This window comes from Macaca fascicularis, chromosome 8, assembly GCF_037993035.2.
Source record: "Macaca fascicularis isolate 582-1 chromosome 8, T2T-MFA8v1.1".
In the NCBI taxonomy this organism is placed as follows: domain Eukaryota; kingdom Metazoa; phylum Chordata; class Mammalia; order Primates; family Cercopithecidae; genus Macaca; species Macaca fascicularis.
Window position 1 is genome coordinate 107,989,326 of NC_088382.1, and position 576,716 is coordinate 108,566,041.

The 576,716-nt window shown below is 39.5% G+C and overlaps 3 protein-coding genes, 1 non-coding gene and 3 pseudogenes across 11 annotated transcripts; 3 read left to right on the top strand and 4 right to left on the bottom strand.

Moving 5' to 3' along the window:
• Nucleotides 1-67,705: 67,705 nt before the first annotated feature.
• LOC102129513 (WASH complex subunit 3 pseudogene) lies at nucleotides 67,706-76,425 on the bottom strand (annotated as a pseudogene).
• Nucleotides 76,426-81,148: 4,723 nt separating this feature from the next.
• On the top strand, nucleotides 81,149-91,072 carry LOC102129896 (uncharacterized). Its single transcript, XM_073999930.1, has 3 exons — nucleotides 81,149-81,427; nucleotides 82,429-83,526; nucleotides 84,139-91,072. Exons 1-3 carry the CDS (start codon nucleotides 81,149-81,151, stop codon nucleotides 84,142-84,144), a joined length of 1,383 nt encoding a protein of 460 aa, XP_073856031.1. The 3' UTR covers nucleotides 84,145-91,072.
• KCNS2 (potassium voltage-gated channel modifier subfamily S member 2) lies at nucleotides 84,131-89,078 on the top strand. Its single transcript, XM_073999172.1, has one exon. The coding sequence runs from the start codon at nucleotides 84,181-84,183 to the stop codon at nucleotides 85,612-85,614; it is 1,434 nt and encodes a 477-aa protein (XP_073855273.1). The 5' UTR covers nucleotides 84,131-84,180; the 3' UTR covers nucleotides 85,615-89,078.
• Nucleotides 91,073-117,168: 26,096 nt separating the features above from the next.
• STK3 (serine/threonine kinase 3) lies at nucleotides 117,169-449,058 on the bottom strand. 8 transcript variants are annotated; one of them, XM_015455063.4, is made up of 12 exons: nucleotides 448,851-449,058; nucleotides 404,665-404,745; nucleotides 397,230-397,358; nucleotides 378,513-378,627; nucleotides 348,631-348,795; nucleotides 347,871-348,038; nucleotides 257,351-257,488; nucleotides 247,930-248,055; nucleotides 215,532-215,724; nucleotides 193,880-194,055; nucleotides 158,436-158,501; nucleotides 117,169-118,551 (listed from the first exon to the last, which is right to left on the bottom strand). In XM_015455063.4, exons 1-11 carry the CDS (start codon nucleotides 448,874-448,876, stop codon nucleotides 158,445-158,447), a joined length of 1,374 nt encoding a protein of 457 aa, XP_015310549.3. In that variant the 5' UTR covers nucleotides 448,877-449,058; the 3' UTR covers nucleotides 117,169-118,551; nucleotides 158,436-158,444. The 8 variants fall into 8 exon arrangements, with proteins under 8 accessions (XP_015310549.3, XP_073856147.1, XP_005563833.1 ...); XM_074000046.1 differs by lacking the exon at nucleotides 158,436-158,501 and adding an exon at nucleotides 424,573-424,757; XM_065519471.2 differs by lacking the exons at nucleotides 117,169-118,551; nucleotides 158,436-158,501 and adding exons at nucleotides 135,972-137,038; nucleotides 424,573-424,757.
• LOC123575333 (U6 spliceosomal RNA) lies at nucleotides 126,067-126,173 on the bottom strand. The gene has a single exon (XR_006700632.1). It is a non-coding gene; the product is annotated as a U6 spliceosomal RNA (small nuclear RNA).
• On the top strand, nucleotides 407,752-411,792 carry LOC102128769 (large ribosomal subunit protein eL19-like; annotated as a pseudogene).
• A 97,655-nt stretch (nucleotides 449,059-546,713) lies between the features above and the next one.
• On the bottom strand, nucleotides 546,714-547,798 carry LOC102131959 (RNA-binding protein 4B pseudogene; annotated as a pseudogene).
• Nucleotides 547,799-576,716: the final 28,918 nt, after the last annotated feature.

Consider the following 576,716-nt stretch of genomic DNA (forward strand, 5'->3'; position numbering starts at 1 on the left):
CAGGGGTTCACTTGGAAGCTTTCTCAAATGCATTTTCCATTATTGATTAAATATATAAGGGAGAAAAGCTTTAATTATTAGTAATTCTCCCTTGCACTGACTTGCAAGAAAAGCACTCAGAGCAAGGGAAAAAACGCAATTCCCAGAGGTCCTCCCAGCTTCCCTCTGTGGAGAGCAAAGGAAGTATGAAGCCTCGAGGTCTCCCAGCTTTCCTAGTGCAGCCTGGGAGGTGTGGTAACTCCTGTGGCATTCTCTGCTGCGGTAGCAAGGTAGAAAATAGTGATAGTGGAGAGAATCATGGATGAGGAAAGACCCTCACGTTGAATGTCAGGGAAAGTTTTAGAGCAGATAGAGAGGTGTAGATGCTATGTGGCAGCTTTGGAGTATGAGAGAATTTGAGAAGAGTCAAAATTTATTATTTTTATTATATTATTATATACCATGTTGCCTAGGATTATACATGGGATTCCCCACGTTTAAGAGATACACTGAAAGAAGGGTTACTAAAATTACTTTTAGTTTCTGAAGTGCATTTATTCAAATGTGATTTTGAAAAGAGACGGGACCATGTGGAACTCCAGAACCATAAAAACCCCATGTGGATACTGCCCGAGGCCACGGAGGAAAACGTAATTGTTTTGCAGACCATCATCTGACAAGTTCTTAGGAGGGTACTGTTTTCATCTGAAGAAAAATTTTACCCAAATTCTACCATGTTTTCCAAGGTTGCAGTCCCCCTCACCTGGAATCCTTGCATCCTTGGCTCCCTGTATCTGCAATGCAAAAGAAACACAAATATTTACCTATAGCAAAACTTTGAGAATTCCCACAAAGTCAGGCTGCCAGGAAAGGCTAAGAGCCCCGGGAAGGAGAAAGAGGGGACAATACATTCTGCATGGTTTAGGCATCCTTGCTGCCCAGTGCCTTTTAATCCTCTTGGCAAATGGCCTGGGTTTATTTTTAAGAGTAGGCTGGGCAAACTCAGATGGAAAAGGCAATACATGCCTGGAGCACAGGAGCCGGAGTAGAAAATATGGGACTCTCCAACTTCTCATCTTGCGGTGCTAATCCCATCACCTATAGTAATGTTGTAAGGCAGCTGAAAGCTTGAATTCTATCTCCAAGGTTATAAAGGAGGTATAAAATAAAACATCTATCAAATATTTTGAGATCCTTAGAAGCACAGAATGTTACAGCTGAAAATCCTAGGTGTCTCTGAGAATGTGGAAATAGGCCATTTTAGTTTAAAACAAACAAAAGATTGCAATTTACTGAGCCTGAAGTGGTTTGAGATCTATGTATGCTTAATCTAGCAATGCATGTCCCAAATACTGCAAGTCCTCTTGACTTTAATCATGGAAAGATGATTCCATATTCATTGAGAAGAAATAAATAAAGCAGCTCTCTTTAACCTTCCTTTCCCAAATACCAAAACCACTCCTTTGCATGTAACACACTGAAGGCTTCAGCAAACTATTGAGTGCTTTTCTCCATTTCATCTTAGCAGGAATCACACTTTTTACTTCCCTTTTCTGCTTTTGGTAAGCCTCAGGATTTGCCAGTGAGGAAGAGACCCTTTCAAAATATTGGACACCAGATACCGGATTTGGAGGAAATGAGGATGATGTCATCTAGGGAAAGGCAGTCCAAAAAAGAGCCATGTAAAGCCTGGAGAAAGAATCATCTGAAAATGTTAGAGGGAACAGTATCTGATGCTCACATAGGGCTGGAAATAGTGTCTGTTCTGAACCAGACATAGAAAGAGGCAGGAAAACACAACCTATAATGAGGAAAATAATTAATCAGTAGAAACCATCCCCAGAGCAGAGCAGGACACTAAAATAGTTTTTATTTTGAGTTCTTCTATATTTCAAAAAGTTAAATAGAAATGTGGAAAATATAAATGATCCAAATTGAATTTCTGGAGATGAAAACTACAGTGCCTGAGATTAAAATACACTGGATGGAAGTGATGGCAGACTAGACATTGCAGGAGAGAAAAGATTCGTTGGACTTGAAGATTGAGGTATAGAAACTACCTAAAATGAAACGCAGAGAGAACAAATAGTTTCAAAAGTTACGGGAGCTGTCCGGGCATGGTGGCTGCTCACACCTGTAATCCCAGCACTTTGGGAGGCCAAGGTGGGCGGATCACCCGAGGTCAGGAGTTCAAGACCAGCCTGGCCAAAATGGTGAAACCCCATCTCCACAAAAATACAAAAATTAACCAGGCATGATCATGGGTGCCTGTAATCCCAGCTACTCAGGAGGCCAAGGAGGGAGAATCACTTGAACCTGGGAGGCAGAAGTTGCAGTGAGCTGAAATTGCACCATTGCACTTTAGCCTGGGTGACAGAGCGAGACTCCATCTAAAAAAAAAAACAATAAAACAAAACAAACAAAAAAAACAGTTAACAGAGCATCAGTGGTGGGACAACTCCAACAGCCTAATATAACTGTCATTGGAACTCCAAAGGAGAGGAGGGGGAATAGGACACTTGAAAAAATATTTGAAGAAATAATGTCCAAATTTTTTTAAAAATTTAATGAATACTATAAACTCACATATCCAAGAAACTCAATGAATACCAAGTAAAGGTGAAGAAACATGAAGAAAAACATATGAAAATAAAATTTCTTAAAAGCACATCAAAATAAAATTTCCCAAAACCATTGATAGAGAGAAAATCATAAAATCATCCAGAGATAAAAGAGCACAACATTCAAAGGGACAAAGATAAGGATAACAGCAGATTTCTCCTTGGGAGCAATACAAGTGAGACAGTCGTATCAATCTAGAATACCATACTCAGCAAAGCTATCTGTCAAAAACAAAAGTGAAATAAAAACTTCTTCAGACACAAAAATCTGAAATAATTCATCTCCAGCAGGCCTATACTGTAAGAAATATTACAGGAAGTTTCAGGCAGAAAAAAAAAGATACCAGATGGAGACATGGGTCTACACAACAGAATAAAGAACACTGGAAATGGTAGCTACATGTATATGTGTATAAAATTTTTCCTTATCATTTAAATGTCTTTAAAGTATAATCATATTTTTAAGCAAAAAAAAAAAATGTATTATATTGTAGGGTTTACAATATTTGTGAAAACAAAGTGTATGCTAACAATACCACAAAGCCCATAAAGGGAGAATGGAAGAAAGGATTTTATACTATACATAAAAATGCTATATCACTTGAGGGTAGAATGTAAAATGTTAGAGATTTATATTATAAGCCCTATAGCAGCCACTAAATAACAAAACAAAGAGTTATAGCTAATAAACCAAGGAAAAAGGTAAAGTTATTTAAAAAAAAAAAACAGTGTATTAATCCAAAAAAGGCAGAAATAGAGAAACATGGGACAAAGGACAGCTGGGACAAATAGAAAAAAAATACAATAATGAACTGAAGTCTACCCGTATCAGCAATCACATTAAATATAAATGTTGAAACAATCTCAATGAAAAGGCAGAGATTGTCAGAGTAGATAAAAAAGCAAGACTGACCTATATGTTGCCTATAGGAAACATACATTAAAAGTAAATATACAAATAGGTTAAAAGTAAAAGGATGATAGAAAGACAAAGTCTTGTCAAGATATTGGTTCTTTCCAACTTGTTCTAAAGATTCATCACAATTCACAAAAAGTAAACGTCCCTGCAAGATATTTTGTAATATCAACAAAGATTCTAAAGTTTATATGGAGAGGCAAAAGACCCAGAATAGCCAACACAATATTGGGGGACAAGAAAAAAGTAAACCCGATACTGCTCAACTTCAAGACTTACTATAAATCTACAATAATCAAGACTGCTATTGATGAGAGAATCAATAAATAGAACAACGGAATTGAATAGAGAGCTCATAAATAGACCCATGTGAATATAGTTAACTAATCTTTGACAAATAAGCAAAGGCAATGTAATGAGGAAAAGACAGTCTTTTCAACAAATGATACTGGAATAATTGGATATCCATATATAAAAAGATGGATCTAGACAAAGACTTTACACCCTTCACAAACATTAACTCAAAATGGATCATAGGCTTAAATGTAAAATCCAAAACTATAAAACTAGAAGAGTTAAAAAAAGAAAAAGAAAGAAAGAAAATCTAGATGACCTGGGATTTGGCAATAACTTTTAGATGCAACACCAGAACCACAATCTATGAAATAAAGAATCGATGAGCTGGTGTTTACTGAAATTAAAGACTTCTGCTTTGCAAAAGACATTGTCAAGAGAATGAGAAGACAAACCACAGATGGGCAGAAAATATTTGCAAAAGACATATTTAATAAAGGACAGTTATCCAAAATACACCAAGAATTTTAAAACTGAACATTAAGAAACAAACAACCTGATTTAAAAATGGGCAACAGATCTGAACAAGCATCTCACCAAAAATATACAGATGGTAAATAAGTGTATGAAAAGATGTTTAACATTATATGCCATTAGGGAATTGCAAGTTAAAACAGCAATGAGACATTGATTAGAATGTTGAAAATTCATGACAATGACAACACCAAATGCTGACAAGGATGTGGAGCAACAAGAACTCTCATTCATTGCTGTGGAAATGTAAAATGGTACACTCACTTTGGAAGGCATTTTGGCAGTTTCTTACAAAACTAAACATACTCTTACCAAACAATACAGTAATAATGCTCCTTGGTATTTACCCAAAGAAGTTGAAAACTTATGTTCATGCAAATATCTGTACATGGTGTTTATAGCAGCTTTATTTATAATTGCCCAAACTTGGAAGCAACCATGATGTCCTTCAGTAGGTGAATAGATAAATAAATGGTGGTACATCCAGACAATAGAATATTATTTGGTGCTAGAAGGAAATGAGCTATTAAGTCATGAAAAGACACAGAGGGAACTTAAATGTATATTCTGACAAGAAGCTTGTCTGAAAGGCTGCATACTTATGATTCCAACTATATGACATTCTAGAAAAGGCAGAACTATAGAGACAGTAAAAAGATCAGTGGTCATCAGAGATTGGGAGGGGGAGAGATGAAAAGGAGGAGTATAAAGGATTTGTAGGGCAGTGAAACTACTCTGCAGGATACTATATGGTGGATACATGTTATACCTTTTTGAAAGCCTGTAGGATGTACAATACCAAGAGTGAACTCTAATGTAAACTATAAACTTTAAGTAACAACAATGTGTCAATGCATGTTCTTGAACGGTAATGAATGTACCACTCTGGGGTGGGATGTTTACAGAGGGGGAGGCTGTACATGTGTGGGGAAGAGGGTACACAGGATACTTCTGTACTTTATAATCACTTTTGCTATGAACCTAAAACTGCTCTAAAAACAATGTCTATTTAAAAAAGAAAAATAATGAAAAAAGATATATCATGCAAACATGAATCAAAATAAAGCTGGAGTGGCTATGTTAGCATCAGACAAAGTAGACTTCAGAGCCAATAGTATCTTCAGGGCTGTTTTATAAAGATAACATGGTCAATTCTTCAGGAGGATGAAGCACACCATATACCTGGTAATATTGATCAAAATGACTGTATTAGTCCATTTTCATGCAGCTGATAAAGACATGACTGAGACTGGGCAATTTACAAAAGAAAGGTTTAATAGACTCACAGTTCCATGTGGCTGGGGAGGCCTCACAGTTGTAGCAGAAGGTGAAAGGCACGTCTCACATGGTGGCAGACAAGAGAAGGGAATGAGAGCCAAGCAACAGCAGAAACCCCTTATAAAACCATCAGATCTGGTGAGACTTATTCACTACCACAAGAACAGTATGGGGGAAACTGCCTCCATGATTTGATTATCTCCCACCAGATCCCTCCCACACCATGTGGGAATTATGGAAGCTACAATTCAAGATGAGATTTGAGTGGGGACACAACCAAACCATATCATTCTACCCCTGGCCCCTCCCAAATCTCATGTCCTCACATTTCAAAACCAATCATGCTTTTCCAACAGTCCCCCAAAGTCTTAGTTCATTTCAACATTAACTCAAAAGTACACAGTCCAAAGTCTCATCTGAGACAAGGCAAGTCCTTTCTGCCTATAAGCCTGTAAAATCAAAAGCAAGTTATTACTTACTAGATACAATGGGGGTACAGGCATTTGGTAAATAAAGCCACTCCAAATGGGAGCAATTGGCCAAAACAAAGGAGTAAAAGGCCCCATGCAAGTTTGAAATCTAGTGGGGCAGTCAAATCTTTTTTTTTTTTTTTTTTTTTTTGAGGCGGAGTCTCGCTCTGTCGCCCAGGCTGGAGTGCAGTGGCGCCATCTCGGCTCACTGCAAGCTCCGCCTCCCGGGTTCCCGCCATTCTCCTGCCTCAGCCTCCCGAGTAGCTGGGACTACAGGCGCCGCCACCACGCCCGGCTAATTTTTTTGTATTTTTAGTGGAGACGGGGCTTCATTGTGTTAGTCAGGATGGTCTCGATCTCCTGACCTCGTGATCTGCCCGTCTCGGCCTCCCAAAGTGCTGGGATTACAGGCTTGAGCCACCGCGCCCGGCCAGGCAGTCAAATCTTAAAGCCCCAAATTGATCTTTGACTCCATGTCTCATATCCAGGTAATGCTGATGCAAGAAGTGGGCTCCCATGGCCTTGGGTAGCTCTGCCCCTGTGGCTTTGCAGGGTGCAGCCTCCCTCCCAGCTGTTTTCACAGGGTGGTGTTGAGCATGGCTTTTCCAGGTGCACAGTGCAAGCTGTTGGTGGATCTACCATTCTGGGTCTGGAGGATGGTGGCCCTCTTCTCCCAGCTCCACTAGGCAGCGCCCCAGTGGGGACTCTCTATAGGGGGACCCACCCCACATTTCCTTTCTGCACTGCCCTAGCAGTGGTTCTCCATGAATGCCTTTCCCCAGCAGCAAACTTCTGTCTGGACATCCAGGCATTTCCATACATGCTCTGAAATTTAGGTGGAGGTTCCCAAACCTCAAGTCTTGACTTCAGGCTCAACACCACAAGGCTTGGGGCTTTCACCCTCTGAAGCCATGGCCTAAGTCCATACATTGGCCCCTTTTAGTCATGGCTGGAGCAGCTTGGATGCAGGCACCAAATCCCTAGACTGCACACAGCAGAGGGACCCTGGGCCCAACCCATGAAACCATTTTTTTCTCCTAGGCCTCCAGGCCTGTGATGGGAGGGGCTGCCACAAAGATCTCTGACATGTCCTCGAGACATTTTCCCCATTGTCTTGGTGATTGACATTTGACTCCGTGTTACTTATGCAAATTTCTGCAGCTGGCTTGAATTTCTCCTCAGAAAATGGGATTTTCTTTTCTACCGCATTGTCAGGCTGCAATTTTTCTGAATTTTTATGCTCTGCTTCTCTTACAAAACTGAGTGCCTTTAACAGCACCCATGTCACCTCTTGAATGCTTTGGTGCTTAGAAATTTCTTCTGCCAGATACCCTAAATCATCTGTCTCAAGTTCAAAGTTCCACAAATCTCTAGGGCAGGGACAAAATGCCACCAGTCTCTTTGCTAAAACATAACAAGAGTCACCTTTGCTCCAGTTCCCAACAAGTTCCTCATCTCCATCTAAGACCACCTCAGCCTGAATTTCATTGTCCATATCATTAACAGCAGTTTGGTCAAAGCCATTCAACAAATCTCTGGGAAGCTCCAAATTGTCTCACATTTTCCTGTCTTCTCCTGAGCCCTCCAAACTATTCCAAACTCTGCCTGTTACCCAGTTCCAAAGTCGCTGCCACATTTTCGGGTATCTTTTCAGCAATGCTCCACTCTACTGGTACCAATTTACTGTATTAGTCCATTTTTGCACTGTTGATAAAGACATACCTGAGACTGGGCAATTTACAAAAGAAAGAGGTTTAATGGACTCACAGTTCCACGTGGATGAGAAGGCCTCACAATCAGGGCAGAAGGTGAAAGGCACATCTCATGTGACAGTAGACAAGAGAAGAGAATGAGAGCCAAATGAAAGGGGTTTTCCCTTATAAAAGCATCAGATCTTGTAAAACTTATTCACTACCACGAGAACAGTATGGGTGAAACTGCCCCCATGATTCAATTATCTCCCACTGGGTCCCTCCCACAACATGTGGGAATTATGGGAGCTACAACTCAGAATGAGATTTGAGTGGGTACACAGCACAACTGTATCAATGACAAACTCTAAGACACACTCTAATAAAATTGCAGGACTTTATAGAGAAAGAAAAATATTTTGAGCATCTAGAAAAAAGAGTACATGGCATGAAAGAGAAAATTAGATTATTATCACACTTTTTGCCAGAAGAAAATGAAATAACATATTTAAGGTGTTCAAGACAGAAAATGTGAGCCCAAAACTGTGTATTCAGCAAAACTGACTTTCAGTATAAAGGGTACAGACATACAGTTTATCAACAACTTAGGGAAACTGGTTCCATAAGTCCCCCACTAAGAAGTCTTCTACCACACAAACCTTGGGCAACCAAAATAACTAGAGACATCTTCATGGGGAGCATTAAATACACAGTTACTTGTGAAACTAAGACTAAATGAGAGCTAATGATAGAGTAAAGTATGTAGTGGCTCCATGTCCTGATAATGGAGATATAGTACAACTATCTTTTTTAAGTGGGGTGGATCGAGAGATCATATGTAAAACACTTTTAAAATGTTTTTGGTCATAATAATGATGGTAGGATTAGTATTTTATTCTGAGTCTGCTGTGTATGCAATATGGGATAAAACAAATGAGTAACTGTGGGGTAATCTAATTCTATCATCCCCTGTGTCCTTGAGAACAGGAATCTTGGCATGGAAGAAAGGATATACAGATTAAAGAGGTTAATAAAAGCTCTGTCATCAAATATGCTTTCTCTGCTATATAACAGAGCTGGGGGCTGCTGAGGGACTATATACGTGTATTCCCTCTGCAACCCCCAGCTCCATTCACTGAAAAGGTCTAGAAACAATGATCAATCTAGTAGCAATGGACATCCCTAGCATTCAGACTGATTCTGAAATACCAATTTTTACTCAAAAGATGCAAACCTCCTTAGAGAAATGGCTAATTCCAAATCCAAGTCAGAAAGTGTCCAAGAGGAACAATTTGTCACACCAGTCAGCAAGGAAGCTATTAAAGACTACTAGGGTTCGGCCGGGTGCGGTGGCTCACACCTCTAATCCCAGCACTTTGGGAGGCCAAGGCGGGCAGATCATGAGGTCAGAAGATCGAGACCATCCTGGCTAACAAGGTGAAATCCTGTCTCTACTAAAAATACAAAAATTAGCCGGGCGTGGTGGTGGGCACCTGTAGCCCCAGCTACTTAGGAGGCTGAGGCAGGAGAATGGCATGAACCTGGGAAATGGAGACTTATAGTGAGCCGAGATCGCATCACTGCACTCCAGCCTGGGTGAGAGAGCGAGACTCCGTCTCCAAAACAAACAAACAACAAACAAAAAAACTACTAGAGTTCTGACAAAAGGACTCAACAGCCAAATTGTAGAGAATCCCATATCAAAAGATAGGAAAAGTTTAGCTTCAACAACAATAATTTCAAGGGACTGAAAGTCATTACACATGTTTAAATCCACAATTCACAATGGTCTTTAAAATTTTTGAAAGAATTAGTCATCTAAAGAGGAGGTAGGCTCTTGATTTATCCTGCTTTGCCCATATGAACTGTACCTATGAGCATACATACAGGTTGAGCATCCCTGATCTGAAAATCTGAAATCCAAATTACTCCAGAATCCAAAACTTTCTGAGCTCCAACAGGATGCAACAAGTAAATGACGATGGCATTGTTAACACTGCAGAAAAAATGCCTGTGGATGACGTGAAAATGTGTGGTGGGCTTATCGAAGGACTATAGCAGTGTGCATTCACAACAGAACAAGAAATAAAGGCAGTTTGTAACACCAAAGAGAGACTTGCAAGACAAAAACTGCAATTAATGCAGCAGATGACAAGGAAATATTTTAAAGTCATCCAGCAGAATGTTTTCTCATCCCTAGCAGACCTATATCCTGGTCCCTCAACTACTTCTAATGTTCCTTCTTACCTAAAAGAAAAAAAAAAGCAATGTACAATAACCTTTTAATCAAAATACAGCCTTGTAAGTGGAGACTGGAGTCTACCTTTGTTGCTACTGCTGTTTCATAGCTGATGCATGTATTCTGGTGATGCTACTGTGCCGCTTAGTTACCCTGAGCACATATTTTTTCACTGTATCAATGATAAACATTTTGCTAAGTATTTATCATGAATAAGTGTGGGAAAATGATTGCTTATTGGTAGCATATACATTCAGAGTCAGGAATGATAGTGATGCCAGGCAACCACTGATTGTCCATATGGATGGCTGAGATAGTGATTCTTTGCTTTCTGATGATTCAATGTACACACATTTTGTTTCATGCACAAAATTATTTAAAATTTTATATAAAATTACATTCAGATTATGTGTATAAGGTGTATATGAAACATAGGCGGGGTGTGGTAGCTCATGCCTATAATCCTAGCAATTTGGGAGGCAGAGACAGGAAGACCACTTGAGCCCAGGAGGACAAGACCAACCTGGGCAACATAGGGAGACCCTATTTCTACAAAAAAAAAAAAAAAAAAAAAAAAAAAAAGAAAGAAAAATTATCTGGGTGTGGTTGTGCATGCCTGTGGTCCCAGCTACTTGGGAGGCTGAGGCGGGAGGATCACTTGAGCCAGGGATGTCGAGGCTGCAGTGAGCTGTCATTGCACCACTGCCCTCCAGCCTGGGTGACAGAGTGAGACCCTGTCTCTAAATAAAAAAAAAAATAATGTATATATGAAACATAAGTGAATTTTATGTTTAGACTTGGGTATATGCAAATATTTCAAAATCCAAAAAACTTTGAAACCTGAAACACTTCTGGTCTTAACCATTTCAGATGAGGGATGTTCAACATGTAGCAGATGAAGGCAATAGTCTCTCTATAAAAGCATTTCCCAATTGATAAATGAAAATTAGGATATCACCAACTTGCAATTTCCAATGAATGAACAAATATAGGTAGATATAGTAGATATAGGTATAGGTAGATATAATAGGTATAGGTATAGAGACCAAAGGAACCATGAGGAGAGGTATGGGAAAAACATACTTTTGCTGTTCTCTTGGCAGACAAAAATGATAGTGACCACTGCCACTGCACTCCAGCCTGGGCAACATAACAAGACTCAACTCTAAAAATATATGTATTTTTAAAAAAGAACTCATAGAGCTACAGAGCAATAGCTCAGCACTGTTTGGGGGCAGGCCTGAGCCTGTGTGCCTCCCTTCCCTTGGTGTGGTGTCCTGAAGGGAGGATCTGATCTGGTCTTTATCTCACCATTCATTTATGAAGAGCCCCTACTGGAAAGAAAAGCTCAACCAGCTGGAATTTCAAATCAATTTACTTTCAAGGTTAACTTTCCTCAAGTCTGGTCTACCCATGGTTGTCTTGTTTTAGGCCCTAAGTCCCAGTCCAATTAGTTGGAGCCAGGGTAATGGAGCTAATTTTACTGGAAGCACCATTTAGGAAGGGCTTCTTGGTCAGATTTTTCTACCTTCCTCCTCCAAGGGTTAAGCTCTGGCCAGTGAGACTTCTGAGAAGTTTTAAAAGAAGAGGACACACCCTCCTCTCCTTCCTTCACCAGCTTCCAGAAACAATAATATGGTGGACTCCTACAGCCATCTTAGAACATGAGGATGAGACGTTTAAAGGGAAGGCAGAGCAGAGAACTAGGGGAACTAGCTGTGTCAGACTGTGCTGGCCTCAGACTACCTACATCTAGATTTGTGTGAAACCGAAAGAAACCACAGTTATTTGGAGGTTTTCTGTTATATGTAATTGACTATTTTCCTCATTATTATAACCCCCATACATTCCAATCTAGTAAAATAGGCAAATCCTGGGCTCTTTCTCCTAAGGACATCACCAAATGGCTGTCTAAACTGATAAATACAGAGAACTATGGCGAGTAATGGCAGCAGGTATTAGTTTTGCAGGGGTGTATTTCTTTTCTTTTTTTTTTTTTTTTGAGATGAAGTCTGGCTCTGTCACCCAGGCTGGAGTGCGGTGGTGCGATCTCACCTCAGTGCAACCTCCACCTGCCGGGTTCAAGCGATTCTCCTGCCTCAGCCTCCTGAGCAGCTGGGATTACAGGCGCCTGCCACCACACCCGGCTAATTTTTGTATTATGGTAGAAACAGGGTTTCACCATGTTGACCAGGCTGGTCTCGAACTCCTGACCTCAGGTGACCCACCTGCCTCAACCTCCCAAAGTGCTGGGATTACAGTTGTGAGCCACAGCGACCGGCCAAGAGTGTCACTATTTCAATAGGAATCTTTCAGACACTCAATGCCCTAGGCCTAGGTAATTAACCTCTGTGGTAGACACTTTTATTTGGCTTTACAGCATTCATTCTCCCTTGCCAACAAAGTGCTAATTTTGTTCTGGTGTGAAGTGTCTGTGTGCTAAGATGAGGCTGGAATTTTCTCTCTCTCCACATGGTTACTTATACCTACTCCTCTCTGCGTGTCTGGTTCATTCTTCTTGCTCTGTTGTACAACTTTCTTTGCTTCTCCATGCATGTGGCAGAAAATGGCTTTGCCCAAGCTCTCCAACTGACATGCACCATACAGACTAGCTGTTTCTGAACCACAATTCTAAATTTCTGAGAGAGTGGTATTGGCTCTGCTTTAGTTAAGTACGTTCCTCTGATCCAATAAACTGGGTCGAGGAGGGCTGTGTAATACCTACATGATAGCAACTGCTGTGGGCACCTCCAAGAGAAGTTTGGGTGTAGCACTCAGAGAAGTGCAGGAACTGGGCAGACACCCCAAGAGGGCATCTGCTATAAGCTTGACTGCAGTTGATACATACTAGCTTCCTGGTCCCCATAGCTATACTCCCAAGGCTGTGATCTTACTGAGGCCAGGGCCCAGAAGGGTTGCTGCCCAGTATAGATACTGCAGAAGGATCACCAGATATTGTAGGTAGACAAGATGGATGTAATACCCATCAATGCCAATCACCAAATCTTTCCAGCTCTCTGCTTTCTGGGTGGGTAGAATTTTATTTCCTGGTCCCCTGAGGTTGGATGGCACTATGTAACCAGTTCTGTCATTGTGGCATTTAATTACTGGAGAAGGGGCTTCTAAGATGGTTCTTTCCTTCTTCCATGATCATTGGTAATATTTCAGATGATGATTGCTCCATCAGTCGGATCCTAGTGTAGATATCATAATGCAATGGGCTTGTGATTGATAGAATATAAGCAGAAAGATGTCACTGAGATTTGGGAGTGCTTGTTACTGCAGCCTGCCTATCCTATCATGGGTGATACCATGCATATTGGGCTGGGGTTAGCAGCATTGCTGGAAGAAGACACTTGAAGATTCTAACTCACAACCAAGCCTGTCACACAGACTGTTTTTCCTTCCTCTGTTCTGGGTCCTCCTTGAATCCCTTGTCCCTACTTCAGAAAGAAAAGTGCTATTTCCTAGTAGTGAAAGCATCAAGAAGCAATAAAGTTGAGAGTTTCTTTCTTGCTTGGGCAGGGGTGGTGCCCAGAGGTGTGCCGGACATATGGATAGAGTTTTGTTAGGGGAGTTTGGTGCTCACACCAGACTCAGAGAGAGCTGTCCCTTAGCTGAGACTCAGCTTAGTTTGCAAAAGGACAGAGCCCAGGATAGGGGGCACAGCTTAGCTCTAAACTACCAGGTAAGGATCCGAATGCTGTCCCCCTTCCTGCAAAAGTCATGGAAGACAGGCTGAGGAGTCTGGAAAGTGAAGCTGAAAGCCAGGGTTGCTCCAGTACATGCAGATCCCAAATGTGGGAATGCTATGTGATGATTTTATGAAATACAAAAGTCAAATGAATTTTTCATGAAGAAGTTATCTTCCCAAGATGCAATAATGGAAAATTCCTTTCAAGAACTGGTGTTTAGACCTCACAAAAATGCGCGGCAAATTGCATTGTGATTTATTTGTCAATGTTTTTATAGGTTAGGCGTTACTTTCTACCCCACAGCTGGAGTCAATTTTTAATATTTAAAAGTGGAAAGAAAGCAAAACCTAAACACATCCAGAGCTGTCTGTTTTAGATTGAGCTTTTCCCAAACAGTGATGTTTAGAACTGAACCCTGAGCTTGGTCGGTCTGTGGCCAGCTGGCACTTACTTCCCTGCAACATAGAATTAAAGTATCTGGAACTGGGCAGATTACATGTAAGACCTCCTAAATTATAATTGGTGGGTCTGGTGTTTATAACCATTTTCAAGTGCACATAGCCTGTCTGCCCTCTCAATTGAAGAAGGAAAGAGTCTTTGTACTTTTTATTCTGGGTTTTCCTTCATGCCCTGAGCTTAAGATGCCGTGAACATAATTTTCAAGTCCAGTGGGTTCTGGCCTTATTAGATGACTGGATTAGCAGGGATCCAGCACTCCAATCAACTATAGAGATGCAAATTGGGTCTCCAGACTTTGACTCCTAAGGAGCCTAGTTTGGAAATGACCCAGGGTTCACCTGCCTGGGTCTCCAGGTAAAACGAGGATGTTGGCCTTGAACATGGGTTCCCATAGCAAGGATTCTAATCTCAAAAGAGATCAAGCCTTGAAGCTTAATCCCATTATCTTGAGCCAAGTGTCCAGGCTGTAATGGGAGTCTCATTTTTACAGAATGGTGCTCCCAGAAGCACGGGATTCATACCTCAGTGCATAGCACACTGTACCTCATGCTTAACTGCAGCCACCATGGTTGGAGGCGTAAGGCTGGCACTGGCACTGGACTTGGCTGAGGCTGCCATGTGTGTGCTTACTAATAAAGGACTTTGTAACACACAACATCTGGAAGGAGGAAAAACAACTGTAACTGTGATAGGCAGATCCCCTTTGGGTAAAACGTTGATACCCTTCTAATGGAGGGCATGTTTCTCTTTGCCTTCTCCTTTCTGCTTCCTCCTGATAATTTAGCCAAGGCCCACAAGAGTTGACCCATTTCCAAATGTGTGCGTGGGTCCACCTGAATCTGCCAGTGGGGGGCCTTTGAAGCTGTGAACAACACCCCCTCGTCAGACTTTGAGACGTATCAACCCCTTAAGAGACAAGCTTCAGGTTATAAGGAGCCTCCGCAAAGCATGGAAATGTCAGATGTACAAGTATCTGCGGCTCAGCTTCAGCTACTGTGGCCTTTCCCCAGGACCCATGCCCAGGGTCCTCATCCTGAACCCCAGAATCAACAGACCCCCTTCAATAAACTCCAACATTCTGAACATCAACAAGCGAGGGGATGGGGAAGGGCAGTGATTATTCCAAGGGCAGAGATGCTATCAGGTTTTGCTCCAAAAAGAATTTCTCGCCTCACAAAAAGAATTTGCCACGGATTTCCTTTTAAAAGTGAACACCCCAAGAACACTCACCAGATGATTCAGTTTAACGTGCAAATCACCAGGAACACAATGCACGAAGTGAGGTACACGGGCAATAGGGGCCAAGGTGCAGCAGACCTTCCCACCAGCAGGGGGAGCTGTTCCCCTGGGTCAGGCAGCCATGGCAGGTCCAATCACACACCCGTTACCCAATAAAAACACACTGGGGCTTCAAAAGGCAGAAACAGAACTGAACCCTGCTGTCCAGAAAAGACCCCACAGATACCCAGTAGGCTTGTGCTTTATCCTGAAGGCAATGGGGAGCCACGAAGGATTCTGAGGTGTGAGGAGTTGTATCAGGGCTTCTGGTCGTTCTTACCCAGTGCCTGTGACTTCTTTGAGGAATCCATTGCCAGGGATAGTGTTCCCTGCATTTTTGGCTCTTCTTTTAAAATGCATTACAGTGATGATCCATGAGCCACCTTCCAGGGACCCAGGGCAGGTGTTTCTCAAGAAGTGCATAGCTTTGTGTGTTGGCTCAGAGGAAAGGTAGGCATGGTTTAGGGGAATGAGAGGCGGGTGACAGGCAGAAATGCAATTGTTTTTTGCTGCAGTAAAGCTCCAAGCCTTCAAACAAGAAGCTTGGCACCAAAAATGGTGCTGTTAGAAAGTTAATGGGCAAGACATTCTGAGAAAGGGTTGTGGAGATAAGCATCAGGAGGAAACAACACTGTTTTAAGTTCTCCGGCATCCAGGAAGTCAAGAAAAGCAGAGCCACCCCTGAGCTGGACTGCAGCGCACACACGCACAGGCTCATGGAATCCAAGCTCTGTCCAGAGACAAACATCGCCCAGAAGCAAATCGAGAGTGACTTTTTTGAAGAAAGAGCTGGGGAAATGGTATTTCCTTCCTGTGCTGAAGAACAGAGTCACGACATTCTGGGGAAGAGATGTGAGCTCCCAGGGGTAAGAACTGGGCACCATCCCTCTATTCCTGCTGAATATTAATAGCCAAAGCAAATATATTGACTTCAGAGAGCTCCAAAAGACAGAGTCACTCAAGAGGAAGTGATGAAAAGGAGAAATGAGTGTTTTCTTGAATACTTTCTACCAGAATCAGGCCACTGTAGTGTCCCTCACTGCAATAGTCTCCTAATGGGTTTGCCCACCTCTGGTCTTGACTTCCTTCTCCCATTCAGCCTCCATAGAGCAGCCAGGAGTCATCTTTCTAATCTGATCTGCTTAGAATCCTTCAGCGGCTCCCATACCCCAAATCTTTGATATAAGTCATGAGGCCCTCCAGACTCTCATCTCTGGGGAAATCTCAGAGGCTCATCTCTTGCCACTTCTTGGTCTTGCCCTTTCTGCTCTAATCATTCTGAAACCCTGTAGCTCCCTGAATGTGCCATGTTTCCAGTGGCATGGGAAGGGTAAACAGTACTGGGGACCTTGTAGCTCCCTGAATGTGCTATGTTTTCAGGGGCATGGGAAGGGTAAACAGTACTGGTGACGTTGTAATGTACCTTGTGTCCTTTCTCTTTATCTTGGCTGGAAGTTGCCAAGACTCACATCTTTGAGGAGGCACCATAAACTGGGACATATGGTCTCTTCTGTCCCCTCTTTGCTCTGTCCCTCTATGGTTTTTACTTACCCTCCGGACCTTTGCAAATACTTGGGGGTTCCCCTTTCATCCTTTTCTCTCCATTTTGTCCTTCAAATGTTGAATTAGAAATTAATACATTAGAAAAGCCTGTTCTGACTTCTCAAAACTGGGAGGGACACCCCTGGCATCTCTCTCCCACGTTGCCCTGTGCTTATTTCTCTTGCACCGTTTGCACACTGTGTGTAACTCCCTGCAGACCTGCCCATCCCATTCACCCTCTAAACTTGAGCTTCACAAAGGTGGGACCTTCTTCCCTCTGTGTCCCCATGCCTAGTCCAGTGCCTCTCATACTGTGGAAGCTCATTAATATTTCCCGAATGATCATATTCCTTTTTCCCAGACTACTAAGGCCACCATGTCTTTTTGAGCCAATTTCATTTTTTTTAATCGTTAATTTCCCCAAGCCCCCAACAAACAGTAAGATCCGTTTTTAATGATGCCACAAGCTGGCCTGTAAATGATGCATTCATTGTCAGATACACTTGGCTGTTGTTTGTACTTGTAAGGAATATTCCTCCTTCCTTGAGAGCTCTCACTCGCAGACACTTCCGTTACTTTAATATTTTATGATGCAGCCATTTTGGAAGGCATAAGGGCATCATCTCTGTTTAACTAAATGTCAGAGTAAAGTAGTCAAGGCTAGTGGTTCGCTTGGCATGCCAGTGATTAGATAGCTTTGTTAACAGGCCAGTTGGGCTGGGCTATGTGATTACACGCGCTCAGCTACTTCTGTGCAAAATGATGCATAAACAAATAGAGAGCAGGGATTGCAAAAACATTTTCCAGGGGTGTCAGAGGGTCCCTAAATGTTCAGTTCACTCTCTTCCACCTTCCACATCTGTAGCACCCAAGCTCACAGGACACAAAATCACAAGGCCAAAATTGGGTCTTGTCAGTCTGATAATCTGCTATTTTCACACTCCTGTAGACCCTAAACCCTGCAGAATGTATAAACTAAGATATTAGATTACACTGAGTAGCCCCCTTCCCAACCGAACTGGACAACAGAGAAATTACATCTGACTTTAATGAGTGCTCAGAGGTGGCCAGCACGCTTGGAGGCTGAAGAGCTGCATGCTGGGAGTTCAAGGCCCACACACTCTACAGACCAGGTCTTGCCTCCTGCCCACGGTGCCAGAGGTGGTAGCTGCAGAGAAAAAACCGCAGTGCTTCTTTTTAAAACTAGGCATGACCTCCATATATATATTATAGTGTGGTTAAGGGCATAGGCTCTGGTGCTGGGTTGATAGTTTGTAGTTTGTTCTGGCGCTTGATAGTTTTGTAAACCTGTGGGTTACTTAACCTCTCTGTGCCTCAGTTTCCTCATCTGTGGCATGGACGTAATAACAATATCTACATTTCATGGTTGTTGAGAGGGTTAATGAAGTGCTTAGAACAGTGCCTGACACCTCTGAGCATTACAATAAATTGAGCTGTATTTATGATCTTCACAAAAAGGATGGTCAGGCTTTAACATCTGTTTGGGTTGCCTTGAAGTCATGAGTTTGAAATGCCTGCCTCCCATCCCCTCACTGTGTTAACAACAACAAAGCAGTGTACCTTATATAAATGGCATATATTTCATTGGGACACTGGATGTTTTCACCCCAGGCATGCCAGCTTCTAGAAAGGACTTAGGAATAAGGTGGTTTTGCTGGTCTGATGAGGTTGGAGAGAGCTGCAGGGGCAGGCCTTCAGCATGTGGCCCTGTGGCTTCAGGACAAGGGAGCCACAAGTGAGTTCTGTTGCTTCTTGGCTCAGGGCACCTAGCATTTTGAGCTCAAGCCAGTCCCAAAGGTTTGATGATCTCAGCTGAGTCCTCACTGCCAGCCTGAGTCCTCTGTAAACTGGAACTGGCATTGCAGATGCTGCACAAGCTCCTGGCAGACTCCATTCGGTTGGATTCCAGGTGGCAAATGTCCCTCTGGGGACATTGCAAAAGTGTTCCTTCCTCCCAGAAGGAAGGTAGGTTAGCCAATAAAGAAGTGTACCTAGAAGAGAGCAAAGGAGGGTGGAAGAGGGGAAGTTAGGCTCCTTTTAATTGTCAAGAGACCCCTTTGAGAGAATACAGAGGCGAACTTGGGTGAAGCTTGCTCAGTGGGGAGAAGGGAAATGCCCGGTTTGGATCTTCACCGGAGCAAGCACTGACAGGACTTATTGATGGCTTGGATGTGAGGGGGAAGAGAGAGTGGGCTCAAGATTAGCTCCAATGCCTTTTTTTTTGAGACACTGGGTGCTGGCGTGCCACTGTCTGCACACTCCCTCTACAGGTTGAGCTGCCGGTCCTGCTTCTATTATTCTATTGGTCAAAGCTACCCTCCCCAAGGTCAAGACAAATCCACTGCCCTTTAGAAGATCCAGAGTGATGGGGGACACTGTAGGGGGACACCTTTACCTGAAGTCAAGTCTGCATCCACGCAGCCTCTAGCTGATTCCCCAGGAGGGTTGCCAGGAATGTCCATCCTTCCCCAGATCTAAGGCAAAGGCTGTTTACAGGAGGGAGCATCCATTTCTTTCACCTCACACAAATTCCTGCAGCACAGGCTTAGAAGCGGGGATGAATGGGGCAAAAGTGTGATGCTTCCACCTGAATTCCTATCACACAGTCACAGCTAAGCCCAGGGCTGTGCAGAAGAGGCCACTCACTTCACTTCCTTAGCCGCACCTCTTCTCTGGGTCTGCTCCCACAGCTGGGCACCTCAGCAACCCAGAAGGATAAATATTCTGCAGGTCTAATTTGGGTCAGCAAATTCCTATTTGCAGAAAATCATTTCAGATCTGACAAGAGTTAGTGATCTGTTTCTAAAAAGCTTTGACACAATCATTATCAGTCTCTCTCTCACACATACACTCATACAATGTTATTTACAGTCCAGGAAAGGCTCATGCATTCTGAATGTGTACTCCACCCTCTTCACAAACCACTGTAAAATTCTCAAAGCCTACACATGCTTGCAAATAGATCACCTTAAATGGAGCAGGATCTTTGAAGACCCCATGAGTCATGTAGCTAAAATGTCCCCTGGGGAGACCGACTTAGCACATGCATTTTTCTATAACAAATCAAGTTCTGAGCTTTCCATGGCACCCAGCTCAATGCTAGGGAAGGTCCATCTATCTCTGGTGGGGAGCCAGTGGTCAGGAAACCTATGAGGCTAAATGCTATGCCCTTCACCTGGTGGAAATGCAACCCCAGAAAATCACTTAGCAGAATAACAAGGAGACTTACGCTGCTGGAGTAGAAAGAGCAATGGACAAGGATGAAGGGGCCCAGGTTCTGGTACAGGCTCTGCCCTCACTGTGCTCGCTCAGGGTCCATGCCTATCATGGGGCCTTTGTTTCCTTGTCTCTGAAAGGAAAGGCTAGATCAGATTAAATTAAACAATCCCTAAGTGCCAGATACGTGCAGGGGAAATGTGCTGTAGGAATGAAAAACAGAAAAATGTAAAAAACAGCCAAATTTCAGCTCCAGTCCTCAAGGAGCATGCAGTCTAGTTGCAGTTGGTTAGCCATGGTACTGCTCAGTTAGAGCTTAAGGCCCCAAGGGGGGCCGAGTGACACCCACCTCTTTTAGCTTTAGGAGGCTAAGCCTCCAAGTCTCATCTCATCCCTCCCTGACTTGAGCAGTCTCAGGTTGAAAGTGATGTCACCACAGAGATTTCACAGCCAGAGGAGGGCCTGAGGACCCCTTCTTCTGCCACTGGCTATTGCTATAGTATGGAACCTTTAAGTTCATACACTCCACCAGACACTCAAGAGTGTGGGGCAGGACAGGAGGGGAGTACAGATGGTCAAGATGCCGCCCTGGCCTGAGCTGTTGCCCAGTGCTGTTCTCCCTGTCACAGTCAGGCCAAACAGACCTCAGCTGGGAAGCCCAGAACTGAGAGAAATCTTAGTGAGTTGGTGGGTGTCACTGTCTGCTGGAGGGCCGCTGTGGGAGGCAGTGAGTCTGGGGCTCCTGGAGGCATCTCCGGACAGCCTGGAGCCTGGATAGTGGGACAAGCAGTTTCCCATGAGGCCTCAGGCTGGAGGGTGGTCTTGGCGTTAGCATCAGGCAGATGCTGGGTCTCACACACAGCGCCTCTCCCTCCCACTCGCCTGCTTTCCATCAGCCGCCCGCTTCCTTCCACATCTGTGCACTCATCATGCACCATGGCTACCTATGAATTCCCACTTGGAAGAAGCAGATGGTGCTTTATAGCCACTGGCTGCCAACTCCCTCTGGGCCCATCTTGAAGTCCCCTGTCCCTCTCCTTCTGCCTCTCACACTGGGTCTCGGGAGGCCTGCCAGTCTCGTTCCTAGGAGGCTGAGCAAGAGCCCTAGTTCCAAGCCATATTCCTCTTCTTTGGTTTCTATTTCCTTAACAGTGACCTCTCTCCAAGGGCAGCCTGCCCCAGGTCTCTCCCTCTGCTCTTCCAAACGCAATTATGTGGCTATCACTAGCTTAATACCAGGACTTGGATTCCTTTAGCTCTTAGCCTGCTGATTCTCCATCTTCCCCCACCCCCATGCCAGATTCGTTCTCTGCCTTCCTAGGGGGAGAGGAGGTTGGGGATGCGGGGTGACTCCTGTGGACTACATCTCCCAGAATGCCTCGTACTTGGCTTCCAGTTGGACTTAGCCAATGGGAGGCACCTAGAAGAGGTTAGCAGCTGGGAGGAAAGATAGCTCACGGTATTTCTTCTCACTGATTTTCTACCCTCTCCCTGCTTTGGTGTCATGTACTGGTCTTAGGTGCTTCCCTCCATGACTCCAGTTGCCACCAGGCATCCTCTCCTCCGGAGTTTCCGTTTTTACTGGGCCACAATTACACTGTTTTTCTCCTCCTCCCTTTAGCCTTAGGGTGGTAATGACTTTCGCTGTTGCTCCTCCCCAGCGCCTCACCATCCCGGTGCGTTCCCACAACCCTGCCCACACCGCTGTAAATAGTCTTTTTATGTACCTGTCTGAGCCTTCTGGGGTGAATGTGACCATACTTACGCAATAGTCTTATAGCTTTCATTTCAGAGTTTGACTCACAGCACTTTAGAAATTATGTAATTTTTTTCCACCAAGATCACTGGAGTGGATGCTTTGCTTTTAATATCACGCTTACTACAAGTTCTAAACGAACGCTAGAAAGGTTAAATTCCTTGATAAAGCCAGGGGAAGAAAAGACACTGTCTCGGAGACAAGATAAAAAGGTCCTACAAGAACAGCAAGAAGTTGTTCCCATGATTGATGACATTCCTGATTCTAACTCCTTGATGAAGAGAAGGGAGGGAGAGCCAGTCTCTGGAAGAAGAGAGTGAGACAGAGTGACCCCAGGTACGCTTATTTTTAAAAGGAAAAAACACCCTGAAAGAAGCCATGTGCCTGACACCACAATTGAACAAATGCTTACTTGTAAATTTTTACTTCAGATCTTTTTAAAAAGAAATAAAACATTACAGAATTAAAATACCTCATGTCCTCACACCAGTCCTGTTCCCCTTCCTCCCTCCTTCCACCCTATGATGGTTTCCCTGTGTCCCAGTTCATGTCTTTATATTTTCACCACACATGCGTGTATTGATAAACAATATATAACATTGTTCCATGTTTTTTGTTTCAAAAATGCATCATCCTATACATAATATTCTGCAACTTGCCTTTATCACTCAAAATTGTGTATTCTAGATCTAGCTATATTGATATGTGTAGATTGGCTTCATGCCTTCTAGTTGCTGTACAGTAATTCATCATGTGGACTTATTTGTTTTACTCATATCCTCAGTTGTGGGCATTTTCTGGTTTTCATTTTTTTTTTGTTTCTATAAGCAGTATTTATAAAACATGTACAGGAATTTCCCTAAGATATAACCTAGAAGAGGAGAGTTCAGTCATTGGGTATGAGTATTTGCAATTTTATTAGATGTTACCAAAATTTGTTCTTTAAAATAGTTTTTCCTACCTGCTGAATTCCCGTTTCCCTATATTTTCACCAATACTTTGTATTGCTGTGATTTTCTATTTTTACCAAGCTAATAATGTGCAATTGAATTTCCTTGTTTAAACCACATACCCTCACTTACTGTTGAGGCCCAGACATCTTTTCACATGTATATTGGACATTCAGGGTTCTTCTGTGAGTTGTTGGCTTATAGTCTTCATTTTTCTATTGGAATCTTTGTCCTTTAAAATATTGACTTAAGGAAATTCTTTATATTTTTTGAATATTAATCCTTTTTAACTTGCTTTTTACTTTTCCAGAAGTTTAAAATTTTAACATTTTCCTTTATGATTTCTGACATTAATGTCTTATCTCTGTACCATAAAAACATTCTCTTGAGCATTTAAGTCCTTAAGCCGTCTGAAGTTTATTTTTAATTGTGGTGTGAGGTAGGGATCTAATGTTTTTGTTTTTGTTTTCCACAGAGGAAGCCAACATACTTACTGAATGGTTCAGTTTGTCCACTAATTTATAATGCCTCCTTTATCATAAACTAAGCTCCATTTTATGGTGGATCTATTTCTGGGCTTTCCATTCTGTTTTACTGATCTATCTGTCTATTCCTGCTCCACCCACCCCCAACTGGCTTCAGCTGAGACTGTTGCCTAAAACCCATGGCTTTCTATTCTGACTCCCATCTCCAACATCAGCCTCCCCAGTTTTGCCCTGCACACATCTACTAGACCTATCTTTCCAAGAGTCATCATTGCCTAATGTATTGCATGCCCACTGTGTGCTAGGCAGCATGCCAACTACACATGCATTGTTCATTTGTTTGTCACTGCCCTGTAAGTCAATGCCTATATTGCCAATCAGGACATCAAGGCTCAGAAATTGAGTAACTTTCCCATGTCACACAGCTAGTAAAAGACAAAGTAGAGCCTGGAACTCAGGTCCGCCTCCAAAGTGTTGGTGGCTCTCCATTTCCATTTTCCAGCATTCTCTACCACTACTATCCTACCATCTGTAAAATGGGGATATTCATCCCTCCCTCTCAGGGTTGTTATAAGAATTGTGTGAGATTAGATATGTGAAAGCATTTAGCACAATGCCTAGCCCATAATAAGTATTCAATAATTGTCAGCCAAATTTGAATAAGAAGCAGGCAGCAGTTGCTAAAAGTTTTCTTAAAAAGTCAAACCTTACCCCAGCCCTTCTATCCTGGCTTTAAAATCCCAGCAGGAGATGAGTGAGTCAGTGGGGGTGAGTGACTAGGGATAGAAGTAATCTTTGGATCGCTTCCCCTTCCACTCTTCTTCTGGTTAGAGGCTCCCAAGGGCAACAGGAAGACCAGAATATGGGAAGTTGATGAGGATGGGAAACTCTTAGAAATCATACTGAGTCCCTGCTGAACCTCAGGGGCTGCAGGCCAACCACCGTTCTGAAGTTCTGGACTTGCACAGCAAGCCTGACTATTGAATGGCCATCATGACCCAGATTTCACATCTCCAGGCACCCGGGGCTGGAGAGGGGTTTCTGCCTCCCTGTTTAGGCTGCCTGGACTAAGGCTATAGCCAGAGTCCCCTCCTCTTTAGTGACTGCCATGTCAACAAGGCAACTGTAGACCTCCCTCAGAGGAGGCAGGTGAAAGAAGACAGCCTTTCCGGGCAACTCTCTGGCTAATGGGAAGCACATTGATGAAGGAAGCCAATTTACTTGAAAAATCAGCACCAGCATGCAGGCTGCCTTTAAGGCTGGAGGATTATGGCCACTTGCAATTTTCTTGCTAACTAAAGTTTTCGTAGGAAAAGCAAACACATATCTACACATGTACGTATGGACTTGCACACTGATTCTATTTCAGAAGCAGTGGGCTGAATGCTTTGGTTGCTGGCTTTCTTTGACTCCACCACTCACATCTGCGCTGTGTCATTGACAGCTCTGGCCATGGCCCCAGGGCACTCCGCAGGGGTCAGAATAACAGAGAAAAACAGCAGTGGGGAGGACAGCACGCTCTCTCCCTTGTTTGACTTGGAACTCCTGCCTGAGTCTTGCAGGAAGCAATATGTTGAATTTTAAAAGACGCAAAAGCTACGTCAGTTACTGAGAGAGAAATCTGAAAGAGCTATAGCCTATCTTCCTTTGCTGGGGTCTGGCCTGGGGTATGGAGGCAGGTGCTCACTGCCATGGGAGTCCTCTGAAAACTGACTTACTTGGAAAGGGCAGGACTTCTCGCTGAAACAGTCTCTACAGTTTCTCAAAACCAGGTGGGAACCCTGGGCCCCCATAACATGTCTACATGGTGGAATAAGGGACATCCAACCCGCATTTAAGATTGCAGAGATTTGAAGGAGAAGCTGTTCATTATAGAAGTATAAAGGGGCTCCCGCTCCTTGACATGCTAACACGGGAGCACACAGGTTCCCACACAAACCTCTAACACATGGCAGGTGACTTTCATATACACCCACACCTCCATGGACATGTCCAGGGTTACGTTAGGTCAAAACTAGGGAACGGCAGCTACAACTGTACCTGTGTCTCCTGCATTCACAAAAGCGTGTCAGAACAAAGGTAAGTTCCAGTAATGTAACAGCAAAGGAAATCACAATTATCATGCTTGATTGTTTGTCACAGATGAATTGTGATGGTGCCATCACATCTGATGGTGCCATCTTGGAGACAGCAGACCTGATTTCCAGCCCTGGTCCTGGTTGTAACTTGGTGACCTTAGGTAGGGCCTCTCAGAACACTGAGCTCTTCATCTGTGAAAGAGTGAGGTTGGGGCTGATGGCCTCAAGGGCACTGGCATCACTAACATTCTCTAGGTCAAGCTCCTATTGCACTTTGCGCTACTGGATATATCTGAGGTCCCTGGAAATGAGGATGTACCAGAATTTCCAACTCTCTCAGTATTCCTGCTGGGTCCTGCAACTCTTCTCCAGTGGAAGTTTCCTGCTCCCTTGATTACCAAATATCCTCTTCATCTCCATCCCTTCCCCCTAATATTCTGTCCTCAGGAAAGGATGTGATAATTGTGTGCCCACTAAGTATCTATTACTAAAGCGGGAGGAAGAATTACCTCTTAACAGAATGAAGCTTTGAACCAAAGGAGTGAAGCCCTAATTGCATAATTGCAGCTGGTGAGTTGAAGGGGAAGATATTGGGGAGTTAGGACCCTAACTACATAGATGCCTATTCTATTGCTGAAGTCTAAAACCCCACCATTAGTAACTAAGTTCTTTTACTAAAATGATTAAGGATCTTCTCCCCACAAAAGCAATGTATTAAAATTCAGCAGTCATTTAAGGCCTTGGTAGGAAGGAGTTTTTCTTATTTTTTTGTGTGTATTTTTAATATGGGGGTTCAGGGGAGGTAAATGTGAAGGTTGGGCAGAAGCCTAGGTGGTTTAGTAGCTGGAGGAAGTACAACGAATGTCCTGAAGGGGAAAGAACCAAAGGGTAGGCCTGGGACTCCTGAAAATAAGTTTCATGTGCCCTACAATTGTGATGAGGGCCTGCCTTGCATTGGGAACTCCCTTGCAGGGAGGAGGAGGGGCCCAATAAAGAAATCAGAAGGAATTCTAGACATGTTGGAGCAGTGCAGGCCTCAGTGATAAAACAAGAGGCTGTGTTGAGTCACTCCATGGAGACGGGATGTACCCCCACCCAAAATTTTGTTCAAATGTTAAGACTGATGACACCACCCATGCACCAAGAGGGTATTAAAAAGGTTTATTACTCACATAATGAGGTTTTCTATGGAGAGCAGGGCAAGCTCCCAAGCACATCTGAAATGTGGCTTGGGCTTTCATGGTGCCTAGGGGGTGGGGATGGGGTGAGGGTTCCTGCGTGTGGGCAAAGGCTTATGTGTTGTGTGGCTTCAATTCCTGCTAGTGCTAAAGGAAGGTGACCCCAGGTGTTCTCACCCACCTGCACAGATATGGGGCAGAAGGGGTGGGACGGATGGGGCCTCATAGTCAGACATCAAAAATGGGATTTAGATTTTTTTTTTTACAAGCTGGGAAGGAGCAACAGATCCACTTTGTCTCCAAGGCCCATCAAGCCTCTCCCTAACACCAGTAGCCCCTGGGAACCCTGGGCCTCCCAGGTCTTTAGTGTTTGTTGGGTGGGGGCTGAAGTGACTTCAGCATTCTCAGGCCAGTGGACCAGGAACTTTCGTTCTTTTAGGAACTAGAGAGGCCTGTTAAAATATATCCTGACTCCACAGACCCCCTGACTTCTGCAGTGTGTGTGTGTTTGTGCGTCCATCCTTAGAGAACACTGGCTTTAACACTGATCCCAAGCTTCAGAGTCTTGTATAATGAAATGACTGGGCATCTTAATCAGAACAGACTCATCTTATGCCTGAAAAGCCGAAATATGCCAGAGAGGACCGGATGGCAGCTCCCTAGGTAAAGACCATCATCTCCCAGCTACTCAGCAAGTGCACATAAACCCAAGGATGAGTAGGAATAAAACCAAGAAGACACAGTGGGGTGTGAGTGCAAATGTGTGCCAGCCTTCTGAGCTGGCCTCAGGGGCCACACATCATCCAGGAATGCTGACATTACCTCTCTTGTTCTTGGAACCAGCTCTCCTTTGCATAAGGTTTCAGAGTCAGATAAAATGTAAGCTTGTCTACTTAGAGTCACAGTTTTGAAATTGTAAATGGTATCAAGGAGATGAGGTCTTGGGATCCAAACAAGTCAGGTTAAATCCGATCTGGATGATCTTTGGTTGTTTTCTTTATACCTGAGTCTCAGTTTCCTCACCTGAAAAATGCAGATGCTAGGACCATACAAAATATTGTAAAATGTAGGGGTATTATATGTGAAAGACCTTGCCATGAGTAGGCACTTAACACTTACTATATTTTAGGAAAGGAAGGAGACTGGGAGCTCTGGTGAGATCTGAGACCACTGGACCCAAAATGTTCTTAGGGTGTTGAAGGTCCCAGAGGAGCACCCAGGACAGAAAAGAAACAAAACCTACTACATTTTTACATGGTTGTTTGTGCCTGCAGGACAAGACTTGATCTTATCATTCGTTGCATCCCCAGGGCCCAGCATAAAGCCATGTGTGTAGTAGGTGCTCAATAAACATTTGCTGAACTGGTGAAGGGGTAACTGGTTTATCCATCCCTCTGATCCCATCCAGTAAGGATAAGAAAGAGAAATTATCACATATCAAACACCTGCTATGTGTACTTCCCTGTACATAATATAATTTCACTCTCACAACATTGAATTAAGTATTTATGGTCCCATTTTAACAGATGAGGAAAACCGAGGCTCCGACAGCTTTGAAATAATACTCTTAAGGTGAACTAGCTAGTGAGTGCTGGAGCAGGGCTTTCATTCGAAAGCACATGTTCTTTCTAGGCTGCTGGATCGCAAGTGCTGTAGGAGACAGCACAAGGGCGGCACATCAGAGGGGAGCCAACAGCAGGAATGTCACTCTGATATTTTCTTCTTCAAACATTCGCCTCTCCTCAACAAAAACACTTCCCAGATGCTTCCAGGACCTGGCAAGTCTTCAGTCACAAAGCTAGGGATAGTCCCCACACCTGCAGGATAACAGAATTTTAGAGGCTGACCTCTCAAGATTATGCTTTTTAACTTGTCCAAGGGCCACTGCTGGAACCTTCGTCTCAGTTGCATTGAGGGCTCTAAGGCCACATGAGACAGTTCTTTTACCCTATACAAAGTCCTAGGACATGGCGGTGTTATGGCTTGATTGTGTCTCCCCAAAATGCATGTTGAAGTCCGAACCCCCAGTACCAGTGGAAAGTAACCTTATTTGGAAATATGGTCTTTGCAGATCTAATCAAGTTAAGATAAAGTCATACTGAGTGGGATCCGGGGGAGGGGGTTCTTAAACCGAATATGACTTTCTTAAACCGAAAGTGCCCTTTTAAGATAAGGGAAATGTGGACACAGACGCCCACACAGGGAGGCCTTCACCATGTCAAGACAGAGGCGGAGGTTGGAGTAATGCGGTTGCAAGGCATGGAATATGAAGGATTGCCAGCTGCCATCAGAAGCTAGGCAGAGGTGAGGAAAGAGTCTAAGACTCTGGGTCTCAGAGGGAGCATGCCTGCTGACACCTTCATTTCAGACTTTTAGCCTCCAGAACTGTGAGAGAATCCATTTATGTTGCTTTAAGCCACCCAGCTTGCAGTACTTTGTTAAGCAACCCTGGGAAACCAATGCAGAGGGCTCTTCAGGGCAGCCTCCAAGTTCCAAAGCCTTATGCCTCAGCCATCAGCTGGGGAGGCCTGCGGACTCCAACGGCCAGGACGCCACAGCTCCCTGGCCCCACCACCCACTCCTGTGAGACCAGGCACACTTCAGCTCCAAACACAGCTCTGCCCAGTGGGGTTTTTGTTGTTATTGTTCCTAGGCTCTTCTACCTGAACACCTAGTGGGTTTTTTTTTATTCCTTAACTCTTGGCTCTGAACATCCTTCATTGACATGAGAGATAATACAAACAACTTTCTGTTAACATAAGCACCAACATCCTCGCTACTATTTATCCACTTCCCCATTGTAGGCAGAGGGTCCAGAACATTGGCTCCACTTCAGTCTGGGGAACAGAGGCTCTCGAGACTTTGTGCCGTGCACCAGGAGGAGGCAGAGCAGGATAATGAGAAGAGCATGGGTTGTGAACTCTAACAATTCACAGTCTAGCGCTGCTCCCTTCCAGCTGCGTGGCTTTGGGAAAGCACTTGGTCTCTAAGCCTGGTGTCCTCATTTACAATGTGAGAAAAATAACACCATGCTCTGGGGTTATGATGCAAATCGAATGAGATAATGTGCATGAAGTAACCGATAAATATTATCACTCTTACTCTGGTCATAATTGTTGCTATTATTTCTTCTTTATAATTAACTTCCCTGAAGTGGAATTTCACCATGAATTAAAGCACTGTAGGACGGGAAAGACAGAGAGAGTCAGATGAGGGGAAGGAAATTCGTTGGGTCTGCCCAGCCTATATTGTGATTATTTGAGAACAGTCCCTCCCAACAGAGCTGGTGCTCCATAAATGGCAGTTATTATTCTTGCTTGTTTTGTGATTGCTGTTTATGAGTTTCTGCTTCTGAGCCATATCAGTGCCCTTAACATCTCCTTCTGTGTCCGAGCCCAATGATTGGATCTTTTCCCCAATCTCTACTCTCCTGTAACAGGATTCTAGATCCACATTCTTTTCCATGTAAAGTGCATTTCCTCCCACCGTGGGCAGAGTGTGCTTTCTACATGACTTGGTTTGGCCAATAAAATGTCTCCACTCATGACGCCGATAGAGGCTTATGGTCTGGCTTGTTCTGTTATATTCCTGATAATGTCTGTTGAACACTATGTGTACTGGGCATTGAGCTAAATGTTCTTATTGTATCATCACAACTGTGTAAGGCAGATACTATTTTCATGCCAGTTTTTAGATTAAAAACTGAGGCCTAGAGAGAGAATTAACTTGCCCCAAGTCACACTGTAATGGACTCAGGACTGAACCCAGGCAGTCAGCTTGCCTGACCACCTTGCTTCACCATGCTGCCTCATCGCTGGAGGAAGGTGGTAGAAATTCCTTCTGCCCAAAGACACAAAAGGTAATATCTGCTTCTTTTCTTTCCTTTTTTTTGTGAATGTCTTATGTAACGTATCCTGTCATCCTTATAACCACACAGGGGTTTTATAGATGAGGGGTTTTATAACAGGCTCAGAAAACCTAAGTGGCTTGCTGAAGTCACACAACTAGTAAGTAGCAGAGATGGGATTTGATCCCAGATTTTGAATATTGGACTTCAAAACCTATATTCTTTCCATCTTTCCACCATACTTCCACCATACCACACTGTCTCCTTCCATTGCATATTGCTAATTTATGGAGGCCTCTGTTCTTCTAGATCTGAAATGGAATGATGAGTCTAGAATCTAAAATCTAGATACCCACCCACATTGGAGAAGTGTGAAAACAGTAGCATTCATGTCAAGGCTTGATCAAGAGTTTCTGTGAAGCAAACATTTGTACTACATTTTAAAAGTGTGATGAAGGGAACATTTTACAGGTTTTAGAAAGTGCAGAAGGTTGAGGATCAGTGAAGATCAAGCACTGGAATGAAAAAGCATCCTGGGAGAAGCATGGCAGAGATGCAGGCTGTCTGGTCTGAACAGCTGAGGGGTGGGTACCGGTGAGCTAAACTGATCTGGCCATGGAAAGAGGCCATCTGTCTAAGCCAACAGTCCAGGTACCAACCACTCAGATCTGGTGGCTTTACAGAATGGACAGCCAACGCCCAGGCATTAGATAGAGTGCCCGAGTTCCCTTCCAACCCATTTATTCTACAAACATTCACCAGATAAGCCAGGCAGTCTGAAACATTAGTTGAAATGTGAACATTGATTTCTGGCAGTAGCTTAGCCCTGCACACAGCAGTGGACTATGTGCACTTTTTACCTGGCTAAACACTTTAGTAAATAGATCCTTCCTGCCGTTGGATGCAGTCAGTCCTGGAGAGCAAATGCTTCCTCCTCAGGAATTTTGTATGCAGTGTGTGAAAAACATCAGCTAAACCAGATGCAAGGCTGCAACTAAACCTTCTCCCAGAATTCAGCTCTCTACCATGGATGTGGAAAGAACTCAGGATATTTTAAGTAAAATAAGTACTGTGTAAAGTGTATTTCATGAGAATGCAGGGGAAAATGAAAATAATATCCAGATTTCCTTGTATATACATAAAGATACCCTGGAAGGATACATGAGAAGCTAGAGGGGCTACAGAATATTGGTAGGAATGGGATAAATGGAGGTAGGGGTGGCAGGAAGACCTTATTACATACCTTACATTTTTTTATTTTCAAAATTATTAGACTGGGCATGGTGGCTCACACCTGTAATCCCAGCACTTTGGGAGGCCAAGGTGGGAGGATCACTGGAGCCCAGGAGTTCAAAACTAGCCTGGGCTACATAGTGACACCCCGTGTCTACAAAAAAATAAACTATTAGATAGGCATGGTCCACATGCCTGTAGTCTCTGCTACTTGGGAGGCTGAGATGGGAGTCTGAGATGGGAGGAACCTGAGCCCAGGAGGTTGAGGCTGCAGTGAGCCATTATCATGCCACTGTACTCCAGCCTCAGTGAGACAGCAAGAAGCTATCTCAAAACAACAACAACAACAACAGATTATACTTAGCTAGTGCAATAAAACAAGAAAAAGAAATGGAAGGCATACAGGTTGGAAAGGAACAGATAAAACTCTCCCTCTTCAGAGATGGCATGAATAGCTCCCTAGAAAATTCCAAATTATTTAAAAATTGACCCTTTCTTAGAGACCCTTTTGTAGAGTAGAATTTTAACATATAGATTCATTTAATGCTACTATAATCAGGATACTGAACTGTTTCATCGCCCCTAAAAGCCCTTTATAGTCACTGCTTTCCCAGGCCTTAATCCCTGGAAACCACTGAACTATTCTCCAGTCTAATAATTTTGTCTTTTCAAGAATGTCATGTCAATGGAATCATGTACTATGTACCCTTTTGCAACTTTTTTTTTACTCAACATAATATCTTTGCATTCATCCCAGTTGTTGCATGTATTAAAAGCCCATTCCTTTTCATTACTGAAAACTCTTCCATTGTATGGATTATGGATGCAACACAGATGTCCCTCTTTCATCTATTGGAGGACATTTGGTTTGTTTCCAGATTGGTACAATTAGGAATAAAGATACTTATTATATGATATTATAAATATTCATGTATAGGTTTTTGTGTATGCATACATTTTTATTTCTCTAGAGTAGATACACAGGGGTGGGGTTATTGGGATGTAAGTATATGCTTAACTTAATGAAAAACCGTGAAACAACTTTGCACTGGGGCTCTCCCATTTTGCAGTCCCACCAGCAATGTATGAGCATTTCATTTGTTCCGTGTCCTTGTCAGCACTCGGTGCTATCAGTATATATTTCTAGAGACATTCTAACAGGGGTTGCAGTAGTATCTTGTAGTGGTTTTAATTTGTATTTCCCTAACGGCTAATTTTATTAAGCATCTTTCCATGTGCGTATTTGTCATTTTTATTTCCACCTTGGTGAAATGTCTGTTAATGTCTTTTGCCCATTTTAAAACTGGGTTGTTTGCTGTCTTACCGTTGAGTTTTGAGAATTCCTTCTATATTCTGGATACAAGTCCTTTGTCAGATACATGATTTGCAAATATTTTCTCCTAGTCTGTAGTTTGTCTTTTCATTCTCTTAGCTGTGTCTGTCTCAGAGCACAAGTTTTCAATTCTGATGAAGTCCAACTCATCATTTATAAAAAAGATTATATTTTAATGCCATGTGTAAGGGCTCATTGCCAAACCCAAGGTCACGTAGATTTTCTCCTATGTTTCCTTCTCAAAATTTTTTAGTTTATGTATTGCATTTAGATTTATGTTCTGAGTTAATTTTTGCTTAAGATCTGATGTTTAGATGGAGATTCAGCTTTTGCATATAGATATCCAATTGTTCCATCTACTCTAAAGGGAAGAGAATGTACCTTACTTAACTTCCCTCCCGTACAAAGACATTTAGAGTTCAATGGAAAACATATGTCTATAACTTAGGAGTGAAATATCTCTTAAAAAACATCCAACATCCAATTGCTTGCAATTAACTTGGGTAAGAGTGTGTGATTTGTGAGGAATGGATGTAACTGGTAGCCAGGAACCTGGGCTAAATGTTTCATAACACCGTGTTTTATAACATATGACACAATGACCTTCAAACTATTTTGCTTGTTAATTCCTTAATTTTGAAAAATAAATTTTTAGCATTGACATCTTTTCCTTCTTTCTTTTGCCACTCTCACCACACTGGGCTCTTTGGTGTTCCTTGAACATGGTGGGCACGTTCCTTCCTCTTTCAGGGCCTTGCATTACCTGGCAGACTCTTCTCCCAGATATCTTCTAATGCTCTCATTTTAGACATCAACTTCTCAGTGAAAGCCTAGCCTGGCCATGTTAATCAACATAGTAATCAATTCCCCTTAACCTTATCTACCTTCCCCCCCAGCACCTCTCATCCGATATGGTGACATGATACTTACCAGCACTCATTTAAAAAATGGATCAACATTGCTATTTGTTAGGAGTCAGAATCTTATATTAATTCTTTTCCCCCTTGATTTTATATTTGAATTTCACTTCCTCAGCAGAATTTAAATTTAATGTAATTTATTTTATGCATGGAAGTTTTTATATTAACTCTGTAATATTTATTTGCAGCCAAATAGAAATTTCAATACATTATTTTTAGGAATCATAAGGTTCCAAATGTTAAACATTTTCCTGAATTGAATTATTGAATTATTATTATAATTTTAATAGTAAATGTCTAATTAAAGACATAAATATAAATTTTCATAATTATACTAAAAGATTCATTGAAAACATAAGAAAAAAAACCCTGATGCACAATTTCTGTGTACTGTTAAACCATCCAGCATTGTGAGCACTGGAAAAAGTAATTTGGGGCACTTCCCTCTTACGGGCCAATAGGTTTAAAGGCCCACACTCAACTCTCCCATCCTGAGAGCTGCTTCTTGCTTTTCCTGACTGGGGCAGTTCCAGCCTCTTGGTAGTAATCAGCTATGACATGAACTAGGTGTGGGTCTCAGGGACTTCTAGCCTCAGCCATTCCCCTGTAGTTGAGGCTTTGCAGAATATGGATACTGCAGGCCTCAGGAAGGGAAATGTGTTTCTTTAGCAGCTAGGAAGGTTGAAGCTCCACTGCTCTCTCCTGCCTCTTGTGGGGAAGCCGTGAATGCAACGACATAAGAGTACAGCCCTGCCCCTACCTGCCAGGTGCCCAGTTGACTTCAAGAGGTGTCTCCAGCAGTGCCATGTACAATCATATCTCCTTCAGATCCAGAGGAGAAGTGAGGAGAAGAAGCAAAACAGCTCCAGAGAGAACACGGGTTTAAGAATGAGTTGTGCTTCACTGAACTAGTTTAGGAAACAATGGATTTAGACGGCAAGAGGATACGGGGGAACCGAGGAACCAACCCCACAGCTCCATTCGCATCCAGCCAAGACATCACCCTGAGGTCTGTTCTTTTGCAAGCATCTGCATTTCTCTACAGTCAAGAGCTGAACAAAGACCTCCAGCACTTGGCTTCTTGAAGAGTTGCTTTGTCACCTTTTTAAATGGCTCAGAACACTCTACTTGCCTCTCTACTAGCTTTCTCCTATACGTTTCAGGATCAATGTCATTAGGTGGTTAAGACTTAGGTCTCAGAGTCACACAGATCTGGGCTCATACTGTAACTGTGCTACTTAGTAGCTCTGTGACTTGGACAAGTTATTTACATTTCCTAAGCTTTGATTTCCTCCTCCCTAGGATGGGTAAAAGAATAGTATCTGGATTGTGAGTATATGAGGAATGTGTGCAAAGCACTTAACATACTGTCTGACACACAGTGTGAATACGTGTGAATAAATGATAGCTGTTTTTATCAACCTCCTCTCCTCCTTCTTTTCATCCCCGCTTCCTTATCATCATCGTGATTATTATTAATTTCAGGCTCCAGTCCCTTCTCTGGCTTGTTTCATATTGGAAGGGCCCAGGATGCAAAAACCACTGATCCAGCATCACCTGCAAATATCTGTCCTGCCTACAAAACACAACTCTCCACATGGCTCCTCCCTCATCATGAAGCATCTCTTCACCAGATGGGCGTCGGCCTCCTTGATCCCCATGGGCCTTTTACAATCCTTTCAAAGCTCAGAAATTATTAATAGTATGAAAACCCCACTGAGAACCCCGTGGTGTTTGGGCGGGGGGAGGAAGCTAGGGCAGACCCAGCGTCCCAGGAAGCTCCAAGCCTTGGCTGCTGGAGGCATCAAGGATCCCAGGTCTGTGGGTTCGCTTGATGTCGGTCTCAGATAATCTGCTTCTCACCTAGCTCAGATAGGGGATTGGGGGAATCATGGTTTGGGTAAGCCAAGCAATTCAAGGGTTAATATCTAAGAGGGCTCCAGAATTATTAAAGGCTCTGAATTCTCAGTGGCTGAAAAGCTCTTGCAAGGAAAAATAGCCTTTGTGAAAATATGTTAAACTCAAAAGTTGATTTATTATACTCCCAACAATGGATGGATCTCTTTGCCTAAGCGCCCTAAGTATAGCAGCTAAAGTACCCAAGCACTCTTTGACCTTTACAGAATAATTAGCTTAAAACAATTATTAGCAGGTTTCTTTTCAGGCTCTGTAGTATTAGATAATGAAATCACTCCACTCAAAAACTTTGTTCTTTATTGTTACTTCAAATCAGCCAAATGTTGCAGAAACCTACACCAGGCTCACAAATTGCTCCCACACTGCGCTGGCCATCTTGGTTTGCAATGACCTGTGGTGCAGCTTGGAATCCTCCCCAATCTCACTCTTCCTTCAAGTGCTCAGGGACTGGAGGACCGGACACAGCAACTCCAGAAGTCACAGGTGCAGGGTCACCCACACAGCACACTCTCCTCCCCAGGATAATCAGACCCTTGAGATCTTTCATTCTTAACACAAAATTATCATAAAAGGCAACGTGTGTTCATTGTAGAAAATTGGAAATACACAGAAAAGCAAAACAGAACTACCATATGATCCAGCAATCCCACTTCTGGGTATTTATCCAAAAGAATTGAAATCAGGATCTTGAAGAGACACTAGAACTCCCATGTTCATTGCAGCACGATCCACAAGATATGGAAACAACCCAGATGTCCATAAACAGAGGAATGGATGAAGAAAATGTGGTAATTACATACAATGCAATATTGTTCAGTCTTAATAAAGGAGGAAATTTCACAATATGGGACAACATGGATGAATCTTGAGGACATTAAGCTAAGAGAAACAAACGAGTCAAAAAATGACAAATACTGTGTGATTCCACTTATATGAGGTATTTAAAATAGTCAAATTCATAGAGTCAAAAATGAATTTGGTTACCTGAAGCTGGGTAGGGTTGGGAGGTAGTGCAGATGTGGAGTTACTAATCAACAGGTGTAAATTTTCAGTTAAGCAAGGTGAATAAGCTCTAAGGTCCTCTGTACCCACAGTCAACAATAATGTATTGTACACTTAAAAATTTATTAGGGGATAGATATCATGTAAGTGTTCTTACCACAATAAAATAAATTTTAAAAAGGAAAAGCAAAAAACAGAAAATACAACTCACAATCTTATTACCCAGAGATAACCACCGATAATACTTTGATGTCATCTACTTACCTTTCTATAAACTTTTAAAACATCCTCTATTGTAGGACACTCAAGTGATGTTCAGTGTCCTGTTAAGCAATTCTTTGTGGAAACTAACATTTTTTCTCACATCTATTATTACCTTAGAATAGATGTTATTTCAAGGAATGCCATTTCTGAGTCAGAGTCTGCACATTTTAAAAACTTTTTATTCAAGTTGGCCTCCAGAAAAATCCTATTTACTCTTCTTTCAGCAATGTATGGGATCACCTGTTTCCTCAGACCCTCACTAGTACCAGAAATTGTAACTTTTTAAAAAGGTGATAGTTTAATCCATGAAAAATGTGCATTTCTTTGATTATTAGTAAAGTTGAGCATGCTTTTATGGGATTTTTGGGTCCCTTGCATTTCTTCATTTGTAAATTACCTGTTTATGTCTGTCGTTCATGTTCTCATTGGGTATTCTTTATCATTTCTTGTAGGTTATCTTCTAACAAGAAAATCAATCTTCTTTCTATCCTATGAGTTCCAAATACTTACTCAGGTTGTTGTGTTTATTTTATTTTATTTTAATTAATTTCTCCTTTTTTTTTTTTTTTAAAGACAGTTTTGCTCTTGTTTCCCAGGCTGGAGTGCAATGGCACAGTCTCAGCTCACTGCAACCTCCACCTCCCAGGTTCAAGTGATTCTCCTGCCTCAGCCTCCCGAGTAGCTGGGACTACAGGTGCCCACCACCACGTCTGGCTAATTTTTGTATTGTTAGTAGAGATGGGGTTTCACCACGTTGGCCAGGCTGGTCTCAAACTCCTGACCTCAGGTGATCCGCCTGCCTCAGCCTCCCAAAGTGCTGGGATTACAGGCGTAAGCTACCATGTCTGGTCTGTTGTGTGTATTTTAATTGTACCATTTTCTTGACCCACATTTTTACTCCGGGGCCCTGAGATGTGCATTTCCATCCTGTGATGGGGCTCCTAGCACTTCTTTCAATCTCAACTGTAGATTCACTTCACTGATCATTTAATTGATAGCTCTGGATCAATTTCCTTTTCCGTATTTAATCCGGGCATTCGACAAACATATGTGACTCATCTGCCAGGTGCAGGCACTTGGGTTAGGGGATAGAGCAGATTAATTCTAGTCCACAATGTCTCCTGTGAGGTTTGGGAGAAAAAGCCCAGTGGGAAACTGCAGGGTTGGGAGTCAGTTCTTAGGGAATGGCTACAGCTCTGTGCTGGGCATTTTGTCTATTGCCCATCACTTTACTCTCACATCTTTTGAGGTAGGTGTTACTGTCCTCATTTTACAGATGAGTACATGGAGGCTCAAAAAGTTTCAGTCACTTAACCTAAAGTCAATCAGCTGGTAAGCAGCAGAATAGGACCCAGCCCAGTGCTCCCTGCACTCTACACAGGCTCTGGGGATGGTGCTTGCAGCCAACCTGGGCCAGGTGAATGAGGTGGCTCACGTAGATGCATGGCTGGATTCTGCCTTTATTTCAAAGTTTGAAATTTTGTACATCATAGACTTTTTTATTCATTTTGATTTTTAAAATTATATTGTATTAAAATATTATTTATCTCGAGTGTTGAGTGTTTTGTCAACTCCCCCCCACCACACCACTTAAATTTTGTGCCCGAGAGATTGTTTCATTTACCTCACTCTAAAGGGGAAGGACCTCCATCCTTTTCAAAGAAAAATAGTTGGGGACTTAGGAGGTGGTGGGCTGGGAAGCTGAATGCAGACTGGGGCAGGAGCCCTGGGTGGAGACACACTGCCACGGTGACCCTCCCTGGCTCTGTGTAGCAGGCTGGGCCTTCTGCGCCTCTTGTTTTATCAGTAGCAGATATGCTTCTCCCTGCCTGAGAAGCAGACCTGGAAAGTGAACCTGGTACTCCATTTGCCTATTTTTGGAGTTCTTTACAAGAAAGTTCTTCCACACAAATGCACATGATTTTGACATTTGCTGATGAGCAGCATTCTAAATTATCACAATGTACTTAACATTTTGTTTAAAGGCACACTTCCTTCTCAGCCCAGGGTCCCAGGAGGCAGAGGAGGTCAGAGGAGACATTCCCAGCCCCAGGCTGGTGAGAGAAAAAGGCTTCCTTGTTCTCTCAGGCTGTCTCCTCTGGCCCAGAAACAAGTTTTGTCAGGGGTGGTCAGTGTTCTAAGATTGGAGGCGGTGGGGAGCCTGCTTTTTAGCTCTCAGATTTGAGAGACCTGTCCAGGCTGCTCCACGAGGTGGGATCTGCCTGGTCTCCCCACTTTCTAACCAGATTCCCCATCTGAGATACTCCCACTCCTCTGCCTGGAAAGCGGCCTGACAGCTCATCACATTCCTGCCTGCACCGTCCACTCCAGCGGCCACATGACTGAGGGGAAAAGGCAAGAAACCCGATTCCTGAAACTGGGCCCAACTGATAGGGCCGGTTCCTGGAATCCCAGCAGAGAGGCGGCCGGCAGGGGTGGGGACCAGCCTTCCCAGGGCTTGGGCTCCGTCCTGCATGGCAGGGTTTCAAAGTCCAGGCAGGCCCCAGCTGGGCCGCCTGCCTCCCACAGAAGAGGAAAGAAATCCAGGCCCCAAGGTTCCCTCCTCACTCTGGGAACCTTCTCTCTGCCACAGGATGAGGGCTCTGCCTGCTCCTAGCCTCCCCTAACAGAGCCCACTATGTGTTGGCTCACAGGTACCTGTGCTCTGACTTGCTTCGAAGGGTTAGAATCTTGTCAGCAGGGAGTTTGTCTCATTCATCCTTAATAGCAATAACTGCCATTTGCTGAGCAATTCTACCTGTCTTCTGTGCTCCTTGTCCTGGGAGGTAAGCAATTCTTTTCATTGCCATTCTACAGATAGGGAGGCAAGCTTCAAGAGGTCAAGTAACTTGCCCAAAGTCACCAGTAGGTGGCCAAGTCAAGATGTGAGCCTGTGTTTTATGAAAGCTCATGCATTGAATCCCCAAGCCAGGCATTTCAGACATCAGGGCTCACAGGTGTCAGTCTAGAAGTAGAAATGGGAGATGCGGAACAGGCAGGATCTATTATAGAATAGCAGGTGCATGTCTGTCTGAGGGAGCAGCTGCTCCGACCTTCAAGCTGATTTTGCCTCTAGGGAATACTGGCTCACCGTGGCCAAATGGATTTTTCAAGAATAGCCTGAGATCCACATTTTTAGGTGAAACGTCCTGATTTTAAAATTTGGGTAACTAGTTAAAAATAAAAGCAAAGCAAACAAAACAAACACTATGCGGGCTAAACAACAGAAGTCACTGGGTCAGATATAGCCCATAAGCCAGCAATTTAAAAATTCTGCACCACGTAATTGTACCATGTACCATGTTGTGCTCTGTGCATATTAGGTGTGTAGGGAATTTTTTTTACTTCTTACTTCTTACTTCTAGGAACATCTGTTTCTATAGGAGGAAAAAGGTACAATTGCAGATACTCCCAAGGATGCATATTTTTGAATGATCAGTGCAGGTGTTGCCTTCCAGGTCAGTAGATGGTCATCAAATGCACATATAGACCAGGCTATTGTATTAATGAGATGCTCTAAGAAGGATTCTCCTTTCACATATCCAGGTGAGACCACATCCTTAGAAGAAAGACACATTCACACATTGCTTGGCCCAGCAAATGAGGTAGGAGAATGGGGAATGAGGGTAACCATGGGTTAAGGCATAAGCAAAAGAACAGCAGGTGCAGCCAGTTCTAGGCAAGATTAGGCACCATACAAGCCACATCCTCACTCGTGTGATAACAAGACGTTTCCACTTTAGCCTCTGATTGACTGTGGGCCAAGTCTCCACTACAGCCTCTGATCACAGGCCAGTCCTTCATAAGGTGTAACCAGTTGGAGGCTTCTAAAGGATACCTAGGGGTGTCACCAAATTCTTTTAGCCTAATAAAAACCCTACAGACCATTGTGATAGGGGCTCTTGAGCTGTTTGCCCCAGCCTGCTCCCACTTTGTGGAGTGTGCTTTTTTACTCCATTCTTTTGTTGCTTTGTCTTTCACTGCTTTGTTCTTTTGTTTGTTTCTGCATTTTGTTCAATTATTTGTTCAACTCTTTGTTTAACACTCCAAGAACCTGGTCAACTCACTGTCAAGACCTTCCATCCACTAATACAAAGACTTGGCCTCTGTGAACCATCCTTTTTGTCTTCCTACCTCCTACAAGGGAAAGTTTCCAAGACTCAGTCCTGAAACTTCAGTAACTCTCTCTCCATCATGTCTTCCAGAAAGAAGGGATCTCAGGCCCTTTCATGGATTTGACGATCACCTCTACACCTCACCCAAGCCTAAAGCCAGGTTCTCAATCTTCCTCCCAGAATCACATGCCCACCCTCCTGCTGGCCCCATCTCCGTCACTTGCACCATCATTCTTCTGCTCCGGCAGCTCCAGATCCCCGCATCATTCTTGAATCCTTTCTGCTTTCCTCCTTCAGTAATTAGCCCCAAACCCTAGCCAATATCTCATTCCACCTCTCATCACGTCATACCTGGGGCATTGCTATATGGTCTTAACTGGTGTAACTGGGATAACATTTGGAAATTAACTGAGTCCCTCCTCCACATTCCTTTCTTTCACCTTGTGGCCCTCGCACACAGCAGGCATCTATCCATTGCTTCCAGGGAGAGTTAGTTGTTAAAGGCAGTCAAGTTCTTGGTTTTTGAATTTCAAAAGCCAGTCATCAAGTTTTCTCTCATACCCCTTTTCCCCAGGAGAGAAATATTTCCCAAGCTGGGCACTGGGCAAGGTGTAAAAGGTTTGATGTGTCCCGGAGAAGAAACCCTGTTGTGCCTTCCTCCCACACGTGGGCTGAGCCCTAGATAGATTTGGTGGGTGGGTGGCGGAGGGGTTTGAGTGGGGGTGAGGGGGTCGTGCATTTCAAAGCAAAGCATACATGTTCCATTTTCTGGGAAGGAACTCAGCCCAAGAGCTGAGCAGTAGAAATGGCTACATGGGGTGTCCGGAAAATAAGACTTTAAATGTCCTCCCAGAGTCTCCTGTGGTCCCTAAGTGGTGACAGACAACAGCCACATGTCCTTAGGTTCATGAGAAAGGCCTGAAAGAACTAAGGGCCAACCGAAGAAATACCCCGGATGAAAGTGGAGGCCACACACAGCTGCAACCTCCTTGCCTCAATGACGGAAGACCTCCAGGAAGAAGGGCGTCTCAGCTGGTGCCTGAATGGGTAAATGATGACCAGGAACCTGACTCCCCTTCGCAGTGCCCCCGTGCATCATTGTAGCCCTGCTCCAAAAGCCTGGAATTCAGACACAACTTCGGTGGGCAGGGAGAGATGCGGCAAAATCTGAACAGAGATTAAATTTGTGCTCCACCCACCCGAAAAAGAGAAAATATTTAGGAATTGCTGTAGAAAAATCAAGTCACTATTTTTGTGGCCTGAGTTTGGGTCCTGAAATTCACCAGTGCTCCTTGCCTCTTCTCTCCGTATTCCAAACGATTCTGTATTCTGTGGCTGGATTAATCTTCCTCCAGTGCCACTTCATGCTTTCATGAGTTCAAAGAATAATTATTGAACAGTTGCAATGAGCCAAGAGCTGTTTTAGGGGATTAAAATTTTAAATTGAGAGTAATAAGAAAGACGAAAAATAGCATTATACCGAAATGCCATTTTTCAAGCAAAGCTCTGAAAGTTTGACAATATACTCTGTTAGGTAGGCAGTGGGGAAGCAGGCACTCAATATATTGCAATTGGAAATGGAAAATATTACAACCCCTATAGAAAGAAATTTATTGATATCTACTAAAATGATATATATATTTGCCATTTGAATAAGTCCATCTACTCGCAAGAATCTATACCAAAGAAATATTGACAAAAGTATGAAGGGATATGTGCACAAGACAATTAATTGCAGCACTAGTTATAGTAGCAAAGAATTGAAAGCAACCCAAATGCCTATCAGTAGGAAACTGGTTGAGTAAATGATGGAGTTTATTATTATTAAAATACATAATAGATTACTATGCAGCTATAAAAAGGAATGAGAAATATTTCTATATACTACGATGAAGTGATTTTAAGAACATACTGTTAAAAGTGGGGAAAGGCAGGGAATACTGTTTATACAGAAGCATTTTACCTGAGAAAGGTAAGATTATTAGATTATATATACATATTGGTTATATAGTTTTTAAATGCAGGATAACAAAAACTAATAGTGGCTACATATAAAGGAAGGATGAAATAAAACAGAAAAGCCAGGGATGCAAGCAGGACTTCCCTTAATGTACCTTGTTTTATAGACTTTTACCTTAAAACTATGTAAACACAGGCGGGCATGGTGGCTCATGCCTGTAATCCCAGCACTTTGGGAGGCCAAGGCAGGAGGATCACCTGAGGTCGGGAGTTCGAGACCAGCCTACCAACATGGAGAAACCCTGTCTCTACTGAAAATACAAAATTAGCCAGGCTTGATGGTGCATGCCTGTAATCCCAGCTACTCAGGAGGCTGAGGCAGGAGAATCGCTTGAACCCGGGAGGCAGAGGTTGTGGAGATCACACCATTGCACTCCAGCCTGGGCAACAAGAGCAAAACTCCATCTCAAATAAAAAAAAAGACCTAGAGACAACAACCTACCTAGTAACAATGAGCACCCCAGGGCCCAGATTGTTGTCTCTAAATACTACTTCCCAGAAAAAGAAACCAGAGTTGTTTGTAAAACAGCTTTTTTTTTTTTTTTTTTTTTTTTTTTTTTTTTGTCAGATATGGAGCAGGAATATTCAAGATAAGTCTGGAAACCAAGAAAGATAGCAAAGACTATGGCAATCATATCAAAAGGACCCAGAAACCAACTTGAAGTGGTTCCCATTGACCAAAATGGGACAATTTGAGTACTGAAATGAAGAGTAATTGCAATGCATTGAAACATATCAAAAAATTAAAATACATGAGTCCATAATAAAATAAAACAAACTAATCAGTTACCTTTGGAATATGCTAGATAACTACTTCATTATTCTGAAAACTTATAAATAAAGAGAAAGAATTGAGCATCTATTTTACCTTTTCAGGTAGCCAAATAGTTGATGTGCAAATGGTCTTTATGGGAGACTTCTAGCCTATAAATGAACAAAGAATGATAGAATTAGACTGTCATCATATTGTAGCCCCCACTGTTATAATGGAACTAGGCAATAATATCAATGGCTGCTAAAACCCTGAGGTGAATAACTGATGGGAGACTTCATAATGAATGGATCAAGCTGACAATACTTGAACCCAATGATCAATGTTAAGATGACAAAAAGAGGGATGACCAAACATTGCATGTTTTCTGATGTGATGTATTTGGCAGCACACGTTACCAATTATGAAGTATTCTTCTAAAAATGAACCTGAATCTAATCAAGCTCCAAGATCTAACCATGGTTTCCAGGAAATACAAGAGATAAAAGAATATGTTAATTGACACTATTGTGATGAAGTCTGTAAAATCCAGAATATTTCAAATAAATTGCAAGAAAAAAAGGGAAGGGAATCCAGAGATTTTAAAAGAAACCTGGAGGACTTACCAACTAAATTCAATTTGTGAACCTTGTTTGGATCTTGATTCAAACATCAAAAATTGTTAAAAGACTAGATAATTTGCTGATTGACTAGTTGACAATATTAAGAAATTGTTGTCAAACATTAGCTGATATCCTTTGCCATTATAATGAAAAATTTACTTTCTGACTTGACATTCAATGTCTTTCACTTGAACAATAAGATTTGATTTAAGTTCTAGATCTGCCACTTACTAATGTTTCTGAGAAAGTCACTGAATGGCTCAGAACCATCTGTGAAGTGGGAACATCGTATTATACCACCTTGTTAAGTCATTGTGAAAATATGAGATGATGAATATGAGAGCACTTTATAAACCACATAAGCCATCTCCCGTGACTGAGCTCCATGATTCTCTCAAGCATGGCTGATTGTCTGCCTTTGTTCAAGTGATTTCCCCTTACTCAGAATATTCTCCTCTCTCTTGTCATCCTGTGGATGTCTCACCTTTCCTTCTACCTCCAGCCTGTTTCGCCTTCTCTATGAAAACATTTTGAATCACTTCAGCCCACAGCAATTTTTTCCCTTTTCTTTTCATAGCCTATATTGTCTGTAATGCTCACTTGGCACTCTGAAATGACATTTCTGGGTAAATTCTCTTCCCAACTAAACTGAAGGACTCTTGACAACAGGGACTCTCTGTTCTTTATCTATTCTCCCCTCCACCAGAGTCTAGCACAATGCTTAATTACAAGATAGCTAAAGCTTCAAATAAAAAAGTATTCAGAACTCTTTTAACAGTAACAAAAACACAACTCAGTGTAGCTTGATTGAAGATAAATTAACAGGTTCATGTAATCAAATTACAGGAAGGGAATGGTTGCTGCTAGCCCTGAAGGATGACTGCTACCAGGGATTGGGGTGCAGGACTTGCTGTCATCTCATTCTCTATGACTGCATGCAGACAACCCTTTCCATGTGACAGCAAGCATACCTGTGGACAGCTTCCTGCCACATATCTCCCTGCTTAGTTCCAATTCAAGAGTCCTAGAGAACTCTGATTGGTCTAGCTTGATCTAGTGCCCACCCCCAAACCAACCACCAAAGCCAGGAAGTGAGATGAGGCTTCTATTTGCATTATATGTTAGAGACGGATAGAGGAATGGTTACCTCCCCAAATGAGCCAAAGCCACCAGAAGTGGGAGAAGAGCTGGACAGCTAAACTATGAAGTGTCCATGAGATGGGATACCACTGAGCAGAGGAGGGATGTGATATGACGTGATCTGACTTGATCTCACATTCTGCATGAGCCCCCCTTTCCCCACAGCATTGAGTTTTAGAATGGCAGTTAACATATGCTCTTGGAGTACCCTCAGGGCTGATGTAAAATTAACCAAAATTGGAATACCTTTGCATTTTCAATAAACTGTTTCCAGTCATTTACCATTTCTGTTGCTTTTCCTCCATTCTTGATGTTCCAAGTTTTCATCTGGTACCATTTTTCATCTATTTGAAGAACTTCCTTAGCAATTCTTTTTGAGCACGTCCACTGGCAACAAATTCTCTTAGCTTTCTTTATTCTGATTCACAGAATGTTTTTATTTTAACCTTCATTCCTGAAGTGTATTTTCATTGGATATAGAATTCTGGAATGACAGTTCTTTTCTTTTAGCACTTGAAAAATGTTGTGCCACTTTCTTTTTACCTCCAGGGTTTCTGATGAGAAGTCCTCAAGCATTAGAATTGTACCACTATAAGTAATATGTTGTTTTTCTCTCATTGTTTTCAAGATTTTCTCTGTCTTTAGTTTTTAGCCATTTGATTATGAAGTGGCCAGGTATGGATTTCTTTAGGTTGATTCTGTTTGGGATTCATTCAATTTCTTGAATCTGTAGGTTTATTTATTTATTTTTTATTTATTTTTTATTTATTTTTATTTTTTTGAGACGGAGTCTGGCTCTGTCGCCCGGGCTGGAGTGCAGTGGCCGGATCTCAGCTCACTGCAAGCTCCGCCCCCTGGGTTTACGCCATTCTCCTGCCTCAGCCTCCCGAGTAGCTGGGACTACAGGCGCCCGCCGCCTCGCCCGGCTAGTTTTTTGTATTTTTTAGTAGAGACGGGGTTTCACCGTGTTTGCCAGGATGGTCTCGATCTCCTGACCTAGTGATCCGCCCGTCTCGGCCTCCCAAAGTGCTGGGATTACAGGCTTGAGCCACCGCGCCCGGCCCGAATCTGTAGGTTTATGTCTTTCACCAAATTTGATAATTTTTCAGGCATTATTTCTTCAAGTTTTTTTTTTTTCCCCCCCAGCAATGCACTTTGTCTCCTTTCCTTCCGGGTTTCCAATGACTTAAATGTCAGACTTTTTGGTGCTGTGTGATAGGTCTCTAAATCTGTATTCACTATGGTTTTTTTCTCGGTTTTTTAGATTAGGTCATGGTTATTTATCTATCCTTAAGTTCATTGACTCTTTCCTCTGTCACTAAGTTTTGCTAGTGAGTCCATCTCATGTGTTTTTACTTTGATTATGATTACATTTCTACATTCTAAAATTTCCCTTTTGTTCTCTTTATATTTTCTATTTTCTTGCTAAGGCCTTCTATTCTTTCTGTTCATGTGAAGCAAATTCGCCCTTACTTTTGGATTATTTTTATTATAGCTGCTCTGAACTCCTTGTCAGATAATTCTAACTCTGTGTCATCTAAGCATTGGCATCTGTTGACTGCTTTTTCCCATGCAAGTTGAGGTTTGTCTTTTTTTTATGTGCCAAGTAATCTGAATTGCATCCTGGACATTTTGATGTCTTGCTTAAATTCTATGAAGAATGTTGCTATTTTTGTCTTAGCAGGCAATGAACCTGGTTAAGCTCAGGCCTCACTTTCCAACCTGCCTTCTGCGGGCTGTGGTTCCAGTGTCAATTCTGTTTTCAAATTCTAAGTGCTATTCAGTGCTATTCAGTTCTGCCCCTATGTGCTTCCCCTAGTGGTTAGTCTGGGACCTGGGCAATGGTCTATCTGTTAGTGTTTCTCTGCTGTTGGGGATCAGATCCACATATATGCAGCTCAGGGAGGAGACCTGCAGCTCATAAACACCTTTATGCAGTCACTTCCCGTGAATCTCCCTCTCCACAATCTCTCTGTTAGTTGCCCACTCCTTGGGGCTCCCCTTTGCGGTTCTCTGGTCAGAAAACTGGGCTTTGGTCACCCTACTCTGCTGTGCACCTCCCACAACTGTACCACCTTCAAGTCCAAGCTGGAGGGAAAAAGTAAACTCACCACCGGTTTAATGGTACACCGAATTTGTGTCTTTTTCCCCCAATCTGCCTATTACTATTTGCTCTTCAGCGTCCTTGCATAGCATCTCATGCAGCCTCTCCAGGTTTTATAGCTGCATTTCACTGGGAGAGACAGGGTCGAGTGTGCTTACTCCATCTTAACTAGAACCCGGACACAATAGAATGATTTTACAGGACATTCTTCAATATGTGCCTCTGAAGATGTGCCTAAAGACTCATCTTAGAACTCAAAGTCAGGTAAAAGTAGTTCCCTGATGAATTTTTACAGATTTATTTTGTGAAACTGATAGTTCCCCCTTTTAACCCTGGTTACTGAAAAACTCAGAAAACATGATTTAGTTCACACAATCTAATTGCAGTGTCTGACACAGAGGAAGTGCTTATAAACATTAGTCATCTCCATACCTGTCTATTTCTCCTCTTACCCCCCAAGAACTAAACGTTATACTCCATAAAAGAAATCTTTCTAAGTCTGTTTTTTAAAAAAAATATAATTTGACTCTTCCAATGCCTTTTATTACTTGACTTTCTCTTGCAGTTATGTGATAGTCATTTGGGGACTTATTTTCATCCTATTAATCTTTTACACTGCCTCAAATTCTGTTTGGAAGTAGTCAAGGCATAAATGAACAAATAGATGACAAAAATACTGTATTCATGGAATACTTCCTATTTCTAAAACTGCTTCTACACCTGTTTCCATATTTCATCCTAAACAATACCCCGTATTAGTGAGGAAGAAAGGTAGCATGAGGCTCCTCATCAGAAAAGCCCAGCCCAGGCAGCACTGACTTGGGGATCCTCTGGGCTCCCCTCCCGCTGAAACCGAGATGAATTATTCTCCATTTTTATCTTCTGTTGAATGTTATACCAAGATGAAAAGAAGTTTTGAGAATTTCAGTGTCCTCTGGGACCCCATGCCCTAGGAACTCCCAGTCCAGAACATTCCCACCAGGCCCTGTCTTCTCAGACTGCTTCATCAGTGGCTAATGCCTGCCCTTGGGGTCCAGGGACCCCTAGAGAAACTGGAGGCCTGATGTCACTTGAGGGAACATAATACTAGTCTCTATTCCTTCCAATCTGACTTGGAATTAGGACTCATCTCCTGAGCAGGGTCATCTTGTCCACTTGAGGGGGGCTTTCCACTCCTACTCCTGTCCACGAAGCCAAGTACCTCTTCATGGGTTAGCACTGAAAGGTAGGCACAGAAACCGCTTCAGCTGGCACACAGGAAAACATCGCTATGACCCTTCCCTGTTATTCAGCTGTATCCTGGACTCCTCCTTCAGCTCAGAAAGCGAGGCGGAACCTAGCACTCAGGTGGGCCTCTCTCCTTCCCTCCCTCCCTCGCTTAATGACACTCAGGAGACAAAGATTGCAGCCATTTCCCTCTGAGGGGGAGTCCACCCAAGGGCAACTTACTTGCCTTGACAGTTCTAGGAAGTGACACTAATATGCAGGAGGCTAGGAAGAAGAGAGCACTCAGGAGGCTTCTTGAAAGGTCCCTTGCCCCCTTCCCAGGTCAACTTTAGCAGCCACACATTCCTGGGGCTTAGCTGAACTTGGACTAAGCTCACTGCCATGGTCCTGGCATGTCTGAACACGGTCAAGGTCTACAGACCAGTACCAGAGTCAGGGATGACTCTGAGTGAGCCTGGGCCTGTCATTCCAGTGTCCTCAGCCCAATTCCTATGGATCACCACCTCGATTCCAAGGAGAGGCTGCGGAAGGGTACAGATATGGCAACAGTCCTTCACTCCTCCTTGTGTCCATACCCTTTGCAATGTGACTTTATAGCTCCTCCTTTCGAGAGGTGGACTCCTTCTCATCTCCTTGATTTTGGGCTGATTCTGTAACTTTCAGTGTAATAAGGCCAATTGAATCTAATACAAGTGATGTTTGCCAGTTCTGAGCCCAGGCCTTAAGAGGCCTCACACACTTTTGCCCTTTGCTTGGGATTCCTGCCCCATCCACCTGAACAAGCCTGAGCTAGTCCACTAGAGGATAAGAAGACTGTTATTACCAGCTCTGGCTCCCCAGTCTACTGGAGGATAAGAGACCTCTATATCCTCTTATCCTTCAGTAGGCTGGGGTGCCAGAGCTGGTTAGCCCAGTTACCTCCCAACAGAGACCCCAGGCAGGTGAAAGAATCCAGTCAAAGTCAGCAAAGTTGACCCATGGCAGGCCACAAATACAAGAGGAAGCCCATCTAATTCCAGCCTGAATTGTCAACCTACAGAATCATAAGCAAAATAAATGCTTATTGTTTGAAGTCACTGAATTTTGGAGTCATTTGTTATGTAGCACTAAATAGCCACTGCAGAGGCTGAGCACTAAGAGAGCTATTTGTCTATCATTTCTTGGGATATTGGAGTACAAGCCTTTAGTAGTACCAGTCAGTCGACGAATGGAGACAGGAAGGGATGGGGATAGAGTGAGCAGCAGGATAAGGTTGTGTCTTGGGAGATGTTGCTGTGGACTCAGTACTCTCAAGTAGCAGGAGGAGCCAAAGCAGGAAGAGAATGTAGCAAACAGGAGCCCAGAGGAGTGGCTAGAGAAGCACTCTTAAAACCATCTCAGGGGCTTCCAGAAATATTTAGGAGAAAGATGAGAGACTAGAGGTCTTATAGAGACAATGTGGTTGGAGCCAGAAAGACTATGTAATTTTAATATTACATCCAAGGCTACTCTGATTGAATTTTTTTTTAACCTCAAATTAGAGATTGTAACTTTCCAAAACATATTAGAAATAGGAAGTTTTCGGCCAGGCACAGTGGCTCACACCTGTCATCCCAGCACTTTTGGAGGCCAAGGCAGGAGGATTCCGTAAGGTCAGGAATTTGAGACCAGCTTGGCCAACATAACAAGACCCCATCTCTAGAGAAAAATAAAATAAAACAGAAATAGAAAGTTTTAGCAAATTTGTTACACATGAATTCTTCCAAATAGTGAAAAAAAAATCAGTAGATTGTGTTTACTTTATTCATCCTCGAAGGATTCTTTATTTCCAATTCTTTGGGGATAAGAAGAATAAAAATTGAGAAATGACTGCAAAGACTAGCAGCATTTATCACATATTCTTTGTACACATGGAGAAAGTGAAGAGCACACCAACAAATACTAAGTTACTATGGCAAAGAAAGAAGTCTGGTGCTTACTTATATTGGGTTATCTTCTCCTTTCAGGCAAGTGTGAAGAGTACACGTCTTTGCTCACTCCCCTTGCCATAGAGAGAAGAAACATGACTAGTGGAGCTCAATGCGGCAGTGAACAGCAGAGAACCTGTCATTTCTGAGCTGAAGCATTTCAATGTTTGTATAGAACCCTCCACCATTCTTGCCTGCCACATGGACTGAGGAGGCTGTGTGTTCCAGATGGCAAAACCACGGAGTGGTGGTATCTCTGTCTGCGTGGATCACTGAGCCAGGCCATGAAGTGAAGCTGCCTTAGAAGTTACCCAGGCCTGCAGCAGGTATTGCACAAATATGAAATCAACTTCAGTTGTGTCAGACTGCTGCGGTCTTGGCATTACTTGTTACTGAAGCATTGCCTGGCCTAGTCTGACTAATACAGTATTGAAAAGCTGACATCTGGCCGGGTGCGGTGGCTCATGCCTGTAATCCCAGCACTTTGGGAGGCCAAGGTGGGCAGATCACAAGGTCAGGAGATCGAGACCATCCTGGCTAACTCAGTGAAACCCTGTCTCTACTAAAAATACAAAAAATTAGCCGGGCATGGTGGTGGGCACCTGTAGTCCCAGCTGCTCAGGAGGCTGAGGAAGGAGAATGGTGTGAACCCGGGAGGCGGAGCTTGCAGTGAGCCGAGATCACGCCACTGCACTCCAGCCTGGGCGACAGAGCGAGACTCCTTCTCAAAAAAAAAAAAGAAAAGCTGACATCTGATTTAAAAAAAACTATCAATGTTGCAAATACAGTACAAAAATGAGGAAAAATTGTTGTGCTGTTGTTCAGTGCAGATTTTACATGGTTTAATTTTTGGCAAGCAAGATCTAGTGTTCAGAGGAGCATCCAAAAAATTTTGTGAGCATGCACATGATAATGGAAATTTTATCCATTTGGCAGAAGCCACAGCCAGATTTGATAATATTATGGTAGAATTTTTCTGCATAATATAAATGTTGACACTAAATAATATTACACCTATTTCGAGAATGAAATACAAAACTAATTAAAATTGTAGCAGATGCTGTGAGTGAAATAGTCTGAATAAGGTAAAAAGAGCTAACTATTATTCATTATTTTGGCTACAACCTTGATGTGTTTGAGACACAACTCCTGACGGATATAGAACAGATAACTTTTTTTGTTGTTATTGCTTTTGTGGATTCTCAAAATGCAAATATTTCCATATGCAAACATATTGGGGATTTTTTTTCTCCAGCAAATGTCACAACTGGGGAAGGATTATAAACAATGTTAGTAAACCACTTACAAAACTAATCAAGAATAAAATAATTTGAAGCACCTTGAATATCACAATGTTGCAAATATGCATGGAAAGCAGGACAGAATGAAACAGATGATTCTAAGAAATGATTCTAGTGCATTTTCTTTCTTGACTAGATATTTTAATCTTAGTAGCGAATGGTGCAGGAAAAATCTCTTCTGACACCACTGAATTTTTTTGTACCATCCAGATCTATACAACTGCCTTTCAGCTTCAGTGAAATGTTGTGTATTAAAAACACATTTACCAAACATAAATTTGAAACCCTGTCAAATGCATGATGGGAGAGTTGAGTTTATGCCATTATGGCACTAAAAACTCAATTAGAGACTCTATCCAATTCTTCTTCAAAAAATTTTGATATATTAATAAAGACAAGGATTATAAAATTCAAGCCAAAGGTAAGTTTTAAAAAACATCCGCTGTTAAGTTTATTTGCTCAGGACTCATTTGGGAAGATGTTTTAAGTAAAATTAATGCTATGTATATCCAAAATACTACAGGAGCTGAAATTCAACATATTGCCCTAAGAAGCATCCAAAGCAATTGTGTATCTGCAGATGTTTATTGTGTCGACTGGGAGATGGGGTGAGAGTGGAGGCTTTTCTTCCTGTTGAAAGAAGAAAGAAGGTTGTTGGCATCTGGACTCATGGTAAGAGGGGTGGTTGACGCCATGGCTTGGGAGGAGGCAGCCTGCCCTGCAGCATGATAGGCAGCAGACCAACCAGGAGTGGTCCCTGGTGAAGGGCCTCTGCCATTGAGATCCTGGAATTTTCATGTCTGATGGCCAGTGTCCAGTGATCTTTTCTGCATGGATGTTCTGCCAATCCAGGCCTTCAGTATAACTTTGTCAAACTCCACAGCCTCTACTTAGGTCCAGACTCAAACTCCCACTGCCTAGGAGGCAGTGATTGGGCGGCAAGACAGAATGAGAGATGCAGTGAGAACATCTGGCTGAAGTGACAAGCAGCCATGCTGCCTGCTGGTGTGCAGTTCTGATGACAACCAAGGCAACTTCATACATGACTGCACAAAGTTAATTTAACACGTTTGACTCTGCCATTTCATCCTAGTACCATAGATAAGATTTGTTGAGTAATTACTATGTACCAGGCCCTATTCTAAACTCTTTGTGAATATTAATTAATTTAATCCTTGAAGCCATCTCACTATTGTGCCCATTTTACAGATTAGGAAACTAAGGCCCAAAGAGGTTACACTAATTACCTAAGGTCAAATTAATAACAGAGTCTGGCTCCAGAGTCCACACTTTTAACCAGAGTGCAACGGAATCTGAATGTTACCCTTATAACCGAAGAGTTCACAATAGTGATGTGAGTTTTACTCCTAGAAAAAAAAAAACACGCACACAGTCCCCCATCCCTCTGTACCCCAGATAAATCCAAAATCTGCTGCCAGCTTACAGTGAGGTTGAAACTGCTTCTGGACCAAGTGTGGTGGCTCATGCTTGTAATCCCAGCACTTTGGGAGGCTGAGGTGGGAGGATTGCTTGAGTCCAGGAGTTCAAAACCAGCCTGGGTGACATGGTGAAATCCTGTCTCCACAAAAAATACAAAAATTAGCTGGGTGAGGGGGTGGATGGCACATGCTTGTGGTTCCAGCTACTTGAAAGGCTGAGGTGGGAAGACCACTTGAGCCCAGGAGGTCAAGGCTGCAGTGAGCCATGATCACGACACCGCACTCCAGCCTGGGCAACAGAGTGAGACCTTGTCTCAAAAAAGAAAAGAAAAGAAAGGAAATAAAATAAAAAGAAAAAAAAGAACTGCTTCAGATTATCAAGGTTTCAGGAATGCTGATGTTGAGCCTAGAATCTGCTTCTGCTCGTTTGTCTCTGATGTGGTTTGGCTCTGTGTCCCCACCCAAATCTCAAGTTGAATTGTAATCCCCACATGTTGAAGGAGGGGCCTGGAGGAAGATGATTGGATTCTGCGGGTGGTTTCTCCCATGCTGTTCTCATGATAGTGAGTGAGCTCTCACAAGATCCGATGGTTTAAAAGTGTGTGGCAGTTACCCCCTTGTTCTCTGTGTCTCCTGCTCCACCACGGTAAGACGTGCCAGCTTCCCCTCCACCTTCTACCATGATTGAAAGTTTCCTGAGGCCTCCTAACCATGCTTCCTGCACAGCCTGTGGATCTGTGAGTCAATTAAACCTCTTTTTTTCATAAATAACCCAGTCTCAGGTAGTTCTGTATAGCTGTGTGAGAATGGACTAATACAGCGTACCAAGCAGGCTGTGGGCTTCCCTATCTCTTAGCGTGGACTAAGAGCAAGTCAATGCCCCACACTGGCAGGAGAACCTGCTGCCACCCCTCAGCAGAGAGAGAAGGGCATTGCGTGCCTGGGAAACTGAGCAGGAAAACTTTCACTCTTACAATGGTTGGGGTGGACGGGGAATATTTGTTCCCAGATCCGGGACCATGCAGCAGCTACTTGGGAAGGAAAGAGTGACCCTCCCATTCCTACCCAAAGCTTTGGCTACATCCTAGGGCATGACTTGCCAAAGTCAAGGAACATCAAAGTTATGGTGACCAACTTCTCCTAGTTTCCCACAACTTTCCCCCTTTAGCTGTGAAAGCCCCACATCCTGGTAACCCCTCAGTCTGAGCAAACTGGAACAGAGGGCATCATGATCAAAGATGAAACCAAGGAAAACCCTTTCCACTCTAGCCTCAAATACGGAAGGCCAAAACCCCCAATTCTCCCATCTCATGGAAGCCAGGAGATCCCAAACCCTCACCATCAGACTACAGGCTGCGCCTCGCTGCTCTCAGTCCTAGGGAACTCGACATCCCCTCAGAGCTCTGAGATGAGGCATTGAGGACACAGACCTTGCATTCCATCTGCATGCTCCCATCTCCCCCGAGGCTGCCAAAAATTGGACACTGGGAGATGGAGATGCTTGGCAGCTGGAGTCACTCCTAGCCTCGGGCAAATTTTCCAGGCTTTTACATCTTTGAAGGAGATGGCAATATTCCCCATTTCTTCCAGATCCACACCGCCTGGGGTCAGAGATGCAGGGAGCTGGCCAAAACGCCTTTCTCTGTGATAAAGAGGCCACAGCGTTAAATCCCATGAGTTCATCAATAGGTAACAAAATATTTTGCATGATTTGGCCTTGACTGAAAGGAAATTGTGAAACCTGCAAGGTGCTCTCTGTTCCTAGTGTGGACTCCCCAAAGAGGTTCTGGTCCTGAGCATGGCTACAGACGTTCACTGCATGTAATCCAGACCTCATCTAATGCTATAAGTAAATAAACTCTGGATATTCAGAGAGAACAAATCACCAGTCCATCAAAATCCTTGGGGTAAATTAGTTCAGAAGACTGGACTAGAGACACACTCCGTGACTCACCCCCACCCAGAGTAAATAAGGGAAGATTAAGCACAACTTGATTGAATCATGCTGAAGTTTGGCATAACACAACAAACAGATCAGCCTGAAATCTCACATTAGGAACACATAATCTCATAAAATTTATGACTGTTATTGCTCACCACATATGTTTCTGGGTTACTGTGTGCCGGGCTTCAAGCGAACTTCATTGCTGGGGTCTTGAGGGGGCTGCCTGCTGATCCATAGCGTATTTCAAGAAAGAAGCCACATTCCCAGTTGACACTCTTTGGCATGAGTTTCCATGTGGCCTGGCCATGGGAGGGAAGGAGACTGGAGGGGGGATCTTGGCAGTGGGAAGGGGGTTTTGTGCCGTGCCCCAACCGGGCCCCTTGGCAAGGTCTCCTTGAGATGCTGAAGGGAAGACTGGCAGGCAAATCTTTTCTATCTCTTAGCCTCAGTTTCCTTATTTGCAAAATAAGGGGTAAAATTAGACGATCTCTGAGGTCTTTTCAAGAAGATCAAGGGAGTGATGCATCTAAAGAGAATTCATCTAAAGAGAATGAATTGCCAATCTACTGCCCTCCATCTCCAAAAGGAAGCCAGAGCAAGAACTGGCCACTATGTCACCAACTGAGAGCAGTAGAGAATGGTGTGTGGCTTACAGGAGGCCATGGAATGCCAGCCCTGAGATCTGGGAGGAAAGGAGAGATGACCACGTGCTTCAGGAGTGTCACCCTCAATTGTTGCCCAGAGCTAAAACAGAGTTCAGAAGTGTTTGCAAACTTGTATCGCCACTCCACCTTCCACTGCCCATTGATCGAGGCCCCTTTCCCCTCTGAGCCCAAACGCAACCTTATGATTCTTCTTGACAGAAGCTGCTACCCAACCATCAGATCTTGGTGGTGAGCAACAGCTGCTTTCCAACCCAAATGATGCTCAGGCTCCCTCCAGGCCCATGCTCAGGGATTCCGGGTCTGACTGTAGAGACTCCAGAATGTAGAGTCAGTGAGAAGCCAGAGCCCCGAGAGAGGGAGCCAATTCCCTGATGTGAAGGGCCATCGTTTGCAGGAGATGGTTGCTGAAGTCCAAGTCCAGGGATTCCATAATGAAAGGAAGACGAAGCCCGTGAGCCCTGGATTCATTTATTGAAGCCCAGAGCAAGGCAACATATTCCCAGGCCCCAGGGCTGTGCCCTCAGGTGTCATCACAAGGGAACACATGTGTAGCAGAGGCAGGTGACATGTAGACACAGCAGGTGCCTGCCACGCTGAGGTTTGTGCCTCCCTGCACCCATCCAGGCTCTGCCCTGAACATCTCAGCTCAACAATCTCTCTCACGCAGATCCCTGCCTTCCCTGCCAACAGCCAAGGTCTAACCCTTCTCACCCTCGGGCCCTCTTCCAGGCTTTTCCTGTTCCATTTCCAGCACTGCTAGCTCCATCCAGAAAGTTTTGAACAAAAGAGCAACATTTTTTTTCTGGCTTGTTCATTTTCATTATGGTTTTCACAGCCAATTCCAGTAAATCTGCTACAATAAAAGTCCCTATTCATCATCCATGTTCTTCTAAATAATCTTAGATTTGATTTGAAGTCTACTTCAGTTAATATTTTGCCTTTTTTCAAAAAAATAGTTTTATTGTTTTTTCCTGATTGTAACTCAGATATCAGCTGGGGACTGCCCTGCCCCTCAACATCTGTGAAATGTCCTGTGGCAGACTGTATTTTCCAAATAAGGCCACAACATTATTTTGCATCCCATATGCTCGTTCCAGAACTTTGCGACTCCTCCATTGAGAGATGGCGGCTGTGTCATCTCCCCTTGAATCTGGGTGGGCCTTTTGACTGCTTCAACTGATAGAGTGCATGTAATTGACTGTGCAACTTCCAAAATGTGAGTCAGGAAAGCCACACAGCTTCCACCCGGCTCTCTCTCTCTCTCAGGACACACACCTTAGGAGCAGCCATGGACAGCCACGTAAGAAGTCCAGCCCCCTGAAGATGCCCGGCTGCCAGCACCATGCAGAGACCACATAGAGATGGAGAGAAATTGCAAGAAGCCCCAGTTGCTCCAGCTCCAGCTGCCTGAGCCTTTCCAGACACCAGACATGTGGATGGGGAAGGCTTTGCTGGGACTCCAGCTTCAGCCGCAGAAGAGACCCCATGCAAGAGCCACCCAGCAGAGCCCAGTCAACCCCAGAACCTGGAGAGATATAAATGATTATTGTTGTCTGATGCCAATAAGTTTGAAGTGGTTTTTTAGTGTAGCAAGGGATAACAGGGACAATTTGGCTGAAGTTCAAGCAATTCTGTGTCCTGTGGAACTCACAAGGCTTTCCAAGGCTTCTGCGGATTCCTGGAAAAACAGAATGGATTGTTCATTTGTGGGTTATATGTGTTCAGATGCTGCCTCTGTCCGACCCCACATAGCATGTGAAATGTGGCCCCAATTTCATGTCCCACAACAGTCGCTCACACCAAGCATCTGAGTGGGTAGTAGACCACGTGGGAGATTTAAGATCATGTTGCTGACCACATGGGATTTTGTCAACTTGCTACCTCTTCTCCCCTCCCTCTTCCCAGTCTCATCTCCTCTCAGGTTGCTCTGGGAACCCACGTTCTTTTCCCTCTACTATGAAGAGCAATTAAAATTTCCTCAAGTGCCTAATCCCAAACTTCCACACTCAAGCACATCAAGAATCCAGCCTTTACTGGAGCCAATTGAGGTTATAGATGAGCAATTATTCTTGTGTGCATTCATTGTAAAAAAAATTCAAGGAACACCCAGAAAAATAAAAGAAGAAAGTAAAAATTACCCCCAAATCCCACTATCCAGTGATAAGCACTATTAATGTTTGGTAAACATCCTATCAGTATACACTTTTACATATATAAGATTATACTATCCTTGCTGCTCTATGCTTCCCCAAGTATAATTGGTATTAATAACAGCTTTATCATTTATTTAGCACCTACTAAGTACTTAGCAATTATATAAAGGTAGCATCCTCAATGCATCATTATCTTCCTTTTCCTAAGGGATTTTGGGGAGAGTCAGAGCAGGGACCTGAACCCAGACCCTCCCAACCATAAGGCCGGTGCACTTGCCACTAAATCATTCAGTCATAGCGGAATCTTTCCCCCAGACCTGCATATCACTGTGGAGAGACTATGCTGGCCTGCATATCTTGAGCCAGGTCTAGCATCCTAACACATTCCTGTGCCCTCTTTCAGAAAGTCCAAGGCATCGGAGCTCCCAGGAGTCTGTGTTTGGCTCATTCCCGGTGAGGCTGAGTTTCTGAAAGGAAGTGAAAGTCTGGGCCCCACAGGAGAAACAGGGAGGGTTCTGTGTCCTCAGTAGAGCAGAGCAAAGCCAGATAGGAGCTCTCCTCTGCCTCCGCGTCTGCGGGTCGGAGGGGGCCCTGCTGTCCTGGGAGTCTGGGGTGGTCTCCCGTGAGTTCAGCATGAACCATCTGCCTCTTCCTCCCAGGGAGTGTTTGTCCCAACTCCTGAGGGCCTCATCTGTGCAGGGCCCACCAGGCGAGGAGGACATGTCTTAGGAACAGGCTGTGCTTGTTCCCTCAGCCCTAGAAGAGACTCTGCCAGGTGGCACTTGCCCTTCCCTGGGGAGGAGTTTGCAGTATGTTCTCTGTCAACCTTTACTGATGAGCACATGTTCCAAGCAGAGCCCCAGGGAACTAGCATCTGCTCTGACCCCTTCCAGAGAAACCCTGGGTGAGAGGCTGAGAGAGGAGATCCCACACTGGGGGCACTGCAGCCCCGGAAGAGGAGGAGCAGCCTCTGGGGAGGGCCTGACCTTTCCTTTGATGACTTTCTTGGGCTTTGCACTAATTGTGAAGAAGTAAAAAGTGAGTTATCAGTCTCCAGCTGTTCCCACAGATGCTGACATTTGAGGGAAGCTAAGGGCAGCAGACTCCTCCCCACCACACAACCACACTTACAGCCGTCCACTTGAAGGTAGGCCTGCCTTGCAGGAGGTCCCCTTTGACTCCAGAGACTCAGACACCCCCAGCTCAGGGTAGGCGTTTAGAAGTTAGGCTGTGAGTACAAAAGCCCCAGACTTGAGGTCTGGCTGCCACTTATTTACTTGAACCCAGGATAATTTGTTTAACTCCTCTGAGCCTAGGCTTCCCCATCATCTTAGTTTTGTTTCCCCCATAGAAGTACCCCCTACGATGGGGGTTCTGTTGCTGGTGTTTTAACTGGGAGGTGATCCCAGGAAGATCCAGCAGGGGAGCAGGTAAGGAAGGGAAGTAAGCCAGTGAAAGATCATTGTCAAGCCAGTGACAAAACAGAAGCTTAATCCTGCTGGGGAACTCTTAGAGGCAGTGGAGAATACATGTCCTGGAATTATCCCCCATTTCCCTAACCCCAGGGCAAAGGAGCTGGCATATTGATCCACCAATTCCCACCGGTCATTGTTTAAAGGCTGCCCCTGAGGAGGGGGTCAGGGATCATACCTGTGTCTCTCTGGCCTGTCCTATGCACAGGTAGAGCAGGCTCCAGCCACCAGAGACAGCCTCAGGCAGAGTCACACACTGCTCTTGCACACTACTTTTGTTACAAAGTAGACTGGTGCTATGGGCAACCAAGGACGTGTCTTCGTCCTGCAAACCTCCAGTGCCCTCCAGTGCTGTGGTAAGTGCCAAGGGGATATGGTGGGGCACCCTCAGCCTCTGCTACCACCACCTCTAAAACAAGAGAAATGACACTGGCTGCTTGGGATGGCTGTGGGGAAATATGCAGATTTTGTTTTATTTGATTTGTTTCAGCAGGCAGTTGACTTGGTTGAACTCTCACTGCATATTCTGTCTCCTGAGTGGCAGCTCAAATCCCCACAAACGCATCATTCAGAGGTCAGCCCAAGACTGAGGCAGAGTTTATGCCCTGAATTTAGTGCTTATCCTCTTTTGATTAGTCTTTTCAACTACATCGCCTCCATTTACAGTGAATATAGTTTCCTCAAACCCTGTCCTTTTGCCAGAAAAACTATATGCTGTCTCTCAGAGTTCTATTTTAGCCTTTCTCCGCGGGACATGCTCCTGCTGGCTTTTTAAAAGTTGACCGTGGGGTAGGTGCAGTGGTTCATGCCTGTAATCTCAGCACTTTGGGAGACTGAGGCAGGAAGATCACTTGAGGCTGGGAGTTCAAGACTAGCTTGGAGAACACAGTGAGACTCCATCTCTACAAACAATAAAAAATTAGCCGAGTATGTTGGTGTATGCCTGTAGTCCCAGCTACTTGGAAGGCTGAGGTGGAAGGATTGCTTGAGTCTGGGAGATCAAGGCTGCAATGAGCCATGGTCACACCATGTACTCCAGCCTGGGCAACAGAGTGAGACCTTGTCTCAAAAATAAATCAATAAAATAAAAGTTGACTGTAGGTTACCATTCTGCTTAACAATAAGCTGAATGAATAAGCACACAATAACTAGGGTTGAGAGAGTCAATCGAATAAAACCCACAATCAAGTTAAGGACCAGTCCTGAATACAGATAACCTGTCTCATTGTGCAATCATGTCTCCAATCACATGACTGAACTTTCAGTTTGGGTGAAAAAAAAGGCCCTTGTAGCTATGTAGCCTTTTATTATTTCTGTAATGAATCTGGCCTATTTGACCCCAGACATATCAATATTCCAACAGTTCCTGTTCTTGCCCCAGTGTTCTCACATAGGACCTCTTGTCCCCAGAAAGTCTACTAATCCCCATAACCTTATCCCACCCTCTCTCACTCAGCTAAAATTTTCTGATAATCCACTTCTGATGGTGCCTCTAGGAGAGGGTGACAATTTTGGATGAGTGGGGAGATGCCACGTTTCCAGATTGTTCTGAGGATTAAATAAGTTAATACATATAAAGTGCTTAGGACTAGACTTGCCCATAGGCACATAGTAAGCCCTTGATAAACGGTGGTGGTGGTAATATTGTTAGTATTATTATCTTATTATTATTCTCTCTTCTTAGTTGTAAATGTCATAAGCATAGAATAGGAACTCAATCACTGTGTGTGGAATGTAACTTAATTGGAAAGGTGCCCTCTGTCATGGCCTAGAACCTAGACACCTCAGAGCCTAATTAGCAGTGAGTCAGGAAATACAGATGCCTCCCCTGAAATGGTGAGACTAAGGTATATTAGTCCATTTTCATGTTGCTGATAAAGGCATACCTGAGACTGGAAAATTTACAAAAGAAAGAGATTTAATGGACTTACAGTTCCACGTAGCTGGAGAAGCCTCACAATCACGGCAGAAGGCAAAGAAGAGCAAGTCACATCTTACATGGATGGCAGCAGGCAAAGAGAGAGAGCTTGTGCATTGGAACTCCTCTTTTTAAAACCATCAGGTCTCATGAGACTTATTCACTACCATGGGAACAGCATGGGAAAGACTTGCCCCCATGATTCAATTACCTCTCATTGTGTCCCTCCCACAACACATGGAAATTCAACATGAGATTTCAGTGGGGACACAGGCAAACCATATCATAAGGTGACCCAGGTCAGTGTCAGCTCCACCAGGAGGACTCCTTTTCCATCTGAATTTGGTACCCTCCTTTATGTTCCCATTGCACACTACTCTTGTTCCAAAGTAGACTGGGTGCTATGGGCAACCAAGGATGCATCTTCATTCTCCAAACCTCCAGGGCCTGACACATGATAAACGTCCAGTAAGTATTTGCTAACTGAATATTGGCTTACTTACCTTCCCCCAGGCATTTTATTTTATTATTTCATTTTATTTATTTTGGCTTTCATTTTAGGTTCAGGGGGTACGTGTGCCGGTGTGTTACATGGGTAAATTGTGTGTTGCTGGCATTTGGTGTACAAATGATCCCATCACCCAGGTAGTAAGCACAGTACCCAATCATTTTTCAACCCTTCCCCTACTCCCAACCTCCCCGCTCTATGGGTCCCCAGTGTCTACTGTTCCCAGCTTTGTGTCTGCCCCCACACATTGTAATGTCTAGCTAGCACAGTACCTGCCCCTAGTAGAGACTTACAGGTTTATTAAGTGTATGAAGGGCATAGATTTCCTTCATCACATGCAGGTGAAAGAAACATACTTTTTCCTTCTAAATCTAGTTAAATCTGGCTCTAGCCCTCACATGCCTGACTGAGAGCTGTCTGATACATTGAATCAGTAACCCCCAATTCTAATCCCTTATCTGCGCCTACCATAGAGGCTGGAGAAGCTACAATGCACTTTTTTCCCAGCATCCTTTGCAGTTAGGAGTGGCTGGGAGATGCAGTATAGGCTGATGAGAAGCCAGACATTTGCTGGCAATGTCCTTACTTTCCTTCTTCCTGTGCGATATACAGACACATGTCTGGGGGTACAGCAGCCCCCTTGAAAACATGAGGAGACAGTGTGAGGAAAAGACTGAGACAGTTACCCACAAGCAAGCCTTGATGTCCCTGAGTCATGAACCAGTGCCTCCAGACATCTGTCTGCAGGTTGTTGGCTAAAGGGACTCCAGTTAAGTCTTCTGAATTTCACTCCTCACTGAAACTAGATGGGGTACCTCTCTTTCCAGAGGATCCTGAGGAGGGGTAAATAAGAGATGTTTATCCAGTTATCCTGCCACAAATGAATGAAAACATCTTGCTCAGGTCGTTTAAGTCCAGAATTAAGCACGGAATTTCCCTTCTGTAAAAAAAGGAAGTTGGACCAGGTGATGGCAAAGGTTCTCGCCCTGGAGTCCAGCCTGGAAGAGGCGGTCACAGTGGTGACACCCTGTGATCCCCACCCTTCCTGACTCAAGCTGAGCTTGCTAACAGAGTGCAAGGCTCAAACAGAGAGTGTTCCAGGCTATTCCTATGTCCTTCACCAACCTGCGAGCAAAGGGAGCACCAGACAGGGAGGGAGTGAGGATACACCGAGCAGAGTCACTGGGACTGGAGGAGGCCAAACATCATGCGTAAGTCAGCAGGCAGGTGTGAGAACCAGCTCGACTTGAAAGCCAAAGACTCAGAGAGCTGTAAAGTTTAGAGCTGAAGAGTGGACTGCCATGAATGTGAATGTAGTGGAGAGAAGGTGGGGATGTTTATGGAGCTGATTCTAGAGACCAGAACAGTAGCTGATGAGGAAGAGCTGTCTTCCTCTTAACCTGCTGTAGATTTGAAATTCCGGGAGGAGCTCACCTTCTAGCCCACTCAGATGTGTGCGTGTGCATATATATGTGTGTGTGTGCGTGCGCGCACGCGTGCATAGTATGACTGCTGGCCCCTTAGCCTCCAGGCTGATTGAGGGAAAAGCTTCATGCTGTCACATCTCAACATCAGTGGGCTTCAGAATCTCTAAATGGAACCTGCAATCTCTTGGATATGGGGGAAGAAAGGAAGCAACTAAGCCCTTGGCATGGGTCGGGCATTGTGCTGGCACCTGCATGTCCATTGCACTTGCAGTGAGCCTGCAAGATAGAGATGATCAAACCCACTTCATTGGCTTTGCAAAGAGCACTTGATGAGACCAGAACTCACCACTGGCAGGGCCGCTCCCCTGAGCTTCCACATTTCCTGCTTGCACAGTTTAGATCTGTGTGGCTATGTGCAAGTCACCCAGCCTTTAAGAACCTCAATTTGCCATTCGGAAAAAGGGAGCAGTTTGGAGTTGCAGGCCCAGATGATGATTCCCCTTCTCCTTGGTCCTCAGTGTTATAGTGAGGATGGAATTAAATAACATTTGGGAATTCTTATAAAATTGTGAAGTGCCATGACAATGAAAGGCTTATAATTATTTTCCACAACAACAACAATAATAAGCTAAATTTGATTCTGGCATAAAAATGCAATAGCTAAGATTCAATGATGTAGAATAGATCGATTTGGGGAAAATTATACTACATATGCATTTCACAAGCTAGTGAAAGCGCACATTGCCATGGCCATGAGAAAGACCAGGAGAAGAGAAAGGCTCATAAATTCAGCAAGTCTACCCAATTTCAGTTGACTCAAATGCACAACAATTTATTCTCAAATACTCTGTTGGGTTTAAGGAAAGACTCAATGATTACAATATACTCTTAAAGCCTTTAAGAGAGTTTAAGCAATCATTTGTATTCTAAATAGGCCTTCCTGACACATCCTCCTTAAAACGTTAGATCAGAAAAAGAATTCAAAGCCAGAGGCTGGCTGGCAGCGCTCCTGCTGTTCTATCAAGTTGACTGTGGGTTCCCGTTCTGCTTAGACAATAGGCTGGATAAATGAGCATGCATAGCCAGAGCCTGGGAATCTAATCAAATGAAACCTTCCATTAAATTAATCTGACACAGCTTTGACCATTTTTCTGGACTAGTCCTGGATTCAGATACTCTATCCTATTATCCAGCTGTATCTCCTACCATGTGACCCAATTTTGAGTCTGAAAGAAAACGTCCCCTGTTGCTATGCGGTCTTCTACTGTTTCTGTGATTCAGCTTGCCTTGCTTAAATCTCATGAACACCCTGACCTCACACTCCTCTACTTACCTCTCTCTTATCACACAGGATCTCTCATCCCGAAATTGTCTCCTCAGCCTCATGTTCCAGTCCACTCAGCTGAAGCTTTCCCAGAATCCGCTGCTGACGATGCCCCTTGGAGAATGCTGATTACTTTGGGTGAGGAGAGATGCCACGTCTTGGAGCATCTAAAGTCACCAGCCCATGAGACGCGAGAGCAGTGCTGAGCTCCATACAGAGATAGAAGAAGGGTGTCTCCCACGTTTAGTCCATAAGCCTCAAAGCACCTCTGCTTATACCAGTGTCCTCAACCTCCTCATAACAGCAGACCCTCTGGCTTTCCTTCTAAGCCTTCTGTCTGCAAGAGGAGCCTGTGAAGGACTGACCCTCTGCCATTCCCTTCATCCTTCAGTCTCTACTTCTCTTCCTACCCAAGGCAACTCTACCATCGATGTCTTCCATGTTCTTTGGCCAGCAAAGGCCCTGTGCTCAGAGTTCCACAGATGGGCTATCAGTTCAACCAAAAGCAAGCCTTGCATCTCTCTGAATCCCACTTTGGACCCAGCTACCACACCTTGCAATGTGAATTTTGCAATGTGAATTTTCTAATTCCAGATTCTCTGTCCTGTTGTAACTTCTGTGTCAAACCATGTGTTTCCATTTTAAGGCTCGAAAAATATGATCAGCCTGGCTCTGCGGGCTTGCACTGCCTTTAAGTCCCTTCTGACTCATGCCCAGCTGTCTTAGAGCACAGAGCAGGCTCCTACACCTCCCCTGACAGATGCCTTCTGGCCAGGCTGGGTGCTAGAAGGAAGACCTGTGCCTCTCAAATACCCTCGTTGGTCCCTTCCTCAGCCAGAGAGCACCATGTGCCCAGGAAGAAAAAGTTGACCCCCCAGTCCAAGGCCCAACAACCAAGTTTTGTTTAGGATATAAGGCCATTGAACTGGTCTTATTTATTTTCTCTGCACTTGTGTTTCCTAAGTTTTTCCACATTATTTCTAATTTGGGCTGTCAGAAACGGGAAAAATTAAAAACCAAGGATCTAGAGATAATAGAGTATCTTGGTGGTTACTGCATTAAGAATCAGCTGGCTAAAATGGGTTTGGAAGATCTTAGAAGGCAACCTGACTCAAACACTGTGCAAATCAAAATTGGGGGAGCCCACAGGCCAAGGTGCAGCGGAAACACTAAATGCACTCCCTCCCTCCCTAGTGAAAACACATGTGGACTCATGTGGACGCTGTCCTCTCACCTTCATCTACTTCTGGAAATAGTGAAATAGAGAGATAGGAACTGCTGTTCGGATTGGAGAACCCCAGGCATCTCAAACATGTGGCCCTATCTGTTACCCTTTATCTATCTGCCTTGCTCAAAGCTGTATTTTCATGAGCACATGGTAAGGCCTTAACTAATATTTGTTGAATAAATGAAGGAAGGAGGAATAGGATAAAATACATTTCAGCTGACTCAGATGCTTTTTTGGAGAGTTAGATATACATGTACAAATGGGTAAATATATAAAGAAATAGATGAATAATTAAATTGGCACTAATTGGTATGGTTGATAGAACACTAACATCATCTCTCTTGTTGACAGTGTGTGATTGAATTAACAGTATTAAGTGTGTCTATGACATGACCCTCCCTGCTTTTTTCTGTCATCCTCCTTACATCTTTCCTCACCTCCAGAAATTATCCCCTCCACAAACACACAGATTTGTGTGTCTACTAAAACAAAATCTTTCACAGATGGTACAGGTGCTAACAGAGAGAAGAAAGGGGAAGAGTAGATTCTAAGTGTTTCTTTTCACTTAATAATTTACCCTCAGGGCAATAGGAGTTTTGGTATAGCTCAAGGTCCTAAGACTGGGAATATAATTTCTAGCAGTGTATTCTTGAGAACAGCATGTCTTTATTGCAATGAATTATGTACTAGCTAAGCATCCATCACCACACTCCAGAAAGTCTGACCAATTGGTTTCAATACTTAGATGAGGCTTATTTTCAATCAGACATGCCCATTTGTAAATGCCTACTAAGTGTAACCCACATAAATTTGAGTGTCCTCATGGCCTTTTCAGCTCTTGCATAGTCAAAAGAAATAAACATTCAACTCCTAAATCCTTGAGGAAAAATGAAGATTTGGAGATGGGTTTTCGGATGATGTGGCCCAAGGATTTTGCATTGCTCTAACTGCTCTTCTCATGGGAAGCCACTGGCCTGTGCTTTGAATTTAATGCAACAAAATCTATCACTTTACAACTCTTCCAGAGCCAACAACTAGGCTGCACAACTCCCTTTTAGAAATATGCAGGAAACATATTCACAGCAAAACATCTTCACTTAAGGCCAATGGGACCCCTCCCGACACTCAATACATCTCCTCATTCAACCCAGCTTGTCCTTTCTTGTTCCCCTATAGAGTGTGGAGCCTTGGGGATTTAAGGCAGTGGGGTCTGGTGCCCCTGCAGCCTGCCCTGCCCCTGCCACATCATTAACATCTGAGCACAGCATCCCGCCTCTTCAACCAAAGACTCTGCCCCTTAGCGATATCCACAGACCACATTTCCTCCAAGTTACAAGCTAAAATGTTGTTTCTTGCCACAAATAAAACATAAGTTACTTACTCTAAAATTCAATGTGGCCGGGGGGATGACACGACCTCACTTATGCTGAGGCCTGAGAGATGCTTTATGTGTGACCAAAATCACTCCTCGAGGGACAAATCAGGGGTATTAAGTCCTGGGCTGGATCTGAGGTGTCCCCTGAGTGGGACCAGGGGAGCTGCTCTCCTATTCATCTTGCTTCTCAGCTTAAGATACAGTGGCCCCCAAACCACCCTGCTGCCCTAGTTTAAACTCAAGTATTCCTTCTCACTTGTAGAAGCTGCCATTTTGCCTCTTTTTTTTCTTTGGGCTTGATTAGCCACATCAACATAGGGAATTCAAAAGGCCCCTCCAGTTTAAAATCAGCTCTCAAATTGCACAGCCACTCTTTGCCAAAAGTTGCTGATCTGTCTCCCGCAAGGATTGATCCAAGTGCTTCTCATTATCCAAGCTAGCTTCGATTGCTCCCGTGGTGCTGCCTGCGGTAGTAGCTCCTCCTACCACAACACAGGAAAACATTTGTGCCAGTAACAGATTCCTACTTGTGAATTAAATACATAAATCCTAGCTAACCTCCTCTCTACCCTCTACTGTCTCTAGGGCAGTGAGGTGGTTGGCCACTAGATCAGACATCTGGCGGCGTTAAGAGTTGCAAACAGTCCCCATTGTTAAGGTCCTCATCTAACAACATCTTTCCTCTGCCTTTGCTGCATACCACCCCTGAAATCTTCAAATGGAGCTGCTAACACAGCTCAAAGCCCTTTTCTCTGGTTCCTTGCATGGAACTTCCTGTGAATTTCTTATGTTTCTAGTAGCAATCAGCTTGTATAAACAGTTTCAAAGCCAACTTGATTGCCAACCTTACAGTAGCTGTTGTGCTCCAGGGGAGCTGGTCCCAGCTAGAGCAGGGCAACAATGTAGATGAGTGCAACTATCCTTATCATTGATCGCCTCATTCCTTGCACAAAGCTTCTGCTCCTTAGTTGCATATCTATTGGGATTGATGTGCTAATGTCCAATTTGTAATCTCAAGAGAGAAGGTTTTTGTTTTTTAGGTTATAAATGCTTTATGTTTTTAACATAGAAGAAGCTCGGTGGTGGACATGTATGTGGTCATTTGATGTTTTTATGACTAAACGTTAGAGTTCAGGCTCTCTCTCTTACAGAACATAAATGTATCCCTACACATGCGTATGTAATTCTTATCAAAATTAAGCTTAGTTACTAAAAGAAGATTCGTTATCTGAACTTTCTTCTATAATTTCTTACTTTCGCCATCAGGCACTGGAGCATCTGGCCTCTCAGGAAAATCTGGGTCTAGTCCTTCTGATATCATTTTGTTTATTGTTTTTTTTTTCATTTTTGTTTTGAGACAGGATCTCACTCTGTCACCCAAGCTGGAGTGCAGTGGCACGATCTTGGCTCATTGCAACCTCCACTTCCCAGGTCCAAGTGATTCTCCTGCCTCAGCCTCACAAGTAGCTGGGATTACAGGCGTGTGCCACCATGCCCAGTTATTTTTTTGTATTTTTTGGTAGAGACAGGGTTTCACCATATTGGTCAGGCTGGTCTCGGACTCCTGAACTCAAGTGACCCATCTGCCTTGGCTTCCCAAATTATTGGGATTACAGGCGCAAGCTACCACGCCCGGCCTAATTTTGTTTCTGATTGCCATTGCTGGTACACCTACTTGAACCATTTTGAGATCTCTGGCATATCTTGGATCCTTGGCTACAGTTCAGCTGTTTCCTGCTGATCCCTCACTTTCCTGGGGTCCAGAGTCTTGTGTACTGTTCCATAACTGCTCTGAAGTGGCTTCAGAGGTGCTGAAGTCCATTTGTGACACTAGTGACACTTAAAGGAGATACTTCAACTGTGACATCATCTAGGTCAGAGATAGATGACAACTTTGTGTCTAAAATGTTGAGAGTTGTTTCAATTTGTTGGATACAAAGAGAAAGATCTGCCAGTTTCTCCTCACAAACCATAGAAAAGCAGTTGAGGAACTCTACAGTGTGCACCACAAATTGGTTTAGAAAACCCACCGTTCTTTTCTGTTGAAGAGTTGGCACCTTGGTCAGGTCATGCCTGACTCTATGAGAGGAAGCCCATCGTCATCCAGCTTTTCGGTGGGCGGGAGCCCCAGGGTTCACCCACAAACCCCTCCCAGATGGGGCCACCCAAGCCAGTAATGGTGTGTTAAGAGGAGTTTTCGCAGGCATCCTCCATTTAACTGGTTCACAGAGCCCTATGTTTATTTGATTCCCTGAGTGGTGCTGAGACCTGAAAACCATATTCTTCTCTAAAAGAGTAATTTTGGCCAGGCGCGGTGGCTCATGCCTGTAATCCCCACACTTTGGAATGCCAAGGCGGGTGGATCACTTGAGGCCAGGAGTTCCAGACCAGACTGGCCAACACGGTGAAACTCCGTCTCTACTAAAAATACAAAAATTAGCCAGGCATAGTGGTACATGCCTGTATTCTTAGCTACTCAGGAGGCTGAGGTGGGAAAATAGATTGAACCTGAGAGGTGGAGGTTGCAGTGAGCCAAGATCGTGCCACTGCACTCCAGCCTGGGCGACAGAGCAAGACTCTGTCTCAAAAAAAAAATAATAAAATAAAGTAAAAGAGTAATTTTGACATCAGAGTAGGGCCTACCATTTCCTCTCAGGCTTTCCCATGCTATTTGGTGCTTGTAACTGACTCACCTACACTTGTTTGTATCACAGTTCCAACAACTTGGCAATCCCAGAACTTGTCTCTGTGAGTCAGGTCATGATTATTATTTTAATTTGAGAAACATAAGATTGTGTCTTGGGCAAAATCCCACTCTTCCCTCCACCCCACAAAGAGAACCTACACAAAACTGGGTCCATTTGTAGCTCTTTCCACATTGGGTTGCATGCTAAAGCATATTCAAATCCAACTCTGAAACACTGGGGACCTTTTGTGACGTAAACTGGCTAGCTCTTCACCCAACCTGATTCCTCTTCCTCCCGGCCACACAGGTAGATAAATTTCCCAGCCTCTCTTGCAACTAGGATTGGTCATGTGACTGTGTTCTGACCAATGACATGCCAGTGGGTATGATGTGGGCCACTTCTGAGCCTAGACTACAAGAACATCCTGTATCCATCTCCACTCACTTTCTCCTTCTGACTTGATGTAGGTGAGCTCTGCACTATCGGAAGGATGTGTTGAAGATGGGGAGGAGCCCAGTCCCTGAATCTTCACTTGTAGGAGAGATGCCCACTAATTTAGAACAAATATTTTGAACTCTACTGTGGTCTGAATGTGTCTCCCAAAATTCACATGTTGAAACTTAATGATCAATGTGATAAGGAGGTGGGGCCTTTAGGAGGTGATTAAATCATGAGGGTTGAACCAGAATGAATGGGATTAGGCTCTTATAAAAGGGCTCAATAGAGTGAGTTCACTCTCTTCCACCCTCTCACCATATAAGGACACAACATCTCTGCTTCTGGAGGATGCTGCAACAAGCCAACATCTTGGAAACAGACAGCAGCCCTCGCCAGATACCAGTCCTGCCAGAACCTTGATCTGGGACCTCCCAGCTTCCAGAATGATGAGGAATTTCTATTCTTTATAAATTGTCCAGTCTCAGGTATTTTGTTATAGCAGCACAAATCAACTAAGATGGATTCTATGTGAATAAGAAGTGAAATTCTATCACGTTTGAGCCACGATACTTTTGTTTATGATAGCAGTTGGCATTACTTTATCTAAGACATTATATGAGTGCTTTCCTGATGTGGCAGCACATCACACAGAAAACCTTCTTAAAATTCTTCAGACATCTTCTCATCTCCTTCCCAACCACTCCATCTCTATTCCCTCCTAAGAGTCCGCTTCCCACTCATGGACGTGCCTATAACCACAATTCTCTGAGAAATATAATCCCACTCTCATTCTGACCCCTGTTCTTCCGAGAGGCTGCCATTATCTTTACCCTGAAATGTGGGTAAATTTTAAAGCCGTCATCTGAACACGAAGTTTGCTTTAATAGGTTAAACATGTTCTCCAACAATTTTCTGTAGACCCAGTAAAAGTAAACTTCATCCTATTCCAGACTAAACTGAACAGATTATTTTTTGAAATTACAAAGTAATCTGATATAATTAAAAATAATGTGGTATTGTTGTACAATGATTATTACAAAAGCATTATTTGTTCATCAGGGTAAGAGAGACTCTGCCATAGGAGACAGCCAGTCCCCCTCAAATCTCAGTGATGTGACCCAGCTGAATGCACAAAGTCTGCTTCAGGCCCCAGAGATTCCAGGGCACTTGTACTCCATGGGGTAGCTCAGAGATCCAGGCTGCTTTGACCTTGGGGCACCATCATGTCAACATGTGCTTCCACAGCAGAGGGAGAAAACACTGGAGCCTCTCACATGAGCTGGGCCATTCAATGCTCTGGCCTATATGCAGCTTGTCACCTCAAGCAAGCCACATGGTTCCTCCAAACTTAAGAGGGGCCAGGGAAATGTTACCCTTCCATATCCAAGAGGGGACTGAGAGCTGGATTTGGACAAGCAAGATGCACTAGAAGACTCTACTTTTGACATCTTTTATTTTGGTTTCTTAATATTTATACCTTAAACTTCTGGGAAGTCCAAATTTTTCTCCAAAATAATCTTGTGTTTGAAATTTTTTTTTTTTTTGCTAAGTGATTTGGACCTTTTCTTTCTAGCCCCAGCTAATTAGAATGAATGTAATGTAAGGAAACAAGTTCCTTTAACATAAACAAGAGCAAGGGAAATTAGAACCCGAAGAGAGGACCGCTCCTTCTCTCAGGAGACATGCTCAGCCGGGCAGGCCTGGGAGGACAGTGCAGGTGGGAGAGGGCCAGGAGAGGAGGTGCTTCTAGCATTGTGTTCCCCACCTCTCCTCTTTCCAAATCACAGAGCTTTCTACCACGATAAAAATACCTAGAGCCTCCGTCATTTTAGCAAGATTTAATTAAACTGCCCTAAATTAGAAAATCTAGTCATTGTTTGCATTCCTAGATGCCTATGTTTAGTTGAGTCACACGTAAGCAGAGAAATGAAAAATTAGCTTAATTTTTTGGCTGCAGGGAAGGGTGTGAATTGGCTTTTTGTCACTCGTGGGGAACATCTTGTGTCTTCCCTCAGCTGGGTTCCTCTGATGGGATTGCTTCTTCCCACCCTCCTGAAGGTCTCTAAGGACAAACTGCAGCTTGGCTCTGTCCTGGGGGAATCCTCCAGAGCCCACAGACAGACCAGCCAGATGGCAGAATCCAGGGGACTCCTCCTGAGAACAGCTGTGACCCTTCCAGGCTTCTGAGTAACTGACAGCTGCTCCCAAGTGGGCCTAGAATGGAAAGGGGGGCTTCTCACATGTGGGCTCAGAGCAGAGCTGAGTGCTGGGGAGGTATTCAGGAACCTCCTGTCTTGAAAAAATGACTCAGGGAAACTTCCAGAAACCCAGGGGTGGGGGAGTGGAAGGCTGTAGAGTAGCAGTGGATGCAATGTTTAAGAACACAGTTTTGGCCGGGCGCGGTGGCTCACGCCTGTAATCCCAGCACTTTGGGAGGCCAAGGTGGGCAGATCATGAGGTCAGGAGTTTGAGACCAGCCTGGCCAGCGTGGTGAAACCCTGTCTCTACTAAAAATACAAAAAAATTAGCTAGATGTGGTGGCAAACTACAGGTACTCAGGAGGCTGAGGCAGGAGAATTGCTTGAACCTGGGAGGCAGAGGTTGCAGTGAGCCGAGATGGCACCACTGCATTCCAACCTGGGTGACGGAGTGAGACTGTCTCAATAAATAAATAAATAAATAAATAAAACAAACAAACAAACAAACAAACAAACACAGTTTCTGGAGCCACCCTGTTTTGCCTTGAATCCTGGCTCTATTATTGGTGAGTTGTGTAACCGTGAACATGGTACTCAACCTTTCTGTGCCTGTTTCCCCCTCAGATCATCCTAGCACATGCCCCACCGTGTTGTTGTGATGATTAACCTAGTTACTAGATGTTAATCCTTATAACAGTGCCTTTCTTATACCAAGTGCCCAATAAATGCTAGCTTTTGTTATTATTACAAAGAGGCCCTCCCAGCCAAGCATCTGCCTATCTCTGGGAACTTCCACTTGCTTTCCTGTGGTAGCACCCCAGGCATTCTCCTTCCAGAATGCCTCACTGTTCAAGTAGTGGATAGCTTTTAATTTAATTTAATTAATTAATTTTTTAAGAGACAGTGTCTCACTCTGTTGCCCAGGCTGGAGTGCAGTGGTGTAATTGTAGCTCACTGTAGCCTTGAACTCCTGGGCTTAAGCAATCGATCCTCCTGCCTCAGCCTCTCCAGTAGCTGGGACTACAGGTGTGCACCACCATCCCCAGCTAATTAAAAGAAAATTTTTTTGTAGAGATGGGGGTCTCATTATGTTGCCCAGGCTGGTCTTAAATTCCTGGTCTCAAGTGATTTTCCGACCTTGGCCTCCCAAAGTGCTGGGATTACAGGCATGAGCCACTGTATCCAGCCTTGATTTTATTTTGGTCCAGAAAACTGATCACTTTGATGGACCAATCTTCAGGCAATGCCTGATCTGTGGGTAGGGAGAGCTACAAGCAGCGTGGTATCTCAGAAGCTATCCAGGGTTTGGGTCCAGCAACAAAGCTGTCATGGGGAACAGCCTAAAGCTGGAGAATCTTTCAGAAAACCCAGAGCCAACTCAGGCCCTGGGAGTAACCATGGAAACAGGAGCCCACAGAGGCATGCAGGGTGTGGGATAGGTACGTGGGTGGATGGATGGATGGATCGATGGGTGGCGGATGGGTAGGTGGGTGGGCAGGTGTCACTTTCACAGCAGAAGGGCGAGGGCTGGGGCAGCAGCTGTGAGCACCTCTGAGCTGAAGGAGGTTTGGGAGCTTGGAATATGTCCTAGCGTGGACAGCTGGGCATGATAAAGACAAACAGACCAGGACAGAAAGGGATCTTACCCTGAGAGATTTCTCACAACTTCCCAGCCTAGGAAAGGAGTAGAGGTCACGGGAGGAGGAATGGGGTAGGTTTTTGGAGCAGGGTTCTTGAGCTTCCACTCCACGTCTAGGTGAATTCTGCCTCATCTAGACCCTTGCATGTTATGGCTCCCCCTGCCTTCTCCCTCCCATCTACACCAGCCAGGCTTTTCCAAGCCCTCTGTGCTCCACTCTGCCACAACCTGCAGACAAAGACATGCAGTCAGTGCATTTAGAGCAGTAACCTCCCACCAGCCTTGGTGCCTGCATGGTGTTGTGTGCAGCATTGTGCCAGGACTGCAGCACCCTGCCACCAACTGCATGTATGTCCTGGCTCAGTAGCTTCCAAGTCTGGCTTCTGGCCCCAAGACTCTGTGATCTGGCCAGGCATGGTGGCTTACGCCTGAAATCCCAGCACTTTGGGGGTGCCAAGGCAGGAGGATCACTTGAGGCCAGGAGTTCGAGATCAGCCTGGCCAACATGGTGAAACCCCGTCTCTACTAAAAATAAGAAAATTAGCCAGGCGTGGTGGTGGACACCTGCAAGCCCTCCTATTCTGGAAGCTGAGGCAGGAGAATCACCTGAACCCAGGAGGTGGAGGTTGCAACGAGCCGAGAGCACGCCACTACACTCTAGCATGGGCAACAGAGTGAAACTCCATCTCAAAAAAAAAAAAAAAAAGAGAGAGAGAGAGAGTCTGTGATCTACCTAAAATCCCTCAGTACATTCTTCTGCCCAAACTGCTCCAGCTTCAGTGGGAACCTGGAATGGCACCCTCCTTCTAAAATGCAGTGCAGTAAGTTCACAGTGGAAGACGTTGTTCTGAGAAAAGGAAAACAAAGTCCTGTTGAAGGTTAAAAGAACATTTCTCAGTGCCAGCCAGGACTCCTAGAGAGCCCGGGCATCCTGGGCTGCATCCTGGACCTGGAGTGAGGTCCTTCCAGCCAAGGATAGCAATGGGGACTTTCCTGTGTCCCCTGTCTCCACCTTGGGAGAAATGGATGCAGGCTGTCTACCCGCTTCTGCTCATCCATTGGCAGCAGAGAATGCCAGAGACTCCAGTTTCTGTGATCTGCTTCTTCCTATAATCTCGACACCCTGTGATTTTGTATGATTGAGCTCTGGCCAGGAAATGTGCAGAGGTGAAGCCTGCCACTTTCAGACTTGGCCTTGAAAACATCTTTGTGTCATTGTCCATGCTCTGTCTCTTCCCTTATCTCCCAGCTTGATACAGAGGATGCCAGGAAAGGATTCTGGGGCCCTGGGAGCTGGCAGAGCTCTAGATGGAAGGATCCTGATCCTGGAATCACCATGTGGGGAAGACACTTTCCAAACACCCAGCTGGACCATAACACAAGCAAGAAATCACTGGTTTCCAGTTGTCCCCCCTTGTCTGAGGTTCTACTTTCTTTAGTCTCATGTACCTGAAGTCTGAAAGTATTTGATGAAAAATTGTGGATGTAATTCATAAGTGTTAAATTGTGTGCTTTTCTGAGTAGCTTGGTGAAATCTCTTGCTGTCCCATCCAGGACAGCAATCCTCTCTTTGTCTGCCAAATCCATGCTGCAGGTTCTCCCCACCCCTTAGTCACTTAACAGCCACGCTGGTTATCAGATCAATTGTCTCAGGGCCACGGTGATGTCCAAGTCACCCTTATTGTAATAATGGCCCTCAAGCACAAGAGTGGTGACATTGACATATTGTTATAATTGTTCGATTGTATTATTCGTTATTGTTCATCTCTTACTGTGCCTAATTTATGAATTAAACTTTATCATAAGTATGTATGTGTAGAAAAAAATATCTAGGATTGGCACTATCTGCAGTTTCAGGCACCCATTGGGGTACTTGGAATGTATCCCCTGCAGATAAAGGGGGGACTGCTGTATTATGTTAAGTCCCTGGGATTTGGGGGTTGTCTGTTACAGCAATTAGCCTACCCTAATTGGTCCTGCACCTACTTGAGATAGTTAAGAGGGCAGATTTGGATACCAGAGAGACATGTTTGAGTCTAAACACCCCACTTAATGGGCATCATTAAATGAGGTAATAATAGTACCCAAGTGAGGGCAAGAGGCCAGCAGAGAGCTTAGCACAGGGCCAACACATCACAAGCACTCGGTAATTGGCACTCGTCATTTCTAACATTTTAAGCACTTGCTATGTGTCAGGTCTTGGTATATAGCTCTTTAATGCCTCTTTTAATCCTCACAGTAATCTTATGAGTGTGGGACTCTCATAGGTTTCAAGATGAGGAAAATGAGGCATAGAGAGAGTAAATGTTTCACCCAAGGATTCCTGGCTAAGGGCAGGACTGGGACAGCTAGCTTCAGGGTGCGGGGCTGGCTCTTCATTTTCTCTGCCATCTTCATCTTCCTCGCTCACCTGCTGTGGTGGATGGTGGTTGAGGCTCCTCTACTCCCTGAATGCACTGGAGGGTCTCAGGGTGAATTGTTCTGATCCAGGCATCCCACTGGGCCCAGAGGGTAGGCCCAGTGAGAGGGGCTGGGGGCTTCAGTTCAGCTGTCAGCCTCCCAGGGAAAGTTCAGGAGAGGAGAGACAGCTGACTGCAGAGGATATGCCTGAGGCCGAGGGAGAGGGAGCTTCTGGGTCTCTGGGCCTCAACCTCTGCACAGTGGGCTTCAGGAGGACCTAGGGTAGAGGGGAAAGGTGGCCAGACCCCTGAGGCTGAGAAGGGCCCTGGAGGGAGGTGGTTACCCCTACCTTTGCAGCTATGTTGTCCTCTTGTTCATTTCCCTTGTGGTGATTCTAAGTTTAAATTTTATCATACCTCTGTTAATTATTCCAACCTTGGGCCAGGCGCAGTGGCTCATGCTTATAATCCCAGCACTTTGGGAGGCTGAGATAGGTGGATCACTTTAAAGGTCAGGAGTTTGAGACCAGGCTAACATGGTGAAATCTCATCTCTACTAAAAATACAAAACTTAGCCAGGCATGGTGGCAGGTGCCTATAGTCCCAGCTACTTGGGAGGCTGAGGTGGGAGAATTGCTTGAACCCAGGAGGCAGAGGTTGCAGTGAGCTGAGATCGTGCCACTGCACTCCAGCCTGGGTGACAGAAAAATACCCTGTCTCAAAAATAAATAAATAAATAAAAAATAAATTATTCCAGTCTTGTCTCAGGATGTCCTGAGGAATTCAGCGAAGGTCCCCCAAAGGAGCAGTGCCTAGTGGAGCCGGTGAAGATCCCTCCAAGGATAAGGAACTTGGAGCAGAAGGCGTCAGAGGAGGGAAATTGAGGGCTCCCATCCCACAGGTGCAGGCCCTGTGCAGGCCAGATGTGGAGGATCTGGGCCCCTTTTCATTAAAGGACTCTTACAGGAGCCCTTCAGACGCAACCACACCCTTCTCTCCCTCATCGTTGGCCTCCAGGAGCACACAGGGATGGAAGGGCTGTAGTCAAACGAGGGAGTGGTCTCTGAGGATAAAGCCAAATGGCCCAGGCAAGGACTCACCCGTAAAACAAATTCAGTCTAGCATCCAGGAACAATGCAAAAGCCATATAAACATTTACTATTGCCTCCTGAGAGAACACTTCATGAAGAATTGCATTTGTAACGTGCAGTAAAACTTCTAAAATCCTTTGTAAAAATCCAATTTTCCTCCCAATCCCTCCCCTCCCCCACTCCAACTTCACTGGGTCCTAGATCCGGCTTCCTTCATTCCGGGGTCTCCCTCTCCTGCCTCCCTCATCTCCAGGCCTGCCTCCATCCCCAGCAGCGCCCCTGCGCCCTTGCTCCTGTAAAGCTACCCAGACAGGCTGGCTATCTCCCTTGTCCTCTGTCCCCATTTCCACCATCAACATCAAAATGGCTCAGGAGGGGATCCTCTTCCAAGGAGGAAGAGAAATTGTGACTGTTCCTAATCATAAATTGTCTCCAAGGTAAATAATTCTGGGAGAAGCAGGCACAGGAAACCGGCTAGGAATCTGGCATGGAGGGAGACGACCACAAAGGCACTCAGTTCTCACAGTGCTCCCACCACAGGCAGGCCCTGCCCTAAGAGCTGGAGCAGTGGGTGGGTGTCTGCCAAACTGAGTGAGATGCAGCCCCCTCCCTGAGACTGACCGTCGGGCTGCAGACTCATGGACACACAGCTCTCGATCCACATCCCCAAGGTCAGGCTGCTCAGGGGCTCAACCTTGGATCTACCCTGGAATTGCTTAGGAGCTTAAGAAATGCTGATTTTTCCTCACCAGAGACTCTGATCTAATTAGCCTGGTGTGAGGCCCAAGGCATCTAGGAGCATTGGCTAAATTAAAAGCTCCCTAGGTGATTTGAATGTGCAGCTAGGGCTGAGATCTACTAAGCTGATCAGTTGCTCAGGAGAGCACCCCAGAGCCTGGGGCTCCAGCCACAGCTCCAGGCACAATGACCCCCCTGCCCATCCAGTTCCCTTTGATGCATCAGGAGGAAGGAGTTGGGGCCAAGACTCTGGCTGGCACAGAATAACTTAAGATAGCAGCTGGGGTCTCATTCATTCATCATCCAATCATGTATTCAATAACTATTTAATATACGTATTGTGAAGGCAACAAGAGAAATGGACCAAGGGCTCCAGTTTAGACTGGGGAGTCAGGCCTCTTTGAGGAGGTGATATTTAAATCACCTGAGTGGCAAGAAGGGGCCTGCCCTGTGAACCACCATGCCAAGCAGGGAGTGCGGAAGTGCAGAGGCCCTGCACAGGGAGCAAAGCGGGTATGCAGCTGGAGCACAGCTGGTGGAGAAGAGAGCAGTGAGCCGAAGTCTGGGAGGTGGGCAGAGTGTATCGTAGGGGGTCTTGGAGCTGTGGTTAGGAGGTGGTTTTCATTCTCAGTGCAATGGGAAGTCCCTGGAAGCTTTTCAGGAGGGAATGACACGACCTGGTTTGTGTTTTTAAAAGACATTCTGGCTGCTGTGGGGAGGATGGCTGGTGGGGAGCAGGATGGACACAAGTGAACTGTCCAGTCCTTCAGGGTAGAAGGCACCCCTGTGCTGAGACCCCAGGGGGAAGGTCAAGGACCCAGTTCTTCCTCACAGTGGGGAATGTAGGTCAGGCAGCTCCCTCAGCCAAGCTGCCAGTGCAGCCCCCTCGCCTGTCAGGGGGAGAAAAGCTGTCTGAGATGTGTGGGCTCAGCTGAGAGATCAGCATTGGCAGTGAAGGCAGAGATAACAGTCGACCAGGTGCAAGGATCTGGGCCACCGACTAAGGTCTCTTCATCCTCCTTCCCAGGGTGCCTCTCCCTGCACCCCTGTAGCCCCTCACCATCTTCCCAGCAGGCTGGGCCAGCCCAGAGGCAGGCCTCAATCTGTGCCTGGAGCAGGTGGCTGTATTTTAAGATCAGGGCTCAAACCTCTAAATAAACCATAAATAAAGCCAGCTTCCCCAGTATAGAAGGAGGGAGACGGCTCCATTTCTTTTCAGCACAGTGGCTGGGAAATAAACAAGTGGCTCTGCCTGTCACATACACTTACCCTCTGCAAAGGCATCTGTCATACCCACAGAGCTTCTGCCTCAGCCTTTCCAAGAAATAACTGATGTGCCCCACATTGGGCTTCTCCCTGCAGGCTCCAAGTTCACTTTGCCATTCAAGGAAAGGTGAGCATGGGGCTTGCCCCTGACCCCAGCCTCACAGGAAGAGCTATCAAAGGGCAGGCTTAGACACAGGGCCCCAGTGTAGCTGGAAGCATGTTGGCACAGCTCTCTCAGCTGGGGAAGGGGACAAGAGGAAAGGAGAGAGGGAGGAAGGTAGGAGGTCAGGTGGTTGGCAGGAGCAGGGGCAGAGCTGAGAGGGGCAAGGAGTGGCCTCCGTTAGAGAGATGGGAGGATGAGAGCCTCAGGGGCCCAGGCAGAGACTGGTGTGCAGGTAGGGTGGCCGTGGGTGTGGGAGAAACAAAGAAACAGAAGGCAGAGGGCTCTCTCTCCATGGGTGAAATCTCCCACGACCACAGAGGATGAAGGAGCAAGAACAACAGACAGGAACAGAAGGAAGCGGGCAGATACATGAAGCAGGGGAGGGAGGAAAGCCCCGGAGGAATCAAACTCAAGTATGTGTAGAAGGAAGGACCCTCAAAATGCAGCAGGAAAAGGTGATGTATGCATTGAGCTAAACCAGAAGAGCCAGGAGCCAAGGCCAAGGGAACGGGAGTGGCTGGGAATGGTGACATGTGGCACACACAGATATGTGGCAGTGAAGCAGAAGGGGGCTGTGAGCTCTGGAGGGGCCAGAAGGCAGGCAGCTCGTAGTGAAAGGATAGGGGTAAGAGCTAGAGAGAGCCACAGGGCCCATGAAGACTGTGCCCCAGGTGCTGCTGCTCAGGCCCCTGCAGCAGGGACACCTTGCAGCCACCATCACCCCCAAGTTGTGGGAGAGGGGATTGGAAAAGGTTGAAAGAGGCAGTGACACAGGGATTACACATGCATTGAAGCACACACCCCCTCAGCAAGGGCAGCACTCTCTCCACAGCACCCCCATGGGGATGAAGGAGATCCAGGGGCTCCCAGACTGCAGCCAGATGCACGGGAGCCACAGACCTCCAATGATGGACACAGCAGACCTAGATGAGGTTGCTCTCCACAACACAGACCCTGAGAGAAAGGGAGATGAAGACAAGGACAACCAAGATCAGATTTTTCTCCCTCTCCCTCTCTCTCACACACACACATACACTCTCACACACGCAAACACACTGGGAAATAAAGGGTGGCTTGTATGTGTTTGGGGGTAGGGCAGACGGGAGGGCTGGTTTCCTCTTTTAGGGACCTGAAGAAAAGTTTCCCAAAGCTCGGGGAAAGGTCAAACACAAGAAAGAGGAAGTGTGTGTGGCCCTCACTACCCTACTTTCCCTCCCATGTGGCTGCCTCAGCCTACACACACATTTGCAGAGGCCTGCAGGGGCATGGGTGTGAAACCCTCTCAGCAGGCAACACACTGCATTCACACCCACACACATGTCCAGAAGCCAGTGGCTGGCACAGGGATGGGTCAGACTTGGATGCAGGAGCTCCCATACGAAGCCAGATTAAGGGTCCTCTCCAGGTCCACCAAGAAGGTCCCAAGTCCTCCAGGGCTACACAGAGCACCTCTCCAGCTGGGACGGCATTGCCAGAATTGCCTAAAGAAAGAATGTGCTTCCCACTGTGGCTGTGGTGTTTGCACCATGAGTCCAGAGCCACCTTGCAAGGGCATTCCCAGGACTTCTGACGGAGACATGTAGACGCTAGCTCCCTGCTAAGCTCGCACACCCACGGTGCCCCAGTTTTGCAAGTGGACACCACAGAGAAAGACCAAAGGGAGGGGGCTGGCCAGGGACTGGGTCCATTTCTCAGCTCAGCCCAGTAGGCAGGGCCTTAAGGACAATCCTAGGAGACCAAGAGCTCAGATCTGGGCCACGAGTCTTCTTGGGAATGGGGACGCAGATCCTGAGCACATCTACCAGTCCCCACTCCAGCTCGAACCCCCCAGTCCCCACTGTTGGCACGCACATCGGTCTCAACGTATTCCACACACATAAGTCCGTCACAGTCCCAAGAATACTACACTGTACACAGCACACTGTACACACAGCACACGGTTCCCCATGCCACACACCGCGCTGACACACGTCCCAGGGCTCCCCTGTGCCGACGCATCTTCCCATCCGACAGAGGACCCATTTTAATGAATGCGGTACACACAGTGAAAAGTCCTGCTGTCCTCAGCCTATACACACACACAGCGCCCTGCAGTCCCGCACAGCCCGCATACCACACCGGCCTGGACACAAACGGTGCCCACACAGAGCTCCCGACCAGAACTCAGCGACTCCCGCCCCCGCTGTGCGGCCTGCGCTACCGTCCCCCGCGTACTAAGCCGAGCTCCACCTCAGACTTCCCGGCCCCCTGTTTTCTCCTCCAGCTCCTTTTCCCCAACAACCCCACCCCCGGGCTTCGGGAAACTTTTCTTCAGGTCCCTAAAAGGGGAAACCTGGAGTTCCTCCGGTCCCGCCCTGTCCCCGGACACGCGCAAGCCGCCCTTTATTTCCCAGCCCGGCTCCCGCCAGACCCAGCGGGGAAAGGTCACCGTAGGCAGCCCCCTGCCTGCGCCCTGGGGGTGGTGATAATAACAGCTGTCACCGGGGGATGGGCGGGGGGGAGGGAGGGGTGTCGGCCCCGCGCCGAGCCGGGGGCGCAAGGTGGTCGCGGTGACGCGCCGGGGAAGCGCAGAGAAGCAGCGGCGGCGGCGGCTGCGCCTTCCGAGCCCGGGGCGGCGGCCGAGGCGCGCGGAGCTGTCCGTTCAGCACCACCGCGCCGCGCCCAACGCAGGGCCTGCGCCCGGTCACACCCGCTCTGCTCCCGCCCGGGTTCACGGGGCGCCTGCGGCGCGGGCTCCTGCTTCTCTCGGCGGGTGACGGGCGCGCGGATCCGGAGAAGGGGCTCCGCGAGCGGCGGGACCACGCAGCCACCTGTGAGCCTTCCGCAGCTGCGGGCGGCGGCGGCTTGCCCGGCCCGAGACGGGAGGAGAAGCTCGGCGGCCCCCGCCCGCCGGCCCGCCGGGCGCACACTCGGGCGCACACACTCGCATCCGCGCACGCACCGCCAGCAGGCAGCGGCCACCGCCGCGATGCTCGCCCGCGGGTCGGGGAAGTTTCCCGCCGGCCTCGGCCGCGGGCGCCCGTGTTCCCAGGTAAGCGCTTCCAGAACGCGCAGGGCGAGCCCGGGCAGCCCCGCCGGGTGAGGCGCAGCGCACGCGGCCCTGGGGCATAGCGCCAGGCGGGTGGTGAGACCTGGGCCGGGGACGCGGGGGCTGCAGGCTTGGGAGCTGGACCCAGGGGAGGCCGGGCCGCCCCGCTCTTTCCCCGGCCCGGGTTTCCAGACTCCAGCGCATCCGCCCCAACCTCCCAAAGCTACGCGCCCCCCATGTCGGCCCCGCTCTGCCCGTGCGTATTTCAGCTCTGGTCCCTCCTGTCTGCGGCGAGCGGGCGGGGGCGTCTCCCGGGCCTGCCCATGGACAAGGTCAGCACGCAGCCCCCTGGGCGCTCAGAGCCGCGGGGACGCGACGCTGCACGCGCAAAGCGCCAACCGAGACCCCCGGGGTGGAGCCGTGCTAATAGAAACATACCTACCCCCAGCCTTTCCTGGGAGGGGGCCAGACCCCTCAAACTCTTGCCCCAGCCCAGTGCCCTTCAGCACCCAAGACCCACCTAGGAGGCTTGGGCCCGCCAGAAATGGGTAGGGAGAGGGGGCGATGGGCCGGGGCGCACGGCCCTCTTGCCGATGCTGTTCCCTCCGCTTCCAGGTGTAGCGCCCCCGCGCGGCGCGGGCGGCCGGTGCCTCCAGCATGACCGGCCAGAGCCTGTGGGACGTGTCGGAGGCCAACGTCGAGGACGGGGAGATCCGCATCAACGTGGGCGGCTTCAAGAGGAGGCTGCGCTCGCACACGCTGCTGCGCTTTCCCGAGACGCGCCTGGGCCGCCTGCTGCTCTGCCACTCGCGCGAGGCCATTCTGGAGCTCTGTGATGACTACGACGACGTCCAGCGGGAGTTCTACTTTGACCGCAACCCTGAGCTCTTCCCCTACGTGCTGCATTTCTATCACACCGGCAAGCTTCACGTCATGGCTGAGCTGTGCGTATTCTCCTTCAGCCAGGAGATCGAGTACTGGGGCATCAACGAGTTCTTCATTGACTCCTGCTGCAGCTACAGCTACCATGGTCGCAAAGTGGAGCCCGAGCAGGAGAAGTGGGACGAGCAGAGTGACCAGGAGAGCACCACGTCTTCCTTCGATGAGATCCTTGCCTTCTACAACGACGCCTCCAAGTTCGATGGGCAGCCCCTTGGCAACTTCCGCAGGCAGCTGTGGCTGGCCCTGGACAACCCTGGCTACTCAGTGCTGAGCAGGGTCTTCAGCATCCTGTCCATTCTGGTGGTGATGGGGTCCATCATCACCATGTGCCTCAATAGCCTGCCTGACTTCCAAATCCCTGATAGCCAGGGCAACCCTGGCGAGGACCCTAGGTTCGAAATCGTGGAGCACTTTGGCATCGCCTGGTTCACATTTGAGCTGGTGGCCAGGTTTGCTGTGGCCCCTGACTTCCTTAAGTTCTTCAAGAATGCCCTAAACCTTATTGACCTCATGTCCATCGTCCCCTTTTACATAACTCTAGTGGTGAACCTGGTGGTGGAGAGCACACCTACCTTAGCCAACTTGGGCAGGGTGGCCCAGGTCCTGAGGCTGATGCGGATCTTCCGCATCTTAAAGCTGGCCAGGCACTCCACGGGCCTCCGCTCCCTGGGGGCCACTTTGAAATACAGCTACAAAGAAGTAGGGCTGCTCTTGCTCTACCTCTCCGTCGGAATTTCCATCTTCTCCGTGGTGGCCTACACCATTGAAAAGGAGGAGAACGAGGGCCTGGCCACCATCCCCGCCTGCTGGTGGTGGGCTACTGTCAGTATGACCACAGTAGGGTACGGGGATGTGGTCCCAGGGACCACGGCAGGGAAGCTGACTGCCTCTGCCTGCATCTTGGCAGGCATCCTCGTGGTGGTCCTGCCCATCACCTTGATCTTCAATAAGTTCTCCCACTTTTACCGGCGCCAAAAGCAACTTGAGAGTGCCATGCGCAGCTGTGACTTTGGAGATGGAATGAAGGAGGTCCCTTCAGTCAATTTAAGGGACTATTATGCCCATAAAGTTAAATCCCTCATGGCAAGCCTGACGAACATGAGCAGGAGCTCACCAAGTGAACTCAGTTTAAATGATTCACTACATTAGCTGGGAGGACTTGTCACCCTCCACCCCACATTGCTGAGCTGCCTCTTGTGCCTCTGGCACAGCCAGGCACCTTATGGTTATGGTGTAAGGAGTATGCCCCGCCCCTGAGGGGAGAGATGCATGGGATATGCACCCAGGTTTCTTTTGCAGTATTTAGAATCGTTTTTAGAGGGTGGTGTGTCTGACACCATGCCTTTGCACCTTTCCATGAAATGACACTCACTGGTCTTTGCATCGTGGGCATAAAATGTTCACCTTTTTGCCAGATGAGTACACCCAGAATGCTAATTTTTCTGTTCATCGTGTACGCTATTCTAGTGCTTGTGGCCCAGTACTGTCTATGAGTTGTTGTGCTCCTGTTTCTGAGGTTGTCGTGTGAGTTCTGTACAAAAAGCCCCCACAAGTCTGTCCACTGGAAATGCATCTATGAGGTCAGCAAGGATATCATGAGATTTTTGCTCACAGTCATGTGAAAACAAAATCTCAGCTCTTTATTCATTACTTTCATTTAGTTTTAATACCAAAACAAAGAGAATGCAAAGTTAAGCACACTTGACCAATGCAAGTCTTAAGTTGTTTTTATAAATGATCTGTAGTTCCGTGGCTTGCATGGGTGCACCTATCATCTTTAGAACGATGTACACTGATGTTCATCTCATAAATGTCACTCTTTAGAGAATGTTAGTTAAACATGTAGCGAAGATCGAATTTTTTCTCCAAGGACAGATGCGTTAGGGAGAGGGGCTTCAGCTAAATAGTCGAGACCCTAGGGTGCTTAAAGCCAAGTCAGTGCAGGCTGAGCCCCTTGGTTCATGGTCAAACCTCCGTGTTTGCTAGGGTGACTGTAGAGACATGTATTTCTGGATGAGGTTTCTGATCTAGACCATTTGACCAAACTTTGCTGCGTCTAAGATATTAGCATGTTTTTGAAATATTTATTTTTTAAGATGTTTAGGAGTAAGGTTGTGTTGTCTTCCTCAACTAAAAAGAAGTTTACTGTTGTATCGTCTCCCTGAGGTGAACGTTGTTGAGTTGCTAGCAAGGGCAGTAGCTTACTTTTGTTGCCTGCTCTGAAAGCTCATCAAATGAGAGCCCTTTTATTTCTAAGCAGAATTTACTCAAATAATTTTGCTTCTAAGATATAGTATGTTGTATATATGTTATGTTTTCCCTGGAGTTCCTGCCATGACATGGAAACCTGGTGGTATGGAAGCATGTACTCAAAATATAGATGTGCATGAAGGTGGTGTGGCTTACCCAGGATGGAAATGCTGCAGTTCTTACTTGCATTCCAACTGCCTTTCATTGAGGGTGAGTGGGTAGAGGCCAGGAGAAAGGAAAGAGTTGTAAAATAAAAAAACTGCTAGTTCATAAAATGTCATAAAAATTGTAAACTTGAAAAGCTTAATGCTATTCAAAAGACTTTCAAACTTCTAAACTTGCATTGAAGGGAGATGACTGTTTTCTCCTCCAAAATTCTCCTGCCCCTCTTGTTCAGTTAACCAGCACATAACATTGTGATGGGGAACCTGGGTTCCTCTATAAGATAATTCTTCTCCATCATCTTTAAGGTAATCTGATAGTTTTCCAGGGGGCTTTCATTATTGTTTCATCTTTGAAAAGGCAATAGAACCCAGGGGTCTGAGCATGGAGCTATCCAGGCTTTTCATCCAAAGGTTGGGACTCTTCTTAAGAGGTCCTTTTGTGTTTCAGTTGATTGAAGATGATGCTTACCTCGTGGAGGCGTGGCAAGGGTCTTCTCAGAAGGCTTTGTGTTCTTGTAGTTGTCATGGCTACTACAGTGTGGGTGATTGATTGAATGAATTCACTAGCCGCTTGTGTCCTGGAGCCCCCAGTTCAAATCTTTCCATCAGACTGGAGGCTCATGGGAGGCTGGGGGTGGCTGTCTCCTAGTGTCTACATCCATGTCTCTGAAGCATCAGGAAAAGTGAGATGACTTAGAGGCAATGGGGCACTGAATCAGAGGAGCAGGGCTATTTTTCAGAATTTGCACATGGAACACTTAGCTTGGGCTGATGCTTCCAGCCCTGGAAGGCATAACATTTACAGAATCATCCCCAGCTGCACTGAAGGCAGGTGGTGGTACAGACTTAAGAGGACCGTTCAGTTTGCCAAGGCTGATGGTATTGGGTCACTGAGCCTGGTATCCACGGCCACTGACCAGGAAACTTATGCAAAGTGGAAACAAGGAAGGAGGCAGAATAACTCAGTCACTCTCATGAGGTTTTTCTAAACAAGAAGGCTTACCACCAAAAAAGAGGTACCCTAGTGGTTACCCTTTGCAGATGTGAAAGCTGGAAAACTTGACTTTTCTTTTTGGTAATGACTTGCATTTATCTGGTGCCTTTCATTGGAGGAATCCCAAAGTGCTTTAGAGACTATCTTTTTAACATCTCTTGTACATACATATATACTTACATATATACTTATATAATATTATCTTGCCCACCTGGACCTTTAATCACTTCTGAGCATGAGAATGTCCCAAAAGCATTGAGTTTTTCAAGTGGTGGTTTTAGATAAGTGGGAGAGAGAACAACCCGGCTGGCTTGAACCATGGAGCTAATTCCCACAAGGGATGTAGACTGACTGGTGACCCAGAGAGAAATAATCTTCCTCTTCCCTAAAGTCTCACTAAGATGTGAAGTTTACAGGTGCTCTCCACTGGGTCTTCGATTGACCTTGTTAGGTAACATCTAACCAGCAGGTTTTTTTAGTCCCTGAAGCTTACCAGGGAGGGTCAGGTTAATTTTCTGCATTGCTCTTGGAGCAAAGGCTAAAAATATTAGGTGACATCTTTGGCAACCAGGCTGTCAGACTGACCTGTAAACCTCCTTTAGGGGGACAGAGTAGAAACTGGAGATGACTTGTTTCCAGCTGTGAGCTTGAGAGAAGCGTCACTCCCAACATTTGAAGGTTATTGCTTTCAATACCATTGGGACAAATATATGGGCCAGGCTTTGATATCTGTGATGCGCATTTTGGAAGTGCTGGGTTGGGAAGTGACACATGTCTGTTGCACAAATGCATATTGGTTATAGGATTGTGTTTTCTGCCAAACCCCCACATTTCTTGGGTTTGCGAGTGAGGAAGGGCATGTTGTAATGCCGAGCTGATTTGTAGCTCGTAAGGTAGTAATTGGTATTTAACATTTGGATTTGTTATTTCTACTTATCTTAGCACTCAGATAATTGAACTACCTGCTAATTCTTGCCTCATTTCAAAGAAAATAAGTTGTTATGCACTTTGGGATAGTGGTGATCTGTACAGGCTGTGTGTTAGCTACTTGAAGGCTTAACTGGTATTTCTTGTATGTTTTAACAGCATGACTTCTTACAGAGTTGTAATTTTTAAAATTGAGGACGCCGTATTTGAGATGTCAGTTTTAACACTCATTAACACACTACTGTGCAAGCATTGATGCAGGCTGCACGGAACCGTTATGTCTGATTGTTGCACTTTCATCTCTGTGCCTGGATTCGGGAATGGGCAGTAATACTGACACACCCAGGACTCCAGCCTCAAAAAGTGTGCAGATTAAATAGATGAAAATTATTTGCACCTCTTGGAGGCATTTCAATTACATATGCAGTAGCAAACAAGGAGGGCATTTAAAGTTGGGGACCAGATTTCCTGAGAAAGCCTGTTTGTTTTTGTTTTTGTTTTTGTTTTTGTTTTTGTTTTGCAGTTTGCAGTTTGGGGGAAGGGGAAGCTGTTGTTTATTCTTTGTAAAGGCGGGGTCCTGCTTTTCTAGGATCTTGAGCCACTGGCCTCCTTTGTAGAAGGAATGGTCATGTACTCTTGTAACTCTTGTGAAACAGACACCCCTGCAGGATTTTCCTCCCGCATGCTTTCCTGCTCAGCACCTCTGTCAGCCTGCCCTGCCAGCCCCACCCTGTTCCAAAGTGCCACTCTCCCTGCTGCTGAAGTAGCTCCCTCATAGTAAATTGGGTAACCCTGAGTGTCCTGGCTGGTTGGGCATGAACACTGCTGGGGGATACATACAGACACTTCTTGGCACACTTAAAATAGACTGAGAGTATAAGCCGGTCCAAAGGCCATGGTGAATCAGTAGGAAGGCCACTGGGCAGACTTGGTTCTGCTGGGTGTTGCCTTCAGCTCTGTGACTGTAGGTACATAGTGTGGCCTCTCCAAGCCTCACCTTCCACTGCTGCAAAATGAGAAGGTTGGATTAGATCATCCTTAAAGCCCTACCCACTTCTTCATCTCAATATAAAAACAGAATTTCTGCATGTCTCTCTATGTCCTCATTCTAGCCATGAGCCGATCCTACTATCCCTAATTTATTTTTAAGAAGAGCAGAGACATTGTTTACAAACAACCTTCTATTTGGTTTCATTTCCTCTTCAGCAGTCAGCCACAATAGACGACATTTGCAGGGACAATGCAATCAGGGAAATGCTTGAGCTAGGTTCTGATCCAAGTGAATCAAGTTTTAAAATTATCAGCGAGTGTCTCCTTTGGGATTTCCACTATTTCCACCTAGGTACACCGAATCCAGATTCCTGCTATTAACAATCATTAGACAGAGGAAAATCACCAAGATCCCATTCAACTTCAGGGCTAACACTGCTCATTTTGGTTTGTTGCCTTTGTGAAGGATAGGAGATCCCCTACCTGTTTCCATGAGGTTATTGGGCCCCAGAAGGGGCCCTGAGTTGTAGAGAGCAGATGGCTGTCCCATCCAACACTCAACTCACACTGAGCAGTGGTGGCATCTGCAGGTGACCTTGTCTGTGTATGCAGCAAAACGGTGTAGAAATCTGTGTTAACCTTGCCCCACACTCGTTGAGGCTGAGGAAGGATGCACAGCACTGCTCTCCAGCCTCGCCACAGTCTTCGCATTCCATCAAGTGGGGGGTAGCTCAGCTCCTCCCCTTTAGCCACCATCCCTGCAGCAAGGGTATAAATGAATGTTCAGGGGTATCTTAGGGCCAGGATGCCTTACATCTTAAAAGGAAAAACAAACACCTCCCCTTGAGGGAAGAACTTACATGTTGCATGTACACGGTTATTATCTCCTGTTATTTTTAGGAGAATTCTTAACTAGCATTTCCACCCAAGGACCTTACATGGGTGTTACATCTGGTCGATGCTGCAGGTCTGAAACTCTGCAACATTTTCCCCCTTCTGGGACCTCACTTGCCAATAGCATCATCCTCCTGGGTAAATTCTCCCAAGCAAACGACTGTGTCTGCAGCTGGCAGCTGATGCATTCAGAAGAACAGAGACGCAAACAAGTCCTCAGAGATCCGTGGAGGGGAAAGAGAGGGAGGGGAAAGAGATACAAGAGAGGGCGAGAAGAAGGCTGGCGTGCCTTGGAGTTGTGTAAGGTCCTACAGAAGGAACGGGATAGGAAGAAACCAGAACATGGAGGGAAAGAGAAAAAAAGAGGGAACAGGAGAGAGTGAATAAAGGAAAACGCAGAGAAGAAAGGAAAAGAGCAGAGAGCAAAAAGAGAGGCAATGTCTAGTGACATTATTTTAGGACTTCCAGTGAGTCTATTTTATTTCCAGTCAACCTAGCGTGCTCCTAGCTCAGCAAGGCCTCCTGGAGGCAACGATCGCTGGGGTTGCTCCCACTGCTCTCCACCTGGACTGGCCCCCATCCCTGCTTGCCAGAGGGCTTCACAGTCTGGTAGAATAGAGAGCTCCGGAGCCCACTGGAAGCATTTTTGGATGAAGAGGGCAATGAGGACACAAGGAAAGAAGGAATGACTGTTTCCTCTGTGAAGACAAGACTTCCGGGCTACAAACAGAAAGAGGACTCCAGGGGCCAGCCAGACAGGGTGTGGTGCTGGGAGTCAGGGCTGGACAGGTGGAGGGGAGGGAAAAGGAAAAAAACCTTTTCCTCCAGGAACAGGAACCTGCATAGGCAGAGAAAAGAAGGCCGAAGCCCCAGCATGTGTGCAGAACGTCGAAGTCAGTAAGTCTAGAGAGAAGCAAGGTGCAGATGGGGGGCAGAGCTAAGCCATCTGAAGAGCCTGAGCTTCATGCTTTTGTCACCAGGGTGGAGACATCCTGACCTGATGAATGTTGTCAGAATGTGACTCTAGCATCAGCTTGGAAGTGTGAGAGGGGACAGGTGGCTGATTTGAGGTCACGGTCACAGTATAGATCAGATACAAAGGGAGTGGGGTGGGGAGGAGGACCAGTGCAGGTCAGCGGGGAGGCGGCTCTGCAGGACTCCATCAGTGACTGGATATGGGATGAGAGGGAGGGGAGGATGGTTTCTGGGTTTCTGGCTGGGTTGGTGGCTGGGTGGATGGTGGTGCCACGTGGAGAGATAGGGAATACTCAGAGCCATGTTGCCTGAGTGCCTGGGACACACAGAGGGGGTGTGCGATAGGCAGAGGGAGGCCTGGGGTGGGAGTCCTCAGCTTAGAGATGGAAGTGGACACTATGGAGAGGCCAGGAGTCACCCTGAGGGAGACTGGCATGGGAAGGGACCCTTGGGGATGAGTGAGGCCATAGCCTTGCTTTTCTCAGCTGACTCCTTATCTGTCAACCTATTTCTTTCCTTTTGCCTGAGAAATCCTAGAGGGGTGACCTTGGCTTTCCTCTCCTGCCACTTCCTTGTGTTTTCTCTGTGACCGGCCTCTGTTCTCACCAGCCTTTTGGAACTGCTGTCCTGATGGTCACCAGTGCTTTCCTGATAGCCAAATTCAGTGTCCTGTCCTCCACTCTCAAGCTCCCCCGAATTCTTTGGCCACACAGATCAGCCTCTAAGTCCCGGGCACTCACTCCTTTGCGATTTTTGGGGCTCTGCTTTTCCCTCCCATCACCCCGTGGTTCTTCCTTCTCCTCTGACCCCTCCCTCTTCAGTTTCCCCCACAATTCTGTCCACAGCCACACTGTGCATAGGAGCCTGCCACACCCTATATCCAACTGCAGCCTCAACCCACCTGCAAAGGACCCCTGTGTCTCCTGCCCAATGCCCTCACTCCTGAGCCCCACACCCACGTCACCCATGTGCATTGGCATTTGCTCTCTCTAAAATGGAACTTCCCACCTTCACTCCAAACTTGCTCTTCCTCCTGACTTCTTCCTCATTTCTGTCAATGGAACCACAGCGCTCCCAGCCCCTCGGGTTGAAATTTCGGTCATCTTTGAATCCTCCCAATTTATGTACCTCTTTACTCACCATTGTGATTATTTACTGGCAGCTGAGTAATTGCCAAGTACCATGTTAGATGCAAGGGAAATAAATCCAAAGGGCATTGTACACAGTCATAAGCAGTGTAGACTTGAGAGACACTTTACTGTGCAGCAGAATCCTCTGGGGAGCTTTTCACGATGTAGATTTCTGGGCATCACCCATCTACTAATTCAGACTCTTGAGGTGAAACCAGGAATCTGCAGTTAAAGGTTTGCAGGTGACTTGGGTTCAGGTGGCTTTCAGACCATTCATGGGGAAACACTACTTCAGGGGTTCCCCTTGCAGACCACATCATCTCCTCGCCTGCACCCACTGGACCAGGTGTCACCCGCACTTTCCTCGGTATCTTGCACGTTGGTCCCCTTGTATCCATTCTAGGGCTCTCACCCCACTTCTGTCTGTGTTAACTCATGTTCATTCCCAACAGACTCATCCCCAGGCTCTCCCCCAACAACCCATCCTTTTCTGCAACCCCTCCACTCCCCGCCCCACACACACATCTTTCTCTTTCCAGTGTCTTAGACCTACTAGTGACTTCTTGGCCACCGTTGGTGCTCCTGTTGAATATAACCACAGATGCCAAGGGCCACAGCTGAGGAAGTGGAAAATCTGCACGGGCCCAGTAAGGTGCTATCTAAAAGACAGAAAAGGGCCCATTTAGGAAGGAGTTGCCTTTCAATGGGCAGCCAGGCACAGGCAGAAGAGACATGAGAGCTTTGTAACTAGGGACACACAGAGTTGGCAGCACAAAGGGCCTGGGCCTCTGAAGGTTGTATGGCCAGGCTCATCATCCATCCAGGGATGACCCAGCCTGCACCCTAGACTCTCGACCTCCCACAGCAGCCGGTCCATCTGCCCAGCAGTCCCTGGGCACCCAGGAGCACAGCCTACATGGCATGAGCGGGTGGACTGGGGATATGTGGCAGGAACAGAATTGGGGTTCTTGGGGAGGTTTTTTTCCACTTAAAACTCTTTTTGTCGCCTACGTCTCCAGACATTTAAAGACTTCTGAGCTATTTTCAGACCTACTATGAAAAGAACTGAGGTGCTAGCAGTCAGACACCCATCGAACTGTTTCCTAAGAGGAGAACTGGCATGACTCACTTTTGATCTGTCAGCTTTGTATTGATTTTTCTGGCAAACTTTGTAGGTCTGCCCAGGGTTGACTCCACTGGGAGCGGCTACATTGTAACCCGCTGCGTCCAGAGTCGGTCATTACAAAGGCCACCATCACAGGATCGGATTATGCATTTCTTTTTGTGGGAATGTGGGAGGAGAGGAGGGAAACCGCAATCCACAAAACCAAGGGTGTCCCTGGGCTTCCCCACTGCCTGCTGAAGGGAAGCCAGGCAGCTCTCTTCATGCCTCTCCTGGGCTGGAGACTGAGGGCTGCCTTTGGAAAGAGGGGCTGGTTGGAGCTGACAGAGGCCCAGAGGCAAACCAATTCCACCCTGACCTTTCCTCTACACTGGGAACCAGGGAGCCAGCGATTGGAGGCTCAGAAGGAGGATGGTGAGGTTTTATGCACAGTTTAAATATATTGCTATGTAATTTTCCAATTTTAAAACATGAGATCACTGATTATTCAGTAGCTTCCCCCCCACTTTTTTTTTTTTAAACAAAGTCCTCCTGTGTGTATGTTTGTGTGTGTGTATTTAAAGCCTTTTCAGTCAAACTGAGATATCCTACTGACCTTCCCATTGTACCTGAGCACCCATGAGAATGTGTAGACGCATGTCAGAGCTTTAGAGACTGCGAGGAGCTCCTGAGTCTGAGGACTCACTCGTGCTGATATTTCAGGGAAGAGCTTGATGCCTGGAAACTGGAATGTGCAGATGTTACATATTGAGAGACTGGAGTGCTGGCCTCAGCAAACAGTGCCAGGAGAGGAACCAAGAGGTGGAACCGCGTCAATCAGGAGCCATTGTTTTGCTGAGGGCAAAGCCATTTGCCAGGCCCTGTGCTGGCTGCCCTGGCCCTCAGTGTCTCCCCCCAACTTTCCTGTGGGTGCCCTCAGGTGAAACAGCCCCTCAGACAGCCCCTTTGGAGCAGGTTTGACATGTCACTGAGAGATGCATATGTGTGTGTGTGCCTGCGTGCATGTGTGTGTCTATGTGTGTGTTTACGTGGGTCTCTGTGTCTGTGAGTCTGTGTGTGTGTGTGTGTGTGTGTGTGTGTGTGTCCATTATGTCTGTGTGCCTGGATGTCTGTCTGTGTGGCCATATGGATGTCTATGAGCCTTGTGTGTATCTGTGTGTGCCTGCGTGTATGTGTCTGTGTGTGAACCTCTGTATATGTCCATGTGTCTGAGTGTATGCGTGTGGGTGTGTCTGTGCCTCTGTGTGTGTCTGTGAACATGGGGGTGGAATGGAAGGGGACAGCCTCACCCGTGGGGAGAAGGGGATGGAAGCAGCTGCTCTCCAGGGCTCCTGGTAGACATCACTTCCACAGAGAGGCTTTCTCTGCACTCCTTCCTATTTAAATTCTGCTTTCTGCCAGCCAGTGTCTCTCCCTCGTGTTGTCTCACTGCGTCCAATGCTTTTCCTTCTTAGCTGTTATTGTAATGTGTCATTTTTATTTATTGGGTGATGTGTGTCACCCCTGCTAGTCTGGAAGCTCCATGGATACAGGGAGATTTTATCTCCAGTGCCCAACACAGTACCTGGCACAGAATAAATGCTGACAGATAATAAATGAAATGAGGGCAGAAGGGCCCTGTCATTGCTCTTCTGGATAAATTGCAAGTCCCTGCGGAGTCTATTTGACGTGGTACATAGCTGCATCAAGGGTCAGGAGTTTCAGGGCACCGACATCCTTAGCAAAGCCTCCCAGGCTGGAGACCTGTGACATGCTAGCCAGGCAGTGCCACCAACAATGAGATTGGAAGGGACAGCTTCCCTGAGAGGCGCATTTCTGAATGAGATCCAGAACTGAGGAAAGCTTGCCAGATATTCCCCTCGGGTGATGATTAATGCATGAACCAGTTCCCAGGTGAATAGTGTAAAAAGGAATCACTCTATAGGCCCCCAACCCCTCTGAGGCAGGGCTCAGTGGAAAGCACATGTGCTATTCGGCATCAGAGCAGCGGTCGCTACATGCGCACACAGTTGGGTCGGCAGGTATTACTTTATACTAGTTAGAGGGATAGGCTTAACATTAGTTAATGTCTCATTGCTGATCTGCTAGCAAAACCTAAACCCCAAACCCAAACCTGAGCCCTTCATTTAAATGTATCCTCTGCGGCCAGCTCAGCACAATGAAGTCTGCATACCGATTTAGCCCTGCGGTTCACTGACTGGATCTCAAATGAAATCGGCAGCGCATGTGCTGGTGTGGGAAGAAGAGCTTGCAGTGTGCATTTGTCGTCTGCCATGCACTAGCAGTGAGATACTGCGCACAACATGGCACCTCTCTAGCCTTCAGGGAAGAGGTGACGCCTGAGCTAGGACTTGCAGAGAGAGGAGGGATATCAGAGGGAGAATGTGCGTCCTGATTCCTTGGGGCAGGACCAGGGATAGCTAGTGCCAGCATCAAACCTGCTCCAGGGGGCCAGCCTAGCCCCAGAGGGATAAAGGAGTTAAGAGTAGGCTGCTCCTGGGGCCCTCCTGAGAGGCACAGATGGATAAAAGGTTGGGGGCTGGGAGATGGCAGGAATCCAGACCGAGAGTGTGGCCAGAGGCCCTGGAAGCCCCAGACACAGGGGCTCCTTTCAGCTCCAGCTCTAGCTCCTAGGCTGGCAGTCTTAAGGCAAATTTCTCCCGTTTCCATTTTTTAAAAATTTATTTTTCTAAATTTTAATTGTGATAAAATAGCAGAAATTTTACTATTTTAAGTGTCCAGTTTGGTGGCATTAAATACATTCGCATTATTGTGCAACCATCACCACCATCCAATTCCAGAACCTTTTTCACCTTGCAAAAAAAAAAAAAAAAATTCTGTGCCCATTAAACAATAGTTCCCCATTCCCTAATCCCCTGTCCCTGGTTCAGTTTTCTATTTGATTTTATTACATAAGCACGTGTGTGTGTGTGTGTGTGTGTGTGTGTGTGTACCATCACCCAGTGGTACAGTGCAAAAAACTTACATAAATCTTCATTAAAATTCTAGGTCAGACATTTACTACTGTGAGAATTCGGTTAAGTAACATCATCTTTCTGAACATTTGTCTTCTCAGCTAAAATCTAAGGAGGAGGATGATGACGTTAATAGCTAACATTCACTAGGCACATGTCCATGCATTTTCTTTTCTCAAAAACCCTATAAAATAGGTTCTAGTATAATTTCCATTGGTAGATGAGGAATTGGAAGCACAGAGATGTATCCCAAGGCCACATTTAACATCTATTTAATATCCCAAGGACACATTTAACATCTAGAAGGTCACTGTGAAGAAAGTGCCAAGTACAGAGCCCATGCCCAAAAGTGCACATGCCCAAAAGTGAGGGTTCCTGTTGCCTTTTGCAGGAGTCTTTACCAGGTGCGGTTTATATAGTCTATGTATGGAGCATCCTTTGTGCAGCAATGAGTCTAGAGTCATTGCATTTTAGCTTCACCACAGCACTAGAAAGTAGATATTTTAAATGTAGTTTTAAAGTGCATTAATTTGTAATTCCACAATAGTTGAAATCAAAGAAATCATACCTTATAGGGAGAACTCAAAACTCACATGACTACCACCCTCTAAACTCAGACCCCACCCCAGAGTAACTATTCTTATTGCATTGGTGTACTGTATGTCTTCCCAGACCTTTCTATGAATTAATAGACACATCTTTGTACCTGGAGAATTGAAAAATGCTTTCGCAGCTTGCTCTGTTCTGGAAACTTCTCAATATCACTCAGAGATATTTTTCCATATCAGTTCATAAAAATCAACCTCATTCTTTTTAACTGCACAGTGTGTTCATATCGAGGTGTATTTAGCCACCTCCCTCTGATGATCAGTTACTGAGGTGGGCAATGTCTTCATTTGGGCATGGTACCTTGTCCAAGGCCATCTGACTGGCCAGTGGCAGAGCTGGGTTCTAGCATCCTCGTTTCTGGCTCCAAAGTCAACAGCCATAACCACTGTAGTATAAATTAGCACAAACACAAAGTCTGTTTTCAAGTCAGATGGAAACTCAGTAGTTACTGACTACATTTATTTGTTCAATGCTCACTTATTTATTGAGCATCTACTATGTACTATAACCAGTGGTGGAGAATCTCCACCTTGAAATATCTCCCCTCTGGGCTTCTAACTCCACCTCACGCCTCCTGGCTTGTTGTCAAATTTGCTGGCCATCCCTCTTGCTCCACTGCCCCCTAAATTTTTATCTTTGTTCCCTTTTTGTTTCCTCACTTGGCACTGTTCCTGTGGGCCTTTCCATCCACGCCTCTGATTACTAAGTCTTCATTTCCAGGTCTCCCTCCCTTTCTCATCCAGCTCCAGACTCATGTTTCCAGCTGCCCCCAGGATACCCGCTCCTGGATATCTCATAACCATCTAAAATTCCACATGTCCAATTCTGGACTCATTCTCGCACCCCTAAACCCACTCCTATTCCAATAAACTGCATCACTGCTTTGGGGTGACCCAAGTTGGGTCTGCAAGGCTAACTTCATCCTCTCACTCTTCTTTGTTCCATAAAGTCATTTAGTGAACCAGCTTCATTGGCTCAATTTCCTAAATAGTTCTGGGATCTGCCGTCTCTTCTCCAACGCCACTGCCCTGTCATAATTCAAGCCTCCAGCCTGTCTCCCTGAACTGGAACAAAAGCCTTCCCCTCTCCAATTCTCCAAGCTCCCAAAGCACCTCATCCATTCCTGTTATCCTTCATCTCAGCACTTGGAACTTACAGGTCTATGTCTAGTCGAGGCATGGGCCATATTCCAACCATCTTAATATCTCTGGCACATAAGTGTTTAGAACACAGTTTCCCTGAATGTTTGCTGAAGAAGTGTTAGCACCAATGGCACCTCCAGAAATGCTAGATAAAACCACCAAGGTGCTTTATTTCAGGCCCTCACCTTTTACATTATGGTTTTAAGGAAAGTATAGGAATAAGGACAGAGGAGAATGTCTGCTCCTACATCTGCATGTGTGCTGAAGCTGACTGAGCACTTCTTACTGTTAAACTCCTTCCTCGATGTTGCAGCTTAGCAGCATTACAAATAATATCATTTCTACTATCTCTGTGTGGTAATTGTTGGTTTGTCATTCATCCTTGATTTTTGCATAGTAATTGCACATATAACAAATGTACAAAATAAAGAACTAGAACTGGTAGCAAAAAGGTATATTATTGCATTAACTGTGCTGCATGCAAATACACTTTTATCTTCTCAACACATCAACTGAGGACTGTATATCTTTTATAAAGCACATTTTAGTACTGTGGTTGGGTCCTTACAGTGCCGGAAGCCCTGAGACTATTAAGATATCCCTCAGTGTTCACACAGATTTCTGTACCAACAACCACAGAATTATAGGAATAAAAATTAAACTGGCTCCTAGCTAAAGCAAACAAAACAAAACAAACAAAAAAAACCCAGACTCCGTTTTTCTCATTTTTGTAAAGCAGATGTGATGCATCCGTCTGTTTTGTGTGAATTAAACGGTCTAGACATGCTTTCTAAAGAACTCCAGAGATGTGACTATTTTCACTCCATAAGAACAATAAAGAAACTCATGTCTCTCCCTCTAGAAACTGGGGTATATTCTTTCAGGCCTGACACTGTAGTTGGATTCAGGAAATACAGCAGTATTTGTCACCTAAATTTTCACTTTCAATTGGATAATTATTTGTTCAAGGCCAAAATAAATGCTTCCCAAGCTTTCAGGGTATTGGCTATTGAGTAATCTAACTCAGGTTTGGGAGATAACAGGTTTGATTTTGTGAATGGCAGTTTGTTTCCAATGCATTTCTTTGCCTGTATCTATGTTCATGCATTTGCTTGTCTTCTCATCCACCCTTCCAGCAAACACCAAATGACAGTGGCAACATAGTGATGAGCAAAATAGACACAATCTGTGTCCTCATGGAGGCAAGCAAAGGCATTTAGCAGTTAAAAACTGGGTTTCTAAGGCTTCTTAACCATAGGCTGGGCGCGGTGGCTCACGCCTGTAATACCAGCACTTTGGGAGGCCAAGATGGGTGGAGCACTTGAGGTTAGGAGTTTGAGACCAGCCTAGGCAATATGGCGAAACACTGTCTCTACTAAAAATGCAAAGAATTAGCCAGGTGTGGTGGCGTATGCCTGTAATCCCAGCTACTCGGGTGGCTGAGGCAGGAAAACTGTTTGAACCTGGGAGGCTGAGGTTGTAGTGAGCCGAGATCACACCACTGCATATTTTAAATGTAGTTTTACAGTGTGTTAATTTGTAATTCCACAATAGTTGAAGACATGCATCATAAGAAATCAAACCAGGGCGACAGAAAAAGACTATGTCTGTAAATAAATAAACAAGTAAATAAATAAATAAGATTTCTTAACCATTTGCTTAGATCCAAAATTTACATCACATTTATTTTACCTATGGTTCCTCCATCCATCATGTAACAAATGTTTATTCAGCATTACTTTGTCAGGGCCTGTGCTGGTGCTACAGAGATGAGGAAAATGTGGGCACAGTCTGGCCCTCAGGCAGCTTACAGTCAGCAGAGAAGACAGAAGAATAAGTAGATATCATAATGCAATACGGAAAGTGCGGTGACAGTGATCTCTATCTGGGTGTACAGAGGAGGCGTTCCTGAGCTAAGCTGAAAGGATGAGTAAGACTTGGTCGCCTCAATTTCAGGAGGGTGGGCAGGAGCTAGGCAGATGTAGGTCACTAAAAGGAAAGTCAGGAGATGAGGAGGGGGAGGTGGGGCCCTGGTCAGAGAGGCTTTAATGACCCTTATCCTGCATGTGATGGAAATTCATTGCATCCTGGATTCACGTGCTGGCAGATGGAGCAGGGTGAGATCGACTGAGGAGGAACAAGCCTGGCACAGAGCCCAGTTAAGGGGATGCTGCGATATTCCGGCAGGAGACGATGAGGCCTGAAGGATAGTGGAGTGAGAATAGAGGACACAGATTCGGGAACGACTTGGAAGACTGAACTGGCAAAGGTAAAATGGCATGGGGTGAAAGACAATGAAGATTCAAGGGGGACTCCCGGGTTTCTAGAATTGGTGATTGGATGGAAGATGGTGGCACCAACCGGACAGAAAATACAAGGGGAATGGCGTTTGGTCATGTTGAGCTTGAGGTACATGTGGGACATTAAAAATACAGATATGAAGTTTTAAGGAGAAGTTTGGGTCGAAGGCACTAATTTGGGAACCATTTGCACATATGAGTTACTAAACTGAGTGTGTGAGCCACCAGTAAATATTAAAAACATCACAAAAGGTGGGCCTGCAGAGTTACCTCTGTGTTTACTCTGAGAACAGTGATAATTGAATATTGCTGTTGAATTCAATTTTGATGGCATGCTTCCCTCTGGGTGCCATTAGAGAAACACTTCTTATCTTGGTACTAAGCATTCAGTTGGCTTACTTCTGAGCAACAGAGTATACGTTTGTCTTTTGTTTTCTGAAGTTCAAAAACTTTTATTTTTATGATTATAACATAGCTAAATATAATGTATTCATTTTTTAAAGCTTACAGTTCCATGATTTTTAATATATTCAGAGTTCTGCAGCCATCACATAATCAACTTTAGAACAATTTTATCACCTTTCCCCAAAATTCTGTCCCCATTATTTTATTCTTTTTTGTTGCTGAATCATATTCCCCAGAATGGATATACCACATTTCGTTTATCCATTCATCAGCTGATGGATGCGTTTGGCTAATAGACTGTCACTGTCAAATAGAAATATCACACAAACTACAAACATGAGCTACATATATAATTATATATTTTCTGGTAGCCACATTTTTTAAAAGTAAAAGAAAAACAGATGAAATTAATTTTAATAATATATTTCCACCAAACGTATCCAAAATATTATTATTTCAACACATAATAAATACAAAAGATTATTGAGATATTTTACTTTTTGGGGGCTAAGTCTGTGAAATACGATGTGTACTTTATACCACAGCACATCTCAGTTTGGACTAGCCACCTTCCAAAGGTTTAGTGGCTACTATACTGGACAGCTTAGCCAGGCAGTGTAAACAGTTCCTGGTTTCCATCTTTACTTTGGCTTCTAGTAAGCTGCACACCAAATTCACAGTCAGCAATTTTCTGTAAATATGATTCATGGCTCCAGATTGCTTCTCTACTTTTGTTTTCTCATTGTCATATCTTTTCTTATTTGTTCTTAATTTAGGCTACTTTACTATGTTTTATGCATCCTTCTTTGTGAATTGCCTTAATTAAAAATGGAAAATGCTGATGGCCTCGAAAAGAAAACTGCTGACGAAAAGAAGATAAGTTTTTCACTCAGAGCACACAGCTAGCGAACTGATTTGAGGAACTGAATGTAAACCTGTCTCCTCAGAAGCTGTTGCCAACCCTCTACCTACCTCTCTCTGCCCCTTTTGCCCCAACACCTAACCTCAGCGAGCCTCTGTGGACATCACTATTTCTAGATATTTATTAAATAGTAGAAATGAGTACAGCTGAGTGTGACCAGTATCTAAAGGCACCAGAAAATAGGTTAGCTCCAACTGGTGTTAATTTATCTGGAAAACATTCAGTGATTTGGGAAAACAAAAACAAAAACAGACCACATGATTCTATGACCTCTCCTAAACTGCAGGACAGAGAGAGTAAGCAAGACCAACTACCCTGACTTCTTTAATTGTGTAATGAACTTTCTCAGACACCGAAAGGTATGCTAGAAATTCTTTCTCATCTCTGTCTTTATATATGCTTTGCCCTCCTCAAAGTGCCTTTCTCCCTTTTCCTGCCTTACAAGCCTCAAGACTCAGTTCAAATATCTCCTTAGTGAAGACTTCCTCTATTCCTATTCCTGTAGGGCTTTGTTTACATCTTTCTTATTGCAATGACCACACGTGGGTGTCCATGCCCTGTACCAGGCTATAAGCACCAGCTCTTGGGTAGGAACCAAGTTGCCTTTATTTCTGTATTTCACACTTAACATAGACACTGGCACATAGTTGGTGCTTAATAGATGCTTGTTGATGAGTAAAGAAGGTGCAAGTCCTGGGTACTCATGGGTGCCAGGTAGTGTTTGAAGGGTTTTCTGTGCATCTCTCATTTACTTTTCATAACCCTCTGAGGTTGTCTCCTCTGCTTGATAAAGAAGGTAAGACTTCTGATCATTAAAGAAATGCAAATCAAAACCACTATGAGATACCATCTCACACCAGGCAGAATGGCTATTACTAAAAAGTCAAACAATAACAGATGCTGGCGAGGTTGCGGAGAAAAGGGAACACTTATATACTGTTGGTGGGAGTGTAAATTAGTTCAACCATTGTGGAAAGAGCTAAAAACAAAACTGCCATTCGACCCAACAATCCTATTACTGGGTGTATATGCAGAGGAATATAAATCATTCTACCATAAAGACACATGCATGCAAATGTTCATTGCCACATCATTCACAATAGCAAAGACATGGATTCAATCTAAATGCCCTCCAATGACAGACTGGATAAACAAAATGTGGTATATATATACCTTAGAATACTATGCAGCCATAAAAAATAATGAGATAATGTCTTTTGTGGGGACATGGATGGAGTTGGAAGCCATTATCCTTAGCAAACTAATGCAGGAACAGAAAACCAAATACCACATGTTCTCGCTTATAAGGGGGAGCTGAATGATGAGAACACATGGACACATAGAGGGGAACAACACACACTGGGGCCTACTTGAGGGTGGAGGGTGGGAAGAGGGAGAGGATCAGGAAAAATAACTATTGGGTACTAGGCTTAGTACCTGAATGATAAAATAATCTGTACAACAAACCCCCATGACATATGGATTTACCTATATAACAAACCTTCACACGTACCTCCAAACCTAAAATAGAAGGTTAAAAAAAAAGAAGGTGAGACTTATAAAAAGGATTAAGGAACTCACCCATGGCCATGCAGTAAGTTAGGCAGCAGAGCTTCAAAGATACCTACCTTTGAGGAGTTCTAATATGTAAAAGATATAAACTTTCTTATATTTTTATAACAACCTCAAGAACTAAGGAAACGAATTGGCTTCTAATTGGTCAGAGTAAGGATAGGCCTTTTCTGGCAGAAGAAATTGTTTTCTCTCAGTCAAGTTAGAAATGAATACCACAAACAAATGTTGCATGTATTTGCATATATCATACTGTATATATACTATATATATAGTATCTATATATTGCAATACTATATATAGTATATATGTTGCAATACAATATATTATGTTGTATGTATTTGTATATATTTGTAAAATATACACAATATTATATATACGTTTGCTATCATTGCTGTGGATGAATGTCAGGGAACCGAGCAAGGCACTAAGATTCATTGAACAAGATTAAAACACTAGCAACCCATTAGATTACTGTGAAATTGAAATAATTTTACATTAAGAACTTTAAAAATATTCTGCTTGGACTTTTATAACTGCCTGACACATTCAAATTCCAATCAAACCCCAAATCACTACTTACTTGTTAAAGCAATTAATTTACCCTCAGAATCGAAAAGCTTTGCCGGAACTTTTAAAGGTCCAGTTCATTCATTCATTACTATCAAGCTGTAATATCACATACAATTTTCAAAGATTACATGCTAAGCATGCAAACTGATTTATGGTCATCAGCTGGTGTGCTTTTAAAATAAACTCCTACATACTTTATGAAAGGACAACAGAAAAGGAATTCATGAATTTGCACATTGATTAATAATGAAATAATTCCACATTTCAGATTCCTCCATGTACCTTGTTTTTCCTTGACATCAAAGACTTCCGTTCCAAGTGCTATTATGTCTTTTCATTCAAATGTTTTGCCAAGAATATTTTCTTTCCAAATGGGAAAGAAAGCTGTCATAGAATAAGTGGAAAGGCTGACAAATGCGCAGGTGCAGGAGTGCCCTATCTAACATGCCTGGTGTACACAGAACATCAGGGAATATTTAAAAGCTCAGTGCTTCAGTATCAGGTTGTATTTAGCTTCCACTCAACTAATTAGAGTTCACTTTGGAAAATCTATAAAAATTTAAAGACAACTATTTGCTTGGTTTAAACATAGGCAGGCACAGGATTTTCTACCAGAAAAATTTTGAATTTATAATTCTTAGTGCTGTCTCATAAAATGACATAGTCTCACTTTTCTGTTGAGGAAACATGGGGTATGACATAGCTTTGTAATTTTTGGTTAAAATGTCATTTGTATCATGCTAAAAGCTATTTTTCTTTGCTCTCACATCTTTTTTTCCTCCATATCCTTCTCTTTCTATAGAAAACATTAAGTAACTTATGAATAGAATAGTAAAAATGGAAAGATCCAGAGAGGTAGGTTTTTTAATAAGGAATTCTTTCTGACCGTTGGCTGACCTGGGACTGAAAGGTGCTTGCCTGGTAAGCCTGAGTCAGTTTTTGTGTTAATGTGACTTGAAAACAGGTTGTGAGGACGGGAGGTGTGAGAACCAAAGGTACTGTGATGTTCTCTATCTTGGCTCCTTCAAGAAGAAGAAGAAGAAGAAGAAGAAGAAGAGGAAGAGGGAGAGGGAGAGGGAGAGGGAGAGGGAGAGGGAGAGGGAGAGGGAGAGGGAGAGGGAGAGGGAGAAGGAGAAGGAGAAGGAGAAGGAGAAGGAGAAGGAGAAGGAGAAGGAGAAGGCGAAGGAGAAGGAGAAGGAGAAGGAGAAGGAGAAGGAGAAGGAGAAGGAGAAGGAGAAGGAGAAGGAGAAGGAGAAGGAGAAGAAGAAGAAGAAGAAGAAGAAGAAGAAGAAGAAGAAGAAGAAGAAGAAGAAGAAGAAGAAGAAGAAGAAGAAGAAGAAGAAGAAGAAGAAGAAGAAGAGAAGTTATCTCCGTCTCTGGGAGCCTTATATTCTAGAGTTCCCCTTCCTCCTGGGTGGTAATACTCCCATAAAAAAGATTCCAGCAATTGAACTACAACTCACCTTGATACATATTGCCATATTTGACACTCACTCACAAGAACCCTGTGAGAAGATACAAAGATTACACATGGTTCATCAGATGTTTTTTCGTGGAGGAACCCCTGCCTCCAGATATTTCCTTTAAAAAGATATTTTCAGTTGTTATAAATACAGGATCAGAGAAATGTAGATATATAGAGCATAGAATCCTACAAATTATTAAAATATAAATTTAATTATGAACTTCCTGGGACCAAAGCAAATTGGGACCAAGTCAATGACATGGTTCATATTTGTAAGGACCAAGAATGATGAAACTTCAGTGAAATGAAACTTTAAGGACACAAATTTGATATTTCCTGATGGGTCATCACAAATGGGGCAACTTATGCTGGCCTTAACAATATCCTTACAATAATCATCTTAAAGAGGAGGGGGAAAGTTTAGCATAACATAATGTTATGATTTGGATGTATTTGTTTCTGCCAAAACTCATGCTGGAGGAGGTGCCTTTAGGAGGTGATTAGGATGTTAAAATAGATTTATGCCTTTCTCTTGAGACTGTGTTAGTTCTCCTGGAAATGGATTGGTCTCTGTGCGAATGGGCTATTCTAAAGAAAGATCTCCTCTCATATTTGCCCCTTTTCAAACACACTCGCTTTCCCTTTTGTTTCTCCGCCACATTGTGACACAGTATGAGGCTCTCACCAGAAGCCAACCAGATGCCAGTATCATGGTTCTTGAGGTTCCCAGCCTCTAGAGTCATAAACCCAATAAAACGCTTTTCTATTTTTTTTATTATTATACTTTAAGTGCTAGGGTACATGTACACAACTTGCAGGTTTGTTACATGTGTATACATGTGCCATGTTGGTGTGCTGCACCCATTAACTCGTCATTTACCTTAGGTATATCTCCTAGTGCTATCCCTCCCCCGACCCGCTCCCCACAATAGGACCCGGTGTGTCATATTCCCCTTCCTGTGTCCAAGTGATCTCATCGTTCAATTCCCACCTATGAGTGAGAACATGCGGTATTTGGTTTTCTGTTCTTGCGATAGTTTGCTGAGAATGATGGTTTCCAGCTGCATCCATGTCCCTACAAAGGACACGAACTCAATCCTTTTTTATGGCTGCATAGTATTCCATGGTGTATATGTGCCACATTTTCTTAATCCAGTCTGTCACTGATGGACATTTGGGTTGATTCCAAGTCTTTGCTATTGTGAATAGTGCTGCAATAAACATACGTGTGCATGTTGTTTCCTGATTTTTTAATGATTGCTATTCTAACTGGTGTGAGATGGTATCTCATTGTAGTTTTGATTTGCATTTCTCTGATGGCCAGTGATGATGAGCATTTTTTCATGTGTCTGTTGGCTGTATGAATGTCTTCTTTTGAGAAGTGTCTGTTCATATCCTTTACCCACTTTTTGATGGGGTTGTGTTTTTCTTGTAAATTTGATTGAGTTCTTTGTAGGTTCTGGATATTAGCCCTTTGTCATATGAGTAGATTGCAAAAATTTTCTCCCATTCTGTAGGTTGCCTGTTCACTCTGATGGTAGTTTCTTTTGCTGTGCAGAAGCTCTTTAGTTTAATTAGATCCCATTTGTCAATTTTGGCTTTTGTTGCTGTTGCTTTTGGTGTTTTAGATATGAAGTCCTTGCCCATGCCTATCTCCTGAATGGTATTACCTAGGTTTTCTTCTAGAGTTTTTATGGTTTTAGGTCTAACATTTAAGTCTCTAAACCATCTTGAATTAATTTTCGTATAAGAGTAAGGAAAGGATCCACTTTCAGCTTTCTACTTATGGCTAGCCAATTTTCCCAGCACCATTTATTAAATAGGGAATCCTTTCCCCATTTCTTGTTTTTGTCAGGTTTGTCAAAGATTAGATGGCTGTAGATGTGTGGTATTATTTCTGAGGACTCTGTTCTGTTCCATTGGTCTATATCTCTGTTTTGGTACCAGTACCATGCTGTTTTGGTTACTGTAGACTTGTAGTATAGTTTGAAATCAGGTAGCATGATGCCTCCAGCTTTGTTCTTTTGGCTTAGGATTGTCTTGGCAATGTAGGGTCTTTTTTGGTTCCATATGAACTTTAAAGCAGTTTTTTCCAATTCTGAAGGAAGTCATTGGTAGCTCAATGGGGATGGCATTGAATCTATAAATTACTTTGGGCAGTATGGCCATTTTCACAATATTGATTCTTTCTATCCATGAGGATGGTATGTTCTTCCATTTGTGTGTGTCTTCTTTTATTTCACTGAGCAGTGGTTTGTAGTTGTCCTTGAAGAGGTCCTTTACATCCCTTGTAAGTTGGATTCCTAGGTATTTTATTCTCTTTGAAGCTATTGTGAATGGGAGTTCATTCATGATTTGGCTCTCTGTTTGTCTGTTACTGGTGTATAAGAATGCTTGTGATTTTTGCACATTGATTTTGTATCCTGAGACTTTGCTGAAGTTGCTTATCAGCTTAAGGAGGTTTTGGGCTGAGACAATGGGGTTTTCTAAATATACAATCATGTCATCTGCAAACAGGTACTATTTGACTTCTTCTTTTCCTAATTGAATACACTTTCTTTCTTTCTCTTGCCTGATTGCCCTAGCCAGAACTTCCAACACTATGTTGAATAGGAGTGGTGAGAGAGGGCATCCCTGTCTTGTGCCAGTTTTCAAAGGGAATGCTTCCAGTTTTTGCCCATTCAGTATGATATTGGCTGTGGTTTTGTCATAAATAGCTCTTATTATTTTGAGATATGTTCCATCAATACCTAGTTTATTGAGAGTTTTTATCATGAAGGGCTGTTGAATTTTGTCAAAGGCCTTTTCTGCATCTATTGAGATAATCATGTGGTTTTTGTCTTTAGTTCTGTTTATATGCTGGATTACATTTATTGATTTGCGTATGTTGAACCAGCCTTCCATCCCAGGGATGAAGCCCACTTGATCATGGTGGATAAGCTCTTTGATGTGCTGCCGGATTCAGTTTGCCAGTATTTTATTGAGGATTTTTGCATCAATGTTCATTGGGACATTGGTCTAAAATTCTCTTTTTTTGTTGTATCTCTGCCAGGCTTTGGTATCAGGATGATGTTGGCCTTGTAAAATGAGTTAGGGAGGATTCTCTCCTTATCTATTGATTGGAATAGTTTCAGAAGGAATGGTACCAACTCCTCCTTGTACCTCTGGTAGAATTTGGCTGTGAATCCATCTGGTCCTGGACTTTTTTTGGTTGGTAGGCTATTTAATTATTGCCTCAATTTCAGAGCCTGCTATTGATCTGTTCAGGGATTTAACTTCTTCCTAGTTTAGTCTTGGGAGAGTGTAAGTGTCCAGGAAATTATCCATTTCTTCTAGGTTTTCTACTTTATTTGCATAGAGTTGTTTACAGTATTCTCTGATGGTAGTTTATATTTCTGTGGGGTCGGTGGTGATATCCCCTTTATCATTCTTTATTGCATCTATTTGATTCTTCTCTCTTTTCTTCTTTATTAGTCTTGCCAGCGGTCTATCAATTTTGTTGATCTTTTCAAAAAACCAGCTCCTGGATTCATTGATTTTTTGGAGGGTTTTTTGCGTCTCTATCTCCTTCAGTTCTGCTCTGATCTTAGTTATTTCCTGCCTTCTGTTAGCTTTTGAATGTGTTTGCTCTTGCTTCTCTAGTTGTTTTAATTGTGATGTTAGGGTGTCAATTTTAGATCTTTCCTGCTTTCTCTTGTGGGCATTTAGTGCTATAAATTTCCCTCTACACACTGCTTTATATGTGTCCCAGAGATTCTGGTATGTTGTGTTTTTGTTCTCATTGGTTTCAAAGAACATCTTTATTTCTGCCTTCATTTCATTATGTACCCAGTAGTCATTCAGGAGCAGATTGTTCAGTTTACATGTAGTTGAGCGGTTTTGATTGAGTTTCTTAGTCCTGAGTTCTAGTTTGATTGCACTGTGGTCTGAGAGACAGTTTGTTATAATTTCTGTTCTTGTACATTTGCTGAGGAGTGCTTTACTTCCAAGAATGTGGTCAATTTTGGAATAAGTGTGATGTGGTGCTGAGAAGAATGTATATTCTGTTGATTTGGGGTGGAGAGTTCTGTAGATGTCTATTAGGTCTGCTTGGTGCAGAGTTGAGTTCAATTCCTGGATATTCTTGTTAACTTTCTGTCTTATTGATCTGTCTAATGTTGACAGTGGGGTGTTAAAGTCTCCCATTATTATTGTATGGGAGTCTAAGTCTCTTTGTAAGTCTCTAAGGACATGCTTTATGAATCTGGGTGCTCCTGTATTGGGTTCATATATATTTAGGATAGTTAGCTGTTCCTGATGAATTGATCCCTTTACCATTATGTAATGGCCTTCTTTGTCTCTTTTGATCTTTGATGGTTTAAAGTCTGTTTTATCAGAGACTAGGATTGCAATCCCTGCTTTGTTTTCCATTTGCTTGGTAGATCTTCCTCCATCCCTTTATTGTGAGCCTATGTGTGTCTCTGCATGTGAGATGGGTCTCCTGAATACAGCAACCCGATGGTCTTGTCTCTTTATCCAGTTTGCCAGTCTGTGTCTTTTAATTGGACCATTTAGCCCATTTACATTTAAGGCTAATATTGTTATGTATGAACTTGGTCCTGTCATTATATTAGCTGGTTATTTTACTCGTTAGTTGATGCAGTTTCTTCCTAGCATTGATGGACTTTACATTTTGGCATGTTTTTGCAATGGCTGGTACCTGTTGTTCCTTTCCATGTTTAGTGCTTTCTTCAGGATCTCTTGTAGGGCAGGCCTGGTGGTGACAAAATCTCGAAGCATTTGTTTGTCTGTAAAGGATTTTATTTCTCCTTCACTTATGACACTTAGTTTGGCTGGATATGAAATTCTGGGTTGAAAATTCTTTTCTTTAAGAATGTTGAATATTGGCCCCCACTCTTTTCTGGCTTATAGAGTTTCTGCCCAGAGATCTGCTGTTAGTCTGATGGGCTTCCCTTTGTGGGTAACCCGACCTTTCTCTCTGGCTGCCCTTAACATTTTTTCCTTCATTTCAACTTTGGTGAATCTGACAATTATGTGTCTTGGAGTTGCTCTTCTTGAGGGGTATCTTTGTGGTGTTGTCTGTATTTCCTGAATTTGAATGTTGGCTGCCTTACTAGATTGGGGAAGTTCTCCTGGATGATATCCTGCAGAGTGTTTTTCAACTTGGTTCCATTGTCTCTGTCACTTTCAGGCACACCAATCAGACGTAGATTTGGTCTTTTCACATAATCCCATATTTCTTGGAGGTTTTGTTCATTTCTTTTTACTCTTTTTTCTCTACACTTCTCTTCTCACTTCATTTCATTCATTTGATCTTCAATCGCTGATACTCTTTCTTCCAGTTGATTGAGTCAGTTACTGAAGATTGTGCTTTTGTCACATAGTTCTTGTGTTATGGTTTTCATCTCTATCAGTTCTTTTAAGGACTTCTCTACATTGGTTATTCTAGTTAGCCATTCATCAAATCTTTTTTCAAGGTTTTTAGTTTATTTGTGCTGGTTACATAGTTCCTCTTTTAGCTCTGAGAAGTTTGATTGACTGAAGCCTTCTTCTCTCAACTCGTCAAAGTCATTCTCCATCCGGCTTTGTTCCGTTCCTGGTGATGAACTGTGTTTCTTTGGAGGGGGAGATGCGCTCTAATTTTTTGAATTTCCAGCTTTTCTGCACTGCTTTTTCCCCATCTTTGTGGTTTTATCTGTCTTTGGTCTTTGATGATGGTGATGTACTGATGGGGTTTTGGTGTGGGTGTCCTCTGTTTGTTAGTTTTCCTTCTAACAGTCAGGACCCTCAGCTGCAGGTCTGTTGGAGTTTGCTTGAGGTCCACTCCAGACCCTGTTTGCCTGGGTATCAGCAGTGGAGGCTGCAGAAGATAGAATATTGCTGAACAGCAAGTGTTGCTGTCTGATTCTTTCTCTGGAAGCTTCATCTCAGGGGTGTACCCAGCCTTGTGAGGTGTGAGGTGTCGGTCTGCACCTAGTGGGGGATGTCTCCCAGTTAGGCTACTCAGGGGTCAGGGACCCATTTGAGCAGGCAGTCTGTCCATTCTCAGATTTCAACCTCCGTGCTGGGAGATCCACTGCTCTCTTCAAAGCTGTCAGACAGGGACATTTACCTCTGCTGAGGTTTCTGCAGCTTTTTGTTTAGCTATGCCCTGTCCCCAGAGGTGGAGTCTACAGAGACAGGCAGGCCTCCTTGAGCTGTGGTGGGCGCTACCCAATTCAAGCTTCCCAGCGGCTTTGTTTGCCTACGTAAGCCTCAGCAATGGCAGGCACCCCTCCGCCAGCCTTGCTACCGCCTTGCAGTTAGATCTCAGACTGCTGTGCTAGCAATGAGGGAGGCTCTGTCGGCGTGGGACCCTCCAGGCCAGGTGTAGGATATAATCTCCTGGTGTGCCGTTTGCTAAGACCCTTTGTAAAGCACAGTATTAGGGTAGGAGTTACCTGATTTTCCAGGTGTTGTGTGTCTCAATTTCCTTTGGCTAGGAAAAGGAATTCCCTTCCCCCTTGCGCTTCCCAGATGAGGTGATGCCTCGCCCTGCTTCAACTCTTGCTGGTCGGGCTGCACCCGCGGACCAGCACCAACTGTCCAACATGCCCCAGTGAGATGAACCCGGTACCTCAGCTGAAAATGCAGAAATCACCTGTCTTCTGTGTCGCTCATGCTGGGAGCTGGAGGCTGGAGCTGTTCCTATTTGGCCACCTTGGGTGCCATGTCTAAAATTCTTTTCTTTAAATTATGCAGTCTCAGGTATTCAATAAATTATCCAGTCTCAAGTATCCCATTATAACAACACAAAATGGACTAAGATATACAACTTTCTCTGCTCTGCATATAAGGAGAATACTTTAAAAATTTGAGCATGATAGGTTTTCCTCAGTGCAAATCACCACCAGAGAGTAGGTCAGGCCCTTAAGTGAAGGCCTAATTGGGTTTTAGGTGACTCTAATTCACTTTAGAAGTAACAATCAGTTTGCTTATCAAGGAACAGAACCCTCCCTTCTTCATTCTTGCAAAAACATGGCACTAAACTAAAAAGGGTTAAAAGTTTTTTTTAAATTTAGTACTTACATGTCATATGTCAAAAACTTTGCTAAATATTTTACATGTCCTAGAACATTTGATCTTCTCAATTGCTGTATTACAGATGAAGATGTTGAAACACAGAATGATTAAATGGTAATTTTTGCCCAGGACAAAAGTCCAAAAGAACAACTGAGATTTGAACTCAGATCATTTAATTTCTGATGCCAGGCTCCTTCCACCATGCTGACTAATGTTTCTGTAAAGCAATCATTATCAAAAAAATACCGATAAGGGAAAGAATATAATACATTATCATATACAACAAAACATAGATTTCAAGGCACAAGAACGCCACATATATCCTAAAATAATAAAAGAAAAAAGTCTTCTTGTACAACTCATCTTGGAAGCTTGAATACATGCACCCTGCATCTTTTTTCTACATGTGGGAAGGATGTCATTTCAGAAAATATAGATTTCACTGAAATGTGAAAGAGGTAAAGTCAGTCAACAATGGTCCTAAGTTGTAACTGAAGAGCCATCAGCAAGCAGGCTCAGCAACCCTAACATTCTAAAGCCAGACCTCCTGTTTATTAGGCTATGTGGTCAAGTGGAAATGCAAAGATTTTAGAGACAGATGGGAGTGTAAGGCTGCTACAGGCGTTAACTAGCAGTGTGACTTCATTTAATCTCTCCAATTCTTTCTTGTGGAGGTTTGAGATGGTGTATCAAAAGTGCATGGCTTAGTAGATGCTCACAAAATGATTATTGTTGTTATGGTGATTATGTGGATGCCAAGGAGAAAGACAGCCTGTATGATTAATGACAGTTTTTTTTTTTTGTTTGAGCTCACAGCATTCAATGAAACTTTAAGACCAAATTATATCTAATATACTGGAATGCATTGTGGGGAAACAAGATGGATAAACACCAAGTCTCTGCCATCAGGAACTGTACAACCCACAAATAAAATAATTATATAGAGAGTTTGGAAGCAGTTCAGTTTGTTGGCGGAAAGGGCTCAAATAAAACAATAATGGAGATAAGGTCATAAACGTCAATTGAGGCCTATTGCAGGTCTTGAATGCCAGAAGACAGAGTTCATTCTCAACTTGGCAAAATTCTGTGAGCAGAAAAGTGATTTAAAAATCCTAATTTTTACTTAGGTAGCTATATCAAGTGAGGAAAGTGGCAGCAAGGAGTCTGGCTAATGATGTGGTCCAATGTGAGAAGAGCATGAAGTTGGAATTGTTTTTCCAAGGTTGGTGGAAGAATTGAGCTGGTCCTCTGCTTTCCCTCTTAGAGTCTTTCTGGGACCCCAAAAGGAAGTAGAAGGTAGTTGGCTGAGGTTGAAGGTTGTTTGTATGGAACAGGGCAAAACTGACTTGACTCCCTGGAAGTCACCACTCAGTGGCATGAGACTGCCCAACCAAGGTCTGTAAAACTTCCTTGGGTCCAGGTCTCATCACATTGCCCAAACAGCAAAGAAAAACAGTTTTCATTATATTCCAGATTCCTAGTCTTTCATGCCACAAAAAACAAAAAACAAAAAAACCTGGTACTTCAAAATTGCATTTTGATGAAATATCTAATTAAATGCCTATGCCTAATAATGGTTTAGAAATGCGATATAACTCCAATTATTTTTCTTTAATGATATTCTACTTAGAATGTCATTATTATTTTCAGGAGTTATTTTAATCATTAATCTTTAACATACAGGATAGGAAATGAAAATAGCAATCCTATTGAATGCTAATCAGTAATTTGAAAAGATTTCCAATGACTAAGTTAAAAACATCTTATTAATGTATTATATAATTTCTGTTACAGAACTACACATCCTTCAGTGAGTAGAGTGTGATTTTGAACACTGGGGAGGTGAATCAGTAAATAAGCAGAGGAAAAATATAACAGCAGGTAAGTAATGTATTTAAGGTTGTTTATCGAAGTGTCTGGCATATAGTAAGTGCCCCGAATAACAGGTGTTATTATTTTGAAATCCATTTGAATACACTTTCTTCTCCAGTGTTTGTCAAATTAGCTCCTACTTTGAACATAAAACTGTTTCTGCTAAAATAAGCTAAGTGTATTGTAAGTCTGTAGAAATGAGTCATCTAAGTTCATTACACCAAAGAAAAAACTTTATCAACTACAGGACAATATATACAATGACGCTAGCTTTTCATCAAGATGAAACCCTGACTCACTAGCTTCAGTTACATTCACGATACTGTATTTATTAAAGGATGGTGTGTGCAGAAAAGTACACTTACCTAGTTTTGGAAAGTTCCCAGCAACCAGGGTTAAAATAGGTTTCTTCTTAAACTCATTAAAATAACTAGAAAACTCTCTTTCCTAAGCATCATGATTAATCAAGGCTTAACTAGACTTGAAGTTTTGTTTTGTTTTTTTTTTTTTTTTGAGACAAAGCCTTACTCTGTTGCCCAGACTGGAGTGCAGTGGTGTGATCTTGGCTCACTGCAACCTCTGCCTTCCGGGTTCAAGCGATTCTCCTCCCTCAGCCTCCCAAGTAGCTGGGATTACAGGCACCTGCTACCACGCTCAGCTAATTTTTGTACTTTTAGTAGAGACAGGGTTTCACCATGTTGGCCAGGCTGGTCTCGAACTCTTGACCTCAAGTGATCCGCTGGCCTCAGCCTCCCAAAGTGCTGGGATTACAGGCGTGAGCCACTAAGCCTGGCCTAGACTTGATTTCTTTTTTTTTGAGACAGTCTCGTTCTGTCGCCCAGGCTGGAGTGCAGTGGCACGATCTTGCCTTACTGCAACCTTCTGCCTCCTGGGTTCAAGCGATTCTCCTGCCTCAGCCTCCTGAGTAGCTGGGATTACAGGTGCGCGCCACCACACCCAGCTAATTTTTGTATTTTTAGTAGAGATGGGGTTTCACCACATTAGTCAGGCTGGTCTCGAACTCCTGACCTCATGATCTGCCCGCCTCGGCCTCCCAAAGTGCTGGGATTACAGGCATGAGCCACTGAGACCAGCCAGATTTCTTTCATGGCTTGTGATTCGTCAAAACATATCTTAAATTCCTTTGACTGGTAGGGGCAAAGAGTAAGAATATAGGAAAAATTTTAAAGTAGGTCATCCTAAAATGTTTTGGAGTTTCCTAGGACTCTAAAACAAAACAATGCCCATTCCTGTTAATTCTCTTAAATATATGTGTGTATTTGTGTACATATACTTAAACAGACATAGATATAATAGGGTATAAAGTCTAACTGCAGAAAATTGCAATGTGATTGGAACATTTGACATATTAAAAGGAGGACTCTTGAGACTGAATTAAGAGTGGTTAACAGGCCTCATTGAATTAATTTGCATACATTTTCTAATTTAGCAAACTGAAGAGAAATCATCTTCATAGGTTTCTTGTCCATGTCATGTAGGTGGTTTTGCTTGGATGACAGCAAATCAGTCATTGGATGACAGCAAATCAGTCATTTGATTCCATCAAATCAGGCAAGGTATCAAACAGGTTAGTAAAAAGAAAAATAGTTAGGAAAAGAAAAAGGGGCAGGGTGTTTCAGTTGATCGACTCACACAACTGTCCCCAACAGACTCCAGTATAGATCTGCGGAAGCATATATTGTAAATTCAGTTCTTCATTTTTAAATAATCTTAATATGTTTCATACTTATCACTTTCTATAATCTTATAATTTGTATCCAATTATACAATTTATTATTTGTAAAAGCTCCACAGGGGAGAGACAAATGACACTTTGACGCATTACCTAGGGTATAAATATCATTTTTAAAAAGGAATGGAAGCTTTCCAGAGACAATACACCTTCTGTGACAGACATTAGTGAACTCATCAGCTTTTCCTGTTTTCTCCCCTCCAGCTATGTGGTGATGCTCCTCTTCCTGACTCCCTCGAAGTTAGGAGTGGCCATGTGACTAATTCTGAATACTGGGTTGTGGCCAACCAGACATGTGTCACTGCTGGCTGGAGCTAGTATGAAACTCTCCAGCTCCCCTTCTCCTGATTGTGGTGACCACAGATATCCCAGATGGTTGAGGCCCTGTCAGCGGGTCCCTGGGTGTGGATGACAGGAGCAGGGTGCCCTGCCAACCTGGGGTGGGCCTGGAGCAAGCGTGAGGAATAACCTGTACTATGTGAAGCCGCTGAAGGGTGAGGGTTGTCAGCACTGCATAATCTAGCCTGTCCTATCTAATACATGTCTCTTGCTTGGAAAATGCAGAGTCCAGGTCATGAGTTTTAACAAAGATACAGAAACGAAATGTGCTGGGTGGCACAGTGAAATTTATTTGTCTTTATGTTTTACATACAATAATTAAACACACAAAAGAAAAAACACTGTCAAGATGGCCATATGTAGCTTAGGAAATGACTGGTCCCAATGCAATCATACAAATGTTCATTCGGCGTAAAAATGAATTTCTTTTTAATGGTTTTAATCTTTTTTTTTTTTAAATTTTTTTCAGTCCCCAAGGCTTGTACCACTCAGTACAAATGTTTTTGCTACTGGGTTATCATCAGGCACATGATGTTTACCAATTCCCAGGAAATGAATAAAATCAACAGAAACATCCTGTGACAATAGAGCACATTTTCATAGAAATGAAATTGATGAGCTTATTACAGTTTGAATCAGTTCAGCTATTAGATCTGCACATAAAACATAAAACAATATTAACAAGTTACATTTGTATTAAGTTTTTTTTAAAAAATATTTATCATACTTTTTTGTGCAAGGATTCCACTGATTTCTTTGGTTTTAAACACGATAGATCTATTTTACCTAAATATATATAGTTCTATTTGTACCAAACATCAAAAATCAAAAAATTAAACAAAATTTCAAAGGGTAAAAATGGAATTATTGCTTCGATATAAAAAAGGCCTAGCCCATTTGAGAACTATTGCCATTATTACTTTCCTACTGGAAAACTATCCTGGAAATCAAGGAATGTACCCCATAGCTCCCTGCAGAAAGTATAATTTGGTTGCACATTATCATCATATTAATATGACCCTATCTTCACCAAAGCTATCCTGATCTTGTCCTTAAAAAACAAAACAAAGCAAAATAGCATAAATAAATAAGTTTACCTAAGGGGATACAATAAATAGACTAGTATACTAGATAGGAATAAAGAATATTGTAACATAAAGCCTTTCAGTGCTGCACAATTAAACAATAGCTTTGGATTTTCAAGGTCTCTAAACGCAGCCTCCGTTTCAAAACACAGTTTTATTGCTGGTATGCAGCTGACAGAACAAGAGAATACACTTCTTTTGTTCTCCTCATCTGAAAGTGAATGCACAGCAGATACAACTGTCAATTCTGCCTTTTGGGAATTTACCTGGGCATGTACCATTGTCAGTTTTTGACCTCTGACTAATTGTAGGGCAAAATCTTAGGATTAAAAATATACAAATATTCCTTCAATTCCTAGTGGTTTCTTGGTCTCCAGAATAGTTAAAAACAGACAGGAAATTAGACTCAAAAGTTTTGCTGCCTTCTTTTTTTTGCATCCATCGCATCCAGAATGGGCTGTCTTTTCGCAGTGTATCTCTGACGAAGTTCTTCTATCTCCCGTTCCATCATAGGGTCCAGTGCTTTTAATCGCATCTGTAGTTCTTCTAAACTTAGATTTTTCAACTAGATATGGAAACAAACAAAGATATCAATATAGTGAAATTATCCACAACACATTAATGTCTAATGAGTTTTAACATAAATATTTCAGCAAATTCTTTACATCATCTTCAAAGTATGGTTCAACAATTAAAACAGGAATTTCTTCCTTGAAGAACCCAGAGGTCATATCTTGCAAGAACCTCAAGTAATCTGCAATGAAACAATCGGATTATCTGCCTTTAGTAAAGGGCAAATGAGAAAAATATGCTGATAGAATTTGTAAAAAGGTACAAAGACAAATCCACCCCCGCCAACAAACAGATTTTCAGAATACGTTCCAGGTATATTCACTCTAACTTCTTACATCTTTGCCAGCTACCGAGTGCTACAATAATAATGAACACTTGCAGAGATCACCCAAGAACATGACAAGACTGAATAAAGGTTAAATTAACCATTCTATCCTCCATTTTACCAAATGCTTAATAAAGAAGATGACTGTGGTAGGGGGTGGGAAGTAAGGCTGAATAGCCCTGGTGGGGCCCCAAAAGTAGGAAGCCATGATCAATTCTGGAGTAGGACAGTTATGTAAGAGTAATCCAGATTTTGTTTCTCCTTCTCCTTCTTCTTCTTCTTCTTTTTTATTTTTTTGAGACAAGGTCCCACTATGTTGCCCAGGCTAGCCTCAAGCTTCTGGGCTCAAGAGATCCTCCTCCTTCGACCTCCTCAGTAGCTGGGATGTGCCACTGCACCCAGCTAAGGCTTGGTTTTAAAATGATAAAACTTGCAACTTACTTTTTGTTTTAAAAAGATAACTGTCTTTGGTTATTTTATGAGTCAAGGAAGAAAAATACTCATTACTTATAGTCATCCAAAGTAGCATGTCCCAGCAGATCCTTTTACTCGCCATCCCTGGCCCTATCGTGACTTCTGCTTCCAAAAACCAAATTCACTCTTAGCTGAAAAAGACTCTGAGGATACTGAAAAGAATGAGTCACAGACTCTCTGAAGGAAATTCAAAAAAGGAGTTCCAAAAATATTTTGAGAAATGACAGTATATGGAGAAGAGTATGCAGGCTTCCATGATGATGACTTTGAAGGTGAATGCCACTCACTTCAGTACATAAGAAGTTCTGGTATGTATATTAATAATCAGCCCTGTTACTTTGTAGTCCTATGTCATGAAAGAACCTAGCTTTTAATATTATGCTATAAAAGATACATTTATATATAATATGTATTATTATACACTTTCTTCATTGACTTTTAATCCAAGTAGTGATCATGCATCTGTTACATGCTCAGTGCTGTTCAAATTGCTGCGGGGATACAGAATAAGACAAACAGGGAAACTCCAAACTTTGAACTGTACACATCAGTAATGGCCATACTGAAAGGCCAATGTATACCACACAACCACATTTCCCAAGAAAGACACACCCAACTATGTCTACGTAGGATCCAATTCCACTTGTGTGTTCTTCAACATCATCTCTATTTCAGCTCATGTTAATCTTTCCCATTTCTAAATTTCTATGTAACACTCATAATTTAAACACAATTTAGTATTTGATTCTAAATCATGTACTATTTTATAATTGATTTTTATGCATGAGTTTCATGTCCCTAGATATTCCAAAACATATTTAGACTTTAGAGACTGTACATACACCAAGAAACTATCCTACTATACTGCAAATAACATGACATAAAGGTAGATAGATAAATACAAATAAGAATACATGACCCAAAGGAGTGGGTTACTCTAAGATTAGAAGAACTAACATATTATATAAAGCAAACAATTATCATTATTTTAATTCTGATTTAAGTTATTCCTGTAAATATCTTATACTACTTTTACTGGGGCAAACTGCCAATAAGTTTATAAATATTGTATTGTAGTAACAGAATGAACTCAGAGAAAGAAGTTACTTAGAAGAAAAATGTTCTTCCTTTAACAGATTTTTATATTTTAAATACGTAAAATTTGTGAAAAACAGGTCTGCGATATTAGAGAACCATTATCTCACATTATTAAGGAATTAGGTGTTCATGTAAGTAAATTAATGAAGTACCTAAATCTTAGTCCTTTAAGTGATAAAACTTTGTCTCAGTATCACATACACACACATATACACACACATGCAAGCACACATGTGCGCACACACATGTATTTACATATGCTCTTTTTTGGTTCTATATGACTTTTAGGATTTTTTTCTAATTTTGTGAAAAATGATGTTGGTATTTTGATAGGAGAAGGACTGAATCTGTAGACTGCTTTGGGCAGTAAAGTCTTTTTCATAATATTGATTCTTCCAATCCATGAGCAGCAGATGTATTTCCATTTGTGTCATGTATGATTTCTTTCAACAGTGTTTTGTAGTTCTCCCTGTAGGGATCTTTTATCTTCTTGGCTAAGTATATTCCTAAATAATTTATTATTATTAATTATTTTACAGCTATTTTAAAGGAGGTTGAGTTCTTGGTTTGATTCTCAGCTTGATCACTGTTTGTGTATAGTAGTGCACTGATTTGTGCACACTGATTTTGTAACCTAAGACTTTACTGATATGGTTTGGCTGTGTCCTCACCCAAATCTCATCATGAATTATAATCCTCATAATCCCCATGTATCTAGGGAGACACCTGGTGGGAGGTGACTGGATCATGGGGGCAGTTTCCCCCACGCTGTTCTGGTGATAGTGAGTGAGTTCTCACAATACCTGATGGTTTTATAAGGGGCCCTTCCTTCTTCACTCTCACTCTGCTCTCCCCTGCCACCACATGAGAAGGTCCAGGCTTGCTTCACATTCACCTTCACCTTCTACCATGATTGCAAATTTCCTGAGGCCTCCCCAGCCACATGGAACTGTGAGTCAATACACCTCTTTCCTTTATAAATTACCCAGTCTTGGGTGTTTCTTTATAGCAGTGTGAAAATGAACACAGTTAACTGGCACTGAGGTAGTGGGGCACTGATATAAAGATACTTGGAAATGTGGAAGTGACTTTGGAACTGGGTAATGGGCAGAGGTTGGAATAGTGTGGAGGGCTCAAAAGAAGGTAAGAAGATGTGGGAAAGTCTGGAACTTCCTAGACATTTGTTGAATGGTTTTGGCCAAAATGCTGTTAGTGATGTGGACAATGAAGCCCTGGCTGAAGTGATCTCAGATGAACATGAGAAGCTCATTGGGAACTGGAGCAAAGGTCACTCTTGCTATGCTTTAGCAAAGGGACTGGTGGCATTTTGCCCCCACCCTAGAGATCTGTGAAACTTTGAACTTGAAAGAGATGATAGGGTATCTGGTGGAATAAATTTCTAAGCAGCAAAGTGTTCAAGATGTGACATGGGTGCTCTTAAGAGCATTCAGTTTTATGGATTCACAAATAGATGGTTTGAAATTGGAACTTACATTTAAAAGGGAAGTAGAGCACAGAAGTTTGGAAAATTTGCAGCCTGATGATGTGATAGAAAAGAAAAACCCATTTTCTGGGGTAGAAATTCAAGCCTGCAGCAGAAATCTGCATAAGTAATGAGGAGCTGAGACAATGGGGAAAATGTCTCCAGGGCATGTCAGAGATCTTGCCAGCAGCCCCTTTCATCACAGGCCTGGAGGCCTAGAAGGAAAAATAGTTTGATGGGCCAGGCCCAGGGGCCCTGCTACTCTGTGCAGCCTTGAGACATGGCACCCTGCATCCCAGCCATTTCAGTTCCAGTCATGGCTAAAAGGGGCCAAGGTACAGCTCGGGCCATGGCTTCAGCTCATGCTTTGGTGGCTTCCAAGTGGTGTTGGGCCTGTGAGTGCAGAGAAGTCAAGAACTGAGGTTTGGGAACCTCTACCTAGACTTCAGAGGATGTAATGGAAATGTCTGGATGTCCAGTCAGAAGTTTGCTGCAGGAGTAGAGCCCTCATGGAGAACCTCTGGTAGGGCAGTGCAGAAGGGAAATGTGGGATTGGAGCCCTCATAAAGAGTCCCTACTGGGGTGCTCCCTAGTGGAGCTGTGAGAAGAGAGCCACTCTCCTCCAGACCACAGAATGGTAGATCCATCCACAGCTTGCACCAGACGCCTGGAAAAGCTGCAGACACTCAACCACAGTTTGTGAAAGCTGCTTAGAGGAGGGCTGTAACCTGTGAAACCACAGGGGTAGTGCTGCCCAAGACCATGGGAGCCCACCTCTTGCATCAGTATGACCCAGATGTGAGACATGAAGTCAAAGGAAATCATTTTGGAACTTTAAAAGTTAATGGCTACCCTGCTGGGTTTCAGATTTGCCTGGGGCCTATAGTCCCTTTGTTTTGGCCAATTTCTCCCATTTGGAAAAAAGAGCATTTATCCAATGCCTGTACCCCCATTGTATCTTGGACGTAACTAACTTGCTTTTGATTTTACAGGCTCCTAGGTGGAAGGGATTTGCCTTGTCTCAGATTAGACTTTGGACTTGGACTTTCGGGTTAATGCTGGAATGAGTTAACACACTGGGGGACTGTCAAAAAGGCATGATTGTATTTTGAAATGTGAGGACATGAGATTTGGGAGGAACCAGGGACAGAATGATATGGTTTGGCTGTGTCTCCACCCAAATCTCATCTTGAAGTGTAATCTCCATAATCTTGGTTTATAATCCTCATGTGTCTACAGAGAGACCTGGTGGGAGGTGATTGGATCATGGGCACAGTTTCCTCCATGCTGTTCTCATGATAGTGAGTGAGTTCCCACAAGATCTGATGGTTTTAAAAGGGGCTCTTTCCCCTTTGCTCTCTGCTCTCTCCTGCCACCATGTGAGAAGGTCCAAGCTTGGTTCACCTTCACCATCTGCCATGATTATAAGTTTCCTGAGGCCTCCCCAGCCATGCAGAACTATGAAACAACTTGACTTTTAAAAACATATTGAGACTTGTTTTTAAGCCTATCACATGGTTTATCTTGGAGAATGTTTCACGTTGGATGAGAAGAATGTATATTCTGCAATTCTTGGGTAGAATGTTCTGTAAATATTTGTTATGTCCATTTGTTCTAGAGTGCAGTTTAAGTCCTGTCTTCGTTGACTTTCTGCCTCAATGATCTGTCTAGTGCTGCCAGTGGAGTGGTGAATTCCCCCACTACCACTGGGTTGCACCTATCTCTTTTCTTAGATTTAACAGCAATTGTTTTATGAATCTCAGAGCTCAAGAGTGAGGTGCATATTTATTTAGGACAATATCTTCTTGTTGGATTGATCCTTTTATCATTATATAATGTCCTTCTTCATCTTTTTTTTTTTACTGTTGTTGCTTTAAATTCTGTTTTATCTGATACAAGAATAGCTACTCCTGCTCACTTTTAGTTTCCATTTGCATAGAATATCTTTTTCCACCCCTTTGAGTCTATACAAATCCTTATGTGTTAGGTAAGTCTCTTAAAGACAACAGATATGTGGTTTGTAACTTTTTATCAATTCTGCCAACCTGTATCTTTCAAGTGGAGCATTTAGATCATTTACATTCAACATTAATATTGAAATGTGAGTTACTGTTCCAGTCATCACGTTGTTTGTTTTCCAGATACTCTGTTTTCTTCATTGTGTTATTGTTTTACAGGCCTTATGAGTTTTATGCTTTCAAGAGGTTCTATTCTGGTGCATTATCGACCTTTTGTTTCATGATTTAGAACCCCTTTTAGCATTTCTTGTAGGGATGCTCTGGTAGTGACAAATTCTCCCAGCATTTGCTTGTCAGAAAAAGAATTTATTTCTCCTTCATTTATGAAACAGTTTTGCTCGATACAAAATTCTTAGTTAACAGTTTTCTGTTTAAGGAGGTTAAAAATAGGACCCCAATTCCTTCTGGCTTATAAGGTTTATGCTGAGAAGTCTGCTGTTAGTCTGATAGGTTTTCCTTTACAGGTTACCTAACGCTTTTGTCTCACTGCTCTTGGTGATGTCCTTTTTGCAAAGAATCTCCTAGAAGTTCTTTTTTAATTAAAAAACTTTTTGTGGGTGCATACGTAGGTACATATGGGGTACCTGAAATGTTTTGATACTGACATGCAATGTGAAAGAAGCACATCATTGAGAATGGGGTATCTATCCCCTCAAGCATTTATCCTTTGAATACAATCCAGTAACACTCTTCAAATTATTTTAAAATGTACAATTAGTTATTATTAACTATAGTAACCCTGTTGTGCTATCAAATAGTAGGTCTTATTCATCCTTTCTTTTTTCTTTTTTTTTTTGACAGAGTCTCACTCTGTCATGCAAACTGGAGTGCAGTGGTATGATCTTGGCTCACTGCAACCTCTGCCTCCTGGGTTCAAGCAATTCTTGTGCCTCAGCCTCCTAAGTAGCTGGGATTATGGGCATGTGCCACCATATCTGGCTAATTTTTATATTTTTAGTAGAGACGGGGTTTCACCATGTTGCCCAGACTGGTCTCAAACTCCTGACCTCACGTGATCTGCCTGCCTCGGCCTTCTATTTTTTTTTAATACTCATTAACCATCTTTACCTCCCCGTCACTGCCTTCCTTGCCCCACCACCCAGCTACCTTCCTAGCCTCTGGTAACCATTCTTCTACTCTCTATGTCCATGAGTTCAATTGTTTTGAGTTTTAGATCCCACAAATAAATGAGAACATGCAATGTTTGTCTTTCTGTGCCTGGTTTATTTCACTTAACATAGTGATCATCAGTTCCACCTAAGTTGTTGCAAATGACTGGATCTCATTATTATGACTGAATAGTACTCCAATGTGTATATGTACCACATTTTCTTTATCCATTCATATTCTGATGGACACTTAGGTTGCTTCCAAATTTTAGCTATTATAAATAGTGCTGCAACAAACACAGGATGCGGTTATCTCTTTGATATACTGATTTCTTTTCTTCTGGATACACACCTAGCAGTGGAATTGCTGGATCATATAGTTCCTAGGAGTTCTTTGAGCTTCTTATATTTGAATATCTACATCTCTAGCAAGGCCAGGGAAGTTTTCCTCAACTTTTTCCTCAAAAAGTTCCAAACTTTTTGCTTTCTCTTCTCCCTCAGGAACACCAATGATTCTTAGGTTTGGCCATTTTACATAATCCCATATTTCTTGGAGACTTTGTTCATTTCTTTTCTTTTTTCTTTATTTTTGTTTGATTGGGTTAATTTGAAAGCCTTGTCTTTGAGGTCTGAAATTCTTCCTTCTACTTTGCCTACTGTTAAAACTTTCCACTGCATTTATAATTCTTTAAATTTGTCTTTCGACTCTGGAAGTTCTGATTGGTTTTTCTTTAAAATATCTATATCTCTTTAGAAAAATTTTCATTCACATCCTGAATAGTTTTTCAAACTTCTTTATGTTGTTTTTCACCTTTCTCTTGTATCTCCTTTGGTAGCTTAATAATTCACCTTTGAATTCTTTATAAAAAGGTATTTCAAAGATTTCATCTTGGTTTAGATCAATTACTGGAGAGCTAGTGTGATCTTTTCAGGGGTGTTATAGAACCCTGCTTTGTCATATTGCCAGAATTGTTTTTCTGGTTCATTCTAATTTGGATAGAAATACATAGAATGCTTCACAAATGTGCATGTGAGCCTTGCACAGGGGCCATGCTAATCTTCACTTTTTCATTCCAATTTTAGTATATGTGCTGCTGAAGTGAGCACTGTCTCAATTTTTTTGAACAGAAAATCTTTATAAAGTGTTCCACAGAATATACTGCCTTCTAGGCAGAGGACATAAGGAGACGGTCTTTCCTTGATAGTGAGTTATCATTACTTTTATTAATAATCTGTGTTACATATTAAATTTCTCACTCCTTATTTGGCTTTTCTGTCAGCTCCTCTTCATGGCCATCGTTGAACATATACCCTTCCTATCTCTATAGCAAGTATGTTCATCTATTGGGAACCAGAAAAGCAATTAAACAACCTCATAAGGCATTACCCCAAATAAGAATAGGTTGTGAGTGAAATCCTGAAGCTGTCTGAGGAAAGATAGAGCATGGCCTTAGTGCTGAAGCTCATTAAACCTGTTTCTAGTTTTGTATTTATTTTAAAAATATCTGATTTCAGTTTTGTGGTTGTATAAGGTTGAGTTTACAGGAAATCTGACTTCTGCATAAGCTACATATATAGCTAGGTCTTCAGGTGGGCTGTCAGAGAACTTCAAAGTACTCATGACATATTTATTGAGATTTTTCTACGGACCAAGCATAGTAGGTTCAGAGATGAGTAAAACACTCTACCTCCCACAATGAGATTGCAATCTAGCTGGCAAGACAGGCCCATGCACAGCTAACTCACTGAAGGATGAGTAAGATGATAAAATGGGAAACAGGATAGAGAAGGAAAACAGCATCAGTAGAAACATATATGGTACACGACCGTCTGGCATCTTTAGCGATATCTAGCAGACTGCTGAGATTAGAGAAGGATTCATGCAGGAAGATGAATAGAAGATGAGTCAGGAAAAAGAGGGCAAGGCCAGGTTGCTGTGGGCCTTATGTGTGTTGCTGCAAACTTCTGTGACAAGAAAGAAATGCTAAGTCATTTTGAGCATAAATGGTGATGTGATCACATATGAACTTTAGAAAAATATCTCCAGTAGCAGGTGTAGGAAATGGATTGCCATGGGAGAAAAAAATGGAGGCAAGAAGATCCATTAGTAGGTTACCACAACAATCTAGTGAGAAGGTTAGGCTTGGACCAAGACAATGGAAGTGGAGATTAAGAAGAGAAGGATTTGAGATCTTTGAAAGTAGAATTGGTAGGGTTGTTTTTGTTGAGTGACTGATTATAAAGGGTCAGAAAATAGGAAGGGTTAAGGATGATTCTGACTTCAAGCTTCGGTAATGGGGTAGAGATCGATACTATTAACAAGGTATGGCAGTTAATGAAATTAATTTTAGTACTGGTGAGTTTGAGCTATGAACAAGGCACCAAGGTGGAGACATCAGATATGGATTGTAATTCAGGGTTTGGAGGTCAGGAGAGAGATCCAAGCAAAAGATACAGACTTAGGGAAGTATCAGCATTTAGGCTGTAACTGAAACCCTTGATGAGGAGTAGGTTATCCAGGGAAAGAAGGTTTTCTCCCTGATCTTACTATCTTTCAGATAGTGTCCAACAGAAAATAACACTCACACTAAGCACTTGTGGTCAGAGACTCTTCTCATTTTGTTAATAGAACAGTAATATCAATAGGTTTCTAAGTAGCTCTAAATTATGGTGTCACATAGACAAAAAAAAGTGAGGTTGTGTGGCAAAAATTTTCACTTTTTAGATAGTGGGCATGATTTATAGACAAACTCTTGGCTTTGATTAAGCCCTAATAACATGTATTTAACACTTGGTGTTTCTCTAGCTATCAAGCCTCCCACAGGCATGAAAATGCTTTTGGAAGGAAAATGTGACAGAAGCGGCCTTTTCAATCTCTCGAAAAACAGTACTGCAACTGCTCAATGCCTTAGTAGTAAAAAGATTCACAAACCAGATAAAGAGACTCAGTGATTTAAATGACCCTGTAATATCATAGCTTTTATCCTTTCATTTTATTTTATTTTATTTTTGCAGTTGCAGGATCTAATAGAGTGAAATAGAGTGAAAACAGAGCTCCCATACAAAGGGAGGGGACCCAAAGGGGGTTGCCATTGCTGGCTTGAATGCCTGGGTTTATATCCCGATCGTTGTCCCTCCTGCTGTGCTCTCAGGCAATAGATGATTGGCTATTTCTTTACCTTCTGTTTTTGCCTAATTAGCATTTTAGTGAGCTCTCTTTACTATCCGATTGGTTTGGTGTGATCTAAGTTGCAAGGCCCATGTTTAAGGGTGGAAGCAGTCACCTTCCCAGCTAGGCTTAGGGATTCTTAGTCAGCCTAGGAAATCCAGCTAGTCCTGTCTCTCAGTGCCCCCTCTCAACAGGAAAACCTAAGTGCTGTTGGGGAGTTTGGCCGACGACCACTCTAACTGCTTCCTGCTGAATTGGGGTGAGTTTTTATCCTTTTAAAATGTGAATCCAAATTAAAAATTTTTTGAGCTAATAAGGATATTAGAAGAAAAAGTTGAACTTCCTAATATCAGTATATTTTGACAAAAGTTTCCTTCATTAAAATCAGGTTTCCTGAAAATCTTTACAAAAAGGAAGGAAAATCACCTCAAAATTATGTTTATGGATCAGAGTTTGTGGTAAATCTGTTACTTTTTATATATATATAGGAAAGAAATGTCACTTGCCATCTTTCTTTCTTTTTTTTTGAGACTGAGTCTCACTCTGTCGCCCACGCTGGAGTGCAGTGGCCGGATCTCAGCTCACTGCAAGCTCCGCCTCCTGGGTTCACGCCATTCTCCTGCCTCAGCCTCCCGAGCAGCTGGGACTACAGGCGCCTGCCACCTCGCCCGGCTAGTTTTTTTGTATTTTTTAGTAGAGACGGAGTTTCACCGGCTTAGCCAGGATGGTTTCGATCTCCTGACCTCGTGATCCGCCCACCTCGGCCTCCCAAAGTGCTGGGATTACAGGCTTGAGCCACTGCGCCCAGCCACCATCTTTCTATAATACTTAAAACACAAAGTAGCTGTGTTACCATAGCTATACACTGGTTTACTAGTTCCAAAATCAATTCAGTGTTGGAGTAACAAATCTGATTCATGCTTCTCAGAGTTTATAATGGGGTCGGTCAACTCAGTAAACGTAATAATTGTAAAATATTCATACATTGTAAGTTTTACTGTATATTTACTGAACAAATGTATAAAAAGGAATAACTGATCTGGAAATGGCTTTAGTGTGTTTAAGGCTAGTTCTCTTTAATAAAATTGAGTTTTTAAGTTAATAATAAAATAGAACCTGCACAACTAAGAGTAGTTCTCAAATATTTAAGCCTCAGCACCGTGGGAGGATATTGTAGTTTGACAATCTTTACATGCATTAAGGACACACAGTTGGTTAAATAAATACATTAACTGACATGCAGTAAGAGGAAGAACTGGAACGCAAAGACAGTGGAAGCAGGACCCACAATCTCTGAAAAACACATAAAGAAAAAGATGAATTTCAGAGCGATATTGTTTCATTACTTGAAGCTTTTGTCCTACTCCTAGAAAATTTTGCTTTTCCTGGACAGCTGAAAGGACAAACATCAGGGGGCAAGACATACTAGTAAGGGCAGAGAAAAAAATCCATTTCCATAAAAGGGTTTAAAATGAGATCAGGTAAATTAAATTGTATGGGCCTGAGATAAACATATTTTGAGATCTGGGATTATTAAAAGTCATTATTTGTGACTAAGTCATTTGTTTAACAGAAGCATAAAGTTGAGTTATGAGATAAACGTTCACAGAATCTCACTGCAAAACAGAACCTCAGAGATAACTACTCTAACTTCCTTATTTTGGGTGAGGAAATGAGAGCTAGCTTGCTCCAGTACACTCTTGGTTTATGGCAGAGACAAGATTGACCTCGGAGTCAGTTATACTACATACTACATTGGCACTCAATTGCTATTTAGTATCAAAGTTTGTGGGAGAAAAATCCCAAATTTATCTTTTCAATTTCAATTTCCTCTCTCTCTCTCTCTCTCTCTCTCTGTGTGTGTGTGTGTGTGTGTGTGTGTGTATGTGTGTGTGACTGGACCGTCAATGTAACCAATTCTGTGAGACAACAATAAGTGTTATAAAGGGATACAGTTAGCTCAGGTACAAGACCCTTCTCTTGCCTTGTTCAGAAGGAAACAAGAGCCATAACTCATTTTGACTGATAATCTTGGGGAGGGCGATTTACAACAGTTTCAAAGTATCCATTTCTGACTCACTAGACCTCATTAATTAAAAATGACAATGTTTTGGGCTTCCTTCATTAAAACTTAACAGAGTTTCTTAGGTGATTTTAAAGTAGGAGAGAGAAGAGGAAATAAGGCAGAAGAGTGTGGAAACATGCTAACTCCTTTCTATCAGAAGACATACATACTTTTAAATTCTGCAAGTTCAAAGTAAGTAATTGTCTAATATGAAGTCTCACTGGAAGCTTGGTCATGTTTCAAGTAGCAAAAGTTATTTAGATAGAAGTCAAAAGTTATAAAGTTTGATATTCTTAATCTAGCACTGTTAGAGAGTTCAAAAATGTTAAGTCACCAAAAATGGGGGGTGTTGCTGGTCGTCGATCTGAGCTGAAAGGAAAACTTTTTTTTTTTTTTTTTTTAATATTCAGCTATGAAGGCTACGGTGAATAGAAAACCCTGCATATGACATTTGTATAGAGCAGTATTTTCAAATGAAATAAAGAGCTGAAGCTCAGTAAAAGGTCTATGCCATCTTCTTTAAGCTTAAGATCAGTTAGTAGACTAGGATCTCCCAGTTCTTACAAGATAATTGTTTACACCAAATGAAAGACTTTAAAGAAAAACTGTAAAACTCTTAACACTAATAATTAAATGGATGGACGAATATTGTTTTTAGTTAAATTAAAAAGTCAAAACTACTTTTTAACAGGAGTCAATATTTTGTTTGAAAATTGATATAGTTTGGTACATGAGTGACAGCTTAAATAAGAAACTCATTTTGTTAATATAGCCCTGGATAATTACATTTCATTCAGGAGATGAAAGATCAATATCCAAAACTATCACATTTCTCAGTATCTCTAAAACAAATAAAAACCAAGTAAAAGATATGCAAATTAATAATAACTCAGTTACTAGCTCTTGCATAAAACAGGAGCTCAAATAACTCAGTGATATGAGAAGTTAGGGTGGAAAATAAGATTAAATCAATTCACTGATAATTCTGACATTTCAAAACTTTAATAATTAGAATTATTTCTGAACTCTATAAGAAGTATTGAAAGGCTGCTTATCACTGATCAGAAAGAGTTGTCAGTAAAATTAGAACTTCCTTTAAGTTTACATATCTAGTCTACTATAAAAACCTAAAATATCACAGTCAAGTGATAAAACTTACTTCATAAAATAACTCATCTTAAAATCTCGGGAAAAACACTAAGATTTCTATATAATTTTGTTTTGACAAAAATAGTTCTAATTACATGAGCGATTTTTAAACGTCATAATCTCAAATAGCAGAATCAAGAGTATGAAGGTTTTGAATATATCACTGTAATAACATTTCAAGACCTAATGATTCTACGAGCTGCTGGAACAATCAGTCTGTCAAAATAAATGAGACACTACTACAATGAAGCAAATGGTCTTACATGTTAATGTTAACACATTTAGTTAAACAGTCAATCAAGAGAATCCTAAGGTTTGCTGTGTTTACTGGGAAAACAAACTCTTCCTAGCAACTGTTTAAATAAATCTTGCAGATACTACAGACCATATTAGTGGCCTGTGATTAAAAAAATATGGGTTGCTAATACTGTATCCTGACTCATCTATTTTCCCATCTGCTAGCAATTCTAACAATATGAACTATCAACAGAATGGCTAACAACAATAATTTTCTATGGCAATTTTGATGCAGAATTGCCTATAGCATTTTTGAGATTTACCAGTGCATGTCTCAGACTGTTTTGAGTTGTTTGTGGCCTGGAGCAATGTACTCTTTTTTCCCTTAATATTCCATTTTACTGAAATTTTTACTGTGTTGAACAGAATCTTGTTTGGTTTTAGAAAACACTGTTGATGGAGGCTGCCACACATTTTACTAACAATGAGAACAGGAAACACAACAGAGTACTAGTAAAAATCCAGTCAAGTCCACTGATTGGTTTAAATATACACAAACAGGCAAGGGGCCTTTTGCCCATAAGCCTGAGCCACAGGGATAACAGGTAGTACTTAAAGTTTAAAAAAAAGAAAAGAGAACATTAATATATTAAGGCTTTTTCCTAATTTAATTCCTGGCACTGAGAAGCATACAAAAAAGGAGCATTCTAGTCAATCCAAACTACTATGAAGCCTGTTTAAAGAAAACCGTATATATACATTTAAAATATGCACTTACAAAAATAAGATAGTGATAATTTCAGGCACTTGACACTTACACTGTAGAAGAAAAGCTGAATTCCTCACTGCAAAAATGTGATCTTAAAAGCTGCATTAACATCAAATCTATTGGCAGACTCCCCTTCCCCAAACAGACATTATTTATCCTGTTCTGAGCTGAGTGGCCCAGGTCTTCAGCTGACTGAATAACTAAAAATATTCTGGGATTACAACTGGAAACTACCATGAATCGTTCTGTTTTGACTGTTTAACTTCAGAGCACCTAGAAGAAACTCAGGATTGTAGATTTTCATTCACAAAGAAAAGGGAGAATATGGTTTCTTGTGAATATCAATGAAGGAGTAGAAGAAAGTGCCAATTATTGTTTACAATGTGCTTGAACACTATCCTAAGGTCCTGTACACTAAGTCATTGAAGTCTAGCAATCACCTTAAGGGGCAGATGTTACCAACCCTGTTTGACAGGTGAGGATGCTCACAGAGAACAAATGACCCACCCTAGATCTCTCAGCAGAGGTGCTTATGTAGGCACTCAAAGGCAACATCTAACCCACATAAATTTGAACTGGAGTCTACTGATAGCTATTTCATGGGTCTCCCAAGAACTACAAAAGCACTTCAAAATCCAATGATCATGTGAAACAGTTTTTTAACAAATTGTTTATAGATTAAAAATAGAAAAAAATTACTTAAAAATCTCACCTTTCCTGTCAGATTACACCTGGTGAAGCATTTTACTAATAAGCTATTCATGTATTTTAGCCATCACTGGCCATATGAAGTAAGTGCATATGTGTTAATTAAGCATTTTTCTATTTAACCAGCTCTTTAGCCAAAGAAACACATTTCTACATATCCCTTTGGGATAGATTTCATAATGTTATCAATAAAAAGAGAGATACCCTGACAAAACCAATAAAACATGTCTCCTTCACATTCCAGTGAGACTTTGCCTATGTCTGTTCAGACTGTTCCACAGTTGAATTGGTGCTGTGTTTACCTTGAATCTAGTGCAGGAGTTACAAACTGATGAGCATTACCATAATCATCTTGTCCTGGAGAAATCTTGGCCACCCGTTTAAAAAAGGAACGATGAAATTTTCATTGCATTCCTCAATGGCAGCTGACCACCCATTCCTTTTATGCATTTTCAGTTTCTACTAAGTAGCTTTGCTTATTAAAAATATCAGGAAAAGCTTAATTTGGGCACACTTCTGCTACATTGTCAGTGGCTCTAAAATTCTAGGCCCAGGATAACAAAATCTAAGTAACTCAAAACCAACCAGTAATTAAATCTTTCTGGACCTATTAAAGGCAGATGAAAAATTGTATTAGTTTTCACTGATTTCTTATCTCAGCGATTCTGATTAGCACTTTGAACAGTTTAAAACACCAATGAAGCCATAAATAAGAGGTTAACAAATTAAGTGATTAATGTTCTCTTTATACTTCAATTTAAGAAAAACATTATATGACAAACATTTGTTATGGAAGATCACAAACATTACAAAAACAACAATGGTTAAAGTATATCTGTAACTAGCTTACTGGGTAGTCAAATCTCTGTGGAGCAATAATACAAACTTAAAATAATTTAATTTTTCTAAAATTACACTCTTTTGGCTACGCAAAGCCAAATTTCCTTGATATATCCCACAGTAAATCTTGGGATGATTTCACTGATTTCTGGTCACTTTTACTTATTAAAAGTCCAGACCACTTATAAACTTCAATCTCCTATTAAGTACAAATTTTGCCCCTTCCCTTAGCATGAGTTTGCAACAATTTACAGCGGGGAAGGATGATGTCTATATCTAGAACCTTCTCGCCATCTGTTTCTAAGGTCTACTTCCTCCAGTGCTGGGAGCAGGAAGGAGACAGGATGTTATTATGTAAATGGTGACTTGTCAGTGGGGTGTGTTTCCCTGGTCTTGCTCTGGTTTGACTGATTACTAGTGGTTTGTGCACAGAAAGCTGTGCGTGTATTTCCTGATGTTGTGGTTAGTATTATCCTACTGCTCCTTTTATAGAGGGGCTGCCTAACATCTTTTCTGAGTTAGATATTGTCTTCTCTGACCTGAAAGCCACCTGGGCAGCATTATGACTTCTGACCTCCTCTTTTGGAGTAAAGAGATCAAAGAAGTTCTCTACACTCTCCAGGGACTAGTGGGGCCCGAGGAAGGTAAGGGGTTATCTAATCTCTTGCTAACTCACTACTCCAGTGGTCCTTAGTTATCCCACAGGCCTTGGCTCTACCTACAGAAGTCTCCTGCCTACAAAAATCTTTGGGAGAGAAGCAGATATCAGTGTCTATGCTAATATACCTTCCAAACGTCCAGGAACTAAAGGCTCTGCCTTTACTGGCACACCAGTGAGTCTACAGATTCAGCTAGCTCAGTAAGCACCTTGCTGGGGTACCGGTAATGGTATCCCGTTCCTGCAGGCACCACCATTCTCTGTGAATGGATCTCTGGAAGGCTCCTTATTTGACTTTAGGTAAGGAGAGAGCTATTTTCTTCCCCTCCCACTAGGTTATAAATTCCATTTGGACAGGGCCTTTGTTTAGTAAACAGCTACATCTCTAGTGCCTAGAACACTGCTTGGAACATAGTAGGTGCTTAATCAATATTTATTGAATGAATGAAAAATGGTGGGTCTCTTAGTAATCCCCGGAGGGAGGTGGTTGGTTTCAGTTGTTGGTGGCATGCTTTAGAATATCGGGTACTTACCACTTGCTATTATCAGCTGTGGATTCTACTAACAATTTTGTGGTAACAGAAAGTCCCTTTCAATGTCATAGTATACATCTATTAACTATTTTAAAAACGGTGAAACCCCGTCTCTACTAAAAAATACAAAAAAACTAGCCGGGCGAGGTGGCGGGCACCTATAGTCCCAGCTACTCGGGAGGCTGAGGCAGGAGAATGGCGTAAACCCGGGAGGCGGAGCTTACAGTGAGCTTGAGATCCGGCCACTGCACTCCAGCCTGGGTGACAGAGCGAGGCTCCATCTCAAAAAAAAAACCAAAAAAACAAAAAAACGCGCGCGCGCATGTGTGTGTGGCATCAAGTTGGTAAATTTGCAGTTGAAGTAAAGCAAAAAGAATATCTGGGAATATCAGGGTATTTTTCAGCATGTTTAATTAATATTAGTATAGAATAGTTTCATGTTCCACTACATGTTTATTCTGCATGTCTGATGATACATTTATTTCATAATAAGGGGCTCATCCTTTTCTTAGAAAAATGGCTTCTGTCAAAAAATTCTCCAAAACGATAATACCATAGTTGACTCTTTGAGGAAACATGCATGGAATGAAGTGTGCTGGAAGGGCATCATTTTTACTAATGTCACAATTTACTGCTTCACCGACATCACGATACTTTGACAATTTAAATTACACTATCTTCATATCATAAAAATGTAAATATTTGTTTCTTGAAAATCTATAAAGTAGTTTTGAAATAAAAGAGGTTAGCTAAAACCCACAAATCATGCAATTCAGATTGTAATAGATAATTTTTAATAGTGAAGCAACACCTAGAAATAAACAAGAGTCTAATATTTTACTTCTGAAGCATCTAAATCCACAGTTCATTTAAAACAGTTCAGAATAAGAATCGTGGTCTGTTAACTATTTTTAAAACAATAAAACTCAAAATATGGCAAAATGTTTCTAAAACACTTAAAAAGCAAAAATAAATTCGATCATAGTTCTGCATTCTCACTTGCCACATGAGCCTTGGAAGATAAAATTTACCAAAAAGGAAACATTTTAGCACTCTCAATTTTAGAATGGCATGGTTTGCGCCTGAAACAGTACTTAATTTTCCCAGCTACTGACAGACAAATGTACAAATTCAACTAAAACACCCATGAAGAGATTCAGATATTTGTAAGGACACAAGAAAAAAGGATAGGAGGCTCTCATGAACATGTTTAAAAAGCAAAATTGATGTCTACCTTAATAACAAATAAGCTGTCTTGTGCAAGCTTAAAAGCAAAACAGTCACCTGAATGAAACTGAGATTCTATTGTCTTTTCATTTTTGTTTTAAAATATGTTCACAAGTGCTACGAATTTAAGGTAGAAGAAGGTAGAGAATGAGAATACATGAACATAAGTCTAGCTAATTATTAACTTATATGTGTCTAACGGGGGAAGAACCAACTTTCAAATGTAAATGTTTCAAATCTTCAACTTTCTGAATTGGGGAGAGGACAGCAGTGTTCGTGGGTTATGTCATCATCTTAGACTGGGCAACTAATATGCAGAAAGCATAGAAACTAAAGATGAGGGCCGGGCATGGTGGCCAACGCCTGTAATCCCAGCACTTTGGGAGGCCGAGGTGGGAGGATCACGAGGTCAAGAGATTGAGACCATTCTGGACAACATGGTGAAACCCTATCTCTACTAAAAATACAAAAATTAGCTGGGTGTGGTGGCATGCGCCTGTAGTCCCAGCTACTCGGGAGGCTGAGGCAGGAGAATCACTTGAACCCGGGAGGTGGGGGTTGCACTGGGCTAGGATCATGCCACTGCACTCCAGTCTGGTGACAGAGCGAGACTCCATCTTAAAAAAAAAAAAGAAAGAAAAAAAGAAAGATGAGAAAGTAATATGCCACCGTTACTTCCAAATGGCTGAGTAAACATTGATTACAAACTAAAATTTTCAAACTCAGATGATTATAATGCACGAATGGTCCAAAAAGGCTTTTTTTTTTTTGGGGGGGTGTCTAAGAATGGCACCAAATTAGATTTTTAAAAACTGTTTTTGGGTATCAACTAATGTAATAGAGAACATGGCATCAAAATGTTATCTCTAATAACACCTTGCAAAATGAGTGTGTTCCCAAACGTTCCTGTAAGTCTTCAGTGCTGGGGCTGGACCAAGCTGCACCTCACACAAAGGCAGCAAGGCTTTGGTTTTATCCTCCCTTGAGCCAGACACCTGCCTTCTGAGTTGCCTCACTACTCATGTGGACATGGAAGCAGAGGCAGAGAACTGAGGTTGGAGGACAGCACGAAGAATGGCTGATCTTACTTTACATCTACCAGGAAGCTGGGAGACTGTGGTCACGAGTGGAAATTTGAGGATCAGAATTTCAGCTCTGGTTTGAATAATACACATTAATATGGAGTAGTTTTGCTAGTAAATCTTCACATTTTTATTTTACAAGATGAAATTTCAGCTCAGTCTTAAAAAGTACATTTTAATAAGGATAAAAGGAAAATGCATCTTTAATTACTGACCAAATGAAAGACATACTGTTGGTTTACCTCCTGTGGAAAAAGTAATAACACAGCTACGTGACTGCTGAATTCAATGTGCTCTTGAGGAACTTTCCATAAAATATTAGTAAGTGACTGACATACACTGTTATTCAAGGAAGAGCTTATCTACTGGATAATTATTCTGAAACTGGTTTATATTCACATACAATAAATGTAACTCTCAATCTGAAAAAAATGACCCAGCAGACCTAGTGCTGAGCTGCCAGTACCTGGTACTAAGAGATCTAGAATTCTCCAAAGCTTTCTTAGACAAGAACACTGTGAGTAACTTTCCTTTTCCTTATTAGAGTCAGAGTAGCAGTGCATTACCAGAAATGATCAACTAATTTTGAAAAATACCACATGAAAAGAAATTACCTTCAAACTGACAAAAACATTGCAAGCTCGTTCACACAACACTGCCCATTTCTGGATACCCACAATTTACCTAAGTTCTTCTAGCCTATTTTCAGTTAGCAATATCCATTTGAATGAACCTCTTCCTGCTATAGTTCTCTTAACTACAGTGCATGATCTTGTGACTCTGTCAGGTCCACCCTAGTCCTGCCACTGCCAACCCACAGATCTCTTCTAATCACTCCCAGTTGTGAGAGACAGGCATAGTCCTAATCAGTTTCTCCTCACAGGCATGTTCACTGCCTCATCTCACCAGTACTCAGTACAAGGCCTTTTAAGTAGGCCACCCTCACTCTCACAGTTGTTTCTATAGTCAGAATAGCCAGCTCTGCTGGACCATGTTGTCAAAAGAAGGGAGAGATAACTCTTAAATATTGAGGAAGTTGAAGATTCTGTTAGCTATCTTCTAATTTTTCAATAACCAGAAACTGTCTTTCATTGGTCTTTAGTGAGTGTCGTCCTTAATTATATCAACTAATTTTAAAGATGACATTTTTCCTAGACAATTTTGCTAGGGTGACAGCATAAGCTTCCCCAACCCTTGGTAAATCTCTGCTCTAAGTATAAAAAACAAGACACTGTTTACTGACTCTTAAGAGGTATGGGTTTTTAATCTTGCAGGGTGCGCAAGTGTTGAATATTTGGTAACAATTTTGTAAACTCTTTTACATCCCACTTAGAAATTAACTGATAGAATACCTGAGGGATAGCAGTAAAAGTGGAATCAGTAGAACAGAATAAAATTAAATGATCTAAATCAACTGCAGTGTAACTGAAACCTTCTGAATAGGCAGGTGGCTTCTGAAAAGGGTAGGGATAAATGAAGTTACAGCTTGACTGGCTCAGAGAGTTTACAGGTTCGTAGAGGATGAGTGGCTTACAGCTCGATCACTGGCTCCTAAAAAGTCAGGAAATTGGGCCACTATCAGATCAATGGTATCTGAAACTGAGAAACATGAAGCCATTGAGCTCTACAGATATGAATAGTGGCATCCACTGAACCCCTCTCACAAGGGCAAGATTTCAACCTCTAAGCGAGGGCTAGGTCGCTAGCTATACAGTACCCTCTGGCGGCCAGATTTGGCACTGCAGATTTTCTGCCTTTCAAGAAAAGAGGCCTGGTTTTTTTTTGTTTGTTTTTAATGCACAGACTTACCATCGGGTTATGCCTTGATAAAGCCATCATAAAGTAAAAATATCATTAAGTCTAAAATGCATTTAGTACAGCTAACCTACCAAACATCATAGCTTAACCTAGCCTAAACATGCTCAGAACAATTAACATTAGCCTTCAGTTGGGCAAAATCATCTAACACAAAGTCTATTTTATAATAAAGTGCTGAATATCTCATGTAATTTATTGAATACTGTACTGAAAGTGAAAAAGAATGGCTATATGATTACTCCAAGTACCGTTTCTACTGAATGTGTAACACTTTCATATCACCAAAAAACTTTAAGTGGAACCATCATATGCCAGGGACTGTCTGTAATTCAAAATCTTTCCAGACAAGGAAGGAATCACCAATAGCACTGCTGGGCTATGGGTAGGTGGGCAACTACCTACTAGGTGTAAATCTGTCACCCAAAAAAGTAAGTTATTATAGTGGCTTTAAGGGAGAAAATGTTCCTGTGAATGTGTTTAAAATCGCATGGGTGTAGCTACTTAAATGAAGAAATCTGGTGAGTACTTAGCTATTTAAAATTTCATTCTTTGCAGGCACTTACTTTACAAGAAGTGTTCTTATATAGAGAGATTCATATTGCTATAAATATGTACATAATAGCTAACATGCACTCAGTGCTTACCACTGGCAGACACTATGCTGTTATTTAATAGGCAATAATCCTACGAATTAGTATTATTAGTATCATGATTTTTCAGAGTTTACGTTTTCAGAGGCACTAAGAGTTGGAACTTCAAGACATTTAGCTAATAAAAAAGTGTGGCCAGGATTTGAATCCAAGGGAACCGAATTTCGGAGCCGGCACTCTTAAACACTATACAATGCAGTTAAATATATGTAGTTTACCGGCCATAATACATTTTTCCAAAAAAGAGATGGTTTCTTAAAAAATTTAAGTTAGATTCAGATTAGTATAGAGACTTGCAGGTCAATGATGCTTAAAAACTAAACTAAAACCCTATGCCAGTTGAGTGTTCATTTCCTAGAATGTTTACTCACATACACCTCATGGTGGAGAGGGGAGTTTACAATTGGCCACAGAGCCTGAGACCTAATATTTTTCAAATCATAATATATTTTACGTACTTTACAATTTACAAAGCATGTTTACATACATTGTATCACATGAACCTCAAAATAATGCTGTGAAATGGGGCAGATAATTCTGTAATAGGCATTATTCTTAACTTTACAGATGATTAATGAGGCTTAGAATGGTAAGTCATTTCCTTAAATAACACAATTCTCTCAAAATCTAAGATGTTCCAAATGACTGAATGCATTATGAATTGCCCTATCATAGGCTTTATCATCTGTCACATAAAATTAAAAAAAAAAGATTTCTCACAATAAACCAAAATAAAATTTTACTTCATTTTATTTCTGCTTTATCTACAATAAATATTATAATTCAACAGTAATTACTATTGTTGAACTAGTAAAACCCACATAACAAAATAAAAACCAGAACATGAAAAGTTATAGTAAGGAGAATGAGAACAAGTATTGATCATAACATCCAGAGTTAGGAACGAAACGGTCCAAAAATTATGAGATTAAGATCAATGATTACATCAAGCACTCAGCATTTTTGTAATTATTTAAGTTTGCAAAGTGCCTTCAAAAATTTGTTACTCTTTTATAATCCCTAAGAGATCACTGAGAGACAATTATAGCCTTTACATGGCAGATGAAGAACATTTTGAAAGTACTATGAAATTATTATTTTTGTTTAAAAGAAAACATCTTGTGATTCTAATCATAACCGAAAGCCCCAAGTTCTTTCTGAATATAAGCAATGCCATTTACAAACATTCCTGCTGCACCCATCTTCTACACCCCCTGTTGTCATAAATTTGCATACCTGCCTCTGATTACAGGCTGGATCGCCCCAAAGTAGTCTTCTCAGAAACCTGTCTACACAGTCAGCTTCTTTCTCTTGTGCATCTTCAAACTCTTTTTGTCTTTAGCATCAACATAATATACTTTCTGATATTTCCCATCTTAAACTTTTATCGTTTTTTCTTATCTCAAGAAAACCCTGCCTTGACTCACGCTCATTCCCCCAGTTGTCACAACTCCATCCCTCTTCTCCTTTAGAAAGTCAAACTTCTCAAAGTATGGAGAAAACAATCTCCATATTTTAAAATGGCAATCAAACTTCAACTTGCTCCATGCTGGCTTCTGATCCCCTAATGCGCTCCAAATTTTCTCTTGTTAGGTCACCAAAGTTAAATGAATTCTTTTTAATTTCTATCTGATTTGGCCCCTTGATACTTTGTCTACACCTTTCCTTCTTGAAATCTCCCTCTCTTGGCTCCTATAACACCATGCTCTCTTTTCTCCTACCTTTATGGCCATTTCTCAATCTCCTTTATTGGCTTCTTCTCAACTATTAAATGTTATAACTACTCAGGACTCTGGGCTTTTACTATATACTCCATTTCCTAGGCAGTCTCATACATGCCCTGGGCTTTAAATACCATCTATCTGATGTTATCTCTAATATAGATCTGTCTTCTGAGTTCCAGAACTTAGTAATTCTATTAGATGTCTCCTGGGTATTGCAATACTCAATACGTCCATATCTGATAGAGACCTTCTAAACTGTTTATCTTTTAACCTTTCCTATTTCACTAAATGGCTCTTCCGCCATCCAACTAGTTGCAAAGGCTAAGAACCTACTAAATGTTGCCATGCTTTGTGTTCATACTACTTACCAAGATATGTCAAATCGATCCTCGTCTTCATCTGCTGTCATCTCGCCAGTCAAGGCCCTCTTATCTTGAGCACGCTGTTTCAACAGCTTCCTAACTAGTTTCCTTCTATCTTTGCTCCCCTCCAATTCAATCTCCAGACAGCCGCCAGAATTATTGTTTAAAAATGTACAATGGGTCATGTCCTGCCCCTAAGATACAGAAATGGCTCTTTGTTGCATCTGAAATCTGAATGCGCCCTTGCCTGAATCTAGTCCTGCCTTGGTCTGAAGCTTCAGCTTGTGCTACTCTAGCCATTACTACTATGTTTCCATCATGACTGATTCTCTTTTAGTTTCTCAGATTCACCAAGCTTTTTGCACACTGAATTGGGAGTAAAATGGTCCAAAAATTAAGAGGTTAGGATTAAAATGATTACATGCCTTTCCTTTGGTTAGAATGTTGTTCCACACTTCCCACTTTGGCTTCAAGACTTTGTTAACACAGTTCTTTCTACTGAGAATGTCCTTTCCCTCATCTCTGCCTGATGAAGTTCTACTCATCTTTAGGACTGATCTTAAATGTCATCTTCATAAAGTCTTCCTGGTCAAATTTTCCCTATAAGCAGGTTGAGTTACTTTTTCTCCATATACCTAAAGATAATTTTGCATATACCTCTGTTATAACATTTATCACCGTACTGCAATTAAAAAAAAATTTCTGCCACATTAGAACTGTACTATGTGAGATACCTGAATATAGGACTGGGCCTTCTTTAGATCCCCAAATTTAGCAGGTGATTAACATCATCCAATCTGTCACCCATTAATATTGCTTTAAGAATAAGAGCCATCTTACATGGCAACAACCACTAGTGAAGATTGTATTTATTAACTTGTGTTTGTCATCACTGTGACATATACATATTCAGAAAAACGACTCAATATTAATCATTAAAGATGTTACTGTGATGAAGTTTCCTGAAATCTGAGTGCATCTGTATGCCCATATCCAATGACTTGAATGTCTCAACCAATTTATTGGCTAGCACAATTCTCAAGCCTTATTAGGAACCATAATTTCTGTGGTTGACATCTTTTTTTTTTTTTTTTGAGACGGAGTCTTGCTCTGTCACCCAGGCTGGAGTGCAGTGGCCGGATCTCAGCTCACTGCAAGCTCCGCCTCCCGGGTTTACGCCATTCTCCTGCCTCAGCCTCCCGAGTAGCTGGGACTACAGGTGCCCGCCACCTCGCCCGGCTAGTTTTTTGTATTTTTTAGTAGAGACGGGGTTTAACCCTGTTAGCCGGATGGTCTCGATCTCCTGACCTCGTGATCCGCTCGTCTCGGCCTCTCAAAGTGCTGGGATTACAGGCTTGAGCCACCGCGCCCGGCCATGGTTGACATCTTAATGCTGAGTAGGAGCTGGAAGCTTTGTGGACTCTCAGGTTCATGCACCTGAAAGGCCTGTTTGCTTAAGGGTGTACATGATCTTGCTCAGAAGCACCAAGAACAGCGGTGAGAAGAGAGAATGTAGAACATCCATTGTATACAAGAGGCAGTGACAACAGAGATGGCCTATTCAAAAGCCTTTAATTCTCAAGCACCAGGAAAACAATTTTAGAACTGACTACAATAGATCTTTTGCTAGACTGTTCTGAAGGCTAATTTTTTAGAAAGCAAAACCATATTATCAGAATATTAATCCACAATAAGATTGAATACAATTTGTTAAAGAACAGACTCCATGTACTATTACAAAAATCAGGTCTGAGCTGAAACACCATCCACTTGAAATATTTAAAAATAAAAACAGACAACTCTCTTAAGGAGGTCTTTTAAAGCATCATCTGATATCTACGCTATGATAAAAGTCAGCATCAAGTTTAGAGAAGTGAAACAAAACACTATCATCATGCCCCTATGAGCTAAAACTTTGAGAATTATAAATGGCGGATTTAACAATGACAACCTTGCCATTTTTTTGCCAGATTCGAAACAAATTATGCTAGTTCCTCCTCTAGAATTTCTTGCTTTTTCTGTCTGTGACCTTCTCAGCTCACCCAAAAGCAGCACCATTCATTGACTGAACTGTTATTTGACAGTCTGTCATAATCAAATATGGTGAACAGAGTATCACGATGTTCCAGTTCACTTTAAAGCAAACTATTTAGGTCTATAAATTCTATCTAGGCCTTAGATACACTTCAAGGCAAAGGCAGGTATGTTGGGCAGAGAAAACATCAAGATTTGACTTTTACTCCAAAATGTACTTCAGTGTAGACTGGAACTTTGTATTCAAAACATTAGGGGAGAAAAGTTTAATGTTACATGTGTATTCAACATAATAATATCCTCTGTTTTATCCAGGTAATTCATGAAAACCAGAGGTATGGAGGGAAGGTGAGAATCAGGCAGTGATTTGCTTACAGATATGAAATCTTGGGAGCAACTCAGTCCAGTGCAGAGACTTCTATTGCCCTACAAACTCTAATATTGGGCAGACTTAGGTTTTTACTGGTTAGGTAATGAAAAGCCCAAGGTAATTATCAGGACTAATTAGAATTACAAAGGGCACTGACACGAGGTCACTGTAATAAAGTTATACTTTATATTATCAGCAGTCTTAAAGGGCTATGGGTAAATGTTCTGGCTGTGTGGCCCCCTGATAAGCAGGATTTTCATTCCAATAGAAAAAGGAAAAAAACTGATTCCAGGTGGAACCAATATTGCTTCCCCACCCTTTTTTCAGTTGAGAGCTGACAATCATGTTACAAAATGAAAAAGGCAAATGCATGAACAGATTTTAGTGTTGCAATAAAACAAAAGTTGCCACAAAACTAATGTGGCTTTTTTAATGACATGAATAACAGATTCTGGGCAAATGGTAATTATTCATAATTAATTTCATTTCAAAAATAGCCATAGCCAAAATTATTTTTACACAGTCAACCCAAAATGTTTCCAAATTCTCTAACATCTATAAATTAAATCACTCTTGATGATTTCCACTACAACCATGCAAGGTTTAACACTTTTACAACAAAGGAGTTTAGAATATATCACCCCAAAATACATTACTCTGGCACACTGACTATTTTGAGTAAAAGGTACTTGAAAAACAGCAACTGCAAGAACACTCTGATCTTTCTTCTCATAAAAGCAGGAAATGAAATTCCCATGTGAAACATAGCCTCCCTCTACCAGAAGGAAAGCATCATTCTTATCATCAGGACGGGAAGTTGAGACCGAGGAAAATCTGTACAGATAAACCTTGTTAAGCTAACTCTTGTCTTTCTAGTTACTTCTCTGCCCAAGGCCCTCTGCCTTGTCACAGTTTCACAATTTACTACTCTTTCGCCAACAGAGTAGTAAATTCAGTATATAAGTTTTCAATTTTAACTGCATCTGTGGGTCTTCATTTCCTTATGAAGACTCCTTGCCGTGTAAAATTTGTACTAAATAAATTTCTATGTTTTTCTCCTGTTGATCGATCTATGTCAATCTGATTCTCAGACCTAGCTGAAATACCCTAGAAATTGGTAAAGGTACAATTTCACCTCACCTACAACACATACGTATCATTTAAAAACATCTTTCTCAACCCCAACTCCCTAGCAGCCATGGTGCACCCTCAATGTTGTGACTGAGAATTAAGGGTTCCTGAGCTCTTCTCCTCTGCAAATCCCACTCATGGGTTCTTCACCAAATGTCCATTCGCAATTCATTCAGCCATTTCCTATCTCCTCTCCACCTGAACAGGCCACCCCTGCAGCCCTGAAATGCTTGAGGGGCTTGGGAAGCTGAAATTCTGTGGTATAAGGTTTCAATGCCTAGCCTAGCATAATCATCACATGTGGGGGTGGTCCTAATGAAGGCAAGGGAGAGGGAAGGGAAAGGACACTGAGAAAAGGCTTCAGGAGTCTGTTTTAGGGCATCTTAGCCTTGGCACTAATGAACATTTGGTGGGGTCAGGGGAATTATTGGTTGTGAGGGGCTGTCCTGTGTGTTGTAGGATGTTTAGCAGCATCCCCAGAGTCTACTCACTAGATGCCAGTAGCCTTCCCCAAGTTTGGACAACCCAAATATCTCTAGGCATTATCAAATTGTCCCTGGGGGGCAAAATCATCCCTGTTTGAGGCCAGCAGTCTACTCTAGAGTCTTGGGCATAGAGAGGTGTAGGAAGAAAATTAAACAGAGCAAAGAACCTGAATTCAGAGAGACTCTTGGGCTATGTGTGGAAGAAGCAAGTGGCTCTTGGTCACATGCTGCTCTCTGTGAACATGATTCAATGTAGCGGAAATTTGAGAGCGAGCACAAGGACAAGAGGAATGGAAGTCAGGAAGTGAGTGGAATCTGCAAGGAAGAATTCCAACCGAAATACTCTCCCCCTCACTGACGAGGTGATCCCTATGTATCTACTAAAGAGTACTCAAACTCTTTTTCTTAAGGCGCTGGTTTATAAAGGCCATCAGGAAGCAGACTGAGATTTGGGGGTGGGGTGGAAGAAGGGGAGTTGGGAGGTACAGAAGGGTTTCCCCTACCTAAACTAAGCTCGGGCTGAAGATCGATCGAGTTTGCCTCCTGAGCAGAGCAAAGAACTGAAACATGCGAGAGGGTTGCAGTGCAGCATTTTAGCCAACTTTCCCAAGGCAGATGCCTGGAGTTCTCACTGAGGAAGCGGGCAGAACCTAGAAAAATCCTTACTACTCCCCCAAGTTTGCAGAGGGACTTCAGATGACTAAAAGTAGCTGCAGGAAAGAAAAAGGATATTTTCTTTTCTGCCTAGCCATTTACAAAGTTTTTTAACTCGCAGAAAATCATCAGAGTTCTTTCAGTTTCTGAGCCTCTCAAATGAAGTGGAAATACTATAAACTCATGTCACAGAGATGTTCTGAAGATTACATGAGACCACAGATGTTAAAGGGCCTAGCACAAAGGTGGCACAGGTGGCTCCCTATCTTCTGTCTCTCCTTCATTTTTAGTTTTCTTTGGGCTCATGTACCACATGCCAACATCTGTGCCACCAGAGCTTTCTCTATCTGCTCTTATACACTATATTTACCAGCTTCTGTCGTTATCTTGTTCTGTGATTTTCCTGTCTCCCTATGTTCCTCATGAGATGGCAGTGGTACTTGCTGCTAAATACATCGAAGTCCTTTCATCACTGGTGACAAGAGTGCATGTGAAAGGTAGCAGTGGAGAAGATGCAGGAAAAAGAATGCCATAGTGAGGATGACACACTTCATCACTGTTTTACCCTTGACAGCTCTGACTGACTCCACCTGAGTGAAGACATGAAAAAATCTCTTTCTGTGTCATAGTGCAGGCGTGTAGTTTAGCAGGAAACTTGAGAGGCAGTTAAAAGATGAAGAAGCGGCCAGGCGCGGTGGCTCACACCTGCAATCCCACCATTTTTGGAGGCCGAGGCGGGCGATCATGAGGTTGGGAGTTTGAGACCAGCCTGGCCAACATGGTGAAACCCTGTCCCTACTAAAAATACAAAAATTAGCTGGGCATGGCGGCAGGTGCCTGTAATCCCAGCAACTTGGGAGACTGAGGTAGCAGAATTGCTTGAATCCGGGAGGTGGAGGTTGCAGTGAGCTAATATTGTACTATTGCACGCCAGCCTGGGCGACAGAGCAACACTCCATCTCAGGGGAGGGGAAAAAAAAAAAGATGAAGAAGTGTATCAGGAGTTCAGCTTTTGCTAACTCAGAGAAAGTTCTTAACAGACTAACTCTTTCGCAGATAATAAACTGTGGACAAAATACAAGAACCAACTACTGAATTCTCTGCAGAATGAACAAAAACACATTCTTCACCCTCCACAAGAAAACATTTACAATGTCTGGGATGTAATCCAAAATTACTTGACATACAAAGAATCTGGAAAATGCAATCTACCCCCAATGGAAAAGACAATTAACAGAAACCAACCTTGATACGACCCAGATATCAGAAATAAAAAGACTTTAAAGCAGCTATAATTACTGCTGAGGTAAGAGAAGATATGCTCACTATGGATGAAAAGAATGAGAAATCTCAGCAGAGAAACCAGAAATATAAAAACAACAACAAAAACAAATAGGAGCTTTGAAACTTGAAAAAGTCAATATCTGAAATAAAAAGCTTTCTGGATAGGCTTAATAGCAGAATGAAGATGACAAAAAAATGATTGGAAAAAGGTTAGTGAAAATTATCCAATCTGAAGAGGAGAGAGAAAAAAAATTAAAAAGACAGTGTTTCAGGACCCTCTGAAGTCCCAGAAGGTGGGGAATGGGAGAAAGTGGTGGGAAAAAACATCAGCGCAAATTACAGCTAAAAACAGTCCTAAATTTGGCAACAGACAAATTTATAAAGTCAAGAAGCTCGTGAACTGTAAAGAAGATGAAAAACAACATTAATCACAAAAATAAATGCCTAGGTTGATAGAAACCAAAAATAAAAAAGTTGTGAAAGGAGACAGAGAGAAAAACACATATACAGGGCAACAATTGGAATAATCAGACTTCTCTTTTGAAAATATGAAGTCCAGAAGACATCTGGAACAATATTTCAAACTTTCTGAGATAGGAGAAGCACACTTCACTTTAAATATAAAGGCATAGAGAGGTTAAAGTAAATGGATGTAAAAAGAACACGCAAACAGTGAATGATTATCGTACTAACACTGGAGGGGGAAGCATATCACCTGCCTAGCTGCCACAGTATGATTTCAAAAAAACTAGAACATTCACCAAGAACAAACAAACAAACAAAAAACCTCTTCAAATAGACCACGGAACTGAATTCAAACTTGTATCTGATAACAGCGATGACAGTATCTCTCTATAACAATCTTGACCAGCATATATCACCATTACTAGAGGCTACTGACAAGAAATCCAACCTTGGTATGCTGTACATGACTGTTCTCCCACCCTCCCAGTGAAATCAAGCAAAATTAATAATAGCCTACTACGTCAGAGGGACTCTTTTGGGGGAAAGTTTCAGGCTATGCTCTTGCCTCAAAATTGGCGGGGAAAACACATACACATATACATACACACAAAGCAAATATAGCAAAATGTTCAAAATTGTTGAATCTAAGTAGTAAATGTTAAGTGTTTATTGTACTATTTTTCAGCTTTTTGAATATATTAAATTTTTTTATACTGTAAAAAGAGAAAAATTAGCCAGAAGAGCTTTATTCAAAACACCTTCCCCTCCCTTTCCTCCATATTTTGATATATTCTTGGTGGGGAGGTATATCAGGATACTAATTGTATCTTTTGATACGAAAATAACTTCACATGATTCTGGTATATTTCAACCACTGCTAGAAAATCCACATGGATAAATGCTAGAATGAGGGCTAGGACTTTTTCTAGTTTGTCCATTACTGCATCTAGTATATTTTCAAGGAATAAATGTTCAATGAATAAAAAAAAAAGCTACCCTAGATGTTCAATAAAAAAGACATCTGCACCTATATGTTTACTGCAGCACAATTCACGATTGCAAAGATATGGAATTAACCTAAGTGCTCATCTACAGATAAGTGGATAAAGCAAATGTGGTATATCTGTATCATGGAATACTACTCAGCCATAAAAAGTAACATCTTTTGTAGCAACTTAAATGGAATTGGAGGCCATTATCCTAAGTGAAATAACTCAGGAATAGAAAACCAAATACTGCATGTTCTTACTCGTAAGTGGGAGCTAAGCTATGGATATGCAAAGGCATGCAGAGTGGTATAATGGACACTGGAGTCTCAGAATGGGGATGTGGGATTGAAAAAAATCACCTACTGGGTACACTGTACACTATTCGGGTGACGGGTACACTAACAGCCCAGCTTCACCATTATACAACTTACCCATGTAACCAAAAACCACTAGTATCCCTAAAGCTATGGAAATTAAAAACAAAAAACAAAACAAAACAAAAACTTGGTAAGCCTCCTAGACTTTATAATCTCAAGAATTCTCAACATTATCTGGAAAAATTGTTGGTAGGAATACTTTTGTTTGGTATTTTTTCAAGGATAGAATGATGTTTTGATAATCAGACTTCTCCTTTACTTGTCACTTAGTAACCTTCCATACTAAAAAAATTTAGTCATTGAAGTGTACCATTTATTCAACCGAAGCTAGTTGAATTCTCACATTTCTCACACTCCCCTTGAGCTGGCATCAAAGATTAACTTAAAAGGTCATGAAGGAATTCAAATTCAAGGAATTGAAATTTCCAGCATGCCCATCTTGACACTTTGAAATAAATACAAACATATCCTAATGTCACTTCATTACAGCATTCACTTTTCCAAGGAGCTCTAAAAAGAAAATAACCTGCAGGTGAATTTTTGACATGCAAGTCTTGAAGATAAAACAATGTAACATTCTTCCAGATCAGTTATATGCTTTAAAAGCATTATTTCTCCCTGAATAAAAATGAATCCGAAGGCTGTGATTCCTCAGAACAATTAAATGTTCTCAAAACAATTTTACATAGCTCATTCTAAATGTTCTTTACCAACTTTTAAATAAGAATGACAAGAGACAGTCAAATGTTTTTATGGATCTTGTGAATAAACTATGTAAAGATAAAAAATACATATACATATAAAATACAATTTGTAAATTTGTAAATGAGGGCAGGGATTAGCAAGGCCAGGATGGATAAAGACATGTTTTCTGGCATTTAGGTAACTTTGTCCCCTATGAGATGACCCTCAGCAGCTGTCTCAACGTGTGCTCAGCAGTGATTTGATTCAATGACCAATATTCAAACAGCACTCCCTTAGAGACTCTATGCATGACCTCTGACTGCTTGATGCCTAACTCTCCACATATGTCAAACAGAGAGAAGAGTAATTGCTAGCCACCTCCCAGCAATTCTAGAAGATTTAATGAGGCAGGGAGCCAGACCTCCATGGTGAGTCAATTATTCCCTGGGTAGAAGTTATGTTATTTGTGAGGTGCCGTAATTCTAAGGATAATAGAGTATTGTACAAGCATTACAAATAGGTACTTCTCGATTCCCCAAAGTGTTGACATTAAATCTTTCAGAATAATATACTCACCTAGTAACAAATGGTCTAATATTTTATAAAACAGTTTGAATTTTATGGAATGAAAGCATACAGATTTTATAATGTTGTTTCTTTTCTGATTATTAGTAAGAGAGAGAACGATCTTTTAGGACAAATGGGCTTAAAGGAATAGACAGATAAGGGTGAAGCTCTCTAACTGAATCCGGACCTATTAAAATGGCCAAGAGGTACCATGAACTATGTATTTCACTGAGCTGGGCCACGTCCAGAGTCCACTAATTTCAGCTTGCTCAAGTCAAGGCTAGGATGCTGCCGTAGTAGAAAAGATACAGATCTGCTGATGAAATGTGTTTCAATTCTTCTAAAGAAATGGGGCCCAATATTAACTTACATGATTATATAACACACATAAATAAAGGCAGTAACAAACACTTAATTTTGGATTAGTGACTGTCACAGGATCTTTATATAGTTCACACAGGATGGTCATGCTCTCATAAGTTAAAATGGAGAAAATTGATTTTTTACACCAGATTAGCCACACAATATTAATCATATAAAATGTTTCCCTGAAAGTCTTGGCATAAAAATGGGCCAATGTGTTCTGTTTTGCCTTTTTCCCCAAAGTAAATTTAGATGGGGGTGGGGAGGGAAAACTTAAGCAATCACAAATTTCAAAATCAATAAATTCAAATTGTTTTTAAGGCAGTAAATACACAGGCCTGCCAAATGCTGCAGGAAATTGATGTACAATCTGTCTGGCAGCTGGACCATGTGAAAAAATTTTAGAAAAGACCTTAAAATAACCAAGACTCTGAAGGCTCAACAAACTTTGTTTTAGTAAGACAATTTTCCTGGTCCATAAAAAAGATAAGGAAGTAAGAGGTAGGATAACCAATTTAACTTAGGGTGTGGTGAATTATCTTGGGTATCTTAAATTGGTACTTAATTTGGTCTAGGCTCAGAAGAAATGGTTTACCACGGTGATTAAGACAGCTGCTAGGTGTCATGGATTTAAATTATACCACAGAACACAGGAGTGTGTTTGAACACAGACAGGTAGGACAGTCTCCAAAAAGCTAAGAGTGCCACCTCTGTTCAGCAAAAATTAAGTCAGTTTTTTACTACCCTTTAAGAGTTGCCTCCACTGATTTGGCCTTGAACATAGACTGAATGAGAAGATTTAGTTTTCCAACATATGTGCCACCATGACTTAAAGACTTAATATAATCCACTTTATTCTAAGTCCCAAAATTTTTCAGAAAGACCAGGAAGCCATTTAAACAAAGAAAATAATTCCCTTCCTACAAAAATCGGGGGAAATACTAACCTTTGTCATTCAAAATAGTTTTAGTTTGATACCAAAGTATCCTTATTAACACTTTGAGCAGGGACACCAACGTATTTTATTTTATTGTTCACTTCGAAGTTATAAAAGTAGTCTACATTAAATGAAAAAATTCAAACAATACCAATATAAAAATGTACTAACTAGTGTAAGTTCACTTTTGACTCTGAACCCCCAGCTACCGAACTCATCAGGGAAAACTACTCCGATTTGTTGAAGCGAAGGGAGTGGAGTCTACATTAAATTAGAATACAATAGTGAAAGTTTATGGACTTTTTACATCAATATATGTACTTTCAATGTGACTAAACAATTTCACCATTTACTGTTTTTTCTTTTTCAAAGTAAATATAAAGACAGGTACCTTTGGGGAAGAAAAAAGAAAAGAAAAAAAAGTAAATATAAAGAAAACACTGGAACTAGATTTTCAATAGCGCAGTTAATAAGGATTAGAAAATACCATATATAATAGAAAATATAAGATTTAAAATTTTAAGATCCTCTTTTTATGACTTAAATATTTATATGTATAATATACATATGTACATGTGTATACATACATATATACAAACTACATATTACAGGATATAAAATACTGAGTAACAATGAATCTGATCTTTTTGGATATTCTTGAAAAAAGTAAACTTCATCATTTGATCTATCTAGAAGAATTTTATTGATGGCTCACGCCTGTAATCTCAGCAGTTTGGGAGGCTGAGGTGGGCCGATCACCTAAGGTCAGGAGTTCAAGATCAGCCTGACCAACATGGTAAAGCCCTATCTCTACTAAAAATACAAAAAATTAGCCAGGCATGGTGGTGTGTGCCTGTAATCCCAGCTACTTGGGGGGCTGAGGCAGGAGAATCACTTGAACCCAGGAAGCAGAGGTTGCAAGGTTGCAGTGAGCTGAAATTGTGCCATTGCACTCCAGCCTGGGCAAAATGAGGGAAACTGCATCTCAAAAAAAAAAAAAAAAAAAAAAAAAAGAATTTTATTTATAAATCTAATGCTTTAGTGGCAGACCAGGAGACAACCCATACACAAGTAGTCAATTTGAATTTTATCTAGAACCATTACTGTTGCCCTGAAAGCCAGATTCATTTTAGTCAACTAAATTTTATGGAGTGTGTTTTATGAACAAAATATTGTATGAAGCTCTAGAAAACAGTCAGCAGAAGACAGTCCTTCTTCTCAAAGGCTTTCCAATGCATTATCAAAAACATACATAGTCACAAGTAATTACAATTTGAAAGCAGCCCACAGAGAAAGAAATTAATTACCACTGGTGGGGCTGGAGATAGTTTAACAGAAGAGATAGGTTTAAGCTGGGTAAGATTTCAACTAGCAACACAGGAATGAAGGATGCTCGAAAATAGCACAGAAAGGCACAAGGAAATAGTACAGACAATTGTACAAGACAAAGAAGTAGGAGGTTGCCATGTACTTGTGAAGGATAATGAAGTGGTAGGGCAAGACTAGAGTTTAGGGGGCACAGAGAAGGCAGGAATAAGAAATGAGGCTGGAGAAGTAGATGGGGGCAGATTTTAGAGTCTATCAGCAATAAACCAAAAAATTTAGCATTTATATCACAGAAGTAGGGGACCATCAAAGGTTTCTCAAAGTGAATGACATGATCAGAATAATAATGCACGAGTTCAAATGGAAAAGAACAGTTAGGCAGAATACGACCCATGACAAAGCTCCAAGGAAGAGGTAATGTTGCGTAGATTTAAGGACAGTAGCAATGAAAACTGGACAAAGGAAACAGAACAAAAGACACATTCTGAAGGCAAGCTGATATAAGGAAAAGATCTTAGGCCCCAGGCTAAAGATTTGATTTCTGGCTCCTCCAACTATTTGCTTTTTGGCATTGGGCATGTTTCTTAGCTCCTTTAACATATAGTTTCCTTATCTATAAAATAGGAATAATGCACTTGCCTGTGTGGGGGGAAAAAAACTGTGAGAAAAATATAGAAAGCTGTCTAGATAATTCATGTCCACACACTTATTTATTCAACATCACATAATGACAAGAAGAATAAAATGTAGCCCCTATCTGGTTGGGGAAACAGACATACAAACAAGTAAAGTGACAATGATCTCATGTAATTGGACCTATACTAGGAGTAAGATCCAACAGCAACACAGAGGATAAGGTGTGTGTAAAGCCACTAGAGACTGTGTAAAAGTAGTGAAAGGGTTCAATGAAGTTCCATAGAGGTGATGTGTGAACCAGGCTACTCACAACTTTTAAGGTTTCTTATTTTCACATCAAATCACCAGGTCCTTCACCACATATATTATTTATTTATTTATTTATTTATTTATTTATTTATTTATTTATTATACTTTAAGTTCTAGGGTACATGTGCACCATGTGCAGGTTTGTTACATATGTATACATGTGCCATGTTGGTGTGCTGCACCCACTAACTCGTCATTAGTACACAACCCCCTAGGACACAGTGGTATCATTTGAATTCTGGAGTGTGAAAGTCCAAAGGAAATGCTGGAGGAAAAAAGGGGAGGTGAGGGGAGAGGAAGAAAGATTAGAGGACTATGAATGAATTTTAGGCAAATACCTTCTCAGGAAACAATACTTGAAAGAAAGCCAGATAATTCTTAAGATTCCCAGTGTGATACAATGTTAAGGCAGCAAAACTCAAATGAAAGAATGTAATGAGTTCCAGGTGTTGTTTAGTAGATTTTTTTTCAGTAGGTGAAGCTGAGTTGAGGTGGCTACTGTCAGTGTCAATGCCCTGTCTGAACAAGTTTTCATTTAACTTCAAGCAACAAATACATAGGCTTTTGTTTAGACTGTTTGCATATATTTGTCTACTGCTGCTAAGAGGCAAAATAACCTCTTTCTCGAGAAAGTGATATAAAACTATGTTTGCAAAAACGTTTATTTTTTAATCTTTTCATGGATCAAGTAATTTTATCTAATTTATTCAACAAATATTTATTGAATAGTTACTGTGCATAAGGTCCAGTGGAGAATATGAGAGCATATAATATGATATAGATTTTATCACCAAGAAGGTCTGAGTATCATAAGTTCACTATAAAGTAGAAGGTAATAAATTCAATGAGAAGTATACAGACAAAGTGTCACACAGTATAAAGGAAGGAGATTACTTTGAGCTGGGAGGATAAGGATTTGGCACTGGCATTAGGACAGAGGGGACTAGGTTGTGTTACTCATGTGACAAACACTTACTGAGCACATACAATGTGCATGCACTTACCTAAATGCAATGAGACTCTGAGGTGATTTAGTCCAATTCCTTCACTTAATTCACCAGAAAATGAAAACTCAGAAACTTAAATAGCTAATTCAAGGCCAAGATGCAATTTGAATTGATATTTCCAGTCTGCAAGTCCAGTAATTTCTACCAGCTACCCTGTCTCCTCCAAAACTCTCAGTCTGAATTTTTTGTCATGTACAATCATTATTTCAAAAGGCATTCCATTCTACTAAAAAATTAATTTGTTATAAAATGTGCTTTCCAACATTTAGTTAAAAGTTGCCTTCATTTTTTTTTTTTTTTTGAGACAGAGTCTCGCTGTGTCTCCCAGACTGGAGTGCAGTGGTGTGATCTCGGCTCACTGCAAGCTCCGCCTCCCGGGTTCACGCCATTCTCCTGCCTCAGCCTCCCGAGTAGCTGGGACTACAGGCGCCCGCCACCTCGCCCGGCTAATTTTTTGTATTTTTAGTAGAGACGGGGTTTCACCATGTTAGCCAGGATGGTCTTGATCTCCTGACCTCGTGATCCACCCGCCTCGGCCTCCCAAAGTGCTGGGATTAGAGGCGTGAGCCACCACGCCCGGCCAAAAGTTGCCTTTATTTTTAACTAAAAATGAAGTGGCTCCAGTGGCTCTCCCTGGAGTTACAGAGAACAAATATAATCCTGTGGCCATGTGGCCATCCTTCACATATATGAAGACAATCCTCATGTCCCCCACTCTAGTAGGGACTCAGTAATCACTATAGCTGGGGAATAAGCTCTGGAGTTAGACAGGCCTGAATTTGAATCTCAGTGTCAACATTCACTTGGTGTGTGATCATGAGCCAAGTTACTTAATTTAGATAATCTGTATGTTTATTTAGACAATGGGAATGTTTATGTCCTTCATGCCTCCCATTCAGTGTAATGGCTAATAACTATGACCAAAAATTGGCACAACTTTTGGTGTAACTGTCAGAACACTAGAATTTCTCTACACACATTAGCTGGCACTGAATCACAAGGGGAAAAATTGCAAAACCGAAAAAGATGGCAGCACCTGTCTTTTTCTCCCACTTCTCTTCCTCTCTGGCATAACCAGTCAGTGAGTGACAGCTGTGAAATACTAGAGACTGGGCGATATGGCTTTTCCAGATAACCTGTGCAGAATGGTGAAGCATGGCTTCATCAAATGACCTGTGCTGATAGAGCTGCTGGCAAAAGTGCAGTCATTTTATTGAGATAAAACATTGAAAATAATTTTCCTAAAATAAGGCACAAATGTTTTAATTAGAAAAAAAATGTCCTTGAGAGTGGGATTCAGATGCAGTTTTATAACTTGTACACTGCCTTAAATGCATTAAAAGACAGACAATAGTACAAGGACTATTCTCCCTAGTGGTAATAAAACTGTTTCCTAGTTACTGGGGTAGGGTAGGAAGGGAATGAAAGGAAGAAGAGAAAATCTAGAGTTTATTCTTTTCCTACTTCTAATGTTATAAGCCAGTGGTAATGTTCAGTAGTCATAACCTCATCTGCTAGGCACTGCATCTAATTTCCCATATTTGGGTAGGTAGAAAAAAAATACATCATGTCTCAAAGAATGACATACTGACAGAAATTTAGTGACTGATACTAAAGGTAGATATGTAGCTGCAGGGTATGAGAAAGAGGAGACACTGTCCTAAAAATAACAGCAAAACTAAGATGAAAATACAGAGAAGTGGTACGGTACATTGGTAGCTATCCCCTAATATCTATCCTATCTTTCTTCCATAGAAATATTGTTTTAGCCAGGCATACAGTCATTCAGAATAAAAACAACACTTTCAGTCTCTATTGCAACTACGTGTAGCCATACGACCAAGTATTGGCCCACATTATATGGCCGTTTCTGGGCACTTTCCTCAAAAGATGGCTGGGGCATGCTCATTTCACCCCTTTCTCCAACCTGCTGCCTGGAATGGAGATGCCTCCACCTTTGACCATGAAACTGAGAGCATCATCCTAGGCATGGTGAGTGGTGAGCTGGAAGGAGTGGGGCTCTCGAAGCAGAAATTGATTTTTCCATTTTTGTTAAACAATGCTGTCAAAAAGGCCCTAAGAACTATCTTTTGCACATATCCATTTCCTTAGATTACATTCCTAGAAGTGAGTGAAAGGTTATGAAAACGTAATCTGTCATGGAACCAGAGTTAAAAAAAAAAAAGAATATGAAAACATTCTAAAGCTCCCAATACATATGGTGAAATTGTCCTTCTGAAAGTTTAAATTTACACGTTCTCTATGCCTTCCCAGCCCAATACCAGGGGTTAATTTTACCATTAATTGGTAAGAGCTCTTCTTATATTAAGGGTGTGAATACCATGTTATAAATACTTCTTCCCAATTAATTTACCTTTCAATTAGTTACTATTTTCGTTGTTGTGCAGTAACTTAAAATCCTTATGTAATAAACCTTTTTAAAAAGCGGTTTCTGCCCTTACTATTATATACTAAAAAGTCATCCCACATATCAAGATTACGTACATATCCATCTATATTTTTTCTATTACCTTTTTGCTTTCACTTAACCTTTAATGCACATGAAATTTATTTTTCCACACATTTAGCTGATTGTACCAACACCAAGATTCCACAATTCAATTATTGAATGTAATTGATACTATTGAATATAACTATTCCTAATAACTAAAAATTCCACTTTTATTTATTCTGATATCTTGAATTAGTATTATTAGACTCTTAATTATTGTGGCTTTAGAAAAAAAATTTTATACTCACGCAATTAATTCACATTATTTCTTTTTTTTTTTCCAAAAGTGTGTTTGGTTTACACCTCCAAGTGAACTTTAGAAACACATTGTCAGGTTTGGCAAAAAGAAAAAAAAAAAAGAAATTTTAACTGGAATTGTATTAATGATCAATAGAGAGCAATTGGGGTGGGGAATGCATAATTTTAAAACATTAACTCTCCCCATTATTCCCACAAATATGAGACGTTTCTCCATTTCTTAAATTGTTTTTATGTCCCTTATGTTCTATAGTTTATTTCTTATAGTTAGTTGTAGAGTTTACTTGCTTAAACTTGAGGCAAGTTTCCTTAGTTACAGATTTTTATATATATCTGTGCTATTATAAGTAGGATCTTTAAACACATACTTGTCTGTGCTGGTACAGAGGAAACACTAATTTCTGAACTTATGCTGTAATTGACTATCATCTTATTGGTATGCTTTTAATAATGCTCATAAGAGTTAGTTGATTATCTTGGGTTTTCTAGTTAGATAATTATTTTCAATTTCAAATAGTGATGATACTTCTCACTTCCTTTGCAATATTTAAACTTCATTTTCTTGTCTTACTGCATTAGACAAAACTTTCAAAACAGTATTAAATAATAGAGGTAATAGCTGACACTCTTCCCCCTTCTCCCCGACTTTACTTCTTAGGGCATTTTCCTATTTTAACCCATAAAACAGCTGCATTGTATCAGTCTTCCATCTGTTTTTACACTGGTCCCAACCCCTAATCCCTAACTATATTGTAAGTTCCTTGGAGGGAAAAACTGTGTTTCGCTAATTTTTTTTAAATCACTGTAGCATCCAGTACAGTGTCTGGCACAGAGAAAATAAATCACTAAATGGATGGTTCTCAAAACTGGGAGTCACTAGAATTACACAGCAGCTTTTTAAAAAAACCAACTGCAAGTTTCAGAAACCATTTACAAGCCAGAAATTCCCTGTTCATGGGGGTGCGAATCTAGATATGTTCAAAGCTTCTGAGGTGATTCTGATGGCCCACAGGTTTAAAAACCACTAGTCTAATATTTTTATCACTCCTGGAGATTCTGTTTCAGAGTCAGGGGCCTGATTTTCAGCAAATCTTCCTGAGATGATTCAGATAGAGGCAGGTTTGGAAACTATTGGGTTAGACATTAATTCAAGGAAGGCATCAGAGTTTTATTTGTTTCCTTTATATTGTATGTATTTTATATTTTTTACTTACAAAAGCAAAAAAGATAGCAAGATATATAAAGAAAAGGCTAACCTCTCCTACCTCTATCTTCTAAAAGTAGCTATTTATTACTGCCTAATGGTATCCTTCCATCCCTCTTTTCTTGCTTACATAAAATAAACACAAGAGAGACAGAGAGAGACACACACACACACACAGAGAGAGAGAGAGAGAATTATTTCTGTTTTCATTAAAACAAAATAATCAGACACTCATTTTGTAATTTGGTAGTATTTAAAAAAATGTTATTTCAAATAACGATGAAACCAATGTCTGTTTTCTTGTCTATACAGACTTAAATTTAGCAATGAGTATACACACATTTTCATTTCATTTTTAATTCTTTAGCAGGTATAGGAACAGTTTGGGAAGATTCACCTAGGAAATTCTTTTTTTTTTTTGCTGGGGCGGGGGCGGGGGCGGGAACAAAATCTCACTCTGTAACCCAGGTTAGAGTGCAGTGGCACAATCTCAGCTCACTGCAACCTCCACCTCCCGGGTTCAAGCAATTCTCCTGCCTCAGCCTCCTGAGTAGCTGGAATTATAGGCGTGTGCCACTGCACCTGGCTAATTTTTTTAGTAGAGATGGGGTTTCACCATGTTGGCCAGGCTGGTCTTGAACTCCCAACCTCATCACCTAGGAAATTCTAAAACTATCAGTTAATATACCAAGGGATATGGGTTCATAGGTCAAACAGCGTCTTAAAAACCAGGAAGACAGTATTAATACAGGAAGGCTAAAAATGACATATAAAGCCTTCTTTTCTATACTTATAATAAAGTAATTAAAAACTAAAAAAAGAAATCCTTTTATAAATGTTACTTATGCTTAGCTATTACTCATTTTTTAGATAAAACCTATTTTTTAATACAAAAGCAAAACTAAGGCACAACTGATCTCCACTTACATGCTTTAACAAAACATAAAAGGCAGCACTCAAATGTACGCCAGAAATAAAACTTCTAAAATAGAACTACTAATAAAAGGAATGTAAATTACTAGCTAAGACAGAAACATCATATTTTAGAAGACTAAGCCATGATTTTGGTGAAATCAGTAAGTTATTCATTTGTTATTATTAAATTTTCATAAAGCATCTCCAAAAAGCTCAATGACACACACTAATAATTGTTAAATAGTGCAAATGAATACTTCTAAATTCTCCAGTACTGAAAATTAGCAGACAGCGTGGGAGTTGCAGAGAACAATGAGAGAGAGAAGTAAAAACAAAGCAAGAAGTAAAATATGACATCTTAAATTAAGTTGCAATTTCTGATTTGCTCCATAAGGATCTTTCTGGGCAGGCAGGATTTAAAGAATTTTAAGAGATGATGTCTTTCCGCCTGTCAGGAGTGTGTTAGAAGTATATTTAATTCTGTGAAGTTGGAATGGGAAAGAGAAAATGGGGGAGAACTAAGTTAATCTAGAAGAGGTGTGAAACTGGAGAAAGGCCTAAAAATCAAATGCAAACATGCTGAAGATAGTAATAATTTTAAAAAAGAAATAGTTTAAAGAAAGGGAACAACATTCAGTGTGGCAGTTAAAGAAGTGATCTTAAAAATAGTGTTTGGTATTTTTTTTGGCAGGAATGGAATGGATTTTATGGGTATAGAAATCAAGGAGACCTACAATGGCAGTTAAGATTTGAAATTGCTAGGTATTTGGCAAGATAACTGATAAAAAGAGAGGGGAGTAATTATCAGGTGTCACCCACACCCTGAAGGCTGCACCCAGTCTTATCCCCTAATTCCTTTGACCCAGAGTAACACTTCTCCCTTTTCCTGTCCAGATGTGGTTTCTCTACTAGTGCTCTAGGTCGCATCCCCTCCTCTTTCCTTAGGAACTTCATTCCATTGACTATCTTCAATCAATCCTCCAATTCCTGCCATTAAGTCTTTTCTTTCAGCATATAAAAATCATCAAGTACGCCAGGCATGGTGGCTCACACCCATAATTCCAGCATTTTGGGAGGCCAAGGCAGGAGGATTGCCTGAGCCCAGGAGTTTGAGACCGGCCTAGGCAACACAGTGAGACCCTAGCTCTACTTTTTTTTTTTTTTTTTTTAATTTGCCAGGCATGGTAGTGTACAACTGTAGTCCTAGCTACTTGGGAGGATGAGGTGGGAGAATCGCTTGAGCCCAGGAGGTTGAAGCTGCAGTGAACTGTGTCTGTGCCACTGCATTTCCATCCTGGTCAAAAGAGCAAGACCCTGTCTCAAAAAAAAAAAAAAAAAAAAAAAAAAAAAAAAAATCAAGTGTTTCATATCTAAAAGCAATATAAAATAAAATAAAATAAAAAGCCTCTTTAATCTTACGTTCTCCTTTAACTATTATATCTCTTCTTTTCACAAGCAACTTCTAGGAAGAAGTCTACTTCTTCCCTCCTTGATTCACTTCTCACTCTGAAGCAGTCTGGCTTTAGGCATCACCATCTCATGGAAGATGCTTCACTTAAAAACAACACTGACCTCCTAAACATCTTATCCAATCTTCGGGTTTTAGCTCTCATATGATTCGATCTTGCTGAAGCTTTTTACACATTCATCTCCTCTTTCTTGAAATGTTCTCCTCCCTCAGTATCTAAGACGTCACATTCCTTTCTCTGTTGTTGTTCCACAGGGACCCATCTCAGTCTAAAATTACTCTCCCTCTATACTGATGACTTGAACTATACCAATTAAAAAATGACTCACAATCCAGAAATCTCTAGCCCAGATCTCTGTGGAACTCCAATTCTGGTTATGTCTAAGAAGCAGCTCTTTCTGAATGTCTGACGGTACTTATATATCCAAAATGAATTCATCATATTCCACCTTAAAAAGTCACTATTCCTAAATTGAATGGATCCACCAACTGCTCTCCTCTCCTTCACCTAGTTATTCAGGTAATCTGGGATTTATCTGAGATCTTCCTTTTCTCTTACTTCCCAGATCTATTCACTAAGGACTAGAGATTCTCTCAAAACTGTCCCCTAATATCAATTTCATTGCTTTTGTTCATTTCTCATTCGGACTATGTCATATTGCAACAATTCCCTTAATGATTTCTCTACTTCCAATCTCAATTTCTTGCAATTCTATTTCAAGAGGTCAGCTCATTGTAATTTTTCAATGGCTTTCAGTTATCCATAAGCTCAACTCCCAACCTCCCTGTAAGGTATAAATGCAGCTGCCTACTCTCCAACCTCATTTCTACCACTTTCCAACTCAATTTCATGCTCTAGCAATACTGAACATGCTTTCTTATGGCTAGTCCTTCTGTAAATACCATAGCACCATTTTTTCCATTTGTCTATCTGGTACATGCTTACTCATTCTTAAGTATCTGTTTAAATGCTAACTTCTCTAACAGCATCCCTTTTCTCTCAGGTGAACTTTGGTGTTCCTTATATATACCTAATTGTAGTTTTGAAGCCTCTTCCATGAAACAATGATCTTATTGCATTATAATTGCTTGCATGGGCATCTTAACTTCTTAACTGGCTTAGATTAGGGAATTAAAATAGACATTGGCTGGGAAGAGTGGCTCACACCTGTAATTGCGGCACTTTGGCAGGCTGAGGTGGGTGGATCACTTGAGACTAGGAGTTCAAGGCTGCAGTGAGCTATAATGGTGTCACTGCACGCTAGTCTATGTGACAGACTGAGACCCTGTCTCAAAAAAAAAAAAAAGAAAGAAAAAAGACAGATTATGAAAACATTTATTGGGAGACCTAACCTATTTTTTCCTTGAGGAAACCAATCTTAAACAGTGCCAAGAAAGGCAAGCAAAAGACAGTGGATGAAGACAGTGGTGGTGATGCTGGAGAAGCCCAGGAAAACTGAAGCACAGCTACTGTGGAAGAGAGAACAGCAGAAGAAAAAACTGGAGAGACACCAGAAGCCCAATTGTGAAGGGACTGCTAAGAGAGGGTTCAGCTTTGTGCTTCCAGTCACTGATTCAAACTTTCTTCATGAATCCAACCACTAAACTAAACACCTGCTTTCTAAAAGCTGTACATTCTCATATTATGAAAGAAAATATATTTCAAATAAAACACTTTCCAGGCTTTCCAGAAGAAAAAAATCCATCCCATGTCACCCACTGTGACTAAGCATGAAGGAAACAGATTAAATTAGGGATATTTTGCCTAACATCTCCAGGCTGCATGAAATGAAAACAAATGAGAGTCAGGACTCTCAAAAGTTTCACAGTTCTAACCATCAACTCAATGTGCCAAGCAATATAGTAAATGTTCACGTTTGAAACAGGAGGAATACATTTTACCTTTTCTATCTGGGATAGAAGATTAGATTCTAATCTTTCTTGGTTTTCCATTCAGATGAGCACCTTAAGTGGGATCATATTTCTATATTACAGGTACATTTTTTTTTCTGAAAATCTGTGAATACTTAATTCAAAGGCCATGGACAGCAACCTAGAGGAGCTCTGACCATGAAAAATGTTTTATAAATAGTTCCATGTGCACTGTTCATCTGGAGTCTCACTAGAGATGGATAATGACCTTGTATTTTGTACTCATTTATTCTGAATTAGCCAAACCTTCTGTTTTTAATTACATACTTAATTCACCTAGCATGGTCTAATTACAGAAAACAAAACATCATTTAAACAAAAGGTGGCCTTGAACTTAATCTATCAAAACACCAGTTAGTTTTTAGTTTTCAGTTCTTAATAAACTGCCAAGACATGCAATAGCAATTTTCCAAATGTGATCATATGCTTTTATAGCAACAGATTTACTACATAATCAAACATCTGTATATACTTTTGTCTCACTATTAATGCAAATATGCTTAAGTTTTGATAGACTTAAAAATCTTAAAGCTGAAGTTCATACTACACAATAAGTTTTAAATATCCATAGTCATTTTGGCCTTGAAATGACAAGTTATCATAACCATGGCTACTTATTTACAAAATGGTCCAGACCTTTGTAAAAACTCACATTCCGAATTTTCCCTAATTCTTCACAGTGTGAATTAGGAGCCCTTCTCTGTGCTATCATAGTACCTTATATATTTTCAATTACAGTATTTATAATGCTGAGTAGTTATTATTGGTTTAAAGATCTGACCCTCAACTAGATTGCAAACTTCATGAAAGCAGAGTTTATGCCTTTTATCCCTATTTTGCCAACATGGAGCACAGTGCCTAGCACAGAGCAGGTCCTCAATATATATTTGCTGAATTAATGTATTAAAATACAACATTGTAAAACTACCTCAATTTGTGAATATGGTCTTATATGTAGAAAATCATAAGGAATTTGCCAAAAAATTATTAGAACTAATAAACAAGTTCCAAAAGGTTGCAGGATACAAGATCAATATATAAATATCAATTGTTTTTCTATGCAGCAGCAATGAGCAAACAAAAATGAAATTAAGAAAACCAATTCCATTTACAATCAAAACCATTAAAATATTTTGTAATAAATTTAACAAAAGAAGTATACAACCTATACTCTGAAAACCATAATCCTATGTTCCTGGCTTGGAAGACGATATTATTAAGATGGCAATATTCCTCAAATTGATCTATAAAATCCAGAGCTCCAAGGCAATCCCTATGGAATCCCAGCTGACTTCTTTGCAGAAATTGACAAGCTAAACCTAAAATTCATATGGAAATTAAAGGAATTCAAAATAGTAAAAGCATATAATGGAATCTTCTTCAGCCTTAAAAAAGGAACAAAATTTGTCACACTACAACATTGATGAACCTTGAGGATATTATGCTAAGTAGAATAAACCAGTCACAAAAGATAATACTGTATTACTCCATTTATACAAGGTATCTAAAATGGTTAAATTCATAGAAACAGAAAGTATGATGGTGGTTGCCAGGGGCTGATGGGAAAGAGGAGTTGTTATTTAGTGGGTTTAAAGTTTCAGATTTGTAAGATGAAAAAGTTCTGGAGATCTGTCTCATAACAATGTGAATATACTTACTAGTTAACTGTACACTTAAAAATGATTAAAATGGTAAATTGTGTTTTTTTTTTTACCAAAATAAAAAAATTTTAAAAGTCTACACAGTCTTGAAAAAGAACAAAGTTGGTGGACACACACTTTTCAATTTCAGAACTTGCTATGGAGCCACAGCAATCAAGACAGTGTGGTAGTGGCATGAAGATAGACATACAGATCAGAGGAACACAGTTGAGGGTCCAAAAATAAAACTTCACATTTACAGTCAATTGATTTTCTAGCAGGGTGTCAAGATAATTCAATGAGGGAAAGAATAATCTTCAACAAATGATGCTGGAACAACTGAATATCGACATGCAATAGAACAAAGTTACTCCTATCTCACACCATATATAAATATTAACTCAAAATGAATCAAAGACCTATATGTAACAGCTAAAACTATAAGACTCTTGGAAGAACATGTAAGTGTAAAGCTTTGTGACCTTGAGCTACACAATAATTTTCTTAGCTATGATACCAAAAGCACTAGTCAAAAAAGAAAAAAGGAAACTGGACTTCATCAAAATTTAAAAATGTGCTTCAAAGGACACCATCAAGACACTGAAAATACAGCCCACAGAATGGGAGAAAATAGTTGCAAATAAAATATCTGATAAGGAACTTGTATGTAGAATATATACAGAGCTCTTAAAACTCAATAATAAAAGACTAATAACCAATTTAAAAATGAGCAAAGGGTCTGAATAGACATTTCTCCAAAGACAATGAGCAAATGGACAATAAGCACACAAAAAGATGCTCAATATCATCGGTTATTAGGTAAATGCAAATCAAAACCAGAACGAGATACCACTTCATACCCACTAGGATGACTATAATCAAGCCAATAGACAATAGCAAGTGTTGCAAGGATGTAGGGAAATTGGAACCATCATACACTGCTGACGGGAATATAAAATGGTGCAGTCACTTTGAAAAACAGCCTGACAGTTCCTCAACATAGCACTTCCATATTATTCAGCAATTCTTCTCCTAGGTATATACCCAAGAAAAAGGAAAATGATGTCCATCCAAAAACTTGTACAAAATCGTTCACAACAGCATTATTCATAACAGTGAAAGGAATAAAATACTATCTGCACTTCATCCTTACATGGCCTTATAATATTCCATATTACAAACATACCACATTTTGTTTATCCGTTCATCAGTTGATGGATATCTGGGGTTGTCTGCCTTTTTGTTCTTAAAGTTACTATGAATAATGCTGCAAACTTTTCTGTCTTTAAATCCCGACATGAAGACCTGGACTGAGGCAGGGGTATAGGGGTAGAGAAAATGCCTGTTATCAAGTTTTTCCCTTATGTCTATGACCTAGATGGGGTGGGTGTCCCCACAGGCCTCCATGTGTGATGTTCCCCGCCCTGTGTCCAAGTGTTTTCATTGTTCAATTCCCACCTATGAGTGAGAACATGTGGTGTTTGATTTTCTGTCCTTGCGATAGTTTGCTCAGAATGATGGTTTCCAGCTTCATCCATGTCCATGCAAAGGACATGAACTCATCCTTTATTATGGCTGCATAGTATTCCATGGTGTATGTGTGCCACATTTTCTTTATCCAGTCTATCATTGATGGACATTTGGGTGGTTCCAACTTTTTGCCATTGTGAACAGTGCCACAATAAACATATGTGTGCATGCGTCTTTATAGTAGCATGATTTATAATCCTTTGGGTATATACCCAGTAAAAGGATCACTGAGTCAAATGGTATTTCTAGTTCTAGATCCTTGAGGAATCACCACACTGTCTTCCACAATGGTTGAACTAGTTTACATTCCCACCAACACTGTGAAAGTGTTCCTATTTCTCCACATCCTCTCCAGCACCTGTTGTTTCCTGACTTTTTAATGATTGCCATTCTAACTGGTGTGAGATGGTATCTCATTGTGATTTTGATTTGCATTTCTCTAATGACCAGTAATGATGAGTATTTTTTCATATGTCTGTTGGTTGCATAAATGTCTTCTTTGGAGAAGTGTCTGTTAATATCCTTTGCCCACTTTTTGATTTTTTTTTTTTTTTTAATTTATTGTAAATTTCTTTAAGTTCTTTGTAGATTCTGGATATCGGCCCTTTGTCAGATGGGTACACTGTTAAAAATTTTCTCCCATTCTGTAGGTTGTCTGTTCACTCTGATGGTAGTTTCTTTTGCTGTGCAGAAGCTCTTCAGTTTAATTAGATCCCATTTGTCTATTTTGGTTTTTGTTGCCATTGCTTTTGGTGTTTTCGCCATAAAGTTCTTGCCCATGCCTATGTCCTGAACGGTAATGCCTAGGTTTTCTTCTAGGGTTTTTATGGTTTTAGGTCTAACATTTAAGTCTTTAATCCATCTTGAATTAATTTTTGTATAAGGTGTAAGGAAGGGATCCAGTTTGAGCTTTCTACATATGGCTAGCCAGTTTTCCCAGCACCATTTATTAAATAGGGAATCCTTTCCCATTTCTTGTTTTCATCAGGTTTGTCAATGTGTAGATGCGTGGTGTTATTTCTTAGGCCTCTGTTCTGTTCTGTTCCATTGTTCTATTTGTCTGTTTTGGTACCAGTACCATGCTGTTTCGGTTACTGTAGCCTTGTAGTATAGTTTGAAGTCAGGTAGTGTGATACTTTCAGCTTTGTTCTTTTTGCTTAGGATTGTATTGCCTATGTGGGCTCTTTTTTGGTTCCTTATGAACTTTAAGGTAGTTTTTTCCAATTCTGTGAAGAAAGTCATTGGTAGCTTGACGGGGATGGCACTGAATCTATAAATTACTTTGAGCAGTATGGCCATTTTCACAATATTGATGTCTCCTATCCATGAGCATGGAATGTTCTTCCATTTGTTTGTGTCTTCTTTTATTTTGTTGAGCAGTGGTTTGTAATTTCCTTGAAGAGGTCCTTCACATCCCTTGTAAGTTGGATTCCTAGGTATTTTATTCTCTTAGGAGCAACTGTGAATGGGAGTTCACTCATGATTTGGCTCTCTGTTTGTCTGTTATTAGTGTATAGGAATGTGTGTGATTTTTTTTTTTTTTTTTTGAGATGGAGTCTCACTCTGTTGCCCAGGCTGGAGTGCAGTGGTTTGATCTCAGCTCACCACAAGCTCCGACTCCCAGGTTCACATCATTCTCCTGCCTCAGCCTCCAGAGTAGCTGGGACTACAGGCACCCGCCACCACGCCCGGCTAATTTTTTTTGTATTTTTAGTAGCAACGGAGTTACCGTGTTGGCCAGGATGGTCTCGATCTCCTGACCTCGTGATCTGCCCTCCTCGGCCTCCCAAAGTGCTGGGATTACAGGCATGAGCCACCGTGCCCGGCCAGGGATGCTTGTGATTTCTGCACATTGATTTTGTATCCCGAGTCTTTGCTGAAGTTGCTTATCAGCTTAAGGAGATTTTGGGCTGAGACAATGGGGTTTTCTAAATATACAATCATGTCATCTGCAAGCAGGTACAATTTGACTTCCTCTTTTCCTAATTGAATACACTCTATTTCTTTCTTTTGCCTGACTGCCCTGGCCAGAACTTCCAACACCATGTTGAATAGGAGTGGTGAGAGAGGGCATCCCTGTCTTGTGCCAGTTTTCAAAGGGAATGCTTCCAGTTTTTGCCCATTCAGTATGATACTGGCTGTGGGTTTGTCATAAAGTGCTCTTACTATTTTGAGGTACGTTCCATCAATACCTAGTTTATTGAGAGTTTTTAGCATGAAGAGCTGTTGAATTTTGTCGAAGGCCTTTTCTGTATCTATTGAGATAATCATGTGGTTTTTGTCGTTGGTTCTGTTTATGTGATGGATTACGTTTATTGATTTGTGTATGTTGAATCAGCCTTGCATCCCAGGGATAAAGCAGACTTGATCATGGTGGATAAGCTTTTTGATGTGCTGCTGGATTCAGTTTGCCAGTATTTTATTGAGAATTTTCGTGTTGATGTTCATCAGGGATATTGGTCTAAAATTCTCTTTTTTTGTTGTATCTCTGCCAGGCTTTGGTATCAGGATGATGCTGGCCTCATAAAATTAGTTACGGAGGATTCCCTCTTTTTCTATTGATTGGAATAGTTTCAGAAGGAATGGTACCAGCTCCTCTTTGTACCTCTGGTAGAAATCGGCTGTGAATCCATCTGGTCCTGGACTTTTTTTGGTTGGTAGGCTATTAATTATTGCCTCAATTTCAGAGCCTGTTACTGGTCTATTCAGAGATTCAACTTCTTCCTGGTTTTTTGGTCTTGGGAGGGTGTATGTGTCCAGGAATTTATCCATTTCTTCTAGATTTTCTAGTTTATTTGCGTAGAGGTATTTATAGTATTATCTGATGGTAGCTTATATTTCTGTGGGATCGGTGGTGATATCCCTTTTATCACTTTTTATTGTGTCTATTTGTTTCTTCTTTCTTCTTTATTAGTCTTGCTAGTGGTCTATTTTGTTGATCTTTTCAAAAAATCAGCTCCTGGATTCACTGATTTTTTGAAGGGTTTTTGTGTCTCTGTCTCCTTCAGTTCTGCTCTGATCTTAGTTACTTGTTGCCTTCTGCTAGCTTTTGAGTTTGTTTGCTCTTGCTTCTCTAGTTCTTTTAATTATGATGTTAGGGTGTCAAGTTTAGATCTTTCCTGCTTTCTCTTGTGGGCATTTAGTGCTATAAATTTCCCTTTACATGCTGCTTTACATGTGTCCCAGAGATTCTGGTACATTGTGTCTTTGTTCTCATTGGTTTCAAAGAACATCTTTATTTCTGCCTTCATTTTGTTATTTATCCAGTAGTCATTTAGGAGCAGGGTGTTCCGTTTCCATGTTGTTGTGCAGTTTTAGTGAGCTTCTTAATCCTGAGTTCTAATTTGATTGCACTGTGGTCTGAGAGACAGTTTGTTGTGATTTCTGTTTTTTACATCTGCTGAGGAGTGCTTTACTTCCAACTATGTGGTTAATTTTGGAATAAGTGTGATGTGGCGCTGAGAAGAATCTATATTCTGCTTGGTGCAGAGCAGAGTTCAAGTCCTGGATATCCTTGTTAACCTCCTATCTCATTGATCTGTCTAATATTGACAGTAGGGTGCTAAAGTATCCCATTATTATTGTGTGGGGGTCTAAGTCTCTTTGTAGGTCTCTAAGGACTTGCTTTATGAATCTGGGTGCTCCCGTATTGGGTGGTGCACACATATTTAGGATAGTTAGTTCTTCTTGTTGAATTGATCCCTTTACCATTATATAATGGCCTTCTTTGTCTCTTTTGATCTTTGTTGGTTTGAAGTCTGTTTTATCAGAGTGCAGGATTGCAACCCCTGTTTTTTTGCTTTCCATTTGCTTGGTAGATCTTCCTCCATCCTTATATTTTGAGCCTATGTGTGTCTCTGCATGTGAGATGGGTCTCCTGAATACAGCACACTGATGGGTCTTGACTCTTTATCCAATTTGCTAGTCTGTGTCTTTTAATTAGGGCATTTAGCCCATTTACATTTAAGGCTAATATTGTTATGTGTGAATCTGATCCTGTCATTGTGATGTTAGCTGGTTATTTTGCCTGTTACTTGATGCAGTTTTTTCCTAGCATTGATGGTGTTTACTATTTGGCATGTTTTTGCAGTGGCTGGTACCAGTTGTTCCTGTTCATGTTTAGTGCTTCCTTCAGGAGCTCTTGTAAGGCAGGCCTGGTGGTGACAAAATCTCTCAGCATTTGCTTGTTTATAATGGATTTTATTTCTCCTTCACAAATGAAGCTTAGTTTGGCTGGATATGAAATTCTCGGTTGAAAATTCTTTTCTTCAAGAATGATGAATATTGGCCCCCACTCTCTTCTGGCTTATAGAGTTTCTGCCCAGAGATCCACTGTTAGTCTGAAGGGCTTCCCTTTGTGGGAAATTCAACCTTTCTCTCTGGTAGCCCTGAATATTTTTTCGTTCATTTCAATCTTGGTGAATCTATGTGTGATAATTATGTGTCTTGGGGTTGCTCTTCTCGAGGAGTATCTTTGTGGTGTTCTTTGTATTTCCTGAATTTGAATGTTGGCCTGCCTTGCTAGATTGGGGAAGTTCTCCTGGATAATATCCTGAAGAGTGTTTTCCAACTTGGTTCCATTCTCCCCGTCACTTTCAGCCACACCAATCAAACGTGGATTTGGTCTTTTCACACAGTCCCATGTTTCTTGGCGGTTTTGTTAGTTTATTTTTACTCTTTTTTCTGTAAACTTCTCCTCTCACTTTATTTCATTAATTTGATCTTCAATCACTGATACCCTTTCTTCCACTTGGTTGAATCGGGTATTGAAGCTTGTGCATACATCATGTAGTTCTTGTGCCACGGTTTTCAGTTCCATCAGGTCATTTAAGGTCTTCTCTACACTGTTTATTCTAGTTAGCCATTCATCTAATCTTTTTTCAAGGTTTTCAGCTTCCTAGCAATGGGTTTGAACATCCTCTTTTAGCTTGGAGAAGTTTGTTATTACTGACCTTCTGAAGCCTACTTCTGTCAGCTCGTCAAAGTCATTCTCTGTCCAGTTTTGTTCTGTTGCTCGTGAGGAACTGCAATCCTTTAGGGGAGAAGAGGCGCTCTGGTTTTTAGGATTTTCAGCTTTCTGCTCTGGTTTCTCCCCATCTTTGTGGCTTTTATCTACCTTTTATCTTTGATGCTGGTGACCGACCGATGGGGTTTTGGTGCGGATGATCTTTTTGTTGATGCTGATGCTATTTCTTTCTGTTTGTTAGTTTTCCTTCTACGAGTCAGGTCCCTCTGCTGCAGATCTGTTGGAGTTTGCTGGAGGACCACTCCAGACTCTGTTTGCCTGGGTATCACCAGCGGAGGCTGCAGAACAGCAAATGTTGCAGAACAGTAAATATTGCTGCCTTATCCTTCCTCTGGAAGCTTCGTCCCAGAGGGGCACCGCCTGTATGAGATGTCAGTTTCTCTGTTTTGGTACCAGTACCATGCTGTTTCGGTTACTGTAGCCTTGTAGTATAATTTGAAGTCAGGTAGTGTGATACCTCCAGCTTTGTTCTTTTTGCTTAGGATTGTATTGCCTATGCGGGCTCTTTTTTGGTTCCTTATGAACTTTAAGGTAGTTTTTTCCAATTCTGTGAAGAAAGTCATTGGTAGATTGACTGGGATGGCATTGAATCTATAAATTACTTTGAGCAGCATGGCCATTTTCACGATATTGATGCTTCCTATCCATGAGCATGGAATGTTCTTCCATTTGTTTGTGTCTTCTCTTATTTTGTCAAGCAGTGGTTTGTAATTCTCCTTGAAGAGGTCCTTCATATCCCTTGTAAGTTGGATTCCTAGGTATTTTATTCTCTTAGCGGCAATTGTGAATGGGAGTTCACTCATGATTTGGCTCTCTGTTTGTCTGTTATTGGTGTATAAGAATGCTTGTGATTTTTGCACATTGATTTTGTATCCCAGTTAGGCTACACAGGGGTCAGGGATCCACTTGAGGAGGCAGTCTGTCCGTTCTCAGAGCTTGAACACCATGCTGGGAGAACCACTGCTCTCTTCAGAGCTGTCAGACAAGGACGTTTAAGTCTGCAGAAGTTTCTGTTGCCTTTTGTTCAGCTACACCTTGCCTCCAGAGGTGGGGTCTACAGAGGCAGCAGGTCTTGCAGAGCTACAGTGGGCTCCACCCAGTTTGAGCTTCTGCAGCCGCTTTGTTTACCTAATCAAGCCTCAGCAATGGCAGATGCCCCTCCCCCTCCCAGGCTGCTGCCTTGCAGGTCGATCTCAGACTGCTGCATTAGCAGTGACCAAGACTCTGTGGGCATGAGACTCACCAAGCCAGGTGTGGGATATAATCTCCTGCTGTGCCGTTTGCTAAGACCATTGGTGAAGCACAGTATTTAGGTGGAGGTGTCCCGTTTCTCCAGGTACAGTCTGTCACGGCTTCCCTTGTCTAGGAAAGGGAAATCCCCTGACCCCTTGTGCTTCCCAGGTGAGGCAATGCCTTGTCCTGCTTCGGCTCGCCCTCCGTGCACTCACCCACTGTTCAATCAGTCCCAATGAGATGAACCAGGTATCTCAATTGGAAATGCAGAAATCACCGTCTTCTGCATCGATCACACTGGGAGCTGCAGACTGGAGCTATTCCTTGTTCAGCCATCTTGGAACAGAATTCCTGTCTCTACTAATAATAAAATTAGCCAGGTGTGGTAGCAGACACCCGTAATCCCAGCTACTTGGAAGGCTGAAGCAGGAGAATTGCTTGAACCCAAGAGGCAGAGGTTGCAGTGAGCTGAGATCGTGCCACATTGCCCTCCAGCCTTGGTGACAGAGTGAGACTCCATCTCAAGAAAAATAAAAAGAAAGAAAATGGAGAAAGAACCAAAGACTCAACGAATGCAGCTCCAGATAATGAAAACTAAAAGAGATTCTCCACTAGAGTATTTGGAGGGAGTGCAGTCCTGCTGATAGCATGATTTAGCCTCATAACACTTAGTTCAAATTTCCCCAGAGGAAGTGTGGCCCTGCTGAAACCCAGGTTTAGCCCCGTAAGATTTAATTTGGATTCCTGGCTCCAGAACTGTAAAACAATACATTTCTATTTTTTAAGTCACTAAATTTGTGGTAATTTGTTACAGCAGCCATGGGAAATGAATACAGACCCCTTCCCTTCTCTACATATACTCATTTCTTTGTTACAGCAGCCATGGGAAATGCATACAGACAGACCGCTTTCCTTCTCTGCATATACTCATTTCTTTGGAGAGTCCTTTGAAAAATCCTTTCAGTCTCATGGTTTAAAATACCATCTATATACTGATTACCACAAATTCCAGCCTAGAACTCTCCCTTGAACTCCCAATTTGGACATACAATTGTATACTCGCTATGCCCACCTGGATGCAGAAGAACTTCCCAGTCAACAAGTTCTACCCACAGTCTTCCCCAGTTCAGTTACAGGCAACTTCATCCTGGTTGTTCAAACAAAAAAACCTTGGAATTATCCCGGATCTTTCATTCTCATATTCAATCAGTTATAAAATTTTGTTGCCTATATATTCAAAAGTTATCAGGAACCTGACCAATTCTTACTGTCTCTGGTGCTCTTTGCCCGGATGACTGCTTCTACCCTTGCCCCACTCAATCAATTCTCAAATGTGGCCAGAGGAAACTTTTGAAAGTCAGTCAGTTATAGATCAAGTTATTTCTCTATGGCTACATATTTCTTTTAGAACAAATGCCCAAATCTTTACAATACTTTCAGGAGCCTACCATCTGGTGCACCCTACCACTTCCCTATCCTGCTCTCCAACTTCATCTTCTTATGCTCTGGCCCTCACTCATTCAGCTCCCCAAAATCAATGTATCATTTTAGTGTTCCCCCAACACATCAAAGGAGGCTTCCACTTCAGTCTTTGCTGGTCCTTCTACTTGGAATGTTCTTCCTTCAGACATCAGATGGTTCACTCCCTGTTTGGTCCTTTCCCTCCTTCAAGTCTTTATTCAATTGTCACTTTCTCAATGAAGCCTTCTCCAACCACTCTACTCAATATTGCAAGCCCTATCCCCCAACACTGGCCTCAATACCTTATGTGGTTCTTTTTTCTCTCCAAAGTACTTATCATCTTTTAGCAAACTGTATAATTTACTAATTTATTATGGTTATTGACTGTTTTCTCCATTACAGTGTATGCTTTGTGAAGGTAGAGATTTTTGTCTGGTTTATTTGTTGCTATATCACGAATATCTAGAGCAGTGCCAGGCACGTATTATTTATAACTGACTTCTAGTATATAGGAAGCAGACTGCACTACCCTAGTATTTAAGGTCCTGATGAATCCATTACAAATATTTCAGACTTCAAGTTTTTATCTATACTGCTTCAAAAAACACTTTATGTTATCTATTATCATAGGTGGCAAATTCCTATGTTACAGCAATATTACAGTCATCCTGTTGTAATAATCACCTATCTACTAGAAAGGTAGAAGGAATAGTTGTGGCTCATATTGTATGATTCTACTTATATAAAATATCAAGACAGGCAAATCCACAAAGACAAGAAGCAGACTAGCGGCTGCCTAGGACTAGAAAAAGAAAAGGGTGTTGGGAGGAAATGGGAAGTGACTACTAGTGGGTACAGGGTTTCTTTTTGGGGTAATGATGAAAATATCCTGAAATGGATTATGGTGCCAGCTACAAAACTGTATATGTACTAAACAACGACTGAATTACACACTTTAAAAGGGTGAGTTACATGGTGTGTGAATTATATCTCAATAAAGTTTTTATTAAAAATGTTATGTGGCCGTGGCTGGTAATGTTTTAGATTGCTTTAAAAATAAAACAATTTTGGGGAAAATTATGGGAAAACAAATTTAAAATAAAGTTCTTAACAATTTAGGACTAACAATTACTATCACAATTTGACAGAAATTAAAGTAAGCAAAATTATAGGGATTCTAAAAAGCTTTCAAATAAGTATTTTAACCATATAGCCTTGTTCTATTTAATGATGCAAAAGATTTAGGAACGGTCAAGGTTAAGAACTAATGATGTGTTCTTACATACCTTATAAACTGAGTAAACAAAAACTCAGGGAAATTGATATAAAAAAATTAAAAGGTTTTCAAAACTCGATCCACATTTGCCCAATCAGGTAACTAACTAGTCTTTCCCTAACCATCTTTTTTTTTTCATCTGAAAAGTTTAATGATCTAACCTGCTAGAGATTCAGCATATGATGAAAGGGAGCTCGAAGAAGGCAAAATAATTATAGAAACAAAATATATTTCCTTCTCTTAACTTGGACAAAATATATTTAGACAGAATTAAATGGCAGTTTCTTGGATGGTTCTTTAAGGTTTTCCTAAGCACTCTTAAGATTGGTATAGCAATATGAATTTTATTGTATCTTTAAGCATCTCAGAAATCACACTTATAATTTATGCTCATAATTATAAATAGATGTGTCTAGGTAAAATGTACAGTGTGCTCATTTAAAAATCTAGATTCATAGCGTTATAATACTTAGGCTGTTTTATATAAACTACAAACAAAAATACAAGTTTGTTTTACTTAGATGACTATTGTGCAGATTATTAATAGATTGGTAAATTTAATGAAATCATCCTAATGGAATTATTTTATTAAGGAGAATTACTTTGACTTTTAAATTTCTATTTGAAAGAACCCTACCTAGTAATTGAATAGCTTTTTAAGAACAGTGTATAAAATAAACTATACCATAAACCTCAGCCTAGAGTTCATCACAGATTAAAACTTTTAAACTTTAAACTAATCACAAATTAAAGTATACACTGAGGGGTAAGACATATACAGAAAGAGAAGTACTATGACCAATAGTTTTTTAACAAGATTGTAAGTAAACCTTATTTTACCAATATTAAAGGATTCATCTACCATATTCTATTAAAAATTATATTTTTCTACTCATACGTTACCTCAATAACAAAGATGTATGTGAAAATTAATCTAATACTTTTCTAAAACTTACTAAGATTTTATTTACAATATAATATCTAATGCTCACGGACATTTATTCAAATCACTTCTTTTTAAATAAAAACAAGTTCTCTATTTTGAATTTTGTAGGACTCAATATCAGGTATTTTGTTAAATGGTAACTTAGAATAAATTCAAAAGAAAGGTTTAAAAAGAAAAGCTCTAAGCTTTTAAATAATCCTATCAATATTGGTGTCCAGGTTCCACACAAATATAAATCAAAGCAGAAACTGGGAAAATAAAAGAATGATGTTGACATACACCATTCTAATACATAATGGATTTCTATAAAGAAGAATTACTAAAGACAATAGATGCCCCTTTTGTTATGCTGCTATTAAGCATTACTTAACAATCACATTTAATTTAATGCCTAATCCAGAGGCATGCCACAAATATGCAAGTCTTATTTTTATCTATGTCTGAAGACAGTTATGTGTGTTCTTTTTCTCCTTCTAATTTCTTGATCAATTTTGCAAATAGTTACAAAATTTTTACCAGGCCAAACAGCCCCCTGCTTCCTACGCTCACCCATATATTTGCCTTCATTTTCAGCCCCTGTAACATCAGAAAGTTTTTTTTTAAACTGTAAATAAATCCTAATTATGACTTATTCACAGCTGCTCTCAATGATATTATAAACTAGTATCCTTTTGCAGTATTAATAATTTATATAAAATATTTAAATGCAGTTTTCTTTACAACTAGAATTCTCATTTGAACAAACAAGAAAATGTCAGACTGAAGATAAATGTATCAATTTAAAAATTTCTCTTATAAATAAGTATGTTTTAAGTGTAATATAATTAGCTAGAAGCTGGGAATAGGAAAAATGCTGTTTGCTTCAATTTTGCAAACATTTGATTTGATTGGATGGCAAAATCAGCTTGACTACGTTAGACCTTAAAGCCTAACAGTGACATAAAATAGGTAAAATAGGATACCCTGTGAATAAGGTGGGTGAAGCAATTGATAATACAGAGATATTTTGCAAGTGGCTCCCTTGACTGCATTACTTTCTAGAGGGAGGTGAAAGGCACATAGGTGGCACTTAAAATACTTTTGTTGCACAAATGAAACATTAAAAACTAAAAAAGAATTTTGTTAGTGTGTTACTCTAGAAAAAAATATAAAATTAGAACATTAAATATTAATTTATATTTAAACCAAGTAATCCTAAATTGGTCTCAAAAATATATGAATAATAACATATTCTAACCTCAATGTGTATACCTTATTAACATCTTCTCATGTTCTGGAAAATTAATTAAAACAAAAGTGGTTCTTATTAAATGAACAAAATCTATTGAGACAAATGCTTATTCATGTTTTTTGAATTTGATTCACTTCAAATGGAATATCTAATAATTCAGTGTTTACGTATCCCATAACTTTAAAATATAACAATGTAAGATACTGAATCTTAAACATAGGAGTAGCTACTACATATTTTGTACACCTATAATTTGCATCTATTAAGGATGTAAAAATGTTGAATGAAATTTCTTTTTATTCTAAAATTCAAAAAAAGACTATGTTTTAAATATATAGACATACCTAAGTATTTTAGAACATTTTCGCTTAAAGGAGAGCTAATTGATGTTATCCTAAATACAAGAAGCTAAATATATTAAGTACATCAATATGAAATTGAGTATGAACTGGTATGTTTCCTGAATGCCTTCTCTTATATTGTTACTAATTCATTTTATAATTTATCATGAATTAAAATCAGTTGCCTAAAAATGACTTATGGAAATATATGGGTGTATAAATACCATCCACTTTCTCCTGGAAATATATTACCAATCTGAACACAGAACATAGAACCTGAAGAGAGAAGCTCAAGTGTTTTAAAAATACTTCCCCTATTCTCAGAAACTGGTTTTATTTTTCAATGCTTGTTTTAAATATTAATATAAAACAGGTTTTCCTTAAATTACAAAATGAAGGTAACTTTAAAGAAATATTCATTTAAGTTAGAGGTTATGCATTAAATTGTTGCCAGTGGTACTGTTTTAATGTTTTAGTTACGAAACAGAAACTGAAGTGAAAAAAATCCCACTTGCATAATGTTTTAAAACAACCTTTAGCTTGTAATCTAGATATAATTTGTTTTTTACTTTCAGAACAATAAAACAATAAATAGAGACTCTAGTAATTGATTGGTCTGAATTGTTCTAAGTTCCTTAGCATGAATTCTGTTTCACAGTTAAGCCTTAGACTCAACTTGTATAAGGCAAATAGACAAAGTATAAAATACTACTTTGGAGACACAAGATAGTTATAACTTTTGAAGAAGTCTCATTTTAGAATTTTAGATGACACAAAGAACTAAACATATAAACAATATGTGCCACATGTGAGCAGTATCCACTTAATAAAATATTAGTATGAAGCTAAAAATTTCTTCAAAAAGTTGGTAAAAATAGACATTATTGTCTTAAATTTCTTCCTTGAAGAAACTTTAAATCTTTAAGTAAATGATCTATAAGAATTCTTAGTCTGGTCCATGTGATTACATGATCCTATGTACCCAGGGCAACCGGAAATTCTGTAACCTTAGATAGTATGAATTCTGAATGTTAGACATTGCTGTTCAATAAAAAATAACTTATATTAAAATTTCATATTTTCACTTTCATGGTTTTATTTCTAAGTCTGGTTATTTTCACTACAACCTGATTTTCCAGATCAGTGGTGTCTGGCCAATTTATCTACGGGTAAAATAATTAAGTGTTCATATGTCTATACCTAAATGCTCCTCCAGAGCAGCAATTTGCTTAAGTTGGCAGTGCCTAGTGCTTGGCATGCAACAAGGCTGTCACAAAAAAATGTTTACTGAATAAATGATGAATGAAGGAACAAATAAACTAAAATATTTCTGTAGAGAAAGAAACATGAAATGCTCTAAAATGTCAGTCACGTCAGTAATGTTTATTTTTACAGAAGAATGCTGACTGAAAGTTTTTAACTGTCCCCTGAATTGTGAGACTAAGGCTCACAACAAAGACAAAAATAATGTACAAGCACCACCTATCTTGAAGACGGCCACCAACCAAATGGGGCCAAATCGCTGACCTTGAGTTTACTCAGAGGTTGAATGAGCCCCACCACTCCCAAATCATCACCCAGCCTACATAAGAGGGCAAGGGTACATCAGGAGCACTGGGGGGCAGTTTTTGTCATAGCAGCTTCCTCACTCAAGCCACGTTGCACAGTATCAAGATATTCCATCAAAGACACGTTGTGGTTTCCTGCAAGAAGAAGAGACTGACATCTCACTTTCCAGCTTGACTGAATACTGAATAAAGAACCTTCAAACCTGCTCTGGTGCTGTCAGTGGAGTAGAATTTAGCCTGGTGAAGTGTTCATCGATGACCTGGCATATGTCCCTAGAAGTAGGGAAAAATATATTGGCCTGGAAACTTGTCTACTTCTTATCTAGAGATTTCTGAAGATGGGAGGCTTGGTAGAGCAGCCTGCAGCAGCAGACCTAATAGGGCCACAGAAATAGTATACCTGGGGGGCGAGGGAGAAGTAAAGAGTACCTCTCACATTTCCCCTATCTACCCACTAATTCCCTGAGATCCTAGAAAGAACACCACTGACTCCCATGGCTCATGTGAGAGAACCAGAGGCTGGGGAAGAAGCAAGGGCTGCTGATCAAACACATCAATGCCCTACCTAGAGAGGGGGAGGAGTTTGAACTTACGGAACAGAGAGGAGATATAGCTACCCATTTCTGAGGAAGAGCTCAGTGATAAAGGGAGCCAAGATAAAGCTATCATCCCAAGAAAACCACATATTCCAACCACATGAACATCACATTGTCAGAGACATTTTGTAGCAGTTAGAACCAGATTATGCCCGAGTGAGACCCACTACCTTCAGATAACCACGTTCGTTCAGATGATGACCTCTGCCTCTCTTGTCCTTCCTCCTCTCTCTACAAGAATGAGACCTAGAAGGGGAGAAAGCATGCCAAATGTCTTAGGCCACTTAGGTGGCCTACTCTAAGATGTAGGGTGGGGAAGGATCAAGTAAGACTTAAATCAAATTTGAGGTTACAATTTTAAACTACCCAGACTTTTACTAACCGAAAGTGACCAAAAAGTTGTAGCATTTGTCCAAAGGCATACATAAGAGACAGAAAAGGGAGATTAGAAACAGCATGCTTCAAAGTATGTTTAAAAAAAAAAAAAGCAATTTCAGATATACCGCCAATGAGTTGTAGCTGCTTAAAAGTTATTTACACCCTGTGGTAGAATGAATGCTCAAAAAACTGCTAACAAAAAACTTGATAGCTAAAACTATTCTTTAAGTTCAAGCATAGACTGATACCTGCACCACACTCCCCCTACCACCACCACCACCCCAAAAAAGCAGTGAAATCCTACTCATGGTAAATTCTCAGGTGACAGCTGTAATCTGCCTACATCTAAGCTTGGTTCAATATATCCATGGGTAGATAGAGCCAGCCTCCGCTCACTGTTCCTGCTCCACTCACCTTACATTTGGGATACCCTAGAAATCCATTTTTGGTAATCATCTCTCTTCAAGCGTCTCTCTGGTTGATCTCATGTACTCTTTTCCACGCCAAATATTCCCAAATTCATGGTTCCATTCTGTAGTTTCAACTATCTAATAGATTTATATGTTCTCCAAACACTAAAAACTTTATATACCCACAACATATCTTGCTAGTTTGTTCTCCACACCATACCCAATCTCTAAAATCTGTTCTTCCCTTTTTCTATTCTTTATCTCAAACGATAGCAAAACCATCAGTCTAATTATCTAAATCAGAAACCTTCTTCACTCTAATCCTCTATATAAAACTGATGATCAGATCCAGATGATTCTAAATGATCTAATCTAGATGATTTCTTGAATGTAGACTCTCTTCTCTAATTCCAGTATTTTTGCCTTAATCCACTTTTAACAATTTCAACAGTCTTTAATCCAGTTATCCTAGGACTCCAGTTCCTCTCTATGCTTCACTTTGACACCAAAAAACAAGTTTGGTAAGAGTTTTCCCCTCATAAAAATTTTTTATTAGCTATCAATTACTCACAGGATTAGGGCTAAACCTAGAAGCCTCAGCTTGGCAATCAAAGCCTTTACCACCTAGGTCACTACTGCATCATATCCAATACTAGTCTGTTCAGCAGACATTGCTGCCTTTAGGACCTGTTCTCTGACCCAGCTGGAATGTGCAAAAAAGGATTCTGTGTTGCTGGCTAAGCCAACTCAGTCTGCACCCTGCACCTCTGCCTGCCCCATGTCTGTATTCCTATTTTATTCGAATGGTCTTCAGTTTTGCTACTACTCAGAGTTTGGGTTCAGTGCTGTAACTTATGCATCTCCTCTTTCCCTTGACTGATGGCTTTACTTCTGGCCGAGGCTAACCTCTGTACTAAAGGCTTAGTGATAGTATCATTGTTAAATAGTACAAAGTAAACTCTTAAGTCAGATTTCCTGGGTTCAAATTTTTGCTCTATCACCTACAAGCTAAGAGATTTTGATCACTGAACTTAATCTCTTTGTGCATTAGTTTCTTTGTTTTTTTTTTTTTAAAGGATAATAATAGTACCTTCTATAAAGGATCTCCCGCATTGTCAGGGAAGTGCTTTAAAAAGTACTCACCATATACTAAGATCTCAATATGTGTCAGCTGTTGTTTTTACCAATACTTATTAGTTTATTAGCCAAAACAAAAGGATAGGACACCCTCTGAACCATAAAATTATACATGTAGATAAAACTTCACACACCATTTTCAATATAAAGACTGGCTACTTAGAAAAACAAATTCAGATGCTGAAGTTTCCAACTTAAAATAGCCTCCTATCATGAGTCATAGCAAAATGTGGCAAAGCTGCCCAAATTAATAGAAGCCTAATAGTTTAAATATGGAGTCAAGAGGAAAAAAAAGTATAAATGACTACAGACAAGGAGGAAATTCTTATAGGTGAGAGCAACTGATATACAATATGGAAAGACACCACAGGTTGACTAATTCTGGAAAATTCTTTTAAAAATGACAACAAAAAAGATGAATTTCCACATATCGAAAGAGCTGCTACTAAATGATGACTACTAGACACCCAAGGATTACATATAACTTAATAATCTTCTTCACTCAGTTATTTAAAAAATATTTTTTCTAGAAGAATATACCTATAATTTTATAATAAAAGATGGAAAATAGAATTTATTTGCAGACATGAGCTATAATTCACTGTTCTGCAAAGCAAGAGGAAATTATCTGCACTTTATTTTTATTGTGCCTTATATAGATATGCTAAGGGAAAAGTCTTTTAATGTTCATAGTCAGAACAAAAATGATCAAATGGTCAAAACCAAAAGCAAGGCAATTTCAGGAATTCTGTACCATCACTGAAGTTCTAATGAATTAGACAGTATATTTCTTTTCATCAAAGAATATAGGCATTAAAATGACTATTTTAGATCTGTCATTAGCAAAGATAATCCAGAACTCAATACTCGTTCCACTGCACTAGTTAGTACAAGAATATGGCCGATAATTAACTTTCTATATATTTATGTATTTGTAGCCTTGGCCAATTAGGTAGTTTCATTTGCATTCTCACATTAAGATAGAGAGTTAAAAACTAAACTGAAGGTCTGTGGGAATGAAACTTGATACTTTAACCCAGGTTACTGAGCCTTTTATAAAACGCCTTAATAGTTAATGATAGTATATTGCATATCAAATTTCAACATGCACCATTATTGAATTCATGAAGAAAAAAAGGTTTGTTAAGAACCATGAAAATGTGTTTTCAAAATAAATCAGTAGGCCGGGCGCGGTGGCTCAAGCCTGTAATCCCAGCACTTTGGGAGGCCGAGACGGGCGGATCACGAGGTCAGGAGATCGAGACCATCCTGGCTAACACGGTGAAACCCCGTCTCTACTAAAAATACAAAAAACTAGCCGGGCGAGGTGGCGGGCGCCTGTAGTCCCAGCTACTCTGGAGGCTGAGGCAGGAGAATGGCGCAAACCCGGGAGGCGGAGCTTGCAGTGAGCTGAGATCCGGCCACTGCACTCCAGCCCGGGCTGTTACAGAGCAAGAATCCGTCTCAAAAAAAAAAAAAAAAAAAAAAAAAAAAAAAAAATTCAGTAAGGTATCTTTTTTCCAAAACACTTTCATCTGCTATGAGAAACAACATTAGTTTGAATGCCCCTATCACTCACTTATCTCCTTAAGATCTGTCTATCGTTCTGGGAAGGTGTTTCAACAACTGACGAACACAATTACAAAACAAGGCTACTTTGGTTTTGAATCAAGACAACTAGATTCTGGATTTTTTTTTTTTTTAAAGTCTATTATTTATTGAAAAGTCTTCCAACATGAAGAATCCAACCTAATGAGGGCTTTCTATTTTATGAATGAGAGGTACTATGGAAAAGGCTACCAACCTAATGGCAAGAAGGAGGAAAAGGTGTCAGCATTAATTCAAGTAGGCCGACAAATATGATAGGCCCCCAAACAATGATGTGCATACTTCTAACTGTGGAAGATAGACATGAGAAGTATGATGGAAGTCAGTTATGGAAATATTTCTGATAGTGAAATACTATGCATACTCAGAAAACCTGAATTAAGTATAAAATTACAAAAATAATTTTAGATTTAAAGAAATTTCATGACAGTTCAAGTACAAAACAACTATTCCATCATCAAAACGCAACCCGATATATGCATTACTAGTTACCTCAATCAATTTTTAAAACTTTTTTGAAATCTAATGCTTTATTTATTTCAAAAGGTAAACACTGTTGGGATATCAGTCTTAAATTAAAAGATCATAAATTACACTGTTCACTCTTTGATCCTAAATTCCACTATTGGTTAACATCTCTTTTGATGTAATCACCCCAATAGTCCCCAGTGCTTACTAACTAAACATCCAAAATTGGGTTATGAATAGAAAGCCCACATAGTCAAAATAACTTCCTTAGACATCAACATTAGCTACAACATATGCTTGGAGTACAATATCTTGTTTTAAAATGTAGAGTAGTCAATTTTTCAATGTAATTTTCTAAATAAATGACATTTTAAAAAGAGCAAACTACTATGAGGAGAGTTTGTGCTTCTTGGAACCCTTTTTGTAAGCCATTTTTCTTTTGCCATGTGCTTTAAACATCTTAATAAATTACAACATGCTGACAAGAAACCACATACTGCACCTGTGCTTTCTATCTTAATTAATCCAATAAGTACAGGCCTGCTCACTTAAATTTGTAAGGGAAATGATGATATAATGAGTTTTAACTTAAGGTATTAATTACCTAAAGAAGCAGAATTAGCTTAATGTTTCAGTAGACTTTGCCTAGACACAACCACCAAATAAAAATTTCAGAAATTACGGAAGCCTTAAACATCACCTTTAGGAATAAGAAAGTGAAACGCTCATTCTACCTCAGGTAGCCAAGGGGATTAAATTCTACTAAACAAAAAAAATTTAAAAACCAGTGTAGCAGTTCAGAGACACTAAAATCTTTGTTGCCTTTACCACAGAATCAACTAAATCTAGTTTACTTGCCCAGTGACTAAATTATTATTTTCTACTTGCACATAAACACTTATCTTCGAAGCAGGTCACCTTCCTTTCAAGACAAAGGTTATGACTATCTTAAATGCCTCAGCAGACTGATGGTCAAAACCTCATAAAAATTCTACATGGACCTAGACAATCACATGACACAACTGTGCACACGCCACACCATCTGTTGGATATGACTGCCAGCACAGATTTCGTGAGCTGGCAAAGGACTGAAATAGTCAAGAATTCTGCAACTGTTTCAAAGTGCAGGCTTCTCATTAATTTTAATTTCCTGTTGGCTCTACAAGGAATGACTTGAGTAGTGAAAGCACAATGTGCCACATACACTTGAGTTCATGCCACATGTACACCTGTAATCATAAACTCTTATCCAAAGCTATCCACTGGAACATTTGGGATTTTGTGTGTTTATTTCTTCTTTACCCTAGAAGAAATAAATCTGAAATATCTATAGTTATCTTTTCATACTTTGTTAATACTCTAGCAAACATCTGGAAATACTTGACAATAATCATTTAATTAATGCAAGGCTAATCGATGACAATATGCTTAAATACTTCACTCAACTGAAGTGGTTTCCTCAGTCCACAGAACTAAGGACTGTAGAGAACAAGCAGTTCTTTGACTAAGGAGTATACTACAAGGAAAACTATAGCCAATAGCTCTTTTAAAACCAGAAACATTACCTGCATTTAAACAGACAAAGCAGATAACATGCTGCTATACTGGTAAAACAAACAAATGAAAAACTGGTAGATGCTGCTGGCTTAAGTTTTTACCTTAAGCTGTCTAGAGGGTCTGTGTTGCTGAGGGCTTACTAAAGGGGTGGCCCTGCTGCTCTTTTTCTGGGGCTACTCCAGTTTCTTCATCACTCCTTCACAGCTGCTGGCTATAGAGGAGGGTGAAAAGACCCTGAGAAAGAAACATTTCTCCAGAACAAGTGAAGACTCCTAAAATGTCCATGGGCAGCTCCAGCAGCAGGGCTGGTACTTTCTCTGCCAACCTTTCACTGTTTTCTGCATTTTCCAACAGTGACTTTTGTTTTGTTTCCCTGTAATCACACTCACTTGCTAATGCAGGCATCAAAGGTAGGACTGTGGCAAAACTAGGAAAGCCCCAGACAACTTTATACTTAGAGAACAAAGTTAGTTTTTTTTCCCTTCTCTGCCACAATTTTTGAGACTTTTTCTTCAGTGTGGCCCTGGTGGATTCTTGTGTCCCTTAGCTCAAAAGGACACTGCCAACTGAATAAATATTTAAGAATCAGAGTAATTAAGAAATGTTAACTTACAATTCAGTATGAGTCAAAACCAAAAATGGTTGATTTACCTAATTTCTTTTATACTAGTAATTATTGTCAATCCAATTTCTTTCTTTTTTAAAATTTGGAACCAATGTAGTGGGTTAACAGATGGCTTTTGAAGTTTTTGTTCTTATTCCAAAATCTTTACGTTACCCAAAATATATCTATTTAAATACGATACTGTTATTTCTTCAAAACACTATCTACATGCTCTCTATTTAACACTAAACAATCTGGATGCTAAGGCTGTTTGGAAATAATTCTAACAAAAACTGAAACATTAGACTAGTGCTATAATAAACAGATTTGCCTTTTACATTTGTTTTAGAAATCTGCATAGGCACATCCTAAACATAACTTTTTTCTGGTAGGGTTAAAAATAATTCAATTAGCCCAAATATATTTTATTTCCTATCTTTCTACGATAATCCCCAATTTGGTGACATCATAAATTCTTTTATCGTCTCCTTACATTCAGGAACATAACATGAAACAATCCACAGAAAATCCCAAAGACAAATGCTAACAATTTAAAAGGAAGTACACAAATTCTATTGCATACAGGCTTTAAGACAAGGAATGCTTCCTACCCTGCACATCTGTCTAGCAGGTGCCTTTCTGAATAAGTTTTGTCCTTTAGAAATCTGCTCTGAGTACCTCAAAAGACAATAAAGTGTTCTCTTTCATTTCTTTTTTTTTCTTAGAACCCATTTTCCTCAAGGCAGAAGGATGAAGCCTTCTTTGTCCTGAAAATATGGTCAAAGCAACTTTGGCTTATTTTAAGCAACTTCTATCAGACAGACTTAGGAACTACATAAAATACAGTTCTCTTCTAGAAGGCGGCCTCGAGATGCATCATGAAGAGGGAAGATAAACACATAAACCTTAGTATGATTTACACTTTAATATTAGAGTCACATTTTTTTAACATTCTGTAACAGATGAGGGAATGAATAAGATCAGATTTCCCTCATTAACAGCTGGTATCTCTGCTTTTAGTCCATTTCCCCATTTTGTGAGAAAAGCAGTCCACCTAATCACTTACACTGTGCTCCACCTATGCTGCTTCTTTTAACTATTCTCTCTTTGCCCCTCTTATACACACTTTTCCTTGTCTTTTGCCATACTCACTACTACTCTTGGCAATTCTTTATTCATCTCCTGGCAATGCTTCCTTTATTCATATCTTATTTATTTCCATTTCCATTCCCCTCAGTGGCGATTACAAACATTTTCCACTTTCCTCAAAGTGATGAGAGGGTTGAGCAGTTCCAGTTGACAGGTGTAATAAATGTTGAGAAGAGAAGAACTGTTCTAGTCACTCCATCCCTCCCACAATTCTCTTTTTAAGGCTATCTGCCCTACATAAGTCAAAAATAAATAACTCTGCAAAAATTGGATCCAGTCATATGATCTCTTGATACACCTTTCCTCCTGTGAGAACATTTTCCTTTATTTTATTTTATTTTATTTTAGTTACTGTCACCATTTATCATTTGGTTCCTCACCTTAACTAATCAAAATAGTACTCTTCAATCTAGTATGTCAACTATTTCTGTTAATTAATCTTTCCTCCTCATTCTTGTTTTTCATTTCAATTTTATTCCTATATTATTTTAAGCTTGTGCCACATAACTGATTTCCCCTACCCTGAGTCTCTTCCTATCAATCCTTCATGCTATCTTCAATATTAATATTCTTAAGATACTTTTCATCATGTCATCCTCCAACTTAAAACCTTCAGTGGCTTTCCATTGTCTATTAAATAAACATTCAGACTCTGTAACCTTGCAAGCTTCCACCCTCTGATCTGGATCTACTTTTCTATTTTATCTCTCATATTTTTCCAAATTAACTACCATAGACTTGAAGGTTTCTACTTCATTGCCACCCAATATACATTATACTTTCCTACTGCTAAGCTTTTTATTACACATCATTCCTTGTAGTGCCTACCTTCTCTCTTTCTGCTATACATTTATCAATGCTTAGACAAAGTCCTCTTCCACATTATAATTTCATATACAACTCCAGCTTCACCAAATCTCCCTCTTATTCAAAACCACATGGCAATGTCTGAGTTACTGTTCTGGATTACAACTTACCACTTCATTAATTCATACCTTGTCTTCTTAATACATCAGTATAATTTATTTTTACCCACAGTGCCTAGCACAATCCAAAGCAGAAAGTAAAATATTTGTTAAATTAGCTTAATGTTTTCTAACAAATTTTGGAATTTCCAGATAGAATGACTACAAAACCTATGAGGGGCTAAAAGTGTTCCCAAAAGTTTACTTTCAGGAGTTAGCCACTGGAAAAATAGATTCACAAAACTAAAATGAGTCTAAGACAGACAGTAGAAGGCTACATGTCAAAAATTGTGTGTATGTGAAAAATCTGAAAGTAGAGTACTCAATGGTCATTATCAAAATCATTAATGAACTCTCATTTCCTAAATTCAACATTCTAATTTCTATTGAGTTTTAATTAACACCCTTTCTATTAGATTGTCTGCAAAGTGTACCGTAATAATTCCTTCCATCTCACAGCACCCTTTGCCACGTGACTTTGCTGTTCCTTCCATCATGAGGGGAAATTTATTTCCATATCCTTTGAGTTAGGACTAGACTTCTGACAGATTTTGACAACAGACTATGACAACAGTGACACTGTGCAAATTCTTTCCCCTCTTCTCTTATGCATTTTTTATGCAATTAACCATTTTCAAGTGTTCAGTTAAGTGGCATTATTTACACTCACACTTTCATACAAGCATCACTACCATCCACTTCTGGAACGATTTTTGTCTTGCAAAACGGAAACTCTGTACCTATTAAACAATAACTCCCTATTTCCTGCCCGTGAGAACCAACATTTTATTTTCCATCTCGATGAATTTGACTATTATAGGTAACTCATATAAGTAGAATCATATAGCATTTGTCCTTTTGTGACCTGGCTTATTTCACTTAGCATAATGTCTTCAGTGCTCATCCATGTTGTAGCATATTGCACAATTTCTTTCCTGAGGCTGAATAATATTCCATTTCATGTATTACAACATTTTTTTTTATCCTTTCATCCATCAATGGACACTTGGGTTGCTTCTACCTTTTTGTCATTATGAATAACGCTGCCATGAAAATGGGTGTACAACTATCTCTTTGAGACCCTGCTTTCAATTCTTTGGTACATACCTAGAGGTAGAATTGCTGGATTATATGATAACCCTGTATTAGTTTTTTTTGAGGAGCCACCATATTGCTTTCCATAGTGACTACAACATACTTCCACCAGCAGGTGCACAAGGAAAGGTTCCAATTTCTCTACATCTTCCGCAACACTTGTTATTTTCTCTGTTTGTTTTTTGATAATAGTCATTTGAATGGGTGTGTAGTATCTAATTGTGGTTTTGATATGCCTTTCTCTAATGATTAATGATAATTATTGAAGCTTTTCATGTACTTATTAGCCATGTTTATCTTCTTTGGAAGAATATCTATTTAAGTCATTTGCCCCCCTTCCCCTTTTTTTTTTCTGAGACAGAGTCTTGCTCTGTCGCCCAGGCTGGAGTGCAATGGCGTGATCTCGGCTCACTGCAACCACCGTCTCCTGGGTTCAAGTGATTCTCCTGCCTCAGCCTCCCAAGTAGCTGGGATTACAGGCATGTGTCACCACGTCCTAGCTAATTTTGTATTTTTAATACAGGTGGCGTTTCACCTTGTTGGTCAGGCTGGTCTCGAACTGCTGACCTCAGGTGATCCACCCACCTCAGCCTCCCAAAGTGCTGGGATTACAGGCATGAGCCACCATGCCCAGCCCCTTTGCTCATTTCTGAAATGGATTGTTTGGGGTTTTTTTGTTGCTGTTGGGTTGTAGGAGTTCATTATACATTATGAATATTAACCTCTTATCAGATATATGATTTACAAATGTTTTCTATCATTCCATTGGTGGCCCTCCACTCTGTTGATAGTGTCTTGTGATGAACTCAAGTTTTCCATTTTGATGTAGTCCAATTTATCTATTTTTTTGTTACTTGTTTTTAGTGTCATAGCCTAGAAATTACTGCCAAATCCAAAGTCATGAAGTTTTTCTCATATGTATTTCCTAGTAATTTTTTAGTTTTAGTTCTTACTGTAAGATCTTTGGCCCATTTTGAACTAATTTTTGTATATGGTGTCAAGTAAGACTCCAACTTCATTCTTTTGCATGTGGATATCCAGTTTTCCCAGCATGATTCATTGATAAGCCTCTTCTTTACCCCCAATGAATGGTCTTAGGACCCTTGTCGAAAATCATTTGACCAAAGATGTGAAAAGTTTACTTCTCAGCTCTCTATTCCATTGGTCTACATGTGTCTTTCTGACAGTACCACACTGTTTTGATTTCAATAGCTTGGTAGTAAGTTTTGAAATCAGGAAACATGAGATCTTCAATTTTGTTTTTCTTTTTCAAGATTGTTTTGACTAATTAGGGTCCCTTGAGAATCCATATGAATTTTAGGATGAGTTTTTTCTACTTTTGCAAAAAATATCATTAGGATTTTGACAGAGATAACAATGAATCTGTAGATCGGTTTAGGCAATAGAAACATCCTAACAATATTAAAGCTTATGATCTATGAATATGTCTTTTCATGTATTGATGTCTAATTTCTTTCACCCATATTTTTGCAGTTTTCAGTGTACAAGTCTTTTACCTACTTGGTTATTCTTAAGTATCTCATTCTTTTTGATGCTATCATCAATGGACACTGTGCAGATTCTAAGTTGACGTCAAGAGGCCTTACAACCTTGTTTTCACCTTCTTGGAAGGCTACTATGGCCACGTAAAAACCCCAGGCTTGCCTAATGAGATCATATGACCTAGTCAATAGTCAGCACAATTGCCAACACATTTGTGAAGTAACTTTAGAGAGACTGTTCAGCCCCATTCAAGCCAGTAGATGACCTCAGTCACTTAAGAAACCCCAGGTGAGCCCAGCAGAAGACACACTTAGATAAACCTAGACAAACTATTAACCCACAAAATTGTGGTTTTGATGAAAGTAAAATAGTTGTTATTTTAAGCCATTAAATTTTGGGGTGGTAGAAAGATTAACTGAAGCAAAATTAAATCATTTTATTTGCCATTTTTTAACCGTGATAATTTATTCATTACTTTGTAGCTCATTTCAAACTGTTTCTCAGAGACCATTAATATGTATTCCACACTATTCAGCCATAAAAAAGAATAAAATCTTATCTGTTGAAGCAACATGGATGGAACTGGAGGCTATTATCTTAAGTGAAACAGAAACAGCAAAGTCAAATACTACATGTTCTCATGTATAAGTAGGAGCTAACTAATGTGTACACAGGAACACAGAGTGTGGAATAATAGACAATGGAAAGTTGGAAGGGTGAGACGGCAAGAAGGGAGTCAGGGATGAGAAATTACCTAAAGGGTACAAAGCACATTATTTGGGTAATGGTTACACTAAAAGCCCAGATTTCACCACGATGCACTATATCCATGTAAATTTAAAAAACGGCACTTGTAAATTTAAAAAACCTTTAAATTTATGCCAAAAAAAAAAAAAAAAGATTTATTCCAACTGACACAAGACAGAACTCTTTGAGGTTAAATACTCTACATTATTCATTATATTCATGAATAATTTAAAGCTTAAATGTCAGCATTCTAAATAATTCATAATTTTTAAAAAGTAGATAGCTTAAAATGAAATCTTATTAGCACTAAAGACATACTAATTTTATTTTTCTAATTGCTTACTATGATATTGAAAAAAATATTAAGTAGACATTGCAATGATGTTTGCAGGCTAACCTGTGAATTATACTGCTAATATTTGCTAGCAATTAGTACTAAATTTATTGGGGACAGATTTTGAAACTTTATTATCTGATTATTTAAAAACTCAATCACAATATTGAGGAAAAAAGTACTTAAAATATTTATAATTGCAAAGCATTTGGAGTCATGTTGTCTAAGCAAAATGGTTTAATATTACTTAAAAATTCTTAAATTTAAAAAATGTATATATTTACATATATCTAAAATTGTATTTACGTATACATACATTTATTAATAAAACTACAAAGGATTATAAAGTTATTTTGTTTGGAAAAAAAATCTTCTAGAACAATATGCAAAAGTAACATTATTATTTAAAATGTTCTTAAGTAAAAATTTACTCCACAAAATTTTCACTCCATTAAATAACTCATTTTGAGAATTTATTCTCTCAAGTTCTGGAAACAGTTACTTTAAAATAATTTACCTGTATTTTATGCATTCTTTAAAAGAAGTAAGAAGAACCAGGGTAGAAGAAATAAAGAGAAAATATAACAAAATAGGCGATAAGGCAGTTTTATACGGAAGTTTATATGCTCCTAGGTACAGAATAGGACTATTATTTCTGAGAAACCAAGTGGAATTAACACTTATTCAAATAGAAACCAACTCATATACTTTCAAAATTGAAGCAAATTCTCAAACTATGTCATAAATACCTTTGCATCATTAATTTTGGCAACTGAGTTTACTGACTGTCAGAAGTATCTCATATTTGCATTATTGAAAACATCTTTTAAAATAGTTGTCATTTTAGTTTTAAGGAGTCCTGAATATTTGTCTAAATTTGAGCTATGATTTATTTAACTATAAAAAAGCATTTTCTGCAAGTACATTTCTATAAGCAAGCTACAGCTTCACAATTCCTCTACCCATGTATATGGCTGTAAAATGAATATTAACATATGGTCTATAATTGTATATACATACACACAGTTCACATACATATGAACTATGCTTCTCAATTTGATGGTAAAATATAGAAGGAGAAAACATAAATGGAAGGATTAAAATGTACTTACAAAGTCAAAGTCTCCATCTTGAGGAACTTTCCAGTTATCAGGAAAAACGTTTTTGGACAAAGGAAAGGGTTCATGCATGTTCTGATTACAGTTTTCGTGACTCTTATTCTTGAAGTCTTGCTTATCAAAGTAGTCCATGAAAGATGGTCTTTGTACTTGTGGTGAGGTTGCATTTCCTTAGGTAAACAAAGAACATAAGGAAGGTATAAGTTCTTACATTTAAGGAAGTATTTTCATTGAAGTATGATTTTTTATGAAACCATATAATAAATTTGCACTGGTCAGATTCAAGGCCAACAAAATTAATTTCATAAAGAACAAAGTGAAATAAGAATTTAAAAATACCCAGACCAAATAAAAATTAAGCTGATGATTAGGCAAAGGTCTGGAATGTTTAGATTGTAGAAACACTTCAGAAGTCTAGTAGAATCATTATCGTAATTTTATTAAAAATCATTTCAGTTGTATTTCAAATTTCTCAAAGAAAGTAAAGTTTAAAAACTCAAGTGTTTTTGGTGGACTTTTTTTCTTTGCATTTAAACCTGCATTGCTATTGTTATCGTACATTTTCAGCTGTAAGAAATTATGAGGACTTGGCTAGGCATGGTGGCGCATTGCCCGTAACCTCAGAACTTTGGGAGGCTAAGGTGGAAGGGATGCTTGAGCCCAGGAGCTCAAGACCAGCCTGAACAACATAGCGAGACTCTGTCTCTATGAAAAATACAAAAAATTAGCCAGGTATGGTGGCACCTATCTGTAGTCCCAGCCACTTCGGCGGCAGAGGTTGGGAGGGTCACTTGAGCCTGGGAGGTCAAGGCTGCAGTGAGTCATGATTGTGCCACTGCACTTCAGCCTGGGCAACAGAGCAAGACCCTGTTCAAATAAAAAAAAAAAAATATATATATATATATATATATATATATACTTTTAAAAAATTAAAAAAGAAATTATAAGGACTTACTCAGTTTCCTCTTATATCTATCAAACTGCTTCCTCAGTGTTTCTGATTCCCTCTGCCCCTGGCTGGACTCCCACAGCTTCGCCTGCCAAACTTACATCCATGTCTCCCAACACAACTTCTCTAGCCCAGACCTTGCTCCAAAGTTCCATATCTAACTTTGCTTGCTATTAGATAACTTAATCTGAGGTGAGCTGTCAATTAATTTACCAGTTCTAAAACTAAATTCAAGATCTTTCCCTTCAAACCTACAGCTCCCCTGACATAGTCTATCTCCACTAAAGTCAACCTTATTTACTCAATCCCCAAAAATAATAAAGTTGAGAATTAACTCAGACTCCTCCCTTCCCGCCACAGCAAACTGATCATTAGGTCTTTTAATTCTACTTCTCAATACAGTTAACCATAACCCCTTTTCTCTACTTATCATTGCAATTGTCTTAGTTTAGCTTCTAATCATTTCTTGCTTAGGCCATTGTAGCAACCTCCAAACTCGTCTCCTTGCTTCCAATATCACAGTTTTGATTTTAATTTCCGTATTGTCAACGTGGTGACCTTTCTAAATACGAACCAAACCACGTCATTCTCCTCAGCATCTTTCAATGGCTCTTCATTTTTTATACTGAATGACTAAATAGGAAATAAATATTTGGAATAACTAGATTTTTAATCTGGCTATACTGGTCTCGATTGGTGGTTTTCAAATTGGATTCCTTAAAGGCCCAGGGCTCCAAATAAATGTCCCAGAGACCACCAAGAAGGCATTTCCCATATAATTCTCCAAATAGAAAGTAAATTACTTTCTTTTTTCTTTCTGAGATGGAGTCTCGCTCTTGTTGTGCAGGCTGGAGTGCAATGGCATAATCTCAGCTCACCACAACCTCCGCCTCCTGAGTTTAAGCAATTCTCCTGCCTCAGCCTCCCAAGTAGCTGGGATTATGGGCACGTGCCACCATGCCTGGCTAATTTTGTATTTTTAGTAGAGATGGGGTTTCTCCATGTTGGTCAGGCAGTAAACTAGTTTCTTAAAAATTTTTGGTGGGAGTGCACCTCCCCACAAGGGCCCTGCTGGGCAACTGTAAGTTACAAAAAGTATTTTTAAAATGTAAAATTGAAATCTTTCCTTCTGTAATTTACACTCATGTTCCAAATAAATTCCTCTTTCATATAATTGTCCCCCAAATATCTGAAGACAGAGGTAATGGCTCCTGTCTTGGCTGTCTATTTTTAATATAAAACATCTCCAGTTCTTTTCATAGGATATATGTTTCAGATTCATCACCAACTTGTTTACTTGCCTATGGAGACATTCTAGTCTCACTGTTCCTCTAAAAAGAGACATAATATTCATAACTGTCATCTGATCAACCTAGATTGCATTTGTAATAGTCCTGGCACAGTTTAAAACTACAGTTACTACTATGACAACTAAGTAACACTGTTAGTTGGGATGAGTTTTAGGGTCATTTTGGTCAAAAGAATGCATGCTAAGACTTATTTTTAGTCTTTAAAAATATGAGGAAAGCCTAAATCGATGCCTAGTTTATGTGGCAAATCAGAGAGTCTGGAATTCTTAAACAAACTTCAAAAAACAAAATGGTGGGGTGAGGGAAACAGAACTGACAGGTAAGCATCCTATCTCCTCTTTCCTTTCTCCCTACTTTTGGATCTCTATGTGCGTTATTTGACAGATTGGGAACCTAGGTGAGACGGCTTAGGTGAGGATACAAGAGAGAGTGGTAATGGTGATATTTATTCATTAAAAAAATTCTGTCTCATTGCCTTAAAATAAAATGGTTTGCCATATCAAAACAAAGGTTTTATTGACTTCACCTTATGTGTTTAAAAAAATTTTTTTAAGATAAAATTTACCATCTTACTTCTGGGTATATATCTGGAATTGAAAGCCAGGTCTTGAAGAGCTATCTGTATCCCCATGTCTATTGCAGCATTATTCATAATAGCTAACACATGGAAGCAAGCCAAGTGCCCATTTGCAGAGGAATGGATAAGCAAATTGCGAGGAAGGAAATTCTGACACATGCTACAACATGGATGAACCTTGAGGACATTATGCTATGTGAAGTAAGCTAGTAACATAAGAACAAAATACCGTATGATTCCACTTATGTCAGGTACTTAGAGTAGTCAACATCATAGAGACAGAAAACAGAATGGTGGTTACTAGGGAATAAGAGGAGAGGGAAATGGGGAGTTAGTGTTTAATGGGTACAGAAGTTGAGTTTTACAAGATGAAAAGAGTTATGGAAATTGATGGTGGTGATGGCTGCACAACTTTATGGAAGTGCTTAAGATTAATACCACTGAACTAGATGCAGGCATATTTTGCAGTTATTGCAGGTTTGGTTCCAGACCACTGCAATGAGAATATCGCAATAATGTAAGTCACATAAATTTTTTGGTTTCCCAGTGCACATAAAAGTTATGTTTGTTTGATTGCTTGCTTTTACAACGTCAATTTTCTTAAAGAAATTTTTTTTTTAACTTTTAAGGTCAGGGGTATATGTGCAGGTTTGTTACACAGGTAAACTTGTGTCATGGGGGTTTGTTGTACAGATTATTTCATCATCCAGGTGTCAAGCCTAGTACTCATTTGTTGTTTTTTCTGATCCTCTCCCTCCTCCCAGCCTCCACTCTCTGAAAAGCTCCAGTGTATGTTGTTCCCCAGATGTGTCCATGTGTTCTCAACATTTAGCTTCCACTTGTAAGTGAGAACATGCAGTATTTGGTTTTCTAAAAGTTATGTTTAGGAGTGACATCAGATAGATGGCTGACAAGAGAGGCCTGGTGCTAGTCCACTCTCAACAAAAAAAGACCAAGGCACCAGATAAACAGCTAAGATTTGACTGGAGTGTCAGTGGGAGAACCCTGGAGAATAACGAGAGAGTGCAGAGGCACCTGTGCTGCTTAGAAGTCCAGTTTGGGGTGGCTGTAGCGTTTCTTAAATAATACCACAGTGAAGTTTGCTGTATCAGTTAACTCTTCCTTTCACAAAAGAGTTCTCTGTAGCATGAGATGCTGTTTCATAACATTTTACCCACAGCAGAGCGCCTTTCAAAATTGTAGTCAATCCTTTCAAACTCTACCACTGCTTTATCAACTAAGTTTATAGAAAATTCTAAGTCCTTTATTGTCATTTCAACAATGTTCACAGCATCTTCACAAGGAGTAGATTCTATCTCAAGAAACCACTTTCTTTGCTCATCCACAAGAAGCAACTCTTCATCGGTTCAAGTTTAATAATGAGATTGCAGCGATTCAGTCACATCTTCAGGTTGTACTTCCAAGTCTAGTTCTTTCACTATTTCCATCACACTTGCAGTTACTTCCTCCACTGAAGTCTTTAACCCCTTAAAATCATCCATGACGGTTGGAATGGACTTCTTCCAAACTCCTGTTAATGCTGATCTTTTTACCTCTTCCTATGAATCACAAATGTTCTTAATAACATGAAGAATGGTGAATCCTTTCCAGAAGGTTTTCAACTTACTTGGCCCAGATCCATCAGAGCAATCACTATTTATGGCAGATATTGCCTTATAAAACGTATTTCTTAATAATAAGACTTGAAAGTCTAAAATACTCCTGGATCTATGGGCTACAAAATGGATGTTGTGTTAGCAGGAATGAAAACAACACTAATTTCCTTGCATACTTCCATCAGAGCCCTTGGGTGACCAGGTGCATTCTCACTGAGCAGTAACAGTCCAAAGATAGTATTTTTTTCTCAGCAGTAGGTCTCAACAGTAGGCTTAAAATATTCAGCAAACCATGGTGTAAACAAATGTGCTGCCATCCAGGCTTCATTATTCCATTTACAGAACACAGGCACAACAGAATTAGCATAATTTTTAAGGGCCCTAGGATTTTCAAAATGGTAAATGAACATTGGTTTTAACTTAATCTCCACCACCAGCCTGTCCTTTGAAGCTCGGAAGCCAGGCATTGACTTCTCCTCTGTAGCTAGGAAAGTCTTAGATGACATCTTCCAAAGAAGACTTTTTCTTCTATATTGAAATTATGTTGTTTAGTGTAGCCACCTTAATCAATTATCTTGGCTACATCTTCTGGATAACTTGCTGCAGCTTCTACACCAGTATTTGCTGTTTCACTTTGTACTTTTATGGTACGGAGATAGCTTCTTTACTTAAATGTCATGAACCAACCTATGCTAGCTTCAAACTTTTCTTCTGCAGCTTCCTCACCTCTTTCAGCCTTTACAGAATTGAACAGATTAGAGCCTTGATCTGGATTAGTCTTTGGCTTAAGGAAATGTTGTGACTGGTTTAATCTTCTATCCACACCACTCAAACTTTTTCCATATCAGAAAGGGAAAGGCTGTTTCACTTTCTTATCATTCATGTGTTCACTAGAGCAGAACTTTTAATTTCCTTTAATAACTTTTTCTTTGTATTCACAACTTGGCTGTTTGGTGCAAGAGGTCTAGCTTTCACCCAGTCTCAGCTTTCAATATGCCTTCCTCACTAAGTTTAATCATTTCTAGCTTTTGATTTAAAGTGAGAGATGTGTGACTCTTCCTTTCACTTTAGCACATAGAGGCCATTGTAGGGTTATCAATGGGCCTAATTTCAATACTGTGGTGTCTCAGAGAACAGGGGGTTCTGAGGAGAGGGAGAGAGACAGGGTAATGGCCTGCTGGTGGGGCAGTCAGAACACATACTACAATTATCAATTAAATTTGCCATCTTATATAGGGGCAGTTTGTTGTGTCCCAAAACAATTACAATAGTAACACCAAAGACCACTGATCACAGATTACTGTAACAGATATAATAATGATAAAAAGGTTTGAAATATTGTGAAAACTACCAAACTATGACACAGAAACACAAAGTGAGCACATAACGTTGGAAAAACAGCACCAACAGACTTGCTCGACACAAGGTTGCCACAAACCTTCAATCTATAAAAAACAGTGTCTGTGAAGCACAAAAAAGCAAATCGCAATAATGAGGTAAGCTTATGGTTAAAAATGGTTAAGATGGTGAATTTTAGGTTATATGTATTTTACCACAATAAAAAAATTTTTTAATTACCATCTTAACCATTTAAAAATGTGCAGTTCAGTAGCATGAGGTATTGTGTGACCAATCTCCAGAACTTTCACCTTGCAAAATGGAGACTCTTATACCCAATAAACAACTCGCCATTTTCCCCTACCTCTAGCAACCACCATTTTACTTTCTGTTTTTATGAGTCTTACTACTCTGGATACTTCATATAAGTGAAATCCATTAAAGTGTTTTTTTTTTTCCTTTTTTTTTTTTTATGATTGGCTTATTTCACTTAACATAATGACCTCAAGGTTCATTCATGTTGTGGCATGTGTCAACATTTCCTACCTTTTCAAGGATAAATAACATTCAATTCTATGCATATACTACATTTTGCTTATCCATTTGTCTGTCAATGAATACTTTAGTTTTTCCACTTTTGTTGAATAATGCTCCTATGAACATGAGTATAGAAATGTATCTCAGAAATCCTGCTAATTACGTGGTTTTGTGTTATTTACTCTTTTTTAAATAACTAAGTTTTTCTCTATGTGCAGATCTTTATTTGCAAGTAATCTTATTTTTTAATTATCTATCCAGACGTCTTCTTCACTTTCTAGGGGGTGTTTTGATGGTTGAGCCTAATCTCTGATTAAATGAATGATTACGATACAATGTAAACATGTGAATAATATAATTATTGGTAAAAGTAATTTTTATTTTTACCCTATGAATATGTTGTATGGATGGATGGGGGGGTGGACCGACTGATTTGACTGACTGACAGGGTCTCTCCTTCTGTCTCCCAGGCTGGAGTGCAGTGGCATGATCTCCGCCCACTGAGGGCTTGACCTCCCAGGCTCAAGCAATCCTCCTCAGCCTCCTGAGTAGCTAGGACTACAGGCATGCACCACCACACTTGGTTAATTTTTGTTTACTTTTTGTAGAGATGAGATCTTACTATGCTGCCTAGGCTGGTTTCAAACTCCTGGACTCAAGCAATCCTCCCATTTTGGCCTCCCAAAGTGCTGGGATCACAGGTGTGGGCCACCACACCTGGCTGAGTTATGTCTTTTAAATGTGTTTCCATCTTTACTTTTCATTAAGTCATAAGTTCCCTAATGCAGAATTCCAAATCCTTTACCTAAATAATTTCACAGCTATCTCTATCAATATGTGTTTTTGACTGTCTACCTAGATATTCAATATCTATGAACAACAACAGCAGGAGCCATGTTACATGGTTTTTCAACGTTACTTTTGAATTAGTAGAAGCTATATGTATTTCATTACTAGCATTGGTGCACTGCTGATAACGTATTTGAGAAAGTATTGTGACTACCACAATTATTATTAGGTTGGTGCAAGTAATAATAGAATGATCTATCCCAGTAGAGTCAGAAAGAACCTGATTTTCAGAATATGCATGTATTAGTGGAAAAATAGAAAAAGACTCTCAACACAACTGTTTATCTAAGGACCAGTCCTCTAGTTACAGTTTTAGATGGCTAGAAAATAAATGTGACAAGACATCTGGGACCCAAATGGTACCCACTGTAAAGATACTGAGATAGTCTATCAAATTTAAGATACTATAAAACACCAATATTTGTGGTAAACCTTTAGAACTTAGAACACTCTCATATCTCACATTCAAAGTTCATGAAAATGAAACTCCTTAGGGACAGTTCAGCAAGATAATGGCAAAGGCTGCCTTTAGATTTCCTGTCATAACAGATTTTACAGGAATGTTAAAAATGAACAAAATATATAGAAGAGAAGGTGTAATATTTCAACGATCAATAAATATGCTAAAAATAAAGACATGGTGTTTATGGTGTTCATCTTCAACTTTGTTCCCTGAAATCAACAATAAAAATAGAAATTGGTTAATCTGATGGGTTACATTACTGACGTTTAGATAGGACACATACATTCCATTAACATTTTCAGCAGATTTTTAGTACCTTTGATTTGTCTCTAGGCTTCATCATTACAAGACATATTTCTCTATATTCAGAATTGAAATTTGGTTCCCATGGTAACCTCTTAAATGAAAATCGAGTCTAGGAATTTAACCTGTTATTCTCCATTTCTGCCCCATTTTGTAAATTTAAAAAAATTGCAAGTGTTGCTCAACTTATGCATATTTTTTATAAACTAATCAAAGTAGTAAATCAAACCATAAAGCTGGGAGAAGGCGGATAATCCCTTAAAGAAATTCTTTGCTCAATATTCTTTTTGTTTCTTTTTCTTTTTAAAAGGAAGATTGATTCTGTAATAGAATTATATATTTAGTTGTAAGTTCTGTTTTCATCAAGAAGTCTTAAAATGTGTCACACACATAAATACATCTGAAAACTTTAACATTCAGTATTATATAATAAGGGTTATCAAGTTTGTCAAGGAAAGTCAGAATCAGGGAGGAGAGGAAAAACGGTTTCTTTAGAAACAAATTGCTGGAAAAGTAAGAAACTCCTAAACCACCATTATCAACTGTATTTGATAATGAATGGAAAGGTTTCACTGAAGCGTATTTCTAGATAGCATTCTATAAAAAGTAAATTTAGTATTTGTAGGTACTTTGGTAAAAATGAAACAAAACAATAGAAACTACAAAAAGCATGCATTGTGGCACTACTAATTCAGTGAAGACAACAGCACTCTGTGGCCTGTGTTCCTCCCCAGATCATCTTCCTCTCTCCACACCAAGCCAGAACCACATTGCTTTCATTAATTTTTTTTTTTTTTTTTTTAATCCAGCACTGGCTTCATTGCTGAGGCTCTCATTATGGTCTTCTTTGTTTTCTCCTCAACTAGGAGATAAGGAACTCTTCATCCCAGAATCTTTACAAACTCCCCAGTACTGTAATAAACAGGGTTCTCTTGATATACCACTGACTCTTAGCTTCAGACCTCTGTATCTGAGAAAATTCACCCAAACCATTATTGGAGTAAATTTAAAACTAATATTTTCCTACCAGAAACTAACATTTATAGAGTACCTATTCTAATATGATCTACAGAGTAGCAGCATAAACTGGGAAGGAGAAGGAGAAAAATAAAATCTCAGAAGTTGCTTTTTTCACTACGAAGAATAAAGTGGGGGAATTTTAATCTTCTATAAAAACCTTCAAAACAGAAAGATGGGATGACCAGGCATTTCCTATAAAGATGAGGAGAGTAAGAAAAAGGCTGAAGGAAAGACAGTGTTCTTTTCTGCAATGAGTCAGAGAAGAAACAGTTTCATTAGAGAGAAGTGGTAGCAACAGAAAGGGGAGAAGCAGACTACTCCTTGGTGCTGATTAAATAAAGAAAGGAAATTACTAGGAAATTTCATTCCAGGAATCTATTCTTCTAATCCCAACAGTCTTGTGCGTGCTCCCGACAACATCCCAATCAGGAGCTTCTAACTGAAGTCACATGAGCCACCATTAATGTTGTAGTGTCTTGAAGTGAAAAATTTGCCTCCCTAATATCTATAATTCCTAGCTTCCTGACTAGGGGTGAGAAAGTATCTATCTTGTTGGAAAAAGTGGCCATGTAATACAATTCTGGCTAATGACACATAAAAATAAGGGTTTAGGCCAAGTACGGTGGCTCATACCTCTAATCCCAACATTTTGGAAGGCTGAGGCAGGAGGATTGCTTGAGGTCAGGAGTTTGAAGCTGCAATAAGCTATGGGCTATGATCACACCACCATGTCCACTCCAGATGACAAAGTAAGACCCTTCTCTCAAAAAAAAAAAAAAAATCAAGTAAGGGTTTCTAGGAAAGCTCTGTTTTCTTGATACAGGCACAATCCTTTCTGTTTTTTGCTCTTTTCTACTGCCTGGAATGTAGACTTGATGGATAGAGATCCTGCATTTATTTTGCAGGCAGAAGAACAAGCATAATATCCTAAAGATGGTGTCACAGAAAGGATTTCTAATGACATCATGAACTCACTCTGCCAGTGCTGGATACTCTGCTTCTGGATTTCTCGTTAAATGAGAAAAGAAATTAATCTTATTTTGTTTAAACCACTGTTATTTGGGTTTATTGGTACATACAGTCAAATTCAGTCCTTAACTGATGCATTTCTATTCCCAAATGGAGGATGCAGGGAGAAGCAGAAGCAGCAATCTTCAGTTTTACTGCAGAAACATTCCAATTTCAAACTTGAAGTCCACTATTATACAGAGTAGTTTAAATATCAGTACGTTTCAGATACATTATAGTTTTAAAGGTTTTTTTACGGGTTGACCTAAAAAACCTATGGCAAAGTGCCTTTTGGCTTCCATACTCAAAAATTTTAAAAATAACCCATTCCTAAGATAAAAATAAACATTCTTAAAGAGAGTTAACAAAAGTTTAAAAAGCAACTTAAATAAAAGGAGGAATCTATTCTGTTAGATTTTTCTTTCTGGATGATTTGATAACAAGATACTATTAACCAAGATATGTTTACACTTAATTTTTTATTCAAAGGTATGTGCTTACACTTCTAAATATTTTCCATTGCTTAATTTAAAACCTAGCATTAACATTTAGAGTATCTCTTTGTCATACACATAAAATATTAAAAAACAATTTTAAAAAAATTTTAAAGAGGAAAACTGGTTAGGTTTGTTTTAAAAGTTAATGGGAGGGGGCAGCTGCAATTGCCCAGTAATGTTTAACGACACAATATGAAACACATGCCACAATGTGGAGCTGAGTCTCCAGGGAGATACATGTTCACAGAAGTGGGACAGAGAGGATGATGTTTCTGACTTATGATTTATTAAAAAAAAAAATACTAGGCTCTTCAATGAGAAAATAAAGCAGGAAATCTCAAGATAGTAACCACTGTCATATGTGATGTGGTTGCTACGGCAAATAGTTTTTTTAAGCACAGAAAGAATAATCACATAAAATTGACATCAATTTCTTCAGCTGCAGCTGAATTCTGATCCCCAGCTTACAAAAACATTTTATTTTAACAATAATTTTAATGTTCAGAATTACCTAGTTCCTCAATTTTGGCCCCAATTCCTTCAACTAGTTGCTTATGGAACTAAAAGCCTATTAGCAATAAAGAATAAAGTAACTATCATTCATTCTCTTTGTGGATAAGAAATTTTAAAGAAAAAGGTTGCTTTTCATCTCCTTCATGCATCCCCAAAACATTAACAAGTAAACCAAATTGTGAGGAATATAATACCATAGAAAACATGTCAGTCCACCCATAATTATTCATTAAGTTTCTTAATTTGCACATCTTCTAAACAAAAGTCCTCATAAAAATGTAAATATATAAAGTAATATTTAAAAATACTTTAACAAAATAATTTAATTTTTAACTTCTTACCATGATTATGACAAAGATATTCAAGTTTAGAGAATAAAATAACAATCATGACTTCAGCAAAGTATGTGTCAACATCAAAGAGATTTATAAAGATTACCTAATTTGTTCTTCTAAAAATATTTTAAGACGTGGGTGGTTCCACCTCATTAATGACCTTGGAAATGTGTCCTTTAATTTGTTGCCAAGAGTATAGTGAATACATATAAAAACCAGGATGTTAACACAGAAGCTACTGACATCAGTTTTTTTCTGAACTTCACCATACTGTATTTTAAAACCAAGAAGGATAAACATAACATGGAGAAGGTCCACGGACTATTCAGAAGAGATTAAAAAGCTTAGAAAATAATACCTGCACAAAGGTTAAAGAGACTGAAATTATTTAGCTAAGAAAAGTCAAGTCTGAGGAAGAACTTAATAAGTATCCAAGTATTTATGAAGGGTTCTTTGCACAGAAAATAGTGACCAGCTGTTTTCAATCTCCAATGAAGGCAGAATAGAAGGAAACAAAAATTGAAGCCCAAGATTTTAGTTAAGTAAAAGGATTTCCTGTGCAAGTAATGAATATTGTAATGGTCACTGTGTGTATCTATGAAAATGCTTTCTTCAAAGGCCTATACAGGAAAAAGATTTTCATTTGTACAGGGAAGACTAATATTTACATCCTTGTGTGTGTTTTGTGCTAATAAAAGAGGGATCCTACAACCAAAATACATACACCAGCAGGTCTGAGCTGGGTTATACTTTGTTAAACATCCCACGGACCAAGAGCACACAGAAAAGTAGACTATACTCAGTGCCCACAGGGAACTCCAAACCACTGCAGCCACACCTTACCTGGCTTCCTCTTACTTTTGGAAAGGAAAATGAACGATTTCTAGTTGCCCAAAATACGATGAGTATTTGCACCCAGCTGCAAGAGGGACCTGTAGTTTATTGTTGTCACCTTTATTGTCATATCCCGGGCAACAGTAACCTCCTAAGTTAAAGAGGAATGCAACAGTGTTTCATAAAAGCATGGTAAGTGGGAAAGTAATTCCCCTACACATTCTCCTACCCTTGCCAATTATTTCTTGGCATCTAAAATTCCATCCTTAGTGATTTACTCCTTTGGCTCAAGGCTGTATGATTCTGGGTGAAAATATATTTCACGAACATTAAACATTATTAGGCATTTTATTCCTGTGTATCTGGTCTTTTTCCAAAACAGATTTTGGAGGGAAAAAGGAAGGAAGGAAAGGATATGAGAACTGAGAGAAAGATATTACTAAGCAAAGAATACGGCATGGAAGTAGATGTTCAGAACAAAACAAACTGCCTCACACTTCACAATTTTATCTAGGAACAATGGATGAACCAGGAAGCAGAGTCAGCCTTCCCTTCTTGGTATCTCTCCTAAACTGCCGCTGAATATCTAGTATCTGTCTCCAGAGTAACTCCTAAAAAGCTAAAGCAGAACTTCATTTGCTTTCTCCTACTATTTAAGTAAAACTGCATATATGTGCTGTCCAAAATAAACTCTGAAATTCTCAAAATCAATAAATACTATAGGCATATACAGGTAAGACATTTTTTAAATGTATATTTAGTAAATATTATTTAACCCAGTATTTAAGAAATGATAAACATTTATGAAAGGTTAATATAAGTAAATAATATACAACCTAAACATAACCAGTTATTTCTCCACCCATTCTTTTTTTGTTTTTCTGAGACAGAGTCTTGCTCTGTCACCCAGGCTGGAGTGCAGTGGCACGATCTCGGCTCAATGCAGCCTCTGCCTCCTGGGTTCCAGTGATTCTCCTGCCTCAGCCTCCTGGGTAGCTGGGATTACAGGTACATGCCACCACGCCCGGCTAATTTTTGTATTTTTAGTAGAGATGGGGTTTCACCATGTTGGCCAGGCTGGTCTCGAACTCCTGACCTTACCTGCCTTGGCTTCCGAAAGTGCTGGGATTACAGGCGTGAGCCACGGCGCCCGGCCTCTTTACCCATTCTTTTTTTTTTGAGATGGGAGTTTTGCTCTTGTTGCCCAGGCTGGAGTGCAATGGTGCAATCTCCAGCTCACTGCAACCTCCGCCTCCTAGGTTCAAGCAATTCTCCTCCAGAGCAGCTGCCTCCTGAGCAGCTGCGATTACAGACCACCACATCCAGCTAATTTTGTATTTTTAGTACAGACGGGGTTTCTCCATGTTGGTCAGGGTGGTCTCGAACTCCCAACCTCAGGTGATCCGTCTGCCTCAGCCTCCCAAAGTGCTGGGATTACAGGCATGAGCCACCACGCCTGGCCTCTCCACCCATTCTTAACACAACATGGTCTCCACCTATATCACCATCCAGCTGCCTCTCTGTTCAACATGCTCCAGCGTATCTCCAGCCTTCTTAAATACTCCCGTAAGTTCTAAACACAATATTCCAGGTGAGTTCTGGCTCCTGAGAGCAGAGGGAAGCTGTTTATTTCCTTGTTCTAAAAAGTGGTTATCTGTCCTAGCTGCACCTCAGAAGCTCTTGTAGAGTTTTTAAATTTTAAAAAATATATTTTAAAAGCAGAGATGCCCAAGCCCTGCTCCAGTCTTCAGACCAGCATCTCTGAAGACTGACTGTTACAATACATACTTGTGAGGCTAGTTACTTGGACCCAAGAGCAGGGTTTATCTTGTAAATCAAGCCCACTGGTCCAGCCTGTGGTGATCTTTTAGGATCCTCATTCTATCCTATAACATATTTTTATTGTTCCACTTCATGTTATTTGCAATTCTGATGGACCTTCACCTTATAGCTTCATCCAAGTTTCTATGAAAAATTTTGAGCTAGCCAGGGCTTGAGACCGAGGTTCTGTATCACAAAATGAGAAATCTTCTGGTAAACAATTTATTATTTAACAATGTAGTCGACTGAAATTTAGCAACCACTGCCATGTGCCTCTGGTGAGCCTTTGTATCATAGAGGCTAGAGAGCTGAGCACCACATTTCTCAGAATTCCTTGCAACTAGAGTTCTGGGTAAGTGCACTCTTTCACAACTGGGGGGGCGGAAAAAACAAACAGAAGCTATGTGTCTGCTAGTTTAGTTATTTCCTTCTTGCAAGCCCTGTCATGGAGACTTGATTATTTACAGCAGCATTCTAGCATCTAGTCACCAGTTTCACAGGTACTGAGGAGTGGTTGCAGTAATATTTAGTAGCTTTCTAATCCCTAAATAGCAATGACGGTTGATTTCAGTCTGTATTACTGAACTCAACAGTGCCAGTGGCAGCCTCTGGATTGCGATTCCTCATTGTGGCAGTAGTAGTTGTTCCTTATATGCTCACTTTTGTGGTGTTGTGGGAGTCACTCCTGAAGCCTATGCTACACAGTCTTCTCCTCTAGCCTTTCCATTGATTTTCTTAACATCTACATCTCTAATACGGCTTGGCTCTATGTCCCCACCTAATTCTCACGCTGAATTTTAATTCCCAATGCTGGAGGGGGGCCTGGTGGGAGATGACTGTATCATGGGGGTGTTTTCTTTTTTTTTTTTTTTTTTTTGAGACGGAGTCTGGCTCTGTCGCCCAGGCTGGACTGCAGTGGCCGGATCGCAGCTCACTGCAAGCTCCGCCTCCCGGGTTCATGCCATTCTCCTGCCTCAGCCTCCCGAGTAGCTGGGACTACAGGCGCCCGCCACCTCGCCCGGCTAGTTTTTTGTATTTTTTAGTAGAGACGGGGTTTCACCGTGTTAGCCAGGATGGTCTCGATCTCCTGACCTGGTGATCTACCTGTCTCGGCCTCCCAAAGTGCTGGGATTACAGGCTTGAGCCACCGTGCCCGGCCGGGGGTGTTTTCTAATGGTTTAGCACCATCTCCCTAGTGCTGTCTCGTGGTTGAGTTCTCACAAGATCTGGTTGTTTAAAAGGGTATAGCACCACCCCCTTTGCTCTTTCTCCTGTTCAGCCACGTAGGACGTGCCAGCTTCCCCTTCCACCATGATTGTAGGTTTCCTGAGGCCTCCCCAGCCACGCTTCCTGTACAGCCTGCAGAACCAAGAGCAAATTATACCCCTTTTCTTTATATATTACCCAGTCTCACGCAGTTCTTTAAAGCAATATGAGAACACATGAATATAATCTCTGACTTAAATTTCTGTGTGTGTGGAATACCTAGAGTAGTTTCTGTTTCTTCCAGTAAACTCTCACTGATATAAGCACACTCTCATAACAGGACCACCAGTTAGGTCACACTACATAATGTCTACAAGGATATCATGAAAGACCTTGTTAAATACTTTTCTAATATCCTAAGATACAATATTCAAACTCTGCATTTTCTCTGACCTTGAAGTTTAGCAATGCTGTCAAAAAAGGAAATTATATTATTCTGATATGATTTCTTCTCAGGAATCTATGCTGACTTATAAGGATCCTGATCTTTCCTAAAGAACTCTTAAATGTTCTAGAATCCTGCCCAAGAAGGACACTGCCCAGAGCAGTGATGTGATTCTAGTGTCAACCCTGTGTCTATATACTGGTTCCATTGCTTACTTGCTATGAAATCTTGGACAACATTCCCAAGTCTCAGTTTCCTTAGTGCTAAATGGTAGTGAAATGCTATTTTACAGGATCCTTGTGAGAAGTAAGTAAGATAACGCATACAAAGTCCTGGGCACAGTGTTCAGCCCGCAGTAGGAGCTCAATTAATAACAGCTGTAACCTGAGAAATTCACCTTTTTCTCCCTTTCCAAAAATAAAATAAAATAAAATGTAAATGTACCCTTTTATACTTCCATGACACTCTACTCATTTTCTCAAAGAGATGTCAAATTTCACAAACAGTGGAAAACAGTTCTCTCATCTCAAGTCATATCAATAGATATTATCAAACATACTCTTGGTCAGGAGATGCCAAGTGCACTGAGTACTTCTCTAGCATTTGCTTATCTTGCCATTCAAACCCCTTTTAATCATGTTGATGCTACTCAGTTCATTTTGGAGATCATCATTGTCTATAGAAGCCCCATTGGCTAGCTTACTGAAAAAAGAGAGATGGAGCAAGGTCTTAGAGGAGGCAGGAAAAGGTGGAGGTAAGAATTTGCCGTGGGAAGAACAGAGCTGCTCGACAGCTCAGCATCTCCAGTCCCAGAAAGATACAATCTTTCTCACTGCATGGGAAGCAGGGCTGGCAACGCCTGGGGCTTCCCAGATGCTCCCTCTTATCAAGTTGTTGAAAGGACAAATTAATAGGATGGATAGATGAATATTATCCTTTATTGATCATCAACTATATTTAAAACACTGCTAGGCACGTTTTGAATTTACATAATACACACACCTGCACACATACACACAACAGAGAGACAATACATATCACTGAAACTCAGACAGAATTAAGTAACACAATTAATAAATGATTTGGCTTCACATATCATGCTCTTTACTATACCACATCATTTGTTCAGAAAACATTTCATGAACTCTTACCAAGTGCTAGGTATTGTACTAGGTATAAAAAATACAGTGAGGAATGAACAAAAGCACATGCTCACAATAAAGCATGACAGTGCTGTAAGAGTGAAAGCTTGGGGTGAGATGGGAGCCTGTTAGAGGGGCACTTATTCCTAACCTGGAGTTGACAGAGGAAGCAACCTCTTAACTTAGCCTGAGTGGATGAATGTGATTTAGCAAAAGAAGGATAAATCCCACAGGAGGATTTGGGCATTGCAAGAGGCCAAAGGTGAAAAAGCTCTGTAAGAGCTGAGAAGCTGGAAGAAGGATGAAGAGGGAATAGAAAGGTAAGTAGTAACCAGAGCATATACTGCTTCTTAACTGGTGTTGAGTTTTAGCCTATAAGCAATTGGTAGTCACTGGGAGGTCATAAGCAGAAGAGAAATGTGCTGAAATCTGTATGGTGGGTAGGGAATGAAGATGGGAGGCAGAGGATCAGCTTAGAAGCCTCACAAGTGAGAAACTATGAGGACTTGCACTAAAGAAATGCAAGGCGAGATCATGAGAAGAGGACAGGGATATTTAGAGGGCAGAACTGATGAGATGTTACTTCCGTGAAGGGTGAAGGAAGAAACGGAAATTAAGAATGACTCAATTTTTCAACCTTATTCCAAAGACCACATTTAAAACACCTATACAACTTCTCTAGGTACTCGCATTATAACATTTCATTTTTTTTCTATAAAGTAGGGAGCAAGGTCATCTACTGAAACTGAGATGGGAGGTAGCAAGAAGAGATGTAGTGAAGATCTAAACTAGCCACTCTGTAGAATGAGGAATTGCTGAACCGAGAAACACAGGCTTCCAGGAAAGTTCTGAGGGCCCAAATGGGGCAGAAGGTCTTGATCTGGTAGCCCTCATCTGTACAGATGGAAGATTATCTCCAGCAGCACTCAATAGCCAGGGTAAAGATGCACAGAAGATGAACACAGAGACTGGACCATATCAAAGTTTTCCAGGAGAGGCAGAAAAGACAAGATATTAGGGCAGAGGAGTTTAGAATATAAGAGAGTGGTAGAAGCAACGAAATATAGCCTCTAAGCTGGATATAGAAGTGAAGGGAGGGTGTGCTAATAAAAAGAAAGCAGACTAGGAACTAGGGTCAGGGAACTAGAGGGCTCTCATGACAGCATTTCCCAAAATGTGTTTCTCAGATACTTATTACACAGGATGTTAATCACTGACAAGTTCCTCATTAAAAGCTTTTCATGGTCAAGTAAGTGAAGGAAACCTGGGGTAATGTAATTTTTAAACTGTTTCCTTCCCGTACTATTTGCATTTAATAAGTTAATAATATATCTCTAGGATAAATATGCATTTCCCAAATACTTCTGATTATTGTATATTATTTATCTATATTTATCAGATAATTTCACTGAATGGGTATCTTAAGGAACACATTTTCAGAAGGTGTGCTCTATGAAATGAGAAGTAGGGATGGTAGAACACTTGAAAAGAAAGTAGCTTACTAAGGCAGGAGGTTTACCTGAAAGTTCTCTTAGCTTCCAGAGCAATGTATCTTTAATTCTACTATAACACACATACACACACACAGACACACACACACACACACATACACACACACACACAGCTTGACTCTGACTCTACTGTAATTAGTATTCATTCATGAAACCAATATTCCAAGAGCATGTACTATTATGTGGCAGAGGAGATTTATACAGCATTCTTACCAGGACAAACTTCATAACTTATCTGGGGAAAAAACAGAAACACACAAGAAAAATAAAAACCTGGCTGGAAAGTATGGCTCTTCCTCAGATACCCATAAGATATAGTTTCCCTCCAGGGCAACTAGTGCTACCAATATAGCCACAGCTCTGTAAGATCAGAAAGTTCCTCCATAAAAACAGAGCTAAGATGAGTAGAACTGAGCTGAACAAACGAAAAAGCCCCAGTCTTGTCTTTGCTGAAGCTACTACTCTCCCAGTCATTCATGATGAAATAATCTCTCCTACCCCATCAATCTGATGACACAGATTCTTGACCTGGTCCTAATCTACTCCAGGATAAGAAATCCTAACAGTTGATTTTCTTAAATGACAACCAACCTGCTTAAACCCAGTGTCAACCATTCAGAATTCCAACTGTCACAGATTAGTATGGATAAAGCATAATCTGTAAGGAAGAAGTAGAGATCCACATGTAAATACTGGCTAGTGCCAGACTGTGAAGGATCTTGGTGACACAGCTGAAGCCTGGATATCCCTTGGGGAATGAGGAGGCCTGATGGATATATGAATAGGAAGATCGGGAGCGGGAGGGTAAAAGTAATGCCATCATTGCTAAAAACAGGTTTAGAAAGTTATTCTTGGGACATGCCCATAGGGTCCATGTCCATTTTTAAAAAGGCAGATCAAATTTTAAAATATTTTTTGTCATTTTTCTCCGCTTCCCTTCAAAGGGAAGGTTTTCCTTCCTAGAGGTAAGGAAAATAGGCCCATAATTTCCAGCTTCATGGTTAAAGGTATAAAAAAGAAAGTGTAAACATAATTTAAACTGACAAGGATGTTAAATCAGGCAACTCACTTGAAACTCCAATGGGAAAAGAGATGAAAATCAAAATCTTCAGTACATATTGTAGAGATTTTAGAAAAACAAAAATAATAAACTCTATCATCTTATTAGGGAACAAAAACGCTAAAGACACATTAGCAAATGTGGCTTTGACTGATGTGACATAAGCTGAGACCTCATACCAACTAATTTAAGAAGTTTTAAAGATTTAGATCATGAGAAAAACAAAACTACAATAATTATGTGGTTTCAGAAAAAGTTAAGTCTTCCCTCAGTAACTTCTTCACATTCTTTACTACTACCATACTACAATATGACAATCCCTAGGGGTTATACTAACATCACTTGATTAGAATTTTGGAAACACTGAAGTCCTACATTACAGAATGATGTCTAACTTGCAGAAACAAAAAACAAAGAAAGTTGGCTCATGGGATTTAAAACTCGCCGAGGTCCATAAAACAACTGCAGTTACAAAAACCACTATCTGCTCAACTTCAAAATGGGCTTTCAATAAAACCTCTGTGACAAAAAGTCATACCTATATATTCAGTTACAACAAAATTATAACATATATTGATTTTTGTGGATGTCATACACAAAATGTGTAGATATCTGTGGTGTAATTTTAAAGTATGATGTTGGAAACATCATCATTGCTCTCTCTTCTTTGAAATATAATACACTGCAATCCAAATGAATTCGATTCTATAAAGACTCATTTTTCTTAACTACTATATATATGCTGATGTTCAACTATATGACTGCATGAAAAGTTGTTTATACAGCTTCATGAGGAGCTCAGTAACTCCCTAAAGATACAAAACAGAACTCATGATCTAATTGATCTGTTAAGAATCATAAAATTTGAGTTAAAAAATTATATCAGCTTATGGAAAATTGATATTACATGTGGATGAAAAATGTGTTAACTGTTTTACCACAGAGTCTTTGTGATCCACTTGTACCCTAACACTGGCTGGTTTTGGAGGCCACAAGACCATCCTCTGCAGTGTAGTGAGGCACGTTACGGATGCAGAAAACTTACTCTAGTCAGATGCCCCGCTGGTAATTTCAGGAAATCCAAGATTTAGGCTGCTTTCTGGGTAAAAGGCTCAGAAGACCCACCAATGGCAGGAGATGGAAAATTCATACTCCTCCCCCAGGATTATGGCAACATAGCAATCTATTTACATTTTGTGCTTCATGATCTCTCTATCCAAAGTACATATGCAACCATAATGGGCTACACAGAACTAGGAAATGTGAAAAAGCAGCAGTACTGAGCCATGTGACTTGAAGCTATGGGTCAAACTTCAAAGGGGGAGTAGCAAAAAGAAAAGGGTGAGCAAAAAGGAAATGGAAGTATCTGAGAGAAAATCCTGGTACCCATTTTGCAGTACCAGCAAATTACTTAAATATTTACAGTCTTCTAGGTTCTACAATGCTAGAAGTCATGTAATTCTGCTTTTCTACCATTGAGAGGCAATACTCTTCAGTGGAAAGCAGCCTAGTGCTTGCTTAGACTTTGACACTAACCACCCAGGACTAGGGTAGGACCAGGACAGGAAGAAAAAGGTCAGTTGGTGCTAAGAGAAAATTCGTTTTTGCCTATAATTGTGAAATCACAATGACCTACAATGTTAACTGCACTATCTTAAAAAACTATTTTTAAAAAAGAGAAGTGCTAGTCTGTGAAAGCATTCCTATTGTCATCACTCTGTAAGCAACAGAGGTCAGAGAGAATGTTTGATCATCCTTTTAGCCACTGCAGCACCCCCCCCCACTGTGCCTCACATATGGTAAGCAGCAGTAAATACTCATGGAACTGAATCTTCTGTATGAGCATCCCTGTCTCTTAATCCTTCTTTCTAGTGTTTATTTCCCACCTTATTTCTTCCCATAGCTTGCACTGCTCTGTCGTTGTGGTTTAACTGATAATTTGGACAACACAAAATGACAGTCTGTTGAATTTATTGGAAGATAATTTTAGGTTCACTTTTTTAATTGGAAAAGTAAATGTTAGGAACATTATCTTTTTCTCTCTAAAATACTTTGCAAATTAAGCAGTGGGTTAGCAACCTTCAACAGAAAAAAGTTCCATATCTCTAAGTTGAAGATGTGTTGCTTTCTGCTATATTAAAATACAATTTTAAAAAGTTGACTTGTGCCATACTCTTTTTTACTGTTACGTAAATGTAAGAAACAAAATTTTCCACAACTGGCTATAAAAAGTAACACAGAACTAGCTTGGTTCCTATAAAAGTATCCTTTCAAATTAGAAAACAAATATTTAATGTAAAAAAGCCACATACTTTTCATAGTTCCATCTTCTTCTTCCTCATCCTCACTGTTTATCACCATGGTCCCCAAGTCGGATTCCAACATGGTGCTATTATGTTCAATCATGGTCTGGGCCCCTTCACTCATCGTGCTTGTGGCCCGCATGGTGCCCACACTCTCCACACTAGTCTTCACCATGGTGTGGGAATCCAGCTCATCTTCATCCTGCAAGCAAAATACTGCAATGAGGGAAGACTTTTCTGTGACAGCTGGATTTCTTAATTCTTAACAAGAGAATGAATATATTATAGTTTTAATGCTTATAAAAATACGATTAGTACTGATTTTAATATAGACATACATACAAATGTTATTTTAAGAGCAAAAATTATTCAAAATAACCTAAAGTTTTAGGTAATTAAAGATCAAGCAACAGAAATTGATGAAGCAGAAGGCTGCTAGTTGCTTTTAAAATAAGGATTAAGATAGGTGAACTATCAACAAATGCATAACAAAGAATATGGTGACGAAAACAACTAAATATATAAAAGAGAGCACCTTTAAGACAGAACACATTTACACTTTGTATTATAACGGGCATAATGATGTCTATAACCTTGTACAAGAGCCATTAGTTTTTTCTTTTAAATTATGGCAAAATATACATATACATATACATAAAATTCACCATTTTAACAATTTTTAAGTGTACAGTTCTATAGCACTAAGAATGTTCACAGTGTTGTACAACCACCACCATTATACATTTACAGAACTCTTCATCCCCCCTTTCCCCAGTCCTGGCAACCTCTATTGTACCTACATGAGGTATCTAGAATAGGCAAATTCATGAGTACTACTATTCATACCATAGTACTAATTCATAATTACTATTGTACTCATGAATTTGCCTATTGTAGATACCTCATGTAAGTGGAATCATACAATATACTTCACTGAGCATAATGCATTCAAGATTCAGGCATATTGTGGTATGTTGTGTAATTTCATTCCTTTTTAAGGCTGAATGATATTCCACTGCATGAATACACCACATTTTGTTTCCCTATTTATCTGTTGATGGCCATTTGGATTGTTGACACCTTTGTCTACAATAGTGCTATTCACCTTTGTGAATAGTGCTAATGTGAACACTGATCTACAAGTATCTGTTTGAATCCCTACTTTCGGTTTGGTTGGGTATCTACCTAGAAGTACAATTGCTGGATCACATGGTAACTTCATATTTAATTTTTTGAGTGCCCAAACTGTTTTCCACAGTGGCTATACCATTTTACATTCCCACCAGCAATGCACAGGATTCCAACTTCTCTATGTCCTTGACAACACTTGTTATTTTCCATTTCTAAAAAGTAATAGCCATCCTAATGAACATGAAGTGTTATCACATTGTAGTTTGATTTGCATTTCCCTAATGACTACTGATGTTGAGCAATCTTTTCGCATGCTTATCAGCCATTTGTATATCTTCTTTGGAGAAATATCCATTTACCCATTTTAAAATGGGTTGTTTGGTTTTTCTGTTGTTATTACAAATTCTGGATATTAATTCCTTACCAGAGATATAATTTGCAAATATTTTCTCCCATTTTGTATGCTTTTTACTTCATTTATAGCATCTATTGATGTAAGTTTTTAGTTTTGATGAAGTCTGATTTATCAGTTTTTTTTCTTTTGTTGCCTACGCTTTTGTTGTCAAATCCCAGCTTTTGAATGTTTCACAGAAGAATTGAGTCAGTAATATAAGTACAAATTAAAAGTGCTATTTAGAACATTCACCAAAGATATACTGGAATAGGGTCATAAAAATAAACTAACAAATCCTGTCTGAAAGACCAACTGATAATCCCAGTGCTTTGGGAGGTCAGGGCAGAAGGCCAGGAGTTTGAGACCAGCCTAGGCAATACAGCAAGACCCTGTCTCCACAAAAAATTTAAAAATTAGCTGAACATGGTGGTGTGCCTGTAGTCCTAGCTACTTGATGGGCTGAGGCTGGAGGATTGCCTGAGCTCAAGAGTTTAAGGCTGCAGTAAGCGATGATGGCGCCACTGCCCTCCAGCCTGTGTGACAGAGCAAGACCCCATTTCAAAAAGAAAGAAAGGACCAAAGAATCGGCTATTTAGAAAAACTTGATTATGCACTGAAATTCATTTATATTTATTCCATTTTTAGTAGAAACATATAAGCAAAATCTAGTTCTGGCAGAGGTCAAAATGCAAATCTGAGAACATCAATGTTGAGTCTCAGCAATTTGGATTGTATAATATAACAATAGTTGGACACCTGTTTGATACCTTTCCTCTTCCTAAACCTACATGATAAGCTTGGGCATTATGTCTCAAAGTCATTTGCACTTCTTTAATGATCCTTTCTCTTTTAGAAGACCTCTTCATTCTCAAGCCTTCAACCATCTAATAAGTCGAGGAGTCTCAAATCCTGAAATCTTCCTATGTCTTTACTTATTATTTAAATGCTTAATGATGTCTAAAATTTGACAGTCCCAAATCAGATATTATTTGTCTCTCCAGTCCCTCCTATCTGTCTCCACCCCCAACAACGACCACAAAGCATGGTAATCTTCACTTGCTACATAAAACTTCAATGTCGTCTTACATTTATTTTCTCTTTCATTCCCTATATATGTATCAGTGAACTAGTTCTTTAAAAAATTCTCTCTTAGCTCCATCTCTTCTTTTTCCATTCCCACTGCTACTGGGTATAATCCTCACTACCTCATAGGTGGTTTACTGCAGCTAATGCTTCCTGACTGAGGACTCTCCCATCTAACTTTCTAGAGTCAGGCAGACATTGGTTCAAATCCTGGCTCAAATCAGTTATGAGGCATAGGATCCTTGTTCCCAAAGATTGATGATTAAATAAAAAGGTAAGCAAAATGCCTGCATGCTACCTGGAACAAGGTAGTTTCACACCTTTCTCAAAGTACATGGCATTATACTAACCTTTCTTGAATACTATTTCTATCATTCTACGGAAGAATCTACTATGGCTCCCAGTTCCTGCCTTCATTAAAGCTAAACATTTCTGCCTAGATTTCAGTGTCTTCTATGGCCCAATCCTATTTTCCCATTGTTCATATAACTTCCAATACAGGCAGGCTGGACTTTAACTGAATCTCTCTTTGCCATAACTCCATATGATGCTATGCTCATTAAAGACTTCCTTTGTGTACATGTCTTATTCTCTATCCAGAACGCCCTTCCCCTCTATCCATTTAACTAAATCCTACCTAGTTTCCGATCAAGTATCTACTACTTCCATGGCTAATTCAGTCTTTGTTAATTATTCTCTTTTCTAAACTTCCATAGAATTTGCAACCTGCATTATACACTTTTGTATTCAATTTATGATCTCATATTGCAAGCAATTGTTTTGCAAAATCTTTTATAAATGTAAGTACCCTATGGACAAGAATGTCTTTGAGTGCCTCTGAATCCACTAAAGTGCTTCATTTGGTATTCAAAACACGGTAAGGATTTGTGAAAGTTGTCAGAATCAAAATGAAGATATTTCTGTTTAAAACAACAAAAAAACAAACAAAAACCAACCCTGACAAATGGAGCAAGGGAAAGCCATAAAGAGATGGTCCTCATGCATAAATGCCTGATAGCAAAAGCTATCACAAAAGACTCCGCCAAAACCACCACTTTGCACAACGGCCATTGCAATCTTACATGAAAAACACTGCAAGGACATCTACCCAGCAACTGCCTATCCAACCACAGACTGGCACACAAGGATAAGGATTTCAAAACAATTAGGCAATTCTCCCCATTTTTCCTTTAAAAACCTTTGTTTTCCTTTACCCCCCAAATACGCACATCGTTTACTATAGCACCTATACTAGCACTGCAATGCCCTATTCTAAAATAAATGTTACTTTCTTTTAGAGAGTCCTTGTTATTTAGGTTGACACGTTCAATACATATTGACTTTTTCATGGAATTATAAAATCAGGGACCTTTACAGTTAGAGAGAAACTAATTCGAACCATCATTTTATATCTGAAAACACTGAGGTCCATAGAAAATAAGAGACTTCCCTAAGGTCACACACCTACTTAAAAGTAGATCTGGGACTAAGAAACAAGTTCTTTTATTTCTTAGCCCATTATTCTACTACATACATGTACCTGAATTATGTTTAAATTTTGATCTACTTGAATGCTTAAGTTTGATGTGCAAGCTTAGAATCTTAAAAGCTTATATCACCACCTTCTATTCCCAAAGAGTCCCATAAAATTATTCAGTACATTCTAGTCCAAGCCACCATCTTCTCCCACTTGGAGCATGAAAATAGCCTACTGACTGTTCTTATTGTTTCCATTTTTGCCCCTTTTAGTCTCACTCACATAGGCAGATTGAGCCCTCCAGAAGACAAATGACATCATGTTACTCTCCTGCTAACACTCTGCATTTGGCCTCCTATCACACTTAGAATAAGATCCAAAACCTTTATCATGTCCAAATGTGATCTGGCCTATCCCATCTAGTAATATCTGCCAATCCCATCTCCTATCACATTCCTTCTTGTTCACCAAGCTCTAACCAGGCTGACCTCCTTTGCTGTTTCTTGAGCATTCTAAGCATGTTCTTCCTTTTAAGTCTTTAAATTGGCTGATCTATCAGACTGGAATGCTCATCCATAAACCAGATTGATAATTTATTTAACTCAGGTCTCTATTTAGCTGTGACCTCCTTACTGAAGCTTTTTCTGACCACCAATCTAAACTAAAGCCTCCATCATTTTCCATTCTTCTGTATTCTTCATAGTCTATACCTGGCCTTCACGACCACTAGAATGTAAGTCTGGAGAAGGTAAGAGACTGTTTTAACTTCTGAATCCTCATTATTAAAACACCTAGCATACAGTAGGTACTTGATAAATATTTATTTAATGAATAAATCAATTTATATTTTCACTTATTAATCATCCAACAAGCATTTATTGTACATCAACTATAGACAAGACATTGGAGATACAAAGATGAATAAGATAGTTTCATTCCATTTCAGTTTTTAGGGAGTTTGTGATCTAGGGGAAATCTACTACCATGTGAACAATAAGTTACAGGACAATCTATTAAATGCTATAAGAAAAGTGTTGACAGTAAAATGGGAATACCAAGAGTAGAGCCTCTAACTCTGCCTTTAAAAAGTGAAGAAGGCCCCACAGAGGAGGCTGAACTTCAGTTAGCTCTTAAAAGATGAGTAGACTATATATTTAACACAGATAGATACATTTGGGTGGAGTGTTTTACAACTTTTTACATTAGAACTACACTCAGACACATTCCTTCTCAGCTCAGACACCCCAAGATTGAATTATGTGTCATGCCTCTGTATTCCCATAGTACTCTGTGCTTATGCTGATTTTACAGTACTGTAATTGTCTTGTCTAAATCCCCCATTAGACTCTCAAATCTATAAGGGCAGTAACCAGATCTTGTTTACAGTTGTATTCCTGATGTCTGGTAAAAAGCATTGTTCTCATTATGTAATTTGTTGAATGAATGTTAAACCCCTCATTATGAGGTAATGCCAAAACACAGAACGAAGGACAATGTTATGAGGTTATAGTAACATAACGTTATTATTATAAAACATAGAATGGCTATTGAAGATATTATACTTTGGAACAGGAAATAATGCTAATAACTAGAATTATTCAGTTGGTCATTCATTTAATAATGAAAAAATACTTATCATTGAGTTGGAAGCACTATGCTAAGGTCTTTTTAATTCTCTTTTGGCTGGGCATGGTGGCTCATGCCTTTAATCTTAACACTTTGGGAGGCCAAGGTGGGTGGATCACCTGATGTCAGGATTTCAAGACCAGCCTGGCCAACATAGTGAAACCCCATCTCTACTAAAAATACAAAAAATTAGCTGGGCATTGTGGCACGTGCCTGTAATCCCAGCTACTTGGGAGGCTGAGGCAGGAGAATCACTTGAACCCGGGAGGCGGTGGTTGCAGTGAACCAAGATCGTGCCATGGCACTCCAGCCTGGGAGACAGCGTGAGACTCCGTCTCAAAAGGAAAAAAAAAATTATCTTATTAACCCTGAGAGGTGCTATTATTCCTCTTAGGCAAAGGAACCTGAGGCTCAAATAGGTTTCATAATTTGTCCAAGGTCATACAACAAGTAAGTGGAGAAGCAAGAATTCTAGCAAGGTCTAATTCTAAAGTCTAAGACCTACCTTCTAATTATGTAAGGCTTTTAAACTATCTACAGCATTTCTCAAGCCCCATTTAACTTACACTACAGGTTTGCAAGAGCATGTTTCATTTTCCGAAGTAAAGAGATGAAGATGATTTTACATCAGTTCCTTTTTCAAATCTGCTGGTTGAATATCTTATTTTATCACAGTTGCAACCAGTTTATTCCCAAAACACTAAGTCTATTTTTACATGTGTGAGTCATTTGTCTCTTATCCTTGTGAGATTCAAAGCTGTGACCATTAAACTTAACAAGAAACATAACATCTGATTGGTATAAAATAGTCTTTAGCCTCCCTATATTCTACATTACAGTTGAATCTACAAAGGGACACTAAGGCCTGAACCTCTGGATTCACACAATTGGCTTAGATAAAATTGTAAAAACACTGAATTAAGTTTGGAAGGGATTGATCTTACTGCATATTATTTTTACTTACGTAGTCAATTTGCTAAAGAATGCTAATCTAATTTACAAATTGACAGTAAAAAATAGCAATAAAAATAGCATGAGCACTCAATTCACTAATGAGAGGGTGACACACAAATAGAAATTAATAAAGTACAGATGGAATAACTAGTTAAATGAAATTAGAAAACTCACTTATAATTTGGTGATGGTGTTGAAAACTCTTAAGCCACAGCTTTTACTTTTTAAAATTCTTAACTTATTCTTGATATGTTAGATTAGTATTATAATTTCATTTGATACTTTTTATATTTTTATAATGAAACATTTATGTTTTTTCAAAATTATATTTCACTTACATATACTCTGTTATTCCTCACAAAAGAAAAGCAGAAGGAAAAACATGTTGATATTTTATAGAAAAAGGTCTGCAGAACAGATGCTTCCCTACTGTAGAAAGCAGCCAATTCCAGTAAGGAATACAACAGCATTTTCAATCAGTGGCCATCATGTGCCAGGAATGCAAAACAGAGTACTGATGATAATCCAGTTTATGAATCATAAAATCCACATGGAATACAAATATTTGAAAACATTATTAGGAAATCCTACTCCACTGCTAAGACAGGCTTATGCTAAAACAGTCTGAGAAATAATCAGAGATTTTGCATTATCTACTAGTAGATATGTGTAATAACTACTACCTTAAAGCATTTTCTAAATACTCAGTAACTGATTGAATTAAAGATAAAAAGTATTTGTCATTTGTGAGACTAATTTGTCATTAGTGTCCCAAAGACAAATACTTTAGAATATAAAATTGTTTCTATATTCTAAAAATGTTTAGAATATAAAAGTAGAATTTTTCTCAGTTAGGATACCTATTTAATGAGATAGCTAGACTACTCCTTAAACAGGTGTCCTAAAAGGAAAATATTCTAATTTTATTTTTCTTCTTAAAATGACATTAAACACTTCTTTATTGTACATGCAATCACGTAACAGTATAGTATCAGTATAAGAGCAGTGATCTTAATGACTTTCATTCAGTTGGACAATTCTAATGAATATGCATTCTGCTATAGCATGAAAAAAATATTCGTCAGGAAAAAAATGTGTAAAATATATACTTGAAACAATTATACAAAAAGTTGCATTATAGTAGTCTAAATATTTTTAAAACCTCTTAAAGGTGCTAATTAAACAGCCAACAATAAATGTAACAAACATACTACAAATACATAGCTGAGTTTTCAAGACAGTTAGGGCTCAAAAGAGAACTATGGTAATAAGCCAAATCTAACTTGAGGGCTTCTTCAGAGGCATGCGATGACGGGGGTGGGGGATTATTGGTTAAGTAAGGTTTCTATTTTAACAGATAAAGGGAAAAGGGAAGTCTTTGGTTTCTTTCCAAAGTAGAAATGAAACCTTCACTTAAAATTGGGAATTTTGAAAGACTACATCCTCAGGAAAAAGGCAGACAAGAAACAATTTACCCAGTGGCAAAGGAGATGACAAGTCTCACCTGAGCTAGGTAAGGCAGGGGACAGGGATTGGGAAAACTCCCTTTAGAATTTATAACTATGGTTTAGGCCTTCAATTTTACATCACTCACATGCTCTGGGGGAGCCTCATACTGAGAAGTTAACCAAATATAGCCCCAGTAAGGTAGCACCCGAGGTGCCTGATAGAAACAAATACAAATCCATGTTACAGGGATGCATACTGAACCCTCAACTCACATCGTTCTCAGAGATAAAATCTAGCCAAACATGAACTCACTATCCCAAAGATAAACACATGAGTAAACAAGTCACTGAGAATGGGTAGAAAGAACAAACAACAGAATTAAGATGCCCTTGTTCCTTGGAATTAATTTAGTCCCCTTAGAAAGCTGGATCTTGGTGTAAAATTAGGGAAGAATAGACAGTGGCATTCTAAACTGCAAAAAAAATCGAACACAAAAGTAGAAATATTCCAGCTAGAATGGAAAGCAATGAGTAAGTTTGACTGAATTAGGGGATGTCCTACAGCTTATGGATGCTTTGAACACTGGAAGCCCAGCATAAGTTGCTTGGCAAAGGAGTGATAGGAACCATGGGAACTAAAAGATGATTTGGAGAAGGAAAGACCGGAGAAAGACTAGAATCAGAAAGTTATTACTAGAATCCAGATTTGAGGATAATTAATTAGAGCCTGTACTAAAAAGAGTCATATAGTAAAAAATGACAAGTTGAATCTGAAAGAAATCGCTAAAGAGTAATTAACATTTTCTAGAAAGTTTCTAGGCAGTCAAATATAATGGATCAACAATAACTCCAATATTCAGAACCTAAAGAGATCAAACTGAATCTAAAGAGAAAGTTGAGAGATTTTAATTTGAATAAAATAGATAACGCCAGTTATTTGTAATCAAAAAGTGACTTACTATACTTTGTCACTTGACCACATGATCAAGGAAATGAAATCTATTATTCATTTTCCCATCAAGTAAGAAATCAATAAGGCATGTCCAATGCAACTGCAAGAAGATGAGCACAAAACTGGGGAAACTAGGGTAAGAATCTTTCACTTCTTTCCCCATGCATAACTGAATTCGGGGGCTGTTGACTACTTGATGCTAACATGTTAACCTAGGTTGGTAAATAGATTTTAATCAGCGAGTTAGAAAAGGCAAAAATCAAAGGGTACTATTGTACATTTGCTTGTATGTCTTGAATCATGTAAGATGCCCACTAAACTAAAAACACTTTCCTATACAAGGTGAAACTACTGATGTGACCCAACAGAGCATTACCTTTAAATTGTACTTCCAACTCTGGTAAAGGATAGCAGTTACCCCATTGTCCTTGTTATCAATACACAAAGGTTGTATCTGTTTATTGTTTCTGTGTTCCAAGTGAAATTGCCCACGGTAGGTCAACTGGTAACTCTGATCCAATTGAGCTAAAAATTACCGAGAAAACATCAAAAATAATCTCTTTCAAATAGCTGCCCTTAAGTGCCACTTCAATGTCTGACAGGCTGAAAAAAGTAACAAATTGGTATTCACCCATTAAAAACTAAGATTTACAGTATCTGAAAATCTGTAAAAAGAATTAATTGTCTTCTCATTGCTGTAAGTAGGTGGTCTTTCTCTTTCACTAGAAAATCAGCTTAATAGCTTATACAGCTGCTGTCTTTGACATACCTGTCTTTAGCAAACAGTAACTTCAGGGATCCTAACTTTTTGCACGTTCACAGGCAGGTTTTAAAGTTACATCAAAGCCTTCAGGATCTCCAAACGTCATAAAAGACTTATTCATCAGTATAACAAGGCTAAATGGTGAAAAGGCATATGGGCAGGACTTCAGAGGCTTCATGATGCAAGACTGTACAAGTTTTTGGCATTATAGGAGAAGTTTCCAAACAAAAGATTACCTTACATCTCCTGTGCACAACACTAATATACAATAGAGTGAATTAAAAGTAAAAGCAACCTTAACTGTGACATTTCTTTTTTCTTTCACAGCCAAAACATGTCAAAGGATTGACAAAATATAAAGAAACGTATAAAATCAAATATTTTAAAATAAAAATAACACCTTTAAAAACTGTTGTGTTCTTACAAGCAGTTTATAAAACATCCACAAGAGGGAACCAAAGACAAAAGACTAAAATTCCACTATTTGGAGATTTACACAAATAGGTTTATAAAATAGGTTATTACATTTACTAACATACCATCAATATCTTTCAGAAATAGGCTAATGGTTCCTTGATAAATTTTTAAAAAGTGATATATTTAAAAATACTATAACCACTGTCATGTTGATACCTTTATATAAGCAATGTTTATGTTCCTCAAGGACAACAAATATCTTTCACATTCAGTCATCTCCACTTGCATATAATAGCAGGAACTCAATGAACAGGTGGTAATTCCACAAAATTGATAGAAGTATACAAAAGGAAATAATCAATAGTCACATTAATTTATCAAAACTTCATTCTAAATTGCTTTTATATGAAAAGATTTATGATTGTATATATCTTATGTTCCTAAAACAAATACAACTAAGGGCTAAAGGGTCTTTAAAAATACTTTTTTCTTTTCTTCATTCTTTCTTTCTCTCATTCCTTTTCTCTTCCATTATGATAGTATTTTAAGAGTAAGCAGCCGGGCACGGTGGCTCACGCTTGTAATCCCAGCACTTTGGGAGGCCGAGGCAGGTGGATCACCTGAGGTCGGGAGTTCAAGACCAGCCTGACCAACATGGAGAAAACCCGTCTCTAGTAAAAATACAAAATTAGCTGGGGTGGTGGCAAATGCCTGTAATCCCAGCTACTCGGGAGGCTGAGGCAGGAGAATCGCTTGAACCCGGGAGGCGGAGGTTGCGGTGAGCCGAGATTGCGCCATTGCACTCCAGCCTGGGCAAAAATAGCGAAACTCTGTCTCAAAAAAAAAAAAGAGTAAGCAGAAATTTTGTTATAGTTCTTTTTGGTTTGTTGGTAGTAAACATAAATTTTAATACATAAATTGTATTTTTATTGTTTAAATGTTAACAACAGAAATATCACCTACATAAACTTAGATATAATTTTATAAAATAATTTTAGAAAATTAATTTCCAAAACATACAATTCAAAAGAAGACTACTTGAAACATGCTAAAGCAACAATATGGATTTTAAAATACAGTTTACATCATTGAACTTCCTGATAAAAATGAAAATTCTGAGGCAGAAAAATGTCAGGGCAACAAAAAACCACCTCCCCCACAACCCAATATTTTTCACACATTTGACTTAGGCATTGCTAAAGAAATACTTCATGTGCTACTATACACCTTATTAATTATTAAATGCAAATACATTCTGTGTTGATGATTTTGTGGCTGGCACTATCCTTAATGATGAGTAAAAGTCAGGCAGAACCTGTTTAAAACAGTTTTATACATGTGTTTCTTGATTTGATAAATATTTACCAATTAAATATTTATGTAATAAATGCTTTTTGTGTGCCAGGCAAGTGTGCTAAGGTATAATCTTTTCCTTGAGAAATGTACAGTTTAATGGGGAGTTAGAAAATAGACAACTACAGTGAGATAAATATTCTCAGAGCTAAACGCAGTATACTGTGGTGAACACAGAGGAGCACTTGCCTAACTGAAGCCTGGAGGAGCCCCATGAAAGGCTTCCTCTTTCCAGAGGAAGCAATGGCTAGGATGTCAAGACAAACGCAGCAACCTACACTTTGCTTTAAATACTTTTTGAGCAATCCAATCTATGCTCATGGTTTAACTACCAACTTCAGAAAGTACTGATTTCCTAATTTGCCTGAGTTCTTTCTCCCTTGGCATTCAGACCTGCATATCCAACTGCCTGCTATACAAAATGACTTAAATGACCTATGGACACCTCAAATTAAGTAAGTGCTAAAGTGATCTCATCTTACACAGAAATATGCCTTGGAGAGAATACCGCTGGAGAATACTTCAGCCACAGTGTAAGAGGCACAGTGTAAGTGCAAAGTGAAAAAACAAAGGCTCTGACTATGCTATCAAGAAGTGTAGTTGTAAATAATTTGTTGTTTTTTCCCTTATTTTTTAAATGGTCAAAGGATAACCGTATTTTTGAATGAGGAGAAAGGGCCCAGAAGAAAGGGATCATGTAGCTGACTAAAGAAACAAGCAGAGAAGGGGCCTTTTGAGGGAAGTGAAAAAACCAAGAGCAATAAAACAATTACTGTTCTTTATGCGTACCTCCATCACAGAACTTGTTACACTGCATTATAATCAGTTATCAGTTTATTTGTCTCACTCATTAGATTGCAATCTTCTTGTAGGCAATTACCATGTCTTATTTTTCTTCCATACCCATATTTATAAATGGGAAAAATACATAACCTCTGAACCAGGGAGACAAGGAAACATAGTGAGGATACAGAAACATATTAAAGTTAAAAGAAAACTGACATCTAGTTAGTGCCATAAGAAAAAAGTTATAAATACTGGAAAGAAACTATATTTGCAGATGACATCATTGTCTGTGTGGAAAATTTCACAGAATCTACAAAAAAACTCCTAGAACTAATAAAAATTAGTGTGTATGGCAAGGTCACAGGATACAAGGGCAATACACAAAAGTCAATTGCTTTCTTACATACCAGCAATAAACAACTGAAATTTGAAACTGAAAAAAATTTCAATAGAAAAAAAACCCACTTAGGTCTAACATATTAAAACATGTACAGGATCTGTATACATTGATGCAAAAAATAAAAGATGATCTAAATAAATTGAGAAACATCCCATGTTCATGAATTTGAAGACTCAATACTGTTAAAATGTCATTTCTTCCTTAACTTGATGTATAGATTTCATTCAATCCCAATAAGAATTCCTGGAAGCTAATTTAGAAACATTGACAAAATGATCTTTTCTATGGAAATGCAAAAGGCCTAGAACAGCCAAGGCAATACTGAATCAGAAAAACAAAATTTGGCCAGGAGTAGTGGCTCACACCTGTAACCCCAGCACTTTAGGAGGCCGAAGTGGGTGGATTGCTTGAGCCCAGGAGTTTGAGACTGGCCTGGGCAACACAGTGAGACACTGTCTCTACAAAAAATACAAAAATTAGCCAAATGTGGCAGTGTGCGCCTACAGTACCAGCTACTCGGGAAGCTGATGTGGGAAAATCACTTGAGCCCAGGAGGTCAAAGCTGCAGTGAGCGTGATTGCTGCCACTGCACTCCAACCTGGTTAACAAAACAAGATGCCATGTCGAAAAGGAAAGGAAAGGAAAAAGAAAATCGGAAGATTCCGTGTCCAATCTTAAAACTTCTATAACACTATGATAATCAAAACAGCATAGTACTGGCAAAAGAATACACACATATAGCAATGATATATCAATGAAGCAGAATAAAGAGCTCAGAAACAGACCAACACAAATATAGTCAATAGATTTTTGAAAAGGACACAAAAGCAACTCATTGGAGAAAGAACAGTTTTTTCATTAAATGGTGCTAGAACAAGCTGGATATCCATACGAAAAAAAAAAAAAAGAAAAAAAAAAGGACCCAGACATAGACTTTCTCAAAAATTAACTCAAAATGCTTCAAAGACCCATATAACAATGCAAAACCATAAAACCTATAGAAGAAAACTCAGGAGAAAATCTATGTGACTTTGAGTTTGGTAGTGAATTTATAGACACCAAAAGCATGAACCATGAAAAAAAGCTGATATTTTCATAGTAAAACTAAAAACTTCAGCTGGGCATGGTGGCTCATGCCTGGTAATCCCAGCACTGAAGGAGGCTGAGGCAGGAGGATTGCTAGAGACCAGGAGCTTGAGGCTACAGTGAGCTATGATCATCCACTGCACTCAGCTTGGGCTACAGAGTAAGACCCTGTCTCTAAAAAAACAAAAGGCAAAAACTAAAAACTAGAAAATTCTGCTCTGTGAAAGACACTGTTAAAGAATGAAAAGACAAACTAAAAATGGGAGAAAACATTTGTTAAATACATACTTTATAAAGGACTCATATCCAAAATACACAAAGAACTCTTAAAAATTCACAATAAGAAAACATACAACACAATTTAAAAATGGGGAAAAGTATTGAACATTCACTTTGCCAAAGATATATAAATGGCAAATAAGCATATAAAAAGATGCCCAGCATCTTCATCACTAAGGAATTGCAAATTAAAACGAGATACCACTAAACACCTTTTAGAATGGTTAAAATGCAAAAGCAAACAAACAAAAACCCTGACCATACAAACCGCTGGTGCACAGCAACAGAATCATTCCTTGGTTACTAGGAATATAAAATAATGCAACTTTGGAAAAGTTTGACAGTTTCTTACTAAGCTGAACATATCATAAGATCCAGCAACTATGATCCTAGATACTTACTCAATGTACCTGAAAACTTATATCCACACAAAAGCCAGCATATGAATGTATACAGCAGCTTTATTTACTAATAACTGCCCCAAACTAGTAAGCAACCATTGAAGATAGCCTTCAATAAGTTAATGGATAAATGAACTGTGGTGTATCTATGCAATGTAATACTATTCAGTGATAAAATGGGGTTTTAAGCCACACACACAAAAAAACATGGATGACTGTTACAAAAAACATACTGTTAAGTGAAAAAAGCCAGTCTGAAAAGGCTGCATAATATATGATTCCAATTATATGATATCCTGGAAAAGCCGAAACTGTAAATGGTAAACAGATCAGTGGTTGAAAGGGCGGTGGGGGAGAGTTGATTATGTGAAGCACAATGGATTTTTTTAAGGGTGATGAAACTGTTCTGTTTGACACTACAGTGTATCATATGTATCATTTTGATGCCTAATACCATGCATTTATCAAAACTTTACATCATAAAGAGTGAACCTACTGAGGCAGGAGGATCCCTTGAGACCAAGAGTTCTAGATCAGCCTGAGCACACAGTAAGACCTCTGTCTCTACAAAAAATTAAAAAAATTAGCCAGGCCTGGTGGTGCCTGCCTGTAGTCCCAGCTACTTGGGAGGCTGAGGCAGGAGGATCACTTCAGCCCAGGAGTTCAAGACAGTGAGCTATGTTTGTGCCACTGAACTTTAGCTTGGGTGAAAGAGAGAGACCCAGTCTCAAAAGCAACAACGACAACAACAACAAAAAGAGTGAACCTAAAGTATGCAAAATTTAAAACAATAATTTAGGAGGTCAGGGGATCCCAGGGCGAAATGTAGAATTGTGGCAAAAAAAAAAAAAGTAACTGTATTAAAAATGTATTGAAACAACTTCACTGAAGGGGGTGAGAAGAAAAGGTACTAACCTAAGTAACTTTGGAGTAAGTGAACTGTGAATTCTGTTAGACTAAAGACAAAAGGAATGATACATAAGCACTGCAACTGATAATGTTGTTTTCCATGTTTTCCACATGGGTTAAGAATTCTGAAACCACTAGACATGAATACTGGAGTTGAAAAACTTAGTAAATGAATGATGGGAGCCAGGTTTCTCACCACTGGAGTTGTAGGTTATAAACAAGCAAGAGGACCCACCTAGAATAATAATGGATTAGAGTCAGACACATCAGTATAAATTAATGTTTAGTTTAATACAGATACAGATGTATACACATACATATATACACACACACACACACACACACACAGGTGCCTACATATGTAGTTATAAATGTGTATATACACAGGTTAGTATACACACATATATCTCCTTGCCTCGTAAGCTGAGAGGGCACAGAAGCAACAACATCCCACAGTAAAAAAAAAGTCCCCCTGGAATTCAATCTTGATTTCCTACAGTTTTCCAGTAAAAAGGAAGTAGGCTCCTTATTCTAGGACTGGAACAGGAAATATACAATATGAGCCTAGAATATCTTATAGTGTCAGAGAGTAAGAAAGTGCTAAAAACAAAACAAAACCCCACAATGATGGGGATATGTCATAGGGACAAAGGAGTAAAATCAAAAGCTTCCCAATGGCCAAAGCTGGAACAATTTGAGCAAAATAAATAAACATAGTAGTATTGGACTATAATCCAAAATATAAACTAATAACCGTGAGTCAATACTGATGCAAATGATTGAATAAATGGGGAGAACAGACAAATATCCTGTATAGAAAAAATTCTAAATACTCAGTCCTCAAGAAAGTTGAGAATAACCCCCCACTTCTTAAATATGAGCTGTGTACTGTGACTTCCTTCCAAAGAGTACAGTATGAAAAGGAAGAAAGAATATTTTACTGTAAAGAAATGTGACATGCTACCTCAGTCAGGTGATCCTGGTTAACATCAACAGTGGTAAGTCATGTTGACAGAATAATTTACTCTTGATGTGATGAGACTTATATTTATCTCTGGGTCTTCTCAAAAACCAGTAAGCTTAGTCTCATCATTAGAAAAAAAATCCCAATTGAAGGATATTCTACAAAATATCTAACCATTATTACCCCAAACTCTCAAAGTCATCAAAAACAAGGACATTCTGAGAAGCTGCGACATCATGAACCCTTTCTGTGCATGGCTTATATCATTTAACATCCTCCAGGGAAATACATGCTTGCCACAAATGACAAAATTGCATTCGTTTTTATGGTATATATGCCATGTGAAATTAGCCAAGCGCAGAAAGACTAAAGCTGATCTCATGGCAGTAGAGAGTAGAAATGGTGTTTTCCAGAGGTAGGGGAGGCTTGTGGAGGCTGGGGGTGGTAGGGAGAGATGGGTCAATAAATACAAAATTACAGTTAGGAGGAATAATTTCTGGTGTTCTACTGCATAGTACAGTGACTATGGTCAGCAATATTGTATATTTCAAAATGGTAGAAGATTTTGAATGTTCTTACCACAAATAAATGATAAATGCATGAGGTGATGGAAATGCTAAATATTCTGATTTGATTTTTACACATTATATACATGTATCAAAACATCACACTTTACCCTGTAAATATGTATAATTGTTATGTATCAATTTTTGTTTTTTAAAAAAAGAGAAGCCTAAGGAGACATGATGACTAAATGTAATACTGCATCTTGATGGGCCCTAAAACACAAAAAGAACATTAGGTAAAAACTAAGTAAATCTGAAAAGAATAGGCACTTTAGTTTCAAATCTGTATTAATATTGGTTCATTATTTAGACAAATGTATCATACGAATATAAGATGTTAATAACAGGGGAGACTGAATGTGGGAGGCATATGGAAACTCTCTAAACTATTTTTGTATTTCTTCTATAAATCTAAAACTATTTAAAAATAAAAAGTTAACTTTAAAAATTGAGAAAATCCTTTGCTTCTTAATTTGAGCAAATATTTATTATCTGTTTCACCACAAGGCCCAACACTACAACTCATAAGTCAAAGGTTCTCACCCAGGCCACACATTGGAATCTGGTAGGAAGGTTTTTTAAAAATCCTGATGCCTAGGCCCTAGCCTATAACAATTAAGTGAGAAATTTCCCAGAATAAAAATCAAGCATTGCTTTTTGTTTGTTTTTGCCAAAAGCCACCACAACCACCACGAGAAAGCTCAAATGATCTAGCAATTTATTAAATATTTTACATATTATATTGAGTATCACAAATCCCAAAGAATCACATTTCTATTACAGGTAATAAAGCATATAAACTTTAAGAGATTAATATCTACAATTTTTATACTGACAAGAACTCTGTATTCTATTACTTCACCAAAAATTTTTTTGCAGTCTCTTTTCAGAGTATTTTTAAAATATCTTACAAATTTCAATATGTATATGCTTTTAAAAAATGCACTTAAGTGCATTCTATTTTCAAAATAGCATCTTTTATTCAATAATATATTTTAAACTTTCATATGGCAGAGACAATTCCCATAAGTTTGCTCTACATCATACACAACACTACTGTAGAATGCTCCTTGGTAACAACAAAATGTTGCATTTTGAAGCTTTATTGCATAGAAAGAGCAATTTTGTCAACATATATTCTTTAAAGGTAGACTTGCCATAAGCAATTCAAGAGTTTACAGCAAATATGAACAAACAGATATATTATTTAATCAACTCATACTAAAGATTTGGGAATACCTTCCACTAATATCCAGAAAACAAAATTCTTACTATGTAATACAGTTGAACCATCTCAACACCTAATTTACATCACATGCTCAGAAATGCCAAAAGAAGATCTTTGTCATAGTTAGCAATGCTTAAACTAACACAACAACTTTGATATTGGATTAACCTTCTACAGAAATCTGTTTGAGATTTGTTTAATTTTAGAAATCTGTACAATTACCTCAGCACCTATCAAAACATGTCAATTTGTCAAGATACATTCTCATCAGACAAGCTTTTCCTATAATAGGTATAAAAAATCAAATTCATAAGGCACTATTTCCAATCATGCTCCATACTTTTCTTGAATAAAAAATATTTTAAAAGGTTTGTTTATAATAGCTACCCAGGGCACAGGTGTACGCATTAAAATTTTAAAAACCAACATATCTTGTAATGGTTATCATATACCATTTCCTTTTTAAAAGCTACACTATAAATTGATGAAAATGGCAATTTAATTTTAGGCCCCTAATATTTCCCCAACTACAATAAGCCAAACTAGAAAAAAGTAAATTAAATTTGGAAATTTTTTGTTTATATTGTTATAACCCATAAATTCTCTGAAAATTATGTTAAGAATACAGGATCCACACACAATAGACCCAAGTATCAATACTTGATGTGAAATATAAATCTCTCCCTTAATGTAGCAGTGAATTTCAGTTCTGAAATTTTGAAATCAGAGAAAAAATTTTATTTACATTATCTAAAAAGTTAGCTTTATGAAATTTGTCAGTGGTCCAATGCTAAACTTGCTCTGTGTTATATTTGCTCCGTCACTGCTTAAGGACCAATCCAGAGTCTGGACTGGAAACAGCTACAGTAAAAGCTGCCAGAGAATACAGGTCCTCTGGGCTGAAAATAAATCAGAAGCAAAAGTTGGCAATACAGATCTCTCACCATGCTGAAAAAACCTTTCATCCATGAAATAATCAAAAAGGAGAAAACAGAATGGAGAAAAATTTCACTGAAAACAACTGGGACACCAAAATATCCATCTAAAACTTTCTGTCATATCCTAAAAGAAAGTCAACTCCCCAGTACCACAACTAAGTAGGTAATGGCCAAATGAATCCCTCAAACTAAAGCTAAAGAAAAAAAAAAAAAAGAACCAGAAAGTTTCATGGGCCAAAGGTAACCAAGCTAAGTTGTGAACACAAATAACAAGAGGTTGCAAAGCAACAACCTTGACTTAACAGATACAGATGTTAGGTCAAGCACAGTATCAATTAGATAAGGAGGGGCCCAAGATTGTACTTTTGTTCCACCACGTCGACAAAATTATTGTAAAAGACCCAGTGGTTAAGAAAAAGAAAAGTATCATTTATGTCTATTCTTTTTGTTGTGTTGTTGAGACAGGGTCTAGCTCTGCAGTGGTGCAATCTTGACTCAATGCAACCTCTGCCTCCTGGGCTCAAGCAATCCTTCCACCTCACCCTCCAGAGTAGCTGGGACTACAGGTGAGCACCACCATGCCTGGCTAATTTTTGTATTTTTTGTAGAGATGGGGTTTCACCATGTTGCTTAGGCTGGTCTTGAACTCCTGAGCTTAAGCTATCCACCTGCCTTGGCCTCTGAAAGCGCTAGGACTACAGGCATGAGCCATCGTGCCTGGACCATTTACTTCTATTCTAATCAACTATAAATTTGGGTATGAGTTGCTTTAATTGTCGTGATTCCTTGTAATGCTACCTTACAGAAGTTTTCCCTTCCCTGCTTGTCACTTTGTTTGACAACTTCTCTAAAACAAATCAGAATTGAACAAACTATGATTTTTTTCTTTGAATTGTTCTAATTTATGGGCACTCAAGGAGTCTGTTAATCACTGAAATATATTAAGGGTTTTATAGATTTATAAAGAGATCATATTACAAACTCAATATCAAAAATTACAATTTTAGGCCAGGCACGGTGGCTCACACTTGTAATCCCAGCACTTTGGGAGGCCAAGACGGGCAGATCACTTGAGGTCAGGAGTTCAAGACCTGTCTGGCCAACATGGTGAAATCCCGTCTCTACTAAGAGTACAAAAACTACGCAGGCATGGTGGCAGGCGCCTATAATCCCAGCTAGTCAGGAGACTGAGGCAAGAGAATTGCTTGAACCCAGGAGGTGGAGGCTGCAGTGAGCTGAGACTGCACCACTGCACTCCAGCCTGAGCAACAGAGTGAGACTGTCATTCATAGATAGATAGATAGATAGATAGATAGATAGATAGATAGATAGATAGATAGATAGATAGATTTTAAAAATAAAATAAAAATTACAATTTTAGAACACTCCAAGAAATTATGAACGGCAGGAGCTCCCATCAAAACGGAGATTAGAACACGGGTTTACGCCTTCCCTCGCAAAACCCTCTCAAAACTACAACAAAGTCACAGAAAAGAATAAACCCAAAAAGACAAACAGCACAGGGGAATAGACAACAGCATATAGGAGATGTCAAAAATGTGGAAGCTAGAAAAAATGTTTGGAAGTTAGAAAACAGATAAATAGGTAAGTAGCTAACTCAGCAGACCAAAAATAAAACTTAAGCTTGCAAAGAGAAAAGTCACAAGCAGCATGTGAATTCAGAGTAGTGAACCCTACCATCTTTTACAGCAAGATTTGCTGGTCGACTAGTTCCACTCTTATACACAGAGCTGCCAGAGGTAATTTTAGTGCTTCTCTCAAATATAATCCCAATACATTTGAGGAAAGCCCATAAAATGAAATGTCAGAGATCAAAACAAACACAAAAGAAACACAGACAAGGCAGGGAACAAAAGAAAACTCAAAATAATAATAAGGAAATAATAACGTAGAAGAGAAAGCTATCTTAGACATTAAATATCTAATATGAAAAAAGAGCAAGTGTGGAAGATAAACTTCAGGCAATCTGAGAAGAACAAAAAGAGAAAAAGAGGGAAAAGGAAACAGAAAAGATAATTGAAAGACTAACCTAAGAGGTTCAACAACCAAATAAAAGGAGATCCAGAGAGAGAGAAGAGGAGAGACAGTGAAAATTATCCAGAAATAGCAAACATGAAATCACACAGAACTGAAGGGTGTTTCCAGATTTAAAAAGTCAAAAGACATTCCATACGATAAATGGGGAAAAGATGTACACCAAGGCACATTATTAGGAAAGTTTTAAATAACGGGGACAATGTAAGGATCCAAAAAGCTCCCACATTCAAACATTCAAAGAATCAGGTATCAGAATGGCATCTATCTTCTCATCAGCACTATTGCTGAGCAAGGAAAAAGAGCAAGGTTTTCAAAATTATAAAAGAAAGTTATTTTCAATCCAAAATTTTACACTCAATCAATCAATTAAGGGCAAATGTACAATAAAGACATGGTCAGATATGTAAGGACTGAAAACAACTGCTGATGTCAGGAAACTACTGGGAGATATGATACATAAAAACAAGGATGTAAAACAAGAAAGACAGAAGACAACATCTAGGAATAAAGAGATTACAGAAGAAAAAAAGAGGACATTCCACAGGTTGATGTTGAAAGGAAGTCTTAGGATGACAGCTGCTCAACACTCCTAAAGAGCAATTAGTTCAGATTAGTAGAGGACAGAAGACTAGAGAAGGCATGAATCAATAAAAAAAAAAAAAGTGCGGTATTAATAAATTGTGTTTGAACATACACAGAGGAGTTCAGAGCTCCAGCAGAGAGTCTGGGAATATAGCATTGGGGAACAAACTTAGTGATTAGAAAACTATAAAAACCACAACAGTAACAAAAACCAAGACAATTATTGGTTCAGAAAGTCACAAAAAGAAATAACATGTAATCATAATATGAGATAAGTGAACAGTATTTACACAGTTATAACTATATAAGAATTTGTTTTAATTGTGATTACACAGGAAAAATTAGAAATAACAAGTAATCAATTCTTTTACAAGGTTTCAATTTGTCATCAATAATTTCATCTGAACTATTTCTTATTAAATAAAATTTACTTTTTACCATGTAAAGGAATAAGTAAATGTTCTTTACTGGTTTTCCTCAAAAAAAAAAAAATATATATATATATGTGTGTGTATGTATATTTGTACATACTTTCAAATATATGTATACAAATATACATATATACACATATATTTGAGGAAAACCAGTAAAGAACAAATATATATTATATATTAATAAAAATAAAAAATATAAAAATATATATTGTAAAAATATAAATATATAATATATAAATATATATATATATATATGTTTTTTCTTTTTAGAGAGACAGAGAGAGAAAGGCTGGAGTCCAGTGGCATTGATCATGGCTTACTGCAGCCTCAACTGCCCAGGCTCAAACCATCCTCCCACCTCAGGCTCCCAAATAGCTGGGACTACAGGCATGCATCACCAAGCCTGGCTAATTTTGTGGGTTTAAAAAAAAATTTTTTTTTGTAGAGACAGGGTTTCACCATGTTGCCCAGGCTGGTCTTCAACTCCCGGGCTCAAGCAATCAGCGTGTCTTGGTCTCCCAAACTGCTGGGATTACAGGCGCGACCCACTGTGCCTGGCCCAAATATATTTATTTTTAATTTTAAAACTAGGTTTATAAAAATATCTACCAACTCTTCCAAACATATTTGCCAGCTAAAATTTGTTTTAAAATGTTTTTTTTTTTTTTTTTTTTTTTTTTTGAGACGGAGTCTCACTCTGTCGCCCAGGCTGGAGTGCAGTGGCGCGATCTCGGCTCACTGCAAGCTCCGCCTCCCGGGTTCACGCCATTCTCCTGCCTCAGCCTCCCGAGTAGCTGGGACTACAGGCGCCCACATCCGCGCCCGGCTAATTTTTTGTATTTTTAGTAGAGACGGGGTTTCACCGTGGTCTTGATCTCCTGACCTTGTGATCCGCCCGCCTCGGCCTCCCAAAGTGCTGGGATTACAGGCGTGAGCCACCGCGCCCGGCCTGAAAATGTTTTTTTAAAAATTGAATCTATATCGGTTCATACCAGATCAGTAATGTTATTTTGGTGGCCACAAGGTAGGGCAAAACCAGTAGGGGCAACCACCAAAAAAACCCTGAAAACTAAACAAACAGAACAATAACAACAACAACAAAAAAGCCTGGCCAAAATGTTACAACAGCAGTAGTGATGGTGTAAGTAGTGGCATTAATAAAAACAAAAGCTAAACTTTATTGAGCATACTATGTGCAAAACATTATTCTAAGTGCATATATATATAAAATTATACCCTCATAACAACTCTATTTGCAGATGGTAAAACTGAATTAGAGAGGTTAAATAACCTGCCCAAAGACATAAAGTTATTTGGGAACAGAACTAGAATTCACATTCAGATAGTCTGATCTATTTTTAGATAATGCAACCTCCCTTTTATCAACTAAGTACATTACAGGCTTCTGGACTGACCTGGGCTAATTCTGTCGCTGTTCTGCTCTTTACCTAATTCAAAAGGTTCTCAAAAGGTAGATTTTTGGCCAGAAACAGCTCAGGCCTGTAATCCCAGCACTTTGGGAGGCTGAGGCAGGTGGATCACTTGAGGTCAGGAGTTCAAGACCAGCCTGGCCAACATGGCAAAACCTTGTTTCTACTAAAAATACAAAAATTAGTTGGGCATGGTGGCACACGCCTGTAACCCTAGCTACCTGGGAGGCTGAGGCAGAAGAATCGCTTGAACCCAGGAGGCAGAGGTTGCAGTGAGCTGAGATCACACCACTGCACTCCAGCCTGGGCAACAGAGTGAGACTCCATCTCAAAAAAAAAAAAAAAAAAGAAGAAGGCAGACTTTTGAAGCTCCCTATTGAATAGGGGTAAGGAGAAAGAAGGGAAGGGAAGGGGGAGTTTCTGTCTAAGAAATGCTCACCTGAAACTGTATCACCACCTGAGGGGAATGGGTTATTCAAAGCACCCTGGCATTTCTCCCCATACCCATGCTGAGAATCAACTGCTTTAGTGAAGCACGTTTAAAGGGAATATGCCATTATTCAGACATTAAGGACCACAACCAACCTGAACAGCTCTGAGTTCAGACCATAAGAGGTCACCAGAAAGTCCTCATTTCTTTTCCAAGGATAGAAGCTCTAAGACATAGTCTAAGACCAATTAGACTTCTTTTCTTTGAGTCATTAATAAGTTAATATGAAGTCAAATAACACCTTTCTTTAGATAAAAGTAAAGGACCTGATACATGCATAAAAGTGAAAAGATTTCATTCAAGCTTAACATCAAAAAGTATCCCATTTTTTGCTCAACATTTCACTTAAAATTCTTCTACACCCATTTAACTCCTTGTATTTTACTTAACACTGTAATCCCTAAGAAATGTCTGAGCTCCAGTGACAAAGCAATTCTTCTAAACTCCTTATCAATCTTTTAAAGTACTTTAAAAATAGCATGTCAATGCTGCATTCTGTGCCTTATCTTATAAATTCAATTAACATCATTCTGCTTTGAAAATCATCATCCAATGTACCACATGTAGAACATTTGCTTTGCTGTTTTACTTAAAAACAAGTACTCTTTTACTGTATAAATATTTAAAAACTTATTCAAGTACCTGTATAATATTTCAATAAGCCATACCAGCAAACTTACAAATTAGTATGTTAAAAATCATCAACTAAATTCAAGAAATACATAAGAATGAATAGTGCTTGTTGTGTAAATACCAAATTACCAAATTGCATGCTTACATTTTGAGTACTAAGGATAAACTAGTATTAACTGAACAAATCCTGTATGCCTGCTTTTTATATACACAACTTAGATTAAACTTTGTGTTCATTTAGTCAAAAATTAATGTAAATTTTATAAAAAATATTTTATTTTTATGAAAAAAGAGTATCACTTCAATGAAATAAATTGGCCTACTGAACATCAAGAGATGTGTAGTCTATGATAAATTAGCTGTTTTATTTAAAACTGTATATGTAATCCAATTTAAGCCAATTCACAAAAGAATCCCAAAGGAATAAATGATATAAACTATGTAAGATTCTGAGCCTTTAATGTGGATAAACTTTCCTGAGAAATTATATCTACTAATTTTAAAAGTTGCTAAAACTAAATGGTAATGCAGGATATACATTAACTGTAGAAAGACTTCAGATTCATTCTGCCTATCTCATTCTTTTAAGTGCTTGTGAGAATGTATGTGTGTACGTATGTATGTTTTCCACGCAGGGCAACATCTAATAAAATGACCTCAAAATGGAAGGTACTGCCTGAAAAAATAATCTGCATGTGAATATTGCTCAATGTGTGACTCTCCAAACTTTTTACTTTTTTCTTATAATTTCAGTAAAAAGACCATAAGAGTTTTACCCAGAAACAAACACTAAGCTTTGCGCCACAGAATAAATGTTTATTCAGGGAAAAAAAAATCATAAAAACCTGACATAATTTTTAAGTGCTCACAATATTTTCAGTCCTCCCTCAAAAAGCAAAAACTAATTCCCCTCACCTTGAATATGGATAGGACTTAGTAACATATACCTAAAACGACTTGGTGTTGTTGGATTTGAAACTAAGCAGTAGGCAGAAGCTAGAAGCACTTTGAAGACAGTTTTAGTAAGAGCCTGAAGAGTCATGAAAAAACTATTAGAAGCCTGATAGCTTTTAAGAAAGTTTCAGGAAGGTAAGGGAAATATTAGAAAGCTGGAGAAAAGGAGATTCTTACGTGGTGGCAGAAAATTTAGAAACATTGTTTTATTAGTCCATTCTCACACTGCAATGAAGGAATACCTGAGTAATTTATAAAGAAAAGAGGTTTAATTGATTCATAGTTCCACATGGCTGGGGAGGCCTCAGGAAACTTAAAATCATGGCAGAAAGCACCTCTTCACAGGGCAGCAGGAGAGAGAACCGCTGAGCAAAGCAGGGAAAGCCCCTTATAAAACCATCAGATCTCCTGAGAACTCATTCATTATCACAAGAATCGGGTGGTTATTCCCTGATTCAATTACCTCCCACCAGGTCCCTCCCACGACATATGAGGAATATGGGAACTACAGTTCAAGAGGACATGTGGGTAGCAACACAGCCAAACCATATCATTCTGCCCCTGCCCCCTCCCAAATCTCATGTCCTCACATTTCAAAACACAATCATGCCTTTCCAACAGTCCCCCAAAGTCTTAGCTCATTCCAGCATTAACTCAAAAGTACAAGTCCAAAGTCTCATCTGAGACAAGGCAAGTCCTTTACAGCAGCACCCCACTACCATACCAATTTACTGTATTAGTCCATTCTCACGCTGCTATAAATATCTGAGACTGGGTAATTTATAAAGAAAGGAGGCTTACTTGACTCACAGTTCCACATGGCTAAGGAGGCTTCAGGAAACTTACAATCATGGCAGAAGTCAGCTCTTCAAAGGGCAGCAGGAGAGAGAAGTGCCCAGCAAAGAGTTTTGGAAAAGCCCCTTATAAAACCATCAGACCTCATGAGAATTCACTCATTATCACGAGAACAGCATGTGAGTAACTGCCCCCATGATTCAATTACCTCCCACCAGGTCCCTACCACGACACATGGGGATTATGGGAACTATAATTAAAGGTGAAATTTGGGTGGAGCCACAGCCAAACCATATCAACTGTTGACTATAGGAACCAGAAAAGTAACAGGAAAAGCAAAAAATGTACCTAATGAACTGGGTGGTCTAGCAAAGCATTTAAGATGTTGCCTGATTTCTTCCTGCTGCTATAATCAAACACAAAAGGAGAGAGATAAGCTTAAGAAACGACAATTAAACAAAAGAGGGACCAAAGACTTGTTGATTTTATACATCTCCAGCCTCTACACACAGCAAACCATGCTACAGTTATGAGACAGCTTCCAAGCAAACCTCAAATCCAGGCAATATTAAGGAAATTATGGTAAAAATATCAAGCTGAAAAGGTGACTGTAAAATCCTTTAAGATTTCTGAGAGATACATGCAGTTCCTCAAATAACAGGGCTTCTAAGAAGCTTAAAGGCATTGTCCCTGCACAATCTCATCAAAAAGCCAAAATTAGGGAAACAATTATCTCAACAAAATTTATGAGTGTAGATTATTCTAATGGAGTAAGTTCCTATAAATGTCATTTATAGGAGACCCACAAAGTGTTTTTGGCAGAAACACTACCAGCATTGACTGCAGAGCACAGAGATGCATGAAATGGAAAGAGGGCTTTGGACTCCAAAATTTCTAACCACAGGAAGCAGGCTCACAAAACTATCTAGCTCAACATACAGGCTACCTTCCGTGAAAAAGGAAGAACTCAGTGGGCAGAGCAAAAAACAGAGAACATAGAAAGGAGTCATGAAAAACTATGCTGAGGTAGGAATAGAACTTAGTTTTAATGAAGAAACTTCTAACATTTGCTTGGCTGTATTCCAAAACCGCTATGGAAGTTTTCTATGCACTCATGTGCACTTCCTGTCTTCCGTTTTTTTAAACAGAACTACCCACAGTGATATAATTTTATGCCTGATCCACCATTGTATGTCGGCTACTCAGGGCGGTAGGGGTGGGTTAAGAAACTTCTCTCTTTTGTTTATAGGTCTTCAGATTGAGAGGAACTGGACCTAAGGAACATTATCTCTATCTCAATGTAATTTAGAGGATGACATTCTAGATTTTGAGCCGATATTGTAAAGAAATAATACTTAGGGTAGATGGGATAGTGCGTGTATTTTGCATGGGCAGGGAATGTAAATAATGTGCGGCCAGAGGATAGTCTGAGCTAGTTTTAAAACATAGCCATAAATTCTTTGGCAATTCTCCCCTCGAAAGGTGGAGCCTCATTCCTACTGCCTTGATTGCAGGCCAGACCTAGTGACTTCTTTTTTTTTCAATTGAGGTGAACTTCATATACAAAAAATTAACCATTTTAAAGTATACAAATCAGTGGCACTTAGTACATTCACAATGTGCAACCATCTCCTCTATCTAGTATCACAACATTTTCATCACCTCAAAAGAAAACACTCTACCCATTAAGGAGTCGCTCTCCATCCTTCCCTCCTTCCCACTCCCTGCCCACCACAACTGGGTCCTGTCCTGGTCTCTGGTAACCACCAATTTGCCTATAATTCAATTGTAAGTTGTAAGAGTTCTCTATACAGTTTGCCTTTTTTTTTTTTTAAACAGATAGGGTCTCATTATGTTGCCCAGCTAGTCTTGAATTCCTGGGCTTGGGCGATCGACCCATCTCAGCCTCCCAAAGTGCTGGTATTACAGGCATGAGCCACCGCACCCAGCTTCTATACATTTTGGATACTAGACCCTTATCAGAAGCATAATTTGTAAATATTTTCTCTCATCCTACAGGCTGTCTTTTCACTTCTTGATAATTTATTCTTTTATGCACAAAAATGTTTAATTTTGATGAAGTTCAGTTTATCTTTTTTCTTTTGTTACTTCTGCTTTAGGATCATTTTCTAAGAATTCACTGACAAATCCAAAGTCATGAAGACTAACCCTATGTTTTCTTCTAAGAGTTTTAAAGTTTTAGCTCTTACATTTAGGTTGCTGATCCAGCCAATCAGATCTTATACTAAAAGCCTGCTGTATTTGATAAGACACAGGGGTCTAACTTCATTCTTTTACATGTGGCTATCCAGCTGTCCCAGTACCATTTGTTGAAGAGATTATTCTTTTCCCATTAAATAGTCTTAGCAACTCTGTTAAAAATCAGTTGGCCATACATTTATGGATTTATTTCCAGACTTTCTATTCCCTTGGTCTACATACCTATCCTTAAGCTAGTACCTACACTGATCTGATCGCTGCAACTTAATATTAAGTTTTGAAAACGGGAAGTGTGAGTCTTCTAACGTGGTTCTTCTTTTTTGTTATGTTTTGGCTATTTGGGGCCCCTTTTTATTCCATATGAATTTGAGCACTGACTTTTCCTCTTCTGCAAAAAATAACCTGGAATTTGGAAATGGATCTTTAAATAATCTGTGAATTGCTTTGAGAAGTACTGCCATCTTCACAATATGATGTCTTCTAATCTCTGAACACAAGATATCTTTCTATTGATTTAGGTCTTTTATTTTAGCAATGTTTTGTACTTTTCACTGTACAAGTTTTTCACCTCCTTGGTTAAATTTATTCCTTAGGTATTTCATTCTTTTGGATGCTATTATAAATGGCACTGTTTACTTAAATTCCTTTCTACATTTTTCATTGCTGGTGCCTAGAAATACAACCGAGTTTTGTGGTTGATGCTGTACCCTGAAACTTTGCCAAATTTGTTTACTAGCTCTAGCAGATTTAGATGGTTGACAGATACCAACCAGGAAGCTGCTCTAGCTCATGGGGAGCTGAACAAAGGTATCTGCACCAGTCCCTCAGGGAACCACCAGACAGGTCAAAATGAAAACTACAGTTTTTTTTTTTTTCAGAACAAGGTTCTTATTGTCCTCCTCCTGGCACCAGTGAGCTATACCAGGAATATGGGTTGCTGGCCCCATAGCTGCTGCTGAGCTAGAAAATAAAGGATACTAGGTATATAAGCAAAAATGTCATAATGTTTTCTTACCAAAATCTGGCAGTCTTCCGGATGCTGTAAGTTTTCTATCAGATTACAGAGTTATGCAAAAGTTGATTTGTCAGTTTTTGCCAGCTTAACAGTTGCTTCTGTGGAGATAATCGATTCTTGGAGCTCCCTGCTCCACCACTCACTTGCTTTTAAAAACTAGAATGGGCCGGGCACAGGGGCTCATGCCTGTAATCCCAGCACTTTGGAAGGCTGAGGTGGGTGGATCACCCAAAGTCAGGAGTTCAAGACCAGCCTGACCAATATGATGAAACTCGGTCTCTACTAAAAATACAAAAATTAGCCAGGTGTAGTGGCATGAATCTACAGTCCCAGCTACTCAGGAAGCTGAGGCAGGAGAACTGCATGAACCTGGGAGGTAGAGGTTGCAGTGAGCCAAGCTCATGCCACTGCAATCCAGCCTGTGCAACAGAGCAAGACTCCATCTCAAAAAAATAAATAAAAATAAAATAAAATAAAATAAAATAAAAAGAATGTGGCAGAAGTGACAGTATTTAGCTCCTGAGACTACAACATAAAAGACAGTGAGAAGTCCTCTTTGTTCTCTCTCTTGGACCACTCACTCTGAGAGCCCCAGAATGAGCCATCCTGGAAGTGAATCCTCCAGCCCTTGTCAAGCCTTCAGATGACTGCAGCTCTGACGAACACTTAGACTGCAATCTCATAAGAAACCCTGAGAATGAATCACCTAACTAAGACCCTCTTGAAACAGCAATCTACAAATACCATGATAATAAATGTGCGTTGTTTTAAGGTGCTATGTTTTGGGGGTACAAGATATTTAAAGCTGAGACTCAAAAGAAAAGAACCTAGCCACTCCAAGAGTTCTAAGGAAAAAGAGTGTTTCAAGCACGGAGTATAGCACATGCAAAGGCCCTGAGTAAGGAAAGATCTTAAGCATATTAAAAAAAAATAATAAAAATCTGAAAGACTAGTGTGACTTAAGCTCAGCGAAGGAAAGAAAAATGGTGAAGAAAGAGATCACCAAGGGGGCAGAAAGAAACCAAAATGACTGTAACAAAGCATTAAAAAGTAGTAAAAACTGATAATATATGATAAAGTGCCTTTGAACCCACAGGAAACAACTACAAAAATTTAACATTTAAAAACATTAACTGGAGAGAAATCTGAAACTAAATGTATCTATCATCACACAGGAATCCAGTTAGGAAACAGGAAACCCCGAGAGCAAGAACCAAGGGTCTTTACATCTCCCATATCACCTACTTACCTTTGTAGAATTAATGCACAATGACAAACCAGAAAAAAATACCTTTTGAAGACACTATTTAAAATTCTAAGTAGTGAATTCATTGGTGAAAGATTTTAAGTCTAGAATACAGGCTTCAAGTATCTCCTCACTAGGCATTCCATGACGATGGCCAAATAAATAACTCATGTAACTGCGTATCTAAAGAACATGATTATAAATCAGCTCTATGAAGATGCACATTTCTCCTTGTCCTGGGCTACCATGTGATAAAAGGTTTAATAATTGGTAAAAAGAGTAAAAGAATTTCAAAAGAATTCCCAACTGGATAACCAGTCTCTGAAATTAAAACTGAATTTAATTTAGCAAAATAATTCTATTTGTATACAGAAACTGTGAGATTTTTTTAAATGAACTTTTATGGGAGAACATACTGTTATAAAGTACATTTTCAATCAGTAAAAAATAAAATAATACACGTGTTTTCAGATCTTATGACTATTTGAATACCAAGGGTTATTCTCCTCTATATCTTTATCCAGAAAAAAAACATATAACTTGAAACACAGAGGCAAAAAATAATCAGCAAGGGATAGAAGCACCAGACACTACAAGCCAGGTGCAGTTGGCTCACACCTGTAATCCCAGCACTTTGGGAAGTCCAGGTGGGTAGATTACTTGAGGTCAGGAGTTTGAGACCAGCCTGGCCAAAAGGGTGAAACCCCCATCTCTATTAAAAATACAAAAATTAGCCAGGCATGGTAGCGTGCACCTGTAGTCCCAGATACGCATGAGGCTGAGGCAGGAGAATCGCTTGAACCTGGGAGGTGGAGGTTGCAGTGAGTCAAGATTGCGCCACTGTACTCCAGCTCAGGTAACACAGTGAGACACTGTTTCAAAAGAAAAGTATTAGACACTACAAAATGTGGTAAATAAATACAATTATTTTATTTTGTTATTTAAATGTAGTAACATCAGCATAAAGTAAAAGGAACTAATGGCTAGTTTTATATGCCAGGCCCTTTTATGTCCCACCTGCAACTCCTATTCTGCTATGGTACGCTTTATCTACAACATAGCTGGCGACCAGTTAAAAGAAAATTCCAGAAGATATGACACAAAATTGTCCAAATTCAAGACAATATTTATTTAACAAACCCAGAGTTAGTATCAACTAGATACTAGGTACTGTGCAAGTTCATCCTATCAACATTACATTCCAGTAATCACTAATTCTTAAGACATCAGAAAAAGATAGCAAATGTATAATGCAAACCAAATATATTTTGAGATTCAATGAAAAAACATATCTTACTTGTATAATAAAACAGTAAGTGCTTTTATTTAAAGAAACAGAATTATAGAAAAATAACTCAGCAGAAAAAAATCAACTTTTTGAAGATAATTACAAACCGAATTTTCTTCTTCCTCTTCCAATTCTCGTTGCTGTTCCTCATGTCTTTTAGCTTTGATCTCCATAGCTTCTGTGATCAGGTCTCTTAATATTGATACAGGTTTTGCATTCTTGATAAAAGGATGCTAAAAAAGTAAAATTCAATGGTATAAATTCAAAAGATTTTTCTGAATTATAGCTAACCAATGTTAAAACAACATGTAAATGTTAACCAGGATCACAGGCTTCAACAATTGTTTTTTCATCTAGAATTAAATGTACAGGTTAAGAAAACAGAATATGGCCACTGCCTAGAAATAAAGAATTTGCTTTGGGGCTTGTTTTCAAAAAGGAAAAAAAAAACTTAAAGCACACATACAAAAATGCAACCCTGTTAATAAAACTGCATTATCCTTAAAGATCTAATTGTCCAAATGAAGTGTACACTAGGAGTAAAAAAGATTAAGTTAAAAATATGATTACAGATTATATTACACATAAAAATAAAATTATTTTGGTACTGAGTTACAGAATTTAGTTATCTTAATAAGTTGACAGCCAAAATCAGGGGCCAAAAGGAAAGCAACATATTTTGTTACTTCTTTAACATATTTTCTGTTTTACTGTATCTTAAGTAATTTAATCTCTTCCAAAGACAAAAATATTTTTTCAGAAAATGAATGTTGCCTAATTTCTTTACCATATATAAAATAACTTGTCACTTTTTAAAAAATATCACCCCGATCTAGCTAAAATAGCTAAGCTCTCTGCAATTCTGACAAAGAGAAGGAAAACTATCATAATAGACCTAGGTTTTAAATTTCTTTTTATTGAGAAGGAGGGACACGAGAGAAAGTAGAGTGAAAGGTTATAATTTGGGATAGAAAACCTAAATTTGGGGCAGCAATCAGTTTCAGTAATTTTCATAGTTATATGTCAGTAGATAGCGTCGGGTAAAAGTGACCTGAGTGAGTGAGTGAGCGAGCGAGTGAGTTATTTGTTTGAGACAGGGGCTTGCTCTGTTGCCCAGGTGCGAGCACAATGGTGCAATCATGGCTCACTATAGTCTTGATCTCCCGGGCTGAAGTGATCCTCCCACCTCAGTCTCCCTAAGTGCTAGGAATACAGGTATGAGCCACTGCACCCAGCCCTGAGTTATTTTAATAAACATCAATAGAACACAAAAATATATTCAAAGACAAAAAAAAATTGTGCTGAAGAAGAAACAGATATTTGAAAGAGGCTTTAAAATGGCAAACATATCATTTGGGACAACCATAAGAAAGAACTTTTTCAGAGTACAGAAATACTAAAATCAATTGTAAAGAACCAATAAATTATTTTAGAACAGTTATAGATTAATCTTACCAGATAAATTAAGTCCTATTAACATATCTGTGGTAGAGACTCCTGGTCATACACCAAAACAGAGTTGTGGTTGGACCTACAATTGCCCAACTGGACCCTACATTTCTCAGCTTAACCCATTCAGGTAGTTATATGTGACTAAGTGAATGTGGGGGGAAATACTGTGTTCCACTTCCTGGCCTGGGCTATGGAGGGCTCTTTGTTACCAACGGATAAGGGTGAGAGGTCAGGTTCTCCCAGAGTCCTATACTGGTACTGTGGGGAGTAGTCTCATTTTAGCTGATTGGTGGTGAAAGTCCTGACCCTTCACCAGACTGCCTCTGACCCACTCCAACAGGGAGGTTGTTGGGTTCTTGTTACTGCCTGGTAGGAGTATAAGTCCAGGCTCCCATATGGTCTTCACTGGCACTCCTCACTTAGGGAGGGGATACTTTCTGCACTGCCTTGTGGAGATGAAAGCCTTAGCTTGACACTCAGTCTTCTCTGACACCACCTCAGAAGGACTGGACAGCCTCAAAAGGGTGGAAGTCTAGGTTCTCCATTTAGCCTTTGCTGGTGGGGTAGGCCATAGTTCTCTTGGTGGTGTTTGGCTAGAGTAGAACAGTTATTGTCTGAAAGTTTTCTGTCTTACTAGGCTGTCCATTTCTCCGTCCTTCTGCTTGAGAGAGCAGGTTTTTAGTTTGTGTCCAATGTTGTTTCTGGGTTGTTGGCTTCTCCGCTACCCAGTGTGGGATAAATGAGGTAAAAAGAAACTCCAGGGAACTCACTCACAGCTATGTCTTTCCTTGGGTCCCACCATCTCTAGCAAGTCTATTGCCTTCTTTCCACCTTTCAGTCTTTTTATGCTTGTTTTATATACTTATAATGTCCAAGGTTTCAGCTGTACTTTAATAAGTACAGAGAAAAATATGGTTACTCAATCTGTCTAGCAGCAGAAATCCCTTCTTCAACTCACTTTAAGCACTTGTTTTATCTGAAGTGTTTTTATATAAATCATTAATTTTGAACTCTATCAGTTTAGAAATTGGTAATTCAGAACATGAACAAAATTTAAGAGGAAGTATTTCACATTTTAAAAGAATAAACTTTTCAAGCAGTCTTAATTTTTAAAATACATCATCAAGAATGTGATAGGTTGATCTGCAGTAATTTCTGTCTTCTCATTACTTTAGGCGGTTTAAGAATCCTCACCCTCTTTAATTTTTATTTTAGATACATTTAGAAATAGGAAATCTTTATTGCCTTTTAGAATCTGGTACATTCATCTTTTCCTTGTTGAAATACTTTACAGAACCCTTCATATAATCAGCCCCTTGCCTGACATAAATATTACATATATATTTTTTAGTTTCCATTTTTTGCCATTCATGCCTTTTTCTAAGTTATATATATTCAAATCATCCATTTTTCTTTTGTTTTATTGCAATAGAATGAATATATAAATATTCTCCTATATTAATCCCTAGTTCTTTCCTATTTCTATTTTTCGTTTTTCTTTTTTTTAACATTTAAGACCTTAATCCATCTGGAAATTACTTTGGTGTGTTGTGGTGAAGATCTAAGTTAATCCTCCCAACACCCCCCAAAGGCAGGCAGTTATCTCAGCACCATTTTTACTTTAAGTTGTTTCTCCCTCACTGATTAGAAATGTTATCTTCAGCCGGACGCGGTGGCTCAAGCCTGTAATCCCAGCACTTTGGGCGGCCGAGACGGGCGGATCACGAGGTCAGGAGATCGAGACCATCCTGGCTAACACGGTGAAACCCCGTCTCTACTAAAAAATACAAAAAAACTAGCTGGGCGAGGTGGCGGGCGCCTGTAGTCCCAGCTACTCGGGAGGCTGAGGCAGGAGAATGGCGTGAACCCGGGAGGCGGAGCTTGCAGTGAGCCGAGATTGCGCCACTGCACTCAGCCTGGGCGACAGGGCGAGACTCCGTCTCAAAAAAAAAAAAAAAAGAAATGTTATCTTCACGATATGCTAGTTTCCTTTGTATATTATATACCATTTCTGGGCATTTAATTCTGTTTCATTATTCTATCTCATATTGGCATCATATACTTTTCTAAGCATTTAACAAAAAATGTAATTTGTTTATTAAACATAAAATTTGATTTTTCTATTAAATCAATCACTATATAATTCAGATAATGTTTATCTTTATTTTTTGCCTATATTGTTTCTCAGTGACTGAAAACGGAATATCAAAATATCCCAATTTATTTATTTAGATCAACCTCTTATGTCTTTAATTTGTAACATACAATGCTGTATTAATATACCAAGTTTATAACTGTATCATCCTTTATATTATGTTTTTTATCAATATTAAGTGACTCCTTCCTCATTTACTGATTTCTGCTGTCAATTTTGCTTTTTTAATCATGTTATTCATAGTATCTTTTTATGTGTTTTATTAAAATTTCATTGCCTGTTTTTAACTTTTAACCCAAATTCTTTTAAGTATGCCTCACATAGAAACATGAGTTGGATTTTATATAAGTTTGTAAGTTTAGCTCATGTAGAAAGCATGGAGTTGCATTTATCTTATGAACTAAGTGAACCACTTAGTACTTAACTAAATATTATTTAATAAAAAAATTAACAATTATATTAGTATATAATTATATGCTAATGCCATTTTTATCATAATTGTTTTACATTATGTAAAACATAAATGTTTTATCATAATATTCTATCATAAATGTTTTACATTTGCCATCTTGTTTTTTCTGCATTCTTTTTTACGTTGCTTTGCAGTTTTAATTTTACTTCCTGCTAATCTTAAAATGCCTTTAAAAATATACACATAGTCCCTTTACAAAGCTTCAATTTAGGATTTTTCAACTTTACAATGCTGCAAAAGTGATATGCATTCAGTAGAAACCATACTTGGAATTTTGATATCTGATATTTTCCCAGGCTAGTAATATATGGTACAATACTCTCTTCTGATGCTGAGCGTGAAGGTATTAATAAGTCCCAGCTCCCAGTGAGCTATGCGATAATGAGGGTAATTAATCAATATTCTATAGTGTACTGTGTTGTCAGCATTTTTTGGATAATGTGTTTTGTGTTTTCACATTCAATTGTGTCTACAAAACACTCAACTACACTAATTTATGTGTTCTGGGCACGTTTTTGGTAGGCTAGGCTAAGCTAGGATAGGTGTATTTTAACACATTTTTGACTTACAATATTTTAAACCTTCACTGGGGTTGATCAGGACCTAACTCCATTGTAAGTTAAGGAGCACCTGTACTTAAAAAATTGGCAATTTGTCTGATAAAACTTCTCTTCTGACTCAAGAATACTCAAATAATATGGCCTTGCTCTTCTAGTACCCTTTTAACTTTATTAGCCACTTCCTCTTTGTTGATCAAAACCATGTCTGCAGCAGTTATACAGGAAAAGCACAAGTACAAATGAAATTGGACATACTGAGATTTTGAGATTAAGAACGTTAAGCTCTATAGACTAACTGTAGCATGACACTATAGTGAATTCACAATGAACTGCATAAAAGCAGGGTTGTGGTAAACTGGATGAACCAGATAAGCATATTGGCTTTTCTTAAAAATAACTGCAGCTTAGAAGGGTAGTTTATACATTCCCCTGAGAAGATAAAGTATGATGTAGTTTGAAATTTCTATACTTTGTTAAATAAATGTAATTCTGCTGGTTTCTAGTTTCTGTAGTGTTGGTCTTCTCTCGCTTTTGTTAATATATAATCAGTCACTAAACCCTTCTCATTCTTTCATCAGATTTACTATTTTCTATTTTGGCAACTATTTTTTTAAACTCAGGTCCTTAACAATTCACACCTGTATTATTACAGTGCCTCCTCATTCTATTTCTATATTTTGCTGCAACATTATGCTATCAAAGACATTCTTTTCTTATACTCTCTTGTTTACATATGTAAGTAAAGTGGCTCTCAGACAAAATTGAGGCATCTCATCCTAGGCATCAGTATACCCTTCTTACTTTACTGTTGTCTGTATCTAAACTCTGACACTATTTCTCTAACTGGTGTTACTGTGTTCTAAAATACATCTCCCATTTTTTTGTCTTTGTTCGTATTGTTCATACCATTTCTCCTCCCTAAAATGACCTATTTCTTCTGTATGAGGTATCTGTGATTACCGTATCCATTCTTCTTTTACATTTATTAATCATATAGGCTGTGCATCATGAATGTAACTTCTATATTGTATTGTAATTTTTTAACATTTCTTTCGTTTCTCAAATAATATAACTTCAGTTTTTTGTGTGTTTTTGGGGGGTGTGTGTGACCTTTCTACTAGTTTGTCAAAAATTTTTAGAGTAGGACAGGAGTCTTTCCTTTCTTATTGCTCTACTCTCCTCTAGGACACTGTCTTTGTTTTTATAGCTGTTTGAAGTTGCGTTGTAAGTACCTGTGTTTTCCAACTTGACACAAACGGAAGAGATCATGGAAGACTGGTCACTGACTTTATTTATTTATTTATTTTGAGACAGAATCTCACTCTGTTGTCCAGGTTGGAGTGCAGAGGTGCGATCGTGGCTCGCTGTAATCCCCATCTCCAGGGTTCAAGTGATTCTCCTGCCTCAGCCTCCCAAATAGCTGGGACTACAGGCATGCGCCACCATGCCTGGCTAATCTTTGTATTTTTTGTATAGATGGGGTTTCACTATGTTGGCCAGGCTGGTCTTGAACTCCTGATCTCAAGTGATCCGCCTGCCTCGGCCTCCCAAAGTGCTGGGATTACAGGTGTGAGTCACCGTGCCTGGTCACTTACTGACTTTAGATTCCAGGTTGCCCACCAGCAGGTATAAGGATCATCTCCAGATCAGGAACTCCAGTGCTAATAGACTGAAACTGAACCTTGTCTTTTAATATCCCTAGGGTTTTAATTTCTTTATCTTTAAAAACTACTAAAATTTCAACTTAATAATCTCAAAGGATCCTTCCCATCTATGATTTTTAAAAATTTATACAATATTCTGTGTCATAGAAAATCAATCACTATTTTTAAAATCCATCATGAATTTCTTTTTAAATATTGTTTCTTTGTTTACTGGAAATGAATATGGTATAATCTGTACATGTAAGCTATAGATATATGTCAACAAAAATTTGGCAATCAGATTGTCCACTGAGAGTTAAACTATGATTTAAATCAGGGGTCCCCAACCTCCAGCTGCAGACTGGTACCTGCTGTGGCCCGTTAGGAACTGGGCTGCACAGCAGGAGGTAAGCAAGCATTACAGCCTGAACTCTGCCTACTGTCAGATCAGCAGTGGCATTAGATTCTAACAGAAGCACAAACCCTATTGTGACCTGCGCATGTGAGGGATCTACATGCTCCTTATGAGAATCTAACTAACGCCTGATGATCTGAGGCAGACAGTCTAATCCTGAAACCATCCCACCTCTGCTCATCATCCATGGAAAAACTGTCTTCCATGAAACCAGTCCCTGGTGCCAAAAAGGTTGGAGACAGCTAATTTAAATCATAACAGATAAGACATACAAAACTCCTTGAAGAGACAGAATGGTTTCTAGGCTTCCTGCCAAATAAGACTCTATCTAATGAGGCCAAAGATAATTATCCTATCCAAAAAATATATATATATATAAATCAGAAGTTTGTTAGGTTAAATATACACATATTACCTTTACTATGTATGTATTAAGTACTGGATACTAGGAATCCAAAGGTAGTACCCTTTGGACTACTTTAAAATACATATATATTTCAGCAGGGCGAGATAGCTCATGCCTATAATCCCAGGAATTTGGGAGGTCAAAGTGGGCAGATTACATGAGCCCAGGAGTTAGAGACTAGCCTGGGCAACATGGCGAATCCTGTCTCTATGAAACAGACAAAAGTTAGCTGATGTGGTGGCATGCATCTGTAGTTCCAGCTACTCAGGAGGCTGAGGCGGGAGGATAGGTGGAGCCTGGGAGGTAGAGGTTTCAGTGAGTGAGATCATGCCATTGTACTCCAGCTGGGGCAATACGGTGAAATCCTATCTCAAAAAATATATGGGCCAGGCACGGTGGCTCACGTCTGTAATCCCAGCACTTTGGGAGGCTGAGGCAGGTGGATCACTTGAGGTCAGGAGTTCGATACCAGCCTGATCAACATGGCAAAACCCTGTCTCTACTAATAATACAAAAATCAGCCAGGCATGGTGGCACACACCTGTAATCCCAGCTACTTGGGAGGCTGAGGCACGAGAATCACTTGAAACTGGGAGGCAGGGGTTGCAGTGAGCTGGGTGCCACTGCACTCTAGCCTGGGTGACAACGTGAGACTTCATCTCAAAAAAATAAAAAATAAAATAAAATAATACACACACACACACACATATATAACACATACATATATTTCAAAGGAATATTGACAATATTTCAAAATAAATGTTTTAATCAATTTTTTGTGGAAAAATAAATTTTTACCATCTAAACCATTAATTTTTGAAAGGTAATATTTGCACATAACCCAAATCTCAAAAGTCTCATAAACAGTATTCATCAAAAAGCAAGTCTCCATCCCAGTCCTGCCCCATCTATAGTTAGTTACCTTCTCTGGAGGCCATTTTTTTGCTTATTTTTCTAGAGATACTCCATTATAAGCATTAAGATAGGTATATATGTTGTGCGTACGTAGGTATATTTTTCCAATCACTCTCTTTCATGGACTTTAAATTGTTTCCAACTTGTTCACAGATATTTAGGATCTTTCCAATCTTTTAAAATTTCAATGTTCTATGAATATTTTTACACATATGTTATATCACACATGGTTAAATATTTCTGTAGAATAAATTCCTAGAAGTGCAGTTGTTGGATCAAAGAATATATGGATTTTTTCTTTAAATAGATATTGCTGTACTGTCATCTATGGAGATTGAGTACCAAGTTACACTTTCATAACAATAAACATTATACTTAAGAGCATGTTTCCCATACCCCTCAACACATCCTTTTGGAAAAACAGGACTTTGGAAAGTTACTTTTTTTTTCCCTTTTTTCTTTTTTTGTCCTTTTAACCCAATGATTCTTTTAGAGACAGGGAAGTCACTTTTTACAAGAACCATGTTTTTCATCCTTTTGTTACTTAACAATAGAAATCATTTTGCAAATATCAAGTTTTGTTAACGTGAGACATGCTTATTATTAGTTGAAAGTTCTAAGGCTATTCTGTTGGGAAAATTAAGATTCACAAACAACTATTATAAATATTAAATTATTTCCATTTGCATTAAATTTTAAGGTAGATTTTAAAATCTACTGACATTCTGGATACAAAGTCTACTTACAATTATTCTATCAAAAAAAAAGTGAAACCCTGAAGCTCTTCCTTTAGATAATCCTGTAACTGGTATTTACAACGTGATAAACTCTTCAAGGAGTCCAGGGATCTTGTACTTACATATTTTATAGTGGAGCAAAAAGTCAAAGGACAAATGCTGAGTCAAGGAACAGAAGAAAAAAAAACATGAGAAATAGTAACTATGAAGACAAAGATTCTTTTCTGAAAGGAGAATGCTTTGGAAATTTTGTTTTAAAACAACACTGGGGGGAATGAGGGGACGAGAGGAGAAGAAAGAAAAGAAGAGAACAAAGAGGAGAGGTAAGAGGAGGGGAATGGAGGTTTACATCTTTTTTTTTTTTTTTTTTTTTTTTTTTTGGAGACGGAGTCTCCCTCTGTCGCCCAGGCTGGAGTGCGGTGGCGCAATCTCCACTCACTGCAAGCTCCGCCTCCCGGGTTCACGCCATTCTCCTGCCTCAGCCTCCCGTGTGGCTGGGACTACAGGCGCCCGCCACCGCGCCCGGCTAGTTTTTGTATTTTTTAGTAGAGACGGGGTTTCACCGTGTTAGTCAGGATGGTCTCGATCTCCTGACCTCGTGATCCGCCCATCTCGGCCTCCCAAAGTGCTGGGATTACAGGCGTGAGCCACCGCGCCCGGCCGAGGTTTACATCTTTAGAAATCAGTTATGAAACACACAGCAGTTTTGGCCAATGTCAGAAAGCTGAAAGGTTTGAAGAAAATATCCTTCCTTTTGAGGCACAAGCACTGACCTGTAAAAGTTGTGTTGCAGTAGCTCTCTGCTCAGGATTCTTCACCAAACACTTTTTAACAAAATCGGTGAAATCATCGGACCAAAGTTCTGGCTTTCTGAATGTTGGTGGTGGATTTGTGGGAATCATAAAAATAGCCTAGTGCAAATGAAATATCCAAAAGACAGTAAGAATCACACTAGCACAATCAAATAAACAAATCTCTTTATCTTTTTATCAGACTCTAAATTTGAAAAACAAATTTAAGCTGTTCTAGGATTTCCAGTAAGTCTGAAATTCAAGAAGCCAATCCATCTGCTCCTAATGTAATCATTTCCCACTAAATTTCCTCTATTTGAATTGTAGCTCATTGAGCACATCATTCTTTATTTTACCTATTACTTTTTTTATCAGTCTCCAAAGAAGACTACATTTCTGACCCACTAACGATATTCCCTAAACAGATATATTCCCAAATTTTGCTACTACGTGCCAGATTTACTTCTTGTTTCAGTTTTATATAAGTACTGCTGCTTCAAATGGGTAGTAGGAGTCTAATTTGCTTTTGCAATCCAGAATATTTAAGTAAAATTACTGCTATAATATGAAGTAATACTTGATAGTGCCAAGACTTTTATTTCTTTTTAAATACAAGTCAAAATTTCAAATGAAAAATTTCAAAGTAATACACTACTTTAATTTATCACTAATGATTCAGTACTAATAATTTAGTGGTAATGACAATACATTCAGATAGCTCAAAATTCAAAAACCACAGAAAGATTCCATCTCATCTCTCGCCTCCTAGACAGTCACCCTGGCATGCTTTTGCTTTTAATCTGAGTATGTTTATGACCCAAGAAGTAGATTAAAAAAACAAAAACAAAAACCTGAAGACATTCTAAATATGAAATACAAAAGTCAGTTAGGGGGCTAATGTAGATGTCCCAACATGAGCAATAAAATGTTCAAACTAGAATAGTATCTACAGGAATGAAATGGAAGAAATGAAGCATGAGACACTTCAAAAGAGGAACCAAGAGTACATGCTAATAATATTGTTTTGGAGAGGTGAAAAAGGGAAGCATGAAAAATTACTCCAGAATTCAAGAAATAAGAAATAGGTACCTTAAATTGTAAGGCACTCAGGTATTTTAATAATTCCCTATATCATTCTTTTGAATGCCCTCAGAATATGCAGCCATGTACTACAATGCATTATCATTGGTTTCTAACTTGGAAAGTGATCCAGTGGACTTTCTGTGGGCACAGCAGCAAAGACTCAATATCCAAGTCTGTTGATTATAGGTTAAGAGTCAATCTTTTTACCAGTACATGCATCTTCTTTCAAAAAAGGTAAATTCTTTAATAGATTAGAATATTTTTGTATACCTCACGTCATGCTATACTTATTACATCTATGGTAGTCTTTCAAAAGCAATGTAGCCAGTATTACAAAACAATAAACATCTTTCAATCAAACAAATATTTATAAAGCATTTTTGTGTGTTCAGAACAATGCTATAATTTAGAGGTATCAAAACAAAGGGCCACAGGCCAAATAGTGCCAGTGGATCTATTTCGTTCAGACAACATCAATCTCACATTGCCACAAGGTATGAATCTGCTGTAATTAGGCTCATTTAAACTAGGACATATGTTCTTCCTCTTGCATGAGCCCTATCTAGCCTGGCTCAATTATCTACTTTATGTGAAGGTCCCTTTAAATATCAGATATTGTAAACCTGGCTATTATAGATTTTAAATAGGATACATATCTCAGACCCCCAGAGCTCACAGTCAACTTGTGGAGAAAAAAACAAACACATATGAAACAAATAGCAAACAACAGAGTGCCAGACAATGAAATTCTGCCTGCAAATAACCTAATGAAACTCAGACAGCTCCACAGTTGAGGCAGAACCTAATAAGGCTTTAAAAAATGAGTAAAATGGGGTTAAAAGCAGCTGCTAGCAAAGGCACACAAAACCACCTGCTACTTCCAACTAGAGAATAAAAATAAATTTGAACTCTCATCTCTGCAAAACAGTTCAAAGGACTTACATGAGCCCCTATATAGACTGACCTCAAACTACAGGTAAATTACACTAGATTGTCTAGATAAATATTGTTCATCTGCACTTCTGTTGTAAACTGGTGGATAACACAATGATTTATGTCCTTGCAGCCAATGCTCTCCTTTGAACTTTGAGGCAATGAGTTGCAGTCTTATCTTCAGATAATCTTAACATATAAGGCTCACCTTAGCAGTAGCTATTAGAAACCCAAGGATAAAAAGCTTAACTCTAACTCTTATTTACCCAGTACTCTCATAAAGTGAACCTAAAATGTCACAGTCTACCCTCAAATATGCATTGAACAAGCATGAACACCAAGCATACAGTCCAAACAAATAAGTCTTAGCGTATGATCTATACCAAAATGTCTCCAGGAAAACCACTATGCCATTTATTTCCATTTTTTAACGTTAGATCATCAATAACAGATTTTCTTGCCAGCCTTACTGTACTAATTTAACTAACTTAACCTAATAATGAACCACAGAGGATCCTCTTAAGAATCTACAGGTTTCATATGAGTTGATTAGGTAATAGGCCCCTTCTATAGAAATTTTGGCAATCAGTGGCTCACTTTAGACTAACAATTCATTCCCTTGCCACCAACCAAATCACAGGGACACACATTACAGCCATATAATTTATCTTATCTCTAACACCATTTTGATTGAAGAATGTTAGTAAAATAAATGACATGATTATCCTTGTGTTTGTTTCTACACAATGTGTTGCTTAACTACATACCAAACCTCTGATTATGTTTCTAAAAGAACTACTCTGATCACAAGTAGTTTAAGAGGCCAAGAAATCTAGGTGCTTCAAAACAACTAATTATCTTCATGCCTGAAATGTCATGCCTTAGACTGCAGGAGTACCCAGGAGATGTGGAAAGGGATGAAAATGAGAAGCTACAATGACTGAACTTTATAATCTCAGTGGAATGAGTCAACACATGTCTGAATCTACAGCAGCTGAGTTTGTGAATGTATAGAAGTGATGGGCATGCCAGAATAACAAAGAAATTCATACCATTATTTAAGAACCTCAGATATATGAGCAAAAGGTTATCTTTACAACAAATAAATGAGATAAAGGATGAGAAAACACTATAAAACTACAAAGAAGTAACAAATATAGCTGTTTCCTGACAGCAAACATAATACACAGGTAACAAGCTAAATACAATTTAAAAATAATTTCTGGAAAGGAAATAAAGTAATTACACTAATTTATAAAAGACAGTACAAATAAAAGCAAACGGTACAATGTGATGAGCCAATACTGGACATAAGTCAGAAAAACTGGCTTGAGTTCTAAATCACTACCTGACTGTGTGGTTTTAGTATCATTTTGTTTTTTTTTTCCAAGTAAGGAGGTTGAACTGGATGTTTATCATGTCCCTTACCAGGTATAAAAAGACCCTGGCACTCTTTACCAGGTATTAAAAAACCTTGGCACTCTAACTGCCTAGGAATTGAAAGGTAAAATTATACTAAACAAATATTAAATTGCTAGTTAGAAAAGGGATGGAGAAGAGGAAAAACAGGGAAGGATAGGAAAAGACCTTTTAGATGTTAATATAAAAATGTGAATCTAGGCCGGGCACGGTGGTTCCCGCCTGTAATTCCAACACTTTGGAGGGCTGAGAGAGATGGATTACCTGAGGCCAGGAGTTCGAGACCAGCCTGGCCAATATGGTGAAACCCTATCTCTCCCAAAAAACAAAAATTAGCCAGACGTAGTGGGAGGCACTCGTAATCCCAGCCACTTGGGTGGCTGAGACAGGAGAATTACTTGAACTCGGAAGACGGAGGTTACAGTGAGCTGAGATCACACCATTGCACTACAGCCTGGGCAACAAGAGGGAAACTCCGTCTAAAAAAAAAAAAAAGTGAATCTAAATTTTTATCACCACTCCCTCAAAAGCGAAAATGAAATATATAGAAATTTTGAAGAGAATAGTAAATCTAAAGTGAATATTTCTCCTATAATAATGTTTCCACAGTAAGCACAGAGTTAAAGTATTGGCACCATGAACTCACGATTCACTCCAGCTCCAGTAGCAATCATTAATCTGGCCAAGAAAGGCCAATGTGCCAGCCTGGAAACCAAATTAAGGGAAAGGGTGCACCTGGTATTCTGGCAGTACAAAGCAAATAAGAGAACCAGCTCTAGACGGCACTGGGTACATAATAGCACCATTATTAGTAACTATCTGACCTATTTAACTACTCTATGCCTCTGTTCCCACATCTTAATATAGGAATGTTAAGGCTGTTCTGAATTTTAAATAGATTAATACATGTAAAACACTTAGAATAATGTCTGCCACAATTGTAAATGCTCAATAATATGAGCTATTATTAACCTAATTTTACAACGGAGGCTCACAAGAGTAAGCTAGCTCATTCAAGATCACACAGCTAGTAAACTGAATGTCAAAATTAGAACTCAAGTTTGATTCCTTAGCATATGCTACCTCACATTACCTCTATGTTTCCACTAAATTTCTGCTGCACATAATTTTAAGATAAAGGCTCTGTTATATACATTCAGTCTCTAGAAAAAAATGGAAAAGTATTTGTAACAAAGATGATTATAGTTTTGCTATCTTTAACAGTAGAAAACTGAAGAAAAAAAAAGCCAAACAATTGAGGGTGCTAAGTAAACTATATATGAATAACATAAAGTAACATATTGCCATAAAAAGTGACAAATGTGTGAATTACAAAACCACAAAGAACAGTTCTTAAAAAGTAAAAATGAGGGAGTAAAACAGTAAAGACTGCTTTCGCATAAAAACGACTAGTATGCAGCAATAAAAACTAAAAGATGGTATAGAATCTTAAAAATTAAAACTGTCAATTCATAGCAGCAATTATGTACAAGATTGTATAAGTGTCTTTAAAATTTATTTTTACTATGATGGCTTTTCAATTTTTTTTTAACTTTTAAAAATTACACTTGCAGCTAGGCAAAGTGGCTCATGCCTGCAGTCCCTGAGCTGAGAGGCTGAGGAAGGAGGATCGCTTGAGCCCAGGAGCTCAAGACAAGCCTAGGCAACACAAAGAGATCCTGACTTTATTTTTTATACATATATATATTTAAAAGTATCTAAAAAAATTATACTTGCAATTGCAACAGCTTCATTTGATACCACCCCGCAAGCTGTCACCTATTCCAGCCTGCCCCACAACCACCTCTTACTCATGCACTATTTAAATACCAATACACTCAATTGCTTCCAGTTAAATCTTAACCATCTTTTAAGACTGAAATATAATATCCCTTTAATACAATTCAACAATATCATAAAACATGGCTGTAGAGAAAAGTAAAAGTGAACAAAAGCCAACACTGAAAGAACTTTATCATAAATTTCACTCTCTCAGATAGAAGTCCTATGGTCAGTTCAACTGACTTTTGTAAGCACATAAATGTATCCATACCTGCAATATATTAACTTCTTCAAGAAATTTAGAGTCTAATGGAAGACAAAAATGCATATCAGATCATTTTAATAAAATAGTGTAAGTGCTCAAATACATGTGAGCAATGGGTATTACAAAGGACGACTTAGCCCAAATGGGTATGTGAGCTAAAAGGGTACGGGAAGATGAGATTTCAGCTGAGACATAAATAATGAGTGAGTCAGTGAAGCACAGAAAGGAGACCAGCATCTTCTGAGTCGTGAAGTCTGAAACCTCATGGAGCTGTGGAACCTCATGGAGCTGTGAGAGAAACTGACTTATGTCAGATGTAGGGCAGGGAAATTACGAGGTGAGCCAAAGGCATCTTGTTTCCCATAAAGAAAGAAATCACTCAAATACTAACTGGATCACATCAGAAGTTCAGCACTTGTAGAACTTAGTTATCAGCCATAAAAGAATCTGATTTAACTGATCTGGGGTGATGACAAGGCACAATATTTTCTTACATCTCCCAAGCAATTCTAATATGTGAGTAACATGGAGAACCACTATTCTAAAATATAAAATACAAAACAAGTGTTAGCACTCTTTAATATTTCAACTTTAGAGCTTTCCATATTTTAATCTTGTACTCTGATTAGTTATACACTCATCCTCTAAATGCCCTGGATAACATGGAAACTACTTGAAGGCAAAACAGTGTCTTCTATTGTCTGAATGTTTGTCTCTTGCAAAATTCTTACGTTGAAAGCAAATCACCAACGTGATGGTATTAGAAGGTGGGGCCTTTGCGGGGTGATTAGGTCATGAGGGCTCCACTTTCGTGAATAGAATTAATGCCTTCATAAACAAGTCCCTACAGAACCATCTAATCCCTTCTGCCAAATAAGGACACATAGAAGGTGCCATCTATGAGGAACAAGCCCTAACTAGACACCAAATCTGCTAGCACCTAGATCCTGAACTTCCAAGCCTCCAAAACTGTGAGCAATGCATATCTTTTGTACAAAATTACCCAGTCTAGGTATTTTGTTATAGCAACCCAAACAGATTATATAATCACTTAAGTTTTGTATGTCAACTGCATTAGGCATAGTACTTCTCCATAGTAGAATCTAAATTTATATTGAGAGTGTTGATATAAAGACATCCAGTTCAGTATGGTGACTTGAACATACTGATTTACGTCAACTCCTTCCCCAAAATCCTGCTAAAGTACAGTAAGAATTTTAAAAAGACTTAACCTCCAAAGAGAGAAGGGCAATAGAAAATAAGAGATAGCAATAAAAATTTTGGAAATAGAAAGTAGATGAAAGAGTCATAACTGACTCAAAAGATCTGAGAAATCAGTAAGAAGCACATCAATTCCCTCCAAATAACTGGAAGAAAAAAAAAAAAGCCTAAGAACTTGGAAGTACCAAATATATCTAAAGATAGTGGACACCTGTAACAAGGAACACACTGGGTATCCCAATCTTGGCTTCTAAAATGCCAATCCCCAGTAAAAGCAACCTATGCTCCTTAAGGAAATGACTCATTTCAAAGATCAAAATAGGGAAATCACAAGGTTAGCTTTGGGTATCTTGCTGGGCCAGAAGGTTAAGAAAACACTCAAAGATTAATGGTATTATGTCAAAAGGACATACAAATAACCAAATTTAGGATAATTTGAGCATCAAAATAATAATAATTACACTAGGCATATAGACTATAACTGATAGTAACAAATTTTAAAAAATTAGTCTATGTGTTTTTTTTTTTTTTTTTTTTTTGAGAGGGAATCTCACCGTCACCCACCCAGGCTGGAATGCAGTGACACGATCTAGGCTCACTGCAACTTCCACCTCCCGGGTTCAAGCCATTCTCATGCCTCCACCTCCCAAGTAGCTGTGATTACAGGTGCCTGCCACCATGCCTGGCTATTTTTCACATTTTTAGTAGAGACGAGGTTTCACCATATTGGCCAGGCTAATCTCGAACTCCAGACCTCAAGTGATCTGCCCACCTCGGCCTCCCAAAGTGCTGGGATTACAGGTGTGAGCCACCGCACCTGGCCTACAATGTTATTTTTCTAAGAGTTTAAGAAAAGCTATTCTTTATAGAAAAATTCTAAAAATACACAGTAACTGAAATAGAGTATCAACATATTGCACCCTCAATGTAATTTAATGATCAATTCAGGCAAGGAACACCAATGGATACTTGAGTTTGGATATCTGTCCCCTCCAAATCTCATGCTGAAATGTGGTCCTCAATGCTGGAAGTGGGGCCTGGGAAGGAAGGGAAGAAGGAAGGGAAGGAGGAAGGGGGAAGGGAAGGAGGAAGGAGGAAGGGAAGGAGGAAGGGGAAAGAGAAGGAGGAAGGGGGAAGGGAAGAAGGATGGGGGAAGGGAAGGAGGAAGCGGGAAGGGAAGGAGGAAGGGAATGGAAGGAGATAGGGAAGGGAAGGAGGTAGGGAAGGGAAGGGAAGGGAAAGGAAGGAGGAAGGAAAGGGAAGGAGGAAGGGAAGGGAAGGAGGAAGGGAAGGGAAGGAGGAAGGAAAGGGAAGGAGGAAGGAAAGGGAAGGAGGAAGGAAAGGGGAAGGGAAGGGAAGAGAAGGGATGGGAAGGGAAGGGAAGGGAAGGGGAGAAAGATGATATAGAGAGATAGAATGAATAATGCCCCCATCCCCCAAGATGTCTACATTCTAATCCTTGGACTTGTGAATATGTTACTTTACATGGCAAAAAAAGATTTTGAAGATAAGATTAAGTTAAAAGTCTTGAGGTGGAGAAATTATCCTAAATTATCTAGGTGGCCGAATGTAATCAGAAGGGTCCTAAAAAGTAGAAGAGGGAGCCAGGAGAGTCAGAGAGAGATGTGAGTGTGAAAGAATGGTCTGCTTTGAAGCAGTCTTCAAATAATGCTGCTTTGAAGATAAAGGAAGAGGGCCATGAGCCAAAGAATGTGGGCAGCCTTTAGAAGCTTGAAAAAGCAAGGAAACAAAATCTCTCTGAGACACTCTGGGATAAAAAAGCAGCCCTGCCACCACTTTAGATGTAGCCTAGTGAGATCTGTGTTAGACACTATATTTTGGAAAGCTCCAAAATGATCTCCTTTGACTCCATGTCCCACATCCAGGGCACACTGATAAAAGGCATGGGCTCCAAAGCTTTCAGCAACTCCGTCCCAATGGCCCTGCAGGGTTGAGTCCCTGAGGTTGCTCTCATGGGCTGGCACTGGGTGCCTATGGGTTTTCCAGGTGCATGGTGCAAGCTACTGGTAGCTCTATCTGGAGGGATCTGGAGGATCGTGGCCCTCTTCTCATAGCTCCACCAGGCAGTACTCCAGTGAAGATTCTAACCCCGTATTTCCCCTCTGCATTGCCCTAGTAGAGGTTTTCCATGAAAGCTCCAGCCCTACAGCAGACTTCTGCCTGGACATTCAGGCTTTCCCGTACCTCCTCTAAAATCTAGGCTGGGGTTCCCAAGTCTCAACTGTTGCTTTCCTTTTAGCTATGAAAATGTCTGCAGCTGGCTTGAATTGCTCCCCTGAAAATTTTCCTCTTCTACCACATAGCTGGGCTGCAAATTTTTCAAACTTTTATATTCTGCTTCCCCTTTAAATACAAGTTCGAGTTTTACAACATTTCTTTGCTCATGCACAGGGGCATAGGTTGTTAGAAGCAGCCAGGTCACCTCCTGAACACTTTACTGCTTTGAAATTTCTTCTGCCAGATACCCTAAATCATCAGTCTCAAGTTCAAAGATCTGCAGATCCCCAGGGCAGCGGTACAATGCCACTAGGTTCTTTGCTAATGCATAACAAAAGTGACATTTGCTCCAGTTCCCAGTAAGTTCCTCATCTCTATCTGAGACCTCATTAGCATGGATTTCATTGTCCATAACACTATCAACATTTTGGTCACAATTTAACAAATCTCTAGGAAGTTCCAAACTTTCCCTCATTTTCCTGTCTTCTTATGAGCCCTCCATACTCTTCCAGCCTCTGCCTGTTACCCACTTTCAAAGCTGCTTCCACATTTTCAGGTATCTTTACAACAATGCCCCACTCCATGGCACTGATTTTCTGTACTGGTCTATTCTCACACTGCTATAAAGAAATATCTGAGACTGGGTAATTTATAAAGAAAAGAAGTGGTTCTGCAGGCTGTATAGGTTCTGCAGGCTGTATAGGAAGCTCATGGTTCTGCAGGCTGTATAGGAAGCATAGCAGCTTCTGTTCCAGGAAGACCTCAGGAAACTTACAATTGTGGTGGAAGGTGAAGGGGAAGCAAGCACATCTTTTTTTCTGAGGCAGAGTTTCGCTCTTGCCACCCAGGCTGGAGTGCAGTGGCATGATCTTGGTTCACTGTAACGTCTGCCTGCCCATTTGTGGTGATAACAACTTCTTCCTCTCTTACTTCCTGCCCCTCTCTCTTCCCCCTGCCCCCAACTATCCATCTATACTAGTTTTCTATTTCTGCTGTAGTAAGTTATTACAAACGTAGCAGTTTACAGAAGCTTATTATCTTACAGCTCTTTAGGTTAGAAGTAAAATATGGCTTGACTCTGTGACCCCACTTAAATATCCTGTCAAATTGTAATCCCCAGCGTTAGAGGTGGGGCCTAATGGAGGTGACTGGATCACGGGGGTGGAGTTCTCATGAATGGTTTAGTATCATCCCCTTGGTGCTGTTCTCATGACAGTGAGTTCTCATAAGATGTGGTTATTTTAAAAGTGTGTAGCACCTTCCCCCTTTCTCTCTTCCTCCTGCTCTGGCCATGAAAGATGTGTTTGTGGCCGGGTGTGGTGGCTCATGCCTGTAATCCCAGCACTTCGGGAGGCCGAGGCAGGCGGATCACCTGAGGTCGGGAGTTTGAGACCAGCCTGGCCAACATGGCAAAAACCCGTCTCTGCTAAAAATACAAAAATAAGCCAGGTGTGGTGGTGGGTGCCTGTAATCCCAGCTACTTGGGAAGCTAAGGCAAGAGAATTGCTTGAAGAAGCTGTTATCTCCATATATGGGCAGTATCAGGCTAGTTACCATCCATAACTATCAAGTGCTGTAGTGCCATCAGTATGTGGCGTCCACCTTCCAGTTTACCTCATGGTTTAAGATGGGTGGTTCAACATTACCACACACTGACTCCAGACCTCAAAAAAAAGGGTAAGGGATTGGCAATACAGAGTATTAATCAGGTCTCTTTACCCAGCCTCCTTAGAAGTCCAACACAACATTTCTCTTTTGCAGTGTTCTGAACACTTTTGAAGTTCTTTTCCAAGAGGCTGCAAAAGCCCATGGAATTTCCAGAGATAGATATGTCTTTGTTATGCTAAGGAGTTGACTCATGTCACGCCCCTAGATAGCTTCAGGATACAGGATGGTCAGCAGAAAGAATAAGCATGTAATCAGCAGGTTAGGATATTTAGCTGCCTGACCTCTGGTGAGTGGATATGGAAGACTGAGCTCAAACAAATGGCCAAAGATTTAACCAATCATTACTACTTAATGAAAACCCAGTAAAAAACTCTGTACATCCAGGCTTAGCGGAGCCTCCTGGTTGGCAAACACATTCACATGTCCTGATTGTACAAGAGGAAGTCACAGAGGCTCTGTGTTCCCTCAGACATTATCATATGGGTCTCTTCATTTGACTGGTCCTCCTAATTAGCATCCTTTATAATAAACCTGTTATTCTAAGTATAGTTCTTTCCTGAGTTCTGCCAGTCATTCTAGCAAGTTATCAAACCTGAGGGGATCAAAGGAACTGCTGAATGTATAACCATTTAGTCAGAAGTATGGGTAACCTAGGGACCAATTAGGTGTAGCTGGTATCTGAAGAGTGGTCATGTTGGGGATCACGCCCTTGAACTTGTGGGGTCTGAGCTGACTCTGGATGGTTAGCAGCAGAACAGAACCACAGTACACTCAATTTGTGTTGAAATAGAATACTGTAATTCAGGTGGTATTCAAATGTATTTTCACTGTTTGTCAAGTATAGCAAAATAGTGAAATTGATAACCAAGCAATATAAGAAGTACTTTTTAGACAAAGGTGAAAAATACTGTTTCTCTAACAGCTTTTCTTTACAGTTGTGGTTCTCGAGGTGTAGTTCATGAACTCCTTCACAGGGCCCTTTCAGGGATCTACCAAGTCAAATATTTTTTCATAAAAACACTAAGACATTCTTTTCCTTTTTCTTTCAATTGACATCTGCACTACAGGTACAAAAGCAATGACAGATAAAATTGCTGGCTCCCTAGCACCAATGAAGACAGTGAAACAAAACTGTAATCATTGTATTCTTCATTGTCATGCATACACAATTTTTTTGAATTTGCGAATTCTTTTGATTCAGAAAATCCTTGATTTAAAAAAATACTCTTCTTAGCAAATCTTTTTAGCATCTTGTAGTGAAATGAGAAATATGCATAAACTATACCTGCTACATAATGAAGTACAATGGTTGTCTCAAGGAAAATTATCTGTGATTAAATTGCAAGCTGAACTACAGCTTTTTTCATGAATCATCTTTTTCATTTGAAAGAAAAACTGAGAGATAAACTTTGATTATTCAGATTTGGATACTTGGCAGACATTTTCTCAAAAATGAACCAACTGAGCCTGTAACATCATGGAAACACAGATGGTTTTTGATAACAATTACAAAATTTAAGCTTTCAATTGAAAAGCCAAACTTTCAAAAGCTTCTATCTGCCACCATGAACTTAACAGTTTCCTAGTATTTAGAAACTTTTCTGATTTTTCCAAATGACAAATACATGACATTACCCATTCACATATGAATAAAAATCCATTCCAAGTACAAGATAGAGAAACAGATTTTAATGTAACAAAATAGAAAAACTCACTACTATGGTTTCAGATTCTAATACTGGAATTAATCTTTAGAAAATTATCACTGTTGAATTTTGGTGTAGAATCAAAGGAAGAATATCATAAATACCAGAAAAAAAATGATTAGAATATTGCTCTACCTTAATCACATATCACATATGTGTTAGGCCAGATTTTTAAATACATTTCCATTGAAATAATGTGTTACAACACTCACAAATGAAAAAAAAATTTAACTATCTTCTATTAAGCCATCTGCTCATTATTTTTATGAAAATAGTGATTTTTCATAAAAATATATTACGTTAACTTAGGTAACAGAATTATTTTTAAATGAATTAATGAATACATATTTTTAATTTTCTCAGTTTTAATTCTCAATGCAGTAATACTGGTAAGATTCATATAAACAAAAGCTCTTGGATCCTCAATTATTTAAAGTGAAAAGGACTGCTCAGGCCAAAAAGCCTGAAAACCACTATTCTATAGTGAATGCAAACTAGGGAAACTAACAGGAATATTTTCTCCTGTTTGATGCACGTTCACCAGCAACGGTACCACAAACTTGTTTTACTTTATATTATATCCTTCTAATTTGTTTGCTTTTTTACATATTTGAAATTTTAACAGAGATAAAATTTGGTATATAGTTTATTTTTTCTAAGTAACTGTATTTTAACATGCCTGAAAAAATAATAAAGAGACATGGTTCACAAGACATCAAAAGAACATCCAGAGAAATGAAATTGGTAATGTGTCTCCATCCTGTCCAAGAAGAGGATGCGCTGGACCACTAAAAAACATACCTGGTCCTTGCAATACATAAATTCAAGTGGTAGAGACAGATGTGCATAGCTTGATGCAGCAGTCAATAAGATCATACAACTAATCACCTTATGCTAGTAACCATTTTCACCTGACAGCCTTCTGGTCAAAATTTGGATTCCCATGTAAAACTGACTTCAGAAGAGAATATGGTGATGAACATCTGATTACTTGAGGGTTAAATATTTTTAAAGTAATAAATTGGAATTTTGATTTGTATACCAGTGAACTTGGTTAAGTCCATCCTATAAGACAGTTCCGTATTTATTACATTGGCAGATCAGTCTTGAATAATAAATTCTGCTCTCTGTGATCTTATCTGGGTAGCCAACTGATCTTCCTTAGAAAATACAGAACCACAACCCTTCTGCAAGCATTATGTTCATACTACATCACTGATTACCTAAATTTCTGCCCTGACAAAGAGGGCTCTGCCAATAACAAAGCATATTAAGTTATATATTTCAGAATAATGGAATAAGAGTGAAACTTTACTAAGAATAGTGAATAAAATAATATTTTAAATGTTAAATAAGTTTGGAGATAAGGCCTCTTAATGTTTAATTTTAGAATAAGTCTAGGCATTTTAACAGCATAATAACTACCCCCCCCCCCAAAAAAGAGTATGGTTTGGATGCCACTTAAGCCATGAAATTTTTATCTCAGCTCTTTAAATAAAGTATCTCATCTGAAATATGGCACAATATATACTTGACACCGCATTAGCTATAACAATAAATAATGGATCATAAACATTTACATATTATAAAAAGAACAAAATAAAAGGTAAGACTGTGGAAAAAATACTAGAACAACTACAAGAAATTCAGGAAAAATAAGAAGACAGTACAAAAACATCAATAAAACAGATTGAAAAATAAAGCTGATGAACTAATTGCCTTGCATGTATCAGAAAACTTAAGGGAAGACAAAATGTTAGAAATAATTGACTGGGCGCAGTGGCTCTGCCTGTAATCCCAGCACTTTGGGAGGCCAAGGCAGGAGGATCACGAGGTCAGGAGATTGAGACCATTCTGGCTAACACGGTGAAACCCTGTCTCTACTAAAAATACAAAAAATTAGCCGGGCGTGGTGGCGGGCGCCTGTAGTCCCAGCTACTTGGGAGGCTGAGGCAGGAGAATGGCATGAACCTGGGAGGCGGAGCTTGCAGTGAGCTGAGATCAGAGATAGTGCCACTGCACTCCAGCCTGGGCGACAAAGTAAGACTCTGTCTCAAAAAAAAAAAAAAAAAAAAGAAAGAAATAATTGACATATATCAGATAAACTAACTGCATGCACTATCAAAACAATTTCAGAAGCATGATAAAATTAAGAATCTGGAAGAAAACTTTCATAGTAACTTATCTTAGGAATAAAACAGAAAATGAATCAGAGCTTTAAAAGCCAGAAAGAAGACCCAATACCCCATCCAAAGGAACTATCTGGAAGGTACCAAAATGCTTCAAAACAGAAAAAAGAACATATGATTACAAAATGGGAAAAAAGGAAATAATGAACAAATGATTCATAAAATGTAACTTAGTATAATTTGACCATAAGATTAGGGAAATAAATTAATACTAGTCATTAGCAGCTTTTGTATCATCTGGTAAAAGATTCCAAGGACAAGAAGTTCAAGACCATGAAGTACTATTAAAAGATCAGAATATTATATGTAATACTGCCTAGCTTCATTTTACCAAGTGCATTTTACCAAAGTGCAATTCAATTCAATACGAACTAAATCAATAGCATCAGTTGATTTTCTTTCTATTCTATTCCCACCTCTGACTCCTGAAACAGTGCAGCACACACGTCTTAGATCTATCCCAATGCCCCCACCACCATATGCCACCCTTGCAATAGCTGTATCTTGTCTACCACTAGCCTGGTGTAGTCTGTCCTAATGAGGAAAAGCAGGGAAGATGCCTGCATAGGCTCAAGACCATTTAAATGGGGAATTCTGGGACCCTGGGTATGCAGAGCATGATCTAGGAGGGAAAACTATGGGCTCTAGCACAGGGATGTAGCATGGCCCACGCAGGGCATAATCTTTGGGCAAAGGCTCCAGTTACCCAGGCCTAATGCCTATAATTGACATACTATCCTCAAAATTATCATTTAGCATAAAATCATCCTGATTCCAGTTAAAATATTATGTCACACTTTACAACCAAAGTGCAAAGACTAAGTTGTTATAGAATCTGTGAAAGTTAATCAAGTAATCAAAACATAGCAAACTATAAAAATGCTCATTATGAAGAACACATCACTCAAAATCCAGTCATATCTAATAGAGACTACAAAACTTAAGCAGATGTTTACACAAACGCCTATGAACTCAAACTGATACAAAGAACTGGGTTAAAGCTAAACAAGCAGAGGTCAGCACAGAGCTCCTATGATTGAATTATGATAAAACAATATACTAGTCCTAAGATAGCAAGAATATGATGCAATAAATCAGGCTCTGGTCCCAAAACAGTATAATGTCCAGCACAAATCAATTTCACAAAAATCTATAATGAAGTCAATGTAAATTAGAATTAAGAAAATCAAAATTAACAAAAAATATATGAAGAACAAAAAAGAAACAACTGAAAATATGAAGTTTGTAATTCAAGACACACAGACATATATACATATCAAAGTCTACAATCAGAAAAAAAACAACTGATCTCAGAAATCTGGTGTGAAATTTAATAGTAAATAGTAAGTTTTAGAAAGAAAAGATATCTGTTAACAAAGCCCCTCATTTTCTTGCCTCGGGAAAAGAAGGCTTAATCTATAGCCTTGGCCAAATATGATTGCCAGACAAACAAACCCTTAGATACTACCATAAGTTAATTAAAATGATGAAAAATATCCATGTATTAGTTTCTAACTCCAAATTTCTTTAAGAAAACCTTATGATTCACAAGCAACTACCCAATTCCAAACTCTATGCCATTGGTTCTTAACACTGGCTACATATTAGAATCACCTGGGAAGCATTCTAAAATTGCTTATTCCCTGAACCCAGCCCAAAGAATCTGGTGTTGTCTAGGCCTAGGTTGGTTGTTTTTAAAAAAAAATTCCTATAGGCGTCTAAGGTGTATCAAGGGTCAAAAATCACTGCATGAATCAAACAGTATGGATCCAAACTCCCACTACATTTAGCACAAGTTCGGGGAATAAAAATTTACCATTTTTAGAGACAGAGTTCATAAACAGAATGGGAGAAACTATGAAAACTAATTCAGGGGCCAACTCCAGGCAACAACAATCAAACTGTTCCCCTTGCTAAATAACAAATACATATATAGTATATAAAATATATATAAATATACATATAATAGACATTTATATATTTATATATGTGTATGTATGTCACTATATTTTATATTTCATCTAAAATTCCATAAATTAGAAAGTCATTGCTGTTTAAAAACTATGTGTAACTTCTGCTTCTAGGAAGATAGAGTAGATGTACATTTTCCTATTTCTCTCATTAAGTACAACCAAAAACCATGGACACTATGAATAAACAAGCATATGAAGATCTGGATTGGGCACAGTGGCTCATGTCTATAATCCCAGCCTCTTGGGAAGCCAAGTGGGGAGGACTGCTTGAAACCAGGAAAGACCAGTTCAAGACCACTGTTTCTAAATATATATATACATATGAATTCTATATATACATGTATATATCAATTCTATTTACATATATCAATCCATATATATATAGATTCTTACACACACACACACACACACACACACACACGAAAGATGGAGAGAAGGCAGAACAGCTAGGGATCCTGGAACCCAAGGAACATAACTGATGACTTCCCTGGATCTTCTTTTTCCCTTACATATTCCAGACTTGGGGCCAGAGAAGCCAACAACCAGAAAAAGCTAACAGGTACAAACAAAAAAGCTTCAACAAAACCCTGCCCAAAAGATGAAGAGAAGAACACCATGGAAAAAAGAAAATTAGGCAAATTTCACTCTTTGTCAGCCAAACATCACAGGAAAAACTGTAGTCCCACTCTAACCATGTCAGAAAGGCTCAGTGGACAGTCTAAAGTTCTAGCCTCATGAGACTATAACACGGCCCCACAATACTCCTGACGTGGTGAGAAAAGACCAAGTAGGGAGCCAAGAATTTCACCCCTCTGGAAAGTAAAAGGACAGCTCCCCCTAGCAGTGTCAGTAGATACCAAGTAGAACCTGTACTTCCTCTCCAAACTGGCAGCAATGAAGTGACCCTCCCACTACCCACTGAGGAGGACTAGAAAAAAGTTAAATTAAGACTTTCACTAACAAGTGGAAATTAGGTAAGACCAATACAACAGAGACTACAAATGGAGAGTTAGAATCCCCACTCTGACTCAGTAATAATGAGGAGCCACTCCGGCTACTTGAATGGGGGCAACAGAGACTGAAAGGGGAATCTGGACTTCAACAAACTCTACCTGGCAGTGATGAGCTCCCTTCCCCTCCTAAAGTAATGTCATAAACATCCACCTAAAACAGAAGGTTTAAATAAGATCCAGAGTCTCAGAACATAACGGGGAAACAGGTCCTGTTTTCAACCAAAAATTACTCATCAGACCAAGAGTCAAAAAAATCACAAACTGACAAAAAAAACCACAAAAAAGATAAAAGTCAACACCAAAAAAAAGAGATGTCAGAAGTATCTGACAAATATTTTAAAAGTCTTTAAAAAAATGCTTCAATGAACAATCATGAAAATAATTGAAACGAATGTAAAAATAGAAAGCCTCAGCTTTACCAGTACCTTGTGATAATATATGTACATATAGTATAATACTCAAATAAACCACCAAAAAGTTTTGCATAGAAATATCCTCATAAATACTATAGATAAATCAAAACTCTAAAAAATGTTCAAGTAACCCACAGGAAGTCAAAAAAAAAAAAACAAACAGAAATTTTAAAAATGCAAAACTTTAGCCATAACATATTAATAATCACATTAAATGTAAATCACCTAAATATGCCAATTAAAAGGCAAAAACTGAAAAAGTCGATTTTAAAATGTAACTCAATTATATGTAGTATATAAGAAACTTAGAATATAAAAATATAGGCATGTTGAAAGAAAAATGATGGAACAAATATGCAAACAATAATCAAAGGAAAGCAAATGTGTCTATATTAATAAGAGATAAAGGAGACTTCAGCAAAGAAAATTACGAGAGACAGAGAGGGACATTATGTAGTGATGAGACATAATTCACCAAGAAAACATAACAATCACTAATGTGTATGCACCAACCAACAAGCTGTAAAATATATGAAGCAAAAACTAAAACTTGAAAGGAGAAATAGATAAATTCACCATTACGATTATAAACGTCAATATCCTCTAACAACAAGAGATATAACAACTAGACAGAAAATCAGCAAGGATACAGAAGAAATCAACAACATCATCAACAAAATTTATAGAATACCCCACCTCAACAACGGCAGAGTACTTATTACTTTCAAGTAATCATGGACCATATACCAAGAAAGAACATATACCAAGGCATAAAACATACATCAACAAATTTTAAAGAACTGAACACAGTAGAGTCTCCAAGCACAATGGAATCACACTAGAAATCAATAACAAAGATAATAGGAAAATCAAGCACTTGAAAACTAAAGAACATGCTTTCAAATAATCTATGGGTCAAAGATGTCTCAAGGGAAATTTTAAAAAATTCACTAAACCGAATAAAAATGAAAATACAACAAATTCTATTAAAATTTGTAGGACAAATGCTGCTGCCTGCAGAGCCTAGACAAAGAAAAACAAAAATAAATGCAAGACAGGAAGAAAGAATATAATAAAGAGTAGAAATCAATAAAATTTAAAATAGGAAAACAGTTAAAAATATTAATGTAACAAACAGCTATTTTAAAAAACACACACACACAAGAAATTGACAAACCTATTCCAAAATGACAACAAAAAAGACAAAAAGAATAGTAAAGTTTCTAAATATATTTTTGTTTTTTAAGCAATTGTAAATGGTATTGCATTTTTAACTTTAATGTCCATGTATTCATTGTTAATGTATATAGAAAAACAACTGATTTTTACATATTTATCTTGCATCTTGAAACCTTGTTGCACTCACTCATTAATTCTATGAGTTTATTTATTGGTATTTTCTACATAGAAAATCATATCATCTGCAAAAGGAGATGGTTTCATTTCTACCTTTCCAATCTGTATGCCTTTTCCGTCCACTTCTTGCCTTTTTGAGCTGGCAAGAACTCCCAGTATAGTGCTGAATAGAGTGGTGAGAGTGAACATCATTCTTGTTCCCAATATTTGGGGAAAACATTCAGTCTTTTATCATTAATTATGATGTTAGCTGAAAGGTTTTTATAGGTATTCTTCACCAAATTGAAGAATTTATCTTTATTCCTATTATTCTGAGATCATTCAATACCATAAATGGGTTCTGAATTGCATCAAATTTTTTTTTCTACATTATGTGACTTTTCTTCTTTAGTCTGGTAATATGGTGTATTACACTGATTCAGTTGAATGGTACTCTCCCCACCCAACAACCCAGCTGTCTGTATGTTCTTAAGGTGGAAGCTCAGAGTGTTGTTTTTTTTTAACATTATGACCCTGAATAAAGCAACATATCTATATAGCTAGTCCCAGAATCAGTGGTAATTGCTTACATAAGAAGCTCCATATGGCCAGATGATACAGATTGTGGACATATGAGAAAAATCTTCTTGTTGCAAGTAAAATATATCTGTGGCTGAGAAAAAAAGACTGTCAAATGAAAAATTCTACATACAACAACAACAAAGAAAATCAAATACTGGGCATGGTGGCTCATGCCTGTAATCCCAGTACTTTGGGAGGCTGAGGCGGGTGGATCACTTGAGGTCTAGAGTTCAAGACCAGCCTGGCCAACATGGTAAAATCCTGTCTCTACTTAAAAAAAAAAAAAAAAATTAGCTGGGTGTGGTGGTGCATGCCTGTGTTCCCAGCTATTCATGAGGCAGAAGAATCACTTGAACCTGGGAGGCAGATGTTGCAGTGAGCTAAGATTGATTGCACCACTGCACTCCAGCCTGGGTGACAGTACGAGACTCCATCTCCAAAAAAAAAATTGGATTTTTTTCGGTTTACCTTCCCTGATTCTATTAGTCACTGAATACAATAAACCAAATACTAAATAGGATTAGTTATGGCTTATAAATAAACATAAGGATGTGTATTATATTGCCATTCATTCATTGTATGTAAATTTCCTACAGCTACACTATAATATACAGCTTCCCAAAGCAATCTAAAAGAAACAAACTTTAATGATATAGCACAACTGAAGTTTGGTATAGTAAGTGCAAATAAGTATTGCAATGACAATTCATCATGGTAAACTCAACGGTCTGTAAAAAATCAAAATTATCGAGGACCTACTTCAAGAAGAAGTATATTAATATATAGATTTCTGTAACTTGGCAGAGAATTCCCTATAATTGCTACATTTAAAGTAATCAACACATTTCTATATCTCAGAAGAAGATGGAAATTATGTGTTTGCCTATCCTAATGTGTTAAACTTTTATTACAAGTTTTCGCATATTTTTAGCTTAATATTAAGGTAGAAATATTCTATCAAACTAAGAAATAGAAACTGCTCTGAAATTGCAAAAACCTGTACTAGTTCCCTTTTTAAAATTAGAAGGATTACTTGTATAGCATTTAGATTGTTACATCTTATAATAACAAATTACTTGGTATTAATATGCATAATAGAACACAATGGTAGTAGTAATAATGATTGAGAAGCAGTATATTTACTTACCGATAAAAGAAAACCCATGTAGAAGAAACTGAAGAAAATAAATGGGAGAGTGAACAAATGATGAAGTAATGCTCCAAAATACAAGAAAAAGAAAGAATGGGATATAGAATAGGGGTTAAGACACTGAACTTGAGCAGAGAAGGAACCCTCTTCCTCCACATGGGGCATATTGTAGGGAGAGAAGAATGAAATGTGAAGGAGGAGAGAAAGAAACAAGGGATGAAAAAATAAAGGGAAGGAAGAAAGGAAGGAAAAGAAAGGGGGGAAAAAGAGACAAGGGAAGGAAGGAAAAGTATAGATATTGACTGTTATGGACTGAATTGTGTCCTGTCCCCCCAACCCACTACCACTACCAAATTTTACGTCAAAGCCCTAATGCCCCATGTTACTGTATTTGCAGATTAGGCCTTTAAAGAGGTATTAAGGTTAAATTAGGTCATAAAGGTGGGGCTCTAATCCAATATGACTTGTGTCCTTGTAAGAAGAAGAGACGTTAGGAATGTGTACATTCAAAACCAAAAGCCAGGGCTGGGCATGATAGCTTACGCCTGTAATCCCAGCACTTTGGGAGGCCAAGGCAGGCAGATCACTGGAGCCCAGGAGTTCGAGACCAGCCTGGGCAACGTAGCAACAGCCTGTCTCTACAAAATATACAAAAATTAGCCAGGCATGGTGGTGCGCACCTGTAGTCCCAGCTACTTAGGAGGCTGAGGTGGGAGGATCATTTGAGTTCAGGAAGTTGCGGCTGCAGTGAGCTGTGATTGTGCCATGACATTCTAGCCTGGGAGACAGAGCAAGACCCTGCCTCAAACAAAAACAAAAACAAAAACCCAAAGGCCATGTGAGAACACACAGAAGGCAGCCATCTGCAAGCCACAGGGAGACCTCAGAAGAAACCAGACCTGCCAACACCTTGATCTTGGAAGTCCAGACTCCAGAACTGTAAGAAAATAAACTTCTGCTGTTTAAATCACCCAGTCTTTAGCATTTTGTTATAGCAGCAGGAACAGACTAATACGTTAAGTTAAATGGGGGAACAGAAACAGTGAACTGCTAATAGTCTCCAGTTTTTCTTTGGACCAGAAAGCAAGTCTGCCAAGACCAAGGAGAGATGGGGTAAAGAAATTGTACAATAGACCCAGAAGAGAATGAGGTGTTAGGTGTAGGGGAACATACGAAAGGATTGCCAACTGTCCATTTCAGATTAGAGATCAATCTTTTGGAGGCATCAGTCTTCACAGTTACATAATCGCAGTTAAGCAGCCTGGTTAGAAGGAACACAGCAAAATGGGAAAGGTAAAACCTTTGAGGTTTTTTAAGTTTGAGTGATAACCTACCTCTGTCAGTGTAGCTGTGTCTTGGGTTGTTATCTAGAGTTATAATAATGATAGTTACATAGAGTGTGCCAATAATATCTACTCCTTTTAGAGTTGTTCTAGAGTTATGTAAAACTTTATCATAGAGTTGGTCAGAGAGTAGACAATAAATAATAGTTACTATAATTATTACTATGGAATTAGTTTAGTATTGGTACATTGTTAGGAAGATATAGCAAAAATGAGAAGGAAAAACAGGAGTTAAAAGCAAGTGGTTCAGCCGGGCGCGGTGGCTCACGCCTGTAATCCCAGCACTTTGGGAGACCAAGGCAGGTAGATCACTTGAGGTCAGGAGTTCGAAACCAGCCTGGGCAACATGGTAAAACCCCACCTCTATTAAAAATACAAAAAATTAGCATGGTGGCAGACACCTGTAATCCCCGCTACTTGGGAAGCTAAGGCAGGAGAATAGCTTGAACCTGGGAGGTGGAGGTTGCAGTGAGTTGAGATCGCGCCACTGCACTCAAGCCTGGGCAACAAGAGCGGAATTCTGTCTCAAAAAAGAAGAAAAAAAGAAAGTGGTTCAAGTGACAGAGCAGTGTTTTGGCCAGAGAGGGGAGTAAAGTGAATGCCTGAGGATACTGACAAGCTGGAAAACAGGAGGAAAAGTAAGTTAAATGGCCTGAGGATGAAGTCCAGTTGAATTTTAAACCCAAGAAAATGAGAAAGATCGAAAGATCGGTAATTAAAACAAAAACCTCCAGAGAAGACTGCTGAGTGTGAATTAGCAGTTACTTCTTATACGTAACACCACAGAGAAACATAAAAAAAGAAAGCCAGCTAAATGGTCGTGGCCTTGTCATTAGCTAGCAGTGTATCTTGAAAGAAGGCGCTTAAATTGTGAGCCTTACTGCTATTCGAGGATTACTGACAAATTACCTCTGGTTTCTCCTTTATCGCACTTCCTCTGTACCCTCTCTCCCACAACACACACACACACACACACACACACACACACACACACACACACTCATCATTATAGTAAAGATCAAGAAAGGCAGCAAAGAAGAGCAAAGATCTGGAAAGTAGGCACATTTTCAAAACTGACATTTGTCTCGTGCATCCTCCCACTTCCCTTTGTCTCTCCCAGTCCCACCTCTACAAGCCCAAAAACCCCAGCTCTCATTGCTGGCTCTGCTCCCAGAAAAAGCCCAAAGTGCCATGTTTCTCTCTGACCTTTCTTCCCTCCCTCCCACCTACTACAACTTCCATTGTTGAGTCTATCTCAGTTTAACAAGAGAAAAGGCAAACTGATTAAGTCTTTCCATAATGATGCCAGGATGAACAGTAACTCTCTCATCTATGCTTAAACCTCCCGTGTGTTTGGCTTAAAAACTGAAATGAATCTATTTGGCAAAATTTCAGGAAGAATGGAAAAGGGATAATTTGGGACAATGAGATTTTCTTTCTTCCCTATTTTACAGTTGTGAGGAAGAAAAAGAAGTGTTTGTCGTAACTGACAACAGACAACCACCACAGAAAAAACATCCACAGCAGCTCAGAATGTTACACTTAAGGGTAGTTTTTAGGCATACAGGCCTGCACAGGATGCTGAAGTGGGGGACTTACGAGGGCAAATATGAGGAAGCAATCTACCCTACTATAACCCTGAACACAGTGGTTCAGAACCATCTACCAGGTCATGGTAATGGCTCTCTTTTCTCTTCCCTTTATCACACAGGCTGCCCCTCACCCTGCCCCCCAGATGCTCCCCTGATAAAAGGAGGTGGGGGGAAAGGAAGCAGCCATAAAGGCAGCAGCAGGAGTGAACTCTCCACCTTAGTTATTTCCTGTTAGAAGTGGGGAAAGAATCTGCAGCCTAGAAGACTTAACAGAAGCCTGAGTATAAAGCAAGAAAATAGCTGTAGACAGAATCACATGAAAAAGTGACTATACAGGAAAAGGTGCCATTCAATGAGAAAAGGGGGAAAAGGATCACTGAAGGAAAGAAACACTCTCTTCCCTCCCTTCCCAAAAAAGGTAGAAATACAATCAAATGTTTAGAGCAGGGATCAGGAAAACTGCGGCCCACATGCCAAATCTAACCAACTGCCTGTTTTGGCAAATGAAGTTTTATGGGAACACAGCCACACTCATTCATTTATGTGCTGTCTATATGGCTACTTTCACATTATAATGGAAAAGCTGAATGACTGCAACAGAGACCATATGACTTGTAAAGACTAAAATATTTACTATCTGGCCCTTCAAAGAAAAAAGGCCCTGCTTTAGGAGGTCAGGGGTAAGAAGGGGACTGAGATGAGGCCATTGGATTTGATAGTAAGTGATCTCTGGCAAATATGAAGAAACAATTTAAAAGAAGTTTAAAAGAAAGTAAATGTATTTTAATGAAGTAGAGACAATGAGGATAAGGTATTCTTTCAAACAGCCTCTAGGAACAAAGGAAGACTACACACAAGTCTGCATGGGGAAATAAGAAATTTTCTTGATCTCACCAGTCTTACTCCCCTTGGAGTCACTCTCTCTTTAATCACTAACCAAACAGCCTCCCAAACTAGAAACTTCAGAATTTTGGTAAGTGATTCTAGCTCCACACTGCTTTCCATATCCTCAGTTCCAGGTGCAATGCTTAGTATACAAAAGATAGTGTTTGTTGAATAAACAACTTAAGAGTACAGAAGGTAGAGAGAAAAGATTGAGAAGAGAGAAAAAAATTCTGTCCCCACTTCATACCTGGAAAAACATTCCATGCCACCTCTAAAGGCTATGTAGCTTGGACTCAAGTCTTAAGACTCATCATAGGCCGGGCGCAGTGGCTCATGCCTGTAATCCCAACACTTTGGGAGACTGAGTCCAGTGGATCACTTGAACTCAGGGGTTCGAGACCAGCCTGGCCAACATGGAAAACCCCGTCTCTACTAAAAATACAAAAATTAGCCGAGCACAGTGGCATGTGCCTATAATCCCAGCACTTTGAGAGACAGAGACAGGTGGATCACGTCAGGAGTTCAAGACCAGCCTGGCCAACATGATGAAACCCTGTCTCTACCAAAAATACAAAAATTAGCCAGGCATGGTGGCATGTGCCTATAATCCCAGCTACTTGGGAGGCTGAGACAGGAAAATTGCTTGAACCCAGGAAGTAGAGGTTGCAGTGAGCCGAGATCGTGCCACTGCACTCCAGTCTGGGTGACAGAGGGAGTTGCACCAAAAAAAAAAAAAAAAAAAAAAAAAAGGTCTGGTTATTTAAAAGAGCCTGAGACTCCTCCCCTTTCTCTTGCTCCTGCTATCACCATGTGACATACTCATGCCCCCACTGCCTCAGGAATTAAAAACTTCCCGAGGCCTCAAGAAAAGCCAAGCAGATGCTAGCACCATGCTTGTATGACCTGTAGAACTGTGGGCCAATTAAACCTCTTTTCTTTATAAATTACCCAGCTTCAGGTATTTCTTTATAGCAATGCTAAAACAAGCTAACACACACACACCAAAGCCTAAGATTTACATCTATGTTTCCTACAAAAAATGTTATAGATTTAGCTGTTAAATTTAGGTCTTTGGTGCATTCTGAATTAACATTTTTATATCGTATGAGGTAGGAGTCTAATTTCATTTTTGTACATGTGGATATCTAATTGTGCCAGCACATTATGTTGTTTTAACAGCAAATGAGAAAATATATAAGATAATTTGATACTACAAATACTTGTGGTTGTTAAAATTCAGGTACTAAGCAAACAGCTCAGTAGGATACTACAACAAACATGTAACTAATTCTCCTGTCTCTAGTTTCTCCTTCAATATCTGTTTTATATCTGTTTAAAACACAGTCCAGTAACGCAACAACTCTACATAAAACTAAAGATACCTACTCCTGACAGAATTAGAATTTCTGGAAATTGTAAGACAGAACTTGCCCCTGATTTTTCCAGTTTATACAAGCTATCCACAATACTTTGCTCATGGCCTCTTCCCTGTCTTTTCAATTTTCCAGGCTCATCTCTTACCATTTGTTGTCAACCACTTGGTCTGGCCATACAATGTTACTAGACACATCCAATGTGAAGTACTCTTGAAAGACTCTGTAGATTCCTCATGCTAGATTTGGCTTTCCTTACCCTGGGGGTTCTCTGAAGCAGAAAGAATTTTATTTATCCCTACATTCAAGAGTCCAGCAGAGTGCCCAACACAAAGCAGGTGTTTCACAAATACTTGCTAAGTTAAAGGAATACACAGGCAGGCATGGTGGCTCACACTTGTAATCCCAGCACTTTGGGAGGCAGAGGTGGGAGGATCACTTGAGGCCAAGAGTTAGAAACTAGCTTGGGCAAAATAGCACAACTCCATCTCTACAAAAGCAAAATTTTAAAAATTAGCCAGTCCTGGTGGTATGTGCCTATGCTCGCAGCTACTCAGGAGGCTGGGGCAGAAGAACAGCTTGAGGCCAGGAGTTCAAGACAGCAGTGAGCTATGATCAGACCACTGCACTCTAGCCTGGGCAACAGAGGAAGATCCTGTCTCCACTCCCCTCCCCACTCCAAAAAAAAGGAATGTGCCTATAATTGGAAGACAGTGATGAAGTTAAAGGAATAACGTAGACCAAGGTGACAGGTTTGGAAAACGTTAAATCATCTTGTTTGGCAGGAAAATTGTCTATACAGGGGGATGTTGAGAGAAGGCTGGAAACCTGAGTGGGACAGCAAGAGTAAAGGCCAAGTGAGGAATTTGTAGAGTAATAGTTTTTTAGGGTAACTTGATGGATTTTTAGACACAGATTATACCACTTCTCTTTTCCCCCAATAATAGATTTGTGACTTTGGCTAAATTATGTGACTCAGAAAAGACTCAAGTACTTCATACACAAAATTAGACTACCCTCTTTAGTATGATAGGCTCAGCTGGTAGGCCTATCACCCTAGACACAGAAGAAAAAAAATTCATGCTATAATAAGGAAACTTGACAGTCATTTACAAGAGTTTACCAACTTTTGAGCAGTGAAATCTATTTTCCAAATAAACTCATACATGGAACCCTAGTACAGAATCCTTTTTTAAACCCACAATAATTGAAAGCGGCATGAAAAAAACTGGAGGCCCCACACACCCACCTTCCTTCCTCTCACAAACATTAGTTCATATAATCAAGTGAACTTCAAATCAAATATGGGGAACCCTAAAGCACTATTTAGAACACGGTCAAAAGTTTACTAATCTAGAAGGATCCAGGTAAAGTCATACAATCAAGACTCCCCTTTGTGGCTATTGATAACGAAAATAAATGCTAGGGAGGAAACAAAGAAAAAAACTAAAGATGGAAAGGAAGTCCTACTGTAATTTTCCTGACCAGACCAATGCAGGGCATAAACTAGGATGGTAGTATTAAAAACACAGAAGCCAAGCAAATATAACATACAGAAACAATTTTTACTTTGTTTTCCATATTCTTGATGGGAACCCTGCTGATTCAGGAGAGACTGCCCTTCCCAAGGCTAGCTACTTCTTAGACAGCAAACTACCCCTCCTTGAGTGCTTTTCACATGCAAACCACTCAATCTAAAACTACCTCCCATCCATCCCCAATATTCAGCTCTCAAAGAACTCTTATATTTTGGGACTATTAGAATAGGCCCCTGTTCTAACAATCACGCCAGGGCCAGGTATCAAACAACTTGGGGGCTGCTCTTATATGTGAATATGTCGAGATTATTAAAATCAGTCAATTCTCCTTACCCTGCCTCGCCTGTTCCTTCTCACTAAAATCATGATAAAGGCTCTCCCCGATGATTTCCCTAGATATTTCTGCCTCCTAACCAACCCTGGTGCTTCCCTATGAGCACTATGTGGCGTGGCATATATGCCACCCTATCTGATGTGCCATGCCCTCTCTGCTTAGAAACTGTATCAATCTTTTCAACGGCAGTTGTCTCCTGACCTATTAGTTTCACCATGTTTGAATAATAATAATATAAACTACATTTTAAAAAGAGTTCAGAACCAAGCACCAAACAAACAGCATGTATTGAGAGAATAAAACATGAAGTATTAAGAAACAGCATGGCCGGGCATGGTGGCTCATGCCTGTAATCCCAGCACTTTGGGAGGCTAAGGCGAGAGGACTGCTTGAGCCCACATGTTCGAGACCAGCCTGGGCAACACAACAAGACCCAATCTCCACAAAAAATTTAAAAAATTAGCAGGGGTGGTGGCACATGCCTGTAGTTGCAGCTACTTGGGAGGCCAAGGTGGGAGAATCACTTGAGCCTGGGAGGTCAGGGCTACAGTGAACCCTCATGGCACCACTGTACTCCAGCCTGGGTGACAGAGAGGGATTGTCTCAAAAAAAATAAAAAATAAAATAAAAATAATAATAATAATAAACAGTATGAAGATGAGATTTTCTAGTTATGAGAAATGCCAAAGCAGAATATGTTTTAAGAGATAAACCTGACATAAAGTAAATATGTCTTTTTTTAATTAAAACACATTAACTATGAATATGTTTAACATCATTTATCTTCATCATTCAAGATATCTGAGCCAAAAACCTAGGCCAATAATCCTTGACTCTCATTTACATTCCACATTTAGATCATCAGAATATACAAATATCCAGAATCTGGCCACATCTCAACAACTTTACCTTTACTACCCTGGTTCAAGCCACCATCATCTCTTACCTGGACTACTGAAGAAGTAACCTCCTCACTATTCACCTGGCTTCCATTCTTGTCCTGCTACAATCCCTTCTCAATGAAGAATGAGCCCTTTAAATCACAGTCAGACCATAACATTCCTCTGCTCGAAACCCTGCAAAGGTTTCCTGTTTCACTCAGGGTAAAAGTTAAAGGTCCTGCTGTGGTTTAAGAAGGCTCTAAGTGATCTGTTCCCCTGCCATCCCTCTGATCTCATCTCCTACTTCTTTCACCATCATATCCAGCTCCAGCCACTTAAACCTCCTTACTGTTTCTAAAACATCAAACACAGTCACACATCAGTTTCCTCTGACTAGAACATTCTTTCCCCAGAAATCTGCATTGCTCATTTACTTACCTCCTTTACATCTCTACTATAAGTCACCTTATTAGACAGGCCTTTCTTGACCATCCTACATATAATATCACAAACATATCTGTCATTCTGTATCCCTCTTATCCTGCTTTTTCTTCATAGCAGTTAACAGTATCTGATATGTTATGGTTTTCGTTTTTTTGTGTTGTTTTTTTTCCTGAGACAGAATCTTACTCTGTCTCCCAGGCTAGAGGGCAGTGGCACGACCTCAGCTCACTGCAATCTCCGCCTCCTGGGTTCAAGCAATTCTCCTGCCTCAGCCTCCAAAGTAGCTGGGACTACAGGCGTGCACCACTATACCCGCCTAATTTTTGTATTTTTAATAGAGAACAGGTTTCACTGTGTTGGTCAGGCTGGTCTCGAACTCCTGACTTTGGGTGATCCATCCGCCTCAGCCTCCCAAAGTGCTGGGATTACAGGCGTGGGCCACCACGCCCAGTTTTTTGTGTGTAATTTACTGTCTCTCCCCATTACAAATAGGCACCTAAGAGGCTGGAACTTTGTTTCATTCACTGCTGTGTATGACTGCCTAAAACAGTGTCTGAGCAGGCACTCAGTAAATATGAAATAAATAAATATACCAAGAATTTGGCCTTTCTGAGGGATTTACACTTGCACTGCTCAAAAATCCATAAACCTAGCAAAGAGACAAAACTGGTTCACTAGTGTTAATATATAAAAATGTAAAAATAAAAATATAGTCTTCTAAGAAAGATGGAAGGCTTGACAGTAAATGATTAACTACCAAAAGAATAAAGTATAAATGAGAGATTGGCAACCATATGAACTCACCTCAAGAGAATAACAGATACCTACAAATGAACATGTGAAAAACTTTATAATAAAACTATATAATTAAGCACAGAGAATAAGACTATCTTGCCAAGATTTGCTAACTTGGCAAACATCCATATTAAACTCAGCTTCCCCAATTCCAGATACAAACGGAATTGTGAATTTGGCAATTCACTGGAGAGAAAGACTGCATTACAATCTAGGTTCACATTAAAGTTACCTCATTCTTCTCAACTTAGATCTGACCTAGAGGAAAATTTTTAACAGATTCTATTGGACATGTGCCATACTATAGTCAGTGAAGTTCAAAATTAACATTTTAGATGTTAACCTAAATGATTTGTTTTGTTTTCCTAAAACTAAACTGTACTAAAAAAATGCATTATGAGTATAAAATGAATTATTTTAAATAATATTTTGTCAAAGAAAAAGCAATTTATAACACCAATCCTTCCCTCGTATTTTGATTTCATTCATGTAATACCTCACCCATGGCTGAACACATGGTAGCACTCAAACTGTTCACTGATAAGAGAGAGATAATATTCTTTCCTTCAAGGTTTATTCAATATAGATATGTCCACCTCAACCTTCCCAGTTATTAAAAAAAAAGCAAACGAAAATTATGCACCCTAAATTTGTATATAAATGTATTAATCATTTATTTAACAATTAGTATGTCATAAAGCATAGTATTAGATATCGAAGACACAAAATAAAAATTGCACATGCTGCTATCAATAAATTCATAACATGGTAGGGAAGTCATATAAACTATAATAGAAAATGATAACTTCTATGATCTTGGGGTACACAGGATGCAAAGGAAGCCCAGAGGAAAAGTTCCCAAGACAGAATGCGTAGAAAAAAGATGGGAGAAAATGCAGGCACAAAGTAACACTGAGAAGAGGGCAGAGGTAAACCTAACGCTACCTACAAATGATAGTGTGGCTAAAGGAAAGGAAATGTCACACGAATAAAGACGTATGCAGAGCCCAGGGCCTTACATGACACCCTTAAAAATTTGGCTGTTAAACGGGAGGATCTTAAGTAAGACAGTAATATGAGCTGTGTTTCATTTAAGATGGTCAATCTAACAGTATCATGAAGTTTACTTTAGAAAGGAGATTGAGACTGCAGATTATTAAATCAGTTGGTACTGATCCAGAAGAAGGTAGAATGGTGGCAGCGGTGGTGGCTTTGGCAGCTCAGGACTGAGTGCAAGTAACAGAATCGGCACGATTCTCCAGAGGCTCTTCAGGTTCTCCTCTGTCTTTCGGTCAGCAGTCTCAGTCCGTTTGCAGAGGAACATTGGTGTTACAGCAATGGCGTTTAATAAGGAACTTGATCCTGTACAGAAACTCTCCATGTATAAGGTTAGAGAATACAAATCTAAGTGACAGGCAACAGGAGGATCTGTTGATACTGATCCAGAGTACCAGCAAGAGCCGGAGAGGAAGCTTTTTAAGCTCAAGCAAACGTATGGTAAAGCAGACATGAATACATTCCATAACTTCAAATTTGAAGATCCCAAATTTGAAGTCATCAAAAAACCCCAGGCCTGAAGAAATAAAGTAAAATTAATCTGGTAAGTTGTCAAGGGTTAGCAGTACAACTAGCTAGAAGTTTCAGAATAAACATACATTCACAACTGTCAAGTGTTCTTTTAGTCTCGATTCCAAATAAATTATTTGGTGATGTGGAGTATTAAAAAATCTGGAAGGAAAAATAAAGATGTGGATGAAAAGAAGAGGATATTACTTGAGAGATATTGAGAAAGTTATAGGTATCGGAACTGGTGAATAATGAAAACTTCAATCAACTCAGTGGCAGCGGAGCTGGACAGGAAGGAGGGAAGGAAACATCAACAGGACCTGGTGACTGATTAAGGGCAGAAGATTGGGCCAGACACAGTGGCCTGCAATGCCAGCACTTTGGGAGGCCAAGGCAGGCAGATTACTTGAGTCCAGGAGTTTAAGACCAGCCTGGGCAACATGGTGAAACCCTGTCTCTAAAAGAAAAAATATATATACATACAAAAATTAACCAGGGGTGGTGGTGCATGCCTATAGACCCAACTACCTGGGAGACTGAGGTGGGAGGATCACTTGAACCCAGGAAGCGAAGGTTCCAGTGAGTGGAGATCACGCCACTGCACTCCAGCCTGGGTGACAGAGTGAGACCCTTTCTCAAAATAAAATAAAAAATAAAGGTGGAAGATTGGACAGAAGGAGGATACTCTTGGTTAATGGCATCACCACCCAACCAGTTGCCTCAAATATACAGTTGGTTCAGATATAAAGGGAGAAACAAGTCTGATGAAAAAATAGTGAAAACAACTTGGAGATACTGGATTTGAATTATTTCAAAATAGTAAAGAAAAGAAAATGATATAAGCAGATTATTAGAAATAAGTCTAGAATTCAAGACAGAGATAAAAGCTGGAGGAAAGCCAGGGAATGGTGATCTCCTAGAAATCAAAAAAGGTAAGAGATTTAACGAACAGAGAATGGTTACCAATGCCAAATAGGAGTAAAGGTGTTAATAATGTCAGTAGGGTGGTAGGGAAGACACAGTCAAAGTCTGTTCAGGGGTAAATGAAAGGCAAGTGGGCAAATGGAAGCAGTAAGTATCCATTAGTCTTTTTATATGTGGCTCTGAAAGAAAGGGGTAAGACAGCAGTAAAGAACTGTTCTCTACTGCTGTCTTTCAGAGCCTTTCTTTCAGAGTCACATATAAAGCAATTCACTAGAACCTCCACTTCCTGGGTTCAAGTGATCCTCTCACCTCAGCCTCCCAAGTAGCTGGGACTACAGGCATGCGTTTTCTATAGTATTTTGAGATAATTCAAATCCAGTATCTCCAAGCTGTTTTCACTGTTTTTTCATTCTCCCAAAGGAGAATTGTTTGTCTCCTAAATCAAGGAGCATGTGAGCCTGTGAAGTTCCATAGCAGAGAGGAAATAAGTGATGGGTAGGAGAAAAAAAAAACAAGAAGGAAGAGGCATACCCTTCTATAATACTACAGCCAGAAAAGGGTAAAATGAGGCCCCAAAGTTCAGGTATATGTATATGGCCATTTAACTAGGACTTTTTAAGCAATAAGCATGCTGTGCTTAGGCTATCTCAGCACTATTGTTAAATGTTTTAATTATGTAATTTTTGATACTTTTGATACTTTTAATTTGTAACTTTTGATAACTTTGATACATTCATGTTATCATATGTTGTAATTATTGTTGTTACTATTACATTTTCTCTATATAGCACTATGTATGGGGCAACATACTAAGTAGCTTTACAAAAATTATTTCTTTTAATCCTTACCAAAATTCTATGAGGAAGTATTTCTCCATTTTATATATGAGAAAACTGAGGGATAGAAAGGTTAAATAACTTGCCCTCAAATACTCAGCAAATAAAGGACAGAGTTGAAAATGGAACCCGGGCAGTCTAGCTCCAAAGCCTATGATCTTAACCATCAAGTTATGCTACCTCTTTTCAGGTGGATAAATAATACTTTTGGTTACTAACTTAATCTGAAGACAACTATTCTCTAGCAGGAAATATTTCTAATTTTACAATCCATGTAGGAGAAAATTGAGTTTACTGATCAGAAACTTGCTAGACTACATTATTAAGTAAAAAAACACACAGAATTAAAAGTAATATTATTTAAAACATCCGTACATTTTTAATCTATATAAACATGTACACATAATAATAGTTCTCATCTATATAAATATGTACATATAACAATTGTTCTTAAATTTTACCATGCATCAGAATTTCTTGGCGGGCTTGTTCAAATGCAGACTGCTGAACCCCTACTTCAAACTCCAATCTTTCCCTATTATTTACAAAATAAAGTACAATTTCTTCTCAGCATGGCTTACCTCTGGCCATGAGGCATTGTCTAATTATTCATCTTTCAATATGTTTTTAGCACATTACCTATTTTTTTATGCTTTCCCTAATACAACCCTTCCTAATAAAGCCATACATTCCTTCTACGATTTCAAAGCACCTCTAAAATAGTAAAAAACAGAACAACAATGATAATAATATCAATTAACTCTGTGGGGCATTCCCGAAGGAAACATGAATTACCTCATTCAATCCTCATAACAACTTCTCAGGATAAAGATTATAATTATTCTCACTGTACATATGGGAAAAATATGTGTTAAAGACAAAAAGTACAAGGCACTCCAAGATTATAATACGAAGATCTAACCTGTTTATGGTTATTGTACTGGCAGTGTCCTATTACAAGAGTATAAGTTACACAGACTATGAATTTCAGGATGCCAAATAATTCCATTTCAAAATGACACTTTCAAAATCAAATTAATTAATTATAAGACCAAAGTCATATAGTTAAAATTTAAAACACATTATTTAAAATGAAATTTAAATTTGTCAGCTCTTTTTTTTTCCCTTAGCAAATGGAGCTCTTACCCATCTGACACAGAATGTAATAAATATAAACTATCCAAAACTAATAAAATAGCATTTGAAAATGTCCTTGCAATATTGGTCATGATAAAGGTAAAATAATATGCCAAGTTCCTGACAATCCTAGTAGTGCATAAAGTACTTCCCTTTTGGACAATGCTAACTTTCTTATGATTGAATTAGATCCATGACTTAATATACATCATTTGTAAGATTTTTTTTTTTTTTTTTACAAAAAGCAGACTTCTTTCATAGTAAATTTCAAAACAAAAACCAATATTTTTTTTACAGAGGAAAAAATGCCTAAAAGTCCAAATACTGATCTTACAAAGAGACATGAAAGGTAAAATCAAGTATGAACCAGGCCTGGATCCCCATATCTTCAGTTTCTATTTATCAAACAGAAAAATCTTTCCAACTTTCTCCTTTCCTGTATAAGACCAAAACTATGCAATATTCTGTTTGTATTACAATTACACTAATTCAATGCAGGTCACTTGCTTTTTACTGAGTCCAGATGACATTCAGTAAACTAAACATGGGCCAATTAGTTTAAAAAAAAAAAGGAGGAAAAGAAAAAAGGAAGAAAGGAGTGTGTTCTGATTGCCTTTGGGTAGGTCATACAGTGGCTACAGAGCATCACAGCCTGAACCTCATTTTGGCTAACACCAACCATACGGCTAACATTAAGGACCAGCATTTTTTATTCCTTTCAGATTTCTCACATTTGGAAATTCCAATTTAAATACATTTTCTGGTGAAAGTGAGGACAGCACTCCTGCATAATATCAGTTTTCCCCTAATTCAACTCCAATGTCTTATTTTGGAGCTACTAAAATGGAGTCTGCACAATGTCTAAAAAAGTATAATAATCCTTTTGAACCAGTTTATGTATTACAGTTATAAATGAGCAAATGAAACTGATGATTTAGCTGACACAAACCCACACAAAAAAAGATGGTCTAAAGCTATGAAGTTTCAACATCAATGTTTGTAATCTCAAATCAACCTGAACCACCATACAATTAGATATATGATAAACTAAGTAACAGAAATATTCATAACTAAAAGCAGTATTATTTTTAAATATCTTATTAGGCGTTGGCACCCAACATTTTCTTATAATCTATCATGTAAAGAAATCTGTTTTACTATTCCTTTTAAACTCTCTACTCATGCTACTTTAGTTGTATTTCTAGAAATAAATAACAAACTCTCTGTTCACCAATTTTTTTGGCTAAGAAACTTTTTAAAAGTTATAATGTAACTAAGTTAAAATGTACATATAATCATAATTTGATATCAGACTGCTTTCATACAAAAAACCTACATTAATTCCCCAAGTAAATTTATACTTTATCAATTGTTGGTATTTTAAATTAAAAAGTACTCAAAAGAAACTATTCATTCACCAATATTACAAAAATGGAAGTCTCCAAATACGTAAATTAGCTTGATTTTTAGATTTGTTACTTATTTAGTCTAATTTTTTTAAACTTGCCTAAATTTAACTGAAGAATATTACGTTCCTGCAAGTGTTCACGAATACAAAGATACAGTAATGAAGATGGAAATTATTTACTCTAACAATTCTGACTGCATGACTGTTAAATCACTTACACACGGTCAAATGATCTACAAGGAAGCAGGGAGGTCCTGAAATTGTGTACTCATATCCATTTTCAACTACTGCACAGGTGACACAACCAATCAAGGCATTACTGAAACAGAATGGGAATAGAAAGCACTTAGTGAATAAAAGTGACTTCTTTAGACAAAAATGTAGAGGTTAGCTTGTGACCAAGGTGGAAGAAACAACAGCACCATTCCTCCCATTGTTTGTTCATATTAAGAGAAAAGTGAGACCAATAAGAGGCAAAGGACAGAGGACAGCAACACCAGCAAAGAGTCAGGCAGCAGTGGGGTCAGAGCACAAGAACAATATTAACAGTTAAACATGGAGCACAGAAGGGGTGGTTTAAATGTCAGTTTTACCCAACTATTTATAGGACAGTTCTTACATATCACTGAATCAATAAGCACTATTCCCAAAAGCTTGGAAATAAATGTTAAAATGAAATGTTGGTTATGTAAAAATCTTATTTAATGCAGTAATTACTATTTAGAAAAGAGCAAATATAGTAAATATTAAGTAAAAATTGATAATAATTAAAATGGGCTTATGGTCTGAAATATAATAGGACATATGATGGGAAAGGATTACTGTTCTAACAACTATGCATAAAGCTGTGAAAAGCCAACAGTTATATTAATCTGTAGAAACAGTACTCTAAAAATTACAATAGGGAGATATACTTTTATTTTTTTTCTTTTTACACAAGGTCTTATTCTGTCACCCACACTGGAGTGCAGTGGCATGATCATGGCTCACTGCAGTCTCAACCTCCTGGGCTCAACCGATCCTCTCAACTCAGGTTCCTGAGTAGCTGGGACTACAAGAGCACACCACCACACCCAGCTAATTGTTTTTGTATGTTTTGTAGAGACAGGGTTTTGCCATGTTGCCCAAGCTGGTCTGAAATTCCTGGGCTCAAGTGATCCACCCACCTCAGTCTCCCAAAGTGCTGGGATTATAGGCATGAAGTACCATGCCCGGTCCAATATGGATATTAATCCTCCTGAAATAGATGGGATTTTAAAATGCAATACTCAGTTTCAATGTTGAAATGTGCTCTTCTTTGACTGAAGATGACATGACACTGTGAAAGCTTTCTTCTAACAAGGGAATTTTTAGGCCTTCACACAACAAGTTTTCACAATGTTTACTACTTTCAATAAGCTTCATGACTATTGATGCTTTGGGGAAAATTTATTTTTTGTTTCTTCATTTGCTTTTCAAAACCAAAGGCATACAGTAATAATTCATTATGCTTTTACAACCAGGTTTCATCTGATATCAATGTTATCTTTCATATATTTTTAAGTGTTTTTCCATGTTAACGTGAAGGTGTGTTTCTTAACTTTACATAGCAAGAAACAAAGACATGCCTTTGTTCAGTTTAAATATTTTGGCTGCTGGCCAGGCGTGGTGGCTCACGCCTGTAATCCCAGCACTTTGGGAGGCTGAGACAGAGGGATCACCTGAGGTCAGGAGTTCAAGACCAGTCTGGCCAACATGGTGAAACCCCATGTTTACTAAAAATACAAAAATTAGCTGGGCTTGGTGGTGTATATTTGTAATCCCAGCTGCTTGAGAGGCTGAGGCAGGAGTTATTTGTTATATGTTATTCCATATTCCCTATTCTATTCTATTTTACTCATTCAGAGACAGGATCTCACTCCATCACTCAGGCTGGAGTGCAGTGGCGCGATCACGGTTCACTGCAGTCTCGACCTCCTGGGCTCAAGTGATTCTCCCACCTCAGTCTCCCAAGTAGCTGGGACTACAGGCACAAGCCACTATGCCAGGCTAATTTTTGTATTGTAGACACAGGGTTTCACCACGTTGTCCAGACTGGTCTAGAACTCCTGAGCTCAAGTGATCTGCCTGCCTTGGCCTCCCAAAGTGCTGGGAATACAGGCTTGAGCAACTATGCCTGGTCTCCATATTCATTTTATTCAAAAGAATTTTATACACAAAATTATGGCAAAATTTCAAAGAAGAATATACTCTTTTGTAGTTCTACAATCTAGTGGAAAAATGTGACATAAAAAATGTAAAAGTTAATGATATACTAGTGGAGGGCTCCTCATATTCAATTAACTTTGATTTTATTCTCAATTTATTTTATACTACCATTCTTCTTACGAACATATCTTCAACACTTTCATTGTACCAATAAGCAATACAATAATCAACAATTTGCATTCATTATTAAAGTATTAAATTTAAAACGCCAAAGCACCTACTTGAAAGGAACATTCCAATATACTTTAATTATTCTTGGTCATTTGCTCATGTTTCCTTAAATATAAATACAGTATACCTAACAAATAATAAGCATAATTATAAATATTACCACATTTTACAATTCTTTATTCCAATAAAGAAAACATATGCTCAAATAATGGAATTTAACTATAAAATCTATTTTTTAGCTCATTGAAAAAACATAAAAAAGGGATGATTAAACTATTTACCTGTCTTAAATATTTAAGAGGATATGTTTAGTTATACTACTATATTTATATGTCATATAAACTATATATTAATGCATTTATATACTATAGTAATATGTATTTATATACTATAAAAATATAATACTATATATAATACTGGCTTTCTAAATACATTCCTAATTTCCTTTATTTACTACTTTAACTTTGTAGTTTATAATTTACAAATTTCCCAGCATTATATCTTCCCCACAAGATTTCCCTTTCTACTGGCTACTAACATACAATGTTTAAGGACTAATTAATCATAGATTGGCTAATGAATCTACAAAATATTTAGATCTTTTATTTCCATTTTTCTTTCCTGCTAACTGACTTTTGACCATGTTAGTGTTTATTAAGCTAAAGATCCAAATTAGCTAAATTCTTGCTCTCCCAAATAGGAGGTAGTCTAAAACAAAGGTGTTGGCTGACTGCAAGTTCTGGTGGAATTTACCTATTAATCAGTTCTACACCATTTTGTCAAATCTGACCCAATATAGTGCCAAAAGAACATTCTTAAATATTAAGACTTCTATCTTTGGCATACAAGATTCATTCATCCAACAAATATATACTGAGTAACTACTATAGGCCAAGCACTGTTCTAGTGCTTAACATATATTAGTGAACAAAAGAAATAAGAAATTCCTGCCCTCATGTTGCCAATTTACCAACCCTGTGCTGTGCTCCACACCAAAAATACAAAATTGAAGATACTACGTCTTAAAGAATATTTAACCTAATTAAGGCAAGAAAAAAGTCCTCAATGCAACTTATCATATAATGCTAAAATAGGCATATCTAAACAGTAGCAGAAGCATATATAAAGTGCCATGGAGAGTAGAGAAGAAGCAGCCTCTGTGCAGATGTTATTGAGTACAACATCACAAGGACTATAATTCTCTCTGCCTATAACAATCAAACACACGCATTCCAACTTGAGAACAGATATGCCCAAGACAGTAACACAGCTTTATATCTAACTCTATGTTGTCTTTCTCAGAGGTAAATCAAGGTACTGCTTTACAGACCTTCATAATTTATGTCCCCTTAGCATCTTCAAGAGTTAATGGAAAAGGAGGGAAAATTCTAATCACTACATGTTGACACTTGTTAGTAGCCAAGAAAAGTTCTCAAACAATGACAATTTTAAAAATTAAGTTGTATACACTTTCTAGGTTAACCGTGGGCCTCAATAATCCCTACCATTCCAATACAGAAAGACAAATATCACAAGTTCTCACTCATATATGAGAGCTCAAACCACTGGATCTCATGACATACAGAGAACAGTTGCCATCACCAGAGGCCAGGAAGGGGAGCAGGGAGGGAGGGTTGAAATTGAGGGAAAAGGGATATAAATGTATTTATTAGCACTGAACTGTACACTTAAAAATGGTAAAGATGGTAAATTTAAAAAATATTTGCAATAATAATAATATTAATAATTATCCTTACCATCCTTATCTCTTATTCACATGGAGACATTAGCTACCATTTATTAAGTGCCTCCAGCAGGAGAGGCACTGTGTACACCCTTTATATAACATTATTTCTAAGGATTAAACCTTTAGAAGATTAGTATTTTTATTACCCAGTTTTTCACATATGAAGACTGAGGGTGGGAGAGATTGTATAATTCGCCCAAGGTTGTACACCATTTGGCCTGGAATGTAAAAAAAATCCATATGAACACAAAGTCAAGGATCTTTTCACTCTACCTCATAGCTGCCCACTCTCATAAAGAATCTAATATTGAGGGATATTAATTCCTCTTCTATGATTATTTTTAACCATCTTATATGTAGATACATATGTAAACTGATCTAAAACAGTTTACATCCTTGTTGAAAACAGGATCACATATGATTACCTAGCCTGCTAACCTAGACAGGCAGATGGATAGACAGGCAGGTGGAAGAATGAACAAAATCTCAAGTATAATGACATCCAAATTGTTTAAATCTACTGCACAGTGTTCTTATAAATCTTCAATGGCAAGTCCATTTGACTGACACTATTTCTGAAAGAACAATTAGGCTAGGCACAGTGGCCCATGTCTGTATTCTCAGCATTTTGGGAAGGCAAGGCAGAAAGATCACTTGAGCCCAGGAGTTTGGGACCAGCTTGAGCAACATAGGGAGACCCTCATCTCTACAAAAATATTTAAAAATTAGCTGGGTGTGATGGCACACACCTGTAGTCTCAGCTACTCCAGAGGCTGAGGTGAGAGGATCACCTGAACGCGGGAGATTAAGGCTGCAGTGGGACATGATTGCTCTCCACTGCCCTCCAGCCTGGGTGACACAGAGCTCAAAAAATGATAAATAATAAATAATAAAAGAAAGCACAATTAAACAAAAAATAAACTTACCTTGAGATCTTTGTAACACCTTTATTATCCCTATTACCTCATCTTCTATTAATACCCTTCTGGCTCACTCCAGCCACAGTGGTCTCTAGTTAAGAATCAAAGAGCCAAGCATGTTCCCATCTCACACAGACTTTGTACTGTCTGTTCCCTCCAACCAAGGCAGTCTTACCCCAGATGGCTCGCTCCCTTGTGTGCTTCAGTCTTTAGCTTAAATATCTCCTTAACTAGGCATCCTTGACTACCATTTAAAAGTACAATCAGACCTTCATACTCCCTAATCACCATCCAATGATATATTTTATATATGTGTTACATTTATTATGTCTAATCCAACCAGAATATAAACACAAAGAAGGCAGGAATTTTTGTTTTACTCAAGGCTATATATCCTGCCCATAGAAAAGTGGCTGATGCGTAACAAATATTTGTTGAATGAATAAATGAACTTTGTGGCCAGGCACAGTGGCTCATGCATATAATCTCAGCACTCTGGGAGGCCAAAGGAAGGATCACTTGTATCTAGAAGTTCGAGACCAGCCTGAGCAACATCCTGAGACTTCACCTCTACACAAAACTTAAAAATTAAGTGGGTGTGGTGGCATGCACCTGTAGTCCCAGCTACTCAGGTCTACTTGGGCTGAAGTGGGAAAATCTCTTGAGCCCAGGTATCTGAGGCTGCAGTTACTATGATCACGCCACTGCACTCCAGCATAGGCAACAGAGAAACACCCCAACTCAATAATAATAATAATAATAATAAATGAACTTCATTACCTGGAACCTAAAGAGGAATTGTATAAGTTCAATGTCATCACTGATAAATAATTCAATTAAAGACTTCTTTTAAAGCAAAGTTTTATGTTATTTGGCACTACTGAACTTCTTATAGAATGTTTGCCTCCTTACTCTGGCCAACAATCTTCTTTTCATTGCTCTTTAGAAATTTAACACGATGAAAATCAGTGTTTGACTTTAAAAGTCAAAGTATGAATGAAACCAAACTTGTACACAGCTATTAGCTCTCATTTCAATAAACTGTTATTAAACCCATAATCTTTTGAGAGAGCAATTCATAGATTAAAAATTAAAATTAAGATTTTATCTGATGCTTTATGGCATCCATTGTATTGAATGCATTTGTTTAATATTTCTAAGTCTTTAGAAAAGCTTCTGAGAAGCCGGGCACGGTGGCTCAAGCCTGTAATCCCAGCACTTTGGGAGGCTGAGACGGGCGGATCACAAGGTCAGGAGATCGAGACCATCCTGGCTAACACGGTGAAACCCCGTCTCTACTAAAAAATACAAAAAACTAGCCGGGCGAGGTGGCGGGCGCCTGTGGTCCCAGCTACTCCGGAGGCTGAGGCAGGAGAATGGCGTAAACCCGGGAGGCGGAGCTTGCAGTGAGCTGAGATCCGGCCACTGCACTCCAGCCTGGGCGACAGAGCCAGACTCAGTCTCAAAAAAAAAAAAAAAAAAAAAAGAAAAGCTTCTGAGAAAATTGATTTCCTTATGTTGTTTACAGTCTGTGACCAAGTATTTTTAGGACATTCACATGAATAAAGGGTCCCAAATGCAATAGAATTTATAATGCCACATCATAACTTAAGCTTTAAATTATCCATGTCTTTTATGTTTAACAAAAAAAATCTATTATCCAAAACTATTTATTATGTTAAAATACTTTTACTCAACAATAATTTTTTTCTCCTAAGGTAAATGAAGGTATATGACCACCTCCCCAATTATATAACTTTTTATTATTTTAATTAAATTAACTGATACCAGCATGTTTTAATATCATCTCTACGCATTCAGAAGAAGTAAATAACCTAGAGATCAAAATACACAGTAAACCCATACAAACAGCAGTTTTTCATTGCCATCTCTCTATATATAAACATTGAATGCAATTCTATGGAAGTATGGCTCCACATATTCAGATGAGGAATATGTCTGTTTACATGTGTCTCTTTCCTGGTCCACATTACACTGGGACCTGTGTGTGCCTCTGTGGTTAAGATTTACTGCATGTTCATATTAAAGTCTCATTTCCAACATTTAAACATGCAGTCACAAATATCAATTACAACAGTTATTAGTACAACCCTTGGTATGCCAAAGATTTGGGAGTTCATAAAGTTGAAATTGATTGTTTATGGACAATTACAGGTACCAAAATGATTTAAAACATTTCAATTTTTCTTTGGCTCTGCTGAATCAGACACATTTAAACAACAGAACCAGAAGCAGAGACTTAAATATCAACTTGTAATCAAAAATCACCAGTAATGTCTTAGCAGCATGGTCATCCTCCTACTCAGTAGAGTTCTTAAACATACAGGGACTCTAATATTAGCTTCAAAACATTTTCAGAATAAATGTCTAGCAAAAATATGTCAAATCTGGACTTAAAGGAACACATAAGGCCTAAGAAATAATTGCTATCTCAAATACTGTGGAGTTAATAAGGTTTTAAAGTATATAAAGTTGCTATACACTAAATGGCACATTTTATATTAGACACCCTTTCTTGCTATAAACACTGTATTATATATTAAACTGTAGCAAAAGCGAATGAATCTATGAGGAATATCGAAATGAAATTTTCAAATACTCACATAATGACATACCTCTACACTGTGAGGTACTTTATGACAGAGTATCTGATTCATTCATCTTTTAATTCCTAGTGCTTGAATACAGAGTTGATATTCAGTAAATACTGATTGATTAAATAGATAAATGAGTAAATACAACATGAAGAATAATTATGTAATGAGACTTCTGATTTTACAAAACACTTTCACTACTTTTCTAATTTTATATATATGTATACATATATAGACACATATATATGTATATATATGCATATATAGATACATATATATGTGTATATATATGCATATATAGATACATATATATGTGTATATATATGTACATATATATGTATACATATATAGATAGATACAGATATAGATATAGATATAGAGACAGGGTTTCGTCATGTTGCTGGTCTAGAATTCCTGAGCTCAAGCAATCCACCCACCTTGGACTCCCAAAGTGTTGGGATTACAGGTGTGAGCTATCATGCCCAGTTGTGTTTCACCACTTTTCAATGTCAACTTCAAGAAAATGAAAATTGCACCTTTCCGAACAAACTTTAGGTCTACCCTAAACTCCTAAGAATCAACACTAACAGTAGACGACATAATGTGTGGGAAAATAAAAAGTCAGCCAGCCAGCTGGACATCAGTCTTTTCGCTGACTGCTATGACTAAACTCTTCAAGGTTATAACTTGTCAAATGCTATCACTGTAATGAATTATTTCATTGCTAGTGTTACCTTCTTTCCTTGGTCTTCCCCTTTCTAGACAAGAATTCCTGTTATTATCTCATTCCCTTCTTGACTGCACTCTCCACACTGGTTTCAATTTGTACTTGACCTAGTTCCCAGAAAACACCCAGTTTTCCTTTGCTCACTTAGTATCTTAATATTTGTAATATTAATAACCCACTTATCTATTCAATTGTTTAATTGTATTTTATTTATTCTCTATTCAATTGTTTATTTCTATTTAATTGTAGTAACTCTATTCAGAGCTAGCCTATGCAAAAGAGAAGAAAGCAGGCTTCGGATGTGACTTACTTAGTACAGAAAGATCCCAACTGTGTATGTATATATACAAACACATACACATACACACACACACATCTGCTATAAACCAAAATTAGAGATACATTTCTTTGTGTTAAACTCCTACTTCTTGAGGTTCTTATTCTCCCTCCTTCCCTCTCATCTGTTATCTCACTCTCTTTACTCTGTTACCTCCTTCTCTTTTTTCTGTTTTATGATAATTCTCTCCAGCTAACTTAACTCTTCTTTCTTGTACATACAACATCCAATCTGTCAAAAAAATTATGTGGGTTTTTGTTTCAAAATACATCCAAAATCTGACTAGGTCTTACCACCTCCACTGTTACCAACCTAACGCATGCCACCATCATCTCTCATCTGGATTACTGCAGAGGCCTCCCAACTGGCCTCTTTGCTTCTATCTTTGCCCACCCCAACCCCACAATCTATTCTCAACAAAACCTAAGTAATCCTTTAAAAATGTAAATCAGATCTTATCACTCTGCTGCTCAAGGCCTGTCTACAAGGCACTACTCCTGATCTCATCTACTTCCATCACCTCCCTTACTTCCTGTCTTTCTTTGACATTATCTCCTACTTCTCTGTCCCTAGATCACTCTGCTTCCTTCTGCCTCTCCAAACACACAAGGGCTTTCCACTGACCATTCCATCTGCCCAAAATGATCTCCCCAGGTATATGTGTGGTTTGCTCCCACAATACTCAAATATCACCTTCCCAAAGAGGCTCTGACTACCATATTTAAAAATCACAAATTTGTCCACCAAAACTCCCTCTATCCTTCTTACTGTACACTCTAGTTCTTTTTAATCATTTCCAAAACGCTTATGGCTTTCTAATATTCTATATAAATTACTTATTATGTATTGTTTTTTATCTATTGCCTCCTTCTAGGATGTAATCTCTGATATATCCCAAATGCCTAGAAAGGTATCTGGCAGAGTAGACACTGAATAAAAATTTGAATACATGAAAATATACTAGACTATCTTTATATATAATACATATATAGTATGTTCTCTTTGTGTTTGTTTTTTGAGACAGGGTCTCATTCTGTTACTCAGGCTGGAGTGCAGTGGCACGATCTCGGTTCACTGCAACCTCAGCCTCTGAGGGTCCACATGCACAGCCACCATGCCCAGGTAATTTTTGTATTTCTTTGTAGAGACACAGTTTGCCATGTTGCCAAGGCTGGTGTTGAATTCCTTGATACAAGCAATCCTCCCATCTAGGCCTCCTGAGTAGCTGGGATTGTAGGCATGAGCCATTGCACCCAGTCTTGATGTCATTATCTAATGTCTCCTTCTTAATAAATTGTTAATAACCCTTAATAAATTGTGGCTAACATACCTTTTACAATACAACTCTAGACCATTAATGTGTCCCATAAATCCTGTGTGCATCAGGAGGTATCTTTTTTGCCTCAGTGCCTTTTATTAACGCGCTGTCAGTATTCTACTTGGGCTTTATTCAAATACAAGCCTATAACTATTGGATCTTTTTCCATCCCTCTTACTTTCCTATTCTTGATTTTTTTCCCCTACCTTTCTCCACAACTCCAAGTAACCAACAATGACAACCTGATATGTATCACTCTATACCTTCTTCTCCATCCTTAAATAACCACGTACAAACATATGTAGAGATTTAAAATTCTATTTTGTTTCTTGGGGAATGAAGTCGTCCCCATATATACTTCTTCACATCTTATTTTTCTCATCTCATAGCAAACAGTGGAATATAACTACATTAATTGGTATACACAGAGCTCCATTCTTTTTAATGACTGCGTAATGTTACAAGGCCAAAATGTATCAAATGTATTCAACTTTTCCCACCTTGCTTCCAGCTTTTTACCACTAATAAAAATACTGCAAAAAGATCTTGTTTTAAAAAATGCATATATCCTTACATATTTATGCTTTTATTTTTATGAGATAAATTCTAGGAGTAAAACTGCCAAAACTGCTTTCCAAAAAAAGAAGTAAATGTCACATTTCTACCACTAATGCCTTTTGCTCTAATTTGCCACCAATATTGAGTGGAGCCATAACATTTTCAACTTTGGATATATGATGATATCTCAGCCAGGCACAGTGGCTCAAGCCTGTAATCCCAGCACTTTGGGAGGCCGCAACAGGTGCATCACTTGAGGTCAAGAGTTTGAGACCAGCCTGGCCAATATGGTGAAATCCCATCTCTACTAAAAAATACAAAAATAAGCCAGCTGTGGTGGCACACACCTGTAGTCCCAGCTACTTGGTAGGCTGAGGCAGGAGAATCACTTGAACCCGGAGGCGGAAGTTGCAGTGAGCCAAGATCATGCCATTGCACTCTAGCCTGGGTGACAGAGCAAGACTCCTTATGTTATTAAGTCTGATAATATTTTACTGGTACCTTTTAGATATCATAAGCATACAATCATAGCAGCAAAATAAAATGTATTTTTCATCTTGTTTTCTAATGTTCATACAGACTATTCCATTGTTTACCTTATTGAGTGTGCTAGAACAAAACTGAATAATGATAATAATGATAATAGACGATATACTTGTTAATAACATTAGCATTCCACTGTTAAAAAGTTTGCTTTTTATATACTTTATATTTATGTACTTAAGAAAGGCTGTTGAATTTTATTCAATTTTTTCAGCATCTATTATCATCATCTAATTTTCCTTCTTCAATTTGATAAACGCTACATGATACCCTTTAATTCATGCAGACTTCTTTTCAGTTACAGGCTATTAATTAGTATGTCCTTTGTATTTCAAAAATTCTTTATTTAGTATGCTTCCAGTTACTCTATCATTATCCATTTGGATTTGGTAATATATATTGAAAGGTTTATTGATTATAACTGTTTCTTCTTCATAATCTTTCAAGGTCTCAATTCTGATTCATTTACTGCTTGGTTAGAGTTAGTTCAAGTATTTTCCTCAAATGAGGCAAGTGAGAGTTATATTCTGTCAGTCTTCGAATATCTAAAAATATCTTTACTCTGAAAGGTGCATGAAATACTGGTTGAGTCACTCATTCATTCATTATTTAATAAGAATTTACTCTATGTAATACAGACGGATATAACATGACAAAAAAGTCCCTGCCTTTAAAGAACACATATATTCCAGCATACAAAAACAGACAATAAGCACATAAATGAATCAATTAATTAAATATAAAATGGTTAGAAGAGCTAAGAAAAAAATAAAGCAAGGAAAGGAGAATCTTTTATAATATATACATAACAGTCAAGACCAACCTCTGATTTTGACAATGATGGCCATTCACCCGTATATAGTGTTTTCTAAGTGCTGGGTACTGTGGTAAGTACTGGACACACATCAAATTATTCAAACATAAACAACCCTTCGAGGTAGTTACTATTAAAATAAAAATGCTATAACTGATGAAACTGAGGCACAAACAAGTGATTTACCAAAAGTAAAACAGCAAATAAGTAGTAGAATCAAGCTGTCCAGCTCTTAACCATTATGTTTTCTTGCTTCTCTGATAATATGCCATTTCAGTAGATAATGAAACGAAATGAAGGCAGAAGAGAGAGCCATAGGGTTATACGGAAGAATAGAATTCCTAGCAAAAAGAAAAGCCACCACAAAGACCTTATAAACTCAATGAAAAATAGATATAAATACATTAAAATATTTGTATTGTAATTTTAGACTCAACCTTAAAATATGTGGCTGAAACAACAATTCCTCATATGCATAGAAAAATGTTTAAGTTATATCACCTTATCACTCAAGAATTGATCAGATAAAGTACTCAGGATTAAAATGCAAAAAAAAAAAAAAGATTAAGAGTATCTTAATGTGATTTCTTAAAATTTCCTTCTAAAACTAAATGCTAGAATTTATATAAAGTGAAGAAACACAGACACATTCTCAATAAAAATAGAAATAAAACTAGAATAATTGTCTACCACCCCTATGTACCAATACTGTAATGGATCCTTTACACACAACTTCTCATTTAGTCCTTACAATAAGCCTGTGATTCCAATAAATCTATTGTGTCCATTTAATACATAAAGAAAGTAAAATTTAAGAGAAACAGTAAATTGCCCTAAAGTCACATAATAGGCAAAGGGGGAAGAAATAAAATACAAATTTGTAAAACATCGCTGTATACCTTAAACATATACAATCTTTATATGTCAATATATCTCAATAAAGCTGCTGAAAATATAAATTTGTATGATGGCATGAGCACATAATATTAGATCCAAGAAAATCAATTTTCTATGGGAAATAAGTTCAGCAAAATTATAGGATATAGGGTAAATACAAAAAAGTAATTCCCTATTGAAGCTGGACTGTGTAGTAGAAAAAAAAAAAAAAGAGCTTCAGTGCAAAATATGCTTGATTCAAGTCAGGCAGAGGAGGCTAGGGAGTTAACTGAAAAGGGAGTGCTGCTGAGATTAGTATCTTCAGGGTCACGCTTGCAATAACCCTAGTGGATGCACCAGTGACAAAGTTGCTCAGCAACAACAGCAAACTAAAGCAAACATATCTGTTCCTAGTTCTGAGAGATCAAAAGGCAACCATTCCAAACTATGTAAGAAGTTAAGAACCATACTCCCTTTAAGTCCTCATTCTCTTCTCTTCTCAATAATACTACTTTTACCTCCTGTTAACTACCTCATTTTTCTTTCTTCCCTTGCTCTTTGACTTTTTCTGATGCTTCCCTACTAGGCCTCTTTTTTGCTTTCAATCACCCCCTATTGAACTGCTTTCTTCCCTCTCAGCACCAGTTTGGTTTCAAGAGCATTCTTAAATAACTTCATTACCTCCAAATAAATGTTGATCTTAAAGGTCACAGCTCTTCTTCCAATATCAGTATTTAAGAATTACTAAGGAGACAAATCCACGTTAACATGAGACAATTCCACATGTTACAGAGTTAACAAATGGGTCAAACACACTGACCTGTTTATGTTAAAATATTATATGTCTTCAGAAAAAAATTATGCCCTAAATACAATATGCGCTGCATTAACAACTGCATTAATGACATTTTAGTCCTTTACATATGCAAATACTTATTATGTTACAATTGCCTACAGTATTCAGTACAGTAACATGCTGTAAAGGTTTGTAATCTAGGAGCAATAGGCTATACCATATACCCTAGGTGTACAGACAGCTATACTATCTAGGTTTGTATAAGTTCACTCTATGATATTCTTCACAGATTTCTCAGAATGCATGTCCGTCACTAAGCAATGCATGACTGTATTAAAAATTCTTTCATACAATTCTTCATTATTTTTGCAAAATTCAAGGAGTAATATATCGCTTATTTAACAAAAGTTAACAGGATATTTCAGAAGATTGGTGTCAAAAAGAAACTCAGTTATTGCTTTAATGTCTCTCAGCACCACATTTCTTTTCCATTTGGACTTAATAACACCTTACATATACAAACGATTCACAAAGGAAAGACAAGTCCTCTACAGGTTTCTATCATGAGAATCAGAAACTAGTAATCACACAATGGTTTTAATTCTTATCATATTACTAAACTTTTATCAGAAACAGATGTCAGAAACACAATTTTGATGGAATTACTTAACTTTTTTTTTACTTTCATAACAAATTAAGTATCGCTCAGTTGAAAAGTTACAATGTCACAAGCCTTGAGGTAGCATTAGGTGCCATAATTTGAACCGATGTAATGTAGAGTGTGCATACTAGTAGAAAAGAATTTATTAGCTACATTGTTGATAATTATTTAACTAGCAAACTCCAAGGTTTTTTAAAAACACTTCCAATCAATTAAATATCTAAGAAAACTAATAAAATAACTCAAAGTTTTCTAGATGTATAATTAACACAGCAATATATAAGTTAGGAATATAGTTGCAAAACAGGTGGAAAATATAACCATTAAATGACCTCCAGCCTTTCGGTAGGAAGTAGCTTAAAAAAACAAAATAAAAATAAAAACAAAAACAAAAAATAAAATTACTTCCAAAGAACAAACCAGGCAAATGGTTTATGTCCCTAAATAAGCTAAAGCCTAGAGATAAAGAAACTCAGTGGGTAAAAAGGAAAGATAATCTATACTAAAAACAAAACCAAAAAATGAATGAAGACGATGAATGGATAAACAAAAGGTGGTATAAACAGACAATTGAATATTATTTAGCATTAAAAAGAACGAAAATCACATGCTAAATACAGATGAAGCTTAAGGACATTATGCTAAGTGAAATAAGCCCATCACAAAAAGAAAATACTCTATGATTACACTTACAGGAAGTATCTAAAGTAGTTAAATTATCATAGAGACAGAAAGTAGAATGGTAGTTACCAAGGGCTGGAGGGAGGAAGCAATGAGGAGTGGTTACTTAATGGGTAAGAGTTGCAGTTGTGCTAGATGAAAAAATTCTGCAGATCTGCTGTACAATTTGAATACACTTAACACTACTGAACTGTGCACTGAAAAACAGTTAAGATGGGAAATTTTATTTTTTTAACCACAATTAAAAATAAAAGCTTTTAAAACTAATGTAAAGTAAAAATGGAAGATCTGTAGCACAATTTTTCTTACAGGCAAAGAAATGGTGCATCTTACAGGTAAAACATGTATGTTATGTGTTACAACTTTAGGGAAGCCAAAGGTTTTAATATCTGATGCCCAATGAATGTGATATAGCAGCTCTCTCCATATCAATTCTGACAAACACTATCAACTTCATTTCTTAAAACTGTCCCTTAGCCATATTCATTCACCCCTCTCCCACCAATGTTACAGGATTCTAAGCTAAGACCTGCTTTGAAGCCCTTCACCAATGCAATCAGTACGGGACATACAACTTTCCATCCAGTATTTATCGGTCAAGATATTACATTAGATTTTCCCTTTCCTCTTCTCTTCACTTTCCCATCATCACTATAGAAGCCTCTGCTACCTGGGACTTCTTCTCCCTCCTCAAAAATGAAGAAGAAATTAAGACATTCCCAGATAAACAAAAACTGAGAGAATTCATTGCTAGTAGACCTGCCCTGCAAAAAACACAAAAGGAAGTTCTTCACGTCGAAATGAAAGAGGACACTAGATAGTAACTTAAATCCACACAATGAAATCAAGAGTACAGCAAAGGTAACTACAGAGGTAAATGTAAAAGACAGTATAAATGTATTTTTTTTATTTTCTTAGTAACTCTGTAGAGCACTCCTACCATAAGTATAAATTACAATTTTTAAAATGTCAGGCTACAATTCAGTAACTAAATACTAAACCTGCTTTAAGAAGTATGTTTTATATTTCACTTCTAGAATAGAGACAGCTAAAGGAAATACAGCCTCTTTGAAAATAAGGAAATGCTTCAAAACAAACTTGTGGCAGATGAACTATCCCTCACATATCATAGGCATATAGTACTCTTATAACTTGATAATTTAGCTCAATGAAGTTTTAAAATACTAACCCCATCTTATTTTACCCCTTGTATATCTCTGGAATCTGTCCCTTTTCCTCTATCACCACAGCTAATACGTTAATCCAGGGTATCATCATTTCTCCCCTGGATTATTGGCAGCCTCCTAATGGGTATTCCTAACATTAGTCCTGCTTCACTCTAATCCGTTTCCTACACTGATGCCATTAGTGACATAACAACAACAACACAAATCAGACCCCACCATTCTGTTCAAAATTTTCAAGGAGACTCTCATAATCTTCAAGGAGGAAAAATTTAAATTCCCAAATAATATACAGGTCAGGACATGACCACTACCTCTGTCTCCAGTATTAGAATCACCACATACATAAACAATCTACACCCACATTCTCTACTACAGCCCTTAAGAGCTATTTAGGATCCCAGAATACCACACATCTACTTTTATACATGCTTACCTTCTCTGATTAGAAAAACCTTACTTTGTAGCACATCCCCATCTCTACTTTAGTCTTCAGGACTCAGTGCCTACAGCTACACCCACCCTAACTCCCAATAATGCTGAGTTACATCATCTCATAGGTTCTAGTCATAATTACCACAGTACTTACCAAAATGTACTATAAACACTTGCTTGCTATGTATTTATCCCACAGACTGTAAACTTCTTAAGCATAAAGATTGTTTTCTTACTCCTATTTTTTATCCCTAGTATATGCACAAAATGCCTGCCATGGAGGAAGTGTTTAATCAATGTTTGAAAAAAATAAATGAAAGGATAAAGTACGTTGTACATTGAAAGACCTATGAAGAAGCTGTTCAATTTTTACTATCTATAACAAAAACAAACATCAAAATTAATAATCTGGTAAAACTGAATACCAAAATTAATCTTTACTAACTTTGTAATCAGTAAAAATAAGTAAATTGATATACTAAAGTAGTTCCTAATTTTTGTAGTTCATTCGTCAAAATATTTTATTCCATTACAAGAAAAGGGGATCCAGTAAAAAAAATAGAGACCCTCCCCAAAAGAAAATGAGCTTCTTTCAAATTCTGATGCAGAATTCCCAAGTAACCTTGCAGCAAATTAAACAGTATGATCCATATGTAGGCCTTAACTATTAAACTTATTTTGTCTTATTAACAGTATTGGAGGGATTATTTTAACATCATTGATTAAAAAGTGAAAATGAATTTTTTAAAGTGGAAAAGTAAAGCTTAAATAACACTCTATCTGTGGTTTTGCAAATGTGTTATGAAGCCTTTGAAACCACAAAATTTCCAACAACCTAAAAATGTACAATGTGTTATATGTCAAGTTGTATTTCTAAGGTAGGAGAAAGGTTACGTAGTCTTTAATACTTTCTCCTTTACATTAAACTTTTCCTCATATATAAAATAGAACAAAAACAGTACCTCTTGTTCAAACGATTGCTGAGAAGACTAGAATTCACGTACCACACTTTTGCCTCATGCACAATAAAAACTGTACATGTTTAGGTGTTATTATTACTATAATTATTATGACATATCCAAGTCCCAAAAAGTTACCAGCAGTATACTCTTCAAAGGAAGAGAGCGCACCACTCAGATAAGTCTATATTCATTAATGAATATATCTACATACCAAACCTGTCCCCATTTCTTTCTGATTCTCATGTAATTGAAGAAAGATTTTAGTAGTATTCTGCTGTAGATTGACTCTTAAATCACTTCACTAATAAAGTCCTATGAAAATTGAACCACCACCAGAGAAAAAGGGGATCAGCATTTAATCACAATCCTAGATTGCAACAGGAATGATCAGATGCTACCCGGGTCTGGGTCTTCATTTCTTCATCTGTCCAATGGCAATCACAGTTCCTATCAGATCTCATAGGGTTAACTATCTGTGAAAATTTAAAAATTATAATTTACGTAGAATTGTTTGCTAAGCTTGAAAATATTTCATAAATACAGACTAATAATACTATTGCTGTACAATGCTAAATAATATATATTCTACAATTTAAGCAGATTGTCTTTGCTTCCTTCAGAACCAGGTCTTGACTCCTTAGCTCAACTTTATTTGGTTTGGATATACACAAAGACATCTTATAAGGTGTTCCCTTCAAGGGTACCTTATATTACTATGCGTAAGAAATGCTTTCCATATTAACTGAAAAGAGATGAAATGAACTAGTAAGTTCACCGAAAGCATAAATGACTAAGAGGAGAGAGAATGATCTCTGGCTTTGAGGATTCTCTTAGAAGTATTGCCTGTAATCCCAGCTACACGGGAGGTTGAGGCAGGAGAATTGCTTGAACCTGGGAGGCGGAGGTTGCAGTGAGCTGAGATCACACCATTGCACTCCAGCCTGGGCAACAAGAGCGAAACTCCATCTCAATTAAAAAAAAAAAAAAAATTATAGGTATAGTAAGTAGCTTAACTAAAAACAGTCTTAGAAACATGGATCCCTATTCCTACCCTAAATCCCACTAGGACGCAACATTCTTATAATTATACGTACTTTGCTTTCTTGCCAAGGTACTCAGCACTAAACAGGCAAATTCCCAGAAAGAATGAAGAGTGTAAGAATGTATGTGCACTAACTTTAACTTCCTGTGTGTCAAACACTCTTTACCTACTTTCTCATTTAACTCTCAAAACAAACTTGAAAGGTATTACATCTTTTTTACAGATAATTAAGTTACTTATTTCACAGAGACAGTATTAGAGGGAACAAAATGCTAAAACTAAAGGTCTGACTTCGAAGCTGGTTCTTTCTATTTCACCACACTATTGATCCTATGAAGCAGAAGCCAAAATTTTAAAATGTCATTAGAGGGTTGTATCCCCATTGAAGTAGCTGGTTACATAAACCATCAAGGTTTCTTTTTGTTTGTTTGTTTTTTGAGATGGGGTTTTACTCTGCTGCCCAGGCTGGAGTGCAGTGGCACAATCACAGCTCACTGTAGCCTCAGCCTTCCCAGGCTCAAGCAATCCTCCCACCTCAGTCTCTGGAGTAGCTGGGACTACAGGTATGTGCAACTGCACCCATCTAATTTTTTTTTTTTTGTAGAGACAAGGTCTCACTATGTTGCCCAAACTGGTCTCAAACTCCTAGACTCAAGTGATCCTCCTACCTCAGCCTCCCAAAGTGCTGTGACTATAGGCATGAACCACCACCACACCCAGTATCCATCCTGATTTTCTCTTTTCTTCTTTTTTTCTGAGATGGAGTCTTGCTCTGTCGTCCAGGCTGGGATGCAGTGGTGCAATCTCAGCTCACTGCAAGCTCCGCCTCCCGGGTTCACGCCATTCTCCCGCCTCAGTCTCCCAAGTTGCTGGGACTACAGGCGCCCGCCACCATGCCTGCCTAATTTTTTACATTTTGAGTAGAGATGGGGTTTCACTGTGTTAGGCAGGATGGTCTCCATCTCCTGACCTCATGATCCACCTGCCTTGGCCTCCCAAAATGCTGGGATTACAGGCGTGAGCCACCGCGCCCAGCTCCATCCTGATTTTTAAGGAAACTTCAACACGAGTTCTTCCAGTCCCTTTTACATGATGGGCACTGTCAAGAAGTAAATTTCACATAATAACTGGTTTATCCGGAAAGAAAACTGACTCCTCATTCAATTGGCATTATATTAAACCAGAATAATCTCCTTACCTTGACACAATGGTTTTTGTAAATGTGAAAAAAAAAAAAAAAAAAAATCACACTGAGGTATTCTGATTCCTCCAAGGGCATTTTCTGTATTAGCCTAGTAACATATAGAATAAAGTAATATACAAGAAAACTTAGGGGTAGACAGTTAATTATTCAGCCACATGCTTCTCAATAAGAAAAATGATTTATCTACTATAAGAAAAAGTAATCTTATAGTAAAAAACAGCAGCAGAATATTACTTGTGATAGATGTTAAATATTTAGTGTCTTTGTTAGTTCCATACACAGTTATACCTAATCAAGTTTAGAGATTTAGCCTCATAAATATTTCTATAACAGAATATAACCTCTATTTCTTAATACACAAGGCAAATGTAAATAAAACAAAGATTTGCTGATCTATATACTCAATTCTTTAAAAGTAAATCAAAATTTTCCCATATAAATTTTCCTCTGGAGAACACAGGAATAAATCCCATTTGATGAAGGAAATTATCAAAAGAATACATGTTGACCTAACATGTCTGGCTCACTTTGCCTATTATAAACAATTCTGGCCTCTGTACATGAAAACAACTAATAATTTTCAGCCACTTGTTTTATTACATCTAAGTCTCAATTATCCACAACTAACAAAGATAGAATAATAACATTTTACAATGTCCCAAACACATGAATCAATCACAGAAGAGGCGGAAAAAATGCTAGAAAAGATAACATTTGTTATCAGCTTTACCTCTCTCTCACGGAAGTCTCAACAGTGTAAATCTTAATTCACATATCTTGACTGCCCAGAGCCTTCCAGAAAACAAGATCATACTGTCTTTTTAAAAAATCTCAATTGTCAATAACTGAAGGAAAGCAAGCATAGCTTTCCAAAATAACTGAGTCCAGATATTTTTCCCATTGTTGCTGTCAATCACTTTTCTAATTTATAATTTTAATTCTAATAAAAACTTTAGCATAACAAGAAAGACAAACTAAAACTACTCAGGAATTTTTATGCAAAACTTCCAATTATGTGTCCTCAACTCTTTTACTCCAACATGAATTCACAAACTCTGACAGATGTTTTATAACTGTTTAAATATTTAGTCAGTAAAAGGATAAAATTTTTAAAAAACAGAATGATTTCATTCTTTTCAAAAACCAGGGTGGTCTATGGGCAATTTTGGTACTAGCGGTGTTGCCGGGGGAACAAAATGAAAACAGGTGTCATCAAATTCAAATTAAAGATTTACTTCTATTTTAAACCACCTTAAACAATGTTTCCATAAACTTTCTAACTGATACTACTATAAATTTGACAATATTTTATAACAAGAAAAGGATTATAAATTGTCTGTAGACCATCAAATTTTAACTGTAACAAATTTTGACTGATTGGCAACACTTCCTTTTAAAAAACTTTTTCATTAAATATGCAGCATCATTTTAAAGGCTGAATGTATAAAAGGCAAGTTAAAATAAGAAAAGAGAGCAAGTATAGACTCTGATAGTCTTTTCTGGGAGATTTTATTTTGTTTTGAGCCTATGCTGTTTTAAAAATAAAAAATGAAGTACAAAGCAATGTAAATTCACAACATATAAGGAAAAAGTTATACAATTAGTAACATGACAATCGTAACTTTTCCTCATAAACTTAATTGAACTATAATCTTTAATGTTAAAAAAATCCATTAACTTTTGTTTCTTATTTTGATAATGAAAAGAGTATAAATGCTTGGTTTCTACCATTAAAAAGTACTTATTTTTATGCTTAAAAGAGATGATGAAGCAAGTGACTCACCATATAAAAGTTAATCAATGTTTAAAAATACACTACAGTATTAGACACTTTCTCAGTTGTTTAATACAGTTTCAGTGACAAAATACACTTAACTTTGTTAAAAGCTTTAATTAAGAAATGAGCATATAAGAAATTTTTAAATAGGTAATATTGCATATTGGTTGATGTTCTTTTTAATAAAACCATTTAAGATTCTTTCAGAATGGATTAAATACTTACCCAGTGAGGATTCTAGATACAGGTAAGATGAGGTGTACATTCTTCAGTATTATTAACTTAAAACAGAATTAATTTCTCTTTGTATTCAGTTTTGACACGTGAAAACTTCTTACACTTTTAGGGGCATTTAATCTTGCACTAAGGAGAGTCCTTTTATCTTAATTGTGAAAAATCAAATTCCATTGTCATTTCAAATCTTTCAGACAGTTCAAAGTTTTATTTTTAGCAGTGCTTTAGGGAAGCACAAGTTGGTTGACTAGTGTGGAATCATAACTCACAGTCAGCTCCACTAGTTGGATTCTTTCCAATACTTATTAGTTTCATCAACTAGTTTTCAAAAAAGCTTAATGTTTCAGTATTAATAGATAAAGGTCTTTGAAACTAATATTTCTAGCTTAAAGTTTCCCCCATTAAATTGTATTTATAAAAATAATACAAATAAAATCTTTTTTCAGATTAGTACATGTACTTTAATAGTAAAAGAAAAATATACAGCATTAAATAATGTTGAACAATACAAAACTTCCTTTACAGTTACAGTTTTAAATAATCTCACTTGTGTATAATTATAAAATTACTATACTCATCTATTGCTTACTTTGAAAGTGATTAATCAAAGTCAGAGAAAGCCAACCATCAAATGAAGTGTGTTTCAAATTTCCTTCTTAGAGGCACATCAAAAAAAGATGAGTCAATTTTACTTTAATTAAAACCTTAAGAATATGAAATAAATGTTTTCTATATAATTCCAATTATATTTCAATTGTGTTCAGCTTTCAAACTGCCTCTGCTACTTGATTACACATGCCACGTTAATCTTGTCTTTTAAATCATATAAACAGTTCTAAAAAAAAGACTTGGATTTTTTATTGTTCTAGTAGGTATTGTTCTAGAAGCAAGATTCCTCTAATTGATCATAACACCAAGCCTACCCCTTAGCTGACAGTTCAGATGTGTGTTTTTGGTTGGTTCAAATACAGGAAGACACCCTTTGTATGTATTTGACTAATTAGTCAAAGAATAAGAAAACAGGGGAAAGAAATTTATCTAAAATATTTTTTGACTAATACATAGCAGTCTTCCAAAAATTCAAAGTGGAATTTTAGAGAAACTACATGTTCTAACATGTTCTCTTAGGGTGCTTCAAACAGATCGTCAAGGAAGTATCCCCCAAAAAATCAATGAACACCCAGAATACTGGGTCTTCAACAGAATCAAGCAACATGCTACACAACTGAGGATAACGAAGTATCAGTCCCTACAACACTTGTGTCAAACAAATCTGTTTCTCTTTTTACCTTACTTACCTCCTTTCTCCTACACTGTTCTATTTATGGCCTAACCCTTCGAAGATACCCAAACACAGGAAAGATTAAAGATCCCTTTCACACGATAGAAGAAATAACTCACTGATAAAATGAAGAGATGTTCAGAAGGCTGTAGCTGCTGGCATTCTTCCACCATAAGCTTCTCCACTTATATCTGTAGTAGATAACTGTACTTTTAGATAACTTTTCAACCCTTTTGAAGGGTTTCAGGTTAACTAATACTTGAAAATTAGTATTCACAACACTGTATATAAAAATGAACAGAGGTCAGGAGTAGTAGGTCATGCCTGTAAATCCCAGCACTTTGGGAGGCCAAGGCAAGTAGACTGCTTGAGTCCAGGAGTTTGAGACCAGCCTGGGCAACATGGTGAAACCCCATCTCTACAAAAAATACAAATATTAGCCAGGCATGGTGGTGTGTGCCTATAGTACCAGCTACTCCAGAGGCTGAGGCGAGCAGGTGCCTAGGCTCAAGGGGTTGCAGTGAACCGTGATCGCACTACTGCTCTCCAGCCTGGGTTACAGAGTGAGGCCTCATCTCAAAAAAAAAACAACAAAGAAAAAAGAAAATGAAAGAAGTGCTGACTCAGAATCAGAAAAGAGGTACTGACTCATGATAAGCAACAATCTAGATGCAAATAAAAATCATTAGATTTAATGTAACATCTTTAGGCTCAAATGGAAGCTCGTTAAATATGAAGTCAATCAACACTGATAGAGGCAGGAAGCAGACAAATCCTAGTCAGACAGGGTGAAACCCCACCTTCAAGCCAAAAACAGCCTGAAACCCATGACCCAAAGACAGAACTTCTATTCCTGTTTGCCTGCTCTTTCCCAATTGGTTCTTTCTGAATAATGCTTTTTAACCAATCAAATGTTGCCTTTTCCAATACTACCTATGGCCCACAGCCCCCTCATCCTGTGCCTATAAAAACCCCAGATCCAGCCACACTGAGAGAGATGACCCAACTTTGGGTGAGAGACCACCATCCTGTCCCCTCTCTAGACTGAGAGCTGCTTCATCATTCAATAAAATTCTCCATCCTCATCACCCTTCAATTGTCAGCATGACCTCATTCTTCTCGGACATGGGACAAGAACTCGAGACCCACTGAATGCGGGGGCTGAGTGTGTAGTCATGGCAGCTGTGGGATCCACACTGGAGTGCAAGCCAGATGTGGCCCGGCAGGCTGAGTAGATGGGGCACCTGCTCCTGTGAGCCCAGCAAAGGGGCCAAGAAAAATCCTGCATCAACACTATTTAAATGTTAAAGGAAGTCAATACAAATAACATGTATAACACACTAAAAATATATTGCTGATAAGGCAAAATGAAATTAGAGAATGTAAAATAAAGCTCTCTGGGGTTAGAACCTTCTCTTATAACATTCTGTCAATGGCTGAACTTCCAGAAACATTACCTATGAAATTAAGGACAGCCTTTGTAAATAGAAGGGCTAACTCCTTACATCGAGACAGCACCCAGAACTATTGTCTGAATCCATCTGAGGGGGAAAAAACCCATTTCCACGTAAGAAACAAAGCAGAGACAAAGTTCATTACAGCTACATAAAAATGGAAATGCCATAAATTACATAAAAGCTCATACAACGAAGAAATTAGCAATGTGGTTACTTGTATACATACAAAGACAGCAGAAAATAAAGTATTTTACATTATATGAAAACAAAATGCCTATGAACTCACTGATAAAGTTCTTTGAGAAATATGCTGAGATTTTTGTATATAAATTTTTTGGTTTGGGGTTTTTGTTGTTGTTTTTTGAGACAGGGTCTCTCGCTCTGTCATCCAGGCTAGAGTGCAGCGGTGCAATCATGGCTCACTGTAGCCTTCACTTCCTGGGCTCAAAAGATCTTCCCACCTCAGCTTCCAGAGTAGCTAGAACCATAGGCACATACCACCACACTTGGCTACTTTTTAAATATGATATGGTTTGGTTCTGTATCCCCACCAAAATCTTACCTTGAATTGTAATAATCCTCAGGTATCAAGGGTGGGACGAGGTGGAGATAACTGAATCACAGGGGCAGTTTCCCTTAGCTGTTCTCATGATAGTGAGTGAGTTCTCATGAGATGTGATGGTTTTATAAAGGGCTTCCCCTTTGCTCGCCACTCATTCTCTCTCCTGCCGCCCTGTGAAGAGGTGCCTTCCACCATGATTGTAAGTTTCCTCAGGCCTTCTCAGCCATGTGGAACTGTCAGTCAATTAAACCTCTTCTTTACAAATTACCCAGTCTCGGGTATTTCCTCATAGCAGCATGAGAACGAACTAATACAGACAGGGTCTCTCAAACTTGCCCACGGTGGTCTTGAACTCCTGGGCTCAAGTGATCCCCCAACTTCAGCCTCCCAAATATGTAGACCCAGCACTTTGGAAGGCTGAGGCAAGGCGGTGGGCAGGGAAGGTTGGGGGGCTTGAGGTCTCAAAGAGCTATGATACTGCCACTGCACCCCAGCCTGGGCAACAGAGAGAAAACCTTGTATGGGAAAGAAAGAATTTTTGCTGTGTTTTGTTTTACAGCTTTGGGAAAGATCTTTTCTATAGAATCATATATCTGATATTACAACAAAATTATGACTCAAAAATTTGTTTTACATAAAATCTCTCATCTACATGTCTTCAAGCTAATTACTTAAAGAACATCACCATCTCTTCCACAGGCACTAGCACATTTAGAAAAGAAAGAGGTTTGGGTTTTGTTTTGTTTTGTTTTTCTGTATTCAAAGTTCAGCTAAGTAAAGAAATAATTATTTTCCCAAAGGTTTCACAGCAATTGCCTCAGTAAATTAAAAGAATGCGTTCCTATTAGCAAAGCCATATAATTTAAGAGTAAAGGGTTATTTAAGATGATTTAACTTTTCTCAAATAAAAAAGTGAAAAGTTAGGTGGCAATACAGTTAATGACCAGAATTCTGGAAAACTGCCAAATTCAGGCACACTCTAACCATCAAGTTATTACTATTTAGTGGAGGTGGGGGGCAGTCATGAAGAACCTTTTATGCAGGTTTAAATTTTACATACAGAGAAGCCATATAATTATTGTGAAATACTTCAAGGGATTCAAGAAGAAACTACGACACTTTGCTGTGTTTCTTTAAAAAAAAGGCTTATTTACTGACTTTGAGTGGTATTTAGTTCCAAAAATACCAAAAATATCAGAAAGATAATATCTATATTTAATATTTGGTATTACGTATTTTGGTTATGGCTTCTAAAATGTTCTCATAGCCCAAGCACTCAGCTATTCGACCTAAATTTTTCCAGTTGCCTCAATGTTACATAATTCCCTTTTCAATTTTGTTCAGTCATACTTAGGACTTACTTTATACAAGGATGAATAAAACACTACTTTACATCTAGGTCACAAGACCAGGATATAAAGTCCAGTGTCTGGGTTCTAATCCTGGTTCTACCAATTACTAGTTCTTTATTCTCTCTATACCTTACTTTTATCATCTGTAAGCTGTAGATATAATAATAACACCCACAAAATAGGGTTTGATGTGAGAATCAAATAAGTTAGCATACAAAAAATACTCAGAACACAACCATATAAAGAAATAAAATGCGTGCTACAACATAAATGAACCTCGAAAACATTATGCTAAGTGAAAGAAGCCAGACACAAGGGTCACATATTACATGATTCCATTTAGATAAAATATATACATCCATAAAGACAGAATGCAAACTGGTGGTTGCCAGGATCGGAGGGATGGGGAGGGGCGGGTGGGATGGTGGAGAATGGGGATACAATGCTTAAGAAGTACCAGGCTATATTTTGGAGTGAAAAAAAATGTTTTAGAACTAGATAAGAGTTCTGAATGCCACTGAACTGTTCACTTTAGAATGCTTAATTTTATGTTATATGAAATTCATCTCAATAATTTCAAATTTTAAAAAAAGAAATAAAAAACAATTTATTAACACCATCCAAAAAACACTTAGAAAAACAGTAGTGATACAAAATGAGTTCAGTAAATGTACACTATAATTATCAATGCCACATAAACTGCTAAATATGTAGAATCCTATGTTACATTCCAAAGATTAAATATACATAGGTTTGGAGTTTATGTTTTAAGTATTCATTTTAACAATTTATTTCTTTTACTTTTTATTTACTTTATTTTATTTTATTTTTTTGAGACAGGCTCTCACTCTGTTGCCCAGGCTGGAGTGCAGTGGTGCAATCTCGGCTCACTGCAAGCTCCGCCTCCCGGGTTCACGCCATTCTCCTGCCTCAGCCTCCTGAGTAGCTGGGACTATAGGTGCCCGCCACCACACCCGGCTAATTTTTTGTATTTTTAGTAGAGATGGGGTTTCACCATGTTAGCCAAGATGGTCTCCATCTCCTGACTTCATGATCCGCCAGCCTCGGCCTCCCAAAGTGCTGGGATTACAGGCGTGAGCCACCACGCCCGGCCACAATTTATTTCTTTTAAATTCAGCATGAAATTATGTAATTCATCTACAAGGAACTCTCACTTCCTCCAAAAGAGACACTCGGAGAGAAAATACATATGAAAAATGGCAACTAAAAATTTATTTTGTACATTTACTGCTACATGTTATCCAAGTTATGTTATTTTAACATACAGTGCTTATGTGTCAAACTATCTTGGAAATAAAGAGATGACATGCATAAAGAAAATATACACAAAAGGACAACCAAATAATTATTTTATAAATTTAATCCCACAAATTGTAAATATTATATTGTTACATTCAGTTGTTTAAATAATATATAAAATACCACTAAAAGACTCATACACATATTTATAAACTCAATAAAATGTTCAATTTGTGATGAATCAGAAAAAATGAGTAAACATCGTCATAATGGGATACAAAAATGGAATTTAGAACTGCATCAGCCTGGAGAAAGCGAATTTAAGAAAAGACATAATCATAGGGCTAGATTTGTGGATATGAAAAATCAATGAATTCATTTTCCTTTTTTGAGGCAAAAAAAGGTCAAAGTAAAAAAAGTATTCTATATATCAAACTTAACACATTTATACTATAGTTTAAAGAATAATGTAAACAAATGAAAAGATCACAGTTCCCAAATAATTACAGCAGCCAAAAGGTCAAGTCTAAAAACCCTTCACTTCAAATAAAAAGCTACTAGAAGAGACTATGAGGCACTTTCTACTAATATCTCAAAAGAAAACCCATGAAATATTCAAAAGCAAGAGAATAATTCATGTTTTCCGTTTCTCTGCCCCACATATTTGTTTTACTATTAGAAGAAGGCTGTTTTTTTTGTTTTCTTTGTCATGCCTAATGTTTATCTCATAAATTTCTATTAAATGCGTTACCAAAAGTTCCTGTTGAGAATGGTAACTACTTTTCAAATATACATTTATAAACAACAAAAGAGAAAACTGTCATTAATTTTAATATGAAATTAAATTATTAGAATAAACTTTCAAACACACATTGACAGCAGTCAAAGAATCGTGGCATGATACATGCAGCCTTCACTGTTTCAAAAGCACAGAGTTTAGGTCAAACTTCTTAAAACGGCCAAATGTTTTAACAAGTAAAGAAAAATACACATTAAGTGCTTCATGAATAAAAGTAGTTCAAATGAACAAGTCTTGTGGAAAAGAAAGCACTGTATAGATTTTATATCAAACATGCCAAGACTGTTAATAACACTACACTACATTATATATGAGAAAGAACTCTCCCACTACAAGAATTGTTATATTAAAAATATACATGTTATCTTTTTCTGTAAAGATCTTTAAACAAGTCAGCTAGCTTCCTGAAATGATGTAAATGTGATTCAACCTAAAGGTGTGATTTTCTTGCATGTCATGAGTTCCATAAATATTTGAATATAAATATTACGCATTTTATAAGCCATCTTATCTGTATGTCTATAAAAAAAATGGCTGAGCTATGGAAAAACAGTACGGTTGTTCCTCAAAAAAAGTAAGCATGAAATTATCATACGATCCAGCAATTCCACTTCTGGGTATATACCTAAAAGAATTAAAAGCAGGGACTTGGGCCGGGCGTAGTGGCTCACGCCTGTAATCCCAGCACTTTGGGAGGCCAAGGCAGGTGGATCATGAGGTCAGGAGATGGAGACCATCCTGGCCAACACAGTGAAACCCTGTCTCTACTAAAAATACAAAAAATTAGCCAGGCATGGTGGCGGGCGCCTGTAGTCCCAGCTACTCAGGAGGCTGAGGCAGGAGAATGGTGTGAACCTGGGAGGCGGAGCTTGCAGTGAGCCGAGATTGTGCCACTGCACTCTAGCCTGGGTGACAGAGTGAGACTCCGTCTCAAAAAAAAAAAAAAAAGGCAGGGACTCAAACAGAGTATTTGTGCATCCACATTCATAGCATGATTCACAAGAGCCAAAAGGTGGAAACAATCGAAGTGTCCATCAACAGATGCAAAGATAAACAAAATGATGTGTCTGTATAAATATTATTCAGCCATAAAAAGGAAATGAAATTCTGATACTACAAGATGAGTGAACCTTGAATACATTGTGCTATATGAAAGCAGCCAGACACAAAAGGACAAATATTTCTTGATTCCACTTACATGAGGTACCTAGAATAGTCAGATTTATAGAAATAGAAAATACAATGGTTGTAACTTGAAGCTAGAGGAGAAAGTAGTAGGAAGTAACTGTTTAACAGGCATAGAGTTTCAGTTTGGGATGATGAAAAGTTCTAGAGATGAACAGTGGTGATGTTGCAGAGTAATAAAAAAGTAATGCCACTTAAAAACAGTTAAACGGGGCGGGGTGCAGTGGCTCACGCCTGTAGGCCCAGCACTTTGGGAGGGCGAGGCGGGTGGATCACGCGAGGTCAGGAGTTGGAGACCATTCAGCCCGATCAACATGGTGAAACCCCATCTCTACTACAAATACAAAAATTAGCCAGGCGTGGTAGCACATGACTATAATCCCAGCTACCTGGGAGGCTGAGGCAGGAGAATCACTTGAACCTGAGAGGCACAGTTTGCAGTGAACTGAGATCATGCCATTGCACTCCAGCCTGGGGAACACGAGCGAAAATCAGTCTTTTTTTAAAAAAAAAAGTTAAACGGTAAATTTTGTTAAGTGTATTTTGCCACAATAAAAAAGGAAAAAAATAAGTTGTGTGTATGGATGGTAGTGATAGCTGTATAACAGTGTAAATGTGTATATAACATCTCTGAATTGTACACTTAAAAATGGTTAAAATGGTGAATTTATGCTTATTTCCACAATATTTTTAAAAGTTGGTTAAGGTCTTTCAGTAATTAGCTTCACTCTAAATTATTTTTAAGGCAGATCAAAATATAGTTGCTCAGAGGCTTCTAAATACTTTGCAAGCAACTGAACCACCACTATAGCTAACCAGCACCCCTAAACTAATTATCGCCTAGCAAAGTATTACTGTCCTTCAACCCACTGGCCCTGCCTAAGTCTGGCAACCATATAAAATGCTTGATACTGCTTCTGCATTAATAAGCAGTGAGCTCTTCAAATATAACACTTGATGTCCAGGGCAGGAGCAGGTTATAGACACAGTATGCTTAAATCTATTTTCCCCATGGTTGATGACTAGACTTAAATCCTCAATCACATTTCCCTGCTACCTGACTGGGGTCTTGTTTCATTATCTGTCATCCATGGTCCTACTCCTTACATCTTTAATCCTCTCCTCTGGTCCTACATCTCATTCTAAAATCAGACTAAGTCTCCTCATGCTATTAAAATCTTCCCTGGACTCTGACACCTTCAAATTTCCCCGCCCGCATTCCCCAACTTACTCCTCTTCTTGGCTACCAAACACCTCTACCTGCCATTCATTTCTGGGTCCCCCAGGAATTGACTTTTGCCCGCTACTTGACTGAACTACACTCCTGAAAGTTAACCATGACCTCCAATCTGATAACTTATTATTCATACTACCCAAACTAAAACTCCAATTTGATAACCTATTATTCATACTACCCAAACTAAAGGCAAAAAAGAAGAAAGAAGAAGAAAAACAAAGGAAGAAGGAAGAAGGAAGAAAAGGAAGGAAGAAGGAAGGAAGAAGGAAGGAAAAGGAGACGGAGATGGAGACAGAGAAGAAGACAAACATTTGTAAAAGGTCATCAGTCACAACCTCCTTAAAACTATTTTCTCCCTTGGCTGAAACTCTAATTCTTGTCTTACTCTCTGGCCTCTCTTTTATCTCCTTCCACCAAATCTCCAAATATGGGTACTTGTCATTCTGCCTTCACCCTTTGTCTTCCCTCTCCTAGGAATTTTTCGGAACTTTTCTTCTTGAAACTTTACAAAACATGTGAAAATGATTTTTACATTTTATATGAATACCATCAGCACAAGAAGTAGCCGAAGGAGTCAGGTAGTCAGAGAACAATTCCACCTACCCCAGTAACTGAGTAGCTGGCAACAGAGGTATGCTTCCCTACTGCACATGTATATATCAGTGTCCAAGGTTAAGAAAACCATATTTGTATTTTTTGGCAGGTACAATACATTTTAAATGAAAAAAACATTTAGAATGTTTTCTTTTTAAAATGATTGTACTGCTAGAAGGAAGTATCTAACAATCTGTTCATTATTAATTGCATGTTTTCTGATATGGTTAATTATTTGGGCTTGATGTAATCATTCAGCTGGTTAAGACTGCTTACTGATATAAAGTTAAAGATAGGATGTATAAATGCAATGTAAATATCAGTTTCTTAAGGTTAAAAATAATAATAATTTCCTCCAATAGAGAGTTCTTAACATTCTATGTGGAAATAAAATTTGTAGAAAAGAAACAGAAAATTGAAATCCATAGAGAATTGATATGCTGTACCTTAAAACTTATCACCAGAATACTTAAATTCTTAAAAAGTATAATTTATGATATTTAATAAACAATTTGAGTATGAAAAATTAAAACCATGGACTTTTTTAAACTTTAGGATTAATGACTAGTAATGGCTTCTTTGCTTAAGTTGCTTCCTTTTGCCTTAAACAAAGAAACCATACATCTTAAAGTTTTATCATAAAAGCAGAATGTATATGAAAGTATTTCACTTTCACAATTTTTAAAATATTTTAAGGCTCAAAAACTTAAGGATATGTGAAAGTGATCAAGATGTGGTGATAAAGGAAAAAAAGAAAGTTATAAAACAATGTAATCTCATGATTCCAATTTTGGTTAAAAACCAGTATGTACTGATGGGCACAGTAGACACACAAAGTACACAGAAGCCTATATATCAAAACGTTAATGGTAAATCTTGAGGTAGTACAAGTGATTTTTATTTTCTTCCTTATACTTTGTTTTCTTCCTTTACACCTTTATTCCTTTTTATAGCAAACATGCATCACATTTATAGCTGAGTTTCGTGGAAGAATAAACTCTATATTTCATTCCATTTCTGCCTTCCTGCTTATATTTTGATAGACTAGAAAAGGACCATCTTCCAAAGCTGTGCAGAGTAACTTTTTAGCATTGCCAGTGTTCTCAAGTACCTAATCCATCACCAAATCCTGTTAATCCACTTACAAAATACACCAGAATTCAAGTACTCACTATTTTCACTGATTCTTCAAGAGAAGTCACCGTCATCTCTTGGTTTATGCAAAAGTCTCCTAACTAATCTACGTAATTCCACCCTTACCGCCTTTTAGGCTCTCATGTCACTCCTCTACTTAGAAATCCTGTGACTTCTCATCTCATTCAGCATAAAAGTCTAAGCACTGATTGTAACCTTCAAGGTTCTATGATCTGGACCAAGAATCACCAGGCACACTCCCACTTCAGCACCACAGAACTTGCAGTAAGTTGGCTCTACCTAGATATTCTACACCCAGATACCCTCATTTTCTTCAGCTTTTTATTCAAGTATCATCTTCTCAATAAGGCCTTCACTGGCAATCCAACACAACACATCAACCACTCCACCCCACCCTTGAAATTTCCTATCTCGTTTCCCTGTTTTATTTTTTCTACTCTGGCACTTATGACTATCTAACACACATGATGTATTTATTTATTTATTTGTGATATTATCTCCCTCCCTCAGTAGAATATAAACTCTATAAAGAGAAATTTTTACCTTTGCTTTCCCTGCTGCTATATTCCTAGTACCTAGAACAGTCCCAAGTACATGGTAAGTACTCAATATATATCTACTGAATAAATGGATAAACGCATTCCAGTGAATCCACAAGCTTAAACCCACAGCTTCTCAGTTACAGTAATGGTTGGCTCAATGCATGTCATGAAATGATAGCAACACATTTATTCATATTCTGAGAATCAATCACTTTCTAAGTGACTTTGCATAGGGCAAGAGAGCTGAAGAACAGCTATAGTAAACAATAATGCAGACATATTTTCTCAAGCCTAAAAGGGAGCATCTAGGATCTTAGCTTCAAAATTCATGAATAAAATTATGACTTGATTTGGTGTAACAAAGATAATGTACTCTGAGATCATATTGCTGTTATTGTTCATACTAAAAAGTAAGCAAAACTGTCTAAAATCATATTGTTACTTTTCTAACTTTTCCACTAGAATATTCAATTCCAGTCTGTGAAACTGGATATATAACTTTCCTTATGCAAACAAAAAACTAGCTGAATATCATACTGCTATGCACCTGAGTATCTGTTATCTGCAAGATCTTTGGATCTTTTATAAACACCAATCAATGCTGTGCAGACAGAGCTAAGGGGGAAAGGCAATTAGATACTGTGAAAAAATGGAGGCAATCAGAAGAAATACAGTCCATGGTGGCAGTGACAGAGCTAAGCAGGAGGTATGGATAATCTGGGTAAGTGCCATGGAAAAATAAATATCATGATTGAACTTGAGGCAAATGGAAACAGTTCAAATTGGCTTCATACACTACTCTGTGAAACATATGATGTCCATATGTCCATTACCAACAAACTGAAACATGGAAAATAACAAAAGCCAATGCTATGATGGCTATAAGAACACACCCAATGCCAGTCTCTACCACACCACAGCAGCATAACTTACTCTAGCTGCCAGGTAAGTTAGCTAAGAAGTCAGAAGCAATAAGAAAAAGAGGAGAAAGAACTAACTAAAAACTGTTCTCCTTCCCTACAGAAGACAAAGTTGGGATCGATACTAGAAAGTAAAATGTAACAACAATAAAGGCTGAAAAGTAAAGTGCAATTTTTTCTCTGTAGACAGTTTCTAAAAGTATAAACTACTTTGGAATTAAAGAAGGCAACATTTTATCCAAAACTACAAATGATTTAAGATCCAGAGAACTAAATAAAATAACAGAGGAATAAGATGGAATAACTTCCAAATAAAAAATTATAAATATGACCTTTCAAGTTTTGAAATACATAATAGAGTATAAAAAGAAACTGACCAAAAGATGTGGTGGGAATCCATTACGTTTTACATCAGTTTCAATAAGTCTACCACATTTTCCTTCTACAGTTTCTAACACCACCTTTTTCTGTTGTTGTTGTTTTTTGCTGTTGTTGTTGTTGTTGGTTTTTTTTGAGACCGAGTCTCACTCTGTCACCCAGGTTGGAATGCAGTGGCATGATCTCGGCTCACTGCAACCTCCACCTCCTGGATTCAAGCGATTCTCCTGCCCCTGCCTCAGCCTCCCAAGTAGCTGGGACTAGAGGTGTGCGCCACCACACACAGCTAATTTTTGTATTTTTAGTGGAGACAGGGTTTCACCATGTTGGTCAGGCTGGTCTTGAACTCCTGACCTCATGATCCAACCACCTTGACCTCCCAAAGTGCTGGGATTACACACGTGAGCCACTGTGCCCGGCCTCTAACCCCCACCTTTCTATACTCTCTAACCCCCTAAGTGATTCATCTTCAAGATACAACAAGAGTTGACATAAAAGAAGTAGAGCTTAACTTAGGCAAGTGTCATGAAGGACCAATTTACACAGCAAAGCCAAAACTGTAAAAAAAAATAAAAATATAAATATAAATTTTGTATAATTTTTAAGTCTTAAAGCCTATCTGGTGGTACTGACCTTTTCAACCAATCAAAACCAGGCCAGTCAGATGAACTATATAAAAATAATATGTACAACGATTATATATCCATAATAATTAAAAAGAATGTTTAAGAAAATAATCTCAGCACTTATTCAGAAATACACTAGTGTCACTCAAACTATACAGTAATGAAATTCAGCAGCTAAAAATATATAACTATTTTACAGTAAATATCAATGTCATTCCTGTTTCAACCTGACTTCCCATTCTACCCCTAAACTCCCAAACTTGAAACCAACTACAATTTCTTGAGTAGCTGGAGTGTGGTTTAGGAAAGGAAGCTATGCTTGTTTGTATGGAATCTGCCATTTCCTCCCTGCCAAAACACTTGTTTAAAAAGTCATGTAATATTTCTATTAAATTGTAAATGCAGTCGACAAGGAAATAGCCTACTAGCAGTGTATTACCTTTGTGGCAGTGCCAACGGGCCTACAGCAAAATAGTGCACATGATAATTTCAACATGCATTCCCAAGTAACAAAATTGTGCTTTACATAAATACCACAGAACCTGAGCAAGATCCAAAAAAGCAATGAAAATCTGCCCAAGCTTTCATGCTTGCCTATATCAATTGTATGTCATAACTAAAGCAAAATAGAAAAGCATCTACATATGTTCAAGAAGCTTGTGAAGTTAGATCATATAACCCTGGGAAAACTATTGCAACTTAAATCTGTGTATTTCTTGTTAACCACTGTAACAACTCACTAATAAAAATGAAGAAAAACCATGGATATCAAATGAACCAAAATGTACTAACTACATACAAGTCCTTAAAGATCATGATGCAACTTATTAACAAGAACATATGTTCAGTGTAAGCCACAATTGTTATGTTAAATTATTTTTCTTTGATATCATTCATTTGATTACAGAATGTAAGAGATTCACGAGCCTTCCAATTAAAATGGTGACCTTCAGTTTGTAAGTCACTTACCGAAATGCTTAAAAAGTCACCACCGATCATTTATTTCTTACCTTGCATTGCATAGCACCACTACACATTTAATTATGCCAATTAAATAATCCCAGATGTAATAAAGATGGTTCTATTCATGTAAAAGTTATACTTCAAACCAAGTTAACATAATTAAATAATTAATCTGTAATTAATAGTCTTCTAGGACAGCTGAATTCTATTCTACAGCAATTTAACTAATATGCATATTTATTTTGTAAGTCAGGTCTGTCTCGTCTTTTTTAAAAATGTCAATCGATGCATAATTTCAAAATTTAAACCTGATAGAGACACCATTTCCTCCAAAAATGTAAATTTTTTAAGTGTTATACACATGAAATTAGAGTAAATACCTGCCTTCAGTATACCTCCTTCCACCTTTCTACCCTATGCACGCCAAGTTATTTATGTCTCCTAAAATAAATGCTAGCTTAAATCTCTGGCACAAACAGTTACTACTGCTGGCTTAGAATAAAATAAAACTTACTATGACCAACAGAGTAAGTCCACACAATTGCTTTTAAGGTATAAATCTTCAATAAAGCTTAACAGTTTTCTGTTAAACCAGTTTTCATCCCCAATTAGCAAACCAAAGCTACTATATCCTAAGGCCAACATTAAAGTGCCCACTGCCGATTTTTCTGATCTCTAGTAAGGAACAGGAACTAAAGTGCCAAAAAAGAAATAAATAATATAAATTATATCAATTTAAAATTTAAATGTTAAATAAATAAATTGTGCTAAGTAAAAGTTTGAAAGGCAAGCTGTAAGGGATGACAGTTCTTTCAAGTTGGATTTGATTTGCATTTAATTACTTTCATTTTTTAATTTATTTCATTGATTTCTTATTCTAAGTTGTAAGTACAACACTTATTATTTTAAGAAAGAAAAATCTGAGCTTACTAGATTTCAGTATTAACACCACAGAAGCATCTTTGAGATAGGAAAGGAAATCAAGCACATATTCAACAAAAATATTTATTGGATATTCTTATGTTAGAATCTGCTAGATTCATTTAGACACACAAAGATGAAACATACTTGAATTTAAAACTTAGATCTAGCAGGGAAATAAAACAACTATATCAAAATAACTATGATAATACACAGTAAGTTTAAAAGTGCCATAAGAAAATTATAGATAAAGTGATATGAGAATTCAAAGAAAGAAAATATTTTTTAAATCAGTAGGATGAGGAACTTCTAACAATAATTAGACTTATCTAAAACTAAGTTTTCCAGAAGTAGAAAGATTATGGGACGAAGACATCATAATCTATGGCAAGATTTTTAAATCTGGTTCCAGACTGAAATGCATGATATGCTATGATAAAGAAAATAGTAAACAAAACACTATCCTAAATACACAATGTAACAAGAAACCCTCTTGAGGGTCACTGATATTAAGAACCACAGTTCTCAATTATTTTGGATCAAGGAATCCTTGTTTCAAGGAGTCATTATTTTCATTTTGATGGAAAACTATGAACTATCTTATCAGAAAAATACATACCTGCACAAACATCAATATTTAAGCGCAATTTCATAAGATGTGTTGACTGAATTCTCTGCCCCAGAAACGGCTCATTCTACCCTCTTGTGAATCATGGTTTCCATTACTGGGCTAGTATGTAGTATAGGTGAAAATGAAGAAGTAAAAAATAACTGTTTTTCTCCATTAGAAAAGAGAAAATGCATTGCAGTCCTAATAGGCTCATTATGTTCATATTGCTTCCAGTAGAGGCTGCAGAAGACATCTCAGCAGCCATAAGCAGGAACTTAAAAGTTTTCAGTAACCTCCCCTGGCTAGCAATAAACGGTCAATAAGCAGGTTCAGGCACAGAAACAGTAAATCCTTTGGGTACTGTGTAACGTCCTAATATCTCGCATCCTACTGAATGTCCTACAAAAAAATCAGGTGATGAAAACCAGCTGCTCGATCCTTCTACAGCGCAAAGTTCCTTAAGTAACAATGGTAAATATTATTAAACGGGCATCCTCTGTAAGAACCTGAACGAATTTACAGTCTCAATGTTACTTCAAAAGCAACTTCATAAAGCTAGCTCATATTTCTACAGTAGTATTTTACATGTATTGTTCATATACACTGTCCCTTCTGATCTTCAAAAAGAACTCTGTGACGTAGATAGATGAGGGTCCATTATAACTAATTCACAGATAACAAAATTGATTCAAGTCTCACAAGTCTCAAACATCAGGTCACACCATTATTACGTAGCAACAATGGAAGCATTCAGACTTAGTTAGAATTTGGATTTCCAACGCCTGGTTCAGTAATTATTGCTCTACAGATTCAAATTAAAAACCATTACTGGTTCATAAAATCAATGTAATGAATTTGGACCACACAAATGAAAAGATGTAACAGAATAGAATACTGTGATAGAACAGAAGTCAGAGTGAAACACAAATAAAGAAAATAAGTATGGTTTCATGTACATTTTGTTTCACTTATGTGTGTGTGTGTCTGCACACATGTGCATAATGGGTCACACTGTGAAAATATTTCTACTATGAACCACAATTTTAAAAGTCTGAAATGTAAATGTCATCTTTCAATCATTAATAAATCAATTTAACTTGTCTCCTTCAAATTCTCCCACACAAATACACAGAAATATTGCATTTATCAGTATCCCACATTAAAATCCTAAAAAGATGAAATGTAGTATAATTCTTTCTCAGTAAGTATTACCCTAAGCAATACTTAATGGAAACATGTCCCCAAAACTGTAATTCATATTTATATAATTTGTATTTCAGTAGGAAAATAATTGCTTCCTCAATAGTTACCAAACTAATCATGTGTACAGAGCACTTGGCAATACCAACAGCAAGGTTACAATACAGATTAAGAGTAGGAATGCCTCTTTCCTGTGTGAGCATCAGGGGTGACCCCAGCAGGCTTAATCAAGAGAAGCTGAGACTTGTTTATTCTCTTCACTTGTTCACGTCTTAAAGAATAGTAACTCTGACAAGACAAAAATATGTTGAAACTGTCACTGTAATAAACCTTAATCCCCAATTTAGGGGCTAGAATGCCTTGTACCACCATCACCCTTCAATGTGTATCAGGACCACAAAGCAGAGAACTCTAACTTTCAAATGGAATAAAAATCCATGTCTTGGAAGCAGTACTGAAATTCTCTGATGATCCCATTTCTCCCACTCCTCTGGATCCTTGGATGATCTGAAAGTACAGTTAACAGAATCAAGGTATCAGCTAAAATAAGCAAAAAAAATAGGGAAGAGAAAGGAAAGGAAACCAAAGGTAGAGACGGGGGTGAGGTGAGACTATTTGCCTACACGTCCTGTCAGGAAACAAAAAAATCAAAGGACAACGGTAAGAAGAAAAGTAAAAAAGGAAGATAAAGGTAAGTTCAAGGGAGAAATGCAAGTAAAGTATATAATGACAAAATAATAAAATCTTTGTCTACAACCATATGATATTATGTAATTTAATATATACATATAACTGAATAAATGTTTTACAGTGTATAGTTTTCTATTCTAACCAATAAAACTCTTATCTACCCTTTCCTATTAAATAAAACAGAAATCTAAATGATTCTAACATTAAAATGCTAGTTATCACTGAATTATAAATTCCAAAACAACAGGGAATATGGCTGCTGTGCTTACTACTATTACTTCATAACAGCTCAAGTGATACCTGATAAGTGTGCACCAAGTTTCTACGGAAAGAAATAAAGGAAAGGGAAAGGGAGTAAAAGAAAACAGGAAGGCACTCTAGATGACATTTCATTTCTCTGACACAAAACCACCAATTTGGGAGAGTAGATATACTGTCCAACTGGTCCCAAGGCCAAATTTATTGCCTTTACGTTAGAATATGCATTTCTTACATTCTAACATTAATATTAAATCAAAAATAAGTTAATATTAATGATTAAATTTAGTATTGACAACAACATGAGAATGTCCCATCATAAGAATATACACATTCACATGGCAGAAAATTAAGAGTATCATTCTCATTACTAAAAGATTCATTAATAATTGTTTGTACTCCAAGGCCAGGCGCGGTGGCTCACGCCTGTAATCCCAGCACTCTGGGAGGCCAAGACAGGCGGATCACGAGGTCAGGAGATCAAGACCATCCTAGCTAATATGGTGAAACCCCGTCTCTACTAAAAAATACAAAAAAAAAAAACAAAAAAAAACTAGCCAGGAGGGCGGGCGCTTGTTGTCCCAGCTACTCAGGAGGTGAGGCAGGAGAATGGCGTAAACCCAGGAGGCGGAGCTTGCAGTGAGCTGAGATCCGGCCACTGCACTCCAGCCTGGGCGACTGAGTGAGACTCTGTCTCAAAAAAAAAAAGAATTATTTGTACTCCAAAAGTTCCCACTAGCTCCCAAGCAATGAATCCTAACTAGAATGAAATGTATGAAATAACAGATACAGAACTCAGAATATGGATGTCAAAGAAACTCAACAAGATCCAAGAGAAAGCTGAAATCCAACACAAAGGAAACAGAAGAACAATCTAAGATTTGAAGGACGGCATAGTTATTTTAAGAAAGAACCAAACAGAACCTCTGGAACTGAAAAATTCACTAGAGGAATTTCGAAATATAGTTGGAAGCCTTAACAACAGACTAGACCAAGCAAAAGAAAGAATTTCTGAGACTGAAGATCAGTTCTTCAAATCAACCCAGTCAGATAAAAATAAAAGTAATTTTTAAAAATGAAAAAAGCCTTCAAGAAATATGAGATTACATAAAATAACCAAATATGTGATTTAGTGGCATTCCTGAGAGAGAAGAGAGAGTGAGCAACTTGGAAAACATATTTGAGGATAGATATAATTCAGAAAAAATTTCCACAATCTTGCTAGAGGGGTCAACATGCAGATATACAAGAAATCCAGATAACTCCTACAAGATACTACACAAAATGACTATTCCCCAGGCACACAGTCATCAGACCATCCAAGGTCAGCCAAAAGAAAAAACCTTAAAGGCAGCTAGAGAAAAGTGTCGTATGAACTGCAAAGCAGCAGTCTCCAAACTTTTTGGCACCAGGGACCGGTGTCATGGATGACAAGTTTTCCACGGATGGGGCTGGAGGGGGTGGTTTAGGTATGAAACTGTTCCACCTCAGTTCATCAGGCATTCGAGTTTCGTAAGGACTGCGCAACCCAGATCCCTTGCACATGCAGTTCACAAAAGGGTTCATGCTCCTAAGAGAATCCAATGTCACTGATGATCTGAGAGGAGGCGGAGCTTAGGTTGTAATTCTTGATCGCCCACTGCCCACCTCCAGCTATGTGACCTGGTTCCTAATAGTCCATGGACCAGTACCACTCTGTGGTCCAGGGATTGGGGACCCCTGCCTCTAAAGGGAAACCCATCAGACTAACAGTAAACTTCTCAGCAGAAATCCTACAAACCAGACAAGATTAGGGGCCAATTTTGAGCATTCTTAAAAGAAATTACAGCCAAGAATTTCATATCTTGCCAAACTAAGCTTCATAAATGAAGGAAACATAACGTATTTCCCAGACAAGCAATTACTAAGCAAATTTGTCACTGCCAGACCAGCCCTTCAAGAGATGCTTAAGAGAGGTCTAAACATGGAAACAAAAGAATGACATTTACTAATACAAAAGCACACATAAAGCACATAACCCACAGACTCTATAAAGTAACTATACAATCCAGACTACAAAGCAACTAGCTAACAACCCTATGACGGGAACGAAACCTCACATATCAATATTAACCTTGAATATAATGGGCCTAAATGGCCCACTTAAAAGACATAGAGTGGCAAACTGGAAAAAACAAACAAAATCCATCTTTCTTTTATCTGCAAGAGAACCATCTCACAAGTAACAACACCCATAGACTCACAGTAAATGAATGGAGAAAGATCAGGTAAACGGAAAACAAAGAAGAGCAGACGTTTTATACTAGATAAAACAGACTTTAAACAAACAACAGTAAAAAAAGACAAAAAAGAGCATTATATAATTTTTTAAAAGGGTTCAATTATGCAAGAAGACTTAACTATCCTAAATATATACACACTCAACACTGGAGCACCCAGATTTATGAAAACAATTACTTTTAGACATAAGAAAAGATGTTGACAGTGACACAATAACAGTGGGAGACTTCAACACCCCACTGACAGCATTAGACTGATCATCAAGGCAGAACTCTAAGAAAGAAATTCTGGACTTAAATTTAATGCTTGACCAACTGAACCTAATAGACATCTACAGAATACTCTACCAAACAACCACAGAATATACATTCTTCTCATATGTACATAGAACATACTCAAAGATTGACCACATGCTCAATCATAAGCAAGTCTCAATAAATTCAAAAAAAGCAAAATCATACCAGGCATCTTCTCAGACCACAATGGAATAAAAATAAAAACCAACACCAAGAGGAACTCTCAAAACCACACAAATACGTGAAAACTAAACAACGTGCTCCTGAATGACTTTTGGGTAAACAATGAAATTAAGGCATAAATCAAAAAGTTCTTTGAAAAAAATGAAAACAGAGACACAACATACCAAAACCTCTGGGGTACAGCAAAAGCAGTGTTAAGAGGAAAGTTTAGAGTGCTAAATGCCTACACCAAGAAAATTGATCTCAAATTGACAATCTAACCTCACACCTAAAGGAACAAAAAAACAAGAAAAACTAAACCCAAAGCTAGGAGAAGGAAAGAAATAAGTAAAGTCAGAGTAGAACTAAATGAAATTGAGAACAAAAAACCATACAAAAGATCAATGAAACAAAAAGTTGTTTTTTTGAAAGGATGAATAAAACTGACAGAGACTGCTACCTAGATTTAAAAAGGAAAGAGAGAAGATCCAAATAGGCACAATCAGAAATAACCAAGGTGACATCACAACAAAGCCCACAGAAATACAGCAATGCTCAGAGGCTACTATGAACATTTCAATACATACAAAGTAGAAAATCTAGAGAAAATGGATTAATTCCTGAAAACACACAACCTCCAAGATTGAACTAGGAAGAAACAAAAATCCTGAAGAGACCAACAAGTAACAAGATTGAATCAGAAATTAAACACCTACCAATGAATAAAAGCCCCCAAAAAGAGAGATTCACAGCCGAATTCTACCAGTACTAATGAAACCATTACAAACAATCAAAGAGGAGGGCCTCCTCCCTAACTCATTCCACAAAGCCAGTATCATCCTGATATCAAAATCTGGCAAAGACATAACAAAAAAAGAAAATTACAAGCCAATATCCCTGATGAACATAAGACACAAAATTCCTCAACAAAATACTAGCACACTGAGCTAGGTGGAATGGCTCACATCTATAATCCCAGCACTTTGGGAGGCTAAGGCAGAAGGATCACTGGAGCTCAGGAGTTTGACACCAGCCTGGGCAATATATTGAGATCCCATCTCTCCAGAAAAATTTTTTTAATTAGCCAGGTACAGTGGCACATGCTTGTAGTCCTAGCTACTCAGAAGGCTGAGATGGGAAGATCACTTTAGCCTGTGATGTCAAGGCTGCAGTGAGCCATGGCTGCACCACTGCACCAGAGCCTGGGTGACAAAGTAAGCCTGTCTCAAGAAAAAAAATATATATATGAGCAAACCAAATCCAGCAGCACATCAAAAACTTAATTCACCACAATCAAGTGGGCTTTATTCCCAGGATGTAAGGATGATTCAACATATGCAAGTCAGTAAATGATTTACCACATAAGGAGAAGTAAAAACAAAAACCATATAATTATCTCAATAGACACAGAAAAGGTTTTTGATAAAATCCTATACCCCTTCATTATAAAAATCTACAACAAACTTGTCATCACAACATACCTTAACATAATAAGAGTTATCTATTACAAACTCACAGCCAACATCATACTGAAAGGGCAAAAGCTAGATGCATTCCCTTAAGAACTGGGACAAGACAAAGATGTCCACTCTCACCATTCCTATTCATTATGTTACTGGAAGTCCTAGCCAGAGCAATGAGGCAAGAGAAAGAAACAAAAGACATACAAATAGGAAAAAAAGAAGTCAAATTATCTCTCTTCACTGACAACATAATTGTATACTAGAAAATCCTAAAGATTCTGTCAAAAGACTCCTAGGCCTGATAAATGATTTCAGCAGTCTCAGGATATAAAGTCAATGTACAAAAATCAGTAGCACTGCTATACACTAATAATGTTCAAGCTGAGAGCCAAGTCAAGAATGCAATGCCATTTACAATGCCTACCAAAAAAAAAAAAAAAAATTAGGAATATACCTAACCAAGGAGGTGAAGGATATCCACAAAGAGAACTAAAAAAGACTACTAAAAGATATCAGAGACGACACAAATAGAAGAGCATTCCATGTTCCCAGGTTGGACGAATCAATATTGTTAAAAATGGTCATACTGCCCAAAGCAATCTACAGATTCAATGCTATTCCTATCAAACTACCATCATCATTTTTCACAGAATTAGAAAAAAACTATTCTAAAATTTATATGGAACCAAAAAGGAACCCAAATAGCCAAGGCAATTCTAAGCAAAAAGAACAAAGCCAGAGACATCAATTTACCTGACTTCAAACTATACTACATGGCTACTGTAACCAAAACAGCAAGGTACTGTACAAAAATAGAAACATAGACCAATGGAACAGAACAGAGGCATACAAAAATAATGAGATCATGCCCTTTGCAGGAATGTGGACGCAGCTGGAGGCCACAGTCCTAAGCAAACTAACACAGAAACAGAAAACCAAATACTGCATGTTCTCACTTACAAGTGGGAGCTGAATACTGGGTTCACATGGACATAACTATGGAAACAATAGACACTAGGAACTCTAAAAGGAAGAAAGGGGTGGAGAGGACAAGGGCTGAAAAACTTCCTATTGGATACTATGTTCGCTATCTGGGTGACAGGATCAGCAGAAGCCCAAACCTCAGCACCATGCAATATACCCTTGTAACAAACCTACACATGTACCACCACTAAACCTAAAATAAAAATGGAAATTTAAATAATATAAATAAACTGTGAAAAAATATTTTTAAAAAATAATTTCCAAAGAATTTTGAAATGCTGATTTACAATTATTAAATATTTACACAACTTCTTCAGAATACATCTATTGCATAATGCAGAGTACATATATATGATTAAATAAAAATAATCCTCTACTTGGTAGACAACTAAGTCATTTGCACAGAAACAGTGAAAAGCATTCTGATTCAAAGATCTCTCAATATAGTGATTACAAAGAAGACATACAAAGGGACTCAGACTGTGTATTATAATTGGGGTGCAGAAAGTGATATGAGGACAACTGGAAAGACAATAAACACGCAGCAAAAAGTTAAAAGAGTAAGAGACCGTAACCAGCAATGAAAAACAAGCAGGTCAGTACTAGAGAGAGGTTAAACAAAAAACCCAATTTAAAAATGGGCAAAAGAGCGCCAGGGAACAGTGGCTCACGCCTGTAATCCCAACACTTTGGGAAGCCAAGGCGGATAGATCACAAGGTCAAGAGATCAAGACCATCCTGGTCAACATGGTGAAACCCCGTCTCTACTAAAAATACAAAAATTAGCTGGGCGTGGTGGCACACACCTGTAATCCCAGCTACTCGGGAGGCTGAGGCAGGAAAATCACTTGAACCTGGGAGGTGGAGGTTGCAGTGAGCCAAGATAGCACCACTGTACTTCAGCCTGGGTGACAGAGCGAGACCCTGCCTCAAAAAAAAGAAATAAAAAGGGCAAAGAAATTGAATAGACAGTTCCCAAAAGATACACATAATGGACAATGGAAGATAAGCATATGAAAAGATGTTCAATATCACTAGTCATCAGAGAAATGCAGATCAAAACTACAATGAGATGCCACTTCACTCCCATTACAATGGCCACTAGCAAAGAAAAACAACAGAAAATAACAAGTGCTGGCCAGGAATGTGAAGAAACTGGAACTCTCATACATTGGTAGTAGGAATGTAAAATGGTACAGCTGCTGTGGAAAACAGTATGGAGGTTCCTCAAAAAATTAAACAGACTTGAATTGACGATTGTGGATCCAGTTCATGGTAGCAAGATTCACAGAAGCCAAAAGGTGGAAGAAACCCAAGTGTCCATCAACAGATGAATGAATAAACAAAATGTGCTATATACATACGAAAAAATATTATTCAGGCTTTAAAAGGAAGCAAATTCTGACACATTCTACAATGTGTATAAATTATTGAAAACATTAGGCTACATAAAACACACACACAAAAGAAGAAATATTGTACGATTCTACTTATATGAGGTATTTAGAATAGTCAAACTCATAGAGACAGGAAGTAGAATACTGGTTACAAGGGGCTGGGGCAAGAGGATATGGAGAATTATTGTTTAATGGGTACAGGGTTTCAGTTTGAGATAATAAAAAAATTTCTAGAAATAGTGGTAATGATTGCACAATAATGTAAATGTACTTTACGGCAATGAATTGTATAGAGTACTTTAAAATGGTTAAAATGATAAATTTTATGTTATATATTACTCATTAATCTTAATTATAATCTTAAATTATATAATTATAATTATACTATATAATTGTTAATCTTAAATTATACATAATTATTAATCTTAAATTTTCTTCCTCTCTCTATTTGAAAGAAGAGAACATATTATGGGGAGTGTAGTGAGTTGAAAAATGACCATCCTCAGAAGATATGTCCACATCCTAATCTCTGAAACCTCTAAATGTTACACAATTTCCGGGGGCAGGGGGAGAATACAATTTATGCAGATATAATTAAGTTAAGAATCTTGAAAGCAGAAGATCATCCTGGATCATCTGAGTGGGCCCTAAATCCAATGACAAGTGCCCTTATAAGAGAAAGGCAGAAAGAAATTTGAGGTAGACAAAAAAGAGGACACAGGGCTGGGTGCAGTGGCTCACGCCTGTCATCTCAGCACTTTGGGAAGCCAAGGCAGACAGACTGCTTAAGCTCAAGAGTTCGAGACCAGACTGGGCAACATGGTGAACCCCATCTCCACAAAAAAAAATATAAGATTTAGCCAGGCATGGTAGCTTGTGCCTACAGTCCCAGCTACTTGGGGGCTAAGGCAGGAGGACTGCTTGAGCCCAGGAATTCGAGGCTGCAGTGAGTCATGTTCGCATCACAGCACTCCAGCCTGGGTGACAAAGCAAGACCCTATGGAAGAAGAAAGAAGATGATGATGATGACACTGACACTCAGAGGAGAATGCAATATGGAGATGTAGGCAGAGATTAGAGTAAGACACGGATTGCAGGCAGTCACCAAGAGCTGGAAAAAGTGAAGAATGGATTATTCCGTAGAGCCTCTTGAGGGAGTACAGTCCTGGCAACACTTTGATTTCAGACTTCTGGCTTCCCAGGCTAAATGAAGATACTCCTCTATGCCATTCACCCCTATGTTAAATCCTTGCAAGGAATCTTCCACGAGGTGGTGCCATACAAACACACTTGCCCATACACTAAGACATCCAAGGTATCTACCAATACCTACACAGCAGGGACTGGGAGATGTAAGGTGTGTTAAGTGTGTTGGGTACAGTATCACTCAAGTCTCACCACTACAGAGAATCAGTTTTCCAGAATTTCTCAACCAAATTTTATTACTAATTGAGCAGGAAGGAGGACATGGATTGTCTTCTCTTTTTTGGTGTTGGGTTTTTTTTTTAAGTATTAAAAAATGGTTAACTAAGTGTTCACTCTTTAGATGTGGACATAACTACATTTTTATGTCTCTTTTTTTAAATCACTTGGTTGTGAAAAAAGTAGTGCCATGTGATTTGGAATGGGAGAGAGCTACTGTGTTTTATTTTTTGATATGCACTATAAAGAATGATCTTCTAACCCATGTCTGTTTTTATGCTGCCTATACTAAAGCATTTGTTGCACCTATTTAAATGCTATGTTTCTCCAAAAAGGGAGGTGGAAGCCAGATGGAAAATATGGTGGGTTAAGCAAAAGATTCTTCAGGAAAAGATAACATTATTTTCAAAAATATCATTCATCGAAAATAACTCTTCCATGTTTGAAAATACCTGCAGGGCTCCTTTCTTTGTAAGTACATAGTGTAAGGATGCAGCGATAGAGACCTTTTCTTTAGGCTAAAATAATTCTTAATTTACTCTTAGAGACTGTCATGCTTTATGTGAGTTAAATTTCCAGAAAATTGCCAAGTGCCTCTAATTATCTCCTTAAATCACATTTGACATAAATCTTCCAAAAATACACTGTTTATTTACACGTTTTTAAAGTTACAAACATTCAGTATTGCATTGCATAGAAGTAAAAATTCTTAGTTTGATTTTTATTTTCTTTCATCTAATTTAAGAAATCATCAGGTACTTCTCCTGCTGTCCACAGACTGATTCAAACAGTTCTTTCCTTACCCCTTTCCCTATGCTGAACAACAGGTAAGCAAACCAAAGGTTTTTTACAGATTATGCCTGTAATCCCAGCTACTCAGGAGGTTGAGGCAGGATAACCGTCTCACCTGGGGAGGCAAACATTGCAGTCAGCTGAGATGGCGCCACTGCATTCCAGCCTGGGCGACAGCAATGTTCCATCAAAAAAAGGAAGCAAGGAAGCAAGAAGGAAGGGAGGGAAAGAGGAAGGGAGGGAGGAAGGGAAGGAAGGAAGGAAGGAAGGAAGGAAGGAAGGAAGGAAGGAAGGAAGGAAGGAAGGAAGGAAGGAAGGAAGGAAGGAAGGAAGGAGGGAAGGGAGGGAGGGAGGGAGGAGGAGGAGGGAGGGAAGGAGGGAGGGAAGGAGGGAAGGAGGGAGGGAAGGAGGGAAGGAGGGAGGGAGGGAGGAAGGAAGGAGGGAAGGAGGGAAGGAAGGAGGGAGGGAGGGAAGGAAGGAAGGAGGGAAAGAGGGAGGGAGGGAGGAAGGAAGGAGGGAAGGAGGAAAGAAGGGAAGGAGGGAAGGAAGGAGGGAAGGAGGGAGGGAGGGAGAGAAGGAAGGAAGGAAGGAAGGAAGGAAGGAAGGAAGGAAGGAAGGAAGGAGGGAAGGAGGGAAAGAAGGAAGGGGAGGAAGGAAGGAAATGATACTATTTATTCATCTCCTGATTAAAAAAAAATATATATATATATATATATATATATATATATATATACGTCCTAAGGCTGGGTGCACTAGCTCATGCCTGTAATCCCAGCACTTTGGGAGGCCGAGGCAGGTGGATCACTTGAGGCCAGGAGTTCAAGACCAGCCTGGCCAACATGGTGCAACCCCGTCACTACTAAAATTACAAAAAATTAGCTGGGCATGGTGGCGTGCACCTGTAATCCCAGCTACTCAGGAGGCTGAGCTGAGACAGGAGAATCGCTTGAAACCAGGAGGCAGAGGTTGCAGCGAGCCAAGACTGCCACTGTACTGCAGCCCAGGTAACAGCGTGAGACTTTGTCTCAAAAAAAAAAAAAAATATATATATATATACACACACACACACACACACACACACACTCACACTCACTTCCAACAGGCCTGAGAAAGACAGAAGATTGATCTCCTCAAAACTATGTGGTTAACTGAATTCAAAACTAAATTTAACTATTCTATTTATCTAACTGACCAAAATTAATTTGGTGGTTTCATATTTAACTTTATAAAATAAACTGAGTTTTAATTTTTAAAAAATTTGTTTCACTTAACGTTCTGATTAGGCTTACTCCCATTTGCCACTATTCGCTAATTTTAATCTCATAGCTGAATGTAAATTTGTAAGCACTTCTATCCCTCTCCTGTTTAAAAAGCTTTATGCGTTTCAATGTGTACATCATTATTTCCCTTTACTAAATAGATAATCCTTACTATCTACTACAGTGAAGATTCAGTTTACATATACTACAAGTTTCTTTGGGGGGAAAAAAAGGTTGTACCAAAACTAACAAATTCGGTTGACTCCTTGCCATCAAACAAATCCAGTGTTTTTAATAGCTCTTTTTAATAGAAAATTTCTCCTTGAACATCTATATACCAAATATTCCTTATTCTGCCCAAGAATGATAAAAGAAATATCAATATTTGACAAACTGATAAACTAAAGTATATAAAACAAATGACCTCAGACTTAACACCTTTGAAGGACCTATTCTCAAATAACTGCAAATTTCCAATTTAATCACTTTTATTTTCTAATTCAGTGCCATCTTTAAGTTCTCCATATCCCTCAGGCTATGACACCCTAAATATATGTCCTACAAAAACCTTAATCAGTGAAAAACACAGCAATAATTTGTGGCCACTTAAGGAGAAGCAACTCCATTCTAAACTATCCAAGCTCGAGGCATCTCTTTTTGCCCCTAATTTTTGCTGTCCTAAGCAAGACTACTTTACGAACAGGCCTGGTGCCTAAACACGGTAAAAGGCTGAGAAAATGACTGGGAAACCAAATCCCAGCTCACTCAGTCTAGAAGGCAGCACCACTGTTCTGGAGTGTTCCTAATTACATACATCTAGTGGGCAAGCATAGTGGAAAGGGCTAGAACTCTGAGGATGACTGCAAGGCATTTCAGAAAGACTGGATAGAATCCTCACTCCAATCAGACAATATCACCAGTGGCTGGGTACCCCGCTGTATATGGAGGCTGGGGAAACTCACCCACCATATCCTAACTTTGTCTCTAACTTTATTCTAGATAGTCATTTATATGTAGTAAATTGTATCATTTACTTACATTAAAATAACTATCAGTTTTTTTGCCTGTATCAGTTGTGGGGTCTTCGTGTCAATCATATCTTTGTCTCACTGTGGCAACTTTATAGATTATTGATTACATCATTAGCCTATATGGCTACCAAAAAATGGCTGGAAAACAAAACATTAAAAATTGAAATCTGTCCATATTTCCTGCTACTCTAGAAAACTTGTCTTATTTTTGTTAGCTGCTCCTCCACTTGTACAGAGTTGGAATATTAATGCAGAGGATATTTCTTTGGTGTCTAGGCAAAAACACCCATAAAACTGAGTTCATATCTCAGCTCTGCCACTAACAAGTTATGTCATCTTAACAAATAACATAATCTTATCCATTTCATCCAATCCACCCAATGGAGGATAAAATATTTATTTCACAAAGTTACTACAGTACAAAAAAAGGTTGGCTAAAAAAGAAAACTTCAGTATTTCACTCACTTACCATAGTCTCATATCCTCCCAGCTTTCTCATATCTTAACTACCACTTTATCTCCTCTCTAACCTCCTGAGATTTCGGATTTAATCTGTTTAGGGTAGGGCTCCCCAGATGACTGCTATGCAGCAAGCATGGAGAACACTATCTATTCTTCGATCACCCCATTTTCTTACACTCTTTCTTTTCTTTCCAGACTGTGCCCTGTTAGTAACTCCTGAATTGTCTCTCAGCAGCATCCTTAAATTCCCTGAAGCCCCATCCCTCCAAGACACTCATTCATTAAAACCCAAACCCTCCATATCAAAGCCATAATGCACTCTACTGCACAGCAGAGCACATACCACAGGAAGGCCCACAAACCAGGATTAATTACACTATAATTTCTCAATTACCAATTTTAGCTGAGCCCTCAACAATTTTTTTTCTCTATTGGACAGCTCTTTCTTTCATTTCCCTCACTATACCCCTGACCAAATTACTGTAAACCTTGATGAAACAGTAAGGGTTATTAATTTTTTTTAATTTCTACACTTGAATATGTATTTTTTTAATATTCTACATTGACAAAATGGAAAATATGCATAAAGCACTTCCCCACATATCAAAGAACAACAATAATCTGAAAAAAAGCAGTTGTGTGACTGAGCTGCAAGCTAAATAAACTACAAGGCTCTTTTCAAAGAACATCATTTTTACTTGAAGAATAACTAACAGAAAACTAAGGTTACACAGACTTGGGTATTTGACAGACATTTTCTCAAAAATGAACCAAGTGAACCTGTCATTTCAAGGAAAACAAAAGGTAGTGTTTGTTACCAGTGATAAAACTGTATCTGTTACATGATCTTAACAGCTTCCAATACTTGCAGTTCAATACTCTAATTTGTAAGACAGCTCACAAACACAAGAAAAGTTAAATAATGATATCATTTAAATAGAAAATAAACTATATTACGTTTGGAAATGCACAAGACAACACTTGATTAACTGTCTAAAGAACTGGACTGTCAAGAAATTGCCTATATACAAAATATGAGGAAAAAGAGAAATTTACTTGGGCAATAGCTGTCAAGAATGGCTCTATACAGGCATAAAATCCAAGTTGGGACTTGAAAAATTGGTAGGATTTAGATTTAAAAAAAAAAAAAAGTGAGCAAGACATCCCAGGAAGTTTGCAATATATATATATACATATTTTTTTTCTAAGAGAAATACTATTTTCAGGTATATTTTTAATAATGTATAATGTATTCATTCAAACTCTCAGGTAATATTATAAGATCCTTAAAGGGAGAGGCCACATATTACAATTCTCTGCTATCTGAGCACAGGATCAAATTTAACAAGTTGAACTATTTGGTTGGAAAAATAAGATTTACACAGGGAAGAAGCAGAATAGTAATAATGGAAGTCCTAGGTTAAATCCCAGCTCTCATAATTACCTAGGTTGCCTTGGGTAATTTAGTAAAACTCACTGATTCAAACTCAAATACGCCTACTTTGAGGATCACCCTACAAACATCCTAACTAAAACAACCACAGATAACTAATGATCAGAGATGAAATACAGACTTTGTGTTCCTGTTTTTATGCTGACCTTGTTATTTTTCATGTTATTTTCAAACAATTGATGCTATTTTTATTTTTCATTTACCAAAAGGAATTTATATACACAAGGAAGAGGAAGATGGTACATATTGCATACTACTTATATATACTTATATACAATAAGTATACTACTTAATATACTATTGTATATTACTCAAAGAATTCTAGGTTGAGCACACTCCTGTTATCCCAGCACTTTGGGAAGCCGAGGTGGGTGGATCGCTTGAGCCCAGGAGTTGGAGACCAGCCTGGGCAACATGGCGACACCCTGTCTCTACAAAAAATTAGTTGGTCATGGTGGTGCATACCTATAGCCCCAGCTACTCTGCAGGCTGAGGTGGGAAGATCACCTGAGCCCAGGAGGTCAAGGCTCGAGTGAGCTATGGTAGCACTACTACACTCCAGGCTGGGTGACAGAGTGAGACCCTGTCTCAAAAGAAAAATAATAATAATAGTCTCTCTTTAAAATGTTTCAATACAGCAGACAGATTTTCAAATATTTTCTGTATAATATACTGTTACCTATATTATCGAAATTGAAGCCACAATAGCATTATAATATCAGATGTAATTCTAATTTATTCTTCTTCAGATATTCTAAAATAATGCATTCTTCCTCTTCCTATCTATTTACTTCACATTCCTCCAGCCACCATGACATTATCTTCTCTTTTCTACAAATACACACATACATACACTCTTCCCCTCATTCCTACATCCTTATTGAGATAACTACAGCCACTAGAGGGCAATAAGTATACAAAGATAAATGTACTTATCTATGATGATGAACTTATCTATATGATTCACATAGTAATAAACCTAAAAAGTATATCATCACAAACCCTGAAACATAGGCAATTAGATTTGAATATGCAAGATATATATTTCAAACTCCAAAAATTATCCTGCACAGGTCACAGAAGCATATAACGATGTTCAAAAAAGGAATTCCATCTTCTCAATAAGCATTCATTTAAAAAAATTAGCCGAATTCCTTTACATGTGCATAGTAATATTAGAAATTAGGATTGCTTAATACCATCCTCAGACCAAAGAAGAGAAAGGGCAGAAAAAAAAAAAAAACACAGTAAGGTATAAATTACAGAGTGGGTAAAAAAGTGAGAAATGATTACTTCAAACTCTTCCACTACCACAATCGAGAAAACAATAAACTGAAGAGCAAAGAGGATTTACCAACCCTTTCTTCTATTGAAAAGCAAGCAAAAATTTTACGGGTATATTTTTGGGGGAGGAGAACAGTGATGGTAGAGATATACAAAGCCTTCAGTTCTTTTCTCACAATTAAGAACACGGAAGAGAAGTTAAGAGTTACCAATCTTTAAGAGGTAATTTTACCATTTTTAAAAAGAATACATTTAAATGAACTTATTTAGTTTATATTTACTTACACTGACATTACAAAACTGCAACACTTATATAAGGCTAACATTTTCAGCAAACCATAATTTTCTTACCCTCATTGGATGTATATCAGCATAAGGAGGTTTTCCTTCAGCCATTTCTATGGAAGTAATGCCGAGGGACCAGATGTCGGCCACACAGTTATAGCCTATTTCTTGAATCACCTCAGGAGCCATCCAAAATGGAGTTCCTATTACAGTATTGCGTTTTGCCATTGTATCCTGCAATAACGTTACATAGCCATAAATACTACTACAAAAGCACAAAGGAAATCTGTATGCCAAACATTCTTTTAAAAAATGTTGAAACCTCCAATGCCACAGATTATATCAGAAATTGACTATTTTGCTAAAATTTCAACTAGTTATGACATACTTAGGAATTTTGAATTCTGAAAATAACCAAGAGTCCACAGGTAACTTATCCCCACTACCGTCATTAAACACAGTCATTAAAGATAGTGCTATAATGATAAAAGCTACAGAAATGAGCTACGTAGCTTCCCTTTCAGAACATTTAAGCATTTCGATTACAAGATATATTTTCATATTCAATAAAAGCTACAGAAATGAGCTACGTAGCTTCCCTTTTAGAACATTTAAGCATTTCGATTACAAGATATATTTTCATATTCAATCACCCTAAATGATAAATTAAATAATACTCAAATTTGGCTCAATTATGGTTCTTTCTCCACAAAAATTAAAGTTACACATTTCTTTCCATTCCCCCTCAAAAAGTTATGGAAGTTTAGTTATAATAAAATCTGAACAAATTAGCCAAGTGTTTAGAAAATTATTAAAGTTAACTTACTGTTAACTGACCAGCCACTCCAAAATCTGCCAATTTTGCATGTCCTTCTGTATTGAGGAGAATATTTCCAGCTTTTATATCTCTGTGTATTTTTCTCATAAAATGCAAATATTCTAGTCCTTTCAATGTAGATTTAAGAATGGTTGCAATTTCATCTTCTGTTAACTGGAAAGAAATATTTTTTAAACCATAATTAAAATGCCATGTTAGATAAACTCTTACAAAAGAGCACTAGTAACAAGTATGTCTTTCTGTGTGTGTGTGTGCTTTTTTAAGAGACCCCAGTCTGTTGCCCAGGCTACAGTGCAGTGGTGTGGTGATAGCTCACTGCAGCCTCAAATTCCTGGGCTCAAGTCATGCTCCCACCTCAGCTTCCCGAGTAGCTAGAACTATAGGCACATGCCACCCCAACAGGTTAACTTATTTTTACTTTTGTAGAGATGGGGGGGTCTCGCTCTGTTGCCTGGGCTAGTCTTGAACTCCTTGCTTCAAACAATTCTCCTCCTCAGGAGGAGAACAATTCTCAATTCAAACAATTCTCCTTCCTCAGCCTCCCAAAGTGCTGGGATTATAGGTGTGAGCCACCATGCCTAGCCACAAGTACTTCTTTCTAATGACCACTAAACCTCCAGGAAAATGCTAAAGGGGTAAATAATAGAGAACCTCTTCTTCCCACAATACGCTTTGTTACTCTTATTACACATTTTACTAATGAAAGGATCATTAAATTTCTCTCTTTAAGATTATCAGTATCAGCAGGGCGTGGTGGCTCACAGTTGTAATCCCAACACTTCGGGAGGCCGAGGCGAGCAGATCACTTGAGGTCAAGAGTTCGAAACCAGCCTGGCCCACATGGTGAAACCTTGTCTCTACTAAAAATACAAAAATTAGCCAGGCGTGATGGCATGCACCTGTAATCCCAGCTACTCAAGAGGCTGAGGTAGGAGAGTCACTTGAACCCTCCCAGGCTCAAGTTCAAGGCAGAGGTTGCAGTGACCTGAGATCACATCATTGCACGCCAGCCTGGGCGACACAGTGAGACTTCATCTCAAAAAAAAAAAGAAAAAAAAAAAAAAGATTATCAGTGTCATCAGTATTCCTAAAGCAAAGGACATATCTCAAGAATCAGCCTGATACAAGGAATCACTATTTCCCACATCTTCTAACACTGGGGGGAGGGGGGGCACTATCACAGCTAATATCTGTTCTGAAAAAGTAAATTCAGATACTTCCCCTGAGATATTTCAGATTCTTGATGAAAATGAAACCAACAGCTAAAGGAAAGTAAATGAGGGAGGGGGGCTTGAAATGAATCTTCTGCAAGAAGCTCCTACAACAATGCCACTCCTAACCCTTCCAAGTCCTGGACTTCTGACCTAATATTGAGAACTCAGAAGAAAAAAATGTCAGAGAAAGATTAGGAAAATGGAAACACAAGCAAAGGTTATCAGAGGAAGGAAAAAGGGGAGAGCACAGAATGCCAAGGAAGAGACGGATGGGGGAAGAAAATCTTAACAGCTATAGCAGTAGAGCCACTGCTATCTGTACCAGGCAATGTGCTAAGAGTTTTGCATGCATTCTCTCATTTATTCTTAAAACAATCTTGTAAGGTAGTGTGACATTATGAAATCATAAGAAATATTTGGTCTTTGTAGGTTCTTGGCACAAAATCTCCTAAGACCCTATGAATTGACTGAGTGAGTGAGAAGTTGAATCAAGATATTTTATCTTTGTTTTCTCACCCCTCTCACAAGAGTGAGAGGGGATGTCTTTTGTCATTCATAATAAGCTCCTTTCAACCATACCAGAATTTATACTGATCAGGTGACTCGTGGTGGGAGCCTACTTAGCTTCAGGATGGGAGCTGGTTGCCAAAAAAACCAACCAAGTGATTAGAAGTTTGGAAATTTCAGCCCAACCTCTGACTTACGGGAGGGCTGCAGGGAGAGAAGGGGTAGAGATTTAGTTAAGCACAAATGTCCAAAGACTTAATCAATCATGCCTACGTAATAGAACTAACCATAAAAACTCTAAATGATAGAGACTGCTCTCAAGCTTATATTCTATCTATAAGCAAAGGGATAATTTGATAGAAAACAGGATAACACAGGAAAATGTCTGTAAAAATTGCTATGAGGACAATAATAGAGAGCTACTGATAGAGAATGACTGAGAAGCTACTTTAGACTGATATTCAAAAAGGCCCAAAAGACATTTTACTAAAGTCTAAATGATATAAGGGGGCCAGTCATGTGAATGGCTATCTGGGAACATACATTCCACAAAAAGGGGGAAAAAAAAAAGATTAAAATATCTTGATTCAACTTCTCAAATTTTCTAAAACACTGAATAAGAGAGAACACTTCCAATCTCATTTTAAGAGGCATTATTCTGATATCAAAGCCAGACAAAGTCACTACAAAACAACTACAGACTAATATCCCTGATGAACATTGATAGAAAAATCCTCAACAAAATACAGCACACCCACTTCAACAGGCTCTTAAAAGGTTATACACCATGACCAACTGGAAAGTATTCCTGGAATGCAAGAATGATTCAACATACAAACTCAAACAATGTAATACACCACCTTAACAGAATGGAGACGAAAACACATGATCATTTCAAATGAAAACAGAAAAAGCATTTGACTAAATTTAACTTTTCATAAAACACACAACTAATATGAATAGAAGGAAACTATCTCACCATAGTAAAAGCCATATATAAAAAACCCAAAGTAAACGTCATACTCAAAGCTGTAAGACTGAAAGCTTTTCCTCAAAGATCAGGAACAATGCAAGGATGCTATTAGGTTGGTGCAAAAGTAATGGCAAAAACCGTGGTTACTTTTGCACCAACCTAATACTTCTGTTCCACATAGTACTGGAGGTTCTAGCCAGAGCAATTAGGCAAGAAAACCAAATAAAGCCATCCAAACTGGAAAAAAATAAGTAAAACTATCTCTGTTCACAGATGATATGATCATACATGTAGAAAATTCTAAAGCTTCCACAAAAAAACCTATTAGAAGTAATAAATAAATTCAACAAAGCAGCAGTATACAAAAATCAACCCATGAAAATCAGTTATATTTTTATATATTACCAATGAGCAATCTGAAAAGGAAATTACAAAAAAAAATCTGTTTACAATAGAAATAGAATTTCTTTATTTTAAAGAATAAAATACTTAGGAATTAATTTCACCAACAAGGTGAAATATCTGTACAATGAAAACTAAAAAACACTGCTGAAAAAACAAATTTAAGACATTAATAAATAAAAACCTATCATAACTTCATAGATAAGAAAATTTAATGTTTTTAAGATGCCCATGCTACCCAAAGCAACCTACAGATTCAACACAATCCCTACCAAAATCCCAGTGATGTTTATTGCAGAAATAGAAAAACTTATCCTAAAATTTGTATGAAATCTCAAGGGGCCCCAAATAGCCAAAACAATACTGAAAATAGAAGAACAAAGCTGTAAGTCTCATAGTTCCTGATTTCAAAACTTATTACAAAGCTATTGTAATCAAAACAATGTGGCACTGGCATAAACACAGACAGACAGATGGATGGAACAGAGTAGAAAACCCAGAAATAACCCTTGTATACATAATCAAATTATTTTCAACAAGAGTGTCAAGAACATTCAACAGGAAATGAATAGTATTTTCAACAAACAGTACTGGCACAACTGGATACCCGTGTGCTAAAGAATAAGGTGAACCCTTACCTAGCACCATACACAAAAATTAATAGAAAATGGATCAAAGACCTAAACATAAGACCTAAAACTATGCTACTCTTGGGAAAAAATAAAACAGGGCAAAAACCTCAGAATACCAGATTTGGCAATGGTTTATCAGATACAACCAAAAAGGCGCAGAGAACACACAAGAATAAAACAGGCAAATTGGACTTCATGAAAATTAAAAAAAAAAAAAAAAAAAAACGCGCATCCAAAGACAGTATCAACAGAGTAAAAAGACAACCCACAGAATGGGAGAAAATATTTACAAATTACATATCTGGTAAGACATTAACATACAGAATATAACATACAGAACTCCTAAAACTTAACAATAAAAAAAATCAAATTCAAAAATGGGTAAAGGACTTGTATAGATATTTCTCCAAAGATATACAAATGGCCAAGAGGCAAGTGGAAAGATCCTCAACATCACTAATCATAAGAGAAATGTGAATCAAAAACATAATGAGATACCACTTCACACCCATTATGATGGCTATTATCAAAAGACAGAAAAGAACAAATGTTGGCGAAGTAGCAGAGAAATTGGAACCTTTGTATATAGCTAATGGGAATGTAAAATGGTGTGGAAAACAGTATAAAGATTCCTTTAAAAGTTAAACATAAAATTACCTTATGACCCAGCAATTTCACTTTTGGGTAAATACTCAAAAGAACTAAATGCAGGGTCTCAAAGAGGTATTTTTGAACAAGTTTCACCTCGTGATGAGTGTACACCCACGTTCATAGCAGCAACATCCACAATGGCTAAAAAAGTGGAAGCAACCCAAATGTCATCTGACAGACAAATGAATAAGTAAAATGTGGTAGAAACATACAATTGAATTTTATACAGCCTTAAAAGGGAAGGCAGTTCTGCAATATGCTACAACATGGCTGAAGCTTGAGTACATTACGCTAAATGAAGTCAGTCACAAAAAAGACAACTAATGTATGATCCTGCTTATATGAAATACTCAGAGTTACCAAAATCATAGAGATAGACAGTAGAACAGTGGTTACCAGGGGCTGAAGTAGCAGAGAATGGAGAGTTAGTGCTTAATGGGTACAGAGTTTCAGTCTTACAAGATGAAAAGAGGGGGATGGATAATGAGGATAATTGCACAACTTTATAAATGTATTTAATGCCATTGAACTGCATACTTAAAAATGGCTAACAGGGCAAATTTTGTTTATGTGTATCTTGGCACAATAAAAGTAAAACCGAGGGGGGGAAATGTCTTGATTCAAGAAAAAGCTCACCATATTTGAGTTGAATAAAGAAGGCTGAAGTTTAATGCACCAGGAGAAGACTAGCTCTAGATGAGATCTGAGAGACAGGCAAGGACCAGATCATATAAGGCTTTACTGGCCATAGAAAAGGAGTCTAGATTACCTGAAAATTCTGGTACTTCCAGGAATTTATTCTCTACCTCAGACTAGATGGTCTGACTTGACAGTGCAGAGAAAGCAAGCACCATACTCTAAAGCCGCACCATCCAATAGAGTACCACTAACCACACATGGCTCCTAAACATTTGAAATGTGGGTATTCTAATTTTTCAGATATGCTGTAAATGTAAAATATACACCAAAGATCAAGGCTTAATACAAAAAGAATCTAAGCTATTGTGTTAAAATTTATATATTGATTACCCAATAAATATTTACATATTATATTATTAATATATTAATGTTGAACATATAAAATGTTAGTGTTTAATATAAGTATTAAATATGGTATTTCATATTATATTATATTAATGTTTTATATTAATATGTCTGTTATATTATGAAAGTTAATTTCACTTTTTTTAATGTGGCTACTCAAAAATTTAAAATTATATGTGGCTTGTGTTTCTTGTGGACAGTACTGCACTAGAAAGGGTCCACAAGAATGCTTTGTGAACACTTTGTTCACTGATGTATCACAATGCCTGGAGCTACGCCTGGTGTACAGACAGCACTTGATAAATAATGAATGAATGGGTACAGACTTGTCGATACAAAAAGAAAGGAGACACCTTCATCTGATGTTCCCAGTCTTTCTAAGTTAGTGGTGTGCAGCCAAATGTGAGGGAGAGGGAGGTAGGAGTGTTGTTTAGGGCCATCACAATGGACCACTACAGACGGTGGGCAAGGTGGTGGTGCTGTCATATGCACCTAAGTTTTCTCGTCTGTCCTCATCCTCCACTCTTTCTATAAAGACTAAAAAGCTTGGGGTGTTAATAAAAGCAGCATCAGCCCATAAAATTGTGTCTTGTTTAGTTACTTCAATACAGACCTTTCTAGTTACCTAGACTTCAGTTTTTATCTCTTAACATTCTACTATTTCCAACCAATAAGTCACTAATTTTCTATTAACTCTGATTTGTTATCTCTGCTCCTGTACCCTATATTTCACTGCTCTACTAAAGAATGTTCAGAATTAAGTAAACTGACTGTACTTCAGGGTCTTAGGATCTGTCTGATTTCAATGCTATAAAGTCACTGGACAAATCCACAGCAAGACTAAAGGAGGATTTTCCAGGGACATTATACGAATTCATGAACTGTCTGGCTTTGCTCAATGACTTGAAAGGGTCATTCCAACTCTATGATTCTATGTTATCAAAGTATCTTCACGTAAAGGCAATCTTCACTAAATAAAATTCTCACTCATTTGGGCATCAATCTATGTGTTCATTCAGCCAATATACACTTGATTGGCTCTATCACTGCGCTGATACTGCTCAAGGTGTTGGGTGTACAGGGACACGGAAACTGATAATCCCAGTCCTAATGAAGCAGACAAGAATATCGGAGGGCATAACCTGAATTTGGCCCTGAACTGTTAAAGGTGGAGAGTGCAGATCTGAAGTTTATACAACCTCTCTTTCATTATGTTTTCCTCCCTTTGGTAATAAATCCCTCCCACTAATTCAGAGAGTCAATGTCTTCTCATTTGCTTCATATCCTCCTCAATCAAAAAACGATGCAATATCCAGTCATTTATACAAGTACATGAATAGAGCTTAATTTAAATTTATTTTAACAACCCAATTTAGTATTAAGACTTAAAAGCAGTATCGGTACTTTAAGACTTTTAAATTCACTTATGAAATGAAAGGTTCCTATCCCTCAATAAAATCACTTTAAACAACAATAAACAGGTGGAGAAGTATTTTCTAGAACATAAAGGCATACTGTTGTCTTAAATTTTTATATTTCTTTACAGTTTATAAAAACATTTTATGTGATTTCTCTACTCAAGTAAGTAAGCAGAAACACTTATTATTATTCCTTTTAACAGATAAGGAAACAAATTCAGAGAAATTAAATGGACTACCGAATGTCATACAACTACTAAGTAGTAAACCCCACATTTCTTCAGCAATCAATATTACTTCCATCACACCACTGCCAGATGTCACAAACATAAATATATGAATTAGTCTAATATAAGAAAAATTGGGGATTTTGAGGCTTGTTCTAAGGGTGATATTCAAAATATCTGACAGTCATTAAAGCAAATGTCTAATCAGGACAGCTGCCAACCACAATACCAACCAATCAGAACAGCTACCAGTGGTAAACAACAGTAAGAATAGAAACCAGCCATAAATAGGCAGCAAAATGATCATCCCTGAATATCAGGCAGAGTACCTGCCCCAGCTCAGCATTCAAATTTAAGTTATTTTAAATGGTATGCCAGCCAAACAAAACAAATACACCTGTTAATGAACTGTGGAAGTAAGCACACTCACCTGGCCTGAAGAGTAACCTTGAGTACATTAATGGGTGACTCTATAAGCATTTAATTGAAAACAGACACTTAATTCTACTAAAATAAATATATAAATCAATGATTTAAACATTTTAAAAATACTTAGAAGAAAACCAAAGTAAGTTTCAAATCACTAAGCAGGAAAGATAGTTTCTAATCAAAAAAAAGCAAAGAAAGAATTATGAGAACTTATTAGTTTTGTCTACACAAAAACTTAGAATACATAAGCTTAGAATACATATAAGGTTCTACATAACCTCAGAAAACTCAGAAAAATAGCCAGTTGCGGTGGCACAGGCCTATCTATAGTCCCAGCTACTCAGGACACTGAGGTGGGAGGATCACATGAGCCCAGGAGTTTGTTCAAGTCCAGGCTGGGCAACATAGTGAGGCCTTGTCTCTAAAAAAAACTAAATAAATTTTTAAAAAGAAAAAAAAGTCATAGCAAGATATTAATGTATAGAATTATTTATTTAGAACATAAAGAGCTCATATAAAACCTTCAGAAAAACAATAAAATCTCAATAAATAAACAGGCCAAAGAAATGAACATAAAATTCACAAAACTAAAAAAAAGAGCTAATTAACATACATGGAAACTATTACACTGCACTAATTATCAAAGAAAAGCAAATTAAAACAATAAAGTATCAAATATAAAATTACCCCAGGGGTTACAATATTGCTGAGAATAACAGCACATATATAACCAGAATGTAAACCAGAGTATAAAAGTGACATAAGAATTCAGAAGTATTTTCCAAGAAACACTAGGTAACATTCAGCCACTGAAAAATCATTTACTGAGCACCTACTCTAGATTTAATTTTTTTTAAAATCTCTAACCTAACCTCATGGGGCTCCAATCTAGCAGGAAATACAGACTTAGAAACTCATAAACAATCATAAAACGTTCTTTCAAAGTGAAACATACCCAAAAAGGAGTGCAATTAATTAGGAATAGAGAGAGGAAATGGCATTAAAATCAAGCTTTAAATAAAAAAAGTAGCTCCCTATCCAGAGAAAGGAAAGACTATTAATAGAGTAACTAATGAACTAAAGAATAGAAATATAACAATTATAAAATGGTACTCAAAAACCAAGTAAGGCCCAGTCTTCTTCCTTCCACTACAATGAGAAAAATGACAAAAAGTGATAGGCCAAATTTCAGCCTTGTACCAAAATGGAGACAAATCTTAGCAAATTTGGAAGATAAATGTTTACTTGGTCTCTTTTAAATATCAATGGTGCCCAATGAACTTTGGACAAGAGAAATATCTATATCAAGATTTAAGGCACTCTACAAGTATGTGTCACTAATGGAAAAGGAGAAGAGTGGAAGGAAATAAGAACATATATTTAGTGGACACCATATAGCAGGTTCTGATCTAGATGTTTGTATCATGCTTATTTCATGTCATTTGGATATCTGTTAACCATTTTGTTATTAAAAAATAAAGAAGTTGACAGTCATTTTCCTAGATAGATGGAGTTTTGTTTTCAAATACTCTCTAGCTGTTTTAACAAATTTCATTTACATATAAACACAGCCAATCACCAAAAGTAGCTAGATTTTTATTTGGCAACAAAGAGAGCTACTTCTTCCTATTATGACATAAAATTTAGAGCAGTATCTTTCTCATATCTTTAAGACTTTTCATGAGGCTGGATAGGTCCATACCCAACTATTTCAAAATGGTCAGATTTATATTGAAAACACCGAGGGGGAGAAAACACATGAGAGAGGATCTGCTTCATACAGAAGATAATGTAAGAATTCAGTTCCAAGATGGAAAAGCGTTAGATCCATTCTCAAATCACAGCTAACACTTTCTTCAGTGGTATCTGTTAAGAATCCCTTAAAACAAACAAACAAAAAAATCTGTGGAGCCACTGATTGGAACACGAAAAATTTTATCAACAGAGTACTTCATTTGTGGATTTAATTAAGTTATCCTCAATACATTACAGATTTAATTTCATTTAGGTCACTATACAAATGGTGCGATGTCATTTTTAAATCCCTTGAATCACATTTTATAGTCTGTTTTGTTGTATTTTTTTAAAGAAGGGTGGTAGAGAGATAATAAACTATGAATGAAATACTCAGCAATCAGTGATGAAAATAAGACATTTATAGCTGAGCTAATATATTAAAAGACGGAAGTCTACATCTGGTTTCAATTGGTATGAATTCACTGGCAAATTTAAGAAGAATTTCATTGTACAAAAACAAAAAGATGGTTTTGATAGGCTTTAGTCCTCTGGTTACTTTTGTTTCTATAGTCACATGATTAGTATAATAATATGATATGTTTAATATGTCACTGTGTATATGGTTTTGATAAAAATACACCCACCAACTTGTCTCAAGGGCACATGCACAAATGGTTTTAAAATACATATACTGCCTTAATGGTTTTAGAACAGTAAAATGAATTCAAGTGAGGTTTTAATTTCATACAAAATTAAGAATTTTAATTTTCTAATAAGTCTTTCACAATCTTAGCTAAACTCCACCTTTTAGACATAATTATTTATGCATATAAAATGATGCATTAATTTTACATTTAATACCTATTAGATAGTAAGGATACAAAAAATTGGACATATGTCCCCCTTTCAAATGCCATAAATAGGTAAGTATAGATACCTCATTTAAGTTTTACTTTCATAGGCACTTGCATAAGGTCTTAAAAACTGATCAAAACTCATCAATGTAATCCTTACACAGTCTTTTAAGGCCTGGATCAAACTTTGCCTCTTTCAAGAAATCACCCTATATTCCTCAAGTCAGGATTAATCTATCCAGTGTTAACAATGGTGATAACAATAACAGCTTGCATTTATTGAGTTCTTACTATGTCAACCACTCTACAGGTTTCATTTCATTTAACACCCAAACAGAATTGTAGAAGGTAGGCACTAACAAGAATTCGCTAAAAGTCTGTTACATGATCCCTGTCTTCATGACACTCAGAATTTTGTGGGAAAGGAATAGGAACAATTAATTACAACACAAGCGATGCCTGCAACAACAGGATTAGCAATAGGAGCACTCCAGGACAGCAGTTCTTAAAGCTGATAATGCATCAGAACCAGTACTCTTAAAATCCAAACCATCTAATACAACATTTAAGGCCCTGAATACAGTTCCTGCCAGCCTCAACCATCTACCTTACCATTCTACCACTTAGGAAAGACTTCATAGAGATGACTTTTAAGCTGAATCTAAAAGAGTGAACAAAGTTTATCAGGTGACCAAAGAGGGAAGGATACATACGGCATGTGCAAAGGCACCGAGCATAAAAATACATAACGTGCATTACCAGTGAATGGTTCTTTGTGTTTGAACATAATGTGTATGGGAAAATAGTGCAAAATGGGAAGTCAGATTAGGGCCAAATTGTTTTATACACCTACATATTTTTAAGTGGAAAGACGGCATGATCATATCTGAACTTTTAGGAAGAAAACTGACAGCAGGCTCTCAGAGACTAAAAGGAGGAAAACAGAAGTGGAGAATTTAATAATAAAATAATTTGTAAAAATAATAGGAGGAGGAGTAACAGGTCTATAACCTTGCTTAGAATCCTAAGAGAGACTGGTGTGGTGGAATTAATAGTGAACACCTTAAGTAAAATTATTCATAAGATGAAGAAGAGAGCATGCAGAGAAGCCAAAAGGCGCCGAAAGCAAAATCCATCTTTCCTACTTTAGGTAGGTCTTAAATACTATCTAGAGTCTTTTCCCACAACTGAAAGTGCCTTAGCACTAAAGAATCATATGCTCAGTTAGCATCCTCTCAGTTCTCCCAAAAAATTGTTATAAAAAATGAACATGTCCTTTGGCTCAGTAATTCCATTTCATGTAACGCATCCAATGATCACAACACAAATACGCCAATACATATGTACGAAAGTTCCCTGCAGCTTTGACTGTAGCAGCAAAACACTAAAAAGTTAGAAGTCACTTTCATCCAGAAGACTGAAATAAATACATTCTGTTACACACACATAAGACCTATAATGTACTGGTATGGGAAGGTATCTAAGACATCCCAGAAGTTGAAAACGAAAAATGGTAAGGTATAAAACATTACATATGGTATTAATCCCTTGGGTAAAACAAGATATACATATATAGGTGGTGAAAGAATCCACAAGAAATTAACTGACATAACCTCAAGGAAGTAAAATTGAAGGGCAGATGTGAAGACATTAACTTCCTCTTTTGTACCCTTTTGTATTATTTGAAATTTTTACAATGTGCTCGTGTTTTTTTCTCTATAATTTATATAATTAAAAGGAATGGAGCAGTTAAAAGTACACTCTAGTTAAAAGTGCAGATAATTATGCAATGCAATTTTAGAAGATCTCCATATAAAACCGTTAAAATTAGAAATCTGCCATCCAAGGAACTAACTTTCCATTTCCTGGAAAATTAACTTACATATATTTCTTTATTTCCTAAGATTAAACAAAAGTAAGATAAGACACAATGATCTTTTAATATGTTTTTCTAATGCTGAAGAATATCCACTATTTCAAGAAACATCATACAATTCTTAAATCACCTGTGATTTAAAACTAAATTACCACTTTTTAAAGTTTTTACCTTAACAGTAAAAAGTGGCAATTTACATTTGTGTAGAACTTTACAGGTTACAGAGTCCTCTGACACTTAGCATGTTTTTTTTCCCACAAGAAAACACTGATGTAGGTAAAGCAAGTAATCTGATATTAGATCAATTTCAAGATTAGGAAACTGAAGCAGAGAGGAGTTACCCAATGTACCCAGGGTCACAGAGCTAATAAGTAACAATCCAAGTACTGAAGCTTGGTCTTCCTGCTCCACATCCAAAGGTCTTTCCACTAAACCACATCACTCCAAATAACCACTGTTACAGTGTGCTATGGGGTCAGGCTTCTGACAGGGAAGAAGGGCTCACTGCAGACCTGGCAATGACAGGCAGTCTGCCTGCAGAGGAATGTACAATATAAAAATAAAGTATATGAAGGTGGGCCTGACTGAGGAAAGGGAAATAGAACTGGGAGAAACGCCAAGAAGAATAGCAACAAAGGTGAAAACTGGGCAACTTACCAATAAGGGAAGCCAAGGAAATACTTTTGTAAACTTAATTTACTTAGTTAAGGTAGAAGTGATAGTCTATGTAGGGGACTATATTATAATGCGGAAAAATCATAAACTGTTTATAATTCAATCAAAAGATTTAGAAAAGATGTAATGGAGCATGACGTGTATGCTGTATTTAATCAGAGATTACAATGTGGCAGCACATGATTGCTATGAAAATTTTAATGGTCTAATCCCACAATGCATATCCTGTTAATGCGGTGGCTTGGAACTGTAAGAGGCAAGTGTGAAGTACACTCAGAACTCATTCTCACTTCATGGGACACCCCAAATAAGGAGCAAAAAGTATCACTTTCTACACAAAAGAACTCATTCTCCTTAGATTCTAGTACAGCACTGATCATTAGTACCCACTCAGAGTGAGAAAATCCTTGTAAGAAGGGGCCAGGGACACCAGAAATAACATCAGGCTCAAGCCATCCTGGACTAAAGGGAACCATGGGTCTTTCCACTGAGTACTTTTCAGGAAAATCCTTATAGCAAACATTTACTTCTGACCTAGCAGGAACAGGCTCCTTGAGAAACATCAACCTTACTGTCCCTTACTGTGACAGAAGGAAAAAAGAGATGGGGACCCAAAAGCTTTGACTCAATGTCACTAGATATATCTTCCACAGTTTAAGATTCATTTTGTGAGCTATTTTAGAGTTTTTAAATTATTGTCTTTTATTCCTGGTGTGTTTTGTTTTTCAGTTTAGTAAATATGTAGAAACATCTATTATTTTTTGCTAGTCTAGCACTCATTTGGCCTTCTCCTGCTAAACATATTCTGATTTCCCTTTAGGAAATCACTACTTCTCCATTCTCAGACCATGTATTTCTAGTAGTCAAGTCTACCCTAGCTCTGGATTGAACACATGACCTAAGTCTAAGTCCATTGCTAAATCACATTGTAATGGCCACAATGATTTGCTCAGAGAAGGGCACATGACTCACGCAGAGGCACAAGATTATCACTCTTTTCTGCCGGATTCTATATAGAAAGATATAACCCAGGGAACTGCTGGCAGACATCTCGTAACTGAGGGAAGAGTTTGTGTGAACGAGGCCAACAAAGAGGTATCAGAACAAAAACATGAATTCAAGTAATTCTTTTCACCCTGAATCAAGCCACGCATAAACTAACTTTGCAATGAGCGAGGGGTATGTGAACAAATAAATTCCCTCTTTGGCTTAAGCTGGCTTAGGCTGGGTTTTCTGTAACTTATAACCAAAAGTTGAAACTGATGCAGTAAACTTGAAGTAAATACCAAACAGGAGTTCTTGGAAAAGAGGTTTGTATAAAGCACAAACCACTGACTAACTCCAGAAATGCTAGAGGTTATTTCAGATGTGTAACACATTAGATGTCTGATCTATTTTCTATTTTCTGGCCCCCCCAAAAAGGGATACAATAATTGGTGGCAAGAAAAGTAGAATAAGCATATCTTTTAAAAGGAACATGCACAGTCATTTTTTTAAAGTCTCCTGCTGTCTTTGTTTTCCTACTACCACCTTCCTTAGCTAATAAATGTTTGTCATTGTATTCATTTTCATTTGGATTTCTCATTTTACAGAACTCTCAGATGTTTCAGTTTCCATTCATTTTAATGACATACGTGTTATCAACTCACACAATAGTTACCAAAACCCCTTACAGAAAAATCAATGGTTTCAAGAAACTTGGGTGAATATGTAGCAATTTCTGAAATACTTAAATCTCAAAAGTAATAGTTAAGCTTACATGTAAGATTTTATCTGATCATTCATCAAGCTTCATATTCCAACTTCTTAACCAAAATTTCTCCCTGCCCTCTCCTCCTCTCTTAGGATAAAGAATACATACATTAAACGGGGCTCCCAGGTATCCTGGATGAGGAAAATACTCTGGGAAAAACAGCATAGCAGCTCAGTTAACTCCCCCTACCCTCACAAATCTATTTCATTCCACCCCCAAAAAACACAGACTTGAAAATATAAAATATCCAAGGTTATAAACAATAAAAAAGTTATGGAATTTGTCCAGAAAAAACACAAATCTTCTGTTCAACACAAAGTACATACATTAGGAAAAATAACTAGAATATTTTAACCTTTATTATATACGAGAGGGCAGAGAACAGAGGTTGTCTTTCATGAAATCTGGATTGCACATGTCTGGCAAGGAAAAAAAAGATTAATAATCTATCACAAAGCCCCACAACTAGTGATTCAAAATGAAAGCTTTCACTACTTACACCATATGTAAATATATATATATATATACAAGCTGCTTATAATCCCTTGATCTGCAGAGAAAGAGAACTGATACTCTACTGTGAAAATGGTCAGTGGGTACACATTTTAAAATCCTTTCCCACATGAAAAGATTCCTGAAAAAGAGATCAGAAGACAACAGAAAAGCACTCAATATATATGGAGTTGTAAATTCAGTATGAACCAGTATCTATTACACAAAGGGGGAACATGCCACAAAGTGATTAGGAAAGTCAAACATGAATTAGTCTAATAACACAAAGGCAAATATAAACCCCAAAGAGCACTTTATTGAACAGAAATCCACACGTATCAAAAATATGTCTATTATTAACAATGATATATCAAGCTTTTAAGCTCCAAATAAATCTTAATAATCAATAATGCGAACTTGATATGCCCTTACCAAGACAAAAAAGTTTGAAGAAGCACTTAACATCAAGGCAAAACATATACATATTTTTAAAATATAACAAACCAAATGTTTACCATAAAGGCTATTACATGCAAGGTATTGATTCTAAGGGCACATGGATAAAATATGCTAGTATATTTTGAATAGCCACTGCTTGATTCTTTTATTTATTTGGTTATTTACTTATTTGTTTGTTTGTTTATTGAGATGGAGCTCACTCTGTCACCCATGCTGGAGGACAATGGCAAGATCTAGGCTCACTGCAACCTCTGCCTGCCTCCTGGGTTCAAGTGATTCTCATGCCTCAGTCTCCCAGTAGCTGGGATTACAGGCGCATGCCAACACGCCAGGCTAATTTTTGTATTTTTAGTAGAGATGGGGTTTCTCCATGTTGGCCAGGCTGGTCTCAAACTCCTGACCCCAAGAGATCTGCCTGCCTCAGCCTCCCAAAGTGCTGGGATTACAGGTGTGAGTCACCTCGCCCAGCCGCCACCATTTGATTCTATTAAAGAAACTAGCCGGGCGCGGTGGCTCAAGCCTGTAATCCCAGCACTTTGGGAGGCCGAGACGGGCGGATCACGAGGTCAGGAGATCAAGACCATCCTGGCTAACACAGTGAAACCCCGTCTCTACTAAAAAAATACAAAAAAAAATAGCCGGACGAGGTGGCGGGCCCTGTAGTCCCAGGTACTCGGGAGGCTGTGGCAGGAGAATGGCGTAAACCCGGGAGGCGGAGCTTGCAGTGAGCCGAGATCCGGCCACTGCACTCCAGCCTGGGCGGCAGAGCCAGACTCCGTCTCAAAAAAAAAAAAGAAAAAAGAAACTAACAGCGTACCTAAAAATGTGAGGTCTATGTTATGGAATGTATGCTTTCTTCATTAACAACAATAATTCAAAGTACCAATGGTGACTACTAAGATTCTATCCTTGGTTCTTTACTTCTCTGCATTCTTCTACCCAAATGCATCTGACAGATAATCATGTTCAAAACACAAAAGACACTTTTATCTAACTAAGTGAGATGACAGGATAAGGATGACAATGTCAAAAGCAAATATATATAGGGCCATTTATGTGCCAGGTGTTATTCTTTAAATGCATGTAATCTTCATAACAACTCATATCTTATCCCATATATCAGATGAAGAAATTAAGTCACAGAGAAGTTTAAAAACTTGCCCAAGTCCAGAGAGGTAGTATGTAGCAGAGCTAGGATTCAAATCCTGGCAGTCTGACTCCAGATTTCATGTTCTCAGCTCAATTCTAGTCTTCAGCTATAATTCCAATCCTTTCTTTCCATATGACTATTTAACCTCTGTATGTTTCCATTTCTCATCTGGAAAATGGGTCAATAATAGTTCTTACTTCATAAAGTTCTCCAATCTTTATGAGGATTAACTGCTATAATATACATAATATATTTAGAAAAGTACCTGGCACATAAAAGTAATACATATGTCTGTTGTTATTTTATCTACCAAATGTCTGTCACTGGAGTTGAGAACCACTGTTCTAAAACTGTAACAATCAGTGAGAATTTAACAAGCAGAATAGTCTTAATGTGTCCTTTACAGTGGTAACTAAAGAAAACCGGACTTTCTCAACTATTTTCATTATGAAACAAGTTCACCACCAGCCTTCAAGAAAATATACAAATCATTTAAGAGTTGCTCTCTTCAGTCTGGAATTTCTTCTCCATTATTTAGTATTCCCTCACACTCACCCAAAATTACAGAAACAGATCTCATCCTGATAAAGGCATATAGTGAAAATGTCTCTTATATACTAAACTGAATGTTCACATAACTTTGAAGACATAAAACCTATGTGGCATTTTAGGCCAGGTGTGGTGGCTCACATCTGTAATCCCAGCACTTTGCGAGGCTGAGGTGGATGGATCACCTGAGGTCAGGAGTTCAAGACCAGCCTGGCCAACATGGTGAAACCCCATCCCTACTAAAAATATAAAAATTAGTTAGGCATGGTGGTGCATGCCTATAATCTCAGATACTTGGGAGACTGAGGCACAAGAACTGCTTGAACCTGGGAAGTGGAGGTTGCAGTAAGCCAAGATAGTGCCACCACACTCCAGCCTGAGCAACAGGGCAAGACTCTGTCTCAAAAAAAACAAAAAACAAAAAACAAACAAAAAAAACACCTGTGTGGTATTTTAATGTAATTCTCATCTATACAGCTGGATGCTGGGTACTCTTGAACCAGAATACTACGCCCAGAGTCTGGCTTCACGAAAGAGCTACAAAGTGTAAAGACTGAAAGAACTACAACCATCCTTTAACCCAGGGACTAATGCTGATTGACATTTAAATATGCTTCTATTAATAGTTTTCTGTTGTGACAACACTCTTGCACAGCCCCAATAAACAATTGTGCCAAGATTTCTCAAAAGTACAGAAGGAGAAGGAAAACCACTGGATAGATCCTAGAGTACATATTCAACAACAGATTATCAAATTACTCTTTGAAGTAGTTGTACTAATTTAAACTCCTAACAGTATGATAGCATATAAAGTATATATAAGGCACAGGTGAATATAATAAATTTGGAAGCATTTCTATGGACAGGGTCACAGCCTAGAGCAGACAATGGAGTGATCTATCAAGTAAACCCCAGAAGGACTTCCAGCTTAGTACCATAGGGTAGGGAGAGCAAGAGTGAAAGGGAGTTCACTTTTTCATGGAAGCTGAAAAGAAGAAAATGGAACAACAGTTGGCTCCTTGTCCCCAGTCTGCCCCTACTCCCATGTACATGCAGATTACATGAATTCTGTCATTTATCCCCAGATCAAAAAAAAGGGGAAAGGGTTCCTCTCTGAAGAAATTCAGGGGACCGGGCACGGTGGCTCACGCCTGCAATTCCAGCACTTTGGGAGGCCGACGTGGGCGGATCATGAGGTCAGGAGATGGAGACCATCCTGGCTAACACGGTGAAACCCCGTCTCTACTAAAAAAAAATGAGATGGGTGTGGTGGCAGGCAAGCTACTCGGGAGGCTGAGGCAGGAGAATGGCGTGAACCTGGGAGGCGGAGCTAGCAGTGAGCCGAGATGGCACCACCGCACTGTAGCCTGGGGGACAGAGCGAGACTCCTTCTCAAAACAAAAAAAAAGAAAGAAATTCAATAAAAACCTGTTGTAGGCCCTTTCCCTTAAAAGCTAGCTCCCAACCCATTCACCCTATTATGCCTGTCAGTGAAAAGGCATTGCTTACGGTGAGACCTGATCAGCCTTCCAGTCCCAAGGGCAAGACCAGAATAAATAAAACAAGGAAATCAATAACCCTAGAAGAAACAGAAATGATTCAGGAAACAGACAATGGCATTTATTTTAAAAAACTTATTATTCTTAAAGCAATTTCAAAAGCTTTTCTATCCATGTCAGCATCAATATGTTATGAAAAAGGAATAAGCGTACGCATTCTTTTAATTAAAATATAACTGCTGAAATAAAAAGTTCAGTTAGAAGAGTCAGAAAATAAAGCAAAATAAAGCATCCCACCTCCTCCAAAAGGCAAAAAGACATAAAGAGAGGAAAATCTAAGAGGAAAAACAAATTCAGGAGATTCAAGCTTTCAATAAAGAAAACAGAAATTTTCCAAAGCTGAAGACAGACAAGTGTTTATATATTAAAAGGAACTACTGAATGCTGAGCATAACTAATAAAAAGGACTCACATGTAGGCACATTCTTGTGAAATATCAGAAACATCAAGATAAAAAGAAAAGTTCAGAAATTTCCAGAGGGGGAAAAAAACCTACAAATAAATAAGACTCAGACAGCCATTATCAATGCTAGATGTTAGAAGATAAATGGAGGAAAGTCTCAAAGCTCTGAGAGAAAATTATTTTGACTGTAAAATTCTACTTAGGCAATGGACCAAGTATAAAAGCAAAATAAAGACATTTTCAGATACGCAAAGGCTCAAACAATAATTGACCTCTTATTCTTGTATCATGAAGAAGACAGTTTAGGAAGAATACAAAACAAAGGTAAAAACCAAGAAAACAGGAAATAACCTTTTTTTAATGGTGGCACTAACCCAAGAGTCAAGTGAAAAGAAATTCTAAGGATACAGCTATAAAGCAGACCTCAAAGCAATGAGTCCACATTAGAACAAGAAATCAGGAAGCTCCAAAGAAAATCTCAAAGAAGAATCACATACATTCCAGGAAATAAATATACTGAGTAAGAAGCTCAAAGATATTACCAAAGCGATAAAAGATGCATACATTGCTTTTCTCAAAATAACAAAAAAAAGAAAAAACTCCCGGAAACAGAAAATTATATAACAACATGATCCTAATGGAGCCATCAACCTAAAATGTGGAAATGATTTTGAGTAATTAATTGATTAAGTGTGAGAAAAGTAAATCCATTTAGACAACATGCTGGGAACATTCTCCTTTGGGTAACCTAGGATATTTAGAGAGAGAAATAAAATTTGAGCATATCATTGTTTCCTCTTCCAAGATGTTCTTTGCCCTCTCTTCTCTCCTCTCACTCGTTTATTCATTCATTCTTTCAATATTTACTGAGCACCCGTGCTAGGAGCTGAAGATAAAACAGTTAACAAAAAAAGAAAAATCCCTGCCCTTTTGAAGCTTATATTCAATAACTCCTACTCTTTCAAGAATCTGCTAATGCAGGAGTCTCCAATCCCTGGGTACTGGTCCATGGCCTGTTAGGAACCGGGCCACACAGCAGGAGGTGAGTGGCGGGTGGGCGAGCATTACTGCCTGAGCTCCACCTCCTCCTGTCAGATCAGCAGCAGCATTAGATTCTCATAGGAGAACAAACCCTACTGTGAACTGCGCATGCAAGGAATCTAGGTTGTGCACTCCTTATGAGAATCTAATGCCTGATGATCTGAGCTGAACTGGTTTCATCCCGAAACTATCACCCCCAACCATAGAAAAATTGTCTTCCATGAAACCAGTCCCTGGTGCCAAAAAGGTCAAGGACCACTGTGCTAATGGATTCTCTCACCAATGAAACTTTTTCTAAATTGTTAGACTATGTGTGCCTCCTTTTTTCCTCCTAAAGAGCTCTAACTCTTTGCAAAACAGAATTTGGCTTTTTACATACCTATTACCTCATCTAATGTGTGAAGAATGCAAGACACCAGCATTTATTAGTTATTTGTACCTCTAGTGAACAGCACTGGGCCTAAATCAATAAATAGGTTTTGAACCTTTCTACTCAACCAAAATGTAAATAAAACAGCTGTATTCATCCACTCTCACACTGCTATAAAGAACTACCTGAGACTGGGTAATTTAGAAGAAAAGAGATTTGACTGACTCACAGTTCCACAGGCTGTACAGGAAGCATGGCTGGGGAGGCCTCAGGAGACTTATAATCGTGACAGAAGGGCAAAGGGGAAGCAAGCACGGAATTCTCATGGCAGAGCGGGAAAGAGGATGAAGGGGGAAGTGCTACACACTCTGATGAGAACTCACTATCATAAGAACAGCCAGGGGGAAATCTGCACCCATGATCCAATCACCTCCCACCAGGTCCCTCCCCAAACACTGGGGATTACAATTCAACATGAGATTTGAGTGGGAACGTAGAGCTAAACCATATCAACTGCCAAGTAAAATGTAAAGCACTATGCAAATGTTACTTATTATTTAACAGATGAGGACACTGAAGTCCTTCTCAGTTAAATGATTTGCTCCAGACCATAAAACTAGTCTGTAGAAGAACCAAAACTAAAACCTATATTGCTGAAAGCCTGGGTTCATGCCATTTCTACTGTACTAGGTTGAATAAAAACAAGTAGTCAAATCAAAAAATGGGCCTAAATGGGAGAGAATTACCTTAGGCATTTTCTTAGAATGTTTTTAAGTACCCAATAAACATCTAAAACATAGACTCTATTTCTTCCATATGTCAAGACATAGCTTTACAATTATGTAAAGATTATTTGGAAAGCCTCTAATCAAAAATCTAACCTATCTTTTAAGAGCTTCAATTTCACAGAGTTATGCATTTCTACTCTGTAGTATATGTTTGAAATGCATAAATGTTTCGAGATGTTTAATGGCATTTAATATAATATAAGTTGGTTTTTTAAAAATTTCCTCACGGGAAACCTTCAAAACTCATTACCACAAATATACTAAACTTTTATTCTTTTTAAACTTGAAAACACTTGACTCCTCAAAAAAAAAATGCTTATATTACTACCTTATACAACAACAACAAAAAGCTTTTTCATGAGTTACATACAGCAAGCCTATGGTTAAAATTATCAATATACACATTTTTAAAATTAAGCAAAAAATTAAACATAGATACATATATAACTTTTGTAAAAATCGGAGAACTAATGAAACATATTCTGGTATTTCACACATGCCAAGGTTACTAGTAAGCATACTTTTTATGGCTTGTCTTTGGTAATGACCATATCTGTTCAGCAATCCACATTATTAATACTGAATAGTAGTCATGGAAATTATAACTTATCCACAAAAATATAACACTGAATAGAGAGGTAGGGTAATTTTATATTCACAGGATAAGAACAAAAATTGGCTGTTTCAGCTCAACATTTATCAAAGGCTTGTAGGTGCCAAAAAGTATTCTAGGCACTTGGAATATTTCAAGATGAATATATTAAAACTCCTGTCCTTGAGGAGTTTACTCCTTGAGTTTACTCTTCAAGGAGAAAGGCAACTGCAACCACTCTTCTCCCAAACACTAAAGCTGACTAATTAAATGTAACTCCCAAGTATAGGATACCATGGCTGGATTATCTACAAAGAGGTTTCATCAAACTTAAAAGATAGTTTAAAATACTGTGAAAAAATCAGTTACTGAATGTGTGTGATACCAGGACTTGAGCTATGTTTGTGAGTCTGATCACAAAAATCAGAAATTTAAGTCACATACACTATTTTATAAAGCCCCAAATACTTAAAAACCAAAAGGACTCAATGAATACTAACCTAATAGATTTGTACTCATAATGTAACCAGAAGAGTCAAGAGAAACTTTTATCATCCACTAGAATACAGAAGAGTTTTACCTTTTTCCTAATTCTAGTACCACTACCATTAATTACCACAATTCGTTACCAGCTCAGGTGCCAACTCTGTGATCTGGCCCATGTTGAGTAAGAATCAGCACCTAAATAGACAAAATCTCTATCCTTTACAACTCAGACTCAGTTACAATCACTGGAATATGTCTAATTAATCCGCAACTTAATTCTATGCCTTCATCTTTTCCTACATGTTTCCCAAAGAAAAAGTACAGATCAGCTTTTGAAGGTCCTTCTTTAATATCTATGCTGACAATCAGATAATTTGTTTTATGACTTTTAAAATACGTGAAGTACTCATATAACTATTAGCCACCTGTCAAGCAATAAAACGGATCCAAAAAAAAAGGCCAACAGAAATAACAAACAGCAAAGAATAGGCACAAAAAGAACATGAAACAGCCAATACAAATATGAAAAGACAGCCTACCTAATAGTCAAAATAAACATCATCACCACAGTAAAAACAGCATTTATTGTGCTTTCTTTATGTAAGAGTGAATATGCAATAAAGACTCAATTAATTAATCAATGATTTACTAAACAGACAACAAACTACCTGAGAAAATATGCAAATTTTCAAATAAGAGGTAACATTTTCAGCTGGGACTTCATGGATGCAAGTTCACTAGGCAAAGACTGGGGGTAGGGATAACACTAAAAGAAGGGCAGAGGACAAGGCAAGGGCATACATATCATCACCAAAATATGAAGCCAGTTCTTATTCTAGGAGCCAGTTCTCATTGTAACACTGAAATGGAAAGTACCTGATAAAACAGTGACGAGGTATGAAACTGTACAGGTAGAAAGGAGGTAATATATAAACTCTGTTTATACATCAGGCTAAAAAATTTGAACTTAAATGTTTTGTTTAAAAGACATGTAACTTAATTGGACTTGCTCTTTCCTGTGCCTTTTATTTTCAGTTTTCAAGGAAACATTTGTTCAAAAATAGACAATCATCAATAATTCAGAATCAAGAACGCTTTATCCCTAATAAGATTTCTCTCAAAGACAAGCACAATTCCACACACACAAAAAATACGTTACTTAGGTGGTCCTCCAAGACTTACTACTCTTAAAACAAATTAAAAATTTAGAATCCATTGTCAACTCCCTAAATGATCACATAATTTTGTTTCTTCTCTATAATAAACGAAGCTCACTTCTAAGCTGTCCATTACTCTGAGAAAGCTTACTGTTAATATGGTTGATATATGTAGTATATACATAATCAAAGGAACTATACAGTTAAGCTCTCATATCAGAACAGGATTATGCTGTCAGAGCAACATCCATATGAGTCCACTTGAGCATCAATCCAACCTTGTTCTCAACCTATATTTTATAGTTTTTATTAACAATTTAAAGATAAGCACAAAACAATAATTTCAGTGATCATGTTTTTACATCTTTTTTAGATTTATAAAGGTTAAAGTTGTCAATAAAGTTTTACATCCACAGATCATACATGAATTCGTTTAAGTGAATATAATAATAAGAAAAGTCAATTCAAGGGCTCTACCTGACATACCCAAATGGCCAAGAGTAAAAAAAGATGCAAGCAAATTAGTAAACCAGTATCTGAGATACTCACTGCAACGAATAGGCCCCAAACACAAAGCATGAGTTTCAAGGACAAGTTAAAACTTCTAAAAAGAGATTAAGAGAAATAACTGGGGCACTAGGCAAAAATGATACAAAATGTCAAACAGGATTATTAACTGGATTACAAAAAAGGTACGTGGATAGAAAATAAATAAGCAAATGACTAATTAGTAAAATCAAGGAACAGGGTCAGAGGAGTACCAACGGCAAAAGTTGCTATGGTGAATAACAAAAATATACAAGATACAGCATTCTTAGATACTACCATTAGCCAACTTGAAAATATAAGAACAATAAAAGATCATTCATATTAGCAGTAAAAATGACAAAGCTCCTAGAAACAAATCAAATATAAAATGTATACTTTTTTTTTCTCTTTTTTTTTGAGACGGAGTTTCACCCTGTTGCCTAGGCTGGAGTGCAATCTCAGCTCACTGCAACGTCTGCCCCGCAGGTTCAAGCGATTCTCCTGCCTCAGCCTCCTGAGTAGCCAGGATTATAGGCGCCCGCCACCAGACCCAGCTAATTTTTTTTGTATTTTTAGTAGAGACGGGGTTTTGCCACACAGGCCAGGCTAGTCTCAAACTCCCACCACCACACCCAGCTAATTTTTTTGTTATTTTTAGTAGAGACGGAGTTTTGCCATGTTGGCCAGGCTGGTCTCAAACTCCTGACCTCAGGAGATCCACCTGCCTTGGCCTCCAAAAGTGCCAGGATTACACCCATGAGCTACCGCACCCAGCCAAACAATTTTCAAGGAGACTTAAAAACACATTTAAATACAAAAAAGAAGAACTGAACACAAAGATATTCTATGATCATGGATTGGAAAATACCAGTTAACACAAATTATGAGTTAAATCTAATTCCAATCACAAACCCAGCAAGACTTTTTGTGGAGCTTGACAACTTATTCTAAAATTTATATGAGGCCAGGCACAGTGGTTCATGCCTGTAATCCCAATACTTTGGGTGACCAGGTGGATCCACCTCAGGTCAGGAGTTTGAGACCAGCCTGGCCAATGTGGCGAAAGCCCATCTCTACTAAAAATATAAAAATTAGGTGGGTATGGTGGCGGCTGCTTATAATCCCAGCTACTAGGGAGGCTGAGGCACAACAATCACTTGAACCTGGGAGGCAGAGGCTACAGTGAGTCAAGATCACGCCATTGCACTCCAGCCTGGGCAACAAGAATGAAACTCCGTCTCAAAAAATAATAATAATAATAATAAAATAAATAAATAAATAAATAAAACATATATGAGAGATCAAGGAAAACAAAGACAAGGGAATTGCATCCCAAATATCAAACATGCCACCATATAATTAAGAACATATTTCTGTTGCAGAAGCAGGCAAATAAATCTCTGCTATAACAGAGAGACCAAATATAGAGCCAAATATATACATAACCTTAGTAGGACAGGCTTATAAGCCAGTTAAAAAGGGATAGAAAATTGTGTTAGGACAATTAGATTTCCACACAGAAAAAAAAAAAAAAAAAAAGAAAAAAAGAAGTGCTGTATACCCCTATCTCATATCATATACGGAAATAAACTCCAGCTAGATTAAAGATGTAGGTAAAAAACCAGCCTGTTGCAAGACAAGAGTGACACCATTTCGAAGCAAAACCACCATAATGACAGGAGTTTGGCTCCAGCAGCAAGATCTTCAAACAACGCCTGTAGCATAGATAACCCCTCATAAAGATGTTTATCTAACCTCTCCAGTGGTCACGAATAGCAAGAAAGTCTAAAGTGTCACCAGCTGCACATGTTTTACCAAAACAGCTTGCTATATAAAGGATATTTTGGGAAGGGTGGATGTGGGAATACGCCACCTCTTGGCCACCCAAAACATTATTTCTGTTAGTAAGTCTGTAATAAATGTTTTTTATAAGAAACTGGATTTGTCAGCGTCTTTCTTCAGCCTCTCAGCTCCCTTAGCCTTTGGGGGTAGCTTTGCATGTGTTTGCTCATAGCAGAACAGAACTGCTAATAACAAAACTTGTATTATTTGAAAGAGTTTCACTTCTGGTAATGATAAACTAGATAATTCAGACCACTCTCCTGCTGAAAGAACTAAAATGTCTGGACAAAATACATTTAAAAGTCTATGTTAAGGCTAATGAAGACACAAGGCTAATGAAAACAAAATATTAGAAAAAAGAAAAAGAAAGAGGTGAGCCTAGCAATAAGGGCTCCTTTTCTCCAACAGGCATCTATTAATTACAGAACAGAGGCCAAGAGGCTAAGAAGCAGAGCAGACCTTTTGACTGACTTACAAGATGAGAAGGTCAAAGACTGGAAATCAAAACCTACCAAGAAACTGCGAAGCCCTGTAATGCCAAAGGACCATATCCTAGATGTAAAGGAGGATCAGCCCTCAAAAGTACAGTCATGTGTCACCTGACAACATGGATACATTCCAAAAAAGACATTATTAGGCAGTTTCATCATTGTGTGAACATCACAGAGGGGGTTTACACAAACCTAGATGGTATAGCCTATTGCTCCTAGACTACACACCTGTATAGCATGTTACTGTACAGAATGCTGTAGGCAGCAGTAACACAATGGTATTTGTGTATCTAAACACATCTAAACATAGAAAAAGTACAGTAAAAATACGATACTATAATCTTATGGTACCACCATTCTATATGCAGTCCATCATTGATGGAAACATCATTATGTAGCACATAACTGTACTAAAGCCCAGATTCAAATTATCTCTAACCCTAATTGAATTAAAGTGATCTAGGATTGCTAGTTCTAGTCACCAGATAGAAACAAACAAAAACCTTAAGTAAAATACATCAACATTCAGAAGTTCAAATAACCTCTATCACGTTTTATGCAATGTCCAGCACTCTATCAAAGATCACAAGGCATAGACAAAAACAATAAAAAACAAGAGAAACAATATAAAATAGAGACACAAAGGAGATTAACATTTAAAGATTAGCAGACAGAATTAGACTATAATTAATATATTCTAGGATATGAGCCTAAGCAACAAAGTGAGACCCTATATCTCCAAAAAATCAAAAAAATTAGCCGGGCATGGTGGCACATGACCGTGGTTCCAGCTACTCAGGAGGCTGAAGTGGGAAGATCACTTGAGCCCAGGAGGTCAAGGCTATAGTTAGCCATGATCACACCACTGCACTAGAGCCTGAGTGACAGAGCAAGACCCTGTCTCAAAAAGAAAAACAAAAAATAAAAAATAAATTATGTTCTGGGACATAAAATACAAGATTTCTGGATAATATCTTTAAAAGGCTAAAAGGAATCACTAACCTAGAATTCTTTACCCAGCAAATATACTGTTCAGAAGTGAAGTGAGGGTCAGGCATGGTGGCTCACATCAGTCATCCCAGCACTATGGGAAGCCAAGGCAGGAGAATTGCTTGAGACCAGGAGTTGAAGACCAGCCTGGGCAATACAGCCAGACCCCATCTCTACAAAACAAAATTGTTTTAATTAGCCAGGCATGATGGCATGCTCCTGAAGTCCTAGTTACTCAGGAGGCTAAGGCTGGAGGATCGCTTGAGCCCAGAAGTTCAAGGTTGCAGTGAACTGTGATCACACCACTACATTCTAGCCTGGGCAAAAGAGCGAAAACCTGTCTCAAAAAAAGGAAAAAAGAAAACATGAAGTAAAATAACAACATGTTCACCAAAAAAAAAAAAAAAAAACAAAACAAACAAAAAAAACCCAGGTATTATCATCATACCCACACATAAGGAAATACTAACAGATATTCTTCAGGCAACTGGGAAATACAGAAAGAAATAAAGAACAATAAAAAGCATAAATATATGAGTAAATATAAACATTTGCAATATAAAATAACAAGAATTCCTTGTGCTATTTCAAATATATACAGAATTTTAAAAAACAAAGCAGATCACAAAAAAACAACAGACCATACAAGCTCTTAAAAACAAATTGCCATATTCTTAGGAAAAGATTGTTTCATGACCATGAAAACAATTACTAGAGTGAGTTTTACACCTGTTTAATCAAAGACGACTGTTATACTAGTCAAATTTTTGAAAGCCAGTCAGTCAGTAATAGTCATGCTTCTGAAATTCAGACAGTCAAGAGTATCCTTCAGTGAACAAAGGCTTACAATGTCCAAATACTTTTTAAACGGAATGTTACATATCTTTATATTATTAACCTTAACAATAATGGTACTCTTTTTGAATAATAAATAAATGAAGAAAAATGTCCTTGCACTAGAAAAGAAAGATACAAATATTTCTGAGACTTAATAGGAGCTGTCATCAAGGCAACACTCAGAAACAATATACCTACAGCTCCTGATCAATCTCTTGTGCAGCTGTGGGCTCCTTTTCATATATGGAAATTAGACTATTACTATGTCACCCCAGAACCCAGGGTACCTGTTGTGTGAGAGTAACAACTATGCTATTCCAAGTGTACGACTTCCCAACATGCTCAGTGGACTGTGTCTTGTAACAAAGAATATGAACAGATAAAATCTTTTCTTTGAAAACTGACAAAGAGTTTTCTGAAGATAATGATCTGATCCATACCTATCTTTAAGAACTATAGTATGCCTTCACAGTTGTAATTATTGGCAACAAGAATTAAACTTCTTGGATCAAATACTTCATATCTACTCAAAATTGTAACATTAACACTTAAAACTAAGAAAATAGAGATGTTTAAAATTTTCCATTTCACACACTTTTACTTCATATTCCTACTTGATAACTTTAAATACCAAATGCACTGTTTAGCCCTGAAATGATATTAAAACTCTTCTCTAACTGGGATATAATTACTTTCCATTGAAGCATTGTTCTGCCACTCAAGAGTCATCTGATTTACATAAGTGCTAGTTAAGCACCATAGAAATTCTAAAATATATCATTAGAATGTCACAGATCACTTAATCTACTCTGTCAAAACAGGGATTATTTCAACTTCTGTTTCACTTCTCTTAAAAGAAATCCTATTTACTTTCTTTTCTCTAACAGGGAAAAAAAAATTAGTAAAATAAACTTACAGTGTACTTCCCAAATCAAACTTTAAAATGATTCTGGTTAACCACAAATTGACTGAAGTATTTTTTCTGAATGTATTTTACTGAAACATGGCTGACAACATATAATAATGTTACTGCTACAGAATTACAAATTATTTCACTGATTACTCTTCTTATTCAAGAAAAAAAGGTCACTTTGGTCCATACAAAATTGTCCAAATAAACTAGATGCATTACTAGCTTAAAGTAAACAATTTTGTAAATAGCACTTCTACTTAGAGTTAAAACATAACCATAAAAAGCTTTCATTAAGCAATACATTTCACTAAGCTAAATTTATAGAAATATGTAATATTTCTATCACTTTCACACATCTTGAATATTTGGGAAAATAAATACAAAAATGTTTTATATTTTTTTAAATTCAGAAGTATATAATTTCTTCAAATATTACCAGCCATAAATAATATAGAAAATTTAAGATAAATAAATACCATGAATATTATAAACTTTAAATAAAATTCTAGCCATAATTTATGAAACTCACATTATTAAACAACACACACACACACACTGATTCCAAATGAAGAAGAGAAGTACCATGGTAGTTTCTCTGTGACACAACAAAAATTATTCTAATAAAAAAATTAAACAATCATGTAATTCCTAAATTTGTCACAGAAAGGTATGTGAGCTGGTCCTCACACCTCCTACTAGATATCTTTACACAACTTAAAACCTTTTCTTTTTTCATGCTATTATTTTCTTTGTAACAAAATGCCAACTAGTCAGATTCTAAAATACCAATCTTTAGAAATGAGATTAGCAAAACTACTTTAAAATACTTACTGTCTTGTTTCGTAATCTAATTATGTCTGAGACAGAGCCAGCGCCACAGTACTCCATAACAATCCAGAGGTCTGTATTCTTAAAATAACTGCCATAGTACTTTACAACATATGGGCTAAAAGAAAACACATAAACAATTAAATTTAGTTAATTCCCAAAGAAATTTTTTTCTTAATCTCAATACAAAGTATTTTCAACATTTCATAATGTTCCAATAAGTTAAATAAGTAAATGTCTATTGTACATCAAATTCTCAATATCTGGAGTTCACCAACTATGCATAATTAGACTTTAATTCATGGATGAAATTTAACAGGATTACAAACCAGAAGAGGACCAAATGTTTTGAGTGATTGAGAAGAAAATAAGACTTCATTTTGGCAAAGAAATTACTACTTAACATGAGGAACAAATGAAAATTTTTCCCTTTAACTAAAGCATTTTAAATATAAGTCTTCTAAAGGATTTTGCATTCAGTCAAATATTAATCAACTCTAAAATAATCTATATTTCAATGAGGCCAAAAGAGTTATTTTAAATTTTCTTTCATTCTGGCTTTTGAAAATTCTAGAGAAAAAAATTATAACTTTTTCTGTTTAAATTTATAGAATTAAAATATTAGCAATTTAATTTCTAAACTGTGGTCTTATGTCTTCCAGAGCAGAATAAACTATGTTTATAGCCAAGCTGTCTTCAGGAAGATTTAGAAAGGGACAAATGACCATCAGCAATAATGTACATTATGGATAAACTACATATACTGATGTATGAGAAATCTTACCTATCTCAAAGAGGCAGAATACCAAATTCAAAAAATACATAGAGATAGAAAATACAAGACAGCAGAAACTAAATAGAACACAACTTTAATGCTACAAGAGCTCAAATGAGGAAATAACATTGGAATCATCCAAAGAGAACTTTGTGGAAGGGAGTGGGATTTATATGAGATTTTGAAAGAAAAGTTTAAACTCCAAAATGTAGGTGGAGAAGAGGGATAAGAAAATTCTAGAAAAGAGAAAGGCCATGAACAAAGGTACACAAATAGAAAGAGAAAAACCAAGTATGGCATGTAAGAGGACAACTTGTTCAAATAAATAATTCTATGTAGTAGTAGCTACAATCAAAAACAGTAGCTATTTTGCTGGGCACCAATGTAAGATAAATAAGACAGAAAAACAAATAAGCAAAAAAAAAAAAATTTAAAGTACAATAAAAGAACATGTAGAGACTCTACCAATTGTGGAGGTTAAGAGAAGACTGTCAGGGAAGACTTCTCAGTACAGCCTTTAAAATTTTAGCTATGCTCTGTCTTTGAGGCAGTAATAAATAGCCTACCATCCAAAAAAAACCACTCAGGACTAGATGGACTCAGGGTCGAATTCTAGCAGATATACAAAGAAGAGGTGGTACCATTCCTGCTGAAACTATTTCAAAAAAATTGAGAAGGAAATGCTCCCTAACTCATTCTATGAAGCCAGCATCATTCTGATACCAAAACCTGGCTGAGATACAACAAAAAAAGAAAATGTTAGGCCAATATCTTTGATGAACACTGATGCAAAAGTCGTCAACAAAACATTAGCAAACCAAATCTAGTGGCACATAAAAAACCCAACCCACCACAATCAAGTAGGCTTTCTCTTTGGTATGCAAGGTTGGTTCAACATATACAAATCAATAAATTTGATTCATCACATAAACAGAACTAAAGACAAAAACCACCTGATTATCTCAATAGATACAGAAAAGGCTTTCAATAAAATTAGACGTCCATTCACATTAAAAACTCTCAACAAACTAGGTATTGAAGGAACATACCTCAAAACAGTAAGAGCCATATATGCAAAACCCACAGCCAACAATCATACTGAATGGGCATAAGCTGGAAGCATTCCCCTTGAAAAGCGGCATGAAGACAAGGATGCACTCTCTCACCATTCCTATTTAACATAGTATTGGAAGTCCCAGCAAGGGCAATCAGGCAAGAGAAAGAAAGAAAGGTCATCCAAACAGGAAGAGAGGAAGTCAAACTATCCCTGTTTGCAGATGACAAGATCCTATATTTAGAAAACCCCATAGCCTCAGCCCAAAAGCTTCTTAAGCTGATAAACAACTTCAGCAAAGTCTCAGGATACAAAAGCAATGTGCAAAAATCACTAGCATTCCTATACACCAACAACAGTCAAGCTGAGAGCCAAATCGGGAACTAACTCCCATTCACAACTGCCACCAAAAAGAATAAACTACATAGGAAGACAGCAAACTAGGGAGATTAAAGGTCTCCACAAGAACTATGAAACACTGCTCAAAGAAATCAGAGATGACATAAAGAAATGTGAAAACATTCCATGCTCAGGGATAGAAATAATCAATATCATTAAAAAGAGGCTGGGCACGGTGGCTCACGTCTGTAAACCCAGCACTTTGAGAGGATCACTTGAGGTCAGGAGTTTGAGATCAGCCTGGCCAAAATGGTGAAACTCCCATCTCTACTAAAAATACAAAAATTAGCTGGGCATGGTGGCGCGTGCCTGTAATACCAGTTACTAGGGAGCGTGAGACAGGAGAATCCCTTGAACTCAGAAGGCGGAGGTTGCAGTGAGCTGAGATTACGCCATTGCACTCCAGCCTGGGCAACACAGCAAGACTCCATCTCAAAAAATAATAATAATAAAAAAATAACAAAATATATTTATGTGTGTGTGTATATATATATATACATATACACATCATTAAAATGGTCACACTGCCCAAAGCAACTTATAGATTCAATGCCATTCTTATTAAAACTACTATTTGAGATTCAGCACAGAACTAGAAAAAATTATTTTGAAATTCATATGGAACCAAAAAAGAGCCTGAATAGCCAAAGCAATCCTAAGCAAAAAGAACAAAGCTGGAAGCATCAAGCTACCTGACTTCAAAATATACTACAGGGCTACAGTAACCAAAACAGCATGGTTATGATACAAAAAAAGACACATAGACAAATGAAACAGAATAAAGAACCCAGAAACAAGACCACACAACTACAACTATATGATCTTTGACAAACCTGACAATAACAGGCAATGGAAAAAAAGATTCCCCATTCAATAAATGGTGCTGGGATAACTGGCTAGCCATATGCAGAAGATTTGAAACTGGACCCCTCCCCTATATCATGTACAAAAATTTAACTCAAGATGGATTAAAGGCCTAAATGTAAAACCCAAAAATATAAAAACCCTGGAAGACAACCTAGGCATACCATTCAGGACATGGGCAAAGATTTTACGACAAAGACACCAAAAGCAATCACAACAAAAGCAAAAATTGGCAAATGGGATCAAATAAAATCAAAGAGCTTCTGTACAGCAAAGAAACTAGCAAGAGAGTAAACAGACAACTTACAGAATGAGAGAAAATTTTTGAACAAACTATGCATCCAATAAAAGTCTAATATCCAGCAGCTATAAGGAACTTAAACAGATCCACAAGAAAAAAACAAAAACAAAAACAAAAAATAACACCATTAAAAAGTGGGCAAAGGACATGAACAGATACTTTTCAAAAGACCTACATGTGGCCAACAATTATATGAAAAAAAGTTCAACATCACTGATCATTAGAGAAATGCAAATCAAAACCACAATGAGATACCATGTCACACCAGTCAGAATGACTATTATTAAAAAGTTTTAAAAAAAAAAAAAAGCAGATGCTGGCAAGGTTGTGGAGAAAAAGGAATGCTTACATACTGTTGGTGGGAGTGTAAATTAGTTCAACTATTGTGGAAGATAGCGTGGCAATTCCTCAAAGACCTAGAGACAGAAATATCATTCAACCTAGCAATCCCATTACTGGATATATACCCAAAGGAATATAAATTTTTCTATTATAAAGACACACGCATGCTTATGTTCATTGTAACTAGCACTATTCACAATAGCAAAGACACGGCACCAACCTAAATGCCCATCAATGACAGACTGGATAATGAAAATGTGGTACATATATACCATGGAATACTATGCAGCCACAAAAAAGAACAAAGTCATGTCCTTTGCAGAGACATGGATGGAGCTGGAGGCCACTGTCCTTAGCAAATTAACACAGGAACAGAAAACCAAATGCTGCATGTTCTCACTTATAACTGGGAGCTAAATGATAAGAACACATGGACACACAGAGTGAACAACACACACTGGGGCCTATCAGAAGGTGGAGGGTGGAAGGAGGGAGAGGATCAGGAAAAATAACTAATGGGTACTAGGCTCAATACCTGGGTGATAAAATAATCTGTACAACAAACCCCCATGACATAAGTTTACCCATGTAACAAACCTGCACATGTACCCCTGAACTTAAAATAAGTTAAAAATAAATAAATAACAAAAATATCAATCTAAAAAATAAAAGTTAAAATTTTTCCATTATAATTAAATTTTGTATTAAAAACAAAGGCAATAAATACAAAAAAAAATTAACTATGTCTTGAAGTCAAAGGTAGAACAGAGTGGTTGGAGCTAAAAGGCCTGAATTCAAACCTGTTTTATCCCCAGTGCTACTCCATTACCTCTTACACAGACTTGCTCCCCACCAGTCTCCTTGTCTTAGTTTTCTCCCCCGTTCTAATCTATGCTACATACAGTTGACAAGGTACTTTACTTTAAAACAAAAGTAAAATAAGCTGATCATACTGTTCTCCTAGTTAAACAAAAATACTCCAATCATTCTCCATTATCCAAAGGAAAAGGTCTTACCTGCTTCATATCACATACAAGTTATTTCAAAGTCTACCTTGTTACCCGTATCTCTGATTGCTCTCCATCTCGTACCTTAAGTTTCCAGACATACTCAGCTTTGCTAGGTCTTGGGAATTGAAAGTACGTATTTGGAGTTCATAAATGTTCGCTGAACCATTTAAGAAAAGTGCTTGTTTACAAACAAATGAAACTAAATACAGACTTAGAACTGCGACATATGGGAAACATTAAAAAAAAAAATCTCTTTACATATACTCCTTTGAGGTATGGAGCCTATGTGGAAACTTTTATAGGGAGTACTGTTCCTACACCTGGCTGTGCATCAGAGCCACCTGTGACCCAAGCCCATACTCCTTTGAGGTTCTGATTCAGTAGGTTTTTAAAAGCTCTACCGGTGACTCTGATATAGACCCAGAGTTAAGCTTCACTCCACCAGTGAACAGACTGTATATCCTTCAGAAAACAAACAAACAAATAAACAAAAACTCTTTCTCTCTCTCTATTTTTTTTTTTCCTGAGACAGAATCTCACTCTGCCACCTAGGTTGGAGTGCAGTGGCACCATTTCAGCTCACAGTAATATCTGCTTCCTGGGTTCAAGTGATTCTCGTGCCTCAACCTCCCAAGTAGCTGGGATTACAGGCCTGTGTCACCACGCCCAGCTAATTATTGTAGTTTTGCTAGAGAGGGGGTTTTGCCATATTGGCCAGGCTCATCTTTAACTCCTAGCCTCATGTGTTCCGCCTGCCTCAGCCTCCAAAAGTGCTGAGACTACAGGCATGAACCACCATGCCCAGCCAAAAAAAAACTCTTTAAATATGAATTTTCTCATCCAAAATTTTGAAAAGTGTTAAGTAACAATCAATTCAAGATTATGTTCACTGAAAAGCACACAAAAAAATGTACATTTTTCTTGCCATGCACGCTAATCAGCAATGCTAAGAGTAGAAGTGACAACTCACAAAAATTAGGAATTCTAACCTGGGCAGCTACCTGAAAAAACAGCCCTATCTCTCCATAAGAGTAAGTCAAGAGAAAACGTTGGCAAAAGGTAAAATTCTCTTCAAAGAAATAATTCATGGCCCATCTAATACCCATGTAAGTAGATGGATCCAAGTCCAACACCTCTACAACATAAAACATGGCCTCACTAACTTTAACCCAGTGAAGTATGTAAGCAACTAGAACTAAACAGCCACATGCATTCACTGACCCTCTACTTGGGCCAGGCATTTGACCAGATGTTCAGTATGCACTGATGAAACACACATCCACAATTTGGTCCCTCATACAGAATACACCAGCATGAATATACAGGAATTAAGGAAGTAAACTCACAAATAAATATGATTACTAACTACAGCAAGAAAAGAAGAAAGGGTGCTATAAGATAAACTGGCTGTGACTTTATTTTGTATTCACCATTTCTGCAAATAAAATTGTTCCTAGTTCATATGAAGGAATGGAATGCATTCGTATTCCATGGTAGCCTCTGAGACTTGGAAGGCACTGGAGTATGTGAAAAACCTTTGAAGGTAGGTAAGTGAGCTTTAACAATAAAATGTCCTTTCTCCATTGAACTGCTGTGAATTACAAAATCCACAGATTGGAAAAGAAGGAAATGCTTAAACTCCAGAGTTCATATGTATACAGTGGCCATCCTCTGATACTTTCTATGTCAGCACCTTTTATACTGTAAAGCACTTATTACACCCTGCAAGGACTTTGTCATTGACTTTTATCTGCCTCCCCTAGAAGAATAGAAGCTCCATAAAGATAGGTACCAATCTGTCTTACTTTGCATTTTATCCTCAGTAGCTCTCTTCTCATATACACAAACTGAACAAGCAGGCCGGGCACGGTGGCTCACGCCTGTAATCCCAGCACTTTGGGAGGCCGAGGCAGGCGAATCACGAGGTCAAGAGATCGAGACCATCCTGGCCAACATGGTGAAACCCTGTCTCTACTAAAAATACAAAAAAAAATTAGCTAGGCGTGATGGCGCGGGCCTATAAACCCAGCTACTCAAGAGGCTGAAGCAAGAGAATCGCTTGAACCCGGGAGGCAGAGGTTGCGGAGAGCCAAGATCGCACCACTGCACTCCAGCCTGGCGAAAGAACGAGGATCCATCTCAAAAAATATATATAAAATTAAAATAAATAAATAAAAGAACCAATGAATAAATAAATCACACAAAAAAACTAAGACAGGACCTAATTTAGGACTCTCCAAGGGAATAACATTTAAGCTAAAATGCAAAACTTAACTAGAAGTTAGCCAGATAACTAAGCACCAAGAACTGTCCTGCAAAGGCCCTGAAAGACAGAACAAAGCATAGTCAAAGAATTGAACGATTAGCAGGCCTAGGATAAAGTGAGTAAAGGATACAGTAGGACATAGTGGAGCTGCATATGTAGGGAGAAGCCTGACCATGAAGGGCCTCAAAACCAAGGTAAAGAGACTGGGCTTTATTTGAAATACAGGAAAAAATCAGTGAAGAATTTTAAGCAGAGGAATAACATGATGTAAAGTTTCTGTGGTTGCTGAATGAAAGCTAGATTGTAGGGAAGCAGATGTGAATATAGAGAGACCAATTAAAAAGCAGTGTTAGTCCATGCAGAGATTATATTAAGCATATCTTTTTATTTTCTGTATTCTTGATGCTTTGACATCTGGGACCTTGCTAAAACTGAAGCGATTGCCCCTCTCAGGGTTAGCTAATTTCTAGAGACAGCAAACTAACTCCCATGGAAGGATGTCTTTTATGTGCACACCAACCTATCTAGAGCCCAAACCTCCAACCACCTCTATGGTTACAGTCTAGGGTCAACTTTTCCCCTGCCCAAATTGCCCCAGGGCCAGATACCAGACAACCAGAGAAAGCCCTATGCCCCAGAACCCACTTGAAATACTCAAAGTAGCCAATCCTAAACCTGTTTTACCCCGTCTCACCTGTCCCTTCCCACAGAAACCACATAAAGATTCTTGCCCACTTTTTCCCCCTCACTTTCTCTGCCTCCTAACTGCCCCTGGTACTTCCTTGTGGAGCCCTCTGTGACACAGCACTCCTCCCTCTCTTGTGAGCTGTATGTATAACAATATATCTTTTCCACAGCAATAGTCTCTTAATCTGTTGGCTTCATGATATGGGAGTAATAATAAAGCATACTTTTTTTTTGAGACGGGGTCTCACTCTGTCACCCAGGCTGGAGTGCAATGGCGTGATCTCAGCTCCCTGCAACCTCTGCCTCCCGGGTTCAAGCGATTCTCCTGTCTCAGCCTCCTGAGTAGCTGGGATTACAGGCACCTGCCACCATGCCCAGATAATTTGTATTTACTAGACACAGGGTTTCACCATGTTGGTCAGGCTGGTCTCGAACTCCTGACCTTGTGATCCACCCAGCTCGGCCTCCCAAAGTGCTGGGATTACAGGCATGAGCCACCGCGCCCAGCCCTAAAGCACATATTTTAAAAGAGAGATGTTGGTGGCTTGGATTAAAGTGAGTGTAGTAGAAATAGCATAGAAAACAAATTCAAGAGATGTTTTCAAGGTACACACAACACAATGTGGTAGTAGTACAGACTGGGGAGCTGGGAAACAATAAACAAGTTTTCTTCTGTTTTATTTACTGTGCCTCCCTACAACTGCATACAGAACCTACAACTTAAGACTGGCAAACTAAAGACTAAATTTTAAAGCTGTCATTTTAAAAAATTAAAAAGTGAGGCCGGGCATAGTGGCTCACACCTGTAATCCCAGCACTTTGGGAGGCCGAGGCGGGCAGATCACAAGATCAGGAGTTCGAGACAGCCTGGCCAACATGGTGAAACCCCGTCTCTACTAGAGATACAAAAAATTAGCTGGGCCTGGTGGCGTGCGCCTGTAATCCCAGCTACTCAGGAGGCTGAGGCAGGAGAATCTCTTGAACCCAGGAGGCAGACGTTGCAGTGAGCCAAGGTCGCGCCATTGCACTCCAGCCTGGGCAACAAGGCGAGACTCCATCTCAAAAAAAAAAAAACAAAATTTTTTTTAAGTGTTAACACAGCTACCAATAGGCTCAGAGAGTTCAAGACCTGAGACTTCTAAACTCAAGTCTATTTCCACTAACACAGATATGCATTCAAATTCACATTTATTTAATTTTTTTTAAAGTAATTCAAACAACAAACATTCACTGAACAAGCCTATTAGCAGACGCTAGGGAGAAAAACGGAAAAACATTAGACTAGTGACAAAGAATAAAGGGCAGTCCAGGCAATGCAGAACCCTTGAAGGAATGTATGTAAGGAAATAATACAATCAAACTAGCATTTAAATATTATCCTGTGAAGGATTGTCAAGGATCAAATATGATATTGTTCATTCTAGCCAGCAAGTTAACTAACTCCAATTATTTAGATGTTCTAACATCTGTTTTTAAACCATCATGTTGATTATTAAAGGCTAGGGAAGAGGGGGAGAGAGTTTCACTCAAAACACTGTAACACTCCAGTGTTATATACAGGCAAATCTATAAGATATTGCAGGTTTGATTCCAGACCACCTCGATAAAGCAAGTATCACAATACAGTGAGTCACACAAATTTTTGTTTTCCAGAAAGAGCCCTTGGACCAGGAAGATTCATAGCTGAATTTTACCAAATGTATAAAGAAGAGCTGGTACCAACCCTACTGAAACTATTCCAAGAAAGCCAAGGAGGAGGGACTCCTCTCTAACTCATTCTACGAGGCCAGCTTCATTCTGATACCAAAATGTGGCAGAGACAAAATGAAAAAGAAAACTTCAGACCAATATCTCTGATGAACATAAATGCAAAAATTCTCAATAAAAGACTTGCAGACCAAATGCAGCAGCACATCAAAAAGTTAATCCACCACGATCAAGTAGGCTTTACTGCTGGGATGTAAGGTTGGTTCAATATACACAAATCAATAAATGTCATTTGTCACATAAACAGAGGAGATTTTGCAAAATTCTTGAGGGCCCTAATATTTTTGGAATGGGCAATGAGTACTGGCTCCAACTTAAAGTCATGAGAGGCATTAGCCCTTAACAAGAGAGTCAGTCAGCCTGTCCTTTGAAGCTAAGCAGTGACTTCTCTCTAGCTAGGAAAGTCCTAGATGGCATCTCCTTCCAATAGAAGACTGTTCCGTCTACATTGAAAATCTACATTGAAAATCTGTTGCTTAATGTAGCCACCTTCATCAATTATCTCAGCTACATCTTCTGGATAACTTGCTGCAGCTTCTATATCAGCACTTGCTGCTTCATCTTGCACTTTTACGTTATGGAGACAGCTTCTTTGTCTAAGCCTCATGAACCAACCTCTGCTAGCTTCAAACTTTTGTTGCTTCCTCACGTCTCTCAACCTTCATAGAGTTGAAGAGAGTAAGGGCATTGCTCGAGATTAGGCTTTGGCTTAAGAGAATGCTATAGCTGGTTTGAACTTCTATTCAGACCACTCAAACTGTCTCCATATCAGCAATGAGGCTCTTCCACTTTCTTACCACTCGTGCTCACTGGAGTAGCACTTTTAATTTCCTTCAATAACTTTTCCTTTGCATTCAAGCTTGGCTAGCTGTTTGGCACAAGAACCCTAGCTTTCAGCTTATCTTGGCTTTCAACCTGTCTTCCTCACTAAGTTAAATCATTTCTAGTTTTTTATTTAAAGTGAGAGTTGTGTGACTCTCCCTTTCACTTGAACCCTTATGAACCACTGTAGAATGACTAATTGGCCTAATTTCAATATTGTGTCTCAAGGAATAGGAAAGCCTGAGGAAAGGAAGGGAGATGAGGCCCACGGCCTAGCAGTGGTACAGTCAGAACACACACAACATTTAGTTCACCATCTTATAAAGGTGCAATTCGTGGCACCTCAAAACAATTACAACAGTGACATCAAAGATCACTGATCACAGATCACCATAACAGATATAATAATAATGAAAATATCTGAAATATGGGAAGAATTACCAAAACATGACATAGACACATGAAGCAAGCACAAGCTATTGGAAAAATGGTGCTGACGGACTTGATTTGCTCAGTACAGTTGCCACAAACCTTCAATTAAAAAAAGAAATGCAGCATCTGCAAAGTGAAGAAGTACAACAGAGTAAGGTATACCTGTATATAAATTTTAAGCAGTGCAGAAAGTTTTAATTCAGACATATGCCTAAGAATTTTGACTAAACCAGTATATGGACTCGCAGGTTGTATTGGAACCCAGCAATTCTATACACAGTCATCTCTCAGTATCCATGGCGAACTGGTTCCAGGAACGCCACAGATACCAAAATCCATGAATGCATAAGTTCCTTATATTAAATGGCACAGTATTTGCATATAACTACATACATCCTCCAGTATACTTTAAATCATGTCTAGATTACTTATTACAACTAATACAATGTAAATGCTATGTAAATAATTATTATACTGCATTGGTTTTTTTTTTATTGTTTTTTTCTATTGCTTTTTTTCTCACAATATTTCCAATATGCAGTTAGCTGAATCTGTGGATGCAGAACAAGCGGGATACAAAGGGCTAACTGTAGTTTTAATACTTTTGTTATTCTTTTTTTTTTTTTTTTTTTTTTTTTTTTAAGAGACAGGGTATCACTCTGTCACCCAGGCTGGAGGGCAGTGGCACAATCATAGCTCACTGTAGCTTCAAACTCTTGGGCTCAAGTGATCCTTCCACCTCAGCTTCCGAAGTAGCTGTAACTATAAGCATGCACACACCTGAACTAATTATTTTTTTTATTTTTTGTAGAGACAGAGTCTCACTACATTGTCCAGGCTACTCTCAAATTCCTGGCTTCAAGTGATCCTCCTGCTTTGGCCTCCCAAAGCACTGGGATTACAGGCGTGAGCCACCATGCCTGGTTAGTTTTGTCTCTTTTAAATAGGAGTAAGCAGCTATGCCTTTGAAAATTTCACTGGGTGGAAGAACCAGGAACACACAAAGGAAATTACAGACTACACCAGGAAGCAGAGGTGAAATATGATGCCTTAATAACTAGCATGCCAATCATGAGCCACATTCTATGCCTTTCTCTTATGCATCTTCTCTCCACTTCATCCTCCTGTCTCATTAATTTTTCCCTTCCCCTATGTAAACGCTTTCAATCCAATAAAATGACGTATCTTGTTCTGGTTTTCTTTTTTTTTGAGGGGGTGGGGGCATCTGGGCTTCCTCTCATCTCATACCTAATGATCACACCCTTTCCATTTCCATCTTCATTTCATAGCTCCCTACACTCTTTATCCTAATGGTCCTCCTCTAGTATCACAACTCAAAATAGAAAGAGTATTAAAAAAAAAATGAGAAAACCCAAAGGGGAAAAATGGAGAAAGGACTACATACTCCCATCTAACTGTACGTTACTTAAACACTACCTATGATACAAATTATATGGACTGAATCATTACGTTTAAGCTTCTTACAAAAATCCAAATGTTCTATTCACAACACCCGAAATATGGAATCAATCTAAGTGTCCATCAACAACATCATATAATTAAAGAAAATGGAATACTTTGAAAATACTGCTTGAAAGGTGACTCTTTTTTTTTTTTTTTTTTTTTTTTTTGAGACAGGGTCTGGCTCTGTCACCCAGGCTGGAGTGCAGTGGCATGATTTCAGCTCATTGTAACCTCTGCCTCCTGACCTCAAGCAATCCTCCCAACCTCAGCCTCCCAAGTAGCTGGGACTACAGGCACGTGCCACCATGCCTGGCGAATTTTTGTATTTTTTTTAGAGATAGAGTTTTGCCATGTTGCTCAGGCTGGTCTTGAACTCCTGAGCTCAAGCAATCTGCCCACCAAGGTCTCCCAAAGAGCAAGGATTACAGGCATAAGCCACCATGTACAATCAAAAGGTGACTTTTTAAATATTAACTTGAATTTCATTCTAACTGAAGAAAACCATATATTGCTAAAGGTATATTTTTTAAAAGTCTTCCTAATATGGGCATGTGATAATTAAAATACTAAAGAAATGGCTATTTTTAATTACATCATTTTCATCAACATCTTACTACAATCTTAGTAGTGTTCTGTAACTTAGTAGGTAATATAAATAAGAGTTTTTACAAAGGCAATGTGGATATTCTACGGAAACTGAGCTGTTTCCAGCATAAAGCTGAATCACACAGCAATTTATTTCTTTTTGCCAAAGAAGAAATAAATTGCCAAAGTTCATCACTAATCCTCCAATATGGTGATTTTCAAGCTTTTTATTATTTTTATTTTTTTTATGTCAGAAGCCGTGTTCAAATGGAATCTTATCTAGAAACATGAGGAAATAGAACAGGTAAGAATGTAGCATGCTCTGGTAGAAGCCAAGGGGTGCGCAGTGACACCCTGAACAGGCCAGCTGAAAATGCTCTATTTCGCCATAAGAGTTGTCTCTTCTCTTTGCCCAGCAAATCTAACTCATCAATCAGGACTCAGCTTAGCTATGACCTCCCTGGGAAATCTTTCCCTGAACCCCCAAACATGACAGATATCTCTTCCAACCCACATACTTCTCCATATCTATCCCATCACAGCTCTTACCACACTGTGTATTGAAATAGCCTACCCATTCATCTGTTTCTTCCAGCTCAGTGAAAGTCTCTCCAACGCCTAAGACCCATTCTTTTTTTTTTTTTTTTTTTTTGAGATGGAGTCTCATTCTGTCAACTAGACTAGAGTGCAATGGCGTAGTCTTGGCTCACTGCAACCTCTGTCTCTCGGGTTCAAGTGATTTTCCTGCCTCAGCCTCCCCAGGAGCTGGGATTATAGGCGCCTGCTACCACGCTAGGCTAATTTTTGTATTTTTAGTAGAGATGGGGTTTCACCATGTTTGCCAGACTGGTCTCAAACTTCTGACCTTGTGATCCACCCGCCTCAGCCTCCCAAAGTGCTGGGATTACAGGCATGAGCCACGGCACCCAGCCAAGACCCATTCTTTGTTGTATCTCTTGTGAGAGCAAATCAGGGCTACACTTAGGAGTAGGAGGTACTCAATACATACTAGTTGAACAGGTAAAAAGAGGATAGGTGTGTGCCCTGATTTGTATCAACATTATTTCTCTTTGTTTAAATGTGAAAAGTTCCTTCTCTGGCATATAAGCACCAGGAGAGTAGGGACTGTGTCAGTTGTGGTTCCCTTGTGTACATATTACCTGGCACATAGTATTGCTAACCAGTTGTTACCTCTACTCCTAGCAATGCCTTGAGAGTGCTTCACTTTGAACTGTTGGAATTTTTTTACAGACATTGCTTTCTTCAACATTGGCCCTAGAGTAGGGTAAATGCGGGTTCTTATTGCATCTCAGTCACTAACTAGCAGTGTGATCTTGGGCAATTCACATAAAAGCTCTAGTTCTCATTTTCTGTATCTGCAAAACTGTTTTTAAATATGCTTTAGCACTAGAAGCCTTTTCCTCAAATAAAAATTTCAAAAGAGTCCCATATATAAAAAAGATAAAAGCAATAATGAAGTTCTCATTCTACTCAATTCTTCAGTGAAGAAAATGCCACTAAAAGTACCTTCTTAGATCAGGGTATGATTTGAAAAACACTAAACTAGCTGACCCACAAAAGTTGAGTCTAGCAATAACATTCCATGATTTATCCATTTAATAAATACTTATTAAATGTCTACTCTGTACCTGGTACCGAACTAGGCACTGCACATTCAGCAATAAACAAAGCAGATGGGCTTCCTGAGATATTTATGCCAACATGTGGTATTCAGCCCATTATTAAATATTCACTTAAAAGAACAGAAAAAAGATAAAAACACCACCTCTGGTCTTTTTATAGAGTATAGAAAGCAAGACATTTTACCAAATTCACAAATAGCTGAATGTATTAATAGCTAAATTTCAGAAATGCATATCTCATTTTCCCTAACCAAAATTTCAGTGTATTATTTGGGAATTTTTCAATTCATACTGTTTTCTTCCAATCATTTTTATGCTAATTTCTTAATAACACATTTACATTAATATTATTTATTGGTAGCTAAAATCTAAGTTTGTCCCTGTCATTTCCTAATTGTTTTTCTTTTTTTTTTTTGAGAAAGAGTCTCACTCTGTCACCCAGGCTGGAGTTTAATAGTGCAATCTCGGCTCACTGCAACTTCCGCCTTCCAGGTTAAAGTGATTCTCCTGCCTCAGCCTTCCGAGTAGCTGGAATTACAGGCACCTGCCACCATGTCCAGCTAATTTCTGTATCTTTGTAGAAACGGAGTTCTGTCATGTTGGCCAGGCTGGTTTTGAACTCCTGACCTCAGATGATCCACCCATCTCGGCCTCCCAAAGTGCTGAGATTACAGGTATGAGCCACCATGCCCAGCCCTTATTTATTTTTTACTTGTCCTATCTTTTAGCATTTTAGGATCTTTTAGCCAACTGATTTTTGATCCTTCGCAACTTCATACTTACAATATGAATTTGACAGTGAAATCTAAAAGGCACAAACCATTTTTCATCAATATTTGCTTCACCATTTATTTCATTCAACAAATATTTGAGAAGTACCTACTATGTGCAAGGCATTCTGCTATAAAGCGGTACAAAAGTTCTAGAATTCTATTCACATTTCCTTCCCACTGTATTCTTTACTTTTCTTTCGCTTTAAAAGCTTAAAGTGCATAGCAAGAATAAGTACCTGATTTCCTTAGGGTTCCCTCAATCTGTAATGCTCTTCCTCATACTCCTCATACATACCACATTCATTCATTCATTCATTCATCAAAAAGTATATTGCTAGGCACTGAACAGGTGCTAATGAAGAAAAATATATGGTTCCTTTCCTTAGGGAATGACGAGAAGAATAAAGATAGTGATGACATTTCAGAAGGAAAATCTACAAGACTCAGTATCATCAGAAGCATCATAAAAAGGAATAAAGATGATTCTCAGACTTGCTAAAAGACTAAGTACATGATGATGCCTTTGACACACAGGAATTTGAAAGGCTTGTCTGGAATGTTTAAAACTGGTTTTAGAATGTTAAATGTGTAACTCCCTCTGGATAGTCTAGTTGAGTTGCCCAAACAGAAATTATTAAATAGAAGTACTCATTAGTATCTGAGTAACCATTATGTGGCAGGATCCAAGGACACTAAGTAAAATACAATCCCCGAATTCAAGGAACTTAAGACTTAGATGATAGAGAATACAAGTAAACAGACACTTAAAAGAGAAACTCAGGGAACAGACTGGAGGTGTAAGCACCAGATGGAACATGAAGGACTGGAGACTCGATTTCTCGAGGCAATGCGGAGCCACAGGTTTTAAACAGAGAATGCTTGATTACATTTGCATTTTAGAAAAAAACACTCTAGCTTCAAGGAAGATAATGGGTTGGAGGAGGCAAAAATGAAAGACAAAGTGAACAATTAAGATGCTGTTGCAGAAATCTGAGCAAGATTTGACAGATTCCAAGACCTACAAAGATTAAGGGAAGAGATACGTAATAGTAATATTTGAGAACCTGACTTTCCTAGACAACACTCAAAGTACAATGCTAATTCCTGAACTACTTTTAACCATAATAATAGAATAATGCGCCGGGCTCGGTGGCTCAAGCCTGTAATCCCAGCACTTTGGGAGGCCGAGACGGGCGGATCACGAGGTCAGGAGATCGAGACCATCCTGGCTAACACGGTGAAACCTCGTCTCTATTAAGAAATACAAAAAACTAGCCGGGCGAGGTGGCAGGCACCTGTAGTCCCAGCTACTCGGGAGGCTGAGGCAGGAGAATGGCGTGAACCTGGGAGGCGGAGCTTGCAGTGAGCTGAGATCCGGCCACTGCACTCCAGCCTGGGTGACAGAGCGAGACTCCGTCTCAAAAAAAAAAAAAAAAAAAAAAAAATAGAATAATGCTAGCATCAGGCAAGTATAAAGCATACCTGATGGCCGAGCACTATGCTATCTCATCTCCTATTCTATATCAAATTGTGGGAACCACAGTTGAGGAATGTATCTTTTTTTTCCTACAACCACTTGAATTTCACATGCTGTAGGAAATACATAACATAATTTAAATATGCAGCATACTCTAAAAAAAAGCAAAATTGAACAGATCCAAGCAGCAAAGTTCCTCTAGGATTATGCAATCACTTCATTAGCCAAGAAGCTTACAATCTATAGATCCTATGTATTGTCAGGAGAGAAAGCTTTCCATAAATCTCTAATTACAGGGCCCTGAATTGATAAGGGAAGACAATGTGTCCAGACTACCCTGTGTCACCAGCTCTAAGTCACAGATGAGACAATTCTTACAAATAAGACTGAAGCTGAAGGTTTCTGGGAAAGCCCCTTCCCTGCTTCTTCCTTTCTTCCTCCTGCCTGGAATGTCGACATAAAGCTGGGGCTATAGCAGCCCTGTCGTAGCCCTGAGATAATAAGCATGAGGACAAAGTATATGCTAAGGATGACAGAGTACAAGAAAAGAAGGCTGAGACCTGGTTGTTCCTTTGTTGCTGCTGTACCAGCAGACCTTTTGTTAAGGGAGAATAATAAATTCCTCTGTGGTTAAGTAACTTTAAGCTAAACATAGTCATAATTTATACACTCTGAATCCCTTATAGAATAAAGCCTAGGCCACTTAACATTGCATAAGACGCTCCTCACCATCAGCTCCATTTAACTATCCAACCTCATTTCATTCTGTTCTCTGTCCCATACTTTCCATTCCAATAATTCTAAGTCTTGTCAGATGAGCACACCCCAATGAGCTATTTTTACCTTTCTACCTGTCATTCCCTTGACTCTCCCTTATCACTCCATTTCTTCACCAAATTAACTCTTCGTCAGCATTCCAGATTTCCTGGCTCTACTGGCTGAGAAAGATGCCCTGCCTTCTTCTTTTCACATTACCCCATGCACCAGTCAGTACAATGAGTGTGCTATATTACAGTTATTTATTTATATATTTGTCTTCCCAATTACACTACTGATCCCTCAAAAAGAAAAAGGTATCTTAGTTCTTTTGGCATTCTTAGATCCTGGCACAGTACTGGGTCAACTGGGGATGCTTAGTGAATGTTTGCTGAATGAATTAGATTTACATAAAACATGATTTCTTAATTAATAAAAGTGATTATACAATACATACTGCTAAATGACCCCTTTAACATCAAAAACTCATTCTCATCCATAAAGTTGTGCTAAAAATGTCCAGGCTGTAGTGCAGTGCTGCAATCATAGCTAACTGTGGCCCTGAACTCCTGGGCTCAAACAATCCTCCCGCCTCAGTTTCCCAAGTAGCTAGGACTACAAGTCCAAGCCATCACACCTGGCTAATTTTTTCTCTTTTGGTAGAGAAAGGGTCTCACTATGTTGCTCAGACTGGCTTTGAACTCCTAGGCTCCTTTACCCTCGATGCTCTGGCCTCCCTAAGGGTTGAGATTACAGGTGTGATCTACCACATCCAGTCTCATTTCTGCTTTTAAGCAGAAAAGCTGCAAAGAGCTGTAAGTCCTAAAGACACTTGACAAAGCCATCCTCATCTGCCTTAAAGGATTAATCTCACTTACAGTGGGAAGTCAGAAATGAAAACCAGGCTGGGCGTGGTGGCTCACGTCTGTAATCCCAGCATTTGGAGGCCAAGGCAGGTGGATCACGTGAGGTCAGGAGTTCGAGACCAGACTGACCAACATGGATAAACCCATCTCTACTAAAAATACAAAATTAGCCGGGCGTGGTGACACATGACTGTAATCCCAGATACTCAGGGGACTGAAGCAGGAGAATCACTTGAACCCAGAAGGCGGAGGTTGTAGTGAGCTGAGATCACACCATTGCACTCCAGTCGGGCCAACAAGAGCAAAACCCCGTCTCAAAAAAAAAAAAAGAAAAAGAAATGAAAACTAAACAGATGATCAAAGAATAAATTTTGTTATACGTTATTAGCAAAACTTGTCAAAACAAGGGTAAGCAAAGAAATAAAATCTCTTCATACCTGTCACACTGCTGCATTATGGAAATTTCTTTGATTATTTCCTGAAGATCTGATTCAACAGGCACTTGTTTAATTGCGACAACTTGACCAGATTCCTTGTGTATTGCTTTAAATACACTTCCATAAGACCTAAAAGAAACCAAGACATTATTTTTTTCCTATAAAACATCGTAACTATAAGGTTAAAAGTCTATGAGTTTTCTGTGGATTGTCTTTTTTAGTTTAAAACACTATTTAAAAATTAAAAAATCAAAATAAACAAGTAACAATTTTAAAAGTTAATGAATTATATCTTAGCTTTATTGCTTCAACTACAGACTTAAAATAATCAAGTTAATATATAATGAGTAGCTATTTTTCTTATGAATGAAAGAAACAGACTTACGTTTTGTCAACTCAAACAAATGCAGCATTAGGAAGACATAAATGGAAATTAAAAGAATGAAATGTACATTAAAAATAGCCAAAGTCTCAAATTAGGGGAAAAGGCTGATCTCAAGGAAAATGACCCCCGGAATATCAAAAAGTCACACGTCTGTTCAGAGTACCTGAACAGTTAAAACCCTCAGCTGGGGACCACATTAACATCAAAGTTAGAGAAGCAAGGAATCTGTAGCCATCTGCTTCTACCTGATTTAGAGATCCAAGGTGTCTTTTTTAAAAGTCCCTTTCACTACCTTTTCCTCAAGAGAAAAACTACACGCTCACAGGTAAATAAAATGAGGAATAGGGTCTAAGTCACTTGCCCAAAACCTGTCTCTGCTACAACTACTGAAACTTTGCCAACTGAATATTCACGTGTTTTAAAAAACAAAACCAAAGAAGAAAGAAGCCATTTGTATCTTAGTAAGAATTTAAAAACGAGGTTAAACACTACTATGTACTGAGTTCTTACTATAAACCAGGTCCTGTGCTAGGTGTTTTATATGTATTACGAAATTCAACCCTCACAACCATAAGGAAAAACACTATTATTGTCATTAAAAGATAAGAAACAGACTAGTAGGGCCAGAATTCAAACACATTCTGACTCCAAAAATCATGTTTTTCTCACCATATTTTTCTACAGAAGACAAGGAAAAGCAAGCCAATGGAAGACACTGAGTGTTTCCTAATATTAGAAATCTATACAGAAGCCCTTCCAGATTTATAATCTTTTAAAATAAGTGAAAAAGAGAGAAACAAGTGATAAAGCGACTACTTCAATAAAATATATTTTATCCTCTCCTCTGTTTCTTTGGGCTCTCTGAAGTAATTTAATTTGGTTTGGTACCCAAAGTCACAGTGGGCTGGGTGTGGGGGAATGTATGTGCGTGTATCTCCCCTTGAAAGCCGTATGTGTGTATGTTCCTTCAAAAGCTAACACAGAATTCAGTGCTAGATCATCTACTGTCAATTAGGCAACACCATCACTCCTTTCTAAGGACTCCTCAGCATTACAAAAGAGAAGCTACAATCCCCATTTCCCAGAATCCCTTTCCCTGAACGGTTCCTCATTAAAAGTCTGCCAGTGGGAAGAACATGCATGTGTGAATGCAAAAAGGAGAAACCATTTTTTTCCAGATATAGTTGTAGCAGATGGACTGACAGATATAAAGTGCACAACGGCTTCCTGCTGAGCTTCCAACAGCCACCAGTGCTGCAGACTGAGGTAGCTGGTGGAAGTTTCTCAATACTGCAGGATTCCAGCAGATTCCCAGAGAGCTTTTGAGAAACACCCACTTCAGTGCTTCAGGCTGAGATCTTCAATGCTGACTTCGACCTTCAACCTTCGGCAACAGTTTTCATGAGCTTTGCATCCCTGGCCCCTCCACAATTCATTTGAGCTCCTAACTTTATTACTAAACTCTTTATATCTAGAGTACATAGAGTAGCTTCTCTTTCCTGACTATACCTTGATAGCAATATAGTTTATGGTAGAAGAAGCGGTTCCAAGGGAAAGAATCTTAAAGATGAGAATCTTGAATTAGTTCTTTCTTAGATGTTGATATGGTTTGGCTGTGTTCCCACCCAAATCTCGTCTTGTAGCTCCCATAATTCCCACGTGTTGTGGTAGGGACTCAGTGGGAGATCACTGAATCATGGGGACAGATCTTTCCCATGCTGTTCTCATGACAGTGAATGGGTCTCACGAGGAGATCTGATGGTTTTAAAAATGGGAGTTTGTCTGCACAAGCTCTCTCTTTGCCCACTGCCATCCATGTATGTACGATGTGACCTGATCTTCCTTGCCTTCCATCGTGATTGTGAGGCCTCCCTAGCCACGTGGAACTGTAAGTCGATTAAACTTCTTTCTTTCGTAAATTGCCCAGTCCCGGGTATGTCTTTACCAGACTAATACAGATGTGTAGATAGTAATGATTTCAATACAAATAACAAATAGAACACTGATGGTCTATGGCATTCAGTGGCAAACAGTTACTTAAATTATCACCCTTAGTTGCCTGGAGTCTAAGCAAAGCTTTAAAAGACCAAGTAGCTATATCAATACAATGTATGGTAAAAATAAAGTATAAGGACTATAGAATGGGCTGCTGCCTCTGCCTGCACTGGAAAAGTTATAGAACAAACACAGCAAGCTAAAGGCTTAAATGTCCAGCTCAAGACTAAGAGAACCAGAAAACTTCTGAATTTCTTAATTCTTACAGAAACAGGGTTGAGATTTCTGAAAAACAAACTCTAAGTATAGTCTTACTGGAAGCTGAATTACACTGCAAGTTGAATTCACATCAGCACCAGGTCTGTTATGTTAAAGTTAAGGCATGTAACAGTAAAGAGAAGTACCTAGAGACCTGGTATTAGGACATTTAGATAGATTCTCATTAATCTGAGTACCTTGAATCCCCAAATCCTATCAAGCCTCCCTTGCTACCAAAAGCAACTCTGCCCTCCTGTCTGAGAAAATTAACCTTACAATGCCTGAAGACTCCACCTCCTGAAGCAGTCACTTTTCAGGAGAATGGAGTGGTCCTCCAGACCACTCTACCACCACTTCTCATTGCTTCCAGACCCAAAGTTATACTCAACTCCCATAGACACCAGGGAGACAAGTATAAAATTTAACCCAAGCAGTTAGTATTCACACTAAAAAAGTTGCAAGATTTTGCCAATTTTTATCAGAACCCTAAAAAATATGTGTGAGAGCGAATTCTAAGATATCCAGAGAGGAAGAAATGTACTGATATGGATGAAAGACCAGAAATTCCAGACTCAGCATGTTAGCTCAAACAGTTGGGGGTGTCCCTAACAGTTGCTCAGCCAGTTAACTGAAACCTGGACTCAACAGTGGCCCATATTAAGTGAGATGCTAAGTGAGCCTCAGTACACACCAAAGGAAGCATATCAAAGACTCAAGGAAATGGGATACTAGATGGATATATATTATATGTGCCATGCTCACAAACTCCCTAACTATGTTTTCAAAAAGCGTCCAGAGGATACCATCATCAATCAAAGCTCTATTAGTGCAGGGGAAAGATGACAAATATGCCAACAGTGAAACTGGCTCCTTAAGTTTAATAGATAACAGGATCCCAACACAAGAGAAGTGGCAACATCTATTCACCTGAGACAAGGTGGGAACAGTTACCATAATGAGTAACAAAGCAAGGCTGAATTACAGTTTTCTTTTATTATACATCTGGGTATCAGTATTAAAGTTACACTAGCTTCATTTTTTTAAAAAAAAGCTATAATTAACTGTCCTTTAAACAGTGTATAAAACATAATTGGAACCTTTCTGGAGGGGAGGAGGTGAAATACACACAACATAAAATTCACTATTTTAAAGTGTACTATTCAATGGCATTTAGTGGGTTCACAGTGCTGTGTAAACGTTATCTGTATGTTCCAAAATATATAGAATCTGCTTTCTGTCTCTATAGATTTATCTATTCTAGATACTTCTATAAATGAAATCATACAATATGTGACCTTTTATATCTGGCTTCTTCCTTCACTTAGCATAATATTTTGTAGGTCCAACTACACTGTAACATGTACCAGTACTTCACTCCTTTTCATGGCTAAAAGGTCACTTGTACAGACATATCACATTTTGTTTATTCATCTGGGATAGCAGATGGACATTTGGGTTGTTTCCACATTTTGGCTATTATAAATAATATGCTGTGAGTTGGTATCTTTATAATTAACAGTTATTTAATCATTTCTCTATCACTGGCTATATCTTCCTTCTTATTCTAAATCTGCTGTATTTTTGCTCTATTTTCTTTAGTCAACACTGTAAGAGGTTTAACTATTTTACTGATCTCTTCGAAAGCTTATGTATGTATAAACATATATGTATTTATCTTTTTTTTTTTTTTTTTGAGACAGAGTCACGCTCTGTCACCCAGGCTGGAGTGCAGTGGCACAATCTTGACTCACTGCAACCTCCACCTCCTGGGTTCAAGCAATTCTCCTGTCTCAGCCTTCCAAGTAGCTGGGATTACAGGCACATGCCATCACGCTCGGCTAATTTTTGCATTTTTAGTAGAGATGGGGTTTCACCATATTGGTCAAGCTGGTCTCAAACTCCAGACCTCAAGTGATCCACCCACCTCGGCCTCCCAAAATGCTGGGATTACAGCGCATAAGCCACTGCGCTGGGTTCATATTTTTCATTTTTAATTTTTTTTCTATCTCATTAATTTCAGCTTTTTCTTTAATTCAATCTTCAGTTTCTTTCAGTATGTTTCATAATTTTTCTAAGTTCTTTAAGCACTAAGTTTATTTTTTGCCTGTCTTCTTTAGTAATGAATGAATTTAGAACTAAAACTTTTCTTTTAATTAGTTTTACTGTATTCCATAGATACCGGCACAATGTGTTCTCCTTTTCAGTGTTTTGTAGATAATTTATAATATCCTCTTCAATCAACAAGTTACTTCAGATTATGTTTCCTAATTTCCAGTTGGTGTGGATTTTGTCATATTATAACTACTTATTTCTAATTTAGTGAGTATAATCAGTGATATGGTTTGCATATTTGTCCTCTCCAAAACTCATTTTGAAATGTAATCCCCAATGTTGGAGGTGGAATCTGTTAGGAGACGTTTGGGTCATAGGGGCAGTTTCCTCATGGCTTGTTGGTGTCCTTGAGATGGTAAGTGAGTTCTCACAGGACATGCTTGTTTAAAACGGTGTGACAGGCTGGGTGCAGTGGCTCACGCCTGTCATCCCAACACTGTGGAAGGCCGAGGTGGGCAGATCACCTGAGGTCAGGAGTTCGAGACCAGCCTGGCCAATATTGTGAAACCTCATCTCTACTGAAAATATGAAAATTAGCTGGGCGTGGTGGCAGGCGCCTATAATCCCAGCTACTCAGGAGGTTGAGGCAAGAGAATCCCTTGAACCCGGGAGGACATTGCAGTGAGCCAAGATCGTGCCATTGCACTCCAGGCTGGATGACGAGAGAGAAACTCTGTCTCAAAAAAATTTAAAAATAAAAAAAATAAAACTCTGGCACCTCCCCTGTCCTATCTTGCTCCTGCTCTTACCATGTGAGACATCTGCTCCCCCTCTGCCTTCTTCCATGACTATAACCTTCCAGAAGCCCTCACCAGAAGCAGATGCTGGCACCGTGCTTTTTGTAGTGTCTGCAGAACTGTGAGCCAATTAAGTTTTTCTTTATAAATTACCCAGTCTCAGGTATTTTTCTTATAACAACACATGAATAGCTTAATACAATCAGAAAATGTGACCAGTAAAAATCTCTTATTTTTAAGAATTTGTAACTTTTCTTTTATCAATGGTCCTTGAACATACACCAAAAAAGCAGGTCCGCAAGAAATATATATGTATAGTTATATAGACATACAGGTACTTTATATATTTTTACTTTATATATATTTACATTTCTATAAAATCAAGTTTATTCATCATAATGTTAACTCCCTCTATGTCCTTTCTCTTTTTTCTATTATATCTGTCCAATTCTAAAAGAGATACACTGAAATCTCCCATACAATTATACTTTTATTAGATGCCTCTGACATCACTAATAGCTTTTCTGTCATAAATTTAGCTGCCATGTTGTCTGATATGTTTTGTTATAAATTGTCTTTCATATCGCTACCTAATATACCTCTTTATTTAGTTGAAATCTTTTAAACTTTAATGTATCTAATATAAAAATTGCTATTACTTTTTTTTATTTGTACATTCATCTCTTACATAATATTTTTTATAAGAAATATCCTTATAAGCTATGCACAGTGGCCCACATCTATAATCCTAACAATTTGGGAGGCCAAGGAAGGAGGATCACTTGAGGCCAGGAGTTGAAGACCAGCCTGGGTAACATAGCAAGATCCCATCTCTATTAATAATAAATAAATAGCCTTATATTTCCATTATTTGTTTTACTTGTATCTCCTATAAACAAAATATAGGTAGGTTTCACATGTTCATTTACTCTAACAGTTTGTCTTTTAATGGGAGAATTAACATTTACTGAAAAATACACTTGATTTTATTCCTTCCATCATGTTTAGCTTTTTTTTTCTTTTTCTTTTTTTTGAGATGGAGCTTCGCTTGTGTTGCCCAGGCTGGAGTGCAATGACGTGATCTCAGCTCACCGCAACCTTTACCTTCCAGGTTCAAGTGATTCTCCTGCCTCAGCTTCCCGAGTAGCTAGGATTACAGGCGCCTGCTACCACGCCCAGCTAATTTTGTATTTTTAGTAGAGATGGGGTTTTTCCATGTTGGTCAGGCTGGTCTCAAACTCCCGACCTCAAGTGATCCACCCATTTTAGCCTCCCAAAGTGCTGGGATTACAGGTGTGAGCCACTGTGCCTGGCCTAGCTTATTATTTTACCTTTTTATTTTCTCTATTTCCTTGTCCTTGTTCTTGCTGATCTATAAGCTTCTTTTAATTCTGTTTTGTACCTTTCTTATTTTAAAAATTCTCCTATACTTTGCCATTCCATTAAACGCTCCCTACCTTTCTCTCTGCTCGAACCGAGACATGTTTCTCTACTATTATTTTGAAACCATGTCAACTATTCTTCTGCCTATACAAACTGTTTTCCTCACTAAGATATTCTTGTAATATCAACTACTTACCTTTTCCAAAATAAAATGAGCCCCAAGATCTAAAAGGATGGCCTTATGTTCGTTTGCCTAACAAAGTCAAAACCTTCAAGCATATTAATAAGAATGCCATAAGGGATGAACTAACAAATCTCTTGAAAATCATTTCACAGCACATTTCCTGCTTTTTGCTTATATATATAGCCTACTTTCTCTGAAAAAACACTATTACCAGATTTAGCACAAACTAATCTTTAAAATTCAGTATCACCTGCCAAATTTAATTACTACTAAATACTATTCAATTCATACAAATATATTCTAGTTGAAAGATTAATATCATACAATATTTTTTAAATTGTTCTGAAATTATTTAGACGCTTTCATATTTTTTGTACTTACCCTTCTCCAAGCTTCTCTAATACATCAAAAACTTCTTCAGGCTGTTTAGTCAAACTGTCTTCACTCAGCTTTTTTAGTTTACTGATTTAAAAAAGAAAGAAGAAAGAAAATATTTTCTTTAAAGACCTTTTACAAAATTTTTAATTTTTAAAATTTACAAAGTTTTTAATTTTATTTTAATATATTCAGAAGACTATAACAATATAAAAACATATATAGTAAACTCTCTCCTTTCAAGCCCTGTTCCTCATGTGCCCAGCAACACCTCCAAAAATAATCACTTTTATTAGTTTTTTGTGAAACCTTTATGCAAATATGAATACATATTCTTAATTCCTCCCCTTTGAATATATAAGAAGCACATACACACCCTTCTTTATAAATATTGTTACGTTGTGTTAGAGAGCTTTCCATACAGGTTAACCATCCATAATCCAAAAATCTGAAATCCAAAATGCTCCAAGATCTGAAATTTTTGAAGCACCAACATGATACTGACAATGGAAAATTCCACACCTGCCCTCATGTAATGAGTCACAGTCAAACTGTAAGCACATAACACAATTTAAGGAAAAAAGATCCTCCTCAGCCCGCTTCGGCTCCGACATATCTTTTCCATGCATGCACAGATTCTCCCACCCAAGCACATCCAAAGAAGGGTAATAAAATGGCACAGGTACAGGCCAGATGCACCAATGATAGGTTCCCCACGATGCCCCACATGGAGCCAAGACTGTGCATTACTCACTGTGGGTTTTTTTCCTTATTCTCTGCTTTGTGGCACAAAGACAATGTTGAAAATCTGAGTAAGTGACAGAAAAACAGGAAGCATTTATGCTTATCTCTAGCACAAAAAGTCAAGCTGCTGGATAAACTGGACAACAGTGTGGGAAATGTCTTACAAAAGAGCATGGTGTTGGAATGACCACCATAGACAACCTGAAGAAACAGAAGGATAAATTGTTGAAGTTCTACGCTGAAGTGTCAATGAACAGAAGTTAATGAAAAATTTTTTTTAACTGCAGAAAACCAAAATGAAGATCTCAAATGTATACTGAAAGAGTAAATCTGTCAGCATGGCAGAGAAACATACTACTTAATGGTATGGTGCTCATGAAACAAGCAAAGATATATCACGATGAACTGAAAATTGAAGGGAACTGTGAATATTCAACAGGCTGATTGCAGAAATTTAAGAAAAGACACAACATTAAATTTTTAAAGATTTGTGGTGATAAAGCAACTGCTGATCATGAAAAAGCAGAAAAATTCATTGACAAGTTTGCCAAGGCCATCACTGATGAAAATCTGACACCAGAACAAGTCTATAATGCTAATGAAACATCACAGTTTGGTGTTAGTTCCCCAGAAAGACTCTGACTACAGCCCCTACCGGATAAGAATGCCACAGACAGAGTAACTGTGCTGGGAGGTGCTAACACAGAAGGCACACTAAGTGTAAACCTGCTGTGTGGGAAAGACTGGGTTCATTACTAGACTAACAAAAAGGCATGGGTCACCACGGACATCTTTTCTGATTGGTTTCACAAACATTTTGTAGCAGTGGTTCGGGTTTGCTGCAGGGAAGCTGGACTGGATGATGACTACAAGATTTTGTTATTCCTTGACAACTGTTCTGCTCATCCTCCCGCTGAAAAATCTCATTAAAAATAATGTTTATTCCATGTACTTTCCCCCAAATGTGACTTCATTAATTCAGCAAGTGAGTAGGGTATCCTCAGATCAATAAAGAATAAATATAAAAACACTTTCTTGAACAGCCTACCTGCAGCAGTGAACAGAAATATGAGCGTGTAAGGTTTTCAAAAGCAGTTTAGCATTTAGAATATTGTATATGCGGCCGGGCGCGGTGGCTCAAGCCTGTAATCCCAGCACTTTGGGAGGCCGAGACGGGCGGATCACGAGGTCAGGAGATCGAGACCATCCTGGGTAACACAGTGAAACCCCGTCTCTACTAAAAATACAAAAACTTAGCCGGGCGAGGTGGCAGGCGCCGGTAGTCCCAGCTACTCGGGAGGCTGAGGCAGGAGAATGGCGTAAACCCGGGAGGCGGAGCTTGCAGTGAGCTGAGATCCGGCCACTGCACTCCAGCCTGGGTGACAGAGCGAGACTCCGTCTCAAAAAAAAAAAAAAAAAAAAGAATATTGTATATGCTATTGTCAATGACTGGAACACAGTATCTAAAGACACAGTTGTGCATACCTGACACAATCTCTAGCTTGCAACTATGTTCAGTAATGATGATGAACAAGGCAGTGACTTTGAAGGATTCTGTATGTCAAGATAATAAAAAAAAAAATAGGCCAGGCGCGGTGGCTCATGACTGTAATCCCAGCATTTTGGGAGGCCAAGACTGGTGGATCACCAGGAGATCGAGACCATCCTGGCTAAAATGGTGAAACCCCGTCTCTCCTAAAAATACAAAAAATAAGCCGGGCGTGGTGGCGGGCGCCTGTAGTGCCAGCTACTTGGGAGGCTGAGGCAGGAGAATGGCGTGAACCCGGGAGACAGAGCCTGCAGTGAGCCAAGATTGCGCCTCTGCACTCCAGCCTGGGCAACACAGCAAGACTCCGTCTCAAAAAAATAAATTAATTAAAAATTTTAAAAACAATAATAAATAAAAATAAAAAGATGTTTGACTTTCTTACATATGCAAAAAAAAACACCTTCAGAGTCTGTCAGTAAGTTGGAAGAAATGGATATCAAATAAGTTTTTAACATTGATAGTGAGTCTACAGTTGTTCATTCATTGACCAATGGTAAAATAGCAGAAATGGGCGGGGCGCGGTGGCTCATGCCTGTATTCCAGCACTTTGGGAGGCCAAGGGAGGCGTATCGCTTGAGCTCAGGAGTTCAAGACCAGCCTGGGCAAACAGCGAAACCCTGTCTCTATTAAGAAATACCAAACGTTTGGTGGGCATGGTGGCACATGCCTGTGGTCCCAGCTACTTGGGAGACTGAGCCTGGGAGGTGGAGGTTGCAGTGAGCTGAGATCACGCCATGGCACTACAGCCTGGGTGGCAGAGTTAGACCCTATCTCAAAAAAAGAAAAAAGAAATAGCAGAAATGGTTCTGAATCAAGGTTATGGTAGTAGTAGTAGTAACAATGAAGAAGATGTTAACATTGCAGAAAAAGTGCCAGAAGATGACAAGGTGTGATGGGGTTATTTTAGGACTAAAGTAGAATGCATTCTTAACAGAACAAGAAATCACGTCAGTTTATAACATCAAAGAGAGACTTCCTTTTTTTTTTTTGAGACAGAGTCTCGCTCTGTCGCCCAGGCTGGAGTACAGTGGCCAGATCTCAGCTCACTGCAAGCTCCGCCTCCCGGGTTCACGCCATTCTCCTGCCTCCGCCTCCCGAGTAGCTGGGACTACAGGCGCCTGCCACCTCGCCCAGCTAGTTTTTTTGTATTTTTAGGAGAGACGGGGTTTCACCATGTTAGCCAGGATAGTCTCGATCTCCTGACCTCGTGATCCACCCATCTTGGCCTCCCAAAGTGCTGGGATTACAGGCTTGAGCCACCGCGCCCAGCAAAGAGAGACTTCTAAGACAAAAGCCATTGTTAATGAGGCAGACGATTCTAGAGGAAACATTTTAAAAAGCCATCCAGCAGAATGTTTCCTTATCCCTAGCGGACCTATTTCCTGGTCCCTCAGCTGCTTCTGATGTTTCTTCTCACCTTAAAAAACAAAACAAAACAAAACAAAAACGCACACAGTGTATAGTAGTAACCTTTCAATCAAAAATCAGCATCAGAGGTGAAAACTAAAAGCCTGCCGTTGTTTGTTGTTCCTGCTGTTTAAAAGCTGATACAGGTATTCTGGTAATGCTACTGTGCTGCTTAATTACCCTGATCATATTTATTTTCCACTGTATTAATGTTATGCCACGTTTTTTACAGGTAAGTACTTATGCATGAGCAAGTATAAGAAAATGATTGCTTATCAGTAGCATGTAAATTCAGAGTCAGAAATGATGGTGATGCCAAACAACCCCACAGACTGTCCACATGGGTGGCTGAGATAGTGACACCTTTGCTTTCTGATGGTTCAATGTATGCAAACTTTGTTTCATGCAGAAAATTACTTAAAATATTGTGTAACATTACCCACAGGCTATGTGTATAATGCAGATACAAAACAAATTTCATGTTTGGCCTTGGGTCCCAGCCCCAAGATATCTCATCATGTATATGCAAATACTTCAAAATACAAAAAAAAAAAAAAAAAAAAATTCAGATATCTGAAACACTTCTGGTCCCAAGCATCTCAGATAAGAGATTCTAAACCTGTATAAAGCATCACTGTTCTTTTTTACAGCTGCATTCTATTCAATTACAGAGATATAGCACATCTTACTTGCCCAGTCTTTTGCTTATGGACATCCAGGTTCTCTTTTGATATGATAAACAATGCTGCGATGAGTAACCTTATGTATAAGTCAATTAATACATGTGCTAGAATATATGTGGAATAAATTCCCAGAAATGAAACTGAGAATACAGACACATTCATACACACATCAATATAAAAGTAGATATACTGACAAGTATATAATCACATAACATAATTTTAATAATGTGGTATAACATAAGATCACTATTATAATAACTATATGGTAATTATTAAAATTATTGATTACATTATGGTACATTTTACCTATTATACTTGTATGTTCTATAAATATATATACACATATACTGATTTCAGCAAGTTGTCCTTCATAGAGTTTGTACCAATTTATTCTCCAACAAGCAATATATTAGAGCCCTTCTTTCCCACAGTTTCACCAATAGGGTATTTAATGAAATTATTTGGATTTTAGCCAATCTGTGATGAAAACTTATTAGCTCAGTGTAGACTTAACTTGTATTATTATGAGTGAAGTTGACCATCTTTTCAATATGATTAAGAAACTAAAATCACCTACTTGTTCTTTAATCATTTTTCCACTGGGTTTTCAGTCCTTTTCTTATCTGTATACAAAGGAAACTAGCCCTTTTTTTGAGATTAAAAACATTTTCATTTTCATTTTCATTTTGACTTCACTTATTTTTAATTGTGCCATCTATTTGATTTTCTGCCATACAAAAAATGTCATTAATTTGTTTTTGCAAATGAGTGGATTGTAATGCCATTTACTAAGGTAGGAAACACAGGAAAAAAAAAAACAGTCTGGAGGGGAATAAGATGGGCTCAATTCTAGTCATCTAAAAGTAGGTTTCCAGTAAGCAACTGGATTTACAAATCTCAGGAGAGATTTGAACTAGAAATATAATTCTTGGTGTCATCAGCACATAGCTTGAAGCCTTCAGAAGAGACAAAATCATCAAGAAAATGTCTAAGAAAAAATAAGAGTCAAACACAAAACACATATCAAGGAAACACCAATATTTAAGAAATGAGGTCATGAAGCACAAGAAGGTAATATTTGGCTACATCAAAAGCTACCAAAAGTTCAAGCAGCTTCGAAGTTTAAGTATCCATTGTAGAACTTCCACTTCCAGCCACCAGGTGTGACAGGAAGCAGAATTATCTGTCAGCTGTAAATAGCTACAAAACTCAACAAAATGTAAGAAACTATTTTCAGATGCTGGCTATCAGGTATTCCAGAACTGGATATAGTGAGGTCCCCAAGAGAAGGAGAAGAAATAAGATGAGCCCTGCCATCACCCAGGCTTTAGATCTAGAGACTATGTCAGACTGTAGCACAGGAAAAGAAGAACTCAAACAGAACCAAGCAATTTTGCTGAGTTGAAGAAATAGAGCTTAGAGTTTGGTGAGGAATCAAGGCAAATAGAACTTCCATTACAGAGTATCAGGAGAAGGGAGCTATGCAGAGAAAAGGTTCAGCAATCTATCTAGAGGTTTCCATGAAATGCCAGTCTGTGCAAGCTTACAAAACACTCCTCAAAGCCCAGCAAAACCAGTTTCTAAAGGGGAAAAAAACGATCAGGGAGCAATAAAAAGCAAAATTCCCAGACGTATCACAAGGCAGGGAATCTTTCCTACTATCCAGAGTTGAAAGAACTCCATGAATATAAAGGTCACTCAGAAAAGAACTCAGAAAAGCATTATTTTAGAAAGGAGATTATATTACCAAAAGATAAAGGATATTCCAGATTCTCCCTAGAGTAGCTTAAAAACTAACCTCAAAAGCCTCAAGCCAAACCACAAGACAACTTACTTAACTGCCTATCAGAACGAGTCCGTAACTTAAGCAAAACAAAATTCGACATTCACAAACATAAAATTAACAATGTCAAAAAATCAATCAAAAATTATTAAACCTATGAGTAATCAGGAACTATAACTCATAAAGAGAAAAATTAGTCAATAAAACAGACCCAGAAACAACAGAGGCGGTGAAATTGATAAATATCTTATAAAAAGCTCTTATGAATATACTTTCACATACTCACAGATGTTAAAGGAAATGGAAGATGACGGAAAGATAAACGGAAATTTAAGAGATAAAAAATAAAATATTTGCTTTTGTTGCTGCAGCAGAAGCTGTGAGTATGTTCAAGGCTTCAGAAGAGGCTTACCTCTAGCATCCTCTGCTGTGGCAAAAAGATCTGGCTGGACACCAAGGAGACCAATGAAATCTGCCATGCCAACTCCTGTCAGCACATCCAGAAGCTGATCAAAGGTGTGCTGATTGTCCGTTAAGTCGGTGACTGTCCGTTCCTGGGCTCACTGCCAGAAAAGCACCTTGGCCTGCCAGAAGGGCAGGTACATGGACACAGGTAAGCAAAAAGGGTACAGCCAATGCTCAAATGCCAGAGAAGATAACTTGGGTGAGGAGAACGGGAATTCTGCGTCAGCTGCTCAAAGATACTGTGAATCTAAAAAGACTGACTGCCACACATATCACAGCCTGTACCTGAAGGTAAAAGGGAGTGTGTTCAAAAACAGGCCGATTCTCATGGAACACATCTGCCTGCTGAAGGCACACAGCCCCACAAGATGCTCCTGGCTGACCAGGCAGAGGCCTGCTGGTCTAAGATCAAGGAAGCATGCAAGTACCACGAACAGCGCCTCCAGGCAAAGAGGGAAGAGCATATCAAGACTTTGTCCAAGGAGCAAGAGACCAGGAAATAAAGCTTCCCTTTTCTTGTCTGTACATAGTGGTCTTGGTGATTATACAGATCAATCATTAAAATAAAACACATCTTTATCTACAAAAAATATATATATATCTGAAACAAAATTTGTGTTGAATAAGATTAAAATGAGATTAGACAGTGCAGCACAAAACATGAATCATTTGAAAAGGAAAAAATGTTATTTAAATAAAGGAAGAAACAAAAGGCCTGAGTCCCACATGAAAAATAAACAAACGGGATGGGAAGTAATGAAAGAAAAGTAAGGCAAGGAAGGAGGGAAATAAGGAGAAACATTTTCCAAATTTTATGTAAACCATAAACCCACACAGATGCATCAAATTCAACAAATTTGAAAAGATAAAACACAAAGAGAGAGAGAGAAGGTGAGAAAGAGAGCCAAGATATATTATGATCAAATTGCTGAACATCAGCAATTTGTATAGGTATAAATTTTGTATAGAGAAAAAATACTAAAAGTATTCACAGGAAAGACATATAGGCATATCTCAGAGATACTGCAGGTTCGGTTTCAGACCACATCAATAAAGCAAATACCACAATAAAGCAAAAAACATAAAAATGTTTGTTTTCCCAGGACATATAAATGTTTACACTATACTGTAGTCTATTATGTATATAATAGCATTATGTCTGAAAAAATATATATATACCTCAATATAAAAATAATGTTTGAGGTGAAGGATACCCACTATTCCCTGATGATTGTTATGCATTATATGCCTGTATCAAAATATCTCATGTACCCAATATATACACCTACTATGTACCCATAAAAATCAAAAGTAAAAAAGATTTTAAACACTTTATTGCTAAAAATGCCAATGATCATCTGAATCTACAACAAGTCAAAATCTTTTTGCTGGTGGAGAGTCTTGCCTCTATGTTAATAACTTCTTCCTGATCAGTGTGGTGGTAGCAAAATGTTGGGGTAGCTGTGGAAATTTCTTAAAATAAGACAACAACGAAGTTTGCCACATCAATTAATTATTCCTTCCCAAAAGATTTCTCTATAGCATGTGATGCTGTTTGATGCATCTTACCCACAAGCAGAACTTTCAAAATTGGAGTCAATTCTCTCAAACCCTGCCACTGCTTTCTCAATTAAGATTATATTCTAAATCCTTTTTTATTTCCAAGATGGCAGATTAGAGGCTTTTAGTGGGCCTTATTCTCTCGGAAATAGCAAGATAGTGTACAAAGCTCAACTCTGAGAGCTTTAATTCACAAAGGAAAACAGGAATCCACTGGAATCATGATGGACACCCGAGATCCAAGGAAGACACACAAACACAAACAGCCCCTATGATGGCATCCAATTGATAAAAGTGAGGGAAGCCCAAGTATGCAAGACAGTCAGAAAGCCTCCCTCTGTGACTCACTTTTCCACTGGGGATCTGAGCAACCCAGGTCAAGAAAGAGCACTTTGTTTCTTCCAAGACCTGGATCTAACTTGGGGACAGGCTGGTTTGGAGATGCTGTAAGGGACAGACACTGGGAAAAGCTACTGGCATTTCCCAGACCCAGGACGGAGAACAGAACACCATTTTAAATGTGGGTGCATACAAGTCAACCATTCTTTGGCAACCCAGCAGCATGGCCACATAGGCATCTGGCTCTGGAGCAGGACAGGGGTCTTCACAGCCACACTGTAGTTAGTGCCTCAGCACTAGGTGCCAGGATTGTGCTCTCCTCCACTGCAGGTCTAGGATGAGAGGAGAGCTGCTACGGCTGTAGTTTCTCCTGGACAACCAGATTTGGAGCCAGACCCAGGTTGGCAACCTGGAACTGGTCTGCATGTGTCATGGCTGGTTGCCACAGCCTGTTCCTCTGAGAATGTGGTGCAGCAGGGCCCTCTCTGCTCTACTCCCTGGCAAAAATCCAGGCATTTGGAGCAACTGTTTGCCTGGACAAGCAGGCTGAACCACCTCACCCTTCATGGATATAGATCATGGCACAGGGGAGGCCTCTCTGCTCCACATGTAGGCAGATCTAGAGGTATTCCGAGCACCCCCGCCCCCCAACTACATCCACAGTCTGAGCTGCCTTACCCTTCCTGTGCATAGATTGTGTACAGTGGGGCCCTCTCCACTCCACATGGAAACAGATATCCAGTGCACCTGCTCACACGGACTAGCAGATTGAGTTGCCCCACTTTTCCTGTACAGAGATTCTGTGCAGAGGGGCCCTCTCTGCTCCAGGCCCAGGCAAATCTCCAGGCATTCAGAGCATCTGCTCACCTGAATCGGCAGCCTGATCTGCCTCACCCTTCCTATGCAGAGATCCTAGTGTAGGGAGGCCCTCTCTGCTTCACACTCAGATAGATCTCCCAGGCATTCAGAGCACCCACTCACCTGGATCAGCAGCCTGAACTGCTCCATCCTTCTGTATATAGATTATGGTGCAACAGGGCCCTTCCACACCATCGCCCAAGAAGATCTTCAGATATTCAAAGTACCTATTTGCCCAAACTGCCATCTTGGGCCATGCCACTCTTCCTATGAAGAGATCTGGGTACAGGGAGGCCCTCCCTGCTTCATGCCCAGGCATATCTCCAGGCATTCAGAGTACCTGCTTGCCTGGTTCAGCAGCTTAGATCACCCCAACCCTCCTCCACAGACATCTTAGTGGTGGTAGGGTCAGGGGGACCCTCTCCACTTCATGCCCAGGCAGATGTCCAGTCATCTGGAGCACCTACTCTTCAGGATTAGGAGTTTAAGCTGCCGCCCATCCCTGTGTAGAGAACTTAGGGCCAAGGAGGTCTCCCAGCGCCACACCCAGGTACACCTCTGGGTGCTTGGTGACTACCCACTGGATTCTCCCTATGCACTGACACTTGTGCTTGCCATTGGAGGACCTGGCGGTGAAAGTGCCCAGTCCAGCCCTACATATCTTGCCCTCTGCCCCCTCAGGGCTGAGCAGGAAACTCAGACCACTATACAATCCACAAATCAGCCCACTGCCTGAGGCAACGGAGAGCTGCTCCCAGTAAACAAGGATCAAATATATACCCAGTCACACTGGCAACACCTGGCTCTTACCCATAAGGGCCTTCTACTGGTTTATAGGACAAACTACACAGCCCAATATAAAACCTGCCAACTGAAGTGCATAGGACTATAAATACAAAGCCAAAAGACTCTACACAGCATTATTTCCACTTACACCCCCTAAGGAAAAGGGGAAAGGGAAAGAAGAGAAAACATTATAAGAAAGAAAAAATCCTACCAGTACAAAAATAATCACACAAATTAGCAGTGCCAGTGTCTCCAGATGGGCAGAAACCAGTGCAAGAATACTGGCGCCATGAAAAATCTGAATGTAGTGCCACCACAAAAGGATCACACTAGCTCTCCAGCAACGGTCCTCAACCAAAAAGGACACTCAGAAATGACAAAGAACTCAAAGCATGGGTTGCAAGGAAGCTCAAAGGCATCCAAGACAAGACTGAAAATCAATACTAACACACTTCAAAGGAAATCCAGCAAATAAAAGAAGAGGTAAAGATCTTTAAAAGAAATCAATCAGAGCTTCTGGGACTGAAAAAGGTTTACTTAAGAAATTTCAAAATATAACTGAATGCTTTATCAATAGACTGGACCAAGCAAAAGAAAGAATTCCAGGCCAGGCATGGTGGCTCATGCCTATAATCCCAACACTTGAGGAGGCTGAGGCAGGAAGATCATTTGAGCCAAGGAACTTGAGACCATCCTGGAAAACATAAAGAGACCATGTTTTTACAAAGAAATTTAAAAATTAGCTGGGTATGGTGGCTCGCACCTATAGTTCTAGCTACCTGGGAGGCTGGGGTGAAAGGATCACCTGAGCCTGGGAGTCCAAGGCTGCAGTGAGCCATGATCATATCACTGCAAAACAGACAAACAAAAGGAAAAAAGAAGAAAGGGATGAAGGCTGATCTTTTGAACTAACCCAGTCACACAAAAATAGAGGAAAATGAACTTTTAAAATTGAACAAAGTCTTTAAGAAACACAGGATTATGTAAAGCGATGAAACCTATAAATTATTAGCATTCATGATACAGAAGGAGAAAAAGCAAACAACCTGGAAAATATATTTGAGGAACTAACTCAAAAAAATTTCCCTAATCTTGCTAGAGTGATAGACATCCAGATACAACAAATCCAGACAACACCTGTGAGATAATATACAAATCCAGACAACATTTGGGAGATAACAAACAAAATGAACATCACCAAGGCATATACTCACCAGGCCGTCCAAGGTCAATGTTAAAAGAAAAAAAAAAATCTTAAAGCTAAAGAAAAAGGTCAGGTTACATACAAAGGAAATCCCATCGGGCTACCAGTGTGCTTCTCAGTAGAAATTTTACAAGCTAGGAGAAACTAAGGGGATTATTTTCAGCATGCTTTTTTCTTTTTTGAGATGAAGTCTTGCTCTGTCACCCAGGCTGGAGTGCAGTGACGTGATCTCGGCTCACTGAACCTCTGCCTCTTGGGTTCAAGCGATTCTCGTGCCTCAGACTCCCAAGTAACTAAGATTTCAGGTACGTGGCACCATGCCCAGCCAAATTTTATATTTTTAGTAGAGACAGGGTTTCACCATTTTGGCCAGGCTGGTCTCAAACTCCTGACCTCAAGCAATCTGCCAGCCTTGGCCTCCAAAATGATGCTGGGATTACAGGTGTAAGCCACTGCACCCAGCCAATTTTCAGCATTCTAAAAAGAAATTCCAACCAAGAATTTCATATCCCCCCCCAACAAATTAAGCTTCAAAAGCAGAAGAAAAATAACATGTTTTCCAAACAAGCAAGCACTAAGAGAATTCATTACCGCTAGACCCAACATTACAAGAGATCCTTAAGGGAGTTCTAAACATGGAAACAAAAGAATGATACCTGATACCACAAAAACACACTTAAGTACATAGCCCACAGACCCTATAAAGAAACTATACAATACAGTCTACAAAACAACCAGTTAACGACTTCATGATAGGATCAAATCCTCACATTTCTTTTTTTTTGAGACAGAGTTTTGCTCTTGTTGCCCAGGCTGGAGTGCAATGGCACGATCTTGGCTCACCGCAACCTCCACCTCCTGGGTTCAAGCGATTCTCCTGCCTCAGCCTCCTGAGTGACTGATATCACAGGCATGTGCCATCACATCCAGCTAATTTTGTATTTTTAGTAGAGATGGGGTTTCTCCACATTGGTCAGGCTGTTCTCGAACTCCCGACCTCAGGTAATCTGCCCACCTCAACCTCCAAAAGTGCTGGGATTACAGGCATGAGCCACTGCGCCTGGCCAAAACCTCACATTTCAATGTTAACCTTGAATGTAAATGGTCTAAACGTTCCACATTAAAGGTAGAGTGGCAAGTTGGATTAAAAAACAAGACCAGATATCATGGCAGACAGGAGGCAGGACTAGATTGCACCTCCCACTCAGAGCAGTGTGTGGAGGCTCACATCTTGAACTTTTGCTCCAGAATGACTGCAGGAATACATTAGGAAAGCCAAGAAAACCCAGAGACCCTCTGAAGGAAGTGGACTGCTCCTGCAGGACCTGGCAGACATCCCAAATATTTTGAGTGCCCAAGCTGTGGAAGTGGGAAAGGGAGATTGTCCGCCCCCGAACACACACCCCCAAATGCGGAACGTGAAGGTCTAGATTATGGGAGAAGATTCAGACCTTACCTGGAGCTGAGACAATTTAAAGAGCCAAGAGAAATATGGGCCAGGTGCGGTGGCTCACGCCTGTAATCCCAGCACTTGAGAGGCCAAGGCGGGCGGATCACGAGGTCAGGAGATCAAGATCATCCTGGCCAACATGGTGAAACCCCATCTCTACTAAAAATACAAAAATTAGCTTGGCGTGGTGGTGCGCACCTGTAGTCCCAGCTACTCCAGAGGCTGAGGCAGGAGAATCACTTGAACCTGGGAGCTGGAGGTTGCAGTGAGCCGAGGTCGCACGACTGCACTCCAGTCTGGCGACAGAGTGGGACTCCGTCTCAAAAAAAAAAAAAATACAAGAACTGAAGGAAGAAATATTCAATGAAACAGATAGCATAAATAAAAAACAAAACTTCAGGAACCAATGGACACATTTATAGAAATGCAAAATGCTCTGGACAGTCTCAGCAATACAATCGAACAAGTAGAAGAATGAACTTGAGAGCTCAAAGACAAGGTTTTTGAATTAACCCAATCCAACAAAGACAAAAGAAAAAGAACAAGAAAATATGGACAAAGCCTCCAAGAAGTCTGGGATTATGTTAAACGACCAAAACTAAGAATAATCAGCGTTCCTGAGAAAGAAGATAAATCTAAAAGCCTGGAAAAATATTTGGGGGAATAATCAAGGAAAAATTTCCCGGCCTTAATAGACACCTAGACATCCAAATACAAGAACCTTAAAGAACACCTGGGGAATTCACTGCAAAAAGATCATCGCCTAGGCACGCTGTCATTAAATTATTTAAAGTTAAGACAAAGAAAAGAATCTTAAGAGCCACAAGGAAAAAGCACCAGGTAACCTTTTAAGGAAAACCTATCAGATTAGCAGCAGATTTCTCAGCAAAAACTTTACAAGCTAGAAGGGACTGGGGCCCTGTCTTCAGCCTCCTCAAACAAAACAATTGTCAGCCAAGAATTTTGCACCCAGCGAAACTAAGCTTCATAAATGACGGAAAGATAAAGTATTTTTCAGACAAACAAATGCTGAGGGAATTTGCCACTACCAAGTCAGCATTACAAAAACTGCTAAAAGGAGCTCTAAATCTTGAAACAAAGCCAGGAAACACATCAAAACAGAACCCCTTTAAAGCATAAATCTCACAGGACCTATAAAACAAAAATACAATTTAAAAAACAAAACAAAACAAAAAAAACAAGGTATACAGGCAACAAATCACATAATGAGTGGAACGATACCTCACATCTCAATACCAACGCTGAACGTAAATGGTCTAAACATTCTACCTAAGATACAGAATTGGCCAGGCGTGGTAGTTCACACCTGTAATCCCAACACTTTGGGAGGCCGAGGTAGGCAGATCACAAGGTCAGGAGTTTGAGACCAGCCTGGACAACATGGTGAAACCCTGTCTCTACTAAAAATACAAAAATTAGCCAGGTGTGGTGGTGCGCACCTATAATCCCAACTATTCAGTAGGCTGTGGCAGGAGAATCGCTTGAACCCGGGAGGCAGTGGTTGCAGTGAGGCAAAATTGCGCCATTGCACTCCAGACTGGGGGACAAGAATGAGACTTCGTCTCAAAATAAATAAATAAATATATCTATATATAGAGAGAGAGAGAAAGAATTGCAGAATGGGTAAGAATTCACCAACCATCTGCTGCCTTCAAGAAACACACCTAACACATAAGGACTCACATAAACTTAAGGTAAAGGGGTAGAAAAAGACATTGCATGCAAATGGACACCAAAAGCGAGTAGGAATAGCTATTCTTATACCAGACAAAACAAACTTTAAAGCAACAGCCATTAAAAAAGACAAAGAGAGTCATTATATAATGATAAAAGGCCTTGTCCAACAGGAAAATACCACAATCCTAAATATATATGCACCTAACACTGGAGCTCCCAAATTTATAAAACAATTACTAAAAGACTTAAGAAATGAGACAGCAACAATAATAGTGGGGGACTTCAACACTCCACTGACAGCACTAGACAGGTCACCAAGACAAAAAGTCAACAAAGAAACAATGGATTTAAACTATACCCTGGAACAAATGGACTTAACAGATATATACAGAACATTCTACTCAACGACCGCAGAATATACGTTCTATTCAACAGCACATGGAACTTTCTCCAAGATAGACCACATGAGAGACCACAAAACGAGCCTCAATAAACTTAAGAAAACTGAAATTATATCAAGTACTCTCTCAGACCATAGTGGAATAAAATTGGAAATCAACTCTAAAAGGAACCTTCAAAATCATGCAAATACATGGAAATTAAATAACCTGCTCTTGAATGATCATTGGGTCAAAAATGAAATCAAGATGGAAATTAAAAAATTCTTCGAACTGAACAATAGTGACACAATCTATCAAAACCCCTGAGATACAGCAAAGGCAGTGCTCAGAGGAAAGTTCATAACCCTAAACGCCTACATCAAAAACTCTGAAAGAGCACAAACAGACAATCTAAGGCCACAACTCAAGGAACTAGAGAACCAAGAACAAACCAAACCCAAACCCAGTAGAAGAAAGGAAATAACCAAGATCAGAGCAGAAATAAATTAAATTAAAACAAAAAAAATACAAAAGATAAATGAAACAAAAAGCTGGTTCTTTGAAAAGATAAAATAAAATTAATAGAACATTAACAAGATTTCCAAGAAAAGAAGAAAGAAAATTCAAATAAGCTCAATTAGAACCAAAAAGGGAGATATTACAACTGATACCAAGGAAATACAAAAGATCATTCAAGGCTACTAGGAACCCCTTTATGTGCATAAACTAGAAAACCTAGAGGAGATGATAAATTCCTGGAAAGATAAAACCTTCCTCGCTTAAATCAGGAAGAATTAGATCCTCTGAACAGATAGACAGCAAGCAGCAAGACTGAAATGGTATAACTTAAAAATTACCAACAAGGCACTTGGGAGGCCGAGGCAGGCGGATCACCTGAGGTCAGGAGTTCGAGACCAGCCTGCCCAACATGGTGAAACCCCGTCTCTACTTAAAACACAAAAAATTAGCGGGGCATGGTGGTATGCACCTGTAACCCCAGCTACTCAGGAGGCTGAGGCAGGAGAATCGCCTGAACCCAGGAAGCGGAGGTTACAGTGAGTCAAAATCATCCCATTGCACTCCAGACTAGGGGACAAGAATGAGATTTCATAGCAAAAAAAAAAAAAAAACTAGTAAACCAAATACAGCAGCACATCAAAAACTTAATTCACCATGGTCAAGGAAGTTTCATTCCTGGGATGCACGGTTAGTTCAACATATGCAAATCAATAAATGTGACCCACCACATAAACAGAATTTGAAATAAAAATCTTATGACCATCTCAACAGACATGGAAAAGGCTTTCAACAAAATTCAACATCCCTTCATTAAAAAAAAAAAAAAAAAAAAAAAACTCTGAACAAACTAGACATCAAAGGAACATACCTCAAAACAGTAAGAGCCATCTATGACAGCCCCACAGCCAACATCATACTGAGTGGGCAAAAAATGGAAGCATTCCCCTTGAGAACTGGAATAAGACAAGGATGCCCACTCTTAGCCCTCCTATTTAACACAGTATTGAAAGTCCTCGCCAGAACAGTAAGGCAAAAGAAAGAAATAAGAGGCATCCAAGTAAAAAAAGGAGAAAGCAAACAGTATCTCTTCACAGACAATTTGGTTCTATACCTAGAAAACCTTAAAGGCTCCACCAAAGGCTCCTAGAACTGATAAACTACTTGAGTTTTCAGGATACAAAATGAACAAAAACCAGTAGCATTTCTATACACCAGTAATGTTCCAGCTGAGAGCCAAATCAAGAACATAATCCCATTTACAACGGCCACAAAATAAAATAAAATAATAAAATAAAATGCCTAGGGATACATCTAACCAAGGAGATGAAGGATCTCTACAAGGAGAACTACAAAACACTGCTGAAAGAAATCAGAGATGACACAAACAAATGGAAAAACATTTCATGTTCATGAAGTGGAAAAATCAACATCATTAAAATGACCACACTGCCCAAAGCAATCCACAGATTCAACACTATTCCTATCGTGCTACCATCATTTTTGACAGAACTAGAAAAAAACTATTCTAAAATTCATATGGAACCAAAAGGGCCTAAATAGCCAAGGCAATCATTTAAGTAAAAAGGACAAAGTCAGAGATATCACATTACCCAACTTCAAACTATACTATAAGGCTACTTTAACCAAAAAATCAAGTTACTGGTACCAAAACAGACACATAGACCAATGGAACTGAATAGAGAACACAGAAATAAAGTTGCACACCTACAGCCATCTGATGTTCAACAAAATTGACAAAAGCGACAGGGAAAGGACTCCTTAATTCAACAAATGGTGGTGGGATAGCTGGCTAGTCATATGCAAAAGAATGAAACTGGACCCCTAGCTCAAGATGGATTAAAGATTTAAATAGAAGACCTCAAACTGTAGGAATCCCAGAAGAAAACACAGGAAACACCATTCTGGACATCCGCCTTGGGAAAGAATTTATGACTAAAAGCAATTGCAACCAAAAAACTGATGAGTGGGATCTAATTAACCTAAAAAGCTGCTTTTGTATAGCAAAAGAAACTATCAACAGAGTAAACAGACAACCTACAGAATAGGAGAAAATATTTGCAAACTCTGCAGTCGACAAAGGTCTAATATCTAGAATCTGTAAGAAACTTAATTCAAAAAGTAAAAAGCAAATAAACCCATTTTTAAAATCGGCAAAAGACATGAACAAACTTTTATCAAAAGACATACAAGTGGCCAAACATATGAAAAAATGCTCAACATGACTAATCATAAGAGAAATGCAAATCAAAACTACAATAATATACCATTAGTACCAGTCAGAATGACAATTATTAAAGTCAGGCCTCGGATTTCAGGACTGATAATGAGCGTCGGCTTCAACTTAAAGTCACCAACTTCATTAGTCCCTAACAAGAAAGTCAGTCTGTACTTTGAAACTTTGAAGCCAGTCACTGACATCTTTTCCCTAGCTATGACAGTCCTAGATGACATCACCTTCCAGTAGAAAGCTGTTTCATCTACATTGAAAATCTGTTGTTTACAGCAGCTACACTCTTCAATTATCTTAATTAGATCTTCCGATAACTTACTGCAGCTTCTATATCAGCAATTGCTGTTAAGGGGTGGTTTCCTGGCCCACCTGAATTCAAGGCAGACAGCTTTTGTTTCTACTTGCCCATCAGAAACATGATTTTTTGCCTGGGGTCAGAATGTAAAATATCCCTATCCTTCCCCCATCAGCAGATGGCTTTTCCTTCTCTCTCTCTCTCCCTTAGGACAAGTATATCATATGCAAGGATTGGAAGACAATATTTTTAAAGTCAATCCTCCCAAGTTTGAGCTTAGATCAAGGCAATCAATCAAAATCCCAGAAGCCTTTCTGGTTTGTCATTACACACCACTTTGAAAGGTGCATGCCAAAACTGAGAGAAAGTAAGATAACTGACCGCAAAGGAACATAACACAACTTTTTGAGGTGGTAGAAATGTTCTAAATCTTGATTTGGGTGGCAGTTACAGGATTATACACACTTCGTCAAAACTCATCAAACTGCACACTTAGAGAACATGAACTTTATTACATAAAAATATTAATGATCCTATCTTTTAAAACTTCAGCCAGTTTTTCTAGTAGTAATTGACAAGCTGGCAATCTTAGAGTTTGTGTATTTTCTTCAATGCTGCTCAGAACTCTGAAGGTAGAATTTGTCCAGAGTTAGCATTTTCCAGGCAGATGCCACAAAATACCAATGATATAAGAGAGTTAAAGATATTAGCAAAAGAATGGTTGATGAAATACACCGAGCAGAGAAAGAAATTTTAAAAGAGGGAGGGGAACTAATGAACAGGGAGAAAGAATAAAGTAGAAACATTTTGCGAACCACTGAAGAGCATATTCCTACGGAAAGATAAGCAATCTTTTTTAAAAATTGACAATTGCACCTTAGAAATCAAAGAGACTTCATCTTCATGGCTAAGGCCAAGATGAAGCCATCCACATGGTACAGTGATAGAGGCAGCACTATGTTAACAAATCTCATTAATATTAAACCAAAAAAGTAATCCAATGGCTACATGATTCTCCAGGAGTTAAATGTTTGCTTCAAAGCAGCTCATAATATGGCTCACTTTAAACAAATAAGTCAAAGATCCCCCAAATGAATCCAGTAAACACGAGAATTTTCTATTAGTCCCCGCATCTCATTTTCTCAATATGTGGAACAATTGGAATGTTACTAATTTAACTTAGGCAAAAAGACAATCTGTGAGGCATTGGTCAAGTGAAAACACATGATTTATTTTGGTAAACAATTCATGTTTTATGTCATTTTGTCTTTATTTCCTCTTTTTCTGGTGTTTTACATGAAAATCTTTTCAGTTACGAATTTTAAATAATTCTTATACTGTCTATTTTTAAAATCCTTACAGTCAAAAAAATCTCATAATTAAAAGTCAATATAAAATACACACACAACACAATTTTCTATTTTCCTGACTTGGCAAACACAATGTAATATACATAGTTTCATCTGTCTTTGACATACTGTGAATTTTAACACCTCAGAATATCATCATAAAGGTAATGTTTTTAATCAAAGGCCCCCAAAAATGTTATTCTTGACTGACTGCCTTTAGAGCATGCACTCTTCTAGTTGCTTGGGAATTTTGTGGAGAACAAGTCACCCACAAAGTACCTCTCGTGGACGTTAAGAGGGAGGATTTCTTATGTGCTTAGGCAGACATACTCTGGAATTACCTTTTTTAAAATAAGCAAGTAGCAAATGCAATCTGGTTTTCCTATTGCTATGTTTTGGATATGTCCCTTCCAAAATTCAGGTGCTGAATCTAAATGGTCAATGTCATGTATTAAAAGGTGGGGTACTTTCAGAAGTTTGAGGTTATAGTGAGCTATGATCACCATGCCACCACACTCCAACCTAGACAAGATCAAGACCCTTTGAAAAGAAGTTGGGCCTTTAAAAGGTAATTAGGTCATGAGGGTTCCTCACCTTGTGAATGGGATTAAGGCCCTAATAAAAGAGATTTCACCGTTGTCCTTTCACAATGTGAAAACACAGCATTCCTCACCACCAGAGGATACAGCAACAAGGCACTATCTTGGAGTCACAGAGCAGCCCTTATTGGACAACCAAACCTGCTGGCAGCTTGATCGTGGACTTCGTAGCCTCTAGAACTGTGAGTAAATAAATTTTTCTTCTTTATAAATTACCCAGTCTATGGCATTTTGTTACAGCAGCACAAACAAACTTAAGACATCTATCATTTAAAACTATCTCATTAAGTAGGGAAGAGTATAATCTCCTATTTGACAATGGAAATATACTTAATCAAAGATAAAAGCAACCATTTTTGAACATTAGGATATGCCCTTTTTTTTTTTTCACTGACATCCAAATTCTCTAGCACTTCAAAACAGTAAGCTTGTTGTATCTCATTTTTGTTGTTTCCTGTTCAATGTAAGAATTTCCAGCCAGAAACAGTGGCTCATACCTGCAATTCCAGCACTTTGGGAGGCCGAGGTGAAAAGACTGCTTGAGGCCAGGAATTCAAAACTACCCTGGGCAACATAGCGAGATCTTGTCTCTATAAAATATTTTAAAATTAGCCAGGCATAGTAATGGGTGCCTGTAGTCCTAGCTACTGAGGAGGGTGACACAGGAGAATCCCTTGAGCCCAGGAGTATGAGGTTATAGCAAACTACAACTGTGCCACTGCACTCCAGCCTGGACTACACAGCAAGACCCTGTCTCTTAAAAAAATAAAAAAGGAAAAAACAATTCTGTCAAAATTTTTTCCCAGCTCTCAATACAAAGTTTTCTAAATATTGAGGGGAGGTGGAGAGTCTGTATAGACTAGTCTCCATTTTCTTCAAATTCTTCCTAACATTTTATAATTTCAAGAATAAGTTACATTTCAAATTATACCACAGACAATGCTCATATGGTGATAAATTATTTAATATTCTTATCATTTAGAGATACATGCTAAAAGTTAAGAATATATCTGAGATTATTTCAAAATAATAAAGGATGCAGTATATGTAGGGGAGTATATTATGTAAGATTGGCCAAGGAATTAATAATTGTTGAAACTAAGCGATGAATACATAGAGGTTCACTTTCTCTACTTTGCTAAACTATGTTTAAAGTTCTCCATAATAAAAAGATTTTTAAAGAGTAAACAATAGGAATTAAATCTAATTAAACTGTTCTTAGAAATAATTAGACACAAAAAAGGGTATTCATTGTAAATTACTTATAACAAAATTTAGAAGGAAATTAAATGTTCAAACATAAAATATTAATTAGTTATAGAACATTCATTCCATGAGATACCAAGTAGCCACTAAAAATCATGTTGTAGAAAACTCATTGATATAAAAAGAATTCACAATATACTTCTAAGAGAAAAAAAGCAGGTTACAAAATAATATGTACAGAATTGAACCATTTTCATTTTTTAAATGTGGGCATCTGTGTGTGTACGTGTGTGTTTGCATATGTGTATACTTCTACCAAATACTGAGAGACTTGGTTTCATTCACTGCTTTATTCCCAGCACAAAAAACTGTACCTGGAACATAATAAGAACAACACATACTTGTTGCATATAAAGGTTTTGGCATTCCAGACAACAGGGTTTCCCTTGGGGTATGATTCTCTCTGTGCTTTTGTTTCATAAGGTTTCTCAAATAAACATTCAGTTTTTTCTGTTATTGGGGGAAAACACTTAAAATTGTATCTCACATAACAAAATTAAAATTTATTTGCCTGATTCAATAATTATTTCATGAAATGCATTCAATAAAATCATTTTATACACTGAAAAAAGAAAGGCCTCTTCTATACTTGGAATGAATAAACTGGCAACAGCAATCAGAAATAGTAAAAACAGGCTGGATACAGTGGTTCATGCCTGTAATCCCAGCACTTTGGGAGGCCGAGGCGGGAGGATCACGAGGTCAGGAGATCAAGACCATCCTGGTTAACATGGTGAAACCCCGTCTCTACTAAAAATACAAAAGCTTAGCCAGGTGTGCTGGTGGGCGCCTATAATCCCAGCTACTCAGGAGGCTAAGGCAAGAGAATGACATGAACCCAGGAGGCAGAGCTTAAAGACAGCCCCTCTGCACTACAGCCTGGGTGACAGAGCAAGACTCCGTCTCAAAAAAGAAAAAAGGAAATAGTAAAAACAATAACTTGTTAATCAGTCTTATCCTTGTGGGTGAATTCTGTTGCTGAGCAATAACATAGCCTTACTATATTTAGGAAAGCTAATACTTCTAAAATGAATCTTTAAAACTGATACAAAAAAGTATAAAATCAGTTTTAAAAAAATGAGTCCATTATATTCATTCAATATACACTTACTGAATTTGTAGACAATAAGTTACCTGCTAGGGTAATCCAAAAAAAGATTACGTTATAGCCCTTGATAACCAAGAGGCTCCCAATCTAGTGGGAAAGACAGATGAATAAAAGCTAAATTAAACATAAAAATAAAGGTAGCTGACATTTGTTAGGTTCTTTTTTTTGGCATTGTGCTGACACTTAACAAGCATTTTCTTTTTTTTTTTTTTTTGAGACAGAGTCTCACTCTGTTGCCTAGGCTGGAGTGCAGTGGTACAATCTCAGCTCACTGCAACCCCCACCTCCCAGGTTCAAGCAATCCTCCCACCTCAACCTCCCAAGTAGCTGGGATTACAGGTGTGCACCAACACGCCTGGCTAATTTTTGTATTTTTAGTAGAGACGGGGTTTCAACATGTTGGTCAGGCTAGTCTCAAATTCCTGGTCTCAAGTGATCCACCCACCTAGGCCTCCTAAAGTGCTGGGATTATAGGCATGAGCCACCACACCTGGCCAAACAAGCATTTTCTTATTTAATCCCAATAACAACATTTTTAGTAGTTACTATGATATTCTCAGTTTTTAGAAAAGAAAACATTAAGACTTAAATGACTTCCTCAGTCACTTGGGTAATAAATGGCAAAATAGAATCAAACCAAATAAACCCTGTCCCAGATACAATATGGGGTCGCTCATTGTTAGGATGCTAGTAAACACCAAAGTGGACTCTTACCATTTCCATCAGTTACTATCAAGTATAACATAATAGTCACCTTTTTTTAAGGTAGATATCCTTTTGGAAGTGTTTCCAGGAATTTCTTATCTTCAACTCAACTAGTTATCTCTACTTTGAAATACACTATTACAGCCACTAACCTATGAGCCTCTAGAGCATAGAATTCAGTGGCTTCCCTTCTCCCAGTGCTATACAATGTATGCACTCAAGAAATATTAAACAGATGAACTTTTAGCTTGTTTTATGCTTCCTAAATTCCAAATCACTATAACATATTACATAATAGTTGGTCTAGGTCAATAGCAATTTCATTTATGTTATTAGGAAAATGTGGTATGGGAAAATCAGAGGAATAAAATTCTGAAGTGCTAAATTATGGTGGTTATGCTAATTGGGGAACACTGCTGACCGCATAAGATGAACCAAGATACTCTTCCTCCAGGGACTTCTTCCTAATCTTCTAAATGTCCTATAAGCCAAATTTCATAAGAGAACTGGAAATGTGCAAAACTAGAGGGTAGTTTTGTTTCTTGCAAAAATCTGGTGATAAAGATCTGGGCTAAAAATAGTGAGAATGACGGGAAAGAATTCAAGAGATATTTCAAAAGCAGAATCATTTCTCACTACATGCAAGACAAAAATCATAACTAACTGTGGAACCTAAGATCTTCTCAGTCACCTCATTTGTTTCCTACAGCCTAGCCAGAGAGAACTACTCCTTAAAGGTCCTGAATTCTCACATAACATTTTAAAACTCCCAAAATAACTGTAATATAGGCTGGCGCGGTGGCTCACGCCTGTAATCCCAGCACTTTGGGAGGCCGAGGCGGGTGGATCACCTGAGGTCAGGAGTTCGAGCCTGGCCAATACGGTGAAACCCTGTCTCTACTAAAAACACAAAAATCAGCCAGGCATGGTGGCGGGGCGCCTGTAATCCCAGCTACTCGGGAGGTTGAGGCAGGAGAATCACTTGAACCCAGGAGGCAGAGGTTGCAGTGAGCCGAGATCACGCCACTGTACTCTAGCCTGGGCGACAAGAGCAAAACTCCATCTCCAAAAAGTAATAATAATAACCGTAATATAAAAAGCAGATAGTGTGCAGTCACTTGTATGTTACAAAAGAAACAGACAGTAGAACACAGGAATGGGAAAGGCACTCAAATTTTGTGTTGGAAAATGAACGAATGAAGATAATGCAGAAGACCTTCATAACTGATTTGAGAAGGGACTAGCAGCTATCTCTTGGTGATGAGATAATACAGGCCCTACCTCTGTATCACCATATTCTCTTACAACATGATCTTCCCCCTATCTCTGCCTGTCAAAATTAACCGCTTGCTTAAAAACACCATCAAAAATCTTCTCTGGGAAATTTACAGAAATCACCTCCTCACTTCTACCATTGTCCCCACCCATCCACACAAGTACACACACATACACAAAGAACTAGTCCCACTGTCTACTATGGTCCCACAGCACTTGGCACCTGCCTCTATTATAGTACTTAGTACAGTGAGTCATTATTCCTTTCATTATTATGTTCTGTATGAGAATATCACTAGAGCTAGAATATGAATTCCACAAGGATATGGATCATATCTTATCTAGCCTATTTCCATTAAATACCTACAACAGAACCTCACACACTACTGTTTAAATAACTTCTATCTAATAAACAAATGAATAAACAAATGAAAACAAATTTGCTAACTCCTGGAGCGCTAAAGGAACCTCAAAATGTCTGTGACTTAAACAGTGCCTTTATGGGGAAAAAAAAATCTATCTTCCTATATAAACGCTTATGGCTAACCATGACCTGCTTCAACTTAAATCAGTTTCGCTACCACAGCAATAAAAAATACACATATATGGCTAGAAGTTGATGTAAAGGCCAAAAGCATCCCTACCAGGGCTGAAATGGCCAATGGGGATATTCCAAATTTCACGGTTGCAAAATGACCCAATTAATCTTAGATTTCAGATAACTGAACAAAAACAAGGGTCACTGGAGCTCAAGTCATCATTCCAAGTGACTCTAAGCTGTTAGTCCCTGTGTTAATGGAGCCTGTTACACAACCCAGTATTAGAAAACACTGGAGCTTGGAAGGAGCATGCTACTCCATGCACATTTCCCAAGTATCCTCACAATAAACTTCTATCACTGAAGACAATCTATGTAGTTCTCTACCTTGAGTCTTAAAAGACCTAAGTAACAGTAAATAATATAGGAAACCAAGCAAAGGAAAGAATCACACACCAATGTGAACTGGAAAAAGTGACGACGCCAATTAGTAAAGATTAGGTGTCCCAGGCGCGGTGGCTCACGCCTGTAATCCCAGCACTTTGGGAGGTGGAGGCAGGCGGATCACGAGGTCAGGAGATGGAGACCATTCTGGCTAACACAGTGAAACCCTGTCTCTCCTAAAAATACAAAAAATTAGCCAGGTGTGGTGGCGGGCACCTGTAGTCCCAGCTATTCGGGAGGCTGAGGCACAAGAATGGTGTGAACCCGGGAGGCGGAGCTTGCAGTGAGCCAAGATCGCGCCACTGCACTCCAGCCTGGGCAAGAGGGAGAGACTCCATCTCAAAAAAGAAAAAAAAAAAAAGATTAGGTGGAAGGTGCGGATTCAGTTCTGAACATACGGCCTTTAAGGAGACAGTAATCAAATATTTGGGTTTTTGGTTTTGGGAATTTTTTTGTTTTGTTTTGGAGACAGAGTCTTACTCTGTTGCCAAGGCTGGAGTGCAATGGCATGATCTTGGCTCACTGCAACCTCTGCCTCCCCAGTCCAAACTATTCTCGTGCCCCAGCCTCCTGAGTAGCTGGGATTACAGGAGCACACCATCATGCTCGGTTAATTTTTTGCATTTTTAGTAGGGATGGGGTTTCGCCATGTTGGCCAGGCCGGTCTCAAACTCCTGGCCTCAAGAGATCCAGCCGCCTCAGGCTCCCAAATTATTGGGATTACATACGTGAGCCATTGTACCCGGCTAGTAATCAAATGTTAATTTAGGAGACTGGAAATAATGAATAAGACTGAGTACAAAAATTCCAAGTCTCAATAGTATTTGTGGATCATTTCAATCAAATTGAAGCCATTAGAGTAGATAAGCTCACCAAGGAAATAACTATGTAAAACAAATAAAGGAGGAAAAGATAGAAAATGCAAAGTCACTGTCAATTATGAACTGTGAAGATCAATTCATAACTGAACATAAAGCAGGCAGAGAAACAGAGGCAACAGGAGAATCAAAATGCCAGAGAAAACTTCAAGAAACAGATATGAGGAATGTTAAGAACAGAGAAAAAGTTTCTGGTCTTGCCAAAACAATGACTAATCTGCAACCTAGAGTAGTTTCATTAATAAACAAGGCCTAAACATGTTGGAAGGCTGAAACAGAATATACTCGTAGAAACAGATTTTTAAACTGGGGGGCAAAAGTGTGTTTACAGGAATAAAGTCCTAAGAGCTATGAAAAGGGACATGTTGAAAGGTCAGATGAGATGAAGAAGAGAAGAAATTGTCCTTCTGTGACAGAAGCAAAAATTATGTAGAACAATAATCAAATGAAATTAAGATGAAAGTACATAAGGCAGCACCTCTTCCTACCAGCCACTGTATTTCAATCTTCTCTACAAAGTAGCGGAAAGCATCTGTGTTAAATTATATGAAAACATGAGGGTAGGACAGGAAAGAAAGTGTAAAGTGAGAGGACTACAGCTGTTTCTGAAAAGTCTGCAAACACCAAAACACACGAAACAGCTCGGTCAGTCACAAAAGGCCTTAGGGCAGAAAAAATGAAGGGACTATATTTGGTCCTCTTTCTTTATTTTCTCTGTTTCCAACCTTGGAACAGCAGTTCGCACGTTTGTGGACAGGTTGTAACTTCTGCTAAGAGACTCAGGAAAAGCTGAGAAGAAAGGAGAGAGCTGTTTATGATTGGCTAAAGGCTTTTTTAAATTATTATTGTGGCGGAATATACACAACATAAAGTTTACAATTTTAACATGTACAATTCAGTGATCCGTACATTCAGCTGTTGTGCAACAATCACTGTTATCCATTTCCCAAATTTTTTCATCATCTGTAATATGGGGATCTAATAAGAAATATACATTCCTGGCACACTGCCCCGAAAACCTTTGGAATTTCCTGAATGATAAGGGTGGAAGGATTATCTTGTGCTATTCATAATAAGTCCCTTTCAAATAAATTTGAGCTTATGCTAATGAGATGACTCTTGGTAGGCCCCTACAAAGCTGCAGGGGAGTGGGTAGGGAAGCTGGTCACCCAAGAAACCAATCATGTGATTATACGGTCAGAACTTTCAGCCCCACCTCCAGGGAGGGGAGAAGGACTGGAGTCTGACCTAATCACAAAGAGCCAATAATTTAATCAATCATACCTATGGGGTGAAGCCTCCATAAAAACCCTAAATGATGGGACTCAGCGAATTTCTTCTGGATCAATGAACACATCCACATGCTGAAAGGGTGATGCACCCCAACTCCATGGGGACATAAGCTCCTGTACTGGGGACCCTTCCAGACCTCACCCTATGTGCCTTTTCATCTGTATATCCTTTATAATAAACTGGTAGTAGTAAGTAAAGTGTTTCCCTGCATTCAATGAACCATTGTAGCCAATGATTGAACCTGATTTGTAGCCACATCAGAAGTACCAGAGGCATGGGACTTGCAACTGGCATCTGAAGTGGTGAAAGTCTTATATAACTCAGCCCTTAACCTGTGGTGTCTGACACTAACTCCAGGGAGTTAGCATCAAAATTGAATTAAATGCTAGGATAGAGTACTGGGAGCTGTGGGGGAAAACCCCACGTATTTGGTGTCAGAAGTCTTGTAAGTGTAGAAAAAGTTCTTTATCATCTCCAACCAAAACTCTATACCTATTAAATAACTTTCCATATTCCACTTCCCCATAGTCCCTGGTAACCACCATTCTGCTTTCTATCTGGTTCTATGACTGTGACTATTCTAGTGGAATCATACAAATTTGTCCTTTTGTGTGTACTTTACTTCACTTAGCTTAATATTTTCAAGGTTCATCCATGTTGCAACATGTGTCAGAATTTTATCCCTTTTTAAGTCTGAATAATATTCCATTGTGTATATACACCACGTTTTGTTTATCCATTCATCCACTGATGGACACGTGGGTTGCTTTCACCTCCTCTGGGCCGTTGTACATAATGCTGCTATGAATATAGGCACACAAATATCTCGAGACCCTGCTTTCAATTCTTTTGGGTATTGTATTCATCCGTTCTGGTGCTGCTATAAAGAAATACCTGAGACTGGGTAATGCATAAAGAAAAGAGGTTTAATTGACTTATGGTTCTGCAGGCTACACAGGAAGCATAGCAGCTTCTGCTCTGCTTTTGGGGAAGCCTCAGGAAGCTTCCAGTCATGGAAGGCAAAGGGGGAGTAGCACTTCACATGACCATGTGGCTGGAGCAGGAGGGAGAGAGAGAGTGAGATAGGGACGTGCTACACTTAGAAACAACCAGATCTTGTGAGAACCCTCTCACAAGACCAGCACTGGGGGATGGTGCTAAACCATTCATGAGAAACTGCCCTCATGATCCAATCACCTGCCACCAGGTCCCACCTCCAACACTGGAGATTACAATTTGACATGAGATTTGGGAGGGGATACAGATCCAAAGCATATCAGGTATATATCCAGAAGTGGAATTACTGAGTCACATGGTAATTCTATGTTTATAATTTCTTGAGGAATTGCTACAATGTTTCCCACAGTGGGTGCACTATTTCACTCTCCCACCAGCAATGCACAAGGGCTCCAATTGTTCCACATCCTCACCAATGCTTGTGATTTTCTGCCGGTTTTTTTTTTTTTTTAATAATAGCCATCCTAAAGACTATGAAGTGGCATCTCGTTGTCGTTTCAATTGCATTTCCCTGATTACTACTGATGTCAAGCATCTTTTCATGTGCTTATTGGCCAATGTATATATCTTCTTTGGAGAAATCTCTATTCAAGTTCCTTGCCCACTTTTTATTTATTTGTTTTGGTGAAAAGCTTTTAAAAAAAAGACACAAAGGAAGGCTTTCTATACAATCAGATCTAGCTCTCTAGTCAAAAATAATTGGTGATATAGTTTGGATGTTTGTCCCCTCCAAATCTCATGTTGAAATGTGATTCCCAATGTTGGAGGTGGGGCCTAGTAGGAGGTGTTTGGGTCATGGGGGAGGATCCTTCATGAATGGCTTGGTGTTGTCCCCTTGGCGATAAGTGAGTTCTCGCTCTATTAATTCACAAGAGAGCTGGCTGTTTAAAGAGCTTGGCACCTCCTCTTCTCTCTTGGTCCCTCTCTCTTCCCATGTGACACACCTGCTCCGCTATGCCTTCTGCCATGAGTAAAAGCTTCCTGAAGCATCACCAGAAACTAAGCTGATGCTGGTGCCATGCTTGCCAAGGAAATCTTTCTTCATAAATTACTCAGTCTCAGGCATTCCTTTATACTAGCAACACAAAACAGACTAATACAATTGGTATCTGCCCTCTAGATCTCTTAGGAAACTAATCATGGAGAAGAGGCACTGGCAAGAGTGTTAACTCAGGAAGAGAAAAAAGTTCCAACCCCGAGAACAGAGATTTCTTCTTCATAAAGTGCCTTCTACCTGATTTCAGCTCTGTAACTGTCAATCTCTTTTTCTCTTCTGGCAGATTTCCCTATCACTAAAGCAAAGGTTTTAATGACCACACTGCTGGTAGCTGTATCACTACTAATAGCAGCTATTTAATGAGTCATAAGTGTTACTGATATGTGCTAGGCATGACCCTTCATCTCATATGTGAAATCTCATTTAAAATTAAGTCCTACTAATGATGCAGAGAGGATTATCATGGTTCCTACACAAGGATGATATGCAAATTAATTAAGTGTTCCATTTAAGGAAAAAAAAAAACCTCTTCCATCCTAGCAGTTTCACTTTAAATACTGTTATTAAAAAAAAAAAAAAGTCATACATCTTTAAAACACATGAAAGGTTTTCATCCTTTAGTCCTTCAATATGACGTTATTAAACGATGTCAAAAAGTCTCAAAGTTAGCATTAAATAAAAAGCATTTTCTAAATTATACATTGAGGAGTCTGATTTTGAATCCACAAAATAAAACATCTTTTCTTCATCAACTACAGGAAGTACACTTTTACCTCAAACTAGTAAAATTAAAGGTTTCTTTGTTGTTGTTGTTGTTGTTGTTGCTGTTTTTGAGACAAAGTCTTGGTCTGTCGCCCAGGCTGGAGTGCAGTGGCACTGCAGCCTCCACCTCCCAAGTTCAAGCAATTCTCCCGCCTCAGCCTCCCAAGTAGCTGGGATTATGGGCGTGGGACACCATACCCAGCTAATTTTTGTATTTGTAGTAGGGACAGGGTTTCACCATGTTGGCCAGGCTGTTCTCGAACTTCTGACCTCAAGTGATCCGGCCACCTCAACCTACCAAGGTGCTGGGATTACAGGGGTGAGCCACCGGGCCCGGCCATTTTTTTTAAATCCTGCTCCCTTTTGCCTTTTAAAAGCTCAACATTTTACAATATTTAGCAAATGTTTAGCTCTGAAGTAATAAAATTGATTTTTCTTAAAAAAAATCAGCTAGAACTAGAAGTGAACATTGTCTTATTATACTCTTAGAAAGTTATGTGTTTCTCATGAAAAAAATGCTCATCATGATTGGCCATCAGAAAAATGCAAATCAAAACCACAATGAGATACCATTTCACACTAGTTAGAATGGTGATCATTAAAAAGTCAGGAAACAGGCCGGGCGCGGTGGCTCAAGCCTGTAATCCCAGCACTTTGGGTGGCCGAGACGGGCGGATCACGAGGTCAGGAGATCGAGACCATCCTGGCTAACACAATGAAACCCCGTCTCCACTAAAAATACAAAAAAATTAGCCGGGCGAGGTGGCGGCGCCTGTAGTCCCAGCTACTCGGGAGGCTGAGGCAGGAGAATGGCGGGAACCCGGGAGGCGGAGCTTGCAGTGAGCCGAGATCGCGCCACTGCACTCCAGCCTGGGCGACAGAGCGAGACTCCGCCTCAAAAAAAAATAAATAAATAAAAATAAAATAAATAAAAATTAAAAAAAAGTCAGGAAACAACAGGTGCTGGAGAGGATGTGGAGAAATAGGAACACTTTTACACTGTTCGTGGGACTGTAAACTAGTTCAACTGTCTGGAAGACAGTGTGGCGATTCCTCAAGGATCTAGAACTAGAAATACCATTTGACCCAGCCATCCCATTACTGGGAATATACCCAAAGGTTTATAAATCATGCTGCTATAAAGACATGCACACATATGTTTACTGCAGCACCATTCACAATAACAAAGACTTGGAACCAACCTAAATGTCCATCAATGACAGACTGGATTAAGAAAATGTGGCACATATACACCATGGAATACTATGCAGCCATAAGAAAGGATGAGCTCATGTCCTTCGTAGGGACATGGATGAAGCTGGAAACCACCATTCTCAGCAAACTATTGCAAGAACAGAACACCAAACACTGCATGTTCTCACTCATAGGTGGGAATTGAACAATGAGAACACTTGGACACGGGGTGGGGAACGACACACACCAGGGCCTGTCGTGGGGTGGGGGGAGTGGAGAGGAATAGCATTAGGAGATATACTTAATGTAAATGACGAGTTAATGGGTGCAGCACACCAAAACAGCACATGTATACATATGTAACAAACCTGCACATTGTGCACATGTACCCTAGAACTTAAAGTATAATAAAAATTTTTTTAAAAGGAAAGTTACGTGTTTCTTCAAAAGATGCTGACAATGTCAGACACATTTTTTAAACAGTTTGGAAACTGTCTTCAGAGACAAATGCTGTAAAATCAATATTTCATTTAATCTTCACAAAACTCAAGGAGAAGGTAGTATACAACTTCCATTTTACGAGTATATTCAGACAGAAAAGCTAAATAACTTGCCCACCAGTGCATTTCAGTAAATGGCAGAGCTGAGATTAGAGCCAACATCTATCAGACTCTAAAGCACCAGCTCTTAATTGCTTTACTTTGTATCACTGTTTTGATACAAAATAGATGTAATCTGATGATTTCATAGTGTATTTACTTTTATAAAACAGTATTAAATTTATGGGGGTTTAATTAATTATTGGCACCATAAAAACCTGAAACCACCTAAGAAAATAAATGCTCTGCAATAGACAGAACTTTTTTAATTAAATGAAAGTCTTGTTTTTTAACTCTATGATACTATTTCCTCTTAAGTTGGGCTCTTTGCCCAAAAGTACTCTAAAATTATAATTTTCTGGCAAGGAGTTTTAAAAGAAAAGAAGCTGAAATTTTCTCTTCTCCTTTCTCCCTTGGACTCTAATTTTTATTATCTAAGAATTTTCTCCACTTATCATAAACTGGAAAGTGATATGATTTCTTTGCATTTCTTGTAACAAACCTATACAAAGTTAACGAACACTGCGACATACTCCCTATTCCTAAGACATGTTACTACATTCACTTTCTTAATTACTAATTATTCAAAAATCACAAATTCAGAAAATATAGACAAATTTGAAAATGGTCTAACATATTCATGTCCTATTAAAATAAATTTGAAAATGCCCTAACATATTCATGTTCTAGTAAAATAAAAATTAAAAATAATTTCATTAGAAATATGGACACCTATAAGGCTCATACATTTTAATCCAGTTCATTGTAAGTATTCTGAAATAACCATACCTAGATTTGAGAACTAAAAAAGGCAACTGAATCTTTAATTGATTTTTTTCCTTTTTTTTTGAGACAGAGTCTCTCTCTGTCACCCAGGCAGGAGAGTAGTGGCGCGATCTCTGCTCACTGCAACCTCCACCTCCTGGGTTCAAGGGATTCTCCTGCCTCAGCCTCCCGAGCAGCTAGGACTACAGGTATCCGCCACCATGCCTGGCTAATTTTTTTTTTTGTATTTTTAGTAGAAACAGGGTTTCACCATGTTGGTCAGGCTGGTCTCAAACTCCCGACCTCAGGTGATCCACCTGCCTCGGCCTCCCAAAGTTCTGGCATTATTCATGAGCCACCACACCCGGCCTTTTGTTTGTTTGTTTGTTTGTCACCCAAGCTGCAGTTCAAGTTGGAGTGAAGTGGTATAATTACAAGTCACTGCAGCACAACCTCCTAGGCTCAAGCAATCCTCTGACCTCAGCCTCCCAAGTCACTAGGACTAAAGGCATTCGCCACCACGCCCAGCTAATGTTTTGTTTGTTGTAGAGACAGGGTCTCACCAGGTCACCCAAGCTGGAGTGCAGTGGTACAATCATAGCCTGCTGTAGCCACAACCCCCCAGGCTCAGGCAATCCTTCCACATCAGCCTCCCATGTACTGGGACTACAAGCATGAAAAACTATACCTGGCAAATTTTTGTAGTGTAGTGTAGTGTAGTGTAGTGTAGTGTAGTGTAGTGTAGTGTAGTGTAGTGTAGTGTAGTTTGAGACAGGGTCTCACTCTGTAACCCAAGCTGGGATGCGGTGGCATGATCACGGCTCAGTGGAACCTCAACATCCTGGGCTCAGGTGATGCTCCCACCTCAGCCTCCTGGCTGGGACCACAGGTGTGCACCACCATGGTCAGCTAATTTTTGTATTTTTTTGTAGAGACCAGGTTTTGCCATGTTGCCCAGGCTGGTCTCGAACTCCTAGGCTCAAGCAATCTGCCTGCCTCGGCCTCCCAAGTGCTGGGATTAGTGCATGAGCTACTGCACCCAGCCTAAAATCTACTCTTACCAACAGTGGTGTTATTTGTCTTGGATTATTTTATTTTCTATCTTTTTCATTTAAAATGGCACTAGGTCCTCTGAAACACTAAATGGTGAGAAAAAAGTGAGACGGGGTATTAGGATTATAGTGGGTCAAAGAGCAACCAGAGCAAATAGGAAGAACATAAAGATAAAAGTCTGCTCTAAATAGTCTATATCACGTAATTTGAATTTATATATGCCCAATTTCTGACTCAAACTTAGAAAATAAATGTGTAGTGGAGAGACTATCCAGAGAAAGGAGCTCAAAACCACCAGTGCCATCACATTTTTTGGCAGAATATCCCAGAGTTTGAGAGAAAAAAATCAGTTATCCTATCTATGAATAAAATGCTATTAAAAACAACAAGATACGATATTAGTCTCCAGGTTAGGATCTTGAAATACCATTTCTCACTAAGAGAAACCACGGCTTCTTGGAGAAATGGATGATTCCAGATCTGGGACAAGAAATATACAAGATGGGCCCGAAATATCAAAGCAGACAACAAGGAAACTATCAAAAACCTCTAGGGTTATGTTATCTCCTGAAGAGACTCCCACTAACCAAAGATGAGACAATTTGCACTTCAATGAAAGTAATTCCAATGGATTAAATCCATCTTCTCATAATGGCATTTAAAAGAAAAAACAATGGCCACCTTTGGAGGAAGACAGGGAACTAATTCCTTATCTTGAAAACTAGTAAGTAACAGGAAAGAATCAAACATTTATCCTGTTTTTTCCTTTATCAACGATACCACTGGGTAACTAAACAGAAGATGAGGGGAAGTTACTTTTTATAAAAACATTCCAATTAATAAATGAAAGCAAAATGATGTATTTAGAATTTCATTATTTTGCAACACCCACTAACCATCCACAGCCGCTAACATCACAAAAAAGAAAGACAATTAGACATTAAGATATTCCCATGGTCTTGCCAAACCCCACCTATATATATATCACAATGCCTAAGGGATCGAACTTGAGTCTGCTCCATCTCTGGATCCAGCTGCACATTTGCAGAAAATACAGAAGACAAAGGAACATGTTGAACTGACCTACATTAAGCAATCAGCAAAATCCAGACTCTGGGAAAACAGTTCAAACAACCTGGGTTCTCCAACAGGAAAAGGAAAAGGATGGAGGACTAAACTAAAGATTAAAAGTGACAACTCATATTAAAACTACTTTTTGGGCTGGGCGCTGTGGCTCATGCCTGTAATCCCAACACTTCAGGAGGCCAAGGCAGGACCACTTGAGCCCAGGAGTTCAAGACCAGACTGAGCAACATGGCAAGACCCCGTGTCTACAAAGACACAAATTACCTGGGCATGGTGGCCGATGCCTATAGTCCCAGCTCCTCAGGCGGCTGAGGCAGGAGGATCCCTTGAGCCCAGGAGGGTCAGGCTATAATGAGCTGAGAATGCACTACTGCACTCCAGCCTAGGTGACAGGGCAATATCTTGTCTCAAAAGAAAACACACGAAAACACACACACACACACACACACACACACACACACACACACAAAACCCACTACTACTTTTTTTTCCTTTCTTTTTTTTTTTTCCTGAGACAGTGTTTCCCTCTTGTTGCCCAGGCTGGAGTACACTGGCGTGATCTCAGCTCACTGCAACCTCCACCTCCTGGGTTCAAGGAACTCTCCTGCCTCAGCCTCCTGAGTAGCTGGGATTACAGGCGGCCACCACCATGCCTAGCTAATTTTTGTATTTTTAGTAGAGATGGGGTTTTGCCATGCTGGTCAGGCTGGTCTCGATCTCCTGACCTCAGGTGATCCACCCACCTCAGCCTCCCAAAGTGCTGGGATTACAGGTGTGAGCCACCACATCTGGCCAAAACCTACTATTTCTTAATCATCAAGACTAACCAGAGTATCTAGCAATGCACATTTGGGTTATTACTACACAAGTCAGGAAAATGATTACTTACAATGAAAGGCCACTGTGATCTATTTCTCAACCTGAGGTGTGATTACAAAGGTATCTGCCTTATAATAATTCACCAAGCCACACATGTGTTTTGTACTAATGTTCTATTTTGCAATAAAAAGTTTTTTTTAATAGCAGGTTACCAGCACACCTGAACATTTCAACACCTAAAAAAGGCTAGATATGTTTTCCATTCTCTACTCTAACTGAGTGAAAACAATAGGATAAAAATAGAAATCAGGCCAGGCATGGAGGCTCATGCCTGTAATCCCAGCACTTTGGGAGGCCGAGGTGGGTGGATCACCTGAGGTCAGGAGTTCGAGACCAGCCTGGCCAATATAGTGAAACCCCATCTCTACTAAAAATATAAAAATTAGCTGGGCGTGGTGGCAGGCGCCTGTAGTCCCAGCAGCTTGGGAGGCTGAGGCAGGAGAATCACTTGAACCCAGGAGGCGGAGACTGCAGTGAGCCAAGATTGCGCCATTGCATTCCAGCCTGGGCGACAGAGGAAGACTCCATCTCAAAAAATAATAATAATAATAGAAATCAGTGCGCATCATTTCCTCCCTACCCACTTTCTCTTCTAAAGGAACCACTTAATATCATATTTTAGGCCAATCAGATTCACTTTCTTGGGATTCTGAAATTCCAAGAAAGAGATTTATAGATATCCAAACCTGTTCTTCTCCCAGTCTTTCCTCATTCCCCAAGTTGTTTCAACCCAAAACATAGGAGCCAGGATTGATACTTTTTTTTCTCCTCATTCCCCACATCTAGTCTATCAGTAAGTCCTTCATTTATAACTCCAAAACATCACAAATCTCTCTACTTCCATCTCCATTGACTCTACCATCTCAAACCACAAACTATTCAAATAGTTTCCTAACTTGTTTCTCTTTTATTCTTAACCCTCTACAATCTACTCTACCGAAAGCAGCCAAAAGGATCTTTTAAAAACATAAACTGCTTAAAATCATGCTTAAAAACCTTTAACGACAGCACACAAAGCTCTGACTTAAATCCAAATTCCTTTCCATGGCTGGCATCATTGAATCCGTGCCCATGTCTCTGACCTCATCTCTAGCCACTGTCCTCTTCTCCAATCCAGGCACATTGGTCTCATTTCAATTCCTCCCACACATTAAGCTCTTTCCCACCTCCAGGCCTTCTCATAGCTTTCCCCTCTGACTGGAATACTTTTCCCTTGCTACTCACATGGATAATTTCTCAATGTCAGGTCACAACTTAAATATCACCTTCTCAGAAAAGCCTCTGCCAACTGCCTTATTAAGCAGGTTCCACCATCTTTCTCTACACACTACTTATATTTTTCATAGCTCAAGCTCCAACAAGAGTCTATGTTATTATATACGAGGGCAAAGAGCCCACCTGTTTCATTCACCAATGAGCATCTGGAATGTGGAAAACAATTAATAATTACTGAATGTATGAAGAAATGAGGAAATGAAGTAAAGGCTGAATGCCAATTTTGCCATGAGTAGTGATCAGTAAGTAAAGAAAGCCAGTTTTCAGAAAAAAGAGAACACAGCAACACAACAGAGAAGAGGAGACTATGTGGCTTGGTTCCAAAAACAAAGAGTCAAGAAAATTAGCTGCCAATTATAAATTATAAATATATGTGTGTGTGTGTGTGTGTGTATCAAGATAGCAGAAACATCTGAAAAATTTACTCAATTCACCTCTTCACTAAGATGTCTGGTATTACACAAATCTATAAACTAATTCAGAACTCAAAATAATACTACCTAATTATCATTAATGTTAATACTTTGTAATTCTCATTTTGCTATGAGTCATTTTTCAAGATATACTCCTATGATGTACTTTCAGAAATTCAAGGTAACCTTCATGTCGATATTCATAGTATGTATGCAAGCAATGAACATTTTTGAGACCGGGTCTTGCTCTGTTGCCCAGGATGGAATGCAACCACACGATCATGGCTCATTGCAGCCTCAATCTCCTGGGCTCAAGCAATCCTCCAGAGCACCTCTACCTCCCATTTACATAAACGTGTCGGTCTATACTGAGTCTCAGTATCAATGATTATTTTTTTGAAAAAATGTTGAAAGCCAGTAATATATGATGGCCTGAATTGTTTATAGAGTCAACTAAAGACTGAGTTTCTCTAGTTGACGTGCAACAAAAGTTTGTTTACCAGAACTATTGCAACTTTTATTGTCACACTCCTTCTATCCAAGAAGAAAGAGCCAACTGACTGTTGCCATCAGCAGGGCCTAAAGCAATCCTAATCAAGTCAATGCCACCCTAAATTAACCAAGAAAAGCCAAAGGGAGGACAGCAGATGCTTTAGGGACCAAGTTGTTAATTCAGAGATGCTCCTGTTTGCTTGGTTCTTTTCTTTTCCCCTTGGACTAACTACTTTGAACATTTTGTCCATTTGCCTACCTCTAAAATTGGAAATCTTCCCTAGGGCCTTCCTCTAAGACTGCTGGGTTTTTAAAGGGTTCTTAGAGTTCATCTTCTCAAAGAAAACTCCAGCTCTCTATTTAGTCAATCTCTATGATATACACACAATTTTACTTTCCAACATTCCAAGGAAACATAAATTAGGAATATATACATAAAATGACATCCACCCTTCTTCTCCCTGCAATATCTTCGTAATATTCCTACTATCTACTTAACTGGTGTGTTGCTTTGTCTCACCCACTTCCATTCATGAGCACTGGGAGTTACCTGCTCTCTCTCTCCATTCCTAATTCCTGGCCTGAGATCCGGGCTACAGATGCTACAAGTTGATGTGGGCTCTTCATGCTGAAGAACTCATGAGTACTTTCTACTTAACTCCTCTATATTGTCAACCCATTACCTTTGCTTTTTCATTCCATAATAATCTATTTTCTGATGGGTAATCCTTCCAAACATTCATTTGCCCTTATGAAATTAGTGTTTTCTTGCTTTCCATTTGTGTGAAGGGACCCTAATATACGACTTCAACCTTCAACTTTATTTCCCCCAAACTACCCTTTCACACTATTAAAAATAATAATAGTAATTTAAAAATTGGGACAGAATCCAACTATAGCTTAAAGAACTCTCCTCATCTGTCTTGAGAGTAAGTATGCTTCAATAGCTTATTCTTTTACTATCCTTTTAGTGTTTTCATTGTTCAATGCTAACCTGTCCTCCAACTACACCTTAATCAACGAATTATACATTTTAAATAACAACTAACGCTATAATCTATTTGAGGAACAAGCCTATCTGGTAAAGTGTCTCTCTCCAGCAGTGATATTCTGTCCTCTCTTTGACAAGTATTAAATATATTCTCATGCTGCCCAACTATCTATCACAGAGACCTACCTCCCTTCCATGAAGGTTCCACCTGGTGAAGAGCCTATGTTTTCTGGTCATTTACCTTTCTACCTATCAAAGCTGGACTATTATGTGGTCATTTTTCTCTCAGCTAGCAGTTCCCCTACAAAAACTCCAATAAATTTGGCAGTGTGCTGTGGCTCAAGCCTGTAATCCCAGCACTTTGGGAGGCCGAGGCGGGTGGATCACGAGGTCAGGAGATCCAGACCATCCTGGCTAACACGGTTGAAACTCCGTCTCTACTAAAAATACAAAAAAATTAGCTGCGCGTGATGGCGGGTGCCTGTAGTCTCAGCTACTCAGGAGGCTAAGGGAGGAGAATGGTGTGAACCCGGGAGGCGGAGTTTGCAGTGAGCCAAGATTGCACCACTGCACTCCAGCCTGGGCGACACAGCTAGACTCCGTCTCAAAATAAAAAAAATAAAATAAAATCCAATCAATTCCATCTAACCAAAATGCTAATTAATAATCATTTAATAAAGGAGAGCCCAACTTCTTTACAGTACAGTACAGTGGACCAGTACTGGTCCATGGCCTGCCAGGAACCAGGCAGCACAGCAGGAGATGAGTTATGAGCAAGCATTACTGTCCTTGCTCTGGGCTCCAGGTCCTGTCAGATCAGCGGTAGCATTAGATTCTTATAGAAGCGCGAACCCTATTGTGCTGTGCATGCAAGGAATCTAGGTTGCATGCTCCTTATGAGAATCTAACTAATGCCTGATGATCTGAGATGGAAGTTTCATCCTGAAACCATTTCGCCCACAACTAAACCATCCGTGCAAAAATCGTTTCCTACTAGACTGGTCCCTGGTGCCAAAATGGTTGGAGATCTATGATTTAATGGATTTCCCTTCCCAGAGGGAAATCCTTTTAATAACGACTTTGGCCAGCCTGGGCAACATGGTAAGATCTCATCTCTACAAATAAAAAAACAAAAAAAAAATCAGGTGTGGTGGTGTATGTTTGTGGTCCCAGCTAATCGGGAGGCTGAGGTAGGAGGATCACCTGAGCCCAAGGAGGTCAAGGCTGCAGTGAGCCATGATTGTGCCACTACACTCCAGCCAGGGTGACAGAGTGAGACCCAATCTCAAAAAAAAAAAAAAAAAAAAAAAAAAAGTTAAAAAGAAAAAAAGGACTTCTGAAGACCTCAGTGACAGATATGTTAAGGAAATCTAAGGAATCTAAAAACTACTCTGGTGCCTCAAGTCAGTGACATGGGTGACCACATCTATTGCCTATGTTTAACACAAACCTTGTTAAGGAGACCAAATCAATGAATGTGAGGGTGAGAGTTGCCTTAAAAATCATCTAGGTCTCTGAGTCATGATTCTTGAACTTGGCTACACACTGGAATCTCCAACTCCCAGAGAAGATACCCAAAGAAGCAAATTTCAAAGTCAGTGACAAGGACAGGCCTAATACCCAGGCCTAACATTATGTGCTGATATGTGTACATACATATATATACATACATGCATACACACATAAATATATATAACATACTAAAAATATAAAGGCATGTATGGGAAGGACAAATATCCAATTCATGGCAATGGTTACCTTTTGGGGGATGGGAAGGGAGTGTAATTGAGAAGAAATACACGTGGTGGCGTCAAATGTATTGGTAATATTTTTATTAATAATGTTCTCTTTTTTTGTTTTGTTTTGTTTTTATTTTTATTTTTGTTTCTTTGAGGCAAGGTCTCACTTTGTCATCCAGGCTGGAGTGCAGGTGGCACAATCACAGCTCACTGAAACCTGCCACTGCTGGGCTCAAGCAATCCTCCCACCTCAGCCCCACAAAGTGCTGAGATTACAAGGCATGCACCACCGCAGTAGGCCCTCTTTATCTTTTGGATGTCTAAAATTTTGTAATAAAAAAGAATAAAAAGATGGTATATAATCAAATGGATACCATGTTATGAATTCAGTGAAATATCTCAGGCTAGAAAGTACTCAGAAAACATACTTGATGAGGTAGGCTTTGAAGGAAGAATAAAACATAGATTATTCTTCAGGCAAAAAGTAACACAAACTTTTCTAAAGGAAAAGTGTGAATAAAGGCAAAGCTGGGAGTACCCACAGCCTATAACACAAATAAAGAACAGTGGGGGCCAGGCACGGTGGTTCACACCTGTAATCCCAGCACTTTGTGTGGCAGAGGCAGGTGGATCACCTAATGTCTGGAGTTGGAGACCAGCCTGGCCAACATGGCTAAACCCTGTCTCTACTAAAACACAGAAATGAGCTGGGCATGGTGGCACCCACCTGTAATCCCAGCTACTCAGGAGGCTAAGGGACGAGAATCGCTTGAACCAGGATGGTGAAGGTTGCAGTGAGCCGACATTGCACCACTCCATCTCAAAACAAAACAAATAAAACAAAACAAAATAGTTTTGAAAACCACTGGACTAAAGTGCCCAGCTAGAAGGTACTGCTGCAATTCAAAAGTGAGGGTCATAAAACCATGGAATGGGTTTTATGGGGTAGTACTCTTGAGAAAGAAAAGAGAAAAAATTAATCCACCAACTTTTCAATAGAAAATTTGATAGGCTGTAGTGACAAACTAGATGGGTTAATGAAAGAGTAAGACCTACCTTAAAAAATGAAAAATGCCAACTGAGCAGCAGCTTCTAGTCATACCCGAACATCAACAACATCGATAAGGCCATGTAAAAGTCAGCACTAAGGAAGTGTTATTCAAGGCAGAAAAGCAAAATGGCACTTTTATAGGCATTATGAGCAGAATAAGCAACAGAGACCAGGAGATTACAGAAAAAAGAGGACCACTACATCATGGAATAAGAAAGACAGTTTCGAAAAGAGCCATCACTGTATACAATGAGAGGGTGCACAGCCTTTGTAGCCAATCAGATGCAGAATTCTGGCACCTTCTCTACTTGATCAAGTTATTTAGCCTCTTTGAGCCTCATATAATAAAGAAAACATAAGTTAACAACTAACACTGTTGAACACATAGGGGCTTCGAATATATTGGTCAAATTTTATTTCTTAAGCTCAGTTGTGATACATAAATATTTATTAAATTAGTCCCCATTATCTTTTGTTGTTTTTGTTTTGTTTTTGTTTTTTTTTTTGAGACAGGGTCTTACTCTGTCCCAAGTGCTTTACATATCACCTCATTTAATCCTCACAATACATTTCCACAGATGGAAAAATTAAACTTAGAACTAGCATAATAAGTAGCAGTGCCAGGATTACTATTTCTTAGGATTTAAATAATGTATATTTAAATTTCCTGGCAAACAGGATGACCTCAAAACGAGTAGCTATATTTCATTATTAGGAGATAATAATCAATAGGGACAAAACTGCCAGTAATTCCTGTCATAGCCTTCCATGTGGCAAACTCCCTCAACATCCTCATCTATAAATTAGGATTAATGCCTATAATCCAACCTACTACATAGGGTTGCTGTGAGGATTAAATATTATGAATATGAAAATTCTTAAAATGTTGAGACATTCAAATATAAGGGATTGCTGTCACATACCTTTTGCCTTTTCAAAATGCCTTTGTGGCATTTTTGTTCACTACTTCAAAATAAGACTCTCTGAATAAGCTAAAAATAAGTATGTTAAATGTGCAACCACCACTTTGAAAAGTATAAATCACCACAGAATTACCGCCTACACCTGCCCCTGACTCCTCCAGGTTCTCTAATGTCTCTACAAGGGCAAGGATTCTCTTACACCTATAATGAAACTCTGATAACTTACAGTACAGCTAATCAATAGAGAGCTGCACTTCAATTCAGTTGCTCCAACGGCCTATTGTGTTTTCTCAGAAGTGCTCCTTCCAGTTCTTCCAGAAAAGAAAAAAGTGCCCAATTCTCTTATATTGTATTAAAACGGTGCCCAGTGAGTCGAATGCAGGTAACTTACGAAATGCTAGAAAATAATCTATCAGTTGACTTACTCAAGGGCTCTGACAGCAGGTCCCTTTTGGAAACTCCTTCACGACTCCCCCCTTTTTTCACCTGAACAGATGGCTTCCAGGCCTCAAGGTTCACTTGTCTAGTCATACAATTCACAATAGCCCCCAAAGTTCCTACCTTTTCAATTATCCTACGTTCTTGAACACACCTTTCATCTAAAGATCTCCAGCTGTCAAAGCAAACGATCTCTTTAATCTTCACAACAGCACTATCTGAGAGATTACTATCCTTATTTTAAAACTTAAAAATGAAAGACTGAGTAAATGTTTTAGCAACATCAGACAATTCGTTAACTCATTCTTGGGGAGAGAGGAATGCATATTATGAACTTCTGTCAATGGACAACCCAGATTTGGCTTCCTAACATCATCGCAAATATTAGCTCAAACACATCCCACTCTTGTATGCACACATTTCCAACACAGGTATCAAAGATTAAATATAAACCATTAATAACAGTAAATACCATACCAAAGCAGCACTATTTTTACACGCAAATCTATATTGGGGGAGGGGGTTCTAATTTAAACTTCCCACTGTCTTGAATCCATAAATACTTTTGAACTTGAGGGGTTAGGCGGAGTAACACCTGTCAGAGCAGCACATCCACAATGTTTTACAGACTGTGTAGCTATTAATATTTAATTCCTTAAGCCGTAAGCAAACCACCTTCTCAAAAAAAACAAAAGGCAGTATTATGCAGAACATTTGACAAGAAAGTCTACGTGGTTGTAAGAAGACCAATAATTCCCTGGTTTTAAGTCTCCCAGACTTTGTGAACTTGCTACGAGGGATCACCCCACCCGCCCCGGGAGGTCAGGCCGCAGGGAGCCCGGCGCTGCCCACCCGACTTTCCACGCGCCAGGCCCGCCGGCCGCAGGGGAGGCTCCGGCTCCCACTCCCCTCAGGCCCCCTCGCCCCGTAGACGGACTCGGCGGGACACTCGGACCCGCCTCCCGACCTCGGCGCGCCCGGCTCAGGGCCCGGCGGGCAGGGAGAGGGTCGCAGCAGGGCCTGGCCTAGCCACCCCCGCCCCGCGGCCGCCGGCGCCGCTTCCCTCCTTCTTCCCGCTCCCCGATTCGTTACCTCTTAGGCGCCGGCGGCTGCTCCATGGCGGCCGGGGGCAGAGAGAGGGACCTGGTGGACTGCGAAGGCCGAAAGGAGGAAAGGAGACCGGGCACCGGCTGGCCGAGCCTAAGGAACCACAGAGGGAAACTCTGGGAACTCGGACCAACTTTCCCGTAACTCCGCGGCGGATCTCCCTCCCGCTTCGGAGCGCTGCTCCTACCGCCCCGCCCCCGGCCGCCAGTCGCCTGCCTCCGGCAGCAGCCCAGAGAAGGTGGGCGGAGCCGGGCGCCGCGGCGGGGGGCGGAGCCTGCCGCGGCCTGGGCTGGCGGGCGGGGCTGGTGCCGCGGCGGGTGGGCGGGGCTGGGGACGAAGGCCGGGCTGACCCCAGAGCCCCGTGACCGGGAAAAGGAGGAGGTTCGGCTAGAGCGAGGGGGCGAGGCCGGAGCCGCTCTAGCCTGGGGAAGGGCGAGTCCCTCCGAGCTGGCCCAGTGCTCCGCCCCTCGCTTGCCCTCGATACGGTTTGCCCTGATCCAATTTGACTCATTTCTTTGGCTTTCCCAACGATACATCCAAACATCGTGTGAATCCGTTTGAAGTATTACTTTCTAACTGCCCACGCTTCCCTCTCTAGTTCTGTTTATAATTATCGGTTATGTTTTTCCCCCAGCCATTTGGCATGTGTAGGCCGCAGTACTAGGGATACTTCTGGAAATTCTTGTTTGATTTTTATTGTAGACAAGCTCCTCGCTACATTTCACAATAATTACATCTAATTACCGAGAAAATAATTAATGCAGTGAGATCTCTCGGTGCACCAAATTCAGTTGCACTGGGTCCTTGCAGCTGTCCCATTGGGTAACCTGGCAAGCCTGCACAAATTATGCTGCCAAGAAGAATACTCAAGAAAAGTGTGCTTGGTTCCCTCTTTGGTCCTCTCCCCTAACCTGATCCCAGTAGTCCTCATCCCATTGTAATTTGACCACTGCATGCATCCATATTGTGGGTATACTTTTAACCTTAAATTCCATGTATAGATACCTTTCACATAACAATATACAGCTGCTACATGAGTTTACCTGTTTTTGTCAGAAATTGTCAAGATGGGCCGGGCGCGGTGGCTCATGCCTGTAATCCCAACACTTTGGGAGGCCAAGGCGGGCGCATCACTTGTGCTCAGGAGTTCAAGACCATCCTGGCCAACATGGTGAAACCTCGTCTCTACTAAAAATACAAAAGTTAGCCGGGCGTGGCGATGCGCCTGTACTCCCAGCTACTTGGGAGGCTGAGGCAAGAGAATCACTTGAACCCGGGAGGCAGAGGTTGCAGTGATCCGGGATCGCGCCACTGCACTCCAGCCTGGGTGACAGAGCAGACCTTGTCTCAAAAAAGAAAAAGAAAGAAAGAAATTGTCAAGATGTAGAGTTATAAGAATTTTCTTGGCGGTTAGAACAATAAATATGAAGATAATGCTAAATAAAGGAAATGAATTTGAAGAGAATGTTGAATAATGTGAATATTTGCCCAGATTAAACTTGACTGTTAGCAGCTAATACAAGTTTAGTTTAGTCCTCTTGTTGCATTAAGTTTCACTATGTAATAAACTTACATTATTTATTTTCAAACCATTATATTCTTCCCCAAATTTAGTTATTTTAAGGCCATTCATTTTTGAAACTCAAATTCTGAGAACAAGAAAAAGGGTTTTTTTGTTTTGTTTGTTTGAGACAGGTTCTCACTGTCCCCCAGTCTGGAGTGCAGTGGTGTGATCATGCCTCTCTGCAGCCTCAACCTCCTGGGTTCAAGCAGTCTTCCCAACTCTGCCTCCCAAGTAGCTGGGACTACAATGCCCGGCTACAAAATTTTATACTTGTTTGCATTTATTAAAGATCCACAGTCTGACTGTTCAGAAATAACAGGACAACAACAATTTTAAAACCTAATATTTAAAATGTTAAACCTGAGAAGAATCTTTGAAATTACCCCACTCTAACCCCCTAACTCTCATCTTCACTTCCATGGCATACTCCCATCTTTTTTCTTTTTTCTTTTTCCACTCTTGTTGCCCAGACTTGAGTGCAATGCCGTGATCTCGGCTCACTGCAACCTCCGCCTCCCTGGTTCAAGAGATTCTCCTGCCTCAGCCTCCCTAGTAGCTGGGAATACAGGCACCCACCACCATGCCCAGCTAATTTTTTGTATTTTTTAGTAGAGACAGGGTTTCACTATATTGGCCAAGCTGGTCTTGAACTCTTGACCTCAGGCAATTCACCCACCTCAGCCACCCAAAGTGCTAAGATTACAGGCATGAGCCACCGTGCCAGGCTCACTCCCATCTTTTTGTGTTTCATCAGAGAAACCTCTTGAGGAAGGCTGGGCGAGGTGGCTCACACCTTCAACCCCAACACTTTGGGAATCCAAGGCAGGCAGATAGCTTGAGCCCAGGAGTTCGAAAACAGCCTGGGAAACATGGTGAAACCCCATCTCTACAAAAAAAAAAAATACAAAAAAGTAGCTGAGCATGGTGGTATGCACCTGTAGTCCCAGCTACTAGGGAGGCCAAGGTAGGAGGATTGCCTGAGCCCAGGAGGCCAAGACTTCAGTGAGCCATGATCAAGCCACTGTACTCCAGTCTGAGCAATAGAGTGAGACCCTGTTTCAATAATGAGAGAGAGAGAGAGGAAGGAAGGAAGGAAGGAAGGAAGGAAAGAAGGAAGGAAGGAAGGAAGGAAGGAAGGAAGACAGACAGAAAGAAAGAAAATAAATGATCTCTGAATTGTTTTATCAACTGTAATCTCCAGGGAGCCTTTCCCAGTCAAACCACCAGTACCATCACCCACTATCTGTCACATTTAAGTTGTGAAAGAGATACCCGTCTTGTATATATGTCCATAGCAGCCTATGTTGGCTTTTCTATGAAACTTTTCACACTATATTGAAGCTCTGTTGTTAGACTGTCATCCCAACCCAACTTTGAGTTGATTGAAAGTTGAGCCATATCTTTATTCTCTATACCTTGCATAGCAAGTGCCTGATACATCGTAAGGGCACTGGGCTAGATAGCTTCCTTTTGGTCCTGCAGATTCATTCTCCATCCTTTTCCATCTGCTCTCTGCTCTGAGAGCTAACATGTATGGCTGACATCAGAAGCCCCTTGGCTTATGGTTGGGTCCGATGATAGACCCAGCAAAAGATCATCTGAGGGAGAAAGGAGGGTGAGGTCAGACTATTGGATGCCCTGGTTCCCTTCCTGTGAGGTGACCTAGGGCTAGCTGTGTTCCAGAGAATCATGGCTCTTTGCAAGGCAAATTACTCTACCTATTATCCCTCCTTCCCCTTGACCCTTTGGGCCTAAGTGTCATGGCTGCTCTCCTATTCCCTGGGTTTCTTCTCTATGTCCTGTGTTCCCCAACCTCAATCCTCAACTGATGCTTTGTAAATTAAACTCCTTCAATTGACCCTAATTTGATTGTACCTTCTAAAGGGCTTACGATCCTGACTCATACACCCATAAAGAATTGTGGAAGGAGGAGGAATACTATCAGAAAATAAATTTCTGAGGTCTTTCCTCAACTTGAAAACGGAGAAGGCTAATAATTATCATACAACTCCAACAGGATCAGACACTTGGCCTCCATTTTCTTATTAAACCCTTAAAACAACCTTGTGAAGTAGTTACTTCCATTTTATATGTGAGAAAACTGAGGTTCAAAAGTGTGAAAGGAGTTACCTTAGGATAAACAGAATGTCTGTGTTCTAATCCAGGCCTTTATGACTCCAAAGCTGGGCCTCATTCCACTGTAGATCAGTCAACAAATATTTATTGAGCACTTAAGTATGCCAGGCACTGTTCTAGGTGTTGGAGATTCATCAGTAAAGAGACGAGATGACAAATAGACAAAAATCCCTGCCTTCAGGGGGTTTACATTCTGGTTGGGGAAACATAATAAGATAAAAAAAAGTACCTAATGGGTCATGTTAGAGATTGAAAACTGGTAAGGAAGAAACATGAAATGGAAAAAGGGAATATAAAGTGGAGGGGAAGAGGCCAGATGCAGTGGCTCACACCTATAATCCCAGCACTTTGGGAGGCCAAGGTGGGCAGATCACTTGAGGTCAGGAGTTTGAGACCAGCTTGGCCAACATGGTGAAACCCCGTCTCTACTAAAAAAATAACAAAAATTAGCCGGGTGTGGTGGTGGACACCTGTAGTCCCAGCTACTTGGGAGGTCAAGGCAGGAGAATTGCATGAACCCAGGAGGTGGAGGTTGCAGTGAGCCAAGATAGAGCCATTGCACCCCAGCCTGGGCAACAGAGCAAAACTCTGCCTCAAAAAAAATAAATAAATAAATAAAAATAAAGTGGAGGGGAAGTGATGAATTTCAGGTAGGATGGCAAAGGAAGGCCTCAATGAGAGAGTGACTAAGGAAGTGGAGGCCAGAGCCATGCAGACAGCCTGACTGTGAGGCCAAGGGAATGTTAGAATGTGAGGCCAAGGGAACAATAAGCGCTAAGGCCCAGAGGCAGGAGTGTGCCTGGTGTGTTGTGTGTTACTGAATAAAAGGAATTGTTTTTCTCCTGAATTATTCAGAAGAAGAAAAAAAAATGCTTCAAGCTTCTATTTTACTTTGTCTGTGGAAAACCAACCTGAAGATTCCAGGAGGAAAGCATAGAAGTCATCATTCAAACTGCAAATAAGAACATGAACAATGAAAGCTGCAGGAACATTTGAGATACAGATAGGGGTCACCCAGCTTCACTTAACTGTGAAAGTAAGGTAATCGGCCAGGCACAGTGGCTCACGCCTGTAATCCCAGCACTTTGGGAGGCCGGGGTGGGTAGATCACGAGGTCAGGAGATCAAGACCATCCTGGCTAACAGCGTGAAACCCCGTCTCTACTAAAAATACAAAACAATTAGCTGAGTGTGGTGGTGGGAGCCTGTAGTCCCAGCTACTTGGGAGGCTGAGGCAGGAGAATGACGTGAACCCGGAAGGCAGAGCTTGCAGTGAGCCGAGATTGCACCACTGTACTCCAGCCTGGGTGATGGGGCAAGACTCCATCTCAAAAAAAAAAAAAAAGGAAAGTAAGGTAATCTGTTTCTGCTTCCATCAGCTCCATTTGGAATCGAGATTAAAGATACACTTTAATTATACTAGCAAACAGCTGATTACAATTCTCAGTTGAGTGCTCTAAGAGAAATGGGAGAGAAATTTGCAATTTGAGATCCAGTTCCTTTGAATAACAAAAAGCACATTCTTTGTAACTGAATCCGTACACCACCATGTTTAAAATATTAAGACAGAAAAAAAGTAAAAAAATTTTTCCTTGTCATACTAGTTGCAGCTATTCATTGAAACTACAACTTTGTATTTCTCTTAGGCTGGAGTGCAGTGGCACAATGAAAGCCCACTACAACCGTGAACTCCTAGACTCAAGGAATCCTCCTGCCTCAGCCTCCCAAGTAGCCGGGACTAGAGGCATCCACCACCATGCCCAGCTAAGTTTACTTTTGAGTTTTGTAGAGACAGGGGTCTCACTATGTTACCCAGACTGGTCTCGAACTCCTGGTCTCAAGTAATCCTCCCACCTTAGCCTCCCAAAGCGCTGGGATTATAGGTATGAGCCACCATGCCCAGCCTCATTTTTATATTTGTTGGAAAAATAATATCAATTAACAAATGTTAATTAATCTTTTCTGCTATAATAAGGAAGAGTTTGGGGAAGAGAGAAATCTCTAATCAAATATATTGTGTAGGTTTTTATTTGCAGGAAAATTTAGAAATGTTTTCCTTCAAGAGGTAACTTCACAAAACATTTTCTCTTGATCTGTTTGTCTTTTCTAACTCAGTTTTATGGTTAGTTTGAAACTAGCATGTTGCATTTGAATTTAACCACTGTCCTCCTTTATCGTAACAATCTTAAACTATTATTTAACTTGTTTCTCAGACCACACTGCGAGCCTCTTGGGAATAAGGACAGTATCTTCTTCCTATTTGTCATGTCAGGAGTCTATCATAACTATTAGCTACAAGTAACAACTCAAAACGATTTTTAAAACAAGAAGCCTAGAAGGAGGTGTTTCTAGGTTTGAATAATTCTTCAATTTACTTCCATTTCTTGTTGTCAACTTAAGAATCACAAGGTTCATAAATTTTGAGTGGAGAGCTTTATTTCTTATAAAAGGTTGCAGCCTGCAGGCTGGCCATCCCACAATCTGGGAAGCATAGCCTCTGTCAGAAACTGGAAGCAGGCATTTTAAAGAAGGAAGAATGAGACGGATTGGCTAAGTGTACATATTCAATAGGTTATAGTGCCTCCCCTTTGTGACTACGTATATTCACAAAGGGAGACACTCATATGCACAATAAGCAAACATGCATATTACCCATGTACACTTTCAGGTGGAGACTTCAATTTACATGCACTAAAATTAAGCTGTATACTTCAAAAGGTGAAACTGAAAACACAGAGGCATCCTGTGTGCATCCTCTGTAAATCAGCCACAACCAGTCCATGGTGGTCACTTACCAGAAAGGAATGCTGGTCAGTTGTGTTGTTAAAACCACAAAAAAAAGGAGTCCAGCAAGTCTTTCGAAAGGACTAGTTCCTGTTTGACTCTTAGGAAAGAAAGTCTAAATGCAATTAGCAAGGGAAGAAGTATAATGAGGTATGTCTGACCGCCTATCCTGTCATGGCTGGGAACTTAGTTTTTAAGGTTTTTCTGGGGTCCCCTTGGCCAAGGGGAGTCCATTCAGTTGGCTGTGGGGCCTAGGATTTAATTTCTATTTCTCACTCCTCTGCTGTGCACAGCAGACCTAGTTGTCTCCTCAAACTATCTCCCTACCTTCAAAGGACCAAGATGGCCACCAATGTTCCAGGCCTTACATGGAGACATGACAATGCCCAGCACCAGAAGAGAATTATTTATTTCTGAATACAACTTTTATAAGATGGTAGGAAAAGTCTATTCCAGAAGTCCCTCTGCAGACTTTCCTACATGTTCTATTGGCTAGAAATGTGTCACAGACATGTTGATGAAAAATGCCAAACTGTGTAAAATATTTGAAGAGGTTTATTCTGAGCCAAATGTATGGACAATGACCTCAGGAGGTCCTGAGAATATGTGCCCAAAGTGGTTGGGTTACGCTTGATTTTATACACTTTAGAGAGACAGAAACTACAAGCAAAAATATAAATCAATATATGTAAGGTTTACATTGGTTTGGCCTGGAAAGGCATCTCAAAGTTGGGGGGTGCAGGGGGAAGGTTCCAGGTCATAGGAGGATCCAAAGATTTTCTGATTGACAATTGGTTGAAAGAGTTAAGTTTTGCCTAAAGAGTTCAAGTCAGCAGAAAGGAAGTCTTGTAGTTAAAATAAGGGGGGTTATGGGAGCCAAGGTTCATGTTATGTAGATAGAGCCTCCAGGTAGCTGACTTCAAAGGGAATAGATGGTAAATGTCTCTTATCAGACATTTACCAGTTAAATCTCTCCTGGATCAGGAAAAGATATGGAAAGGGAAGAGGATTCTCTAGAGAAAGTAAATTTTTTCCACAAGAGACAGCTTTGCAGGGCCATTCCAAAACATCTCAAAGAAATATAGTTGGGGGTAAAAATACTTTGATTGCCTTTAGGGCCTGTTATTTGTCATGCGATATGACCAGAGGCGTTTGGAGTTGGTATCTTATTGCTATAAAGAGTCTATTCTGTCAGTCTGAGGATTGCTATTTTAATATTAACACTGGTCAGTTGTGCCTAAACTCTACTTCCTTCATAACCTGAACTAGTTTTTCAGGTTTCTTTGGAATCCCTTGGCCAAGAGTGGGTCCATTTAGTCAGTTGGGGGGGCTTAGATTTTATTTTTGGTTTATAGCCCCATCTCTGACAAAGAAAAGGGGATAGCCAAAACCTATTAAAACCATTTGTGTGATTCACCCCATGGAGGTGGGCTTAGAGCTGAGGCTGGGACTAGACTTCCCTGAAGCTTATGGCAAAGAGAACCATGCAGAGAAGAACTGAGAAAAGAAAAAACCTTTATCTGAGGGATGTGAGTCTTTAAAAATTATCAGGCCCAGTGAGACAGCAATCACATTCTACTCCCCTGCAAACACCTGTTTAGCTATGTATTCATTTCTTAAAACTGCTTGCTATTGCCACAAGTAGCTATAAGCATACCTAATAATGTAGCACCAGACACCATGACCCACACTTTATAGTTGAACAATGTATAGCAAATCAATAGCTTAACATACTTAAATATACATTCTTGGCAATGGAACTGCCTCTTCTTTCCCTTTAAAATTCCACTTGTAACTGCTGCTAATTGGAGTGCATATTCATGGCAACTTGAATCTGTGCTCCCAGGTTGCAATCTTCCAGCTTGACCCAAATAAACTCTTTACTTACATTAATTTTGTCTCTGCTTCTTCCTTTAGGTCAACAGAACAGAACTGGAATCCTATTATTTAGAAAAAAATGGGGAAATTGTAATTAGACAACAGACTACAGTGTCTGCTACACATAAGTGCTCAGAACATTATAATCAATGAATAAATGTTTGTTGGATGAATGAATGGATTTCCACACAAAGAAAACATAAGGAGGCTAGGAGGTCCAAGAACAAGAGCCTGGCAGATTCAGTGTCTGGTGAAGGCCAACTTCCTGATTCATAGACAGCCATTTTCCCCCGTGCCTTCACATGGTAGAAGAGGTAAACAGCTTCCTCAGACCTCTTTTGTAAGGGTACTAATTCCATTAATGAGGGTAGCCCTCATGACTTAATCACCTCCAAATGCCATCACCTTCAGGGGTAGGATATATGGAATTTAAAGAGACACAGTAATTCATGAACTATACATTATGTCAACCTTAAATGATGAGATTCAGAAAATACGATTAAGTATAGAGTTTATTCCAGCCCAAAGCTTGAGAATGACCTCCTGATGAACAGCAGTTAAAAGTGGGGTGTAAAGAAAAAAGAAGAGGCAATTCCTAAATTGTTACCAGGAATTTACATTGAAATAACATAAGCTATTGATTGGCTATTCATTTTTCTTTGTATCACAAAGTTCAGGAACATGAAGATAGTGGGTGAGGCAGCTAGTCAGGAACAAAATGCTTTTACACAATTGCCCCTGGGCATGGGTTGGAAGAGGCATGACTGAAGTTCCATACTCATGACTCTCTGGACCTGATACATTTTGCATACCTCACATAGCTCAGACTACTCTGAGTTCTTTTTCTTTTTTCATAAGAGAAAATGAGTATGCCATTTGTGATTTTGTTTCTTCTCAACTCTAGATTCATCCTTCATTGCCTGCTCTGTTAAAATAGAGCTATGCCCTTTGAGTAATTTTTCTTTACCAGATGGCATGATGTTAAACTTTGTCAGTGGACAGCACTAGAGAGACATTGCAAAAGAAAAAGGTTTCCTTCCTGGTGGGCATGTGTTCCCTCTGCAGGCTCCTGCACCAAGGACTGCTTTTCTGGGTTCTACTAAATGGGCAACTTCAACATTGTCCAGCCAGGTCCTGTAACACATGTACCCTCTTCAGTATTTGGTTCCTGCAGTACAGAGCAGCAGCAGCACCCAGTGACCAACAGTTTCCTTCCCACCACACCCCACCCCTCCTTCAGGCAGTTTTGCTACCAAGTGCCCCCAGTGAGACACCTTACCATGAACAGCTTTCCCAGAAACCTAAGAGAAAGATTTCTGCAAAGTTCCAGAGGGAAGATTTCCAGCAAGTTCTGTCAGCATGGCACTACAGTAACTTCTCTGCCATTCAGTGAGACACAGCTGTGTCTTCTTCAACAAGGTCTGGATCTCAGTCCTGGGGGGCCTCTTCCTTGGGTGCTCCAGCTCAGCCCCAGGGGAGAGTAGCTGTTATTCCTGTTGTCTTAGTCAATTCAGACCGCTATAACAAAATATCATAAACTGTTGGCTTATAAACAAGAGAAATTTGCTGGGCACAGTGGTTCACGCCTGTAACCCCAGCACTTTGGGAGGCCGAGGCAAGTGGATCACCTGAAGTCAGGAGGTCGAGACCAGCCTGCCCAACATGGCGAAACCCTGTCTCTATCAAAGATGCAAAAATTAGCTGGGCACAGTGGTGGGTGCCTGTTAATTCCAGCTACTTGGGAGGCTGAGGCAGGAGAATCACTTGAACCCAGGAGGCAGAGGTTGCAGTGAGCCGAGGTTGTACTATTGCACTCCAGCCTGGGCAACAGAGTAAGACTCCGTCTCAACAGAAAAAAATAAAATCAAAAAATTGAAGGAAAAAAAAAAAAGAGAGAGAGAAATTTATTTCTCACAGTTTTGGAGGTCCAAGATCAAAGGCCTGGCAGATTCAGTGTGTGGTGAAGGCCAACTTCCTGATTCATAGACAGCCATCTTTCCCCATGTCTTCACATGGTAGAAGAGGTAAACAGCTTCCTCAGACCTCTTTTGTAAGGGTACAAATTCCATTAATGAGGGTAGCCCTCATGACTTAATCACCTCCAAAGTCCCCACCTCCAAAGTCACCACCTTCAGGGTTAAGATATCAACATGTGAATTTTGGAGGAAAACAAACATTCAAACAATAGCACCTATATTCTTTAGAGGTGACTTCGCTTCTTACTAGCCAATCACTTTTACTCCAGTCCTTAGTTATAGTTAATAATTCTTTATATTAAACTCTTCCTGTTCAAATAACTGTGGTCTCTATCTCTTGTGGTTTCTGTATCAGATTGGACCTTGACTGATACAGAGAGTAATAGCAAAGAATCCCAGACCCCACTATAAACTCAGAAAAATGATTTAGATAAGATCAGATTGATTTTACTTTCAGTTCAACACATAATTACACCAACAGGTCTCAAACTTTTTTGTCTCAGTACCATTTTACACTTTTAAAAACTACGGAGAAACTTAAAGAGCTTTTGTTTATGTGGATTATATCTATCAATATTAAGAAATTAAAACTGAGAAAATTTTAAAACACAAGATACACAAGCACACATTTCATTAGGCATCAGATCAATGATATCATTACATATCCATGTAGCATCTGGAAAACTCCATCATACATTCATGAAAGAGGGAGACTGAAAAAGGCAAATAATATTTAAACCTTGTTTTTAAATAGTTTTGACCTTGTGGACCCCTTGAAAGGGTCTCAGATACCCCCGGAGGTGCTGGTATCACACTTTAAGAACAATTGATCTATACTAACGTTATATAAACACAATAACTAAGACCTATGAAGGGAAAGTATAGAAAATATGGTCCTTGCCCTCTCAGAACTGCTTAGTTGAAAATGCAGAATATATACTCATGAAAGAGTAAAATAACAATTCAATTCTGTATGTAATAAACTATCAGTAAGTTCTATCATTCAGAAAAGTGCTGTAGTTCAGGCTGATAACAGGCTGGAGTTCAGCAAAAAGAAAAAATGGCTTTCATTTTGTAAAATTCACCCTCCTTATACATTAGTTATAAGGAGAAAAAACATTTCCTTTATGTACAAACCCAAGTTCCAGAACAAGCTGAAGATCTCTCAAAACACAGCAATGATTGGCTAAGACACTAAACACAGCCACAGAGCTAAGGAAGAGAAAAGAACCAATACGAAGAATCTGATAGACTCCATGAGATGAAGCCCTTTCATGGTGCGTCCTTAGTTACATTGACATAAGGAAACATGTCCAGGTGTGGTGACTCACATCTGTAATCCCAGAGCTTTGGGAGGGCCAGATGGGGGGATCCCTTGAGGCCAGGAGTTCAAGACTAGCCTGGGCAACATACTGTAGACCCCCATCTCTACCAAAAAAATGTAAATGTCAACTGAGCATGGTGGCACACACCTGTAGTCCTAGCTACTTGAGAAGCTGACATGGAAGGATCACTTGAGCCCAGGAGTTTGAGGCTGCGGAGAGCTATGATTGCACAACTGCACTCAAGCCTGGGTGATAGAGCAAGACCTTATCTAAAAATAAATAAATTAGTCTGGGTGTGGTGGCTCACACCTATAATCCCCGCAGTTTGGGAGGCCAAGGTGGGTGGATCACTTGAGGTCAGGAGTTCGAGACCAACCTGGTCAACGTGGTGAAACCGTGTCTCTACTAAAAATACAAAAAAAAAAAAAAAAAAAAAAATAGGTGTGGTAGGACACACCTTTAGTGCCAGCTACTCGAAAGGCTGAGGCAGAAGAATGGCTTGAACCCTAGAGTGGAGGTTGCAGTGGGCCAAGATCATGCCATTGCCCTCCAACCTAGGTGACAGAATGAGACTCCATCAATATTAATTAATTAATTAAAAAATATATAAGAAACCTAAACTCTATAAACTGTTTCTTGCTTTAATTATTTTTCTTTATACATTTTTGATCTTTCAATTTCTTTTTATTCTTGCCTGTGGCCTCTATGAATAATTTCTAATGTGTCTTGACTGAACTAAGCAGAAAGAAGACTTGTTTACTTCTAGGCGAGGAAAGTTAGGGAAGTAAGAATACCGCTAGATAAATGTGTAGTGGTGACATCAGTTAATGATCTTGGAAAACAGGGCGATGAGGCCTAGAGCAGGAGGGAAAAAAGAGGAGAGGTAGATGTTTAGTGGACAGAGAGAAGCTGGAGTGAAAGTCAGCCGCCCTAAGGCCAGTCTGAGCATGTGATACATTCAAAGCAAGCTCAAATTCAATTGCAAAAAGTTTGGAAAGATGAAAATTTTTACTAACAATCTCACAGAAATGCCGAGGGAGGAATTATATACATATTAACACAGCAAAACTTCCCAAAAATCCTCTTTACCGGTCTCTTTCCCTAAAGTTTCCCTGAAAAGCTGCCCAAATAACTTCTCCCTTGCTCACCAAATTCTCAAGTTTCTTCCGGTTTCTCATACTCACCATCCTCTCCCTCCCCCGCAATTCCACCCCCACCCTTCCATCAAGGCCATTTACCTTCCTTGGCTATTACTTCAGACCTTTCCCCCAACACACAAGAGAATAATTTAACCTTTTTCTTCTTCTTTTTCTTTGGGTGGGGGTGTGTGTGTGTGTGTGTGTGTGTGTGTGTGTATGGATTTTTTGTTTGCTTGTTTTTTGAGGGGGTTTTTGAGACAAGGTCTCACTCTGCCACCCAGGCTAGAGTCCAGTGGTGTGATTTCGGCTCACTGCAGCCTCAAATTCTCAGACTCAGGTAATCCTCTTGCCTCAGCCTCCGGAGTAGCTGGGACTACAGGTGTGCACCACTAGGCCTGGCTAATTTAAAAAATTTTTTGTAGCACCAGAGGTTCCCACTATGTTGTCCAGGCTGGTCTTGAACTCCTGGGCTCAAGCAATCCTCCTGCCTCGACCTCCCAAGTGGTAGGATTACAGGCATGAACCACCGTGCCCGGACTAACCTCCTTCTTAACCCAACATAGATGGAGAGATAAGAAATGAAGGCTCCTTCCTTCAGTGGGTGGGAGAAACCGAAGGGAGAAAGACTGAATATTCAAACTTTAATATTTTTTTCCTTTCAAACATTTTTTTAATCAACATTTATTCATTAAGTTGCTGGACACAGATAATGAAATGTGGTCCCTAACCTGACATTATGGAATATCCATCCCCATTACAACCTTCTTTTTGCTCTTTCTTTGGAATTCCTTTCCAAAGGGAATGATTCCCTTACAAAAAGTAATTTTTTGCTTAATAAAGTGATTATTTTACAGAAATTTTCCATGGAATACTTTTACATGGTTAATTTCCCTCAGGCATTTAAACTATGATTTCAATCTCAGTCTTTATGAGAAAGAGGGTTAGATGACTGTGGCTTCTAAAATTCCCTTTGAAACAAAGTCAAAGGTATTAAGAAAGTTATCTCAGGGGCACCTTGCTAATAAATCATCATCCAAGGGTTTTGAATAACTCAAAAGTAAAAAAATAGATTTTTCTGCCATATAACCAGTTGTTATAAAATACCGTCGACAAAGAACTGTTGAATTATCTCTGTATATTTAGCCACAAATAAGGGGAGAAAGAGTAATAGAGAAGCATCTGAACACCACAAATTTATGCTTAGTAAACGGAAATTATTTTGAAAAAAAAAATGAAGAGTAAGGGCATTAAAAATATAGGCTGGGTGCCATGGCTGACACCTATAATTCCAGCACTTTGGGAGGCTGAGGCAGGTGGATCACTTGAGGCCAGGAGTTCAAAACCAGCCTGGCCAACATGGTGAAACCCTGTCTCTACTAAAAAATACAAAAAATTAGTTGGGCACAGTGGTGCATATCTGTAATCCAGCTACTCAGGAGGTTGAGGCATGAGAATCACTTGAACCCAGAAGGCAGAGGCTGCAGTGAGCTAAGAATGCACTACTCCACTACGCTACAGCCTGGGCAACAGAGTGAGACTCTGTCAAAAAAAAAAAAAAAAAAAAAGCAAAAACAGCCTGAGCAACATAATGAAACCCTGTCTCTACAAAAAATACAAAAATTACCTGGGCATGATGGCACCCATCTGTAGTCTCAGTTACTCAGGAGTCTGAGGCAGAAGGATCTCTTGAGCCCAGGAGGTGGAGGCTGCAGTAAGCGTGATCACACCACTGCACTCCAGCCTGGGGCAACAGAGTGACAACCTGTCTCAAGAAAAAAAAATGTATATATATATACACACATACATTATATATATATGTATATACACACACACAACTTATTAATCCATATCTTTATTAGTTGCCTATTGCTGAATATCAAATTACCCCCAAATTTAACCATTTAACAAACATTTATTACCTCCTAGTCTCTATAAGTCAGGAATCCAGGTGCGACTTAGCAGGACCTTTCAGTTCAGGGCCTCTCAAAAGGCTGCAGTTGAGGCACCGGTCCTGTGTCTCTCACAAGGCTTTAGTCAAGGTGATGGCCCGGGTCATAGTCACCTCAAGATTTAATTGGGATAGGATCCACTTCCAAGCTCATTCAGGGGTTGTTGGCAAGATTCAGTACGTCATGGGTGTTGAACTGAAGACTTCTGTTCCTTACGACCAGTTCGCCTCTGAGAGGCCCCTCAGGTCCCAGATGGCCGTCTCTAGAGGGCAGTGCCCAGCATAGAGGCTGGCTTCATCCAAGTGAAAGTGAGAGAAGACAAGAGAGCAAGCAAGATAGAAGTCACAGTCTTTTGCAACCTAATCACAGAAGTGGCATCCTATTATTTTTTTCTGTGTTCTATCAGGTAGAAACAAATCACTACATCCAGCCAACACTCAAAGAGAGAGGATTACACAGAGCTTGAGTACCAAGAGGTAACTTTTGGGAGGAATGGATATGTTCATTGTCTTGATTGTGGTGATGGCTTCACAAGTGTGTATATAAATCAAAACTTATCAAACGATTGACATACAATAAACTGCACTTGCATTATGTGCAGTTTATTGTATGTCAATTATATCTCAATAAAGCTGTTTCCAAAATAAAGCATTATTTTATCTGTGTGCAAAACTGAGGTTCTTTAAAGCAAGAACTATTTCAATAATTCTGTCATTTCACCTTAAGACCTCTAAAAAAACAAAGAAAATAAAAAGTACAGGGTCTAGCATGGTGGCTCATGCCTGTAACCCCAAGGCTTTGGGAGGCTGAAGTGAGAGGATTGCTTGAGCCCAGGGGTTGGAGGTTACAGTAACCTCCACTGCACCCCAACCTAGGCAGAAAAGAGAGACCTGGTCTCAAAAAAAATAAAAAAATTAAAAATGTAAAAAATTAAAAATAAAAAGTTTGGACTTGATGATTCTATGGAAAATGGAAAAAGATAAAAATAATAATAGTAATAAAAAATACAAGGTTGTCTACTGCAACCTATAAGAAAAATAGGACTTCAACTATCAGGAAAGACAAAGTATCTTTCTAATGCAGTGGCTCTAACTTCAGCATGCATTAAAATCACTTGGAGAATCTGCAATTCTAAGTTTTCAGGAAATGTTGATGCTGCTGGTCCAGAGACCATACTTTGAGAATCACTGTCCTAGTTCATCAGCAATAAACAACTAGAAATTGGGTCAGAAAAAGATAGCATTTACAAATATAACAAGCTACATAAAATACATAGAAATAATCCAAAAGAAAAATATACAAAACCTATATGAATTTAAAAAAAAATAGTTAAGGGCACACAAGAAGTTCTGAATAAAAGATATACCATGTTCCTAAGTGAGAAGATTCAATATTTAAAAATTTTTAATTCTCCTTGAATTAATCTATAAATTTAGTTAACTCCAATTTTTTAAAGTCTCAAAAGGACCTTTTACAGAATTTAACATGTTAATTCTCAAGTTCAAATGGAAAAGGAAATACATTTTAAAAAGTCAGTAAGGTTTTGGGCCGGGTGTGGTGGCTCAAGCCTGTAATCCCAGCACTTTGGGAGGCCAAGAAGGGCAGATCACGAGGTCAGGAGATCGAGACCATCCTGGCTAACACAGTGAAACCCCGTCTCTACTAAAAAATACAAAAAACTAGCCGGGCGAGGTGGCGGGCGCCTGTAGTCCCAGCTACTCGGGAGGCTGAGGCAGGAGAATGGCGTAAACCCGGGAGGCGGAGCTTGCAGTGAGCTGAGATCCGGCCACTGCACTCCAGCCTGGGCGACAGAGTGAGACTCCATCTCAAAAAAAAAAAAAAAAAAAGTCAATAAGGTTTTGAAAAAATGAGCAATGAAGAGAGGCTTGTCCTAGCAGGTGGCAAAACATGGAATAAAACTATGGAAATTGGCCAGCCTTACACCTATAATCCCAACACTTTGGGAGCCAAAGCAGGCAGACTATTTGAACTCAAGAGTCTGAAAACAGCCTGGGCAACATGGGGAAATCAAGTCTCTACAAAAAATGCAAAAAATTATCTGGACATGGTGACATGTACCTATAGTCCCAGATACTCAGGACACTGAGGTGGGAGGATCATTTGAGCCTGGGAGGTTGAGGCTACAGTGAGCCTTGATCACACCTTTGCACTCCAGTCTGAGTAACAGAATGAGATCCTGTCTCAAAAAAAAAAAACCAAAACAATGGATATTAAAACGGTGTGGTATTGGCTGGGCCTGGTGGCTCATGCCTGTAATCTCAGCACTTGGTAGGCTGAGGCAAGTAGATTGCTTGAGCTCAGGAGTTTGAGACCAGCCTGGGCAACATGGAGAAACCTCCCTGTCTCTGTGAAAAATACAAAAAAAATTAGCTAGGTGTGGTGGTGCACGTCTGTGGTCCCAGTTACTCAGGAGGCTAAGGTGGGAAGACTGCTTCAGCCTGGGAGGCAGAGATTGCAGTAAGGCAAGATCATGCTGCCATGCACTCCAGGCTGGGTAATGGAGTGAGACTCCCTCAAAAAAAAAAAAAAAAATGTGGTATTAACTTAGATATAGATAAATTAATATATATAATAAATAAGCCCAGAACATAACCATTTTTATCTGGAAATGTTGTTTATGATAAAGTGACATTTTATATCTCAATAAATTGAGATGAAACACGTGACTTTTTGGAATAAATAAAGTTAGATCTCTGTTTCTATCACTCTGCATCAGTTAGCCTTCTTTATATTGCAAGCAATTGATGATCCAGCCCAAACTGCCTTACTCAACAAAGGGCCCATTTAACTGAAAGACCCTGAAATAGAGCAGGCTTTAGGAATTGCTTGGAGTTAGTAGCTAAGTACTGACATGAAAGACATTGGGGTTTTTGTTTATTCACTTGTTTTATGTTTTCTTTTTCTGCCTCTTCATTCTGACATAGGCAGTGTCAGCTGCTTCCTAAGACTTCAATGGCTGCCGAAGTTGCCAAGCTCCAAATCTTCACACCAAATTGCCCCAAAGGAGAAAAATACTGTCTTTTGGTAGCTCCCTTATATGAGAAGAAGAAACCCCCTCTTCCAGCAGACAGCCTCTCTTCCTGTCATTGGCTCAAACTATCGGCTTGACATTCCCTAGCATGCCATGATTTGGTTTACACCTGAAACAATAATAGACTTATCTGAATAAATCTGTGTGAAAAGAGGGATGGAGGCCGGACCTGGTGGCTCATGCCTGTAATCCCAGCACTTTGGGAGGCAGAGGCGGGTGGATCACTTGAGGTCAGGAGTTCAAGAACGGCCTGGCCAACATGGCGAAACCCCGTCTCTACTAAAAAGACAAAAATTAGCTGGGCGTGATGGTGCATGCCTGTAATCCCAGCTACTCCGGAGGCTGCGGCAGGAGAATCGCTTGAACCTGGGAGGCGGAGGTTGCAGTGAGCCAAGATGGCGCCATTGCGTTCCAGCCTGGGTGACGGAGCAAGACTCCATCTCAAAAAAAAAAAAAAAAAAAAAAAAAAAGGATGGGAATTCCAGTTGATCTAAAACAACAGGGCTCTCTTTTAGCAGTAAGGATGTTGTCAATTTCAACCCACTACCCCAAACAAAAGACATGCTTGTTACATAAAGGAGAGGAGGAAGGAACAGTCCTAATATCTACTATGATGATATATCAGAATAAATTCCAGATGTGTTTTAGATCCAAATTATTAAAAACAGAGAAACGGGATATTCCAGTCTCAAGGAAGTAGAGCATAATTCTCACTCCTTAAGTGTGGGCTATACATAGTGACTTCCTTTAAAACAATACAGTATGAAAAGGGGGAAAAAGAATAATAGAGAAATATTCTCTCAGTCAGGTGATCAAGGTTAACCTCAGTGGCGTTAAGTTGCTTGATCATGTATACCTTTCATATGACACGATGGTCAGTCTGGGCAACATGGTGAAACCCCATCTCTACCAAAAATACCAAAAAAAAAAAAAAAAAAAATTAGCCTGGAGTGGTGGAGTGCGCCTGTAGTCCTAGCTATTAAGGAGGCTGAGGTAGGAGAACTGCTTGAATACGGGAAGCAGAGAATGCAGTGAGCCAAGATCGCACTACCACCCTCCAGCTTGGGCAACAGAACTAGACCCTGTCTTTAAAAAAAAAAAAAAAAACCACGATGGGAAGAGCTTTTTACAAAAGCTCTGTGATCTTCCTCCCACAAACACAAAACTCCAGTCTTGTTATGAGAAAAACACTGGATGAATCTCAGTTGAGGAGTAGTCTATGAAATATCTGACTAAAACTCTTCTAGGTTAATTATCAAAAACAAGAAAAGTCTGAGAAACTGTCACAGACCAGAGGAGGGCAAGGAAATGCTAGAACTAAATATAATGGGGTATCCCAAATGTATCAGGGACTCCTGGAACAGAAAAAGCACATGAGGTGAAAACTAAGGAAATATGAACAATGTATGGAGTTCAGTTAATAATGTCAATACTGGTTCATTAATTATGACAAATGTACCATGCTAATATAAGATGTTAATAAACAAGGGAGATTGGATTTGAGGTATATGAGAACTCTCTGTACTATCTTCACATTTTTGTAAATGTACAAATATTATAAAATTAAAATCTTATTTAAAAATTTTTAAACAAATTAGGCCAGGCACAGTAGTTCATGCCTGTAATCCTAGCGCTTTGGGAGACCAATGCAGGAGGATCGCTTGAACTCAGGAGTTCAAGACCAGCCTGGGCAACGTAGGGAGACTCTGTCTCTACAAAAAAATACTTTAAAAAAAGCGAGGCATGATAGTGCATGCCTGTGGTCTCAGCCACTTGGGAGGCTGAGGTGGGAGGATCACTTTGGCTCAGGAGATAGAAACTGCATCGAGCTGTGATTGCACCACTGCACTCCAGCCTGGGTGATAGAGCAAAGCCTTCTCTCAAAAATAAATAAATATCCCCAAATATAAAAGTTTTGGTAGAGTATAGTGGAATATTTTTATAAACTTGAGATAGAAGACCTGATAAGCAAAATGTAAATACTCAAAAAACAGAAAGGAAAAGTTGAACAGATTTGACTACATAAGAATTGAAGACTAGGCCAGGTGCAGTGACTCACACCTGCAATTCCAGCATTTTGGGAGGCGAGTCAGGCAGATCACTTGAGGTCAGGGGTTGGAGACCAGCCTGGACAACATGGTGAAACCCCATCTCTACTAAAACTACAAAGCTGGGCGTGGTGGCTTGTGCCTGTAATCCCAACTACTTGGGAGGCTGATGCAGGAGAATCACTTGAACCCAGAAGGCGGAGGTTGCAGTGAGCCAAGATTGTACCACTGCACTCCAGCTTGGGTGACAGAGCAAGACTCTGTCTCAAACAAACAAACAAACAAACAAAAATTGAAAACTTCCACTACAGGAAAGACAATAACCACAGTTAATAGATACCTACCTAAAGCCAAGCCCAGTGGCACACGCCCATAGTCCCAGCTACTGGGGAGGCTGAGGTGGGAGAATCACTTGAACTCAGGAGTTTGAAACCAGCCTGAGCAACAACATAGCAAGACCCATCTCTAAACATTTTTTTTTAAGTTAATTAAAATAGATATCCAACAGAATGAAATAAAAATATTTGCAATATATATATAATAGACAAAAAAGAATTCATATGTAGAACACATAAACAGATAAAAGGAACTAATTAGGAAAAGATAGACTGGACAAATGGGCAAAAATCTAAACTGATAAATTTATAGACAAAACACAAATGGTTAGTAAACATGAAAAGATGTTCAACTTCACCAATAGTCAGGAAAATGCAAATGAAAGTAACAATGTTTTTAAGTCATCATGGGGAGGAGAGGAGGGAAGGAGAAGAAAAATAAAATTAGAAGGATAGTATGTAATTGACACTGGGAGCAACTTCTGTTTATCCCTTTGAAGAGCGTAAGATTAAAAATTGTATCCAGACAAAGTGGCTCATACCTGTAATCCCAAAACTTTGGGACGCCGAGGTGGGAGGATTGCTCAAGTCCAGGATTTGGAGACCAGTGGGGTAACACAGAGAGATCCAATGTCCACAGAAAGTTTAAAAATTAGCGAGGTGTGGTGGTGTACACCTGTAGTCTCAGCTACTTGGGAGGCTGAGGACAGAGGATCACTTGAGCCCAGAAAGTCAAGGTTACAGTGAGCCATCAACATGCCACTGCACTCCCAGCCTGAGTGACGGTGAAACCCTGTTTCAAAAAAAAAAAAAAAGAAAGAAAGAAAGAAAAAGAAAAGAAGGAAATTGTATAGCTGCTTCAAGACTTCAGGAAGTCCATGAAAGACAAGTTGTAGGCTGGGCATGGTGTCTCACGCCTGTAATCCCAGCACTTTGGGAGGCCCAGGCGGGCAGATCACTTGAAGTCAGGAGTTGGAGACCAGCCTGGCCAACATGGTGAAACTCTGGCTCCACTTATACAAAAATTAGCCAGGCGTGGTGGCACATGCCTGTAATACTGGCTACTCGGGAGGCTGAGGCAGAGGAATTGCTTGAACCCAGGAGGTGGAGGTTGCAGTGAGCCAAGAGATGTGCCACTGCCCTCCAGCCTAGGCAACAGAGCAAGACTGCCTCAAAAAAAAAAAAAAAAAAGACAAGTTGTAAACTATGCTGCAAAGCTTAATATAAAACTTAGTGAAGTAGAAACAAATTATTCCTACTTTTGTTTTGGAAAATATATGTGTTTGTTTTTTGAAATCATCTCACCTCACTGCAACCTCTGCCTCCCGGGCTCAAGCGATCCTTCCACCTGAAGCTCCAGAGTAGCTGGGACCACAGTTGTGGGTGCCTTCACCACAACTGGCTAATTTGGGGGTTTTGTTTGTTTGTTTTTTGGTAGAGACAGGGTTTCACCATGTTGCCCAGGCTGGTTTTGAACTTCTGGCCTCAAGCAATCTGCCCACCACAGCCTCCCAAAGTGCTATGATTACAGGCGTGAGCCACCATGCCAGGCCAGGAAAATATCGATATGCTTCTTCGGTTGGGAAGGTGGCACCCAAAGCCTTGTTCTGTAATAAGGCAATATGTAAACAGGCAGCCGGAGTCAGAAGTGTAAATGTATACCGTGTAAGTTCCAAATGTCTTTGGACCCTAGGAAGAGATTTGGTGACGTACTAAATAGAAGCAGAATTACATTTTACTACCATACTGTTGAAGCAGATTCAAGGAGACGTTAAATGGTCTTATGGCTAGGCATATTTTAAAACTTGTGTTAAATGTTACCTTTTCTTCAGACTCAGCGCTGGCAATTAGTGGCTAATTAATCTTTACTCTAAGTCTGGGAAGCAGTTATTTTTATAGAAAAAAGTATAGTTGTGGAAAAGTTTAGGGAGTAAGCCTTAGTAGGAGAAAGCCTTGCCTTTGGCATGCAGCCATGTCCAAGCTCGACCTCTTACCTGAGGACACTACATTCTAGGTGTGATACCTAAAAAGAAATAATTTGCCTCATATGATTTGGTTGCAAAGTCATGACAAGGCCAGGCACAATGGCTCATGCCTGTAATCCCAGCACTTTGGGAGACTGAGGCAGGAGGATCATTTGAGCCCAGAACTTCAAGACCAGCCTGGGAAACACAGTGAGACCCTGTCTCTACAAAAAAAAAAAAAAAAAAAAAAAAAAAAAAAAAAAAATTTGAGATGGAGTCTCGCTCTGTTGCCCAGGCTGGAGTGCAGTGGCACGATCTCAGCTCACTGCAACCTCCACCTCCCGGGTTCAAGTGATTCTCCTGCCTCAGCCTCCCAAGCAGCTGGGACTACAGCTAATTTTTGTGGGACTTTTTGTTTGTTTGTTTTTTGTTTTTAGTAGAGACGGGGTTTCGGGGTCTGGAACTGCTGACCTCAGGTGATTCGCCCACCTGAGCCTCCCAGAGTGCTAGGATTACAGGCATGAGCCACTGTGCCCAGCCAAAAAAAAAAATTTAATTAGCCAGGTGTGGTAGCACATGCCTGTGGTCCCAGCTACTCAGGAAGTTGAAGTGAGAGGATCACTTGAGCCTGGGAGGTTGAGGTTGCATTTGAGCCCAGGAGGTTGTGCCACTGCACATCAGCCGGCGCAAAAGAGACCCTGTCTCAAAAATAATAATAATAAAGTAATGACAAGCATCAAATATGGATAGGGTTAATTTACATTTACTCCACCAATATAAGAATACTAGCAAAAGAGGATGTCCCTTCAGGTTTCACAGAAACCATATTAATATTACTAACAGAAAGTACTGACATTTTATAGTAGGAATTTATAATAGGAAGTCATTCATACAATCATATAGGTTGAAACTATAAACATTTAAGAAGGGTTTGAGTATTATTATCATCATAGTTATCTCTAGTATTTTCACAGATTATGGATCCATAATGAGCTTTTTTTCTTTAAAGATAAAGAAATATCTAAATATTTTGGAATTGTTATAATGGTGAATAACCACTTTTCCCCCATGAAGCCCCATTTTAATCTTGAAGACTGCTTCTTCCTGGTCAGTATTCTTATCACCACCACCACCACCATCATCATATCAACAACACTTACCCAATACTTACTCTGTGCTAAGAGTTTTATATGAATTTTCTTATTATTAAGTATTTGATTGTTTAAAAATGCAAATACTTGTGAATGCCATTACCAGTTTACTCAAGAGCGGTAACCATGAAGCAAAATCCTTCGGGAACAGAACACAAAATATAAACCTCCTGGATTGAAGGGAAGGGAAAGTGACATGAAAGATGGAAAACAAGGCTGGGTGCAGTGGCTCACGCCTGTAATCCCAGCACTTTGGGAGGCTGAGGCAGGTAGATCACTTGAGGCCAGGAGTTTGAGAGCAGCCTGGCTAACATGGTGAAACTCCGTCTCTACTAAAAATACAAAAATTAGCCAGGCATGGTGGTGCCTGCCTGTAATCCCTGCTACTAGGGAGGCTGAGGCATGAGAATCGCTTGAACCCAGGAGGGAGAGGTTGCAGTGAGCCAAGATCGCACAACTGCACTCCAGCCTGGGCGACAGAGCAGCCCTCTGTCAAAAAAAAAAAAAAAAAAAAAAGAAGAAAGAAAAGAAAAGAAAGAAAGATGGAAAACATAACATGTTTGTTGTGTTTTTAACTGGCTCCTTTTTATAAAATGCCTTAGGGATAGTCATCAAAGAACCTATTGAATACCTAACAAGTGCAGAACAGTATCCTAAGTGCTTTGATTAAATATTTGTTTTTTACTAGAAATGTATAGTCTTCTGCTATGGTCTGAATGCTTGTGTCCACCCAAAATTCATATGTCGAAATCCTCACCCTCAAAGTGATGGCATTAAGAGGTGGAGCCCTTGGGAGGTGGTTAGGTCATGGAGGTAGAACCCTCATGAATAGGATTAGTGCCCTTGTAACAGAGGCCCCTCACCCCTTTCACCATGTGAGATCACAGCTAGAAGGCACAACTGATGAACAAGAAAGTGAGCCCTCACCAAACACTGAATCTTCCTTGATCTTGTATTTCCCAGCCTCCAGAACTGTGAGAAATAAATTTCTCTTGTTTGTGGTATTTTGTTATAGCAGCCTGAATGGACTGAGACATCTTCATTCAAGAAAACCTATGAAATATAGAAAGTAGTAAGATAAGTAAAATAATATAATATCAATAGGTATATGTACACCAATAGGTATGTATACAAAACACAATTGTTTTGAATCTTTTGATTAAAGTTTTAATGAAATCTTGCCATTTTCAATTAACATTATATCATAAGCCATTTCCATGTTATTAGTCTTTGTAATCATTACCTTAATTGTTCACCATGCTTTATAATAATTTACCTGCTCTATTTAAAAAACTTACTTTAGGCTGGGCATGGTGGCTCATACCTATAATCCTAGCACTTTTGGAAGGCCAAGGTGGGAAGATTGCTTGAGCTTAGGAGTTCTTACTATTAGAGAATATGAGAGGAGGTCTCACTATGCTGCCCAGGCTGGTCAACACAGTGAGATCTCCTCTCTACAAAAAAATTTTAAAAATTAGCCAGACATGGTGGCACATACCTGTAGTCCTAGCTACTCAGGAGGCTAAAGCAGGAGGATGGCTTGAGCCTGAAAGATCAAGGCTGCAGTGAGCTGTGATTGTACCACTAAACTCCAACCTGGGTGACAGAGCAAAACCTTGCCTCAAAAAAATATTTTGTGTCCAGTTTTTTACTATTATATACAATGTTACAATGTAGATCTTTGTACAGAATCTATTTTGTGTTTTGAATTATTTTCTGGTATAAATGTCCATAAACAAAATGACTGGGACAGCTCACATATGCAGTGCAAAACTTTTGATATGTTACTATCAAAAATGTCTTTCCAAGAGATATTTTCATATACTCATTTGGAAACATGATTTTTTTTTTTTTTTTTTTTTTTTGAGATGGAGTCTTGCTCCATTGCCCAGGCTGGAGTGCAGTGGCATGATCTTGGCTTACTACAACTTGTCTCCCAGGTTCAAGCGATTCTCCTGCCTGAGCCTCCCAAGTAGCTGAGATTACAGTCACCCACCACCACACCTGGCTAATTTTTGTATTTTTTGTAGAGATGGGGTTTAGCCATGTTGGCCAGGCTGGTCTCGAACTCCTGACCTCAAGTGATCCACCCACTTCAGCCTCCCAAAGTGCTGGGATTACAGGGATGAGCTACCATGACTGGCCTGGAAACATTAATTATTAAAGACTTTTTGGAGGATAATTTTGTAACATATTTCAGAATAAAAGTGCATATACAACTTGATTCGGCAATCCATTTCTAGGAATCTTTCCAACAAAAATTCTTACACATATACACAAACATGGATATACAAGAGTTTTGTTTTAGCACTCTTTGAACTAGGAAGAAGGTTGGAAATAACCTAAAGGGGAAATAAATTGTGTTATGGATATACTATATTATGGAATATATAAAGCTGTTAAGAATGCAGTGGTTGTGTATTGTCATAGAAAGATCTCTTAGAGAGGTAAGTGAAGGAAAAGCTAATTAATGAACAATCAGAATTACTTCATTTTTTAAATTAATGATTACAGCTGAAGATGCATTTAAAAATTAAAATTTAATCTAATTAAACATTTTTTTTAAAGATGCAAAAAAAAAAAAAAAATAGGGATTACACAACTGTGGCTGAGACCACTAGTTGTCCCACTGAATCCATCTTCCCCTTCCTCCATAGTAATAAAGTACCAGTTAGCTGGCCACATTTCCTAGCTGTTCCTGTAGTGAGAATTGGCCTTGTGATTAAATTCTGGCCAATGAGGTGTAAGCAGAAGTATTTGTGGCAATCCTGGGACTCTTCCTTAAGAAACCGCTGGTACATTTTATCAACTAATTCTCGAGATCCTAAAATGGCAATTACTTATTATCGTGGATCTGCGGGCAGCTGGGGCAACTGTGCTCCACATGCTTTAACTTTGGAGCCCAGGCTGAAGGGGCAGCAGCTCACTCAGGAATGCTCTTCTCATGACAACAGCAGCATGGGCAGGAGGGCAAACAGAACCGTGGAGGTTCCTGAAGGCCTGGGCTTGGAACTGCCACTGACCACAGTAAGTCACATGGCCAATCCCAAACCCAAGAGGCAGGGAAGTGTGTCTATGATGAAGCCATGGCAAGATGTCAATGGAGGTACGGTAGAGAAGTAGGACAATTAAGGTCCATAATATACACTTTCCTTAAATGTATTAAGTTAATTTTCTAGGGTTACATGGTTACTATGTATCAGAGCCAGGAATTCAAACCTACCTCTACTAGATCCAAAGCCCATGATCTTTTAGTCTCACCACTATGCACTTTTGTGTTTTTATTCTGTTTTCATTCTGGTAGAATAAATTGTCCCTCATTACTCAATTTTTTAATTTTTTTTTTTTAACAGAGCTCTGTTGCCCAGGCTGGAGTGCAGTGACATAATCTTGACTAACTGCAAGCTCCACCTCCAGGGTTCAAGTGATTCTCATGCTTCAGCCTCCCTAGTAGCTGGGATTACAAGGGTGCACCACCATACTCAGCTAATTTTTGTATTTTCAGTAGAGTCAGAGTTTCACCATGTTGGCCAGGCTGGTCTTGAACTCCTGACCTCAAGTGATCCACCCAACTTGGCCTCCCAAAGTGCTGGGATTACAGGCATGAGCCACCACACCCAGTCTTTAAAATATTTTTCTTTGTTATTATAGTGTGTTTATGATTGCAAATAAACAAACTGGAATTAGGCTGTGTGCAAAGAAAACAAACTGGAATTAGGCTGTGTGCAGTGGTTCACTCCTGTAATCCCAGCCCTTTGGGAGGCCAAGGCGGGCGGATCTCAAGGTCAGGAGATCCAGACCATCCTGGCTAACATGGTGAAACCCCATCTCTACTAAAAATACAAAAAATTAGCCGGGTGCGGTGGCGGGCACCTGTAGTCCCAGCTACTCAGGAGGCTGAGGCAGGAGAATGGCGTGAACTCAGGAGGCAGAGCTTGCAGTGAACCGAGATCGCGCCACTGCACTCCAGCGTGGGTGACAGCGCGAGACTTGGTCTCAAAAAAAAAAAGAGAAAACAAACTGGAATTAAATCTATAACTTGGGAAGTACTGACATCTTTAAAACTATTTGTTTTCTTTAAAAGGAATATGTTGTGTCCATCCTATCAATTTGACTTATGTAGGCCTATCTTGTTAATATTATTCACAATCCTTTTGGATCTCTTAGCTATTTCATCATTTTACCTATAAATATTAATAATCTTGTCGCTTTCAAAATTTAAAATTCTTATTTCTGTTTTCTGCCTTTTTTTGTTGGATAAAATGTCCAGAAGAAAGTTATTGGGAGTTTTCTCACCAAAAAGGTTGCTTTGTTTTGTTTTGTTTTGTTTTGTTTTGTTTTGTGACAGAGTCTCGTTCTGTTGCCCAGGCTGGAGTGTAGTGGTGCGATCTTGACTTGCGCCATCTCCACCTGCCAGGTTCAACTGATTCTCCTGCCTCAGCCTCCTGAGTAGCTGAGACTACAGGTGTGCGCCACCACGCCCAGCTAATTTGTGTGTGTGTGTGTGTGTGTGTGTGTGTGTGTGTGTTTTTAGTAGAGATGGAGTTTCACAATGTTGGCCAGGCTGGTCTCAAACTCCTGGCCTCAAGTGATCAACCTGCTTCAGCCTTCCAAAGTGCTGGAATTACAGGTTTAAGCCACTGTGCCCGGCCACCAAAAAGTATTATGATGACACTTTAAATGATCTTTTTTTTTAAATCACAGTAAAGAAATAACTTCTTTTAAACTTTTTTTTTTTTTTTGAGACAGAGTCTTGTTCTGTCACCCAGGCTGGAGTGTAGTGGCACGATCTCTGGCTCACTGCAGCCTCAACCTTGCAGGCTTAAGCAATCCTCCTATCTCAGTTTCCTGAGTAGCTGGGACCACAGGAGTGTGCCACCACCCTTAGCTAATCTTTGTATTTTTTTGTAGAGATGATGTTTTGCTGTGTGCCCAGGCTGGTCTCAAACTTCTGGGCCCATGTGATCCACCCACTTCGGCCTCCCAAACACAGTGGTGGGATTACAGGCATAAGACACTGTGCCCAGCCTTGGAAAATAGTTTTGGGGGGATGCTCTTATTACATTTTGCCCAAACCCTTCCTGGGGCTTCAAATGGTAATGAGTCCTCCAATTCTGCAGCAAGCACATAAAGCACAAGAGTAGACGACAACATCTTCCTGGGATATTTGGCCAGAACTGTCCTTTTGCTAAGAGAAGATTTTTACACTGCAAGTGTTGCAGAGATTTGCTACATTAAATAAACAACTATTGGTGAAATTTTTGTGGGAATATATTTTAAAAGCACTCAACCAAGAAAAGTGAAACACAATTTTAGATTGGGCTGAACTTGTTGATAAGGATGCACTTACCAAAAGTGCTGCATCCAAAGTGCTGGCTTAAGCAGTTGGGTGTCTAACTGGATTGGATAAGGCAAATCAGGCACCAACTTGGGCCCTCATTAAAAGATGCAGAGATGCCAAAAGTCCCTTGGCATATATATGGGAAGGAAATTAAAGGCTCCATGAGATAGGAATGCTGGAATAGATTCATTACGAATGTCCTGCTTTGCACATACATAACTGTTGCCTCAAGAATGACTGAGACTGCCAGATGCAGTGGCTCACACCTGTAATCCCAACACTTTGGGAGGCCAAGATGGGCAGATGACCTGAGATAAGGAGTTCAAGACCAGGCTGGTGAACATGGTGAGACCTCCATCTCTATTAAAAATACAAAAAATTAGCCGGGCATGGTGGTTCATGCCTGTAATCCCAACTACTTAGGAGGCTAAGTCCAGAGAGTCTCTTGAAATGGGGAGGTGGAGGTTCCAGTGAGCTGAGATCACACCGCTGCGCTCCAACCTGGGCAATAGAGTGAGACTCCATCTCAAAAAAAAAAAAAAAAAAAAAAAAGAAGGACTGAGATGGAATTTCATCCATGACCTTGAGACCAGTGCTGTTGAGGGGAATTTCAGCATCTTACAGAAAGAAAATATTCATGACCTATTTTCTGAATGTTGGAAATTGCTGGTGGGAAATACTGCAACTGAAATGCATTTGCTAGTTTCAATTTGCATAAGGAGAATCTTGGGGTTATAGAGGTAAGATAGCCTTCCTCAACAGTCAGAGCTGAGCGTACTTGATTATGACAATAGGCTGTAAGACTAGCTTGGTAATCGGAATGAGTTCACCCTCAGAGATATCTGGCTATGCCTATCTGAACACAGAGTTTCCACAAAATTCTTACTTAATTTGTGTAACCAAAATAGACCAATGTGACCTGAGGCAAGACAGTAGAGAGTCATGACTCTTCATGCAATTTCCAGAGCTGAATTAACAAATTCATAGCACTTGCTTGAATGGAAGTCTAGGTACTGTGTTATAACAGCAAAAGTTCCCTTTCTTTGACTATTACTCCTAGACAGTCCTAATGGGAATTTAATAGGGTAACTGTGTTTTAGGATGAGAGGAAATAAGGCTTTTTGGAAACTCTTAGATACCTGCTCTGGGCTACTAGCTAGTTCTGGTACACATAAATCACCAGGAATTACCTGTCAGAGTGAGGATGTACCTGGGTCACTTTGACTGGATCAAACTTTAAACTCACTCATTCTGTGGATTTTTTCAGTTCCTGTGTTGGAAAAACATTCTCCACAAGTGGCAAAAATCTCCAGACTTTTTTCCTATGAAGTAAGAATTATTGTGATAGGAAGAACCAAATGGAAGACCCTGGGGTTTCTTCTCCCTATTAAAATGATAAATCAAAGGCAAGGATATATCCCGGGGAGAATTTAAGATGTTAATGCCACTGTTTGTGACCTATCCAATAGCTATATTTACTTGCTAAACAAAATGCCTCTTTAAAGTTTATTTTATTTTAGAGGCAGGGTCTGTTCTGTCACCCAGGCTGGAGTGCAGTGGCAAAACCATAGCCTTGAACTCCTGGGTTTAAGTGATTCTCCCACCACAGCCTCCTGAGTAGCTAAGACAAATGTGCCACTGCACCTGGCTTAATTAATTCATTTTTTTAAAGAGGCGCAGTCCCATTTTGTTGGCTAGGCTGGACTTGAACTACTGGGCTCAAGCGATGATACTACTCCCACTCGGCCTCCCAAAGTGCTGGGAAATAGGTGTGAGCCACCACGCCCAGTCTCACCTTTTTTAACTTTAAAATTATAAAACAGCCATGGGCTTCAAGGAGACTAAACTCCTTCCCATTACATGAGAATAAATCTTAATTAGACTATGTCCAAATCTAAATAATTTCATTATCTTTGCAATAATTGGTTCAGATATGACAATATGATGTCATTCTAGCCAATAAGATGAGAAGAAAGGAAATAGAAGAGAACACAGCCTGCAAAGGGGCTAGAAGTATTCCAACACAGCTTGGTTTTTGTGTGTGTGTTTTTGTTTTTGTTTTGAGACAGAGTTTGGCTCTGTTGCCCAAGCAGAAGTGCCTTGGTGCAATCTTGGTTCACTATAACCTCTATCTCTTGGGCTCAAGCCATCCTCCCACCTCAGCCCCTCCAGTAGCTGGGATTACAGGCCTGCACCACCATGCTCAGCTAATTTTTGTACTTTTTGTAGAGATAGGGTTTCACCATGTTGGCCAGGCTGGTCTCTAACTCCTGAGCTCAAGGTATCCTCCTGCCTCAGCCTCCCAGAGTGCTGGGATTACAGGCGTGAGCCACTGGTCCCGGCCCCAACACAGTCTTAAAGAATGTCAGTGATTATTGCTAGCATGATCAGATGGTTATTCCAAGTGCAGCTGCTCTTCTAAATACGTAACGGGGCAAAATACTGCAGCCTCAGTCACTGGTATACAGCTTTGGAGCTAGGAAGTGTTTTTTCTACTTCCCAACAAGCAAAGTACACCAAAAGCACTTTGCTGCCACGTGACAAAAACTGACAATGGTTGGAGCAGAGCATCCCAGTGGCAATGACTTGAGATTGTCACTTAGTTCCTTCTGGATCCCTGGACTTGCTCTGGTTCTTACCCTCTCTGAGACCCTATTCGATAGTTTTTGCCTTGATTCTATGGCTACATCACAGGCCTCTAATAACTTTCTTTTTTTACTTAGAGTTCATTTCTGTTACTTGCAAGAACCCTGCTAGATATACCTACTTATTTTTTTAAACTACATATTTATTTCACAAAGTTTTTGTTTTGCATTCAGTTTTATAATATATTTATCAATTTTAGGTTTTATGTGCTTACTTGATTTTGTTACATGTCAGCAGTTCTTTTCTACTACAACTTCCTCATTCTTAAATTCTTCAGTTTTGACAAATCTCTCAGTGTAATAGAGCTCATCTTTAAGAAACTTTTCAGACAGAACACATAGATGGTCTAATTCTGAGACCTTTTATAACTGAGAATGCCATTCTTTTGACATCACACATGACAGCACTCCAACCCTGTTTCTATGGGTATTGCTTTATTTTTTTTATGGTATTTGGTGTTGCTCAGAAGCCTGAGGCCAATCTGATATTTTTCCACTGAAAATAACCGTTTTTCCATGTTCATATACTTAGAAGTTTTCTCATATGTTTTGTTATTATTTCTGCTTCGTTATTTTTACGTTCGTAAGTTCTACAAAGTTAGTCTGGACTCTTGCAGTTGCTAATGACAGAAATCAACTTAAAATTGATCAGCATTCAATTGTGGACAAAAGAATTCATTGAAGTCAGTTTAAGCAGAGAGGTACTTACCAAAGTGTATTAACTTGCTGCAGAATGATTGGAAGACTTGTAGCAGGAGGCTGGACTTTCAGGAACTCCTGGAGCTACATTGAAATCTACCTCAGCAAAATTGCTGCTACCACTGCCGCTGCACCACTACTGACTTAAAGACCGGCTGCCTTTAAGCCATGGTCAAGAAAGCTACCAGAGTAGGAAGTTACTGCTGTCACTGCTGGTTGCACAGAGCTAGGAACTGACTAGACATCAGAGCTTCTGACAGCTGCTGCAAAAGCACCAAAATGCCTCTGACACTGTGCTGCCAGGATAGCCTCCTCATAGGACCCATAACCCTCTTCCAAGTCTCATTCAGATGCATCCATTTGATGGATGCTACATCCCATGCAGAAATCCTCACTGCAAAGGTGTGTGGGTAATGTAGACTTCCATCTTCCAGCCTCTGATGTACACAAAGTCTCGTTAGTATGGGGTTGGAGCATTATTGAGTGAACCAGTTGACAGTGCCACACTCACTAGAATGAAAGGAAATTTGTTCACCCATGTCCCTGGGAAAGCCAAGGAACAGGCTGACTCTAGAAACAAATGGAAGCAAAAGTTCAAACCATGTCACCAGCATTCTTTCTCTCTTCCTGTTTTTCAGTTCTGATTTTATTCATTTAACTAACATTTATTAAGCACCTACTATGTTCCAGACACTGTTCTAAGTGCTGGGATGCCGCAGTGAACAAAACATACATAAGTCTTTGCCCACCTTGGTCCTTACTTTCCTCTGGGTTAACTTTGTTTTCTGGCAGAGTATTTGAAAATGGCAGCAAAACTAGTTCTCAGTAGCTCCAAGCTTATAGGTTACTTAGTGCTTGAAATATCACAAGCAGAAAGGGTTTTCCTCCCCCAAAGCCATATAAATTCCACACAATAAAAAGATTATAATTGATTTTATTATGTGATGCATCCAAGACCGATCAGGGTATTGAGGAGCCACCAGATGTGGAGAGACTGTTCCCAAACACAAACGGTGCTGTAACCACAAAGATAGAGTTGATGTCCATTTCATTCCTAAACTATTCAGGATCCTAGACACACACACACACACACACACACACACACACACACACACTTCCATATACTTTAAAAAGTAACCCCCCATGACAATGCAAATTTTTCTTCCACAAATGAAAACACACTCTCTTTCTCCCCAAAAGAAGAAATCTCAGAACTCATCTAGTCACCTTATTGTGCTCTAAAGTCCGAGAATTTTAGGTCTAGATATGACTCTTCACCTTTTAATAACCCATGGATAAATTAAAAATATAGGCTGGGTACAGTGGCGAGTACCTGTAGTCCCAGCTACTCAGGAGGCTGAGGTGGGAGAATTGCTTGAAGCCAGGAGTTTGAGGTTGCAGCATGCTATGACTGCGTCTGTGAATAGCCACTGTGCTCTGGCCTGAATATTCAGTTTTGCAATATATGAGGTAAATCAGGAGACCACAACAAAACCTCTTATTTGAAAACTGAGGGCCAATTTCCAGTGGCCACCACTCTATGGCATATACCTGTGCTGCTAAAAGAAAAAGTAAGGAGTCTGCCCTAGCAGTAGGGTGAATCTTGCACTGTAAACTCCATGAGCTAGTAACCAAAGTCAAAGATCTGCCAGGTCCTGATTTTTGAACCTGAACCCACAGCCCAGTGGCTTTTTCTCTTTGCTGCAGACCTTGCTGCTGGGCCCATATGCCTTGCTCTTGGTTTAACTGTATTGTTGCTGGCTGTGACCCAACACTCCAAGATCCGTTAGTCTTTCTCAGACCACATCCCAGTGGTTGTCTTTAGTAGCAGAATTACTCTCACCTTTGTGGTGCTGAGAAGTAACAGCAGGAGGTGTCTGGAGGAGGCCTGGGGGTCAAGCTTCTACACAGCCAGTCTTTTCCCCTTTTTTTTTAAAAAAAGTTGCTTTTTTGTTTGTTTTTACCTTTAAAAATATTTCTTCCTAATTATGTCCTTACTTAACCCCAGCCAGTTTTATCTTCTGCAATTCCCACCTGCCTGCCTTACCTCTCACTAACTTTAGCTCCAGGTTCAAGTAGGGAATAGTGTTCTTAGACTTCTCCAAATGCACATGATCAGCTGCTTCTTAGTGATCCTGCAGGTATCTCAGATATCTTGCTGGTTACAGACAGAAAGGGCCTCTCCACAGAGCTATATGTCATTCCCCTTCAGCATGCTGTTTAGGTTAAAGCCTTCTTGTTTAAAAAAACAGTTTTATAGAGATATAATTTCCATGCCATACAATTCACTTATTTAAAGTAAAGTTCAATGGCTTTTTAATATCTTAGTTCAATGACTTTTTAATATCTTCACACAGTTGTGCATTCCTCACCATAATCCATTTTGGAACATTTTTATCACTCCAAAGAAACCTAGCACTCACCTCTCAATACCCTCATCCCTCCCAGTCCCTGGCAACTGCTAATCTACTTTTTTTTTTCTTTTTTTTTGAGACGGAGTTTTGCTCTTGTTGTCCAGGCTGGAGCGCGATGGCGCCTTCTCAGCGCTCCCTGCAACCTCTACTTCCTGGGTTCAAGCGATTCTCCCACCTCAACCTCCCAGGTTGCTGGGATTACAGGTATGCACCACCATGCCTGGCTAATTTTGTATTTTTAGTAGAGATGGGGCTTCTCCATGTTGGTAAGGCTGGTCTCGAACTCCTGACCTCAGGCGATCTGCCCACCTCGGCCTCCCAAAGTGCTGGGATTACAGGTGTGTACCACCGCGCCCAGTCTAATCTATTTTCCGTCTCTACAGATTTACCTACTCTGGACATTTCAAATAAATAGAATCAGATAAAATGTGGTGCTTTGTGACTGGCTTCTTTCATTTAGCATAACATTGTCAAGGTTCATCCTTGTGGTAGCATATATCAGAACTTCTCCTTTTATTGCTGGATAATATTCTTTGTGTGGATGTACTACATTTTCCTTATCCATTCATTAGTTGGTGGACATTTTGTTGTTTCTTACTCTTGGCTATTATGATAATATTGCTATAAACATTCATGTACAAGTTTTGATGTGGACATGTGTTTGCATTTCTTTTGGAATACCTAGGAGTGGAATTGCTGAGCCATATGCCGATAGTATGTTTAACTGCTTGATGAAGGCTGTAATTTTCTTGAAATTATTAAAAGCATAAAAAATCATCAACTTATTCCAATATCTGGGTATTTTCTACAAGTCACTAAAGCACTAGCCATAGAAGGCACATGATCAGATTTCCCAAATATAACATGTGTGGTTACCCTATAATCCAAGTGTTCAGTTCTTAGATGGGGACAGAAGAATCCTCATTCCCACTTACATACCTCAACTCACCCAGTTCTTCATGTTAGGGCCTAAGACTTGCTGTACTGCACTTCTAGTTACCAATATTTATCTTATGATTGCAAGTAAACCAGTTAGGTTTCACATAACTGGGAAGTTTGGGAGACCTGACTTCAGATATAGCTGGATGCAAGGGTTCAAACTGAACAGAGACAGATGCCAGCTTTCTACTTTTCAGCAATCCTTTTCCTGCTTTGGCTTAATTCTCAGGTGAGCTTGCTCTGCTTGACAACAAAAGTGCTCTTAGAAGCTCATAATTTCAGATACCAAAAGAGATCCGTATCAATCGCTTCATAAATTGCTAAGTAGCCCTCCTTGGATGTGGAGATGGGGATTATTTTCACTCCTTGTTCAATTTCCAGGTCCAAAGGAATAGGGTGGTCAGCCTGGGTTACAAGCCCATTCCTGTGGCAGGAATCGGGAGGTCAAATGATTGCTATCCATACTAGGTATAGGATGAGAGGTTACTGAAAGGAAAATATGCCTGCAAAACAGAAAAGAAACAACTGTTCAACACTTTCTGTATCTATTATTCAATCACATAATTTTCATTTTTATCTCTTTATCACTTTTATGTGTGTCCTATGAAATGTTTCTCAAACTTGCCCTATACATCATTTATTCAGTTTTCTGCAAGGTGAAGTCTATAATTCACCTTCTGCACTTTGGTTTCTGTGTAGATTTTTTTAGATGATTTATGTATTTATTAAATTAATTTTTTTAGAGATGGAGTCTGTCTATGTTGCCCAGGCTATAGCGCAGTGGCTATTCACAGGGACAATCATAGCACACTACAGCTTTGAACTCCTGGACTCAAGCAATCCTCCTTCCTCAGCTTCCTAAGTTGACTACAGTCAACATGCCACTACACTTGTATTTAAATGTTTACTATGAATCTTCTCTGCTCTGGGTATTAGGCTAGGACAAGGACCCTGTCTTCAGAGAGATCACTCTCTAATGGAGGACGAAGCCAAGAAGCAGAAAATTACAATAAGATAATATGATTAAGGTAAGCTCAGGGGGCTTACAAGTGCACAGCACAGGCATCCAATCCAGCTTGGGGGCAGTCAGAGGTTTCCTAAAGGAGCGACATCTTTCAAGAATGAGTACTGATTACACAGGGAACGGGGCCCAAAGAAGGAAGGGAATTTCAGGTCATGGAGCAGTATGTATGAAGACATGAAGATGTGAAAGGGCTTGTCCTGAAAGAGGAACACCAGTGATTTCAGTGTGACTGCGACATGCAGTGCGTGGTGGGCAGCAAGAATGAGGCTGGTGAGGAGCACAGCGGCCAGGTCATCAATCACACTGCACCCGTGCGCCTTGGGGTTCAGAGTTTAACCTGGGGCAGTGGAAGGGTTTAAACAGGAGAGTGTCATGATCAGAGCCACATTTTAGAAAGGCAATTCCAGGGCCCTTCAGAATCAAGAAGATTGTCCGAGAGGTTACTGCAGCCACAATAGTGAGAGACGGTGAGGGCCTCAATTGTGAAAGTGTGGCAGGTGTGTGACCTTCACGTGCCCAGCTCCTTCTTGTAATTAAGTCAGAAGCTCAGCTGACATCTCCTTGGAGATTTTCTCTGCGCTCCTAGAAAGTGATCTTCATATGGCTAAAGCCTCCTCACCTTTGAGCTCAGCTGTCACATCTCAGAGAGGCCTTCACCATTCTAAGGAAGCAACACCCCCAACCATCAGCCCTGACTCAAGTATAATTTTCGTGAGAACAGGGACTCATCTATCTTACTGTTCTCTGTACTCCAGAGCCCAGAGTAGGAGCTTAAGAGCATGTGTTTAGTGGATGAATGTCAAATGAACTGAAGCCATTCTCATCTTCAGGCAACGTGTGGAAGTTCGTCGAGCCCACACTAGTATAGAGAAAGGCTCTTGTGGCAAGGTCATGGTTGAAAAGACAGAGGTTGCAGAGTCAGAGAGGCCTTCAGATACGACCATTCTCTGAGCCTCTTATCTTGTCTTCTGTGTTACTACAGCTCTGTTGGCCTGAAGTGTGTTCATTAGTTCCTTAATGTAATCAACAATTATCTCTAAGGAGTATGAAACTGCATTTTTGTCAGAAACTATCTTCCCCAACTACATGGCAAAATCCATTTTTAGAATGAAGTAACATGAGGTTAAAAAAAAGAAGAAGAAGAAAAGGAGAAGACAGAGAAGGATAAGGAAAGGAGGGTGAGGAGGAATAGAAAAAGGAGGGGTTGAGCATGGTAGCTCATGCCTATAATCCCAGCACTGTGGAAGGTAGAGGCAAGAGAATCGCTTGAGGCCAGGAGTTTGAGAACAACCTAGTCCACATATCAGGCTTTTAAATTTTTTTTGTAGATACTTTGTCTTTACAAAAACTTTTTTTTTTTTAATGGTCAGGCATGGTGATGCAAACCTATAGTTCTAGCTACTCAAGAGGCTAAGGTGCGAGGATCTCTTGAGCCCAGAGGTTCGAGGCTATAGTGAGCTATGATTGTATCACTGTACTCCAGCCTTGGAAACAGAGTGAAATCTGCTCTTAAATAATAAACAAACAAATGAAAAAGAAAAAGGAAGAAGAAGGCAGAGCCAAGAGACAGAAAGACAAGAGAATGATGTATAGTATTCAACTACATCTCTTAGACTTTGCAATTCTATGAACTAACAAGTTGCCTTTGGAGCTAAGGTAAATTTTTTTTTTTTTTTTTTTTTTTTTGGAGTTTCTCTCTTGTTGCCCAGGTTGGAGTGCAATGGCGCGATCTCGGCTCACTGTGACCTCCGCCTCCCGGGTGCAAGCAATTCTCCTATCTCAGCCTCCCGTGTAGCTGGGATTACAGGTGCCCGCCACCATGCCTGGCTAATTTTTGTATTTTTAGTAGAGGTGGGGTTTCACCATGTTGGCCAGGTTGGTCTCAAATTCCTGACCCCAGGTGATCCACCCACCCCGGCCTCCCAAAGTGCTGGGATTACAGGCGTGAGCCACCGCGCCCAGCCTGGAACTAAGCTAATTTATATTGGCTTTGGGGATTTTCAAGTAAAAACGCCCTGAACCAGTTAATAACAAATCAAATAATCAATCTATCCCTACACCTATCTATTAATATGTTCTTCAAGGACATAGTTAACAATTCACTCTTCTGATTTAATTTCCTTTATCTTTTCTACTCTCATCTTTTCCTTGAGATTAAAAAAAAAGCTAGAGGGTGGAAAAAACTTTGCAGGGGCAATTCTCACAGTTTATTTTTGTGTTTCTCTCAAATCTCCTTACATGTTTATGTAAGATACTACTGTGGGTCTCATGTTATCCACAGAATCTTAAAAGGGATTATTAGCATAGCTGTGGCTTTCTCCCTTTAAAATAAATCCCATGTTACTTGGAATTTGTATTCCTCAAGGGACCATTTTTTCCAGATACACATCATACTTAATATTCTAATCAAATGTGTGATTAAAAATATTTTCCATTTTACTTATTTTATTTATTTAATGGATTCATGTTACCCATTCTTTTTGGAAGAGAATTAACTTGGAATAAAAGCTCAGCTTTTATATTCCAAAATGTGAAAAAATAATTTCTTCTTTTTGGGACACATAAAATGTCAGTCTAATTGTCCATTGTTTGGTATAGTCATGTGTAGTTCTAAGGAATATGAAATTATATACATTAATATTAAATTAATTTTTCCTAGGATATCTGTCTCATACTTAAAAGAGTTTGGTGTAGGGTATGACTTGAACGGGATGTATAGATCTTTTTAGGGCTCTCACATTATTTCAGTTATCACTGTTTCATTCCCTAATGTTGTCAGATACATATCTGTATCTTTGAGTCTCATGGCACCAAGCTCAGGAGTGGTTCCTGCCTTCAACACAGTTCAGAAAAGGTCTTGGATTGAGGCAGAAGTTGGTTCAGTACCAGGGAGTGAGCTCTGTTCTTACTGCTGGTCTCTGGTCTGTCTGCTTAAGCCTTGGTTTGTGTTTTCTTCTATTGCTGTTTTCCCTCCCCTGCTTTGCACACCTCCTAGTTCTTACTTTCCCTTTGGGTCTAGTCTCCCACTGGCTCTATTTTATGGCTGGTCCTGACTTCTCTGCTAATGCACATTCTGGCTTCTATTGCTCCATGGGTTGCTGACCCCTGGCTGCTTTTTAATCCTTCCAGGTCTTGCATCTAGTCACACTCATTTGTGCTCCACAATCCTAGTGCTGATTCATCACATCTGCCAACACTTAGAGATAATGAAGTGGGGAAGCTCAGACAGAATCAGGAACCAAAAGAAAGATACAAACTACTGAAACGGACTCAAGAAGAACTAGAAAGTCTGAATAGAACTACATGTGAGAAGGATGAATTAGGAATTAGTAATGAATAATTAGTTTGTAATTTTTTGTAACATTCATAAAGAAAGACCCAGGCCCAGATGTCATCCCCACTGAATTCTACCAAACATTCCATGAGGAATACCAATTTTTCACAAACTCTTCCAAAAATAGAAGAGGTGGGAACACTTCCCAAATCATTCTGTGAGGTCAATATTACCTAGATGTCAAAATCACACTAACATACCACAAGAAAACTGTAGACCAATATCTCTTATGAATATGAATGTAACTAGGCAAGAAAAAGAAAAGGCATTGAGATTGGAAAGGAAGAAGTAAAACTATAGTTATTTATTTATTTATTTATTTATTTATTTATTTTTGAGATGGAGTCTTGTTCTGTCACCCAGGCTGGAGTACAATGGCATGATCTCAGCTCACTGCAACCTCTGCCTCCCGGGTTCAAGTGATTCTCCTGCCTCAGCCTCCTAAGTAGCTGGGATTATAGGTGCCCACCACAACGTCCAGCTAATTTTTATATTTTTAATAGAGATGAGGTTTCACCATGTTGCCCAGGCTGATCTCAAACTCCTGACCTCAAGTGATCCACCCAACTCTGCCTCCCAAAGTGCTGAGATTACAGGCATGAGCCACCATGCCAGGCCTAAAACAATTTTTTTTTTTTTTGAGATGGAGTCTCGCTGTGTCTCCCAGGCTGGAGTGCAGTGGCGTGATCTCGGCTCACTGCAAGCTCCGCCTCCCGGGTTCACGCCATTCTCCCGCCTCAGCCTCCCAAGTAGCTGAGACTACAGGCGCCCGCCACCATGCCCGGCTAGTTTTTTGTATTTTTAGTAGAGACGGGGTTTCACCATGTTAGCCAGGATAGTCTCGATCTCCTGACCTCGTGATCCACCCGCCTCGGCCTCCCAAAGTGCTGGGATTACAGGCTTGAGCCACCGCGCCCGGCCAACTATTTTTAAAGATGATATTATCTTGTATATAGAAAATCCTTAGAAATCCACTAAAAAGCTACAGTTAACAAATGAATTCAGCAATGCTGCAGGATACAAGATTAATATACAAAAATTAATTGTATTTTTATATACTTGCAATGATCATTTAAAAATAAAATTATAAAAAAACTCATTTACAATACATTTAACAAAAGAAGCACAAAACTTATACTCTGAAAACTATAAAACATTCTGTAAAGAAATAAAAGAAGATCTAAATAAATGAAAAAATGTCCCATGTTCATGTATCAAAAGACTTAACGTTGTTAACATGTTAATACTCTCCAAAGCTGGGCACGGTGGCTTACACCTGTAATCCTAGCACTTTGGGAGGCCGAGGTGGGCAGATCACTTTGAGGTCAAGAGTTTGAGACCAGCCTGGCAAATATGGCGAAACCCCATCTCTACTAAAAATACAAAAATTAGCCAGGGGTGGTGGCATGCGCCTGTAATCCCAGCTACTTGGGAGGCTGAGGCACAAGAATCGCTTGGACCTGGTAGACAGAGATTGCAGTGAGCCAAGATCACGCCACTGCATTCCAGCCTGGGCAACAGAGTGAGACGCTGTCTCAAAACAACAACAACAACAAAATGTTAATACTCTCCAAACTGATCTATAGATTCGATGCAATTCCAATATCATCTCAATTGACAGCTTTGAACAAATCTACAAGCTGATTCTTAAATTCATATGGAATTTCAAAGGACCCAGAGTAGCCAACACAATTTTGAAAAAGAATAAAGTAGAAAGACTCATACTTCTCAATTTCAAAACTTACTGTAAAGCAACAGTAATCAAGACACTGTGGTACTGGCACAAGGACAGACATATGGATCAGAGAGTCTAGAAATAAATTTATATATCTATGGTTAATCAACTGATTTTTGACAAAAGAACAAGATGATTCGATGGGGAAAGAATAATCTTTTCAATAAATGGTGCTGAGACACTGGATAGCCACATGCAAAAGAATGAAGCTGGACCCTTACCTCACACTACTTTTTAAAATTAACTCAAAATTGGTTAGTGACATAATAGAAGAGAAAAACTATAAACTATTAGAGGAAAATATAGGGGTGTATTTTCATGACCTTGGATTCAGCCATAGTTTCTTAGATATGGTAACAAAAGCAAGAGAAACACAAGAAAAAAAATAGATATATTAGACATCATCAACATTAAGAACTTTTGTGCTGAGGGGCTTGTATCTAGACTATATAAAGAAGTCTTTCAGGCTGGGTGCAATGGCTCACATCTGTAATCCCAGCACTTTGGGAGGTTGAGGTGGGAGGATTATTTGAGATCAGGAGTCTGAGACAAGCTTGGCCAAAATGATGAAACCCCATCTCTACTGAAAACACAAAAATTAGGCCAGGCATGGTGGCTCACGCCTGTAATCCCAGCACTTTGGGAGGCTGAGGCAGGTGGATCACCTGAAGTCAGGAGTTTGAGACCAGTCTGGCCAACATGGCAAAATCCTGTCTCCACTAAAAGTCCAAAATTTAGCTGGGCATGGTGGCAGGCACCTGTAATCCCAGCTACCCAGGAGGCTGAGGGAGGAGAAGCTTGAATCTGGGAGGCAAAGGTTGCAGTGAGCCAAGATCACACCACTGCACTCCAGCCTGGGCGACAAGACTGAGACTCCGTCTCAAAGAAAAATTAGCTGGGCAGTAGTGGCAGGCACCTGTAATCCCAGCTACTAGGGAGGCTGAGGCCTGAACCTGGGGGGTGGAAGTTGCTGTGAGCTGAGATCACGTCATTGCACTCCAGCCTGGGTGACAGAGTGAGTGAGACTCCATCTGAAAAAAATAATAATAATAAAAATAATAAAGAACTCTTTCAATTCAGTAATAAAAAGCCAAATAACACAATTTTAAAATGAGCAAATGTCTGAATAGATGTTTACCAAGAAAGAGATACAAATAAATGGCAAATAAGCACATGAAAAAATGGTTGACATCATTAGTCACCAAGGAGATGCAAACTGAAGTCACAGTGAGATACCATTTCACACAGTAGGATGGCTAGGATAAAAAAGTCAAATAGTAATTAAATGTTGGTGAAGATGTGGAAAAATTAGAACTCTCATACACTACTAGTGGGAATGTAAAATGGCACAACCACTTTGGAAAACAGTCTGGGTGCTCCTCAAACAAACATAAGATTACCATAAGACCCAGTGCTTTCATTCTTAGGTATATGCTCAAGAGAAATGAAAACATCTGTCCACACGGACACTTGTATTCAAATGTTTGTAGCAGCATTATTATAAGAACCAAAAGGTGGAAACAACCCAAATGTCCATCAACTAATGAACAGATAAGTGAAATGGGGCACATCTATGTAATGGAATATTACTGGGCCATAAAGTAGAACAAAGTACTGTATACTGCCATAACATAGATGAACCTTGAAAACACTATAGTAAGGGAAAGGACCAGTCACAAAAGACTGCATACCATAGGATTCCATGTATATAAAAGTCCAGAATAGAGAAATCTATAAAGAAAAAACCTGAATTAATAGTTGCTTAGGGCAGGGGAGGACAGGGGGAAGACAGTGAGAGAGCAGATAGCTAAAGAATAGGGGGTTTCTTCTCGAGATGATGAAAATGTTCTAAAACTGACTATAGTAATGGTTGCACAAATCTGTGAACACACTAAAGGCCACCGAATCACACACTTTAAAGGGTGAATTGTATGGTATGTGAATTATATCTCAATAAAGCTGTTAAAAACAAACCAACAATAACCAAATCCACCCAAGAGTTGTATTTGATGACTTTTCAGAACATTAAAAAGCTTTGAACATCTGGCTCAGATTTCTGAAGGTTTAGCTTCATGGATCTGTTTATTTTGCAATTAATGAAGGTTAAAGGAGCATTCTCCAGCCTCTCAAAAACTGTTACTTAGATTCTAGTTATGAATCTAAGCACAAGAACAGCCCCTGTCATGTCTTTCAAAGGAGAATGTATTTGCCTTATTAACAAATCAAGAGTACTAAGTTTCTATCAAAAGAGCAGAATAAAAAAAGATTAAATGGCTTATTTGCTCACTGTTTAGAGAAGTATGCTAGTGAATAATAGGTTTAAACTTCTTTAAGAGTTACTAGCATTTCCAGTTCTTAAAAAAGGAATAATGCATTAAAGTCCATTTAAAACTTCTAAGAGTGACATCAATGACCATAAAATAGAAGCTGAATGAGTACTTCAAGTTAAAATTATTTACTAGACCAACTACTGGCTATAAGCAATTAAACTAAATACAGAATTATTGAGATGGCAATAAGAGGAAAAGAAAAAGATAAATCCTGATGAAAGAGCTGTAACAATATTCTGATAGGAGGATAATAACAGAATCAGTTAGAAGCAAAACTGGAGAAAGGAGAAAAGGAAAAGCCAGTGTGAAATATTCAACTGGGTGTTGAAAAGTATGATAATTTTGATAGGCTCACTTTTTTAAACTAATTTTCTCACATGTTTACCAATGGCTGGATATGCAAATGGACAACAATTTTTTATCCTGTAATAAAATGAATTTCAAAAATATAAGGTAGGGCCAGGCACAGTGGCTCATGCCTGTAATCCCAGTTCTTGGGAGGCCGAGGTGAGTAGATTACTTGAGATCAGGGGTTTGAGACCAGCCTGGCCAATATGACAAAATCCAGTCTCTACTAAAAATACAAAAATTAGCCAGATGTGGTGGTGTGCGCCTATAGTTCCAGCTACAGTATATATATATATATATATATTTACATATCTACTATATATAAAAATACATAATATATGCTATATTATACATAAATATATATAGTATAGAGCATATATAGTATATATAAATATATATAGTATATAGTATATATAAATATATATAGTATATAGTATATATATGTAACTCCTGACCTCGTGATCCACCCACCTTGACCTCCCAAAGTGCTAGGATTACAGGCATGAGTCACTGCACCCATCCAGTAATTTTTTTTAAATGCTCTCCTGTACCTGTGTCTTATGTTTAGCCAAAAAAGGTTGAAAATTGAGTTTCTACACTTAACCATTATTTTTCCTGTCTGAAGGGATAGTGGGAGGGGTCAAGCCTCTAAAAGGGACATATGTGGGCCAGGCACAGTGGCTCACACCTGTAATCCCTGTACTTTGGGAGTCCGAGGCAGGTGGATCAAAAGGTCAAGCGATCAAGACCATCCTGGCCAACATGGTGAAACCCTGCCTCTACTAAAAATACAAAAATTAGCTGGGTGTGGTGGTGCATGCCTGTAGTCCCAGCTACTCAGGAGGCTGAGGCAGGAGAATCGCTTGAACCTGGGAAGCGGAGGTTGCAGTGAGCCGAGATCACGCAACTGCCCTCCAGCCTGGAGACAGAGCAAGACAGCAAGACTCTATCTAAAAAAAAAAAAGGAGATCTCTGCACATTGGCAGCAATGTGAATGAATAAAAGGATTAAGGATTACTGAATATTTGTCAGTTAGAGGACAGCCAACTCAGTGTCTACAAGAATAAATCACTCTTGACTATTCTTTCAGAAGGAAAACAAATTTACAGAGAAAAGGGAGAAACAATGAATTTATTTGATTTTTGGAAAAATCTTTGAAAAATTTTCACACAAATAGCTATTCCTTAGTTGAGTTAGCCTAGGTTTTCACTGTGAGAAAAGAATTAACATCAAGGTAGTAGTGCAGAGACCTTATTAAATGGAGAAGTGTAAATTGTGATATTTCCTGAGGAAGCAGTTCTGGGTCAGTCCAATTTAATGGTTTATTATGTTTTGGAAAAGACAGTAAAATCTCTACATTTGAAAATGATACTACATTTTTATAGGGAGTGAGATGTCAAAATGACAAGGATAAACTATGCAAAGCAAAAACAGCAGACAATTTTGGCCTATATATAAGTTAACAAGCACATTAGTGGGAAAATCATCCAAGCTCTAGTTATACATGGATTTGATTGCTGAGTCACAATGGGGCACAGGAATCTAGGCGTCACTGAGGCTGCTTTTTAAAGATACCCCAATGTGCTGTTGACATTAAAAAAATCAGCACAAGGTTATTGGAAACAAGGCAACTGACATTGTTGATTTTCCTATCCATGAACAACATGGCTGTCATGACTCCTCTCAGCACATTTGGCTCCGAGACCCAGAAGCATGAATAGAAGGAGCTGGCCATGCAGGGCATGCTTTTCTACCCTGTGCAATCATATCACACAGCATGACCATGCTTATGTATAAGGACAGAATGTGGGTTGGCCACATCACTGGTAAGAACCCAGACAGCATTTCTTGGGCTCTGATAGGCACCAGAAAATGGAAGGATGTTTATTGAGAAGTTACAATGTGAAAGGCACTCTGCTGGGTTTAGGAAGGATATGTAGATAAATTAGACAGCGTGCTTGTGTACTTGAACTCCAAGCCTACTTAGAGAAATAAAACTATTGCAATATGGAGGAGTTGGTAATCATGCTATCTGAAGGTATGGTTGTGGGTGTTCAGAGGAAAGGGAAACCAAATTCTATCATTTATTTATTCATATTAGTTCAACTAACATGTATTGAGTACCACTATTCATTCATGTATTAATCAATATTTATTTACTACTATGTGCCAGCCACTTTTCTAGGTGCTGGGATATAGCGGTGAACAAGACAAGGTCCTCGTTCTCATGAAATTAAGACAAATTTTTTTAAAGGATCAAAATAGACGTGATAACATCAAACAGGTAAGTGCTACGAAGAAAACAAAACAAATGGATGTGATGGAGTGGCTGGAGGTTGGCGGTTCCTTTATACGGAATCAGAACAAGTCTCCCAGAGAGATGACATATAATACCTGTTGATTAGAAGGAGCCTGCTGTGGGAAGATGCCCAGGAAGAGCTTTCTAGGCAGAGGGAACAGCAAGTGTGAAGGCCCTAAGGTGGGAAGGAGCTTGGTGTGCTTGAAAAGCAGAAGAAAGACCAGTTATCTCTCAGCAAGCCTGGAGAAGCCAGACAGACAAGGCTGGAAGAAGACCTTGTTCTTCCTTTTGTGGATCCCTCAACCCTCACAGCCCAACAGAAAAAAGAGAACATGTCAGTAAGTGATAACGTGCAGATTGCACAGATTTACAAGGGAGATGAATTTTATTTTAAATGTGGAACAGAAGTGAAAGATCATAAGTTATGAATTATATTTTCAGAAAGAACTAGGAGTATAATGCTGAGGAAGAGGGACTATGGACACTATGGACCAGCATACGACAAACACACAAAAATCTGGACATGGGGTGGATGCGGTGGCTCATGCCTGTCATCCCAACAGTTTAGGAGGCCAAAGTGGGCAGACACCTTGAGTCCAGGAGTTCGAGACCAGCTTGAGCAACATGGTGAAACCCCGTCCCTACAATAAAATAAAATAAAATAAAATAAAATAAAATAAAATAAAAAATTAGCCAGGCGTATTGGTGCATGCCTGTAGTCCTGGCTACTGGGGAGGCTGAGATGGGAGGATCACTTGAACCCAGGAGGTGGAGATTGCAGTGAGCCAAGATCACACCATTGTTCTCCAGCCTGGAGGACAGAGCAAGACTCTATCCCAAAAGAAAAAGAAAAAATCTGGACACCAGGCTAAGAATAAGCTGTACTGTGGGAGCAGAGGCAGCTGCAAGAGTGGGCAAAGAGGGTATTGTCCAGGGCTGGGACAGGGGCTGCAAGGCTAAGCTCCTTACACTGCAGGGTTTGAATGACCCCTAAAAGGTCAATCAAATCCACCTCCTTTTCCACCAGAAACCTCCCAGGACTCACTCTGGGGAAGTGAAACACTTTACATGTCATGCCCTGCAATGTATTATTAGGGCTTCATTTCTTTGGATTTTTTTTTTTTTTAATTTATTTTGAGACAGAGTCTTGCTCTGTCGCCCAGACTGTGGTACAGTGGTGCTATCTTGGCTCACTGCAATCTCTGCCTCCCAGGTTCTCTGCCTCCCAGGTTCAAGCAATTCTCCTGCCTCAGGCTCCCGAGTAGCTGGGACTACAGGCGCACACCACCATACCCGGGTAATTTTTTGTATTTTAGTAGAGATGGGGTTTCACAGTGTTGCCCAGGCTGGTCTCGAACTCCTGAACTCAGGCAATCCGCCCACCTTGGCCTCCCAAAGTGCTAGGATTACAGGCATGAGCCACCATGCCAGGCCCCATTTATTTGGATATTTAGTCTTCAAGAGGTCTCTGTTACGAGAGAATGGCAGCACCTTGGTATGAACTTTATATATGATTATAGTCCTTCCGTCTTTATAACAAGGCAAGAGATAGTAATGAGGCACTTGCAGTTTCTGAATCAGAACAGAGTAAAGAGATTGTTTTAAGGAGGCAGCATTCACAGCCTTGTGAACCAGGTACACTGTTCGTGGACTTGCCTCATTGTGGAACCTAGAGAAAATTTATTATTTGAAGTCCCAGTTTCCTCATCTGAAAGAATGTCAGCCTGAGAGATTTGTTACAGAGATTTAATTGGATAATTTAAATGAAAGTGCCTGCCAGATTCAGCAAATGTTCAGTGGTCATTTTTCCCACTCAAGCCTGTGGCCCCAATTCACCCAAATCCTGGAGGCTCACTCTGGGTGGGGAATAGGGAGTCCACAGACCCTAAAGAGAAAGGGTAGAAAGAAGGTGAGGCCATTAGGAGAAGCTGGTACTACTTATGAGGCAATGAATTGAGGAAAGATGTGTGAAAAATGAAATTTAGCCTCATTCCAAAAAGGATTCTGAGAAGAGAAACTCTGGAACTTCTGGAGTAATGCATTTTCTCCCTTCTTAATGCAGAAAGCTAATACATACATTGGTTTCAAGGGTGTTAACATATAATAGGGCTAAAATCATTTATTTCCAGGATTTTGATAACAAAATCCAAACATGAGAACTAGCAACCCACTTGCCAGAATTTAAACCAAGTTAAGCTCAAGTCAATGCACAGTATATCCAACAAGGGAAAACATTTTTTACACTGCCTGACCTGGGATTCCAGCAAACAATCTTCAGCTATGTAAATTCATAGGCCCTTTTAATACCATGTTAGTCTAGGTTCACATCAATTGTTTCTTGCCAGGAAAATGGATTTTTCATTTGGAGATGGCTCAATGCCAGACCGAACAGGGCTTTTTAGAGACATTGGAACTCTCAAATGTCACCAATCACAGTCAATGCAATTTCAAGCTCATGCGATTTTAGTTAATGCAATCATTTGAAGAACAGAGAAGGCAGAAAGGAGGACGCTGGTATCAGAGGGATTGCAAAATCTATTGAAATGGCATCTACTGAAGAAGGAATCAGGCGACCTATGTGAGCCTCTTAGTTCTATTAATAAACCAAGGTAGGACTTAATTAGATGAAGTGACAGATGTCTAGTATTTTTCATTCTTAATGTACACACAACAGGTTCAAACCAGCCTAGCAGAGATTCAGGCACTCACTCGGTGGATTGGCCAATTTAGTCTGAGGCAAGGAGGCACTCCCAAACATACCAGACTCCTTGGAAATATGTTAAGTGGTATTGATGATGGCCAGGGCTGCCAAGGATGTCAAATGTATTTAAAAGTGAGTGGAGCCCAAGCCTGCTGCCCTCTGGGTGGAGACATGGTTGATTTCAGGAGGATATGGTTCCTTTCTTATGGTGTGAGCAGGAGGCCCCCAGCCAAGGATCTTACCTGACACAGACAACATCAATATAATATGAAGTATGCTAGAGATGCAGCTCTTGTCTTTGTGAAAATAGTGAGAATGGTGTTATTGGTATGAGCATTTGCCTTCTTGTTTTATTTTCTCTGTTTAATTTCCTTTTAGGAAGGGCAGTACAACATTGAGCTGAAGGCAGACTATCAGCTAGATTCCCTGGGTTTCAACACTGGCTCTTCCACTGGCTAAATGAATGATATTAGGCAAGTCACTTAACCTCCATGTACCTCAGTTTCCCCATATATAATAGTGATAACAGTAGCATCTACCCCAAAGATTTACTTTGAGGAATTCATAAACACACACACACACTCACACACACACACACCACACGAACTGTTTAGAGCATGCCTAGCATGTGGTAATTAATAAAGTTGGTTATTATGTTTCTGTGTGGTTGATTAAAAAAATACATATTTGCTATAAAACAATCAGTATACAAAAAATTTTTAAATGAAAACAACCCATTACCATCCATATTCTCACTATCCACAGGCAATGGAAACATTTTGGGAAAGAAATACAAGGTAGAAACAACCATTTAACTATGTAACATTTATTCTTTCCTTCTTCCTTATTAACCACATCTTGATTTTGTTGTGGGTAGCAAACTATATTTCCCAGCCTTCCTTGCAAATAAGATCAGGCATGTGACTAATTTATGGTAAATGGAAGTTGTTGGATGGGGCTTCTAGGAGAGCTCATTAAAAAAAGTCTAAATCAGCTGGATTTTATTCCATTTTCCTCCTTCCTGCTGTCTAAAACATGGGAGTGATGGCTGAAGTTTCAGCAATCAACTTGTAAACCTGAGTATAAAAAAAAAGCACACCATGGGGATGGTGGAATGAAAAACTAGTGTAAGACTGAGCCTCTAAGGACATTATAGAACAGCTATACCCACCAGGAACTGCTGCCTTCTGGATCTTTCGTTTGGTGAGAGTAAATCTCTTCTTGTTGAAGCCACTAACTATTGGAAATATCTGTTTTCATATAACTAAACTAGATTCTTGAGTACTTCCATTGTCTCTACCTTGTATTAAATCCTGTGTTTCCTGAATCTCCTGGTTTCCTTTTCCTTGGTTGATTCCCCTGTGTTGGTGGAGCATATCCCAGGTAACTTCATGAGAAAGGTACATCACATGCAAACTGTTTGAGATTTAAGAATTTAGGTAAAATACTTGTTTATCTGCTACATCAAAGGTCAGAATAACAGTCGCTTAAATAAGATAGAAGTTTATATCTGTCACATAACACTCTGAACATAAGGGCCCAAGGCTAATACGGTAAACTCTGGCTACTCTATTACTATTTTCATCTTCAACAAGCAGCTTTTTGTGGTCCATATTGGCTGCTTCCACTCCTTCTATTACAGCTACATTTCAGTCAGAAAGAAAGAAGAGGTAGAAAAAGCAATCTCCTTTCTCTTTAGGACATGGGCCAGAAGCTGCACATATCACTTCAACTCTCATCCCACTTTACAGAACTTAGTCACGTGGTCACACCTAGATGCTGGAAGGATCGGAAATACAGTCTTTTGCAGGGCAACCAATAGAAGCCATAAAGCATTTATTACTACAGAAGAAGAGGCCAGTCGTGGTGGCTCACACCTGTAATCCCAGTGATTTAGAAAGCCAAAGTGGGAGGACCACTTGAGACCAGGAGTTCAATACCAAACAGGGCAACATAGCAAGACCCTGTCTCTACAAAAAGTTTCTTAACAATTAAGTGGCTCTAGCAGACCCAGTTTGAAACCAGGTTAATTTTGCCAGAGCTTTTGTTCCTTCCGCTATATCTCTCAGCCTCCCAAGCAATCTGAAATGGCCTTTCTATGCCATATAGTTTACTACTTTTTTTTTTAAAGACAGGGTCTTACTCTGTTGCCCAGGCTGGAGTGCAATGGCATGATCTCACTGCAGCCTCAACCTCCTGGGCTTAAGCAATCCTCCTGCCTCAGCCTCCCAAGTAGCTAGAACTACAGGTGTTCACCACCAAAACCAGCTAATCTTTAAAAAAATTTTTAGAGATGGTGTCTCGCTGTGTTGCCCAGGCTAGTCTTTGTCCTCCCACCTTAGCCCCCCAAAGCACTAGGATTATGGGCATGAGCCACCATGTCCAGCCTAGTTTGGTATTTTTAAAGCACAGGTCATTTCTCAGGGGCACTCTCTAATAAAGTTATATGATGTGCCTTTGAAATAGCAGTAGGCCAATGCCATTGGCTATAGAGTATCATTATGGACATCAAAGTCCCTCAAAGTCTATATTACCTTGCAACACAGTGGAGTATCAAAGCCCCGTTAGTGCCCTGCAGTGATCATTGTGTGAAATAGCCCACTAGGTTTTCTGCAAGGCCTGTCGCCTGCTCACAGGACAACACACGGGGCTGCCCCAGACTGTTTCTTCCTCCTGGGCACACAGTCCTCTAGGCTGGAGTGGGCAGAGGCTCTGCAGGCAACATTCCCGGGATGCAGGACCACGTGCCCGCTTGCTGTGTGTTGCTGCCTGCACACCGTGGCTGCTGCTTTCTGCTCTATCTATACCCTATAGTCTTTAGACCATGATGCTCAGATCTCTCAGGCATGTTGCTGACGGAGCAGAAATTCCAAATTTTGTTAAGTTCTCAAAGCATTTACTGTTGAGAGAGTATCTGTGTCTAGTTTTTGAATTCCACCTATTTGGAAGCTGCAAACTGAGTGTTCATTTTGTAGGATCAGTAGTGGCCTTACATCATCAACAACAAACATTTGCTGAAAGCCTCTTATGTCTAGAGCTGTGGGCAGCTACCTTTGTGGTGTAATTGGATCTCCTCTAGAATCAGGCTCTCACCCTGTGACTGCTTAATGTAGTCTATGAGGTTATGAACCCCTCAACCCAGGTGAACAGAGACATTAATTGACCCATGACTAACCAGCTTTTGACAAGATGCTTCCCTGTGGCAAGATGTGGGGCTGCTAAATTTCATTGAGACACAGGTAGTCCAAGGCACAAGCACTCTGGGGTGGTGAGGCATTGCAGCAGGAAGAATACAAGGTGAGTAGAAAAGCTGGAAAGAGTTTGTTAAATGTGTACCGTGTGTCAGACATTATGTATACATTAGCTGGTGTAAGTCAGGCTCCCCAGGAAACAGATTCTGAAATGGAGGTTTGAATGTAGAGGTTCACTGGGAAGTGATCTCAGCACCAATGCCTGAGAGGACTGAAGTAAACAGGATAGGACAGAGGAAAGAGTGGAAGAATAGCACAGTTGCAATAGAGGTTTCAACCAATCCTCCCACCAGAAGCTGCTAGAACTGGGGTGGTCCTTCAGAGGTATCCTAAGTCGAAGTAAGGGAGTGGGCCTTCTTGCCCTTACCACACACAGTTGATAAGTCATCAGATGCCAGATGCCCCTGGGGAGGGGCATAATTTTGGACTCAATACCTTCAGCTAAAGGCAATTTCTGGAAGAGGCTCAGTTGTGAACTGTTAACAGGTAACTCTCTTGGCAGGAGGGGAAGGAGAGGAAGAGTGCCTTGATCCTGAAAGGGTGATCTGGGCAGCACACCACAACATCCACTACATTATATTATTTCATCCACAGGACAATCCTATGAAGTTATTATTATAATTGCCGTTTTAAAATGGGGAAACTGGCCCGGCACAGGGGCTCACGTCTGTAATCCTAGCAATTTAGGAGGCTGGGTGGGTAGACTGCTTGAGCCCAGGAGTTGGAGAACAGCCTGCACAACATGGTGAAACCCTGCCTCTACAAAAAAATACAAAACTTAGTTGGGCGTGTTGGTGCATGCCTGTAGTCCCAGCCACGGCAGGCTGGGGTGAGAGGATCACTTGAGCCTGGGAGGCGGAGGTTCCAGTGAGCCGAGATTGCACCACAGCACTCCAGCCTGGGTGATAGGAGTGAAATCCTGCCTTGAAAAAATAATTTTTTTTTAAAAAAGGGGAAACTGGGCCGGGCGCGGTGGCTCACGCCTGTAATCCCAGCACTTTGGGAGGCCGAGACGGGCAGATCACGAGGTCAGGAGATCGAGACCATCCTGGCTAACACGGTGAAACCCCGTCTCTACTAAAAAATACAAAAAACTAGCCAGGCGAGGTGGCGGGCGCCTGTAGTCCCAGCTACTCGGGAGGCTGAGGCAGGAGAATGGCGTGAACCCGGGAGGCGGAGCTTGCAGTGAGCTGAGATCCGGCCACCGCACTCCAGCCTGGGTGACAGAGCAAGACTCCGTCTCAAAAAAAAAAAAAAAAAAAAAAAAAAAAGGGGAAACTGAGGCTCGGGAAGTTTATCTAACTTGTCTACGCTCACATAGCTGGGCTAGATTGACTAAAACATCCATATGCTTTCTACCACACTACCCTGCCTCAGAAAGGAAAAAACAAAGCAGGGAAGGCATGGAAAAACGCTGGAGACAGCCTCACCCACTGCACAATTTTGTCAGAAATGGATCAGAAGATGCAGATTACAAAGTGGTTATGAGCACAGTCTCTGGAGCTACCCTAACTGGTTTGTATCTCAGCTTCATTGCTTACCAACCTTCAGCAAGAATTTAACCTCTCCATGCCCCAGTTTTCTCATTTGTGAAATGGAGATAATAATAGTACATGCCTCACAGGGTTATTACAAAGCTTAAATGAAAGAATAAATGCAGCACATGCCAGGGCCTAGGACGGTGCCAGGCCTATAATAAGCCCCTGGTAAACTTTAGCTACTATTAAAACATTCCCATTTATGGTAACTCTTTTGACAGTACAGAAAATACTCTCTTTAGGGGTTCTGCTGAGGCTTGCCTACCATTTCAAAGTATGATGCCTGTCCCTGAGCACCACACACAGCCTCATCACCAGTGAAGGCTCTGGATGTTCCACGGATCTGAATAATTTTAAAAATCCAGCTTTTAGATGGTCAGGGTGACTCCTGAAATACGAAAGGGAACAAGTGCCAACCACACCTACACCTCCAATGTATAATCCTGGAGGCAGAATAATAAAAGAAAACTGTAAAAAACAGCTCTTTATTGTCTGCCAAACAAAATACCTTTTATTGAAGTCAACTTTTTAGAAATCTTGGACAGTGCATGAGTGGAAGCTATTCAATTCTCAAAGAAGTTTCAGTTGAGTTTTGTAATCCAAATCCCACAGCCTGGGGAGAAAGATCATTAACCTTATTGCTGCAATTTCACTGCCACTTCCTCTGGATAGCAAAGCTCAGGGAGTTAAACCCTCAGTGCATGTTTCTTAGGTGTGTAGCCCATTTGTGACTGTATATCCCCCAGCCCCACTGGAGCCACTCAGTGGGTTCTACCACAGCTCAGTTCTGCCTGCCATGTAGCCATGTGATAAAAGGACCTGGAAATTTAAATCAATCACTCATTTAAAAAATAACTTTTAAGAAGAAAATCATTCAACCAAGCATAGTGGGTTAAATGTTGGCCTCCAAAAAGATGTGTCCACTTGGAACCTGTGAATGTGACCTTATTTAGAAAAAGGGACCTAGTGCAGTGGCTCATGCCTATAAACCCCAGCACTTTAGAAGGCCAAGGCCAGCAGATGGCTCAAGCTCAGGAGTTCGAGACCAGACTAGGCAACATAGTGAGACCTCGTCTCTACTAAAAATTAAAAAAAAAAAAAAAAAAAGCCAGCTGTGGTGGCACATACCTGTGGTTCTAGCTACTCGAGAGGCTGAGGTGGGAGGATAGCTTGAGCCTGGGAGGTCAAGGCTGTAGTGAGCTGTGATCATATCACTGTACTCCAACTTGCATGACAGCATGAGACCTTGACTCAAAAAAAGAAAGAAGGAAGGAAGGAAGGAAGGAAGGAAGGAAGGAAGGAAGGAAGGAAGGAAGGAAAGAAGGAAGGAAGGAAGGAAAGAAAGAGGAAGGGAAGGGAAGGGAAGAAAGAGAGGGAAAGAAGGGAAGAAAGAGAGGGAAAGAAAGAAAGAAAGAAAGAAAAAGAAAGAAAGAAAGAAAAAGAAAGAAAGAAAGAAAGAAAGAAAGAAAGAGAGAGAGAGAGAGGGAGGGAGGGAGGGAGGGGGAGGGGAGGGGGGAGCGGAGGGGAGGGAGAAAGAGAAAATAGAAAAGAAAAGAAGTCTTTGTTGATATCATTAAGAATCTCATGCTGGGTCTGGTGACTCTTGCCTGTAGTCCCAGCACTTTAGGAAGCTGAGGCTGATGGATCACTCAAGCCCAGGAGTTCAAGGCCAGTCTGGCCAATATGGTGAAACCCAGTCTCTACCGAAAATGCAAAAGTTAGCTGGATGTGGTGGCTCACACCTGTAATCTCAGCTATTCAGGAGGCTGAGGCACAAGAATCGCTTGAGCCCGGGAGGCAGAGGTTACAATGAGCCGAAATCGTGCCACTGCACTCCATCCTGGAAAACAGAGTGAGACCCTGTCTCAAAAAATAAATAAATAAAATAAAATAATAAAGAATCTCTAGAATGTAATCATCCTGAATAATATGGGCAGGCCTTAAATTCAATGATAGGTATCCTTATAGAGAATGGCAGAAGGAGATTTGAGAAACACAGAAAGGAAGGCCATATGAAGACAGGGGTAGAGATGAGAGACAAGGGAGGATTTTCCCCTAGAGACTTCAAAGTAAGCACCGTCCTGCCAACTCCTTTATTTTATTTTATTTTATTATTTTATTTTATTTTATTTTATTTTTTGAGACGGAGTCTCACTCTGTCGCCCGGGCTGGAGTACAGTGGCCGGATCTCAGCTCACTGCAAGCTCCGCCTCCCGGGTTTACGTCATTCTCCTGCCTCAGCCTCCCGAGTAGCTGGGACTACAGGCGCCCGCCACCTCGCCCGGCTAGTTTTTTGTATTTTTTTAGTAGAGACGGGGTTTCACTGTGTTAGCCAGGATGGTCTCGATCTCCTGGCCTCGTGATCCGCCCGTCTCGGCCTCCCAAAGTGCTGGGATTACAGGCTTGAGCCACCGCTCCCGGCCTATTTTATTTTTTTTAAAAGTTTAATCCATTTATACAGATTTATTATACATTTCAGAAATACAATAAGAAAATAGAAATGAATATTATTGTCTTTGAAAATTTTCTTTTTTTTCTCTTTGCTTTGGAATATTTTATTTTTTCTTTATTATTATTATTATTATACTTGAAGTTCTAGGGTACATGTGCACAATGTGCAGGTTTGTTACATATGAATACATATGCCATGTTCATGTGCTGCACCTGTTAACTCATCATTTACATTAGGTGTATCTCCTAATGCTATCCCTCCCCCAACCCACCCCATGACAGGCCCCTGTGTGTGATGTTCCCCACCGTGTGTCCAAGTGTTCTCATTGTTCAATTCCCACCTATGAGTGAGAACACGCAGTGTTTGGTTTTCTGTCCTTGCGATAGTTTGCTCAGAATGATGGTTTCTAGCTTCATACATGTCTCTACAAAGGATATGAACTCATCCTTTTTTATGGCTGCATAGTATTCCATGGTGTATATGTGCCACATTTTCTTAATCCAGTCTGTCACTGATGGACATTTGGGTTGGTTCCAAGTCTTTGCTATTGTGAATAGTGCCGCAATAAACATATGTGTGCATGTGTCTTTATAACATCATGATTTATAATCCTTTGGGTATATGCCCAGTAGTGGGATGACTGGGTTAAATGGTATTTCTAGTTCTAGATCCTTGAGGAATCGCCACACTGTCTTCCACAATGGTTGAACTAGTTTACAATCCCACCAACAGTGTAAAAGTGTTCCTGTTTTTCCATATCCTTTCCAGCACCTGTTGTTTCCTGACTTTTTAATGATCACCATTCTAACTGGTGTGAGATGGTATCTCATTGTGGTTTTGATTTGCATTTCTCTGATGGCCAGTGATGATGAGCATTTTTTCATGTGTCTGTTGGCTGCATAAATATCTTCTTTTGAGAAGTGTGTGTTCATATCCTTTGCCCACTTTTTGATGGGGTTGTTTGATTTTTTTCTTGTAAATTTGTTTAAGTTCTTTGCAGATTCTGGATATTAGCCCTTTGTCAGATGGGTAGATTGTAAAAACTTTCTCCCATTCTGTAGGTTGCCTTTTCACTCTGATGGTAGTTTCTTTTGCTGTGCAGAAGCTCTTTAGTTTAATTAGATCCCATTTGTCAATTTTGGCTTTTGTTGCCATTGCTTTTGGTGTTTTAGTCATGAAGTCCTTGCCCATGCCTATGGCCTGCATGGTATTTCCCAGGTTTTCTTCTAGGATTTTTATGGTTTTAGGTCCAACATTTAAGTCTTTAATACATCTTGAAATAATTTTTGTATAAGGTGTAAGGAAGGGATCCAGTTTCACCTTTCTACATATGGTTCGCCAGTTTTCCCAACACCATTTATTAAATAGGGAATCCTTTCCCCATTTCTTGTTTTTGTCAGGTTTGTCAAAGATCAGATGGTTGTAGATGTGTCGTATTATTTCTGAGGGATCTATTCCATTCCATTGGTCTATATCTCTGTTTTGGTACCAGTACCATGCTGTTTTGATTACTGTAGCCTTGTAGTATAGTTTGAGGTCAGATAGCATGATGCCTCCAGCTTTGTTCTTTTTGCTTTGGATTGTGTTGGCAATGCAGGCTCTTTTTGGTTCCATATGAACTTTAAAGTAGTTTTTTCCAATTCTGTGAAGTAAGCCATTGATAGTTTGATAGGGATGGCATTGAATCTATAAATTACCTTGGGCAGTATGGCCATTTTCACAATATTGATTCTTCCTATCCATGAGCATGGTATGTTCTTCCATTTGTTTGTGTCCTCTTTTATTTCATTGAGCAGTGGTTTGTAGTTCTTGAAGAGGTCCTTCACATCCCTTCTACGTTGGATTAATAGGTATTTTATTCTCTTTGTAGCTATTGTGAATGGGAGTTCACTCATTATTTGGCTCTCTGCTTGTCTATTATTGTTGTATAAGAATGCTTGTGATTTTTGCACATTGATTTTGTATCCTCAGACTTTGCTGAAGTTGCTTATCAGCTTAAGGAGATTTTGGGCTGAGATGATGGGGTTTTCTAAATATACAATCATGTCATCTGCAAACAGGGACAATTTGACTTCTTCTTTTCCTACTTAAATACCCTTTATTTCTTTCTCTTGCTTGATTGCCCTGGCCAGAACTTCCAACACTATGTTGATTAGATATGTGAGAGAGGGCATCCCTATCTTGCACCAGTTTTCAAGGGGAATGCTTCCAGATTTTGCCCATTCAGTATGATATTGGCTGTGGGTTTGTCATAAATAGCTCTTATTATTTTGAGACCTATCCCATCAATATCTAGTTTATTGAGAGTTTTTAGCATGAAGGGCTGTTGAATTTTGTCAAAGGCCTTTTCTGCATCTATGGAGATAATCATGTGGGTTTTGTCTTTGGTTCTGTGTATATGCTGGATTACGTTTATTGATTTGCATATGTTGAACCAGTCTTGCATCCTAGGGATGAAGCCCACTTGATCGTGGTGGATAAGCTTTTTGATGTGCTGCTGGATTAGGTTTGCCAATATTTTATTGAGGATTTCTGCATCGATGTTCATCAGGGATATTGATCTAAAATTCTCTTTTTTTGTTGTTGTGTCTCTGCCAGGCTTTGGTATCAGGATGATATTGGTCTCATAAAATGAATTAGGGAGGATTCCCTCTTTTTCTATTGATTGGAATAGTTTCAGAAGGAATGGTACCAGCTCCTCTTTGTACCTCTGGTAGAATTTGGCTGTGAATCCATCTCATCCTGGAATTTTTTTGGTTGGTAGGCTATTATTGCCTAAATTTCAGAACCTGTAATTTGTCTATTCAAGTATTCAACTTCTTCCTGATTTAGTCTTGGGAGGGTGTATGTGTCCAGGAATTTATCCATTTCTTCTAGATTTTCTAGTTTATTTGCGTAGAGGTGTTTATAGTATTCTCTGATGGTAGTTTGTATTTCTGTAGGATTGGTGGTGATATCCCCTTTATCATTTTTTATTGCATCTATCTGATTCTTCTCTCTTTTCTTCTTTATTATTCTTGCTAGTGGTCTATCAATTTTGTTGATCTTTTCAAAAAACCAGCTCCTGGATTCATTGATTTTTGGAAGGGTTTTTTTGTGTCTCTGTCTCCTTCAGTTCTGCTCTGATCTTAGTTATTTCTTGCCTCCTGCTTGCTTTTGAATGTGTTTGCTCTTGCTTCTCTAGTTTTTTAATTGGGATGTTAGGGTGTCAATTTTAGATCTTTCCTGCTTTCTCTTGTGGGCATTTAGTGCTATAAATTTCCCTCTACACACTGCTTTAAATGTGTGCCAGAGGTTCTGGTATGTTGTGTTTTTGTTCTCATTGGTTTTAAAGAACATCTTTATTTCTACCTTCATTTTGTTATGTACCTAGTAGTCATTCAGGAGCGGGTTGTTCAGTTTCCATGTAGTTGAGCGGTTTTGATTGAGTTTCTTGGTCCTGAGTTCTAGTTTGATTGCACTGTGGTCTGAGAGACAGTTTGTTATAATTTCTGTTCTTGTACATTTGCTGAGGAGTGCTTTACTTCCAAGAATGTGGTCAATTTTGGAATAAGCCTGATGTGGTGCTGAGAAGAATGTATATTCCATTGATTTGGGGTGGAGAGTTCTGTCAATGTCTACTAGGCCCGCTTGGTGCAGAGTTGAGTTCAATTCCTGGATATCTTTGTTAACTTTCTGTCTCGTTGATCTGTCTAATGTTGACAGTGGGGTGTTAAAGTCTCCCATTATTATTGTATGGGGGTCTAAGTCTCTTTGTAGGTCTCTAAGGACTTGCTTTATGAATCTGGGTGCCCCTGTATTGGGTTCATATATATTTAGGATAGTTAGCTCTTCTTGTTGAATTGATCCCTTTACCATTATGTGATGGTCTTCTTTGTCTCTTTTGATCTTTGTTGGTTTAAAGTCTGTTTTATCAGAGACTAGGATTGCAACCCCTGCCTTTTTATGTTTTCCATTTGCTTGGTAGATCTTCCTCCATCCCTTTATTTTGAGCCTATCTATGTCTCTGCACTTGAGATGGGTCTCCTGAAGACAGCACACTGATGAGTCTTGACTCTTCATCCAATTTGCCAGTCTGTGTCTTTTAATTGGTGCATTTAGCCCATTTACATTTAAGGTTAATATTGTTATGTGTGAATTTGATCCTGTCATTATGATGTTAGCTGGTTATTTTGCTCAATAGTTGATGCAGCTTCTTTCTAGTATCGATGGTGTTTACAATCTGGCATGTTTTTGCAGTGACTGGTACCTGTTGTTCCTTTCCACGTTTAGTGTTTCCTTCAGGAGCTCTAGTAAGGCAGGTCTGGTGGTGACAAAGTCTCTCAGCATTTGTTTGTCTGTAAAGGATTTTATTTCTCCTTCACATATGCAGCTTAGTTTGGCTAGATATGAAACTCTGGGTTGAAAATTCTTTTCTTTAAGAATGTTGAGGCCGGGTGCGGTGGCTCACGCCTGTAATCCCAGCACTTTGGGAGGCCGAGGCGGGCGGATCACAAGGTCAGGAGATCGAGACCATCCTGGCTAACACGGTGAAACCCCGTCTCCACTAAAAATACAAAAAACTAGCCAGGCGCGGTGGCGGGCACCTGTAGTCCCAGCTACTCAGAAGGCTGAGGCAGGAGAATGGTGGGAACCCAGGAGGCGGAGCTTGCAGTGAGCTGAGATCGCGCCACTCACTCCAGCCTGGGCGACAGAGCGAGACTCCGTCTCAAAAAAAAAAAAAAAAAAAAAAAAAAGAATGTTGAATATTGGCCCCCATTGTCTTCTGGTTTGTAGAGTTTCTGCTGAGAGATCCGCTGTTAGTCTGATGGGCTTCCCTTTTTGGGTAACCTGACCTTTCTCTCGCTGCCCTTAACATTTTTTCCTTTGTTTCAACTTTGGTGAATCTGACAATTATGTATCTTGGAGTTGCTCTTCTCGAGGAGTATTTCTCTGTATTTCCTGAATTTGAATGTTCTGCCAACTCCTTTATGTCAGACTTCTGGCCTCCAAAACTATGAAAGAATAAACTCCTGTTGTTTTAAGCCACCAAGTTTGTGATAATTTGTTATGGCAGCCACAGGAAACTAATACACCAAGAATGGCCAACTCAAATGGATAGTCTTGCTACATTGTTTCCTTTGTAACCCGTGTGTGTGTGTGTGTGTGTGTGTGTGTGTGTGTGTGTGTGTGTGTGTGTGTGTATGCATGTATATATGTGTGTGTGTGTGTGTATATATATACACACATATATATGTGCTATCCATCAAGATGTTTATAATTTTTTTTTTTTTTGGAGACAAGGTCTCCCTCTGTCACCCAGGCTGGAGTATAGTGGTGAGATCATAGTTCATTGCAGGCTTGAACTCCTGGTCTCAAGCAATCCTCTCACCTCAGCCTCCCCTCCCTAATAGCTGGGACTACAGGTGCACACCATCACATCCTGCTATTTTTTTTTTTTTAGAGATGGGGTCTCACTATGTTGCCCAGGGTGGTCTGAAACTCCTGGCCTCAAAATCCTGGCCTCAAACTCCTGGTCTCAAGCAATCCCCTCACCCTAGCCTCCCAAACAGCTGGGATAACAGGCATGAGCCACCACAACTGGCCCGTGTTTATGATTTTTAAATGTATTCAGTAAATTAAAAATACAAGTTGTAAACAATATGATCCAATTTTTATTTTGAAACAATACATGACAACTGTCCATTACCCAATGAGTGTTTGCACTACATATTTTTCTGAATAAATAATTGGAAAGCTTTAAACCCATATAGCATCAATGGATAGGTCCCAGATCCTAATCTGTTGTCCAAATTTGAGGAAGTCACTTCTGAGATTGAGCCAATCTTCCTCAATTATGTGGAAATATTCAGTTCTTTTCCCATCAATAGACCCAGACCAGAGATCAAAAACTCAAATACCTGTAGAAGCCAGGCAGAAATATTCTTTAAGGATGTTGGTACCATAAAAGACATTCAGGCTTCCTGGGTACTGAGGCAAACTGGAAAGAATATTCTTGTCTTGAGTTGGAGCTCCAGCTCATCCCCATCTGCTTGTTGTCACAGAGAAGTTAGGCTGAATGTTACCAAATCTTCTTGTTTTTAAAGAGGTACTGGAAATTTCAGTTTTTATATGAAAACTTCTGTTTTTTAAATGCAAGTATCTAGTTCACATTCTCTTAAAACATTTTTCAGGCAAAATAAAATCCAGAAGCTCAGTCCTTTAAGTTTCCACTTGGGATTTAGACCTTTATAAATAAAGACCATTTCATTCTTCCCAAAGGTTAAAAGAAATCCAGGCTTCAGAACACAATGCCTAGGCTTCTTTGTTGGAAGAGATCTGGAAAAATTCCTCTCATTCTTTGCTGATGAGCCTACAACCTTGAACACAAGATACAGTTAACTCTGTAATCAAGTTATTCTGCCACGTGAAATTTTTCACAAATTGTCCTGCTGAGTAAACACTGTGCCAAATATATGGTATATTTCAATGTATGGTAGATCATCATCACAATGATTAGTATGAGGTTTCTCCTCCTCCTTTGGATAGTCCAACAGTAGAGATAGGGGTAGGATAATGTGGTACCCAGGAAATGGTAGAAGAGCTTTTATTTCTCAGGCCATCATAGTAACAGATGCTTATTGACCAAGCCTGCAGGGTCTGTTCTAAGGTGAAGGACCCTATTCTCTCCATTATGCTTAGTGCCAAGCAGAGTCATAGTAAACTTCCATTGTGGCACCAAAGGCAATGGTTCTTGGTGTTCAGTCTAGTCCCCCAGCACCACTGCTTCCCATGCCCATCAAATGTCCAATCCCTTCTGGGGTACAACATGGGACAAGGTGTTCCACTTAGCCCCCTTCAGCCTTTGGGGTCCCTCTGCTTCTTGGATAATCCAGTACCTTTAGGAACCTAGGGCTTGAGAGGTTGGGGAAGGAAAAGCATTTTAATAACACCAGAGAACAAAAGTAGTCTCACCTGACTGCTTGAAGTGGGTCAAAGACCAAGAGAGAAAAATTCTACTTATTGTTTTCATGTTTTCTTACTGTAAGAAACCTAAGAGAAATTAATCTCTCAATGGATCCAGCCACCACATGATCGTATTCAGGAGAAATGTCCCTAAATTCTAGACTTTTGAGTCTGCCCTAGAGTCAGAAATCACTGATCTCTGTCTGCCACTGGAGAAGTTAACAAACCAAGTAGTGCCCAGGAATGTCCATAATAAACCAAAGGCATAGCCAAGAGAGGCATTTGTGTTGGGAAGGACCACAGGAACACTCTCACTACACTGCAGCTCCACAAAGCTTTGTTCTCCTGCCCAGGTCTAGAGGAAAGTCTCTTGAGGCCAGGATATTATAGATGACTTCTAGGACTGGAACAGTGACTTGCTCCTAGTAGGGCTCAATAAACTTGTTGCTTAATCATCTCTAAGAAGCTATGCGAAAGTGAGAAAGCCTCAGTCTCTCTGTTTCAGCTTCTCCAAACGTGACTAATGGCAGCAACCCTGTCTATTGCTGAGAACTGCTGTGCAGATCAAAACAAATATATGTATTTTTAAATGTAGACAATGTGCTTGTAAATTTGCATTTTGAAAAGCTAGAAACGCCCTTGAGTAAACCGCCAACTCCTTGCAGAAAAGATAAAGGAAATCTTGTTCCGCCCAGAACAAAAAGATCCTGGCTATTCCATTAAAACATAGCCTTGCAGTATTATCTAAGAATTTGTTACACAATTTGTAAGCTTTGTTAGCTAGAATGATTAGATAGATAACTGTGATTTTGAACTGTGACATCTATTCCAAAAGGTTTTAGAAACAACATGCATAACCATATAACTAAAGATTCAAAGTAAACAGGTCTTTTAAGGTTTATCTAGGCTATGTAATGACAATACAAACAGGCATTTTGATAACAAAGCAGTATGAGGTCAACACTTACAATTTTATGTGAGTCTGGAATTTAAAATCATGGGCAGTTTGACATCCTCCATATTGTCTCTGTTCTATCTCAGGAGACTGTACAGTCTACTTTTCAAACTCCAAAGCTTAAGATGTTGGAACAAATGCCTTCAACTGTTTGTTTAGGCTTTTCACTCTTAGGCTCACTTAAAAAAAATTAGCAATAATACTCTACTAATAATTCAGTTATTCCTTTTTTTTTTTTTTTTTTTTTTTTTGAGATGGAGTTTCGCTCTTGTCACTCAGGCTGGAGTGCAATGGCACGATCTCAGTTCACCGCAACCTTCGCCTCCCGGGTTCAAGCAATTCTCCTGCCTCAGCCTCTCAAGTAGCTGGGATTACAGGCATATGCCACTACATCTGGCTGATTTTGTATTTTTAGTAGAGATGGGGTTTCTCCATGTTGGTCAGGCTGGTCTCGAACTCCCGACCTCAGGTGATCCGCCCGCCTTGGCCTCCCAAAGTGTTGGAATTACAGGCATTAGCCACCATGCCCAGCCCAGTCATTCCATGTTTTGTAGGGGAAAAAAACTTGAAAAAATACTGAAATAATTATTATATAGTACTTTAAAAATGTTTTCCAGACATTTTTAAGACAATAATAAAATAAAAGAATTATAGAGGTTTAGGAAACCTAAAAGAAATAGTCACTGGTCTAATTTTATAAACAAAGAAACTGGCACAAGAGTTCTGGGTGAACCGACCTGCTCAAACTGGTGTTAGTAAATCATAACCAAATTTGTTGCAACAACAACAACAACAACAAAAATCTTTTTCTTTTTTTGAGTCTTGCTCTGTCGCCCAGGCTAGAGTGCAGTGGTGTGGTCTCAGTTTACTGCAACCTCTGCCTCCTGGGCTCAAGCAATTTTCAGGCCTCAGCCTCCTGAGTAACTGGGATTACAGGTGTGAGCCACTATGCCCAGCTAATTTTTGTATTTTTGGTAAAGACTGGGTTTCCCCATGTTGGCCAGGCTGGTCTCGAACGCCTGGGCTCAAGTGATCCATCCGCCTCTGCCTCCTGTTAGATATGAATTCTAAATTTCTTTTCAAAGAATCAATATGTCACTATGTTCAATTCTTTGCCTTCTACTTTTAATTTCCTCATAAAGCAACCTTTTTCGATTAACTGCTCCACCCTGACTCATTTCAATCACCGGCACCACCCTGACTCATTCCGATTACCTACTCCACCATGACTCATTCCGACTACCTGCTCTGTCATAACCATTTTTCCTGTCAAACTACTCACCCCGTTACTCTCTTTAAATTAGCCAATCGGAATTAGTTTAGCCTGTGCCGTCTAACCCTAGCCAATAGGGGAACAACACAGCAGCAGGGGCCAAGCGCGTCAGGGATAAGAAACCCTTTCCCTTCCTTGCCCAAGTGTACGCTCACCATTGCTCCATCTGTAAGGGTGCACCCTGCTCTGGAAGTAACTTGCCTTGCTGAGAATTAAAAAGAAAATTTTATATTCGAGTGCTATTTCTTTTGCGGCACCGAAACTTTATTTATAACACTCCCAAAGTGCTGGGATTACAGGGGTGAGCTACCTCGCCCGGTCAAAAAAGTCTATTGAGAGAGAATCCTTTTTTTTTTTTGAGTCGGAGTTTTGCTCTTTCTCCCAGGCTGGAGTGCAGTGGCGCCATTTCTCCTCACTGTGACCTCCGCCTCCTGGTTTCAAGGAATTCTCCTGCCTCAGCCTCCCTAGTAGCTGGGATTATAGGCGTGAGCCACCGCGCCTGGCCACAGATTGGTGTATTTGTGTATGCACACTTGGATACCAAAATCCACGGATACTCAAGTCCCTAATATAAAATGGTATAGTATTTTCATATAACCCATGCACATCCTCTTGTATACTTTAAATCATCTGTATTACTTGTAACATCTAATACAGTGTAAATGCTACGTAAATAGTTATTATATCATATTGTTTGGGGAATAATAACAAGAGAGCGAAAAGTCTGTACATGTTGAGTACAGACACAACTTTTTTTCTGAATATTTTTTATCTGAGGTTGGTTGAATCCACAGATGCTGAACCCATGGATACGGACGGCTGACCACCGTTGTTACTCCTTCACTTCGAGGCATCAGGTTTTATCCTTTGGATTTAGACAGGACTAGGATACCCACATCAATCTTAATTACATTACACTTCTGTCAATTCAATTTTTTTCAGTAAACTGTTCTTAACATATTTTACATGTACTTTTGTCAAAACTGGGAGCTGAGGAAAGAGTACGTTTAAGTCTTGGAAAATACCTGCCACAAAAAACCTAAAGAGCGAATCCTCTCTGTCAATCCAATCAGCCTTATTTCACTTTCATAAAAAGTCTGACTTTTTCTTTTTTTTTCAAAAATTAATCAGTGTGCAATGACTTTGTTTTTCAATTCAAATTAATGTATTAATTCATATCTCAAAAACATTATTGAAAACAATTGAGAAATATCTTCAGGGAAGTACCATATAATATTACTAAAAAAGACTAAATTGATAAAATGATAATTAATATATCAATTTTATAACATGTTATTCAAACGTGCTAAGCAAGATAATAAATCGATTTGCTGTTTCAACCATTTTGAACTCAAATAAGAAAATCACTTGAATTTGCTTTTTGTCTAACATCATTTCCATAGCCTAAAATAAATATAAAATAGGCTGGGCATAGTGGGTCAGCCTCTAATCCCAGCACTTTGGGAGACTGAGGTGGGTGGATCACCTGAGGTCAGGAGTTCGAGACCAGCCTGGCCAACGTGGCAAAATGCCGTCTCTACTAAAAATACAAAAGTTAGCCAGACGTGGTGTTACACACCTGTAATCCCAGCTACTTGGGAGGCTGAGACAGGAGAATTGCTTGAACCTAGGAGACGGTGGTTGCAGTGAGCGGAAATTGCACCACTGCCCTCTACCCTGGGTGACAGTGAGACTCCATCTCAAAAATAAATAAAATAAATATAAAATAAACGGCAAATAATAAGTCATTAGCAAAAAAATAAAGTGAGAAATGTGCATTAAAATGATATATAACATAAACACATTTATTTAAGAATGTATTTCAACATCAAACAGCAAATTTCAACAAAGCAAAAACTTTTTTGTACCAACCTGATACTTTGTAAAAATGTAATAGATGTGTGACTAAATTTTTAGGTTATTTGTGAAGTTAGAGGTATCATAAAAGGCATATTATTCTTCTGAAAAATTTATTTTGATCAAACTCTGGTGTTCATTTTTTGAGAAAGAATAAGAACCAAGAATAAAAATCAAACTCCATTAAGAAAATAAAAAGACAAGCCACAGACTGGGAGAAAATATTTGCATATCTGATAAAGGATGGGCAACAGACATGAAAAGATCTCACTTCACCAAAAAAGACATACGGATGGAAAATAAGCATATGAAAAGAAGTTCAACATCATATGTCCTTAGGGAATTACAAATTAAAACAAAAATTAGAAGCTACTACACACCTATTTGAATAGCTCAAATGGAAAACACTGATAATACAAAATGCTGATAAGAATGTGGAGCAACAGAAACTTCAATTCATCGCTGGTAGGAATGCAAATGATACAGCCAGTGTGAAAGTTGGTTTGGCAGTATTTTACAAAACTAAACATACTCTTCATTATGAAGCAACGGTTTTGCTCCTTGGTATCACCCAAACCCATGTCTACCCCAAAATCTGCATATGAATGTTTAGTTAACAAATAACATATTTATGCCAATAACATATAGTATATTATTATTTAGTTAATAAACATAGCAGCTTCATTCATAATTTCTAAAACTTGAACATGACAATGATTTCCTTCGATAGGTGAATGGATAGACAGGCTGTAGTACATCCATACAATGGAATATTATTCAGTACTAACATGAAATGAGTTATCAAGCCATGAAAAGACACAGAGGAACCTTAAATGCATATTACTAAGTGAAAGAAGCCAACCCCAAAAGGCTACATACTATATGATTCCAACTATGTGACATTCTGGAAACGGCAAAACTACAGAGGCAGTAAAAGGTCAGTTGTTCCTGGAGTTGTGGGGGACAGATGGATGAACAGGTGGAGCACAGGAGCATTTCAGAGCAGTAAAACTCTACTGTCCGACACTGTTATGGTGGGTATACATCATTATATATTTGTCCAAACCCATAGAATGTACCACACAAAGAATTAACCCTAATGTAACCTGTGGACTTTAGTTAATAATAATGAATCAATATTGGCTCATCAATCAAAACAAATGTACCACAGTAATACAAGATATTAATAATCAGGGAAATGTTGGGAGGGGGAGAAACAAGAAGCTATACGGGAACTGTCTGTACTTTTCACTCATTTTTTTTGTAAACCTAAAACTGCTCTAAAAAACAGTCTGCTAATTTAAAAAATATCAAACTCTGTCATTTTGTTTAAATACATGATCAAAATTTCCCTATGAATTAATAAAAGTGTATGCATTGCTGAAAATCCAGAAGCTAGCATTTTATTTCTTTTTTTTTTTTTTTTTGCCACATTTTCTTTTTTTATTATTATTATACTTTAAGTTCTAGGGTACATGTGCACGACGTGCAGGTTTGTTACGTATGTATACATGTGCTATGCTGGTGTGCTGCACCCATTAACTCGTCATTTACATTAGGTATATCTCCTAATGCTATCACTCCCCTCTCCCTGCTCCCCACAATAGGCCCTGGTGTGTGATGTTCCCCTTCCTGTGTCCAAGTGATCTCATTGTTCAATTCCCACCTATGAGTGAGAACATGTGGTGTTTGGTTTTCTGTTCTTGCAATAGTTTGCTGAGAATGATGGTTTCCAGCTGCATCCATGACCTTACAAAGGACATGAACTCATCCTTTTTTATGGCTGCATAGTATTCCATGGTGTATATGGGCCACATTTTCTTAATCCAGTCGGTCACTGATGGACATTTGGGTTGGTTCCAAGTCTTTGCTATTGTGAATAGTACTGCTATAAACATACATGTGCATGTGTCTTTATAATATCATGATTTATAATCCTTTGGGTATATGCCCAGTAATGGGATGACTGGGTGAAATGGTATTTCTAGTTCTAGATCCTTGAGGAATCACCACACTGTCTTCCACAATGCTTGAACTAGTTTACAGTCCCACCAACAGCGTAAAATGTTCCTATTTCTCCATATCCTCTCCAGCACCTGTTGTTTCCTGATTTTTTAATGATTGCCATTCTAACTGGTGTGAGATGGTATCTCATTGTGGTTTTGATTTGCATTTCTCTGATGGCCAGTGATGATGAGCATTTTTTCATGTGTCTGTTGGCTGTATGTATGTCTTCTTTTGAGAAGTGTCTGTTCATATCCTTTGCCTACTTTTTGATGGGGTTGTTTTTTTCTTGTAAATTTGATTGAGTTCTTGGTAGGTTCTGGATATTAGCCCTTAGTCATATGAGTAGATTGCAAACATTTTCTCCCATTCTGTAGGTTGCCTTTTCACTCTGATGGTAGTTTCTTCTGCTGTGCAGAAGCTCTTTAGTTTAATTAGATCCCATTTGTCAATTTTGGCTTTTGTTGCTGTTGCTTTTGGTGTTTTAGACATGAAGTCCTTGCCCATGCCTGTGTCCTGAATGGTATTACCTAGGTTTTCTTCTAGGGTTTTAATGGTTTCAGGTCTAACATTTAAGTCTCTAATGCATCTTGAATTAATTTCCGTATAAGGAGTAAGGAAAGGATCCAGTTTTAGCTTTCTACTTATGGCTCGCCAGTTTTCCCAGCACCATTTATTAAATAGGGAATCCTTTCCCCATTTCTTGTTTTTGTCAGGTTTGTCAAAGATCAGATGGCTGTAGATGTGTGGTATTATTTCTGAGAGCTCTGTTCTGTTCTATTGGTCTATATCTCTGTTTTGGTAACAGTACCATGCTGTTTTGGTTACTGTAGACTTGTAGCATAGTTTGAAATCAGGTAGCGTGATGCCTCCAGTTTTGTTCTTTTGGCTTAGGATTGACTTGGCAATGCAGGCTCTTTTTTGGTTCCATATAAACTTTAAAGCAGTTTTTTCCAATTCTGTGAAGTCATTGGTAGCTTAATGGGGATGGCTTTGAATCTATAAATTACCTTGTGCAGTATGGCCATTTTCACAATATTGATTCTTCCTATCCATGAGCATGGTATGTTCTTCCATTTGTTTGTGTCCTCTTTTATTTCACTGAGTAGTGGTTTGTAGTTCTACTTGAAGAGGTCCTTCACATCCCTTGTAAGTTGGGTTCCTAGGTATTTTATTCTCTTTGAAGCAATTGTGAATGGGAGATCATTCATGATTTGGCTCTCTGCTTGTCTATTATTGTTGTAGAAGAATGCTTGTGATTTTTGCACATTGATTTTGTATCCTCAGACTTTGCTGAAGTTGCTTATCAGCTTAAGGAGATTTTGGGCTGAGACGATGGGTTTTCTAAATATACAGTCATGTCATCTGCAAACAGGGACAATTTGACTTCTTCTTTTCCTAATTGAATACCCTTTATTTCTTTCTCTTGCCTGATTGCCCTAGCCAGAACTTCCAACACTATGTTGAATAGGAGTGGTGAGAGAGGGCATCCCTGTCTTGTTCCAGTTTTCAAAGGGAATGCTTCCAGTTTTTGCCGATTCAGTATGATATTGGCTGTGGGTTTGTCATAAATAGCTCTTATTATTTTGAGATACGTTCCATCAATACCGAATTTATTGAGAGTTTTTAGCATGAAGGGCTATTGAATTTTGTCAAAGGCCTTTTCTGCATCTACTGAGATAATCATGTGGTTTTTGTCTTTGGTTCTGTTTATATGCTGGATTACATTTATTGATTTGCATATGTTGAACCAGCCTTGCATCCCAGGGATGAAGCCCACTTGATCATGGTGGATAAGCTTTTTGATGTGCAACTGGATTCGGTTTTCCCTTATTTTATTGAGGATTTTTGCATCGATGTTCATCAGGGATATTGGTCGAAAATTCTCTTTTTTTGTTCTGGTATCATGATGATGTTGGTCTCATAAAATGAGTTAGGGGGATTCCCTCTTTTTCTATTGATTGGAATAGTTTCAGAAGGAATGGTACCAGCTCCTCTTTGTACCTCTGGTAGAATTTGGCTGTGAATCCGTCTGGTCCTGGAATTTTTTTGGTTGGTAGACTATTAATTATTGCCTTAATTTCAGGGTCTGTTATTGGTCTATTCAGGGATTCAACTTCCTCCTGATTTAGTCTTGGGAGAGTGTATGTGTCCAGGAATTTATCCATTTCTTCTAGATTTTCTAGTTTTTTGAATAGAGGTGTTTATAGTATTCTCTGATAGTACTTTGTATTTCTATGGGGTTGGTGGTAATATCCCCTGTATCATTTTTTATTGTATCTATGTGATTCTTCTCTCTTTCCTTCTTTATTAGTCTTACTAGTGGTGTAATAATTTTGTTGATCTTTTCAAAAAACCAGCTCCTGGATTCATTGATTTTTGGAAGGGTTTTTTGTGTCTCTATCTCCATCAGTTCTGCTCTGATCTTAGTTATTTCTTGCCTTCTGCTAGCTTCTGAATGTGTTTGCTCTTGCTTCTCTAGTTCTTTTAATTGTGATGTTAGGGTGTCAATTTTAGATCTTTCCTGCTTTCTCTTGTGGGCATTTAGTGCTACAAATTTCCCTCTACACACTGCTTTAAATGTGTCCCAGAAATCCTGGTATGTTGTATCTTTGTTCTCATTGGTTTCAAAGAACATCTTTATTTCTGCCTTCATTTTGTTATGTACCTAGTAGTCATTCAGGAGCTGATTGTTCAGTTTCCATGTAGTTGAGCGGTTTTGATTGAGTTTCTTGGTCCTGAGTTCTAGTTTGATTGCACTGTGGTCTGAGAGACAGTTTGTTATAATTTCTGTTCTTTTGCATTTGCTGAGGAGTGCTTTACTCCCAACTATGTGATCAGTTTTGGAAAAAGCGTGATGTGGTGCTGAGAAGAATGTATATTCCATTGATTTGGGGTGGAGAGTTCTGTCGATGTCTACTAGGCCCGCTTGGTGCAGAGTTGAGTTCAATTCCTGGATATCCTTGTTAACTTTCTGTCTCGTTGATCTGTCTAATGTTGACAGTGGGGTGTTAAAGTCTCCCATTATTATTGTATGGGGGTCTAAGTCTCTTTGTAGGTCTCTAAGGACTTGCTTTATGAATCTGGGTGCCCCTGTATTGGGTTCATATATATTTAGGATAGTTAGCTCTTCTTGTTGAATTGATCCCTTTACCATTATGTAATGGTCTTCTTTGTCTCTTTTGATCATTGTTGGTTTAAAGTCTGTTTTATCAGAGACTAGGATTGCAACCCCTGCCTTTTTATGTTTTCCATTTGCTTGGTAGATCTTCCTCCATCCCTTTATTGTGAGCCTATGTGTGTCTCTGCATGTGAGATAGGTCTCCTGAATACAACACACTGATGGGTCTTGCCTCTTTATCCAATTTGCCAGTCTGTGTCTTTTAATTGGACCATTTAGTACATTTACATTTAAGGCTAATATTGTTATTTGTAAATTTGATCCTGTCATTATGATATTAGCTGGTTATTTCGCTTGTTAGTTGATGCAGTTTCTTCCTAGCATCGATGGACCTTACATTTTGGCATGTTTTTGCAGTGACTGGTACCTGTTGTTCCTTTCCACGTTTAGTGCTTCCTTCAGGATCTCTTGTAGGGCAGGCCTGGTGGTGACAAAATCTCTAAGCCTTTGCTTGTCTATAAAGGATTTTATTTCTCCTTCACGTATGATACTCAGATTAGCTGGATATGAAATTCTGGGTTGAAAATTATTTTCTTAAAGCATGTTGAATATTGGCCCCCACTCTCTTCCAGCTTGGAGAGTTTCTGCTGAGAGATCCACTGTTATTCTGATGGGCTTCCCTTTTTGGGTAACCCGACCTTTCTCTCTGGCTGCCCTTAACATTTTTTCCTTCATTTTAACTCTGGTGAATCTGACAATTACGTGCCTTGGAGTCGCTCTTCTCGAGGAGTATGTTTGTGGCGTACTCTGTATTTCCTGAATTTGAATGTTGGCCTGCCTTGCTAGGTTGGGGAAGTTCTCCTGTATAATATCCTGCAGAGTGTTTTCCAACTTGGTTCTGTTATCCATCCCTTTCAGGCACCCCAATCAGACGTAGATTTGGTCTTTTCACATAATCCCATATTTCTTGGAGGCTTTGTTCATTTCTTTTTACTCTTTTTTCTCTAAACTTCTCTTCTTGCTTCATTTCATTCATTTGATCTTCAATCACTGATACTCTTTCTTCCAGTTGATCGAGTCAGTTACTGAAGCTTGTGCATTTGTCACGTAGTTCTCATGTCATGGTTTTCATCTCTATCAGTTTGTTTATGAACTTCTCTGCCTTGGTTATTCTAGTTGTCCATTCTTTTTTCAAGGTTTTTAGTTTCTTTGTGCTGGGTACATAGTTCCTCCTTCAGCTCTGAGAAGTTTGATCGACTGAAGCCTTCTTCTCTCAACTCGTCAAAGTCATTCTCCATCCAGCTTTGTTCTGTTGCTGGCAATGGGCTGCGTTCCTTTGGAGGGGGAGATGCCCTCTGATTTTTTGAATTTCCAGCTTTTTTGCACTGCTTTTTTCCCATCTTTGTGGTTTTATCTGCCTTTGATCTTTGATGATGGTGACGTACTGATGGGGTTTTGGTGTGGGTGTCCTTTCTGTTTGTTAGTTTTCCTTCTAACAGTCAGGACCCTCAGCTGCAGGTCTGCTGGAGTTTGCTTGAGGTCCACTTCAGACCCTGTTTGCCTGGGTATCAGCAGCAGAGGCTGCAGAAGATATAGTATTGCTGAACAGCAAGTGTTGCTGTCTGATTCTTTCTCTGGAAGCTTCGTCTCAGAGGTGTACCCAGCCATGTGAGGTGTGAGGTGTCGGTCTGCACCTAGTGGGGGATGTCTCCCAGTTAGACTACTCAGGGGTCAGGAACCCACTTGAGCAGGCAGTCTGTTGGTTCTCAGATTTCAACCTCTGTGCTGGGAGATCCACTGCTCTCTTCAAAGCTGTCAGACAGGGACATTTACATCCGCAGAGGTTTCTGCTGCTTTTTGTTTAGCTATGCCCTGTTCCCAGAGGTGGAGTCTACATAGGCAGGCAGGCCTCCTTGAGCTGTGGTGGGCTCCACCCAGTTCGAGCTTCCCAGAGGCTTTGTTTACCTACTTAAGCCTCAGCAATGGTGGGTGCCCCTCCCCCAGCCTCGCTGCCACCTTGTAGTTAGATCTCAGACTGCTGTGCTAGCAATGAGGGAGGCTCCATGGGCATGGGACCCTCCAGGCCAGGCGTGGGATATAATCTCCTAGTGTGCTGTTTGCTAAGACCCTTGGTAAAGCGCAGTATTAGGGTGGGAGTTACCTGATTTTCTAGGTGTTGTGTGTCTCAGTTTCCCTTGGCTAGGAAAAGGAATTCCCTTCCCCCTTGCACTTCCCAGGTGAGGCAATGTCTCACCCTGCTTCAGCTCTCGCTGGTTGGGCTGCACCCACTGACCAGCACTGACTATCTGACACGCCCCAGTGAGATGAACCCGGTACCTCAGTTGAAAATGCAGAAATCACCCGTCTTCTGTGTCATTCACACTGGGAGCTGGAGGCTGGAGCTGTTCCTATTTGGCCATCTTGGGTGCCCTCCCCCCATTTTATTTCTTATTAATCAAAAGAAGAAAATATGCAAAGTTTAATAAATAAAAATGAGAATTAGACCAAAGAGGGAGAAGGCTAGAAGCTTGAGGCCAGAAGGTTGAGGCCATAGTGAGCTAGGATCATGCCACTGTACTCCAGGCTGGGTGATGGAGCAAGATCCTGTCTCAAAAAAAAAAGAAGAATTGTTTCATTCAAAAAAGATTTTTAAAGAGAATTGACCATATTTGAAATAAATATTTCACGATATGATTTGATAATCAATTTTAACTATATTCTTTATGTAATAATATACAGCAAGTCCAAAATAAATAAAAAATTTATCCATGGCTTATTCCTGAAAAATTGGGTACTCATGAAAAATGCTTAAAATAATCAGAATCATTCACCTATACTGCTTTGGGTGTTTATGTTCACTTCCCTTTCCTTTTTAACTTTATTTTTATTTTTGATTTTTGTGGGTACATAGTAGATGTATATGTTTATGGATTCCTTCCTAATCAATGATACATTTTAGGAATAAGTAATTGAAGAGGTAAAAAAAATCAATATTTAAATATTTTTAAATATATTGCCATTCACTCCTTCATAACAATATCCTTTTTTTTTTTTTTTTTTTTTTTTTTTGGCAGAGTCTCGCTGTGTCACGCAGGCTGGAGTGAGATGGTGCAGTCTCGGCTTACTGCAACCTCTGCCTCCCAGGTTCAAGCCTTTCTCCTGCTCTCAGCCTCCCAAGTAGCTGGGATTATAGGCATGCGCCACCATGCCTGGCTAATTTTTGTATTTTTAGTAGAGATGGGGTTTCACCATGTTGGCCAGCCTGGTCTCAAACTCCTGACCTCAGGTGATCCACCTGCCTCAGCCTCCCAAAGTGCTGGAGGCGTAAGCCACTTAGCCTGGTCCAATATCCTCTTTTTTCACTCACCAGGTAATGCATTCTTTAACAGCTGTCTTATTGAGAGGAACCACTAGGACAGGGCCGCTCAGATTAAAGCAGAAAGATGTTAAACAACAATTATCATTACTCCTACCATCACACTCAACCAAATATCTCAATACCAAAATGGCTATTTCTAACGCTGGTTTTACTCTCAGAAATAAGGTTTTCTAAATAAGAGTTTCTCAGCCTTATCTGGAACCACATCATCGTAGGAATCTTCTCTTTGGTGTCCTGGGAGTTCTCATACCCAAGGCCAGCTTGATTTGGGATGGCGATGGGTCTATCTTTCTTTGTAAAGTGAGAAAAGGCTTATGGTAAGCACAAGCACGTTATCAACAAGGGTTTTCTTTTTGTTTTCTGTTTTTTGTTTTAAGAGAAAATATTAAAAGAAAGTTGAATATCTGACATGGAATCTCTCAAAACTATACAGGCACCCTTACACAAAACTAATTTCTCTCCTGTTTTCCCTCTACTGTTCTCCTTCCATAGCTAAGGGTGAGGGGGAGTCCAGAATCTGCATTTTTAAAAAGTGCCTCCAGGCAAGTCTGATGACTAACCATCCAGTTTGGAAACCACCCAACAGTGTACATTCATTGGGGCTTGATGAGGTCATTCTCCACCATTCATCACATTACTTATGGATTAGGCTAGTCTGCCAGAAGGAAAGTACAGCATATTACAAAATTTCATCAAAACTATCCAAATCACTCTCTTGGGCTAAAATATCTGCAAGGAAATCCAAACACTCTTCTGTATTACTGAAGTCCTTTGTTTCCAAGTAACAGATCACTTTAAGGTAAATAAAAAGAATTTATTTTAAGGACAGTAAACATCTAAAGGAACCCAATACCAAAACTGCTGCCTGGTCTGAGGAGGGACTGCAACCAGGCATTTCTTTACCTGTCTTGCTTCTGTTTTCTTCTCCCTGTGTGCTCCATTCTTTTTTCTTGAAGACAGAGGCTGCTCCATTCCTAAGGCAGATGGTAATGCCACTGTCCATGAGTTGTAACATTTCCTCCACTGAAGAGTCTAGCTCAGAGAGATCTCTCCATCCTTTTTCCTGAAAAAGGAACATTGAATGGCCTATTTGGAATAAAAAATTCACTCCTTAATTCAGTCAACTGAAGCCAGAGGGGCAGTCACATTTAAATAGGGGGGAAATGGATGGTTGTCTCTGTACTGAACATGGACAGGCCTTTTTTTGGTCATTATTTCCTAAACGATACACTATAACAACTATAACATGGCATTTGCATTGTATTAGGTATTATAAGTAATCAAAAGATGATTTTCTTTTTCTTTTTCTTTTTTTGAGGCAGAGTCTCACTCTGTGGCCCAGGCTGTAGTGCAATGGTGCGATCTCGGCTCACAGCAACCTCCGCCTCCCAGTTCAAGCGATTCTCCTGCCTCAGCCTCCTAAGTAGCTGGGATTACAGGTGCGCTACTGTATACCTGGCTAATTTTTGTATTTTTAGTAGAGATGGGGTTTCACCATGTTGGCCAGGCTGGTCTCAAACTGCTGACCTCAGGTAATCCACCCACCTCGGCCTCCCAAACTGCTGGGCTTACAGACATGAGCCACCGTGCCTGGCCCAAAAGATGCTTTTAAGTATTCAGGAGGATGTGTGTAGGTTATATGCAAGTACTCCATCATTATGTATAAGGGACTTAAGCATTTGTGGATTTTAGGGTGTCCTGGAACCAATCTCCCATAGATAATGAGAAATGACTGTTTCTCTCTTTTTCTGACCTCAGCATGTTGGGAACAGGGAGGGGACAGCAAAGGAAGCAATTAAGGGGGTCATTCTGAGAAGAGCAGGAGTTCCCCCAAGGTGTACTACTACTACATCCTGTAAGCTCCGGACAGACAATGTGGACACAGTAAGGAAATCTTCCATGGTAACACTTGTTAGCTACCGTAAGGAAAGACATCACTGAGCCCTTACCACCAAGACTATTTTGCTGTAACTTATAGTTTTCAGTAATGCCATTGATAAGTTTTGTGCCCATAGGATTCTCATTCCTGTATATGTGATCTATTTTTTCCCCTCTCTGAAAGTCTTCAGGATATTTCTTTATCCGTGGTGCTCTAAAACCTCACAATGATATTCTAAGATGTGACTCTGTTTTTATTTATTGCCCTGGGTACTTACTCAGGGAACCCCCTCTTTAATCTCCATTTTATTTTTTTTAATAAAAAAATTCCCATTTGGAGGTAATCTCAGACTTTTTACAAAGTTGTAAATATAGTTTAAAGAATTCCCAGATTCCCCAAATGTAACTTGGTACATAAGCATAATTTATCAAGACTAAGGAATGAATAATACAATAGCTTATCCTACAGACCTTATTTAAATTTTGTCAACTGTCCCATTAATTTTCTTTTCCTGGTTCAGGATTGCAATGGACTGAATGCTTACATCCCCTCAAAATCAGTATGTTGAAATCCGAACCCCCAAGATTATAGCATTAGGAGGTAGGGCTTTTGGGAAATAATCAGGTCATTATACAATTTCATAGCACCTCTCCCATATAGAATGTATCCCAGTTGTAACTTCACGTTTCTCTTTGTGATTTGATTAATTTGTCTCCCCCATTAGAATATAAGCTTCATGAGGGGAGTAATCATGTCGGGTTGCTTTGGTCACCATTATATTCCCAGTACCTAAAATAGTGTTTAGCACATATTATGTCCTCAATGAATATTTATTAAACAAATGAATAAATTCCTTTAAAACATTTTATGATGCTGGGAACCATTGCTAAGAAAATTGTTTTTGCTTAAAAACTCAAAGAACACCGCAATACCATATTCCAAGTTCCCTGTGTAGTTGGGCATGGCGTTGTAAAACAGATTAAATAAATCTCAAACAAATGAACTACCCTGTTAACAATGAGGAATGTGTTAGCCAAATCACCTATAACTCATTGTAACTGGCCACATTATTGTGGAGAATGGCCTTAGGGACTTGAAAAAACTTCTCATAACATACCAGAGTCTGGTCTTACCAGGAGTATAAAATCACTGGGTAATTAACCGAACCAAGACCAGGCCTGCTTCCTTGCCCCAGCAGAGATGTGCACTGATTTCAAGAGGGCACAGTTTATGTTTCATGGTGAGTAAAGGAGGCTTCAGACCAAGGACTTGACAATGACTAGCAATGTGGAAGCCAAACTTTTCCCTCTCTTTTAAAAGTGCAAAGACGGTGTCAAATTCAACATTCGTGGCATTTCTCAGAGTTTTAGATTTAGGTTTTTGTTTTTGTTTTTGTTTTTGTTTTGTTTTGTTTTGTGTTTTGTTTCAGATGGAGTTTCGTTCTTGTTGCCCAGACTGGAGTGCAATGGCGCGATCTCGGCTCACAGCAACCTCCGCCTCCCAGGTTCAAGCAATTCTCCTGCCTCAGCCTCCCGAGTAGCTGGGATTACAAGCAGGCTCCACCAGTTCCGGCTAATTTTTTGTAATTTTAGTAGAGATGGGGTTTCTCCATGTTGGTTAGGCTGGTCTCAAAAAACTCCCGACCTCAGGTGATCCACCCGCCTCAGCCTCCCAAAGTGCTGGGATTACAGGTGTAAGCCACAGCGCCGGGCTGATTTAGGTTGTTATTTATTAGAAAAGCATTGCATTTATTTGTAACAGCCAAAAATTGGAAACATTTCAAATGTCTTTCAGTTGGGCGAATGGTTAGACTATGGAACACCTATATCGTGGAATACAACTCAGCAGTAAAAAGGAACAAGTTATTGATATGCACAACACCTCCAATGGATCTCAAGGGAATTATGCTAAGTGGGAAAAAAGCCAATATCAAATACATATTGTATGATTCCACTTATATAACATTTTCAAAATGACCAAATGATAGACATAGAGAACAGATTAGTGATTTACAGAGGTTGGGAGTGAGAAGAGGGGGAAAGGCATGACTAGAAGGTAGCGGTATAATGAATCTTTATGGTAGAACAGTTCTGTATCTTGATTGTGGTGGTGGTCACGCATGTCTACACTAGATAAAATTGCACAGAACTATGTACACGTACACACACACACACACACACAACTGCATCTAAAATTGGTGAAATCTGAATAGGATCTGTCAACTGTACCAATGTCAACTTCCTAATTCTGATCCTGTACTAGAGTTGGTAAGATTTTGGCATTGGCGGAATCTGGGCGAACTATACATGAAACCTCCACATGACAGGTTGAGCAACCCTAATCTGAAAACCTGAAATGCTCAAAATCTGAAATTTATTAAAACAAATGTTCAGTGCAATGTATTTACAAGAGCAAAACAATTTAAGCAATATAAATACTCATCAGTAAGGGATGAGTTAGGCCAATTATTTACATGCAACATTAGGATAATATGGAGTGAAATGAGGGCATACCCATGCTAAACTGTTACAAGTGGTTGCCCTGGGAGTAAAGAAATACATATTAACTTTTTCTTTGGATATTTCAACATCATTACGCTTCTTTTGTAATTTAAAAAGTTTAAAAAAATATTGTGTCCAGAAAAAGAGAGAAACAGTCATTTCTCATTATCCATGGGAGATTGGTTCCAGGACACCCTAAAATCCACAAATGCTTAAGTCCCTTATACATAATGGTGGAGTACTTGCATATAACCTACACACATCCTCCTGAATACTTAAAAGCATCTTTTGGGCCAGGCACGGTGGCTCATGTCTATAAGCCCAGCAGTTTGGGAGGCCGAGGTGGGTGGATTACCTGAGGTCAGCAGTTTGAGACCAGCCTGGCCAACATGGTGAAACCCTATCTCTACTAAAAACACAAAAATCAGCCAGGTATGGTGGTGCGCACCTGTAATCCCAGCTACTTAGGAGGCTGAGGCAGGAGAATCGCTTGAACTGGGAGACGGAGGTTGCTGTGAGCCGAGATCGCACCATTGCACTACAGCCTGGGCCACAGAGTGAGACTCTGCCTCAAAAAAAGAAAAAGAAAATCATCTTTTGATTACTTATAATACCTAATACAATGCAAATGCCATGTTATAGTTGTTATAGTGTATCGTTTAGGAAATAATGACCAAAAAAAGGTCTGTCTGTGTTCAGTACAGAGACAACCATCCATTTCCCCCCGAATCAACATCTGAAAGTTTTTGAATGCTGAAATGACGCTCAAAGAAAATACTCATTGAATCATTTTGGAGTTCGGATTTTTTGATTAGAGATGCTCAACTGGTAAGTATAATGCAAATATTCCAAAATCTGAAAAAATCCAAAATCCAAAACACTTCTGGTCCTAAGCATTTTGGATAATTAATACTCAACCTGTATTTTTGCAACTTTCTGTGAATCTATAATGGCATCAAAATAAAAACTTATTTTATGCAATATATTTCTAGTAAAACAACATTCATCATATATGTTTGCCTTCATTTACTTCTGAAATCCCACTAAATGGAGTAAAGAAATGAAAAGATTATAAACGTAAAAGCATACACACACACACACACACACACACACACACACACCCCAGTATGAGACCATAGAAATTGAGATGACTGTAAAAATATAGAAACTGGAAAATAGATGTACATGATATAACTATTGATAGTAAACTTCTGCGAAACCACAGTAGTAGAGATGACCCCAGAGCAAGGAGCAGTCAGCAGGGATGACTCCATTCTGGACAAGGCCACTAAGAAGACCTGTTATGTAGGCCTGGACAAAGTACTACAAAGCCAAGCAGCTATGGAGAACATATGGCTCGAGGCATTTGCTGGCTTTTCTGTCTCTGAAGCAGGTGCTTAGCAATGTGACAAGATGCCAGACAGTTGGAGACCTGAGTGAGTATTCACATGTTGGGGGGAAGCAGAGGGATGGCTGAATGTGGGTCTAGAGGTGGATCTGAAGTCTGAACTATTGGGGGCCAGGTGCAGTGGCTTACGCCTGTAATCCCAGCATTTTGGGAGGCCAAGGTGAGTAAATCACTTGAGGTCAGGAGTTCAAGACCAGCCTGGCCAATACGGTGAAAACCTCTCTCTACTAAAAATACAAAAATTAGCTGGGCATGGTGGTGCGTGCCTGTAATCCCAGCTACTCAGGAGGCTGAGGCAGGAGAATCGCTTGAACCTGGGAGGCGGAGGATGCAGCGAGCCGAGATCACACCACTGCCCTCCTGCCTGGGCGACAGAGAGAGACTCTGTCTCAAAAATAAAAATTTTTAAAATAAATAAATAAATAAATAAAGTCCAAGCTATTGGGAAAAATCAAATAGCACAGGAGCTGAGGAGGAGTGGTCCCAGTGCCTGCTGTGTCTGAGCCTTGCTCTGTGGACTAGGAGGGAGTAGACGAACCTGATTTATAGGGCCAAGGTTGGGCTGGACACCCCCAGTCTGAATCAGTGGTTTTCAAACTTTGTAAAGCAGTGGAACATTTTCTCCAAAGTAAATCTTAAATAAAAGTGTAAACCACCAAAACAAAGTGAGGTTGCTCTGGTAGCAACTGCATCCTTGATTTCCAGGCCTCCTGAGGGTCCCACACCCGAATGTTGAAGCAAAAAGGAATTCAAAAATGTAGTAATTTTCTCTATCAAGAAGTCAGGTTAGAATCCGAGCTTTCAAGTATGCGAATTAACTAGAATGTCTCCAGTCTGTGTTAGATAGAACCTGAAAAGGGAAATTTTGAACTAGCACACCAGTCACCATTTCCAGTCTGCTCTCTTGCAGCCCCATGGCCCCTGTAATTTAGCTGTTTAAGCCTTTTCCTCTGGCCAAACAGCTAAACTTGAGCCAGGTGGACTTAAACACATGAACCAATTCAGTTTACTGTCTAAAAATGAAAGAGAAAAATCTGCCAGGATCTTCCCCTCATCCCCACAAAGTTCCCAAGAGCAGAATTCAGCCCTCCTCCCCTCCCACTACAAACACAGGGGAGAGGCCAGCCCAATATAACTTAAAACAGAGCGACCCTGCAGCCCTCTCAGACAAATTACATCAAAACAAGTCAAAGCAAATGCAACTGTCCTTACCAGTTTTGTAAAGGAATTGCCTGGGAACCATTCCTTTTCAGACCTAATTAAAAAGTCAGTTTTGAATTACAGAACAAGATGGTATGAGAGCCAGTGTTCAACAGGCAGAACAAACAAACACGCAAAGATAAAATGCATGGGCTTTTGCAGAGAGTTGCTGCCAGCGGCAGCAGAAATGGCTCTCTTTCAGCCAAGTCTGGGGTGCCCTGGAAAACTTCATACCTCTCCAGGGAGACAGTTCCCAGAAACCTCCCTCCCCTGCAAAGCACTCCTATAATAAATAAATAAACTACATTTCCCAAAGTTCTCTTTGCTCAGGCCTGGGGCTATATTTTAAACCACTCTGTAATTGTCCCCCACCAGAAAAGCAGAAACGTTTAAATGTGACAACCTTTTGACATACAGAGTTGACTCAGCTCATTTCAAATTTCATCTTATCTCCAGTGTCCTTGGGCATGTTTTAAAAGATAAAAATACCAACTGGGACCAAGATCAGCAAGGTATAATAGAATAAGAGTCCAATGCTTTTTTACCCTCAACAAATGCATTATATTTCATTTAGATCAGTGGTCTCAAATATTAGCATGCGTCAGAATCACCTGAATTCAGGGCTTGTTAAAATACAGATTGCTGAACCGCACCTCCACAATCTCAGATTCAGCAGATTTGGAGGGGGTCCAAAGAATACGCATTTCTAACAAGTTCCACCGGTTCTGGATTTTACTTTAAGAACTGCTGATGGAGATTATCTACATGGTCAATTCCAAATCTGTTGGAAAAGAAGGCACACCATTACTGATTTCTGCAAGCTTTGAACTAGAAGTACCTCTAAGGAGAAGACCCCAGCCATCTCTAGCAGTGTGGGGAATAGTAAAAGGCAAAGCAACTAGTTCCGGAAGATCCAGAAACTGGCACTGCCTTGTCCAGCATTTTCATTTTCCCACTGAGGAAATGTAGGCTTAGAGGGAATCAATTTGTGCAGTCTCCCAGTGAGTCCATGGTTGTGCTGGGACAAAGTACCCAGTTGTCCTGGCTCCCAGTCCAGTGCTCTGGCCCTTGCTGGAGTAAAATGGGACACCTGGGCTTGACAAGGAACAAAGAAGCCAACATGATTCTGATTCATCCCAATTTCTCCACAGCCTTCTACCTTTTCATTTCCTCTGCATTGGTAAAAGTATAATTCCCAACCCAGGAATTCCTACTCTCGCTTTCGTTCATGTCTTTGTACCTAAGACAGGCAGTCAAAATGGGGCAGCCAATAGCCACAGCAGACTTTAATCACAATATCTGGAGGATACATTAATGAATGTAGACCCATTTATTTACTTTTCTATGTACCTTGTCTATGTGACAGCAAGCAACAATAGAATCTCAGGAAACACCAACCAGACCCAGGCATCAATCTGCTACTCTGTTATTAGAAGGAAATTAGCCTTTAAGAAAAATTGTCTGGGTTTACCAATCACTCCCACCAGCCACCAGGGGTCACATAAATAAAAGTTTTTACTGGGCCTTTCTAATTCACAAACCTACCCTCTTCCACCACAGGCCTTGGTAGAACACATAATTCAGCAACAAGAATCCCTTGAAGAAGAAAAGAAAACACCTATAAAACTATATATTTTTCTAATTCCAGAGATGTGAAACTCTTTAGGAGTTTAGGCCAGGGTTCACGACAATCCATTATCTGAAAGCACAGATGTACAGATAAACTATTATTTTGGTAAAGATACATCTTCTAAAACACCAGTCAGCTTGGCATTGTGTTTGTCCTTGAATTGAAGAACGATATCATTTTATCGTCTTAGCCTTGAGCATGGTTATCAATGCCAGTAACTAAGAGGCCTAATTTGAAAGATGGTCATGCTGTCCGACTTACAAATGCCTTCTACTCAGTTAACATGGACTGCTGAAAGCAAATGGTTTATACACTGTTGCACAAGTGAAAAATCTGGCCTCCTAACAGTTGTTAAATGTGCCAGCTAAGAGCCTCTGAAGGTCAGTCTGCCAGGGCTGGGGCAGTGACCACAGCCACGTGCTGTGCCTTTTGCAGCTCAGCACCGCATGGTGCAGCTGTTGTATTGGCCAAAGAAAGTGCTGGCAGCCCCCAGAGAAACAGAGACTTAATTCACTTGCAGGAACTTTCCTGAAAGAGTCTTTTAAGAAGCATTTAAGGCAGACCAGGTGCACTTTTTTTCTTTCTAAATCTCATTGCTTTGTCAAGTATTCTCATTTATGACTCCAACACTCTTTATGTGCAACATTAACCACCCATTGTTACATTATAAATTATAATGAGAACTTTTATAAAACATATTTAATGATAATTCTTGATTTCTAGGTAGATTCCTTTAGATGTATAACACTTAAATATCTATGGTATAGCACTGTCGATATGTACATAGCAGGGATTGCAATTTAGGTTGGCTGGGGTTTTGTTAAAAGTTTTGTAAGTTGTGCAGACTTTATCTTTAAATAAAACTGTGTGTGTGTGTGTGAGAGAGAGAGAGAGAGAAAGAGAGAGAGAGAGAGATACATAGTGCTCAGATATAAACAGTAGTAAAAGAAAGCTGATTCAATTCAGTATGTCACACTGTTAAGACTTCCAGCTGTCAAGTGCTTCCACTGTAAACAGGAGGCGGGAAGGATGGGATCTAGAGGGAAAAGAGATTGCATAAAAGTGAAACTTCACGACGTGAGGGCTGGGGGTTGGACTCAAGTCATCATCTATTTAGGTGAAAACTGCCAATACCCTGAATAATTCTAGGATATACTCTGTGGTCCTTTACTAGACTCTGAAAGTACTCAGGCCACAAACACTCCCAGTCCTAGCATGACAAAAGACCTCCCTATGCCAGTAAGTAAAAATAAGTGCCAGAGCGATCCTCAAAGGTAAATATTTGGGGTAGGCAGCTGTTTGCATAATGTGATTTTAAGTGTGACAAGCACGCACTCCACCCCAAAAAAAAAAAAATCTGTGCTATAGACCCAGGTCACGGATGCCTGCAATTCTACCATTAGGGAGTATTTCCATCCCAGTCAGAGACTTAGGAATCATCCTTGACTCCTCTCTCTCCTTCTCTGACCCCATTCAATCAATCATGAATTCCTCCTTCCTAACTCTTGACTCTGTCCCTTTATCTTCATTCCCTCTGACAGTACATAGCTCAGGTCACCGCCGACTCCTGCCAGGATGACTGTGGTTACCTCCTGACCTGTCTCTGTGCCTCCAATTTGTTCTCCACACTGCAACTGCAACAAATGTAATCTTTCTAAGATTCTGATCTGATTATGACAATCCCCAGATTAAAACCATTAGCTGAGTTCTCAAGGCCCTCAGAATGAAGTCCAGATTCCTTAACGGGGTTTACAAGCCCTTATGCGCTGGCCATTGCTGACCACTGCGGGCTCTCCTATGCCACTGCCTCCCCGTCAGTGCACTCACCTTTTCTTAGTCCCTTATTTTTGCTTCCAGACCTTTGCACACATTGCCCCCTTTGCTTGGAACACTCTCCCCTCTTTCCTACCTTTGTTCCCAAAGACTGCATGACCCTAAATTTATCCCTATTTTAGCACTTTCTTACCATGTAAGCTTTATCTACCTGACTCTCTCTGATTCTTTCCGAATTAGGACTATGTATTTCACAAATGTCAGAACTGTTACTTACTCACTGCTTTATTTCCAGGACCTAGCAAATGCTTGTCTCATAGTAGTCAGTCAATAAATATTTGTTGACTAAATGAACAAGTGAATTCCAGTAAATGTCTTATCTTTTATTAACAATGTTGGTAATTCACACTTCAGTGTGATTTTTCATACTACAGCTCTCTAAGAATATATTTGAGAGGGTTAATGAAATAAAGGCAGAATTGACTCTAGAAAACCGGGGGACAATATAAAGGCAATGGTTAGCCAAGAGAGAAAGGCACTGGGAGGGAAGGTAAGAACAGGCACTACTGGGATTGCTTAGATAGGGGTCCTTTATGGATAAAAAGAAAATAGCAGCTGGGCGCAGTGGCTCATGCCTGTAATCTCAGCACTTTGGGAGGCCAAGGCGGGTGGATCACTTGAGATCAGGAGTTTGAGACCAGCCTGGCCAACATGGTGAAACCCCATCTCTACTAAAAATACAAAAAATTAACCAGGCATGGTGGTGCATACCTGTAGTCTCAGCTACTCAGGAGGCTGAGGCAGGAGAATTGCCTGCACTGAGGAGGTGGAGGTTGCAGTGAGGCGAGATTGTGCCACTACACTTCAGCCTGGGTGACAGAGCAAGACTTGTGAAGAAAGAAAAGAAAAGAAAAAAGAAAAGAAAAGAAGAAAAGAAAAGGAAGGAAATGAAAAGGAAGGAAAAAGAAAAAGAAAAGCAATCAAAGCTTGAGTTCTGTCCCTGATTTCATCCCCAAGGTCACCACCAAGAAAAGTTGGTTCCTCTGCATGGGTTGAACAGTGAAGTACCCGCACTTGGCCTGTGGCTCCACCCACGGCTGGCTCAATTCCCGCCACTCAGGCCTGGCCATAGTCCCAGGCCTATGCCATGGAGAAGCTGCAAGAACAAGGCAGAGTGTACTGGACAGCCTGTGTCGCTCTGGCCAATTTGACCAAACTTATCTAGTCACAGATGGTTATGAGTAATTTTTTGCTTATCACAGCCTTTCAGAAAAGTATTAAAGTTTCAGCAGCCCATGCTTCAGGTTTTTTCCTCCCCAAGTGTACTCTTTTATCTATAATCAGTACAATGGAAAAATAAGATGTAAAATGTGTTCGCTGGTTTGTTTGTTTGTTTTACTACTGACCTCAGTCAATCACCCAGTGATGTTTCTGGGCAATACAAAAATATCTTCTTCCTTCTGTCCCATGATAAGGGGTATTTTCTAAGCCTCAGACGTGAGCCCTGATTTTTTTTCCGTCTCTCTTCTTTCCTTGGGGAACGAATTCTACATACTGATGATGCCTAAATTTGATATATCCACCTCAACCTCATAAACAGACTCCACCCCCACATATTTCATTGTCTATAGAACATTTTCCTTTGGATAGCTCACCAATCACTTCAACCCAACAATCCCAAACTACCTTGTTATCTTACCTTCCTCCAAAAAAAAATCTGAGCCACAGCTGCAACATCCTAACTTTTTCCAGTACACCATTATTCTCCTAGTCACATGGCAGAAAACTCACTCCTCCCACTAGAACACAAACTGTCACCTCATCAGTGAGGGCCACCTTGACTACTACATTTAACATTTCATCTCTATGGCCCCAGCATTCTTGATTCCCCCTTAAAGTGCTCTGTTTGTTCCATAGCATTTATTGTTTTCTTGTATGCTACATAATTTACCTATCTACTTATTATTTCTCATTCTGTCCCTAAATCCTGCTAGAATGTAAGCACCACTGAAGACAGGGATTTCTGTTCATGGATATTATCCCTGTGCTTATAACAGTGCCCAACATACAGTAGGTACTCAATAAATATGTGTTCAATTAATTCATTCACTCTACAGTTATATACTTAATATAACAAATAATGTAACTTTAAATACCTTACTCCTGTGATTGGAATTTACACTCTGTGAAGTAGAGGTCTTTGACTGCTCTGTCCACTATTGTGTCCCCAAAATCTAGAATGGCACCAGGTAGCATAGATGTTCAATAAAAATTTGTTGAATAAATGAACGAATGGATAGGAACTCATTGAGTACCTTTTAGTACCAAGTACTAAGCTAGGTGCTTGGGGATTCTGGATATTTTAAATAACTATGATGCAATGGGATAAAGATATATAACAGAAATCGGAACAAGATGGCATGGGAACTCAAGAGCAATGGCACTGAAGATCATTCTTCACACCTGAGTCTGAAAGAAGGCATAGATGTTTATCCGCTCCCTGTGCCAGGTAAAGGGCCACAAAGGGATTAAAGTGTATGGTATGGAGCAATGTTTCTCAAATGTTATTCGCATATGAGTCACCTGGGGACTCTTATTAAAACAAACTCTGGTTTGGTGGGCCTACGGTAAGCCCTAAGATCTTACATCTCTAACAAGGCCGAAGGTGATGTTCAGGCTGCTGGTCCTCAAACCACACACTGACTGACAAATTTACTCAACTCAGCACCCACGCCCCTTATTTCTTTCTACTAGACTCAAATTTTGTCTGTGTATCTAACACGCCCTCCTCCAGCATGGAGAGGAAGTGGTTCTAGTCCCGGCTCCAGGGGTAGACTGGATTTGAGCTCGGCCAATCAGGACAAGGCATTCTTTTGACTGATTACTGCGTGAGAATGGGAATGGGAAGTAAGGATGTATGATCTGTTTAGGGGAAAGGTTTTCCTTTCTATGCTGCTGTCCTTAAACAAAGAAGCATATGGCTTGATGGATACAGGCAGCCATCCTCCAACATGAGGAGCATCAGCCTGAAGAGGAAGCCAATGCCAAGGGTGCTGAGTGGAGAGGGGGAGAGAACTTGGGTCCTTGATGATGCCAGTTAGCTGCTGATTGTGTTGATCCTGGAACCTACTCTACCTCTGATCTTTCAGGTGTGTGAAACGATAAATATCCTTGTTGTTCAAGCCAATTTGAGGTCAAGACTTCCACTGGCAGCAGAAATTATCCCAATGATTACATCTGATTTTTGTTTATTTGTTTAGGGAACAAACATTTATTGAATACTACTATGTCTCAGGCACCAGAAAAATAAGACAGGCATAATTCTCTACCCTCATAAAATTTATAGCCTAGATGATAAATTAATTTGATAGAGTTCAAATTTCTGAGATGAGCATGATTTCATTTTAAATTATTTATATCCTTGGATAGGGACTACTTCTCCCTCCCTAGCCATGCCCCGAAATAGTTCTTTATGAATCGTCTCTGCCCTGATACAACTGCTTCATCCTAAAACAGAGCTTTGTCTCCTTACACTTGAATATTGCAACAGTACCCTAACACCCCTCTCAGATCCCATCTACAAACTAGTACCCTGTTAATCTTCCTAAAGTGTCAAATTCATGAGAGAAAAATCTCCAAAGACCCTCCGTTGCTTAAACCAGTGATTTTCAAGCTTGCTTTATGAAAGCAAAAAACTGTTTCTTCAAAAGCAAAAAATGTTCTTATACAAAATCACAATGTATTAAATAGACAAACTAGTGCTGTGCTGTAGAAGTGAGAGGCACCCAGAATCTCGTCCCCTCCCTAACCCCACTCCTACTTCATATCCCAACACACCCCCTTCCTGAGGAGTGGTAGTGTCCCACTGGTGCCTTCATTTCACATAGTTTCACAAACAGTAGCCTTGTCATAGGGTAAAATTAAAAATTTCTACTTGTCATTCTATTACCTGCCTCTATTATCTGCCCACATTCTTGAATTGACCAAGTCCAGCCTCCCCATTACCCTTCAAACATACACACTCAAGTCTTTGCCTAGGCTATTACTTGCATCAAAAATGTGTGGACGAGGTGCAGGGGCTCATGTCTGTAATCCCAGCACTTTGGGAGGCAGAGGCTGGTGGATAATTTGAGGTCAGGAGTTTGAGACCAGCCTGGGCAACATGGTGAAACCCCATCTCTACAAAAAATACAAAAATTAGCCGGGTGTAGTGGCTCATGCCTGTAATCCTAGCTACTCGTGAGGCTGAGGTGGGAGGATAGCTTGAACCCAGTAGGTGAAGGCTGCAGTGACCTCTGATAGTGTCACTGCTCTTCAGTGTGGGCGACAGAAACCCTGTCTCAAAAAAAAGGAAAGAAAGAAAAGAAAAGAAATAAAGAGAAAGAAAGAAAAAAGAGAAGTTGTGTGTCTACCTCTGTGTCTATGCAAAACGGATCCACCTCCACTAGAAACCTGAAAACAACACAGAACACATACTTCCGGCATCCACGTGGCAGGCATGACCAATCAATCCCAATCCATCAGTCTCACTTTCCTCTGAGTTTGGTAGCTCCACAGTTTGTTTCCATGCATCACATTGGTCAACCACTATCAATCCTATTATTTGATACTCAAAAGAAATGTCTTTTTATCCTCTGCAGTAAATACAGCCCTTACTCCATCATTTTATACATTCACAATGGCACTTAATTATAAAGTAGTTTGATGTGTGTGATTCCTCAGTTTGATTATAAATCACTGGAAGCTAAGGCCTATATTTTCTCTTCTTTCCCCTGGATTCTTGGCTCAGCTGTAGCCACTTAGCAGGTATTAAATAAATGCATACGTAATGAATAAATGTTAAGACAACTATTAATTTGTATCTTCTAAAGCATGCTGATAGGATCACCATACCATATCAAAACACGAGACAGCCCTACAGCTTGAAGTACCACTTCAGGAATCAAGAAATCAGAGCTCTTCTCCCCCAGGAGCACTACTAACTAGCCATGTGGTCCTTTCGTCTTCTAGGCCTCAGTTTTCCTCATTCATTAGAAGGGACTTGATTATATTGTTTCTGAGGGTCAATATTAGGGATGTTCTTCAGGTTTGCTGGGCGAAGAAGCACTCAGATTACCAGGTTGCCTGTGGGTGTGGAGTTCATCCTCCATGTCCCTAGCTGTAATCTGGGTTCCTGGACTTCCCAGCCAGGCCCTATGCCAGACCTTATGGAGAACTGGCACAACAGCTCCTGCCACGAAGCGTGACTACCCTTCTTTGTGTGAAAGCCTCGTCAGTTTATCCCCATCAAACAGACTCTGTCGGTCGGGCAGAGTTTCACAACAAACTCTGTTGAGGCTTTTAACCTCCTGCATACCCGGCTTCCACATGATTGTCTTTGGCTTGGACACCAATCCCTGGTCTAATCAGCTGGGGCCAAAACAACAGGATCAGTTTCACTCAGGGAATAGTCAAGCCACTTTATGTAGGGAATAACTGATTTGGGTCATCATTCTCAAAGAAGGGGGCTGCAGGTGTGGCATAACCTACACTCCCATAAACCCTTTTCTCTCCATTTCTAAAACATTTTATGTGAATTAACCAAATACTGACAATCATCATAAAGAGCATTAAGAAATGTGCAACATGAATGAAAGGTTACATTATTCGCTTAGCGGTAACTTAATCTTTCTGCACAGTAGAAACACATACAGAAAGAAGACCTAGAGAAGAGGCTAACTACACAAATGGCAGAAAACCAACTCCCCTAAAGAATTTTTGGGATCCAGAGATCTTAAACATAATGTAGTGTACCTCCAGTATTTAAAATGAAAGAAATATTTTTAAGAGGACACAGGGAATAAAAGTGTTTTATAACCTTCTGACATGTAGCTAATTCAAACACAGCCTGCCTGGTACGTGCTCGGCCATAGCCAGTAACAAAATCTCCAGCCTGTGGACCAGTCCCCAGCCCCCTCTCCTGGGATCCAGACACAAGTGTGCTTTCCAGAATGGGTTGGAGTGTGCTAGCCCACATATCTCACTTAAGCAGAGAAATCAGGGGCTGACCCTTGAGTCCAAGGCCTTTGACAACAGATACACTTTTATAAATAAAAAGAAACAAAATATGGCACTATGTTTTCAACTATCATTTCAAAAGCAGATTTAAGAATGTCAGGATCATAACTGTTACACCCGGAAAATAGCACAGAAGATGCCACAGGATCACCCAGACAGCACTTCATGGGGAAAGGAGCCTAGACTTTGCTTTCATACAGCCCTAGGATTGAATTCCTATTATGCCTTCCCCAGTTTGCAAATTTTTTGCAAAGTGCTTAATATTAATAGTAGTTACAGTTCATCAAGCACAGTAGGCCCTTCTTATCCATGGGTTCCATATATCTGGATTCAACCAACCTCAGATCAAAAATATCTGGGAAAAAAATTGTATCTATACTGAATATATACAGACTTTTTTCCTTGTTGTGATTCTCGAAATAATACATTATATTAACAACAATGATTTATATAGCATTATACTGCATTGGATATTACAAGTAATCTGGAGATGATTTAAAGTATGGGAAGATATGCATAGGTTAAATGCAAATATGACAGCACTTTGTATCAGGGACTTGAGCATCCTTGGATTTTAGTATCCATGGGGAGTCCTGGGACCAATTTCCCATGGATGCTGGGGGATAATTGTACTTTATTCTGTGCCAAGGGCATGATATGCATAATCACATTTACTCTTTACAAGAACCCTGGGAGGTAGAAATTATTGAGTCTCTGAGATAGTAACCTTCTCATAGCCAGTTAACGTGTAGAAGGGAAGCCAAGATTCAGAGCCAGGTCTGAAGCTCTCCACTGCCTTTCCTATTCATCCTCTCTGAGACTTCATTTCCTCATTTATAGAATAGCTATAATAATACCTCCCTTAGAAAACTGTAGGGAGATTTCCATTTTGTTTTATTGTAAACATGCCTGGAACATAGTGATTGCTTAATAACTTTTGGCTAGTAATATAAATTTACACATGAAATACTGAAGTCACAAAGGGTCCCGCTGGCCACAAACCGGTTTCCTTGATTTCTAGTATGCTATTTATTTATTTATTTATTTATGAGACAGGGTCTCCCTCTGTCGCCCTGGAGTACAGTGGTGCGTTCTTGGCTCACTGCACCCTCTACCTCCCAGGTTCAAGTGATTCTCCTGCCTCAGCCTCCCGAGTACCTAAGATTACAGGCGCCCGCCACCACACCTGGCTAATTTTTGTTTTTTTAGTAGAGACAGGGTTTCACCATGTTGGCCAGTCAGGCTGGTCTCAAACTCCTGACCTCAAGTGATCTGCCTGCCTCGGCTTCCCAAAGTGCTGGGATTACATGCATGAGCCACCATGTCCGGCCTCCAGCCAGCTTTTTAAAAACATTTTTTAAAGAAGTCTAATTTAACATTATCACAAGTACAAAATGTAGAATAATATAAAATCACCCCAAATTCAATCACACATATATAGTTTCCCCTCCCAAGCTTTAGTGAGGTATAAGTGACAAAAATTATACATATTTACAGTATAGAATGTGATATTTTGATGTATGTATACATTACACATAGTTTTTTGTATATTTTCTCCTGCTGTTTTCTCACGTGTTTTTTAAAAGATTGTTATAGTTTTATATTCTTTTTTTCTTTTTTTTTCTGAGACAGGGTCGTGCTCTGTCACCTAGGCTGGAGTGCAGTGGTGCAATCTTGGCTCACTGCAACCTCCCCCCACCGGGTTCAAGTGATTCTCCTGCCTCAGCCTCCCAAGTAGCTGGGATTACAGGTGCACGCCATGACATCAAGCTAATTTTTGTATTTTCAGTAGGGACAGGATTTCAGCATGTTGGCCAGGCTAGTCTCGAACTCCTGGCCTCAAGTGATCTGCCTGTCTCGGCCTCCTAAAGTGCTGGGATTATAGGCAGGAGCCACCGCGCCCAGCCTGTAGTTTTATATTATATTTTTTCACTTATCATTGTCATAAATATGAATATCATAAATAATATGAATACTATGCTACATCCTATTTATACTTAGCATCTTTAATCACAAAATAAGTGAAACATTCTGGAATTTTTTTTCTCCTTTGGATGAGTTTGGACCCTGTGTGAGAGAAATCTAGAATAGAATCCTCAGCTCTACCACTTATCGCCATGTGACTTTAGGAAAGTTCTTAACTCTCTAAGCCTCTGTTTACTTATTTGTAAAATGGGGATAATGATTCCTAAATCAGAGGATTATTGTGAAGATTAAGTGAGGTAACATTTGTAAAGCCTCTATGCTTTTACTATTCACAATAAGCTTTTATTAACTATAGCTATTCTTAACTAGAGGCTTCTCCTTCCCCATCCAAACAGCATTACTTCACATTTTCTGTTAATCAATGGCTTTAGAGAAATATGCTTAGCGATTACATTGGTTTAAGAGAGGGAGAGGTGAAAGGGGAGAGAAAAAGAGAGAAGAAAGCCTGGGAGCTGGAAGGCTCTGCTAGGCTCTCCGACTGCACATCATGCCTGCCTTAGCCCTTTTCTTGCAACTCTTGCAACTGCAGGAGCAGCAGGGGTTCCCAGGCTGAAATTCCATTCCCAGGTAGCTCACAGGGCAGATCTGGTCACTGCTGGGATGTGTGGGCTGTGCCCACCTGCTCCCTCAGGCAGCCTCATTACACGCTGGCTCCCTCGGGATGACCGAAGCCTCTGTGGCCTGGGATAGAGGCAGCTGGGGAGGTCAGGGCAGCTTTCTGTGTTCTGTGAGAGCTTCTCAGTTGTCTGAAATCCTCAGCCTTCAAAGTAGAGCTGATCCCTACACAGAAATGTGAAACTGCTGTGAGTCAAATAAATCATTAATAGGCAAGCTGGGAAAGAATGGGCAGTAAAGAAGACAAAGGGTCAATCCTAACCCTTCTCAGAAGGACGGACTTCACATGTGCCCTTTACTTCCTTACTTGCAGGCAATGGCCTGCAACACACAAGAGGCTTTTTGCTGCCCCAGGAAGGCTCCAGAAGCATTCCACACAACTGAGCACTCCCTGGTTCTGGAAACACTCTATTCTCTTGACTGCCATGATGCCATCCTCTCCCGCGCTTTCTTCTGCTTTTCTGGATGTTCCATGATTCCCTCCTTTGTCTGCCATTTCTCCTCTACTTGACTTCTAAATGTCAGAGCTCCTTAGGGGATGGCTCTAAGCTCTGTCCTCTTTATGAACTTTCCCTCTCCCTAGATGACTTCATCCATTTCCATGATTTGAAATACCTAATCCTAAATTTTTATCTTCAGCTCAGATTTTTCTGAGCTCTAGACCTATTTGTCCAATACCATGGATACACACATCTCCACTTAAATGTCTCTAAGATCTTTTGTAACTTAACATGTCCCAAACTCTTGATCTTAACACCCCAATACACATTCCCCCAAATTGTTCCTTCATTCAGTGCTACTCTCTTAGTAAATCTCAAGGATTCCCATCTGCTCAGTAGCTCAAGCATACCTGAGACCTAGAAGTCATCTTTGATTCATCCTCTTCCCTCACCACCCCCATCCAGTTGATCAAAAATCTCTCTCAATTCCTCCTCTACAATATTTCTTGCATCTTCCCACTGTCACCGTCCTGGCCCAAGCCTTCTCTTCTGATAGCCAGCTAGCTAATCACCCTGAGCCCTCCATATGGAAACAGGGATCATTTAAAACACAGTAAACAGGGTCAAGTCACTATCCTACACAAAAACACTTCAATGGGTTCCCGTTGCACTTAATGATAGCCAATATGTCAGGCACTTTGCAGAGATTATCATGTATTACACATGTGCATTACCTTAGTCTTCACAACCCTGTGATTATCATCCTATTTTACAGACAAGGAAACTGATGATTGGAGAAATTAATTTGCCCAAACTGACAACTAGAACAGTGTAGAGTTAAGATTTGAACTCAGTCAGTCTGACTACAAAACCCAAGCCTCTCAATCACCACTATCCTGGCTTTCACTTAAGATGAAATCCAAATTCCCTAACATAACCTAAAAGACTCTAGCCTCCACCCCCTCTTTAGCACCATCTCCCTCTGCATCTCCATCGTTCAGTGTGTTCTAGCCATGTGGGTCTTCTTTCAGTAACTCTAATACCTTAAGGGGCCATGAAAATTATGTTTACTATGCTTTCATTATAGCACAGGGAAATGGCTAGGATATGACATTGAATGCACTGAATGAAAACACATAAGTGCTTACATTATATATGCCTGAATGTGAGCAACTTTGATTATTATACAGTCCCAAGTTATCCTGATTAAAATATTAAAACAATTGAGTTTTTATGGGCAGGTGATGGAAAACTTGAATAAACTTTTAGCAATGGGGGTGATATTTTTTTTTCTAATGACTCCCAGAAGAAAATGCTATTTTTAGTAGTCAACTTCCAGAAGAAAATGCTATTTTTTAGGAGTATGTTTAACTGAAAAAGCTTATATTTCCACTTAAATTTAGGCAGTTCCCCTTATTCTTCTCCTTCTCTTTCTCCTTCAAGTAGGGCCTTGCTTTGTCACTCAGGCTGGAGTACAGTGGCACAATCGCAGCCCAACTGCTGGGTCCAAGTGATCCTCTAGCCTCAGCCTTCCAAACACTGCATTACAGATGTAAGGCACTGTGCCTGGCCTTAGGCAATTATTTTTGACAGAAGGTATGAAAACTAGTGTCACATTATAAAGTCCTCATCAAATATCTCATGCTTAAGCAAAGACCCCAAATCATAGTTTGTAGATTTATTGCAGCTTTCATTCAAAATATCTTTTTTATCATCTGTCACACAGGAAAACCTTGATATCTTCCTATCGGCCTAAAGAAATAAGAAACACAATAGGACCGTGATTATACTTTTAAATATTGGGGAGTTTAGAGCCCCAGATATTCTATATGCAGACCACCATGCTCATGTTTATGTCTTTTTTTTTCTTACGTGTTAGAAATGTTTATTTGTCAAAAAATTATTAAAAAATGGGAGGAGTGGAGTAAAACAAGGCTAAATTTCAGCTAATACTGTAACACCATCACAGGTCAGATATAAAAAAACAAACAACAACGAAACCCCCAATGGTTCTAGCAATTTCAGAAGATTAACTTCAACGTTAGAGTCCAGAACTAACAGAGAAGAGTAAAAGGCTGCTTGCCACTACACGGTCATTTTAAAGAGAAAGGAGATGCTGCAGGTAGGCAGGGAGAAGTATTCAATTCCTAGGAAAAGCAAGATAAGAGGGGTTCCAATGCACAGGAAAAAGGGGATGCCAGCATAATCCTTACCCAGGACTGTTCAGAGGCTGAGAATATAAGGAACAGAGTAAAAAGGCTACAGAGACTAGTATCAGGAGGAAAGAAAAGTCAACTTAGAAGAATCAAATTAAGAAAGAAAACATAGTTGGTCACAAACTTCTTTTGTTTACTGAAACGTGAAGCAATGGAAACATCCTGGCAAAGTGGACCGCACGGAGCAAGTTCTCATATATGCCCACAGCGGAGGTTCAGTCCGCAATTATTCTACCTCCAGTTTTTAAAAGGCTGAGCATCAGGCTCGGTCCATATACTGCTCCTGTTCATAACGGGCCATGCCATGTAGAGAATTCCGTGTAGCTGCTGAAGCCTGAGATAACTCACTCTCTGGCCCATAACCATAGCCCTCTCCAACTGTGGGGAGCATGGCTGCAGCGCAACGCGGTAAGGTTCCTGTCCATTCCATAATAGGAGGAATTGGTGGCCAGAGCAGCAGCCAGAGCAGCTGAAGTGGCAGCAGTGCGGGAGCTTGGCAATAGGTGTCTGTCGTAGGGATTAGCAGAAATAGAGTTGAGGTGGCTGGTCACAGTTGTACTTTGGACTTGAGGCAGATGGGACATGGTCTGCTCTGCCTAGTTATATGCAGAAGCTGCTGCTGCCGCTGTTGCTACTGCCTCATAAAAGCAGACCCAGCATTGCTAATAGTATCACTTATAGATGCTCCATATGCATCGTTGTAATACCTGGATTCCCCATAGCCCACGGTATAAGGCATGTGAACTGCTCCATACTGTTCATTATACTGCTCAGTAAAGTCTGCCACACAACCTGTGTGATCTACTGGGCACTCTTTGGACCAGTGACCTTCTTTCTTACACTGATAGCAGCCACACTGGTCTCCCATCCCAGGGGCAGTTTGAAGCCGGCTTGTGGACAACTGCACGTGCATTATCTTGCCTTGAAACTCTGTGTCGTCAAGGCCCCTGACGGTCTCCACTGCATCCTCTGACCACTCCTCATACATTCCATGTGTATGAAAGCATAATCTTTCACGATGTCACATTCGATGACTGGACCATACTTCTCAAACTTGACTCGAAGCTCTTGGTTGGTACAAGTGGAACTGATGTTACCCACGTGTAACTTGGTTGAAGCTTTGCTCTTACTCTTGCTGGCTTCAATGTTGATGTTCACCCCATGAAGCTTGTAGTAGTGCAGATTGTGTATGGCATCCTCAGCCGCTGTCTTGTCTTCTGTGTGTACAAAGCCGTAGTTCTTAATGATGTCATATTCCAGCACCTTCCCATACTGCTTGAAAAGAGAACGGATCTCCTGCTCTGTGGCCTTCTGGGGCAGGTTTCTGATGAACAGCTTCACCATCCTGACAAGCGCCTCTGGATGGCAGCGGCAGAGGTAACTCCTGCATCAGAGAGAACCCTAAAAAATCGTTTGTCTTGATAAGAGAAAAACTTCAGCCAAAATTAAATTTAAAAGAGTTTAACTGAGCAACGAACGATTCACAAATCCGGAGCCAGAGTAGGCTCAGAGACTCCAGGGCAGCCACATGGTGGAAGGAGATTTATGGACAGGAAAAGGAAAGCGACATGCAGAAAACGGAAGTGAGGTACAGAAACAGCCAGATTGGTTACAGCTCAGCGTTTGCCTTATTTGAACACAGTTTGAACAGTTGGCTATATATGATTGGTCAAAACTCAGAGATTGGCACATGTGTAGGCTACAGTGTGTTTACAGCTCCACTTGTTATAGTTCATGATGCATGGAGAAAACTTTAGGCCAAAATCAAAATATGTAAGGAGGCAGCTTTAGACTAAACTTGATTTAACAGCCTTAATAAGATCCCTGTTAAAAGGCTCACATTTCTGTAGAAGCTACAGTTTTTCAGTTCCAAGGATAGGTAAAAACAGGGCAGCACCATGATCTATAAAATCTAGAGTTATGGCTCAGAGTTAGGGCCTTTTCTTGGTGACATTGTGATGGTTGAGCTGGTCTACAATAAATCTGTGAGGGCAGAACTTGGAAGCGTTGGCTGCCTTCACGGCATGGAAGGCCTCAGCTCTGCGTACCACAGCGTGGTTGTGCTCCTGCCCCATGGTCAGGTAGGACGTGCCTGTGCAGTAGTAGTTCTCACGGTCTGCGGGGCGGCCGCTGGTGCTTCCAGATCCACTGCCTTCCAGGAATGCCACCACAAGAGAGGAGGGCAGTCAGGAACTTGGAGCCTGGGGCTGCACTCATCAGACAGCCAAGTCTTTTTGACCACTGAAGTACAGATGAAATGTTTAACTATCTTCTTACAATATTTAACTTAGTAATTTAGTTTAAAATGCATATACAAAATTATATGTATTAAAAAAACTTTTTTTTTTTGAGACGGAGTCTCGCTCTGCCGCCCAGGCTGGAGTGCAATGGCCGGATCTCAGCTCACTGCAAGCTCCGCCTCTCGGGTTCACGCCATTCTCCTGCCTCAGCCTTCAGAGTAGCTGGGACTACAGGCGCCCGCCACCGCGCCCGGCTAGTTTTTTGTATTTTTTAGTAGAGACGGGGTTTCACTGTGTTAGCCAGGATGGTCTCGATCTCCTGACCTCGTGATCTGCCCGTCTCGGCCTCCCAAAGTGCTGGGATTACAGGCTTGAGCCACCGCGCCCGGCCCAAAAAACTTTTTTTTTTAAATTGCCTTTTCCCACTCACATATTTTATGAAAACATTTTATTCAAACTTTTTAAAGGCATGTTTCATGTCAGTGTCTTCCATCACCTCTAAAGAGATGTTCTCTACCAATTTTCCTGACCACCTCACCTTCACTTCTACTCAAACGATTTGCAACATAGTATTTTCTTCTTAAAAACAAAAAATTTATTACAGACTGGGTATGGTGGCTCATGCCTGTAATCCCAGCATTTTGGGAGGCTAAGGAGGGAGGATCCCTTGGGGCCAGGAGTTCAAGACCAGCCTAAGCAACATAGGGATAACCCCATCTTTACCAAAAAAAAAAAAAAAAAAAAAAAAATTAGCCAGGCATGGTGGTATGCACCTATGGTACCAGCTACTCCAGAGACTGAGGTGAGATAATTGCTTGAGCCCAGGATTTGGAGGCTACAGTGAGCCATGATCATGCCACTGCACTCCAGCCTGGACAACAGAGCAAGATCCTGTCTCAAAAGCAAACAAAGAAACAAAATTTATTACAGAAAATTTCAAACACAAATAGAAGTATATAGAAATATCAACAAAGGTTGGGTGGGGTGGCTTATGGCTGTAATCCCAGCACGTTGGGAGGCTGAGGCTGGCGGGTCACAAGGTCAGGAGATCAAGACCATCCTGGCTAACATGGTGAAACCCCGTCTTTACCACAAATACAAAAAAAAATTAGCCAGGCGTGGTGGCACCACCTGTAGTCACAGCTACTTGGGAGGCTGAGGCAGGAGAATCCCTTGAACCTGGGAGGCGGAAGTTACAGTGAGCTGAGATTGTGCCACTGCACTCCAGCCTGGGCGACAGGGCAAGACTCCATCTCAAAAAAAAAAAAAAAAAAAAAAAGAAACAGCTCAACAACTATCAACTCATGGCCAACGTTTTGTTCATAATCCTCCATGCCCTCCTTCCTGAATTGTTTTTAAGCAAATCCCAGACATCTTATCATTTCACCCAAAAATATGTCAATATGTATCCCTAAGAGAAAGCTCTTTTAAATATAACTGCAATAGCATTATAGTACCTAAAAATTAATAATTTCTTCACATCATTAAACATGTAGTAAGTGTTCAGATTTCCCCAATTGTGCCAAAAAGTTGTTTAAATCAGGATCCAGACTAGGTCCATACCTTGCATTTAGTTGATATGTTTTTTAATTATCTTTTAATCTATGGGTGTCCTCCTTCCTCTAGCTCTTTTTTCCTTGCATACAATTCATTTGTTGATTGGCCCTTTAGAGTTTCTCACATCCGGAATTTTGCTGACTGCATTCCTGTGGTGTCTCGTAACATGTTCCTCTACTCACCTTTATCTCCTGGAACTAGTAGGTAGCTCTGGAGACTTTATCACATTCACATTCTATTTATTGGCAAGAATATTTCTTAGCACTTTCATCAAGAGGCTAACTGGTTGGTTGTTTTTCTTTTTGTGTTATTATAGCCATTAATCATCACTACCTAGATTCACTATTTCAGAAAGGGTGCAAAATGGTGACACTCTGATTCTATCATTTCTTCCTCATTTGTTAGCTAGAATACTTCTCTAAGGAAAAATGTTCTCTTATGAGCTTTCGATCACGCTAAGGTGCAGTCTTCAGGAAAGGCAAGATAAATGTGTGATTCCTTCTCTTTATTAGTTTTCAGAATAATGAGTTGGTTTCCTAACATCCATCAAGAGTGACCTAATGTCTGTGTATTACTTAGTTTTATTTTTGGGTGGTCATGGTGGCTCATGCCTGTAATCCCAACACTTCGGGAGGTCAAAGTGGGAGGATCACTTTAGCCTGGGAGGTTGAGGCTCCAGTGAGCTATCATCACACCATTGCACTCCAGCCTGGGCAACGGAACAAGACCTTTTCTCAAAACAAAAATGGCTGGGCGTGGTGGCTTACACCTGTAATCCCAGCACTTTGGGCAGCCAAAGTGGGCAGATCACTTGAGGTCAGGAGTTCAAGACCAGCCTGCCAATATGGTGAAACCCCATCTCTACTAAAAATACAAAAATTAGCCAGGCATGGTGGTGCGCACCTGTAATCCCAGCTATTCAGGTGGCTGAGGCAGGAGAATTGCTTGAACCCAGGAGATGGATGCTACAGTGAGCTAAGATCATGCCACTGCACTCTAGCCTGGGCAACAGAGTGAGACTCTGTCTCAAACAAAAACAAAAATAAAAACTTAGTTTTGTTTTATCTTATTTGGGATATACTACTTTTTATTTTATATAGGTTCCTGACCCTGGAATTTTTATTATAAGCTACAATCAACCAGTTATAAACTATTAAGATAGTTGACCTTTTTTTCAGTGGATAATCATATTTTATCGACAGATGTTGAATTTTTGAGATGGAATTCACATACCATGCAACTCACAATGTAAAGTGTACAATCCAATATTTTTTAGTATATTCACAGATATATGTAACCATCACCACAATCAGCTTTAAAACATTTTCATCACTTCAAAAAGAAATCTCCATACCCTTTAACTACCACCTTCTTATCTACCCATCCCCTCCCCCAGGCCCAAGTAACCTGTGATCTAATTTCTGATCTATAGAGTTCCCTGTCTGGGACTTTCATACAAATTGAATCATATATTATGTGATCCTTTGTGACTTGCTTCTTTTACTTGGCATGATATGTTCAAGGGTTGTCCATGTTGTAGCATATACCAGTACTTCATTTCTTTCTACAGTCAAATAATATTCCACTGTATAAATATACAATGTCTTGTTTATCCATTCATCAGTTGATAAACATTTGGGTGTTTCCAGCTTTTGGCTATTAGGAAGAAAGTTGCTATAAACATTCATGTACATGTTTCTATGTGGACATATGTTTTCATTTTGCTTGGCTACATACCTGGAGTAGAATATGGTAATACTATATTTAATCATTTGAGGAACTGTCAGACGTTTTTTCAAAGCAGCTGCACCATTTTACATTCCCACTTGCAGTGTATGAGAATTCTAATTTCTCCACATCCTCAACAACATTTGTGGTTATCTGACTTTTTGTTTCCAGCCAACCTAGTTGGTATGAAGTAGTATCTTATTGTAGTTTTGATTTGTCCTTCTGTGACTTATAATTCTAAGCATCTCTTCATGTGTTTATTGGTCTCTTATACAGTTTTCTTGGAGAAATGTCTATTCAGATACTTTGCCCATCTTTAATTGGATTTTTTTTTTTATTGAGTTATAGGACAGATAATTTTTCTAATTTGCCACATAGGTATGTATTAATATAATCACTTATATTTTTAAAGTAATTTTTAAAAAACTTACTTTATAAATGTAACCAGCACTTAAAATTGTGTAGTAATAACCTCAAGGTTATTACTGACTCAGTAATAGGGTGAATTATTGACTCCATATTAAGTTTTTCAGTAACTTTTAAATGTTCCAGCAGATGACCTCAATAAACGTGAAGAACTAACATTGGCTGAAGTTTTTTTCAAACTAACATGTCTTCTCTAAACAGTAAGTTGTTATTCAAAACAAAATAATTGAGAAGGAACCTTCTATAGTATGATCAACTTTGTAAGGGCTTGAACATATGGTGACTCTTTTCTGAGGAATATTTTTACGAAAGTCCTGTCTTTTATTGGATGTATGTGGTACATTACATAATTTACAACTCTGTTTTAAAATAAAGCCCATGTAGCCCACATTATTGGATGACATTAGTCCCTGTGCATTACTGCTGGGTTGTAGGAGATTGCAGTGTTAAATGACATCACACAGGAAGTGTTTAACACAGTCTACGACCTGCCTGTGAGAATATCCTTCTTCAACTTAGACTCCAGAGGAAATGAGTCTTTCCACTGAAAGGTGTTAAACATGTCCCTCCCACGGTTACAGTGCTCAAGAGAAAACTGACTGGGCAGAGAGATTACAGCCCCAAGGAGAGCATAGGTGAATAGCCCACTGGAGGGAGCTTAGTGGTCAACCATTGTACTTAGCAGGGGAAACAGAACTGACGCATCACATGGCTTCTGGTGAGGTCCATACATAGCAAGGCAGCAGGCCACAAGCAATTCTGTGGACTGCTGGAAGAAATGCATGCTGGAAAAAGGTTACCACTAATTCTTTATGAGGAAGAACTAGGGTCTGGAGTCATATGTCACTGTTCATTTTTTGTAGTTTGTTGCATGTAATCTTGTAAGCAAACTCTAGTTCTTTTCACAATGAGTGGATTGGTCATTCTCAACAAATTATTGTCTTCCTAAAGTTCTAAATATAAAAAGCTCTTTAGGTATAGATAAATTAGGTAGACCACAACTAATTATTAAGTCAAGATTCTGTTTTTGCAGTGATCAATCATATATCAGCAGCCTCCCTTACAAAATTACTAATACAGCCACAAGGATGTGTTACTCATAAAAAATACTGTTTTTATTTATTTATTTACTTATTTTTGGAGAGAAGGTCTTGCTCTGTTGCCCAGGCTGTAGTGCAGTGGCATGATATTGGCTCACTGCAACCTCTGCCCCCGGATTCAAGTGATTCTTGTGCCTCAGCCTCCCAAGTAGCTGGGATTACAGGCACACGCCACCATGCCTGGCTAATTTTTGTATTTTTAGTAGAGACAGGGTTTCACCATGTTGGCCAGGCTGGTATCGAACTGCTGGCCTCAAGTGATCTGCCTGCCTCAGCCTCCCAAAGTGCTGGGATTACAGGCATGAGCCACCATGTCCACCCCGGAAAATATTCTTAATGGAAATATACCAACACAGTGATTTTAGTACATTTTTAATGGGGGTCTTTTAATAAGAGTATTTATCCTACTTCTTTTTTCTATTTTTCTAATTGTACATAATGGGAATTTTTTTAAAAAACAAAAACTAATAAAAAATAAACAAAGCTTATTCCTAAATGATTCAGATTTGTTACAGTTTCTATAGTAGTGCTTTCCACCCTTGAAATATTGACCAAAATAGATTACTTCTAGTTCAAATAATTAGGTTATAGAAAAACATTAAGAATTTGCCTATACAACATTAATGTGTTGAGGTTTTACAGAGCTAAGCCCTTTTTTCCTCACCCAAGTTTAAGACCAACTGAGAGATAGACACAAGAATCAGACAGTTGAAGATCAAGACTTCATCTTGGGCTGGGCACCATGGCTCATACTTGCAATCCCAGAACTTTAGGAGGCAGAGGCAGGCGGATCACATGAGGTCAGGAGTTCAAGACCAGCCTGGCCAACATGGCAAAACCTCGTCTCTACTAAAAATATAAAAATTAGCCCAGTGCGGTGGCGCACGCCTGTAATTCCAGCTACTCGGAGGCTGAGGCAGGAGAATCGCTTGATCCCAAGGGGAGGAGGTTGCAGTGAGCCTAGATCGCACCACTGCACTCCAGCCTGGGCAACAGCGTGAGACTGTGTCTCAAAAAAACAAAAACAACAACAATAACAACAAAAATGAAAAAAAAAAAAACTTTATCTTGATTGCTGGTAAAGCTAGAGTGGAGAACATGGTTTTAGATCTGTGACTTACATTTTGTCCCAAATTAAACTTGTCTGCTTGGTCACAGGAAGAGTTGGAAAGCCATAGGCTTTCTTCACAGGGATGGAATGTGCCCCACTAACAACACTATGTAGAGAACAGACTAAAAACATACTCTCTGCAGGCAGCCGAGATAACAGGGAAGTGGAGTCCAAGAGGCTGAGTCATGCATGCCCAGTTCTTATGCCCAAACACCAGAGGTAGGGGGGTAAAAAGAGACCAGGGATGTTACTTTAAGAAAAGAAGTCTTCCATACAGAACTATGAGACCAAGGGAAATGAATAATCCTAAGCCACCTGAAACAATAATAAATGGTAAAAACTTCAGCCAGGTAACCAGGGCCATGTGATACTAAGAAAGAGTTTTGACAGGTTATGTGTGTTTTTTTGTTTGTTTGTTTATTTGTTTTTTGAGACAGGGTCTCACTGGTTGTGGGTTTGTTTTTCCTAGGGACTCTGTCCCCTAGGCTGGAGTGCAGTGGCATGATCTTGCCTCACTGCAGCCTCCACCTCCCGGGTTCAAGCAATTCTTGTGCCTCAGCCTCCCAAATAGCTGGGATTACAGGCGTGAGCCACCATATGCAGCCCATTTTGGCTATGTTTGAAACTAAATTGATTTTTAAAATTTGGGGTTCACATAAATGGCAAAAATAAACTTATTAAGCAGAGGAACCTGTTGTATTTTGAAAAACAAATGAGAGCTTTCTTTTTTTAAATGTGCGATAATATTTTCCCTTGATTTATGCTTCTTTCAAATTCCACAAATTAAAAATGACTTGCAAATTAAAACAAAAATTAGAAAAACATTGTCATGTCTAACAGAATTCTCTCTCCCTTCTCTAAACATTACTTAGCCAGAAACAGAGAAATAAAAACTTCTCTAAAAGAGGGTAGAGAAGCTGTTGTTTGTTTTGTAAAAGTTAATTCAGTGTGCAAAGCTAGTAAGGAAAGCCCATCCTCTTAGCTGGAGTTGCATAATCTTCAAACAAGAGTCCCTGGAGAGTCATAACCAGAAATGTTGATTCAACACACACATTTGCTGTGCAAGACTTCTGGCCTTCATCCAGACTCCTTGGGACAAGGTGTCCACATGCGCCTGAATGCCGCCAAGGAGATGGCAGGTAAGAAGATTTTCACATAGGTATTTCAGTGTACAAACCTCTTGCACCACATTTGCCCACTCAGGTATTAAACTAAATCCCTTTCCACACTGCAATGTGACTGAACCTGAGGAAAATAATCTTCCATACCAGGCACAAATGAATATTTCTGCTTAGGAGCAACCAGAAGTCCAGGAGTGAGAACAGAGTTCTCTAAGGCAATTGCCTCTGGCAGCCACAGGCTGAGATACCTGGGGTCTGTCTTTACTGAGAGACCTTGAGACCCTTAAGCCTCTTTTAGTCTATTTTCTCATCTCAAAAATACAGAAGCTGGATTTATCAGGTGGGAACTGCCTTGAGATTCTATGATACTTTAGTTTCTTTCTATCCAAACATTCTTATGGCAATCCAATAAGTTAAGGTGAAATTTATTTCAGTGATTGATTATTCAGCTAAAGCCAATTAAAAAAAAAAAAAAAAACCCAGACTTTATCGCTGTGCAATACATCCATGTAACAAATCTGCACTTGTACTCCCTAAATCTACAAAGATAAAAAATGTATTTTTTAAATAAAAAAAATAAAAACCCAGCCAGGCACGGTGGCTCACATCTGTAACCTCAACACTTTGGGAGGTGAGGCAGGCAGACCCTTTGAGGATTTTGAGACCAGCCTAGGCAACATGGCAATACCTCGTCTCTACAAAAAATACAAAAATTAGAGGCCAATGTGGGAGGATCGCTCACTTGAGCCTAGGAGGTTGAGGCTACAGTGAGTCGTGATTGTGCCATTGCCCTCCGGCTTGGGCGACAGAGCAAGACCCTGTTTTAAAAAAAAAAAAATGAAAAAACCTGTAAGCTAGGCTTGTGTGCAAGCACATGCCTACACACACACACACACACACACACACACACACACACTTCACTCTTAAAATAAGAGGCTTGAAATTATTTCAGTTGTTTGTTCACACAGGCCCAAATTGCTCAACACTGGGATTCATGTTGCCGCTATTGACATGTTAATTGTACTGGATTGTTTTCTGTCCTCTCAAACTGTCCTAGCCTCTCTTTAAGCAGAATGGATTTCTAAACACGGGTCCTCAAAACAGGACGGTGGAGCCAGCCCCACATGCTTAGGGGCATGTAAGAGCTAAACGTGCTGATATGCTAACTATGTGCCTGAAAGATGGATATGACACAAGGACAATAAACAGTGGTTGATTGAAGGAAAAATTCCTGAAAAATTGAAGACAAATACATCTTTCACTAAACAGAATCAAGTTTTATGTGTTGTAGGACAAGTATCTAGGACTACATTTTGAAAATGTAAATGTAAAAAGAACACTGGATTTAGGTCCAAATTCATTTCTGCCATTTACTATGCAACTTTGGGCAAGATCCTTAAGCACTGTCTCTGAGCTTTGGTTTCTCCTCTAAAAGTGTAGATTAGACACTCGCCTCAAAGGAAAGGTTGTGATGGTTAATACTAAGTGTTAACCTGATTGAAGGATACAAAATATTGATCCTGGGTGTGTCTGTGAGGGTGTTGCCAAAGGAGATAAACATTTGAGTCAGTGGGCTGGGAAAGGCAAACCCACCCTTAATCTGGGTGGACACAATCTAATCAGCTGCCAGCATGGCTAGAATATAAAAAGAGAAACTGGCCTAACCTCCCGGCCTGTATCTTTCTCCCACGCTGGATGCTTCCTGCCCTCGAACATCGGACTCCAAGTTCTTCAGTTTCGGGACTTGGACTGGCTCTCCTTGCTCCTCAGCTTGCAGACAGCCTATTGTGGGACCTTGTGATCATGTGAGTTAATACTTAATAAACTTTCCTATATATATATATGTAGTTCTGTCCTCTAAAGAACACTAATACAGTGGTTTTGAAGATTGAATAGGAAACTGTAAAAGTGCCTGGTATAGTACTTAATATACTCAAAAGTTTTTATTTGGATATCAAAATAATTATTTTATCATTTGAGAAATCTTTTTGAAAAGGAAATAATAATGCTAATTGATTGATATGTGTGTGTGTGTGTGTGTGTGTGTGTGTGTCTGCATGTGATTTTTAAAATGGAGTCTTATAAAAATTTTCCCCAGATATGACGTGTCCATCATTCTGTCACACAGGGCACCCACCACTCAGAGAAAACATCCATCCTCCGCCCCTCCACACACATCAAGTTCTTATCCAAGAGAAGTTTCTCCTTTCCTTTTTATGCCAACATGGTTAGCTCATATTTCCTTTACTAGTGACCAATATCACTTTACCCATCTATTTTAGGATAGCTTTTCCAGAAACTATGAAAGGCAGAATAAAATTCCCCCTGTTTCAAAGACCTACAAAGCAGTAGCTGATTCACCAACTTCTGCTGGAGATGCTACAAGGAGCCTATATTCACTGTCTCAAATGCATTTTTTTTCCTGCTGTGGCATAACTCTGCAAAAGCTAAGGAGAGCAAGTGTCCTCAAAAGAAAGGCAGTGTTAAAACTCCCTGTTTAAAAAAATATAAAAACTGGCCGGCCGTGGTGGCTCACACCTGTAATCCCAGCACTTTGGGAGGTTGAGGCAAGTGGATCACTTGAGGTCAGGAGTTTGAGAGCAGCCTGGCCAACATGGTGAAATCCCATCTCTACTAAAAATACAAAAATTAGCCGGGCATGGTGGCAGGCACCTGTAATCTCATCTAGTCGGGAGGCTGAGGCAGGAGAATTGCTTGAACCCAGGACGTGGAGGTTGCAGTGAGCTGAGATCGCATCACTGCACTCTAGCCTGGGTAACAGAGCAAGACTCCTCCTCAAAACAAACAAACAAACAAACAAAAAACAACTTCAGCTTCTAGCTTAGTGCTGGACATGCAGTGAAGGGTGCAAAAAAGCTTAAGAAGGAAAATGGAACAAGCACTGTGTCTACGGTCTTCACAACTGAGACTTAGTTTCTCTTCCTGCAGTATAAATATAATTGCCCTCCCTCTCTCCACTGGTTATTGAGAGGACCACATGACCATGAGTGGCAGCAATACATTACCTAAGTTATTATTATTATTGTTATTCATCATGCATTCAACAAATACTGAGATCACTGTTCTAGGCTCTGGGGATAGAGCATTAAATCATCAGACTAAGATGTTTGCCCCTTGTGCAGTTTCCTAAGTAATTGTAAGATATTTTTAGTTTGGGAATAGTTCTAAGTAGGAAATAAACAGAGCAAAGTAATTAAAAAACAAAACAAGACAAAAAACAGGGTGGAGATGGGAGTGGTTCTAGGTTAGTCAGTCCTTTTTGATGGGCATTTGGGAGCTGAGTCCTGAGCAATGGGAAAGAACCAGCCATGAAAAGAGGTGGAGGAGGAGCACTCTGTTCTAAGAAGAGCATCTGCACTTCTTCGTGCGGGTCCTGAGTTGGGCATGAGATTAATGTGTCAACGGACTAGAAAGACAGCCCGTGTTCTTGGAGCACAGTGAGCAAGAGAGAGGGACAGAGGATGAAGTCAGAAAACAGATGGAAACCAGTGCATCTAGGTCATGGTAAGGATTATTCCAGAAATCTGCTGAAATGCACACGTTCCTGTTTAATTGCCTTGACACAAAATAGGCACTTAATAAATATTTATATTCATTGATTTCCTACAGACACAATGTCTTAGATAAATATGTGATCTAACAGTCATCTAATTGACTGGGGCTCTGAGCAAATGGCAGATGTACCAGCATAACCTTTTTAAAGAAGACAGTAATGCGGGTTGCATTCCAGGGAGCGGAATCCAGAGGTGGGCTTCTCATCTGCAGTGGATTGAATGTTTGTGACTCCCAAAAATTCATATCTTTAAATCTTAACCCCCAATTTGATGATGTTTTTTGGAGGTTAGCCTTTGGTCATGAGGGTGGACTCCTTAGGAATGGGATTAGTACACTTTTAAAAGAAACCTCAGAGAGCTTGTTTGCCCTATTTGCCATGTGAGGACATAGCAAGGACCAGGAAGAGGCCCTCATCAGACACTGGATCTGGCAGCTCCTTAATCTCGAATAGACCGGCCTCTAGAACCGTGATAAAACAAATTTCTGTTGTTCATAAGCTACCCAGTCTATGGTATTCTGTTATAGCAACCCAAACAAGATAAGACATCATCCATCTTGGAAGAAACCTCTCCTATTTCACTGTAAATTGCAGATTCCACCAACACCCTGCCAACCACCAAGAACTGATCTCAATGTTAGTGTCATGTCTTCTGGGTACCAAGACTTCGAAGCCATCTCTGGGGAGTGTGGGAGGGAAAAAACCAACAGCTCAAGACCCATTCTCTACTCCTTTCTAGCAAGGCAACTTTGAGCAAGTGAATTACCTAATAACAATAAAGGTAAGTGTTTATGTAGTGCTTTCTATGGGGTCGACATTGTTCTAAAGACCTTATTTGTATTATCTCATTTAATCTTTAAGAGGGCATAATAATAGTGCCTACTTCATAGGCTGAGATGGGAGTTGCAAATCAGTTAACGTTTGTTCCCTCCCCCTTTTTCTGTGAAGACTAAAATGTCTGCCTTCAAAAGCACTAGAAGAGATAACGTGTATGAAGTGATGCTTGATAGTGGGTGCTCAACATATTGTAGCTGTAATAATAATGATGTTATCAAGTCTCCCTCATTGAAGCTCTAGGTTAGCTGGAGGGTCAAAGCCCTGCTGAGTAACTTGCAAAAGTCAGGTATTTGGGGTACATCTTGCTGCTAACTTATCCTAGAGACTGATTAAGAGCCTGGAGCAAACTAGATACTTAATAAATATTCTTTCCTCTCTGCTGAGACCCAGAGCTACCTGAAAAGGTAGCTGTCCTATCTCAGAGAATACAACTCAGTATTTATTAACTATAGAAAAGAAGGTCGGGTGTGGTGGCTTATCCCTGTAATCCCAGCACTTTGGGAGGCCTAGGCAGGAGGACTGCTTGAGCCTAGGAGTTTGAGACCAGCCTGAGCAACATAACAAGACCCCAACTCTACAGAAAATAAAAAATTAGCTGTGGTGGTGGCATAAACCTGTGGTCTCAGCTACTCAGAAGGCTGAGGCAGGAGGATCACTTAAGCTTAGGAGGTCAAGGCTGCAGTGAGTTGTGATGGCACCACTACACTCTAGCCTAGGTGACAGAGCGAGATCCTGTCTCAAAAAAACAAACAAAAACAAAACTCTAAAAAAGAAAATCTAAATCTTTGTTTAAGGTGTTACTCTCCAATGTTCAAATTCATGCCTCAGCAGAGAAGTTGACAATCAGAACATGAGGAAGGGGCCCAGCACCTCTGTCAGCCACATCAAGACTGGCCTGAGAGTAAGAGGCAACAGCAGTGTCATGGCCAAGCAGAAGAAAGGGTTAGGGGAGCTGGCTCAGGGAGATGGGCTCAAAACAGTGAGAATAACCCCTGGTAATAAGGCAAGGAAGTAAACAGTGTTCATAAGCCAAGATTTCGCAAGCAAGATCTGCCTGTGTATCAGTTTATGAACCCGATATTATCCCATACATACGGTACCATATCCAACAGGCCCCAGGGGATAAGAGTTGAGGGGCCTCTTATATGCCTCCCTTACCACAGCCTGCCACAAGATCTCACCTTAGAAGAGGGACCCTTTGAGGCTAATGTCTCTTTCTCCAAAGACCTCTGTGAAATGCCAAGGTCTGACTTGAGAAAGGTAATACATCTATCCATTAGCACCTACCCACAAATGAGTGTGTTGTCTTAGTAGATAAGCCAGCTCTCGTGTTAAGAAACTAAGAGTAGAGTTCAGAGATAGGACACAAATCAGAAAACCCGCTGTCAGTTCTAAAACAGGCCAAAAAAATAACAATAAATCTGAGGTTTAAAAAAAAAAAATCAGAACAACGGTTGCCTCAGAGGGGGATTGACTGGGAAGGTACATGAAGGAATCAGGGGAGGGGGAAATTCTATGTTGTGAAAGGGAGTAAGTTACATGGGTGATGTATCCATTTGCCAAACTTGGACAGCTAAGAGCCCAAGAGCTGAATATTTCAATGTACGTAAATTTTACCTTAAACAACTCTTAAGAAAAATAATAATGCAATGGGAGAGTGGAGGTATAGATAATATAGAGGGCAGAATGGGATGGGTACATGAGTGTTCATTATAGTATTAGATTTACTTTGTATATGTTTAGAATTTTCCATAATAAAAAAGCTAAGAAAAGTCTTAGGAGCAGCGGAAGGTAAGACTGGGACCAAGAAGGGACTCTGTGGGATGAGGACCAACACAGTCAAAGGACCGCATGTGGAATACATGAAAATGTCATGGGGAGGGATGAAGGAGCCTTTTGTCCCCTGCACATTTCTTGTCAAATTTAATCCCACGTGTTATATATTCTTTTGCCTTATGAATCCGATCTTTTTCCATTTAATTTTCTAACTGTATAAAAGAAAGCTAATATTTTCATGTGTTTGCACAGGCCACTGTATTAATAGTTACAAGCTTCCTAAGAGGAGGGGAACTAGAAGGTTACAATGCTGTTTAAATGTGTCCCAGGCCAGCCCTGCTCATACCAAGTGAGAGAACTTCAGAGGAGAGGGACCCACAAACCCAAACTGAAATTGCTTCAGAAACTTCCACATGTAGATTGTTGTATTCCCAGAAATGATTCTCATCACACAAAAAAATTGGGGGTTGGGGTAGGTTAGTGAATAGCCTTCATGTGTAGATAGATTTCTCCACCAGGGGATAGAGTTGACAGAACGAGGCCTGCAAACTCATGGAAATTAGCAGTAATGAGACATAAACAGTCAAACCTCAAAATAACATCTCTGGCCTTTAGAATCAACACAGCTCTCCTGTCAGCCTGCACCTGGCCCGTCCGGCTGGGTCTGGGAGCCAGTGGGGTTTTAGGCCCCTTTTAACAGCTGCCAAGAGCACATTACTCATGGCCGGGATGTTGGCCTTTTATGTTGCCACAAGTGGCCCAGCCGTTGTTTGGACCTGGCGGAGTCCATTGTAAGTTTTTCTCAGGGCTGGGGCTTTGTTCTTTGATTTTTCCAGAAGCTCCAGTTTGTCCAAATGTTACCCATGTGCAGTGAGCAAGCCCCCCATGCTCCTGTGCTGGCCTACAGCCATGCTCACTGCCTGGCAGCATCCTCCAGCCCCTGGAGAAGCAGGGCAAGAGGCTGAAGTTAGAACAGCAGAAGGTTACAACTTCACCCTAAGAAACTGTTTGACCTGCCTTGTCAGGGTCCATGTTCTTAACACAGTGCAAAGAGCTGGGAGGAGGCAGATTAACACAAAAACTGCTTATTACAGGCATACCTGGGAAACTACAAAAAAAGCCTAATTGTAATACCTGTGTTTGAAATACACCCTTGAAATAAGTTGGTTGGTTGGATGAGTGGTTGGGTGGGTGTATCTAGTTAAAAGAGTCCCTAGATCTGTTTAGTTGATAAGATCTTTTCTGGGTTTCTAAGCTGCAGATCAGCCTGGTGCAAATGGATTTGGGGTGAAATCCTGGTGGAGGTCATGAGTATCTGGTGATAATATGCTCACAATATTTTAGTGTAATTATTTGTCTACTGTCTATTTCTCCTTTTAGACTTTAAGTTCTTTAAGGGAAGGAGTTGTGTCTATCTTATTCACTGCTCTATCTTCAGGGTCTGGCCCAGAGAAAGCCTTAAAAAAAAACTCTACTGCATGAATGAATATGTTGAATCTTGAGAGCTTGTCTGGAGGTTCTAGCAGGGGAGCTCAGCTACTCTGTACCCTTGACCGAAGACGGGTCCTCGTCTGTCAGAGATGGTCATCCACTTCGACTGAGCGCACAGCTTCAGGAGAGACACACATGGAGCGGTGAAGAAGGAAGGGGACACCCGCCTAGCCAGCCAGATCAGCTGAATTAACCCTGGCGGTCAATAAAGTGACAGATGTCACAGCCAGATCACCCTCGCGTGCAAATATGTTGAATCCTTAATGTTCAAGTTGTTACAGCCTATGATGGCCTGAAGGCATTTCATACTACACTAGGTCCCTTGTGGCAAACTTTGTCAGCTGGGTATCCACAGCCATTTCTTTCTTTTCTTTTTCCTTTTTCTTATTTTATTTTTTTGTTGTTTGAGACAGTCTCACTCTATCACCCAGGTTGGAGTGCAGTGGCATGATCTCGGCTCACTGCAACCGCTACCTCCCGGGTTCAAGCGATTCTCTTGCCTCAGCCTCCCAAGCAGCTGGGACTACAGGTGCACACCACCAAACCTGGTTAAGTTTTTGTATTTTTTAGTAGAGACAGGGTTTTGCCATGTTGGCCAGGCTGGTCTTGAACTCCTAGCCTCAAGTGATCCACTCGCCTCAGCCTTCTAAAATGCTGGGATTACAGGCATAAGCCACCACGCCTGGCCTATCCACAGTCATTTCTATCTCCTTTCTCTTTCTCACTACAGAGGTTGGAAAGCACCCTTGCAGCTAGGGGTAGCCGTTCTGGCCAATAAGGCGTAAGAGGGAAACTGCTGGCATATTTCTGGGAGAGATATTTTATTTTCTGATTAAAAAAAGAAAAAAACTCAAATAAAATCACTTTCTGGCATTGCCCTTTCTTCCTTCTTTTTGCTGTGAATGTGGACTGTAAAACCAGACACTGTGACAGTTGTCTTGCAACAAGTAGTGACAAGCAAGAAGAGGAAAATGCAACCCCTAAGGATTATAGAGGAGAAACAAAAATATTCTGGATTATTGGGCTTCACGGAGTCACTGAATCATCTCTGGAATCACCTACCTCCAGCCTTCTTGTTAAGTGAGATAACAGGAACATCTGTAATGTTTGAGTCACAATTAGTCTCATTCTATTTTCTATTACCTGCATTCGAATATTTCATAACTGGGACTTTTCTTACTTCCACATTAGATACATGGATAGTGATGGTGTTTTATTCAACTTGTTATTCCTGCACACCTAGCTTAGAAGCTGGTACATAGTAAGAGCTCAAATATTATTAAATGAATGAACAAACAAAACAGGAAACAAATAAAAAGGGATTCAGAAGTTTATTGCTCTTCTATTATATACAAGGCGCTGCTGATCGCTGAGTGAGGACTGTTCTTAGAATTTATTATTTACTTGAATATTTAAACTATAGTATTTGTAAGGCACTGGTTACAAACTATTTTAATTCTTGACTCTTGTCCTTTGATTTATATAAATTATGGTTTATCAAAGTGCATGCTGTGTGCTTATTTTCTTAATGCACACATACTCATTCATTCTTGAAGCTTTAAGAAAAATAACTTCCTCTATTTCCTCTATTATGTTTATTAGCAAAACCCTTTTTATGAAATATGGAAACTATTTTTTCTTCTTTGAAATTAGTTAAAATTGGTTCCGCTGAGGATTGTCAAACTCTGGCTGTTTGCTGACATCATTTCATGTAGAGCACTAGGGTATATACCATCCATGGGGTTTCAAAATGTTTGATGTTTGAAACTTTTAAATTAAAAAGAAATGTGGAGCATTGATCAAATGGAAAGGTTTTAAATATATCTAATGCAAATTGTAATGAAGCAAAATATATACTCGCTTACAGTCAATGACCCATGTTAAAAGAAGGTCTAAAATAACAAAAAGAACAGTAATAATGCAAATATTATGTTAATAAGTCTGGGGATTGAGTTTGTGGGGATTATAATAAAGTTTCTTTTTTCCTTTCACGCTGTTCTTCATCAGAGCTCCAGTGAAACAAGAGTAATAAAATTTCCATCAACAGGTGGCAACACTTGTATTGTTTGCTTTTTCGAGTAGGCCTTGATTGCATTTCAGAACAAATGCATTGATAGTTGGCAAAGATGAATATGATATTTTTTTTAAAGCAACCAAATCCAGAAATAACATCCTCATGCAAACATAAAATGAAAACTGTGACAGAGGAAATCATGAAAACAAACAAACAAACCTAAACCCTAGCACTACTTGTGAACATGGCCTGAGAAACCCCAGGGGCATTTCCTTAAGCACAGATAGATGGAGTCTCCCTAGGCTAGAACAACCCAGAAGCCCACAGTAGAAGGGTGAATGGTCATGCAACCAGAGATATAAATAAGATGGAATACTCTTTAGCTATTAAAAGTGTTGAAGTCTGGGGTACCCCCCAAGTCATGGAAATGTGTATATGGAATAAAGCGAAGTGAAAAACCAGAACATAAAACTCTGTGTATATACAAGTTACAGTTTTGCAAAAACTCGTATGTATGTGTGTGTGTGTGTGTGTGTGCTTGTGTGTGTGGGTTGACAATGATGAGAGAGAATTTGGAACCATGTCAATGGTTTTATGTTGAGCCAGCCAGTTCTTTTTATTTTTTTCCGCCTGTGGAATTTGTTTAGATTCATGATATTAAAAAGAAAAGAAAATAAAAGAAAAACCATAGCACTAAAACCAGCCATTGTACCCTGAAAGAGTTGTCAGGCCTTCTTGAGCTCATGGAGGTTTGTAGGTTCAAAAAGTCCATTTGAAGAATGCAGAGAAGCATGAAGACAGAGATTCCATTTTTGCCCCTGAAAATTTTGTGGAGGCTGTTCTCCATCCTTGGCAGGTCTCTGCCTTCTTGTTTCTTAACACTGCAGTTTAGACAGCAGGGAGAACCTTGTCTGTTTAATAAGTTTGTGAACAAAGGCTGATTGCTTCCCTTGTCAATAAATAAACATTATCTGCTTCTGTTTCTCTGCTAAATTGAGTTTTTGCTTACCCTAGCTGGTTATATAAAGGCTTTATGTACACAGGAAAAAGAAATGACAAGGTTGTGTAAGCAGGCAGCCCTGAGTAGAGTTGTGAAGTCAGTACAGTTTATTTCTATGGGCTCCTTGCTTCTTCTTTATGCATGCTTTCCCTCTTTCAAAGGCCCAGATGGCTCATGAAGCCACTGTTCTCATCTTGTATCAACCTCGAAAGGAACCAATGGATTTCTTCCCAGGATTCTTTAAATCAAAACAAAAGAGGGACTAGCCCAACGAATGATCACTACAGACTGAATTTTGGGTGTGGAAGTGGGTTTATATTTGAGAATGACAATCTTAAGTCATACCACAGAGGCAACAGTCCTTGTGAAAAGCCAGAACTGAGGAACAAACCTGAGGCACAGTTTAATTTACTGGCTCACCAGCAAACAATTAAAAGGAGGTAAACTTAGTATTAGAAGCTAGGTCTGCGGAAAGCAGAAGGTGCAATGAGAGGCTGTGAGAGTTCAGAGGAATGAAGATGAACCTCTCTTTCTCTTCCCATAGGAGAGTGGAGCCTGGACACTGTGCCCATAAAATGCCTCAGAATTGTTGCTGGTGTAAGGCACAGTATGATAACAAGAAGGAAGAGGACAAAATCCTCTGATTTTGAAATGATGAGGGACAAAGGAGAAAAACTACTCACACCAATGATTCAAAGGTAGGTTTCCTCTGAAATGTCATCCTGTAATGAGAATGATGTTAAAGTCCAAAACTTTCTTGAAAGTAGCCACAAGAAGGTCAGATTGACCAGACAGAGTGGGTGCTTTGGGGCCCATCTGCTCCCAAGTCACTCATCAGACTCAATGCTACTTTTCTCTATGCGCAGGGCTGCCATTGGTCTCCTGAAAACCCATAAGAAATTTTTGATCCTTCTGTTGGCTCAACAATTCTGCTTTTTCTGCCTGGCTTATTGATAGTGGTTGCTTACATTTCAAGTAAAAACTGCAAAATAAGGCATCCAGACTTTTTGCATCACAAGGCAGAAAAAGACAATTACTGAAAATCTAAAGAGAGATATGTGACTATTCAGCAACAAGTTCCTTAGCTCTCCCAAGATCGTGGAACAGATTGGCAGCAGAACTGGAGAGAAACCGTTTTCTGTACTGTATGCCTCACTCACTCGTTTACCTGAGGGACTCAGGTTTTGAGGTAATAGAGATGCCAAATCCTTAGCACTTTATGGTATATAGAAGGCAGCTCCATAGCCTTCAATGTCAAGAATAAAAACTCATTCAAACCCCTCTAATTTGAAAGATTTTTTTCAGCCCCCTTTTTCATCTGAAAGTTGTATTGTTGTTGGCCCAAACACCACTTTTTGATTGCCCTTGCTGCTTGCTGTGAATGCAATCTCTAAAGCACTCTGTTTAATCTTTGAATCAGCTCAGGAAGATGGAATTACCATCCCTGGAAAACTGCAGTTTAGTTTCAAGGAACCCGCTGCAGCTGCAACAATAAGATGGAAATGTGGTTTGGAGGAGGCAAGGATTAAAGGTATGGGATTAAGAAACCCTTGTTTGCCCTAGTGAGTTGAATGATCACATAAATCACAGGCTAAACTTGGCTCTGCTCAGCTCATATTAAACTATGTAGCATCAGAGCCTCCCCATAATCAGGATTTGTCATCTTGAATATCAGGATGGAAGATGCAGATGCCAAAGAGGGGCCAGGGGAGAAGAGAGGATGAGAAGGAAGTGAATAATTTTTTGGAGACAGTGACTACTATTTTGATAGGAACCAGAATGTCTGTACTATTTCAAGAACCACATATAAGGACAAGAGCTGTTGGAAATGTGCCTTCCAACTTCAAAATGTGCCTGACCATTAGAACGCTGATAAGGGTTGGGGGAGAGCAGCTGGAACTCTGCAGGCTGCTTGGGTTTCCTTTCTTGATATTTATTCCTAGATCACATTTGCAGCTGCTTTTATCTGCTCTTTAGAAGTTCTTGTATTTAGGGAATCATTCATTGTGAAATAAAAACCTATTCATTGACCTGGAAATGTAATTTATTAGTCAGCTACAAAACTAGTTGTCTATTAATGCAAACATATGGAATACGGAACTTTCCATTCTACCCAAGATGCCACTTATAGACGCTCAAGTTTATCACACCCCGTGATGCTCTCATATTAGTGCCCTGGGCTAAGACACTGAAAATAATACTCTCTTCAAGAGAAAGTAAAACAATACACACACACACACACACACACACACACACATATATCTATAATGCAGTAATATAGACAGGGAAATGGGAAGAGGTTTTTGAAAAAGAACCAAAGCCCTAAAAGAATAACCAGCGAAGAAAAGACAACAAACAAATGCAGTTGTAAAATTAAGGCCTTTAAGAAATAAGGCATAGCCAGATCTTCTTCAAATGGGGCCAAAGCACATTGGGATTTGGGGTAACAAAAGAGGAAATTAGGGCAGGGTAGAGGAAACTGACTCCAGGATAGCTATGGCGTGGTATGTTAGGACACAGCAAGCTCAGGTGTGCTCTGGTACCAGCTGGCCCAAAACCAGTAGGCAAGGCAAGGTACTGAGAAGTTCCAGGCAGCAGTGGTGGGTGGTTGTGTGGGTGACAGTCAGAACTGCAGGGGCATAGGGCCCGAATGCAGACTAGGCTGTGTAAGGGCCACAGCCAGGCAAAATGAAGTTCATATGCAGAACTAGGAGTTCTAGGCAGGATAACCAAGCAGATCAAGCTAAAATCAAGACATCTAGATGGGTGCGGTTCTGACAGACTGAGGGTGATGAGATGATACTTCCACTTTAGGGCTACATTAGACCTGTGGCTCAATCTCTGAATGTGAGATCACGCTGGCAATCCAACTTTATTTCAAATCACACTGGAGGGCAAAGCTGAGGCTACCTGTCTTGGTCAGGGCTGGACCATGTGTTGGCCCTATAGTGTTATTTGTCCTTCCTTTGGGAATAACTTTCTTGTGATTCAGTGTGGTTTGGGCATTGCCCTCCCAGTGCAAAAGGGTGGGAATGTGTCTCAGATCTGGCCAGTCAGATTCCTTTATTCCCCATCCTGCAGTAATTTATCCACAGATAAGCATATGGCACAAGCTGAGCCAACTCTTCCATGGAAGGTCTTCTCCTACTACTAGCATTTATTGAATGCTTACCCTGTGCTGGTGTGCTGGGAACTGTTTAAATGCTTCAGATGCATTATCTCATTTAATTATCATATAATTTGATAAGGTAATGCTATCATTATCGCCTCTTTACAGATAAAGAAACTGAAGCAAAGATAGAGTAACTTGTCCAAGATCATACAACTAGGTGGTAGAGATAGACTGTGTAACTAAGCAGTCTTGTCCCAGAGCTTGTGCTATTAACATGAAAGGAAAGACACACTTCCCTGCTCTAGGACTATAAACTATAAGGATAACATAAGCTGAAACTATAAGTGGCCACCTTCCCAGGCCACAGAGTGGGAGTGTCTGCAGTAGAGGAGAATGAGGCCATATATTATGAAAAGAAGGGAAAGAGACCCTCATGATATGGTTTGAGTGCCTGGATCTAGGTATGCCTGAAGCTATTCAGCTCATGGACTTTTCAGTTACATGGACCACTAAACTCCCTTTATTGCTTAAACTAGCTAGAGTTGGGTTTTTGTCACTTGCAAACAAGAGTCCTAACTAATACAGGCTTGTTTGTAGCGTACTTCAATATGCAGTGGGGAGCCTAGAGAAGATGAGAACAGGAGAAATGAGTCAGAATGTGTTAAAAGCAGGTTGGCATCCTATGACATGCATGCCATTGTTGTGGCATTCCACGGCTCCAGCTGTCCTTACCTTACTATTGTGCCCTGCTTCAGTTGACGGTCTATAAACCAACTGTCTCTGCACAGACACAGTTCAATGGCCCCTAGAGAGAAGTCTAAAGCTAAAGCAATGCAGGGTTATCACCTCACCAGGAGAAAATGTTTACTCTGCCTTATCAATGCCTGGATTTATAGCATACTACAAATAACCTGTAGAATGCTGGTTGAACACAAAAAGGCCATACCCAAGAAACTATGAAAAAAACAAGACAATTACAAAGCTTGTGCTTTAAAATATACCTACACACCTCCTTTAAAAGGTTGGGGGATTTAGTGATTGGATGGTTAGTTAGTCCCTCAGCAATAGCTAGACAGATTCAATAGTTATTCCACCTTTGACTAGTTTGAAGTGTCCTTTCTAGGTTCCTGCACTGCAGAGCAGTGTGCCTTTGTGTGGCTTGGCCTTGAGGTTAATACAAGAGAAACTCTTAGAGCTGTATCTAGCAAGTAGTAAGTGCTCATTAACCAAGCACTGTTCTTTTCTTCTCTTCTTGGTTTTCCAAAGATTCTACAATACTGGTATTACCTTTCCAATTAAAAAAATATATAATAAGTTGCTGATTCTCCCCAAAGGAAGGACAAATTCTTTACTTGGAAATAATTCCCAGCAAAACTGGATTTATGGACCAGAAAGCAATTTCTAAAGCTGATAACAGGTTCTATGGTGAAAATAAATTAGGAGGGCTTTAACAACTGTATGGACTACTGGAAGAAGCTCCAATCAATATTCCCATACATGGACAACAGTTGAGCCGGAAAAGATTTTTAATTCAAAGGTCAAAGCTTGAGAAACAGGCCAGGCGTTCATGGCCGTAATCCCAGTACTTTGGGAGACTGAGGTGGGTGGATCACCTGAGGTCAGGAGTTCGAGACCAGCCATGGTAAAACCCCGTCTCTACTAAGATTATAAAAATTAGCCAGGCGTGGTGGCAGATGCCTGTAATCCCAGCTACTTGGGAGACTGAGGCAGGAGAATTGCTTGAACCTGAGAGGCAGAGGTTGCAGTGAACCAAGCATGCCATTGCACTCCAGCCTGGGCAACAAGAGCAAAACTCCATCTCAAAAAAAGAACAACAACAAAAAAACTAACTTAAGAAACTAAGGCAAATGAATGCCAAGAGTCAGACAGCTGATGAGTAGCAGTGCTGTGATTCAAAGATCAGGTTGGGAGACCAGATGTGCTGGCTCACGCCTGTAATCCCAGCACTTTGGGAGGCCAAGGCAGAGGATCACTTGAGCTCAGGAGTTTGAGACTAGCCTGGGGAACGTAGCGAAACCCCATCTCTGCAAAAAAATTAGCTGAGTGTGGTGGCGCACCACTGTAGTCCCAGCTACTTGGGAGGCTAAGGTGGGAGGATCACTTGAGACCAGGAGGCGGAGGTTGCAGTGAGCCAAGATCACACTATTATACTCCATCTTGGCTGACAGAGCCAGACCCTGTCATAAATAAATAAATAAATAAATAAATAAATAAATAAATAAAGGAATAAAGGAATAAAGATCAGGTTAGTACAATTAAATTGTGCCAGCCTCTTGGTCTCCCTTGACAATGAAATTAATTATATCCCTATCTTTTAGTGTGTTGTAGTCTGAGTTTTAAAATCTGAATTATCATGATTTTCTCTGTCTTCCCATAAACTTACTTGAAAAGCAGAAAGTGCTTGGTCAGCAAGAACCTTCAGAACTTTGTAGCTGAAAGGAACTTTAGAAATCAAATCGGGGTGAGGAAGACTGGATTAAACAGATGTCTTTACCATAGTCCTTCTCCGAGTCTTGGTTGTGCTAGCATGCACTTTAATTCTCCAATATATAACTTTTCTCAAACTTGTTTGACAACAGAATCTTTTTTCCTCAAAATTATTAAGATCTTGAGGTGTCCTGAACACTGTGTAGGAAGTGGTGTAATAAATCTCTAGAGTCCCCTCCTGGGCTCACATTTTGTTCTGTAAATCCTAATTGTGTCCCTGTAAGCTGAGGCCTAGAGTGACAAATCCTTCATCTCAACTCCCTCACTAACCCGGGGAGGAGGGGAAGGCGGTTGTGGGGGGAATGGGAGGCCTACTGGGAACTCCAGGTTTCTGTTCTCTCTCAGGCCCTCAGCATGTAGGGAGGGAGAAGCCAGAAACTGCAGCTGCCGCCCCAGGCCCCTAAACTCCATTCCCTTCACTGTAGCTTTGAATTCCTCCCATGTGTAATTATAAAGTATGTATTCAGTTATTTACTTTCCCTGTTCCTTGCAGAGTGTGTTACTGAATAATACAGTTCACAAATAAATCCAGCTTTTCTGCTGCAAGGTCTGAATTAAAAAGATTACAACCCTCTATCATTCCAGTTTTAAAAGAAACCACTACTTATGTAGCTTAAAAAAAAAAAAAAAGGAAACAATGATTCTCTGTCCTCTCAGAAATGCAAGCAAAATTGTAGAATTAAGACGTTTACATGGATTTTGTTGTTTCTAACAGCCTTAAATTGCCTCATTTAGGAAGGTTAAAAAATAAAATGCCCATGTTTCTTGGATTTCCAGGAACTGAGTCTGGCAGCCGGTTCACTGTTGTCTTCTAGAATTTGAAGCAAGAAAAATTACAACCAAAGTGGTGTCAATTTGCTCTATTTATCTTGGGAATTAACTTCAAAGCTTAATTGTCAGAGACAGTGACCTCTATACTCATGAAAATCCCCAGGGAATTACAAAAGCAGACTACTTGAGTGGAATGTGAATGTCATTCTGAGAACAGGCCTGCACATCGCCTGAAGGAAAATGCTTAGCCCAAGAAGGATGGAGCTGACCCTACAAGCTTCTGTACTTCATTTCTCAATACTCAGATCAAGTTCCTAACCCACGGCTTCTGTCTGACCCATGTTTCTGCCACTGAGCTGGTTCCAGAATTGCCTGTGGATGTGCCCTGCTACAGAGAGACCGGTATCCTTGAAATCGGCTGAGCTCAGGTGTAACCACTGACCCCACTCCACTCCTGAAGACCTCTAAGGAGATAGTGCAGTGGCCAGGGGATGAACTGAAGTAGTTTGGCTTGTATAGGAAGGCCCCTAGGCAGTGTTTTGTCTGGAAACTTCCCCTTAATCCGGCAGAATTTGGAACAAATGTTTGGCTGAAACCATATACTATCAAATTAATAGAACAATTGTAGGATAGAGAACAATAAGTCAGAAAACAAAAATGCAAGCATACTGCTCATAAAGTCTACTTTATGGAAGTAAGTAGAATGCTGAAAAAGTACATATTGTGCTCTGTGGAATAACCACTCCTACCCCCACCCGGCCTGCTCCAGCCTGATCCCTCATGCACATACTTAACTTAAAACAAAAGGAAGAGGAGAAGAAAATCATTTGAGCAAATAATGTCCAAGCCTCTGCTGTGGTCAGTGGTAAACCCAGATGCCTAGCAGATAACATCATGGTTGTAATGAGGTAACATTGAACAGCCAGGAGAGGCACTGGCTTTTGGTAACAGCCATTTTTGTTAAGTACAAAATACTTTGCTGACTGGCCCCGCCCTAAATCATTGCCTTGTAAGAAAGGAGCCCTGTCAGAACAAAAACAATCATGCTGAACTAGATGACTCTCTGGAATACACAACAATCTCCTTTCCTGGATATGTCAGTGCAACTTAAAAGCTGGTTAAGTATACTTTCTTTTCCTCTAAAAGACAGAACTTAATTGATTTCGCCTTGACTAATGAATGGTCCCTCTCACTCCAGAAATGTTGTTCCTTTTAACCAAAGCACAATTTTGGGAGGGACTTTAATGAAATGATGAGGTAAGTGGAGACTTGCAGTTAGCAAACCAGATAATCCAAATAAATTCCGGTAGTCAGATATCGAAGCCAGATCAACCAAATGCCTGGATCTCCAATTGATCTAAACACGCCTCCAGGATAGTTCACTCCTGATGGTAACAATAATTAACAGTGGAAAATGGAAGAGATAATTTGGGAATCATGCAGAGTTTACCACCTCAGATTGGGAGCAAGTGAGAAGCCAATGAAAGGGAAAAAATAAGAGAAAATACTATCAGTAGGAAAACAGATTTTATGATTTGGCATCTGAGAAAAACAAGATAGTTGGGAGTAGTGCTTGCTGTTTTCTAAGATTTATCTATTCTTAGTTATTCCTAAGCAACATTTTGGATCAATAGTTCTCAAACAGCCAATTTAAGGACCCATGAAGGCTAGTCATTGGAGGAGGTCTTTAAATATCAATAGCTAGATTTCCAGATCTAGCTCTAGAGCAAGTCAAGTATATGACCAGGGAAACAATACTCCCCAGGTTTAGTAGATAAACACTGGACTTTCAAAAACATTTGGATAGGAAGAGATAAGCAATAGGAAGCCATTGTAGGTGTTTAATGAATCAGAGGAAAGTGATTTAAAAGGGCTTTAAGGAAATTATCTGGCAGTAGAGGCACAGTGGCCTGGAGTAGTTCTTTCAAATTTAGTCTATAGGCAAATCACCAAGGGAACTATCTTGTTAAAATTCAGATTCTTATTCAGGAGGTCTGCTGCAATTCTAACCAGCCCCCAGGTGAGGCCAATGCACCTGGTCCTCCAGCCATACTTCGAAAAGTTAGGCCCTGGGAGGACAGCTGGGGTTGAATGGAATTCTGGTACTCAGAGGCTATTGATATGGCTGAATACTCTGCTGGAATCAAGTCACCACTTTTTCCCAGAGCCAAATTACAGCTTCCATCTAGGCTGTTACCTGGTCATAAGAGAAAGAGCCTTTTGCTTGAAATCAGGAGCTCCAGGTCTGTGCTGTGGAAAAGACAGCTAGTTTGAGAAAAATTACTTTCCTCCTGAGCCTCTGTGGCCACATAGGTAAAATGAGAGACCTGGGTTATATCGTCTTTAAACTACATTCCATGATCCTAAATCCTCTAACTCCAACACATAGAATAGGGTCAGACCAAGTTAGGTGGGCTTTTCTAACTCTGCAGGTTATCAGGTATTGTATTGTAAAGAGTCAGCATGAGTATTTTACATCCTTTGGTATGTTTGTTGTAAAATATCCGTGTCCCTCCTATATATCAGTTGTGTACATTACTATTTAGACATGAAATAACACCCTAAAAAAAGGGAAATACATTTGTATGTGGGGAGTTGATAAAAGAAAATACTATTGTATACAGACTGAAAAACATTATACTTTATTTTTAAAATATTGTAAGCACTGGCATAAACAAGGCATAGCTTACAGATGTGTGTAAATCTGCACAAATTGTGCACATTTACTATTTGGAGGGGGAAAATGGATTTTAAAAATTGTTTGGACTATATGTTCTTTTTCGTTTTAGCAGAGTGGGAGTCAAAAGAATTGAATTACAGGGCAGAATATAAAATATCTCCTTTAAGGAAATAAATGTGTAATAGGAACTATCTAGCCAGTTCTCTTAGGCATGGGAAGCCCCTGGGGCTCATGTAAATTGTGTATAAGTATGTCTTCAGTGTCACTCCAGATGGTTTTGGAAGGAAAGAATCCCTCTCCCCATATATTGGCATCAACACCCTGCATATAACCTCCATACTCGAACTTGCACCAAGCCAAGCAGCATCCTGAAGAGTAACTCTAGGTGAGACTGGGGAGCCCTAAGCCCTTGCTGCCACCTTCCCTCCATACCTGTAAGATTATGTTACTAAATATACTTCTAGGCTTGGAAGAGAAAATAGAGCCTGTAAGTATTAACACAGGACAAGGCTCAGAAGCAAAGTTAACCCACCAGGTAGAGAGGTCAGGCCAGGACAGTTTTAAATGGTAATTAATTCTCTCCACACTTATCTTTAGAGATTGTCCTTGAGCTCTGGCTAAGCAGGGCCTTCCCTGCTGTGTGTGGGGTCTGCTTGCAGTTTTGACTCTGCCCCTCTGGGGAACCTGAGCTGCACATTTTTTTCTGCAGCCTCTGACTATGAGGTTATATTAATAAAAAGGCCATTCCTGCCTTTAGCAGTTGCCGACCAAGTCTGCTTTACATGGCAACAGGGCCAGGAAGAATCCAGGGCTTCAATACAGGTACTTTTCCACTAGTGTGTACTGTTTTGTCTCATTTCCTATTCCATCTTCCAAGGAAAAAATGAAGTGCTGCTGCAGAATACCCAGTCACCAGGCCCACCTGACACCTAGTACATATCTGACAAAGGAAATGCTGCCATGTGGTACAAGTGGCCTTCCCCAACAATCCCCAGCCAGGTTCCTGAAACCTCTTTTTTCCAAGTCTGACCCACCTTCTCTGTTCACACCTCCACACTCTAAGAAGAAAGCTGCATATCAGCAGCCACAACTAAGAGTGAACAAAAAGGGGCAAGTAGTGGCAATATGCTCAGGGGTTCCAAAGTAGAATCCTGCCAATGCCTATGGTGCTTAAAACCATAAAAGCAGCAAAGGTGTCAGTGAAAACTATCTAGAA

Coding starts and splice junctions, on each gene's coding strand:
- LOC102129896 (XM_073999930.1), top strand. CDS start 81,149: ATGAAGACTGTGCCCCAGGTGCTGCTGCTCAGGCCCCTGCAGCAGGGA. Junction 81,428..82,428: donor ACACAGCAGACCTAGATGAG/GTTGCTCTCCAC, acceptor CTGTACACACAG/CACACGGTTCCCCATGCCAC.
- KCNS2 (XM_073999172.1), top strand. CDS start 84,181: ATGACCGGCCAGAGCCTGTGGGACGTGTCGGAGGCCAACGTCGAGGAC.
- STK3 (XM_065519470.2), bottom strand. CDS start 448,876: ATGGAGCAGCCGCCGGCGCCTAAGAG. Junction 248,056..257,350: donor CTGCAACACAACTTTTACAG/GTCAGTGCTTGT, acceptor TTACTTTTTTAG/CATCCTTTTATCAAGAATGC. Junction 215,725..247,929: donor AAGAGGAAGAAGAAAATTCG/GTTTGTAATTAT, acceptor TTTTGCTTGCAG/GATGAAGATGAGCTGGATTC.